General features: G+C 47.5%; 11 protein-coding genes across 27 annotated transcripts in view; 6 read left to right on the top strand and 5 right to left on the bottom strand.

Annotated features, from left to right (window-relative positions):
• Positions 1–922: 922 nt before the first annotated feature.
• On the top strand, positions 923–44,982 carry Fbxo16 (F-box protein 16). Of its 5 annotated transcripts, none has more exons than XM_070016753.1 (9): positions 923–954; positions 2,519–2,747; positions 4,926–5,061; positions 15,568–15,603; positions 21,562–21,768; positions 22,922–23,086; positions 26,955–27,184; positions 29,446–29,548; positions 39,000–44,982. In XM_070016753.1, exons 3-9 carry the CDS (start codon positions 4,966–4,968, stop codon positions 39,162–39,164), a joined length of 1,002 nt encoding a protein of 333 aa, XP_069872854.1. In that variant the 5' UTR covers positions 923–954; positions 2,519–2,747; positions 4,926–4,965; the 3' UTR covers positions 39,165–44,982. The 5 variants fall into 5 exon arrangements, 4 of the variants coding, with proteins under 4 accessions (XP_069872854.1, XP_069872852.1, XP_069872855.1 ...); XR_011370790.1 differs by lacking the exon at positions 923–954 and adding an exon at positions 38,524–38,691 and having other exon boundaries at positions 2,509–2,747; positions 39,000–39,079; XM_070016751.1 differs by lacking the exon at positions 923–954 and having other exon boundaries at positions 2,509–2,747.
• Positions 44,983–58,660: 13,678 nt separating this feature from the next.
• Znf395 (zinc finger protein 395) lies at positions 58,661–112,890 on the top strand. Of its 4 annotated transcripts, none has more exons than XM_070016749.1 (10): positions 58,661–58,710; positions 98,763–99,070; positions 100,064–100,299; positions 103,813–103,922; positions 105,876–106,117; positions 106,492–106,592; positions 107,061–107,358; positions 108,434–108,523; positions 109,425–109,531; positions 110,214–112,890. In XM_070016749.1, the coding sequence occupies exons 2-10, from the start codon at positions 98,819–98,821 to the stop codon at positions 110,323–110,325; spliced, it is 1,548 nt and encodes a 515-aa protein (XP_069872850.1). In that variant the 5' UTR covers positions 58,661–58,710; positions 98,763–98,818; the 3' UTR covers positions 110,326–112,890. The 4 variants fall into 4 exon arrangements, with proteins under 4 accessions (XP_069872850.1, XP_069872851.1, XP_069872849.1 ...); XM_070016750.1 differs by lacking the exon at positions 58,661–58,710 and adding an exon at positions 71,965–71,984; XM_070016748.1 differs by lacking the exon at positions 58,661–58,710 and adding an exon at positions 72,563–72,643.
• A 4,311-nt stretch (positions 112,891–117,201) lies between these two features.
• Positions 117,202–136,570, bottom strand: Pnoc (prepronociceptin). Of its 3 annotated transcripts, none has more exons than XM_070016017.1 (4): positions 136,516–136,570; positions 127,168–127,317; positions 120,981–121,374; positions 117,202–117,557 (listed from the first exon to the last, which is right to left on the bottom strand). In XM_070016017.1, exons 2-4 carry the CDS (start codon positions 127,291–127,293, stop codon positions 117,475–117,477), a joined length of 603 nt encoding a protein of 200 aa, XP_069872118.1. In that variant the 5' UTR covers positions 127,294–127,317; positions 136,516–136,570; the 3' UTR covers positions 117,202–117,474. The 3 variants fall into 3 exon arrangements, with proteins under 3 accessions (XP_069872118.1, XP_069872116.1, XP_069872117.1); XM_070016015.1 differs by lacking the exon at positions 136,516–136,570 and adding an exon at positions 136,193–136,354; XM_070016016.1 differs by lacking the exon at positions 136,516–136,570 and adding an exon at positions 136,193–136,354 and having other exon boundaries at positions 117,469–117,557; positions 120,923–121,374.
• An 81,586-nt stretch (positions 136,571–218,156) lies between these two features.
• Positions 218,157–274,386, bottom strand: Elp3 (elongator acetyltransferase complex subunit 3). Its single transcript, XM_070016746.1, has 15 exons — positions 274,302–274,386; positions 272,548–272,647; positions 271,268–271,406; positions 267,869–267,939; positions 267,104–267,167; positions 265,167–265,235; positions 264,452–264,606; positions 251,549–251,710; positions 250,193–250,319; positions 248,101–248,294; positions 241,130–241,220; positions 238,309–238,374; positions 236,485–236,712; positions 235,071–235,152; positions 218,157–218,684 (listed from the first exon to the last, which is right to left on the bottom strand). The coding sequence occupies exons 1-15, from the start codon at positions 274,318–274,320 to the stop codon at positions 218,608–218,610; spliced, it is 1,644 nt and encodes a 547-aa protein (XP_069872847.1). The 5' UTR covers positions 274,321–274,386; the 3' UTR covers positions 218,157–218,607.
• A 100-nt stretch (positions 274,387–274,486) lies between these two features.
• Positions 274,487–316,728, top strand: Nuggc (nuclear GTPase, germinal center associated). Of its 6 annotated transcripts, none has more exons than XM_070016740.1 (19): positions 274,487–274,569; positions 284,239–284,322; positions 286,924–287,028; positions 287,578–287,686; positions 288,893–289,115; positions 289,561–289,791; positions 290,757–290,966; positions 295,346–295,521; positions 296,666–296,684; positions 296,820–296,909; positions 299,491–299,596; positions 301,367–301,500; positions 305,040–305,204; positions 307,757–307,914; positions 309,496–309,634; positions 310,174–310,282; positions 311,040–311,176; positions 314,386–314,476; positions 315,693–316,728. In XM_070016740.1, exons 2-19 carry the CDS (start codon positions 284,289–284,291, stop codon positions 315,848–315,850), a joined length of 2,394 nt encoding a protein of 797 aa, XP_069872841.1. In that variant the 5' UTR covers positions 274,487–274,569; positions 284,239–284,288; the 3' UTR covers positions 315,851–316,728. The 6 variants fall into 6 exon arrangements, with proteins under 6 accessions (XP_069872841.1, XP_069872842.1, XP_069872840.1 ...); XM_070016741.1 differs by lacking the exon at positions 274,487–274,569 and adding an exon at positions 279,608–279,725; XM_070016739.1 differs by lacking the exon at positions 274,487–274,569 and adding an exon at positions 283,448–283,500.
• A 5,200-nt stretch (positions 316,729–321,928) lies between these two features.
• Scara5 (scavenger receptor class A member 5) lies at positions 321,929–402,585 on the top strand. Its single transcript, XM_070016738.1, has 9 exons — positions 321,929–322,280; positions 325,634–325,751; positions 339,278–339,406; positions 367,858–368,532; positions 373,863–373,943; positions 376,111–376,209; positions 377,897–377,953; positions 396,955–397,149; positions 400,524–402,585. Exons 2-9 carry the CDS (start codon positions 325,640–325,642, stop codon positions 400,658–400,660), a joined length of 1,485 nt encoding a protein of 494 aa, XP_069872839.1. The 5' UTR covers positions 321,929–322,280; positions 325,634–325,639; the 3' UTR covers positions 400,661–402,585.
• A 17,506-nt stretch (positions 402,586–420,091) lies between these two features.
• Positions 420,092–421,945, bottom strand: LOC138822981 (basic proline-rich protein-like). The gene has a single exon (XM_070015927.1). It carries the CDS (start codon positions 421,943–421,945, stop codon positions 420,092–420,094), a length of 1,854 nt encoding a protein of 617 aa, XP_069872028.1.
• Pbk (PDZ binding kinase) lies at positions 420,189–432,922 on the top strand. 2 transcript variants are annotated; one of them, XM_070016013.1, is made up of 8 exons: positions 420,189–420,303; positions 422,882–422,960; positions 425,256–425,349; positions 427,851–427,993; positions 428,441–428,610; positions 429,156–429,285; positions 431,578–431,757; positions 432,169–432,922. In XM_070016013.1, the coding sequence occupies exons 2-8, from the start codon at positions 422,903–422,905 to the stop codon at positions 432,366–432,368; spliced, it is 975 nt and encodes a 324-aa protein (XP_069872114.1). In that variant the 5' UTR covers positions 420,189–420,303; positions 422,882–422,902; the 3' UTR covers positions 432,369–432,922. The 2 variants fall into 2 exon arrangements, with proteins under 2 accessions (XP_069872114.1, XP_069872115.1); XM_070016014.1 differs by having other exon boundaries at positions 422,811–422,960.
• Positions 432,923–434,551: 1,629 nt separating this feature from the next.
• Positions 434,552–451,824, bottom strand: Esco2 (establishment of sister chromatid cohesion N-acetyltransferase 2). Its single transcript, XM_070016736.1, has 11 exons — positions 451,739–451,824; positions 451,067–451,135; positions 448,841–449,666; positions 447,202–447,292; positions 445,212–445,269; positions 442,759–442,879; positions 441,064–441,195; positions 439,583–439,672; positions 437,848–437,991; positions 436,125–436,300; positions 434,552–435,700 (listed from the first exon to the last, which is right to left on the bottom strand). Exons 2-11 carry the CDS (start codon positions 451,117–451,119, stop codon positions 435,568–435,570), a joined length of 1,824 nt encoding a protein of 607 aa, XP_069872837.1. The 5' UTR covers positions 451,120–451,135; positions 451,739–451,824; the 3' UTR covers positions 434,552–435,567.
• Positions 451,825–454,696: 2,872 nt separating this feature from the next.
• On the top strand, positions 454,697–489,659 carry Ccdc25 (coiled-coil domain containing 25). Of its 2 annotated transcripts, XM_070016734.1 has the most exons (9): positions 454,697–454,811; positions 458,491–458,538; positions 462,450–462,489; positions 466,886–466,937; positions 471,031–471,106; positions 483,627–483,730; positions 483,914–484,116; positions 485,720–485,765; positions 488,232–489,659. In XM_070016734.1, the coding sequence occupies exons 1-9, from the start codon at positions 454,784–454,786 to the stop codon at positions 488,259–488,261; spliced, it is 627 nt and encodes a 208-aa protein (XP_069872835.1). In that variant the 5' UTR covers positions 454,697–454,783; the 3' UTR covers positions 488,262–489,659. The 2 variants fall into 2 exon arrangements, with proteins under 2 accessions (XP_069872835.1, XP_069872836.1); XM_070016735.1 differs by lacking the exon at positions 458,491–458,538.
• A 38,248-nt stretch (positions 489,660–527,907) lies between these two features.
• Scara3 (scavenger receptor class A member 3) overlaps positions 527,908–530,997 on the bottom strand; it is a 29,062-nt gene continuing 25,972 nt past the window's right edge. The window contains exon 6 of the mRNA XM_070016733.1: positions 527,908–529,651. Within this exon, the coding sequence (XP_069872834.1) occupies positions 529,212–529,651 (440 nt within the window). The 3' untranslated portion in view covers positions 527,908–529,211. The remainder of the gene's footprint in view (positions 529,652–530,997) is intronic.

The following is a 530,997-nucleotide window of genomic DNA, read 5'->3' as shown; positions in this document are numbered from 1 at the left end:
GCCGGTGACTGGGGTGCAGGCGTGCGTTGGGGGTACACCCGGCCGCCCGGAACCGGGTTCGCGCCCGGGGAGTAGTGCATGTCCTCTTTGCCGAGAGCCTGTGAGGCAGGTGAGGCCCGCGGTTGCCGGCGGCCGGCTCCGTCTTCCCCGGCGCAGACGCGATTGGAGAGCCGATGATTTACACGCGCGCGCGCACTACCCAGAAAGGTCAGAGGTCAAGGCAGTGTGTCGCGACGGAGCAGGCAGGTGGCAGGTGGAAGAAGTCTCTGTGTGCCTTGATGTTTTCCAGGCCCCTCGTGGCTCCGAGATCCGGCGATGTGCGGCTGGATGCGTTTATTTATTTACTCGGTTAATTAATTTACAGCACACCGTCCTGTGAGGACTTGTCAGGCTCGGCGCACGTCCGGAGAGGAAAAGATGCAGCCATGGCCCTGGGTGGTGGACGTGGCTCAATCCGTGGCACACACTAGTAAGTGGAAAAGCGAGTTACAAGATACTAGCAGCAATACATATTGTGTGTGAGGACTGACATGTGTCTATAATAAAACAACAACAACAACTTTTCTTTCTTTTCTTTTCTTGGCCAGTCCCAGGGCATACACTCAGGGCCTGGGCGCTGTCCCGGAGCCTCTCTGTGCTCAAGGCTAACGCTCTACCACTTGAGCCACAGCACCACTTCTGGCTTTTTCAGTGTATGTAGGTACTGAGGAATCGAACCCAGGGCTTCATGCCTGCTAGGCAAGCAGCGTACCCCTAAGCCACATTCTCAGCCCCATAAACACATTAAAAAAAAAAAGACAAGAAGGCTCACACCAATTTCCTAACAATGCCTGTTTCTAGGCAGACAAGGAGGAGAACAAGACCTGGAACATATGAAGAAGGAACTTCTATCATTCCTAGTCAACACGCACACAAATATTTAAACAAAATAAACATCTTGATTGGAACTTTAAGGTATTTCTTTATGTCTAAACTTCTCTTTATGTTTGAGTTGTTCCGGGTACAAAGAAACATTGAAGTGTCACAGCCGCTGGGTTAGGTGTGTGGGCTCACTATGAATGGGTGAAAATGGTGTGACTCACTGGGAACTCGGGCGTGCTGGGGTGTACTGTCTTTGGGGACCAGTATCAGACATATAAGCTGTAGGACAGGAGGTGCAGAAGGCACTGCTGAAAATGGAGACAAAAGAGGCCTTTTATCAGGGATGAGAATATCCAAATCCCACGAGGATAAAGTGAGATACATGTCCTCTCAGTCCCATCTCACTTTCCTTCTGTGATGTTACCACCATTACAAAGTCTTTAACAAGCGCCAACTTCACAGCTGTGGCCCCGCTCTCTCCACATTGTTAAAACTGGTCTCCTGGATAAACCCGTTTTGAACTCGTAAAGGTTAACTGGTATTGCATGGTAATTTAGTATTACATCTACATGGCTCCCCCAGACCGCCCCCTCATCTCCCTAAAGGCTTTGTTTATTCATTTACATACAGCCTGGTCACACGGAAAAAACCTCTAGGCTGGAATTCAGACAGGCCTGGGTTCTCATTTCAGTCAGGCCACTGGCTGATCCTTTGTTAATTTAGGGAAAGCATCAGCCTCCACAGGCTCCACTTTCCTTTTTCTATTTTATTTGGGGATGTACAAATAGGGCTTATTTTTAAATTACGAAGCATAATACACAGGGTTATGTGCATTTGCTTAAGTAGGAAGAGAGGGCATTGTTTTAGGGGGAAAATTGGTGGGGAAAACTGTTGGTTCTTTTTGGTTCTCAGGATTGTGTATGTGCGTGTTAGCTGCTTCTCATAAGAAAAAAAAACCCACTAGCTGAAGAAGCTCAGGTCTGGAATTGTTAACTTCATGGGATTCTCAAGCGCTTGCTTATAATTCTGTTGCAGTCGTATGATCCTGAGCCTTCCATTAGTTATTTATGCATTGCGTTTTCCAGTTTACCTTGCTACATATTTTGCAAAAACTCCTTGTATTCTTTCTCTGATCCTTTCTACAGGATGGGTGCTCCACAAATTTAATTAATGAAAGTAGCTAGAATTTTGTGAGACACAAATTTATTCTTATTAGGGCATGCCATCTGCCGGTTCCCTGGTGTATCTGTCACTCAGCCTCAATTCCATAATATAATCAAATGAAATTTGTGTTGAAGCGTTTATATGTTTGTGTATTGGGTAATTCCCTCACGTCCTTCCATTTCCTGCTGCAGGTGCTATTCTTCCATTGAGCCAGTCACAAATTCTTTTTCCTCCAACCGTCTTTTACCTATTGGCCACTGATAAAACATGGCAAAGTGGAGTTTGCATTTCGGAACTCAGGAGTGACCTGAGCAGAATGATCTAACTGGACATGCTCAGTAGGAGAGAGCTGTATTGGAATACAACTGCAGCACATCTTGAAAGAAGATGTGCAAGGCTGCTTGTCTGGGGATTTAATGGGTCTCCATCCTTGCTTATACTGGGATGTTGCAGCCCCTCCCATCCAACTGTTTCCCACACTTTTTAATTTCAGCTCTGTGCCCAATTTTGGAACCAGCCTTCTTGGATGTCTCAGCCAATCAAGAGACCACACATTGTTGCCTCAGAGACCCCGGATGCCAGGGATAAGATTTATAGATGGTGATTGGACTGCTGGAAGCTGGGAGGGGTGGAGACTGGAAGGAGTCAAAGAAAAAACTGACCCCGTGCAGCTATGGCAACCCCAGCGCTGTAGACTTGAGGAGAGAGACAAACTGAAGCAGGTGAGAGCGAGGGCAGTGCATGAAATAGATGGAGACTATTTGGGACAACTCTGAGGTCTTCTACCAGCCTTGTCACTGCTCGTGGGGATGACATTTTTCTCTCCTCTTCTAGCTGCCAGTTCAAGTACAAGGAGATTCATATTTGCAAAATTAACAACTAGCAAATAATGAAGATCAAGCGTTATCTCTTTGTGCTTCATTATCATTTTTCTTTGTTTTTAACTAGTTGAGTATAAGATGGTTTCAAATTCAAATTCAAACCTATACTTCCTGATTATGTTTGAGATTGCCTGTCTAAAGACACCATAGAGTAGGGTGAATGAATTGTGTGTCAGCAGAGAAACTCAATCCTGTTCTGCTTTGTAAGCTCTAAAGAAAAATCCAGTAAGCCTGAGTATTACCCCAGTGCCCATTTCATAATGTTTTGAGTTTCACTGTACATTTCCATTACTTTTAATCCCCCTCCTCTATTGTGTTTATTTCTTACATTGATTCAACAAATATTTATTTCTTACATTGATTCAACAAATATTTGCTGAGCATCTATTATGTAGTGTGTTATTAGGACTCAGATGATCAGAATCAGAAAAAACAGAAGCATCAGATTCTGGTGCCACGTTCTCATGGTGGTCAGGCAGTCTCTGTGTCTGGGCAGAATGCCTGGAAGAGGAGGATGAGGCTGAAAAGGTACATGGAGGCACACTCACAGTGGAATCTGAATTTCATGCCAAGGAGTCTGAATTCTGGAGTCATTAGCAAGCCTAGGAAGGTTTTTGAGTTGAAAAGTGACAGGATTAATTGTGTGTGTGTGTGTGTGTGTGTGTGTGTGTGTGTGCGCGTGCACGCGTGCATGTGTGCATGAGTGCTGGGAGTGCTGGTATTCAGGCTTGGACTCAGGGTTTCATGGACTTTATTGCCCAGGTTGGCTTTGAATCATTTTTCTTAGACCTCAGCCTCTAGAGTAACTAGGATTATAGGTATGAGCTACTGGCCTGACTTTTTGTTTTGTTTTGAAATACCTCTCTCGTGGTAGTCTGTGGACTCTATTACATTAGGAATGACTAGCCTTATATTCCTAACTAGTTGTTCATAATTCTTAATAAAGCTGTTAATGGTGATGGTGGAGGAAATGGCATAGATCATGTTGGAAGTGCATGTACTAAGGACCTGTCACCTTGCAAGGAAGGAAGGAAGAAAGAAGAAAGAAAGAAAAGAGATAGAAGAGAGTAGAGAAGGAAGGAAGGAGAGAAGGAAGGAAGGAAGGAAGGTAGGAAGGAAGGAAGGAAAAGGAATGAAGGAGGAAGGAAGGGATGGAGAAAAGATGCTGAGGGATGAAGAGGATGGAAATACTTTGCATATTTATGAGTAAGTGTGGCACAATGAAATCCCCTTGAAGTCAGAGGCTCATGCCTATAGTCCTAGCTACTCAAGTGGCTGAGATCTGGAGAATCTTGGTTCAAGGTCAGCCTAGGCAGAAAAGTTTGCTAGACTCCATCTCCAAAATAACCAGCAAAAAAAAAGCATGGCTGCAGACATGACTTAAATGGTAGAGTGCCAGCCTAGGAAATGTGAGGACTTGAGTTTAAGCTCTAATACCACCAAAGACAAAATCCTCATATTGTTAATATATGCTAGCCAAAGAATGAAATGAAATTAAAAAAGAAAAGAGTGTAAATCAATAGCAAAGAACAATAGCTAATTTTGACTGTGCAGATCTAGACTATCCAGTTAAAATGATGATGTTTTGTATCTTTTTTTTTTGTCAGTTGTGGGGCTTGAACTCAGGACCTGAGTGCTGTCCTTGCACTTTTGTACTCAAAGCTAGTGCTCTACCACTTTGAGCCACAGATTCACTAATTGGAGATGAGAGTCTCATGGACTTTCTTGCCTGGGCGGGCTTTGAACTGGGATCCTTAGATCTCAGCCTCCTGAGTCACTAGAATTATGATCAGGAGCCACCAGTGCTTGGAGATGCTTTATATCTTACTTTGCCTGCTCAGGTGAACTTTTATAGCTGGTTTCCAATTAATAGTACTGCAATGAAACAATTTCTTATGCCTAAAACTTGAATAAATAAATGCTCTTCCAATTTATCCCTTCTTCCCACATATTAAAAAAACGTCATGGCATTAGTATTTGTAGAATTCTAAATAATGTGTGATTCATTTCTTCAAATAGGTGTAGTCTGTCTGATGAAAGAATACCATGATATTTTGTGATGGCATTTGCACCCCCCAGAAGCACAGATGGACCCAAAATGCAGACAAAGATGAGCACCTGGACACCTCTAAATCACCAGCTTTTGAATGACCAGGTAAGTGGCCAGACTTCTATCCTTTGGATACTTGCCTTAAAAGGGAAAGATAGCAGCAAAAGTTGGACGATCAAAATATGACAACAATTGTTTAGGATTCTTTGATGGATGAAAAAACATAATGAAGGACTTGTTTTCAAACAAGTTATTGAGCTTTTGCTATGTGGGCAAAGTTGACAACAGACTCAGAGTTCTCATCAAATGGAGTTTCTGGCTAGCGCTGGTGAAATGCATCAAATAAATACAGTGAGAACATTTCAGCCAATTAGAGTTCTATATCAACTTCTCCTAATTTTATTTTCCTGTTGCATTCTGGCAGACACTAGTAGAATACGCCAAACAAAGGAACACATTGGGTTTATGAGGCATGAGAGTGGTCAGCCGCCAGGTTGAAGCAGGAAAATCCTGCTTCAGTAAGGGGTAGAAATGACCAGCAGGTGTGTGAACTCTGGTAATCAGTACTTGTACAGCAGTACCACATTTAGTTGGTAGTAAAATCCAATTCACATGTGTAAAACTGACCTCATCATCTTTGTCCTCTGCACCAGTTCCTCCTCCTGGTGAAAAGCTCTATTTTACACCATTCCCCAGATCAGAAATCTTCCTTCTCACAATCAGGCCTGAGAATTGATCTTTCCTCACTTTATAAGCTAATAAATTAATGAGTTAGTTGCCTTATGAAATAGAACATTATCCTATTTAACAGTAAAATGATACAAGAGTCTTGGGTCAGAAAAGAAATTCATGAGCCAGGCACTGGTGGTCACACCTGTGATCCTAGCTACTGAAGAGGCTGAGATCTGAAAATCACAGTTCAAAGCCAGCCTGGGAAGACACATTTGAAAGACTCATCTCCAGTTAACTGCCCCCAAAAAGCCAGAAATGGAGCTGTGCTCAAGTGGTAAAGTGTTAGCCTTGAGCAAAAAATTCTCAGGGACAGTGCCCCCAGCCTTGAGTTCAAGCCTCAGGACCAGCACACACATGCGCGTGCAAGCAAACACACACACACACACACACACACACACACACACACACACACAGAACTTCACTCACTACAGGATGAGCTTTCTGTTTGCATTGGCTTTCCTGGTTAGCCTTCCTCTACAGGACAATGAAGAGGCCTAGATACATGCCCAGCACACAGTAAGTTTTACATGGTAACTCAAGACCAGTGAGCCTAGAGGACCGCTGCCTTGACATAATTAGTGACCAGTCCTGCTCCTGGTTGTAAAGGAAGACATAGCTTCTCCCTCCAGGTTGCCTTCCTTCAATGCAACTTACATTCTTGATATATGTAGACATCTGGAGACAGGAGAGGCCATCTGCTCTCAGCCCCCACGAGTCTTCCTCTCAGACATCTCTCAGTCCTTTTCCCCATCCATCCTCCAGCTCCACATTCTCCGTTCATTCTCCCCTCATCCCTTGCCAGGCACATGATTGCATTTACCCCCTAAGTGGTTTTGCTGCCTCTCTCCTTATGTCTGTTTTGGTTCCAGAATGAGCTTTCTGAAATGCCAATCCTATTATGTGAAACTGAAAATAGGCTCCATTACAAAAAGTAAATGCCAGTTCCCTAAGTATATCCTGGAGGCCCCTTTTTGCCCTGGCTCTCCCTCAGCCAGCCTCTCAGCTTGCCTTCTCTGGCACCTGATGCCCACCCACCACATGAGTGTTCCAAGTGAGCTCCAACTCTCCCCTCCCACTGAGAGTTCACTCTGCCTCCTGGCTCCTTCTCTTTGGTCCCAACATTTTTTTCTGCCTTTCCCAATCAACTCTAATGTAGTAAGGCTGAGTCTCCCTCTCACTCTTTGAATCTTCAGTGCCTGAAACAGCTCCTAGAACAAAAGAGGTGAGCATGAGTCCAGTACTCCCTGATACCAATTCTTTTCTTTTTTTGGTGGTATTGGGTATTGAACTTGGGACCCTCTGTTTTAGGAAAGCACCTGAAGTAAGTAGAGCATACTCCCTGTATTTCCCTTCCCTTCTGATATTTTTTTTTCACCACAGCTGGTGCTCTATCACTTGAGCCACACACCTCAAGTTCTAGCTTTTTGCTGGTTAATTAGGGCTAAGAAATAGTTTCTCAGATTTGACTGCCCTGGCTGGCTCAGCCCTCAGATCTGTCTCCTAAGTGGCTAAGATTATTGGCATTAAACCACTAGCTCTCAGCTTTAAGTTTATTTTTTTTTTGTCTTTTCTTTTTTGGTACTGGGGATCGAACCCAGGACGTTGCACTTGCTAGGCAAGCGCTTTGCCACTGAGCTACATCCCAGCCCTTAAGTTTATTTTTGAGATAGAATCCCACCAACTTTTGCCTAAAGTGGCAACTGACCTCAATCCTCCTGTCTCCATTTTGGAGTAACTTGGATTATGATTTCTTTCTTTCTTTCTTTGTTCTTCCTTCCTTTCTTTCATTTTTTCTTCTTTCTTTCCATCTTTCTATCTTTCTTTATGTATGCAGGTATTTATTTTCCCTGGACTTACAGGTATGAACCACTATGTCCTGACCTGGGCATCTTTCATTGACTGTCATCTTCATTGGCCTGGAGTCTGTCCTTCGCTTCTCTAACCCTAACAGAGGCATAAATCCTTCTAGCAAGGACTTGTTTCTTTTTTTTCCTTCCTTCCTTCTTTCTTTCTTTCTTTCTTTCCTTCCTTCCTTCCTTCCTTCCTTGCCAGGCCTGAGTCCCTTAGCTTTTTCACTCAAGGTTAGCTCTCTATCCTTGAGCCATAGCTCCACTTTCCAGCTTTTTGGTACTTAATCAGAGATAAGAGTCTGACAAACTTTCCTGCCCTGGTTGACTTCCAACCATAATCCTCAGATCTCTGCCCCCTGACTTGCCAAGACTACAGGCATAAGCCACCAAAGCCTGGCCAAAGACAGTCTTTGATCTGGTCCTCTTTCAGGACTTTCCCTTCCTACTCTAATATGAAATAGGAAAAATTTTTTAGAGAGAGGCAGAGGAGCTGAAGAAGGTTTGGAATAAAGAGAACTTAAAAAGAAAAACAGGTAAGGAAATGAGAGAGGAGGGATATAAAAGGGAGCCAGGAAGCCAGGTACTCAGTGGCTCATACCTGCAATCCTAGCTGCAATCAAGAGGCTGCAATCTGAGGTTTACGGTTCAAAGACATCCTAGGCAGAAAAGTCCTCAGGAGACTCTTATTTCCAATTAACCATTCAAAAATCAGAAGTGGAGCTGTGGCTCAAAGTGGTTGAGCAAAAGAACTCAGGGACAGTGCTCAGGCCCCAAGTTCAAGCCCCACAACCGACCCTACCCCCCCCTCCAAAAAAAAGGAGCTAGGAGAGTAGAGAGAAAGGCCTCCACTGATACCTGTGCTCACCAAACAAATCTTATCAAAATCATTTCCATCAGCACAATTATTTATTGAGCACCTGTTTGCAATTCCCCTCACTCTCCACAGTTTATATAACAGCTTATTCCCCTAACTTGAATGTTTAATTTTTAAATCTGTTTTTCCATAGAACTGTGAAAGTTTTACACACGTGTGAGAAAGTGACTTGAATTCAAATACAAAGTTGTTAGATTTGTGGGTTTCAGAAATTTTCTTTGGAAAATTAAGTCTTGATCAATTCAGCCACTGTGGAGGGGGGAAAAATGCCTTAATAGCCTAAAAGTATCTGAGTACCTGATGCAAATTGAGTGACCGCAGATTCCTTTACTATTTGTACTGCTGAGGCTTGAACCCAGGGCCTTAGCACTTGCTAGGGAAGGGCTCTACCATCATGTTATGATCTAGCCCCAAGAAACAGGTTCTGAGTTGAACAGGTATGGACTCCTCTTGGGGACAGAGGAATAAGGTGGGCTGAAATGTAATCTCCACTACTGACACCATTGCTGATCTGAGCTGAAGCTGGCATGATCTCACAGAGAGGCCTTGTAGATTGTGAAGAGGATCTGGCCTTTCTGTTTCACACTGACTGATCAGTGGATTTTAGGGGTAATGCCTAGAGAAAATAATTATTTCATTGCTCAGGACTTGCATATTCCAAAAATCTTTTGTTTAGTTAGGCTCTATTTGAAGTAAAATTATTATTGTCATTTTGTGTGCTGGTGCTAGGATTTCAACTCAGCACCTGGGTACTGTCCGTGAGCTTTTTTGCTCAGGGTGCTCTACCAGTCTAACACTTGACCCTACAGCTCCATTTCTGGCTTTTGGGGGGTTAATTGGAGATAAGAGTTTCCTGCCGGGCTGGCTTTGAACTTTGATCCTCAGCTCTCAGCTTCTTGAATAGCTAGGATTACAGATGTGAATCACTGATGTCTGGCTTGGAGTGAAATTATTTTTTAAAAATCTTTATCTGGGCGCCGGTGGCTCACGCCTGTAATTCTAGCTACTCAGGAGGCTGAGATCTGAGGATCGTGGTTCAAAGCCAGCCCAGGCAGGAAATAATGTGAGACTCTTATCTCCAATAAACCACTCGAAAACCAGAGGTGGCGCTGTGGCTCAAGTGGTAGAGTGCTCGCCTTGAGCTGAAGAACAAAGGGACAGTGCCAAAGCCCAGAGTTCAAGCCCCATGACTGACAAAAAAAAAAAAAATCCTTGCATGTGTATACACATACCTGTATGTGTCCAGATGAACATAATGTCTAGTATTTATATATGGTTTTATTGAACTTTTTTTTGTCAGTCCTGGGGCTTGAACTCAGAGCCTAGGCGCTGTCCTTGAGCCTCTCTGTGCTCAAGGCTAGCACTCTACCACTTGAGTCACAGCGCCACTTCCGGCTTTTTCTGTTTATGTGGAGGAATGGAACCCAGGCTTCATGTATGCTAGGCAAGTGCTCTACCACTAAACCACATTCCCAGCCCTATACTGAACTATTAATATCGAGTTTTTAAAAATTGTGGAGTCTTAGTGGCTGGGGGTGCTGTCTATTAGAAGAGATAGCTTCCTATTGTTTGCTGTTGTTTTGATTTTATATGGTATGCTAATGCTTCAAAATTTAAAGCAATTCAATTGTAGTCATGGTCCTCAGTAGACATTATGTGGAAAATAAATTATGCAATAAACTGTGAGCAGGGATGGAAGAGGGGAAATGGGTGTAAAAGAAGGAAGGGGTGCTGGGTGCCGGTGGCTCACGCCTGTAATCCTAGCTACTCAGGAGGCTGAGATCTCAGGATCACGGTTCAAAGCCAGCCTGGGCAGAAAAGTCTGTGAGACTCTTATCTCCAATAAACCACTAGAAAACCAGAAGTGGTGCTGTGGCTGAAGCGGTAGAGCGCTCGCCTTGTGCTGAAGAGCGCAGGGACAACGTCCAAGCCCAGAGTTCAAGCCCCACGACCCACAAAAAAAAGAAGAAGGGGGTGCCAATGGTCAAAAAGAAATATACTCATTACGTGACTTATGAAACAGTAACCCTTCTGTACAAAACTTAAATAATAACAATAAGCCAGGTGCTGGTAGCTCACACCTGTAATCCTGAGATCTGAGGACTGTGATTCAAAGCCAGTCTGGGCAGGAAAATCTGTGAGACTTTTTATTTTATTTTTGCTGGTCATGGCACTTGAACTCAGGGCCTGGGCACTGTCCCTAAGCCTTTCCACTTGAGCAAAGTGCTTTACCACTTTCAGTCACAGATCTACTGTTTTTTGGTTAATTGGAAATAAGAGTCTCATGGACTTTCTTGCCCAGGTTGGTTTTGAACCACGATCCTCAGCCTCCTGAGTAACTAGGAGTACAGGCATGAGCCTCCAGCACCTGGCCATAAGACTCTTATCTCCAAAAAACTACTGAAAAAGCTGGAAGTGGCACTGTGGCTCAAGTGATAGAGTGCTAACCTTGAGCCAAAGAAGCTCAGGGACAGTGCATAGGCCAAGTGCAAGCCTCACAGCTGGGAAGAAAAAATTACAATAAGAATAACAAAATTATATTTTAAAACATTAAAGCAGTTTAAAAGTAAATGCAAAGCTAGGTACTGTGGCTTACACCTATAATTCTAGTTACTCCAGTGGCTGAGATCTGAGAATCATGATTCAAAATCAGCTTAGCAGAAAAGCTTGTGAGAGCCTTAGTTCCAACTAACCACCAAAGAGCCAGACATGGAGCTGTGGCTTAAGTGATAGAGTGCTATCTTTGAGCACAAAAGCTCCAGGACAGCATCCAGGCCCTGAGTTCAAATCCAGGACCGGCAGCTCACACACACACACACACACACACACACACACACACACACACACACACACACACACACACACACACACACACACACACACACACACACACACACACACACACACACACACACACACACACACACACACACACCACATCACATCACATGCAAATAAAAGCAAATGAAGAAAAACACCCTGGGGAATGGAAAACTTGGTTCAAGGTCTCCCATCCTAATAATTTCCTCCATGCCTTGAGTAGGCTTCCAACCTTCTCTGTGCTTTGTCATCCTTTGTTAAATGGAATGGCTTGGATCAGAAGACCTCTAGGTTCCCTCCAGATCTTTTATTCTGACAGAGTGAAAGGCATTAAAAACACTGGCCACGTGACCAAAGGTAACCATCTAGTAATCTCAAGAGTTTTTCTACATTTCAAGACCAGGGCAGTGTCACCAGTGATCAATGCAATTGTAAGATCCCATTTTGCTTTTTTTTTTTTTTTTTGGGTCCAGTTGTGGGGCCTGAACTCTGGGCCTGAGCACTGTCCCTCAGCTCTTCAGCTCAAGGCTAGTGCCCTACCACTTGAGCCACAGCGCCACTTCTGGCTTTTTTCTTTTTGCTTATGTGGTGCTGAGGAACCGAACCCAGGGCCTCAGGCATGCAAGGCAAGCGCTCTACCACTGAGCCAACTTCCCAGCCCCCCATTTTGCTTTTAATCTTGTCTTTCTTCTATTCTGTAGTCAGGTGTGAACTACCGTAACTGCCTTGGACTAAAAAAACAGTCACAGGATTTTAACTTCACAGCAGTTTTTACACAGGGATTGAATCCAAATTAAGGTACCTAAAAAAGTATCATCAAGATAGAAAATGTAACAGGTTACAAAGCAATTCAAACATTGAGAATTTTTAGTGGAAAAAATGTTCCAGAAATACATGGGGATCTAGCCCAGTGGTAGAGTGCTTGTCTCACCTGCACAAAACCCTAGGTTCAATCCTGAGCACGCATGCATGTGCAGATACACACAGACACACACACATACACACACACACACACACACACACACACACAGGTGTGTATATTGTTCCCACCCAGTGTTGTAATTAGAAGTGGTTCTAGGAGGACACTTGGTGGCTCATGTCTGTAATCTGAGCTACTTAGGAGGCTGAGATCTAAGGATCACAGTTTGAAACTAGCCCAGGCAGAAAAGCTTGTGAGACTCATCTCCAGTTAGCCACCAAAAAGCAAGAGGTAGAGGTATGACTCAAGTGCTAGAGAACCAGCCTTGAGCAAAAAAGCCTAATGAAAGGACAAGGCCCTGAGTTCATCCCCAGTTCGGACACCAAACAAAAAAACAAAAACAAAAAACAAAAGCAAAGCGAAGTTGTCCTCACTACCTCACTCGAAGCCAACTGTGGGTGGTAAGGAGCAGTGTAATTTGCTTGAAGCTAGCCATCATTTCACTCTGTCTATGTATATCAAAGCACCATGTTGTACATCTTCAGTACATACAATTTTTTTTAAGCAGGCAATTCACACTTCTTTGAGAGCATGATTCACACACGTATTAGAGTGCATGTTGAGAGTGTTCCCAACAAAACCACTTTGTTGCCACCAATCAGTCATAATTGAGGAGCCTCTAAGTATCTCCTTTCTATACCATGATGGTGTCAAGTAGGGAAATATGTAATTGCAGTGTCAACAGACTGAAATAACCACCATAGGATTTTGACTTAACAGCAGGCTGTGGATAAACTGTGATGTAAACAAACTGCAGCATTCTGCAAAAGAAGATCCATTTTAATATTTCAATTTCAAATAGATACTTATTTTTCAGCTCTTTTTTTGGTTGTGCCTCTGGGCCTTTTATGTACTGATTTTTTTTGAGTTAGGGTGTTGCTTCCTGCCTCAGCATATACTGGGACCTGGAACCTCTCATTCTACACTTTCTGCTGTAGCTGGGGTAACAGGTGTGCACCACCACAACCAACTTCTGTTGAGACTTTTCTGCCCAGGCCACCTTGATCTTCCTGCTTGTAACCTCCTATGTAGCTAGGATTACAGGTATGAGCCATAGTGCCAAGCTCTTTTCCAGGTCTTTAAAATGAAGAACCTGGTCGCAAATCTATGGACTAAAGATTCACTCCAAAACAGGGTATGTAAAACTGAGGACCTCACAGTGAAATGATTTGCTCAGAATTATATTTCTAATCAAGGGTAGTCTTAATGAACACACACACACATACACACACACACACACACACACACACACACACACACACACACACGACAGAGGAAAACACTATCTGGAAACATAATGCCAGCTCTCTACAACAAGGCAAGAAATAGGCCTGTGCCGCTTCTCCAAACAGTAAGATTCTTCTGGTGGAGAGTCTCCTAATGCCAAGAGGAAGGAGAAAGCATCGATCCCAATTCTGAAAGCTGACAGAGGGTGTGTTGTTGGAGTGGGAGAGACAGACACATATGTTTATGACTCTCTCCTCCTCTCTTCATAATTCCTCCTCCGGCAGATATACCCATGTTAGTTTTTCCTTTCTCACTCATTCAGATTCGCATATGTTCAGGAAAACATCAACATGTTCATATGCTAGACCTCATACAGACATTGGTTCCATAATCCTGGATGCTTGTGATAGGCACAGCATGGAATCAGCAGAAAAAAGACATGGTTTTTGTCCAAAATATAGTGCATAAGAATAGCCTGAGGGCAGGGATGAGTCTGCTCAGGCTACTTATAGTCCTAGAAGGACATGCCAAAACGAAGCCCTTTTGTACCATTAATTGATGCTAGTAAAAATGTGGAAAAATAACTGATGAACAGAAAGTGTAGTTAGAAGGTGAATGAGTCTATGCAAATAATACTCAGTTACAAGCCCCGAAACACACTTTTACAAGATAATCCTTCACACGCAGAGGCACATGACCTCTCATTCACAAGTGTACGTGCTGAAATATAAAAACCAGAGCTGCTCCTTTATACATTTTATAAATTTTCTTGCCATTCCTATGAAAACATTTGGCAAGGGGATCTCCATTTTTCTATTTTTTTGTTATTGTTTTTCATCTCCTTTCAAAACCTAAAATTGATTTCTTTTTACAATTGAATTTTCTCCTTATTTCTTTTCTTTTAAAAACAACGACTTAGCCAAGTATAATCTCAATGTTTAGGGAACTGAGGGGAGCAGATCAAGAATTCAAGGCCAGCCAGATACCGGTGGGCTCACGCCTGTAATCCTAGCTACTCGGGAGGCTGAGATCCCAGCATCAAGGTTCAAAGCCAGCCCGGGCAGGAAAGTCCAGGTGACTCATCGCCAATTAACCACCAGAAAACCAGAAGTGGCGCTGTGGCTCAAGTGGTAGAGCACTAGCCTTGATCTGAAGAGCTGAGGGACAGTGCCCAGGCCCAGAGTTCAACCAGCAAAAAAAAAAAGAAAAGAAAAAAGAAAAAAATTCAAGACCAGCCTGGGCCACACAACTTGTTTTCAATTAAGTTAGACTGGGCCTAGTGGCTTAAGCCTCTGATCCTAGCTATTGGGACCTGAAGCAGAGATCAATGGAATCAGTTTGCGATCAGCAGGGGCAAAAAGTTTTCACAAATCCATTTTGTCCAGTGGCATGCACCTGTCCCAGCTACAGGGCCACAGTGGTACAGTGGCATAGTGATATATACATGTTATCTCTGGCAACATGGAGAAGAATAAATAGGAGGATCACAGTCCAGTCTTGGGCAAAAAGTGAGACCCTATCTCAAAGATAACCAAAAGGACTGAAGGAGTGGCTCCATTGGTAGACTGCTTAGAAACTGAGCTCATTTCCCAGTACGGCCAACTTTTTTTTCTTTGTTTTTTTTTTTTGTTGTTGTTGTTGTTGTTTTTGGTTCGGTCATGGGACTTGAACTCTGGGCCTGAGCACTGTCCCTCAGCCCTTCAGCTCAAAGCTAGCACTCTACCACTTGAGCCACAGCACCACTTCCCCAATTTTTTTTCTAATTAACATTTCAATTTAAGAAAGAGAAAAGTAGAGCAAAAGAAGGACAGTTACTTCTTTCATTTGAATTAGTCAACATAAATGAAAGAGAGAGGCCTTGTTCAGGTTATAAGTAAGTATTCTCTCAGGGTTCTGTTGGTTCAGTGGCCAAGCACCTGTCTAGTGAGCACAACACCCTGATTTCAGACCCCAGTACTGTCAAAAATGAACAAATAACAACAACAAAAATCCCAATCCTCAGGAATAAAGCCTTTAAACTTACTTGATATAATTCATACTTATTTACCAATCCATTAATGATGCTGGTCTTGTAAAAGTTATTTTGAACCATGACATATAAAATCACTCTCATCTTTTATTTATTGCAGATCTTTGAAGAAAGACAAGCTCTGCTGGGAAAATGGGTAAGCATTTAAATGAATGCTGTTATGTTTTGATCTGATCAGGATCCTGAATTGACTCTAAAACAAAACAAAACCAAACCTGCACTTGAGTTTCTCTAAGTTGACATGGGTGACAGTCTTGCAGTGTCTCCTCTTGAAACGAACAGGCCCCACCCCTTCCTTGGAAAAGCCCCTTTGCCCACAGGTAGACAGGCTGTCTCCTGCCAGCCACTGGTGCTTATTTCACTAAAGACCAACAGAGACTTCTTGTTTGCCTTAGTGTTTGCCAAATCTTATCTTTGTTGTTCTGTAAGCCCTGGCGTAGGATATTATTAAGCTAAGAGGTGAAATCACATAGACTTTCTGGAAGAACATACTGGAAATGAAGTGATACTGGACTCAGGGAGGAGAATTCTAAGTGTGGAAAAGGATGGGAATATCTTTTTGTTGTTGTTGTTGTTGGTTGTGGGGCTAAACTCTGGGCCTGGGTGCTGCCTCTTAGCTCAAGGCTAGCACTCTACCACTTGAGCCACAGCAACACTTCTGGCTTTTTCTGCTTATGATGCTGAGGAATCAAACCTAGGGCCTCATGCATGTAAGGCAAGCACTCTACCACTGAGCCACCTTCCCAGCACTGGGAATACCTTTTTTGCTTTTGCCTTTTTAGTGCTGGTCCTAGGGCTTGAACTCAGAACCCAGGCACTGTCCCTGAGCTTCCTTTTGCTCAAAGCTAGCGCTCTACCACTTGAGCCCCAGCACCACTTCTAGATTTTTCTGTTTTTGTGGTACTGAGGAATTGAACCCAGAGCTTCATGCATGCTAGGCAAGCACTCTACCATTAAGCTACAATTCCAGCCCAGACACTTTGGACTTGTTTGGTGATTACTTGGAGATTAGAATTTTATGGGCACTCCAGGGCCGGCTTTGAACTGTGATCTTCAGATCTCAGCCTCCTGAGTAGCTAGTATTACAGCTAGTATTACACTGGTGCCCATCTGAATAACTTTATTTTATTGTCAATTGTGGGGCTTGAACTCTGGGCCTGGACTCTGTCCCTGACCTTTTTTACTCCAGATGAGCACTCTACTACTTGAGCCACAGTTCCACTTCTGGCTTTTTGGATAGTTAATTGGAAATAAGAATCTCAGGGACTTTTCCTGCTGGCTTCAAACCTGCTCCTCAGATCTCAGCCTCCTGAGTAGCTAGTATTACAGGCATGAGCCACCAGTGCCCAGCTTATACTTTACTTTTTTAAATCTATTTTTAAAATATTTTTATTGTAAAGATTGTTCTGAGGGGTTATAGTTACATGAGTAAGTTAATGACTATATTTCCTATTGAGCACTGTTACCCCCTCCTTTGTTTTTCCCCTATTATCCCTTCCCTCCCCTCCTTACTTTTTTTTTTTTTTTTTGGGTCCCGTTGTGGGGCTGAGGGAACGCTGTCCCTCAGCTCTTCAGCTCAAGACTAGCACTCTACCACTTGAGCCACAGTGCCACTTTCAGCTTTTTTCTTTCTGCTTATGTGGTGCTGAGGAATCGAACCCAGGGCCTCATGCATGCAAGGCAAGCGCTCTACCACTGAGCCACCTTCCCAGCCCCCCTCCTTACTTTTTAAACTGTTCTGTACTATTCTTTGGGTTGGACATACTCTAATTTAATTGCTTCCTAATTGGCATAGACATGAATACTAAATTTTTGAAAATTAAGTTACTTTAGGGAATGATGTGAGATTTGATGAAGGAGCATGGATTTTTAGGACTAATTTCACTAAGCCTGTTAGAAACAAAAAACAAAACATGCATACTCTAATTGCAAAGCTGAATTTTTGGTAATAGGACTCAGAAACTGAACCAGATGAAGACAGTATCATCAATAAAGAAACAGAAAACTGAAAGTCAAACCTTCCTGTTTACCCTGCCTCCACCCCCTCATCCCCACCCCCACTCCCCAAAAAAACCCCAAAAAACAAAACCACCACCAGAAACCAAAAAACAGGTCTCATCATTCAGAGTAAGATGAGTGGGACCTGGGGCACAAACAACTCTTGTCCCTCCTGAAACTCCAGCTGGGATCCTGGTACCACCTTCTCTATGATAATGTGCTGCTGCGATCTGGATTCAGGGGCACCCTATACAAGGCATCCCGCAGGAAGGCAGTGTGCATCCTGTGGGCCTGTGAACTGCAGTCAGAACTGCCCCTCAGCCTCACACATTGGGACCTTGGCTTTTTTTTTTTTTTTTAACTGGAGAGGTAATAGAAGAAATGTGGGAAATGACCAAATTCCTGCACGGTTAGCTTGGCCATGGATTACATACTTTCAGGATTATTCCTAGCACCTTCTAAATTCCAAAGGGATTTTCCCTACTGCTCTGCATTCTGAGTCATCTAACTACCAAGAATTGGTAGCAGTTCAAGGAATGCAAATTCATTTTCTATTAGCTTAAACAAACACAATTAGAAAGGAGAATCCCTTGAGGCAAAGAACACCTATGCAGCCGTATATAAATTACCTTTGACCATTGGAATCAGGGAAATAAGGAACCAATGTGATTATCTTTTTAATCTCTAGAGAAAAATCTTACAATGTTCTCTTTAATAGATACCTTCAAAGTGGTTCTGGGGCTTGAACTTGGAGCCTCAAGGCCTTTCGCTTTTTGCTTTTTCTGCTCAAAGCTAACACTATTACTTGAGCCATAACACCACTTCCAGCTTTTTGGTGGTTAATTGGAAATAAGAGTCTGGATTATCTGCTCTGGCTTTTAATTGATCTCCAGTCTCCTGAGAAACTAGAATTGTATGTGTGAGCCACTGGTACCAGCTACTGGTGCACAATTTTAATCCATATATATATATATATATATATATATATATATATATATTTATAACATTCATCCTCTGATCTGTGTCCATTCTCTTGTGTGGGCATCAAAGAAAGTCAGCTAACCTCTGTAGTTCTAATATATTTTCCATCCTTTTTAGTATACAATCCCTTGTTTCTTTTTGTTTAAATTTTTTGCATATATTTTGTTTTAAACTTTATTTAATCCACGTATCATTTTAACATTACTATAACATTTTGTAATAATAGTTGTCATTTCTACAATGAGTCATGCATTGTTAGGAAATTATATATAAACATATATACATATATTACATACACATACTTAGCCATTAATCTTCACAACAGCCTGACGATGTTGTCATAATTATCCTTAATGTATAAGTGATGAAAATTAGGCTGGAATATTTCTGAGTATTAGAAATAATAGAAAATTGAGAGTGCAACACCATGAAGTATTTCCTCCCATCAATCTATACAAATGCAAAAGAAACCTATAATTTTATTTTAGGCCTTAGAAATTATCATTCAAATAGTTTTGAATTAGTGTTCTGAAGGAGTAGCTTATCCTAAGACTCATTCTTACCTTATTACAAGATACTGAACACTGTTTAGAAGGGAACTCCTACACAAGTTGAAAAGAATACAGAACTAGAATAGCCCAACTCCAGGGCAACATTTCCCAACTTCTGTTTTATGCCCCAGTAAACAAATTCACACACCACATACACACAAAACACAAACACAATGCACACACACATCAAGGGCTACTACTGGACAGGGATGTATGATGACTTAATGCTCAGACCAAGTGAGGATATCTATAAGCAGGAGGCTGATAAGCCCTCATGTAGCTTGATTCTCTGGACACAAGTTTGGGCAGTTAAAGGGTAGAGGTGGCCAAAGTTCACATTTCTAGGTAGTGGCTTGGAAGAGAAGTTTTGTCCCCACCCTAGCTTCTTGAGACACCGTTCTATGTTGCTTTTCATCCCGACTTTGTTTCTTCTTTTCCATTCCCAAGTCTCCATCACTCAGTCTCAAGTCCACCATAATGCCATACTTTTCCTGTCATGTTGATATATTACAGTTTGTTTAGCTGATCCCCTACTGCCTGGCATTTTGAGTTATGTCTGATTTCTTGCAGTGATAATAAATTTTCTCATGTAGCATTTTGTTTTGTAACCCTAGCCATCCTGGGTCCCCACATAACTCAAATCTCTATGCAATCACAGAGCGTTAAAAAAAAACAAACAACAGATTCTTTCTTCACCTCTCAAGGAAAATTATAGGAAGTCCATTTCAACACTGAGACCTATATACTCCTCTAATCTCCTTTGTCATTCTCTGATGCTCTCCCACTTACTATAAAAGCAATCAAAGCCGGGTGCCAGTAGCTCAATAATCCTAGCTATATAATGCTGAGATCTGAGGGTTACAGTTCAAAGCCAGCCTAGGCAAGAAACATTCCAGGGAGATTCTTATCTCCAATTAACTACAAAACAAAAAACAAACAAGCAAAAAAAAACACTCAACCTAGACATGGAACTACAGTTCCATGTCTAGGTTGAGTGTTTTTTTTTGCTTTGAGCAAGAGCTCGGGGATAGCGCCCAAGCCCTGAGTTCAAGCCTCAAAGCAGATGTGACTCCATCAAAATCCAGCCTCTTAGCTCTGCTTCTGTCTCCTTCTACCCCTTGGGCTTGAATCTTCCCAGCTCCAGATGTTCCAGTCTGGTATTTCCTTCTTCCCCTAAAAGGCCATCCCAGGAGAACTGGCAAAGAAGTGTCCTTTTGTGGGAGCTGGAGATGCAGAGACGACAGAAACCAGGCACACATGCATAAATCATTTATTTAAATTTTCTTTTGTCCGGTTGTGGGGCCTGAACTCTGGGCCTGGGCGCTGTCCCTCAGCTCTTCAGCTCAAGGCTAGCACTCTACCACCTGAGCCACAGCGCCACTTCTGGCTTTTTCTGCTTATGTGGTGGTGAGGAATTGAACCCAGGGCCTGATGCATACAAGGCAAGTGCTCTACCACTGAGCCACCTTCCCAGCCCCATAAATCATTTTTATTCTTTTTTTTTTTTTGTCGGTCGTGGGGCTTGAACTCTGGGCCTGGGTGCTGTCCCTTAGCTCTTCAGCTCAAGGCGAGCGCTCTACCACTTGAGCTACAGCGCCACTTCCGGTTTTCTGGTGGTTTATTGGAGATAGGAGTCTCACGGTCTTTCCTGCCCGGGCTGGCTTTGAACCGCGATCCTCAGATCTCAGCCTCCTGAGTAGCTAGGATTACAGGCGTGAGCCACCAGCGCCCGGCTATCATTTTTATTCTTATGGTGCTTTCTTTTTTTCTTTCTTTCTTGTTTTCATTTTATTCAAAGTCTTCTTCCTACCCTTGAATCATGGTCTCTGAAGTAACTTTCATTCCAATGATTAGATCCATGATACTGAGTAATTTTAATCAAGATATATAGTATTGTTACTAATTACAAAAAGAGAACATATGGCTATAATAAAATTGACTATCATAAGGCTTACTTTCTATGCCCTTTTAGAAAGGCAGTGTAGTTCATGATCACATGTTAAATGCATTATAAATTTCTGGCTACTCTGTAATAAACTGTACTAAATACACACACACACACACACACACACACACACACACACACACACACACACAATGTAATGATAGACAAAATGCAACTAGCTCCATCTTCCCCAGTTTATCTCCCAGGGCCTGTCATGGGAGATAGGACCTCTGGCAAAATGGCTCACTCAGGTGATAGAGTCTCTTCCTTTTTTTTTTTTTTTTTTTGTATTTTTTTTTTGGTCGGTTGTGGGGGCTGAACTCTGGTCCTGGTCGATGTCCCTCAGCTCTTCAGCTCAAGGCTAGTGCTCTACCACTTGAGCCACAGTGCCACTTCTGCTTTTTCTGCTTATGTGGTGCTGAGGAATCAAACTCAGAGCCCCATGCATACAAGGCAAGCGCTCTACCACTGAGCCACCTTCCCAGCCCCTAGAGTCTCTACACGTTGGCAGTACATTGCTTAGCTGGTTTTCTTTGTCATTCCCTTCTCTTCCTCAGAGTGAATCTCTGCTCAGATTAACCCTGGAGCTTTTTTGTCTCTTGCCTTGCTGTCTTTCCAGTTTGACAAATGGACAGACTCTCAAAGGAGAAGAATCCTCGCTGGCCTGCTGGCACGCTGTTCCCTGTCACAGCAAAAGTTCTGCTGTCGAAAGTTGCAGGAGAAAATTCCAGCAGAAGCCCTGGATTTCACTACCACGCTCCCACGCGTGTTATCTGTCTACATCTTTTCCTTTCTGGACCCCCGGAGCCTTTGTCGTTGTGCCCAGGTAAAGGCAACGGAGTGGTGTGTGGCATATTGTAAAGACAACTTAGGAGCTTCCAAGACTTGAATCCAAACTCCCCATGCTGAGACTGTGCAGTTTGAAAGAGCATCAGCCTCTTTTGTGTCTAACTCTGTATTTAGCACTCAATCCTCATGATGAGTGTCCTCAGAAAATTATTTGTTAGCTGAGGAGACAGGCATCCGGTGAGAAATGGTTCTTTAATAAGACAGTCCTATTGCATAGCATACAACTGCAATAAAACCTAAGTTGTGTAGTGCAGGCTAACAGGTGCTCATGAGAAAGTACAAAGAGCGTGAAAGACACCCAAATGTTCACAGAAAGAGACCCAGTATGTTCACAAAGGCTTGAGAAAAGGAACTAGCCACTCATTTTTTTTTGGCGGGGGGGGGGGGGCGAGGGGAGGGGGGGTTCCGGTCGTGGGCCTGAACTCTGGGCCTGGGCGCTGTCCCTCAGCTCTTCAGCTTAAGGCTAGCGCTCTACCACTTGAGCCATAGCGCCACTTCCGGCTTTTTTTTTTTCTGCTTATGTGGTGCTGAGGAATCGAACCCAGGGCCTCAGGCATACAAGCAAGTACTCTACCACTGAGCCACCTTCCCAGCCCAAAACAATAATTATGGTACTTCAGCTATTGCTAGAAAGATGGTTAACAGGTACCTAGTTGCTAGCTGACTCTGGCTGACTCAGACTAAGTCTGAATTGAGATCTTTTTGCCTGCATAGAAGTACTCTAGGCAGAAACAACTACGTAGGCTGGGATTTGGAGGAAAATAACACAAGATACTTTAGGTACAGAATCACAGCTCAAAACCTGGGGAAAATGGGCAGAGGAACTGGGAGAGCTTTATTTTTTTGTTTTTGCCAGTCCTGAGTCTTGAACTCAGAGCCTGAGCACTGTCCCTGAGCTTCTTTGCTCAAGCCTAGCACTCTACCACTTGCGCCACAGAGCCACGTCTGGCTTTTTCTGTTCATGTAGTACTGAGGAATGGAATCCAGGGCTTCATGTGTGCTAGGCAAGCACTCTACCACTAAACCACATTCCCAATCCTATTTTGTTTTTTTTTTTAATTGTGAAAATACCATACAGAGGGGTTACAATTACATGGCTGGTTTTGTTTTTAACTGTGATTGTTTTTCAGGTGAGCTGGCACTGGAAGAATTTAGCGGAGTTGGACCAGCTGTGGATGCTCAAATGCTTAAGGTTTAACTGGTGCATCGGTTTCTCCCCGACTCCCTTTGAGCAGGGGGTGTGGAAGAAGCACTATATTCACATGGTGAGAGAACTTCATGTCACCAAGCCCAAGGTAAACTCCACAGGAAGAGAAGCACACCCAAGCTGAGTGCCAGAAACTTAAGCCTATACTCCTAGCTAGTCAGGAGGCTGAGATCTGAGCATCATGGCTCAAAGCCAGCCTAGGCAAGAAAGTCCATGAGCCTCTTATCTCCAGTTAACCAGCAAAAAGCCACAAATGGAGCTGCGACTCAAGTGGTAGAGCACTAACCTTGAGCACAAAAGCTCAGGGACAGTAGTGCCAGGCCCTGAGTTCAAGCCCCAGTACTGGCACTAAGAAGAAAAGGCATGATATTTATGTCAACTACAGTAAATGGTCAAACTTGAAGTTTGGAAAGAGAAACAATTGAAAGGAAATGCACTATAATTCCAAAATGCTTCTTTTCTGAGACCCATAGTCCACGTTAGTTAATAGACTTTCCCTGACACCCTCCAAGAGGTCAGGGTCAGGGGAGGGCTTCCCACTCTACCCTCACCCCCATCTCTGTGTCTCTAACTTGGATACTTGTGACAGAAACTCTGGGTAATTGGCAGTGTTTGTGACCATACTAAATTAAAGTTGCTCTGGTTCCACAAGGTGAGCTGAAGTTTATTGGTCACTTTACTCTGCTGGACGTTAAACCCAGGCCTCCCACACACTTGGCCAGCCCCTATCATAGAGTTGCTTCCCCAGCCCTGAAGCTAATTTTTCCATCATTTCTATGAGAAAATTCTCCATTCAAGTGCTCATGAGAGAAGAGTAGAATGACACATTTAATGTTCCTTTCCAAGCCACAGACTGTAGGTAATCATCAAGCGTAAATAATGCAAGAAGAGTTTTTCTTGTGGCTTTCACTGCATTTCAATGCTTTATATTCATTCCTGTAGTCAAAGCTGGTTATATAATGTATGAAGGTTTTTATGTGCCTTTGTTTATGGTGCTGCCTATATGCATGCCCTGCTGTACATTATTTTGTATGTGTCAATTAATGTTTAAATGATTTTAAAAACCACAAGCTATCATAATCTGCAAAAACACTGAAGTGAATCTTTTTTAAAATTTGAAGGATCTTTCTGAAATATGAATAGGCAACTCTTAACTAAACTCCATTTGGCTTCAGGTTTTATTGTTTTTTCTTAATTGTGTTTTTTAAAAAGTAGATTTCATTTACAGTTATATAGTAATGGATTATGCATAATTAATATTGCTACAATTAAAATGATAAAACTAATCTTAATTTTGGTAGTTGGGGTACCTCATAAACATTTCTTTTTAAAAGAAAGCTTTGTCATCTTAAGTTAATTAATTATTTTTTTAATAATGAGGTCTATAGCACTGACTTACCTTGAACTCAGAGTCCTCTGTCCTACACTTTTGAGTAGCTGGTGTTACAGGCATATCCCACCAAGCACCTGGCTAAAACTCATAAATTTAATGACTATAGTGATGTGCACCTAGAATCCTGGCAACTTGGGAGATAGAGAGTGGGAGGATCAAGGTTCAGGGTCAACAGGGCAAAAAAATTAGTGAAATTCCTGTCTTAACTAATAGGCCAAGTGTAGTGAGACATACCTGTAATCCAAGATACATGGGAGTTATAGGTAGAGAGATCACTGTCCAAGGCCAGCTAAGAAAAAAATCTTGACATCTTACCTGTGAAAAGGAAAACAAACCGGAATAATAGCACAAAAGAAGGGGTTGGGGACATGGCCCCAGTGTGAGACCCTGAGTTCAAACCCCAATACTGCTAAAAAAAAAAAAAAAGTTGAAGCATTTAGTAGATATCAAGCATAAGTTCTTTTTTTTTCTTGGTGGTACTAGGGTGGGAACAAAGGGCCTCGCACTTGACTAGGCAGACACTCTACTACTGTGTGGTAAGCCTCCAGCTCATTGGTTTTTGTCTTAAGTTGCCAGGTGCCAGTGGCTCATGCCTCAAATCCTAACTATTCAGGAGGCTGAGATCTGCCTAGGGTAGGAAAACCATGAGACTCTCATCTCCAATGAACCACCAAAAAGCTGGAAGTTCAAGTGCAACTGTGACACAAGTCAAGAGCACTAGCTTTGGGGGTTGAAAAGCTCAGGGACAGCACCGGGCCCTGAGTTCAAGCCCCAGGACAGGCACACACATAAAAAAAGGAGAGTTTGCACACAGAAAATTGTCATCTCTTTGTTTAGTACATCCATTCTAAATGGAACTTGCATGAAATATTTAATTATACAAACATGAAATGTCTTCTTAACTTGCTACTAATAATTTTAAATGAATCAATATTTATTAAAAACTGCTTATTAAAGATCCTAATGCTGCTGAGAGTTGGTGGCTCATGCCTGTAATCCTAGCTACTCAGGAGGCTGAGATCTGAGGAACATGTTTCTAAGCCAACCCAAGCAAAAAAGTCTCTGTGAGACTCTTGTCTCCAATTAACCACTCAAAAAACCAGAAGCAACGCTATGGCTCAAAGTGATAGAGCACTAGCCTTGAACAAAAGAGCTCAGGGACAGTACTGAGGCCCTGAGTTCAAGCCCCACACCTGACCAAAGAAAAGATCCTAATGCTGTTTTCACAGAGCTCCATCTAGTAGCCCAGGGCAAACATAAACCAATATTGTGATTATAATCATGAATATTGTGTTGCCCTATGACAGAAATAAACTACACCCCCAACTCCAACTGGGAAATAATTTCTACAAACAACTGAAGCAAACAATTTACTGAGCAAACCTTTCTTAATCTCTTAATGAAAAAAAATTAAGCTCTTAATAGCTTCCCAACATACCGGGACCACTCCCCTCAGGCTACAACTTCATGAATTGCACACAAGACATACTTTCAATTTTGGAAATTAAGCAGAAGTATTTTGGGGGAGTGGTTGAGGTTTGGATAATGGATCAAATCTATAGTACCCTGTGCAACTTGAAATTGTCTCTGGGCTTACAGTTTAGGACTGTAATACCTTTTTTTGTAAAGTATATATGTATACACACACACACACACACACACACACACACACACACACACACACACATCTCTCCAAGTTTCCTTCCTTGGCTGGCTTTGAACTGTGATCCTTGGATCTCAGCCTCCTGAATAGTTAGCATTACAGGTGTGAGCCAGGACACCCAGCTATAAAGTGTATTTTATTAATAAATCAGTATGCAATAGTAACAGTAGACAATGATGTATAGAGAAGCTTGGAACAGATGACTAGGAAGTTCGGTGCATGGGTTTGAAGGAAAATAATCCTCAGTTTGCCAGGTGTGGGTGTATCACACCTCTAGTCCTAGCCACTTGGGAAGTAGCCATTGGAAATTCAAGGTTTAAGGACATCATGGGCATAAAAGTTGGTGACCATTGACTGGCACACTGGTGCTCGCCTGTCATCTCTAATTATACAAAGCAGCACAGGTAGAAGGATGGCATCCGGGCCTGCCCATGCACAAAACAAAGCAAGATCCTACTTTAAATATAACCAACACAAAAAGGGGTTGGAGGAGAAGCCTAGCAAACCTGCCTAGCAAACTCAAAGGCCCTGAGTTCAATCTCCAGTACTTCAAAACAAGAAAATCTGGGTTTGAAATCTACATGCAAATTCTCCTGATGTTCTGGTGATAAATTAACTGCTTTCTCCTGTCTTGGGCTTCCTCCTTTGTCAAACAGGAGCAATAATCATTACTTTATAAAGTTACTATCAAGGTTAAATAACACAGTTCATGAAAACTGCCTGAGAAAGGGCCTGGAACATGGCAAGAACTTCTAAGGTGGGGGCTGTTCATCACCATTGTTGTTACCATGGTGACGATGATGCTGGGGTGGAAATGATGATCATGATATTCTTTGTTTCACTGTTGTCATTATTATCCCAGGACTTTGAGAGCAAACATGATAAATTGTCTTCTTCTAGACTCCTCCCAAAGATGGATTTATTGTAGCTGATGTGCAGCCTGTGACGAGCAATTCTTCAGAAGGAAAGCACTCTCCCTCATCAGCCTTCTGGTCCTCCTCCTCTTTAAAAAAGAAGACTATCCCAGGAGAGAAGGCCCTCCCACCTTGGCGATCCTCTGATAGACATCCAACTGATATCATTCGCTTTAATTATCTAGACAATTGTGATCCTGAGCCTGTCTGGCAAAGGTAAGAAGCTCCAAATCCTTCTAACTTCTTTGTTTATCAGAATAATTTAGGAGACTAATCTACTGTTAACCAGAACTCTAGCCTAACTTCCTGTTCTCTAACAGTCAAAGTCACAGCAAATGACACCATGAGGAAATGAGGAGAGGAAACAAGAAGGTGGTACACTCCATAGGAGTTTTGGATCGGGCCTCAAAAAATCTGTATCATGGGAGTTTAAAAAAAGAGAGAGAGAGAGGTGGAAGAAAGTTCTCATCTTAAGAGACATGATGAGGTCATAATTTAAAAAAATAAACAGAAAAGGTGTTCAGCACTAGCTGCTCAGGAGGCTGAGATCTGAGGGTCATAGTTCAAAACCAGCCTGGGCAGGAAAGTCTATGACTTTTATCTCCAATTGAGCTGTGGCTCCAATGGTAGAGTGCTAGCCTTGAGGGGAAAAAAAAAAAGGGACAGCATCCAGCCCTGAGTTCAAGCCCCAGGACCAGCACAAAGAAGGGGAAGAGGGACAAAAAACCCCCACAAAAACCCTCTACAGCAATGGCAGAAACGTTAATATGGATTCCAGATAAGGTTTCCATATTACAGTTGATCCATGTATCACTTTGTTCTTGCTTTGGTCTATACCTGCCTTCCTGCCTGCCTGCCTTCCTTCCTTCTGTATATCCTTCCTCCCTCCCTCCCTCCCTCCCTCCCCCCCTTTCCCCCCCTTCTCCCCACCAATTCTGTAGAGTCTCCCACATTCTGGACTCCAGACAGCACCACCACTGGGCAGTGTTATATCATCCCCCGTCCAGAGCATGTAAGCAACCACATGCACGTCTCCTATAAGGCACATATGTTCTGGTTGTTTCTCTTTTTGTGTTGTTGGTAACCATGGAAGCTCCACCTACACCCATTATTTCAGGCAAATCTCTGTAAAGGGCCAGGCATGAGATATTTTAGGCTTTTCAGGACATATGGTTAATCTCTGGCACAACTGCTTAGCTCTGCTGTTGAAGACTGAATATAGCCACAGACACCATGCAAGAAAAAAAAAAAACGAGCATGACTGTGTTCCAATAAAACTTTATTTATAGGCATAGGCAAATGTGGCCTGTGAGTCAGGCCAAATTGAAGACCCCGGCTTTATCCCAACAAATGCTGATATTGACACAAACAACATTACTGAAAACAGCTGAAGATTTGCCAGCATTTTCATCTTTTGGAGATATTCTTCTAAGAATACTCAAATAATTGTGTGCAAGTCACAGGAAATAAATCGTCTGTCTGTGTTACTGCCTCCAGCTCCATGGACAAGATCCTTTGTTTTCTTTTGCTCTTTAGATTATAGGGATTTTGCCTAAACCTGAAGTCTTCACCTTGGCTTATATATTTTTGAGGAACATGCAGATGGATTCTAAGTGAAGCAGACCAGATAAGGCAAATTTGAAGTCCCTATCTCTCCACAATACAGAGAAACATTTTCCAAAAATGCAAGGTGTAATCTCCCTTTTAAAAAATATGGCCAGGAGCTCATGCCTGTAATCCTAGCTACTCAAGAGGCTGAGATGTGAGGATCGCTGTTTGAAGCCAGAGCAGAGTCTTATGTCTAACCACTCAAAAACTGAAGTGGCAAAATGGCTCAAGTGGTAGTCTTGAGCACAAAAACACTCAGGGACAGTGCCCAGGCCCTGAGTTCAAGCACCAGAACCGACCATATATACATATATATGGCCAAATTGTTTGAAAGTACAAGCAAATAGTGTATATTATAAGTAAATCATTTCTGAAATGGAACTCAACATACAATAATTCATCTTTCACTTTTCCTTTTAACTTTTTTTTTTGTCAGTCCTGGGGCTTGAACCCTGCGCTCTTCAGCTCAAGGTGACCGCTCTAGCGCTCTACCGCTTGAGCCACAGTGCCACTTCCGGTTTTTTTATTGGTTTATTGGAGATAAGAGTCTCATGGACTTTCCTGCTGGGGCTGGCTTTGAATCGAGATCCTCAGATCTCAGCCACCGGCGCCCAGCTCCGTGTAACATTTATATCATGGAGAGCTTGTTATAGAAAAATTTGCTTTCTTTTCACAGGTCATTGTAGTCCCTATGAGGATGTGCCAGAGTTTATTCCTCCTGTTCATTATTGATAGACATTTGGCTTATTTCTAGTTGGGTGAAGACACCTTTTAATTCACTAGGGCAACAGAAATCAAACATATCTATGCAAATCATCCCAGTTTTAAAAATGATCATTTATCATTTACCTACTTCTTTGTAATTACAGACAAAGGAAAAGAAATGAAGTGACCCCAGACCTCAGCCGACAGACACGTTCTAAGAAAAACCAGCTGCAGGACAGAGCTAGACTAAGAAAAGCACAGTCACTGGTAAGTTTCCCTTATAAGACATCTACCATATGATGTTATGAAAATTGCCTGATTGCTAATTGTATTTGTGAAATTGGATTTGCATTTTGAATCAGAAGGCATCAAGTGCTTGTTTAAATCTTGGGTTCTGCCTCTGACTCTCTAATGAGCTATGAGACCTGGGAGATTTTAATCTGAGCCTCTATTCCAGTTGGCTGTTTTAAAAAGAAAGACCAGATAAGTTGATGTGGATAAACTTGCATAATACACAGGGAGCATTGTGTGTGTGTGTGTGTGTGTGTGTGTGTGTGTGTGTGTGTGTGTGTGAGATCTGGGGCTTGAGCTAAGCCTGGCCGCTATCCTTGAGCTTCTTTTGCTCACGTGTGTGTGTGTGTGTGTGTGTGTGTGTGTGTGTGTGTGTGTGTGTGTGTGTGTGTGTGTGTGTGTGTGTGTGTGTGTGTGTGTGTGTGTGTGTGTGTGTGTGTGTGTGTGTGTGTGTGTGTGTGTGTGTGATCTGGGGCTTGAGCTAAGCCTGGCCGCTATCCTTGAGCTTCTTTTGCTCACTCTACTACTTCTTTTGCTCACTCTCCTACTAAGTGGAGCCACGGCTCCACTTCTGACTTCCTTGGTAGTTTAGTAGAATTAAGAGTCTCATAGATTTTATTGCCCTGGCTGGCTTCAAACCTCCATCCTCAGATTTCAGACTCCTGAGTAGCTAGGATTACAGGTGTGAGCCACCAGCTCCAGGATAGGGGGTGTCTTTTTATCCTTGGTTTTTTTCTTCTTCTGCTCTGAGTCCTATGGAACAGAGGCAAGGAAGTGAAAAAATAAATTAAGAACTTTTCTTTCTCTGATTAAAAAAACAGCTAAATGACTACCTAAATAAAGTCACTAATTGTGACTAGGGTATGTTATGTAATCCATAGCAGAGCTACTCAAATTGTGGATCTGGACCCCAGGGAATCCCTTTTAACACATCAAGGAGTTTGGGGAGCAAAAGAAAAGGAAATAGGGGTAGAATTAAAAAGTCCTTACCTTGTCATAAAGGGTTCTGAGAAAAGCTGAGGATCCACATGCCAGGACAATGAATATAAAATAGATGACAATGGAGAGCATTGTATGTAAGTACTGATGAACAAATCATTTTCAGAGCTCTGTTCTCTGTTCTCTTATTACTTTCTGTTTATATGTAATAATAAGAGCCAAAGATGAGCTTCTTAAAATAGAAGGGCTCATTTGTTGGTAGGAAAGCTTATCACCAAGAGGTGTAGGCAAATAAAGGAACAGAAAGCTTTGAGCCAAGCAGTAAAATTGCCGGTGAAACCATTAATTGTGGAAAATAACTGTATGAGGCTTTTCAGGCGGGTCATTATGAAGCACTTCCACCTCCACTAGGCAAGGAGTAGCAGAGTAGCTCAGAGAAAAACAGAACATTTGAAGAAGGATAAAAATGTACAACTGGCAAATGATCAGCACAGTCAGATGTTTCTCCTGCTTAAAAAAAAAATCAGGAGCTGTCCCACGTAGGCCTTTGACTTCCGTTAGCCATCTGGAAAATACTGGCAGAAATGGCTTAAGTTCAAATATGCATTATAAATTAAAAAGCTAAAAAGTCGTGCTAATGAAGGCTAAAAAGGAAACCAGGAGAAAATTAAGCAATGAGAGACAACAGTTAACTATTAGTAAACAAAGCCCATGATCACAGCTACCTACTGCTATTAGTTTTGTAACTATGCTGAGTACAGTTGCTAGGAATGTGTAGCAGTTTTACTGAAGAGCATATAATGCGCTAGGCAAAAGTCTGTTGTAGCCTTTGACTCACGTGCTGGCCTGTGAGGAGCATGGTTGGTTAGAGTTACAAGGATGCCTGTGGCCCTTTGCAGGAGGCTGCATAGAGCCAGACCGCAGGGGAAACAGGTCACCAGCGTGATGTAAGACAGCTGTGAAAGTGAAGAAATCCTGGATGGGCGAGCGGGAAGGAGAGCAAGCTGAGGCAATCCAGTTAGGCACGCTAAGGAGAACATTTGCTAGCTTGGCCCTAGAGCTACATTTGTTATGGTAGACACAGCCCAGGTGTGATTCCAATGGAGACGCTCCTGACTTTGTTTGATAGAAAATCCCCACATCAGCTGGGCACCATGGCCCTAGCCAATACTCCTGTCACTCATCAAGCAAGATCCCACGCTGAAAGTAACCAAGGCAAAAGGGAAGGCAGGAGGCCTCGTTCATTTATAGAGTAAGCTTAAGGCTGTGAGCTCAGTCTTTAGTACAACAGGAAGGAAGGGAGGGAGGGAAAAGGGAAAGGAAAAGGAGAGCAGGGGAGTCTGTAATTTGGTTTTGTTGTAGTTGTTATTGTTGTATTATTGTGCCAGGCCAGGGTCTTGAGCTCAGGGCCTGGACACTGTCCCTGAGCTTTCTTGTTCAAAGCTGGTGCTCTAACACTTGAGCCACAGCTCCACTTCCAGCTTTTCGGGTAATTAATTGGAGATAAGAATCTCACGGACTTTTCCTGCTGGCTTCAAACCTGTATCCTCACATCTCAGCCTTCTGAGTAGCTAGGATTACAGGTCTGAACCACAGGCACTCAGCTCCTCCACGGTTTTGGTAGGTTTTAGAGGAGCGGGCGAGTTCAGGAAGTCCTGGAGAATCTGGTAAGGCTCCAAGGAGCCAGTGCTGAGTGGCAAAGTCTATAGGCATTGAGCAGAAGACTGTTTGAAACCGGCTGAGACATCTATCATGGCAGAAGGGGTTTGGTGGCCGGAGAAGCTTTGTCAAGTGGAAAGGTCTGGAAGAGAAAAAAGCACAGAAGTGCATGAGAGTACAAAGATTGCTCCTTAGGCCACCTCCCTAGGCTGTGATCATCAGGCCAGAAAACCATCTTCCTTTTATTATTACTTGGAGCTATAGAGAAGAGATTTCTGTCTAAAAAGAGAAACGTCCCCGGGGAGACCATTTGACATCAGCTGGCGTTGCCGAAGTGCAAGGCTTCCTCTATTTAATAGGTGTGACTTTGAAAGGGAGCTAATTTTCTCTTCTGCTCTCAATTCTAGACGAGGTCCTCAGGGGCTGCCTGAGTCATAATCGCTTCATCTAAGTGCTGTTTGGTGCGAACAATTGGTAGAAAGATGGGAATAAAAATTAGATCTCATCATTAATGCTTTGCGGCTTCCAGGACTTCTTGTGAGAATTTTATAAGTATCAAGAAATGCACATAATAAAGTATACAGGACTCTAGGCATTCACACAGTGAGACCAAAGGAGGAGGCTCTTGGGAGAGGATCACTGAGTTGCAGTGTCTATGTGCATCTCTTCATATAAAATATCAAAGTGAACTCCAGGAAATGGAAACAAGTTTCTTCCACTTCGGTGTTGTTTTTGCCTTCTTTTTGTCTTGTTTGTTCCTTTATCTGTCTTTGGGGGCACAGAAATGGAGAAACAAAGAATGAACAAATGCAGCAGTGATACTCACTAGACACTATGCTGAAAATGAACTATACAATTTGTGTGGGGGGAGGGAGGGGAGGGGTGACACTGTCCAAAAGAAATGTACTGTTTACCTGACTTATATAACTATAACCCCTCTGTACATCATTTTGATAATCAAGTTTTTTAATTAAAAAAATCCATATTACCACCAGTTATGATTTTTTAAAAATTCAGCTGAGTGTCAGTGGCTTATACCTTTAATCCTAACTACTGAGGAGGCTGAGATCTGAGGATGGTGGTTTGAAGCCCACCTGGAAAGGAAAGTCCGTGAGATTCTTCAGCTAACCACCAAAAAGCCAGAAGTGGACCTGTGGCTCAAGTGGTAGAGTCCTAGCCTTGAGAAAATAAAACAAAACAAACAAAAAACGTCAGGGCTGAGTTCAAGCCCCAGGACTCTCACACACTCACACATACAAACACACACACACACACACACACACACAAGCACATGTGATAATTCCTACTGCATTTGTGAATTGTAATTTTAAGCCAGTAAGAATTGGTTTCTTGTCAATCTAACCCTCTAAAGAAGAGAAACTATTGGTTTCTCATGGTAGAGTGCTAGCCTTGAGCTGAAGAGCTGAGGAACAGTGCTCAGGCCCAAAGTTCAGGTCCCACGACCGGACCCAATAATTAATTATTAATTAATTAAAAATTAAAAATTAAAAAAAAAGAATTGGTTTCTCTCTCACATCTTTTCCTCTTTTTCTGATAGTACTGGATTATCTGCTTGCTAGGCAGCTCTTCCGGCACCTGAGCCACACCACCAGCCCTTTTTGCTGTGGTTATTTTTATCATACATCCTTGCTTTTTGCCTGGGCTGGCCTGGTCCACAACCCTCAAAGTCTTCGCATTTATGCTGCAATTGGGAGATAGACATGCCATTGGCCCACCTGCTGAGATGGGGTCTCATGAACTTTTTTGCTTGGAGTAGCCTGGAGCTGTTCTCCTCTTGATCTATCTCCCAACTAGGTAGGATTATAGATGTGAGCCACTGTGCCTGGTCCAAAATCCAAAACTTTTTGAGTGCTATGACGACCCCACAAGTTAGAAAATCCCACACTTGACCTCCTGCCATCAGTCACAGAAACACTGAAATATTCTGTAAAATTTCCTTCAGGTTATGTGTGAAAGGCATATCTAAAACCTAGATGCATTTCCTATGGAACCTTGAGTCCTATCTGCAAGATATCTTACTGTATATACGTGAAGATTCCAGAGCCCCAAACATTTCCCATCCCAAGCATTTCAGATAAGGGGTAATTCTACCCGTAGTAGCAGCAACAGTGAATGACCACCTGCAAATCCAAGGAAGGATTCCAGTGAGACAGACAGAGGGCCCAGAGCAGCCCCACCGTGGAAGGTGGTAAGAGCAGCCTGTGGAACCGGGACCTCCCCCCAGATTTCTTCTTGAGCCAATTTCCAGTGTGATGTTAGAAAGGGTCGCATATAGCTGCATGAAGTATGAGGCGAGTGCTTTTAATCCCCCCCCCACACACACACCTAGCCCCTGTGACCTTTGGTTAATTTTGAACCTTTGCCTGCCCATGTTTTCCTGTACCAGCTCCTCCTCCATGTCACCCACAGACCTAGACTGAAGAACATGAATGTGTTGAACTCATTATGACCGAATCTGGGCTGTGTGCACACTGTGCCTGCCAATCACCAGCTTGGTTGTTAGCTTTGGTACCTGAGGGAGAAAAGACCATATGGATAAAGAGTCTGAGTGGCACTGAGCGCCAGTCTCATATCTGTAGTCCTAGCTACTCAGGAGGCTGAGATCTGAGGATCATTGTTCAAAGCCAGCCCAGGCAGAAAAGTCTGAGAGACTCTTATCTCCAATTAACCACCAGAAAAAGCCAAAATTGGCATTGTGGCTCAAGTGGTAGAGTGCTAGCCTTGAGCAAAAGAAGCTCAGGGAGTTGAGTGGAAGCCCCAGGACCAGTACCAAAATCATCATCATCATCATCATCATCTGAGAGGCAAAATACCCTCTCACAAGGGACTGCACTTAGAGTGTTTAGACTCCTCCTTTGTAGCCAAGAGAGTGTGTGCTGTGTGCTTGTTCTGGCTTGTCGCCTCTTGTTTTATAGTGCTAAACAATAAATTATCTTGGCGTTTCCCACTGGAATGATTCTACTCCCTTCCCTGTCACTGACTGCTTAGACAAAGGCCCAATGGCTATTTGTTTTCATTTGAAGTTAAACTGCAATATTTGACACAAATTACCTTCGATTTAGGATTTATATAGGAGAGATTGAGTTTGTAAAATATGTAATATTATTAGTTATATACATATCAGTAAGGACATGTTTACCCACTGTTACTACAGATAGATAGATAGATAGATAGATAGATAGATAGATAGATAGATAGATAGATAGATAGATAGATATGGCTAGACACTGTGGCTCTTGCTTGTAATCCTACCTACTCAGGAAATAGAGACTGGGAATATCAACATTCAAGACCAACCTAGGCAAAAAGTTTGCAAGACATGTTCCCTTGACATCCAGTAGCTGGGCATGGTGACTCATGTCTATTATCCCAGCTCTAGCAGGAAGTGTAAATAAAGAGGGTCTTGGTCCAGGCTAGTACTGAGCAAAAAGTAATACCCTATCTCAAGAAATAACCAGAGCAAAAATGATGAATGGCATGGCTTAAACTCCAGAACCACCAAAACAAAATACATGTGTGTGTCTACGTAGAGTGTGTCTACATAGAGTGTTCGTGTGTGTGTGTGTGTGTGTGTGTGTGTGTGTACGCACGCGCACGCATCATCCTTAGCAAGCTGTCTAGACATCATGGCGCATACCTGACTTGCAGCGTGCTCTACTTAGCCACTTAGCCACTTGGGTGGCTAAGTGGCGTAAGCGCATCATCTTGGTTTAAATTTCAAAGTTGCAGCTAACTTTGCCTAATCCTCCTCTGCCAGGACAATTTTACCCCAAGACAAACTAAGAACAAAGACAGGCTGAAGGCTTTTTTAAAACCTTGTGGATTATTTCTGCCTAACACCTTGCTTCTGTTTTCTAGAACCTGAGAGAAGGAAAAGGAAATATCATCCTTATAAATATTGACCAAATTAGGGCTCCCCCTCTACCCCCCCCCCCATATACACATACAAAGGTGACCAGACAGGTCTGAGCAGCTTTCTGGGCTCAGTGACAGACTGGGGGTGGAGGAGGGAAGGGGGGCTTCTCCACTAAGATCCCCGTGGAAAGCCTTGTGAATCCGTTCAGTCCTGGGGATGCAAACAAAAACAATTCTGCTTTCTTCTCTTTTTCTCCCTGAGTTGGTACGGAGGCTTGTGCTTCCGTGACAGACTTCTACCACTTGAGTTCTTCCTTCCACTCCTTCTGAGTTGGTCTTGCTTTGTACCCGGCCGGCCTGGGCCACCAGCCTTGCTCCTGTGTTTCACTATGTGGCTGAGGATGACAGACAGCAGCCACTGTGAAACTGTGAGCTCTGATGCCTGACCTCAGAGCTCCATCCTCCGACCTCTGCCTCCCAGGTCTTACCTTCTTTTATTTTTATTGGTACTGGGTTTGAACTCAGGATCTTGTGCTTGCTAGGACGTTAGGCCCTCTACCACGTGAGCCATGCCCCCAACCCTGTTAGCTTTAGGATATTTTTTGATAAGTTTGCTTTCCCCCTCCCCGCCACAGACCCTAGACACTGTCCCTGAGCTTCTTTTGCTCAAGCTAGTGCTCTACCACTTGAGCGGCAGCTCCACTTTCAGCTCTTTTGATAGTTTAATGAAGGGAAGAGTCTCATAGACTTTCCCAGGCTGGCTTCACACTGTGATCCTCAGATCACAGCCTCTTGAGTAGGCACCCAGCTCCCAGCTGCTAAGTCTTTAAATGGAAGGAAGTAGATGAGAAATGTAAAGGCATGCTTTGGACACTGGGATTATTGGAATTCTGCAGGATCCTGTTTCTTGGCCCACTTCCTGGGCCATCAGTGCCTGTCCCAAGTCTTTCATTGCCAAGTATATTTCTCTCTCTGCCTTCCTGAGCTGCCAGTGGGCAGCTTCAGGTAAACCCGCAACCTAAGACCACTGTGGTGTATGCAGGCTGTGGTGAGAGGCCCAAACACGAACAAGACCTCGTTTCTCTAACTCCCCTGCTCCTTCCATATTGTCTTTTGTCTTCCATCGAATGTCTGAGCTGATCTTGCAGAAGAGAGAACTCAAGGAGTCTGGAGAGCTGGTGAGGAGCCCCCAGAGCGCACGCAGGGGCAGGGCCGGGGAGCCCTGGGACCTGCGACTGCGTGCTGTGAACATGGAGAGCTGCCAGAGGCCTGCCTGGGCCTGTGAACCCCCCCCCACTCCCCCCAGGCCCAGGGGTTTCTTAAAAGCAGTGACAGAGAAGCAACTGTAGTTAACAGGATTAGATCTGAAAGTGTTACAGCCAAGGTGTGACTCGCTGGTTCTTGTTATCACAGGCTTTTCCTTCATTCAACACTTATTACTTTATCTCCAGCATTCCCAACCCAGCACAAAGGAACACTCCAGTGCATTCCCTTACCTTCCGCCCATCCCCGCTTCACAGGACCTTAAAACAGCACGGAAAACTTCACGTAAGGGAAGATCATTTGCTCCTGTTTCTCCCCGCCTTTTCCCTCAGCCACTTGCGGCTTTCCCCTCACCTTTGGGTTTTCCGTGAGCAGACACCTGGAGAGTCAGGGAATGAGAAGATGGAGGCCTTGCTCACAAGGGGCATGCAGGCTTTTTAGGAGATACAAGGTTCCATTCAGAACAGAATGTGCCTGTGGCTCACATCTGTAATCCTAGCTACTTAAGAGGCGAAGATCTGAGGATTGCAGTTCAAAGCCAGCCTGGACAGAAAAATTTGTGAGACTCTTATCTCCAATTAACCAGCATCTCCAATTAATCAGCAGAAAGCCTGAAAAAGAGCTGTAGCTCACATGGTAGAGTGCCAGCTTTGATCAAGAGGCCCAAAGGACAAGCTTCAATTCTCTCTCTCTCTCTCTCTCTCTCTCTCTCTCTCTCTCTCTCTCTCTCTCTCTCTCTCTCTCTCTCTCTCTCTCTCTCTCTCTCTCTCTCTCTCGCACTGGACACCAGTAGTTTATGCCTATAATCCTAGCTACTCAAGAGGCTGAGATCTAAGGATCACAATTCAGAACCAGCCTGGGCAGAAAAGTCCACGAGACTCTTGTCTCCAATTAACCACTAAAAAGCTGGACATGGAGCTGTGGCTCAAGTAGTAGAGCCCCAGCCTTGAGGAAAAAAGCTAAGGGAGAATACCTAGACCCTGAGTTCATGCCCCAGGACTGGAACAAAAATAAATAAATAAAACAAAAAAGAGCTGAGAGCATGTCACAAATGATGAGTGTTTGTTTGCCTAGTATGCATGACACCCTGAATTTAATCCTTAGTACACCGCTGTCCCCCCTAAAAACTTCCTTCTCTCTTCTTACAAGCTCAGCTTGCATTATTCCTTTCTTTCTCTCTATTTGTCCCTCTTCCTTTTCCTGTGCATGGCCAGATGTCATGGAGAAATCCTTTGTCACTGTGAGTTGGGGTTGGACGTCACCCTGTGCCACAGGCCTCTTGGGAGAGAAGAGCTGTGAGTACAGATGCATAGAACACTGTTCCAGAAAGCATGGCTCCCGCCAGCGCCCCTGAGGCTCATCACAAGTCTCCAGACCCAGCTGTGAGTTTGAACCATGCCAACGCAGGTGTCCGTGTGGAACCCATTCCTCAGTCACTTATTTGTATCATGACGATGATTAATACCTCCCTACCTCACGTGACTTTCTTGAGGTCCAAAGAAAATGATGTTGGTGAAACATTTTGGAGACTGGAGAATTTCTTAGGAGCAGGGTAGCGTGCGGCTCGCATGGTGGGGGTGACGCTGTCAGCCATCTCTCCCACCCTGCCATCGCATGAACTCACCTGCATTGCCATAGCTTCTTTCCGTGTCAGTAACCTTCCTCCTAATGACACTCTATTTCTCCCTAGATGTCCCTAAGTGGCAGCTCCCCTCTGAAAGTTCCAGCTCATCTTGCCTGGTTTCCTCATCCCTCCGTGGGACCCCCCACCCCTGTAACAGCCTGTCAAATTCCTGTGCAGCACCTACAGAGACCCCCTGAGCTGCAGTCCCACCCCATCCGGGCTCCAGAGTAAGAGGACGGAAGTGACAAGATGGGGGATGAGAGACCAGGAAAGGCCGGTCACAGAAACCACCATGCTGATGCACGTGGCCCGTTGGCCCGGCCTGGCTTCCCCGTTGGGAAGGTTTGAAAACCTTGTTGTACAAGTGAGTGTGACAGTATTTCAGGGGGAAAGACATTCACGGCATCAATGTCGGCAAATGTACCCTCTTTGAAATGGCATCTTGGAGATGAGCACCGTGGGGCTAATGGAAAGATATCTGATGGTAGCTGTGATGTATTAGCTGTGTGAGGAACATCCCAGAAGGAGTGACAGCACAGCCAAGTCTCTGAGCACGTTCGAAGGAGTTATTTACCATGCGGCATTGTTTGCTAGGGCTGTGCACACAGACCAGGTGGCCTCAACAACATAAATTCATTTCTCCACTATTCCAGAGGCTGGAAACCTAAAACGTAGCCATCAGTAGGGTTGGGGTTTTCTTTCTTTCTTTTTCGTTTTTTTTTTTTTTTTTAGTAGGTCATGGGGCTTGAACTCTGGGCATGGGTGCTGACCCTGCACTCTTCAGCTCAAGGCCAGTGTTCTACCACTTGAGCCACGGCACCACTCCTGGTTTTCTGGTGGTTCATTAGAGATAAGAGTCTCACGGACTTTCTTGCCCTGGCTGGCTTTGAACCGCGATCCTCAGATCTCAGCCTCCTGAGTAGCTAGGATGATAGGCATGAGCCACTGGCCCTTTTTCTTTCTTTTTTTAAGTTGTTATTATTAAGTAGTTGTAGAAAGAGGTTACCGTCCCCTCAGTCACGTTATGAGTCCTAATCATTGTCATCCTGTTCTTCCTTCTTCCCCTTTGCCCTCCCGTACCCATCCTTAAGTTACACAGCTCATTTTTTCCATAATGTACATCAGATATAATGACTACATTTGACCACTCTTCCTCCCTCTGTTCCTGCACACACACACACCCTTTATCCATTCCCCAAAGCATGTTTCCACTTCCTGGTATTCATTTTGATGGACAGTAAGTACATTCGTTGTAGAGAGGAGTCACGCCTCCTTTAGTGTACCCTCCTTTAGTCTATCTGTGTGTGAAGGCATTGACTCCTGCATGTTGACATGCATGGTTGTATTTTGATCTAGCTTCCTTACATGAGAGAAAACACCCGCCATTTGTCTCTCTGAGCTTGACACGATTTGTTCAAGGGCCATCTATGTCCTTGCAAATGACACGACCTTATTATTTCTACTGGATGAGTAAAATTCCGTTGTGTGTAGGAACCCCACTATCTTGTTCCATTCTTCTACTGTAGGGCATCTGAGCTATTTCCATAACTTAGCTGTTGTGACTAGTGCAGCAATGAACATGGATGTGCAGGTGGCTTTATGGTGTCCTGGCTTTTGATGTTCTGGGTAGATGGCCCACTTATCCCTGAGTTTTTACGTGGTCTCTTCAGTGTGTCTGTTTGAATCTTTTCTTCGTACAAGGACCTAAGTCACACTGGGTTGGGGTTCCAGCCTAATAACCTCACTTAACCCAATTCCTTTCAAAGGCCCGATCTTCATGTATAGTTCTGTTCTAAGATGCTAGGAGTTAGGGCTTCCATGGACTTGTCGTGATCACCATGTGGCCCATAAGAGGTGGGCCAGGGGAAGAGACTAAGAGCCTCTGGGGAGGCTGCGATCTGAGGACTGGCTGAGGTTCAAAGCCAGCCCAGCTAGGAAAGTCTCTAAGATTCTTTTTTTTTCTTTTTCTTTTTTGCCAGTCTGGGGCTCAAGGCTAGTGCTCTACCACTCGAGCCACAGTATCCCCTCCAGCTTTTTCTGTTTATGCAGTACTGAAGAATCAAACCCAGGGCGTCATGCATGCTAGGCAAGCACTCTACCACTAAGCCACATTCCCAGCACCGTGAGACTCTTATCTCCAAGTATCCAGTCAAAAAGCCAGAAGTAGAGGTGTGGTTCAAGTGGGTAGAGCACCAGCCTTGAGTGAAAAAGCTAAGGGACAGCACCCAGACCCTGAGTTCAAGCCTTAGAACACACACACACACACACACACACACACACACACACACACACACACACGCACGCCACACAGGAAGCAGAGGTGAGTATTATTTAGTAGTAAATAGGAGGTGAGATGGGGGGGGGAACCAGGGGGGAACCTTCTAGAAAAAGGAAAGAGATTAAAACAAAACAAAATAAACAGAGGTAAAGGTGACCAGCCATTATGGCTTGGCTTAGCACTAAAAGACCCCAGTCTGGACAAACCCTCAGTCCCAATAAGCCAAACTGTCCAGGAGAGCTGTGGGAGTTGGACCGAGGTTGAGTTGGAGAGAGCTAGCCAAGCAAGAGGCAGAACAGGAAGCCGATGGGGCTGGGGAGGTAGGCTTCCCCTTACTGAACAACCAATGAGGGATTTCAGCTGGGAGCGTGCCGCGCGGGGACTTGTGAGAAAGCACCAGGGAACAGCACTAAAGGCTGTCATTGGCAGGGAGCCATTGCCCTTTTCCAGGGAAAAGGCGATGGAAACCCAAACTGAAGGTGCGGAGGATGGAAAGAACGAAAGGGGACAGACTGTTCTCAGGAGAAAGGCCAACCTTCCACATGTAGAGAAGGATGGTGGGAGAAGAAAAGTCAGGAGTGACTGGGGATTTCTGGCTTGGGCAACTGGAAAAAGTCTTGGGAGGTAACTGGGGTGTTTGGAAATGTCTTCCCCACGCCACCCTGCCCCACAGTGCAACAGAGCAGCCATTCTTTCCTCCCCGAGCAGCCCTGGGTGATTGAAAGGTGGTTGTGCAACGGATTTAGACATCTCAGCCCCAGCAGGGTATTCCTGCCCCGACCCAGGATAAGCAGGAGATTTGAGTCTGATGGGAAGGAGCTAGGATGTGTTGAGCTGTCCATCATAAGCTACCTATGGAGTGTGTGTGTGGTGTGGTGTGTGTGCCCGCACATGCATGCACACACATGCACATGCGCACTGGTACTGCGACTTGAACTCAGGGCCTGGATGCTGTCCTTTAGCTTTTTCGCTGAAGGCTGACACTCCAACACTTGAGTCACAGCTCCACTTCCAGCTTCTTAGCCGTTAATTAGAGAGAAAAGTCTCGCAGGCTTTCCTGCCCAGGCTGGCTTCAAAGCATGATCCTCAGCCTCCTGAATAGTTAGGATTACAGTTCATGAGCCACCAGTATCTGGCTTCAAGAGTTGCTTCTGAACTCTAGTTTAATTTCCACAAGACTCCTCGTTGTATAGATGTAAAACTGGAATCAAGTCATGGTCTTGAGGTGACCACAGCTACAAAGAAGCAAAGCTGAGACTGAAGCCGGAGGTGTTTGCCTCCAAAGATCCACAGCTCCACCAATGGCCCCGGCTTCTCCCCACCGGATGCTTCCGTACATCTACAGCCAGGCCTGCAGCCTGTCTCCATTCAGCATTCGGGCTGAGAAGCCCATCTTCCTAGAAATGGGACAGGAGAGTAGAGAAGGATGCAGAGGGAGGAATGAGCATCAGCCCCGGGGCGCGAAGAGGCCGGGAAGAGGCCGGGAAGAGGCTGGGAAGAGGCCGGGAAGGCTGCCATCAGGAATGGGCAAAAGCTCTCCTCCATCCTTTGTAACGTGTCCCTACACTGACCGTGTTTGCAAAACTCCAAACCCAGGGCACCGTGTAATTATCTCGGTGGCATCAGGGCCAAAGGAAGCCATGAGACAGACGCAGTCCCTGCCAGCAGGCCGTTGAGGAGGAAAGGGGGTGCTGGGTGTTGGAAGATGCCATCAAGGCAGTGAAGTCGGCATGTCCAGACACCTGCACAGCCGTGTGTATGACACAGTAGCCAAGCTAGGAGATAAACCTTAGCGCCTCTTGATAGACGAAAGGCTTTTGGGCACTGGGGCTTGAATTCAGGGCTCTGGGCTCTCACTTGGCTTTTTTCACTCACAGCTAGTACTCTACCACTTGACACATCCCTCTAATTTTGTCTTTTTGCTGGGTACTTGGAGATAAGGATCTCACAGCTTTGTCTGCCCAGGCTGGCTTTGAACCAAGATTCTCAAACCTGCTGAATAGCTAGGATGTTAGGGTGTGTCTGCAGGCAGCTATGAGTAGATTTTTTTAATGTGATGTACAGTGGGATATTATTCGGCCACAAAAAATGTGAAATCCTGTCACTTGTGACAACACAGATGGACCTAGAGGGTGTAGTGTGAGGTGAAATAAGGCAGGAAACAGCAAGTACTGCATGTTCTCATACCTGTGCGTGAGACAGAGCCTGTCGCGGCTGGAATCAGGTGCACCACTATGTCCAGCTTCCTTCCAGCCAGCCTCTATCCCCCGAGACAAAGAAACTCACTGACTTCTCTGCCTGGGCTAGCCTGCTACCCTAATCCTCCAAAATGCAGTCTCCCAAACTTGGCCTGGGTTGACCCGCCCTCACCACTGTCCCCAACTACGAGTTGAGAAGGGATCTTGAGAATGTTCTGCCTGGGCTGGCCTCAAACTGAGATCCTCCTATTCCTAACCTCCCAAGTAGCCAGGGTGATAACCATGAGCCACAAATGCCTAGCGACTCAATTTTTTTTAAAAATCAAAGCTTGAATGAAGAATGAATGAGAGAACAAGAGTGAGGCATGGAAAGTATAGAACAGAAGATAGGAAAGCAAGTGAGTTCTCCAGGCACCCAGGAAGGACCAAGGGCACAAGGAGCTTGTTAAAACCTAGAAAGGTCTCAGACACACAGCAATTACACTGGAGGGTTCGTGCTTATGGGCTATTCCGCACATAGGATTCTGTATTCTGTCCACTAGTGATTTCTCTTCGAACCTTACTTACTCCCACCTTGTAGCCTGGGAGTCTTCACTCACTCCACATTCCACATTCTTTGTACAGTAGGCCTAACGCCAGAATGTCATCAGACCACTGAGATGCCTCTCTCTGCCTGCTTCTTTAGTCTCTGACACTAGAGGGCGCTCCTGCCCTTTAAATTCTGTCCAGTTGGGTAGCCTCTCATTGCTGAAGAGTTAGTTTCTTCTATGTGATCTTGGTACTTAATACAAATGGCGAATCTTGGCTACCATCCAGACCTAATGAATCAGAATCTGCTTTTGCTTCTCTGTTTGTAGATAAGGTCTTTCACTATTTGCTCTGGCCAACCCTAGGATTTTGATCTTCCTACCACCACCTCCCAAGTAGCTAAGACTACAGCCTTAAGCCACCACACCTGGCCCTAGATTCTACACTTTTAATAAGATCTCTAATAAGATCTCCTGTCGGAAGTGGCATGTAGCTCAAGTGGTAGAGTGCTCACCTTGAGCTGAAGAGCTGAGGGACAGCGCTCAGGCCCAGAGTTCAAGCCCCATGACCAATGACAAAAACAAAACAAAACAAAAACAAACAAAAAAACCAGGGATTCAAAGAAAATATTCCACAAAAAATTAAAAAAATATTGAATATCAAAAAAAATAATAAGATCTCCTGTGATTCATATATACATAACAGTTTGCCGGAGAAGTATTCTTTTATAAAAAACAAAGCCTCAATCCCTTAACTTGACAACGTTCTCCAGTGGCTTTTCCATCGTATTTTCTTTCTCTTTCCACTGTAATTTAAAAAAATGAGGCACCACTGCATTAAGTGCTAAGTATAAACATGTTAAATACAGTTCCACACAACAATTGAGAGCCCACAAGACAATACTTGGTTGTGTGATAGGTGGCTGGTGGAAATAATAAATATTCTAAGATAGAAAAAGGAGACTTACAGCCAGGTGCCGGTGGCTCATACCTGTTATCCTAGCTACTCAGGAGGCTGAAATCTGAGGATTGTGGTTCAAAGCCAGCCCGGGCAGGAAAGTCCATGAAACTTTTTTTGGGGGGGGGGGTCTGGTCGTGGGGCCTGAACTCTGGGCCCGGGCGCTGTCCCTCAGCTCTTCAGCTCAAGGCTAGTACTCTACCACTTGAGCCACAGTGCCACTTCTGGCTTTTTTCTTTTTCTGTTTATGTGGTGCTGAGGAATCGAACCCAGGGCCTCATGCATGCAAGGCAAGCACTCTACTACTGAGCCACCTTCCCAGCCCCTCCGAGAAACTTTTATCTCCAATTAACCATCAGAAAACTGGAAGTGGTGCTGTGGCTCAGGTGGTAGAGCATTTGCCTTGAGCTGAAGAGCTGAGGGACAGTGCCTAGGCCCAGAGTTCAAGCCCCACAACTGGAAAAAAAAAAAGGAGACTTATAGTTTGATTTTCAAAATTTTTACCAAGTGGAGAATTGACTGGGTCTTATAAGACAGGATTTGTGTAGAGGAGTGAGCAAGGAAGTTTTCCAGGGATATAGCAGGTTCCAGAAAAAAAAAAAAAAGCCAACTTTCAAGTCAAGGGGAATAATAGTTGAAAAGTTGAAAAACTGTAAGAAGGCAGCAAAATATTTAATCTTGAGTGTGGTGGTTTTCTCTAACTTGTTCATGATAAAATTTTGCTCTATGTTTCATCCCATAATAAAAAAATAGCAACAGGCAGGCACCAGTGGCTCAGGCCTGTAAACCTAGCTACTCAAGAAGCTGAGGATCTGAGGGTCGCAGTTCAAAGCCTGCTCAGAGGCAGGCTAATCTGTGAGACTCTTATTTCCAATTAACCAGCCAAAAGGCAGAAGCTGTGGAGCTGTGGCTTGAGTGGCATGAGAGCCTTGAGCAATAAAAAGCTCAGAAACTGCACGCAGGCCCCTGAGTTCAAGCCCCAGGACTGGCGCACGCTCACACACGCGCACACACAAAATGCAACAGTAATGAAGGAAGAAATTGACTGTACAATAGGTATTATAAAAATCACAACTGCCAACATACACCCATTAAACACACACACATACACACACACTCCACAAGCTACTAAAGTTATGTGCAGTCACTAAATCATTGTTATTTGCTGTATGCCAGCAGGTCGAGGTATAGATCTTTACATCTATGGGAAAAAAAAATACAGGGAAGATATATTTGCAAGTTGAGAAAGTTCTATCCACAAACATTGTTTCCTCTGTAGTTGGGGAAGGTTCTGGTCCTTTGATACAAGGCCACCTGGGCTCAGTTCAACGAACACTGCTTTCGGGATCACGGTGGAGCCTGGCCCTGGACTGTGGGAAGCAAGGGCCCAACAGGGTAACTATATGCTTGTAGGCAGATCACTCCCCTAACTGTTCACAGGTGGGAGGATGGAGGGAGCGAAAGGAGACCAGGAGAGCGGCTAGGAGTTGACCTCAGAAAACGGCAGTAATCCTGACTTGGGGCCATTGGACCTTAGGGGATTTGCAGTGAACTTTGTTATACAAATTCTTTCACAGACTCTCTGTGTAAGTATGGAGCCATTTTTTTTTTTTAAGTAAGAGGTTTAATGAAAAAGACAGCTACATGAGGGCCATTTTAAAAAATATAATTTGATTGTTACGGTGTTATACAGAGGGCTTATCACGTTATGTCAGATAATGAGTAATTGCTTTATTTTTTGGACAATCACCCCTTCCTTTGGTTTTCCCCAGTTTCCCTCTTCCATCCTTGCCCACAAGTTACACAGTTCATGAAAGACATTTTATTTAAAAAAAAAAAAAAAGAAGAAGAAAGAATTGGTAAGACTCGGTGTTAGGATGGTAGGAGTGAAGTTTGCTGTGTTGACACCAGTTCCAAGGAAAAGCTGGTGCAGACGGGACTGTGATGGCGAATTTCTTTTATTCCTTTTATTCTGAAATATTCAAATGTACAGGAAACGTATTTTAAAAGTTACAAACCAGCCAGGTGCTGGTGGCTCACACCTGTAATCCTAGCTACTCCAGAGGCTCAGATCTGAGGAAAGTCCATGAGATTATCATCTCCAATGAAGCACCAGAAAACTGCAAGTGGTGCTGTAGCTCAGGAGGTAGAGTGCTAGCTTTGAGCAGAAGAGCTCAGGGCCAGCGCCCAGGCCCCAAGTTCAAGCCCCACAACTGACAAAAAAAAAAAAAAAACGGAAAAAAAAAGAAAAAAAAAGGGCTACCACCTAACTCTCACTCTCTGTGACCAGAGACTCATCTGAGCTCAGTTGTCTTTTCAAGGCCTCCTTCTGTTCCAAGCCGTTTCCTTGGCTTCGGTGGCCTGGACTTTGATGGCGATGGCGCCGGGGTGCGGGTCATGTCTGGGTTGCCTGATGTTTCCTGGTGAGCATCGCGGAGGAGGCACAGGCGTGACCCCTCACTAGCTGTGCATTCACCTCGCGCCCCGTGGTGGTTGCATGATTGGACCGGGATGGTGTCTGCCAGGTTCCTCCAAGGTCACCGCACCCCTCCCCGGGCTCCCGTGAGTGCCAGGGCGTGCCAGGCCTGGAAGGGGCCTGGGCCCGGCTTACACTGTGCTCAAAAAAGAGAATGGGAAGAGGGAGGGGGGAGGAAGGAGGGGAGGGAGGGAGGGAGGGAGGTAGGGAGGAGGAAGGGAGGGAGGAAGGAAGGGAGGGAGGGAGGGAGGGAGGGAGGGAGGAAGGAAGGAAGGAAGGAAGGGAGAGAGGGAGGAAGGAAGGAAGGGAGGGAGGAAGGAAGGGAGGGAGGAGGAAGGAAGGAGAGGGAGGGAGGAGGAAGGAAGGAGGGAGGGAAGAAGAGAGGAAGGAGGGAGGAAGGAAGGAAGGGAGGGAGTGAGGGAGGAGGAAGGAAGGGAGGGAGGAAGGAAGGAAGGAAGGAAGGAAGGGAGGAAGGAAGGGAGGGAGGAAGGAAGGAAGGAAGGGAGGGAGGGAGGGAGGAAGGAGGTAGGAAGGAGGGAGGGAGGAGGCGGGCACATACTTGAGTTCAGCGGCCCTTACCATTTGCTCAGCAGACACAAGACCTTGGGTTTGCAAAACAAAACGAAATAAACAAGCGAAAGCCCCCCGGGGGCGGTGCGGAGGTCGGGTGCGGACCTGGGCTGCGCTCACCGGGCTGCGAGGTGACCGGAGGAGCCGCTTCGAGGCCGGGCTGGGGTTCGGGAGAGAGAACGCTGGGCGGCCCGAGCGCAGGGGAGACGGCGGCGCCCAGAGCCTCGGCCGGCCGCGGGGCGGGAGAGGAGCGGGGAGAGCGGGGAGCCCACGGGCGGCGCGGGAGAGGAGCGGGGAGCCCACGGGCGGCGCGGGAGAGGAGCGGGGAGGGCGGGGAGCCCACGGGCGGCGCGGGAGAGGAGCGGGGAGCCCACGGGCGGCGCGGGAGAGGAGCGGGGAGGGCGGGGAGCCCACGGGCGGCGCGGGAGAGGAGCGGGGAGCCCACGGGCGGCGCGGGAGAGGAGCGGGGAGCCCACGGGCGGCGCGGGAGAGGAGCGGGGAGGGCGGGGAGCCCACGGGCGGCGCGGGAGAGGAGCGGGGAGAGCGGGGAGCCCACGGCCGGCGCGGGGAGGGCGGGGCGGAGCCCACGAACGGCGCGGGAGAGGAGCGGGAGGGCGGGGAGCCCACGGCCGGCGCGGGAGAGGAGCGGGGAGAGCGGGGAGCCCACGGCCGGCGCGGGAGAGGAGCGGGGAGAGCGGGGAGCCCACGGCCGGCGCGGGGAGGGCGGGGCGGAGCCCACGGACGGCGCGGGAGAGGAGCGGGGAGGGCGGGGAGCCCACGGGCGGCGCGGGAGAGGAGCGGGGAGGGCGGGGAGCCCACGGGCGGCGCGGGAGAGGAGCGGGGAGCCCACGGGCGGCGCGGGAGAGGAGCGGGGAGAGTGGGGAGCCCACGGACGGCGCGGGAGAGGAGCGGGGAGCCCACGGGCGGCGCGGGAGAGGAGCGGGGAGCCCACGGACGGCGCGGGAGAGGAGCGGGTAGAGTGGGGAGCCCACGGACGGCGCGGGAGAGGAGCGGGGAGAGCGGGGAGCCCACGGGCGGCGCGGGGAGGGCGGGGAGCCCACGGGCGGCGCGGGAGAGGAGCGGGGAGAGTGGGGAGCCCACGGCCGGCGCGGGAGAGGAGCCCATGGGCGGGGCGGGGCTGACGGACGGGGCGGAGCTGACGGACGGGGCGGGGCTGACGGACGGGGCGGGGCTGACGGACGGGGCGGGAGAGGAGCCCGCGGGCGGGGCGAGAACGGCGGGCTTCGCAGCCTGGCAGCCCGGCGGCCCGGAGGGCGGGCGGGCCGGGGGAACCAGGCGCAGCAGCCGGGGAGAGGCCCCGGTTCTAGAAACCCTCGGCAAGGCACAGCCGGCCTGCGTGGTCTCCCACGCGCGGGGCCGTGGGCGCGGCTGTGGGGCGGCCGCCGCAGGCCAGGCGGAGGCGGGCCCGGGGTTCAATCCCCGCCGGCCGTGCTGGAGCCCGGCGCGCGGCTCCGGGGCCGACCTCTCGTCCTCCGCCCGGGCCGTTCCTCGGTGACCCGCCGGGGCACCCGGGAGCGCCGACCGCCGGCAGAGGCCCCGTGGGGCGCGCGCGGCCTCGCGGGCTTCGGGGCGGGGCGGCACGGGGCCTCCGTGGGCCTGCGCACGTCGGCGCCCCGCGGGCGTCCGGGGCGGGACTCCTCCTGGCCCCGCCCCTCTCGGGCCTGCCCCCGCGCTTCCGCCTCGTCCGCACCGTGGATCGGCGCACGGAGCCCGCCAGGCGCTGTCCCTGGTCGCGCGCTTCCCACGCATTCGCCCGGCGCTGCACCTCCGGCTAACCGGGGTTCCCCGAGGCCGCACAGCCTCGCCTGCGGGGCCGCTTCGAAGCCCGCTCCCCCCTCCCCCGGTGCTCCACGGCCTCGGAACCTTCCCTGAGGCTTCTGCCCACGGGAGAGCGCGCCCGACCCCATGCTGACGGGCCTCCGCCGCCGCCCGCAAGGGGAGGCAGCGGGGCCGGGCGGGGGCGCACACGCGCACAGCCAGCGGAAACCACGGCCGCAGTTCCGCGCCCAGCCTCGGCCCCTCGTGGGCAGCTCCCGCGTGGCCGATCGGTACTTCTCTCTGCATATTTACAGTCGTGGAGCGTCTTCTTGCCCTTTGTGTTCTACACCTTAAAAGATTCCGGTCTCCACGGTTCTGCGCTCACCTGGCATCGCCCAAGTGTAACGAGTTTCACTTGTTTAAATGATCAAAGATTACAAGTACTTGAAAAGTTGCCTTTTTTTGTTTTCCTCCTTTTCCCTCTGGTACTCTGGAGTTTGAACTCAGGCCCTGCCTTGCTACGCAGAGCTTTTACCACCTGAGCCCAGGCCTTCCAGCCCTGTTTGCTTTATTTTTTTCAGATAAGGCTGAATCATGTTTGTTTTGTTCGCTCACCTGGACCTGTCTGGGACTGAGATTCTCCAGCCCATTCTCTCCTGGCTGGCAACACAGTGGTAGGACTTATTCTTGCCCAGGCTGGCCTCAACTCCTGTTCTCTGTCTTCCTCCCAAGTAGGTAAGATTACAGATACAAGACACGATGCCCAGCCTATAGTTCCTTCTTCATTTGTTGTTGTTCTTATTTTTGCACCAGTACTAGGGCTTGAACTCTGTCCATAAGCTGTTTTGCTCAAGGCTGTTGCTCAATCACTTGACACATACCTTTTTTTTTTTTTTGCCCAGGCTGGCTAAAGGATGATCTTCAGATCTCAGCCTCCTGAGTAGATAGGATTATAGGCATAAGCCACTAGCACCCAGCTTTGATTCTTAAATGTTATCATGTTTTCTTGAAAAACTTATAATTTATGTTTTGGCTAGAGTTAAGTAACCCCATAGCTCTTTATAAGCACCAAATTTACTCTGCTCCAATAAAAAGAATTTGCAGAGTCTTCTGCACTCATATTTAGACAGTGGGGCCCGTTTTTGCTTTCCCCCCATCGTTATCTGTTCTCTTCAGGCTTCAAAATGATATCACCAAATCAGCACTGAGACACTTAGAAACTGCTGGTCAGTGACAATTCCCTAAAGAGCTGGAAGAGGAATTAGCAAAAAGTGTCTGGAGGTCCTCCCTGCCTCCCTGGGAGGCTGTGTTAGAGGCCTCCAGGACCCAGGAGACTGAGCAAAGTAATGGATACAGCAGCTCCCTTGATTGCAGGCCCAATCCACCAAAGCTTAGGTACAGTATAATTACCCTATTTAAGTCCTGTAGGCCAGTGGCTCATTGAGGCTGAGACCTGAGGGTAGAGGTTCAAGGCCAGCCTGGGCAGGAAAGTCCCTGAGACTCTTGTCTTCAGTTAACCAACAAAAAGTCAGAGTGAAGCTGTGGGCTCAAGTGACAGAGCACCAGCCTTGAGTGGAAAAGGCTAAGGGACAGAGCTTAGGCCCTGAGTTCAAGTCCAGTACTGCTATAAAAACAAAAAAAGATAGATAAAAAGTTCCTTGGGAAATCGGCACCAGCCTGTCTCTCCATGCGAGACTCTTTTGGCATTTCATGGTCTAGAATTTGTCCTCCACCATCTGGCTCCAGTGGCCCCTATGTGACACTGTAAATGCCATCAAAGGTGGCCACTCTACTGAGCACAGGCCTGCACCCTTTAACACTATTCAGGTCATGGTAATTCTGGGAGGAAGGCCCCTCATTTTCCTCACTTTACAGAGGAGGAAACAGGCTGGAGGAAGTGGGGGCTGGCCTCTTGAGCCTGTGTCAGTTTCCCTCCCTCCCCTCCCTCCAGGGGTGAAGAAGGAGGGAATCTGAGAATGCGCTTTTTGTGTGTGTGTGTGTGTGTGTGTGTGTGTGCCAGTTCTGGGGCTTGCACTCAGGCCTGGGCACTGTCCCTGAGCTCTTTTGTTCAAGGCTAGCACTCTACCACTTAAATGACAGTACCATCTCGCTTTTTCTGTGTGTGTGGTACTGAGGAATCGAACTCAGGGCTTCATGGATGCTAGGCAAGCACTGTACCACTAGGCCCCTTCCCAGCCCCAAATGCACTTTGCTTGTACTTGCAGCTCCCGTACACGATGCCAGGCAGTCTGGGTAATGAAGTCATAGGCTAAACCACAGAGGCCCCAGAAAGCACTTTTTGCACTTACTTCAATTTGGCTACACATTTACCATCCCATGGCTCTGACACATATTCTCCCATAAGCTGGTCAAGCAGTCCAGAGCCATATATTCAGCCCCCAGGCTGAGCTGGGAGCCTCCTGTTTTGCCCTGATCTTGGAAGGTAGTTACATGCATGTGTTTGCCTGGCGGTTCCTGTCTAGGCCTCTGGTCTCAAGGCTGTTTCCAAAGGCTGCTTTCACCCAGACTTTCTTTCCGGGAGAGGGGCTAGAATGTAGCTCAGTGGTAGAACACAGGCTTCACATGTCCAAGGCCCTCCGTTTATTTCCCAAGACTGCAAAAACTCCTCTTTCCAGATAGGCTTGGTCCTCTTCTTTCAGGCTTCCTCTCTCCTAGAGTCACCACGTCAGGAAAGAATGGAGTTTCCAAGCTAAAGGAGCCATTCGTTCTTCTGCAGAATAGCTGGTCTGGTCACTCAGCTGGTTGTGTCACAGAGATTGGTACCCCACCTCCCCATCAGGGCTCAGCCGGCCGCCGCGTAGAACAAGCAGCCACTAGTTGTTTGCTTGACTCTGGGCCATCCTGAGCAAGCTTCACTGATTAGGAGGAGGAAAATATATCAACATGGTCCACCAACAAAGGCCCCTTGCTGAGCAAGGCCTCTGCCTTCTGCCAACTGAGAATACTTAGAGATTCATGAATGCTTGAGAAATGTGGATTTTCCTGTATTTACTCTGCAGACTCCTGATAAGCTGATTTCCTTATGGATTTGCATTGGTTTAGCAGCTGACCCTTGGCACTGTGGCAGAGAGGGGGCATGGGAAGAAGGCCCTTCAGAGACCTCGGGCTTAAGTCATGAAGAGCCCAGCACCAGTAGCTTGCATCTGCAGTCCTACCTACTCAGGAGGCTGGGAGCTGAGGCTCAAGGTTCAAAGCTTGCCCTGTCAGGAAAGCCTGTGAGACTCTTATCTCTGATTAACCAAAAACTTTCAGAAGTGGAGCTGTGACTCAATGTTAGAGCTTAGCCTTGAGTGAAAAAAGGGACAGTGTCCAGGTCCTGAGTTCAAGTCCCAGTGTCAGCACGCACACACACACACACACACACACACACAGAGGCATCAACCAGAACAAGCCTCTGCTTTGCTGAAACGTTTTTATAGATGGTACTTTGCTTTATTTTATTCTTCAAGTGATTTAACATTTATGTTAAAGCATTTCAAGAAGCATATAGCATGTTCATACCTTCAAATTTTATCAGTTTTAAAAGCAGAATTGTTTATGTTGTATTTTGGTAATTCCCATATAATTTCAATTCTGCGATTTTCTTTGCTTCCCCCAACTTTTAATAACTTACTACATCCACACAGAGATGCATGTCACAAAAGAACAATTTGAGCTGAACGCTAGGAGGCTGAGCTATAGAGGATCAGACTACCTGAGGCAGAACGTTTTCTAGACTTCATCTCACAAAACAAGAAAACAGCAAAAACCAGGAGTGGAGGTGTGATTCAAATAGTACAGTACCAGTTTAGCAAGCATGAGGCCATGTGTTCAAACTCCAGTACTGGGGCAGGGGGGTGCCTGGCGTGAGGATGGATTTTTCCCCCTTAATTAAAAGATGCCACATTCCCTACTTCCTTGCATGCAGATGTGCACACCTAAAGAAACAGCCCTTACCTGTAATCCTAGATACGCAGGAGGCTTAGACCCAAGTGTCATAGATTGAAGCCAGCCTGGGCAGGAAAGTCTGAGACTCTTCAGTTCTCACCAAAAAAGCTGGAAGTGGAGTTGTGGCTCAAGTGATAGAATACAAGCCTTGAGCAGAAAAGTTCAGACACAGTGCCCTGGACCTGAGTTCAAGCCCAAAAGCAAGCACAATAAATAAGAAAGGAAGGATGGAAGGAAGGGAGGGAGGGAAGAAGGGAGGGGAAAAAGGCTGAGGTAAACTCAAGTGTCTTTTGTGCCTTAGGACAGGATGTGAGGGGTATGTGCCTAGATTCTGAGACATCTAAGGCTGGAATAGACTTTGGAAAGAGGTTATGGCCGTCGTGTTCTCCTTCCCAAGTAGCAGATCTGGGACTCAAGCCCAAGCCTCCAAACAACCTGCCATTATTCTTTGTTAATGTTATGTAAATAGCCGTAACCAAGGAAGGATAGAGGGATGTCCTGGAAGACAGACTTCAGGAAGGTTTCCTGTGTATGGCTGAGCAAGAACACTGTGCCAGGTTGTGAACCAGGTGCCAGGTTTCTTCATTTTCTCATCCAAGTACTACCCAGCCTGACCAGCTTGGCTTCTGAGTTCAGACAGATGGGGCACACTCAGAGTGGTACTGCCATAGGTGGCCCTCCAGCCTTTGTTACTTCTGGAATCACCTCTAACAGTTTCTTCGTGTTGGCTTTTCCCAGATCGTATGTCAAGGAACTCTAGGATACTATAGAAAACTCATCATGTACCTCAGGATATTTATTTTTATTTTTGTCAGTCATGGGGCTTGAACTCAGGGCCTGGACGCTGTCCCTGAGCTCTTCAGCTCAAGGTGAATGCTGTACCATTTAAACCATGGTGCCACTTCGTTTTCTGGTGGTTTATTGGAGATAAGAGTCTCATGGACTTTCCTGCCCCGGCTGGCTTTGAACAGGGATCCTCAGATCTCAGCCTCCTGAGTAGCTAGGATTATAGGTGTGAGTCACCTCAGGATATTTAAAACTTTCAAAAGAAACATGGGCTAAGCACTGTGCTTACATCTGTAATCCTAGCTACTCAGGAGGCTGAGATCTGAAGATTGAGATGCACAGCCAGCCTGGACAGGCAAATCCATGAGACTTTCATCTCTTAATTAAGCACCCCAAAAAAGCCAGCAATGTCTAGGCACTCACATAAAGTGAGACCAAAGGAGGACACTCTGAAGAGAAGAACAGAAAGGCACAATGCCTGTGTGCATCCGATCAGACAAAATAATGTTTATCAAGATGGACTCCAGGAAATGAAGACAAGCTTTTTTTTTTCTATTTTTGTTTTCTTTTCTTGTTATTGTTTCTTTTTCTTTTCTTCTTCTTCTTCTTTTTTTTTTTGGAAATGTAAGAGGAGCCGCAGAAATGGCAGAACAAAGAGCAAACAAATGCAGCACTGGTCCTCACCGGACACTGCATTGAAAATGAACTGCTGTATACAGTTTATGGGTGGTAATGGGAGGGAGAAATGGGGAGAAAGTGAGGGAAGGGGTGACACTGTCCCAAAAGAAATGCACTCTTTACCTGATGTAACTGTAACCCCTCTGTACATTGCCTTTATAATAACATTTAAAAAATTAAAAAGCCAGAAGTGGAGCTGTGGCTTAATGGTAGAGCTCCAGTCTTGAGCAAAAGCTCAGGGACGGCACCCAGGCCCTGAGTTCCAGCCCGAGCACCAACACAAAATAAAACTCAGCCCCATGGTATTGCATGGAATTTTAAAGGAAATTCAGAATTTCAATGTTGCATCAAATTTCTTTTGATGACATCATGTCTTTGCCCAGTGTTTTATTTTGTGCCAGACTAGGGTTTGAACTCAAGGCCTGAAGGTATCACTTAGCTTTTTTGCTCAAGGTTGGCATTCTACCACTTGAGCCATACCTCCACTTCCAGGTTTTTGCTGGATAAGTCTCACAGAATTTCCTGCCAGGGTTAGCTTCAAACTGCAATTCTCAGATTGATCTGTCTCCTAAGTAGTTAGGATTACAGGTGTGTGAGCCACCAGCGCTGGCTTAGTGTTGCGTTTTAATGGATGCTGTGGTTCCAAGCATAGCAGCTGGAAATGAAGGTAGGTATGTGCAACCGATTCTAAGGTTGGGAAAACTGTGCAGAGCTCAACAGGTGCAGACATCGGACTAGAAAGTAACATCAGTTATTAATGAAATAAACCTATCACTTTCTTTCCACTTGAGTCTATTATTTTCTTAAAGAACTAATAAACTGTCAAGGTATAAGTACTTATTTATGTTTGGTTAGTTGTTAGGTTATTTGACTCTAACTGTTAAATCAACAGTTTAGATATTTCTTTTGGCCCCTGGGCTGTGTGAACCTTTGCTTGAGGCCCAAGGCTGTGTGAGATCTGGTTCTTCCAGTTAGTTCAGCCTCTAGCACTCGTTTGAACTGGATGTTCAGCTGATAGACCAGAGTCTAGGCTGGATTTATTCCCACATGAAACCAAGGTCTCAGAAAATGATCTGAAGAAGGTCACCCATTTGCCCATTACCTGTGGCTCAGGAGGCTGGATCTGAGAATGCTGGTTTGAAGCCAGCCCAGGCAGATAAATCCATGAGACTCTTGTCTCTAATAAACTAGCAAAGGCCAGAGGTGGAGATGTGGCTCAAAGTGGTAGAGGGCCATCCTTGAGTGATTAAAAAACAAAGCAACTCTCTCTCTCTCTCACACACACACACAGCTCATGCAATTATTGTATGCTTTTGTAAGGACAATAGTGCAAAGTTAGGGGCTTTTGCAAGTGAGGTGCACTGAAGTGCAACTTTTATTAGCTCATTAGTATTTTTGCAGGTTAACTGTAGTTAAGAGTCTCAGGAACTTTTCTGCCCTGGCTGTCTTCAGTGATCCTCAGATCATTGAGTAGCTAGGATTACAGGTGTGAGCCACCAGCACTGCCTTAAGAATGCAGCAATACACACAATATGTTGGAAATGAACTGTACAACTTGGTAGGGTAGGATGGGGGGGAGGGGGTAATAAGTTTGACAAGAAATGTACTCACTACCCTATGTATGTAACTGTAACCCCTCTCTACATCACCTTGACAAATTTTTTTTAAACAATACACTTCAAATGGACTGGGAAGTTGGCTCAGTGGTAGAGTGCTTGCCTTGCATGCATGAGGCCCTGGGTTCGATTCCTCAGCACCATATAAGCAGAAAAGGCTGGAAGTAGAGCTGTGGCTCAAGTGGTAGAGTGCTAGCCTTGAGCTGAAGAGCTGAGGGACAGCGCCCAGGCCCAGAGTCCAGGCCCCACGACCGACCAAAAAAAAAAGAAAAAAGAATACACTTTTGAGCTCGTTTGAACCTATTTAGCTGGTAGCAAGAATAAGGATAAGTACTGATAAAAAAAAAAAAAAAAAAAAAAAAAAAACAAACTGAAGCCAGGGGCTTATGCCTGTAGTCCTAAGGAAACTGAGATCTGAGGATCAAAGCTTGAAGTCAGAAAGTCTGGGAGACTCTTCAATTAACTACCCCCAAAAGCTGGAAGTGGAGTTCTGGCTTTGCCTAGCACCCAGGTGGGGAGGGGGGCGGAGAAGAGATTATACTGACAGCTGGTGTCCCCCAACCTGACTCCAGCAGTCTCAGTATGATCCACTCAAACCTCACTTCTAACCCAGCTGGTTTCTTCATTCACCCCTAAATATCCACCACAGCCTCAACAAAAAGCCACTTCCTCTCCAAGGGCTTCTCTCGGTCCTACCCTGGTGGTGGATGTCAAGTTTCATTTAACAAACATCTAAGCTGAGTGCCACCAGTGGCTCACTGCTATAATCCTAGCTGCTCAGGAGGCTGAGTTCTGACGATCATGGTTTAAAGCCAGCTTGGACAGCAAAGTCTGTGGGACTCTTATCTCCAATTAACCCGCAAAAAAACTGGAAGTAGAGGTGTGGCTCAAGTGCTAGAACACTAGCCTGGAGTGTAAAAGCTCAGAGACAGTGCCCAGACCCTAATTTTAGGTTGTAGTGCCAACACACACACACACACAGAGGATCTAAACGTTTATGGAGCTAAGAACTGGAGGATGAATCAAGAATCAAGATGAACAACACAGCACTGTTCTCAAGGAACAGGAGGGCGGCCTAACTGTATACACTCACTTGTGGAATGTATTGAATGAGGGGTCAGGAGGAAAGGTCAGGGGCTGGCACAGTGTCTGTTTCACATTCTGTTTAGTTTAGCAGTTGGCCCCCAAGCTGAACCCCATCTTTTCCCTGTACCTTGCCACGCACGTCTCTGACCTCAGAACCCCTGTCTGGCCCTTGCCACACCACGCTCCGTGGCTCAGCAGCCTGTGGGCTGCTCAGCTTGAGAACACCCCAGTCAGCAGGCACCCTAACTTCTTCCCCCGTCGCTCCCTGCCTGTAAATGGCCTTGAAGTCACTCCTTCAAAGCTGGGTGTTGGTGGCTCGTGGTTGAAGTCCTAGCTACCTAGAAGTGGAGATCTGAGGATCCGGGTGCAAAGCCAGAAGGGGGGAGGGCGGGCAGAAAAGGCCCAGAAACATTTATCTCCAGCAAACCAGCAAAAAAACAAAAGCGCTGGCCGTGGAGCTGTGGCTCAAGTGGTAGAGCGCCAGCCTCACGCGAGCACAAGGCCCTGAGTCGAAGCCTTTCCTGGCTGCCTGAGGGCCTCGGGAAGAGCAGAAGCTCGGGATGCGCTCTTCCACGCTCGGTGCCGTACAGGTGCCGTCCCGACCGCTCCGGGCCCCGGTTCGTCCGCAGGACCCCGCGGCGGGCCGCCGGTCAGCTCCCGCTCCGCAGCCATGCCTGGAATCCTGCGGGGGGCAGTCAAATGACTTGCCCAAGATAACAAGTAGGCGGAGGCGGCCGGGGACTCCGGGCCCCGGCGGCGCAGTCCGCCAGCAGCCAGCTCCGGGCGCGCCACCCGCGCCTCTCCACGCGGGGAGGGCTCCCGCCTGTTTCCCGCCAGCCGCGCCTTCTGCGCGGGAGTGCACCGGGGCGGACCGGAGGTACGGGGCCCGGCGATCCCCGGGGGTGGGGACGGGCCGCGCGCCGGCGGGTGCTGACTACTGGCCAAGGCTGGAGCTGCGGGTTTGGGGCGGCCAGTCACCGACGCGGGGGCGCAGGGGGATCGGGGTCGAGGGAAGCCACAGGGGGTCAGGTTCTGCCCCGACAACTCCTTCCGGCGTCTGAACCTCAAGTCCGCCCACTTTCCACGCGGAGCCGGTGGGTGGGCGGGGCCGGGCGTCCCGGAGCGGGCTGGGGCGCGGGGGCCGCGGGGCGGGCGTCCCGGAGCGGGCGGGGGCGCGGCGCGGGCGTCCCGGAGGGCGCGGGGGCCGGGGGGCGGGCGGGGCCCGGGGGGCGGGCGTCCCGGAGCGGGCGGGGGCGCCGGGGCCGCGGGGCGGGCGTCCCGGAGCGGGCGGGGGCTCGGCGCGGGCGTCCCGGAGGGCGCGGGGGCCGCGGCGCGGGCGTCCCGGAGCGGGCGGGGGCGCGGCGCGGGCGTCCCGGAGGGCGCGGGAGCGCGGGCGGCTTGCGTTTCGCGGGGCGGAGACGTCGCGGCGTGGCGCGGGCAGGAAACTTGGGCACGGGCCTGGCGGAGCGGGGAGGGCGGGAAGGGGGCGGCGCCCGCCCAGCCACCGGAGGCCCCGCGCGGCCAGACCGGGGGCGGAAGCAGGGGAGGGGCGGCGGTAGAGGGACGCCAGGCCCGCCCCTCCTCCCCGCAACCCCTTTCCTCCCGCTCCCCCTCTCCCGCCCCCCTCCCTTCCTCCCTTCCCTTCTCACCCCGCCACTCCCCGCCCATCGCCTCGCGAGGCCCCGCCCCCAGCGCGTCACGTGCGCGCCACGCACCCTCCCCGGAGCCGGCGGCGGGCGCGCGGGCGGGGCGGTCTCGAGGGAGGTGGCTCAGGACGCGCTCAGGGCCGCGGAAGGGAGGGGGCGGGGCTTAGGGGCGGGGCCTGTAGCGCGGGGCGGGGCCTGTTGCTAGGGCTGGCGCAGGAAACGGTGCGAAGGGGCGGGTCCTGCTGGCTGCGGCTTTGGGCTGCTTGTTTACTCCTGGCGGGGGAGCTTTAACCCGGGGGCCGGGAGGGCGAGCGCGAAAACGCGGGCCGGAGCCGCCACCGCGGGAGCGGGGCTCGGGCTGGGAGGCGCCGGCGGTCCTGCGAGGGTCTGGGTCCGGCCGACGACGCCCGGCACAGTTCTTCGGGGTAATCAGCGAGTGCGCCCGCAGCGGGCAGCGGGGCCGCCGCGCTCCGGCCCGCCCCTCCCCCGCCGGCCGCCCCAGCGGGCTGCACTTGGAGCGGGGTGTGTGCACGCCTTCCCGTTGGCCCCCGCACGGTGCCCAGGGAGGGCTGTCGGTACGTGTCGGTCGCGATCGCCGCCTGCGGGGGACGCCGGGGCGCGCGGCTCCCCGGGGGTGCCCGCCGCTCGGCTTCATCCAGGGAATGGCTCGGCCTGCGCTGCGCGCGCTCGCCGGCGCTGCGGCCGCACACACAAGTTCACTTGAAGCCCTCGCTCGCCGCCTGAGCTGCTTTTCTAATGTTAGGGGGTGAGCGCGCGAACTTTCCCGAAACCCAGAGTCCCCGGCCAGCCCGGTGGCGTGAGCATTGCGAGATCAGCACGGAGCCCGAGGCCACCGCCGGGGGCTGTTCGTAACTCCCGCGGGGGCGAGCGGTGCAGGCCCAGAGATGAACGGCGCGCGCGGGAACGCGGGCCTGCGAGTCCCCAGGAGGGCCGGCCCGCGGGCGCGCGCGCGCGGGCACCCAGATGGCCCTTCCTGTGGATATCGCCCATTTCCTGTGGTTTTATTTGATCGTGGCATCCCCTCCCTCTGATAACCGTGGCCCTGCGGGTGGACATTTCAAACCATTACCGGTGCGCCCCCAAAACCAGTGTGATTGGTAAGAGGACCCTAATATTGCTAAATTGGGAACTGCCAAGTACCCGAGGAATTTCTCTTTGGGGGATAGTTGCAGGAGTCCTTTGAAATAGGAAAAGTGGAACTCTACAAGAAGCAAGCCTAGATGAGCATTTTAGAAAATAAGGTCTTAAAACTGTTTTGGAACCTGGGCCTCTCCGTGCACTGCTTAACTGTTTCCCAGTGATGCCAACAAGTTCATTTTTTTCCTTTTTGCTTCAGTTAGCATAAACTGAGTTCCTGTTAGTTGTCTCCAGAAAGAAGTCTGACTAATAAGTTTGGCAGAGTGTTTATCCCTCAGAGAATAATGGAAGTTGGGTGCTGGCCACAACTATCACTTCTGAAGTATTCCATTTTCCATAATAAGTCATGCCAAGTGTGAGGCACATGGATGTGGGTTAGACAGAAGCAGATCTAATTCCTCTTCGGTATTATTGCTGTTACAAACAGAACACAATTCCACAAGCCCAAATTAGATGCTGGATAGATAACATTTAACCTTAAGGTATTGTAATGGCCTGAATCATGAGAATAAAGACTCAGATCATGTTTACTAGAAGACTTTAGGTGACCTGAGGAAGGAGAGGAAGGAAGGAGAGGGAAGGAGGAGGCGGGGAGAAGGAAGAGTGATAACGACTATTCTTCTATAAGTTATAGCTGAAGGTAGGGAAGTTGATAGATCAGTGTGGAAGAAGCAAGTAGAAAGACACCAGGGAAGCGGGGCACCGGTGGCTCACATCTCCAATCCTAGCTACTCAGGAGGCTGAGGTCTGAGGATCACAGTTCAAAGCCAGCCTGGGTAGAAAAGTCTGTGAGACTTATTTCCAATAAACCACTAGAAAACCAGAAATGGCACTGTGGATCAAGTGGTAGAGCACTAGCCTTGAGCTGAAGAGCTGAGGGACAGTGCCCAGGCCCAGAGTTCAAGCCCCACAACTGACCAAAAAAAAAAAAAAAGAAAGAAAGAAAGGAAGGAAGGCACCAGGGAATCTCAAGGAGCATAGAGAGGTCTTGCAATCACACCATCTTATAGACCCAGGGAGTACTGATGAGTGGGTCTTCCTGAACAATTCCATTAATGGACAGCTGAGTAGATGATCAAGAAAAAGATGGTTAGTGGTCCCCAAAGAGAAAGGTTGGATAGTCTTTTCACAATTTTTTTTGTCTGCTATTCTTAGCCATTCTGAGAGCCTGAGAAGAAAAATATGAAAGACTTGTACAGATACCTTGGGAACATACCAAGCCAAGGGAGACAGTCTAATGTTGTTGGAATGAGGAGAAAAAAATACATAGAAGAGGTCAGAGACAATAACTTCTGGGTACCAAATGATGGGTTTGCTTGTTGGGAATGGAGCTAGTGAATGCTACAATATATGACGGTAATGAATTCCTAGCCATCTGGAAATTAGTATTTGTTGCAAAATGGATTGGCTGGTGAGATTTGAAGATTTTCTTTGAGACTGCTTTGAATCAAGAGTTAAGTCACTGTGGAGGAAAGAAAATGTCAGGAAAAACCTAGAACAGTCTAGGAGTGGACTGAGATGATCACCTCCATTACTAGGTACTGAATTTTACAGAATGCCTCATTGTCAAGCAACTTCTCTTGAACTCAGGGGTCATTGAAAGTTTGTGGGGGGGGATTGGGAAGGTGGTCAATTACATTGTGAGGGAGGGAGGGTTGGAGTTTGGTAAATCAACAGCTTATAAGAGAAAATTGTGAGACTGGCCGTGTGGAAGACAGGCATTGGAGAATGAGACTGCTCCCAGGTGGGTAATACAAAAGGGTAATTGAATAGGATTTTAATAATTCATGGGACTCTTGCTCCAAGGTATTATAAGGATTCCCAAAGCAGGATGTGCCCTAATGCCAGATAAATTGTAGGTTAGGAGAATCACTGTGGTGACTAAATACCTTGTCAAGCTAAGACTCAGTTTTCAAGGCAAGCATTTGACTCCAAACAGCAAAAGTTAAAGCGCAGCTTTCCTCACCTAAATGAATTTAGGGAAGACTATGAGAAAGAAGAGAGATGTCAGTACATTATCTAAACTTGGAAAAATTAAATTTGAGGGAGAATCTAAGTTTCTGACCTCACTGTATGCAGAAGCTCACGAGGGAGTTTCATGCTATGTGTGTGTGTCCATTGTGCTCTCCTGAAGTTGTGTATCCTTGTAGTGATAGAGGCCAGCCTGGAGGTGTGTAAGAAGCTGTACTGACTGCCAATATAGAAAGGTACCTGGTAGAACCTGTTGCTCAATTCAGAAGAGACAGAAATGATTGGGAACATTTTAAATGTGTTTAGAAATAGACTTGGCTGTTAGAAATGTCATCCAACTGGCCTGCAGGTTTATGAAACTTTTTTTTTTTGGATCTTCCTTTTGGTGGTCAAGAAATCGCTGAGTTGATAAACTTCAAATCCTGGGCAGTGGTGGGGTAGTCCAGGGCGGTGGTTATTTCTCAGTGCTCTGTGATTCTGCCTGTCTGGGGTTTGCATGGGATCCTTGGATACCTCATCAAGAACGAAGGTACTGCTGTGTGATCACTGCTGGGGGCCAGGCCATTCTGACCATCTGGGGGTCTGGATCACAGCGGGCACATGGCGTGGCTAGCATGTTGGTCCTACAGGAGGATGGCTGAATGGGAATGTGGGACTAGTGAGCAGATGGCATGTGTGTGAGGGATGATGGAGCTCAGCAGCTGGGCCACAATCAGGCTCTGGTGAGCTCACCAGAGGAAAGGCTGCCAGCCCGTTGTGTGCAGGAGAGGGTCAGCACTGCCAGGGGACAGAAGGTCAGAGCAAGGGCGCATGACAAACACGCTGCAGAAAAATGACTGCAGTGGGATGATGGGAATCAAGTAATGAGGGCAGTGTGTGAGGGTCCCGCGGTGTTCGCTGCTCTGCCAGTTCTTTGCTTCTTTCTGCCTCGGTGCCCTTGCCTGATCTCTTCCCCATTTCACTGGTGGAGGGCTCAAATCTGTGGGTCTCATAGTTGTAATCTAGGGGATCTGATACCTTCAAACTTTTCTGTGGAGTACAACCCAGTCTTGTTTAAGTTTATGTGTCTCTGCCTTCTGTCATTGTATTAGTCCATTTTTTTGGTGCTTATAACAAATGACTAGAGGGTGAGTGCGTGATGGGGGGAAACGATGATTTGTTTTGGTTTTTGGTGGTTTTAAGGCCTCGTGTTTTGCTAGGCAGGTGGTTGACCACCTCACCCATGCCTGCAGTCACTGTCCTCCTCCTTTTTTGTTTTTTTGTTATTTTTCAGGTAGTTTCTTGGTTTTTTCCATGGCTGGCCTCAGTTTAGGATCCATCTTCCAATAATCTCCCACATAGCTGGGATCACAAGCACACACTGCCACACTAGGCTTACTGATGGAAATGAAGTCTCGCTGTCTTTTTCTTTTTGTATGTGTCAGTGCTTGGGCTTGAACTCAGGGCCTGTGTGCTGTCCTTGAACTTCTTTTGTCCAAAATTAGTGCTCTATCTCTGAGCCACAGCTCTATCTCCAGCCCCTTTTTGGGGGGGGGGTAGAGGGGAGTAGTGTATTGGAGATGCGTCTCACCACTGTCCTGCCTGGGTTGGCTTTGAATTACAATCATCAGGTCTCAGCCTCCTGAGTAGTTAGAATTGCAGGTGTGAGCTTTCACTAACTTTTTACCCCAGCTGGCCTCCAAAGGCGATCCTTCAGATCTCTGCCTCTTGAGTAGCTGGGATGACAAGGCCTGAGCTACCATTTCTGGCTGAAACAGCTTTCATTAGTCCACAGTTTTGAAAGCTGTAAGTCCACGGTAGGAGGTGCCCTTCAGTCAGCTTAGAGAAGGCTTCACAACCAGCATCATCACCATGGCAGAAGAACATGCAGAAGAAACCACAGGAAGCCAGAAGAACCTAACCTCTTAACAACTCACTCTGGTGAACACTAACCACGAGACAGACCAGCATTCATCTTCCCCAAGGGAGACACCTCCAATAACCTTACCACCTCCCTTTAGGCCCCACCCCTTCAAGGTTCTACCACCTCCAGATAGTGCCACAGTGGGACCCAGGCTTCCAACACACCGGAGCTTGGGGGAATGAATAATCTCTTCCTCACCACCTCAGCCACCTCTTTTATGTAGTTATCTCTTAAGCAGCTTCAAGTTTTGGCCTTGTGGGTAGAAAGATGGCTGCCCCAAGGCCTCATTGGGGACCTTCTTTGAGAAGACTCATTCAGAGCCTCTAATGGAAGAGGGCCCTGGGGACAGGGAGGTACTTAGATAGCATGTATTGACTTGAGCTGAAGTGGAACTTTTGCTCCCTGATATTTGCCTGTCTTTGGGAGGCTCTGGAGTGAGAGCCGGGTGTGGATTGTGTGAACCCTTGTGTGGAAATCTTTCCCTTGGTTCTTCCATTCCGTCAGGCTCAGCTGCTAGCCCCCCTCCCCAGAGACACGGTGTGAGATGAAGGCAAGCTGATCTCCCCTTGAAATGGGCCTGTTCTGGATTTTATCATCCTGTCTTAAGCAGTGAGATAAACATAATTTTAATCCCCCATTTTTAAAATGCACTCTCTAGAAATCAGGCGGGGTTGTTCTCAAAGGGATTTCCTGTGTCATAGAAATCACAGAAGCATAAAAGGAAAAAACCAGATGTGCACATGCAGCCTGCCCGGGCTTACACATTCTTTCATAGCTAGAGTCATTAGACTTTATGATCTGAGTTCACTTTTTTCCTTCTTCTCCTTTTGAGTCCAGACTCTTGCTGAAATTCAAAGTTTGAGGCATAGGAGGAAGCAAGCAAAGACCTAGGAATGTGTGCTGGGGTGTATCTATGGCTGTCCACACGTGTGGGAGCTTGTTTGTGTGAAAGTGTCAGTGAGCAGATCCGAGCACCATACTTCAGCGTTTTAAGCATTGAGCAAGCTCCTTGCAACCAATCAATCCTCTCTCGTGGTTGGAATGTACAGCCCGCCTTCTCTAGGAAAGCTGATGCCGCTCTGACTGCTTAGATCTCAGTGAGATTCCATTGGCTCCGGGCATACTGGAAAGGCACTTTCTCTTTAGGGTTTCTAATTCTTGTACTGCTTCAAGCAAAAATGCTGCTAGACCATGCTGGGCCGGTTTCTGTTCACTAAAATACACTGTGACTTTCTCTATCAGAAGACAGATACAAATAAATTACAAATACAAAATTAGCATTTTCTTTTTCTTTTTCTTTTTGTTGGTCTTGGGTCTTGAACTCTGGGCCTGGGTGCTGTTCCTGAGCTCTTCAGCTCAAGGTTAGTACTCTACCACTGGAGCCACAGTGTTACTTCTGGTTTTCTGGTGGTTAATTGGAGATAAGAGTCTCATGGACTTTCCTGCCCAGGCTGGCTTTGAACCTCAATCCTCAGATCTCAGCCTCCTGAGTAGCTAGGATTACAGGTGTGGTTAACTTTTTGATCATCTTTCCAGACCCTTAATTCCTGATTGTTCACTGAGTGTCTGCTATATGCTACACACTGTCTCAGAAGCTGAGTACACAGCAATAAGAAAAAAATCCCTGGGCTGGAAGGTGGCGCAGTAAGAAAAAAATCCCTGGGCTGGAAGGTGGCGCAGTGGTAGAGTGCTTGCCTTGCATGCATGAGGTTCTGGGTTCGATTCCTCAGCACCACATAAGCAGAAAAAGCCAGAAGTTGTGCTGTGGCTCAAGTGATAGAGCACTAGCCTTGAGCGAAGAGCTGAGGGACAGCGCCCAGGCCCCTCGACCGACAAAAGAAAAAAGAAAAAGTCCCTGTTTTCACTAAACTTATAGTCAAGAGGATGGAGAGAGATTTTGAGGTGGGTAAGTGTGAAAAAGAGAAAGGCTGGTAAAGGGCTGGCTGGCTGGTACTATTTAAATAGATACAATGGAGAGGGAACATGGCTGTCATTGAACCAGTTCTGGAAAGGTCTAGGAGGGTGTGGGTTTAAGGAACCGCAAAGGGTCAATGTGGATGGAGCTACTGGGGGTTAAAGAGGAGTGAGCGAGGGAAGGTCTGGTGAGTTTGAGTCACTAGGGTTTTATAGTGACTGCATAGGAAAGTCCTTGGAGGTGATATGCTCTGACTTAGGTTTAAAAAAGACAACTATGTTGGCAGGCCCTGATCGCTTATACCTGTAATCCCAGCTATTTAGGAGGCTGAGATCTAAGGATCACATTTTGAAGCCAGTCCAGGCAGGAAAGGTGAGACTCTGATCTCCAATTAACCAGCAAAAAAGGGAACAAAAAGCTGGAAGTGGAGGAATGGCTCAAGTGGTAGAACGCTAGCCTCGAATGAAAAAGTGACGTAGGAACATGAGGCACCGAGTTCCAGACTAAGTACTGGCACCAAGTAAATAAATAAAAATGAAAGTCACTCTGGTTCAAGCACCACAGGCAGCAGGAAGATAGTCAGAAGCTTACTGTGGCAGTCCAGGCAGGAGAGCTGGAGTAGAGAATTTGTGTTGGATATGGTTAGGTATCAGGCAGACAGAATCCATGGGATTCTCTGATTGTAGAGTATGAGAAAAAAAAAAGGGAGGGTGGGGGAGAAAAGGGTGACTCTAAGTTGTTTCCTGAGCAATTAGAAGAATGGAATTGCCATTTACACCCAGGAACAGAGGGGTTTTGAAGGGATGTTTCAAGTCTGTTTTTGGACATGGTACACTTGGGGTTGGATCAGACAGCTGAGTCAAGCAAGTTGTTGATTGGGATGAGAGTCTGGAAAGTGGGTGAACTGAAACTCCGATAGGGTCCAAAGACTCGGTGCATTCGGTGAGCTCCAAAGAAATGACTAGAAGGTCTTCAAAGGCCCTAGGATCTACAGAGGAGGTGAGGCATGCTTTGAACTGGCCATGGATCACCTCCACTCTGTCTCTGTCCTGCCAGCAATCGCTTCACTAACAGGTGTTCCTCAGGTGCCGAACGCTCTCTCCAGACCCTGTGACCGTGCAGGATGCACCATGGGGAAACATGGTCTTCATCTGGTGCCTGGTCAGCGGGGCTGAGGACAGGAGAGTTTCAGCATGTGAGTTAGGGGTACATAGCGGGTACTGGTAGACAGAAAGGGGAAGGCCCTTCATTTGTCTGAAGGCTAGAGGAAGCTTGTGGAGAATATCGTATCTTCCTCCTGGAGGAAGAGTAGGAAAAGCCATGTAAGCAGGTTGGAGTGTAGGTGGAGAAAAGACAGTTTGTGACATGCAAAGAAAGTTCAGGCAAAGAATACAAGGTCAGATGAGCAGGTCTGGAGTACAAGGTAAAAGGGTAGACAGAGGCAGAAAGGAGCACCAGGAAGGACTGGGCCCAGTACAGGGACTTTATAGTAAGAGCATACAGGAAGCCAGGTACCGGTGGCTCACGCCTGTCATCCTAGCTACTCAGGAGGTTGAGATCTGAGGATTGTGGTTCAAAGCAGGCCTACACAGGTGTTCAACTCAGTGCCCAGGCCCCTGAGTTCAAGCTTAGTACTAGCATACATGCACACATACCCACATACCCCCACAGAAATGTAGGGGAGCCTTTGAAGAGTCTGAAGTAGAAGAAAGAGGCTGGGGTGGGTTAGAGGGAGGTGGGCCTAGAAGCAGTTGGGAGGCTGCAGTTAGGGAAGATGGCGATCTCAGATTTGAAGTGTCACCAAACATGACATAAGCATTTAGGAAATGAGGCGGGGAAGAGGTCTTGAGTCTGCTTACCTTAACCTCAGCTAATGGGAGATGCTTTGTAAAGAGCTAATTGATAGAAGTAAGGTACAACATGCCATTTTTTGGCGGTCAATCTTGGGGCTTGAACTTAGAGGCTGGGTACTGTACCTGAGCTCTTTTCTCAAGGCTAGCGCTCTACCACTTTGAGCCACAGCTCTACTTCCAGTTTTCTGAGTTTTCTGGTGGTTATTTGGAGAGAAAACTCTCATGAACTTTCCTGACTGGGTTGGCGTTGAACCCTGATCCTCAGATCTCAGCCTTTTGAGTAGCTAGGATTATAGGTGTGAGCCACTAGCACCCAGTTCCAACTTTTTTGTGTGTGCCAGTCCTGGGATTTGAGCTTAGGACCTGATGCTATCTTGAGGGTTTTTTGTTTGTTTTTTTTGTTTGTTTTTTTTTGGGTCCGGTCGTGGGCCTGGGCGCTGTCCCTCAGCTCTTCAGCTCAAGGCTAGCGCTCTACCACTTGAGCCACAGCGCCACTTCCGGCTTTTTTTTCTTTTTGCTTATGTGGTGCTGGGGAATCGAACTCAGGGCCTCAGGCATGCAAGGCAAGCGCTCTACCACTGAGCCACCTTCCCAGCCCCTATCTTGAGTTTTTTTATGCCCAAGGCTGATGGTACTTTACCACTTGGGCCATACTCCCATTTCTGGCTTTTTGCTGGTTAATTGAAGATAATTGTCTCACGGGCTTTTCTGCCTGGCTGGCTTCAAATGGAGAGCCACAGTAGTGACGGTCTTTAAGTAAATCAGGATCCTTGTACAATGTGTGCTGTCCAGTGTGTCCAGGACAGAGTCCAGCACCTGGGAAGGTACAGTGTGTGTGTGTGTGTGTGTGTGTGTGTGTGTGTGTGCGCGCGCGCGCACGCGTGCTTGGTTGGGGCTGGATGTTTGTGATAGGATGTTTTGTCTTAGTTGGTGTTAATGTGTTGAACTCTGGAATGCGTACTGTGCAAGTATCTACCTGCTGTAAAAAGAGATTGGCATCTAGCATGTGCTTGGAGAAAGCATGCGCCTTTGCACAGCCTGCCTTCAAGATGCCTCAAACAGCTTGCACCATGAGTTCTGCTTATATTTAGAGTATTCACAACAGGTCCTCCCACTTGTCAAATGGTTGAAACTTTCAACCCAGATGCCCCTTGGGAGAAGATGGATCAAGATAATGTGGTATGTATACACAGTGGAATTCTGTGCTTTCATCAGAAAGAATGATACTGTACCATTCATAAGGAAATGAGAAAAAAGTATGTTAAGTGAAGTAAAGCCAGACCCAAAAAAGGTTGCATTTGTTGTAACTAGAATGTGCCTGTAAATCTGCAAGCAACCATACTGTACAGTAAAAAAAAAATACACTTGGACATGATAAATTACAAAGGACTCTAGACATTCACACAGTGAGACCAAAGGAGGATATTCTTAGGAGAGGATCACAAAGGCTCAATAGCTATGTGCCTATGATCATATTAAAATGATGTTTATTGAAATTAATCAAGAAATGGAGACAGGAGTTTTTTTTGTTTTTGTTTTGGTTGGTCATGGGGCTTGAACTCTGGGCCTGGGCACTGTCCTTGAGCTCTTCAGCTCAAGGCTAGTGCTCTACCACTTGAGCCACAGTGCCACTTCTGGTTTTCTAGTGGTTTATTGGAGATAAGAGTCTCACAGACTTTTTCTGCCTGGACTGGCTTTGAACCACAATCCTCAGATCTCAGCCTCCTGAGTAGCTAGGATGACAGGCATGAGCCACTGGCATCCGCTAAGAGTTTTGTTTTTGTTATTTTGCTTTTTTTCCTCCTTTGTTGCTGTTTTTGTTTTCTGTACCTTTTGTATTGTATATAAGTTTATCTGCTTTGGGGATCTTAAGGGGAAACACAGAAATGATGGGACAAAGGGTGATACTCACTAGTCACTACATTGAAAATGAAACATACAACTTGTGTGGGGAAGGGTTGGGAGGGAAAAAACTAGGAGAAAATGAGAAGAAGGGGTGACACTGTCCAAAAAGAAATGTACTCTTTACCTGACTTAGGTAACTGTAACCCCTCTGTACACCACCTTTACAATAACAATAATAAAGAATACACAAGTCTATGAATTAGATGTTTGAGAAAAAATACTTTCACAGCCAGCTATCAATGGTCTTTTACAAAATCTAGTTTAATCTAGCTGTTCAGGAAATTTATAGACTTGCTGGGACCCTATTTTGTGTAAGAAACTTTCCCTAACCATTTCATTTTGTTCAATAAACATTTCCTGAATAGCTCAGTTCCACAGGCAAGCCCTGGGCTCCACTGCAGGGACCATTTCCCTTTCCTTGGAACCACCTTAGTCTCAGGGCAGCAATTAAAGTATAATTACATGTTGTCTTGTATTGTTCCATAATTGCTGTGTGCACAGTAATCTACTTCCAAAGAGAAAGGGACTCTAGTGCGAGCTGCAGGGTGAGTGAGGGATAATCCTGAGGTGAGTAGCCGGTAGGCCTGGAGGATAAATGAGAACAACACAAAGCTAAGCGTGTGTTGTATCCGTTTCTCTGATAACAAAATGTAAGATTACAATCTTCTTCTTGTGAAGGGAAGGCTTTGCATCTTAAAGCAATTGCTGTTGTCCCTTACAAGGTTTTGTTCCAAATGCAAAACAGAACTGTTTCCAGGGGTTGTGAGTTAAGATAGAGACTGACTCTACAGCCGGACTTTCCAACAATAAGCATACTAGGTAACTTTTGAGAGGAGGTGAGTTACTTTCGGGGGCTGTCTTCGGGCATTGCAGGATGTTGAACAGAAGCCTACCTGGTTTCTGGCAACCTAGATACCCCTAGAAATGTCCTCCCTGCTGGTTGTGACAATCAAACATGTCCAAGTGTCCCCTGGTGCACAAAAGTCGCCTATCCATTCTCCAGTTGAGAACCAGCCTTTAGCTAAACTGGGGTTCTGGTTCTGTTTTGTCTTTTCCTTTTTTCTTTTGTGCCAGTACTGGCGCTTGGGCTCAGAAGCCTGGTGTTCCTGCTTAGCTTTTCACATTCAAGGCTGGCACTCTGCCACTTGAGCCACACCTCCACTACCAGATTTTTGCTAGTTAATTGGACACGAGAGTTTCACGGATTTTTTTCTGCCCAAGTTGCCTTTGAATTGTGATCCTCAGATCTCTCTAAGAAGTTAGGATCACGGTTAGGATTACTTAATAAATGGCAGGAAGTGAGGTAGGGAGGGAAACACTTATTTCTCCTTATTTGCTGTGAGCTGGGCACTACTTCTGCGCTGCTTGCTTTCATCTGACAGATAAAGAAATGCTCAGAGTTGGGAGAACGTGCCGAAGATCACCGAGTTAGGCCAAGCAGTGAAGTGAGGATCACAGGCGGAGACGGCAGCCTGCTCCAGCCCCCCCCCCGCCCCCCGCACCCCCCCCCCCCCGCACCCCACCCCGTCCTGCGGACTGCCAGGCACACACCACGGCAGGAGGGCTGGGAACTCAGTTCGCTGGGTAAAGCGTGCTTGTCTACAGATGCAAGTACCCGCGGGCCTCCCGCCGCGGTGGCTCGGGCTTATCTAGGAAAAACAGGGCGCCATACCTGGAACCGCGGCCGTTCTCCCGGTTACGCACGGTCCCAGAGCCGGAGCTGGGCCCGAAGCCCCCGGCATTGTTTACCGAAGGGTTGCAGGCTAATCGTTAACTTTCTCCCATTCAATCCCAGAAACGGTAAACGGCCCCCCCCCCCCCGCCGGTCCCCACCGTCTCGGGGCCGCGTTCGGCGCTCGGCGCGGTCGAGCACCCACCCCCGCCGGGGCGCCCGGGGGTCCCGGGTCGCGCTTTCCCGCCCGAGGGCGCGCTGGGCCCGGCACGGAGGCCGGTGCCCGAGCCAGGCCTGGAAACAGCCGCCAGAAACTTTGGCCGGCGGTGCAGATTCGGGGCAAAGAGGAAAACAGAGCCCGGCTGGCGGGTCGGGTGCGGGGCCGCAGCGGCGCGGGGGCGGGGGCGGGTCACAACTGGGTCAGGTTCAAGTGCGCATGTGCGGCGGGGAGCCGCCGGGGCACTAATTGAGCGCCGACTGTGTACGGGAGGCCGGTGCGTGGACGCGGGCGTGCCGGGGGGCGGGGCGGCGCGGGCGGGGGGCGGCCCCCCGAGTCTCCCCGCTCGCCCGCCCGCCCGCGCGCTGCTTGGCGGGGATCGCTGGCTGCTCCTCCGCTCCCTTCCCGGGCGGGGAATCCGGGCCGGGTTGTGGCCGCGGCCGCGTACGTGAGCGCTGTGTCCCGGAGCGGGGAGGGCGGGCGGCCAGGTGGGCGCGAACTGCGCCTCGGCGGCCGGAGCGGAGCGGGGCCCGCGGGCCGCGCCTAGGGGCGGGCGGGCGCGCGGCCGAGGTGAGCTGCGCGGGGGCCCGGGGCGGGGGGCGGCCGGCCGGGAACTTCCCACGCTCCGCACGTCCGCGGGGCCGGGCCCGCAGCCCGGGGCGGGGGGGCGGGCGAGGCCGGCGCGGCCCGGTGCCGCGGGGGGCGGGGCGCGGGGCGCTGCGGCGGGGCCCCGGGGGCGGCGGCGGCCGGCGGCTGCTCCGTGTTTACCTCCTCGCGCCGGGCCCCCTCCCAACTTTGAGCGGGTGGGGGGTCGGCGGTGGCCTCCGGGAGGAAGACCGACCTGTGCACCGGGCAGCGCGCCTTTCCGGCGGGGCCGCGGGCGGCGACACGCCCTCCGCCGGGCCGCGGCCCTTCCCGCCCGCGGCGCAGGGGCCGCACGGGGGCCCCGGCGGGCCTGGGGCTCGGCCCGGGCCGGCAGCCTCCCCGGCCGGGTCGCTGCCCTGCCTGGCAGTGCGGACTCCGGGGAAGTTGGGGGCCGGGGCCCGGGGCGGTGGAGAAGCCCACGGACCGCGCGCCCCGCGGGGGCCCCGCCGCGGCCGCTCCCACCGCGGGCCAGGACCCCCACCCCCACCCCCGGGCGTGCGCTCTCCGTGCCAGGCCGCCGCGTCCAGCCTGGGCGGCCTCACTGCTCTCTCCACAGCCCTTTCCGGAAGGGTGTCACCGGGGCAGTCTGCTCCAGAGTGACGAGCAACAGGTATTGATTCTTTTTTGGGGTGTATGGGTTCTTGTCTTGCTTTTTTGGGGGGGGGTACTGGGGATCGAACCCAGGACGTTGCACTTGCTCCGCAAACGCTCTGCCACGGAGCTCCAGCCCAGCCCGGCAACAGGTATTGGAAGCCTCTTGACCCCCTTCCCCAGGGTCAGACCGAGGTTCCTGGTTTGGAGGAGCCTGAAATACAATACACCGGTCCCTGGGTGTCCTCAGCTCCAGGCCCGGCTCTCTGGGAGATGGTTAGAGGTACAGGAGAAAGTGAAAATCCTCAGCAAACCCAGGGAAAAGCCATTGGAGAGCTCAAGTTGAAATGAATGTGTTCTGATGGTCCAGTTAGCATACATGCTGCAGGATGGGGACGTAGCAGATTGACATTCGAGTTAAAAGGACTTAGGGGATTAGTTTCCAAGTAAGTTCTGTATGTGGAGAATAATCCACTGGCAAGACCCAAAAGTCAGGAAAGAAGTAACAGGTGGGATGCAGAAAAGACCAGCAGTGGTTGTTCTCAGCAAGAAAGGATACAAAAGTTCAAGGGAAGATTTCCTCCTGACCTACCACCTCAGGGAGGACACAGAAACAAAACCCCACGCCGGCCACAGGGGGTGGTGGGAGGTGGGGAGGGAGCTAGAGCTGCGTCCTTGGAGACCCTTGAGCTGCTTCGCAAAGTAGGGTTGTAGGTGACTTTGGAGGAGCTGGTTTTACTTGTCTTGGGATGTTTTCTGAACATAGAAGATAAAAATGGAGGTGTTGGAGGCTTGGCTCAGTTGGTAGAGCACTAATCAATGAGGAAGAGTGTCAGGTACTGAGTTCGAGTTCCAGTCTGGGACAAAGAAAAGAAGATAAAAATGGAGAGGAGCAAAGGCAGAGATTGTGAAAGGCCTAGAAAGCCAGACTGAGAAATTACGCTCTCTTCTCATGTGTCCTGAGAAGATCTGAGGACCAGTGAGTGATGTAAGGAGAGTATGTGGAAAGGCTTTTGAAAGTAACGTTAGGAGCTAGACCCGTTAGCACACTGTGGCAGTTGTGGCATGCTCAAGGTTTGGACCGGGTTTAATTGGAAATGGAAAAGCTGTTGGGTCTTAGAAATATTACTGTTGAAGCAATCTGCTAACAGGGGCAGGGTGAAGAAGACACCAAGGGAAAATAATTCTTTGTGGGAGTTGATGGTTTGCCAGGACCTTGGACCTGCTGAAGTTGGTAACTGGAGAAATCGAAAATGTGTGTTTTGCAGAGAAGTAATTCACACTCAAGCTGTAGATCTCTTGTTTGCCAAGGTATCTGAGTGTAGGTGCTCCCCAGCAATGGCAGCTCTGAGGTTGGTGGGAACACTAGGATATGGTGTTGGGGGGAAGAGTGGGCAGGGCACTGGGGGAAGTGTGGAGTCATCCTGGTCGTAAGACAGCAGAGCGTGAGTGGGACTTAGGCCAACTACCAAGGCTTCTGTGTTTTGCCCTTCTGTGTTCACTCGACTTCACCTGGCTGTGACTGCGGAGTTGGAGGAGCAGCTCTAGGGAGTGGGCGCTCCAGGAAACTGGGATCATTTATCCTGTAAGCACGAGGGTGGGAGGGAGGTTGGAGAGAAGTAGAGTGAGATGCCAAAGGTGTCAGTTGTTGGGTTTTGAAGTATGCCTGAACTTTTCTCTGCACCGCAGTCTGGATAGTCTTGGGTGTCCCTTTCGTGGTAGGGGAGAGTGAGCGTCCAGATGACCTGAAGAAGGGAATTGGGGTGTAGGAATATTGCGTTTTCTAGAGCAGTCCTTTCCAATTCAGTCCAGTTGTCCCAGGAGTTGGGAGACCAGCAGGGAGAAGGGAGCCAGGGCTGTTTCTTCTGAGCTTTGAATTCTGCTTTCTCGTTGCAAAGGCAACGTGGGGTGATTTGCTGAACAAATTCCCCAAGCCTCAACTTGCAACATCGGGGTTTGAAGGATGATTGCGGAAGGTTACTGAGTGAGCTGAGAATGTAATTATAGTTACCCAGCCTCCTGCTTCTCTGCCATGTAGGATCAGTGAGCTGGCAGGAGAAGAGGGGACTTGGGGGAAGGCTGATGGTGTGGGTCAGATTTCTTTTTCTTCATAGGGAATAGCTGACCATTTCTCCCCACCAAAAAAAAAAAAAAAAAAAAAAAAGAGAGAGAGAAAATGTGCATGGAGCAGGGCTTGAGTTCACTTACTCATTGTAGAGCAATGCTTTTGATACTGTTTGACCAGGACCTACATTAAGAAATAAGCCAGGCGCCGGTGACTCATGCCTATAATCCTAGCTACTCAGGATCTGAGGATCGTGGTTCAAAGCCAGCCCAGTTAGGAAAGTCCTTGAGACTCTTATCTCCAATTAACCACCAGAAAACCAGAAGTGGTGCTGTGGCTCAAGTGGTAGAGCACTAGTCTTGAGCTGAAGAGCTCAGGGACAGCGCCCAGGCCCAGCGTTCAAGCCCCATGACCAATAAAATAAATAAAATTTATATCATAATCTAGTACACATAATCTTATGTAAAAAATATGACTTCAGTTCATGATACACTACATCCCTTTGCTTGGTGCATGCTCCTGACTTAAATTCAATTACTTTTTACTTAAAAAATAAACGTTTCTTGTAGTCTACTAAGATGACCCAACTTCTGTGTGTGTGTGTGTGTGTGTGTGTGTGTGTGTATGTGTGTGCGCATCTGTGCTCTGGTACTGGGGCTTGAACTCAGGGCCTTGTGCTCTCTCTAGGCCTTCTTGCTTGAGGCTAGCTCTCTACCACTGGAGCCACACCTCCACATCTGGATTTTCTTTGATGGTTAATTAGACATAAGTATCTCTCAGATTTATCTACCTGGGCTTGGTTTGAACTACAATCTCCTCAGTCTCTTGAGTAAGTAGGATTACTGTGTGGGCCACTGGTGTCCGGCCCAAACACTCTTTGATAGATCAAAACCCACAGTTTGAGAAGCATGGAGGATTTTCACATTCCGAATTAAAAAGCTGCTCCATGGAGAGCTATTCTTCTCAATGCCAAAGGAGAACGAAGTATAGAGAGATGGACACGTGCAGTCTAGTTGGAGAGCTAACGTGTTCCTGGCAAAACAATTGAATGTTAAAATGACAAGGAAAGGGGCGGCCGGGAGTGGGGAGCAGTAACCAGTGCCTGTGTGGCTGCGGAAACCTTTTTGTGGTTCTGGAGATTGAATCCAAGGCCTTGTGCATGGTTGACAAGTACTCTACCTCGAGCCAAGATCCGAGGCCTTTTGTATTTCATTTTTTAAAAAAAATTATTTTTAAAAATTTTATTGCCTGGGTGATGTACAGAGGGGTTACAGTTACATAAGTAAGGTAGTGGGTACATTTTGTATTTCACTTTAAAAAATAAATTTATTTAAAAGCTACCTTTAGATAATTGTAAAACAGAATTTCAATTCAGTATCAGTTTGTTTATTTTGAGTGTAGGTCCTGGAACTTGAACTCAGGCACTAGGTGCTGTCTCTGAGCTTTTGTGCTTAAGGCCAGTGCTCTACCACTTGAGCCACAGCTTCACTTCCGTTTTTTTTTTTTTTTTGGTTGCTTAATTGGAGATAATAGTCTCAAGGACTTTTCTGCCCCGGCTTGCTTGGAACCACGATCTTCAGATCTCAGCCTCCTGAGTAGCTAGGATTATGGGCGTGAGCCACCAGGGCCTCAATGTGTTGGTTTATAAGTACAATGCATCCTGGCCAGTGTTACCTCTTCCATCCTTCTCCACTATTCAAGTTCCTAGTTCCATTTTCACACATGCACATTGTATTTACCAGTATAGTTCCTGTCTTCGTTCATTTGCCCCTCTCCTGTAGACAAGACAGTGTTTTAGCTTCCTGGTACTTACTTTGGTAAGCCCTCTGTTAATGGTTCTAAGGGGTTATGCCATGAAAATCAACCTCGTGTATACCATACTTTAGTCAGTGTATTTTATGTTTGAGATAGGATCTCAGTAACTTTGCTGGAACTGGCCTTGAACTCAAGATCCTCCTGCCTCAGCCTCCAGGTACCTGGGATTACGTGTGTGCAACACAGTGCTGGCTTGGAAAAACTCTGGAATAAGAAAAATCTGAGATGCTTTTTGTGGGGTGTGTCCTGTGGGAAGTGGTGTCGGGGTGAGAAGCAGGTGTGGCTTGCTGATTGAGTGAGGCTAGAGGGAGACCTCGGCTATAGGTGTGGCGCAGGGTTGTATGCAGTGGGGGGCTTGTAAGTAGGTGGCCAGCTGGTGTTACAGTTAGGACAACACCAAAGTTTTAACAAAGTTGGAAAAAGATCCAGCAAGTCTCTGGGTTTGAGGCTCCTTCAGAGTCAGGTGTGGCGGGAGCGGGAGCTGCGGGAAGGCTGCGTGCTCTGCACAGGGATCGCCTCTGCCTGGGCCTTGGGCTGCCTGTTGCCTCCATCTAGTTGCTTACCTTCTCTGCTGAGCCCTGCAGGCATTTAGCTTTGCCACCTCAGTGTTTAAAGCATACAATATTATTATTACTACTAAGATGTTGTACCATTTCATGAGTCAGGTAATGAGTATTCTCCGTGGCCCCTCTCCCCTGGAGGCCTGGGGCTTGAACTCAGGGCCTAGACACGGTCTCTGAGCGTCTTTTGCTCAAGACTAGCACTCTGCCACTTGAGCTACAACGCCACTTCCAGCCTTTTCTGTTTATGTGGTATTGAGGAATCGAACCTAGGGTCTCATGCATTAGGGCTTCGTGCATGCTGGGCAAATGCGCTACCACTACACCACCTTTCCCAGTCCGTGTGTTTCTTTTTTTTGGACATCACTCTTTCCATTGCTTCCCCTCTCCTCCCCTCCCTGCCCACAAGAGACAGTTAACAGTGAATGCTGAATACCACAGTTGCATTTGTTTGCAGCCTCAGGTGGTATTTCTTTTTTTTTTTTTTTTTTTTTTTTTGGTCAGTCATGGGGCTTGAACTCTGGTCCTGGGCACTGTCCGTGAGTTCTTCAGCTCAAGGTGAGCGCTGGTTTTCTGGTGGTTAATTGGAGATAAGCGTCTCATGGACTTTCCTGCCTAGGCTGGCTTTGAACCATGATCCTCAGATCTCAGCCTCCTGAGTAGCTAGGATGACAGGCGTGAGCCACCAGCACCTGGCACAGCCTGTTTTTAAGGGATCTGGAGGTCAAGCCAAGGAGTTGGGGATGGCTGGCCCATCATGGGTTCTGGGTTCTGGCAGGAGAGTGACATGATGGAATTGGAGATCCTTGTGTGCAGTGTGCTTGTTATTAGACAAGTCAGCAGCGCATTCTGAGTGCTGGCTGGGACTGGAACCACTTTTACGATGACTGGAATGGTTTTCTTTAGAGAGAGCCTGACTTGCATTCTGTGGAGTGAGGTAGATTTCCAGGGATCCCCACTCCCCTGTTCTAGGTGCAACCCCCTTGTTAGGTGCTAGTTCCTCGCAGGGTTCTCTGAGGGTGCCGTCTAGGTACAGGAAATAACTAGGTGAGACGTGAGTCAGGTTGTCAAATGCCGCTTGATATTAGATTCTCGGGAGCTTTGGATCTGTGAGTCAGTACAAGGGAAGTGTGAGAAGGGCGGAGTCCTGTCTCCTTTCCTTACCCCTGCAGTGTCTCCAGCATCCAGACAGGTTCATGATGACCACACAATAGCTGTTCAAGCACAGGGGCGAATGGAAGTGATTCCAGAACACCTGGCCTATGTCCAAGGTAGCTGGAGTAAGTTTAAATCCTTGTCATCTACAGCAGTGTGGGTTACCCCGAGAGGCCAGAGCTCTTTCCCAGGAAGCTACAGGTGAGTGGGACCGACCACTAGTCCTGCTTTTTACAGGCGGGATATATTTCAGTTATTAAAATAATATTGCTGATGTAACAAACGTTAATATGGGTGTAGTGGCTCATGACTGTAATCCATGCTACTCAGGACATGAAATCAAAAGGATTGCTAATTGAGGCCTGTTGGGCAAAAATAAAAAAGTTCATGAGAACCCATCTTAGTCAATAGCTAGATGGACTGGCATGTTGCTGTCATTCTAGCTATAACAGCAAGCTGACATCAGGGGGATCATAGTTCCAGTCTGGGTAAAAAGGTGAGGACTTTGCTCAAAAATAGCCAGAGCAAAAAGACTGGCTGGAGGTATGGTTCAAGTGGTAGAGTGCCTGGTTAGCAAGTATACAGCCCTGAGTTTAAATTCCAGTATCACTCACCTGAACATGGAAGTGCATGCTCTTAATCCTAGCACGTGGGTGGAGCACAGGAGGATCATAGCTTTGAGATCAGCCTGGATTATTCAGTGACTTCTAGGCTAGCCTGGGCTGCATAGATAGACCCTGTCTCAGAAAAAAGCTAAAGTGCATTTTGCTTAACAGTGTGACTGTAGGGTGGCAGGAGAACTGGAAGTCAGACTCCTTGGGAAATGAATCCGCACTGTTCTGAACGGTTGTTGGGTTACTAACTGGAGAATTCGGGCAGCAGCTATGGCTCCTTGTGGCTTCAGTGAAGTATGAACAGTGTCTCAGGATGTGATTCTCCATGTTCAGTCCTAAGTGGTAAAATCTGGGCTGGGTGGCGTGGTTAACTTGATAATCACACAGAAAACAATTCATTATTGGCACTGAATTAGCCCCTTTTCAGGAAATGGGTCTGAAAGTGATGCTATAGTATTCCAGCCTGAGCTTTGAGCTGCTCCGTGGATGACTGGAAGGTATGTTGATGATAGAGGGAGGGATTGCTTATTTAACAGGTAGACCAAGACTAAGAAAAAGAAAAGAAAGAAAAATTCAGTAAGAAACAAGTATAAAGTCTGATTTAGTTTGAAAACTTTGAACCAAAATATATCATGTTTATACATTATAAGATAATCCCTTCGCTAGGGTTATCTCTGAGATCATATTCAAAATGTGAATGCTTTTTGCTTTTTTTGTTTGTTATGGGGCTTGAACTTGGGGCCTGGGTGCTTCTCTCAGCTCTTCAGTTCAAGACTACCACTTGAGCCACAGTGCCACTTCTGTTTTTTCTGGTAGTTTATTGGAGATAAGAGTTTCATGGACTTTACTGCCTGGGCTGGCTTTGAACTGCAATCCTCAGATCTCAGCCTCCTGAGTAGCTAGGATTACAGGTGTGAGCCACTAGGGCCTGGCTACTATAAGAGACTTTTGAACAAAACAGGCAAAAATGGGAAAAATTGGAAAAGCTGAAGTAGGCAGTAGCCTGGGCTGCAGTGATGGGGTGATTGAGTTCTGATCCATGCGTCTTTATTTTATTATTATTATTATTTTGTTCCAGTTCTGGGACTTGAACTCAGGGCCTGGGTGCTGTCCTAGAGCTTTTTTGCCCAAGGGTAGCATGTTGATTGGAGGTAAGAATCTCAGGGACTTTTCCTAATGACTTTGAACCCTGATCCTGAGATCTCAGCTGTGTGGGTAGCTAGGAGTACAGGCTTGAGCCCCTGGTGCCCAGGTTCGATATGTCTTTATAAGGGAATGGTACAACGTTAGCAATCATTTTCAAATCAGAGGGAAGAATGCTTCTGTTACAAGAGGAGGTGCAACTGAAATGTGAATGTAAATGTTACATTAAAAAAAAAGACCAGTGCACCTATAGAATAACCAACCGTAAGGAAATGTATTCATAACACGAATATCAAAATACAGTGCTTCTTGTGGGTGAGTTGAAGCAGATGGCTCCCTTCCCCCCCTTCATTTTATTATTCGTCAGTGGGGAAAATAGTGCTACTTGGAAAACATTTTGCTGTTCACGGTCAGGTCAAGCTATGGTAGAAGATTCAGTAGCCAGTGTTGAGTATCTGGGTTTCGAACACCGGGTTGGGCACTGGAATCACCAAGTAAGACTCAGCCCCTGACCTGAGGAGGCTTTGTGAGTTCAGTGTGAGCTTTTAATAAATAATCAAATGAAGGAGTTACTTGATTGGCTTCAGGACCTGGTGGGTCCTGAGCCATGTGGGAACCCTGACTGGAGGGTGCTCACCGCATGGGCACAGTAGCGCCTTCGAAGTGTTTCAGCGGCTGTGTGGTGTAGGGAGGGTAGACACTCACTTTGGCCGCTGGGGTTGGAGTTGGATCCATGGACGGGAGATGGTGTCTGTCCTCTCCTGATTGTGCAGAGGGTGGGCGGCCGGGCCTTGTTCAACACTGCGAGGGCCGCGCTCGGCTCTGCAGGGAAAGCGATTCTCTGGTTGGCGGCCTGTCCCATGGTGGACAAGTCTGAGCTTCCCACTGTTGCAGGTGTGATCAGGCCTGCTGTGCAGACAAGGGGAGGGGTGAACCTGATCTCCAGAGCCCTCCCAACAGTTCTCAGGGTAACAGAGAGGTCCCAGGTAACCTGGGCTACTGAGTAGTGAGACCCTGTCTCCACTCATCAACTAAGCATCCAGCCAGCCAAAAAAAGGAGAGGGAGGGCCAGGTGCAGGTGGCTCACGCCTGTGATCCTAGCTGCTCAAGTGGCTGAGCTCTGAGAATAGCTGTGTGAAGCCAGCCTAGGTAGGAAGCTCTTACCTCCCCGTAAACACCCCTTCCCTCCTCCCCCCGCAGCCAAAAAAGCCAGAAGTGGAGCTCTGGCTTACATGGTAGAGTGCCAGCCTTGAGCAAAAGCTCAGGGACAGCGCCCAGACCCTGAGTTTAAACCCCAGGACTGGTACACACACACACTGGTTATTTAGACCTAAAACTGAAAAAAAGTCTTAGTGTACTAATTGGTGAGGGACCCAGGTGTCCTTTATTTCCTTGGTTTTTCAGAAATGGGGTCTTAGTATGTATGGCTTCGAACTCTTTTTCTAGTCCTGCGTGGCTTCCCACTCCTGCCTCTGCTGACTCCCAAGTGCTGGGATTACAGAAGTGTGCCACCATGCCTACATACTTATTTTTTCTAATAAAGCAAGATATAATAATGAACGGCAGGTCTGACTGTCTGTCTGTCACTCTGTCTTGCCCTCTGAATATTGGAAAGACATATGACTCTCAGTAAATTAGCTACTACAGTTAGTGGTTAAGTGCAGGAGGAATTAAAAAGTTGCTGTCCTGTTTCTATATTTTTCTTCTTCTGAACATGAATTACTCTTAGTGTGCGGTTCTGAAATTTGTGTGTCCTCTATCCATTTTAGTCTTGTCTATTTTTATGGGGCCTGGTCGCTATGGTATTGAGTGATCCTCAAATGTCCATAGGACAGGGTTCTCGGCGGTAGGGAGGAGAAGCTGTTTTTGAGTGTGGCTTTCTTTCCTTTCTTTAAAAATTGAGGTATGGCTGGGAATGTGGCTTAGTGGTAGCGTGCTTGCCCAGCATACATGAAGCCCTGGGTTCAGTTCGCCAGTACCACATAACCAGAAAAAGCTGGAAGTAGCACTGTAGCGGAAGTGGTAGAGTGGTAGCCTTCAGCAAAAGAAGCTCAGAGACAGTGCCTAGGCCCTGAGCAAGCCCCAAGACTGGCAAAAAGACAAAAAAATTGAAGTATAATTTACGTATTTGTCTTAAGTGCAGTTTTGAAAAGGCGTGTGGAGACAAAGCATGTTTATTGCCGCTGTAATGCTCCTGTATCCTGCCCCAGCGGGAGGTAGCTTATTTTTCCTAGTCACTTTTTTGTATTGTAATACTGTGTGTGTATGAGGCAGTACTGGGATTGGAACTCAGGGCCTCCTGCTTGTAGGCAAGTCCCTGCCACTGGAGCCCTGCCTCTAGCCTTTGTATGGTCAGCCATGTTTCAGGTAGGGTCTCTCAGTTTTACCCAAAGCCAACCTGTAGCCTCAGTCCTACCTCGTCTGCATCCCATGTAGCTGGGGTTTCCACCTCTCCCAGATTGTTCTTTGTGCTAGAGTCTCACCAACATTTTCCTGGGCGGGCCTCAAATTGTGATCTTTCTATCTCTACTATATCTTCCTGTCACCAGCTCCCAAGTAGCTGGGACTTCAGAAATGACTCACTGTGCTGGGCTAATTGGGTGTTTCCAAGTAATCAATAAGTGGTGCTTTGAAGAGGTGTGTGTGTGTGTGTGTGTGTGTGTGTGTGTGTAATTAAAAATTTGTATCCAGGGCTGGGCTGTATATATGTAGCTCATTCATTGGTTATGAAATTGTCGCACACATGAGGCCCTAATTTCAATACCTACCATAGCAGTAAATAAACGATAAACTCAGTATTCTATGTGGTTAGGTGCTCCTAGTAAGTAAATGAAAATACATTATAGTATACATTATAGTATATATAGTATAGCATATATAGTATGTATTATAGTATATAGTACATATAATATATATGTATATGTAGCATATGAGATATATGTATATAGTATGCATTATAGTTTATAGTATATGTGGTATATGTTATAGTATGTAGTATACATTATAGTATATAGCATATGTAATATATGTATATACAGTATGTTGTAGTGTATGATGTAGTATGTTACTGTATATATAGTATCTATGATAGTATATGTGTCTAATAGGTGTTGAGGTTCTTTTCCTTGGGTGGAGGGATTCAGGTTGATACTAGAAACCCTGACTCCCAGATGGGAGTTCAGAGGCTCAGGTCACTCAAGTGTAGGAAGCGTGACTGGTCATGAGCTGTGTCATTGGTGTATGCGTGTGTGCCTGCCTGTGTGGCTGCCCTGGTGTTTTGGGCTGTACTGCTGGGTTTGACCTGGAATTATTTCTAGGATCTTCTTTAGGATTATGGGAAGTCCTGGCAACAAGCATTCTCTTTTTCTGTCTCTTCTTTGAGCTGCCATGTAAATTTAACTATCCACGAAGTTACAGAGTTGCACTTGAAAGATTGAAACAAGATCTGTGTTGCAAAACTGGCTGGAAGCAGATGGCTCAGCCTGCTGGACTGGAGGGGGAGGGGGAGGGGGAGGGGGAACAGGCCGAGCACAGGTCACTCCCCAAACTCATTATGAAATGTATTGACCAGGGTCTGTTTTTCTTTAAGAAAAAAATAAATGAAACTTTCACTGCAGAAGTCATGCACAAACACAGTCTCTATAGGGGAAACAATATTGCAGACACTGCAGAGCAAGCAAAAAAAGTCTTGTGGACTAGTCCTAATTCCAGGCCTTTCCTGTCACTGCTGTCTGTGGATAGCTACTGGACAGCGGTGAGCTGTTGGTGTCCTTCACAGTTTTGCAAGCTTGTGTTTCCACCTAGGTGGCACAGAAAGCCATGCGCACTGCCCCGCATGCGCAGCTATCTCCCCAGGTGTCTCCTCAGCATGCAGGCCGTCTTGGTCTGGTTTAATTCCTGCCCTCTCTCCCTTGGAATCAGAAGGCTGAGACTAGATTTCAGGGTTCCCTAATTGGCACTGTAAGTCACTTCCTCTCTTTTTGTTACTAGCAGTTGGAGGAAACATTGTTGCTGCTCTTCTGGATTTTTCTCTTGAGTAGTAGGTGGACTGGTGCTTTGATTGTGCATTTGGAGGAAAACACGATTGGGTCACCAATTCCTACGGGGTTACTGTAGGCTGTGTGTGTGTGTGTGTGTGTGTGTGGTATGTGTGTGTGTGGTGTGTATGTGTGGTGTGTGTGTGTGGTGTGTGTATGAGGGGTGTATGCTGCCAGTGTGCATAGGCAATGATCACTTCAAGACTAGGCAGGATTTAGAGCGCACACGTGTGTGTTCGCCTGTCCCTGTGGGCCTCCCATCAGCACTAGCTCCTTTGGGGCCCCACGGTTTGTTCTTTCTGGGCCCCGTCCCGCCCCAGGACTTTGGCCTGTCTGTGGATAGAGCTTGTGCAGGGAAGTCTCAGGATGGCTGGGTGGACTCTGGATGGTAACTTGTAAGCCTGCTTCACCCCATGGGTCCTCCCGGAGCCATCTTAGCATATGGTGAGGCTTACCTTTACAAGCCAAAGTGAGGCATTTGGGAAGATTTTAGTGATATGTGTACACACACACACACACACACACACACACACACACACACACACACACACACACACACACACACACGAGTTTTAGGAAGGATTTATTTTAATGTATGTTAAAGTGGGAAGAGAAAGGAGAGAAACATTTTCTAGTCCTCAGCCAGGAAATAGGAGCTAAAGAGCCTTGCTGTAGGGCTGTTACTACGGGTTTGCGTTCGTTAGAGAAGAGGGGTGTGTTCTTCTGTTCACTGCACATCTAGCCAGTATCCCTTGCTCTTTGCAGAGGTCCTAGAAAGCAGGACATTGTCATGTTAGTCCCAGCAGTTCCCACTGCCACCTCTAGGGGCCAGTGTGGCATGGAAGGGGGTGGCTGACAGTGGCTTGCCCTGTCTCAAGACTGGCCTTGTACTCACACCACTGGTTACCCAGCCAGGAGGCGGTGCAGGCCTTCGGGGCATTGGCGATCTCCCATCCTTGCCTTCACAGCCTTTCTCAGAGGGTGAAGATACATGGGTTGGGACCCTAGGAGACCCACCTCTGCCTTCATACCCTTGTCCAAACCCAGTCCTGCACCCTGCTGCCTCCTCGTCTCTGCCTCTCCAGCAGGTGTTCCAGATTTGGTGGCCAGATTAGTGCCTCCTTTTTTCCCTTCCTCTTGGCACTAGACTTTCTGGCCCGAAGAACACTAGCTTAGCCTTCTAGTCTTGGCCTCATCGCTTGGCACACAGCTGCTGTCCTCTGGCTTTGACAGTCGTCTTTCTTGACAGGTGGTGACCACTGTTCTAAGTAGACAGTTCTAATGTTACGGGAGCCGAGGCAGGGGTAGGTAGTATATTTTCTTTTTCTTGGTGGAACTAGGGTTTGAATTTGCTGGGCAGGTGCTGTACCATCGAGCCATGCTTCTGGCTGTTTTGCGTTTTCTAGTGGTGCTGTGATGCTGTGCAGATTTTTTCCTCCGTTGGCCTCTGGCTGCAGCGGGATGGCTGTCTGACCCTCAGTGTTGGAGTCCCGCACAGGAGGCGGCTGATAGGCCAAGAGCCCTTGCTGGGCTTTGATATTTTTTTTCTTAGATGTTTTACACCATCTTTGTCAGCATTAGAATTTATTGTTTTGTCCTGCTGTTTGTTCAGGCTCTTCCCTGTGATCTGCCTGTGAGTTTGGCTCTTCATCACCATCCAGTTTGCTGTCTTTTTTTAGGCTAACATTTATTGTGCATTCTATATTCTCTGTTTGATGTTCATTTTCTCCTTTTCTTTTTGTTTCCTCTCTCAGACCTGGGGGGGAACAGAAGAATCTCTAAGAAGAGGAGCTTGGTGATTCTTAAAAACCAGGCACTTGTGTAAAGGAATCATTGACTTATTATTTTTTTGACCAGTCCTGGGCCTATAACTCAGGGCCTCGGTGCGTCCTGGGCTACTTTTGCTTAAGACTAGCACTCTACCACTTGAGCCACAGTGCCACTTCCAGCTTTTTCTGTGATTAATTGAACATAAGAGTCTCACAGACTTTTCTTGTCCAGGCTGGCTTCAAACTGTGATCCCTAGATCTCAGCCTCCTGAGTAGCTAGGATGACAGGCATGAGACACCAGTGCCCAACTCAGTGCCTTATTAAAGTGCCAAGCTGTCCTTTGGGATGGGAGCCTGGGGGGGCATTTTAGAGGTGAGGAAACTGAGATCACAGGGATATGACAAGGCTCTGGGAGAAGAGCGCACTTGGGAAGTCTGAGCTGATTGCGGTCCAGACTGTGTGACAATGCCTTCTCTCTGGGGCCGCACAGCAGCTCACACTTCACCAACATTCTGCCCATCTTCCCCTGCATGGCACAGCCAGCGTGCCACATTTCCCTCCCGGTGACTGGCGTATGAAGATCGTCCGGTCCCAGCGGTCACTCTGTGCATGACCTCTCAGAGCACAGAGAGGGTAGACATACCCGACTGACAGCCGAGATCTGTTACTTTCCTCACTTTTACTTGGTCTGTAAGATAGGGATATCAATGGTTCTTATCTCATGAATCGGTTGGGGGATAAATGAAGTCCAGTATGTGAAACGTTTGGCATGGGTCTGGCTCATAGGTCTTTGATTAATGATGGCCCTTGCACATTCCTGAAAGCGTGCTGATCTTGGGAAAGCCATGGGTTATGTTCAAGGTTTCCTGGTAGGCCCTTCTGTTTATTCTGTAACAGTTCTAATGAAGGGCTAAATGTGATTTTATTTCTTGTGAACGTCCCACTGCCTTCTCTTCAAACGATCCAGTTTTCTGCTGGCCCTGAACCGAGTCCCACTGTCTCCCTGCTGGCCTGATCTGCTGGCAAGATGGCGGCATATGGTGTCAGTCTCTCCCCCCATGTCTTCCCAGACTGGCCAGGGCGTGGCCTTCTGAGTGACTTTGTATTTTTTTTCCTTTTTTTTTTGGTGGTTCTGGGTTTGAACTCAGGGCTTCCCATTTGTCAGGTGGGCACTCTACTACGTGAGCTACATAAAGTAGTGTGCATTGGAGTTGGGTTGTTTTTGGTGGTACCAGGGTTTGAACCGTGGGTTTTGTGGTTGCTAGGTAGGCACTCTGCTGCTGAGCCGTGTTTTCTCTCTTTCTTCCTCTCATAATTCTTGACTGTGGGCCTCTGTGATTAGCCCACATTTATTTCATCACTTGGGCTCAAAATATCTTACCTGCTTTATGTTGTTGCTCTGTTGTTGCAATGGATGTGTCTGAGCTGGCCCTGGACCAGTCTGCTTCTCTTTCTCTGGTGTTTGAACTCATTCTCAGTCAGATCATGAAGATCCTGCAGAGGGCTCCTTCTAGAGAAAGCCAGGGTTAGGGGCTTTTCCATCTGCTTTCCACTTATGTTTTATGATCTCCCCTGACATGTCTTTCTTCTCTCCACTTTAGGCTGTCTTTTTGCTTTTTTGGGAAAACATGACTGTCTCTCAGGCTGTAGTTACTCAGGCTTTTTTTTTATATATTCAAAATATTTCAACTGATGTCAAAAATTTAATGTGGACATTCATCTGTCTTTCTGGATGTACTTGTAAAAGCCATCTCTTTTTCAGTCAGTGATGTAAGATTGCTGAATGTTTTTTGCATATTTCTTTCTACTTGTTCGTCCTGCTGTACAGCGTAGTTCACATGTGAACATAAAGATTAAGTGCTTTTCCACGCAAGTGCTGGTTTTGAGGACCAGGCAGAAGTCTAGGCTGGGAACTCTCAAATGGCAGGGCCTGAATCTTAGGTTCAGTGCTCGGCATCTTCAGGAGCTGGGTTGCTCTGATGAGCACCAGCAGGTGGCTAAGACCCTGGCGTTTATGCCCTGGTCGCCCCAGCTCAGTGCTGGAGTGTGGCATTGTACTGGCATAGGCCAGGTCTCCTTCCTGAGGCAGCCCAGGGCTGGCAGCCAGCTTTGAACCACCCTAGGCTGGGCCTCAAGATATGTTGGCACAAGCCGGGCGCTGGTGGCTCACGCCTGTAATCCTAGCTACTCAGGAGGCTGAGATCTGAGGATCGAGGTTCAAAGCCAGCCCGGGCAGGAGAGACCGTGAGACTCCTATCTCCAATAAACCACCAGAAAACCGGAAGTGGCGCTGTAGCTCAAGTGGTAGAGCGCTCGCCTTGAGCTGAAGAGCTGAGGGACAGCGCTCAGGCCCAGAGTTCAAGCCCCACGACCGACAAAAAAAAAAAAAAAAAAACAAAGATATGTTGGCACAGGGGAACAGAGCAGCAGGATGGCAGCCTGGCACTGAGAGGAGAGCAGTGCCCGGGCCCCTGGGCCGTGGGCAGGGGCTGCCCGCTAGCCTTGAGCTCTAAGGTGAAGCCTTTTGACTCTGCACTGAGCCCAGGGGTTGTTTTGCTTCGTTTGGGCTGCAGATCTCAGAATGGAATAGGTTGGATTTCTTGCCTTCCTTATCTTGCTGAGATCTGCTGTGTTGTGATTTCAGTTAATTGGTGGCTCACCCATGGTTCACTTCTGGATTTCCTTGAGAGTCGGTAGTTGCATTTCAGGTTCTGGTAGGATGTCCTGGTGCGACAGCTGCGGGCTGTGGCTGTCACTATTCAGAGTCTCTTCAGCCCCTCTGCGCTGTCTAGCAGGGGGCCAGCGTAGGGGTGGGACAGAGGGAGGAGGCCAAATACCTGCTGCTTCTTTCTGATGTGGGGCCTTCTGCAGGCGATGGCCCACAGCGGCCCTGGGAGGCAGGTGCGCTCTTACCTCGGCAGGTGATGTGGAGAGGTAGAGGCTCTGAGGTGGAAGCATTTGTCCCTAACCACACCGGTGGCCGTGACCAACCCATGCCTCTGGGCAGAGACTCTGCTGTGTGCGTGGCCCCTCCTGGATGGGGTGGCATCTAGTCTGAGGAACTGGGTCACTCCGGTCATGCACACATGTCTAGGCGACCCCTGTCCGTGCACATGTGGCTTCCCAGCATAGTTGTGGCCCCGCAGCCTTGTGTACGGTGATGATCCAGTGCGAGGAGCAGGCAGTCGCGGGTCTCACCGAGGGCCCTTCTCCCTCCTCCAGGTGCATTCCCCCCTCTCCCCTCCCACCCCACCCCCCCCCCCCCCGTGGCCTTGTCTGGGATGTGGTGACTTGCCGAGGTGACGTCACTGGGCATCACCATGGTTACTCACTGAGACGGCTGCCGGGGAGTCACGGCACGGGGCCTGTGCGCCTCTGGGGGCGAGGACATCAAGCCTCCCGCGTCGAGCACCACCTCCACACAGGCCTCCCTTTCTGGGGGGCCTGTTCAGGACCCCGGGCTAATTAGCCATCGGCCATTAGGCCTTTACACCTCTCGTGTGTGTTTCGGTGTTTTTGGTGGCAGTCTCGTGTTGTCAGCTTTTGCTTGCGGCTGGCCGTTGCTCCAGTGCCCCGATCGCTTCTTTCCACTGACTCGCGCGCGTCTCCCCGCCAGCCCCCTCCCACCCCGGCCGTCCGCTCCTGGGCGGCCAGCGCTCACCCAGGAGCTGGGGGAAGCTGTCAGTGCTGCCCGGCTGGCCTTGGCCTTTGTCCTCGGGGGACGTAAGCTTCGGCCGCTGTACGTGGGATAATATCTCCCTCCATACTTGACTGAGTTGCTGAGGGCTCAGGGGAGAAAAGAGGCCTCAGAAGTGCTTGGGAAGGTGAGTGTAGACCCTGTTGCCATTCAAGTGTTCCTTCGTGTTTTGGGTTCCAGGGCTGGTTCTAAAGGTCATCTAGAAGACCACCGGACAACTCCCGTGTCTCTCACAGCTTATTTTCCCCAGGGCTGCTCGGCTCCTGCTGTCTTCCTCCCTCCAGACCTGGCTCTGGGTACAGTCATGCCAAGTCATCCTTCATCCACATCCACCCCCCAGCCTCCTCTTGGGCCTGTTACCACGCAACCCACCCCTCCACATGCGTGTCCTCACCCCTGCCCAAGGCACGGCAGGAACAGGACTGGCACCTCGCTCAGCCTGCGTGTGTGAGGACCTGTGCTTTTCATCAGTCTCTGCCTACTGCTTTTTTTTTTTTTTTTTGGACAGAGTCTCATCATATTGCCCTGGCTGTGCTCAAACTCATGAGCTTATACGATCTTCTTGTTTCAGCCTTCTGAGTACCTGGTCTACAGGTGTGTATGAACACCAGCAGCTCTGCCTGGTTATTTTTTTTAATTCATTTTTTATTTTTTTGTTGGTCGTGGGGCCTGAACTCTGGGCCTGGGCGCTGTCCCTCAGCTCTTCAGCTCAAGGCTTACACTCTAACACTTGAGCCACAGCGCCACTTCTGGTTTTTTGAGTGGTTTATTGGAGATAAGAATCTTACGGACTTTTTTTTGCCAGGGCTGACTTTGAACCACAATCCTCAGATCTCAGCCTCCTGAGTAGCTAGGATTACAGATGTGAGCTACCGGCGCTGGCTCTGCCTGGTTTTAAGAACACTGTCTTAGAACTGAGTTTGAATATTTAAAACTCTACCTTGCTTTTTGGTACCTGTGTTCATTTCTGCATTTTGGGAGGTGCTGCACTTTCCCTTTTCCTTTTCCATTTCCTTTCCATTTTCTTTGTAGCACAAGGGCTTCGTACCTGCTAAGCAGATGCTCTATCATTTTACTCTGGCTATTTTTAAGGTAGGTCTTAACTTTTTTGTTCAGGCTATCATGGTCAGCAATCTCTACTTTCTGCGTACTTAGGATTACAGGCATGAGCCACCAGAGCCCAGCTGAACATCACCTGTTTATAGTCTAAAACTGGATAGGACAGGCAAGGATACCATCCCTGTCCTCGCGGGGCTGATAGTCTGATTTGTGGTACAGGCTGAATAGCCTTTGTTTAAAATGCCTGGTATAACAGTGTATGGAGACTTTTGAATTTGGGGGTTTGGGTATATTACCATAAGCATAATGTCTATCTTGGGGATGGGACCCAAGTCTAAACACAGAGTTTACACACACCTTACGCACATAGCCTGAAGGTTACTTTACACAGTATTTTCAGCGTGCCTGGGCATTGCTGTTTGTCATTTGGGGCCAGGTGTGGAACATTCCTCTCGTGGCATCCTGGTGGTGGTGCTCACAGAATGTGAGATTTTTGGAGCATTCTGGGTGTTCAGACGAGGGATGTTTGATTGCAGTAGAAATCACTGCAGATCCCCGCATCCTGACTGCATGGCCAGCGCTGGGCCCACATTGTCTCCTGCCGTGCCCACATCCGCTCATTTGACTCCAGAGGGCTCTGTTGCTGAGAGCCAGCGAGGATGGAGGGGTAAAGGAAGGGGAAGGGCGGGGGTCCTGGGGTGGTCTGTGAAAATCCTTTCAACAGAATGGCCTTGTTGCTTGACTGAATGGCTCAGACCCATGGAAGTATTTGCTAATTGGGATAATTTATTATTTGTTGGAGAGAATTCATTGTAACCAGATCAGATGACCGATTTCTGTGCTCATCGCTGTCATTTGGGGATCATTATTCTTTGCTTCTTTACTGTATCTCTTAGGCAGGAATGAGTGCTGGGTGCTGTGTTGGAGGGGAGGCTGTGTGTGGTCCTGGTCCTGAGTGGGGTGGGCGGGCTTTAGGTGCCTGTCATCTTGACGGTAGTGTTGTGGAAACCATGGTACTCTGATATGGTATGATCTACTTAAAAACAAACACACCTTCAGAAAGTGATGGAAAGCAGAATGCCTAAGAATTTAAGTTGTTATTGTCTGACCTGTGGTTTAGATATAATGAATTGGGCCAGGTGCCAGTGGTTCACGCCTGTCATCCTAGCTACTCAGGAGACTGAGATCTGAGGATCACAGTTCAAAGCCAGCCCAGGCAGGAAAGTCTGTGAGACTCTTATCTCTAATTAACCACCAGAAAACCAGAAGTGGCACTGTGGCTCAAGTGGTAGAGTGTGAGCCTTGAGCTGAAGAGCTAAGGGACAGCATCTGGGCCCAGAGTTCAAGCCCCATGATGGACAAAAAAGAAAAAAAAAAGAAATAATGAATTGGTCAGTAACATGTTGAGTCCTATATTATCTGAAGCTTGTATTTTTTTCAAAATGATTATACTGTGGCCAGAACTCAGGGTCTCCTGCTCTTGCTCATTTTTTTTTTTGTTTGTTTTGGCCGGTCATGGGGCCTGAACTCTGGTCCTGGGTGCTGCCCCTTACCTCTTTAGCTCACAGCTAGCGCTCTACCACTTGAGCCATAGCATCTGGCTTTTTTCTGCTTATGTGGTGCTAGGAATCGAACCCAGGGCCTCATGCATGCAAGGCAAGCACTCTACCAGTGAGCCACCTTCCCAGCCCGTCTCTTGCTCATTTTTTTTTTTCTTGCTCATTTTTTATTTGTTGTTTTCCTCTCATGGCTGGCACTCTACTACTTGAGCCAGGCCTCTAAAGTTGCACTTTTTCTACTTACTGGGAGATGGAATCTTTCAGATTACAAGTGTAAACCACCATTGTTCAGCTAGGAAAATCTTTTTTTTTTTTTTTTTGGTCGGTCGTGGGACCTGAACTCAGGGCCTGGGCACTGCCCCTCAGCTCTTCAGCTCACAGCTAGCGCTCTACCACTTGAGCCATAGCATCACTTCTGGCTTTTTTCTGCTTATGTGGTGCTGAGGAATCGACCCCAGGGCCTCATGCATGCATGGCAAGCACTCTACCACTGAGCCACCTTCCCAGACCCGGAAAATCTTAAATACATACCATACCCATTAAAACAAAATAATATGATGTGGCCTGATCAATAATGTCAGCGGTCTAGAAGCTTTAGGTGAGGGTCTTGGACACTCACTGGGGTTTCTCACCAAAGGCAAGTCAGATTTTCTTCTGAGAAGAAAAAGTCCAAGAGTGTTGAGTATTCTCTGAGGAGGGCAAGGGGAGAGGAGGCAGGAGAGGATCGCAAGCTCTCAGGTAGTGGAGATGAGCTATGACACTTGATTCTGCTGGCATCCACACGTGGTGACCACAGGTGTTTGCGTATCATCACAACTGTGTTCTCCCGTGCGCGTGGCACCTATCAGCAGAGTTGCTGGCTAATTCCTGGGGAGAATGAAAGCTTGGGAGCCCGCTCTGCTGGAGCTCCATTATAGAGGCTGGTCTTCTTTGATGGTAGCCTGAGCAAAGGGCTCTGTGTCTTTGAAAGGCAGTGTGTGGGTAACATTTTGGCCTTTGCTTGAGTCTAGAATATAACACTTCAAAAATTTTAAGTTATGATATGTTAGACTTAACAGATAAAGCTGGTAGCTTTCCAGAAAAATATTAAGAATGATATTTGAACTGGCACTGGTGGCTCAGGTTTGTAATCCTAGCAACTCAGGAAGCTGAGGTCTGAGGATTGAGGTTCTAAGCCAGTCTGGGCAGGGAAGTCCGTGAATGTTTTATTCCCAATTAAACACCCAAAGGAAAAAAGCCTGAAGTGGAGCTGAGGCTCAAGAGGTGGAATGCTAGCCTTGAGCAAGCTAGTCTTTAGCATAAAAACTCAGGCACAGTGCCAGGCCCTGAGTTCAGATCCAGGGCTAGCACATTTGCACATTGGTGCGCGTGTGTGCCCACACACACACACACACACACACACACACTCACGATATATGAGCCCTGTAATACTAGCTACTCAAGAGGTTGAGATCTGAGGATCACAGTTCAGAGCCAGCCTAGATAGAAAACCCCATGAGACTCTTTAATTGACCAGCTAGAACTGGAGGTGTGGCTTAAGTGGTAGAGTGCCAGCCATGAGTGAAAAAGCAGCGCACAAGCTTGAGGCCCTGACTTCCAAGTCCCAGAAGTGCCAAGAATGCGGATACACAAGATATTGATGCAAGAACTGAAAACTTGAACTGTAGCACTGTGCAGTGGGTGATGTTGAAATACCAAAGCTGAGGTTTGGCAGACATTCTTGAAGGGGTGCGACTCTCACCTTGACCCATAAATGACGCGTTACAGAGGGGTGCAAGCACCCAAGCTTCTGCACGTAGGGCTCTTACTCCAAACCTCACTCTCCTAAACTTTCAGAGAACCCCCTTAGCTGTGAGTGAATCCCTGCTGGGGGCCTGTGTGCTGGCCGTGCCCTGGGCTGTCAGGCTGTGCTGCCACAGCCCTGGGTGGTTGCAGAGAGCGGCCACCGTGTGCACACGCGTACGTGTGTGGAGGCATGTGTTGTGCAGCCTCGGTCATGTGACAATAGCAGTTTGCAACTCTGAATCACAGAGAAGGTTTGTTTTCCTGTTCTGTCAGTTCCAGTTAGAAGCCGGTGGCAGATGTCCTCATTAGGGGCCATTAACACATCAGGATGTGTGCGCTGGGCCCGGACAAGGCTCACCCTCTTTAGACACTGACCCGTCCACACATTCCAGGGTAGCCGGTCCCTCCGGGGGGTGACAGCACTAGAGCTGAGGGGCAAGGGGGGGGCTCCGGATCCCCCTAAAACTCTACAGGGGCGCCTTTCGCAAAGGTTTTTGTCCAAACAAGGGGTTTTGTTAAGTGGAGACTATAAAATGTAGGGCGGTGTTTTGCCCAAATACTGTTGTTATCCTGAAGTAGAAGCTTCTGGGTTTCTCCCCTGTGGCAGCATCACGTGCAGCACCTGTGCCAGAGTGAACGGAGGTGGACGTCAGGGAAGGCCCTGAGCAGGGGGCTGGCGGGGGGGGGGGGACAGCTGTGACTTCTCTCCCTTCCCCACCCACCTCCCGGGCCTGCCTGTCGTGTAACCCTATCCGCTGGTGACTCCATGAGTCTCCTGCTGTGGTGTGCACCACGGAGCCCTGGCCATCCCAGCTTCCTAAGGACGGCGAAGACAGGAGGAGGGCAGCCGGCAACGGCATCGTGCAAAGCCCGGCCACCTCCATGGGGCGGCCGGTGTCCCCTGTTTGGCTGATCCCATGATCCCTTTGGGCCCTCTGAGGGGCACGTGCGTGTGCAAAGGTCTTTCCAGCCCTTGCCGCTAAATGATTAACAGTGGCTTGGACGGCGGGCAAGGTCAGAGCAAAGCTGCGACCTTGAGTTGTGTTGAGAAGCAGCTGAGATGCCAAGGGAGGACGGATTTCCATGGAATGGAAGCTGGGGGGGTGGGGGGGAGGGAGTCTAGACCTGCAGAGTCTATCAGAGAAAAAAATAGCATGTGAATGTGAATGGAAAGCAGTTTAATGCCGTGTTTTATTTTGTGAGATTCCACACCTCCTGGATTTGCTAGGGTTGTGACCTTGGACACCAACCAGCTAGATGTGAGTTCAAACCCAAAGCTGTCGGTTCCAGTCCTGTAACTTTGGCAGTCTGAAGTCTGACCTCGCGTCCCCTATCTGCAGCTCAGTTACCTAGAATCTCAAAAACTCTGTGCTTCCCCCAAGTTGAACTGGATTGGAGATAGGAGCCTTTTGGAGTCCTCTGCTGGGGCTGGCTTTAAACTCAGCCTCCTGAGTGGCGAAGGTACAGGCATGAGCCACAAGCACAGCCCTTTCAGGGCCATCTCAAATTGTTTTGAAACTCAAATTAGATACAATTTATAAAAATGTCTGAGAGGCACTTAATAAAGACAGTTTCCCTTCCTTCTTTCTCTTCTGCTTTTAAAAATTAAGATTTAGGAGTACTATAAATAAAACCGACAATCAAATTTGTTTTAACTGGAGTCGGGGAGAAAGGCTACAGAAGAAGGCCGGGCCGGCAGTGTGGGAGCAAACAGGAAGCGGCAGGGCGCCTGCTTCCAACAGGCAGATCTAGCTGCTCACCAACAAGCTAGAAAGTATTCTTCAGAGAGAAGAAAAGGCTTACAAAAACAGCGTCAGAGTTTGTTGGCTAAACATCGCAGGCGCGCTGTCTGAGGACTGGAAACCCAGGGATTTTGGAAACACAACCCTGTCTTCATTTTCAGTGGTAGAAACCCCAAACTTCCTGCTCTGGAAAGTGGGGGTGGCCACTGGGATTTCTGCCAAGAATAGTCTGCACCCCCCCCCAGCCTGGGTTGGTGCTGCCATCTGATGTCTGAGCTTGGTATTGCACCATGTCTGTAGCTTCCATCAGTTTCTATGGAAATAGTTAGAAGTTCTGGGCTTGTTTTTCCTTCTTCAGTACTGGGTCTTGAACTTATGGCCTCGTACTCTTACTCTGCTTGCTTATGGCTGCTGCTCTGCCACATGACCACACCTCCAAGACTCTAGATTTTTTCCCATGTTGGGGATGGAACCCCCAGCCTGAGGAAAGCGAGGTAAGCTCTCTACCTCAGAGCCACACCCAGGTCCTTTACTCCAGCTTTCCCAGCGTGATGAAAGGCGATTGCTGCGAAGTCACTGCCACCGGGCCTAGGGAAATGTGCACAGGGGCGGGGGCGCTCTCTTGTTCCCAGCTCTGCTTTCTTGGGCATTCACAGCGCAGACAGACGCTCTATCACATTTCAGCCCTCGAGGCCCTGGGTAAAATGCCTTTGCTCAATCTTTGCAACTTTCTTATTATCCTGCAGAGTTATTTTTGCAGTCCGTGGTTTGTTATTGTAGAGATGCTTGCTAGTAGAACTTGCCAGACAAGCTGGGAAGAGGCCAGGACTGAGCAGGGGCCCGAATGCACCCCAAGGTATTTTTGGACCAGGGTAAAAAAGTGAAAAAAGGTCTGCAGAATTGTTCAGACAGTTCGCATTGACAAGGGCACTGATTTTACCTCATTTATGTACTTATTTTGCATTACTAATAGGGTGTGAACTTGGGACCTCATTTGTGCTTGCTGCGCTGGCTCCTAGCACTTGAACCATGCCTCTAGTCCTTCTTTGCTGGTTCTTTTGGAGATGGGGTCTAGAGAACCCTTCCTTCCTTCCTTCCTACCTTCCTTCCCTCACGCCTTCCTTCCTTTTTTCTTTTATTGGTTGTGGGGCTTGAACTCTGGGCCTGGGCAGTGCCCCTGAGCTCTTCTGCTCAAGGCACGCACTCTACCACTTGAGCCACAGCGTCACTTCCAGTTTTCTGGTGGTTAATTGGAGATAAGACTCTCACGGACTTTCTGCCTGGGCTGGCTTTGAACCACGATCCTCAGATCTCATCCTCCTGAGTAGTTAGGATGACAGGCATGAGCTGCTGGTGCCTGGCTTCTAGAGAACCTTTCTACCTGGGCTGGTCTCAAACTGTAATACTCCAGATCTCAGTCTCCACTGCCTGAGTAGTTAGGGTTACAGGCATGAGCCACCAGCACCTGTTGCCTGATGTGAATGGGACTGTGGAGTGGTGGTTGAGGAGGAATGTGGCAGAACGGCCGCATGCCTGGAAGTAGCCTGGGGAGTATTCTGGGATGGGGGGGGCAGTGACCAGCAGCAGTAGTACTTGAACTCAGGCCCTCACAGTTGCGAGGCAAAGTGGCGTACTCCACCACTTGAGCCACAACTCCAGCCCTTTTTTGGTATTTTTCAGGTAGTGCCTCACTTTTTTTTTCTCCTGAGCCAGCCTCAGATCATAATCCTTCTGCCTGTGTCTCCTGAGTAGCTGGATCACAAATGCGTGTCACTATGTTTGGCAAACCTGGGTTTTTACACCTGCCTCAGCCCTGCGGCTCCCGGCAGGCACTTTGCTGGTTTCCTTTCCTCAACTACTTACTATCTCAAAAACAGGTAGATGTGAAGAGATGACCCAGGACAGAGACGAGGAGGCAGGGCCGGGCTGGGGCAGGGCAGGAGTCTCCTTGTAGCCCTTTGCCACTGTGGTCGGGTAGGAGATGCTCAGGGTTCGTTCCCTGGAGCGTGACATGGGGAGGCTGAAGTGGGGTTTGTTTCCAAGGCCTGCACATTATTGTGACGGCCCTGGGCCTTCCCGGCTAGGGAGTGTGTGTCTCAGACAGCTGTGTTCACGCGTGAGCCGCAGGGTTGTGCGTGAGGGCTTTCCCCAGGGCGACTTGCGTTCACTCCCGTGCTTGTCCGCCAGTGTGCGGGCTTCTGTGGTGTGGACAGGGCCCGAGGACAGGTCCCGCCCTCAGGGACAGAGGTGTAAACTGGCCCCATGTGTCTGCTGAAGAGCCGAGGGGCTGTGTTTTCCAGCCACTTAAAAACGGCCAGGCTCTTTTGGCAGAGGAGCGGGCCACTGAAGGCTCATGCTGGCGCGCTTTCCTTTGCACTTTTCAGTATTTTGTACGCTCTTTGCCAGGAAGCGGGAAGGATGACGGTGTGATCGGTGTCTCTCCCCTCCACAGACACGTGTAGGCCGTGACTCACTGTGGCCTTTGCCTCCCCCGAAGAAGGCAGCAGCATGGCCAGCGTGCTGTCTCGCCGGCTGGGTAAGCGCTCCCTCCTGGGGGCCCGGGTGCTGGGACCCAGTGCTTCGGACGGGCCGGCGGGGACCGGAGCACCCTCGGAGCCGCCGGTGGAGCTGCCAGAGGGGGCCACTCCGCAGCCCACCCTCGCCTCTAAGGACCCTGCATGCCAAGAACAGCCCAAGGAGGCCCGCAAGGCTCTGGGCACCCCGGGCCTCCAGCAGGTGGCCTTTCAGCCTGGACAGAAGGTAAGTGGATCCAACCCGGACAGGCCCTGCGTCCAAGGCTTGGGCCTTGGTTTCCCTGAGTATCCGGCTGGAAATGCTCTGGTTTGAGCTCGGGCTGCCTCCTCCAGCCCCGGGGCTCTAAGCAGTGAATGCGCTGTCATTTCTCCCTTGGGGGGCCCATGGCAGTGTCTAGTCGACAAGGTGGCCACGCATTCTGGGATGCTCCAAGCCCAGCCCTAGCTCAGGGGTGTGTCATCTGCAACTTTACACAGTCTGGAAAAGGGCCTCAAATTTATGCAAGTTGACACCAGGCAGGGCAAGGCATGCCTGTAATCACAGCAGTTGGGAAGGCTGAGGCAGGAGGATTTTAAGCTTAAAGCAAGCCCTGCCTTCCAGCTCCTCCTCACGGATGTCTCTGAAGGGAGGGACACAGGGCACAGGGCACAGGTAGTCCTGGGCAGGTGGCACAGTGGATGTGCAGGGGCACCAGCAGCGATTCTAGATTCAGAGCGAAGCCCAGCTGCCGGTCCACCCCCTGGCCCAGGCCAGGGTCCATAGGGATCTCTGGAGAAGAATGGGTGGTGGTGAGTACCGGGACCTGCGCGGCAGCCTGCCTGTCTCCAGAAGCTGTAACAGTACCACACGAGTCATTTGTAGATGATCGTTTTCGTTGGACTTGATGCTCAGGGGGCTGGGAATGAGAGGTGAGCAGAAGAATGAGAGGGGCCGGACTCCATTGTAGGTACCCTCGGTATCCAACCCCCTCTCTGCATAGCTAACCTGTTCCTGTGATGATGGCATTAATCCTGTCCCACAGCAGAGCTGCCATGTTCTAGCAACTTTCTAGCGCTGTTGCGTGGGGTATTAAGCTTTGTACCACCTGAACTTTGGGACAGACTGTAGGGCAGCGTATGACTTAAAGATGAGTGTGCCCAGGGAGGCCGTGGCAGACTGGTCCCGACTCCCGGCTGTGGGCCCGGGTGGGGGCGAGCTGACCAGGCGCGTTCCCCGCAGGTGCGTGTGTGGCATGGCGGCCAGGAGCGCTTGGGGCTGGTGGAGCGGCACCGCTGGGCGGAGGACGAGGTGACGGTCTGGCTGCTGGACCAGAAGCTGCAGGTGTGCTGCAAGGCGGAGGAAGTGTGGCTGGCGGAGCGGCAGGGCGCCCCTGCGCCTCAGGGGCCTCCCCAGGAGCACGGGGCCCGGGGCCCGGCCTACAGACCCGTCTCTAGGAACATTGACGTCCCCAAGAGGTTTGTGGGGGTGGCGGGGGTGCGGCGTGGACTGCATGGAGGGGTGCTGGGTCCTAGGTGCCTGCCAATACTGCATGGAGGGGTGCTGGGTCCTAGGTGCCTGCCAATACGGACGGCATTCTTTCAGCAGAGATGGGGCCCGTGTTCTGCTGAGCTTGCTTATTTATCCAGTTATTTACCTATTTATTTAGCCAGTTGAGGGGCTTGAACTCGGGGCCTGGCCATTGTCCCTGAGCTGCTTTTGCTCAAGACTGGCACTCTACCACTTGAGCACAGCACCACTTCTGGCTTTTTCTGTGTATGTGGTACTGAGGAATGGAATCCAGGACTTCATGCATGCGAGGCAAACACTCTACCACTAGGCCTCATTCCCAGCCCCATTTGGATATTTTTAAAAATAGTTATTACATAGATAATGTTACTGTTACATAAGTCAGGTAATGAGTACATTTCTTTTTGGATAATGTCACCCTCTCACTGGCTCTCTCCCAGTTTTTCCCTCCCATCCCTACCCACAAGTTGTATAGTTCTTACTCCCCCCTCCCTGGGTCATAGGGCTTGAACTCAGTGCCTGGGTGCTGTCCCTAAGCACTTTTTAATCAAGGATAGCATTCTACCACTTTGATCCAAATCTCTACTTCTGGGTTTTGAGTAGTTAATTGGAGCTAAGAATCTCATGGGGACTTTTCTGCCTGGGCTGGCTTTGAATTGCAATGCTCAGGTTATAGTGGTAAGCCACTGGTACCCAGTTGTATAGTTCCTTTTCAACATCGTGTCTAGTAAGTACCACAGCTGCATTTGTTTGTTCACTTTGTCCCTCCATTTCTGTGCCCCCTTACCCTCCCAAAGACATAAACAAGCAAACAAGATAAAAAGAAAACAAATAGCAAAAAAGAAAACACTTCTTGTTTCCATTTCCTGGAGTTTATTTTGATAACTGCTATTGTCTATGATCAGATGCAAACAGGTCTTTGTGTCACTGTGTGTGAATACCCAGAGTCATTTGGATATTTATGACATTGTTCTCAGGCTATACGGGATTACCCATAAGGCAGAGGGCCACAACGTTCAGCGGGAGGTGTGCCTGTCTGTCCCATTGCATACCAAATGACATTGGGACCCTGGCAGCCCATGGGCCCAGCCTTCCCCATTCCTGTTTATAAGAACACAGAAAGACATCGTCTACTCCCTGTAACTCTCAGTTTGGCAAAGGGCTCCTCCCTCCAGGCTTCCACCAAACTCAGCTCCTAGTCTTTAAAGAGGAGACACAGAAAGCAGTTGCTCAGACCTGGAGTTGGCACCCGGCAGGGTAATGTGGGCTTCTGAGCATGGGCTGCTCCAAGGTAGTTTATTTGTGGATCCTCAAACTTGAATGTAATTCAGTACAATTGTTATGTGCCACTTGTCCAGAAATAATATTCCTCTTAAAAAATTTAAAGATGTAAACTCCTCCCTAGCCCAAGGCTGTGCAAAAGTGGGAAGCAGGCTCTTTCCAGCCTGGATCCCTGACACTTGGACTGGATTGGACTGGATTGACTATTCGGAGACATCAGTGTTGAACAAAGAGTCAGTGTTTTGTTTTAGAGTTGTAGGATGTGACTTTTTCCCGGGAATATAGATCTTTGATGTTAGACGATCATTATGCTTTTTTTTTTCCCCGCTAGTCTTGGCATTTGAACTCATGACTTGGACACAGTCCCTGAGCTGCTTTTGCACAAGGCTAGCACTTGAGCCACAGTACCATTTCTGGCCTTTTCTATTTATGTGGTACTGAGGAATCGAACCCAGGGCTTTATGCATGCAAGGCAAGCGCTTTACCACTGAGCCACCTTCCCAGCCCCTCATTATGCTTTCAAAAGGGAATCTGCCCACTGACATCGCTTCCCACTCCTGCTGTGGAGCAGTGCAGCCTGTCCCATCTCTGGCTGCTTGTTGGCGCAGTTGACAGTAGACCCTGTGTTTTGAGGCCAGGAAGCCACGTTGTGATTGTGTATTCAGCTGGATGCCAGCCAGGAGTTTGCTTTTCTGTTCAGTGGAAGTGAAATTCGAAGCTCATAAACTGTTTAACTTAGTGGTTTCAAACCCAGTCGCCTAGTTTAGTAGACTCGAATTATAAAGAGTGATAGTACAGCCCTTTGGAGCAGACTAGCTATCTAGAAATTCATTTCAGTCTTTCGTTTCCTAATACATTAACTTACAGCTCTAATTTTACTTCAATGTAATTGTATAGAGAGTTTAAGAAAAATCACATGTCAAATTTAGGGAATCCTGCTGTTTGGAGGTACCAAGATTTATGTTGGATTATTTATTGTATCCTGGCTTATATAATAGGTTCTGTTGGTACTCACAAGCCAATTTTTGGTAGCTAATTGGAGATAAGATTTGTCTGCCAGGGCTGGCTTCAACCATGATCCTTCGATCTTAGCCTCCTGAATAACTAGGACTACCAGCCCTCAAGGCCAGTTGTACTGGCCTCACTTCCTTTCTAACTCTGCAGCTTGAAATTATTTAGGGGAATAGAGTAGAGTCCTAACAGTGCAATCAAGCATGGTTTCATGATGTCCACTGCAATCCAGAATACTAAAATTAGTCCCCTTCCCTGTCTTATATTTAAATTTAACAGGGAATAGTTGTCATAGTCAATTTCTCCTTCCTTCTCCCCCACATAATAACAAGGCATTCCCTTGGAGGCAGGCTGGGCACCGGTGGCTCATGCTGGTAATCCTAGCTGAGAGGCTGAGATCTAAGGATCTGATCTGAGGATTGTGGTTTAAAAGCTAGCCTGAGCTTTTTTTTTTTTTTTTTTTTTGCCAGTTGTGGGCCTGAACTCTGGGCCTGGGCGCTGTCCCTCAGCTCAAGGCTAGCGCTCTACCACTTGAGCCACCTTCCCAGCCTGATGAAACTCTTATCTCCAGTAAACCACTCAGAAAACAGAAAGTGGTGCTGTGGCTCAAGTGGTAGAGTATTAGCCTTTAGCTGAAGAGCAGAGGGACAGCATCCAGGCCCAGAGTTCAAACCCCACAAGCGACAAAGAAAAAAAAAACCCAACAACTAGGGCCATATCTCAAGTGGTAGAGCTCCAGCTGTAAGTGGAAAAAGCCAAGTGAAAGTGCAAGGCCCTGAATTCAAGATTTAGTACTGGCACGCACAGTTGTACAGACACACCAATAAGTGTGCTCGTGCACACGCACACACACACACACACACACACACACACACACAAAATGGAACTCATCTGCTGATACTGGGCTAATTATTGTCAATACCATTCAGAATGAGGTTTTTTCTCTTGTACTGGGGATTGAACTCCTGGCCTTCAACTTGGTAGGCAGGCACTCTACCGTTGGAGCCATGCGGCCTGTCTAGAATGAGAAGACTGTCACGGTCGACTTCTCCTATTACGTGGGCAAGGCGGGCTGTTGGGAGGGGTACATGGGGACGGTGTCTGTTCCGTGGATGCTGTGGCTCAGTCCACATAGACAGCGCGCTTCCCACCTGCTCATTTGGATGCAGGAAGTCGGATGCAGTGGAGATGGACGAGATGATGGCGGCCATGGTGCTGACGTCCCTGTCCTGCAGTCCAGTTGTCCAGAGTCCCCCCAGAGCAGAGACCAACTTCTCTGGTGAGTAATGGGGGCCGAAGGGCTCCAGGCACAGCAGAGGCCCACAGCTCACCTCACCTTTGAGCAGCCGATCACCAGAGTCAGTTTGTCCCTAGGATTTCTGGAGGATTTCAGGCCGCCTGAGAGCCACCAAGCCGGCTGGGTGGGCTCTCTGGTGGTGTTGTGAAGAGGGCTGAGCTCGGTGCTGAGCCATGCTGCCCAGGTGAGCAAGCTCTTGGATGGGCGAATGTGTCACCATGGAGTCTGAACAAGGCCTAAGGAATATTTAGTTCACCAAGGTAGAAGTGGGCCCGATGGTCCTTGTGGCTTCAGAAAAATCATGCCTCCATTCCAAATGCCTTGTCAGTGAGTGAGATTATAGGCTAGATACCTGAAATCATGGAACCATAAATAAACCAAATTGCTTACTAAAAGCAATGGTATGACTTCAGATTTCTAAATTAAGACAAAATCCTGCTATTCGTGACCTCAAGATACTTTATCAGTGAAATGGGGGAAGGGAAGATTTCTGGCTGTCAGTCCTTTGACAAGACTTGTAGGAAACCTGAAGTTTATTAATATCAATATTATTATTAATTATATGGCTGGCCTGTCTTATTCATTCCCAGGGAATGATTTTTTAATCCACGAGCCCTAATTGAATTGCAAGCTGCCTAAAAGCTTGCAGAATATGGAGTTATCTCTAAGGACATTGCAGAAGGAAAGCAGCCTTTACAAGTGTCCCTCATAAGTAATCATCTCCCTAGATAGAAAAGTAAATTTAAAGGAGAGCTAAAGCAGATTTAATTAAGTCCACCCAAAGCTTGCTTTGGTGCACTCCGAGGACACCTAGTGGTGAAGCCTGGTAGTGTGTGTCTGCTCTGTTGGCCCAAGCAAAGTCCCAGGGAGAGAGAGGGAGTGGAGTCCCTTTTTAAGCTGTAGGAACTTTTCCAGGTGTAGGAGAGCCTAGAGGTTGGGTAAGGTCCAGAAAAGTGTCCCAAATGGGAAGAAAATGATTACTCTACTTCCATTAGGAGTGTGCATGTGTACACACAACCTGTCTGTAGCTCACTGATAACATACCATCGTCCTGTGCTGTCAGTTCCTGTTTGCTGCTAAAGATTTTTTTTTAAATTACAATATATGTCTTATTTAAGCCAATGGGAAAGAAAACTTCCCTTGTTCTCAGGATGGAGGGGCTCCTCCACTTTTAGCAGATACAGGGGGGTGGTTGTTATTGAGGCTTGCTAGGCAGTCACCTGAGCCACACCTCCAGCCCTTTTAGTTACTTTTCAGATACAGTCTTGCATTTAGCCATGGCCAGCTTCAGAGCAAGATTCTCCTACCTCTGCGTTTTCCATAGCCGGGACTGTAGTGCATACTGCCATACCCATCTTTTTTCATGTGTGTTAGTTTTGGACCCTTTACACTCTTCACACTCTTTACACTCTTGCTAGGCTTTTTCCTTCCAGGGTAGTGTTCTTCTGCTTCCAGCTTTCTGGTGGTTAATTGGAGATAAGAGTCTCATGGAATATTCTGCCTGGATTGGCTTCAAACCACAATCTTCAGATCCTAGCCGCCTGGGGAGCTGGGATTGCAGGCGTGAGCCACCAGCGCTCGGCATGAGCATTCTCATCTTGTTTGTTGAGATGAGATCTTCCTATCTTTTTGTCTGGTCTGGCTTCTAACTGTGGTCCTTTAGAATGCCACCTCCCAAGTAGCTGGGATTATAGGCCTAGGCCGTCATGCCTGGCTTGGGAAATACATTTTACTTGGGTTCTTTGATTAACTGAGTATACCTTGCAGTTGCAGCGTGTATGGGGTGCACAGCGGGCTGAGCCGTTCTGCCACGGTGACGAGCGAACGGCCTCACCATAGTTTGAAAAGGAGGCGTTTCTTCTTTTGTTTGTTTTTGTCTTTGGGGCCTGGGGACAAGCCCTTGCCTGTCCTTTCACCTTCTCTCCTTCCCACCAGCGTCATCCCGTGCGGCCTGTGGTGACCCGTGGAAGGAGAGCGGCGACGTGTCTGACAGCGGCAGCAGCACCACCAGCGGGCACTGGAGCGGGAGCAGCGGCGTCTCCACCCCCTCCCCGCCCCACCCGCAGGCCAGCCCCAAGTACCTGGGGGACGCCTTCGGTTCTCCCCAGACCGATCATGGCTTTGAGACCGACCCTGACCCTTTCCTGCTGGATGAACCAGCTCCACGGAAGAGGAAGGTACGTGACTAAAGGCGTGCAGGGATGGCCTGCCCCGGAGGAGCAGGGAGACCCCAAGTCTCCCCTCAGTTTTCTTTTGCTGTGTCTGTTTCCTTGACGTATTACTGGACTTTGATGTCAGATCCTCTGCCTGGTTAGCTTCCTCCCAGTTGCCGCCACTTTCCCTGCGTTCCCACATGAGAGGCCACAGGGCGCCAGAGCCCCTCCTGACTGCTCTGGCCGCCTCTGAGGGCTTCCTGCCGTCCAGCGCGCCCTTCCTGAGGGCCTTTTGTTGGTTCTGGCTGAGGACGGCCGCATTGAAGTTCCTGCCGAGTGAGGATGAGGCCGGGCCGGGCAGAGGAGCACATCCATCTCACGGGCTTCTTTTCCCCTAGAACTCAGTGAAGGTCATGTACAAGTGCCTGTGGCCCAACTGTGGCAAAGTTCTGCGCTCCATCGTCGGCATCAAGCGGCACGTCAAAGCTCTTCACTTGGGGTAGGTGTGGAGCTCGGGCCTCCCAGCTGAGGGTGCTCCTCAGGTGGCCCCCATTCTGTGGTTCCCAGGAACGGCTTGCCGAGGGCACCCATGCCGTCCTGACCGCCACAGGAAGCTGCCTTTGCCATGCCGCTCGCTCGGGGGCCCCGTGGCCAACAAGTGGGGTGGCCAAGCTGCATCTGCTTCTCGCAGGGGCCTGGGCCTCGCTTGCTTGCTGGGCGCTGGGGCCAGGGCGCTGACTCTCCATGTAGGCCGCTAGGGTGGCAGCTGAGGCCTGGCCCTGCCTGGAGGGAAGCAGCATTCGCTCCTGTTCTAGCAAGAGCCTGATCCTTGTGACACATTGGCATGAGGGCTCCTGGGTGCCTTGGGGACCTTCCCTGACGTTGTAAGTGGCCCCAAGCACCCAGATTCTCCCTCGTACCTCAGTGTCCCTCAGCGTTGAGCCGATGACACCTGCTTTCTGTGCAGGGACACCGTGGACTCGGACCAGTTCAAGCGGGAGGAGGATTTCTACTACACGGAGGTGCAGATGAAGGAAGAGTCTGCCGTGGCCGCGCCCGGCCCCTCCGCCCCCGGGACTCCTGCCGAGCCAGTGCCCGCCCCCCGGGTGACCAGCCCCTCGCTTGCTGCTCTTCCACTGCCTCCGCCCAAAGCTTCGTACCCTAGACCCGAACCATCCGGCCTGGAGTCTCCCCTGCCCTCGGGTGCGCTCAGCACGTCAGCCCCTGGCTCCTTCTGGCACATTCAGGCTGACCATGCCTATCAGGTATGGGCGGGGCACACAGGGCTCTGCCTGAGGTCTGAGTGGTCACCAGCCGCCAGAGCGCAGGCTCCGGGGGGCCCCCCCCCGCTCCCCCGCCCCAATTGACAACTGAGCTCTGCGGCCAAGTGGCTGATGATTCTACAGGAGAGGAAAAGGAAAGGGGTGTCACCCAGTAAATGTGGGACGCCCCAGAATTCTGGCGGCAGCCCTGGGGAATGGTTGTGAGAGATCTCACCACGTTCCTAAGCCACCAGGTGCCTGGGCTTGGCAGAGGAGTGTCGGGTGGCTGGGTGGACAGGCACTGGCGGCATGGGGTTGGGATTCCCATGGCCCATCTTAGCACTGGGATCAGGCTTTGAAACCCACTCTGCCAGTGGTGGGCCAGGAAGCTTTTCATCGAGAAACGATTAGCTGCAGTCAGGTCCTTATTTCCTAGAGGCCCCAGGAGACACGGAGGACCCAGGAGGGAGGCCGCCATGTGCTGTGTGCTCGGGAAATTGCCAGAGTGACACTGGGACGGTTGTCACTGTCCGCAGGAGCACACGTGCGCCTCTGTGGGCTGCACTGAAAAATCTCCCTGCGCCTGTAGCTCCATTTTATTAGACTCTGGGACAGTTTGCAAGCTAGTCATTAGACAGCAGCGCTTTCAGAACAATCAGCAAAGCTTACAGAACGAGCTCCTTAGAGCTAGTGACCACTTAGCTAAAATCGTGCGTGGCAGATGTGCAGCCCCGCTGGCCAGTGGGCCCGCACTTGGTGAATAGCTCTCAGCGGGGCATCTGCGAGCTCCTCGCTGTCTCCTGTGCTGTGGTGATGCCCAGCGCATTGCAGCAGCACCGCACGGCCTCACAGGGCTCGGGTCTTCTTTAGCAACTGCCTGAGGCACGTTCTGGGCACGTTCTAGCCTAGCATGGAACCAGCTCTGAGGGGAGCTCAGGAGAGATCCGAGCCTCGCGTGAAGCCCACAGCTGGAGAGCTGGGTGCAAACGTTCTGTGATAGAAAGAGAAGCGTCAGGGCCCCCGGCAGACCCTCTGCTTCCCGCCCTGGCGCCCGGCCGACACCCTGTTGTTTCCACAGGCTCTGCCTTCCTTCCAGATCCCCGTCTCCCCTCATATCTACACCAGCATCAGCTGGGCTGCTGCCCCTGCCACCACCCCTCTCTCACCGGTGAGTGTGCCCTCACGCAAGCCTGGAGCTCTTGCACACATCCTGGGTTGGGAACAGGTCTGGGCTCTTGCACATGTCTCTTGGGGGGGGTGCACAAGCCTGGGGCTCCTGGGTACATCCCCTGCAGGGGAGGGGGGGACAAGCCTGGGCTCTTGCGCACACCCCTGAGCTGGGAGCTGAGTCTTTGGCTTGTGGCTGGTGCGTTGGCAGACCTCTGACCCCCAGACTTCATGTGGATTCCACGTGTCCTCCCTTCCCCTGTGATGGAGCCGGACAGAGCCCCCCAGGAGCCAGGGAAAAGTGCTTCCAGAACGGGTCAGGGTCCAGCGGTGTGCTTGTCCTCTTAAGTTGCAGGAGATGCTAGGGTCAGGTCTCTACTGAGCCGTGGATGTCTGTGGGTACTTGTTAGAGGGTCAGTGCCAAGAGGCAAGTAAGGAGCGCATGTGGCGCAGTAGGACAGGAGGTGGGCATGGAGGAAGGCGGGAGCAAGAGGGGGCTCTGTGTGCTGGGGTAGAAACCCCAGGCCCCCATGGAAGAGCGCCCTGGATTGCTTGGCTCTGCAGTGAGATCACTCGGAAGTCATGAGACTCACAAATGGCGGACTCTAGTCTCGTCTTCCAGCCACAGGGGGCGCCACATGCTGTAAAGCCTCGGTGCCAGGAGGTGGCGAAGAGGGAGAGGCAGCGGGAAGCCCCTCCCTCCTGCACTGTCCACTCACTTCCTTGTGGTGGCTCCCTGTCCCTCGCTCCGCTTGATTGTTTGAGGCCTGCTCTCCCTCTGCAGTCTCCCCGACCCAGCCTGGCTGCCCGGGGCCCCGTTGGCCTCCGGCGTCATGCCAGTCTGGGGTTCCTCCCTGCACGGAGGGGCTGCCGGGAGGCCTCACGCTCCACTCCCCTGCCAGGTCCGGAGCCGGTCGCTCAGCTTCAGCGAGCCGCCGCCGCTGCCTGCGCCTGCCGTCAAGTCTCACCTGGTCGTCACCTCTCCGCCCCGGGCCCCGAGCAGCACCAGGTGAGAAGGCCTGCTCTGCCCACGCTGCTGGGGTGGACTGGGAGCCCGCCCGCCCCCCCGCGGGGAGCTGTGGAGGGCACCGCAGGGCTGGCCTGTGTCCTAAGCGTCAGGCTGGGGGACCCTCGGCTCCCGCTGGAGCCGCCCTTTCTAGCTTCTTTGTGTGTGCCAGGACCATGGCTTGAACTCAGGGCTTTTCACTCACTCTCTGCTTGCTTGGCTGGTGCCACTTGAGCCATGCCCCAAAGCTCCGCTTTTCTGCTGATTAATTAGAGATGGAATCTCATGGACTTCTGTGTCCAGGCTATTTTTTTTGGGGGGGGTCCAGTCGTGGAGCTTGAACTCTGGGCTTGGGCGCTGCCCCTCAGCTCTTCAGCTCAAGGCTAGCGCTCTACCACTTGAGCCACAGCGCCACTTCTGGCTTCTTTCTTTTTTGCTTTTGTGGTGCTGAGGAATCGAACCCAGGGCCTCAGGCATGCAAAGCAAGCGCTCTACCACTGAGCCACCTTCCCAGCCCCATCCAGGCTGGCTTTGAATCTCTGCTCTCAGTCTCCTGAGTAGCCAGGATGACGGACAGGCATGAGCCGCCGGCCCCGGCCTCAGCCCCTTTCTTGTTTGCTCAGCCTTGTTGCTGTCTGGATTGAACTCGGGCGTGTGACGCTGAACTCTTTTCTCTCTTGGGCAGGAAGGCCCGCGGTGAGGCCAAGAAGTGCCGCAAGGTGTACGGCATCGAGCACCGGGACCAGTGGTGCACGGCCTGCCGCTGGAAGAAGGCCTGCCAGCGCTTCCTGGACTGACGTGCCGCGGCCGCTCCTGCCCGCCGCCCGCCGGCAGCCCCGCCGCAGACGCCGGAGCAGCCGAGACACGGAGCGCCGCGCGCTGCGGTGTAACACTTAAAACACTTTCTCCCCGCCGTGGGAATGTTTTTATTTTTTAAAAAGATGCGAAAATATTTTTCTTTCCCTTAAAATAGGAGAGAGCCAAAACTGCCAAGGTATTCTGCAGCGACCAGAGACCAAAGAATTCCTCCCCCTCCTCTTGCTCCCGGCCTCGGGGCACGCGTCTGTCCCCACCGGGAAGGAAAGGATGGCTCCCTGTGCGTGGCGCAACCGTTGCTTTCTCCAAAAGGGACTGTGAATGAGACGAGTTTCCTTCTCCTAAAAAAAAAGAAATGAAATGAAGATGTTTGTGGCAACCGGGAGAGCAGGCCCGTGGGTGTGGCACGCGGGTCAGCTCCGCGGCTGTGTGTGGGGGCAGGACCTTTGCAAGGTGGCAGCTTTGGGATCGGGTAACCCCGATGGCGGGCCACATCCCAGCCGATGCACAGCTGCTTCTCAGAGCCCAGGACGAATAGGTTTTTAAAAGACTGGCCCCAGAGCGAATCTCCTCTTAGAGCGCCGCCGCCGCCGCCGCCGAGGGTGTCTGTGGAGACGGCCTTGGCCCGCCCCGGATTCCTCTCCGCAGTGTGGAGGCGCAGTGCCCCGCTGTCCTCTGGGGTCCAGGAAGCCTTAGTGGATTACGCTCGCTTTTCTTGGGTGGCCCTGAGAGGCTCTGGCTGGCTGCCTCGTCTCGGCCTCGCCTGGGATTGCCCTGAGTTCCTGGCCCAGGCAGGATGAGAGGGTTAGGAGAAGAAATCGGGCTGAGGGGTGGGTAGACTGCAGCGCTGGCTGGGTCTAGAGCCCACACGGTGTAGGGCAGGCGTGGAGGTCCAGACACGGCGCTCTTGTTGGGAGGATAGGGCTGTGTTCATTAAGGCGGCAGACGTGGTGTGAGCTGAGCCCTGAGGCAGGGCCTGCTGGTGCAGTTTCACGCTTCTCAGCATGCGTGGTCACAGAGGCCCTGGGTCCCGCTAGTGTGTGGCACCTGCTGTCCTGTGTCCCCCACGAGCCACAGGCTCAGGGCGCCCTGCTAAGCCACCGTGGCTTGTGGGGACTCTTCTTCGTCCCGGGGCAGACACCTGTGCCCCGAGGTTCCTTGGTGGCATCAGTGGGAACAGACATGTCCTCTTCAACCTGAGACACACTGCATGTTAAAAAACCCGTAGACATTGTGCCAAGGGAGTGAGGGTGGGAAGGGATGGTGGTCTGGACTGGCGAAGGAGGCGCACACAGTGTGTTGGTGTTGGGTGTGTTCGGTGGGGGGTTTTGTAACTCAGAAGCAGATGTTTATGGAATTCTGACTCTTGGTGCAGGCCGGCCAGAGGCCTTCAGTGTCGTGGGTCCTTAACAACTGACAGCAGGCCCCTGTCCCTCTGGTGTCCTCACTGTCCGCCTTCAGACCTGCCTGCGGTGGGGAAACTGAGGCCCTTCCCTCCCCTTCTCCATCCCAGCTTGTGCTCACTGTGGTTTGGGCCAAGTAGGTAGAGCTGGGGAGGAAGAATTTTCCCCACGCGAGACCGGCTCCTGCCGTGTGCAGGGCAGCTTCTGCCCGGGAGCAGGCCGGGCAGGCCCGGGAGCCCTGCGGCGGTGTGGGTTTTGTTCTTTGCTTTCTCTCGCTTCTGTGCAGCTGCTCTGTCTGCATTTGCTCCCTGGTCCTCCTCATGCTGGTGGCCTCTCCCACCGCCCACCTGCTCCCCTGTCTTGTGGCTGTCCTTTGGGTTGCGGACACACATGGCCTGTCCCTAGGGTTACTCCATTTGTTTCTTCTCAGAGACGCCCGTGGCATCAGGCCCGATTGCTTTCGTCTGTTTCTGTATCTCCCCTTCCTGGCGCCGGTGCGTGGGCCCGGCTGGAGGACGGCGCCGGGGTGTGCTCACAGAGCTCAGCTCGGGAAGCTGTTTTTCTCCAGCGTTCCCTGTGTGCAGAAGTCTTGGAATTGGAACCACGGCCTTAGCCATGCAGAGTCTGCTGCTCTGAAGAGCACGGTGTCTGAGGAACGGAAGGCTCCGGGCAGGGCCGACTCCGGCGCACACACGGCTGAGATCCACCCACAGGCTCTCAAGTCTGTTTTGTAACTTCGGACTTGAGCCTCGCGGTGACAGCAAGGTGAAAGCTCGGTGACTTAGAGGGTGACAGGAACGCGGTGTGGAGGTGGCTTGTTGGGAGAAATTTGTCCTGTTACTTTCTGGTCATCCCAAGTTCTGACTTTACCAGGGAGACAGACAGACAGATACACAGATACAGACACAGACACACATGAGAGAGAGAGACAGAGACAGAGAGTGAGAGAGACAGAGAGAGAGAAGAGAGAGCTAAATCCCATTTGTGAATGTGTCTTATTGGCGCCTCTCCCTTCCCCCTCCCCCGCTGTCTTCCAAGTATTATTTTTACTGTTAAATTTTTTTTAAAAAATGTGAAATGTAATGTTTTTACAGCAACGATATGAAATATATTTTATAAGGAATAAAATGGTACATTGTCTGACTTCCTGTGCATCTGTCCCTCTTTCACACGCTCCATAAAGAATGCAATTCTTTGGATCCAAAAATTGTGGTACTTATATACAATGGAATACTATGCGGCCATTACAAAGGACATAATAATGGCATTCACAGGAAATGGATGGAACTAGAAAACAATCAGTTAGAGTAAGGTAAGCCAAGAGCAGAGAGACAAATAGCACATGGTCTCCCTGATATGTGGATGTTAAATCCAAAATGCAAGAAGATCTGACAAACAGGACTCGAGAGCCAGGACCTCCACTCAACTTGTATCATTCCTAAGTGACTCCATGTATTTGACCACATATATGGGAAAGTAGGAAGAAGACAGAATTAGAGGGAAGTGGGAAAATATACAATGTCCCTAAGCAACTCAAGGGCCTCGATGGGAGGGAGGGAATGAAAGGAAAAAGGGAACAGCTAACACTAAGCAAAAGGAAAGAAATGTACATATCACCCGATGCGTTAGAAATAGTTGTATTGTCAAAGCTCATAGAATTCACAAACTTTATAGGCCACGATAATGACAATTTCCCTTGTGAAGGTTAAAAAAAATAAAATTCCTCCTGTCCTTGGTGTTGGACAGGTGGTCACACACCACACCGTAGGCATGCTGCACATCATATTCATTTGGTTTTAATAACAGGTGACATTTAAAAAGGAATAACTAATTGGGCAGGGAATGCAGCTCTGTAGCAGAGCATGTGTAGCATGCACAAAGTCCTGAATTGGATCTCCAGCACTACAAAACAACAGCTGGGTGCCAATAGCTCATGCTTGTAATCCTAGCTACTCAAGAGGCTGAGATCTGAGGATTGTGGTTCAAAGCCAGCTTGGGCAGGAAAAGTTCTTGGGACCTTTTTTTTTTTTGGTTGGTCGTGGGGCCTGGGTGCAATCCCTCAACTCTTCAGCTCAAGGCGAATGCTCTACCACTTGAGCCACAGCGCCATTTCTGGCTTTCTGGTGGTTCTTTGGAGATAGAGCCTCACACTTTCCTGCCTGGTCTGGCTTTGAACCGTGATTCTCAGATCTCAGCCTCCTGAGTAGCTAGGATTACAGGCGTGAGTCACCGGAGCCTGCCTCCTTGGGACCTTTGTCTCCAGTTAACCTCAAAAAGCTAGATGTGGAGGTGTGGCTCAAGTGGCAGAACTCTATCCTTGAGCAAAAAAGAGCTTGGAAACGGTCCAGGCCCTGAGTTCAAGCCACAGCGCCAAAACACATGGAAAAAAACTCCCAACAACAAACCAGTGGGTACATTTAACGAGGCCATGATTTACCTAAAAACAGCGACCCTGTGAGGGTCTTACGGTTCACATCTCACAGATGAGGAGAGCAAAGTATGTACCAAAGCCACACACTGGGAGATCATGCCACCGGGACTGTAATCCAGGTGATAACTATTTTCATTGCTCGTGTTGATTGGCAAAGGAGAACTTATTCTTGGCCCTATTTCTGAATTTATCAGGGAGTGGGCTGGGCACTTAAGAGCTGTTAATAGGCCTATGTCTACTCAGCTGTTTTTTTTTTTTTTTTTTACCATAACAAAATACCTGAGGTAAATGAACTAAAGAAAAAGGGGGAACGTGCACAGCACTGTGCAGGCCCTTGGCTGTGGCTTCTTGGTGGGTGGCATTGTTGGGAGCATGTGCAAGGGACAGATCATGCTGTGGGAGCAGGGAGGGAAGCTGGGTCCCTCAGCCCCCCACCCCCAGACACACAACCAATGACTTCTCACCAGGCCCCCAGGCCCCGCACCCGGACCTAGCCCGCAGCACCGACGGCAAGGCGTCTTCAAACCCTAGTACTTTCCTTGGAGAATGCATTTTGAGCATGGTCTGTTTTTTTGTTGTTTTTTCATGGGTCATGGGGCTTGAACTCTGGGCCTGGGCGCTGTCCCTGTGCTCTTCAGCTCAAGGCTAGTGCTCTACTGCTTGAGCCACAGTACCACTTCTGTTTTTTCTGAGTGGTTTATTGGAGATTAGCGTCTCACGGACATTCCTGCCCGGGCTGGCTTTGAACTGTGATCCTCAGATCTCACCTCCTATGTAGCTAGGATGACAGGCTTGAGCCACCGGCACCCAGCCGTGGCCTGTTCTTAAAGATGTCCATTCTATGCACTAGTCATGTCCTTAGCAGAGCCGGCTTGGTGGGTGGGACGCTGGAAGCAAAGTGATCCTGGCTGCCCTGGCCCCTCAGAAGTGTTTTCTTGAAACTGGAAGCCCTGAACTCTTAAGACTGAGGCACCCAGCCATTCTGGGAAAACCCTGTCCAGTAAGCCAGGCCGGTGCAAGCTTGCGAATGCATTTAAATGTGCCATGCATAAAAAGAATGGGCTTTCCTTGTGGGAAGAATGCGAGGTGCGGTGGTCACGTTGGAGCCCCGATGGACTCCTTCCTGAGCTGGGCCTACTCCCAGGAGGCCTGGGAGACACGTCGGAGCTCAGGAGGCATCTCGGGGGTGGCTTCTGGGGCAGTGAGGGAGGACGCAGGGTTGGGAGAGATGCAGAGACTGGCAGGCACAGGCGGGCCAAACAGAGTGCCTTTTTACCCCTTCCTCCTCCTTGCCGCTCCCCCCACAAAGAAGTCCCAACTAGAATCAGCTGCTGTCCCACCTGTTGGCTGGAGTTCTCCTAAATCAATTAACTAGCTCTCAGTTTGCATCTGGGAGCTCCCTAGCCTTAACATTTGGGGTGGCATTGATTGGACTCCCCAACTTCCTAGCTGGGAAGAGTCAGAAGGAGAAGGAAGTAAAGATATTGAACTTCTTGGCTTTCAGTATATGGATAACTCTCTGTCTCTGTCTCTGTCTCTGTCTCTCTGTGCTATGAGTTGCAAGTCTTCAGTTTCCTAGCTCCCTCACAGCACCTTGCACCCTCTGGCCACCTCCTGCTGACTTCCTAGAATCCCTAGTTTGAACAGCTCCTTCATGTTGGGTATGGTGGCACACACCTGTAGTCCTAGCACTCAGGAAGTTCACACAGAAGGATTGTGAGTTCAAGACCCACATTGGGTTACAAATGGGAACCCTGTTTTGAGAAGAAAAAAAAAAAGTTCCCTCTGAAACTCACGTTGAAATTTAACTGCTGCTCCAACTTTTGGGAAGTGGGGTCTTTAAGGGGTGACTAGGTCCCGGGGCTGTGCCCACCTGAGTTGAATTGGTTACCTAAGAGTGGGCTCCTGATAACAGGCTAGGCCAGGCTCCACCCTCCCTCTGTTTGGCCTGTCCTGCCACGTGCAGCAAGAAGGCCATCAGCAGAGGCGGCCCCTTGAGCTTGCTTCACCTGAACTGTAAGCCCAATGCATTGACTATTCTTAATTTACACACACCATCCATGCTCTTGCTCGATGTCAGCTCTATGTCAACCAACCGTAGACGGAAACTATTGTGAAGCATTACATCTGTATCCAACATTGTATAGACTAGTTCCTTGGTCATTTGTGGAGCTTGAACTCAGGGCTTGGGCACTATCCCTAAGCTCTTCTTGCTCAAGGCAAGTGCTCTACCACTTTGAGCCACAGTGCCACTTCCGGTTTTCCAGTGGTTAATTGGAGAGAGGAGTTTCAAAGCCTGCCCGGGCTGGTTTTGAACCTCGATCCTCAGATCTCAGCCTCCTGAGTAGCTAGAATTATAGGCATGAGCCATCAGCTCCTGGCTCAGACTAGTTTCTAAACCACACAGAATAACAATGATTTGTATTAACTTTTGGAAGTACACAGGAGGCCGTGTGCAATTTATATACAAATAGACCATTTCACATAAGCAACTTAAGCATCCCCAGAGTTTGGAATCCTTTGTGGACATCAAGAGATAGCTGTGCGCTGTTGTTACAGCAGCAGAAAATGGACAAAAACACTACAGTTTTGTAGACCTTTAGCTTGTCAATGACTATTTGGATTTTTCCCGTGTTTCCTGGCTGAGCTTTCAACAGTCACCCACATGTGCTTCGACTTAAGTCAGGGTAGTTAGTTGGCAGGTTTACTTTGGCTCCACCCTTCCCTTCCAATTTAGTGGTTCCCAAACCAAGAGGATTTGCAATCACCTTGAACTTGTCAAGAGTGCAATTTTCTGAGAACTGCACCCCCCTCCCCCCGTGTGTTCACACATGGTGGCCACAGGTGGCATGTTCACACATGGTGGCCACAGGTGACACATTCACACATGGTGGCATGGTGCCCTGGGGTGTGCCAGCTCCCATATCTTGCCCCGCCTGGCTTATCGGATGCAGAGAGGCGGCTCTGATAATGTGCGTGTGCCCGGTCTGTGCAACAAAGGAGTTCATTAACCGTTTGCTCAGTAGAAGTTTAATGGACAGATAGCTGTTTCAAACACTCAGTCAAAAAGAACAGCTCTTTTACAAACAAGTTGTGGCAGTGATGGGTCTCGAACCCCAGGCTTGGTTTCGGATTCCTTTCACCCAGCTCTAGAAGAGGGGGGTGGAGGGTGAGGAGGCAGGATGGGGCCATTAGAATGTCAGCAGGGGAAATTACAAAAATACACTCTGATGTAGCAACGAGGGCGGGAACATGCCATGGGGGGGGCGCAGATGGAGCGGAGCTGCAGGCGGTGCTCAGTGCCGTGGGGGAGGAGGGATCCTGACCAGTCGGCAGGTTTGGGACCGGACACATGCTCTTTTGGGGATCACCTGGATGCCTGGGGAGACACAAAGGATTCAAATGGCAAACCGGATGCTTCTTCTGACCCTCCCATTTGCCCAGGGGACTTGAAGCCATCCAAAGGAGGCCAGGGGTTAAGCTCTGCAGTTGCCACAAGGGCTTCTGACCATCTCCGCACCCCATCTGCCCCCTTACCCTACCTGAGGCTCCTGCAGGCCCCACTCAGTGCATGGAAGAGAGCTGCCCGAACCCTGTGCCCCCTCCAGTGCACGCAATCCAAAACAGGGCTTTGCTGGCGTTCCTTGTGTGATGAGCGCATGCGCCTTCTAAGGCTCATGCCATCCATACCTGGCTGAGTGCCAGTCTGGGCAGGAAAAATGGAAGAGGACGGACCACAGCGTAGGGTCAGGGAAGGGAAGGATCTTCTGAACCACCGTGCTGTTCCTGAATTATCTTTTCTGTCTCTCTTCTTTCCCTCCCTCTCTCCCTTCCTCCTCCTTTTCTTTCCTTTCCTTTCCTTTCCCTTCCTTTCCCTTCCCTTCCCTTCCCCTTCCTTCCTTCCTTCCTTCCTTCCTTCCTTCCTTCCTTCCTTCCTTCCTTCCTTCCTTCCTTCCTTCCTTCCTTTTTTTGTGTGTTCTGGTGCTAGAGCTTAAACTCAAGGCCGTGGTGCTGTCCCTTAGTTTTTTTTTTGTTTTTTTGTTTTCTTTAACTCAAGGCTGGTACTCTGCCACTTGAGCCATAGCTCCATTTCCAGATTTTTGGGTGGTTAGTTGGCTATAAGAATCCCATGAACTTTCCTATCTGGGCTGGCTTCAAATCAAGATCCTCAGATCTCAGCCTCCTGAGTAGCTAGGATTACAGGCAGGAGCAGCCAGCACTGGGCCATTCCCACAATTCTGTCCAGGGTAGGACTATATCCAGTGCCTTTCTCCTAAGATATCATTATACTTTCAAAGAGGTTCTGACCCCATTCCAGTCATGGGTGGTTCTACTCCCTTCCAGCCTGCTGAATAGAGACTGATTTTGGATGTCTCAGAAATCATGGACTGCTTTGGCAATAGGAGTTGGTTGGCTGGAAGAATCTTTATCATGTGTAGGGCAGGTTGGGTTGTGTGTATGTGAATAAGTAAACACGGGGCTTCAGCTGCCTCATTAATGTGTCCACACCGGAACTCAACAGTGTGGAAAATAGAAACAGAGAGATGGTCATACAGGAGAAAAGAGAGCCATCAGTAACACCCAAAGAGCAGGTCGATGTTTCCAGAGTTTCTATCACCAACTTTCATCTTGAGCAATGCAGCTGACAGAAGCTAGTTTACCAGCTCTGTTCAGCACCTCTCAGTGGGAAGTATAATAGAGAATCAGAAAAAGCAATTGTCTGCTCCAGTAGTTTTCCCAACTAAATTGATTTGTGTTAATGGGAGTGACCTTGAACTGTCTTTAGGTAAAGAATACTGTGGTTTAAAATTACACGTGGTCTTTCATGTCCCTTAAGACCCACTATTGAGAAAAATGTCTTTAAGCTTTAGCGGAATGTAATCCACACTGCTTCTGAAAGATTTACTGTTAGGACTGTGCCAGTGTGGCTGGGAATGGAGCAGAAAGGATCCGACCCAGCGCAGTTCACCCGGGACCTCTACAAGGTTAGTCATTCTCAAATAAACACAACCACCTCCCCACAACTTAATACAGGTTGCCGTTTTTGGCAATGAGCTTGCTGCACATAAGCTGGCCAGCTTCCTTCCAAGGTCCTATGTAGCTGCCTCCATGCCCAGATGCGGGCACTGAAGATGAACATTCAGATGAGTATATCCTGAGGGACTGTTCATGACATGGTTACTTTTAGCTTTCAGGAAGGGAAATAAGAGAACACAGGCAGACATTTTTCTTTTATACCCCTCAATCAGAATCGCCCTCCCTACTTGGGTAATTCTTTGGGATGATTTTGTCAAACAGACCAGGTTTTTTTTTTTTTTTTTTTTAAATCCTTTCTGTTCCCATTAGACAAGGTTTCCAGACTGCGTTAAGAGATGTATGGAATTCTGCCACAATCATATTCTTATATGAAAAATTAGGCACATGGGCTGGGAAGGCGGCTCAGTGGTAGAGTGCTTGCCTTGCATGCTTAAGGCTCTGGGTTCGATTCCTCAGCACCACATAAGCAAAAAGAAAAAAGCCGGAAGTGGCACTGTGGCTCAAGTGGTAGAGCGCTAGCCTTGAGCTGAAGAGCTGAGGGACAGCACCCAGGCCCAGAGTTCAGGCCCACAACTGGACCCCCCCCAAAAAAATTAGGCATATAGACATGATGGTTAAGATTTCCTGAAATCTACTTTGCTAGCTGCCAATGCTATCTAAAGTCTTGTTGGTTGGTAAGCTAAGAAAAATTGAGTTTGGAGTGCTTGGGCTTTGGAGAATTGGGCCTTGGCTGTATGTTAGCTGGTCTTGTATAAGTTTGCCTGTAGAGGTAGGAACAGGGGGAAAGAAAAAGAGAGCAAGGAAGAGGAACAAAGACAAGACAAAAATGGTACCCTGGAAAGAAACAAAAGTTAAGGAAAGAAGATGGATTGCACAGTTTGCATAAGAGCTACTGAGTCAGGTGAGCAAATTCTAAGACTCAGCTTGGTGGTTGTGCCATTGATCACACTGGCAAGATGGTGGGATGGACAGATTACCGGTGGAAGAAAGAAAAGCAGAAAGCAAAACTCCTGGTCTTATGAAGCCCTCCTCGGCTGGCAGAAATGGGAAAGTTTAATGATTTCCATGGAGCTCAGTCACTTTGAAACACAGGGGAAGCAAGAGGTAGGTAAGCCATCTTTGAAGGTGAGACAAGTCATAGTCACAATAATCTCCTCTCTGCAGATGGCTAAGGGTAGGCCCAGCTATTGGCTTTTTGAGATAAAGTCTCCCAGGAAAGGTGAGCTGAATGGTTGCTATGGCAACTGGCTGGGAGAATTGGTCCACTTAACTGTCCCCATAGTAACTAAGCTCCTGGAGGCTCTAGAGGGATTAGTTATCTTAACATACTACTATTATCCCCATGGTGACCAATCTCTAAATGGGAGTGGTCAGCCTCAAGGAGCAATCATAGGAAAATCTTTGCTACCTAGAGAAAGGGTGGGCAGGAAGCAGGCGGGTGGATTTCCCTCACCAGCATCACTGCAGCTGGGGTCTTTGCTATACATACATATACATCATATACATATACATACACATATGTAAACATAAACATATATATGGATATATATGTATGAGGGAGAGAGAGCTAGAGAGAGGGGGAGGGACTCTGTGTGTGTGTATGTGTGCATGTGTGTCTGCACACGTGTGCATGTGTGCTAATGTGTTTCCAAGCCTGAAATAAAGCCTAAACCATTGGGTATATGAGCTCATTGGTGCCCAACTCACTCATGGGTTGCAGTGGCCGGTGCAGCTGGGAGGGGCTCCCCTTCCGGCTACACATTACCATTCTGGTGCAGGGTGCGCCGACGCTGGCTCGACTGCAGACTCAGGACCAGGTACTGCCTCATAAACTCACTGAACCGCTTCTGATTGGCCAACTTCCGGGCTGATTTCCGAGCCCCGGTGAAACCCCCAAACCTCTTCTGTAGCTGCTTCTGTTCCACCTCGCCACCCTCATCCGTGCCAGGCTCTGTCTCTTCCCGTGCTTGGAACAGGCTCCTGACACGGGGCATTCGCTTCAGGTGCTGCAGGTCCGAGGCTCTGCGCTGGTGAAGAGCGGCCGCCACGTGCTCTGGGTCGGCAGGGCCCAGCTGCCAGGAGCCGCTGGCCACGACCTTGGTGCATGGAGTCCACAGAGGGCTGGGGAAGACCTTCTCCTCACACTCCAGGATGCACACCTGCAAGAGCACAGGTGGGAACAGGGAGGGGCCTCTGTTAGGCCAAGCCTGGGAGACGAATTTGTCCCTCAAGGCTTACAGAGAGAGTTTCAGGTTCATCATCTTTCAGAGATGGAAAGAGAAAGAACCATGTGGGCCAGTTCCATTCTTCTAACAAAGAAGCCAGGGTTCAGACGTGATCTTTAACCGGGGACACAGTCTATTAACAGAATGAAGGCACCCCAAACTACAGCCTGCTGCATCCTTAGCCAGGGTTTTGTAGCATAGCTCATGAATGACACCCAGAAAGAAGCAGTTTATTCCATTCTCACACCAGGCATTGGGAAGATCAGATTGCTTAAAGAGATTGGGGGCGGGGGCTGGGAAGGTGGCTCAGTGGTAGAGCGCTTGCCTTGCGTGCCTGGCCCTGGGTTCAATTCCTCAGCACCACATAAGCAAAAAGAAAAAAGCCGGAAGTGGTGCTGTGGCTCAAGTGGTAGAGTGCTAGCCTTGAGCTGAATCCCTGAGGGACAGTGCCCAGGCCCAGAGTTCAGGCGCCACAGACGGACCCCTCCCCCCCCAAAAAAGAGATTGGGGGTAGGAAACTGTGTAGCTGAGTCTGCCTCTGTATTATTATTATTATTGTTGTTGTTATCAATTTTTTTTGGGGGGGTCCGGTCATGGGGCCTGAACTCTGGGCCTGGGCGCTGTCCCTCAGCTCTTCAGCTCAAGGCTAGCACTCTACCACTTGAGCCACAGCACCACTTCCGGCTTTTTTCTTTTTGCTGATGTGGTGCTGGGGAATCAAACCCAGGGCCTCATGCATGCAAGGCAAGTGCTCTACCATTGAGCCACCTTCCCAGCCCCATGTTATTGTTATTATTATGTCATGGGGCTTGAACTCAGGGCCTAGGTGCTGTCCCTGAGCAATTTTTCTCTTTTTGCTCAAGGCTAGCACTCTACCACATTGAGCCGCAGCTCCACTTCCGGTTTTCTGGTGGTTAACTGGAGATAAGAATCTCACAGACTTTCCTGCTTTAAACCTGGAGCCTCAAATCTCAGCCACCTGAGTAGCTAGAATTATAGGCCTGAGCCACCAGCGCTTGGTTCGCCCATGTATTTTTAGGCTCACTGTGTAAACATCAACCCTGGCAGTGTTATGACTATGATTATTTTATTCTACACACACTGGCCATCACTCTTGGAGTGAATCTTCTGGAATGTAGGCAGGCTGGATAGGTGGGGCTAACCCTGAAATCCGCCCACAGGTGCGATCCACACACTCCTCCAGAAACACCCTGTCACTGCTCTGGATTCCCAGGTATCACGGCCTCTCAGGGAGGACACAGCCCGACCACGCCGTCCCTCATTCCTGCCCTCCGTGACTCGCTCCTACCTTCCTGTCTCTGGTTGGGTCTCCTGGGAGCCTCTGCCACCAGCTTTTCTTTCTGTTGACTGTTTTGGCTTTACTCCCAATTCTCCTGCCTGTATTTCTGGCCTTGGTCAGATGGAAAGCCGCCGCACCCGACCTCGCCGTCACGAACCGGCAGGCAGTAGCAGAGCTGCTGTCAAGTTGTGCAGCTCTTTCGTTCCTGGATGCCAGGGCCCCTCGTGGGGTGCAGGCTGCCCAGTGCCCACCGTGTGTACCCCGTCCCATTCTGTTCTAGCAGAACACCGTTGCCTTGGGAACGCAGCACGGATATCTCACAACCTCTCCCTGAAGCCAGAGGTGGCCAGAGACAGAACGATACAATCCATGGGACCCTCCCCCCCAAAAAAGTAGGGTCCGGCTCAGCGGGAAAGAACATTCTTTTTTCCTTCTCCCTCTCCTTCCTCCTGCCTTTCGTTTGGAGTGGGGGCATTTGGGCGGATGCTCTGTTGTGGCCACTGTGACATCCTTGGGCCACTGGGGGGAGGAGCCAGTGCTGTCAGAGCAGAAGGACAGAGGTTCCCAAGCCGCCATGTTACCCTGACTCACCTCTCACCAGGAATGGAATCTCTGTCTTGTTTAAGCTGTGGCTGCTGTTTTGGGTCCTTGTGAACAGCACACGAATTGCATGTGGATGGGAAGGACTGGTTTTCTGCTTGGGCTCTCTGTCTCTCTCCTAAAGGCGCCTTCTTCCTCAACGGACTGAGCTTTAAAACCTGGGGTGCATCTCATTCTCCTTTCTGACTCTCCCAGGCCTGCCTCTCCCTCCCCTCCACACAGCCACCGTCCAAGTGCCTCTTAGCCAGCTCTCCAGCTCTCTTTGCCACTCAAATCCATTGCAGGCAGAGTTCTTCTCCTAAACAATAACTCCACTCACATCCTTTATGTTGCCCTTGACATTTTTGTCCTAGCTGTAAAATAGTTCTAGATTCTTGAGCAGGGCCTTCCCCCCACTGGCCGCTCTAGACTACTTTTTATGGCTTGTGTCTGCTTTCCCCCACACGGGAAAGCTCCTGACACCTCTGTGCCTTTGCCGCTCTGTCCCCTGCAGGGAAGGACCCCCTTAACTCTGCTCTACTCTTCCACACCTTCTTTTGGATTCCTGGCAAGCACGCCTGCCTTCCTCCTGCCCCTGCATCATGCTCTGGTGGACAGTTAATGTTTCATTTAAAAAATTGTAATATTTTAAAGTCAAAGTTAGGGTTCTTCTCATAAGTAGCAGACATTCTATTAAATTCTAATAACCAATGGATCTTCTAGAATATGGAGACATTCTGGTTGTCATATTGTGTGTGTCTGCTGATGCCCGTAGGCCAGAGGAGACCGGTGAACACAAAAAAAATCGCGAAGGGCACAGAATGGTTCCCAGTCACACCTGATGGCCCAGCGCTGGATGTTCAGGGTGGTGAATTTGAGAAACCCCAGTCTCCAGGAGTCAGCAGGAATGCAGGGGGGTGTGGATAGCCCCAAGATTGCATAGCACGGGGATGGGGGCACACTCGGTCCAGTTGTTACACAACAGGCGTCTCGGAGGCTAGTTAAAGTGTTCTGCTCCTTTGGTGTATAGACACAGGTGGGAGTTGAAGTGTAGCGGTGACTGGATCTTCTGTGAGCTTTTTGCATTGTGAAGTCCAGAGGGTAATTACATTTTGTGTCAATCAGAGGCAATGAAATTTTAGGATGGCGCCAGATGCCACAGTCCTTCCACAGACCCGACACACGGTTAGATAAATTAGAGACTGACCAAATCATCGCAACTCTTGATTTAGGAGAAGGTTTAGGGAAAACATGTGGCATCTGAATTCACAACAGCATTTGCTAACACCAGATGGGTGTATGAGTTAATGGCTAACCCTCTGCGCAGGGCCCTCACCAGCCTCTTTCCAGAGATGGGTTAATGGTCTATTAAGTGAACTGGACACATTTTCCAGCTATATGAAATCAGAGTTTGCAAGAGCATCTGGAGTCCCAAACTGGAGCCAAATTGGTCTGCAAAGTTAGCCTTGTAAGGAAATGGAGCAAAGGGCCATTTGGATGTCTGGATCAAAGATTAGGACAGAGGCCGGCAGTGTAGCTCAGCAGAAGAGCACTTGCCTATCGTGTCTTAATGTGTGAGGCCATGGTTCACCCTAGCACTCGAAACCAAGATCAGTGTGCAAAATGAGGCGCGGAAGCCGGGCACTGGTGGCCCATGCCTGGAATCCTAGCTGTTCAGGAGGCTGAGATCTGAGGAGAGAGGTTCAAAGCCAGCCTGGGCACAAACATGTGTCAGACTCTTATCTCCAATTAGCCACCAGAAAATCAGAAGAGGAGCTGTGGCGCAGAGTGGTAGAGGACTACAAAATCCCAGGGACAGAGCCCAGCCCTGAGTTCAAGCCCCGCAACCAGTGACCAACCCTCCCCCCCACCCCGGCCTCAAAAAATGGGGAACAGACACTTGAGCCCTTTGAAGGGAAAAGAAAAAGGCCTCTGGGATGGTTTAGTTCCTGACAATGTTGCTGCTAAATGCTGTTTCCAAACAAATGCTGTGTGCTCTAGGAGGTCCTGCTAAAATGTTGAAGGATGAACTTCACAGAAGAAAAGACAAGAAGCTTCCATTGCAAGTGGAAGGTCTTCTGTCAAGAGTTTTCATTGAATTGGCACCGCGAGCATGCACAGGGAGCTTCTTTTATAATATAGCTTCAGGAACTTTTCAGTATGTTTCCCCAGACTGCTTCTTGAGGGTTAGTTGCCTAAATCTTGGTCTCCAAAACCATGTAGTTCTTTGACTTTACCCAATGGAGTCGTTGCCATTCACAACTAAGTGAAAGGCTAGGATGTTTCAGTGGGTCGATGGGCTAGTCACTTACTAGCAGCCAAAGCTAACAACAACAACAAGAACAAACCCAGTCATCCTTGGGCCAGATACCAGGAATAGAACTAGAAAAGAATTCTTGATGAAGCCAAGAGTCCTGAGGCTCCTGGGAACAGCATAGGATTATGTAACGCGATGGCTGAAATATGAACCTCTCCTGTCCATCATTCGCATGGTGGGTATATTCAAAGGTTACCAGATTGGGAAATGAGACAGGGTTGTCTACATACTTGGCATTTTATCCAATTTAAAAATAGGTTAAAGGTGAACACAAACTACAAACAACTAAGCAGGAAATCAGTCTGGGGTTCGGGGGAGCAGGCACTGTGAAGCATTTATCTCTGATTGTGAGGCTCTTATGGGTCTATTCCCATGTTTTTTTGGGGGTTGGGTACACAAACATGGGCTAACATAGGAGACCCACAAACTGGGGACAAAAACCAAGAGGGGACTGGTATCCTGAAGGACGGAGTAATGGGAAGGGTAGGTGCTCAGAGGAAAACATGGTGGATGAGAAAGAGGGACAGATGGGGTGCTGCACACCTGAAACCTGAGCTACTTGTGGAGTGGCGACGGGAGGATTGGGGACCCAGGTGGGCAAAAGCATGAGACCTCCCCTAACACCAACAAAAGCAAAGGACCTGGGGTGCGGCGCGTCTGCCGGGGCTGAGGCTGGTCATCTCCTCCAGAGCTGAGCTGCTAAGGTGTTTAGTTCAGCAAGAACACCGAGCCTTTCATGGCCTGCACTGCAGGAGCAACTACTTTGGTTGTTCTGAAAGGCTGGGGCGGGGGGTGGGTTGAAATGTGATGTCTTGAAAGCAGTTTAATTAACTTCAAAGGAAAAAAAATAATTGAATTATACTGAATTCCACGGGAGAGGAAGGATTTTGTAGACTGGAATTGAAGGAGGTGAGAAAGTGGGTCCCTTAATGAGTAATAATTTGTATCCCCTCCACCCGTTGAAAAATTTTAAGATAATAAGAGGGCACTCTGGGTACCCAAATGTTTACTGTGGAGTCAGCTGGAAGATAAAAATTGGAGGGCAACATAGGTGCTCAGCAGGCAGGTAATGTTAGAATAAGTTATGCTGGGTTCCCAGAAGGAAATAACTTCAGAAAATGGGTAAGGACATGGAGATTCTGATCTTGGTTGGTACACTATGGCAAGTAAAAACTAGGGGGATTCTTTCTCTGACTGTGAGGAATAACGGTGATTTTAATGTTCTTTTAAGACTATGTCTCAGGATTTACCAAATTCTCTGAAAAAGAGAATGCATTCTTTTAACACTGGGAGTAGGTGAGCAGCCTGGGCGCGTGGTCATGTGGACATGTGGTCATGCGGTCACATGGGTAGACACAAGGGGCCTAATGGAGAAGATGCAGCTCAAGTCTCCAGCAGTCTCCTGGTCTGTTGACACTGGACAGATCCCACCAGCTCTGGGAGCGGCCAGAGTTTCACACCCGGGTCTGCTCAGGAGAGGGGAGGGGAGGGGGACTGGGAGGAGGGTGGTCCCGGGGCCTCTTGGACCCACCTCCAGGTTGAAGCTGTCCAGGGCCGGGCGGAGCTTCTCCCGGCAGGTGAGACAGTCTTTGGGGCAGCTGCTGAACACACTGGAGACCAGGCTGAGCAGCAGGAGGTCACAGAGCAGGATTTTCATGGTGCAGGAACAGGAAGCAAGAGGCTGGAACACATAGGACAGGTGGCAATTAATGGGAGCTGGTCAGGGTGGAGACCCTCACTGAGGGGAGGCCAGGAACTCATTCCTCAGTGGGGGCAGTGCCAGGGACTTGATATTCACTTTCCAGGAGGGAATAGCCAAGGGTGCCAGTGCCCTGGCCTTCCATGGAGGTCCAAGCTGTGTTCATGCGTGGGCAAGGTAGGGTCTGGCCTGGGTACCCCATGATTGCTGTCACCTGTTGGTCTTGCTGCCGCCCCCAGAGCGGGTATGGCACTGTGGAGATGGCTTTATTGTAAGGTAGAGGTGTTACTTTGCAACTGACTGTATGTGACTTGAAGTCAACTTTTCTAAGCCTCTGTTTCTATTGCCACAAAAGGCAAATAGTGACACCTGGTTTGTCGCTCGTCACTCTCCGCATGACAACCGCTTGCTGAGAGTGGAGCGGGCGCCAGAGGAGGCAGCTCTGAGCGCCCCCTAGAGGGACTGAGCTGTACTCTCAGATGATGGGAGGCCTCTGGTGAACAGATGAGGAACACAAACAGGAATCTAACTCCAAGGCAATTGTTTTTGTCTCTTCCAAAGTCCAGTGCCTCCGTTGGGATTTAGTGTCTTATTCTGTAGGATCCTCCTGGTTAGTTCACCTAGTTAGTTCATCTGGCGTCCCTCTAAGCCACCTCTGAATCTGAATCTGATTATGTAACTTCATGCTTGAAATAATTCTGTAACGCCCAGGCTGTCAGGAGGAATTCCAAGGGCTGGGCTGGGCTGGGCTCTGGATCCTGCCCCATCTCCTGTCAGTCACCTTGCCATCACCACCAGCCCCAGGGAATAAAGCTCCAGTGACAGCAGGCTTCTAATGTCTCAGGGCTGGCCTGGCTGCTCCCTGCCCAGAGTACCTTTCTCCAGCTTACAGCTCATACCACCTCTGGAGCGCTCCCCTTTGGAAAGACATCTCCAGCCCTGGCCTGAGCTAGATTAGTCTCTGTTGCTGTGATATCTTGAAGTGGCATAGCTCAGTAGGAAGTGCTCAAGTTTCAGGTGTCTCCTCTGTCTCTGTGTCTCTGTGTCTGTGTCTGTGTCTGTGTCTGTGTCTGTCTGTCTGTCTGTCTGTCTGTCTGTCTGTCTGTCTGTCTGTCTGTCTCTCTCTCTCTCTCTCTCTCTCTCTCTCTCACACACACACACACACACACCAGGCCCACACCACAGAGTTGTGTAATGCACATTTTCTTCTCTCCTCAGTTCTAGGGACTTGTGGCTCTGGCTCTTGCTAGCTGTATTCCAGCCCTCAGCCCCCCACTATAGCAATGGGAGAACCCCGGTGCCTGCCTCATCTGACCATACTAGATTCATGTTTTCAAGCAGTTAAAAGAGCTCCTGACACCCACCAAGTGGTTTATAAAAGACAAAGCCATCACAGGGCGCTGATCCTGTGACAGTCATTTCTCAGGGTATTTAGCGCTGGGTACTACAGCCTTGTACTTACATGTCTGTTTCTCCCACCATGACGTCCTAGAGGGCAGCAATCCTGTCCCACCTTCTCTTATTTTTAGCATCAGTGCTGGGAGGGGGGGGGCAGCACTCAGGCCAGAAATGCTCAATGGCAGTGTGACAAATGACAATAGTAGGTGTCAGAGCTCCTCTTCCTTCTTCAGTAAATAGGGGTTTTGAGGAGTATGTGAGAATGGCCTAACCGGGGGTCCAGTGCACTCCCAGCTCAAAGTACTTGTCAGGGCACTGTCCAGCTCGAGCAAGGAGAAGTCAGAAATAGTTTCATTCCAGAGCAAGGCAAGATGCCATCCTGAGACTGACTACAAAGAATGGCAAGGTGGCACGGCTGGCATGGTGTTTGATGGTATGTCTGTGTGGGTTATATAGGAGTTTGTAGATGCATTTTGGAACTGTTTCCTTCCATGTGAATGTTATAACTCAAGTTACAGATAGCCACTAAATAAGACGAGGTTCTAGGACATAACTCAGTCTTAAATCAAGGACTGCCTGAGTATTTTTTAGTTTGAGAATCGCCTTTATATTTCCTGTCCTGCTTAGTTTCCATCTTCCTATTCAGATATGTTTGTAGAATTTCTCTAGCATGGCACAGCTGTACCTTCTACAGCCACATGATGGCAGTGACTGTATGTTACCAAGAAAGGGACCCAGGGAGGAAAGGACCTGTTTCCTTGGCACCCAGACACAAGACTAATACACAGCATGCCCAGAAGCTGAGCTGCTAAGTTGTGACAGATGTTAATGAACTGCTCTCCTGCTGAGGTTTTTCATTAACTTCATTAACAGGCAACGTACACATTCAGGAACTCGTGCTGGCTATGGCAAATGCCGGGTAAATGGGATTTAAGGGTGAGAGGAAGAAAGGAGATGAGATCTTGGGACAATCAGCAGGTGTGCTGTCTGATGGCCTGGGCCCCATGTGAGGCATGAGGTTTGTTTGGTTTGGCTTTTGGTAAGAACTTGTGAGATCTAGTCAGCCGTGACCAGGCCCTCCCTCCTGCTCTGGCTTAGCCCCCATCTCCTCTAGTCTCATGTTTTCTTCTTCTCCTTCTCTTCCCTCTTTTTTTTTTTTCCATGTTAATCTCCCTTAAGAACACATTTGTATTATCTTTAAGTGGTTTTACAAAGTAGTTGCCATTCTACAAAGCAGCTTACAAACAGCTCCTGTCATCACTCGCACCCATTTCTTTCCTGTTATTAAGACAAAACCCAGACTGGCCTTGAACTCCAGATCCTCCAGCCTTAGCATCCCAAGTTCTGATCACACACCTGCACCATGGCATCTGGCTCCACCTCAAACTCAAGTGCAGCACCACCTGCTGCTCAGAAACCACCCTTCATGATAGGCATTCTCCAGCGCAAAGAACCACAAGATGGAAATGGCGACAGGGCCTGTCTCACAGGTAGTTGGCAGTTTGTAAATGGGACTAAGATAGGGAAAGCTCATCTGGGTAGAAATACCATTACAAAGGGGACATTCTTAACCTTTGTAGTCTAATTGTGTGCTATGCTAAATCACAGTTTGCAAACATAACTCAGGACCTCGTACTTGCTAAGCTGGCATTCTACTACTTGAGGTATACTTCTGTCCCCTTTTGATCTGGCTATTTTTGAGACAGCGTTTTGCCTCTTAGCTGAACTTCCCTGGACCACAATCCACTTTTTTATTCTTCTTGCTGTAGCTATGATGACAGGCATGTGCCATCATGTCCAGTTGTTCATTAAGATGGGATTTCCAGAACCTTTTGCCAGCCTGTCCTTTTGAACTATCATCCTGACCTGCTCTCCTGAGTAGCTAGGGTTACAGGTTTGAGCCACTGCACCTTGCTGAGGTCTTTAATTTTTAAGAAGTCAGCACTACAACCATGTACTGGTCTGAAAATCTGCATGTATACTGACGTCAGTGAATGTGTCTGAATAATAGGCGAATTCATGGGTTGCATTTGTGTTTACACCACACAATGGTGGGACTTTGGACAAGTGATTTTCCCTTCCGAGGGCCTCAGTCTTCTCAATTGCAGAAATGGGATGATGGCAGATTTTCTCCTGGGACTCAGCAGTACTAGCTATCAGTAACTATCTGAGTATGTCTGCGTCTTCCCTGGTTTGTGTTGCATCTATGAGCCAAACTCATGAATGATGATACTATCATCAGGCTATTTTTGTGTTGGATAAAGAAATGCTTAATTACCTTTCATTTAGGTAATGACACCTTATAAATTGGATTGTGTCTTACTGTTTACAAAGATAATGTGGTACCATGATTTAGTCTTAATTTACTTCCACATACTCTTGCTTCCCAGGGCAATATAATTAGTTGCTTTTCTGTTGGAGGATTGGATGTGCAGCCTCAACGGAAGCTAGATGCTAACTGACTTTGTTTTTACGAACGTTGAGAGAGGCTTTGATTTTGGTGGGTCTAGGGGAGAAGGGAGCCTTCCTCTCTTAGAAGAAGACATGTGGCTCCTTGCTTTCCACCCACTACTGTATATGGAATATTGTTCTTTGAAGCTAGGCATGGTGGCTCAAGCCTGCCATCCTAGCATCTGGGATGTGGAGAGGGAAGACCCCAGTTCAAGGCTAGCCTAAGTATAAAAGTACATGAGACTCCATTTCACTCGACGGCTGGTTGTTTGTCCAGGGGCAGGGGAAGCACCACAGCTGGGTACAGCAGCATGCGTCTGTCACCCCAGTGACACGCGGAAGCAGAATTAGGGGGATCAAAGCCCAGGCTGGCCTGGGATAAAACAAGAAAGACCCTATCCTAGAAAATAACCAAGGCAAAAAAGGGGCTGAAGGCTTGGCTCACGTGGTAGATTGACTGCCTAGCAAGCATGAAGCCTTGGGTTCAGTCCTCAGTACTGAAAAAAAAGCGTATTGTTCATTGCAGGTTACAGATGAATTTTATATTTATAAACAATCCTGGAATCGAGGTTAGTTTATCCTGCCTTAGTGTGGTAAACATGAATTCTCAGAGGTGAAGCAACTCGCCTAAGATTCTATAGTTAGTAACTAGTAGAGCCTGGATTTGAACTCATGTCTTGACTCCCAAATCTTGTATCCTGGGTACCTATAAATGCCACTCATGATTTCCAGTCTGAGCAGAGTGACAGATTCTGATGGTGTCTCCTTGTATGTCAGTCAGGGGTTGATGGAGACTCGGGTGCTAGGTTAAGTGCTACCACCCCCACTGGAGAGTGGAGGAGGCTGAGGCTTGCGGAGGTGACACGAAGGGTCCGAGCTGGAGCTCAGAGCCTTCTGACCCCTGAGCTCCTGTGCCCACGGAATCTCGTGACAACCGGTCTTTGTGTGGGTGGACTCATTCCGAGCACCCACCCAGGGCTCTGGGCTCAGCCTCTGTGTTACACTCTCTTATTTGTTCCTTCCCTGCTGTTCACAGAGGGACACTCGGCATCCATCAGACTGGACTCCAACATGGAGCATGGCTGGTGACCGGCTCTGTGGAAGGAGCCTCTCTCTGTCGCTTCCTCCTGGGATAGCTTGCTGTGGTGCTTGGGGAGGAGGGGGCGTGGCATCTGCCTACTCTACCCAGGTCAAGGACCAGCCATGAATGACAAGAGCCCGGTGCATGGAAGAAAGTGTCCTGGTCCCAGATCCTGTGCTGTCCACCCGGCCTGCGGGCTCTCAGGTGTGGCCCTTCCCTTTCCTCACCTCAGTTTCCCTTTCTGTGAACAGTGTCCGTTGGATGTTTAGATAGTTAATATCCTAGGATTCGGTGGAAGCAAGGGCGAAAGAGGAGCTGGGTGTGGCTGGCTCACCTGTCATCCTACCCACTGAGCAGGCTGAGATCTGAGGATCGTGGTTCAAAGCCAGCCTGGGTAGGAAAGTCTGTGAGACTCTTATCTTCAGTAAACCACTAGAAAACCGGAAGTGTTGCTGGGGCTCCAGTGGTAGAGTGCTTGTCTTGAGCGAAGAGCTCAGGGACAGCGCCTGGGCCCAGAGTTCAAGCCCCATGACTACCAAAAAATAAAAGGGAAAGAGGGAAGGGACGAGGACTTCATGGGACAATGGCTTTGGGCAGCATGGGATGACTCTGTGTGTGTGTGTGTGTGTGTGTCTGTGTGTGTGTGTCTGTGTGTGTGTGCAGTGTGGTTTGAGCTCAGGGGCTCAGCTCGCGAGGCAGGCACTGTACCTCTTCAGTCACGCCTCTAGCCCAGGAAGTGAATGCTTTTAACTTTCATCTTTCTGACTCTGGCCGATACTCCCACATAGATTGCCAAGGTAATTTAAAGGACTTGTAAAAGCTTTTATTTACTTTTACAAAATCACTCTGTGTTCTTTAAAAAAAATAGATCAGAAAAACACAGATAAGAGCAACTTGTCTAACCAATAATCTTCAAACTTCCTTAACTCTGGACTGCCAACACTCAGGGTTAATTTCTGGAAAACGTCTACATTTCTCTAACAACCATGCAATGCGTGGGGTGCAGTGGGATTGTGAATATATGCATACATATTAAATAATATTATATTTATATATTTAAGTCTCAATTTCCAGAAGACCAGCAGGTAGTCAGACAGACAAGCCCAGACTGGCTGGGCTCTTTTACGTCTAGGAGCACTGGCCAGGCGTTTGGAGCTTCTGAGTATTAATCTGATGGCTCTGTGGTTCTACCCTGGCACTGTGCGGCTTCTATGAGGAATTCCACACACGTTCTTGGCTGGATGAATGAAAGGATGAATGGGGAGAGATCACAGGACCGGAGTGAGAGAGGACTGCTTGGCTGTGAGCCATGGCAGGCAGCAGAAGCTTGGCCGTGTGCTGCTGAGGCACACTGGGAAGTGGTCAGCGTGGCCTGGTCCTTCAGAGCTGGCCAGCCTGGGCTCTGTGACACTGAAGCTGTGGTCAGGGCTTTGAGAAAAAAATCACCGCATCACACCAGAGTTCAGAATGAAAGTGATCGCAGCCAACCTAGGGCGGTGTCTAGAAAGACAGACTTGACCCCTAGATGGGTGTGCCCCCATCTTACAGCTAGTTTTTGGTTAGAAGAAAACCTTTATGTTATTAGGAAGCTGGAGTTCCTATAGGCATTTATTTTAATAGAAGTGTTCAGAATTTCCAGCCTGCCTCAGGAGTCCTGGTGAGCCGACTCCGGTCAGCACCATGGGAGTCTTCCTTATGGGCTGGGGTCATGTGTTCATGCATTTCTGATCTTCACATTCCTACCGTGCATGTGTGTGTGTGAGTGTGCACGCGTGCGTGGAAGGAATGAAGCATAGATGAGTTCAGCTCACTGCGTCATGCATGGAAGGCTTTAGGAAACGTGGATCACTTCACCTTCCTTGCGTGCTTTTGTCCTGCCTCCCTCCAAAGTCCTCCACCCAAAAAGTTCTACCTCTTTCCCTACCTTTCCCAGAGCCCCTGGAAGAAGTTACCCATCCAGATGTGTCCAGCCCTTGCTCTCTGGACTGATCGCCCCAGTCCTGCCTTGCTCACATTGTGAGAAGCAGCCCCGCATTCCACACGTTTGCTCCACTATTAGCTCACCGCTACCCCTGACCCCAGGATGCAGAAACTCAGTCCTGTCTCTGCATCAGACTGAGCGAATCATCCCATGGCTGGACTTCAGTTTCCTTAACTGTGACTCGGAGATAATGACATTGCCTGGCAGGGCTGTTGCCAGGGATAATGGATTTGAAAAACGTAAATGATTGCCCCAAAGTAGAGTACTGTTATTATCATCTCTGTCCAATCTCTGGAGCCTTTGCCTCCCGTGCCCGGTGGGGTGCTGCTGATAAATGTGTGATTGATTGGGGATGGAATGGCTTGGTGACAGCTCCGGGTTGCGCTAATCCCGCAATTACTCCCTTCATTGGCAATGCAAAACCTCCTGCACTTTTGTGTCCATCTCCAGTATAGTCAGCCTTCAGCTGGTAAATCGGGGGCTCTCCCCCCTTGGAGAACAAAACTGCACCCTAAGAAAATGACCCTGGGCTGTACCCCGACCCCATGTCTGACAGGCAGCTTGGGACATCGCCTGGAGCCGTGGAGAGCACTCCTGAGCAGCGGCAGCGAGTGGGGCAGCAACCCTGCACCCAGCCTCAGCCCGCCTGAGAAACACCAATCCTTTCTGTTCAATATATCGTGGCATCAAATGGCAGCTGGTAGAATACTCCTCCCGACATGCTTCCCAAATGAGGAAAAGGGGGTGAAAGGGGGTGCGGGCAGCAGCAGCCCCCCACAGGCAGCAAGAAAGAGCAGTCTTTTCTTTGGGAGGTTTTTGAGAAGAAGCCAGGCAGCTCCCCCCGCCCCGGGACGAAAACTCTGGTTTGGACTTGCTGGCAACTGCCTCTCGAAGCTCATCTTTTGTTAGTCTGCCGAACAATGTTATTGGTTATAATTGGGGCAATTATGGGCTGCTCAAGGAAGCTAAACACAGATGTTTAAGCCCAGGATCAGGGTATTCAAGTCCAAAGCAGCTTGCTTTAAATAGTCCTTTCCCGAATCATCCAGCCTCTCTTGAAATCTGCCCCCCCCCTCCGCCCCCCTCCCAGAACTTGCTGGGGTGAAATGTTCAGACAGAGATAGGTGGGGGAGGGGAGGAGATGGGTAGCAAAGGGAGGGAGAAGTCAGACACACAACAGGAAAGATGCACAAAGACCGGAGGGAAAAGGGGGGGGGGGAGAGAGAGAGAATGATCAGATGATTTATGAATGGACAGTTCCAAGCAACCCGAACGGAGACATCTAAATGGGAGAAGGGACGATAAGGGAAAGATGCCAAGAAAGATAGGAGACCTGGAGGTGGCTTAAGACTGAAGGACCAAGGTCATGCCTATAAAATCACCCTCAGCCAGAGCAGAACCTGCCCTGGCTGCCTCTCCCCTCCCATCATCAGGAGCGATTTCTACTGCGGTGTCAAGGAGCAGGGGTTCCCTTAGATGAACAAGTCCAACCCAAGTGGCAGCAAGTTCAAGGTACGTTCAAAACAGCCTGCACACAACATCGGGAGAGGAAAGGAAGCCTCTCTCTCTCTCTCTCTCTCTCTTCCCCTCTCTCTCTCACACACACAAAGAAAAATCCACGCTGGTGTCCTGCCAGTACCGCACGGCGTCTGACCTCACTTCGGAGCCACCTTTTCTCTGTAGATAGCATCGACCCAGTCAGGGCCAGCCCTGGAGAAGCAAAACTTTTCCTCATTTCCAAGTTCAGCTTTCTTCTTCTGCATTTCTCTTTGAGATTAAACACACACACACACACACACACACACACATACACACACACACACACACACACACACACACACCCCAAAACCCAGAAGAAACAAAAATCCCCATCCAACCCTCAGCCCTCCTCTTCTCCCTCCCCGATCCCAGCTCTGCAAATCCCATGAATGAAGTTGTCATCTCACCGAGGCCAGCAGCGGTGACACTGGACAAAGGCAGGGGCGGAGGACCCGCGGGCTGGCTGGCGTCGTCCGGGGCCGTGGGGTGTCAGGGCCCGGCCTCCTGCGGCTGTCTACCTGAGCGCTGTGTCGGCTGTGAGGCTCGGCTCCTCGGTGGAGCATATATATCCTCCGCACGCTCAGCCCTCCCCTTCTCTGCCCACCTCGATGACACACACACACATGCTGACCCTTCACCAACCAACAGCACAACCTGCCCCCCCCCCCCCCGCACTCAGACGTGTGACACACCAGCCTCCCCCCACCCTGCAGCCTCCAGCCGGCTTCACCTGAACTCCGCTCAGCCAGGATCCCACGGCTGCTGCTCTCTGCCTTCCAAGCACCGGAGGCCGGCAGGGAGCTCTGACAAGTCAGTCACCAGAACCGACTCCTGGCGACAGGGACCGGGCACACCCCAAAGCCTGGAGCCTCTCAGCAACCTTTTGCCTGAGAGGAGAGAGGAGCAGACAGCAGTGAGGAGGGAGGGGTGATCCTGCCCGGCTCCCACTGACTGGCTGAAAACCAGGCTGAGCCCCCTTAGAGTGTCACCGTCCCAGGATGAGCCACAGGGGGCCACTGCCTGCCGTGGGGCCGGGTCATGAGGCACCTCCACAGGTGCCCCGGGGCACGGGCCAAGGCACAACGCCCCGCCCGGGCTCCGAAGGAGGAGCTGGGATTCTGGTTCCTCCATCCAAGCGAACCTCAAGTTTTTGTCTGTGAAGAAATGGGCACCGTGCGTGCCTCCAGGGGTAGCAGGGTCTGTTTGAATCTGGGTCACTGAGGCCTGAGCTCCCCCTCCCCCGCCCGCCCTCTTCCCCATGAACGGTAAGGTCACCAGGCTTCCCAAGCTGACTCTGCACCTTAGGGTGTCACCTTAGCGTAGGAGCGGTTGGAGACACCCTGGCCCTTGCCCGGAGCTTTCTATTCTTCCCGGCTCGGGCAGGGAGCGAGCCACAGGCAGGTGGCTTACAGGCAGTCAGGGCTCCAGGTTCAAATCTTGCAGCATCCTGGCAGGGGTGGGGGCAGGGTGGGGAGGTGTGATGTCCTTTCCTGTGTCTGGACATGTTGCATCCCCACCTTGTCCTTGCTTTTCTCAAGAGGAGCTAAGGTAACCCAGAACCCCAGGAATGGAGCCCGTGTTTTCCAACAAGCTGAGCAGTCACCGAAGTGACAAGTCTGCTCTTTTGAGGACCGGGCACTGGGTAGGGGAGGGTTGGGAGGGGCAGGGGAAGCTGAGGAAGCCCCTCCCCCTGCCCTGAGTGCTACTGCATCTAGTTTCCTTTGAACACCATAGAAGAGTCTGGAATCTGTAATGGAAGGGGCTGGAATTTGATTGTGCTGCATGATGGATACTAAACTCACCAAATAACAGGCTTTCAAATGGTGAAATTTTCACCATGAAATTATATCTTAATGAAAAAGAAGCGAAAAGAAACGGTAAGTAAGAAAGCACTCCTCAGGCAGAGAGCAATGCGTTCTGCGAAAGCTCCCCCCTCCCCTGCCCTGCTCCAGGCCTCCGCTCTCTGACTCTCTGACTCTTCCTCCCTCAGATCTCTGCGTTCAAACTTTGCACTTGGTTATTTCAGGTTAAAGCTACTGCTATGAACTCTGGTAAACCAGCAAGTTCTGGGGATCTGTTTTGCCTCCTGATGTACTTTGGGGTCCCAGGGCAAAAGCTTGATTTCACACATGCTTTGGGAGATATTGCTACCTACCTAGTACCCACCCCACCTCCATTTTTCCTTGCAAAACAGTACCATTAGTTTTATTTCAGTTATCAAGACGCTCAGCTAAAGACTATATTTCTTGGTCTTTCATACAGCTAATTGTAGCCAATGAGGATCAGGCTTCCAGTCCCTGAGTGTGACTTCTAGGAAAGCTCTTTTAAAGGGGGCCAACTCAGCTTAGAGAGCCTTTTTTCCCTCCCTCCCTCCCTCCCTCCCTCCCTCCCTCCCTCCCTCCCTCCCTCCCTCCCTTCCTTCCTTCCTTCCTTCGCTCTAGCAGATACCTTGGAGCCAGCTTTCATCTTGAGGATAAAAGCCACAGGCCAAAGGTGATTTAGTACAAACAGTAGAAGGCTTCTGCTCCCCTATAACTGTGCAGCTACCATGTCAAACCTGCAGTCCAATCATCACCTTTTTGTTTTTTTAAGAGGAAAAAAAAACCCACCTTCAAACCTTGATCTCACGTAAGGGATCAATGACATGTTGCTGAATTACCAACCACACAGAAGCCTGAGGCTCAACGCAATGCTCCTACCTTGGGTGCCTCATTCTCCCGGCTGGACTGGCCATTTCAAGGCAGTTGTATTCTCCTTGGGGCTCCGGAGGCTGTGTCAAGGGGGCACCTTCATTTCCTGCAGGAGGCTGTGTTTCCTGCACTGTCTCTCAAATCCTTCCAACCCTAGTCTGAGTTTGGCCACAGCATCTCATCAGTGGCTGTTTGCAGCCAGGAGGGGTGGAGACAAAGCCATAGGACAAGAAGGTTCACCTCTCCAGAGCCCAGGGGCCGACACGCTGACCCCTGACTCCTACCCTCCATCTTTTGTGTTAGCCACAGTCTTGGATTTTTAGGGGAAATCTTAAAGGACACCCCTGTAGGCAAGTGCTCCATGCTTTTCCATCCCTCCTGCAGCTGAAGGACAGCAAGGTGGAAGGACAGCAAGGGTGGAAGGACAGCAAGGGTGGAAGGTCACCAAACACCCCTGAGCTTTTCATTCCTTGGCTACCAAGTGGGAGAGTGACAGCCAGTGGCCTGGGTTGGCTGGGTCCTGTGCAGCCAGGCTGCCTCCACACCAGAGGGGCAAGGGTGGGGAGCGTCCTCTGGCCAGACAGCCTGTATGGATCGGGGTGAGGTATTCTCCTCAGCCCCTGGAACCCCAGCCACCCCTGGAGAGCATCCAGCTGCCCTCTCCACCTGACCTGAAAGTGAAAACAGGTGATGATGGGGAGTGGGACTCGGGGAGAGTGGGCATGGTGGCTTCCTAGGCCCCCTGAGGATGAGGCTTTATTAGCTGCAGCAGGAGAGTCTCGAAGCAGGTGTGGCAGGGTCTGAAAAGTCCACCACCTCCACCCAGCCAGCCATGTCGCTCTCAAGGCAAAGAGTCTCCTCCTCCCAGGTACCTGACTGCCCCAATTCTCTGATTAACTATGGCCCCTGCAGCCACTCGGTCTCCTTAGAAACCACAGCTACAGGGTCCCAGCAGGAGAAGCAGCAGCTCCTCCTCCTCCTCCTCCTCCTCCTCCTCCTCCTCCTCCTCCTCCTCCCCTTCTTCTTCTTCTTCTTCTTCTTCTTCTTCTTCTTCTTCTTCTTCTTCTTCTTCTTCTTCTTCTTCTTCTTCTTCTTCTTCTCCTCCTCCTCCTCCTCCTCCTCCTCCTCCTCTCTCTTCTTCTTCTCTTCTTCTTCTTCTTCTTCTTCTTCTTCTTCTTCTTCTTCTTCTTCTTCTTCTTCTTCTTCTTCTTCTTCTTCTTCTTCTTCTTCTCCTCTTCTCTCTCCTCCTCCTCCTCCTCCTCCTCCTCCTCCTCCTCTCTCTTCTTCTTCTTCTTCTTCTTCTTCTTCTTCTTCTTCTTCTTCTTCTTCTTCTTCTTCTTCTTCTTCTTCTTCTTCTTCTTCTTCTTCTTCTTCTTCTTCTTCCTGGAAAACACCTTCAAGTAGGAGCTACTAGAGACAACTTATTTACCCACAATTTTGCATCAAATTATGCTTGGATCATCAAAGACACTGAATTGCACTGATCAGTAAGAGGTAACTGTTTTTTATTATTTTTTTATTGTAAAGGTGCTGAATAGATGGGTTACAGTTACATAAGTAAGGTAATGAGTACATTTCTTGTCAAACATTGCTACCCACTCCTTCATTTTTCTCCCACTATTCCTTACCCCTCACTCTTCCCCCCCCCAAGTTGTAAAGTTCATTTCCAACATAGTATTTGTTTTTAATTTGGGTTTGCTGCACCAAATTTGTTTAATTTGGGCCTCAGGCATGCTAGGCAAATGTGAAATGAGCAAATCAGGGTAATTAGCATATTTATACCATCTCAAACTTTGTGTTGGAGACATTTGAAATCCTCTCTTCTTGTTATTTAAAAATATGCAATAAATTATTAGCAGCAATGGTATAAAACATTAGGAATTAATATTCTTGTCAATTATTTTAAACTAATCCTTCTGTATCCTCCCTCCCCTTAGCTCTGGAAATTACTATTCAATTCTATGAATTCAACTTCCTTCCTTTCCTTCTTTCCCTCCTCCTCCCTCTTCTTTCTCTCTCTCTCTCTTTCTTTTCCTTCATTTATTCCTTTTCCTTCCTTCCTCTCTCTCTCTCCTTTCCTCACCTCTCTCTTTCTTTCTTCCCTTCTTTCTATGGGTCTAATTATGTTGGTCTCATAGTACTGGGCTCAAGCGATCCTCCTATCTTAGCCTCCTAAGTGCTGGGACTATAGGTATGCACCACTGTACCTGAGTGAGTTTAACTTAAGCTCCCATACCTGTGAGACATATCTGTTTTCTGTACATGGGGAGTATTTCACTTAATATAACATTCTTGACTTCTGCCACATTGCTGCAAGTGACTGGACTCCTGGGATCTTTGTGGCAGGATGGAACTTTGCAGTGTACAGCTAACACTTTATAAACACTCCATCCTTCTATTCACAGACACTGAGCTAGAGTCTTTGGCCTTGTCTCCCGTGAACAATACTGGGATAGACATAGAAATACATTATCTCTTTGACATAATGGATTCTGATTTCTTTATCTACACTCCAGTAAGTAGTAGGATAGCTGGGTTGGATGGTAGTTCATATATATATATATATATATATATATATATATATATATATATATATACATACATACATGTATATACTTTTAAGGGGAATCATTAACTGTTTCCATAATGTCTGAGCCAATGGCCATAGCCACCAGCCATGGCTGAGGCCCCTTTCTCCCGCACCCTGGCTGCTATTGCTGCTCCTGGGTTTCTGTTGATAGCCGTTTAGCTGGGATGAGAGGACGTAAGTGCCGGGTTTTACATGAAGCGCAGGGCAATGTAGACAGGCTGCCATGATTGCTATTGCTAGTAGAGGATTCACTCCCCACGTCCTGCTGAGTGCTGTGCTAAGTTGTCACATAAGTAGAAAGGCCTCCTTACGGGGGCCCTGGCCAGGCTTATGAAAGGTGTCCGGCTCAGAGTCTGCCAGTGGCTCAGGTCATTAGAGAGTTTGAAAGTCCGTGATGGGTGTGAATCGTAGATCGGACTGGGAGGAAGAGATAAGTTCAGGTGAGAAGAGCGGTGACAGGATGCTTATCTTTTTGAAGATCCTGAAAACCAATGGCAGCGGGTGCTGGGTTAGAAGGTGGCAGAGGCAGGCGTGAGGATGGGGGGGGCATTCCAAGCTCTGCTTGGGCTGTGACAGCCAGGTCTCTGGAGACCACAGGTCTCCAGTTGTGCTGAGGCCCTCCCCTTGGCTTCTTGACTGCCATGTTCTCCTCTGGCCCCCAGACTAGGGGTGCAAAGCTGAGGACACTCCTTGTCCTGCCCTGTGGCATGCCACAGTGGCTCTCCTGGCAGCACCACGATGAGCTGCTGATGAACCTCGGATGTTAGGACTATAGAAACTGAGGAAGGGCCTTGTTCATGGGACTCTGGAGGCTTGCACCTCTTACCATAGTTACTTGGGAGGCTAAGACCTGAAGAATTGTAGTTGAGGCTAGCCTGGACAGAAAAGTCTGTGAGATCCTAGCTCCAGTAGGGCTCAAGTAGTAGAATGCCAGCCATGAGCAAGACAAGCTGGGTGAGAGCCTGAGGCCATGAGTTCAAGTTCTGGTACTATCTCACCAAACACACAAACCAGAGAAAGGAAAGGAAGAGAAAGAAACTCTGTCTTTGGGAGGAGCAGTCTCTGAGCCCAGCAGGGGGGGCGCAGCTCTGTCCAGGCTGGCGCCGTGGATCTGACTGTGTGGATCTGAGGCTAGGCTCTGCTGTTCTGTTCCATCACTTTCCAGAAAGACACACAGGTTCCGTGTTGGACACTTCCACGTGTCCTGCTGGGAAACTAGCCACAGGTTTTGTACAGGAGTGTGTTTGTTCTGGAGATTACACTCCTAGAGAATTTTTTAGGTCTCCCCTGTTCACCTCCCCCTTGGACCTTGGGAGCCTGTTTCTAGAATCAGCTATAATGCTCACACATTCAGTTTGTAGACTTTCCCTTTTTGTATTTCTGGAGATGGAACTCAGAGCTAGGCAGGCACTCTACCACATACGCCATGCCCTGAGTCCTTTTGCTTTTTGTTTCAAGTAGGGTTTGGCACTTTTGCCTGGGCTGGCCTGGGACTAAAATCTTCCTATTTCTGTCCCCTGAGTAGCTGGGATTACAGGTGTGCACCGATATACTTGGCTGTGTAGTTTTTTTGGTTTTGTTTCTTTAAAGCTAAGTCGCCCTCCCTTTTGCTTCTTCGCTCACTTTGTGTTCAGGAGTTTGGAAATATTATCAATTCATTTTTGTTGTTGTGTGTCAGGGCGCTGAATGTATGTTCATATTCTCATTCTCTCTCTCTCTCGTTCTCTCTCTCTCTGTATTCTAGATTGCAGACGAATGCTTTTTAAATGGTGTTTTCATTTTGCTTCAATACTTTGCTTCCAAGTTCTAGTTTAAAGGCAATGCATGGAGCACTGGAAGGTTGCGGGGAAGCTGTCATGGAACAGTTGACTTGAAATCTAAAGGCTGAGTTCCTGCCCCTGTTTACTCCTTACCTGTCATGTGATTTGGGGCAAATCACTCCTGCTTCTAGGATCTTGAAAGAACTCTTCCTCCTCCTCCTCCTCAGTCATCATCATCTTCTTTTTGTTTTTATTTTTGTTTTTGAACTCAGGGCTTTGTGTTTGCTGTGTAGATGTGCTACCATTTGAGGCATACCATATACCTTTTTATTTCTTTATTTTTCAGATAGGGTCTTACATATTTTGTTGGAGTTGACCTTAAAATCTTATCCTCCTGATCTCTGCCTCCTGAAGTTAGGATTATAGATGTAAACTACCATGCTCTTTAAAATGGGCATTGGAATACCTAACAGCAGTGGCGTGGGTAATTACTCCTAGTTAATGTCAGTGAAGAGATTACTTTTTAAAATTTTTAAATTTTATATTTTGTTGGTCTGGGACTGTCCTTGTGCTTTTCAGCTCAAGGTGAGCACTCTACTGCTTGAGCCACAGTGCCACTTCCCGTTTTCTGGTGGTTAATTGGAGCTAAGAGTCTCATGGACTTTCCTGCCCAGGTTGACTTTGAACTGAGATCCTCAGGTCTCAGCTCCTGAGTAGCTAGGATTATAGGCGTGAGCCACCAGTGCCCAGCTGAAGGCGTTATTTGTATGAGTCCCAGACAAATTCAGACCATCATTTGACGATTTCCCAAGACCATCTCATGTACAGCCACCTACTAACCAATGAAGAATTCACCTTTTCCTCCCAGAACTCTCACGCTGGAAGCTCTCCAGACTAGTGGCTTGCTTTGAATAACTGCTTCTGTTCTCTGTGGCTTCTGTCCTGGCCAACGAATCCAGAGATGACCAGAGGTAAGCTGTTCACACAGCACTTTCCTCCTTCCACCCAGGCCCCTGAGCCCAGTTAATACCAGGTACTCTGGAGTCCATCAATCTCACCTGCATTCCCATCCTATTGATAGGCAGGAGAGTCAGTGAATAATTACTAATAAAAAGCTTACAGTCTGGCTTGGAAGATGAGCTTCCAGAACTTAAAAAAAATGTCATCTGAGTCACTACTATGTTAGCAAAAGGAACCTGGACATGGAAGGGAATTGGATCTCCTCTGTCTGGGATGGTGGGAAGGCTTGGCCCGCAGGGAAGGTGGGGACAGGGTCTGGCTGGATGCTGAGACTGGGGGGGGGGGTGAGAGAGTGGACAGGCAGTGAGTCCACACAGAGGAGGCTTCACAGGAGGACCGGAAGCAGGCCGAGCTGGGATGCAGGTTGGGTTTGACCGCACTGGCCTTGAGTGGCAGCCGCAGTCATTGCTGCTTTGTCCAGGCCACAGGGAAACATCACAGGTTTGTATTTGCCAGTTAGCCTTGGAACGCTTGTTGGTTGGAGCGAGTAGGGACTGTTGTGTCCTTGCTCATCCGCAGGGTCAGAATCCTGCTGGAAATAATCACTGCACGGACAGCTTTGGACTTTGTCTTTTTTCTTCAGCAGATAGTGTCTTGCGAGAATCTCTTCATCTCTTGACATTTCCTCTGCCTAGCTCAGGATCTGCAGTCTTCATCTCCCACTCCACACCAGCAGAGGCTGCCCGCCAGCGCGATGCCGACCTGGCCTCCGGGCACAGCAGCAGGGCCCCTCACCCGGTCTCCTCCGTCTTACATCAAACAGTGGCTGGCGCTGAGCGGATAGAGTGCCGCTTCCCGAAAATTGTGTTGTACATGCGAGATGACTATCTTCCCCAAGCTATTTCATGGTTTGGTCGGAGGAAAATAGGAAATGGGACTTTCGGAAAGAAGTGACTTTAGGCTTTTGCAAAATAGAATAATGGATCTCTAAGTCTGGTTTTTCTGCATCCGTGAAAAGACAGATCTAAAGCACCTTGATATGACCTTCTCCCTTCACTGTGGTCCACGGTCCCTGCCTGTGGATGCTTCTGTAGACACATGGACTCCTCTCTCTCTCTCTCTCTCTCTCTCTCTCTCTCTCTCTCTCTCTCTCTCTCTCTCTCTCTCTCTCGGTCTCTCTCGGTCTCTGTCTCTCACATACACACACAGCTGGCAGTGTTGCACATGAGCTGCCATGATCAGAATTATTTGCCAAATGCCTCTCATGAACCACACCAGCAAGTATCACTAACCCATCCGTAGCCCCGTGGGCCGTGGGCTAACTGCTTCTCGGAGGCGTGGGGAGCTGTATTACCCTCTTGGGTGGCGTGGCTCACAGTGGAGTGTGAGCTCCAGGAACTTTTCCACACCCCCAGGACTCACCAACTCTTTGCTTTGCCCACCAAGGCTGCCCTGTTGCCCTGGGGAGGGGTAAGGGGGTGGTCTGGCTCCCATGTAGACAGAGAGGATGAAATGGGGGTGGGGGGTGCTGCGGGGGAGGCGCATCTGTCTTCTGGGCCAGCACAGTCCCAGCCCTCCACCCCTCCACGGGGCTCCGCATCCAGGACTGGAAGGTTTTATTGAACCATTAATAGGGAATTTTCTGCTTGGTTTCCCTGCTGCTTGGAGACAAAAAGCAGCAGAGGCTCTGAGTCAGGCTCGGGGCTGGAGTGGGAATATTCTGAATTACACTCCGTAGCTCCATGCGTGCGTGCTCTCCGTTTCCAGCCCAGCTGCGTAGATTCTCATCTCTCACCCCACGCAGGCGGCTGGGGGGACTTCCTGGGCCACACGCTGTGCTGGGGGCTTGGCACTGAGGCAGGATGAGACGGGACAGAGGTCGAGGGCGTCCCGAGCCCCTGCAGCATTTAGGATGATCATGGAGCAGAATATCCCAGGTGCGAGCAGGACGCAGAGGGGTTAAGGTCAGTGCAGCACAGACTGAGAAGCACACGGTGAGAGGCCGGCCAGCTGCCACAACTGCAGAGACGAGGACAGGTGTGCATGCGTGGAAGAACCTGCAGGCAGGGTGGCTCCTTCTTCTTGCTGGTCGCAGCCCCAACTCCAGTCCTTTAAAAACGTATTAAATTAGGGCTGGGAAGGTGGCTCAGTGGTAGAGCGCTTGCCTTGCGTGCATGAGGCCCTGGGTTCGATTCCTCGGCACCACATAAGCAGAGAAAGCCAGAAGTGGCGCTGTGGCTCAAGTGGTAGAGCACTCGCCTTGAGCTGAAGAGCTGAGGGACAGTGCCCAGGCCCAGAGTTCAGGCCCCATGACCGACAAAAAAAAAAAAAAGTTTATTGAATCAATGAGTATCTCTGCCCTAAAGAGCCTGATGATGGGGTTTAGATAAGGAATCCAGCAAATAATGCAGCCTATATGAAGTCATTGCTTTGGTGGAGGTTCTTGGAACACTAAATCAGAGAAGTCAACATTATTGGTAGAACTGTAAGAAAGTTCCAGCCTTCACCTGGCACCAGTGTGATGGTCATTACATTTACCATCCAAGCCTTATTTACCATCCATGGCTTATCAGAGAGCTTGTACATCCTCAAGTCCTATGAATGTTTTACAGAGGTGAAGATAAGGGGATATTGAAAACAAGTTGATTAGAAATCTTAGCAGGAATTTTGTTTTTTGTGGGTTGTGGGGCCTGAACCCTAGACCTGGGCACTGTCCCTCAGCTCTTCAGCTCAAGGCTAGCGCTCTACCACTTGAGCCATAGTGCCACTTCCGGCTTTTTCTTCTTAGCAAGATTTTAAATGTAGCAAATCTCTTTGTATCCAGTGGAATTCGATGTGCAAACAGCATGCAAAGTGGCCTTTTAGCTGTGTGTCCTTTAGCCAACTGAGGTGGCCTGGGTTCTCGGCACAAATTGCAGCGTAATGAAATTTCTGATGATAAGTAAAAGGATGGAAATACAGCAGAACCTTTCTGTCCTAAAAATGCAATGCTCGTACATTTGAAATAGTGCAACCTGGGAGCTCATCGTCTGAGATTTCACTTACAGGCTACATTTTACCATTAGTTTGAGAGTCTAGAGTGCTGTGCTCTTTGTTTAGTCCATCTTCTGGGTTATCTAATCGTTTGAAACATCTCTCTCTGTCCATTTTCTTTTCTTTGCCTTTAAAGGTAGGGAATGAGAAATTCTCAATCGTTAATTGTGTCCAATGAAGGCTAAAAGAACACTACAAGATAGCATCTGCTGCCTTCTTTTACACATCCCTGAAAGATGACGTCATTCTTTGGCAATAAGAAAACGGAAGAATGATGAATTGCATCTTTCTAGGCAGTTCCATCTTTCTTCCATTAAACTTTTTTTTGTTATAGTTGTGAACAACTGATGAGTAATAATGAATAACAATAACTCCCAGGATAATGAAATAGTGAAATGTTTAAGTTTTGGGAAAAATAAGGTCATTGAGATTTTACAGTGTCTTAGATACATTGTCCTTGGCATAAAATGGGTTTCCAATGGACCATTAAGGTAATTGAGGGATAAGTTAGAATAATAATAGAATAAGTTCTATTAAGTAAAACAGTATAAATGCTGGCTTCTTTAGAAGACCTCTAAGAAAGAAGAATTCATAAGTAGTAGCCTTTATGAGGAGTTAGAACTCAAACTCTGAAAGCTAACAAGGAGTTGGGCACTGATGGCTCATGTCTGTAATCATAGCTTCTCAGGAGGCTGAGATCTGAGGATGCTGGTTTGAAGCCAGGGTGAGCAGAAAAGTCCATGAACCACCAACAAGCTGGAAGTGGTGGTGTGACCCAAGTCATAGAGTTCCAACCTTGAGTGAAAAAGCCCTAGTACTGGCACACACATAGACACATACACCGACACACCCACACACTGACACACACTGACACCCACACCCACACACTGACACACCGACACACACACACAGATACACACACACCGACACACAAAAGAAGCTTGCAATCGTTGGTGGGCAGATAGGTGCACAGCTGTCTGGGGCAGGGTTAGCATGTGTGTGTGCAGCCAGAAAAGGCATCAAGAGATAAACAAATGGGGGCCACTGGCTGCCCCATGCTTTGGAAGAAACAGGGGTATTGAGCCAGGGGTCCTACGATGTTGGTCTGTCTGTTCTACTACTACTCCACAGACACACTCCGCACAATGTACGGAAACATGCAAATATCTTCCTGGTTGATTTATACCATGACTGTGGGGCTTTCTTCCCAAGGAAGAAATTTAGCTTTTAATGTGTAATAAAAATCATTCAGAAGAATCCTAACATTTCAATGCAGAGCATTGTGCATTTATTTTTAAAGTACTTCATTAACACAAATTAAAACCCACATGTCCTCAAAGCCTATAAAACCAACTGTGTAGTAATGAATAAGTGACTCGGTGAAACCCACATTGCCGGATGCGTTTGGCCTGACAGCACGTCGATGGTTTTGGGGGTTGAGCAGCCAAGGAGGCCCCAGCCTCTAGACGGGTAAGGAGCACATGTGTTTTCCAAGTTCTGAGGACATTTCACAGAGAAGACACGATGGGGCCATTGTCCCAAGAGGTGGTGGTGCCTGACCCTGAAGCTGGAGGTGACGGCCGTAACGGACTGTTGACGCCTGCGCACTACAAGTCCCTGGCAGTGCTGTCAGGGCAGAGGGACGCACAGTGGGCCCTTCCTACTGCCCTGGGAGCCGGCATCTCCAGCACATCTTCCTTCTCACATGACGGTTGCTGACTGGGAGCCCGAGGGGTTCTCCCTTGGGGTCTCTTGCCAGCTTGCCCTCGGATAGCCGCGGGGTCTGCCATCTCTAGGATGGACTGCTAGGACCTCTCTTGGGGCCTGGCTGTATCTGGCTTCTCCACTGTCACTGGGCTTCCTTGAACAGAAGCTTGGATCGAAGAACCAGCACCTAAGACAGAGCACTGTGCTCTAGCACCTGTTACCATGCTGCCCTGAAAATCACCCAGACTCACTTGTATGGTGTTGTTAGAAGTAGATGTGTGTGTGTGTGTGTGTGTGTGTGTGTGTGTGTGTGTGTGTGTGTGTGTGTGTGTGTGTGTGTGTATTGGGACTAGGGCTTCAACTCAGGACATTATGGGTTTTTTTTGTTCAAGGCTGGTGCTTTCTACTTGAGCCACACTTCTACTTCTATTTTTTTTAATCTTTGGCTGGTTAATTGGGGGAAAGTCTCATGGACTTTGCTGCTTGGGCTCGCTTTAACCTCAGTCCTCCAGATCTCAGCTCCTTTTGAGTGGTGTGAGGCACTGGCAGTCTGGCTAGAAGTGGTAGAGCACTTGCCTAGCAAGTGGGAGGCCCTAAGTCCAAACCCTAGTTCCTAAAAAGCCCTTCCAAAGTTGGCTTCCTGCGTCCAGCCCATAGGATAGAAGAATAAACCTTGCTTCGTGATGAAAGACCCATCAACTTTTAACAAGGAATATGGGCTCCCATAGCCTTATACTACTAATTACAGCTAGCATCGCCTCGGGCCATTCACCCAACGAATCATTCATTCACCTATTCATTCAGCAAACGTTTATTGTGTTAGACAATGTGTCCATACTTACAAGGGGGTGGATGGGCCCAGCATTGTTCTTGGTATGTCTCCCCCACGCATGCGTGTTGGCTGCACCATGGGCTGAGATACAGTCATGTCCCATGGAGGGAGGCACTGGGAACTGTCTCTCATCTTGGGAAGAAAAGACTGGGTCTCTCACCCTGCCTTGGCTGCCGCTGGACTCAGGCTGCCCTGGGAAGGGTGTGGCTTTGGTGGCCTAGATGTCTCCTGTTGGGGCAGAGGCTGAAGGAGCTGAGAGGAGCTACCGTGTGCCAACCATGCTACCCATCTAGGCCTCCTTAAAGGAGGCCCTGGGAGACGCATCTCATGTCTACCTGTTACGGTAGGAGTCTGAAATAGAGAGAGGAGGTGTGGTGTGAGGGTTAAGGGACCCAGCATGGCTCGGATTCTGCCGCAGGAGCTGAGCTGGAGTTGGGGCTGGCCGGGCTCCCTGGATGATAATGTGCTTGTCTTCCAGCCGGGCTGGGCTGCCGTTCGGGCCTGCTGGATTGACTCAAGCAGTTCTGTTCTTGATTGGGAATGTTTGTTGCAGACTCTTCAAAGGAAACTAGAATGCCCCCTGGAGAATAATGTTTTAAATGGGGGGCCGAAAAATTTACTCTGACTGACCGTTAAGTGGCTAAAGAACAGAGGATCCCTAGGGAGTTCGCCTTGCATCCTTGGAAACCAGGGGCCTTTCCACTAAGTGGGCGGCGTGGGCGGCGTTTGGGGCGTGGTGGCCGATTGCCTGTTCTGTCCAGACGAGGCTGGGATGGTCGCCCCTGTTCTTCCCATGTTCCTACCTTTCTGGCTTCTTTTGTGTCCTGTGAACATTCGATGTGCACAGGTGTTGTTGAAATGAAGGGATTAGCTGTAGTTTTCTATTATTCTTATCTCCCCATCCGAGGGTCGCTCTAAGCTGGCTGTGCCCAGGGAGTGATTTCCTGTTCTTTCACCTGCTCATCTACAGCCCGCACATGCTGTTCTCTGTCCCTTGGTGACATCTCGGAGTCCTCTGTTTCTGACCCCTGGAGTGGCAGTTTCCCCCAGACTCTCGAATCTCACAGGCAGACGAGAGTTAGGGAGCTGGAGAGGGGAGCCCTAAGGATGGGTCCCCGAATCCTCAGAGGATGGGAGCTCGGGGAGCAGAAGTTTCTACACATGCAGGGTTGGTTTCCTACTGTGTCATGGGGAATATTCTAGAAGCCACAGCCTCTGGACAGTAGGACCAATTCTAGGCCTGCTAGTCTTCAACTGTGAGGGGGATAGGGGACCAAAATGGGGGGCCATCTCCAGTTGATGGCATCTGAGAGCTATGTTGGAGAGAGACACCCCCTGGTGAGCTGTTTCCCAGGGCGGAGTAGCAAGGTGGATTCAGAGGCACTCAGGGCCATTGATGGGTGCAGAGAAGAGGACACCAGAGCCAGCACTCAGCCCCGGCTCCCAGAGGCTAGACAAGGACTTGGCTGGTGCCAGGCCTGACATGGAATGAGGGCTGGAGTCGGAGTGGGAAAACACGGTTGGAGCATTGGCTGTGGGTGGGAACAGCTCAGGGGAGGGAAAGCGTGGATGGTAAGAAGGTGCAGGGAGGCTGACGTAGGCCGGGGAAGGGAAGTGGTGTGCACACTGCACAGTGCTAGGCACTGGATCCTTTCTCAGTACTCCAGAAACCTGGACTCCACACCCTGGGAATAGCCCAACTCTCCGGGGCATCGTCTGCGGTTTCCCTGGTTGAACCCTAGTATTGGGACCTCGGCCCATCATAGAGACCCAGGCTCTGCCTCAGCCTCCTCTTGGCTACCAGCCTCCTCATGGGCTCCAGAACTATCTTACTAAGCCCATGCCGATCCTCTGCTCTGGGATAAGGACTCCTCACCTCCCTAGTCCTCTGAGAAGCTGAGACTTCTTTTTTTTTTTTTTAAGTTTTGTGGAGATATGCTTTTCTTTTTTTTTGAATAAATATATACAGTGGAAGGGCTGAACTGTATGACAGATAAGTAATTGCTTTTCAGAAGCTATTTTCCAAAGTGGCTAACCCATTTTACACTTCTGCCGCGAGTATATGAGATTTCCAGCTGCTTCATGTCCTCACCATCATTTGGTACAATCAGTCTCTAAAATGTTAGCTAACATAATGGCTCAAGTGGTAAAGTCTGGCAATGGGAGGCCCTGAGTTCAAGTTCCAGTATGAAAATAAAATAAATCTTGTTAATCTACTGGGTATACAGTATTAGCATAGTTTGCTCATAAACTACCAATATTGAACCTTCTTCCTTCCCTCCCTCCCTCCCCTCCTTGCTTTCCTTTCTTCTTTCAGAAGCTGAGACTTCTTAAGCAAACACTGAGCCTTTCAACTTGTTTTCCTGTTCTGGTCTCTTGTATCTTACATCCAACCTCCCAGAAAGTCAGTTTTGATTGTGCTGTTTCCGGGGATTTCTTTATAACACATCCTCTTGATCAGGATTTCCTTCTTCCTCACAGACAGAACTCATGCTGTCTTACAGGCTTTGTCCTAATGCCACTTCGGACATATAGGTACAAAAGAATCCATCTCTTCATAGTGCTGGTGTTGTCTGTATCTCGATTTCCTTTTTCCTGTCTTCACTACCAAGGTGCTGTTCATTAAAAAGTGAGATGGTGTCTGACTGGCCTGTCTGAGTCACAGTACCTGAGCATTTAGTGACACGCTGCTATGCCCCATACCACACTCCTCCTTGAAAGATGTGCATCAGTTATTTTTCCTTCCTACATAGTATTCCTAGGTGACTGACCCCCCTTCCTCAGATAGCCTGATTGTGACTGTCTGTGGGACCAATGCCATTTGGTGTCTGCTGAATCTGTGGAATGATCAGCTCCTTTCTGGTGGCAGAAGCTGCAGTCCCACGGGGCTCTTCCGCTTGACACCAGCTTGACACCAGCTAGCATCACAAAGGTAGACCACTGGGCAAGTTCCACAGCCCCACTGATGTTAAAAATGGGGAGGGGGACCTGTCAAGATTAAAAGCAAGCTAGGAAAGCCCGTTGCAAAGCACTGAGGTGACCTTCAGCTCACATTCAGACATTTGGAGATTGTGGAGATACCAGTTGACTTGCATTTATAACGGACCATGTCAGAACCAAATAAGGATCCTTTGAAATCTGCCTGGAGAGCGAAAGGGTCAGACAGAAGTCAGGGGCTGGGCCAAGGCCATGCCGCCCCTAGGAGGTTGTGTGTGGTCTGTATGACAAAGCATCTGTGTAGAGAGAAGAGATGAAGTCCTAACGGCAGCCAGAGATGCAGAGGGCAAGTTTCCTCCCCCGACACTCATGATGCGGATTTCCAGGGCCATGAGGACGAAGTTGGCCACCTGGCTCAGCCGTCCGTACTTCTTTCTACGTCAGTACTGGCAGCTGTCCGACGCTGTGCCTTTGGGCTGTCATTCTGCAGCCAGCTGACAAGCAGGTTCTTGGGCCAGGCATGGCCCGGAGGGCAGAAATGCTTGTGCTGGGCCAACTGGGAGAGTTGTTGGGAGAATTTGGAGAGAGGTCCTGTCTGCGAAGGACGCGCTGCTAGTGAGAGTTAAGCATTCCACTGGATGATTGTCACCTCGCGCTGCTGGGTGAGGCCCCGGATTGTAATCCCAGGCTGCACAGCTGGAAGAAGGGTAAACTAGAAGATGGAGGGCTTCCTGTCCGGCGCTCTGGAGCCCTGCTCTCCACACCTGGACTTGGAATGGCAGCTCCACTTTCACCACTCTGTGTGCACAGCTGGAATCCGGGTCACCCGCTCTAAATGCCCTATCTGGGGTGGCCACCAGCTACCCTACCAGCTAACCCCTCAGGTCTCCCTTTTGCTGTGCGAGATCTTCCTCCAGCCCAGCACCCCTGGCCTGGACCTCGGCAAGACTCTCCTGTTTCCTCAAGGACAGGGTTCCAGTCATCTGCAGCTGTCCATCCCTCCTCTCCTGAGTCATCTGACGCCTTCAGCCATCCCCATGACCCACCATTTCCTGCTTCTTTGCTATCTCCCCTCCCTGGCTTCCTATGATGTTCAGGTTGAAATTAACCTAGCGTCTTTCTTCTAAAAGGATTAGAGTTGGTTCATGACAATAACAGCCAAATTGTAGCAAGGAGAGGTTTGAATCTGAATATTTATATGTATATATATATATATGTATATATAAACACAAAATAAGGATCTAGAAAAATAAGAAAGCAAATAGAATAACCTTGAAGGTGAATGAAATGGATGTGGCCCAGCACCGAGCCTGGCTCCAAGCATTCTGCCCAGCAAAATTGAAATGAAGGGACCGGAAGTCATTGGCATTTGTGGTTGAAAAGGGGACTCTCTTGGGAATGTATTTTCTTTTGTTCTTGTTTTGGTGTGTGGGGGCAGTACGAAGGTTTGAACTCAGGGCTTCCTAGGTAGTAGCTGCACCTCTGAGTCAGGCCTCCAACCCTGAGATGTGGCTCTGCTTAGCATTAAGCTTCTGAGTTTTTTTAAAGTAGCCTTTTTTACCTTGGAATAATTCTAGATGTCACAGCAAGGTTGCAAAGATAACACAGAGCTCTGTCATTCTCATCCAATTGCCTTAATGATAGCATCTTACATACATATAGCCACGGTATGCTTGCCCAAAATGAAAAAATTGACACTGGTATATAATTATTAATGGAACTCAAGACTTTCCTTAGATTTGATATTTTCCCTTTCCCTTTTTCTTGTTTCTGTCCTTCATCTCCCCTCCCCCCCCAGCTCCTTCACACGAGACCTTTACTGTGGTTGGTATCAGCGATGTGGAACAACTTCCTAAATAACAGGCAGATGCGATCTCTTTCACACACCAGCTCTCATCCTGATGCTCAGGGAAAGGTGATGGGTGACAATTCAGGCCAGTTCTGTGAACCATGTGCGGGAGGAGGGGGATGTGGGGGAGGAGGGGGATGTGGGGGAGGAGGGGGATGTGCGGGAGGAGGGGGATGTGGGGGAGGAGGGGGATGTGCGGGAGGAGGGGGATGTGCGGGAGGAGGGGGATGTGGGGGAGGAGGGGGATGTGCAGGAGGAGGGAATGAGGTGTGCAGGGGCTGTCTTTAGGCCCTCATCACCAACATCCCTTCTTTTCTCATTTTAAAAACTAAAAAACTCCATGTAATTGTAACCCCTCTGTATGGTATTTTCACAAAAAAAAAAAACAAAACAAAACTAAAAAACTTTTTTTTTTTTGGTCGGTCCTGGGGCTTGAACTCTGGGCCTGGGCGCTGTCCCTCAGCTTTTCAGCTCAAGGTGAGTGCTCTACCACTTGAGCCACAGTGCCAATTCCAGTTTTCTGGTGATTTATTGGAGATAAGAGTCTCACAGACATTCCTGCCCGGGCTGGCTTTGAACCACGATTCTTAGCTCTCAGCCTCCTGAGTGGCTAGGATTACAGGTGTGAGCCACTGGCGCCTGGCTTAAAATGCATATCTTTAAGTCGTTGTACAAAGAGGTTCCAATTGGCATGTCAGTTTATGAATACAATGCATTTCGATCAATGCCACCCTGTCCATCGCTCTCCCCCTACTATCTCTCCCAGCCCCACCGTCCCCTCCAGTTATCTGGTGCCATTTTCACATACGGACGTTGACTATGATGACCGCATTCACCCACCTGCCAGCCTCTCTGCGAGGACGCAGCGTGGGGTCTCGGCGCTGTCCTAGGACAATGGCTGGGAGCCGTGGTCTCTGAATGGACAACTCTAAAAAGAAGTTGTTCATTGTTCCTACAAAGGTGGTATGCAGAGGGTGACAGTTACATGTCAGGTGAGGAGTACATTTCTGTTTTTGGACAATGTCACCGCTTTCCTCACTCTCTCCCAGTTTTTCCCCTCCATCCCCTCCCACAAGTTGTATAATTCATTTTCCACGTAGCATTTAGTGAGTGCCACTGCCTTGCATTTGCTCACTCTTTTGAATGGACAGCTATTAAGGACAAATCCTCATCTTGTAGAAACTGAATGCATCCAGATATCCTTTGTCATGTGAACAGGAAAAATTCCATCCTCCGGGTAAGTTCAAACACTTTCTCCATGTAGGCGCTCTCCCCTGTTTTCTTTTTTTTCTTCAAATTTTCACCTAAGCATTAGTAATCTGTGCAAACTGAGGCCAAGTGGGTGGTAGGGATGGGACAGTTGTTAATCAGGCCAGATAAAAAGGGAACGGGAAGGAATGTGCCCTAAGGGACTAGAAAATACGCTTTACTCAGAGGCCGACTGCCCTGGGGCCTGCTTGAACTAATCCTTCTGGCAAAGCAGCCCAGGCCTCCACCAGCATATCTGCTGTCCTCTGCCAATAGCAGTACATTGGCCTACTTAACATGGCTTGCAACCCTGAGGATCAGCCTTAAAAGCTCACCATGAATGAGTTCCTCTGGCCTAGATGAGCAAGAGTTACACGCATCAGATACGTGGTATAGTATCTCCTGAGCAAAGATACCCATATGTGAAACCAGGCCAGGTGATGTTCTAATCTCAAATGACCTTCCTTCTTTCCTTCCTTCCTTCCTTCCTTCCTTCCTTCCTTCCTTCCTTCCTTCCTTCCTTCCTTCCTTCCTTCCTTCCTTCCTTCCTTCCTTCCTTCCCTCCTCCCCCTTCTCTTTCCTTTGTCCCTCCCCTACTTTCTTCTTTCTTTCTCCCTCCCTCCCTCCCATTTCTTCTTTCCTTCCTCCTCCTCCTCCTCCTCCTTTTCCTCCTCCTCCTTCCCTTCCCTTCCCTTCCCTTTTCTTCTTTCTTTCATAATGTTTTTGGTTTTTTTGGGTCCGGTCGTGGGGCCTGAACTCTGGACCTGGGTGCTGTCCCTCAGCTCTTCAGCTCAAGGCTAGCACTCTACCACAGCGCCACTTCTGGCTTTTTTTTTTTTTTCTGCTTATGTGGTGCTGAGGAATCGAACCCAGGGCCTCATGCATGCAAGGCAAGCGCTCTACCACTGAGCCACCTTCCCAGCCCTTTCTTCTTTCTTTCAAAGACTCAAGATCCTCCCACATCAACCTCCACAGTGCTAGGGTCACTGGCATGTGCCACTAGCCTAGATTTCAAATGTCTCTTGGAATCCAACACTACATGTCAAATAATAGGAAAATTTTTAGTATGTAAATTATACATTAAATACTTAGGTTTAATTCACTGAGTACTCACGGGACACATATGGGGGGACTATAAAAAGAACCAAAATTGCCAGGTGCTGGTGGCTCATGCCTGCAATCCTAGCTCCTCAAGAGGCTGAGATCTGAGGATGACGGCGTGAAGCCAACTCAAGCAGGAAATTCTGTGAGATTCTTATCTCCAATAAACCACTTAAAAAAAGCCAGAAGTGTAGCTGTGATTCAAGTGTTAGTCTTGAGCAAAAGAAGATTAGGGACAGTGTCTAGGCCCTGAGTTCAAGTCCCAGGATTGGCGCGCATGCCACACACTATACAAACAACAAAAATTTCAGTCAAGTTGGAAACTGTGACATGGGTTTAATTTAACTCAAAAAACAATACAATAGATATGCCCAGGGCTGACAGTATACTGGGCATTGGAAACACCTGAATGAATGTGCTAGTAGTTTAGAAGGACACCAAACAGCAGAAGTTTAACATCATGTGTGGTGGATGTTGGGAAAAGCCTTCACAAATTGTAGTGGGAATGTCCCAAAAGGTATTAAACGCAACCCAAAGTGTTGTCTCTTTTAGAGATACAAGAGCATCAGAACGAAGCTGTGACTGGACAGGTTTGAGTTCAGGTTGTGGTGGGCGACAGTGCTGTCGGTCTGTGAGCTGTTCCGTCTCCACGGATGTACATGTGTGTGAGAGACAATGAATGAATCCAGCAGAGCTCACTAGGGAGTGGTGCTTTATTCCCAGGCTGATGGAGGAATGTGAGGATTCTCATCAGGGATGCTGTTTTTCATGTTTTATGGAAATCTCATTGGTGACTAACTTCAATGGGTATGAGCTTGGTTTCCACTGGGGACTCTGGGAAGACTCCAGTTGGAGCCAGCATGTTATGATCCACTCTCTCCTTCTCTCTGCCGGGTCAGTGGCCAATTGGACAGCGGGTTTCCTCACAGGGGCCTGGGAATGAATGCGAGACCAAGCTGCAGGTTGGGCTGGTTGAGGACCACATGGGTGCCTTGTCTGGAATGCTAAGAGAAAGGAAGTACAGAGACTGTCTGAGTGGAAACCATCGCCCACGGGCCCCAAGGCCTCTGTGGGTCCTGGCGCTGCCAAGGGAGCTTCCTCACGGGGTGCTCCAGTTCTCCTCTTGGTGGCTGGGGGAGGAGGGCCCTCCCAGCATCCCCAGGGAACTGGGGGCTGCTTTAGGTGCTTGAGTGGAGAGGTCCTGCTGGCGAGGCTGCGGGCAGCCCTAGCGTACGAAGAGCAGCAGTCCCTGCTGCAGTGACCCGCTTCCAGGCCCGGGAGAGCCCACTGGCTTCGGAAGCCGCTCCAGAGACATTGTTATCTGCGGCTGTCATGGAGAGCATCTATCTGGTCAGAATGGACGGGTCACAGCCCCTGGCGGGTGTTTGTCTCGCCCTTCCTCATTCTTGAGGCAGTTTTCTTCAAATCTTCTAGAAAGAGATCACAGATTTGTCCTGTCCTGGCGGGACTCCAAGGTGGCTGGCAGGGTGGGCACACAGCAAGGGCAGATACAAAATGGAGATAAGGATGGCGTGCTCCCCATCCCTACCCCCCCCCCGTCCCCCCAGGCCCCCCCCGGCCCCCCCCCCGCCCCCTGCTCTCCCACCCCCCCACCCCCGCCCTGCTTTTAGTAAATGAATGGGCCCAGGTAAGCAGTTCAGTGTTTTTTCACTAAAAGCAGGTTTTTTTTTTTGTTTTTACAAAACTATTGTTATTTTAAGGGGTTGTACAAAGGGGTTACAACTCCACAAGTCAGGGTGTGAGTACAGTGCTTCATTCTCTCCCATTCCCCCTCCTTAACAGCAGCTTTGAGTATTTGTAACAGGTATACCAATCACGTAAATCTGAACAAAAACCGTTGGCAGAAATAAAAGTTACAGGTCTGGTTTGGAGGACCATTAGACCAGCCTGGTGAGCGGACTGTAGTTTTGGGCTGTTCTCTTCAAGATCGGACGAGGTGGCATTGCCTGTCGGAGGGGTGGTTTGCCTTTGGTCACCTGATGCTTACCTGTGAATCTTGTTCTTTTTTTTTTTCTGGAACCCGAGATGATCACCCGTGACTGTAGACGAGAACACACATGAAAAGTCGTCTGGGGTGGCAGGGGTGGGGTGGGAGGAGGTCTGGGGTGGGCAGCTTTTTGTAAACCTAATTGTGATTCTAACTGAGTCCTCCTTATCTTCCCACAGGTTGCACGTGGCCCGCCAGAACGGCTGTGTGTGGATTTCATTTCCACAGCATCCTCTTTTGGAACAGTTTGGTGAGCAGAGCCTGCTTCCCCAGGTCTGTGCATTTGCATGCTATTTGCATGTCATTTGCATGTGGTTGTTGATACAGGTTGAGGTGTGCATCTATCCTCATCTCTTTTGAAGTGTAATGTCTGGAAAGCCAGTGGCATGGAGGACAGAAGAACACTTTATAATAAACCTATTGGAAATTGTTCAAGCAACTCTTGCAGGAATATTTATAGCTTGAAATGTGTTGTACTTTTCCAGTTTACAAAGAAGCTAGCTGGCTCAGAAGCAGTCTTCTGAAGCGTGACCATCAACGTGGAAACAATGATGTGAACTCCACCACTGTAGAATGTAGAATGTGCAAGTGTGGAATGTGTCCCAGGACGAGTAGAGCTTGCTAGAAAAGTATAAAGGAGTTCGATGATAGATAGAGAGATGATAGATAGATGATAGATGAAAGACAATGCCCCTCCCTTACCTGAATCCCTCACATTCTGTCCACTATGTAAAGTTGTCCAATCTTAGTCTGGAAGCCTTAAATTTCTTGTGCTGTGTCTACATGAAGTTCAGAAACCCACTGAGTAAATCTGCAGCTGGTTAATTCTGGTACTACAGGTAGAGGAACTATAATTACAGTTCTTGTGCCAAAAAAAAGATACTTGTTACACCATTGATGATGGAGAGCTTCTGCTTTTCATCAGCCAAACACTGATGATAAATATAGTTGAAAGGAATGCAGAAAAAGGTTGTGAAAGATTCACTTTTCAAAGGATACTGCTGAAGACTGATGGCTCATGTATGTATTCCTAGCTACTCAGGGGGCTGAGATTTGAGGGTCGTAATTTGAGACTATCCTAGGCAGAAAAGCCTGTGATGCTCTATATTTCCAATTAGCCAGCAAAAAGACAAAAGTGAAAGTTTCAAGTGGTAGAGTGCCAGCCTTGAGCAAAAACGCCAAGCTGAAGTGGCAAACCCTGGGTACACACACACACACACACACACACACACACACACACACACACACAGATGCAGAGTGTTCGCCTAGCCCGGGGAAGGCCCTGAGTTTGATACCCATCACTGTTGACAAATGATCCCGAGGACCTCAGAGGAGCACATCTAGGCTACAGTCATGGTTATATGTGTGATAAAAATAGGAGTGGAATTTAGGTAGGCATTGTTTTATTTATCATTAAAGAAAGCCACATTGCAAGAGAAGATTTTTATTTAGTTGTTCATTAGTTCATGAGCTGTGGTACAGGCTGTCAAATAGGGATTATGTCTGCAGTGCAAGACTTGGGGGTACTGACTGATAGTGATTCATTCTGCATCTGCTGAGAACAACGATGAACATCTGATTTTGACTCATGGATGACGCAAGCCGTGAAAAGTGAGAGTCCGTCCACATTACAACCAACGGTGGTGTGTCTCCAGTAGGTTCCTTATACGAGACTTTTCCCACCCAGGAATTCTCTAGCTGGGAGAGAGGAAGCAGTTCTCAAACGATTTTGAATCAGGAATGACAAAAGAGCATTTTTTCAATGACATAGGTAATGCCATCAGATCTACTTATGAGACTGTATGTGTATCACTCAGCTCCTGTACCCAGCCTTATGCCCATTGTCTCTACAGCCTGAATTCATGGCTGAATGACTGAATTTTAATCTTGAAGATAAGACAGCAGTATTTCCTCAGGGTGCAAACTAAGCTCAGTGGCAGAAAGTTGGTCTTTCTTTCTTCTTCCAACATTAGATTTTTTTTAACCTCTCAAGGAGAAAGAATTAAAATGGTGTCTTATTGGGCATATTTTAAAATTACCTCCACGACCTGCAATGGAGCATGAAAAACTACTTTCCGAAGAGTAGATTAGGAATCCATTCAGCACTGATGCCAGCCCGAGTCATCCCTGGGCCCTCAAGTCTGACTTAGCAGCTGACAGAGGGCTGCAAGATGCCTTCCGTGAGCCACTCTCCACCACTCCTGCATCCCCGGTCAGCCCAAATACCCAGCACTGTCCCACAGAGCCCGGCTCCCGCTGCCCTGCTTAATAACTTAGCCTGGGGACTTCAAACTCCATACTTAGATAGAAGCACAAAGAAGAAGCTAATCAGCAATGCATGCAATCTGCTGATACACACAAGTGTATCTGTCCAAAGAGTGAAAGAGTTCAAGCTATCCTGTTACGGTTTGAATCTCAAAACATTGCTAGAAGATTCTTATGCGTAGGACTTGGTTGCCAGCCGAAGCAGGCTTCTGGGAGGCAATTGGATCCATCATGTCTTTAAGTTCATCAATGGATGGATCAGCCCATTCATGAATTCATAGCAGAATGAGCTGTTAGGAGGTGGGGCTTGGCTGGAGGTAGCTGGCTCTGAAGGATTTTGTCCTCTCTCTCTGCTTCCTAACTAGGATGAGGTGAGCCGCTTTCTCCTCCCATGATGCTCTGCCTCACCACAAGCCCAGAAACACAGAGCCAATTGCCCAGGACTGAAACCTTTAAAACATCTCATTTTTATTGTTAAAATGATGACAAATCTCTTCAGAAATACCTAAAATTAAATACTAGTGCCCCCCCTCCCCATTCCTCCACAAATCTAGCTCCTGGTAACTCCTACTGTTTTCTGTCTATGATTTTGATTACTCAGGTGGAATCACATTGTGTTTGTCCTTGGCATCCCTGGCTTTTTCATTTAACACGGGGTTCTTCAGGTGTCTCCCTGTGGTGACAGGATGGAGTTTCCTTTCTTTTTAAAGCTCAATGACATTCATGAATGGTGAGTGTGTAACACCACGTTTCATTTATCCCATCTGATGTTGGGCATTTGGGTTGTTTCCAAATGTGGTGTGAACATGATCTCCCAACTTTTAAATTTACAATGTTAGGTAGTTAATGTGTTCTTTTTGTTGTTGTTGTTGTTTTGAGTCCGGTCGTGGGGCCTGAACTCTGGTCCTGGGCGTTGTCCCTCAGCTCTTCAGCTCAAGGCTAGCGCTCTACCACTTGAGCCACAGCACCACTTCCGGCTTTTTTCTTTTTTCTTATGTGATGCTGAGGAATCGAACCCAGGGCCTCATGCATGCAAGGCAAGCGCTCTACCACTGAGCCACCTTCCCAGCCCTGTTAGTGTGTTCTTATGAGTTAATTACAAGAGAATGGATATCCACCTCTTCCTACCCGTGCCTCCTGTTTCTAGACCAAAGCCACGCCGTCGTCAGCTCTTCGTCTCTGTCCTCCAGAGGTGACGGTGGCTGGCTATGTGTTCTGTCATGCAGCCATTTGTTTAATCTTTTAATTTAACAATGCTTCTTGGAGATCTAAATTAAGAGCATTCTTATTCTTTCTCACAGTGTCATCAAGTGTCATTGTATGGATGTACCCCACTCGATTTAACCACCTCTTACCAAGCACCATTTGAGTGGCTTCTAAACCCAAGCTTTGGAAATACAGCTGCAATAATGAATGAATAATCTTGTAGAAATGTCATTCTTTTATGTGTGAATACATTTGTGTGATGTATTCCTAGAAGTGGAGTCAAAGATATTGCATGAGTAATGTGTATGTATATAGTCAATTATATAGAGATAGACATCTCTCCATATATATCTCAGAGTTACTCATATATACGTGAGTAGTATATTTAGCCAAATTACCCTCTATAAAAAGTAGCTCCAGTTTATGCTCCATCAGCAATGCCAGAGCGAGCCGGCCTGTGCAACCTTGCCAGCAAGTTCATTATGGACGCTGCCGGTCTTTTCTGATCTGACAGGTGAAGTAGGATGTCTGGGCTCTCCTTGTCCAAGAAGTACATAGTAGGTTTACATGTGATAGTAAAAACCTATTGTGCCAATAAAACACAAGCTGTGAAGATGGTGCAGAGGGCCCCTTCAACGCTCAACTGAGAGGAGTCACCCAGGGCAGCGAGCCGGGAATCTACTCCAGGGGCCCGAGGGGGCCTCGGACCCGGGACTGCTGTACTGGCCCGGGAAGGTGCGTCTCTGCCAGCAACGTCCAGGGCGGGCTGTCCTGTGTGTTACTTGTGTTTAACAGAGCCACTGCCTTGTGTTTTCCATTCTCCCCATTGCTGAAAACATTTGTTCTTACTTTGTTTATATTTATTTTCTATTGATTGATGTGTGTGTGTGTGTGTGTGTGTGTGTGTGTGTGTGTGTGTGTGCACTAGTACTAGAGCTGGAACTCAAGGCCTGGGTGCTGTCTGTGAGCCTTTTTTTTTTCTCAAGGCTGGTGCTCTACCCCTTGAGCCATGGCTCTAATTCTGGCTATTTGCTGGTTAGCTATAGATGAGAGTTCCTCAGACGTCTCTGCCCAGGCTCTCCGCTCTCAGCCCTCTTTGTAGCTAGGACTGTAGACGTGAACCACTGGTGCTCAGCGATCTATAGGTTTAGTAGCTGATAGGCTCTTGAATTCTGAGGGGACTCATCTGGATTCATAGTCCTGGACTGTGAAATGGGTACGGAAACTCGTCAACAACTGGGATTTTGCCTGATCTCCTTGGTAACTGAGAAAGGCTGCTGCACCATGGTCAGCATTCACCGTACTGGCTTTGACTGGTTCTTTCTTGCTTACAGCCTTCTTAAATTTTTTTTTTTTTTTAGAGCAGGAAAATTTGCCAGCAGCAAGGAATGAATCATGGATTTAGCCCAATCTAGAAGGCTCCAGAAAAATGTCTTGCTTTCCTGATAGAAAGAACATTAACAATTGTTGCCTTCATCCTTTCCCCCCTCTTTCTTCCTTGATGAAGGCACAATGCCTGGAACTTCTGCAGCTATTCTGTCACAATGAGGGGATGGTTAAGGATGAGCGAGGCATGATGTGAGAAGCAGCCTGGGCTTTTGGCCTCAGTGGGCCAAACTATCATTTTGTCTTTCAAGGCTTTATGTGTATGATATAGTTGAAGTCTCTATTATTTCAGCAGCTACTAACACGATTATTTCACTACTTACGCATGCCAAATGGATATGTGCAGATTGCCAAAGTCAAAGTCTTTTATGCTAGTGAGATTTTTTTTTACTTTCTTAAAATAGACTGACTAGAGCAGGTCCCCGATCTGAGGTCCCTCTTGCAGCTTACACTGAGGTCATTTGCACAAACCATCTTATTTTCTGTGGCAGTTGTGAAGAACTGTGAAGGGTCTAGACTTAGCTCACCACAGTCATGGACACTACCAAAGACACAGACTTCTAGGTCAAAGACAAAAGACCCAATTAGTCATGACAATAACCACGGACATTTATACCAGTGCCCGAGGCCTAGGGGCGCAGAGACATTCAGACAGTGTCTGCAGAGACAGTGGAGTGCATTTCAAGAGGAACCTCAAGCTTAATGGACCTGAATCTCAGGTAATGGTGTCACCTGGTGACTCTAGCCTTGGAAGAAGGCGCTGTCTCCATGAAACTGGATGGAGAACCAAGCTGCCCGCCCTTCACTGTGAGGAACCCTAGTTTTCTTCTTTCTCTAAGTCTGATAAGTTTAGAGACACCTTGAAGAGCTAGCTTGGAACCCTTGCTATAAGACATACAGAAAGGTAGGAAACCCAGGAAATTTGTCTCTTAACATCAGACTTCATCCCTAGTTACAAATAATAGGAATGGCTTCTGGCCGGGATAAGCAGAAGCAAGAATGTGTTGGAACATGACACAACCAGCTGGTTCTGGTAGCTCATGTCTGTAATCCTAGCTACTCAGAAGGCTGAGATCTGAGGATTGCAATTCAAAACTAGCCTGGGCAGGAAGTCTAGGAAACTCTTTTTTTTTTAAAGTTTTTTAAATTGTAAAAATACTGTACAGAGGGGTTACAGTTACATGAGTAAGGTAATGAGCACATTTTCTATTGAGCATTGTTACCTCCTCCTTTGTTTTCCCCCTACCATCCTTTCCCTCCCCAACTCCTCCCTCCCTCCCTGAGTCTAGGAAACTCTTATCTCCAACTAAACACCTTAAAAAGCTGGAAATGGAGCTGTGGCTCAAGTGGACAAGTGCAAAAGAGCTTAGTGACAGCACTCGAGCCCTGAATCCAAGCCCCAGGACAGTAACGTACACCCCCAGAGCCCCCTACCAAACAAACCAGCAAAACCCCCAAACATGGCACAACCATTTTTTCGCATAGTATCTATGCAATTTGGACACACTCTTAAGTAGGACTCAATAATTCTATTTCTTAGACTAAATCCTTCAGGAACATTTGTACGCACAAGCCAGGAGACACACACAGGGGCTCCACAGCAGTTCTGTTTATATTGACATAGCACTGGGAAGAACTCACATATGTGCCTGAGGGGGAATGTCCAGATTGTGGTTCCTTCATTCAGTGGCATTCTATAGAGACAGCCATTAAAAAACACAAACCAAAAAAAAAAAAAAGAGAGAGAGAGAGAATGAATTTACAGCCACATCTATCATCCCAGGAATCCATAATCATAAGTTTGAGCGAGGAAGCTGGGAGGATGCGAAAGCATGCTGCCGTTTAGATGCAGCTGAAGACTATACATGATGATGACCGTCGAGCGCTTGGGGTTTCATGCACATGTAGCGAAGCACATTGAAGAATATGAACATGGTATCCGTTCAGGGCTGGGTGTTGTCTCTCTGGGGGGAGGCAAGTGGGATTTAACGACTTTGCTAGACAGAGCTTTTACGTTTTACTGTCTGCACACACGCTACGCCTGGCATTTTACTCACGAAATTCAAGCTTTAGAAACACAACATTGGCTACTCACTGGGATGGGAAAGGCATGCAAATCAGGCCTAAGAGACAGAATGGCAGTGTATCTCCGCACACAGCTGGGCTGGGAGGGAAGAGCTGTCATCCCCTGCCGCGGTGCCGGCCCCCGGCTGTTACCTTAGGTCAGCATTGCACAAGGTGCTTGCTTCTCACTGTCACACCTGCTCCAGCGTCCAGGCGGAAGGCAGGGCGCAGTCACCAGTCCGCGCTGAGGGAGCCCCTTTAGTGGGGAGCGTACCCTGCTTCTTACTAAAATTCATAAGGCTGTATAGACCCCACATGTTGGGAAAGAGGCTCAGACTCTATGTTCCTTCCAAAAAACCAGAGATAATAGTGAGAAAACCTTCACTGCATGTGATCAGGCAGAGCTGAGAAAGAAGACGTCTGAGGTGAAGAAGCCAGAGGCCACAAAAACACGGAAGCGATCCTTTTCTAGTATATGGGGGGTGGGCTGGGAAGATGGCTCAGTGGTAGAACGGTTGCCTTGCATGCCTGAGGCCCTGGGTTCGATTCCTCAGCACCACAAAAGCAAAAAGAAAAAAGCCAGAAGTGGCGCTGTGGCTCAAGTGGTAGAGCGCTAGCCTTGAGCTGAAGAGCTGAGGGACAGCGCCCAGGCCCAGAGTTCAGGCCCCATGACAGGACCAAAAAAAAAAAAAAAAAAGGATCTAGTATATGGGGGGTGGGGGTGGGACATTTGAGATAAAAATAATACGAGCTAAGCTCCCTGGTTGTAAGGAGTACTAGAAGCTTAGTCTCTGTGTTCATGACTATTCTCTAATAGTTGTTTTTAATTAAATCAAAACACTCTCCCGGGTTGGACCATACACGCCGCAGTTAAGGGCCGTCCTTTCCTGGGAAGGAGGCCATGTTTGCTAGGAAAGCTACAAGCATTTGTATCAGAGGCCCTGAGCTTCAATCCTGGGTCCATTACTAATCAGCTCACTTAAGTTTGATTTTATTGTGAGATTTTTGGTTTTGTGTGTGTGTGTCTGTGTGCAGGTGTATGCTCACGTGCACGTGTGTGTGGCAGTCGTGAGCGTGTGTGTGCGCATGTGTATGCTCACGTGCACGTGTGTGTGGCAGTCATGTGTGTGCACGTGTGTGTGGCAGTCATGTGTGCGCGTGGCAGTCGTGTGTATGTGGCAGTCCTGTGTGTGGCAGTCCTGTGTGTGCGCACGCGTGTGGCAGTCGTGTGTGTGTGGCAGCCATGTGTGTGCACACGTGTGTGTGGCAGTTGTGTGTGTGCGTGAGTGTGTGTGGCAGTCGTGTGTGTGGCAGTCGTGTGTGTGTGCACATGCGTGTGTGACAGTCGTGTGCACGCGCGCATGTGCACACGTGTGTGTGGCAGTCGTGTGCATGTGTGCGCGTGTGTGGCAGTCTGTGTGCACGCACGTGTGTGGCAGTCATGTGTGTATGAGTGCGTGTGTGTGGCAGTCGTGTGTGTGTGCGTGCACTGTGTGTGGCAGTCGTGTGTGTGCATGTGTGTGGCAGTCGTGTGTGTGTGCGTGTGCACGTGTGTGTGGCAGTCGTGTGTGTGTGCATGTGCATGTGTGTGGCAGTCGTGTGTGTGCATGTGCGTGTGTGTGGCAGTCGTGTGTGTGCGTGCACGTGTGTGTGTGGCAGTCGTGTGTGTGTGCGTGTGTGTGGCAATCGTGTGTGCATGTGTGTGGCAGTCGTGTGTGTGTGTGTGTGGCAATCGTGTGTGTGTGCATGTGTGTGGCAGTCGTGTGTGTGTGCATGTGTGTGGCAGTCGTGTGTGTGTGTGTGCATGTGTGTGGCAGTCGTGTGTGTGCGCGTGTGTGTGGCAGTCGTGTGTGTGCGTGTGCGTGTGTGTGGCAGTCGTGTGTGTGTGCGTGTGCGTGTGTGTGGCAGTCGTGTGTGCGCGCGCATGCACGCGTGTGTGTGGCAGTCGTGTGTGTGTGTGCACGCATGTGTGTGGCAGTCGTGTGTGCATGCACGCGTGTGTGTGGCAGTCGTGTGTGTGTGCACGCGTGTGTGGCAGTCGTGTGTGTGCACACGTGTGTGTGGCAGTCGTGTGTGCATGCACACGCGTGTGTGGCAGTCGTGTGTGTGCGTGCACGCGTGTGTGTGGCAGTCGTGTGTGTGCGCACGTGTGTGGCAGTCGTGTGTGTGTGCGCGCGTGTGTGTGGCAGTCGTGTGTGTGCGCGCGTGCACGCGTGTGTGTGGCAGTCGTGTGTGTGCGCGCGTGCACGCGTGTGTGTGGCAGTCGTGTGTGTGCGTGCGTGCACGCGTGTGTGTGGCAGTCGTGTGTGTGCGTGCACGTGTGTGTGGCAGTCGTGTGTGTGTGCACACGTGTGTGTGGCAGTCGTGTGTGTGTGCGTGTGCACGCGCGTGTGTGGCAGTCGTGTGTGTGCGCGCGTGCATGCGTGTGTGTGGCAGTCGTGTGTGTGCGTGCACGCGTGTGTGTGGCAGTCGTGTGTGCATGCACGCGTGTGTGTGGCAGTCGTGTGTGCGTGCACGAGTGTGTGTGGCAGTCTGTGTGCATGCACGCGTGTGTGTGGCAGTCGTGTGTGTGTGCACGCGTGTGTGTGGCAGTCGTGTGTGCGCGTGTGTGTGGCAGTCGTGTGTGCGCGCGTGTGTGTGGCAGTCGTGTGTGTGTGCGTGCACGCGTGTGTGTGGCAGTCGTGTGTGCATGCACGCATGTGTGTGGCAGTCGTGTGTGTGTGCACGCGTGTGTGTGGCAGTCGTGTGTATGTGCGTGTGCGTGTGTGTGGCAGTCGTGTGTGTGTGCGTGTGCACGCGCGTGTGTGGCAGTCGTGTGTGTGGCAGTTGTGTGTGTGCGCGCGTGCATGCGTGTGTGTGGCAGTCGTGTGTGTGCATGCACGCGTGTGTGTGGCAGTCATGTGTGCATGCACGCGCGTGTGTGCGCGCGTGTGTGTGGCAGTCGTGTGTATGTGCGTGTGCGTGTGTGTGGCAGTCGTGTGTGTGCGCGTGCACGCGTGTGTGTGGCAGGCGTGTGTGAGCTCCCTCTGTGGCAGCGTGGTGCGATGCCCGCTAGCAGGCGCCCCTGTGCCAGCTGGACTTCACAGTTGCTACTTCTCCAGGCTCAGGAGCCAACTCGTTGAGTCAATGGAGCGTCAGGTGTGCGCTGTGCTCCAGGGGATGGAGGTGACCGCACTGTCCTGGGGCCGGCAGCTGCCGCAGGAAGGACTCATGAGTCCCTGGAGCAGGAGCGGGAGGGCCAGGGAAGCAGTACCAGTGAACAGCGCTGCACCCCGTCCGTCCCGAGAGGCTGACACCTGCCCCCCAGTCCCTAGGGGTTTCTTAAAACAGATGGTCAGGTGATGACTTTTCACAAAGTTATTTTATCAGAGTATTTTGAGAACATGGCATCCCTACCTATATTTCTCAACGTGTTCATTCCATAGTGTTACATGGTGGTGGTGGGGGTTTTCCCCAGTAGGTTTTTTTTGGGGGGGGTGCTAAGAATTAGTCAGTTCCCTATTTGAATTTCCTGCTTGATCATGACTGAAAGAACTTCCACTAAGCTGTAATCGTGAGGACAGCCTCAAAATGACTGCAATAACAGTCTCAGAAATCCAGCGGCTCAGAATCAACTCTGAGGAAACATCAGTCAAGGCTGGAGTGTGGGGGAACCCCCTGCCCCCCTACCCTGCCCCTGGGAGTGTGGAAAGGACTGTGGGGCCCCGTGGATTCCAAAGGGTGATGCTGGGTTCTGAGTGGGCAGGGTGGAAAGAAGGGAAGACATGGACTTCCGGCTGTCGGAAAGAGGCAAGGCCGTGGGCTGGAGTAGCTGGCGAGCTGAGGGAGCAGAGCTAAGATCTAGACAAAGCTCTGCCGCCATGAAGCAAGTCTGCCGTGTGAGATCAAAGATTCGGGAGATCTATACCTCTCTTTTATGGCACTTACATGTATGTACTGGAGGACTAAGACAATTAAGTGTCCACAGGCCTGGATTCTGAATGCCGGATAGTGTTTGTTTTTGCAAAGAGAGCAAGGATGTGGGGACCATCATTTCAACATTTTTATTCAAAACCTTATCCAAAGCCAAAGGGGTGAAAGTCTGTGAAGTTGGTGGCTTTGGTGGCCCACCAGTGTTACAGTGGGTAGGGGAAGGAACCGGCTTGGGGCACCTACCTCTGAGTACTGCTGGGCTGTGGGAAATGCCTGGGCTTCCTTCCCTCATACCGAGGGATTCCTATTTGACTCAACTTCCCCCCAGAGATTTTTGACTCATCATTTGGGTGCACGGAGGATGAAGGACCACTTCATCTGCTGGGTTTTGTCGGATTGTTTCCTCGGTCTCTGTTGTCTTCATTCCTCGTCTCTGCCTCTGACTTTTCCTGTCTCTATGTCTATTTCTTCTGTTTCATGCTGTATCTTCTATTTCGTCTTCCCCCTTTCTTTTTCCTCTAAAATTCTTGCTGCCCCCGTACGTCTATCCTGTCTTACTTTCTTAGATGCTCTCTCTTTTCTCAGTATTTTTGTTCTCTTCTTTTCCTTCTCCTCCCCCCTCTCCCTCCCCCTCCCCCTCCTCTTCCTCCTCCTCCTTCATCAGTCATGGACACTGTCTCTGTACTTTTCTGCTTAAGGTTAGCACTCTACCACTTTGACCCACAGCTCCATTTCTGTTTTTTTGCTAGTTGATCAGAGATATGAGTTTCCCACTCGGGCTGGCTTTGAACTGCGATCCTCAAATCTCAGCTTCCTGAGTAGCTAAAGGGCTGGGAAGGTAGCTCAGCGGTAGAGTGCATGCTTTGCAAGCATGAGGCCCTGGGTTTCGATTCCTCAGCACCACATAAATAGAAAAAGCCGGAAGTGGCGCTGTGGCTCCAGTGGTAGAGCACTAGCCTTGAACTGAAGAGCTGAGGGACAGTGCCCAGACCCAGAGTTCAGGCCCCATGACCGGCAAAAAAAAAAAAAAAGATTACAGGTGTGAGCCACTAGCACCTGGCTCAGTGTCTCTACCTATCTAAACTTCTAAACTGTAAATATTATCCAATGCCCACGGGTTGGAGACTGATAGGAAGTCTCTGTTGAAATAATTGCTCGGACTCAAGCTTCTTATTCCTCAGTATTTTTCTGTGGGGACAAACTTTGTCTTGGTGCAGCACAGGTACAACCGCCTTCATTTTCCAGTTCATGTAGCCCGGATCTTCCACCTTCTCCAAGGAACCAGAGCGAGAGGCTGTCCCTTGGTCTGGGGCCAGAGGAGAGAGCTCATTCCGGGGAAGCAAATCCAGAGCGATAGGACCTTGCTGCTCAGATACAATTATGCTCTGGGAATCTGGAAAGAGCAGTTCAGTAGGGAGAAACATCTTCATTTCAGGTAGTCAGACTTTTCCCTGTAGCATGTCCCTGCCAATGGTGTCAAAAAGAAAAATAAACAACAGGCCACAGAGAAAAGTTTAATTTTCTCAAAGATCTGTGTGGTTGCTCTTCCAGCTCTTCTAGACAACTTACATTGGGAAGGTAGAATGAGGACTGGATTTGCCCAAGCTGGAGGAGCAATCGGCATTCTGCACCCACAGGCCGGGGCCAGGCTCTGGGGGTGAAATGGAGTCTATAGGCGAGCAGAGAGGAAGTGCTCCGGCCTCGTCTGGGGGTCTCACAGGGATGACGGCTCTGGGTTAAGGTTCAGAGCTTTAGCAGCCAGCTTGCAGCTGGATGTGTTCGCCTCGTTCCGTGCAGATGTCAAGAGCTGGGCCAAAGGTTGGCTCTAGTTTTGATTCAGTTGTGTAAGCATTCTCTGTCTCTATCTCTGTTTCTCTTCCAGGGTGTGTATTGTGTTGATGTATTACATAGATATGTCTCTTTAGAAGTGGCCTTGCCCTCAATCCAAGTCCTCTAGAAGTGTGGCTCAAGGGGTAAAGTGCAAGCCTTGAGTGAAAAAGCTAAGGGACAGTGCCCAGGTCCTGAATTCAAACCCCCAGCTTGGCATATGCAAGCAAGCATGTATTCACTCCTGTGCACCTGCACTTGCACCTCCATCCATCCATCCATCTATCTATCTATCTATCTATCTATCTATCTATCTATCTATCTATCTATCTATCTATCTATCTATCTGTATTGTTGGCTTGGTGTGAGAAGCACTACAAAGAAACTTTCTCTTGGATGTGGTTAGTGTTATGATAGATGACTATAAAGGGATCAGGTTGGAGGTGGGGAGTCAAGGAAGGCTTTCTAGGAGGTTCTAGAACTGTCTAGATCTTTTCACTGTTCCTCTCCCTGCTGCTTGGTTCTTTAGCTTCCAGCTTCATTCTCCTGGTTTACCTACTGCTGTTTCTATTGTTCCTGCTTAGAAAAAGGACCTCGCCTCTTCCCCCACAAATCAAAGAGCAACACGACGGTTTCAAAGTACAATCTGAGAAAAGAACAATGTAATGAGAACTCACATACCCATTTCCCAGCAGCCTTAAATCTCCACAGCAAGCCACATTTGCCTTATCACTCTTTAAAAGGAATTACGCATCACAGATCCGGTGGAGGCCTCCTGCCTGGGCCTCCTCAGAGGGTTTCCTGCTCGTGAGTTCAGCTTTTATCATTTCCATCCACGTTCGTAAAATATATTTCTTGCCACATATGCTATGAATCCATAAAAATTATAAAGCCTGTCCTGCCTGTCTTAAAAGTTTATGTAAATGGCATCTTGTGTTCAAATGTCCCACTATATTTTCATTCTTTCAGTCAACATTGTTCTGGGGCTTTATTCAAATTTAGTAGATGTAGCTGTAGTGGTTTTGGTCTAAAGTGCTGTGTGGCATTCTAGTGTCTCACCACAGCACAATTTCCTTATCCATTCACCCGGGGATGGATAACGGGTTTGTTCTCCTGAGGGGGGTTGCTTTGTTTTGTTTCTACACAGACCATCCACATCTTGTTTGTGTATTTTTGTATTCTTGTGCAAGAATTCTTTGTAGTCAGGGTCTGGCAGCTCACATCTGCAATCCTAGCTACTCAGGAGGCTGAACTATGGGGATCAAAGTTTGAAACCAGCCCAGGAAGACAAAGCCATGAGACTGATCTCTAATTAACCACCCCAAAGCCAGAGGTGGAAGTGTGGCTCAAGCAGTCAAGTGCCAGCCTTGAGCTAACAAGCCCAGCAAGAGCACCCGACCCTGAGTTTAAACCTCAGTACCCACTCAGTCCTAATGGGCCTCGCTTAAGGCGGTGTTTGAATTTCCTGAAACTGACCTGAAGAAACGGAGCTGGAAGATTGAGTGTGTAAGGGGAAGGCAGAGCTGCAGGGGCAGAGGGCTGGAGGGCTGGAGTGCGGCAGCCCGGACTGCCGGCCAGTCTGCTCCTCTTGTGTTTCCCTTTGGAGTGGGAAGGTGACCTCGGTAGCATGACCTTACCTAGGAGCTCAAACTGGTAGGTTACCATCCGCCACAAATGACCAGCAATTTGCGCATGCCATTTTTTTTTTTTATATTTGTGCTGTTCCTGGGGCATGAACTCGAGACCTGGGTGCTGTCTCTGAGCTTTTTTGTTCCATGCTAGCACTCTAGCACTTGAGCCACAGCTCCACTTTCTGCCTTTTTTGGGGGGGGGGAGGGTTGGTGGAAGGGTAGTTCATTGGAGACCTTCCTACTGGGCTGGATTTGAACTAAAATCCTCAGATCTCAGACTCCTGACTAGCTAGGATTACAGGCATGAGCCACTGGTGCCTGGCTTGCATATGCCATTTTCCATGAGAGTCCCATGCACTTGAAATAATTCCCATGGGCACATCTGAGTTAAGCTGGGAGATGCACTGGCTGTCCAGCAATGGACCCAGAGAAAAAGGAGACAAATCTGAAGAGGTGGGGAGCAACAGGTGTGGGAGAACCCTCACTCACACCTTAGTTTGCAGTGATATTAGAACACACACCTTTGTTAAGTCAATAACTTCTCTGTTCACTTATTAGAATTTTTGCTTGCTCTTAGGAGTCATCGGAGAGAGGCAAAGGTATCCCTTGGTTGGAGGCTGTGATTTTGGGGTGCTGATGAAACGGGGGTTGTCAGGAGATCTGAGCTCAGGATTCTGGCTCAGTGACTGAGTGAGAGCTGTAAGTTAATTGAGCGGAAACAATGAGTTAGTCAATTGTCATTCGAATCAGACCAGCCGCCTGACATACTATATCATCTAAGCCAGGGCATTCTGGGAAAGAATCATTATCCTCATTCATTATACTCAGAGTCTCCAGACTCTTGAAAAAAAAAAAAAAAGCCAGATTACAAAGTCGCTGGGGCAGAACCTGGAAAAGATAAAGTTATAATTGAAAGCTACTTAGGGGCTATGTTTTCAATGAGTTCACTTTTCTACTTCCAGGCACGTTAAGAAATCTCAAATAATTGTTTTTGGCCAGAGCTAAATTTAGAGCGCAGGAGATGGATGGTTCTGTCATACGCTTGCAGAAGTCAGGGTAATGGTTTCCTGTTGTTTAAAGACTGCCACCACTGAGCACCTACTGTGTGCGTGTCTCTGAGCCTCGTCTCATCCTGCTCCTTAATTCCTGCAATCTCCTGAATGTGGTTGCCAGACAGGAAAAATACATACAGTGTGCCCAGTGACATTTGAATTTCACATAAATAATAAAATAATTTTAAAGTAAAAGTGTGTTCCAGATACTGCATTGGACATACTTAAAAAGACTTTCTCTGAATTCGCATGTAACAGGGCAGCCTGCATTTCCTCTAAAACCCTATCTGGGAAGCAGATGGGACCATCCTGCATTTCGGAGGAGGGAATGGAGATTCAGGAAGTATCACCTGGGTCCTGAGGTGGAAAGGGCTGGAGCAAGGGTTTAGATAGTCTTCTGGATTTGAACATTTTGGTTCACCAGTTCCAGGCACTGCCACTTGCGGGTCCCATGCTGCTGCCTGAGCCCGCCCCTTGCCGCCTCCCTTCCTAGCCTTCGCTTGCCTCCCTTACGTCTTCTCTATTATGGTCACCTCCATCTGGACTCTAGGGCAAGGGGCATTTCCGTCCTGCAGTAGTTCCTGCCCAACCGTGGTCAGGCAAGTAGCCAGCCAATCATCCTTCCGAGTGAAGCCCTTAACATCACAGATCACAGGTAGGTGATTTATAAAGCATGAAGATTTGCTTTCCACACGTCCTGAGGCTTGTAGGTCCAAGGGCAAGGGGTCATGCACATGGTGAGGGCCTTGTGCCGTGTCACACCAAAGCCAAAAGTGTCACATGGTGAGGGAGCATGCCAAAGGGGAAACTGAGGCTGAGCTCCCCTTTGTACAGTAACTCACCGCTGTGATGACTAACCCAGTCCGTGACAATGCAGACATCACTTACGAGGGTGGAGCCCTGATGTCTAAAACCTTTCCATTGGTTCCCACCTCTCAATGCTGGGTCAGTGGCAGTTCTGTGTCAACTTAAGTTGGGGCTGGCATGAACATCCGGCCCATTCCATGTACGAGTGATGAGTGTGGGGACAAGCCAAGGAGAGAACTTATTTTATTTTACCTGTGAGGCTAGGGAATGCTTCATGAGGCAGGAAATACAAGCAGGCATCAGTGGAGAGGGAACAGGGGCATCCTGGGAAAAGGATGTGAAGATGAATCATAAATGAAAGCATAGCCACATGTCTGAAGAACGGATTCATAGTGCTCGTGCCTTGTGGACTGAAGACTCCTGTTCAGTTCTGAACCAGCAGATGGGCCTACACTTGCATCTGCATTGTAGTGATTCCAAGATGGCCGCTCCACTCCTCACTGAGAGGAGGTCAAAGGGCACACTGGACCAGGGGAAGGATTTCGTATACTCAGATTGAGGAGTTAAGATTAATTTACTTTTAAGGCAACTTTAGAGTCTCTATGAAAATCAAACAGTGAAAAGTAGAAAAATACACTTTTTTATTACTTAACAAAGTCCATTTTTTTGGTTTAAAATATGAAACTCAAAGAAGGGGTTAACAATGCTCAACAAGAAGTATACTCATTGCCTTACTCATGGAACTGTAACCCCTCTGTATTGCCTTACTCATGAAACTGTAACCCCTCTGTGCAGCATCTTTGCAATTAAAAAATATGAAACTATTTCTTCTCTGGTGTTATTCTCCAGTTGGGACCGACTCGGTATGCAAATGTCCCAGCTTCTCTCAGTGCATGTGACTTTTCCCCAAGAACAGGCCCGAGTTAATGAGATCATTTCAATTACAGCAAGTTTGACAAATATCTATTGACTGCTTGCCATGGTCCCGAGACGGAGCCTGTGGTGGTTACAAAGATGAACAAGACACAGATCTTGACAGGAGCAGATTGTAAACTAGTGTAGGAGCCGGAACTGTGTGCTAGAAGATAGAGGGGTGACAGCAGGGCTGACAGATAGAAGCTAATTCCGGCTGAAGTAGTTGGGGAGGTGTGGAGAACATAGAGGAGGGGTTTGAGGTGACATTGAACTGAATGCAAAGATATCAATGGCATTGGATGGGACAATCCGCAGAAAAGGAAGCAAAGGTGTGAAACTCTATTTATTGGAACTTGTCAGGGGTGGTCATTGTGACTGGAGCATATAATGGAGTGCAAAATTGGCTCATCAGAAATCTGAGTAGTTTCTCTCTGCAAAAACAGAAAAAGGGGTCATGCTTCTGAGGGTTTTGAGAAGCAGGTTTTGAGGTGGCAGGTGCTGGAAGAGGAAGCCCAGGGAGCATGATAGGGTAGGGAAGCAGGAAACTGTGTGTGGACACGTATGTGTGCATGCATTTGTACATATGTGCATGCATTTGTACATGCATGCATGCATTTGTACATATGTGCATGCATTTGTACATGCATGCATGCATTTGTACATGTGTGCATGCATTTGTACATGTGTGCATGCATTTGTACATGTGGGCATGCATTTGTACATGTGGGCATGCATTTGTACATGCACACTGTGTTAGCCTTCCCATTGCTGTGACAAAATGTGTGAGACAGATCGCTGAAGGGAGGAGCGTTCTGTGATGGCTCATGTTTTCAGAGAGTTCAGACTGTGGTCTCTGGACTCTGTTGCTTTAGGTCTGAGACTAAACATCCCGGCAATGGGAGCACACGGTGGGGGAGGCTGCAGAGGGGGAAACAGCATACCTGCTCTAGTAGAGCTCATTTTTTTTTTTTGGCTAGGTTAGCTGGACCACAATCCTCCTATTTATGCTTGTCCACCGTAGCGGTAAACCACTACTGGTTGAATTGGGGTCCTATAAACTTTATGCTTCTGCTGGCCTCAAACCACAATCCTTCTGACCTCTGCCTCTTGAACAGCTAGGATTACAGGTATGAGCCGCTGGCACCCTGGCCTATTTCCTAGCTTTAAAAACTCTGCAGGCATGTTCTAGCACCCTTTGTCTCCATTTCTGCTTAGAGTTACTTGTTTTGAGTTTCAGCAATGATGGGCAACAGGTCTGCCTGCCCTGTATATCAGAGGAGGACCCACACTTGACTATGCCCCCCACCTTCCAAGCCTCCGTACCCTACAAACACTTGAAAAGATAGCCCAGAACTATCAGCTCTTCCTTCTCAGACCTGCAGGATCTTGAGTGACCCTCAGAGCAGTGTCTCTGAGTAGAAATTCAACAGCAAACTAGAAAGATAGACCTCTGCTCTCAGTGAGCTCACATTTTGCCTGGGGACACAGGAAACTGGTAAACAAGCTCAATCGAATGTCTCTGGTGGCTGGAGGGACAGCAGGTGTACAGACTGAACTGAGAGTGTGCCTGTGTGGGCTGAGCAGAGGAGGCCTCTCGGAGGTGGTGAGGGCCACAGGCTGGAAATGTTCTCAGCAGCAGAGGGATCAGCCTGCCCGGGGACCCGGAGGAACCACAGTGCCCGGGGCATTGTGGGAGCAGAGAGGCCAGCTGTCTGGGGAGAAGAGGATTGAGCCTGGAATCTGGGGGTCCGGCTCTGGCTGTAGGGACACCTCAGCTTGGAGGGATGAAGCAGAGGAGGGCGCACTCTGATCTGATATTTACCCGCTCACTGGGCCGCTGTGGGGAGGGGTCAGTGGGCTTCTTACATCAGCGACAGGTCCTGGCTGTTTCTGATTGAATTCTTCATCTACTGGCTCAATCTGACATTGTGGGCCTTAGCTTCCTTGCCCTCTGAATTAAAACAGACTTTTAAATTGGATCACTGAGGCCTCCTGCTGCTTCTCATACAAGCACATCGCTTCCCCTCCTCGCTTTTCTGAGCGCTTCTGAGGCGTTCACAGGGGCTCCGTGCGTGGGTTTACTCTGACTGACTCAGCGAGGGTCTAGACCCTGGGGTGGGGTTGCCAGCTCTACTTGCAAGGAAAAGAAGAGATAGCAGAAGGGTAGCTCAGATATCCCCGGCAAGGAGCCTTTAAACCCTTGAGCCAGAGGCAGGCTGCCCATTGCCTGGCCCGGGGCTGTCTCCCGAAGGACAAGGCCCATGACCTTGTTCTTTGGAAGAAATCAGAGGAAAATGGTGATCGTGCCCTGTTCACTGTTTGGAGGGCTTGGTTTGCTGCTTGTCTGCAGGGTTTGTGGTGCAGGAGGGACAGGCCACAGGGGTTTTACCTGGGGACTCAAAATAGAAGACTTCCACTCCAGGTGCCATAGCATGATGCCCAGGTTCTTCATTATTTATATTTAATATCCACATACTTGAAGTCTCCAGAGGAAGATGGCTTTGGCTGCATGCACTTTGACCCTGGGGGGTGAGTCTAGGCCTGGCTGGAACTTCCTTCCGTTTCCTAGAAGTGCAACCCATTCCACACCCACTCCCACTAGCCTGCTTCAGCCCAGTGCCTCTTCACTCCTCCTCCCAGAAGCCTTTGCAGCCCTCCCACTCCAGGTTGGATGAGCCCCTGGAGCATGAGTTCTCCTTCGTATGACTGGACGCATTTGTGCTGGGAATGTCTGTTGTCCTCTCCAGGAAAAAGCTTCCCAAAGACAGGTTGATCGTCCCCTCTGTGAGCCCTGGTCAACACCTTTTCCTACAGTAAACTCTGCTGGCTTGCTGCAATCTTTGTTTATTGTCTCCTTCGTCAATGCTCCTAGCATCCAACCTGGTCCCCGTATAAAGCAAAAGTCACCTTTTGGTGGTGAGAACAGGGCAGGGGCGGGGCGGGAAGGGGCAGGTGAGGAGTCACAGGTGCCTTGGCTCCACTTGCAGCTCCCCAAGAACACTTTATGGGACGTCAGCCAGGTCCCAAACTCTGGGAGCCTAGGTCTTGTCATGTGTAAAAGAAACACTAGAGGTTTCTAATGATGCCCAGGGGGTCACTGTGAGACTCAGGCAGTTAGTTCGTGTCAAGTGATGGCTGTTGTTTGCCTCTGCCCTGCTGAGCCGGCCTTCTCTCCCTTTTAAGGCCTGGGGGGTTCCTCGCTTGGAGAGTGTTTTGGTGACATTCCTGCTTCACCTGCCAGTATCAACTTCTCCTTCCCCGGGCCTCGCTGCTGGTCACCATTGCTCAGTGTCATGCACTCACTCCGTTTTCCCTCAGGGGAACTAGTTCTCTCATCCTTTAATGATGGGAAAATTGCCTTTCCACCATGGAGGTGGACGGGGGCTATGTTGACGCTGTAGATGGAGTGATTTTCTCTGCGTGGGGTGACCTGAGGAATTGTCCTGAAAATAAGCTGAGTTATGGTGAGCTACCAGCTCCAGTTCCCACTCCTGCTTCAGCTTTGGGGTGTGTGTGTCTGTCCTTATCGCCCCTGAGAGCTGGAGCCAGATGATCTTCCTATTACAGAGGGGGGACACAGGTCACCTGGTCATTTCTCATGGCTGGGGTGTGGGGACAGGGTCCCTGGTGCCAGGCCCAGGGCAGACGATGGAAATCTCCCTGAGAGCCTGCTGTAGTGATAGAATAGCAAGGTGAACTGGCCTTAGTGCAAGACCATCTGATGGGATCATAGTATCTATGATTCTTCTGGGACTTTTGCAGCCCTGGACAATATTGCTGATAATCTCATGGGCAGTCATTTGGAGTGGACAGTCCTACTCCTTAAACGAATGATGTCCAGGGCCAGACAATAATGCCACACATTCTTTTGCCTCTGGAAGACCTCTCATTACAGCTTTTCCACTGTGCAGGTCACTCCGTGCATAGCTCACTTCTTTCTTGGGTCCACTGGGGCCAGAAAAGTGTAAGGTCAGGGTTTCTAGAAGGACAGAGCCAGTAGGACAGGCAGATCTCTGATCTATCTATCTATCTATCTATCTATCTATCTATCTATCTATCTATCTATCTATCTATCTATCTATCTATCTGTCTGTCTGTCTGTCTGTCTGTCTGTCTGTCTGTCTGTCTGTCTGTCTGTCTGTCTGTCTGTCTGTCTGTCTGCCTGTCTGTCTGTCTGTCTGTCTGTCTGTCTGTGGACTATATTAATCTATCTTCTACTTGCCTGTGTCATCTACTCTATGTATCATCTGCAATCTATCCTGTGATTGGCTCGTGTGGGGCTGGGTAAGTCTGATAGGTAGGGCAGTCTGGCAGTCTGCAAATTCAGGTAAGAGTTGAGGATGTAGTCAAGTACATTACATAGGTAACACTTGATCTTTTAGCCAAAAGGCTAAGAAGTGATAGCAGGTTAGAATCTCAGATAAAGTTCATATGTGGCAGAGTCGTAAGGAGGTTTCCCTCCTCCTCCTCCTTCTCTTCCTCTTCCTCCCTTTCCTCCTTCTCCTCTTTTCCTTCCCCCTCCCTTTCTCCCTCCTTCTTCTTTTTTGTCAGTTGTGGGGCCTGAACTCTGGGCCTGGGCGCTGTCCCTCAGCTCTTCAGCTCAAGGCTAGCACTCTACCACTTGAGCCCCAGTACCACTTCCGGCTTTTTCTGCTTACGTGGTGCTGAGGTATCGAACTCAGGCCCTCATGCATGTAAGGCAAGCACTCTACCACTGAGCCACCTCCCAGCCCTTTCTTCTTCTTCTTAAGGGCATTCCAGTCTTTTCTCATAAAGCCTTCGTCTGACTGAAGGAGCCCACCTCACCGAGGAGGATTCTGTTTTGTTTAAGCCTATCCTTGTAGTATGTTCACAGCTAAGAAATAACTCATCTAGGGCTGGGAAGGTGGCTCAGTGGTAGAGCGCTTGCCTTGCATGCTCGAGGCCCTGGGTTCGATTCCTCAGCACCACATAAGCAAAAACAAAAAAGCCGGAAGTGGCACTGTGGCTCAAGTGGTAGAGCGCTAGCCTTGAGCTGAAGAGCTGAGGGACCGCGCCCAGGCCCAGAGTTCAGGCCCCATGACCGGACCTTCCCCCCACCCCCCACCCCCCAAAAAAGAAATAACTCATCGCATCATCTAACCTAGCATTTAACCAGGAAACATTGCCTGTCCAAGTTGACATATAAAATTAAGTGTTACCAAGAGAATGAAGGACTGTCACCCCAGCATTGTTGCTGGGCTCCTTAGCAGTCCGCTTCTCCCTTGCTATCCCCCAGCTCCACTAACGCTTTCATGATTCTTTCATGTCTTCTCCTTCAATAGCAATGATCCAGTCTCTGGCTTCTACCATCATCCACCACCGCAAGCTGCTGACTTGCCACCTAACTAACCTGATTTTCCGATACTTCTGTTTATTACAGCTGTCCAGACGTTCGCAGTGAGCTCCAGGAAACCTGGATTATACAAAATCATCTTTATAAAACATGCCGACATGCCGCAAAGGCAAAGAAAACCACTGTTCACGTTTACAACAATGACGGAATTATTGATTATAGATAAAACATTCTTGATATAATTGAGTTATATGCTTATATTGTATACTTGTTGGAACCTCTTTTAATACCCGAAATATGTTATAATGTTTTCTTTTTCTTTTTGTTTTTTTTTGCAGATCCTGGGCCTTGAACTCTGGGCTTGGGTGTTGTCCCTGGACTCCTTTTTTGCTCAAGGCTAGCACTCTACCACTCGAGCCATAGAGCCACTTCTGGCTTTTTCTGTGATTAATTGGAGATAAGAGTCCGATGGACTTTCTTGCCTGGGCTGGTTTTGAACCACGATCCTCAGATTTCAGCTTCCTGAGTAGCTAGGATTCTAGGCATGATCCACTGGTACTTGGCTTTAGAATGTATTTTTGCATAATTCTTGTATAGATTGGCTTTGTAAATAATATGAGGATCTTTTGTTTTTTTTCTTTTGTTGCTGGTCCTCAGGGCAGAACTATGAGCTTTTGTGCTCAAGGCTGGCGCTCTGCCACTTGAGCCATGTTGTATTTCCAGCTTTTTGGTAGTTAACTGGAGATAAGCATCTTACAGACTTTCCTGCCTGGGCTGGCTTTGATCCGTGATCCTCAGATCTCAGCCTTCAGAGTAGCTAGGATTACAGATATGAGCCACCACTCCCAGCTAATTTGAGAATCTTTTATGGAGGATATATGCCTTTACTTTCCTTATATTTCTGAGGCTTAGTCAACTTGCAGCCATAACAAGATTTCCACAAGGGATATTTTCTTTATGAGGGTGTGCTTTGAGAAAGAGTTCTCTGGAATTTATGTTAGCCAGTTCAGGGTGCCTTCATTATCCCCCACTATCCTTGTCTTCTGTCTTCAGGGCCTGGCATTGCAAGAGGCTAGTGCCCATAGCCTCTGGTGTGAACCTCAGAGAAGAGTACAGACATCTTTTATTAATCCTCATCCCAGGATCAGGTCAAATCCATTAAAGAAAAAAACCCACAGAAACCTGGCATGTTTGTCTTATAAGAAGAAACCAGTATTTTTCTTGCTTTCAGACCGAGCCTCAAGCTAACATCCATGTGCATTTTAAAATGAAAAAGTCTTCACACAAATCCTAATTCAACTCTGAAGAAAAAAGCCCCTGGGACCTGGCTTACTAATTTATTTTGAAAGAAGCTTTCTGCTACCTGGCCCCTGAGGGCTACCTTCAGGGAAGCCTCTGCCCAGGGGCCTCTTCTAGCCCAGCTCAGCAGGGGAGGAAGTTAGAAAGGGGCTGGAGGGCGCAGCCAGAGGGGCCGTGAAATGGGCGTCCGGAGGCATCTGAGCTCTATGTGGCCGATTCGGAGAGGAATACACTTGGTCTTTGACTGAGCCAGCCTTGTGCACACACGCGCAGAGGAGGAAGGGCAAGGGCAAAGGCTTGGAGGCCGAAGGGAGCGGGGCCAGAGCAGGAAGGCAGCAATCAGCCCATAAAAACAAGGAGCCCTCAGAGACACGAGGGAAAGGAGAGCGAGGCTGACCTTGGAAAGAGCTGAAGGTCAGATGGGATGAGGGAAGCATAATCTCTTTCAGAAGCTGGAAAGAGGAGCCGGAGAAGGCTCAGAGCTAGTGAAGAGGCAGAATGCAGGGTGTGTTTGGGAGGAAAGCGTCTGGGTAGATTTGGGAGTTGGAGGTACTTATAACAACAACAACAATAATAGGGCTTCAGTCTTCCCACAACCCTGCCCATGGGCTATGCTATCCAGGTAAGAACCAGGGTTAGACATTGTGTTTATGTCCCCAGAGTCCTGTAATGGTTCTCCAGCTACAAGACAGGGCCGTGCTGTTTTGACGGAGAAGGTTGGGAGAGGAAGAGCTACTTACCTGTTCCCAGGAATTTAGTGAGCACCTGCTGGAAGCAAGATAAGCGTGGTCAGGCCGGACATTTCCTCCTTGTTTAGCATATGGTTTCCTCGAGGGAGGCTACTAGAGAATCGGAGGTGAGCTTCTAGAATGAAGGCCATTCATCCCCAGGGTCCTTCTGGCTTGGGGGAATCGGAGACATCGTTGGGCAAATCTCAGCTCAGGCTGGGTGCTGAAATGGGGTTGGTAACTGTGGAGGATGGCCCGAGGGAGGGGCTGGGGCCAGGCCTGCTGAGTCTTCTCCAAGATGCCAAGTCTTTTTTGGGTTTATTTTCACACCACCCCGGCGGGCAGAGAGTGGCGTCCTTATTTTTCACAAGAAGAAAGGTTACCATTGGTGGCTCATGCCTGTAATCCCAGCGAGACAGGAGGCGTAGGTGGGAGGATTGTAATCTGAGGCCACGTTGGCAAAAAGCAGAATTACAGTCAACTCTCAAAGAACACAGAGACTTTCATAGCTCTTCCCAACTTGGAGTGTTTTGTACACTTCCCTCCCTCTCTTCTCCAGCAGTAGAAACTCTTGCCTTCCACAGGGAAAGCCTGGTGCTCCATGGGAACCTCTGTCCTTCTTGTGAGGGGAAAGTCAGGAAGGTGATGGGTCTCTGCTTCCGTTAACTGTGTATCTTGTCCAAATGGGTCAGGTTTCCTTCTCTGTAGAACAAGGCCCTCGCTACCCCCTCACCCCTTAACTGAAGGTCTGGATGCAAGAGGAAGGGTGGGTGAATGCGGTCATGATACTCAATGTCCATCTGTGATAAGGGGACCACTTGAGGGAGCGGGTGGCGTTGGGAGAAGCGGGGTGAACCCAGGGACTCTACACAGGAAGATGGCCACAATTACTCATCACAATCAGTCATGCAAGGGGAAGGGAGCTGATAGACACAGGGCCTTCCTGTGTGCGCAGACTCCTCACAAGCTCCACCTCCTAACCCCGCCCCACCGGATGCCTATTTCACTCTGCAAGGTGGGATCCGTGTGAAATAATGGAAGAACCGAAGGTCTAGAGGCGGAAGTCAGGTTTCTAGGTCACACAGCTAGGAGCAGCAGACACAGCATTGTGTACAGCTTGGTTTGCTCCATGTCATTCTATATCCTGGGGACCCTTCCTCGGGATCCAAAAATCCTTTCAAATGGGGGGACACAAGGAAGTTGCGTTAGCTTTTGAGATGTCATAGCAAGTATCACAGACACCTCTTCTTTCCCTGTTCTTGACACTACCAGCCCAAGGTCAAGGTGCCAGCAGGGTGGCTTCTCTTGGGTCCTCTCTCCTGGCGTGTAGGTGACCTTCTTCCCCCTGGGTCCTCACACGGTCCCTCCTGTGGGTCTGTGTCCTAATGGCTTCTTCTTATACTGATGTCAGTCATATTGGACCCTCCCTAATGACTTAGTTTACCTTACTTATACCTGTAAGTCACACTCTGAGGTACCACATGGGTGTGCACATGTGCGCCCATGAGTGTGCGTATCCGTATGTGTGTGTGAGAGCGAGAAAGAGAGAGAGAGAGAGAGAGAGAGAGAGAGAGAGAGAGAGAGAGAGCGATCTTCAACATATGAATTTGAGAGAGACATGACTCAGCCCAAAGCAATAGATACATTTAATTTATTGTTTCTATCAAACTTGGTCAATAAAGTTCTGTTCATTGAGTATCTAAAATAGATTTACAATGGGTGTGTAGACTGGAGCCTCAGTACCATTTTGAACCCCATTTAACAAAGCATTGAGGTGGGTAAAGGTGGCGTTTAAATCCTCTGAAGAACCTGGAGATTCAGGACTTGGTGTGACTCACTGAGGGACAGATTCAAGCCGGTGCAGCCTTCTCTACGCTTGCAAGAAGAAGTAAAACCTGTCATTACAGAGTGGCTCAAATGATTCATTCAGCAGAAGACTGCCCTAAACACCGCTGACAAATTATTGAAGATAGGGTGAAATAATAACCGCTTTAAATCTTGGGGAAGTAAATTCTCTGTGATGCGACTGTCGATTCTGATATTTTCAGCTTTGTTTATTCTTTCCAGCCTTGCCTACATTTTTTACATAATTGCAACTCTTGGGTCTGTCATCTCATATTCTGTGTTAGAGGTTTTAAAAAAAAAAACCAACTTGTTACTTTCATTGTAGATTCACATGCAGTTGAAAGCAATACCGAGTTCTATATTTTCTTGACTCAGTTTCCCCCAATAAAACTATAGTATCATACCACACTGAAGATGTGAATATTGATACAGTCAACATACAGAAGGTGTCCATTTTTATCAGGCCCATCAGCAGACCCTTTTATAGCCAGCCTTCACCGCTAGTCTGATCCCACTTCTATAATTTGGTCATTTTGAGAATATTAAATATATGAAATCACACAGTATGCAATCCTTACACTGTGGCCTTTCCCATTCAGTATAATCTCTGAATAGCCATTCAGGTTGTTATCAATCATTTGTTCTATTACTGAGCAGAATTCTATTGCATGGATGTTCCTCAGTTATCTACCACTCACCTGCAGAAAGAAACCCGAGTTGTTTTCGACGCTTTGTACTGCTGTTACAAGTAAAGCTGCTGTCGATATTTGGATGAAGGTTTTTGTGGGACGTGCTTTTATTTTCCAGCAATAACTGTCTGTGAATGTAGTCGAGGGTTTGTTTGGTGATCGTCTGCCCAGCTGTCTAGAGTAGCTGGTCGTTTTGCATTATTCTCAACAGTGATGTGTAAGTGACCTGTCTCTTCTGCATCCTTGATAGTATTGTTATGTTAATCTGTTTTTGTTATTATAGTTGTCATAAATACCTGGGAGAAGCAATTTAAAAGGCAGGAAAAGGATGTTTCAGAGATTTCGATTCAAGGTTAGCTGGGCCAGTTGCTCTAGGCCTAAGGTGAGGCGGAGTGTGGTGGTAGTGGGGTCACCGGGCAGAGGGTGCTCTCCTCATGGTGGTCAGGAAGCGAAGAGAGACAGACAAGGGCTGGAGACAAGAGATGCCCTTCCAAGGTGTCCTCCAGCTTGGCCCCATCTCTGAGTCTCCATCAGTTCCCAAAATAGGACCACGAGCTGGGAACCCAGCCTTCAGCATGAATCGATGGGTGGCATTCTATATTCGAGCAATTGTACTTCATATTGGGATTATTTATTCTTCTAGTTTTTGGTAGATGCACAATATCTCACTTTGTATCTTATCCATCTATCTGTCTGTCTGTCCATCTATTTCTCTCTCTGTCTCTCTCTCTGTCTCTCTTCTCTCTCTCTCTCTCTCTCGCTTAGTATAATGTTATTTCAAGCTGTTTGTCCATTTTTGTAATTGGATTTTATTTAATATTGTGCTGAGAGATCTTTCTATATTTTAGGCGAGTCTTTTGTCAAAGACTTTATTCCCTCCAGTCTTCTATTGTTTCTTTTTTTCTTTTCTCTTTTTCCAGTACTGGATTTGAACTCAGAGCCTCAGACTTTCTAGGTAGGCTATACCACTTATGCTACAGCCCAGCTGTCTTTCCATTCTCTTAATGGGCTATTTTACAGAGTGGAAGTTTTTAATGAAACTGAATCCTATGAATGAACCATGAATGAAATCAATTGTTTCTTTTTTTTTTTTTTTTTTTTGGGGTCCAGTCATGGGGCCTGAACTCTGGGCCTGGGTGCTGTCCCTCAGCTCTTCAGCTCAAGGCTAGCGCTCTACCACTTGAGCCACAGCACCACTTCCGGCTTTTTTCTTTTTGCTTATGTGGTGCTAAGGAATCGAACCCAGGGCCTCATGCATGCAAGGCAAGCGCTCTACCACTGAGCCACCTTCCCAGCCCCATTGTTTCTTTTATGGATTGCAATTTCAATGTCAAGTCTAAGAACTCATTGCTTACATCCTGAAGATTTTCTCCTGTTTTTTTTTTTTCCTAGCAGTTTTATAGTATTATGTCTTACATTTAAGTTTGCAATTTATTTAAAAATTGATTGTAGGGGCTGGGAAGGTGGCTCAGTGGTAGAGTGCTTGCCTTGCAATGCATGAGGCCCTGGGTTCGATTCCCCAGCACCACATAAGCAAAAAGAAAAAAGCTGGAAGTGGCGCTGTGGCTCAAGTGGTAGAGCGCTAGCCTTGAGCTGAAGAGCTGAGGGACAGCACCCAGGCCCAGAGTTCAGGCCCCACAACCGGACCCAAAAATAAAATAAAATAAAATAAAATAAAAATTGATTGTATACAATGTTTGTTTTTTTTAAACTGGTGCATGTCCTTGGACTTCAGTTCCATTTGTTGAAATGCTATCTACCCTCTGTTGCTTTTTTTTTCACACTTTGGTCAAAAGTCGGCTGTGGATCTCTGTGTGGGTCTGTTTCTGCATTCTTCATTCTGTTCCATTCCTCTATGTATCTGTCCATTCACCAATACTGCACAATCCAGCAGCCACGTGACATAACAAATTGATCCCTCCTGACTTATTCTTATTTTCCAAAACTATTCCACCCATTACCATTCCTTGTGAATTTCATAACAATATTCTTGGTATCTGAAAGAAGTTTTGCTCAAAATTTTTATACAATTGTATTAAACTTGTATCTTCTTGGGAAGAATTGATAAGTTTTCTGTTGGGCTTTTCAATTTATGAATATGACAGCTCCATTTATTTAGATCTTTGATCTCATCATTTTGTAATTTTTAGTATACTAGATTGGCTAATCTTTTTTAGCATTTTGTAGATTTGCATATTAGATCCATTTTTATTAGAGTTACACTTAGTTAAGAATCTCATTTTTTGAGGGGCTGGGAAGGTGGCTCAGTGGTAGAGCACTTGCCTTGCATGCCTGAGGCCCTGGGTTTGATTCCTCAGCACTACATAAGCAAAAAGAAAAAAGCTGGAAGTGGCGCTGTGGCTCAAGTGGTAGAGTGCTAGCCTTGAGCTGAAGAGCTGAGGGACAGTGCCCAGGCCAGAGTTCAGTTCTCACGACTGGACCCCCCCCAAAAAATAGAATCTCATTTTTTGAGTAATTGTAAATGGTACCATGATGAAGTTCATGTGTTCATGCTGTCATATAAAATTACAGATTATTTTTATATTATTTTTTAATGGTTCTGACATTGTTGAATTCACTTATTAGTTCATCAGACTTTTTTGTTTTTTTAAATGTCTTTGAGATTTATACCATTTTTGCCATTTTTTTCTTTTTGACTTACATGGATTTTTATTTCATTTTCTTGCCTACTGCATTGGCTAATACTTAACAGAAGTTTGTCAATAAGAATGTGAGAGTAGAGGGGCTGGGAAGGTGGCTCAGTGGTAGAACGCTTGCCTTGCATGCATGAGGCCCTGGGTCCGATTCCTCAGCACCACATAAGCAAAAACAAAAAAGCTGGAAGTGGCGCTGTGGCTCAAGTGGTAGAGCGCTAGCCTTGAGCTGAAGAGCTGAGGGACAGCGCCCAGGCCCAGAGTTCAGGCTCCACTACCCCGCCCCCCCCCCAAAAAAAAAGAATGTGAGAGTAGATATCCTTTTCTGTTCCAGATTTATGGGGAAGATGTTTTACTACTAAGCTTAATACTATGCTTTTATCATTAAGTAATATATTCACTACAGATTCTTTTTTCAAAAAAGATATTATTTCTCAAATTGAGGAAGTTCCTCTCCATTCCTATTTTTAAATTTTTATCTCTAGTTGTCAGTCGTGGGGCTTGAACTTGGGGCCTGGGTGCTATCTCTGAGCTCTTCTGTTCAAGGATAGCGCTCTACCACTTTGAGCCACAGTGCTACTTCTGGTCATTCCAATTTTTTAAATAAGCATTTTCTATGTTATGAAGGGTACTGAATTTTGTCAAGTGCTTTTTACATGTTGATCTGATCATGTAATTGTTGTTCATTGCTCTGTTCCTGTGGTGGGCTGCATGGATGGAACTTGAATATTGAGTTAGCTTTGTATCTCTGAAGTGAACTTCATGATGTCACAAGGTATAATTTTCTTTTATAGTGCTGAATTCCATTAGCTAATGTTTTGTTAAAGATTTTTTTTGTACTTATCATCATGTGTCTATTGAGCTCCTATTTTCTTCATTGTACTAAGTTACCTGGTTTGTTACATAAATAAAGAGCTCAAGAAAATGAATTTGGGGAATGTTTCCTTCTTTTCTGCTTCTTGGAAGAAAATGTAGAAAATTAGTGATGTCTTTAAATGTTTAGAATTTTTTTCCAGTAAAATACCTGGGCCTGGAAATTTCTTTGTTGGAAAGTTTTAAATGATAATTTTTTCCTGAATGATTATAGAGCTGTTCCAATGTACTATTTCTCATTGGTCAGTGATGGTTGTTCTCCGGAACCTTGCAATAGTGCTATCCTGTGGACCAAGACTCAGTTACAATGGACCCTGGTGTATGTGTGTGTGTGTTGGGGGGGGGACTCATTCTGCTTTAATCTATGGACCTATATGTAAACCATCTCCTATTTTGCTGCTTTCCTTCCCAGGCCAGGGTGTCCCCTGCTTCTTTCTATCTGTGTGGCCATTCAACTTTGGGGAACTGGGGCAGAGGTCACCCAGCCGCTCTCTAGAAAAGAGACAGATTTGAGTTCTAACCCACTTTCATGTCTTCTGTGACTGCAACTCCCTTAGGCTGTTAGAACCTCATTTGCCCATCTGCAAAGGGGAACAGTAACACCTGACCCTCAGGACTACTTAAAGAGTTAAGTGAAGTAGCATTTATTCCTTTCTCTGGGTGCACTTTTCAGCCTTTTGACTAAATAATTTGCCATCCCTTGAAAGGTTTCTCAAAGGCTTAAAACAAACAGAAAACCCAACCCCATTCATTCATTTCTTTATTCCCACTTCTACCAGCCTCCAGTGCCTCCCCCCACCCCCCAGAGAGGATGCTGCAACCTGGGGCTCCTAAGAAACCCATGAGAGGTTCCTGAGCCTGGACAGATAAGACTGAGTCTCTCTGTGGTTCCCAGAGGGGAGGGACAACAATGGCCCTGCACACAATGTTAACTGTCAGCACCGGGTATTGTGAAATAAATCTCCTCTTGCTGTCAGGAAGAGGACAATGCATCTCCTTGACTCTCTTTCTGAGTGTCCCCTGCCTTCTCCAGCCCTCTTTCCTGTGTCTCAGCGCTTTCCCAGTGGAAAGCAGGACCCAAGCAAAGGTGCACCTCCCAGCCTGATGTCACAGATAGCAAATGCTTTACTTTCTAATTTATGATCAGAATGCCAGAACAGTGCATTCCTGGGCTCTAAGACTGACAGACGGTGAGGGTTTTAAAGTCGTTTGACCTTGAGCACAGCTCTGGCTTGAAACAGACCTGAGCTGTAAAAATCTATGCACCTCTCCCCACCGTGCAGGCGCGGGAGCAAACTCATCATCGCTCACACCACAGGCCGATCGATCCGGCCGGGTCTAAGCTGGGATTGTTTATGCAGCCATTGCGCCATGGTGCTTCTATGTGGGAGAAGAGAGTCCCACTGCTCCCTTGGCCAGTCCAGGCTACAAAACTGGGTGTGGTTGGTAGCCGTCAGAGCCTGCTGTGGATGGCTGGAACAAGGTATTGTGAAGTTGGTGGCCTAAAATAATCAAGAGTGATTCTCTCCCCATTCTAGAGGTCAGAAGTCTGCTGGCTGGCAAGACTGCACTTCCCGTGGGACAGCCCAGCCCCTGGTCCTTCCAGGTTCTGGTGCTGTCCTGGCTTCTGTGGCTTGCAGTACCACATTCATCTGTGCCTATGTCTTTAGGGCCCTCTGTGTGTCTGTCTCGGTCTTTTCTGTCTGACTCAAATCCCCACTCTGCCTCTCTCACAAGGATGTTGCTTGTTGGATTTTGAGCCTGCTTGGATAATCCTCTTCTCAAGATCCTTAACTTAATCACATCTGCAAAAGCCTTTTCCCAAAGAAGGTCACAGTCACAGGTTACAGAGACTCAGAGCCACTATGCTTTATCATGGAGGAAAAAGAATGACTTCCTGTGAAATGACTTCTAGATATTTCTCTGTAGTTCTATGGCTCGATGTTTGGATTTCCAAAGATTTCTGCAATGGTACACCAGCTAGCTGGCATAGAGAAGTGGTAGCTCTTAACCAATGGGCACGATCCCTATCACTCAGCTATACCAAGAGCAAAACCTTAATTGTTGCGCTATAGGGTGTTTTTTTTTTTTTTTTAAATCAAAGCTTCATTTACCTAATAGAAGAAAACACAATTGTGTCACTTGAAAGATGTCTAAGTGCTTCCGTGGTTTCTTAGCCCTTCTAGAAAGGCACCGTGTCCCCTCTCCTGGGTTGGTTCTAACTCCCCCCTGTAGGTGAGCTGTGGCTCCAACTGCAGCAGTTCCCAGGGATCCGCCTGCCTCCCTCCGGGCACTGCCCTTCTACAACCACCCAGCCCTGCCTGGGGCTGCCAGGGCCACCTGGGGGCAGCCATGTTGGTTTCAGAGTCCTTCGCTGCCTGATGGTCAGTGGTTTGGAGGCATTGTGCGCTTACTTTGTCCACTTTCTGACAGCCTCACCACCGAGAGAAAATCTCAGTGGAAGCAGACTGCGACTGGACTTGTTAAACCTAAAGCGGGCTTTGTTCCTGCTCTAGTTCCTTTGTGACCCCTTTCCCATGTCAGCCAGGGAGCTCCTGGCCTGGAAAGCAGAAAGGTCAGAGGTTGGCTGAACCAGCCAACCCAGCGCTAGAGCTGCTCATCACCGCCGGTTTCCTTCGCCTTGATCAAGTTAGATGGCCTACAGAGGCAGAGATGGAGGCTCGCGCTGGTGTCCAAACTCATTCATTCTGGCATTTATTTTTGTAGGGGAAAGTTGTCCAAAGATGCACACAAATCCTGTGAGAAACACAATTGTCTAAGTTCTGGAACTTTCAAAGCAGCAGGCGAGGTCTGGCACGCCCCAGCAGCCCTGGCCCCTCTGGGTCTCACATTGTTTTCTTCTCACTGGGCTCCAGTCCACGTCTGGTCCCTCCCGCCGTCTCTGCAGAGCCGCAGGTTCTGTGCCAGCACACTTCACTGACACAGGGCGGAGAGACACTCACCCAGATCCGCATAGGGCCCCCGTAAATCCTGTGGACCCCCGGGAAAGGTGGAGGTAGGAACTGTGGGCATTCAGATCCTTACAATTTCTCTGTATTGTCGACCAGGCTCAGGTGTGGAAGTTCCAGGGACAAAGATACCCAGCCCACGGGCCACGGAAGGCCCGTGGAACCATCTGGTACACAGCAGAACAGACACGCGTGCTTCCCATCAGCCGCCCACCACTGCCCAGACTGATCATTTGCTGGTATATGTGTCAGTCCTGGGGCTTGAACGGAGAGGGCGCCTGAGTACAGGCCCCTAGCTTTATCACACAAGGCTAGTGCTCTACCACTTGAACCACACGTCATGTCCTGGGTTTCGGTAGTTAGTAGAGATAAGAGTGTCATGGACTTTCCTGCTGAGGCTAGCTTGGAGCCATGGTCCTCAGGTCTCAGTCTCCTGAGTAGTTACAGGTGTGATGTACCACTCTTGGGGTTGGAGGTGTGGCTCCAGGTACTGAGTTTGAGTCCCAGTCTTAGACCTTTTTTTTTTTTTTTTTTTTTTTAATAAAAGAATAGGGGCTGGGAAGGTGGCTCAGTGGTAGAGCGCTTGCCTTGCATGCATGAGGCCCTGGGTTTGATTCCTTAGCACCACATAAGAAAAAAGCCAGAAGTGGCGCTATGGCTCAAGTGGTAGAGTGCTAGCCTTGAGCTGAAGAGCTGAGGGACAGCAAAATGTACATGGCAGCCGGGTGCCAGTGGCTCACGCCTGTCATCCTAGCTACTCAGGAGGCTGAGATCTGAGGATCACGGTTCAAAGCCAACCCAGGCAGGAAAGTCCGTGAGACTCTTATCTCCAATAAACTGCTAGAAAACCGGAAGTGGTGCTGTGGCTCAAGTGGTAGAGCACTCGCCTTGAGCTGAAGAGCTGAGGGACAGTGCCTACGCCCAGAGTTCAAGCCCCATGACTGACAAAAAAAAATCCACATGGCCCTTGGCAGGGCACAGGCCCCCACTCTGTTAGGAGAATGGGCAAACGTGGACTCCCCTGGGGTGGATGCTCACTGTGCTCGATCTCCGAATGGCTAAGTGTTAAAATCTAGCACAAGCATTCTACTTCTGCCCAGGCCAAAGACAGTCACCACCCTGGTGAAAAGAACATATGGGTTATAAGAATGAAGCTGACATTATTGAAACATTAATTTCATGCTCTTACAGAAGATAGAAAACACACATTATTACATATGCTTCCGACAAGGCCATAGAAACTCACAGCGTCTCATTTGAACATACATCTCCTACAGAGTTACAATAGTACAAAGCATAATTTAGCTTTTGAGAATGCATTAAAAATCCAATAAGTACTTTATTTATGGTGAGGCTGTGCTGGATTCAGCAGTGTCTAAATTTAAGCTCCATGAACTGCAGTAAAAATTAAAAATGAGTAATTCAGCTTGCAATGAAAAGATATGTCTATCTTAGCCTCTCCTATTATGGTAATTCAGGCCTCTTTTGTGCATGGGAAATTGTAAAGTAAGCTCACCTCAGTACTATATTTTATAATAAGGATAATAAAATATAAAAGTGTGATAAATTCCACTTATTGTGATCAATTACTCCCTTTATAACCGGTCTTAATAAGGGAAAACTTTATGGTGAACAGATTGCACTAGAAACAGGATTTAAAACCTAGCTAGCTTGCCTGCCTCCCTCCCCCTCTCTCCCTCCCTCCCTGCCTCCCTCCCTTCCTTCCTTCTTTCCTTTTTTTCTTCCCTCCCTCCTTCCCTTCTCTCTCTCTTTCTTTTCTTTTTTTTTTGGGGGGGGGGTCCAGTGATGGGGCCTGAACTCTGGGCCTGGGCACTGTTCCTCAGCTCTTCAGCTCAAGGCTAGCGCTCTACCACTTGAGCCACAGCGCCACTTCTGGCTTTTTTCTTTTTGCTTATGTGGTGCTGAGGAATCGAACCCAGGGCCTCATGCATGCAAGGCAAGCGCTCTACCACTGAGCCACCTTCCCAGCCCTCTCTCTTACTCTCTTTCTTTCTTTCCTTCTTTCCTTTCTTTCTTTCTGCTGATATTGGAGCTTGAACTCAGGGCCTGAGCACTGTCTCTTAGCTTTTTTGCTCAAGGCTGGTGGTCTACCATTTGAGCCACAGCTCCACTTCTGTAAAAGTTTTCTCATAGCAGGCTTCCCAAGTTTCCTGTGTGAAAACACCCAGTAGTGGCCTGAGTATAGGATCCAGCTGTGCAGGGGCTCAAGCCTGTAATCCTAGCTATTTGGGAGGCTGAGATTGGGGGACCCAGGTTTGAAGATAGCTGGATGTCAGCGTTTGCAAGACTGCATCTCAACCAATGGCTGGACATGGTACCTGCTATGCCAGCTACAGGGCAAGCACAATGGCTGGGTGCAGTAGTACTTGCCTGCCATCCCCAGCAATCCAAAGACACACAAATAGGGCCACGGTCCAGGCTGGCCTAGACATAAATCTCAGAGGGTGATATTTTTGGTCCTGACATTTATTGCAGGACTCTCTTTCCCCTCTGCCCACTCCTTGTTATTTATTTTTATTTTTTGGCAATGCTAGGGTTTGAAGTCAGGACCTGTGTGCTTGCTAAGCTGCTGCTATACTGCTCAGCCACACCCCTCGCTCTGATTTGGCTTGTTTTTTCCCTAGGGCAGGGTGTGTGCTTGACCTGCGGTCTGTGAACTTTGAGGCTCCTGTTGTTACTGTGATCACAGGTGTGCACCACTGCATTTGGCTCCCCACTGTGGAGACAGAATCTTCCAGACTTTCCTGCCTTGGCTGGCCTGTCACTCTGGCGCTCCGATCTCAGCCTCCCGCGTCCATGACAGGCATGTGCCACCCAGGCTGGCTTCGAACCACAGTCACCCCACTCGTAGCCTCCTAAGCAGCTAGGCTTACAGGTATGACCCAATTTACTTTGTGAGACAAGGTCTCACTATGTAGCCCAGGCTGGTCTTGAACTCATATTCTTCCTACCTCCATCTCCTAGGTGCTGTAGTTATAGGCTCAGGTTCTCCTGCCCAGCTCATTTCCCCCCACTTTTTTTAAACAGTCCTAGGGCTTGAACTCAGGACTTGGGCACTGTCCCTGAGCCTCCCTGTGCTCAAGGCTAGCACTCTACCTCTTGGGCTACAGCACCATTTCTGGCCTTTTCAGGGCTTCGTGCATGCGAGGCCAGCACTCTACCACTAAGCCATTTCCCCAGTCCTCATCATTCTTCCAAAGCAGCTTCCTGTGTCATCTGCCCCGTCGCACACTGCTGCGGCCCAGACGGTGGCATGGGGCGGTGGACGTGATAGTTGGCTCTTTCCCTCATCAGAGGAAGGCAGTATCCACGAACCCAGGGACAGCCACGAGGCCTATGCAGAAGTCAGACAAACCCAGAGGCCCATGGGGATGTCACGTCGAGGTCGCTTGAATACGTAATATTCAGCTGCAAAACGCCCAGAATTAGGTGCCAACCTTGTAAGGATGCCCACGGATCCGTGAACAAAAGATTGGATTCTCTCCGAGGCAGTACACGACAGTATCAAACTTGATCTGCAGCGCAGTCCTGGTAATTCCCAGGTAGAAACGGTCAGGTTGGTTTGGCTTCCCGTCCAGAGGCATCAAAGAATAAATCCATCTTCACTTTCTGAAAATGCCATGAAGGGGCCCTGACCTGAGTGAACCTCACAAGAACAGCCCTGGATGGCACCGGCTGTGGGGTGACCGCAGCGATGCACGTGCATCTCTTTTTCTTTGGAAAACTGAATAGAGAACCCCCACTACGAAGGTGAGCCAGTGGTCCACGCTAGTGATTCCATAAAGCTTTGCAGTAGCCAAAGGTGCTAGCTGAGGAAACTTCGGGACAGCCGGAGTCATCAGGTGATACATGTAGCTGTCAGAAAGCCACGCTCCCAGTACCACCCCTTGCAGGCCAAGACTTTGTCTAAGTGACTGACATGCAACCAGCAGGGCGAGGAGCAACCTCGTGTAATCCACAACAAGTTGGTGTTGGGTTGCATCAGGATTTCATGCTTGGCTATTTGCCATAATGGCCTGGCTCTGATGGTCGAGGGCTGGTAAGGGTGGGCAGGCTGTTGCAAATGTTGCTCAATGGGGCGGTGGCTCATTGCTCGGGATAATGATTCTCACAGACACACTAGGTACCCATTTTTAAACTCTGATGTGCAAGTATGCCAGCTGAGCTGATGGTGCCCAGATGCGCTGAATGAGGGGAGACACCAAAGGCCGGCTGACATCCTGGCTTCCATACGGACTTTGTGAGTTATGAAGAAACCCTGAAGGTACGAAGTTTAGGAAGGGAAGACCAGAACATCTTCCCCTAGCCACTGAATCTAATGTCCAACCCCAGGACAGTACCAAAGCCTTCTTAGATTGCTCCGTGTTTGTTTCGTATCTGTGTTAAGATCCTGTCCCCGTGCGGGAGCAGAAGGATAAAGCCACCTGCGGAGCATGTCTGTTGCTTTGTTTTTGCGAGGTCTCTAGGAGGCAAAACACTAACTTCGCCTTCTCTCTAATTACAATTTGAGGAAGTTGTGGAACAAACAGAGCTTCTGATTTAATGGCTCCAGGAGAATTTTTTTTTTTTTTAAATCATGCTGGGAGTCGGCTGAGGCCATCTTGAGCTTGGCAGTGAGGATCTGTGGGTGGAACACATTTCTGCATGTCTGGATTTTTTTTTTTTTTTTTGGTAGAGGGGCTCGAACTTAAGGCCTCTTGCTTGTTAGGCAGGCGCTCTACCACTTGAACCATCACCTCAGTTCCTTTTTGCCTTGGTTATTTTCAAGGTAGAGTCTTGCTTTATGTCTAGGCCAGCCTGGACTGTGGTCCTCCTATTTGTGTGTCTTTGGATTGCTGGGGATGGCAGGCATGTACTACTGCACCCAGCCATTGTGCTTGCCCTGTAGCTGGCATAGCAGGTACCATGTCCAGCCATTGGTTGAGATGCAGTCTTGCAAACGCTGACATCCAGCTATCTTCAAACCTGGGTCCCCCAGTCTCAGCCTTCCAAATAGCTAGGATTACAGGCTTGAGCCCCTGTGCACAGCTAGATCCTATACTCAGGCCACTACTGGGTGTTTTCAAACAGGTTTTGACTATATTTCATTCCAAGAAGAGATTTTATTTAACTTGTACTTTTAACTAACACTTAGGGATGAAATGAAGTGTGCTTCTCTAGCCTAACGCCAAATTCATGTACCTTTTTCAACAGTCTGATTAAACTGAGGAACACTAATGTGAGTCATTCCTAGAAAAGTACCCAAGAGGGGCAGAAGGAAAAACCAAGCTGCAGTCCTACGTAAGCATTTTAAAGAGAAGCAAGTTGGTCAGCCTCTGAAGATCAGACCACTATGGCGATGTGGTAGCCCTGTGTCCCAGGCTGCCGTGGACCAGGGCGCTGAGCTCACTGCAGTCATCTGGGTGGGTACTGAAGGTGGGCTCCCCACAGGCCCGGGGTCGGGTTCCATTGTGCCCTGCCGAGGGCAGGATTTCCCAGTGACCAGGAGGCTAGTCCTTCGCAGACTGGGTGGATTCAACAACAGATGTTCATTCTCTTGAGATTCTGGGGGGTAGAAGTTCAAGGTCTGGCTGTCAGCAGGGTTCATTTCTTCTGAGGTCTCTCTCCCTGGATGTGGCTGGCCATCTTTCCTGCAGCCTTGCCCGCTCTCCCTCTGTGTGTCTGTGTGGTCTCCTCATGTGAACACGTCTCAGATTGGTTTGGGATCAATCTCGGTGATGTCACCTCATGAATTGTCCCTTTTAAAGGTGCTTTCTCCAAATACACCCCTGTTCTCAGGAGCTGTTTGGGTTTAGGATCTTAGCATCAGTTTATGGGCACAACTGTCTTTTAACTTTTAGGTTCTGAGCCAAGCAAAGGGGCTCTGGGGCTGTGTTTGGAAACGTCATGACCACTAAGTGCCAGAGGTCAGGTCCCCCTGAGGAGGTCCCTGTCTGTCTGTTTTAGGTGGGAAGGCCTCATTTTGGATTTCTTCATCCAGAGTTTCCAACCCTGCCCTGCCGTGATCACGTGTGGAGTGAGGAAGACACTGTTGCCATCTTCACAGGGATCCAAGAAGAAAGCACACATCACACTCTGTGCCGTTAGAGAATTCACCTGGATCAATTCTCTTACCCCAATCTTCATAAGGTTAGTTTCTGGTGGACACAGGCTCGTGCCTGTAATCCAACCTACCCAGGAGTCTGAGATTGAAAGATCTTGGTATGAAGCCAGCCCAGGCAGGAAAGGAAAGTCTGTGAGACTCTGATCTCCAATTAATCACCAAAAAGATGGAAGTGAAGTTGTGCTTCAAGTAGTAGAGTGTTAGCCTTGAGTAAAAACAAACCAACAGACAAACAACTCAGGGATAACACCCAGGCCCTGAGTTCAACCCTGAGTACCAGCACAAAAATAAATATATAAAAACCAGCTTGAGTCTTCCCTGGACATTTCAGATAACCAAAATGATAAAGAGGCTAGGATTCCAGAGGTAGGCTTACTTCTGAAGCAAAACAAGTTGGTGCCTTTGTTTGTGTGTGACCTTCTTGCTCAGAGAGTAATCATTCTCATTTCCAATACAAATTGATGTAGTATCATTAAAAAAAAATACATCAAATGGCTGGATGATGGTGGCTCATGCCTGTAATTCTAACTACTCAGAGGCTGAGAGCTGAGGATCACAGTTCAAAGCCATCCTGGATAGGAAAGTCTATGAGACTCATATCCAATTAACTACCAAAAAGCAAAAAATGTAGCTGAGGCTGAAATTGGTAAAGTGCTAGCGTTGAGCACAAAAGCTCAGGGATAGCACCTAGGCCCTGGGTTCAAGCCCAAGGACCAGCATGCGTGCCAACATGCACACACACACACACACACACACACACACACACACACACACACACACACACACACACAATATCTCAAATCGTCCCATGCTAAATAGTTAACTAGAACCAAATATTACAAGCTGTGGCTGTTTTGTATCTTTCTTTTGTGGTGCATTAAAAATCTTAATATCAAAATTATAGCTTGTAGAGCTGAAGCAGAGAAATGCAAATGAGTGTCATGGTTTGCCCATGGTTTGTGTGTGTCTCTCAGGGGTTCACGCATTACGGTCTCAGTTCTCAGCGTGGTGACCATGGGATGAAGTGGACCCTGGAAGAGATGATGCTTCCTGCAAGGTCATCAGGTCCCTGGGGATGAATTCTCACAGGACCCTGCTCAGTTATAAAACCCATTGCCATGTGAACCTCAGGGTCCTCACCAGAGCTGAGCAGATGTTGGCACCCTGCTCTCAACCTCCAAACCTGTGCTTCGGGGATTTTATGATAGACATGGAAAACTGGCTAATGAATGAGTCTGGGTATTTTGAGCCCATTATAGAAACCAGAAAAGGAAAAATAAATGAAAGAAGAAAGAGAGAGCAGAGAGAGGGAGAAGACAGGGAGAGGATTACGTCAAAGTTTAGAACTGAAAGTGTGGAATTCAGATTTTACAAATATGATTCTCTGCTCAGGAATGATCATATTGTCTCATACTTAGCACCAATATTGTTCTTTTTGTTGCTACTGAGACTGCTCACTTGTGAAACCAAAGGAGGGCTTGCTTTCAATGGCACCTTTATTTTGTGACTAGCAGAATAATAGTTGAATACTTTAATTACCATATGTTCTAGATATAGCTGGGTAACGAGGTTTCACAGTTTAGGAAAATGTACAAGTCTTTCATTTTTTAACTGCTTGAAGAGGTTAGCATTCTATGGCAAAGCACGTTTTTTTATTAATAAGGTTTTTTTAGGAGTTACAATTACATGAGCAAAGTAAGGAGTACATTTCTTATCAAGCATTGTTGCCTCCTCCTTTGTTTGCCCTTACCATCCCTGTCCTCTTATCTCCCCCCCACACACCAAAGTTGTAAAGTTCATTTTGCAACATAATGACTTGTACATCTCATTGTTGCAATGGGTCCACCTGTATCCCTATTTAAACAATTTGTTTTTTCCCTTCCCCTCGACAAATTATACCAATACCAAATACAGTGAAAACAGAGGTTATACCTTGGGGGAGGGAATACAAAGCAACAAAGAAATCATCTTATAAATATGTTAGAAACAATAGCAAGAAAGAAAAACCAAAAGCACATTTATATATCTTTTGTTGAAAAATCTTTTGCTTCTGTAAACTCAACGCTGTAAGGAATTGTCTTCTCTGATCTATTGTTTTGAATTTGATTAGTAAAAACAACGTGTTTTGGGTCCTTCATTGTTCTTAATTCCTTCATCTGCTTTATATTCTTTACATCAGGATCAAAGATAATTTCCAAAGGTTACCTTTCTGTGAATTAAATGCATTTTAAGTGATCTTTAAGTGGTTTGCAAAGGGGTTTTAACCTAGCGTGTCAGTTTATGAGTCTTGCCAGTATGACTTCCGTCTTTCAGAACCAGAATCAGAGTCATGTTTTTGTGGGAATTTCAGGATGCCACAAATTCAGGAGTCGAAAGCTTTCTTTACAACCATAGCTCTTAAGCTCAAATTATTTTTCCAGTGGCAATTCAACTTCAAAATACTACCATCTCGATAAAAACAATAGCAGCCAATAAGGCATGAAGATGAGTTATGCTTCTCATAGTGGTTCTTCCAAATCTGGTGCCTTTCTTTCTCTTAGGATTTGTTCTGCATTTAGCCCTGCCCCTCCCATCTGTGGTACTTAGTCCTCCCACAAGCTAGACTTAGTCCTCCCACCTGTCGGCTTTGTGTTCCTTCTTCGCCCACCCTCTGTGGTCTCTGCTTCAATTGAATGGCACTGACTTGCAAACAGCTCTCCTAATCTGATCTTGGCTGTGCAAGAGTCCCTCTGAGCAATCAAGAAACCCTCAAGAATGATTTAAAATCTTGCCCTTCATCTTAATGCTTTACCTATTTCTTTGACTCTGTTTCAAATCAGGCTTTTTCATCTGTGTTCAATTCTTCTTTGTAATACTTGCTAAATGAAGCAAATAAAAACTGACACACAGTAATACTGTCTGGCTCAGCCATGCTTAGAATGATGGCTCCAGTGGGCACAAGTGACTTCAAGGCACACCTTTACCAAACAATCTGCCAAATGTTGGTCTACGAAATCCATCTTCATCCAATATGCCCCTCTTTCTACAACTGCCAGTCTACGTCCACATGTTTTTCTTGTTTTATCACGACACACCCCACTTGGATGCCAATCTCTGATGAAGGAGAAAGCCAGCTGTTACAACAACCTCCATATTCCCATGGTTGTGCAGTGGACTGGAGATTATTTCTTGCTGTACAACCATCTAGTTGGCGGTGACAGGTGCCATCCATCTTGTGGATAGATGTTCCCTCAGGACTTTGGGATCCTCTGAATTTGTTTGATAGGGAAAGAACACTTGTAAGTGTTCACTAAAAACATTGGTCTATGAGGTGTGGTGGCTCATGTGGAGATGCAGAAGGATGAAGGCTCTAGGCCAACCCAGTCAAGGAGTTAGTGACAGCTCCATCTTAGTCAATACCCCTAACATGGTGGTATGTATCTGTTATCCCAGCTATGTGGGACGCATAGGTAGAGGGATCAAAGTCCAAGGCTGGTCCTGGGTAAACTGTGAGATTACTTGAAAAATTACTAAAGCAAAAGCAAAAGTAATAACACCGAAGAAACGTGGCCTGCAACTGCACACATCACCTCTACCCACAGTTTATTGGTTAGAGCACGATCCTTCAGCCACATAAACAGAAGGGAGTCTGGGAAACAGAATCTGTGAGTTCAAAAGGAAAAGGGGAATGTGGTGGGCTCCATCCATAAGCCTGAGATTTTTTCTGCATTTATGTATGACATGTCTGATAATGCATATTGAGATTTGACTAGGTGATACTGGTGATCATAAATTGGAATTTTATTTCTCCTTTTTCTGAGGTTCATTTATTCAAAGGACTGGTACATTTTCTATCAAAGCTGCCTCATTACTACTTTGAGATGTTTAGTTCTTGATTCAACTTGCTAACTGGTTATGAGATAATTTTATAATCTTTTTTAAAAAAAGAATTGCTCTATTCAGCACATCTTCAAACTTAATAAATGAGATCACAGTACACATTCTATGCCTTTATAAGTTTTGCAGTATATGCTGTATTTCTGTTTTCATTTCCAATATCGTCGTTCTACTTTTCTTAGAAAGCTACTTAGGGGGGCTGGGAAGGTGGCTCAGTGGTAGAGCGTTTGCCTTGCATGCATGAGGCCCTGGGTTCGATTCCTCAGCACCACATAAGCAAAAAGAAAAAAGCCGGAAGTGGCGCTGTGGCTCAAGTGGTAGAGCGCTAGCCTTGAGCTGAAGAGCTGAGGGACAGCGCCCAGGCCCAGAGTTCAGGCCCCACAACCAGACCCCCCCCCAAAAAAAGAAAGCTACTTAAGTATATTTTCCAGAAAACTAAGAGGGCAAACAGGGAAGGGGCAAAGTGGAAACAGTGGGTTCTGGCGTCACTGGTCAGGGCAGGAAAGTTCTGAGACAGCTCAACATGCTGAAAGCCCCTATGAAGGGAAAAGAGGGTTCGGGTCTTCCTTTTCAGACAAAAAGGGAATGGGGCCGGGGGTGGGGAGAATATGACTAAAAGACTGAGACAAGAAACACAAAGTTAAGTTTCAAAGGAAATGAAACGAGATTAGAAAAGAAAAACCACTCATGAAATATGCAAATTCATAGCAACTGTTCCATAATTTGGAAGAGTTGAAGGGGTGTAACTCTAAAGAATCCAGCTGACTTTCATAGTGGAGATCTCCTCCCTCAGGTAACTTGGCACTGTGAAACTAGATCTGTGGAAACATAATCGTAACTCTAACACACAAGGTGGTCCACCATGGATGGGAGGATGTTTTCATACTAGAGTACAGAGAGGCTTTTATTTTATTTTTTAAAAATGATTTCAACTTGAGGGGCTGGGAAGGTGGCTCAGTGGTAGAGTACTTGCCTTGCATGCTCGAGGACCTGGGTTCGATTCCTCAGCACCACATAAGAAAAAAGCCGGAAGTGGCGCTGTGGCTCAAGTGGTAGAGCGCTAGCCTTGAGCTGAAGAGCTGAGGGACAGCGCCCAGGCCCAGAGTTCAGGCCCCACGAACGGACCCCCCCTTCAAAAAAAAAAATGATTTCAACTTGAGCTGGGAATGTGGCTTAGATGCAGAATCCCTGCCTAGCATGCATGACCCTGGGTTTGATTCCTCAGTACCATATAAACAGAAAAAGCCAGAAGTAGCACTGTGGCTCATGTGGCAGAGTGCTAGCCTTGAGCTAAAGAGCTGAGGAACAGCGCCCAGGCCCTCAGTTTAAGCCCCAGGACTGGCAAAACGAATTTTGGCTTCAACTTTTAGAGTGAGCATATGAATTAGAAGTGGTTGAAGGATAGAGGTGAAAGTTAACAAACTTTAGCAGCATAAACAAGTGAACAACAGCTATCATCATAACAAACATCTTTGTACATACGTCCACTTTTCTTCAGGATAAACTGCCAGGGGAGGGCAGGCTGGTTACAAATCTGTGTGTACATGTTCATAATTGACACATGGCCAAATCACCCTCAGGAAAAGTGCATCCCCCAGCCCCTCCCCATCTGCTTCATTCCCCCTGTCTGCTTTAGTCTGTGGCAATCTTCAGGGCTTACAATCATGAGCCTTCTCTGATGTCTAGTCGCACTGTTGACATTTTCCTTTATTACTATTTACGGGATTGTTTTAAGTGACTTTCGCTGGAGGGGAAGCAGCGCATCAGTTCCCAAACCATCCTCTTGAACCCAGTTTCCCACCAGAGTTTTAGAATTCTCTTCTTCCCCAATTACATGAGCAATGTGTGCTCGGCTTTTGCAAAGGTACCCAGCTTGGAGCAGAGGCCAAGCCTCGCTGTACTTCATATGGCATGACCGAGAAATGGAAACGAAACGCCCTCTTTCTCCTTTTTGTCACCTGTTTAAGAGACGGGGACCCTGGGTTTGGCTCTGCAGGTTTCCAGGGTGTTCCTGTGTCGTCACCATGTGCTCTTTCTTCCCTGTCTTTCTTCACCTTCACATCTGCTACTGAAAGCCAGAGCATCCCCGGGACCCTCAGAGTCCCTGCTCTTCTTTTGCGCGGTGACACCAGTCTGCTGTTTATTTAGAACTGGTAATCTCTTAAAAAAAAACTTGTAAACTTACACTGTGTCATTCAAACCACTCGACTGTCCCCAAGCCCCAAGGACAAGAGAACACAACAAGGCCATTCATCCAGGCTTGTGGTTGACGTGGTGGAGTCCTGCATCTATTGAACGTTAGGCTGAATCCAACTCCCTTCCATGAGCTGGGCTTCCTTCTGCTGCCCATCCGCTCTCTCCTATGTCTTCCTCCTGTTCCTATCCATGCAGAAGTCCCGGAGTCACAGGCTGCTGGCGAATGTATAGCTCAAGCTGGCCTTGAGCTCTTGCTCCTCCGTCTCTGCTTCCCATGGTGGGGAAGTACAGGCATGCACCACCCCGTCGGGTTTATGAAGTGCATAATTTTAAATGACGTCCATACATGGAGTTATGGGGGAGCAGGAGGGAAAGCCCACCATTTATTTAATCTTCCCCTTTCCGTTGGAACATTCCGTCGTTTCTGTGTTTTTGCTGCTAGCAAAGGCATGTCCTGGGTCACTCATCTCTGGACCTTCGTTCCTTGAAGACACTTTCTCCTGACCTCTCTCTTATCCTACACTCTCATGCACACACAAGAGGGAGTTTTCTGCACATAATAATTTCTGTGAGTTGTTAACCTCTCTGAATGGGATTTGTGGGTCACCAAAATGTAGAGAAGTGAAGGATCACACAGTGAGGCTGAAGGAGGAGACTCGTACAGGGGAAGACAGAGGCTCAGTGTCGATGTGCTTCTGATCATATAAAACAATACCTATCAAAGTGAACTCCAGGAAATGGAAATGAGGTTTTTCTCCTTCATTGTTGTTCTTCTTTTCTTTTTGGTCGTGTTTTTCATTTATATGTCTTTGGGAGGTAAGGGAGGCACAGAAATTGAGGTACAAGAGGTGAACCAGTACAGCAGTGACACTCTGAACACTATGTGGAAAATGAACGCAACTTGTGGGTGGGGACGGGAGGGGAAAACTGGGAAAGAGTGAGGGAAGGGGTGACATTGTCCAAAAGAAATGTGCTGTCCTGACCTGACATGTCACTGCGACCCCTCTGGACATCACCTTTATAATAACAGTAAAACTTTTTTTAAAAAAGGAACTGAAGGATCTGGTGGAATTTCCTTCTTCTTCTTTTTTTTTTTTTTCTGGTTCTGGGCTTGAACTCAGGGCCTGCACAGTCCCTGAGCCTGTTTGTATTCAAGGCGAGCTCTCTACCACTTGAACCACAGCACCACTTCCCACTTTTTCTGAGTAGTTTATTGGAGATAAGAGTCTCACAGACTTTCCTATTCAGCTGGCTTTGAACCGAGATCCTCAGATCTCAGTCTCCTGAGTAGCTCGGATGACAGGCATGAACCACCGGTGCCTTCCCAGAGTGGTCCTTTAATGTCATGCTTCCCTCGAGGAAGAGTTGCAAGGGAAAGTTCTAGGTGAACATGTTCGGTGCTCATTGACATCCTTGGCTCTCCTGGGATGTAGACAGGGATCGAACGAGATTCAAGCAGCGTCGGGCGGAATGCTGGGTAATGTGCACGGGTCGATCTGGGCTGCACTTCAGTTTAGAGGATGGATGATATAGCCAGGAGCAAGACAATCAGGGTAATTCTGACCTGGTAGCGCTCTTCACCGTCTCAAGTACTATCTAAAAGATGAACTCCTAACATCCAATTATTTACGTAAGCAGAGGCCTTAAAAATAATTCTTCCTGCGCATCAACTGGCCTGGTGCCACAGTGCCCGTCGAGGCCTCCCAGAGCACGTGTCAGACTGGATCCCCTAGGGGCCGTGTTTTGATTCAGATCCCTGAGCCCTCCTCTAGACAGGGCCTGCGGATGTGCTTTCTCACCCAGCACGCCGGCATGTCTGAGGCAAGTGGGGCACAGTAACCCAGTAACAAAGCTCATGACGGGACAGGCGGGTGGGGAGCCTATAGTTCCGTTCTATTCATGATGAAATGTCTCTGGTACTGAATCCGTCCAATTCCTCCCTTATCAAGATAACACACTTCATTGGAAACCACTTTGTATATCAAGATTAGGTTGCAAATAATACCAACAATTACTGGCCACCTCCACTGTGGTAGGTGTGAACTTTATTTCTAAATTTATTTTTCTTTCTTGAAAGGGAAGGTTTAGACCGTGTATCTTGCCAAATTAATGATAATCTTCCTTGCATCAACTTTCATTCAGGCTATGATTATACTCTGAGGAGTTTCTCTCCCACAGCGCCGCCCCTCCCCCCCCCCGTGAATGCCTGTCTGTACCCCGAGTGCCCGCACAGCACGGACACTTGCACTAAAGAATCAACCATCTGAGGGTCATGGTTCAAAGCTAGCCCAGAAGGAAAGTCCTTGAGACTCTTTTTTGGGGGGTCACTCCTGGGGTTTGAACTCAGGGCTTGGGCCCTGTCCCCAAGTCTCTTTGTGCTCAAGGCTACCACTTTGAGCCACAGCTTCACTGCTGGTTTTTTGAGTGGTTAGTTGGAGAAGAGTCTCACGGAGACTTTCTGCCTGGATTGGCTTCAAACTGTGATCCTCAGATCTCAGCCTCCTGAGTAGCTAGCATTATAGGCGTGAGCCTGTGTGTCTGACCATGAGACGCTTATCTGAAATGAAACACTAAAAAGCCTGGAATTGGAGCTGTGACTCAAGTGGTAGAGTGCAAGCCTTGAGCATGAAGAGACTCAGGGATGGCACCCAGGCTCTGAGTTCAAGCCCAAGGACCAGCAAAAAGGGGGAGTGGGTGTTTCATAGCCTGTGAATTACATTCTACTAAAGCTGTTTGTGCAAAAGAAAGAAAAATTAGGATAAATGCATTTATAGCTTACATTCCAGATTAAAAGGGATTGAACAAAAAGGATAATAACTGACATGGAATTCTATCATTTTACCAGTCACAAAGACGACTTAAAGAAAGAGGAACATCTTAAGTCATTCTCAAAGTTGTTTAATAAATATTCTTTGGATATCAAAGAAAGAAGGAATGAAAGAAAGAAAGAAAGAGAGAGAGAAAGGAAGAAAGAAAGAGAGAGAGAAAGAAAATGGAGCAACAAAAATCTGCGTGCTAGTGCCAGCTGCCCGGGAGCTTTTGTGTTCATGTGAGAGATTTTTGTGTGCAGTTTGGCTCGGCACCCACCCAGGGGAGCTTTTTCTGGTTCTCCCCTGTGGACACATGAGCCCGTGAGTGTGTTTCCACCTGCGCCGTGCGTGTGCTCGGTGAGTGACCCGAGAGGCTCATCAGTATGAGTGAACGTGGGTGCTAGACTCCGCAAATGGCTGGCCAGATGCTTTTGCCGTCGTCCACGGCTGCCCTTGTTCTTGGCACTTGCCCTTGATCGTGTGAGTCATCCGCCCTGAGCTGCTCCCCAGGTGACTGCAGTGTGGCTGCAGCCAGCGTCACAGGGCCTGGGCTCCGAGCTCCCACGCCTGCCCGCAGCTCAGCGCGGCTCGGCCCGGCTCAGTGCGGCTCAGCTCGTTCCCCCTGAGTTTCCTCTTCTGTCATCCACAGCCTGGCCAGGCCACTTGATACTCCAACCAGTAAGCTGTCCCCTAAGACTAAAAGGAGGGGCCAATGAGAATGAGGGAAGGGCAGGGAGCCATTGAGGAGAAAACCAACATTTTAAAACGATGGCGGTGCCACATGCTAATGGCTTGGTTTTACAAGGTTTAGGCAGAACACACATGCACACACACACACACACACACACACACACACACACACACCAACACAGACATGCGCACATGTGCGTGCCTAGCACGACCCTCTGGTTGGCATATGGCTGCCCTTTCTGCAGCCATGGGGTGCTGTGCTCTCCATTCTTGGGACATCTCTAGTGTCTCTTAGGGTATCTGTTGTGAACTGGGGCCTGGGCACTGTCCCTGAGCTTCTTTGCTCAAAGCTATTGCTCCACCACTTGGGCCACAGCTCTACTACTGCTTTTTTGTAGTTAATTGGATAAAAAAAAAAAATCACAGACAGGGCTGAGAAGGTGGCTCAGTGGTAGAGCGCTTGCCTTGCATGCATGAGGCCCTGGGTTCGATTTCTCAGCACCACATAAGCAGAAAAAAAAAAGCCGGAAGTGGTGCTGTGGCTCAAGTGGTAGAGCGCTAGCCTTGAGCTGAAGAGCTGAGGGACAGCGCCCAGGCCCAGAGTTCAGGCCCCACGACCGAACTCCCCCCCCCCAAAAAAAAAATTCACAGACTTTGCCTGGGCTGCCTTTGAACTGTGATCCTCCGCTCTCAGCCTTCTGAGGAGCTAGGATTATAGGCATGAGCCATTGGTGCCCAGTCTAATTTTTATTCTACGTTGTAAACACGGGTGGTGCTTGTTGTTGTTAGAGTAGTACTGTATCACGGAGCCTTTGGCTTTTTAATGTTTTTATTTATTTATTTTATGCAGTGTCTCACACTCTTGCCTAGGTTGGCTTTGCACCACCATACTCCTATCTGTATCTTAACAGTAGCGGGGACTACAGGTGGGCACCACCAGGCTTGGCTAATTTTATAATCAATGGCCATCTGTCTCCCAAAGTGGCTGAAACCCATCTGCCTTCTTGTCAGCCATGAATGTGAGTTCCAGTCACTGCTCCTCCTGCGTGGTGCCAGGCGCTGTCAGTGTTTGGGGTTCTGGCCACGCTCATGGATGTGTGGCCATACTTCACTGTTTAGATTTGTAGTTCCCTGAGGACATGGAATATGGAACATCTTTTCACAGGTTTACCTGCTGTCTACCTATCTTCTTTGGTGAGGAATTTTGCTTTTATTTATTTTTTTAATTAAAGTTCATTTTCTTAGGGTGGAGATATAAGTTCTTTGAATACTTTGCATGCAAGCCTTCTCTCTTTTTTCTTTCTTTGCTTTTGTTTTTTTGATTGGTCCTGGAGCTTGAACTCTGGGCCTAGGCACTGTCCAAGGCAAGCGCTCTACCACTTGAGCCACAGCACCACTTCCATTTTCCTAGTGGTTAATTGGAGATAAGAGTCTCATGGACTTTCCTGCCCAGGCTGGCTTTGAACTGCAGTCCTCAGATCTCAGCCTCCAGAATAGCTAGGATCATAGGTGTGAGCCACCAGTGCCCAGCTTCTGCAAGTCTTTTCTTAGATATGTCTTTCAGAAGTGTTTTCTGCCTGTTTGTGTCTTGTCTTCCTATCTATCCCATTGATGTTACCTTTTGGAGAGCAAAAGTGTTTCATTTTAGTGAAGCCTAAATGTGTCAGTTTCTTCGGAGGATGGTGCTTCCGGCTGCCATCCCCAAGGTCACCTGCGTGTTCCTTGGGGATCTACTAGCATCCTTTAGCTTCATGTCTCCCTTTCAGTCTGTGATTCATTCTAAGTTAACTTTTGTGAAGGGCAGAATGTCTATGTCCCTTTTCCTTTGCTTTTATTTTTTTTCTTGGCTCAAGGCTGGTGCTCCATCTCTTTAACTATCCTTCCACTTCTGGCTTTTTTGCTGGCTAATTAGAGATAAGAGTCTTATGGATTTATCTACCCAGGCTGGCTTTGAACCCTGATCCTCAGATCTCAGCTTCCCGTGTCGCTAGGATTGGAGGCATGAGCCTCAGGCGTCTGACTTGGAGGTTTGTCGCCTGCCTTTTCTCTTTATGTGGCCTTTTCAAAGTCACTCTTAACTAGTTTTCAGACACAGTCAGAGAAATGTTTCTTTGGGGCTCTCGGCTGGGGGCGTGAACTTGGTGCTTATCGAGTAGATGCAGGGAGGGCTCCGCCAGACACAGAACTGTTCTCCTGGTGATGGGATTTTCCTTCCTTTCTCACCTCTGTTAGGGCCGGGGAGGCATGGCATTTATCAGTGACAGCCAGTTTCAGGTAAACAATGAGCTGGGGGAAAGGTTACTACTGATTTCGGTGTCGACTGCAGTGTTGTTGGGGGCAAGATCATAGAAATAGGTCCTAAATTGTCTCTGAAAAGGAAAACTCAAAGCACAAGGGCGCGGTGTGGGGTGGTGGTGATTCAGGGTTTTATGGCTCCTTCCTTATGAGTCACCAGAGAAGCAATTTTCCCTAAGGGATGGTGAGGGCTGTTTACAGAATGGTCCTGGGTAGGGGGGGCGGCTGAGCCTCATTTTGCCAGGTGGCAGATGGACCCCCGCCTGGCTCTGGCTCAGGAGATGGGGTTTGGATGAGTGGGACCGCCCCCCAACTTCGCTATCACAGCCAAGAGCACGAGGACAGGAGCATGCACGGTTGACACAGCCTAAGGTGCTATCAGAACCCGAGAGACGGCATGAGTGGAAGGAAGCAGTCATGGAGGAGGCTTTTCTGTCTCAAATCTCCATCTTCAGGGGGAACATGGGGACGGGGAAGTGAGGGTTCTCTGGGACACAGTGGTGGCTGTCCCCACATGGGGGTGGGGGTGGGGGCATCTTGTTCTCCAGAGTGCAGACTCTCCCTGCCCTCTGCCCCTTTTCTTTGCAAGTCACTGGGATCTGGGATCCCCATCTCCTGGCGCCAACACCAGCATTTGCTTTCTAGACACACTCCCTGCCTGCCTGCCAGTGGTTCTGCCTGGTCTGGGAAGGGAGGCGGGGAAGGGAGGTGGGGAAGGGAGGCTGGGAAGGGGAGCGGGTCCAAGGCTGGCCCTGGCTAGCCACGGCAGGTGGCATCGGTGAGCACGGGGCCAGCTATCTTGTTCACTTTGCTACATCGCTTCTCCATTTTCCCCCCTCTGAACTCTATTCCCCTTCTTTCCATTCTCCTTGACCTTCTCTCTACCCAGACCACTCCTCACTTGGTTCCCGTCAATGTCTTACCTGGGCTTTTGATGGAACCCTCCTTTCTACCAGATTATGGGGAGGAGTCTGCAGCCGTCCCACGCTGTGAGCTACACTGGGCCCTGGGGAAGCGGGGACAGAGGCCACATCAGGCATTACTTCACGAAGGCATCTCTGTGCCGCCATCTTGCCATCATGATGTCTATGACTCCAGCATCACAACGGTCAAAACCACACGCCTGAACTCTCATCTTTAAAAAGGGGACGCATAATACATATGTCACTATGTTTAATGTGTCAGGGCGGGTGAGGACAGGTAAGAAAGCACATCTATGTTTATGAATATGCTTGGGCATGCATGGCCATTTCTGAAAAGAGAGAGGTTTCATTTTGGACATTGTCAGCATGGGTGAAGACAGGATATGAAGGTGATATTTCAGGATCTGTGCTTCATACCTTTGCAATTTGTTCTCTATGTATGTGTATCTTAATAAAAAATAGAAATAGCTAAGGAAATAAAAAGATCAAGTCCGGGAAGCCAGAGATGCTTCTACATTTTTCTTGAGCACAAACAAGACTCGGAGAGAAGCAGAGGGACAGGGGTGAGGTTGAAGATGGCTATTATGGGTATTCCTTGGTAATTAAACATAACATAGAGGGGACAAGAATGCGGTATATATGTAGTCAAGAGGTCAGTGTATATATCCTACCAAATTCAGAAAAGTGAGGGAAGGAGAGGAGGGGAGGAGTGGGTGAGAATCCTGAAAGGGATGACATTGAGGCGCTGGATTCATAAGCTGCTCTGTTCAGTGGTGGCTCCTTTGTACAACTACTTAAAGACAACAAAAAGTAAACTAAAAAGTAAAAAATAATTAGCACGTTTATATTTTGATATGCCTGAATCGATTCCTGCATTTCCAGTCATCTATTCCAGCTCACCACAGCCCCAGGAAAGCAGCCAGGCCAGGAGCCCACCTCCACGGGACCACAGCCCAGGGAAGAGAGCACTCTTGGTACCACTGAGGCAGATCACATGCACTCAGTTGGAGAACTTGTCTCCAACCCCGCCCATCCTGTCAGTCAATACGAAGTGCTCCTGACAATTGCACTTAGTAGAAATGGAAAGCACTATCTCCCAATTGATCGTGCTCATAAAGTTGGCCAGCTAGGAGTGCATCCCTTTTGCAAGAGCTCGAACATCATTTTCCCTTTGTTTCCAGATGACTCCGTGTTTGAGGTGTGTACGCTAGAAGGGGACAGAGAAATGGAAGCATCCTGGTTAAAGTGAGCCAGTTGGAAACCTAAGAGATGTCACTACCCTTCTCTCCAGGAATCAGAGAGAATGGTAGACATAGGCTGTGCTGCCATAGTAGACACAACAGTGGCCCAGGACTTCCAGATAGCCGGGAGCTGTTGATGGGTGGCATCTCCCGTACCCAAACCCACATTTCCTTCTCTAGGACTCTGACCTGCAGTGTAGGAGACAGGATGCACAGCTCGCCAGACAAGGCCCGCCCAGTTCAGGGGCAGCAGAGTCCGCTAGGCTGAGCTAAGCTGACCGGGGGAATGGGGCCGGATGAGGCTGGTTGAGCTGGGTTTGGAGAACTGGACAGGAATCTGGGGGTTCCCAGCCGCGGGAAAGGCACAGTGCAGCTGAGTGGAGAGAGCCAGGCCGGGCCACTCCCATGCCTTTTGTGTACGCTCTGGAGCTCAGCTGTCATCCTGCTAGTCCAAAGCCTTGTGTGTTCTGAGGAAGTTACCTGGCATCTCTGCGCCTCAGGTTGAAGGGTCTATAAAATGGGGGCAGGTTGCTGTGAGTGTTAATAGGAACATGGGGCCGGGGCCGGCTGGTGGGAGGGCCAACAGGGGCGGAACCGGGGCCTGCTGGTGGGAGGGCCAGCAGGGGCGGGGCCGACGTGTCTGTTATGATGGCGGAAATGTCAAGTGTGGAGCTGGAAATGGGGGACTGGCGTTTGTGTCCGGGGGATTCTGTGGTCACGAGCAGTTCATCGGAGGGCAGAGGCCAGCGCTGTCCACGTGCTTTCCTTCACAGAGCAGGCAGCGGCGGTGGCGGCAGGAAGCCACAGAAAGGCCTCTGGAGAAGCCATGTGGGCAGAGGCCTCAGAGAACCGAGAACAGGCGCAAGGAGCCAGAGCCAGGGGTTTGAGAAGATGGAGTCAACATCCATCCGTTACAACAGAGATCTTTCTAGTCATCACAGTTACAGTAACATATTGAAGGCAAATTACACATGCAGATGGCTTGGCTTGCTTTTGTATTTGGTGGGGCAAATGTTACAAAGCAACATCACAAAAGGCCAACAATGGCCGGAGCGCAGCGCCCTGCACGGAGGCCCTTGGCTTCTTTTCCACAGTTTCCCCGAATGCCAGAAGCGAAGGGAACACTTGGGCCATTTTCAACCATTTTCAGGGCCATGCAGACACCAGGCATGGTGCAAAATGGCTACTTGGCCAGTGGAACTTCCAGAACAATCCCAGTTCCAACCCAACTGCCAGCCCCACGCCCTTGGGTTGAACCACTGTGGAGCTTCTGCTATTCACAGATCTGCAGGGCCCTAGCACTTGGTGGATTTTTCTTCATTTTGTAGGTCATGGGGCTTGAACTCTGGGCTTGGGCGCTGTCCCTGAGCTCTTCACTCAAGGCGAGCGTGCTACCACTTGAGCCACAGCACCGCTTCCAGTTTTCTAGTGGAGATAAGAGTGTCACGGACTTTGCTGCCTAGGCCTGGCATTGAACCTTGATCCTCTGCTCTCAGCCTCGGAGTAGCTGGTATTGCAGGCGCGAGCCTCCGGCGCCCGGCTCCGTGGTGAATTTTAACGGTCACATCTACTTGTTGCCTAGACCCCAGCACTTCACTGACTCGTGCTGAGGGTTGGTTAATTCCCGTCCCTGTTTTGAGCCGCGCGTCTCCTTCCATCTGTGAAGGAGGGCCATCTGCCTTGGAGGGGGTGGGCACTTCCAATCATGGCTGCTCCAGCCGCCTGCCCTTTCTTTCTCCAGGGAGATTTGGTGACGCAGTCCCGGCTCTGGCAGAGCTGGGAAGAGCGGTGCCAGCCTGGAACCCACAGCCAGACCAGGCTGCTCTTCCTGGAAAGAAGAGGGGTGCTGGGGCCCCAGTCTCCTGTCTGATGGCGCCAGCAGGTTCTGTCAAGTCTCCTCTGTGCTATATCCAATGTTGCCGACGAGAGGGGCTGAGAGCACACAGGTCGACCTTTTCCTCCAGCCTGTGTCTGGCGTGGGCACGTGTGTCCGTGCGTCCGCCAGAGCCTTCAGGAGCCGAGGAAAGAAACGTGTGGTCACCTCTGCCCTCAATAGAGGACGTCCAGGCTTCGGTGCTCCCGCGAACAGGTGCTCTGACATTTTGTATGATGAGATTGTTCAGAATCGAAGGCGCTGTCTGTCACCTTCTGAATGACAAAGGCCAAGCATCCGACGGTCTCGCCCTCCCCCCTGAAGGAAGGGCTGGAGGGAGCTGGGAGTGGGAGTGTGACTCAAAGGACACGCTCCGTGGCCTAGTGAATGCATGCACCAAAATGTCAGAAGGCGCAAGTCTCAGGGATGAGTGAACACATCGGTGTCGCTCATGCTTAATCCCTGAGTCTAAGTCCTGTGACAAGAGAATGCAAAAAGTCTGTCCGATTTTTTTTTTTTTTAATGTGCTTGAATACATCTAACGCTTCAACCCAGGTTTTTATTCCTTCTCTTTTGCTGGTTTTGGGGTTTGAACTGAGTCTGGGTGCTGTCCCCGAGCTTCTTTTGCTGGAGGCTAACATTCTTATCACTTGAGCCACAGCTCCACTTCTAGCTGTTTCGGTGGCTTTCCTGCCTGCCAGGCTGGCTTTGAACTGTGATCTTCAGATCTCATCCTCCTGAGCAGCTAGGATTACAGGCGTGAGCCAGCAGCACCCAGCTAGATTTCTCGTCTTTTTTTTTTTTTTTTTTTGTGGGGAAGAGAGAGCTAGGACGAGGGACCTCACACACGGGCGCACACAGGGAGAGATGGCTGGATTTTTGCTTCGGAGCCAGCTTTTGTCTCATTTGCATTTGAAGTAGTGAACAAATACAATTTTGAGAAGCTGGAAAAGGAACGCACCATTGTTTCCCAAAAATGTTGACGGCCATTTCCTTTGCATCCTCCCTTGACGAGGTCCACTGCTCCCGAGCCCCCTAGGAAACCTGGGCTGGCAGAGCTGGAATACAGACATGGAAGTGCTGGCTGGCTCCAACCGGAGCTGACTGAAGGCGGTCTCCTCAAAAAGGCAATGTGGGGCAGAGGGTGCCAGGAAAGGCCAACTCACTGATCTGGCTTCTGATTCTAATAGCACTTTAGTGGCTGAGACCTGGGCTGCTGTGCAGATTGCACGGGGGGGTGAGGGGGGTGTTGGGGAGCACCATGCTAAGCACATGAGCAAGCACCACTCCTGTCCCGGGGCACAGGATGGCCCTGTTCTGTGGCTTCAAACCTTGGACACTGAGGCATGTGCCCATGTCCTTGTTAAATGGCAGCCATCACTATTTACTTTGAGGATTCCCCAAGATCACAAAGTGAAGGAACTTTGGCAGAACCCAGTGCATGATGGGAGATCAACCAAATGGCCAAGAAGGGCATTCTAAGGCCCAAGACACAGAGCTGGAGAGAAAGGTACGGGAAGAATGTGGAAAAGCTGCTGGTTTGCTTTTTACAGGCATGAGCTTGAGTACTGGTTTGTGTTTAAATCAGTTTCTTAACACGTTTGCAAACTTAACTTTTTGGAACTGCCTTCACAGAATAGAACAGGAGCATATGGATGCTCACACAACTCTGACAGAAACATGCCCACCCACACCACTAAACAGCCAAACTCCCTTCATGAGATTCCATCTCCTACCTCATAGCTCAGCCATGCTCGTGGGACAAAGGCAGCTTCCCAGGCTAAGCCTTTCTGCCGCCCTCATCTGCAGGTATGTCACCATGCAGGTATGCATGGATTAACCAGCTTGCAATGCAAGAATTTGTGTGAACTAAAGAGAAAGGCCAGCTGGAAGAAATGGCCCTCAGCGTCAGATACTATCGTGCACACCCTAGCCAAACACTGGTGTCTCATGTCAGATGAGAAATTCCTTTGTTGCAGGTCTGGCCACAATAGCAAACCTGTTAGTCACAAACAGCAGACACTGGTGCCTTACGCCTGTAATCCTAGCTACTGAGGAGGTCAAGATTGGAGGATTATAGTTCTAAGCCAGCCTGGGAAGAAAACTCCATGAGACTCTTTATCTCCAATTAACTATCAAAAAGCCAGAAGTGCAGTTGTGGCTCAAATGATACAGTGCGAGCCTTGAGTGAAAAAACTAAGGGACAGCTCCAGGACTGGAGCTGTATTTGTAATGAAATATTTGTAATGAATTTTTTTTTTATTTTTTTGGGTCCGGTCGTGGGGCCTGAACTCTGGGCCTGGGCGCTGTCCCTCAGCTCTTCAGCTCAAGGCTAGCGCTCTACCACTTGAGCCACAGCGCCACTTCCGGCTTTTTTCTTTTTGCTTATGTGGTGCTGAGGAATCGAACCCAGGGCCTCGAGCATGCAAGGCAAGCGCTCTACCACTTAGCCACCTTCCCAGCCCCGTAATGAAATATTCTTTAAAAAAATCAAATTTGCAGTTGGAAAAACAGCTTCCACAGAATAGACTTTGGTTTTCAGTTGTGCTTCCCAGGGCTCTTCCAGTTCAATGGGGCTGGGAAATGGAAAAGGGGCCATTTGCTCCCAAGTTTGAGAAACGTTGAGCTTTCTTTCCCAAACCCTTTCACTTGGTGATAATGTATTTCAAAGTCTCATTTCCTACCCAAATGTATTTCAGTCTGCCTTTTTTTTTTTTTTTAAACATGGTCTGTAACTTAGTCAAAAGCTGAACCAGAAGCAGCACCACCTGACTGAGCTCAAGGCAGCTGTTCATAAGGCTTCATTCAGCACAGGTCAGACACAAGACACCTTAATGGTTTCATGTGGAGCTGGAAGGCTTGGGCCAGGCTGGACTTGGTAGGTGGCCCTGAGCCTGAGCAGCAGAGGTCTGGGAAGGACTAGTCTGGCCAGAAGAGAAGCTGAGGCACCTGGCAATGGCACGCTCGCTCTCTGATGGAGTTTGGCAACTTCAGCGGGTCTGCAAAGCCCAGAAGACTGGTGCCACGGTCGGCGGGGGATGACCAGCAGAGGACATCCTGAAGCCCAAGACGAGCCCAGGATGAATCCAGAACTGAGATCCAAGGGACCAGTGCAGGCTCCTCAGCAACTTCTCTTCTCTCTTTTTGGATGGTCCTGGAGCTTGAAATCTGGGCCTGGGTGCTGTTCCTCAGCTCTTCAGCTCAAGGCGAGTGCTCTACCACTTGAGCCACAGCTTCCAACTACCTCTTTAAAGCTCTAAGTTACGGTCTTTTAAAATAAACATCATCTGAACATCTCTCAGCTTCATGGCACATTTCCATCCATTCGGGTAAACGGGCAGGCGGAGGCCAAGACGCCGGAGTCGGCCGGGCTGGCGCAGGCGGCCCGCTCGGCGGCCAGGGGGCGTATGCTTTGTAGGTTTAATGATTTTATTTTTGTGGGGGGAAGGCTAATTGAGAAGTAGCTAAATTTCCTAACGCACACTTGTGGAGTGCTGCCGTGCACCCGTAAGAAAACCACTGCTACGTGCGTTTCACGGTCATGAAATGGGAAACGGTACCCCGGGGGAAACCGGCGTCATGGTTGGCAACTGAAACCTGTAAACTCATGACAAACACCCCTGCACTGTCAGGGAGAGAAAAACAACGGAAGCACCAAACCAGCACGAGTGCACCATGTTTTCTATGCTAAAGATTTTATTTTCAGACCACACAGAGGAATGAGCTCTGCTGAGCAAACCGAGGGGCCGCGGGACGCCGGCGGGCCGCCCGCTCCCGTCGCTGGGCCTCCGCTGGCCGCGCAGGAAGGGCTGAGGCTGGTCTATGGGTGAACTCTGAAAACTGCTTTTTCCTAGTTTTAGATCTGGCCCTGTTTACCCCACTTCTGCCTTCACACACAAGTTACCTGTCTGCTTTTAACACACACCAGCATCCTCCTTCAACAATGTACACGCAGGCTCTGGTTTTGTGGGGGAGTCTTGACCAGGGCCACGCAGGCTGTGGCCAGGCGAGCTGGGCTGTGCCCGGCTCGGGATGGGTGCTGGATGGCCCGGTCCTTCCGGGCACTGTGGCTGAGCGTGTGGGAAGGTGTGACCATATGTGACACACAGGAGCCTGGGGACAGCTGTGTCCCACGCCACCACCCACAGCTGACTCTTCTCCCACCACTGTGTGCTCCCGAAACACCAGCACAGAAACCAGAACGCTGTTTATTAAAACCAAAGCTCGCGTGCTTAAGTCGCAGGCGAATGTGGATGGGGTTGCAGCGTGACTGCCTTTGTTGGTTTCGGCCTGATTTGTGTCCCCAGTGTGTCATCCTCTGCCTGAGGCTGCCACCAGCGACCGTCAGGAGACTCTTGCATCAGGATGCTGTCTGTTTGGGCCCCCAAAAGTCACCTGCAGCTCTCATATAGAATTTAGAAATGGGTCACATGGTTGAAGGGACGCTGTGGTGCACACAGGAGAGGGGTCCCGGGCTCCATCAGCAGGTGCCCAGCCTGGCTGTGGAAGTGTTTTCCAGACTCTGCAGCTGCGGGATGAGGCGTGCTCCCTGCCGGTGGACAGCGAAGGTCTGGCCTCTCTGCTCAATGCCAGACACGGAGAGTCTGTCCTTCGCCACGGAGGATGCTGCGTAGAGGTAGCTGTTACCTGAGCATCTTCACCATGTATGGGCCTTGCAATCTGTAGCCAATCTTCCTGTAGTAATTCCTGGTGCCAACCCCTGCAGAAAAGCCAAAATGGACAAACGCACCTCATCAGCTTAAATGTAAACCCTCTAAAGTCAGCCACAGACCCCCTCCTGCTCCTACTCCTACTCCCAGACCAAATGACTCCTACTGGGGTCTTCCTAAGCCTGGGATGTGTCTGTTATGCTGACTTGTTGCCATATGATTGCTGGTCTTTGCAGACAACAGGAGAGTGAGGGGAGGAAGGAAGCCCGTGACGCAGGGTTTGGGGAAGGGTGAGGAGCAAGGCCCAGCTCCCAGGGCACAGCGGTGTGGACTTCTCTCCCTCTTGGCTGTTGCCAGGGAAGTGGGTTTGCTGGAATGGCCTGGTTTCACAGGAGCACGGGACTTGAGAAGAGCAAGGTGGGGTTTCTGCCAATTCTCTACTTCTCTGTGGATTGGAGTCTCCTACAGTGTCGCTCACCTCTCACACTCCCAACTCAAAGACACAGCAGACAGCACCGGTTAAGGGGGCCCGAGGTGGGCAACGTCATGCACCAACTGTTCTGTACAACAGCGCGGGTTCTCCCGACTCCTCCTCAGATGAGAAACTTACCACAAGGGTCATAGAACGAGGGCAAACATTTACTTACTGTGTTCTGGTTTATTAAATAAAGGATATGATGAAGAATACAGATAAAGTACTCAGGGTGAGGCATGAAAGGGTCTCAGATGCCAAATTTCTGTGTCTGAGGGGTTCGGTGTGCCTCACCCCTGCAATTGACATGTCAAGCCAGAACGCTCCCTCCAGTCTCCTGGGGATTGTTACGGAGGTGTCACCACCTAAATACAATCAATCAAGTCAACCTCTGGCTCCTCCCGTCTCTCCCAAGGGTCAGTGGCTTTGTCCCTTAGTATGGCTTTGTCCTGCTGGTGACCAGGCCCTGCCACAGAGCCCACAAAAGCTTTTAGGAACTTGGCCAGGAACCAGGGACGGAAACCAATAACAAATCCCTAATTATGTCTCAATATTAAAGAACACAGGCGGATTTAAGTCAGTATTCACGGTCCATGGAAATGGGTTTTCTTTACAGGATCTGAATGTGACAAGCTTGAGAAACACCACCCTGAACAATGCCTGGCCGCATCTAAGCAGCTGACCTCCCACGACAAAGTCCGGCTCGGGGCCGGCACACACGGGCCCGGAGGCCGGCGTTGTGGGGCAGCCGGGACCACTTCTCGATCTGGAAGCTGGGATGTAAATGGGATGGTAGTGGGGAGGCTGATAAGGCCGATTCCTCAGAGATGCCGGCGGATTGCTACAGATATTATTCCAAAGTGGCGTGTGGTCTGGTGCCTGATTACACTTCTAGCTTTACTTTTTGCTTCTCTTCCCTTCCACACGACTCTAGTGCACTGCATTTTCAATTTCTCTACCTTCCCTGGTGTGTCTGGCTTGGATTCTTGTTCATGCCTGTGATCACGACCCCTCCTCTCCCACTTCCTCGGCTGGGAACACTCCCAGACCCGACTTCCTGTGGACAGTGTCCATGCCTCCTCCTGCCGAAGCTGCAGGGCGGCATGCTCCCCGAGATGGGCCGTGGCTGCCAGTCTGCCTCCGCCCCCCCCCCCCCCCCCCGCAGGCAGGTCTGTGGAGCCCATACAACTCTGGTTTCTGGAGATGTGTACTGGGCCCAACATGCACCGACTCAACTCGGTGGAAGGCAGGGTGTGGGCGGGCAGCCCGCGGAGCTCGCTGGTAGAGCACTCGTCTTGAGAGCAGCAGGCCCTGGGCTCAATCTCCCTCCAAAAAAAAAGTTCCAGCAACAAGCCAAACGCTAAGCTTTCCAGTCTATCCCAATCTCTAGTCTCGACACTCAATTTAGGAATATGATTGCCCACCTTGTTTTGCTTCTTGCCCACTTCAAGAGGCTTAAATGTTATGAAAATGGAACTTGAACTGATGTGGTGGAGAACTGAGCTAGCGGATGAAAGGTCAGCAGACGTCCTTGTTGTGGTTATTATTATTCTGTGTGGTAGTGGGGACCGAATCCAGGAGCTTGTACCTACTAGCTAAGTGCTCTACCAGCTGAGCCTTGCCCCCAGCCCTTTTGTTTTGTGTTTCATTTTAGACATTTCAGATGAGATGAAAATCTCTGATCCTGTCCTGTAAGGACTGGCTGCATTGCCCCGGCTGGTCTCAAGCTCGTTATACCCCTCTGCCTCCTGCCTCCTCAGGAGCTGGAATTACAGGTGTGTACTTCCACATCTGGCCTGAGAATGTCCTTGTTTTCTTTTCCCACAAAGAACCTGGGGTTGAACCCAGAACCTCATGTTGGCAGGGCAGGTGCTTTACCACCCGAGCCAAGCATTTCCTTTCAATCCGAGGGCCCATCACCATTGTATACCTCCATTTCTGTGTGTGTTATAATCACTACTTCTGTTTGATGTGGCTTAGGGTGGAGCAAGGGAAAGATAAAATGGATTTGAGTAGCAGCTCAGACTTAATAAATACAGGAAGGGACTCAAACCCCTTGGAGGTGTGGAACTGCTTATCATCTACAGTATCCCCAAAAGTCCAGACACACGGGCATACCCTGCAACTGTGCAGAGAAATGCTCATGTCCAACACAAGACATGCTAGCCTAACCCTAACCCTTCCTCTGCCAGAGCATAGCATGGAGGAGGAGGAACTACTTGTGACCGGGGGGGGGGGGGGGGGAGGAGGGAGAACAACCCCACAGCCCAACTCAAACAGTGTTGCAAGCCCACTCCATGGTCCTCCAGGCCTGGTGCAGACACCATGACCACCAGGAGGCGCTGCAGGGCCCACCTACCCACAGACAAGCCGGAATTTCCAGCCCCTGGGTGCAGGGGGAAGGTAGAGACCACACGGAGCTCCTTCATGTCTGCCTCCCCTCCTAGGAAATCAAGTTTCTATCTCTAAAGCCAAGTCTCCATCGCTAGGGCTTATTACAGAGTCTGCAATGACTGCAGATTATACACGAGTTAAACACTGGGTACCGTGTTAGGTGCCAGACAGGAGGCCTGACTTTTCTTGGGGCCTAGGTGCTGTCCCTGAGCTTTTGTGCTCTACCACTTGAGTCACAGCGTCACTCCCAGCTTTTCAGGGCTTGAGTGGTGTAAGAGTCTCATGGAGCTCTCCTGCCGGGGCTGGCTGACCTCTGATCTCAGCGTCTTGAGTAGCTGACAGGGACAGGCACAGCGCCCGGCAGGTAACCTCACAATGCGTCCTACCTTGTCCGCTGGGAGACTGGGACACAGCTTTCTGATTTATACTATTATCTCTAATAAAAACTGCCCCTAAGTCTTCAGAAATATTTTTGGCCAACATTTCAGTGTTGTCTGGCAGCCACGCAAAGACCCACTCCCATTTGTAATTTTAAGCAATGAGCACCATTGTCCACAGCTTACTGTGGAGAGTCAGGCACACAGAAGCAGAGGGGAGGGCCCCATTGCGCTGCCCCCACCGCGGCGCCCGTGAGGACGCGGGCTCCCAGCTCCTGCACACCTCAGCCTCCCCTTCTGGCCCTGCTCAGCGCAGGCCTGGCAGCACATGCGATTTTGCTTTTTATACACTGTTAAACCAAAACCAGAGTTTGATGTTCAGACTGAAAATGTACCGTTGGGCAAAATATTTTACTTTTAAAAGCATTTTATAGCCGGGTGTTGGTGGTTCACACGTGCAATCCTAGCTACTCAGGAGGCTGAGATCTGAGGATCATGGTTTGGGCAGAAAAGTCCACGAAATTCTTATTGACTATTCAACACCAAAAAGCCAGAAGTGGGGCAGTGGCTCAACTGGCAGAGCACTAGCTTTGGGCAAAAAAAACCCTCAGGGACAGTGCGTAAGCCTTGAGTTCAAGCCCCAGGACAGCACCAAACAACAAACATACCATGCCATCAACCTTTGCTGTCACTGCATGCAGCAGCAGCGGCCGCAGCAGGTGAGAGGCAGGTGAGGGCCAAGGGTCCTCAGGTAAACCTGAAGTCAGTGACGGAGAGTGCCCCCACTGCCTAGGCGGGTGGCTCTGGGGGCTCATGCTTTTGCCTTTATACAAGGGGTGTGCCCTCAAGACTAGAAAACTTGAGAGGAACTCGGGCCTTTCTGCCCAGCTCGCTTGTTTTCGTGACCCGCGGCAGCCCGAGACAGAGAGCTCCCGGGGCCTCAGAGCAGCTTCAAGTGTTGTGGGAGCTGGCTTGACTTCCGGCCAGTTGCACCTCAGGCTCTCCTCTCCTCACCTCAACCACTTCACAGGGATCGCCTCTCCTCCCCCCACCTCCCCGGTTTTGTGCTGCTTGTTTCTTTCTGCGTGTGTGCCGGTGCTGGACTTCACCTCAGGGTCTCTCGCTCTCGCTTAGATTTTTTTGCTCAAGTCATACATCCAACCTGGCTATTTTGTTGGCTAACTGGCTGGAAGAATCTGGCAGATTCGTCTGCATGGCTGGCTCTGAACTGTGATCTTCGGATCTATCAGAGGTGTGAGCCACCTGCGCTTGGGCCTGCCTCTCCTGTCATGAATGTGAGACGTGTCTACATCTGCGGGGCACCCTGGCCTCAGGCCTGTCATGGCCAGCGAGGGAGGGACATGCCACTGCCTGGCTGGGTGAAGACCACTCGGCTCCTGTTTGCTCTCCAGGCCTGCTCAGTAGGGCTCCTGGAAGGCCCTCCATCACAGTAACTTGCCTTCATGAGTCAGCCAAGAAGCAATTACCCGCCAGCACCGACGTCAGCCGGCCTGCTGACCGGCCGCGCAGCCCGGCCCGGCTGCCGCTGCCTGCTCCCCGGAGGACAGGCGCAGGTGGCGCTGCGAGGACTGCATTCCCACCCCGTGGCCTGTGTGGCAACGAGCGGGGACTGAAGAGCTTTGTGGGGATCCTCGGGCAGCCCACGGCTGTCGAGAGTGGGGAGGGCACCGCCACCTGCTCGCCTCCTCCCTCCCACCTGAGTCGCCGGCGCCACGGGACCCTCCCTCCTATTCCGCAGGCATGGCCAATCTTTCATCTGTGTCACCACGCTGCCAGCTCTGGTGATGACAAGATGAGAAAGAGTCCACAGCAGTATTCTGAGGTTTTGGCTCTAAGAGCGGCCTCTGCGCTCACCTTCTGGCTTTGTCTCCTGCCCCAGCTCGTATCCTCTTTTGCGAGAAGTGTGTGTGTGTGTGTGTGTGTGTGTGTGTGTGTGTGTGTGTGTGTGTGTGTGTGTGTGTGTGTGTGTGTGTGTGTGTGTGTGTGTGTGTGTGTGTGTGTGTGTGTGTGTGTGTGTGTGTGTGTGTGTGTGTGTGCGTGTTGAAGACAGATCAGGCTGGCACAGTGCTGTCAGCTGTGCTCTCCTGAGGCAGTGCACACCTGGGGAGGGGGAGGGGGAGGCGGAGGCGGAGGCGGAGGCCAGGCGCCAGGCTCTCTTCCCGCACGGGACAAGGTGCTGCTCGGAGGCTCTCGGTGTGAAGCCCCTTTCCCACGGGCGACCTCCCAGGCTGGCTGCCAACAGCTGCTGGCCTCCCAAAGCCTCTCGACTTGGAGTCCAGAGGCCTTCGCAAAAACCCGGATGTCTGCTTAAGTTCTGCTCGGACTCCACTTTAGGGAGCAACAGGCAAAGAGAACACCCCTCCTTCCTCCTGCCCCCAAGTGGGCCAGAGCCTGGCGGGCCCTCCAAGGTGGGCCAGAACCCTCCACAATGGAGCTCTTTGATCCTCATAAGGGGGCAACACCAGAGCAAAGCCTTCCCACGCTGAAAATAAGCCCACTTTTCCTTTAAAAGAGAAAATAAACCAAGAACAGGAAATGAACCCGAATGCTACTGAGCTTGTGATTCTGACTAACTCCATTAAAGAAAAGAGAACGGCGTGATAGTTGAGTGACTCGGCCGTACAAAGCGAGAAGGGGAAGACAACCGTTTCTGAGTATCTAAATGTGTGCTGGCAATGCCTGCGAGAGCACACGCTCTGCGAACACCGACCTGCTGAAATCCTAACAAGACTGCACTCATCCCAGGAGACTCGCGATCGGTGCACCTACTGGAAGCAGACCGCCATGCAGACCTGGCCCCGGGTGGCCACCCAGGCCCTGGGATTGGGGCATGCGCCCTGGCTTCCCTGCGCCACCTTCCCACAGAGGACTTCACCTGTCTCCATCACATTCACCTTTTGTATCTGTGTCATTTCCAAGGTCCTGTGATACATCAACACAGTGACTGCCTTCCACTTCAATAGGACTCCATGACAAACAGAAGAATAAGCCACAGAAAATAGCCAGGTAACAAAGGCAGGCAGTAAAACCTCAAACAGGTAGGGCTTATAAATGGAGAATTACTGGGGAGGGAGTCTTCAGGAACGACTGGACAAACTGTGGTCACCATTCTACAAGTGACAAGGACTACAACACAGAGTGGGGGCGGGGTGGGGTGAGGCTCAAGTTGGCAGACTGAGGGAAGCTGGATCCTAGAGGACGCAGAACAGTAAAATATCTAAGCGATCACGATTAACCCTTCAGCCACAGACAGCGAGAACACATGGATAAAAATTTAAATGCTTCAACTGAAACAAGTATTAAAAACATAAGTGTTATTTATGTCAGGCTGAGAGGAAGAAAGAATAAATGTGGGTATCTAGAATGTGGATCTCTAAGCTATCTTCCATCAAAATATGGGCTCAAATGTCCCATACACATACACAGGCATACTCAAAGCCTAAGCTAAAATTACCCAAATATCAAGCAACAGGAAGACAGATATGTAGGATATCTGAATAATGAACGCTACCTATCAATCAGAATGAATGAAGTATTCAGACTACCATAATGTGACTGTGTCTTACAGTAACTGTGAGGAAAAGTAGCCAGGATTACACACACACACACACAATTTGCACACACACAATTTGAAAATTAAAACAATACTAAATGATATACCTAAAGGACACGTAATTAGATGGGAAGATATAAAGAAGAATAAGGAATCAAAAAAAGTTTGGATTCTGAGACAGAGGAGGTAGGGAGGAACGATGGTGGGACGGGAAGCTCACTCTTGGCTGCTGCTTGTGAGAGGTCACACAGCTATGGCTGGAATGTTCCCTCTACCCCCAAATTCATGCTGACACATAATCTCCAGTGGAACAGTATTAGACATGAGGCCTTTTGGGCGTTATTAGGGATTGGGGGGGGGAATCCTCAGGATTTCCTGAAAAAGGGGGCTGGAAGCAATCCTCTTATGAGAAGACACGAGGCAGCCTGTCTGTCCCTGTTGCTTTGTGTCATGTGAAGAGACACTCATCTCTGGGGAATGGACCTCACAAGGCACCAATTTGCCGGTGCTTCCATCTTGGATTTTCTGGCTTTTAGAACTGTAAGAAGTAAATATTGTTTGTAAATCACTCAGTCTACTGTATCTGTCATAGAGGTGGATGGAGTGACGCCTGTAATTATTTGTTTCTTATTTAGGCTTGCCTGTTAATCTTACTTTACAGAGAATTAAAAACTTAAAATTAGTTTTAAGTAATTGAAACTATGTGAATATTTGTTTAAATGGGGGAAATTAAGCAATTCTTCACTCATTAATTAATTCTTCAATTAAGCAATACAAAGATAAAACAGGAGTACTTGGGTTGTGATTTTAGCTGGACACACAAAGAGTCCGATGGGCTTGAACTGTGATTTAGTGGAGGAAGACTAATGAAGGGAGTTCAGCTAATCAAGCACTTGCTGAGTGTGTATGAGCAGCTTGGCAATGGAAAAAGTTTCATCTCCTGTAATTCCTCAAGGAAAGAGAAGCTTTGGTGCAGAACTTTAGACGTTCTTCACGCTGACACAGGACGATCAATCAGGTATCTAGGGGTGCGGTCGGTCCTTGGCTACTTCTGCTGTGAATCATAAACCACCCTTTGCCTCCAGTAATGTGCTACAGGACTGAACTCAACTTAAGCCCACATCAGACTCCCACAGCCAAATTCAGAAAGGGAGAGAGAGAAAAATATGTTAAATCTTCTGAAACCTGAATCACCAGTCTTTTTATTAGACACAAAAGACTGAGATGATGATTCATGATCATTTAATGAAAAAAATCAGTAAAATAAAAACATATTAAAGAAACTGTATTTTTAATTATTTTTGGTTCAATAAATCAACTATTTATTGAGTGTTATATGCCTAGTAGCATTAATATAAGAAAAAAATTCATTAGTTTCATGCACTTGCTATACTGAAATGAAACTTTATTACATCTCATTGATCTTCGAGAAGGAGGCAATATTTCACTCTTCAACCGTGTACATGGACACAGAAGTTGGGAAAGGCTTTTTATTCTGAACATTCAAAATGAACCAATTAACTCAATGACCCTAAATCTCTGAGATAATTTATTGCCTATTCTGTTAAAAAAAAATCTTACAAAGCTGATGAAGGTTACCCACAAGCAATTTTCACTCTTCAAAGGAGCTGGATAGTGCAAGTCATTAATACCTGCTCCTCCATGATTCTGAGGCGCTGCTCTCTGGCAGCCTCGGAGTTCCTCTACCCATTTTGGAAGGGCTTTATGAAAATAATAATACAGTCAACACGAACCAAGAATAAAAGCAACTTATAAAGGAGGTATGGGGAATCTGCCTAGAAGCCACTACGGCAACTTGCAGATGGGCTATGCCAGTGGCCTGATTACCTAGTGGTTCTTAGAAAGCTGCTTCTTCAGAGGGAGTGTGACACAGGAGGCCCACACCATCTGACTCCAGGTAGAGTGGCGCCGTCTCCATCAGCATAGACGGTGTCTAAGACACAGATCATTGCCACCACTTTGCTTATGCCCCAAACCATTAGTGTGCCTCAAAGCTATCTGGTACCCTGGGAGAAAAAGAGGGATCCCTTCTGTTGACAGTTCCTTTGAGAATTGACTTTAAGAGGGAAAATGGCAAAGAAGGAAGTTTCAGCAATCAGTTCCTCCAGGGAACTAACCAATAAGCTAAAAAATCAACCAGAATCACCTATTTTGGAATGCTGGGGTCTAAGTGGCTGTTGATGCAAGGAGAGGCCGCTGAACTCTGCTCAGAGAGCAGTATGCTCAGACCCCGGCCTGCCACCCCATTCCTCAGAGCTGTCACACCACAGAGATGGCTGGCCGGGGGGCATCTGTAAGGCCTCGTCCTCCAGAAATTCCAGGCTGGGGTGTTTATTATTGGTCCTTGAAGAGGCTAGTACAGACACCTGCCTTTGCTATGGACCCCTCTGGCGGCACTGGCTTTCCTGGTGAAATCTATTAGAAGATTAGAGGAAACATACAAATAAGAGACCTGTCAGGTCACAGGCTGGCCAGGGAGGCAAAAACTGAATTTTCACTGACCACATAGATCAAAGAATACAGATTCTGCAAAAACAAAAACGAAAACGAAAACCACCCAGTATGGAAAATGTCAACAGATTAAGTAGATGATTGTAGAAATTTTGGAAAGTACACGAAGAAATAGTTAAAGATAGTTCATTCACAGGAAAAATAACTTGATAGAAATGGTGTCTGAGGAAGCCCTGAGATTACCGGTCAATGACATTCAATCAACTATTAAATATGCTCCGGGAGCTAAACAAATGAAAAAGAAAGAGCTATAGGACAATAGGGAAACACTGTGTGAACCAAGGGGAAGGCTAATATGGGACAGAAATTATAATGGGGAAGGAAGTGTAAGTTTGGGAACAGAGTTAAAATAGCTAAAAAAAATTATCAGACCACCTTAATGGCAGATATAGCAAACAAAAGGCACAACTGGTGCAGCTGAAGATAATGCGACCAAATTTACACAGTGTGAGGATCCAAAGGAGAACAGAAACAGAACCCAGGAGAGACCAGAGGGATACCAGCAAACACATCAGCATGGATCTATCGTTGGGAGTCTCAAAGACAACAGACCTAAAAGGCAGGGGAAAAAAAAACAAAACCAGACCCAGAGAAGACATAAGCCAGTCCTATCCCTTCTAAGCCAAAGCATACAATCATTATTCCCAATATCTGTAAACTAAGAGGACCACGACCAGGAGCGGTGTGAAGGTCTCCTTGCGTGGTTATCTGTGTGAGCAAGTTGAGCCTTCAGAACTCTATGGTGCCTGTTTTTGAAACAAGGCTAGCCTGCGTGGCTCTGTCCTTGCCAGATGATGGTCTTCAAGGGTCAACACCTCACCACCAGTCAGTATAACCAGCTTCTGATGAGGAAACCACTAAAACTAATATGTCTACAAGATCTAAACCCACCCGTGGCCCGTTTGGGAAAGATGCACCACTCAACAGTCATGGGATGCCCGGGGAGGTAGGCTTTAATGCACTCGACATGCCGAGTGCTGCGAACTTGTATCTGACTCATCTACAAATGAGAAAATGCTAAGCCAGGGCCCAAAGAAGCTTGAGAGGAACTATGCACCAATGCCTCTACAGCCGAGCTGCAGCGCAGATACCAATTAGCAAACACTGAGCTCATTTGTTACTCAGCAAAGTAGCATTCTGTGGCACTCATGCTAGCCTGATTAATAATGCTGAGATTAGGAGTTCATATAGGAAAGCAATGCTTTATGTCATGCCTATTGTCTACAAAAATGACAACTTTCAAAAATCAAACATGTCTGACCACTGTTAGAACATCAAAATAGAACAGAGGAATACACAGAACCCAGGAAATACGCATTTAATTAGGGGATGCTTAAGAAGTAATTTACCAAGAAGATAAATGACAGAAAAGGGTGAAGGAGAGAGCACAAAATGAATGCAATCTTTCCCTGTCCTTTCTGACAAGTCCTGTATTAACTCACACATGGGGCCCAAACTGGTTTGCATTTGGCAGGCTTCCTGCTTCCATTAGCGAAGAACCAGGCCATAATGAAGAAAAGCTTTTCTAGGCTCTTTAGTAAGGATTATGAATCCATTATCAGACAGACCCAACTGTAAATGTACCCTTCTTTCAACTAGATTATAGTGCAAAGAATAAAACCTTTACCTGAAACCGAGGGACAAGGGTAGTAGCCTGAAATATAGGCAAGTTTCTGGGGTCTGTTTGCAGTTTAAGGAAACTACGCAACTCCTAGTTCTTGCCCATGAATGATTTTATTCATCAGTGGCTCTGGGACACAAGGTCATTAGTCTCAGTCTTAGGAGACCATACTGGACTATATATACAGGGCACAGAAACACTGAATTTTGACAACTGGGGACTTAAGAAGAGCTGTAGGGTCACATAGCTCGGAGGAGCATGAGTAAGATGGGTCTCATTTTTACAGTGACTTGTTTAACCACTCTGCATTTAAATTTCTCTGTTTCTCTTCTCGGGCTTTTTTTAATGAATTTCAACAAAATGGCTATCAGCCTCTGACTTCAGTGATTTCTGCCATCAACCATTCAGACATTTTTCTCGTTTCTCACCATCACTGTGTAATCTATCAGCCTTGGACAATTCTTGGCCAATGGCCATATTAATTTTCTACTTGAAAGAACACAAATAGACTACTGCTTATGACGAAGGTAGGAGGGGAGCAGAGGGAATAGCTGTCCGTCTTACTGCATAGCAATTAGCTTGGCAAATTGAAACAGTAACATGATTAAATCTGATACCTGGCCAAAATTGCCAAAAGGAAAAAAAACCCAGTCTGTAAGGGGTGTTAAATGGTTTTTCAATAGTGGCTCTTGTCAGTTATAGCTGCCCTTTTGGAGATGGTATAGGCAGTGTGACGTCAGAGGTCTTGTTTCCATGGTGATTATTAGTGATGGTATTTCAAATGTTGTGGCTAGCTTCTATACTTCTACCGTGTAATTCCTTTCCCCGCCCCACTATACAGGGAGGAGAAAAAATGGCTTTATCCTGACCTATTTGAAGGAAAGCATGCTGATCTATGGTTTGAATAAACATTACGGTTTTTAAGTAGACAATTTGCTAATCTTAAACACATGTGTGTTGGTAAAAGATACTAAAACACTTACACTTAAAAGGGACTAATTAATTACTTTGAAATTCGACAACAATTAATGGTTATTTCCTGCCTACACACTATTTCATAAGCTGGTTGTTTTTGTAACATGGATTACCCTTTTTATTTTCTTACTCTGGAGCAATCAGTCCCGAGTGAGAAACTGTGGCGTCTAAGGAGGGGAAGCTGGTTCTCTGCAGTGGAGGACAGTCAGCGGGTGGGGTGCTGCTGTCCCGCCTGCCGCCCGCAAAGCCGAACTGTCCTGGAAGGTGGCCAAATGTCTCCTTCCCCTGCTCTGGCCCCCATGACACAGGTAGTAATTTTGGTGAGGCTAGCGCCTTTATTTTTGCTTTGTTTAATAACTGAAACATTTAAAGTTGATAGGTAATGTTAAAAACAGTTTACAAAGGCAAATTATATACTTAAAAGAGAATAAACTGAAGAGTTTCTCTTTCTAAGAAAGCACTTCACAAGGAACTTCTCATTTTTCTCATGTAGCTGTAGTTTATAAAAAAAATAATACAGCGTACACCTCTTGTTAAGTAACAAATAAAAAAAAACCCAAGTCCATTTTAAGGAAAATGAAAATATACAAGATCTTTCTGACTTGTGACGCAAATCAAATCTACCATGCAGTTAATAACATAGTCTAAAGGCAGAATCAAAGTTCATCAATCTAAATAATGGAGAAAATCTGCTTGCAAGATGAAGGGAAGTCATGATGATTCAGAATGTAATTGAGGGAAAAAAATCTACGCAAGTGCATCACTTTTAAGAGCCAGGGTAACTGAGATGATGAATGACTCTGTCTCTTCCTCTTCTTGTCATGCCAGGATGGGGTGTCTACACTAGCGCTGCACAGGACTTCTTACAGCAAAGCCTACATGCCCAGGGCACGGGATGGCTCTCCAAACCAAGGGCGAGGTGGCATCACCCCACTGTGACCAATGATAATGTGTGCCCACGGTCATGGCAGCGTCTACAGAGTCTGCAGACTGCAGTGAGGCCTTCTCCTACAGTGTCAGAAGAGAACCTACAGAAAGATGACCAGTAAAGCATAGATGCTGAGAACTCAAAAAGCAAATGCCCCAAGGAACTGAATTCTAGATAGAACTGTAAAGATGAGCTAATTACGTGTGTGTGTGTGCGCGTGCACGCGCGCGCTCACATATAGACTGTTAATGGAACACAGGGCCTGGTGCTCTTGCTTGGCAGTTTTATTTATAGCTGGGTAACCTACCATGTGAACCATACCTCCAGTTTGGCATTTTGCTGGTTAATTGGAGATATGAGTATTGCTTGAGGTTGGCTCTAAACACAAGCTTCTCAGAGCTCAGCTTCCTGAGTAACTAAGAGTACAGGCATGAGCCACCTCTATCTGGCATTGAGTTATGTGTAATAAGGACATAAAGGCCCATGGAGATCACCAGGGGAGCTACTGACATGCAGGAAACCATGGCTCCCTGCCTACCCACTCTGGCCACTGTCTCTCTTTGTTAAGCCACAGCTGGAGCAGTGCTGTTGACAATGCAGTCCCCACACACCAGTTCTGGCATAGAGATTTTCATTCTAATGACCAACATACAGAGAACAACTTTTTTACAAAACCCAATGAAAACACATGCACATGCTGACACACATCCTGTGCTTCAATCAGAATAGCCAAAGGCAAGGTGAACACACATGGAAGAAAAACACATTTAAAATGTGTTACAGTAATGAACACTTCATATCTACGCCCCCCCTGAGGTTCTGAGTAACAGAGAGCTAGGTATCTGATTCAGAAACACAGAACGGTGTCATATTGCTACCGTGGAGGAATGAATGCACCCTCCACTGAGCAAATACTGTTAGTGGTTTGATGAAGGGTGACTAGTACTTGAGTCAAACAGAAAGTCAAGGCCCTACATCCCTACAGACAGCAATGGTATCCAAGCAGAAGGGACAGGAAATAATGCTTTCTGTGTCGTTTCTCCACAAGACAAAAGGAAAAAGTCCACTCACTTTAGTTCCAAGAATACCTTCCAGGGACATAGAACCCACTGGACAAAAGCAAGATCCTGTACACAAAGCAGCAGACTTGCTATATAAGCTGACAGGAAGAACATTTCTTCTCTGTTATTCTGGCCATGCCTCTTGTTATTTTTCAAATTCTCCATGCAGATGATCCAAAATTGAGCTATCATTTAGATTATGACAAAAAGCTGGCAAGAGGACAGATGCTGATTTCCACTTAGAGAGACGTCCTGCTCAGAAAGCAGGCACGGAGGCTCTTACAAGCAATTGGATATGACCTCAGGCGAGGCAGAGGCCTGCACGCCTCATTTCTGCAGAGAGAGAGGTGGCAGCAAGGAGGATGAAATCATGTTGGGCAGTGATGGATGCTCTTAAGTTTTAAAACTGATTAGGGTGTCATAGATACAAAAAAAAAAAAAATCATGTGACTGTATGTTGAGGCTCTGGGAGTGTGGTGCTGCCAGGGGGTGGAGTTAGCACTGTCTTAGCCAGGAAGGTTAGAGAGTACTAACACCTTGCTACTCTGAAGCCGAATGCTAGTGGCTCCTGCCTGAAATCCTACTCAGACGCTGAGATCTAAGGATCATGGTTTGAAGCCAGACCACCCAGGAAAGTCCATGAAACTCTTACTTCCAATAAACCACTCAAAAAGAGCCAGAATTGGTGCTGTGGGTGGCTCAAGGGTAGAGTGCTAGCCTTGAGCACCAAGAGGCTTACGGACAGTGTCCAGGCCCTGAGTTTAACCCCCAGGACGGGCAAAACAAATAAACAAACAAAAAGATGAGAGAAAAATGCATAAGGCTAGATAGTTAAGAAAAAAAAACATATCCAGACTAAATGATTAAGTAGGCCTGTGTGATTACAGTTCCATAATTATAATCATTAAGACCAGGGCATGGGTATTGATTTAATGATTGGCAATTGTTTTTTTTTTTTTTCTTTTTAACCTCATTTCAATCATTAGTTTTAGAGAAGACTATCTTCTTAGAAGATGTGGTCAAGCATTTGGAATGCTGTAATCTAATGGGAAAACAAACAAATGCTGTGGAGAAACAACCTAACTTTGATCCTGGCTTTCACCACCTTACCTTTGCACTGGGAATTAGCGTTTTTTTTTTTTTTTTTTTTAAAATATAGGGATACAATGTCAAAGAATAGGAGCAAGAGCCAGGTGCGATGGCATATACCTGTAATCCCAGAAACTTGGGAGACTGAGGCAGGAGGATCAAAAGTTCAAGGCCAGCCTGGGAGTGGAGGTGCAAAAAGGTATACACATTTTTTTTTTTTTTGGTAGGCTGTGGGGCCTGGGCGCTGTCCCTCAGCTCTCAAGGCTAGCACTCTACCACTTGAGCCACAGCGCCACTTCTGGCTTTTTCTGCTTATGTGGTGCTGAGGAATCGAACCCAGGGCCTCATGCATGCAAGGCAAGCACTCTACCACTGAGCCTCCTTCCCAGCCCAGGTATATACATTTTCTGTTCCAATCACACCAGAATTTCCTTTTCATGCCCACTCCCGTGGGTACACTCTTTCCTAGGGAAGGAACGAGAAGCTCCTAGAGGGATTCAGGACGTGCTACCTACAACAGGCGCTTGACAGAAGCTGGAGGAATCTAAGGACACAGTGAGTACAGGAAGGGCCCTCCCCTTCCTCTCCCTTTGTCCCTGGAAGGAGGCACCCCCGCCCCGCTTCCTGGTGCAAAGGAACACCCTTACTCTCCGACACAAAGACTCCAAGAGTAATCTGAACTCCAGGCTTTGCTAGGTTCCTCACCATACTTACTCTCTTGGCTTAGACTCCTCTTCCCTATCGTATTTTCCTATTCCTCCTCCAACCTAGTTGGAGGTTAAACTCCATGTTTAATCTTTTTTGGCTCTTCCTTTCCTTAGGAAGGTACTGTGTGTTGCATAATTTCTACTAAATCCATCTGTATACTGCCCCTCTCTTCGTTTGTCTTTGCCAGTTTAATTTTCAGACCCAGCCAGGGACCTAAAGAAGGTTGTGTCCAGACAGAAGCTTTCCCCCAGGAGCAGAGGCAACGAGGACAGTGCTGAGGAGCAGGAACTCTGTCTGTAACATCTTGCATTGGCAACTGAGGTGAACATGAATGATCTGAATGTCGCCTGATGATGTCGACAGTCTCTGTTAGTTACATTTTCCTTGGGTTACTACAATCAAATTCTACTTCCCTGGACAGAGTTAACGGGGCACAAGGCACAGGAAGCAGCTGACCACGATGCCCCCGGTGACAGGCGGTGAAGGAGAGGTATAAAGAGGGCCTGGGCCTGCGGCTGAAAGCTCTTCTCTACGCAACTGCTTTGAGGAAGCTCCTGAGTGTCTGAGCACAAGTGCTTCCCTGCTCAGCCTGTCCAATCTGATCACAAATGGGGTATGAAATTCCTGAGGGCAGACAACTTCCTTGTGGTACCAAGTCCAGAATGTGAGTGAATCATGAACTCAGCCCCCCCCCCCACTTGTTACCTGATAAAACAGCTATTTTCCCAGATCCGTGTTCTTCTCGAGCTATTCTTTCTGCCTCCTCCATCAGCAGCATGCCAAAACCCTGGAAGGAACAACAAACAGGACGGGGGTTAGAGGGGAAGGAACTCCATTAAATGAGGCCCATAAAGCAAGGCTATAATTTAGTGGTTCCTAAAACCTGTTAAAAAGAGCAACACAAATCTGCTTAGGAGGAAGGATAAAGAAGCTGCACAATTATACTAAAAGTACACTGGCTCTGACTGGTAAGTGAGCTTTAACTTTCCAATAAGAGCGCCCGCAAGGTCTCCAGTGGTGAGAGCAATGCACTCGAGTGAGGGGGAACCCATGCCTGGAGCCGCTCGACAGGACAGTTCTAGGCAGTCTCCAAGGGATGGAAGTCTGGGGCTGCAGTCTTTTGTTTATTACAGCCACACTGTACTTTCTAGAAGGGTTCAGAACTAGGCAAGACTGTTAGATCATCAAAATGGGGGCCTATCTGAGAGCTGCCATGAATGCTTTGAACACATTTTCCTGAATTTCAAAAGGTATGTTGCTAATTTTAGGTTGGTTGGGCTTAGAATAGGATTCTCAGACAAGTAACAACTTACACTTCAGAAGTGCTTTAATATTTCAAAGGTGCTTTCATGCCATCATCTGATTCATAGTAAGTTGACCCATACAAAACTGCCAGTACCAGATGACTTTCTACAGCAGCAACTTCATGTATTCTGTGATATTCAACATGGCCGAATCGGTTTGTTGCTTGCTCGGCCCCCATTATTCATCAAAGGGAGCAACAGAGAGAGCAAACACCTCTAAACAATTAAAATTTGAGTTCTTCTAGCTGGGTGCCCATGGTTCATGCCAGAAAGCCTAACTACTTACAAGGCTGACATCTGTCACAGACTGGGAAGGAAAGTCTGTGAGACTTATCTCCACAAAACCACCAAAAAGCCGTAAGTGGAGCTATGGTTCAAGAGGTAGAGCACCAGCCTTGAGAGAAAAATGATGAAGGACAGTGCCCAGGCCCTAAATGTAAGACCCGGTATAAGAAAACACAAACATGGGCTGGGAAGGTGGCTCAGTGGTAGAGCGCTTGCCTTGCATGCTTGAGGCCCTGGGTTCAATTCCTCAGCACCACATAAGAAAAAAGCCGGAAGTGGCACTGTGGCTCAAGTGGTAGAGTGCTAGCCTTGAGCTGAAGAGCTGAGGGACAGTGCCCAAGCCCAGAGTTCAGGCCCCACGACCGGACCCAAAAAAAAAAAAAAAAAAAAAGAAAAGAAAACACACACATATACCCCTCTCTCCTCCCCACCCCAGATTCTTTGCTTTTAATACTTCCTTTTCTCCCTTCTCTGCTTCTTCTTCCCCTTCTCATTAATTAGAAAACAAATGTGAGTAGAATATAGGCTACCTGATGCTGAAATTTTGTAGGATCCCGGCTGCTCACGGGAACCACACTCCCATAGACATGCAGCTCTCGAACTATGGAAACACCACCGCCCAACTCAAAGCGGAAAGTCTCCTCTGAACACTTCCGTAATCGCAGGAGGCCAATCAGAATGTCCTGATCAGGATCTTCATAGGACAAAAACGTTTCCCAGCCACCATTTGCAACATAGTCTCTCCTTACCAATTCAACCTGTTGAATAAAAATACTTTTCAAAATTAAAGAAGTTCACTTTTATAATTGTATGTATTTATCTAAGCTAAGACTCACAGTTAGGAACCCAGAATGAATCATCACTAATTATGTTTCTTTTTACTTGTCTCCTCTCAAATAGCACTAAGATTAAATGAAGGTTCAGGTCTTGTTCATGGACTATTATAAATGGAGAATGATTTTTTTCAAATATTTGAACTTAATTAACCTTGAGATTCTTCCAGCTATCCAACTCAGTGAATGTATTTAATCTTTGATCTTCTGTTAAGATCTACAGATTCTGTGCCATGCATAGCTCTTAGGGGCACTGCTTTTGGTCCCCAGTGTTGAATAGTTTCATTTTCTAGTCTCTAATTCCTCCACTAAAGCCTGTGTAGGGGCTAGGGAATGAGGTGCTGACCCCCAGTTCCTGGACAGGATTTAGCAAGTATTGGGATCTTGAAAATCTAATTACTGGAAGATAGATTTTTTTGTGGTGGCAACTTTTATAGATCTGTAACTCTTCAAGCCATTGTGCAAATGGCCTTGCACAATGATATTTAGATATGGACATAACAACACAGTCCCTAAATGGTCACATGATACCCTAGTGCCTCAACAATTCAAACCAACATTTTTCTTTTCAATTTCATGTTTGCCCAGTACCTGGATTGCATAAGAATTCTGTAAAACAGTAAACTCTGTTGGGTCTACTCTTTCCTTTCAAAAGGTCCCATATGTGTAAAATATCAATGACATACACAATTCATGCTAAGAGTAGATTTATTAATGCAAGCAAAGATCATCTTAGTCCAGCCTTTCTGATGTGGGATTCTTTTTGTGTGTGCTGGCTGGTACAAGGGCTTGAATTCAAGGTCTCATGCCTTTCTGCTTATGGCTGATGCTTTTTCCTTGAGCCACGACTCTGCTGCTAACCTTTGGCTTGTTATTTGCACATAAATCTTAAAAGATTTGTCTGCTAGGGCTGTTTCTGAAGTGTGATTCTCAGAACTCTGCCTTCTGAGTAGCTAGGATTACAGGCATGAACCACAGGTGGCCAGCTTCAAATGGAATTTTATGACTTACACCCCACACTTAATTTGTCATGTAGTTAGAGACGTTATAGGTATAAAAAGTGAAGTTATGTCCCTACATAGAATGAATGTCTTAGAACATCACCCTTCATTTCTGTGGAAACCTGGGAATAAGTGCTGCTTATGCATCTGATTATCACCACTGGACAAATATCTATAAGTTGCACTCCACCAAAAGGTAATCAATTACGTCACAACTAAGCCCTTCATCCCCCATTTGTACAGCAATATTCCAAGTGTAGGGTGGTCAGCATGGCACTGATGGCTTCCACACTGAGCAGCTGAGATTGCAGAACATTTCTAACACTGCAAGAGTGAGCACACCTGTTTTTCCTAACCTGGTTCTCTTCCTATTCAGTTACCTGCACACTTGGTTTCCTGGCTTGATACCTATATCTACTTCCTAATTACTCTGCTCTGTTGAGCTACTCATTCACTTCTTGGGCTGGTCTGATCTGTAAGGTGGGAGTGCAGGTTTGGCAACGGTTTAAGTGAAACCGACCTGATATGGCCGTACTTTGTGATGAATTTCTTGTATTCCAACTTCTCTGGTTCTCACATCTCGACACTGTCAAAAAAAAAAAATTGAAGTGGAAATTCAATGTTCATTTAAATAATTTTTTTATTTAAATTAAATGCTGGGCTCAAAATTGAGTCGGAACACAATTTATGTTGACATTAAAAACTGAACATTTAAAGGAGTCTGTCTTTAATAAATTTCAGAGTGGAAGAAAGCAGAATGAAAACTTACAAAGCTGTGCTGTTTTGCCTTTCAAATAAATTTAGAATTCAAGAGACCAACATATAATCTGATCTGGAGGGGAGGAAAGAGATCATGAGTCATAAAGCCAGAAAATAGTTTTGCCCAGAGGATATAACTATCTGAAAGTATAATCCAAAACTATGTGCAGAGAAGAGCAAAAGCAAATTCCTACATTTTTTAAACTTTCACTATTTTATGGCAGTTATTGTACTTTTAGTGTTATCTTATTGGTATCATTTTAGACACGTCAAAGATGCATGTTAAAGATTATGTTTTTGCAGAGAAAGGCATTGTAAAAGAAAAGACGAGAGGAAGAAAAGAATGAAAGAACAAAGGAAGTAAGGAAGGAGGCTGAAGTCAAATAGTAAACAAGCGGAACCCCAATTACAAATGGCCTTCTGCCTATCCCCAGCGGCACAAAGCTGCCTCCAGACAACGCCAGGGCAATGCTTGGTCTGCCTGGCCAGACATCTAGTACGCAACCCTCACAATGCCCAGATAATTATGCATGCTCTGCAGCCTAGTGTTTATATAAAATCCTTACACTATTCTGTTCTATGTCCTATGGTATAATTTTTCCTGTAGAATGCATCGTAAACATTATTTTCAGACTTTTGCCATTTTTACCAGTGAGAAAAAAAAATCACTCTAAACATTTGATAGCTGTGCAAGTAACACTACTAACATATTTATGAAGAATTGCTATATATGTATGGAATTCCATTTTTTTTTAAAGTTTAATTAATTTATTTTTTATTTGTTTGGGTCTGGTCCTGGGGCCTGAACTCTGGGCCTGGGCGCTGTCCCTCAGTTCTTCAGCTCAAGGCTAGCGCTCTACCACTTGAGCCACAGCGCCACTTCCAGCTTTTTTCTTATGTGGTGCTGAGGAATCAAACCCAGGGCCTCAGGCCTTGCAAGGCAAGCGCTCTACCACTGAGCCACCTACCCAGCCCAATTCCATTTTTTTAAAAAAGAGTTCAGTATCCAGTTCTGCAAAAAAGCAAACCTATTTTCACACCCCAGGAACCAGCTCAGGACAATATTTTGCTGATCCAAACTGCACATAAACAAAGGCCAACAATTTCTGCAATTAATGACATACTAAATGCAGATGCTGTCTTTCAGCTACTGTTGTTCTATACAGTATCTTGCTGTGATATACTGTAGCAACATGTGTTCCTGCTTCTTCTTTCTTCTTGTTCTTTTTCGGGGCATGCTTCTAGAAAGCAGATAGCATGAGCCTGCTTTCCAATAGCCACTGCTTATGGGAACTGGGTGTCTATTAGCTGTGACTGAATGCCATATTTATTCTCAGGCTATTTAATAGAGACTAGCAGGGTAACAAAGGGGCAGAGTTAAAGAAGGTGGAGAGATGAGGAGGCTCTCAGTAAGCAGGACTGGCAGCGTCCTCTACAGCAGGATTCTGAGGGGCAATAAGAACCTGGACAGCGGAGCACATACACCACTAATCACTCTAAATGCACTTGTTTCTTTTCTATAACTTAATTTTTTAAAAAGACTAAGCCAGTAATGTTCACAAGCCTTCTCTTGGACATTTTTTTTTTTGGGGGTGGGGGGAGGTCCGGTTGTGGGGCTTGAACTCTGGCCTGGGCGCTGTCCCTGAGCTCTTCAGCTCAAGGCTAGCACTCTGCCACTTGAGCCACAGCGCCACTTCCAGCTTTTTTCTTTTTGCTTATGTGGTGCTGAGGAATCGAACTCAGGGCCTTAAGCATGCAAGGCAAGTGCTCTACCACTGAGCCACCTTTCCAGCCCCCACTTGGACAGTTTTAAGAGTTTTTCTCCACAGTAATTTGAGAATATAAAATCATTTAGGCTGAGCCTGTAAACATCGTGTACAAGCTCTGGAACAAAGTTTCCTAAAGCATGGTCCACAGTTGATCAGGCACAGTGCACGGATACCTTGGCCCTATCTTGGTTAAATACAACCAATCTTGGGAGGCAGAGCTGGCCACCAAGTGCCCCGGCTGGACACCACTCCTGGCTTATGTCCTCAGCAGCTCTAACAAGTTCTGAGTTTCAATGAATTACCTTTCTCGAGACAGTTAAGCTATAGCTTCCTCTTGTTAAATATTAAAACAAGTGACTTGACAGTGGGGATGGATTAGGGAGCGTGCAGAGACAAGGCAATGGCACTGTTTGGTAATTATTTCTTGAATATAATCCTTGTATTTTCCAATGGACTACTTTCTTCTGCGGACCATATCTTACTCTCCTATGACCCAGCTGGTAAAGAAGAAAAAAATCCAGTACTTTGAAAGAAAAAAGTTTCTGAAAAAAGTTGTTGAACATATATAGTTGGCAATCAGAGCAGGTAGAAAAAAAACAACCACCATTACACGGTTAAATAGACACTGTTAGGTAGAAGAAAGCAGAAGTGGATAAAGGGATAGACTGCAGCCTTTGCCAGCACCTGTTCCAGCCTCTACAGATCACAGAACGCCTTCAACATATGCACACTTTCTGACTCAACGAGAAAAGCAACACTCCTGCAGCCCTGCGCCTTGATGGCGTCTTCCTCAGTGCTCCTGTGGGCTCTCACCTGTATCCCGAGGTCTTTCATCCTTGCAAAGGCCAGCTCCCTCAAGTTGCCGTGCTCTACGCCTGAGCTCACCAGGGGCATCGGGATGTCTCTACAGAAAAACATCAGAAAAACGCCTGTGAAGCTGAATATCCTGCAGAGTGTTACTCTATCTTTGTTCTCCCATTCATGAAATGTAATTTCATTGACTTCTTAAGGGTTTCTGTGGGAGACATCTGATGGAAATCATTTTATAAGATCACAAAGTACAAACCCATGCCCAAATGCCTAATAACCATTAGTGAAGATTGTTGGCGGAAGAGAAAATACCAAACTGAAAAGAAGGAAACAAAATGGGTTTTAATAAACGTCAGTTTGTTTGCTGAGGGGAAATACCAATTTCAATTAATACAATGCTTCTAGCTTTATGAATACTTTTGCATCGTTGTGGCTGGATGAAAGTAACCAGGAAGCTCAGAAGCCTGGCATAGCCAATCACTATCCTCAAAGACTCAGAACTTTCCTGACCACTTCTAAATTAGAAGTGACTCTGCCTAAAGACAATACAAATTTGCCTAATAAATTCATTTCCAAGCACCAATACATGACAAAGGACCAAGTATGCATTCTATGTTATTAGCAAGGTCAACACCATTTTACAGAAAACTCCCAACATTCTATGATGAAATGATAACAACAACACACACAAAAACAACAACAAACCCCCCCCCCCCTCTGCACTTGCTGGTGGGTGAGGTTGGCTACGCCTGTAATTCTAGCTACTCAGGAGGCTGAGATCTAAGGAGCGCAGTTCAAAGCCAGCCTAGCAGGAAAGTCTGTGAGACTCTTATCTCCAGTCAACTACTCAAAAAAACTGGAAATGGTACTGTGGCTCCAGTAGTACAGAGCTTGCCTTGAGCAAAAAGAAGCTGAGGGACAGCACCCAAGCCCATAGTTCAAGCCCCAGGACTGGCAACAACAACAAAACAACAGTAACAACCCCCTCCCCCCACAACCAGCACCTAAGTATGGAGGTTTTAAAAAATGATCTGAAGTCTATGCTAAGCATGTCTCCTTTCCTATGTAAATACAAAGTTCCAATTTGTTTAATCTGATGTTTAGTTAACAGAAGCAAAATGTGAAATTATTTAGTTATTTTCCTTTTCTCTTGTTCTAGAATCAACAAGTCTTTTCCTGCTCTCCCCACTTACTCCTTTACCCGTTAAACGCAATTACTAACACATCTATTTGATTTTACTAAGATATTACTCACTCAAAGTATCAAAAGCCAATTATTGAGCATAACAAGCTATTCCCAACAAGCCTATTCAGCTTAAGAAGCCAGAAGAATTTTCATAAAAATGCTTAAAGACAAGCAAGCAGGGGCTCAGTGAGAGTGACATGCAATAATCGTGTTCTGGCGTGATTTAGGAGAGTCAGTATATATGGCTAACATACTTTTCAGTAAAATGCATTTTTAACTTTGGAACTACAGCTTTTGAAAATCAAAAATGTTTCAAAGTTAGTAATAAGATGAAATGGAGGAAGGCTATCAAAATGAAAATAAGAATTTTAGCAAGAAACATAAGACATCAAATGTTATTTTACTGTTTCATACTGCATAAGCTAAAGGTCAAATCACTTAAAAATCTTTTTACCTTGAAGCATCTTATACATAATTCAAATATATGAAATACAGGGCTATATTTTACAACTTCAAGTAACAATTTCAAACACTGTTGTACAGTGGCAGCCATGCTAGTAGTATACACCATGTGACAAATACGTTCGATTTGTATTATTGTGGTAGTTATGTTCTATAATGAACTGTCTACACTAGAGCACCATTTCTAGGGAATGGAATATTCAGGGTTAGGCTTCTGGGAGCCCCTAAACGTTAGGTTTAACTGTTCAATACTTACTTACACTTACCTGTTACCAGCAGGCTGCCATATAATCTGTGGGGATCCAGGAAAAAATGAGCATATGGGGCCCCTTCTTAAGTATTAGTAACCTCAAGCTGGTGAGAGTCTGCAGTAAGCCAAGCACAAGCCCTGTGTGGCATGCATGCTCTTGAAGCTGGGCCTGCCCACTAGAGTCAGCCTGTTCACACAGGGACTCACGGCGATGCTGACAGTTTGTGTAAATGCCCTTAAATTTATGTCTGTCACTCCAAAAACGAACATGGCTTCAGAGGTCTTTGCAGCGACATGCCTCAAAGTTTTCCTCATTAGGGAACAAGACTGCGGCAACTGCCACTTGCAGTGTGTCAAAGTCTGTCCCACGGAAACCGCAGGGAGATAGTTGTCCTCTCCGAGCAAGGTGCCACCCGTGTGGGTCTGGATCTAGAACACTCTGGGAGCTCAACTGTAGAAGTTATGGACTGTTTGCCTTCGGCACATCCATTTAGATAGAAGTTGAAATGAAAGGTTCCTCAATATATTTCAATCTAATTTTGCTTTCTTGGCATGAAGAGATTACATATGAGATCATTCCTTTTTTGACTACATCCAGCTTAGAGGTGCTGGCTTTTGTTCTTTGCTCCTTAAAAACCTTTGAAGATCACCGTGATGTGTAGAGCGTTTTGTCTAAAGTTTCTCAGGCTTCAGAAGCATGTTTTGGTTGCATATTGACATTCCTATTCTAATGCCTCGCCGTGATTTAAATCCTACATGGAGGCAGACGGCTGTCAAACAGCCTGAGGGCAGCACACTGACGTGGCTGCTAACATGCCTTCCCGATTTTATGTGTAGCCACTGGTGCATCTGTCAGGATTAGAATACTGAATCTCTTCTCAGGGTGCTGCTTCATGAAGATTTCCAGGAAGATGCCACAGCCTCAGTAGGAGATGAAAAAAATAGACTAGTTTAAAGTGGGGCTGGACAGGGTGTGGGAAAATAGCTATGAGGTAGTTTTGTAGAGAAAACATGATTTTATTCATGGAAGTATAGCACTGTATGACTAGTAATGACACAGCAACCAAATTCTGGCTGTCAGTATTATATACCAAACTCAGTAACATAAAAATGTAAACACAAATGATTCAAAAAGCAAAGTTATGGTGATGACTGCACAGTGCAAGTGGCAGAATCACATGACACGGGACAGGGAGCAGGAAATGGAATCTCATGAGTGACTTCAGCACTGCACGAGCTGAGTGCAAACTTTCTGGGATTATGTGTAATGAATGGTGAGTTCCAGTTTCAGTGTGACACCTCCAGTATCCGTGAGGGACTGGCTCTTTCAGGTGCCAAAATGTGCATCAATGGTGCAGGAAACACAGGCACACCCTCTCCTAAATCACACGTCTCCAGATGACTCATCACCTAACACAGTGTCAGTGCTGTGCAAACAGTGGTTACTCAGTATGGTGTAGGGAATGCTAATACAAAGTTTCTGTGTTCAGTACAGGTGTCATTTTGGTCTAAAGTTAGGTGAATCCCCAGATCCAGCACCCATGGGTACAGAGGGCCAAATGTATACACAAAGAAAACATGTAAATAAAAAATGGAAAAAAAGCAAGTAGCAACATATAAAAATTAAGACTTCTTATACAGTTAGACACAGTAATACTTCAGCAATACCCACTACAAACTAGCAAGTAATATTTAACACTACTCCACAATAAATTACATTTTTTAAATCCCAATGATTTGAATGGAAACATACTTGTATAACTTAAAATAAGGTTATAGTAAGACTATGAAACATATGAAAATAAAATAGAAAACACGAAAAGGACATCTGCTGGTGACCTAAGAAGCCTAGTCAACAACCATCTTCATAGTGCAGTATACGCAGGAAAAGCTGGCATGGCGGTGGGTGTGGAGACATCTGCGTGCAGGGAACTGAATCACCCTTCTCTGTAGACCACACATCGTCCTCACACTCGCCCAGGACTTGTGGAGCACCCCACTACCAGACAGTGCCACTGCCTCTGATTTTACAGTAGTCCGTTAAGCTCTAGTCCACCCACAGATCTGTGAAGCAACAGCGGTCACACTAGAGCCTCACTGCTGCCCTCATGGACACCTGTGGACGTCTGCACCTTGTCCCTCCAGCGGTCATCTCGGCAGCAGTGCTGGGCCAGTGTTATGTCATGGTAACGCCCACAGACGTCCACTGCTACTGCTACTGCTACTGCTACTGCTACGGGAGGGTCCAGGCAGAGGGGAGAGTGTGGATCCTTGGCCTGACTGCCTGCGGTACCTATGCTTTCTTCTTCTGGTAAGACTGTGGCTCTCTGAGCTGAAAGGGGTCTCCATTCTATGCCACACTCTGCTGGGAAGATATGGCTTTGCAGGTCCTTTTGCTGCTCTGGGATGGTTCAAGGAAATGATCTACTTCCTTCCTCTCTGGTCTTTGTTGCCTCCTTATTTCCTACTGTCACTCATGTAAATTTTCTGAAGCAATCTCAAAGTCACAGAAAAAGTACAACTAACTTATTTTCAGAACCTGACAGTAAGTTGTGAATAGCCCGGGCCAACCTGGATGGAATACTTTGTTTTCTACAAGGCTACTGTTATTCAAACAGAACTGTCATCAAAATCAGAAAACCACCTCAGGTAATTTCTATTGTCTAATCCGAGTTTCACCGGTGCCCCAATGAAATCTTTCACAGCAAAATGGCCCATGTTGGAACTCTATATTGTATTCATGTTTCTCTAGTCTCCTTCAACATGGAACTATTCCCTGATTTGGACACTTTCAAACTCGAGCGTAGTTCCTTTTCAGACCTCCCCTCGGTCTGGGCTTGCACACTGGTGCCTCATATTTACTCCAACTAGGGCCTCTGGCTGAAGAACATTCCCTCACAGACGGCACATAACTACACTTCAAACTCTTTCCAAGAGTGTTCCCCTGATCAGCTGACAGGCTTCTCACTGTCAAGCTATTCTTTCCCACTTCATAATTATTACGTTATAAAGAGGTACTCCTTGACAACAGAGTCAATTCCAGTTATGTTACTAGATGGTAACTAGTAAGTAAGTAATTAGTACATTCTTGAAGTCTAAGCCATTGTTCCTATGGAAAGTACAGGGCTGGGTTCCCATGAGCCTCCGGCCATGGCCTTTTGTGTCTATTAATACATAACCTTGTTTTATGTGTGTTTCTAGATAGATGCTGATCTAACATATATTACCGATTCATCACACTGAACTTACTCACGGCCAACAGCCCTATCTCCTGCTATCTTAAGGAAGGTGACCTAGCACACACATTTTCCCCCAAGACACGTCACAGCATTTCAGCACTGTGTTTAGGATCATTTCAAAGAGCAAATCCCTAACAAACAGCACAAAAATCTTTAAAAAATGCAGCACTAAGTAGACTAAAGAAGGATACTTGCATGCAGTGTGAGAGCCGGAAAGTGAAGCTGGGGTCACTTGTTTGGCCTCAGTTAAGTGGGGTGACAATTTCTGTTGCTCTGCACAAGTACGGGAAAGATTTGTGGCAAGTCTCACAAGTATTTATCCTGAGTCACTAATTCTTCAAGCAGGCAAATTTGCAAATATGAAATCTGCCTATAATTAAGACTTGGTGTTATGTTCTTCTCGTTCTTACAATGTTGATCTAATTACAATTACCAGTGTGGACTCACAGATTGTTATTATATTCATCTGGCTATAATCTGCTAATGTGATTTAGTTCATACTGAAATTGCCCCATGCTGGGCCTAAGGGAGCCTTCATCTGGACTCTCTTGTACTTCTCTTGAACACACTTTTATTTTCTGGCCCAAAAAGTTACAGCCAGGTTTACTTTCCCTGTCTGAAACCTGCAACGAGCCATTCCTCTAAAACAGTAACAACAACAACAACAAACTCATTATTCTTTGTAGTAGAGGACGGTATTTAGAAACCGTGATGGTTCATCTTGATTGCCAACTGAACTGAATGGAGAAGTGCCTACAGATCAGTAAAGTTCCAGCAGTCCTGTCAGTGTCCCCCGTTCCTACAGTGTAACTGCCTTCTTAGATGACCAGCTTAGCACCTAGTCTACTGAGGACATCAACCTGTGAGTCACCAGTCAGCTGCCGCTATCTTTTCTGCTCCCCTCCATCTCCTAAAGAGATCCTCCACCCCCATCCACCTGGTCAGCACTGCACAGGAGTGAATGCCTTGCTCCCTGTATTCAGGTTTCAGCAGCCCCTGTCTGGTCCACGTGAGTCACCCTGCAGCCTCTTAGGCCCCTGCAGTTCCCTTGCCTCCCTCACAGGGACACCCAGGTTGCTCTCTCTCATCTGTCTTTACACTGAATTATTTCAGAGGAAGGAAAGAAAGAGGAAAAGGAAATTGAAAGGGAAGAGGAAGGATAAAGCAATGATTTTAACAGCTGATTTTATAAGCAATTTGGATCCTAGAGTTAGGCCACTGACTTAAAACTTTCCTTAAGGAGCTGACAATTTGTTTTCAGTATTCACTTTTTTCTGTAATTAGAAACATACTTTTTATGTGTAGTGGAGTTCTGGCCACAGTGGCTGATTTTATTTGCCAGTCACTCTTGGTCTTGTATTTGTAACACTGAAGCATAGGTAGATTTTAGCAGGGTGGTAGGAGTGAACCCTTATGACGGAACATGGAGAACAGTTCTGTTCTGACCAGAGGTATGAAGGTAACTCAACTCAATGCTACGTGATGTTTCTAGTTAAAAACCAGGTTGCTGGGTATGGTGGTCCAGGCAGGACGAGTTTGAGGCCAGCCTTGGCTACAAAGCAAGACCTTGTCACAAGAAACCAACAACAAAAAGCAAAACCAAAAACCAGCCAGCCAACAAAAACAAAAGGCACAAAAAAATTAAATGAAAAATGTAACGATTCCAAACGTGATCTTATCTGTATCTCTTAGGAAGAAAAATAGATTATTAAGCATCTCATGTTTAGTACAGAAACTTCAAAACCCTCAACATGAAGTCAGACTATTACCATTAGAAGCTGTAAACGGATTAAAAACTAGGCACCCATTATTCGGGAAATAAAAGACAACACAGTACCTTTGCACTCGGTACACTCGAGTCCAGGGAGGCACAAGGGCGAGAATCCGAGCCACCAGCTCGATCAGGTCACTGGGAGAGTAACTCTTGTATCTTCCTGATTTCCAAAGCTCATATAGCCCAGTGCCACGAATCACCAGGGTAGGGTAGAGTTTCAAACCGTCAGGGCGGAAAGCAGGGTTCTCGAAGAACTCCTAGAAGTTGAGAACAGAAAGCCGCTCCTGTGTTAGTGATTCTATCCACAGCAACCTCAGTCCTGGGCCAGCATCACTCGCACTCCCAGCAGACGCTGGGCGGCCTTTCTTTCTGTGAAAGGGCAGGTATGTGAGAGGATGCAAACGCCCTGTTCCCAGCGTTCACCGGAGCAGAGCACCTGTGTGCGGGACTGCAAGGCCCCCCCACCATGGGATCTGGCTGGCACGCACCACTCCATGGAGCTTCCCACATCTAGCCAACTTTCAGGCCAGAGCTTGTTGTTCTTCAGAGGGGCCTTCCTGACCTTCAAGTACTCCCTGTGCCAATCCATCCTCCTTTAAGAATACATTTGTTTAAAATTTTTTAAAGTTGTGAGGTAACATTCCCCCCATCCCCTGCCAACAACAACCTGAAAAACATTAAAAAAAAAAAACAAACCCAAAAACCTTAAAGTATTTACTATCTGGATCTTCTCAGAAATGGTTTGCTGATCCCCAGAGGTGACAATTTTGTCCTCAAGCCAACTGGCACCGTTTCTCACTGGAGATACACACTGTCCATTTGTTATCTGGACACTGAGCAATGCATCTAACTCATCTACTTTTGGCACGGTCATTTTTCTGTCCCACGCGGTCCCTGCTGGCTGCCTCATTTCTTTATTTGGGCTGCAGTAAGGAGGCCCAAGGTAGGCATTGTCCTTCGCATGACTTTGATCTGCCTTCATCTGGGTTGCACTTAGGTCCGGAGGTGAAGGTGGACTCACACAGTTCCCTCCAACTCCCGCCGCCCTCTCCAGCAATGCTCTATCTCAAAAATGCAAAAAATCTTTTGCTACATTATTCTTGTAAAGCTTTCTATTGTTTAACTTGCTTTTCAAAGAAATGCAGCAGCAGAGTTTCCGATCTCATTGATTTGTTAAAAGTGTTAAGTGCTGTATTCTTTGGGCACCGTGTGGTCTTAGAAATAATTGTTTTGTGGCTTTCCCTGTAACATTTCTATTTTAGGGATTCACCAGATCTTTAATAAATATTCTAATAGATATTCTAGCCGGCTGCAAGGAGCCTGTATGCAAGCCATTCTCCATCAAGTCTGAATCCACATTTGAATGTGAGATTTCAGGAAAATACTTCTGGTTCTGGGAGAATTATGGACTGATAGACTCTTCTTGTAAGAATAAAGATAGTATGAACTGATTCAGACAATTAAAATATGTTGCATTCATTTTCTTCCCAAACAACAATAAAATAACAGGAGGGATTTTTAAAGGGAATAAAAATTTTGAAGAGCAAAGAGAACAATAGAGCAGGCAAGGAAGGGACAAGTGATATCAATATATTTTTTGGAAAGAGAAAATGGCTGACTACTGGGACATGGAAAGGAAAACTGGGAAAAGAAAGATACTGATGGAAGGCCAGTTCAGTCATACCAGAGGTCCAGACAGGTTCCCAGATCAGAAGGCTTTGGAACCAGGAAGGATGGGAGACAGACATGGAAATAAAATACCCCTTCTTTCTGTGTAGGCCGATGGTAAGATCCATTCCCTGGAGAAACTGGAGAGCATCTGAACTCCAAAATTCTAGGCACACAGGAAAGGCTGACGACAGGGAAGAGCCAGTCTGCCAACTGCACTCTGCTATCCACTCGCCAGCAGTCAGTTCCTTTACCATACCACCAAGCAGGAAGAAACCCCTGTGTGTGACTCTTTAAAAGATGAGAAATTTTGTCTGGCAATTGGGGTTGGGGTGACTCTGTTTATTAGGTTTCTAATACTCTATAATGAGGACACATTGCTTTAGCAACAGAGAGATTCAACAGCAAGCCACAAGAGGAGAGAGTACGTAGTAAGAAGCAGGCAGTGAGTGGGATTGTACGTTAACTGGTTTAAGGTGGCACTTACTATGAACTGTTCAATGTCTCGTTCGAGTCCCACGTTTGGCAGGTCAGGCATCATATGAGCCACAACTTTGAACCCAGAATCTTTGGCCAGGTGGAATGACTCACATACTGCCTTCACCGTGTGGCCCCTGAGAAAAGAAAATTTACTACTTGTTACACAAACACATGGACAAAGAGGCCACCACGAGGGGTGGGTGGAAGAAGACTACCTGAGACCAGCCATGTGGCTTAGGAAAGCCACATTTCACAACTCACCTCTGAGGAGGCCTGAAGGAAATCGTTTTACTGATTTTTCTCAGAAATCCCTTCATGTACTTGCTACAGTTGTAGAAGTAAGTGACAGGTAGACAGAATTAACGTAATACTAATATATACATGTATATTGTACATATATATTCAAGTAATATTAAGATTATTTGGCTCTGCGTCATCAGTCAGAACAAGCTTACTATGTAAACACCCACATTAAACAAGATCAACGTGGTCAGCGCCATGCAGAGCTTCAGCTTCCTTTAAAACAGGAAATACAGGGAGAGCGAGAGGAAGGGAGAAACCTGACACAGCCAGATGTCACTGGGGGCGCAGAACTGTGGAGAAGGTGGAAACGGGGTCCTGCGGACAGACCCTCTCAACCTAGCTTTCTAGAGTCATGCTCATGCGTTAAGCAAGCCTGGCTAGATGTCTGGGGCAACCTGGTGTCGACTTCTCCCCCCACAGCCTTCTGATTCACTGCAGTTTTGCTGGCCTTCTCTCAGGTTTTACACCACTGGCCTTGAGTCCTGCCTCCAGCTGCCCACATGAAGAAGCTGTGTGAGGACAGGGAGTGGTATGCATGTGTTCATAGGCAGCTAGAAAAGGTTTCTTAGGGAAAGACTGAAGATGAATGGAGGGCACTGACTGAAGAAAAAGGGTGAGTTTGAACTAAGCACTGATGTTCACACTAATCCTAGTCACTCAGGAGGTAGAGATTGGGAGACAGTAGTTTGAGGCCAGTCTGAGCAAAAAAGTTCATGAAACCCATCTTAACCAATAAAAAAAAAACTGGCTTGGTGGTGTGCACCGGTCATCCCAGTGACGGGGGAAGCATAAACAGGATTATGGTCCAGGACAGTGCTTGCAGAAATGAGACTCCAGTTGAAAAATGCCTAAAACAGAAGGGACTTGGGGTATGCCTCAAGATGTGGAGCCAAGCATAAGGTCCTGAGCTCAAATGCCAGTATTGCCAAGGGGAAAAAAATGGGCAGAATCCCAATCCTCTTTTCCTGGGCCTGGCTGCAGGAGGAAAGGCTGAATGTGAATACAGAGAAAGCCAGCAGGAGAAAGCAGGGCTTGTGCAGGGCCCTTGCCAGTGGCTTACCTGTTGGTGTCTCTGGCCACATCTTCATAGACACTCTGTACCCCAATCTCCAGCCTCGTGCAGCCATAGGTGAGCATGTCACTTAGGTGCCGCTTCATGCAATAATCTGGTCTGGTCTCAATAGTAATTCCAATACACTTCGTGAGGCTTCTCTCAGAATACCTGTGGAGCACATCCAAACGTAACCCACCTGCCACCTTCTGGGTCATTCACCTTCTCTAAGTCCTCCCAGACGTGGTTTGGTGTGTGGGCTCTGGAGCCGGGCTGTCTTTGCTATTTCCTTACTATGCAAACGTCAGTGCTATTAACCTCTCTTGCTTCAGTTCCTTTTATCTGGAAATGACAATAATAACAGTACCTACCCTTCACAGGACCGACACGGCTGAACCCGCACATCGTAATGTTATTATCATTATCGTTATTATTCTCATGCAGTAGGCTGCAACCGCAATCGCCTTGAAAACAGTGATTGCAACTGTGAAAACCTATTTTTCAATTCCTAGCAACCATTTTTCATGCAAGTAAAAACCATCTGCTGTATTTATTTTCCACTCTGTATTTTAGAGTCATTTTAAGGAAAAAAAAGAAGATGGATAGTGATCACAAGAATAATTTAGAGGAAATGCACAGAAATCTTTCCATAGAAGCCTATTAAATGGATCAGTAATTTACAAAATTAGGAAATGTTTTTGTCATTCCATAAAACTGAGTATCAGAGTAGTGAACACGCCCCTCCTCCCACCACTGGATTCAGGTACTGGCTGAAGAGTGGCTGGAGGACCACGGATGCCACAGAGCATCCTCTCTGAGGACACACAGGGGAGCTGCTGCAGGGGAACAAGGGCTCCTCATACGTCAGCCCAGGGGCTTGGGACACTCACTCTGGTAGGAGCCACTGCGGTCCCAGCACCGAGTCATCTACTCTGCTGACAGGGAGGACCTCTATCCAGCAACACTTGCCCCATCATCACTTGCAGGTGAAGACACTTAGTGTGAAGGGAATGCACAGGTTAAGGGTACAGAGCTAACAGAACCAAAGTGAAGTTGCGTCCACCTAACTTTAAAATCCTTGCTACGTGTCAAGTGCCACATTGTATGTACAACTCAGCCTGCAACATCAGACTTCCACTGAACATCTTTCATGGCAGAATCCAATCATTGCTTTTGGCACACCCTTCCACAGCTTCCACAGTTCTTCAGGGGAGTGTGAGGGAATCTTTCTGGGCCATTTATTTCCGTTCTTTCTCAAGAAGTTTTTAGTTTTTTAATTTGCAGGGGAGGGGTTAGAGGAAGGGGAGAGCAGTGGGGAAAGGAGTGTACTGGTACGCAGGCTTAAAACTCAGGGCCTGGGCGCTATCCCTTAGATTTTTCACTCAAGGCTGGTGCTCTACTCCGTAAGTCACAGCTCTAGTTCCGGCTTTTTAGTGGCTAACTGAATGTAAATCTCATGGATTTTTCTGCCTGGGCTGGAGCTTAGCCTCTTGAGTAGCTAGGATTATAGGTATGAAGCACCCAGTTATGTAGCTTCTTTTTAAAAGCAAAAACCACAGATTTTGTAATTACTTGGTTAGACTCATTTCCTCATTTCTATTTGTCAGTATTATAGAGAAGTAAAGATTGCTAAGATAGAATGAATAATTTTAAGGCTTTCATTCTAGACCGTCACATTCTTTTGCCCTGCTTATTCCAGCATTGTGGGGTTTTATACCAGCAGTAATACAATGAACAGTAAGCAACTAGCATACAATTATTTAAAGATGAGTAAGATCAAGGGCTCACACTGCATCAAGTCTTGCTTACGAAAGGATAATAAACCACTGGGCTTGTCTGAGACAAAAAAAATCAAGGTGCCATGGCTCTAACAGCTGTGACCCAAGGGCATAGATGACAGGAAGTACACAATGTCATAGAACAAATGTAACTCACTTGCTTCCAACAGCAATTATATTATGGAATTTAGGAAAACCCTCTTTTAAAATTAAAATAAGTATTGACAGATTATGAAGAAAAGCTGACAAAAGACAGAAGATGGAAGCTCTAAGTGAGAGTATAAAAAGTAAATGAGGGAAGTGGCGCTGTGGCTCAACGCTGTAGAGTGCTTGCCTTGAGCAAAAGAGCTCAAGGACAGAGCCCAGGCCCTGAGTTCAAACCTACATGCCCGCCAGTCCCCTCCCCCCAAACAAGGTAAATAAGAACCCAGGACTGAAAAGCTGTACTACAAAGTGCATTAGTATTTCTTAAAAGCAGTGCCTTTGGGTGAGCAAGCTGGCTGTGTCGCAGTAGCTTGCATCACTGGGAAAGAACTAGAGGGCAGGCAATTCCAGCAGAAGGAATCTGTGCAGAAAAAGGGCACATTCCTAGGGTAATCCTCCTATGGAGAGAGTATCGAAGGCCCCACCGAGGGCTGCTACAAGGATGGTAAGGTCTCTTTGTAACTCAGAACACACACAAGGCCACAGAGCCAAACATGGTTCTCAAATACAGTGTTTTAACCACACTTCAAAAGCTAAGACAGGACGACAAGCCATTACCTTTTGCAAGTAGCAGATGAAGGAGGAAAAAATAACAAGTTTTGAGTCAGTATTTTAGATTTCTTTCCAGAATTGTATTTTCACCTGAAAAGCAGTTAAGTAGAACTTACCAAATTTGGAAAACAGAAATGATAATGGGACTATTTTCTTAAACAACAAAGTATAAAATTGTGCTTCTGAAGGGACACTGTATCTTTTAAAGGAGTTTTTGTTAAAGCTTGGTGTGCCCTCTACATCACACTAAACCTGCTGCTTCATTTAACAGAGCTGAAAAGCTATCAATATAATTGTTCTTTAACATGCAAATATATGCATGCAGGGCTTTAATTAATGTGGGCTGACATATTTTATGGTCTGTGATCATCCTCACCGCCATTCAGAAGGATGGCTCTTTCAGTCCTTAGGTCAAATCCCAAGCCTTTCTGAGGTCACAGACTTCGCAGGTTCTTGGCCACACAGGAACTGTATATACTTCTCAGAGACAAAGCCAGGGTTAGTACCAGGCTCTTCTCATTCCAGTTCCACTATTCATGTTTTTTTTTTTTTTTTGTGGTACTGAAAGGTTCATCTTAGGCCTACAATCCACCTATTTAGGGAGATACTAAATTCTATACTTTTTATACCCCAACAAGAACAGCATCAACTATTAAAGATGCTAATGTTCTCTGGGAAGTATAACTTAAGCCAATAACTTATAGTGCCAGTTTTTCCCCCTTATTTTTATTTTTTATAGTTAGGGGTAGGATAGGGAGAGATATGCCAATTACATGGGAATTTAAAAGCAAACAAAGCCATGCTGCCCAATGATATAATGAGCAAAACAAGCCAGGTGTGTGCATGTCTGTCATCCCAGCTAACTGGAAGGCTGAGTTCAGGAGGAAGGTAGGTCAAGACCAGCCTAGGAAAAAAAGCTCACGGGATTCCATCTCAGCCATCAGCCAGCTTGTAACAGCAATCTGTCATCATGGGATTCCATCTCAGCAAGCCGTAATACCAACCTGTCAACCCAGGCACAGGTAAAGCATGGAAGAGGATTGTGGATCTGGCCAGCGAAGGAAAAAATGAGACCTTATCTCAAAATAACCATACGTAAAGGACTGCAGGTATGGTAAAGAGCAAGCATGAAGCTCTGAATTCAAACCCCACAATTTAGATAATAACGGAATGAAAAGAATGAAGCTGAAACCTAGCAATAATAATCAAAGTATTTATGCTCTCAGCTCTACAGTTTAAAGGCATGGACTGCAGATTAGAATTTAAAAAAAACACACTATTTCCTGCCTACAAAAAAAATCATACTTCCTGGCAAGGATACACAAGCTTAGCGTGAAAAGACAGGAAAAAAAAGATCTTGCAAGCAAATGGAACCTGAAAACAAGCAAGAGTAACTATATTTACATCTGACAAAGAAGTTTCAAACCAGAATTACTCAAAAAAGACAAAGAAGTTCACTTTATATTGATAATGGGAATGATCCTTCAAAATGCCAAACTGTAGACATATATTTATTAAATATTAGTACAAATTCATAAAACAAACACGACTGAATATGAAAGCACAGACAGACCTCACGCCAGTAATAAGGAACTGCACTACCCTCTTTCACCACACAGGTTATCTGGACCTCTCTCTCCCAAACAGTAACCAGGAAACTTCAGAATTAAACAATACTGATGATCAAATGGACTTGACAAACATCTATAAAACACTCCACCAACAACCCGCAGTATGTATGTTCTCACCAGCCTATGGAATATTCTCAAACAGCATATTTGAGGTAATAAAGCAAGTCTTTATTTAGCACTCAGGGTCCATTGCTAAGCAGGTGCTCTATCACGGAGCCACTCCTCCAGCCCTTTGGCATCAGTTATTTTTGACAAAGGGTCTTACTTCCTGCCCGCGCATGCACTTGGACCAACAGCCTCATTCTGAGTGTTGCCATTGCTAGAATGATAGATGCACACCCTCACACCCAGCTTCTTCTGTTGAAATGGGCTCTCAAAGATTGCTTTTTGCTTGGGCTGACCTCAAACCTCCCTGATCTCAAGAATCTATGTAGTGAAGAATATCACGTGTGAATCACATGCCCAGCAACTGGTTGAGAAAGAGGCCTCATACATCTGCCCAGGCCATGAAGTTAACTCTTAACAATATCTTGCATTTTATCATACCACAATGGAATAAAACTAGAAATTAACAGAAAGAAAAACTATGAAAATCTAGAGTTCTGACACAAAAGATGATGCATTATGACCAAATAGGGTTGCCCTAAGAATGCAAGGTTAAACTCTTTAAGAATTCATCATAATGATTCTGGCGGCTGAGATCTGGGGATTATGTTTCAAAGCCAGCCCAAGCAGGCAAGTCTGTGAGACTCTTATCTCCAATAAATTACCAAAAAAGCTAGAAGTGGAGCTATGGCTCAGGTGGTAAAGCACTGGTCTTGAGTAAAAGAAGTTCAGTGACAGCACCCAGGCCCTGAGTTCAAGCCTCCAGGACTGGCAAAAATATCATTATATCACAAATAGGGAGATAAATCATGTGATGCAAAAGAAAAAAGCATCAGACAATAAAACCTCTCATGAGAAAACACACTCAAGTTGTTTGGTGATTCACACTGTGAACTTAGCACTCTGAGGGAGGAAGGGAGGAGATTTTGAGTTTGAGACCTCAAAGAGAGACCCTCTCTGAAAGAACCAAAACAAAATTAAAACCTCTCAATAAATTTCTTAAATATAATGAAGGAAGCCACAAACGCCTTACAAACAATGCTGTGCTCAGTGCTGAAATGTTAAGTATTTCAGTGGGAAGAAACAGCCAATCCCATCGTCCATGCAACCTCTGTGCTCAAGGCCCTGACCCCTGCAGTGAGGCGAAGGGAGAAAGGCACAGACCCAAAAGGAAAAGCAAAACTCATCTCATCTGTGGATAACCTAACTAGGAGGAAACTCCCAACAGCTACAAAAGTAATCCTTGGGATTAAGTATGAGCTTTAAACATTTAACAGCCTTACAGTTAATATACAAAACTTAGCTATGTATATACATGCACATATATAACATTAAAATAATAGATACAAAATATCTGGAAATGAAAATTTAAAAATGAAATTCTATAGTATCAACAAACAAACATTTGAGAAAAAGTTTTATAGAAAGCTTATAAAATTTGTTCACTGAAGATTGTTAAGAGAAGTTAATGAAGTCTTAACAAGGAGACAGACTATGTTCATGACTGGGAGACTCAGTAAGATGTCAACTCATTCCAAAGCATTCTGCTTTTAACACAATTGTAATGCTGATTCACTATTTAAATTACAATAATTAAACCAGTGTAATGCTAAATGTAAGGACTGAAAAACATAAAACATTAATGGAAGAGAAGGGAGCCTAGCCCAGATTTATATAGTCCTTTGAAATGTGTATATTATATATATGCAAATACACACATATATTTTAATTTTTATTTTTTCTGGTACCTGGGCTTAAACTCAGGGGGCCTGGTGATTACCCAGCTTTTTCACTTATGGCTAGTACATATCTCCTCCAGTTAGGCTTTTTGCTGGTTAACTGGAGAGGGACTTTTCTGCTCAGGATAGCTTCAAACCACCAGCACCCAGATGTCAGCCTGCAAAGTAGCTAGGCACAAGCTACCGGCGCCCAGCCCAACCTTCTGATTTTTAACAAAGGTGTTATATAATCCAAATGGCAAAGTTTTTTTTAAAGAAGTGATGTTGAAACAACTAGCTATCTATGCATGAAAAAATAAATCCAAACTCCCTCATACTTCATATAAAATTAATTTGTGATGGATCATAAACTTAAATATGAAAGCTACCACTGTAACCAGAACACAGCAGGAGAAGATCTTTGTGCTTTGGGAACATGTAATCAGTTAGTAGCAGCAATACAGAAAGAAAACAACCACACAGGAAAAAATGGCCAAATCAGACCTCATTGATTCTGCTCAAAGGTATCACTAATGAACAGTTCAAGTCACTGACCAGGCTTTCATTAGTGTAAAATACTAATCTGATAAAGGACTGGGCATCCAGAACATAACCAAATTTTAAAACAGGCAAAACATTTTTTAACAGGCACTATACAAAGGAAATACATTAAAATAGCACAATCATACACTAAAATGCTTAATGTCATTAGTCATCAGGAAAATGCAAATTAAAAATACAATACGATACCATCACACACCCACCAGAATGGCTAAAATTAAAAGGATGCCAACACCATTATATTGGTTAAGATGCAGAACCACCAAATGTGAGCAGCTCACAAATGGCACAACCACTTTTGGAACATGGCTGGCAGCACAAAACAAATGAAGCAAGTCTACTTCAGTTACTACCCAGATAGCCACAAAGGAACTTTTACAAACGTTTACAAGAACGTTCTCTGAAATTCTACTCACAACAGCTATGAAGTGTAAGTAAGCCTCAGTGTCTGTCAACAGAAGAAGGGACAAGCTATGGAATTCTATGTACATAGTGGCACACTACAGGACACTAATAAGTTAGCAACTACTGAATGACCCAATAACATTGATGAGTCTCAAAATACTATGGACAGTAAAGGAAGTCTTGCACAAAAGACTAGAGCTAGATGATCCCATTTGTGTGTGGTTTTAGGCCAGACATCCATGGTGGGGGAAGAATGGGTCTCTCTGGGAGGTGCAAATGAGGATTTCCAGGGAAGGGTGTAAAACAACTTTCTAGAATGATGGCAATGTTGTATATCATAAGATGCCACGCCGACCCCAGTAGAGTCTGCTTAGCATGGGAAACCATCTATCAGACCATGATAGGGGCTTCGAGACCTATCTCTGAGTTTTGGGACTTCACCGAAGTCTACCTCGGAGAATAGGGCTTCTAAGAGGCCTACTCCTGGGAAAAGGCTGGAAAAACCCCTGGGAAAAGATGTGTTTCTGTCTTTCTTCTCCTCATAAGAGTGCCTATCAATCTTTTACTGTTTCTGCTGTTCATTGTACTTACTCATTGTCAACGTTCCCTTATTCAAAGCTCTTTCTTAAGAGTGTTGACGACTCCAATATCTGATGAGTGTCTTAAAAATATGACTAACTCACCAGAGTTAAGTGCTACCCTGAAACCCCTCTTATGAAGGCTAGTAGACAAGTTATAAGTAAATATAAAAGTATTGGGGGTTTCACAAAGTCACTCCAGCAGAAGGAATTGTTAGAAATTTACAAGAAGCTGTAGGCGCGGCTAGAACAGAAGGAATGTATGGCAATTGCTGAGATAACTACTTAGGAGAAAGAACTTCCTGGTACTCTCATTTACTAAGAGACTTGCTAGATCTAGGCCTCCGCGACCTTACTATTAAAGAAGGAACAGGAAAAATCTTATGGGATAATTAAGGCCTCTACAGAAATAAGGTAATGGTGAGATGGTGACAAACGTCGAAACCCATTATATTTCTTAGAGATAAGCCGGAAACAAGTGCCTTTCAGGTGACCAGCTGGTGACCACTAAGAATGAAGCCCTGCAGCAAGATTGTGTAAACTTTTGCCCTTTCAGGCGACCAGCTGGTGACCATCCAAGAACGAAGCCTTGCAGCAAGATTGTGTAACCTTTTTCCCCTTTTCTTATGAAGACTTCTGTTATAAAAGTTTGTTATCCTCTGCATTAAATCGCACTCAGCACTCAGCATCCACTCCTAATGTGTGTGAGTTGTCTGTTTGCCATCTCCCCATCCTATTCCAGGTTCCTCCCCTAGGTATCCTCCGTCGTCCCGACAGAACCCGGTCCGCGGCAGGTGGCGCCCAACGTGGGGCATGAAGCGGGACACGAAGCAGTCTCTTCAGTCAAGGAACCTTGGGAGGTTCCTCCCCTAGGTATCCTCCGTCGTCCCGATAGAACCCGGTCTGCGGCAATAAGAGTGTTTCTCTCTGGGAGGTGCAAATGAGGATTTCCAGGGAAGGGTGTAAAGCAACTTTCTACAATGATGGCAATGTTGTGTATCATAAGTGTTTTTTTTTATACAGGTATTTGTGTCTGTCAAAAAAAAAATGAATCAACAGAACTCTTCAGATGTGTGTATTTCACTGTATGTGAGTTTACTTTACTTCAGGAGGAAAAAAAAATAAAAAACACCAAACAGCAAACACCAGTTAATGTGCATGACAGGTATGTGTGCTAGGGGGAGGGGGTAGAGACTGTACTGAACCGTGCAGCTTACTCTGAAATGCACAAAATGAAGACAAATGGCTGGGCAGTGTTAGGACAGAGGCGATCAAGCCAGTACTGCAGAATCAGGTGATGGCTATGCGGGTGGCTCACTGGGAAACTATCTGTTTCAACCAAAATGCTGGGAATAAAACCATCTCTCTCAAGATGACTAAGGCTATAGCCTAGGTTGGCCAGCATACGTTAAGAACCCTAGCTATCAAACCTATAATCCTACCTACTCAGGAGGCTGACATCTGAGGAGTCTAGTTCAAAGTCAGTCTGGGCAGAAAAGTCCAAGAGACTCGTAATCTCCAATTAACCAGCAAGAAGCTAGAAATGGAGGTATAGCTCAAGTGGTAGAGCATCTTCCTTACAGATCAAATGATAAGGAACAGTACTCAGGTCCTGAGTCCAAGCACCAGTATTATTACAAACAACAACAACAAAACCAAAAAACCCTGGCTACCATCTAAGAAATTGGGGTAGCTAAGGAAGGAAATGGCCAGTATACAATGTGAAGGGTAGGAAAAGATCAGAGCTAAGTCCATAAATCCAAGAGGTTCCTGGCCTGGGGCAGCAAGGCAGGAGGTAGCCTTCAAAGGTTGTTTCCGTCATCACTCAGCAAGTCTACAAAACTGTCTTCAGGGCCTGGTACCTAGCTAGCGTAACCTACCACTCCAACTTTTCCAAGACATGTAAGGATTCAAAGCAACTGATGGAAGGAGCGGAAATGAATTAAGAATTCCACAGGGAGAAAGTGTGACTCATTCACTTCTTGATGGGTAACTACCATTTTAAACTGCATCTTGTGAAGACAGCCGAGGAGCATTAAAGATTGAATGTAAAACTGCTCCTGGGCAGAGCTGATTAAAAAGGAATAAAACTCCTTTAAAAGGGTGTTCTGCATTATCCGACAACATCTGCATTCTGGTGAATGGGTGACTCAGATCCCACGATGGTCGTTCCGTCTCCAGAGCTAAGATTTCTCGAGGATGATGGTCACCAGCAATTGTTGCTCTCCAGAGACTTCTGAAGAGGCTCAGCGGAGGCGTTAGTAATGACTGATTAACAGTGGGCCTCATTCAATGAGCCCTCACAGAGCCCATACCTGCTTTGTCCTTGAAGGGCTCTCTGCTCTTTCCAATTTTCCACCCACAGGGCATGTCTACTTCTTGCTACTAACTTGCCACAAAAACAACCAGGCTCACCTTGCTGGGACTTTTTTTTACCCTGATCTTTAAAATAAACAAACCTTTCATCAACTGAAGAGGAAGGAAAACAAAGCAGGGGCATCTGAGCCAGTGGGGAAGCATGACTTTCACCTGAACAAAGACTCCTAACCTTAAATTTGTAGACATATCTGCCACCAAGTAATTTTTAGCTTAAAATTTCTAGCCTGAAATCAGTCTTTGAATAAAACTCTACTAAGAAAAGGTCTGGCATCTAAGTAGTGAAAACAACTAGTATCCATTTGTAGTAAGATAAACCTGAAGGGTAAAGGGGAAACGCTGGGACAAACTCCTCAATGACCCCCCTCCATGCAAGGTCAAGCCACAAAACGTGAAAAGAAGAAATTACTGGATCGTTCCTTGTCTCACAATGATCTAACATCTGAAAATAATTTTCTGTCTCCAATCCCCTCAAATCCCAACTCCTATTTCAAATATTATGGCTCCCCTAGTAACAAATAACAATTCTACTAGAGGGAGTCTGTAGTAAAAAATCTTCCATAAAACAAGAACACACAAGCTAGCTTTTCCATATTGTCTCATAAAAGGGACTAAAACCAAGTAAGACACGGGAGTGGGCAGCAGACCCGGGTAGTATTACAGACTGATTTTTATGGCACCCAAATTGTACTCTTATTACTTCCTAGGAGCCATTCATGAGATCTGTGGCAATGAAAACTCCAGTCATATATAAATTTTTATCTGAAAGAAAGTGTGTGTTGCCCTCTTGAGGCAAATTCAAGAATAGAAACGAAACAAGGCTGCTTTTGCCTAGCTCATTACTGGAAGAGGCTTTGAAGGGCTCTGGGGGTGGGGACTCATGTCATGATCTGAAGCTACAGCGTTAAAACTCCAAACCCCATTTTCACTCTGAGAGACAACTTTTTAAAAACATCACTAGGCATGAAGACAGTTCGGCACAAATACAATTCTCACTCTAAGAAAGAAGCAAAATTGTTTAGAGTTTCAACTGATCAAACTGTCAGGGTAGCTGCACCCTAGGCACCCTAAATTCATCGACAGGACTCTGACCGCTGGCTCACGGAAACCCCAGGCATTCACGAAGACGGCCCATGTTCACGATATTTATAGCTCAATTCCATTCAATCTGCAAGCTGGTGGCTAAGTACATAAACACGGGAGGAAAGACTCTGGAGACTCAGAGCTGAATGAATCTTCTGAGTTACTCCTGCTATACCAATGTCACAGGGCTTTCAATTAATTAAGTTCATTTCCTCCAGATGCATTTTATCTAAGCAATGGTTTGATTTTTCAGGAAGTGGAATAAGTTAGATTACATCATTACTCCTCTAAAGTTTGAAGACTTTAGCATTTTACTAACATGACTCATATAATGATCAAGGTTTTGAATGAGCGATAAAAAGAGACACCCTCCTACCCTACCACAAAAGCCCCGGTGAAAACAGATCCCACTGCCCAAAGTCTGGGTTTGAGGCCAGAATTTACCTGTCATATTCCCTAGCCAATCTAAGGTCACTGCTCTCCCCCCCAGCTAAGTCCTTTACAAAGGCCCCTTGGGTTACCCTGGACACTAATTTTTGAAAGCAACGGAGGAAGAAGGAACTGCACAAATATGTCCCCATCTCTAGTCCATTAGTCAGACAGCAGCCAGAAGACAAGACTGTTAACGAGGTCATGGAGCTCACCAGCTTAACGTTATTCTTCTACCAACGACTGCACTGCAGTGTGTAACGTGGCCCTTCGTCCTTGCTCCCTGGGATCTAAGCTTTTCTGTCCAGGTCCTCCTGTTATCTTCATAGAGGTCTCATTGACTCTTGTTTATGTTCCAGGTCCTCCCATTCAGAGGACTGACTACTTCTGTTACTGTACGCCACATGAAAAATACCAAAGGCTGCTTCTGTCTCGCTCACCAGTTCTTCCAGCATCTGCACCACTGCACAGTGCCTGCTGAGAGTGCAGGCACCAATTGATAAGTAAGAAACAAAACATAGGTTACTGCCTTTCAGCAGTTACTGAAACTGCTGAAAGCACTATTTTGAGACTTTCACTTCTTAAATCATTGAACTTTATATGAAACTCTAGCATTCTCGTGAGAAAATCTGATATGGAAGGTATCCAAAAATTCATCATTCTCTTTTGTCAGTTAGAATTCATAATAAATGAATTAATTCTGGTGTGGTTTCGGTGTTTGCCTCTTCTTAACCCCATGCTGAAATTAAATCACCAGTGTAACAGTATTGGGGTGGTGGTGGGGGGAGTAGGGGCTTTGGCAAGTAATTAGGCCTTGAGGTCTGGGTGGGATGATGCTGTTATCACAGGAAAGTCAAGGAGTCCTGCCTCACTTGTCCCCTTGGGTTCTGCCAAGGAGATGCATTAAGAAGGTCCTCACCAGATGCTGGCACCTTGATACTGATGTGCCAGACTCCAGTGTGGCAGGACAAGATGTTTCTACTCTTTACAAATTGCCCAGAGTCACGCATTCTGTAACAGAAGCACAAAACAGACTAAGACAGGGCCCATTTGTTAATTAGTTAATAGTTATTAAGTATCCATTACTAATAAATTAAGTTTTAAATACTAGTCACTGGCCTTGCTGATTTTAGAGATAAATGTTTTGAATAAAGAGTGCCCAGTCTTTCCTTGGAAGGGCTGACAATTCAGCACAACCCAATCAAAACAAGTACTAGTGTGGGTAGCTCACGTCAACCTTCTCTGGTTGAGGATACAAACACATCAACAGACCATATACACTTGCTTTAAAGGATTATTCCAAGGAAGACAATGCCTTCCACAGTCAGGAGAGAGCATGAGAAGTAAGAATGCACACGGTGCACACAGGAGTCCTCCATCAGGAGAGAGCATGAGAAGTAAGAATGCACACGGCGCACACACGAGTTCACAGGCTGCCACCAGGGGAGGATGTGACAGTCACCTGAAGTGTGATAAAAGGAGACTTTCTTACTTGACTGCCTCGTAAATGTTGTTGGAAGTATGTCCTGATAAAGCATCATGTAAACTCCGGATAAAATAATCTCTGTATTCTTCTGGAAGAGCCATAAACGTTCCACCCATCACAATAAACTCCACTTTGTCCACGCTGTGACCAAGCTGTTTTAACTGAAAGAAACACAAACTCATTAACATCAGGAAGTACTCTTCGAGAGTACTGTAATGTTTCCAATGTTATTCTGCAATGTTTTACTGGTCAAGTTTAAAAATGAGAAACAATTTAACATATTGAACTAATAAAAAAAATAACCATAAGTATGAAAGAAGAAAATCAGTGTTTCAATAAGAAGGGAGAGTGAGAAGTAGGCTGGATGTTGTGGTGCACAACTGTAATCCCAGCACATGGAAAGCCAACTTAAGAGAAGCAAGAATTCAAGGCAATTACTTCTTGTCAAACAACGTCCTTATGCTTTCGAAAATGAGTTTTTCAGAGAATATAAAACCCTTAAAGAGAACAGAATATAGTACAATTTCTAACAAGTAGAGGTTTTGCCCATGCCAGGTATTGATTGCAAAATAGTCTCTTTTCTTTGCATAAATATGAAAAGACTACAAAGGCGTGACTGGAGGGATGGCTCAGAGGTAAGAGCAAGGCCCTGAGCTTAAAACCCAGTACAGCAAATAGGTAAAATTGAAAATAAAAAATGAAAAAGCTTTTCAAAATGCACCTGTTCTATCCGGTGTCTTGTCTGTAGATAAGGGTCATATCTAGCACGAATAGCTCGCATGGAGGTTGGCTAAGAGAAAAAGAGAAAAAAACCTCTTACACTCACATCAAATGAAAAAAGTACAGAGAAATGGAGGGACAGAGGCTGAACAAAGGCAGCAATGGTGCTCACTGGACTCGGTATAGATAATGAACTATATATGACTTGTGGGTGGGGAAGGAAGGGAAAAACTGGGAGAGCGCGCAAGGGAAGGAGTGACATTGTCCAAAAGAAACATACTCCCCACCTGACTTATATAGCTGTCACCCCTCGTACATCACCTTTTTAATAACAATAAACAATTTAAACAAAATAACAGAAAAGTAACTGTGAATGGCTATGTTAACATTAAAATTCTCTCTGTGTTCGAAAACTGAAAACCTGCCTTGGTCACATCTTCCTTTCAGGGTTCAAAATGACATCCTGAGTGTGCCCCATTACCTAAGCAGCTGGGCGTGTCCTGGAAGCACACGGCTGTATGTGCAAATGCTCACTGCATCCTTTAGTCATCGAGGTGTTTAATCCACACAGATGTGCACACAAACTCAAGAGTTAGTGGCCAGACGACCTTTAAATAAGGTTCTTAACCACACATGGCTTGTAATGACAATAGCCTTGATGCTACTGCCCCTCTTGGGCTGCAGTACAGACAGACAGACAGACAGACACACACACACACACACACACACACACACACACACTCTCTCTCTCTCTCTCTCCACTCTATAAACAATGGATTAGCATAAAAGTTTCTCTGAGAAATGTTGAAGGAAAAGCACAAGGTACAGAACACTTTGCCTATACTGACTTGGAGAGTGAAACAAATATGCATGTGTTCAAGTCCATAAGACAGGTCTGGAGGATGTAGAGCAGCCCTGTCTGACTTCTGTGGAGAGGAACAGAAAAAGGTGGCTGGGCATCGGAGGAACTGTTCCACCAAATAATCAGGATATATTTTGAAAGCTGAACTATGAAAAATGACAGGGGGTGGGGATGAAACCATGTATGAGGAAAAACAGTCATCTGCCGGCGTGCATCTGATGTCACCAGAAGAGAGGGCCTCCTTCCATGGCTGCTCAGGGGTCTGTTTGCACTCTTGGGTCTACTCTAGTCCTTTCTTTCTCTACATGGTCATCAGAATGGCCTTTTAAAAGGCCTTTAAAAATCGGTTGTATGATTTCCCTGCTTCAAGCCATAAAGGCTTCTCCTGACACCTGTAGTAAATAAAGACTCGTACCGTCATCCACTATTCTCTAGGCTGCATCCCCTTGCCCCCCCCCCCCAATCTTTCCCACCGTGGCCCTTTCTTCTAGCTGTACTTTCTGCTAGGAATCAGCCTTCCTGACATACTTGTCCACAAGGACTCAGCTCCACTGCCACCTCCCCTAGGGAATCCCTGGCCATCACCGTCTCTCAGTAGCCCCAGCTATTATCACCCTACTCACGCTCACCTCCCTGCCTAGCAACTGTTACTCGGGGATGTTTTCTTGTTTGTTCCTTCATGCCTAACTTCTACTGTCAGACATCCATTTTACGAGAGCAGGGCTTCAGCACACATGGGGGGGGGCGGGGAGGGACAGCGAAAGCTGCTGCTCACTAACAGTGAGTCTCTGTGGCAGCTGTGCAGCCCCGCAGAACTCCGTTTCCTCAACTATCCAACTAGGACCATCCATGCACCAACCACACTAAGGTTTTGGGTTGTGAAGCAAGTAGGATGGTAGTGGAGATATGATAATATTAAGCACTTACATCAGTATTTCTCCAGCAGATAGAACAATATATGCTACTAGAAGACACAGAGCTTTTACAATCAAGAAGAAAGGTAAAAGCTAGTATTTGTAAAACTGCACAATGGAAAACTATGATGAAAAACTTCAGGACAGCTCAAATGACTTTACCTCATATCCAGTGTAAGACTGGGTTGAATATTCAAAATCAGAATCAGGTCCACCAGGGCAATAGCTGCCAATGCAAGGAACAAAGAGAGAGATCAGACACACCTTCTCCACAAAACCCTGACGGCAAGCAAGCTCCATTTTCAAATCCCAGTGGAACAGTCTAATGTTATAGATAATGTATTCTCTACCAGCTGGTAAACAAGTATACAAAGGAAAACTATTGCAGTCATTTTCAATATGCTGTACTTACTGTGATTTAGAGGCTTGTGCTTTTAGGGCAAGTAACAGGAATCAGGGTTTCCTGCTGACACTGACGCAGGGCATTCCTGGTAACCAGAGTCAAGCAATCCTCCCTTCTACGTAATTCTCCCACCTAGAGTTAAGCATCTCCTTCGGCTAATCCCAAGTATCTCAATTTGCTATTAAAAGAAATATTTTTTATTTTGATAGTTTTCTGATCAAAATTTACTTGAAATCTTTGGCACTGGAATTTAGGAAGTTCTCATTTCCATGTTTCATTTATTCCATTAACAGGATGACTATACATATCTATATCTATGCATTTAAAAAAATACTGCAATAAATTAAAATCTTTGTATGTTTCATTTTAAAAGAACTGTAAAATCTTATCAATGGTTACCTGTTTCTAAGAACTATAAATCTACTTAAAGTTTTAAATTATTACCAGCATGTACGGGACAAGGTATTAGGGAGTTTACTAGTTTAATTAAAATACACACAACATATCAAAATCATCATACGTACACACATATATTTCCTGTAAAACTGATATGTGGACACCTGTGTGGTTTGCACATCACAGCTACAACAGCAATCTGTAAAAAAAAATTAATTTTAAAAAGTAACCAGTGCAGCACAAATGGACTCCAAAGGTGTTGGTAATGCTATACTTCCTAAGATGGATACAAGGATGATCTCTTTTTAATAGCAATCATCTTTAAAATGTACATGAATTATTATTTATAAATTATGTGCAAAATAAGGAATTAAATTTTAAAACCACAATGATTTTTATTTTCTCTCCAAGAAAAAGATTATGTAATTTCACAAAATTATATCCAAACCTAACCTCATAACAGATTCCTCATGGACACATTAAATCTCAACATTTACAGCAGGAATACAAAGCTAGGGATACATGGATCCAGAGTCCCTGTAAAAAGATCTCAAGGGTCCAGCAGAGCCAAGGTGGAGGAGCATAGTAGCTTGAGAGATACAAGACCAGCTACCTCTGACACAGGCAGTCAGATGAGCAAAATTAAAGTGAATGCAAGTGGGTTTCTTACGGCAGAGGGAGGTATGAATGCAGGGAGGGAGAAATTCAAAATGAAGTCTATGGCTGGATGAAACTAAAGGTTATTTTTACAAATATTAAGCTTGGCATACCCATAAACACAGATATAAATATGTCATGCCAAAGTATGCACAAATATGTATGCAGATTCTCAGTCCTACTTCTGTGACACTCATTCCTGGCAAAAATGTACAACCTGAATCTAATTATGAGGAAACATTTGATTAATCCACATTGAGGGACATGCTAGAAAATAGCGTGAAATCTTCAAAGGTGTTAAGTAATGAAGTCAAGGAAAGACAGAAGATGAAGAGACATGACAGCTAAATGCAAGTGATCCTGCTGCTCCTTCAAGCTGGACCTCCTACACTGCTGGAGTAATGTTCCACACACACGTACATGGGTAAAACAGCACTGGTACATCTATACAATGGAATATTTCCAGTAATGAAAAGGAATGAAAGGATGTGGAGGAACTTTAAAAGTTCATATTGCTAAGTGAAAGAAGTCTATCTATAATGTCAATCTAAAAAACCATAGATCCTGTATGATTCCAAGTATATGACATTCTGAGAAAGCCAAAAAATAGAGACAGGAGTAGATATTTGTTAGAGAAGTTAGATTTAGACACTGGGAAGGATGGATAAGTTATTTTAAGCAGTGAAACTAGTTTGTATGGTACCATAATGAAAGATAAATGACACTATGCATTTGGTAAAACCCATAAATGAACAACAAAGAATTAACACTAATGCAAATTATAGCCTTTAGTTAGTAATAACAGGGCGATATGGTTCAGTTGCTGTAGCAAATGTATTGAACCAAAATGAGATACTAAAGCCAGAGAAACTGAGGGTAGGAGAAGAGGAAGCATATTGGGATTATGCACTTTTGGCTCACTGTTCTGTAACCGTGAAACTGCTCTATGAAGAATCCACAATGCACCATGAGAGGGAGGCAAGAATAAACCACGGTGGTGAGAAGGGCCACACACGGGGAGTAACGTGTGGCTCTGTGATTTCTGCTACTACTGAAGATGGATTTGGTACAAGCCAGATATTCCTTCCAGCAAGGGAGAGATGGCACACTTCACACACCATTGCGAGGATGGTAGTGCTAATAGACAGAAAAGGTGAAGGAGCAAGCTGGGTTGTGACACTGGAGATTGGAAGGCAGTCCACCTGGCAGTCTGGCATGAGTCTGAACCACAGAGGCAGGTCGGAGTTTTGGTCGGCAGATGGCTGCACTTGAATCATCTCATAATGACATCACGAGGAAAGCACTTGTGATGCTTATGACAGTAGCCCAGGATCATAGGAAAGTATAGTCCTCAAAGGACAGGAATGACCAGACAGATGGAAACTCAACTTGGAGAGGGTGGCAGCAGAAAGCCAGGTGTGTGGGTAATGCTCAAAGGTTGTGCAAACTCTCTTCCACGGTGGTAATCCTGAACTTGGTGCTAAAACCTGGGAGTTTAAGACTTGGCTAACCAACTAACTCACTTGGACCTTTAAGACCTGAATATAGGGCATATTACTCAAGTATGTGGGAGTAAAAGCTAATGAGTTCTCTTTGGGGAGTGTGGTGCCCAACTATTCTTAATAAACCAAACCAAAATGCTTAAGCACAAAGAATAGGGCACTAGGCTTCATGGTCCACTGTATGTAGAAACTGTGGGGTTTATTTATCTAAAAATGTCATAGAATCCAGAAGACAGGAACAACACGGCTGCCTCAAGTACAACAATGTCTTCATCCAAACCAGACTGAATGTGCTAGATCATATCAGGCACACAGAAGTCAGTTCTGGGGACTACATTTCACGAGGGTGCTAATCCTGCCGATTTACCCACATTCAGCCTTTTTCTCCTATAGACTCCAATAAAGATCCTTAATGCTTTACCTGGAGAATGGACCAAGGATTTCCAAACTGTTTTCTTTTTGTTGTCAAATGATCCTGTATACTAGATCTAGGCAAATGTTTTGGAAATCTACCATGTTCATATCACTCAGAAACCTTGTATGGTTTCCTACTATGTTTTTCTTTGCCAGAAATTTAAGACTTTTTACAAGCTGATCCCAAACTAATGACCCATTGATTTTCATATGGACTCTCCAGAGGCTGAGGCAAGAACATGAATTCCAGGCCAAATGGACCCTGGATCCTGTGAGTCTGGTGTTCTTGCCCACATGCACTACAGACTTTATGTCACTACTACCTCTGTGCCTCAGGCCCCTGCCCTTACTCCCATCTTTTGAGCCTACTCTTGTCCCCTGAGCATCCTTTACAGGCAAAGCAAGCACTGTGTTTTCTCTTGTTCCTGGATGCTCACTGTTATGTAAAATGCCACACAACTTCTTTGAATCATTAATTACCCCTTTCTTTGGTCCCAGTCATGGGACTTGAACTCAGGGCCTGGGAGCTGTCCCTGAGCTTTTTTGCTCAGGATTGCACTTTATCAGAGTTAAGAATCTCATGGACTTTCCTGCCCAGGCTAACTTCAATCCTTAGATCTCGGCCTTATGAGTAGCTAGGATTACAGGCGTGAGCCACCAGCCCCCAACTTCATGAATTACCTTTTGAAGTACTTTTTATAAATACCAACTATTTAAAAATCTATCGGCTCATGAAGGCCAGTAATATTGATCAGATGGTGATCATCACCAAGCCCTAGACATCACCACATTATCTACCTACTTTAAATACAACCAGTTGGTCTCCTTTCTCTGCCTCGTAGCCCTCTACACACATCTCCACTCCAGCACAGAACACAGTGGACAGACTTTTGGAGTCTGCCTCCCCCTTGCACCTCACTACCTGTAGCAATATTTCAATAACTGAATACTCACTCCACTGGCAGTCCTGATGGGTTTGGCCTTTAACTTGGGAACCAAGACTTTCCGATACTGAGGGGGGACTGCGGCAATGATATCCACCAGGCGGGGCTGCGCTGACAGGCCATATTTGGCTGCTGTCTTGGTTTTCACCCTGAAAGTAAAGCATCCAGCATTAGCAAGACCGTATTTCAAGCACGAGCTTCTAAAACAGCATCTATCACTCCTGTCTCTCCTCTAGGGACAAAAGTGGATTTAAGATCTCTGAATACTGAGGAAATAGAATAAGTAGATTTGTTAGTGACTCGCTCTTTACCTCAAGTACCAGAAACAAACACCAAAGGTCTATGGAAGGGCCCAGGATGAGGACACAAGGTAGGTTACTTCAATATGATGCTGTGGTCTCTGTCCAAAGGATGACTCTGACTCTACTTTTTTTCTGCTGCACCACTGACACTGGGATACTGTCTAGTGCTCTTCAGGATGTTTAGGATACCCTTGGTCTTTATCTGGTAGCATTCTTTGTCCTGTTCTATTGCACAGTTAAAAATGTCTTTAGATCTTTCTCCTGAGAAGAAAAATCACCTTGGTCAAAAATCACTTTCTTAGCAAAAATACTATACATACACACTCACACAAAAACAAAAGAACAGCAAACACACATTTTAAAACAAAAGAACAGCATATATACATTTAAAAGCAACTTCTTCATCTGACCCTTCCTGATTATAAGTCTATTCTTAACCCTCAGAAGTAACTTTCATTCTGGTTGCAATAGTGTCTTGCTATGTAGCCAAGGCTGGCCTGAACTAAGGATCCTGTGTCAGTTATATATGTGCGTGTTATAGGTGTGTGCAACAGATGCCTAGCTAATTCCTTTGGTTTTTCCAATTTCATCAGCTTTTCTTTGTGTCTGCTAGCCAAACTATAACTGTCATTCTGTCTTAAAATTAATCTAGAAATACCTGTGGGCTGCTTGTATCAGTCTCAACACATGTTAACTGGGTACTTAGCACCTAAGTCCTTGGTCTGCCAGCTCCTCTCATGTCCTGCATTATGATCAAACACATCCACATACCATACCAACCAATAATGAAGGTTTCTAAAATACAGCAAAGACCAATGCTTGTAGGAAAAGAGGGTGGGGATAACATAGACAACAGGACCAGAGGAAGAGAAGGCTCAGAAGGCAGGACAGGCTCTGAAAACATCGGGAGCCAGAAGACTGTGCTGCAGTGCTGGTTAGTAGGAGCCACCTAAGAGCAAGGCTGTGCTCCTTCTATAGACCCACTTACTTATTCAGGTCAATGTCTTTCCCCTGTTCATGGGCTTCAATCAGTTGTTTAATAACATCTCCGATGGTCAGCATCATCAGCTCAGCAGGGCTGAGGTCGCCTACAAAGATTAGTCGGCAACAGTCAATGTCACATTATTCAGTAAGGCTTTACATTTTTACTTTAGTTAAATCCTCCCCAACACAGTCTCTGTTATTCACAACCCGACCGTATCTTCCGTGTCCTTCACTTGGCTTTATGGGTGTGTAAAAGCAGAAGCTCAGCCGGGCGCCGGCGGCTCGCGCCGGTCCTCCTAGCTACTCAAGGAGGCTGAGATCTGAGGATCGCGGTTCAAAGCCAGCCCGGGCAGGCAGGGTCCGTGCGACCCTCCTCTCCCGTGAAACCTTCAAACGCTGGAAGCTTCTGGGTGAATATTGAAAACTGGGCTCCGTGAGGGTGAGACACGCGCGGCCGAGCTGCTCCGGGCCAGCCCGGGGGGTAAGAACCGGGGCGGGTCCGCTCAGCCCGCCGCAGGCGCCCGGCGCCCGGCCTGGCGGACTCCCCGGGGCGGACTCCCCGGGGCGGACTCCCCGGGGCGGACTCACCGGCCTGGCGGACTCCCCGGCCTCGCGGACTCCCCGGCCTCGCGGACTCCCCGGCCTGGCGGACTCCCCGGCCTGGCGGACTCCCCGGCCTCGCGGACTCCCCGGCCTCACGGACTCCCCGGCCTCGCGGACTCCCCGGCCTCGCGGACTCCCCGGCCTGGCGGACTCCCCAGGGCGGACTCCCCGGCCTCGCGGGCTCCCCGGGGCGGACTCCCCGGCCTGGCGGACTCCCCGGCCTGGAGGACTCCCCGGCCTCGCGGACTCCCCGGCCTCGCGGACTCCCCGGCCTCGCGGACTCCCCGGCCTGGCGGACTCCCCGGCCTCGCGGACTCCCCGGCCTCACGGACTCCCCGGCCTCGCGGACTCCCCGGCCTCGCGGACTCCCCGGCCTCACGGACTCCCCGGCCTCGCGGACTCCCCGGGGCGGACTCCCCGGCCTCGCGGACTCCCCGGCCTAGCGGACTCCCCGGCCTGGCGGACTCCCCGGCCTGGAGGACTCCCCGGCCTCGCGGACTCCCCGGCCTCGCGGACTCCCCGGCCTCGCGGACTCCCCGGCCTGGCGGACTCCCCGGCCTCGCGGACTCCCCGGCCTCACGGACTCCCCGGCCTCGCGGACTCCCCGGCCTCGCGGACTCCCCGGCCTCGCGGACTCCCCGGGGCGGACTCCCCGGCCTCGCGGACTCCCCGGCCTAGCGGACTCCCCGGCCTCGCGGACTCCCCGGCCTCGCGGACTCCCCGGCCTGGCGGACTCCCCGGCCTCGCGGACTCCCCGGCCTCACGGACTCCCCGGCCTCGCGGACTCCCCGGGGCGGACTCCCCGGCCTCGCGGACTCCCCGGCCTAGCGGACTCCCCGGCCTCGCGGACTCCCCGGCCTCGCGGACTCCCCGGCCTAGCGGACTCCCCGGGGCGGACTCCCCGGCCTCGCGGACTCCCCGGCCTCGCGGCTCCCCGGCCTCGCGGACTCCCCGGCCTAGCGGACTCCCCGGGGCGCACGCCGCGGGCGGAGCCGCTCGGACCAGGAACGGGGGGCGGGGGAGGCCCGACCGGGGCCCGACCCCGGGGCTCCCGCGCGAGCGCTGGGCTCGGTCTCTGAGCACCGGAGCCCCACGGCCTGCTCCCCCAGTCTCCCCCCCGCCCCGTCTCCCCCCCGCCCCGTCGCCCGTCCGCACCTTTGCGTTTCTGCCTCATCGCCGCTCCGCCGCTGCACAGGCGACCACGAAATCGGACGCAGACCGCGGAGAAAGTTGACGGCCGTAAAGCAACCCCGGATTGTCGTAAAAGCACGCCCACCGTACCGTAAAGCTCATCCCGGAAGTCGGCGCTCGAAGCCCCGCCCCGCCCCTCCCACCCGGACTCGGCACAGCCGCCGTCCTGTCCGGCTGCGAAGGAAGCAGGGTGTGCGGAATGGCGAGGAACCGAAAGCTCGACCCGGACAGTGTAAGTGATGGGGCTACGTCTTCCCGGAGAGACCGCTCGAGGAAGGCTGAGGGAGAGCGTGGGGGCGGGACAGGCGGAATGCGTCACTTCCGGTGGTGGTGACAGACTCATCCTGGGGACGAAGATCGGAGACCTGGCCCGAGCTGAATCTGGAACGGAGCCGGGGCCGCGGCCGGGGTCGGGGTCAGAGGTCGGGGTCGGGGTCAGAGGTCACCGTCGTCTCAGCCCCGCAGCTGATCCCCAGGGTAGCCGTCGTGGAGAATAACGGTTTCCCTCCCAAATAAACATTCACACAGAGTTCGCCGAGTTGGGAACCCGGACATGGCTACTTGTTCTGGAACCTTCCCTGATCTCCCTTGTTTACGACCTTGTTTATTTACTTGCGGGTTGAGGCCTCTTCGCATTCTTTCTGCAGTCAGGTGTCACTTTATTGCCGTGACGCTTCGCTTCCATTCCTGAAGCCTCGAGTGCGCTCTTCCCGCCAGCGTGGCGGGCGCTGCCGCACGCACTTGGCCAGGGCGTGTGAGCTCTCTGTCCTGATGGCCATGCCATTGCCAGTGAACATAGTTATCTTCCCTGGAAAACATGTTGAGATAGGGCCAGCCCTGCTTGTTCCGTTGTTTTTCATTCTCTTCAGGGGACACTCAGTCTTGTCTCTGATTGCGATCCCAAAAGTCTATAGCTTTAAATATCATCTCTGTTCCTAGGTTTAGAGTTCAACCCCGGCTTCTCCCCTATTTGACATCTTGTTAGATTTAGGTGTCAAATAGGCACCCCAAACTTACCATGTCTACAACAGAAATCTGTTTTTTCCTCCAAATCTAGTCTTTCCACACTTTCCTATATTGAATGATACCATTATGCATCTCATCACTTAGAAACCGGAGGGTGCTACAATTGCGATTTGCAATTGAAATGCGACATTTAAACTAATTTTTGATATGCCAATAATTAAAGAGAGGGCATTCAAGCAGAGCAACAGTGACAAGGTCTTAGGTTAAGGAGATTCCTGGTTTATTTAAGAAGGGAGGCCAGCATCAATAAGACAAAGCCTGTTAAAGGTCAGAGAAGTAATGGGGTAGTAGTGGAACTCATGTAAAAATGTTGTGCATTTAACCTTGGGCTTTTATCTAAGTAAGATCATGAGCTGTTGGCCTTTTAGCAGAGGAATTGTATGACTTACAACTATGTCTGTTTGCTGGGCTGTGGAGCGGTCGAAAGAAGCAGGGTGCTCACTGTGATGGCTATTACCATAGCCTTGCTAGTAATTCCACTGATACACGTTAGAATTATTTGGAGAGCAGTGAGAAAAAAAAAAAAGTCCTAGGGCCTAGTCTATGTCCATCCTTACTAAATCAGAGGGCAAGGGCTAGAAGCCAGCCATTAGCATGTTTTTCAAATCCTTAGCTGTTTCCTCTATACAGCCAAGTTTTGGGAATCACCAAATAGGCCACGAGATTATTATGTCTCAAATCAGGGTTGTAAACAGTGTTTAAAATCTGAATTGATTCCCCCACGGTATAACCCCTGTTATCACTGTATTTGATGTTGGTAAAATTTAGGGAGGGGAAGGGAAAAAACAAATTGTTTAAATAGGGATACAAGTTGACCCATTGCAACAATAAGATGTACAAGATGCTATGTCAAAAAAAAACTTTACAATTTAGGTGGGGGGGCATGGGTGGAGGGGGGGCAAGTGTAGTTGTGGAGATGGGAGAGAAGGGATGGTAGGGGGAAAACAAAGGAGGAGGCAACAATGCTTGATAAGAAACATACTCATTACCTTGCTCATGTAACTGTCACCTCTCCTCTGTACAGTATTTTCACAATAAAAAACTTATTTTAAAAATCTGAATTGATTTTGATAATTTCAACAAGACTTCCATCAGATGTGGGATATGGGAGAAAGACATCAACGATCCAGAGCGAGACCAAAAGTTTTGGGGACTGGAGGAATGTGGTTATCATTCATTGAAACAAGGAAGATGATTTGTGAAGTGGGGGTGGAGGTGAGCAGGGATCTGTTTGAGATGCCCAGTAAGTGGTAAGACAATTCTTGATAACCAGTCAAGAGTTAATTGCTATGGGTGAAATTAAACACCCAAGGTGAGAGTCCAAAGGCTAGGCCTTGGGGTATTCAATCATTAACCTTTGAAGATGAGAGAAGACTAGGAGGAACTGGAGAAGCTGTATCAAAGGCTGTGGGAAGCAAACTGGAAGAGTCTGGATACCTAGAGGCCAAGTGAGGAAAGTATGTGATTGGAGCCAGGTACTGATAATTACTAGAGAAAAACGATGGTGGAATAGCCCAGGATCATTGGGCATTCCTAACCACAACCTGAGGCAGTGAAACAGAACATACAAAGACAGATATGGGGGAGACCAGGGTCCCAAGGCTCACTGGCACATGGGCCCTGAGTTCCCACAAGCAAATGGGAGGTTGCCATGAATACATGCAAAAAGGAGAGCATCTATCTTAAAATTACAATCAGAGCCAAAAACTTTGTGAGAGACATTGGTTCCCTTATTCGTTGAGACAAGAGACTGCAGCCCACGGACATCCACCTTATCTAGCCTTCAAGGTCACCAGCCCCAAGGAAGGGGGATGGCCTTACTGTCCCGTCTCTTCACCTTCTCCAGGGCTGTCTGTTTTAACCCTTCCATGGCCAGCTCTCAGTGCTGACAAGACAGTGCTCCAACCTCTCAAATATTTTCCAGGTTTCACAGCTCAGCTTCAGAGTTCCCTACAATTGAGGACTGAGACAAGAACAATTTTGGGGAGTGGTAAGGGAGACAGCCTGACTGGAAGTGGGTTTATGATTGATTAAGAGAAGATTGAGACTGCATTCCAACAACTCTCACTGAGATCACAGTGTGTGTCCATGAACAGGAGTTTGTGTGTGGATGCAGATAATCTAGTGGAAGGTGAAAAGTTGAGAGGCGCATTCTCCTCTTAAGTCATGGGACACGGTGTAGAGGAGAGGAGATTAGCGTTGATGTGTGCATGGATGACACAGCTAGTAGGAGAACCAGTGACAATAAGGAGAGATGGCAGAGCTGCAGAACTTTGAATTGTGTCAGTGTTTTTAGCAAATTCAGTGGAAATTTATTCTGGAAGAGTGACCAAACTATCAGGCCAAGTAGATCTGTTAGGTGTTCAGGAACACGTTTCAAGGACTGCTATGAAGAACCCAAGCAGCCTTGAAACTCCCAAAACCGGAGGAGGAATCAATGTGGTGTAGGGACAGGGATTAACCGGATCCCACCCATCAAACACAGGAACAGGGTCTCCAGCACAGGGCTCCATTTCAAGAGAACACACCAAACAAACTAGAAACAATCAGAGCTTGGCACCAACAAGAAGATCCAAGCGTCTACAAGAGGGGAAGAATACCAAAAACTAATTTTAGTAACCAAGTGGTTTACTAGAGTTGCTTTCAATTAACAATATAATTAACTGTTGCAGCAAAGAAATATCCAGCAGAGGGCGCCAGAGGTACATGGGATAAGAATATAAGGGGTAATTTTTGCGGAGAGAGATAAGATCCAGCACTATTATTATCACTATCATTTTCGGTGTCTTGAACTTTATATTGGCTTTTTTTAAAAGGAGTTTGAATTCAGGGACTCCTTCATGCTTGGTAGGCAGACTTTCTACTCCCAGACCAAGCCTCCAGCCTATTTTTTTTTTGCACTGGCTATTTTTGAGATAAGGTCTCCCACCTGGAATGTGTATGGACTGCAATCTGCCCATTTTAGGTTTCCTGTTGTACCCAGGCTCCCATACACGATGGTGCTAGCTCTGTTAAGAAGGGGTCTTTTCATTTGAGCATCCATATTGGTTGCTACACTATTCACAATAGCCAACTTGTGGAAACAGCCCAGATGCCCTACAATAGATGAGTGAATCAAAAAAATGTGGAACCTATACACAATGGAATTTTACACACACATTAGAAAGAGTACAATTAAGTCATTTGCAGGAAAATGGATGGGCCTTGAACAAATCATATTAAGTGAAGTAAGCAAAGCTTAGACAAACAATGCATGTTTTCTCTCATGCAGAAGCTAGATCTAAAACACCAGGACACAATAAATTATACAGGTCTCTGGGCATACACACAGTGAGACCAAAAGTGGATACTCGTAGGAGAAGAACAGAAAGGCCCAGTGCCTATGTGTGTCTAATCATACAAAAGAGCATGTATCAAAATGAACTCCAGGAAATGAAAACAAGAGTTTTTTTCTTTTTGCTGTTTTTTTTTTGTCCCTTTTTGTTCTGTTTGTTCCTTTATATGTCTTTGGGAGTTGAAGGGGAGGGACAAAGGGCAAACAAAGGCAGCAACAGTACTTACTGGACACTAGGTTGAAAATGAACTATACAAATTGTGGGTATAGAGGGGAGGGAAACACTGGGAGAGAGCAAAAGAAGGGGTGACATTGCCCAAAAAGAAAAGTACTCTTTACCTGACTTACATAGCTGCAAACCACTATACATCACCTTTATAAGAACAATAACACATTTAAAAGCAGGGGTCTTTTGAACTTTTCTATCCAGGATGACTTTGAACTGTAATCCTCTCACATTCAGCCCCCCAAGTAGCTAGGATTATAGGAATGAGCCACCAGTGCCAGGCTAAATTTCTTTAAAAATAGATTTGCCTTGTCATGGATTTCCAGGTGGTAGGTTAGTCTACATCACCATCTCCTGTCTTCCATTTCGCTCAGCCATGTCTCACTTCAGGAAGTTTGAGAAACAGCACTTTATCTTTCTTAAAGGTGGGGCATTTTTCTGACCTGTTCAGGTAGCCATATCTAACTAGATAGAGTTCACCGAGTGTGCTGCCATCTGATGAGAAAAGAAAAGACACTATGGTCCGGCTGCTCGCAGCAAGAGATCAGAAAGAAGCATGATCTCCAGTCATGCACAGTTCAAGTGCAAGGAGAAAATAGCCTGTCTCGGTATCTGAGGAGAGGATGTGGTGATTGCTGGGGATGACAAGTGAGTTTCACTTCTGGTCCAACCACTGAAGTTGAAAACCCCTCACGTTTTCAGCTCCACGCCTTGTACCAAGGCAGAGAAGCCGCTGTCCTTCTTTGTGGACTCCTGGAACCGAAGCAGGAAAAACATTTTCTTTTCTTTTTATTGACACCTGGTAAGCTTCTATTATGTAATTTAGATTGTAATTTGTGTTTGATACTTCGTTTGAAAATAGACTTCTGAGAAAGGTTTTAGGTTGAAGAAAAGACTTGTGAAATTCATTCAGAGTAAACTCATACAATTCGCCCATTTCCCTTTTGCATTAGGGTGGTACATTTCGTTGTAAGAAATAATCCAATTAAGGGTGCATGATTATTAGCTGAAGTGTAAGCTTTATTCAGGGTTCTTCGTTTGTTTCTCACAGATTTCTATTCTAGGATCTCAGACAGGATGCCAAGTTATCTGTAGTTCTGGTGTCTGCAAGTTGTTTGTAACATCTTCGTGACTCACCTTGCTTTTGCTGATCTTGACAATTTGGAGGGTACTGGTCAAGCGTGTGTAGGATTCCTTCTACTGGCTTTTGCCAGGTGTTTTCTCATGATTAGACTGGAGTTATGATGCGTTGAGGCTGTCTACCTTCACCACGATTTATGATGGGTTCGACCTTGGTCTCTTGGTTGAGGTAGCACTTGGCAAATAACTTTGGTTTTTGTCTGTTTTTTTTTTATTGTAAATATACTGTACAGAGGGGTTACAGTTACATGAGTAAGGTAATGAATCCATTGTTACCCCCTCCTTTGTTGTCCCTACTATCCCTGTCTGTTTTAGTTTGTTTGAGACAATGTCTTGTCGTGTAGCCAATGCTGGCTTAGAACTCCTGATGCCCCTTCCTTAGTCTCCCAAGTGCTGAGATTCCAGGCTGTGTCACCATGCCTGGCCTCCGTCTAATTCTTTTTTTCTCCTTAAGTTTCATCCTGAACTCCCTGGGAGAAGTCCTATAAAGGCACACTTAAGAATGAAGAGTCATGTTCCCCCTCCTCAAAGGCAGACAATCTTTCTAAGTCCATGGACTTCTGCCTGGGTGGGTGTCGTGGATGCTCCCAGTGTAATTTCTCCATGGCTGCAGCTATACCACATCCAAGCCCAGATTGCTACGTGTCAGTACTTTTGTTGGCCATTGTATACAGTTGGTTTAGTCAGTACATGAACTTTACTCTGACCCTGAAGGAAACCCAAACCACTACCCACATTCTAGAATTCAGTGAACACGTCTTCTCTGACCCTAAGGTACTTTTATTTTTGCTGTTGTTTCTGTTATGCAGGGTGGGGTTTGGCTAGTGCTTTTACCACTTGGGCCATGCCACAGCCCTTTTCCTTTTGCTGTTTTTCCTCTCATTTAAGGCTCCTCGTGGATGACAGGGAAGGACTACTGCACCCCGTCTTTTACTGATTGAGATGATATCTCATGAATTTTTTGCCTAGCCTGGCCTCAAACCATAATCTTCCTGATCTCTGCCTCTTGAGGAGCTAGGATTACAAGTATGAGCACCATGCCCAGCCATTCTTGCTTTTTTAAAGAGTTTTAATTGTTATTATAAAGGTGATATACAGAGGGGTTACAGGTAAAAAGTACATTTAAAGACAGGTAAGGAGTAAGTCAGGTAAAGAGTGTGTTTCTTCTTGGGCCATGTCCCCCTTCCCATGCTCTCTCCCAATTTTTCTCTCCCATCCTTATCTAATTAATTTATATAATGTGTTTTCTACATAGTGTCCAGTGAGTATCGTTGCTGCATTTGTTCACTCCCAAAGACATAAAACAGAACAAAAAAGGAAGAAAACAAAAACAGCTAAAAAGAAAAAAAAAAATGCAGGGTGCTGGTGGACACGTCTGTCATCCTAGCTACTCAGGAGGCTGAGATCTGAGGATTGCAGTCAAAACCAGCCCTGATAGGAAAGTCCATGAGACTCTTATTTCCAATAAGCCATTCAGAAAACTGGAAGTGATGCTGTGGCTCAAGTGGTAGAGCCCAACCTTGAGCTGAAGAGCTGAGGGACAGTGCCCAGGCCCAGAGTTCAAGCCCCATCACCAACCAAAAAAAAAGAAAAAAATAGAAAAAAGAAAAAAACTCTTGTTACCATTTCCTGGAGTTCATTTGGATAAATATTATTTTGTATGACCAGATGCACATAGGCATGACATCTCTGTGTTCCTCTCCTCAGAGTGTCCTCCTTTGGTCTCCCTGGTGTGAATGCCTAGAAACCTGTATAATTTATTATGTTCCAGTAGCTTCCATGCGAGAATGCATGCATCATCTGTCTCTGAGCTTTTCTTATTTCATTTAACATGATTTGTTCTAGGTCCATCCATTTCCCTGCAAATGTCCACCTATTCTAAATACTTTTAAAATGAGCTTTGATCCACAGCCTTCGTAGTCTGTGTCTGCGTGGTGTTCATGCTTATTAATTTGGTCAATCAGTTATTTTGGGATTCATCTGGTCCATTGTTCTTCCTGGAATTTGAATCCTAGAGCATAAGTTATCCTGAAGGTGCACAGACATTTGTCCCTTGGTAGGCTACTTGTTTGCTTTTGACTCCACTGTTCACTGATGATAGAATGCCCACATTTCATGTGACAATGGCTTGTTGAGCTAGTATCTTCAGAAGACAGAGCTCTGTGTTAATTCCTTATTCTGCATCTAAAGTCATTACCATGCATTACTGCATGCTTTCCGAGACATCGCTCTACCTACCTCATTCTCTCCTCACCTAGGTTTTGATGTGGTTTGGCATTGCCAACTGAGCATTTCAAGCAAGGAAGTGTTCATGGGATTTAGTGCTCTCATTGACTACCGACTTCCCTGATGAGCGTGTCAGGTAGCATCATGGGGTCTTGGGATTCAGCTGGTCCATGTTGTTAGGAGATGGCACTAACAGTATATCCAAACTTCTCTAGTGGCAGAAAACATGTTTCAAGAAAGCGTGTCCCATTTTGGAGCAAGTTGTTAGAGAATTTATTCCAAGAATCCCACTGAATGCCTGAAATGACAGGGTTTGTTTTTGTTTTTTTTGTTTTGGTGCCATATCGGGGCTTGAACTCAGGGCCTGGGCACTGTCTCTTAGCTTTTTTTGCTCAAGGCTGGTACTTTATCATTTGAGTACACAGCTCCATTTCTGGTGTTTTGGAGATCAGAGTCTCACGCACTTTCCTCTGTCTTTGAATCAGATCTCAGCCTCCTGAGTAGCTAGGATTATAGGATGAGCCACCGATGCCTGACTTGAAATGACAGTTACGTACCCTTCATCTATTCTGCTCAATTTATAAGGTTTAGTTGATAAATTAGGCACAGTAAGATGTTAACAGCAACAACGGGTGATAAAATATAGAACCATAGGGGGTGTGGGTTGGGCTGAGCATGAACTACAGGAGAGAAGCACACCACCCGTGTTCCCGTCACCTTCAACCAACACCTCCTGGCACAGATACCATTCTGTCCATTCAAATCTGCAAACCAAACTAAGAATGAGAGACCGTTTAACTGCCACGTTGTGATTTGATTTGGGGTTCGTGTGCCAGCGAATCATGGTCTTCTTCACCTGGAGTCAGTGAAGGCTGACAGGGCAGGAGGGTTTTGCATATATGAGACGGGCCAGCGACTCTCTGTTTGAAATGCATGGTTGAAGACACCCAACAGAAACAACAGATAGAGAGCGCGGACACTGGGGGCTCCCCACTGGTGTCCCCCACATTCTCCTGTGTGCGGGGCGGGGGTAAGGAAGCTCTGGGGTTGTGAGGGCCTGGCTCCATCTCCATGCCATGTCCTGCTTGCCAGTGGCCTGGCTTCCTTTGGACGTGTCCCTCCTCCCCACACTCGGCAGATGCTCCGTGATTCGTGGCGGCAAATAGCTCTAGTCCAGTGCCCTGTTGAAGTGGAGATGGGGTGTGAGGAAGGTGAGAGAACATAGTTACTGCACCCTTCCCTCCCTGTGCAGTGACCAGCAATGGAACTCCAACCCTGGGGAGAGAACTTGCTGGGGCTAAATAGCCCTGGCACAGGCTTCAGGTCTCATCTGACCGGAGGGCACCAACAGGCTCTACATGTATATAACATTCACAGCTCTGCTCACCAGAGCTACCCTCATTTCAGAATGGGTTATCTTTAAGACCTCAGACCAATCAGATTAAACTTCCATAAATAAAATATTAACTATTGTATTAAATATTAAATATGAATGAACCAGGGCCCAGGTCCAGAGTCCAAGCCCCATGACCGACAAAAAGAAAAAAAAAAGAACCAGTGTTCACATCTTGATCTTCATCACATTTAAGTCAACAAGTAGTCCATGGGGTATTGGGAGGGACTCAATGCTAAGTGAGAATGAGCTGGGCATGGTCGCACACCTTTGGGATCCGAGCTACTGGGGAGGTCTAGGTCTAGGTCTAGATCTTGAGTTCTAGGCCAGCCCAAGGAAAGAGTCACAGACCCTACCTCAGAAGCAAAATGGCTGGGACCACAGCTCAAGTGGTGAAAGCAACATTCCGAGCACATCCGAAGCCCTGGGTTCTACCTCCACTCTGTGCTTTGTAAAAGGAGATGGAGATCTAGTAGGGGAAACAAAGCACCCGTTTTTGCTTTTTGTATTTTTAACGTACGCCGCTTTGCCTCTTGTGCTTTGCATGTCTCTTCAGGCTGGTTGCAGTGGGTAAGAGCAGGGGTTCACGAAGAGGAACTGGCAGAGATGGAGGTGTTAGTGGATCTGGAGCAATCTTCAGGTAACATCCTTGCAGTGGCCTTCCCTGGTTGGGAGAAACAGTACTGGTGACTATTACCTGATCAACAGGCAGAGACTGCAACCATCCTCATCATCCCTGGCTGTTTCTTCATGTCCAGACTCAGTAGTAAACATGGTACCTATTTCAACAACTAACCAGTATTTTCACACAATCAGACGAGCCATTTGACAAAGAGTACTGCGGGGTGTCTTGCCTTTGCTCTGGGTTCTAGAAAATCAATGTGGGCTCTCTGAAGTCCGTGTTGATTAGGTAAGTTCCTTGGGATGGTGTCAGGTGTCTTTCCTTAGAAAGGGACACCTGGTCCTATGGAGCATCTCCACGGAGGGTGAGTCTGCTGAGAATCAAGGTGGGTGACCTTCCTCCCTGGTTGGCAAAGAAAGGGCCTTTCCTAGGAAGATGGCAGAGGCTTTTCCCCAGGTGTGGAGAAGCAGAGCACAGCACATCCCTAGTGTTTTGTGTGTTGATGAAAAGCTTCTTCATCTTCTTGGTAGAGGGGAGGAGTGTTCCAGGTCACAGAGTTTAGGGCCAGTACCCGGTCATGGCTGGACACACAAACAAAAAGAACTGTGACTTCAAGGTCCCCGGGGCTGTGTTTATTGCCGAGAAATGGGACCCTTTACTTGGTAGACAGTGATTTCTCTAAGCAAGGGACTGAATCAGCCTTGAAGCTGCATCCTTGGTCGGGCTGTTGGGGCTCAGTGTTCAAAAGTGACACCTAGTGGCAGCAAGAAGCAACAGAAGCTGTCGACTGTTTTTGTCCTGTCTGGACCAGCCCTTCTGCTCTTCATAGGATGATTAGTGGACAACACTGAGAAAGGCAAATGGAGACCTGAACAGTTAAAGAGAATAGTAAAGGTTATGATATACATTCAGGCAAACACATTCTGAGTGCAATATACCTATAGGTGTTAAGTCTCCTTTCCGAGTAGTTTTTCATTTTGGCAACTGAGGAGAGAGTTTTAAACTCTGCTGCACTACCTGTATTCCTACTTTTTAGTTTGGTTTATTGTATTAATTGATAATTCTTACAAGGCTGAAACATGTGCCCTGTATTTCTGTGTTTTTCCTTAGTTGTTGTTTTTAGATTTGGCTTAAAGATTATGCAAACATGGTTTACAGAAGATCCCAAGTGACAAAGTAGACATCCTTTTACATTCTTTCCAGGGACGAGTCCCAGGTTCTGAAATCCGTTCTGGAACACGATCAGAATGCTCAGCATGTAGCTGGCCCAAGTGCCTGAGTAGCATGCTCTTTTTTTCTCTGCCTCTTCCTCTCCAGCTCCAGCCACGGAGCCAGAAACCATTTGCTCTTTAGTTCCAACACAGACCTGTCTGTCAGCCAGGGCAGATTCTTCCAGCTGAGCTTCGGTCCTTTCCTGAGATAGAAGGGTTTTAAATGCCTGTCCTCTCGACCATCACTGTGTGTGCAGGAGGGAGCAGGACATGCTTTGTCACCTAGGTGGCTCTGCCTTAGGATCCCCGCGGGGGTGGGAACTGACCTTAGACCACAGCCGAATCTTGGCTGGAAGAAACAAGATTGAGCAGACAGGAAGACCCCCATCTGGAGCTCAGGGGCAGAGCCTGGCCCTTCTGCTCAGCTCCACTCTGAGCCCAAGTGACTCTGTCTCTCTGGCTCCTCAAGGAAGATGACCTCCATTTTAGAGCCTCAAGTCCTCTTCATATGAGCCTAGGGTATTATGGCTCGTAGAGCTTGATTCTTCAGTCCCACCCCAAAGCCATTTCCTAAGGCACAAACCAGCCCTAGGAACACAGGGCCCTAGGTCAGGACCATTTAACAACCTTCACCCTAAGGACCATACTGCAGTTCCTTTACAGCCAGGTGAACCTCAGCGAGGGGTGGTGGCTAACACTCATCCAAAACACAGCGTTGGAGCCATCCCTTTCACTCCCTCACCAAAGGAAAGCATTTAAGTGATTGAATGACTGCAGAACTATGAACACCTCCATCTCATGGCTTCTGATTCTTGCCAGTGTAAGGGAGAAGCTGCTAACATCTAGGCAGAGAAGAAGAGAAAGTCCCTCACTTCATCTTTGAAAGGCATCCATCCTATCAGATACCCTCCAAAACTTTGATAATTGTTCTATGTCTATCAGGGATCTCGTGCTATAGATGAAGCAGCTGTGGCTTCAGAGGAGAAGTTATTTGGCCCAATGACATGGCTCATTTTCCCCTCTGTCCCGCTGTGTGTTCCGTTCTTCATCTGAGAAAGCCCGTCTTTTCTCCACACTTACCACTGTGCTTGGATTTTTCTGCCCACAGTCAGTTGATTTCCCGACACTTGGTATTTGGTGAAAAAAAAAAAGCCATCTTGGCTTCCAAGGACTTGCAAATACAGACTTTCATCTGAGGGTGAAATGTAGGTTGGACTCTACATTTTGGAACCAAATGCATAGAGCGGCTGCAAAACTGGGACGAGCCCATGGGGCCATTTTCCAAATGAATTTCTGGGCAGATGAGGCTACAGGGTCCTCTAGGCCCTTGGAGTTTGTGTACTAACAGTTGCGAGGCAAAGAAACTGTCCCCCACTTATCATTTTATACGACCTCTGTGCATCTCTAGTTGATGACGACCTATGTAAAGAACCAATGAAGAAAAGACGTCGATCAGATCGAGACCAGCGCCTGCGGGCCTTTCCCACCATGGAGCAGAGCGCCCTAAAGGAATGTAAGTACGAGACCAAGGCAGTGATCGCTTCCCTGTGGCTCTGTCATCCACAAATCTGGCTGAAATGCCCAGAGGAGACACTTCACATCAGAAGCTGGACGGAAGCATCTCCAGCGGGACCCGTTCCCCCAAGTCTCTGCAGACATAGGCCACTGATCTCCAGGCTGCTCTCAGTGGGAAGAGTGGGCGAGTGGTGAGCAAAGCAGCCTCTTTTGAAGCAGAACAAGGGCTGTGCAGACGATTGCTGTGGTGCTCTCGTGGGCCCTGATGTCTTTGCATTTTGTTCTTTCTATGGCCACAGAAGGGAGACCTTCAAAGGGGCACAGCCCGTGGCTCTGTAAGATGACCTCTGTTCTGAGGCGGCGTGGGGCAGGCTGGCTCCTGGATGTGGTCAGAACGGACACTGCAGTCTCTGAGCAGCGCTCATCTCCAAGCCCCCCTCCATTCTTTGTTCCTTTCTTGGCACCACTCAGCGCACCCCTCCTTTGCTTACATAGCACTCGATCCCTGCCGGGTACATCGCAGGTAACACAGTTCTGTGGATTCCAGATGAAAAATTGGAGTCACGGACCCGAAGGGTTTTGAGTAACGCGTACCAGAAACTGATTCAGTCTGTCTTCCTGGACGACAGCATCCCTAATGGAGTCAAGTATCTCATGTGAGTCTGAATGCCCAACGCCAGCGACCCGCCGTGGGTGATTGTGGGTACCCAGTGTCTGTGCCCCCCAAGCCCCTGCCAAGAGAAGGAGTTTGCAATGGGAAAGTAAGCAAGGACGGCAGAGAAGCCTCATAGAGGAGCCATTATTGTGATCACTGGATGTCCTTACAGACATCCAGGATTCTGGTGGTGGCAGTGGTGTGTGTGTGTGTGTGTGTGTGTGTGTGTGTGTGTGTGTGTGTGTGTGTGTGTGTGTGTGTGTGTGTGTGTGTGTGTGTGTGTGTGTGTGTGTGTGTGTGTGTGTGTGTGTGTGTGTGTGTGTGTGTGTGTGTGTGTGTGTGCGCTGGGATGAAACCCAGGGCTTCCTGCTTAGGAGGCAGTCCGTCTGCAACTGAGTTACATACCCGCCCATCAGCTTTTTCATGTTTTCAACACCCTTATAAAATAGGTGCTATTACATCAATCTTATCTTACTGAAATTGAGCCTCAGGGAAGCTAAGACACGGAACAAAGTCACACAGTAGTGGAAGTGAAAAAGAGCTTCAAATCTGACCTAGGTTTTGCAACTCTTCAGTCCCCCCCCCCTTTTTTTGCCAGTCTTGGGACTTGAACTCAAGGCCTCAGTGCTGTCCTTCAGTCTCTTTGTGTTCAAGGCTAGTGCTCTACCCCTTGAGCCACAGCACCTCGTCTGGCTTTTTGTAAGTAGTTTATTGGAGCTAATAGTCTCACGGAGTTTCCTGCCCAGGCTGGCTTTGAACAGAGATCCTTAGATCTCAGGCTCCTGAGTAGCTAGGATGACAGGCGTGAGCCACTGGCGCCCGGCCAGCCCCTAACTTTTTATGCCAAGCCAATTTGAAAGGATTGCGCTAAGGCCCTAGCTGCTTCTTCACAGCAGCCTCTTGGTGGCCGCTTGTGCTACTCTACCTCTGCAGAAGTTTTTATTTAGGAACAGAAATGTTCATTTTCTATAGAACACAAACAAGGATGCTTCTAAAGAATTATCTTTACCAAGTAGGTGAGCATAGTCTCCTTTGCTTTCCGGGCCAACTCTGTGTGGCTAAAGGGGTCCGGATGCCCTCTTGACAAAGCAGAGAGTAGAGACTTGAAGGGGTGAAGCAACTTGCCCAAGACTCGAATTCAGAACCTTTACATCCCATTCTCACATTCGTCCTTCCTCACTTAATGTTCATTTAAAACTTGATACAGAAACAGGCTCCTTGCCTTGATTGAAAAACCGTCATTGGACCCGATTTACATTGGGTTATTGGGAAGTACTGGGGCTGGAAAGAGCTCCCTGATCAACGCCATCATCCAGAAAGCCATGTTTCTACCAGTGTCTGGAGAAAGCATTTGCACTTCTTGTATTGTGCAAGTGAGTTCAGGATGCTGTGAGCAGTATGAGGCCAAAATCCACCTCCTGTCTGACCAGGTAAGTCCCTCCCTCCCTCCCTCCCTACCTCCTTCCCTCCCTCCCTCCCTCCCTCCCTCCCCCCTTTCTTCCTTCCTTCCTTCCTTCCTTCCTTCCTTCCTTCCTTCCTTCCTTCCTTCCTTCCTTTGTCCCTCCCACCTTCCCTTCTTTCCCTCTCTCTTCCTTCCCTTCTTCCCTCCCTTCAATCTTCCCCTCTTTTTCTCTTCCTTCTCTCTCATTCTTCTTTTCTTCCTTTGATTTTGTCCCCTTCTCACTGTCTCTCAGAGATCACTGTATTCCTTCTAAATGCAGCTCATGCCTTTGACAAATGGAAGGGAAATACTACAGAATGAGAATGTTCCGGAGAGTAAGAGGAGAATGGGTCTGGGTCCTGTGGCCTCCTCCTTTCTTTAATGTTTTCTCCATCTGTGTCCTGTGGGATGTGGCCCTTTCTTTGCTTTGGCAGGAGTGGAAGGAGGAACTGAAGAACTTGACTCAATTGCTGCACATGGCCGAGGACGCCGATGGAGAGGAGGAAGAGTCCTGGGACAGGGAGGAGGCGGTGGAGGAAGCCGTCTGGAAGCTGCAGGTGGTCTATGGAGCTGGGGCGGAAGGCCGGGAGTATGAGGACTTGCTGAGGGTGAGGCCCCAGGTGAAGATTCCCCCCTCGAGAGTCATCCTCCTCCAGGCGCAAGAGGTAGCTTCGGTTTCTCTCTGATTTCCGGTTATGGGTCTTAAGTATATGGTTGCATGAATTTAGAAGACTTACCCAAGGTTTAATATTTTTGTTAAAAATAATTGATACCCAAATCAAAATTACCTATGACCCAAATCACCCACCCTTCATTATTTAAGGCCATGAAGTGGGCTTTTGGGTGTCTGAATGGAGGGGCGTCTTTTATTGTACACAGAAAGGGCTTTTGCAGGTAGCTGAGGATTCATTAAGGTGGCATTTTGCATGAAAGTGATAACATTGAGAACATGTGAATGCTAATCAACTGGGTTTTCTTCATTTGCTCTTATCTGAGGACACCCTGGACCATGGCTCTCCTGTGTTTCACTGAGAATGCCACTAGCCCCAACTTCTTCTGTCGAGATGAAGTCATGTGGACTTTTCGGCCCAGGCTGGCCTCAAACCACGATTCTCCCAGTCTCAGCCTCCTAAGTAGTATTAACATGTGTGCATCCCAGATATATTTAAGCAGGAACAGGAGGCCAAGAGCTCTTTCCTGACATGCTTGCTGTGGTCAAAATGTCCTGGAAAAGCCTATATATTGAGATAGTGTTTTGTTGATGGAAGATACATTTTTAAAGATCTGTTTCCAAATGGAGAAATAGGGTTACTATGACACGATTGATGTTCTGTAGATTGTTGCTTTCTGGCAGCTAACACCGTTGGTCTTCGCCGGGAGGGAGGGATCCATTCTCCTCACAGTTTAGAAATTTGCATAGTAACTACCATTATTTTACAATTTTTCTAAGAAAATTCATTATCCAGATATGCTATAACTTCCCCCGAAGTCAGCTTCCAGCCGACTTGGGTTTCTTCCTCTGAAAGTGAAGGAGATTTATCTTCCAGATCCTTCTTGGCTCTTGAGGGCTAGGCTCTTGTAGAGAAGATCCTGGTACCTTCCATGAGCCAGCTCTGTCCCTCCTCCTCAGGCAGGAGAGCTGTCAATCAAGCTGGACCCCTACATTCGGGCTCAGAAGAGAGACCAGCGTGCACAATCAGCGGAGACACAGATCTGGCCCCTGATCAAGCACGTGGAAGTGACTCTTCCCAGATCTGCCCTGATTCCGGAAGGGGTGGTGCTGGTGGACATTCCCGGCACAGGCGACTTCAACTGCAAACGGGACGAGATGTGGAAAAAGGTGATGCTTTTCCCCGGGCTTCGTTCCCTCTGCCCACCACGACGCCATCCTTTCTAGGAAGCAAACAGTGCTCTGCTCTCAAGGGATTTTATGGGTCCACGGAAACTTCTGTTTCTGACTAGAGCAGAACAAGGGCAGGATGTGGGTGGCCACAGAAATCTGGCAGGGAGGAATCACAGGGTGGACCTGTGGCTGACACAGAGCACGTGATATCTGAGCAGGACCACTGTGGGGAGGCCTCGGGAGGAGCTGAGGAAGCAAGGGAGAGCGGTGGAGGCAGCCGTGAAGGCAGGGGGCGCAAAGCAGAGCAGCCAGTCACCAAAGAGCTAAGCGGCTGCCACTGTGCCACGAGGAACAGAGACCCCCCAGACCAACACAAACCAAGAGGGGTTAGCGAACACGAACTGGAGGGTCTCCCCCGAGACCTAGGCCAGACCTTAGGACATGGATGGCACCAGCTGTGCGCTCTCTCTCTCTCTTTCTCTCTCTCTTTCTCATGGTCTGTCTCTCTGTCTCTCTCTGTCACTCTCTCTGTCTCTCTGTCTCTCTCTCTCCCTCTTCTTCTGCCCTGTCTCCCAAGACTTGCTTCCCTTTGTATATCTGGATACAAAGTGCTGCTTATGAAGATCCTTTGCTCTGTCAGCTGTTTGGATACACATTGTCACACATTGCTATCTTGGTAGGTCTGTGGTTCAAGGACAGCTTGGACAATGAGTTATTAAGACCCCTCATCTCATCATCAAGCTGAACATATACAAGATTCTAGGCACTCACACACAGTGAGGCCTAGGAAACCCTTAAGGAGGAACAGAAAGGTGCAGTGGCTACGTGCTTCTGAACACTATTTGAAATGAACTCCATAAAAACCAGGCTGATCAGTTCCCCCTGTAATCCCTGCTATGAGAGAGAGGTAGGTAGAAGGACTGCAATCTGAGGCCAACCCTAGGCAAAAAGTGAGACCCTACCTAGAAAAAACAATGTAACTAAAGCAAATAGGACTGGAGGTATAGCTCAGGTGGTGTGACACTTACCTAGCAAGCGCAAGGGTCTGTTCAAATCCATTGGAGAGAAAAAGAAAGAAATAGGAAGGAAGGAAGGAAGGAAGGGAAGTAGGGAGGGAGGAAAGGACCACCTCACCTCTGTCTCTAGATGATCTTGTACTTCATGAGCTTACTATTGTCTGCTGTAGTTTTTATGTCTTTAGATCAAATTGCTAGGAGGAAAATCTTTTAGATTACTGTCCGAGTCCTGGTCAGTGCCTGTCTTTAATGCAGTTAGCCATGATGGAAGGTGGTGGGCTGGGTGAGGTCTACCCCTCCAGCCAGAGTTCAGGGACCTCTCAGAGGTGGGCTGAGGGCGTGGCTAGTCCAGCTGACGGCTCCCAGCTCCCACGGGCCATCACCAAGGTGGGGAGGGCAGCCACCCACCCCCTCTCCTGGCAGAGGGCGGCAGTACGCCAAGACTGGCCGAGGGATGCTCTTCCTGGGTGTGGGGTGTGGATGGAGGAGGGAGAAGGAGGAAGACAAGGCTGGAAATGTTGGCACCAGGCTGCTATAGACAATCCCACCATCAATAATTTGACTTCCTGTGAACACCCAAAGGACAAGCGGGACTAGGGCCCGTGGCATAGAAAGGAAAGGCATGGTGAAGTGAAGGAGCTCTGGAACAAGGGTAGGGATCAGCGCATGAGAGCCTGGGATAGGGAGAGCCGGCAGGCAACAGGAGCTCTGAGCACCCCTCCCAGCCCTCCCCCTGCAAAGAACTCAGCTCTTTCCAGTGTAGGTTTTCACTGGGTGAATAAGTGTGTGTGTGCACGGGGGAGCTTTGTGACTGCTCCGCAATAATGATCTAGACTTGGTGTCAGTAAGTGCTTATAGTCATCTAACCTGTGCCCTGATTTTACAGAAACCATGAAAGCTCAGAGAGGGAAAGTGACTTACCCAAGACCACACAGCTAGTGAATGGCAGAATTTTCAATAGAGTGCAGGCTTTCCAGCTTCCTAGCTCCATCTACCACCTCTCCTCCCTCCCCCTCCCCCCGCCCCTGCCCCTTTTCCACTTTCTGTAAGATGAGGGGTCCAAGTATCCTTCCGGCTCAGGCCATGGGAGCCTTCAGGTGTCAGCCCTGGGAGTAGAAGCGTCAGTCTCGACTTGTTCCAGGTCAGCCAAGGAAGTGACAGCTGGAGAGAGTCCAGGCACTTTGTCTGCATGGAGTGCGGTTGCAGCCAGTCCAGATACACTGGGCAGCTTATCAAAGCAGGCGGGTCTGGCTGGAGACTCTCTCCGAGGAGGTCTCTGGAGTGAAGGATGGTTCCAGCATGCTCTGCTTGGCCCCGGCTCCCCCACATTCCTGTGGTTTCCGGATGGCCTCTCACAAGAAGTTACTCGAGGCTGGGCCTCCCAGGGACAGCCGCTCAGCGACGTCTCTGTGGCTGCCAGCCTTGTCTTTCCCCAAATGACTAGAAATCCAGCCATCCTTGCCTGGCTGCCTGGAGGGTGTGCGACTTTAGGCATGTCACCGGACCCCTCTGGGACCCACTGTCCTCCTGGGAGGGATGGGGGGGGCTACCCCACTCAGAGGTCGAGTCAGTCTTGCTGTACAGATTTCCTGCTTTTTTTTTGCATCTTCCGCAGGTCTTACTGTACCAAATCCTGGCAGTCAGGAGCTTCGTGTGGACCTGAAATTTAACCCAGTCTTTATGACTGCCGTCATTTCCCCTGTTAATACACACTTATGAAGCACCTGTAGTTTACCAGGACCGAGGGGAACACCTGGGAAAGAGGCTCCTTGGAGGGATTCCTAGCCTCTTGGCCTTTGATCTTCCACATCTTTGGGGACATTTGCTGTTTGTTATGGCTGGTGAAGACCCCTCCCCCCCACTTTCCTCTAAGTTGACTGTAATTTGAGAAGTGGAAGGACAGCCTTTGTTTTTGTTTTCTTGTCTAAATGTAATCCTTCACAAGTAATGGGTCAGCCTGTAGACCTGGCTCTAAGTAGCTCTTTTTCCTCCCGGGACCTGTTTTCTTCTCATACTTCAAGGGACTGGCCTAACTGGTTAAATGGCATTTTAGGCGATGATCTCTGGAGTCAAAAGGTTCAGGGAGGCGCTGAACCCGTGGTGAAGCTCAATGCTCCCTTCCTGATTTGAACAGAGCAGCTTTGGTTTTAAAAATCCAGCTTGTACAGTGGAATTCTTCCCAATGCATTTAGTCTGGGCTAGGTATGGACCAAAGGGAAGGAGGCTGGGACTGCAGAAAAAGAGGTTGCTCTGAACCAGACAGCTGATGTTAGGAAACCTCTCCACTGCAAACTTGGCTACTCACCAGCTGTGCGGTCTTAGAAAAAGCAAGTTTGAAACCCACTACCTAGATGAACCTTGTGACATTGGGGGATGGTTAGTCTTTACCCACAAGAGCCTCCAGGTTTTAACAGTTAAAAATGTCTCCAGATATTGCTGGATATGTTCTGTGCACAAATATCTCCACTAGTTACAACCACGGGTATAAAACAAAATAACAATGTAATTAACAAACCACAAACTAGTAACCCCGAAGGATTATTGTGAGAGACCACAAATGAACTTGATCTCTGACCAGACCAACATTTCATTATATGGAGAGAAGACAAGCAAAACAATTCATTAAAAAAAAAAAATCACAGGGCAGTGCATGATAGTGTGCAGTACAAAAGCTGCATAATTAATAAAGCAGTGTTTACACTACCCATAATTTCTTGTTTATGAATCTTTGCAACTTAAGCCATAGTGTGTCTGGCGATGTGGTAACAGGCATGGACACACATCTGAAGGATGTGACAAGATGGTAGCTTTGTAGTAGATGCATGACCCAAATGAGTTCTGCAAAGTCACTTTTCCTAGGGAACAGTCAAGGTCAACCAAGAGAGGAATCTGAGCTCAGAGGACTGATTTCTTGAATGATCTTAATCAGTTCCCCTGCAGGTAGCTTGGAAGCTCTGGTATGGGCCAAACCTGTGCCTGAGATGTGTGGATTCCAGGATGCAAGGTGGTGAACATTCCCTTCCCTTGGGGAACAGAGAGCTGCCTGCAGGAAACCCTGTCTGAAAGGTGCTACCCGAGCAGTCTGGGTGAATAGGATGCCAGGGAAAGGTAGTCAGTCCGCGCATGCCTCCACGGTGAAGGCCTAAGCAGAGGGTGTGGCAAATGCAAAGGCCCTGAGAGCCAAAAGAGCAAGGCACATCTGGAAGCCAGCTCCACCGGTGCACAGAGAATAGGATGGGAGCTCGGGAAGAGGTGTGGCTCTGAGCGAGGGCAGCAAGAGAAAGTGGTCCACAGAGAGCCGCAGCCTCCCCAGCTGAAATGCTGTCCACATTCTCATACGCATTCTGGGCATTTCTGCAGACCATCGACAGGTGCTCAGCCATCTGGGTGATCAGCGACATAGAGAGAGTGTCTGGAGCAAGAGCCCACGAAGAGCTTCTGAATGAGAGTGTCAGAGCCTGCCAGCGCGGCCTCTGCCGGCACGTTGCCCTGGTGGTCACCAAGACCGACAAACTCCACCTGCCGGAATATCTAAGGTAGAGAGGCGGGCCCGTGGGCGGTGGCTCCCAGCGCAACTCTGACTGCAATAATGACAGAAGCTGGCTTTGGGAAGTGACTGCTGGGAATGAAAGAGACCTGTGTGTGACCTCTAAGGTGGCTTGGGTGGGTCTGGAGTGGAGCCTCAGGGTTCCACCTGGGTACCAAGCCAATGTCCTCCACGCAGCTGCTGCTCATCAGCCATGCACACCTCCTGGGCTGTGAGTGCGTGTGAAAGAAGGTCCTTCCAGAAAGAGCCCAAGTCCTGTTCCAGCTTTGACTACTGACCTTTGAAAAGGTCCTCAAAGCTTGAGAACTTTGGCCCCAAAGTAAACGCATTCTCTTAGAGTCAATCTAACATTTAAGAAGATGAGCACAAAAGAGCTCAGGTGGCGTTAATAGATGTGGATTTCTGGCTATCTCTGTCCCTCAGTGAGTAGAAGACTGTAAGGTATCTTCCATATTCAGACAGCTGTGAGAGTGGAGGAGGGAGCAGTGTGTGCACTGGGCTGTGCGGGGCATCTGGAGTGTGTGGTCACAGGGTGCCAAGGCAAGTCACCGACGCTCTTACATGAGCTCCTTTGCCTGTCCCTTTCACCCTCTCCCCTAAGGTCGCTAAGACTCAAGTCTGACTGCTATCTTGAAGAATTCACTGGCCCCCATGAGCTAGGTCAGACGTTTCAGCTTCATTCTGCAGTTTCTCTGCACCCCATCTACCACCACAGAATAAATATCTCAAGCTCACCCTTTCCAATGCCACATCAGCGAAACATAATTAAGGCTGAGTTAGTAAATATTTACCAAGTATTGTGGCAGGGGCTGTGGTCTCTGAGCCATGGGGTAAAAGAGGGTTAAAGATGATATATTCCAGGGATAATAAGCAAAGTGTTGTGAGTCCTAGGCTAAGAGGGCTGCCTTCTGATGGGGAGCGGGGAGGGCATCCCAGGAAATTTCCAGAGTGTAAACTGCCTTACTGTTGAGAACTAAAGACACTTTTCTATGATTGGAAATGAGGTGGTCAGAAGAGGGATTGGAGAGCTTATATAATGGCCTGAGACATGGCTGACCGTGCTGCTTTAGGGAACGTTCCAAAACACAAAGTTAAAATTCAATCATTGTGATCTTTTTCTAATTTCATTTCAGGGAAAGAAAGGTGGGAAATGTAAGTATGGACCAGTTACTTTCATGATCAGTGCTACCTAGTCTTATGCGTAATGAAGATGGCCAAAGTAATTAATATGCCTTATCCTTACTAATAATGCTTCTTTTCATGTTTTTATTTCCTTTCCCAATCTAGCACGCTATTCTAAGTCAGCAGGAGGCTATTTTGGAAAGAAATGAAACAATAAAACTGAAAAGGAATAGACTTCTTAAGGAAAAACTGAAAGTGAGTTTACGGATCTTTTGTGTATTTTTCTGTTTTGTAACCATCAGAAGTTGAGCAACAAACACAAGGGTTTGTCTTGTGTAGTAGGAAAGGCAAAAGCTTTAGAGTGGGCAGTTAGAATCTAATTCAGCCCCACTGTCTTTATTTTTTTTTTTTTGGTGTGGTGGTAGAAGTTGAACCGAGGGCTTCGCACATGTTAGGCAGACTCTGCACCCCTGAGCTATAACCAGAGGTCTATTACTTACTCCCTCTGGGACCTTAGGCAAGTTACATTATTTCTCTGGGCCTCCGTGTTCTCATTTGTATCACAGGAGCTCACAGGATCCGACTCTGATTGTTGGAAGGATTGAATGAGGATCTGAGAAAGATGTCTCAGCCAATCAGGGAAAACCACATAGGGTGAGGTCTTTCATGTGAGAATCGTGATGTGATATGCTGTGCAAACACAGCAAAGATTCCTTAAACCTCTCTTATTAGGGGTGGATGGTACTGTGGAGAGGTGAAGGAGAACCTTCAGCCTCTTATCAACCTTAAAGAACAAATAGCCTTTAGTAAGATAAAGAAAGAAGTAGGAGGTGGGGGGGCGCTTGGGGCAGAAATGCAAACATGATTGACAAGAAATCCCAAGCTGAGTTTTTCGAGCTTAAGTAATCACTCAGTACGAATCTTACTGTTTCCTTAAATTATCTTTATTACTTGGTCACTAACATAACACAAACATGAAGCTTCTTATTCTACTAGTCTTGTACAGGCTATAAAACTGAAACCAATCTTAAGTTGCAATGAAACAAAATGGCATATGTGAGTGAATATAATTTGATAGATGAAGTGGTTTTGCCAAAACTAAACCTTCAGGGTTGGGGTTTGCTGGTAGAAAAAGGCATTTGGCCTCTAGCCAGTTCCACACTGGGTGACTTCCTGGATTTTGACTCCTGGTAACATTGAAGTTGTGAATGTCTGTTGCGGACGTGGGACTGAAAATGTCAAAGTGTTTGTTTACAGCTAGGGGTGATGAGGCCTGGCTCTTCAGCCAACGTTTTCCATGAAGCCATCAAATGCCAGTGCTCTGGAGGCGATAACTAAGTAAAGCTGTTCCTAATCTCTTGAATTGGTCTTGTTGGCATGAAAGAAATATGCATTTTATGAGGCCCTAATCATATTATTTCTGGAACTGGAAACATAAGATACTTTCAATGCACAATTCACAACTACGTTTATTGCTAATAAACATGGCGAATTGGTTTGCGTGAGCTAGGGGCCGGGTGGCAGCAGCATCTGCTTGCAGGGCTGCTGCTGAACTTACCGCTGCGGTGAAAGTTCTGAGGTCCAGTGGCTCAGTGATGCCTAAAGTCTGCAACCCCTTGAGAGGAAACTTAATTTTCATCATAGAAACTGAGACTGAAGTTTATCGTAAGACATTTGTATAGCTCTATGTTGATTTTTTTTTAAGTATATAAATAAAAATGGAGGAAAAAGAGGCTGCAGAGATAGGAAGGATATAGAAGAGGGTAAGGTGAGGTCGGGGCTGCCATGCGGATTTCAGAGGAGGGAGAGTGCTCAACACTTTCAGTGCTGCAGAAAAGAGCCGTAAGAAGGACCAAAACTACTCATGGAGAATAAGACCAAAGGTCTTCCCGAGGGTTGCTCAGCGGGAGGAATCTGTTTGATAATACACAGTGTATATCGTGCCAGCTCCTCATTTACGAAGCTGAGCTGCTAAGATGGAGTCTTGTGGGCTTTTCTGCCCAGGCAGGCCTGGAACCATACTCCTCCCAATCCCAGTCTCCTAGGGAGCTTAGAACGATAGGCACATATCACCATACCCTGCTTTGAGTTGAAGAGGGACCTCAGGTGTACACCTAGGCTGGCCTTGAACCTCCATCCTCTTCCTCTCGGACTCCCAAGTAGGTAAGATTGTAGCATGAGCCACTGGTGCCAGGCTACATTGTAAAATGGGATGACCCAGTTTCCAACCCAGGCCACATTTTGACTACCTGGAATTAGAACACTTGGGGGGTGGGGTTGTGTAGCACAATTCAACCCATAACATGGGGGCTTCTGGAATTTGGCACGTGTCTCCATTCTGACCTTAAGTACGTGTGTACGTGTTTACAACTTGCCTTACCTTGCTCTTTTATATCTTGTGTTAGAAAGAGACGGGAAACCCTTCCCCATCTTCCACTTCCCTCAAACGTCCAGGCCTATACCTGCAGAAGGTGGCTTTCGCTGTGAGTGAGCAGCTGAAAGGATGGAGCACTAGGCTTGCTCCAGTGCGCCTGCTCTCTCACCAAACGCCACCCCTGGCCGTGCTCCACGCGCCGCCCTGCCTTTCAACTTCGTCTTCCCCACATTTCTTCTAAAATTGTTTTTTTTTTTTTTCACTCCCAGAAGTTAGTTTGTAGGCAGCGATTTTCTCACCATTTCTTCTGACCTTGTTAAGAGTGGACAGTGTGTTTCTTGCTGAGTTCTTGCAGAACTGGCAGTGAATGAGCTGATCTTGCCCAGTTCTTTCTTGAGACCTGTGCAATGTTTCCTCGGCCACCCTTGACCTGGGCTGCCTCGTGTGCCTCTCTCACTGCAGAGAAAACTGCCAGCTTATCTGAAGGTTCTGGAAGCCTCTGATTTGGTGTACACTGTCAGCGCCCAAGAGTACTGGCAACAGGCCCTCCTCACCGAGGAACAAACTGGTAATAGACATTTATTTCCATCGCTGACATTCTCTTGGCACTCCCAACATCCTGCTTTTGAACATTTTGTGCCACAGAAGTTTCCTTCCCAATTTCACCCCCACCCCCACCCCCCATCCCAACTTGCCACGGTATCTGTGACTATTAGCAAATCTATGATCTATTCTATGTTCTTTTGCCCTGCATTGTGTGGCTTGGCTCCACAGCTCCTTGACCTCCTCCACCAGCCCCTTGACCTCTTCTAACTGTTGGGAAGATCAGAAGGAGATTCTGATCTTCCCAACAGTTAGAAGAGGTCAAGGGGCTGGTGGTTATTTCCTTGGAATGCATTCTGGTCTTCCTCACCTACCCAACAAGAGACACCACACGTGGTTTCCGATGTGTATCATGTGCCTTTGCAGTGAGGCTGAGAAGGTAGAAGGCCTCGTTCTTTTCCTAAACAGACTTGACATCTACATGAAGAGCTAATTTGAATCCATGTGCAAAAAATTAACAGAACAGCCAGACACATTGCTGGCTGTGAACACAAGAGAAGGTCAGAGAATCTTGAGTCCTTGTAGGCAAGCCTGCTAGCTCACAGCTGGATATGAGCACTGGTGCTGGGGCTGGAGCTCAGGCTTTGTACTCAGCTCTTTCACTCAAGGAGGGAGCTCTACCAATTGAGCCATACCTCTACTTTCAGCTTTTTTTCTGGTTAATTGGAGATAAATGTCTCTAGGATTTGTCTGTCTGGGCTTTGAACCTCAGTGCTCAGATCTCATCCTCTGAAGTAGCTACAATTGCAGGTGTGAGCCAGTGGTGCCTGGGTTGAGCTGGACTTTGATCTGAGCCCAACAGGGCTTACTTTGTATTCTACCCATTTGTCTAGAGCTGTACACATGTGTGAGTAGAGACATAGTGAGTGGACACTGATTGAACAGGGCATAGAAGATAGAATCAGCAGGAAGATGTATGGAACTAAGTAGAAAAATTCTATTTAATTTGAATAACAGTAAAACCATGATCTCCCTTAACACACCCTATCTATCAAAAGGTTAGGATGAAGGCTAGTTCTTTTTTTTTTTTTTTTTTTTTTCTTTTTGATCCGGTCGTGGGGCCTGACCTCTGGGCCTGGGTGCTGTCCCTCAGCTCTTCAGCTCAAGGCTAGCGCTCTACCACTTGAGCCACAGCACCACTTCCGGCTTTTTTCTTTTTTCTTATGTGGTGCTGAGGAATCGAACCCAGGGCCTCATGCATGCAAGGCAAGCACTCTACCACTGAGCCACCTTCCCAGCCCAGCAAGTTCTGATCTAGAACACACACACACACACACACACACACACACACACACACACACACACACACACACACACACACACACACACACACACACACACACGGGGTACTCGATCCTCTTGAAAGCCAAGATGGGCTGTCCTGATGCTCAGGGTACATGGCACAGAAACATCTAGAAGGACCAAAGAGCTTAGACTCTAGAAACAACCACCTTTGCTTCCTCTCTGCAGTGAGAACAGCAACCCAAAGGAAAGTGCCCATTATTTTAGCCAGTTTGTAGTTTTCTATGTATTTTGCTGCTAACTAAAATTAATATTCAGCTTTGCTGGCCTACCATCCATTGTGGTTGGTCATAGATGTGGTCCTTCAGAAAGCTAGCCAGCTTGCTCAGCTGTCGCTTATCCAGACCACCAACCTCATCTTTCAACTCTTAGGAATTCTATTGGTTACCAACTTCCAGCTTTTTAAAGTGTTTGCACTGCCTGTGAATTCCAGAGATCCCCAAGTTAAGAGAGTTTATCAGGAAAAGACTCCTGGATGAGAAGAAGAGGATGGTGACCAAGTATATCACAGAAGCCTTTGGCCTGTTGCTCCTCATGGAGGGCTTCAACTCTGCAGATAACCTTTTGGTAAGGAAGATCCCTGGTGTCCATTCTTTCCCTCTGCCCGGGAAGATGTTCCCTGTCCCCCGTTGGAATATTAACTTACAGTGTTTTCTCTTTACCAATCAAAGGAACATACAATTCTAAGCACTTAAGGAGACAAACACAATAATCAAAGAGTTAAAATTATGACACTTGAATAAAAGGGAAAGGAATAATATTTTACTTGGACAGATGGGCTGAAAGAAAAATGAAAAAATGTTCAGTGAGGAAAGCAAAAAAGAAGAAAAAATAGTGGATCTTTTAATCTCTCCTGAGACTTGGGATGTGTTTCAAGATGGCAGGGTGATTTGGTTTACTTCTAGTGGAATACAGATGATCGCTGGTCGTTTGGTAGAATTGTGTGCACACAATTCCCCCAAATGATCATCTGTCCGTGGATTTCCTTCATGCTCTGTTACTCTCAGAATCTCCAACTCAAAGAAGTAGTATGATGAAAGAGTGTGACAGGAAAGAAATTGGAAGGAACTTCAGCAAAGCTTAAAAGTTTATTTTCACTGTCTAGAATTCAGGCCTTTTGGATATCTAACTAACAATCATGTTTTTTTTTTGGTAATAGATGGATGTATCTCTTTGATGGATGTCTTTTTAAATTCGAATGTAAGCAGGATAAGCTACTGACTTAGAGGCTTGAGGAGAGTTGAAAAAAGTCAGCTCCTCTAGTCATTCACTGACCGGTTTGTTCCTTTGAACTGAATATACAGCAGCAGTGAAACCATGTAGAAAACCAGAACCTGGCCCCACCATGTGCTGCAAGCTACCCAGGAAACCAACCCCTTACCTACAATATAATACCCAGCCCAGGAAGCCAGGCTCTGTCTCTAAAGGACTTAGAGATGGTCAGACTGTCTATCTCCAGCAACAATCCAGGAAAACTAGAAAGGACTTCCTTAATGGTCAGTCCTAAGTAACCAGGACTTCCTAGCTTCTGTGATGTAAAGGCCATACATGTACCCCTAGGCACTCCGTGGGACCAGCTTGTTTCCCACTCCCCCATACCCACAGACTCCATTTGGGGCATACCTGAAGCCTATTCTCTTTTACCCTCTAAAACTTTCTCACTGTCAAATTTGAGGGACGGTGTGTGAAAATGCCCCTGCTTTAGCAGGCTCTGAGTGCCTAGTCTTTGTTTTGCTCACTTGGTTGATCCTTGTTTACTCCCACACTTGCTTTTACCCATCAGATTTGGAGTCGTCTGACTTCTTGTTATGCCCAAACAGGGAAGTGTTGAGGAAGTTCACTGTGGGCTGGTTTTAGAATGGGCTAAATGGGGCTGGGGAGTGATAAGGAGAGGCCGAGACTGCAGACGTGATTTCTATGTGAACATTAGCTGTGCCAGCTGGAAAGTCTCTGCAGTTTGGCGCTATGCCTGCATCTGAAAAATCCCATATGGTGGTGGCACACAGCACCACACCACGGCCTTCTCCCTCATACTTTTCTTTGTTTTGGTCTGGTGGTGTGAGACAAGAACAAAACAAAACTGGAATCTGAGATGTTCACATTTGACTTGTGTCCTCTGAAAGAGTCGGGAAAAGGATTCGACCTTCCAACTTCCCAAAAAAGTTCTTCAGGGTGATATTTGCCTTTCTGCCCAACACAAGATTGCTTTTGGAAGTGGTGATGGAAAATGAATCAGATGTGATGCTGTGTGTGGTTGGTTTCTCTTACAAGCACAAGGACAAGGCATTTTGCAATCAAACCCAGAAACCTTGCCCTGCACGCTCTTCTTCCCAGCCCAAAGGGGCAGCCACTGGGGGTCTCAGTCCATCCTTGCCCGCAGCCTCATCGAAGACACAGGGCAGGGGTGGCCCAGGGCACCTCCCTAGGAGCACTCCGAAGGAGTTTCCTTGGCTTTCCTCAAAATTCCTTGGCCTCTGATAGTGGTTTTAGTTCTTTGATGGAAAGTTGGAAGAAAATTCTTATGTGCCTTTGAATTCTGGAAAAAAAAAATCAGACCTAAGAATGTATGTGATTGATCATTTTTTCAAGATTCTAATCAAAACCTTAAAGTTGGGGTAGTTCATGATTTTAAACACGCAGTCATGATTTTTAAGAATTGGTAGGAAGTTGATATGACATTTCAATGTCCAGTGAGCCCTGCATTTAAGCAGACTCTGACAGCTTTCCCCTGTCTTTAATAACCTGCTCTTAGCAATAAGGCTACCCTTGGCTTTGTCACATGACATCACGAGCATCCACACGAGTGTCAGTGGCGTAAACCTCTCACACACAGGTCATTGTCCTTACTGTATTGTTTTTGGTGACTTGAATGCAGCCTCACCCTTCAGCCTGTCTACCAACCCCTTTTTGTATTGGTCATTTGTTTATTATGCCAGGCCTGGGCACTATCCTTGAGCTTTCTTGCTCGAGGCTAGTGCTCTATCACTTGAGACACAGCTCCACGTTCTGCTTTCTGGTGGTTAATTGGAGATAAAAATCTTATGGATTTTCTCGCCCTTGCTAGCTTTGAACCTCAACCCTCAGATCTTAGTCTCAAGAGTTACTACGGGTAGAGTTGTGAACTACCAGAGTCTGGCTTGTGTTGATTATTTTTGAGACAAAGTTTTGCTTTAATCCTGTCTGTCTGGACCGTGATCCTTCTATTTGTGCTTCGCTTTGTCTCTGAGGTGAGAGGCATGCATCACTGCACCCAGCCATTGTGCTTTCCCCATAATTAGGGATGACAGGTGTGTGTACCATCTCTAGCCATTGGTTGAGATGACATCTCATGACTTTTCATGCCTTGGCTGGCCTAGAATAGTGATCCTCCAAACTTTACTTCCCTAGTAGCTAGAAACACAGGCTAGAGCCAATCTGGCTCAAGCTCAGCATATATGAGAAAACTGTCCATATGTGTGTGTACATATATAATTATACTTATGCATGTATAATATATGCATATGTATATATGCAATTATATATATATATATATATATATATATATATATATTGCTGACCAGAACATGGCTATGTAGTACACAACTCTTTTTCTGCCTAATTCAATCTTTTGTATTCTTTTGTGAAAATAAATAACATGGCTTTATTTCTATGGCCCCATGGCTTGCTATTCAAAATGTGGTCTAGAGCCTAGAAGTTCAGCCTGCCTGAGGGCTGCCTAGAAATGTAGACCAGGCCCTTAGATTTTAAGGTCACTCAGTGATGTGAATGTACATTAAAGCTTTCAAAACTCTTTCCTCAGAACACTGCTTTGTGCAAAGTGAAAGGTCATCAAGTATCAAATCGGATGTTGTTGGGAAAATCTACTTTAATGGGTTTGTTTACTTGATTAGTACCTCCCCAAAGGCCCTGTGGGGCTTACACTAAAGGAAGTTTCCAGAAACACCAATTGTCCTGTTCGCAAAGTCTAAGGATAGCTTTCTGGGGAACTGCTGGAAATTGCAAACCACAGCCTGGGTTGGTGACAAGCATAATAGAAAAAGCGAAGTTTGAGGAGAAGGTGCCTTGGGAGGGGACTGCCCTCATGTTCCTTCCGGCCCTGTCCCTAGAATGAGCACTTGCACATGAGTGGCCTGCGGCGGTTTGTGGAGGACAAGACAGAGATGCTGGAGAAGGACATTGAGCAGTGTTTTGCCCACATCGAGCAACCCCTGTGGGAAGGGGTCCAGGCGGCCAGGACTTCCTACCGACGCATCCTGGGGGCCTGCCTGGTGGTGAGTGACGCCCTCCAGGGAAATCCTGTGCTATTCAGTGAGACCTGTCTGAGAGCCGGGCTCTTTTTCACTATTCCATTGTTTGCGATGGAGATAAAGAGCTAGAAGACAGTAGGAGAAAGTACAAATTACATAGATGTGCATTGTAAGGACCGAGGCTCATGGTTCAGCAGAGATATACCTAGAACCTTGGGACTAAGATACTCAGTTTGAAGGCCACCAAGCATTCACCATGGAGCCCTGGGCAAGGAATGGAACCCATTTAAAGGCCTTTCATCTTTTTCTTCTATAGAAGGGGAAAACAAAAGCTTTGCCCTACTTATCTTGTGGTGTTGAAGTCATTGTCCATTTGACGTTACTGGAAGAATGCATCTTGAAACCTCTCATTGCCTTATTTTTTACGTAGTTGTATGAGGCTTCTGAGAGATGAAAATGTAAGGACAAGGCAGAATTACCTAAGCCTCAGGGGGAGGAAAAGGAGCCCACTGCATTAGTTTACTCAGGCTGCCAAAACAAAACACCATAGATGGACTGCTGACGGTCGAAACTGATTTATCTTCTCACGGAGTACTTTGGAGTACTTGATGTTCAGGGTCAAGATGTTGGCAGGGTTGGTTTCTCTTAAAGTCTTTCTCCTTGACGTGCATATGGAGGTCTCACTGTAACTTCCTGTGTGTGGTCTTTTCGTGTGTGTGTGTGTGTGTGTGTGTGTGTGTGTGTGTGTGTGTGTGTGTGTGTGTGTGTGTGTCTTGTACTTTAAGGCTTTCTCTGGAAATTCCATCACATTGGGTGTTAGTACTTCAATATGTAAACTTTGGAGCAACAAGCTCCAGTTACGTAGGGTGATGGATGATATTGACCATGCAGTAAGGATGATATGAACATCTTTGTTGCTGGGAGCAGAGTGCTGATACTCTGTCTGAATTGCTTTTAGTGCAATGAAAAGCATATAAATTTTCTATAAGTGTTTCATGGTTGTGGATGGTAATAACTTTTGAGCATATGGACCCTTCTGGGTCTTACTTTCTATGTGTTTTGTTTCAGTGTCTAAATAAGCAGGCCAGTATGCTACAATTGACATGAAAGGGAAGTAGGAGATGCTGCCAGTATAGGACAGAATAAATGTAAATAAAAGCTAAAAGAGAGCCAAGTGATGGCGGCTTATTTCTAGAATCCTTGCTACTCAGGAGGCAGAGATCTGAGAAGCAGGGTTTGGTGCCAGCCAGGACACTTTGGAGGCAGCCAGGGCAGACAAATCCTGGAGACTCCTATCTCTGTACAACCAGGAAAAAAAACAAAAACAAAAACAAAGCCAACTCCAAGTGGAGGTGTGGCTCAAGTGGTAGAGCATCAGCTGGGAGCAAAAAAGCTGAGTACCAGTACACACACACACACACACACACACACACACACACACACACACACACACACACACACACACACACACACACACACACACACACACACACACACACAGTTAAAAGAGTGAATCTGGGCCGGTGGGATGTGGATACAGAATGAGAGCCAGGGGTGTCTTGCATATAGCTGGGGAGGTTGGCCTAGCACCCTCTCATCCTCCTTAGCTCCTTCCCCTAAGTAAGTGTGACCCACTATGTGTGACCCACTATGCCTGCCACAAGTGTGACCCACAAGTGTGACCCACTATGCCTGCCTAGCGAACACATTTTTAATTCTCCTTAACTAACAATCACTGTCTTGGCTTTATTTATTTATTTATTTATTGCCTGTCCTGGGGCTTGAACTCAGGGCCTGGGCATTATCTCTCTGAGCTTCTTTTGCTCAAGGTTAGTGCTCTACCACTTGAGCCACAGCGCCACCTCAGGCTTTTTTCTGTGTATGTGGTGAACCCAGGGCTTATGTATGCTAGGCTAGTACTCTTCCACTGAGCCACATTCCCAGACCTTGGCTAAATTTTATTAATGTCTCTTGCTTTCTATTTCCCTTTGAATTATGAATTTATTCCCCCGAGGAGAAAATTTCCCTAGGGAAAAAAAATTTTCTCTGGGAATAGGTATGCAAAGCAAATTGCGTTCCATTAAATACTTAACAATAAGTACACAAAAGTTGCACTCACCTCAGGGAATCTAAGACATATAGTTCATGTCAGGTCACAGCATGTTTTCATCCATCCATCCCATAATTACACATTTAACAAGTAGCTGTCCAGCACTGCATAAGTCTCTGCCCGATATGGAATCTACAAGGACAGGTGAGATTCCAAGCCGGATCTCTGCACGCTGATGGCCCGATAGGAGCGCTTGACAAGTGAGTAGACTGATAAATCATACGAAAATCATTGAATCAAGGTGAGCCCACAGCATTCTGGGAGCCCAGGCCAGGGCTCCCAGCCGACCTGGAGGCAGGCATGTGGGCCTCCCCATCTGGTTTAATAATAAATTTACATACTATGTTGTCTCCACTCCTTCCTGTGATTCTCAGTAGTGGCCTTTGGCCAAAGCCAATGCAAATCTGATCCTGTTACTTTCTACCGAATGCGGCTAACTCTGTGAATCCATTGTTTAATTGTCTAGAGGAGTAAAGGGAACCAAGGCTTTCACCAGACTCTGAAAGCTGTGTGCCTGAAAAATGGCGTCTATGCCTCCAGGACTCTGGCCAGAATTGACCTGAATGAAGCCATCACTCGGCCCATCTATGACCACATCGACCCTGTGTTTGGAGACATTTTTAGGTAAAGGATCTTTTTGCTGTGTGCACAAACGTCTGCAGAATGCCGAGCCAAAGTCTCAGCTGTAAGAATTTATTCTTTGGCCCTGCAAGTATAAAGTATAGCTGGTTCCTTGAGGAAGAAAGCTTAGCCTTTGGCAAAACACAAAAGTCTTCTAGGTTTGCTTTACTTACAAAAATTTCCCATGGTGACCTGGAGTCCAGTCTCAGATGTTACTTTCAGACTAATATTATGATTCCCAGTATTTTTTTAAATATCTCCTGCATACAGCAGAGGATACGTTTTCTTAGGGTTTTGAGCCCAGGACGCAGTATTTTAATTGGAGCACATGGGATTTAAGCAAACACATGGTCTTCTGAACTTTTCCTGAATGCAAAAAAAAGAAAAAAGTTTCTGACAGCTGCATGCTCATGAACATGACACTGAGCTGGGGGCAGAGGCCCCTGCCTTCCCATCTTCCCCGATCCAGTTCTGTTGTCCACCCTCAGAAGGAGCTTCTCCTGTTCCCTAGTGACGTAGCTTGTACCCTCTTCCTCCCCTGTCTCCCCGGGGATTTCAGCTGGTTGATCTACTGACCAGCCACTGCTCTAGCCATTTCTCCTCAGCACCCTCTCTGCTCCACTCCTCTCTCCCCAAATCTCTGGTATTCTTGACCTCCCCTCCCTTGGCAGCTGTGGGATATACCCCAGATCCTCTACATGGCTTTCCACACCTTCTACCACCTCCCAACTCCCTGGTACCCTGTGTGTGCCAGCCTGATGGGGAGCAGAGAGCAACCCTCTCGGGCATTGTGTTGAACACCTGCACACACTAATTATGTCATTGTGCGATTCCAGCAGTCTTACCCTTGAATGAGCTGAAATTCAGAATAGTCTGACTTCTCTAGTGACAACCAACCATGAGTAAAGAGTTAGACAGGTTCAAGCCAGACACCAATGGCTCACACCTGCAATCTTTGCTAGTCAGGAGGCTGACATCTGAAGATTGAGGTCTGAAGCCAGCCTGGGCAGGGAAATCCCCAACACTCTTATATCCAGTTAGTTAGCAAAAAGCTGGAAGTGGAGGTGTGGTTCAATTAATAAGAGTGCAAGAGCAAAAGGCCCTAAATTCAAGCCCCGACTGCCTGCAAAACACTCCATAACCTGCTGCTTCTTGTTCCTGGGCATTCTGAAATCTCAAACATTGTCTTGTCCATGAGGATTAATACTTCTTTTCACTCTCTTACATCTGAGCTGTGTGTTAGGTTGGAGTTCAAGTCCCATCCTTTCCAGCAGGGAATACTTTGGCAGTACAGAAGTAAAGAGTTTAGAGGTGACAGCAGCGTTCAGAGCTGGAACCTGTCCTTACTATGTGACCTGGGACCCACTAACTCCTCCTCAGAGCCTCAGTTTTCTCATCTATAAAATGGGCATCAGTCACCACTGATTATATAGGAGCTTGTGTCAGCACAGCATGGTGCCTGCCCCATGAGAGGAATGTGACAGCTGTCAGGTCTTGCCACTGTTCTCTCTAAAGGAAATGAAGGACGTCAGCTAGTTCAAGCTTGATTTCGTTGTCTCAACTACCCATGCTGTTTCTCCATAGGGCAGGCAAGCCCACCAGCTCCGCCCTGATGCCTCTCATAGACGCGTTTAAACACTCCCTGCAGGAGAAAATGACGGAAATCAGGATAAGAAATGGCTGGAAATATGATAGCTACAAGAAAAGTTTCCTGATCCAGGAGGTATGTTTCTTATAAAGCAGAGCAGATGGGCAGGACTTGAGGCTCCATCTCTTTCCACTTGTACCTCTAAAGCATTCAGGGACTGGACGTACCACTTGGAGACCCTGAGAAACATGGACCATAAACAGACGAGGGCTGTTTAGTAAGTTAGTTATTTGTATACCTCACCAGTTGGTTGTGCGGACAGACAGGACTTGTCTGTGGCTCTCTCTTCTGCAGCCAGCTCCAGTCTTATGGCAATGCTGAGAGACAGCTGGCTCTTCCCTCAACTTCCTGTCCAAAGAGAGCTTGTTCCAGAACCCTGCCTGGGCCTGGATTCAACCCAGCACATACCTACAGACCATAGTTTGTAGGAGCCAGGCTCCATGGAAGCATTCAGGGGTATGAGGATTCTGAGGGCCAGACGCTGGCCTGTGAGGTGCTGACAGCGAGTCGCAGCCATGACATAGAGTCAGCCATCACAGGAAGCAGAGGGGAGTGGCCAGATGCAGACATGCCCGACCTGTCCCACATGGTCTTGTGTTGGTGTGGCTTCTCAGATCAGTGCCATCCTGGGAGGCCTTGAGGGCTACATCCTCAGAAGGAAGAGGAGAATCTATGAGTCTGTCACCAGCTCTGTCCAGAGCGACCTGAAGCCCTGTTACGAAGGTTGGCTGGGGGGGGGGGGGCGGTGAGGGGGGAAGAGAAGGGTTTCCTTTTGCTCAACCTCTGGGGTCTTGTAGATCCTTAGCATCCTAGCATCCTTCCTGCACCTTAAGTCCTTGTAGCTCTCTCTGTGTACACGTAGGAACTGGGTAATTGCAGGGTGTGAGGAAGAGGGATTGAGCCATCCCTGCCTCTGCACGTTTCCAGCTCACATTCTTTACATTCTTTTTTTTTTTTTTTTTTTTTTTGCCAGTCCTGAGGCTTGAACTCTGGGCCTGGGCACTGTCCCTGAGCTCCTTTTGCTCAAGGCGAGTGCTCTACCACTTGAGCCACAGCTCCACTTCCAGCTTTTTGAGTGGTTTATTGGAGATAAGAGTCTCATAGAGTTTCCTGCCCAGGCTGGCTTTGAACCACTATACTCAGATCTCAGCCTCCTGAGGAGCTAGGATTAGAGGTGGGAGCCACCAGCGCCTGGCAACTGCTCATATTCTTAAGAAACTGACATTCAGGACTCTTGATTTTGGGGGGGAAGGAGGAGGATTGTAGTCTACTTAATTTTCTCATTAGGTTTTCTGAATGATAGTTATCTGAATATTGAGTGTTATTTTATGCAAATAGCTATATGGATGGTTGTAGATGTGTTGATACATGTGTTTGTGTGTCTAGTTTTCTTCATCTGCTTGCTCGCTCATTTCCCTTTCTGATGCCACAGGCTTCTCAGCAAGTCCTTATAGTGTGACTGTGGCTGTCATTTTTGCAGAGGCAGCTCAGATCACTGGCAGAAAAGCGTGTGAGAGGATGAAGGACGTCATTCGAAGAGGGGTGGAGCGACAGGTAGCCGAGGGCATGTTTGAGAGGGCTCAAGAGCGGATGCAGCACCAGTTCCAGCTGCTGAAGGTATTCATTCCCTGCGCAGCCTCAGCATGAGCCCCGTCCCTGGAGTCCTCAGTGGGGTTTGGGGGAGGGCTGCAGTAGGCATGTGAGCACAGGAGGAGTTAGATGACTTCTCCCTCATGGGCCCAGCCTGGGCCAGAGAGGAGGCCCCTGCTGCTCAGCTTCCTCTCTTCCCATCCTCCAGTGTTGGTGTCAGCCCTCCTCTGGGTCTGGGGCTACAGGATTGTAGTCTGCTCAGCTCTTTCCTCTGTCCTTCCTCTTTAGTAAGACACTTGAGGACAACAACTGCAATAGATAGGCAGCTGCATTAGCTCAAGTCTGGGAGGTGGGCACTGTTACTGTTCTCCTCTGCATTCTGTACAGTGAGGGAGAGTCAGGATGCCGCACGCTCGCTGAGAGGAGGAGCTAGGGCTGGGGATGAGGTAAACCTGGCTACAGCATCTCAGTAGTTGGACAGCTTTGGGTTGAGTCCAGCTCTCTCACTATATGGTTCTCAAGAGTCCTCTTAGACATCAAGGTATCTGTTAAGAACATGTGGACCTCTTGTTGCAGACCTGGGTCTCTTGGCTTGCCACCTCCTCCCATCAAGTGATAGAAAGCCTCCTCTTAGTCCAATCCACTCCATACCCCTCCCTGACCTCGTGAGACTTCAGATTCTTCTGTCTAGTTCAGCCTTGGCTGAGAGCTGGCCAGTGACTGCACCAGCCTCCCTAGATACCTCGGCCTGCCTCTCTCCAGCCCCTTCCCCTCTCAGCTCCACAGCCCAGGCAGCCAGCCTTCCCTTGGGTAGGTGAGAGCCGCCTTGTCTACCAGCAGCAGTTCAGTTTCAGGCAGGCAAAGTCACCACCTGCACATGGGTGCTGGCAAGAAACAGCCCAGCTCCTCCAGGCTGACCTCCACCAAGTATGGAGAAATCAGATCTCCAGGTGTTCAGAAACCAGTTCCCCGAGATAGTGATTCCTACGCTGGCTGTGTACCAATGTACCCTAATCCCAGCAACGTAAGAAGGAAAAAACGGGCAAGATCCTAGGGCGTTCTCGTTCCCTGGAGGGTGCCCAAGACAAGAAAAGCACTCTAGTTTAAGTGTTTGAAATATTTTAGTTCTAAATGGACAGAATTTCTTTTTACACATATCTGATGTTTGAGATTTTACTGCCTTACCTTTTTACCATGTTCTTTTAACTGAAGAACGAAAACAATGATCTGTTGAATGTCCTGTCTGGTCTTCCGTACATGATTCTATGTGTGGCCAGCTGGGCGGTTTGGCTCTGTAGTAAGGGATCTTACACATAGGAATCCTGAGGCCATGAGCATGTACGTGACTTGCTCAAGGCTACACCTTTTAGTCTGGCATTAAAGAAGTATCAGATTTGGAGTCAGGAGATCTGGGTTCAAAACTGAGCCCACCAGGCTAAAGAAAGGAGTTGGGTATTTTCCAAAAAGAAACAGAAACAAGCAAAAGGAAGAAAAATGGTTGAGAGCAGCAAGAAGCCATCGGGAAGAAGAATCAGATCTGTCCATCAAAGTGTGCTGCACAGAGGAGGTGTCAATGCACAACTATCCAAGGATGGACAGCAGGAGAGGACAGGGGTAGTACCAGCCCTGCCCTTTGTCCATCTTGTGGTTGGCATCCTTGCCCCACCTCCTCTTTAGCTGTTGATTCCCAGATCAGCAGCAGCGGACACTTTCCTGGAGTCTTGATAGGCTGGAAAGGAGAGATGCTGCCCTCTGACCCTGCCGCGGACCGGCTCTGTCACGACAACGGAGGACACCTAGTGGAGGAACTGGGATAGGTGGGGAGATGGCAAACAGACAACTCACACACAAGAGGAGTGGATGCTGAGTGCTGAGTGCGATTTAATGCAGAGGATAACAAACTTTTATAGCAAAAGTCTCCAGGAGAAAGGGCAAAAGGTTACACAATCTTGTTGCAGGGCTTCATTCTTGGGTGGTCACCAGCTGGTCGCCTGATAGGCACTTGTTTACAGCTTATCTCTATTTTTAAGAAATACAATGGGTTTTGGGCTGAGAAGGTAGCTCAGCGGTAGAGTGCATGCCTTGCAAGCATGAGGCCCTGGGTTCGATTCCTCAGCACCACATAAACAGAAAAAGCCGGAAGTGGCACTGTGGCTCCATTGGTAGAGCACTAGCCTTGAGCTGAAGAGCTGAGGGACAGTGCCCAGACCCAGAGTTCAGGCCCCATGACTGGAAAAAAAAAAAACAATGGGTTTCGATGTTTATCACCAATTAACCATTGCCTTTTTTTATAGAGGCCTTAACTGTCCCATAAGATCTTTCCTGTTCCTTCTTTAATAGTAAGCACCAAGGAGGCCTAGATCCAGCAAGTCTCTTAGTAAATGAAAGAGAGTAACAGGAAGTTCTTTCTCCTAAGTAGTTCTCCCAAAGTGGTGCTGTAGCTCAAGTGGTAGAGCGCTAGCCTTGAGCTGAAGGACAGTGCCCAGGCCCAGAGTTCAAGCCCCACGACCAACAAAAAAAATAAAATAAAATAAAATAAACCCTAAGTAGTTCTCCCAGCAATTGCCATACATTCTTTCTGTTCTAGCCGCGCCTACAGCTTCTTGTAAATCTCTTACAAACAATTCCTTCTGCTGAAATGATGTCGTGAAACCCCCAATACTTTTATATTTACTTATGACTTGTCTACTAGCCTCCATAAGAGGGGCTTTCAGGGTAGCACTTAACTCTGGTGAGTTAGTCATATTTTTAAGACACTCATCAGATGTTGGAGTCATCAACACTCTTAAGAAAGAGCTTTGAATAAGGGAACGTTGAGCAAGAGTAAGTACAATGAGCAGCAGGAACAGTAAAAGATTAATAGGCACTCTTATACAGTGAAGAAAAGAAAAGCAGGGACAGAAACACATCTTTCCCAGGGGCTTGCCAGCCTTTCCAGGAGGTAGGCCTCTTGGAAGCCCCATTCTCTGAGGTAGACTTCGGTGAAGTCCCATTCTCAGAGCTAGGTCTCTGTGAAGCCCCATTCTCAGGTCTGAAAGCAGGTTTCCCATGCTAAGCAGACTCCACTGGAGTAGGCGTGGCATGACCCCTGGGCTATGAGTGCACCCCAAACTCCTTTACCCTTGACCTGGCTTGGACTCCGGCAAGGCCATGCTGTATCCTCTTGGCTCGAGGGCTGAGTGAGGGTCTTCTACAAGATTCACGGTGTTAACGGACAGCCTGTGCTTGTCTTGTAGCGTGGAATCACGGAGAAGATGAAGGGCAGTGTTGCCACCATGCTGACCCTGGCTTCATCCCAGGGCGACAGTCTCTGCAAGGAGCTGGCTGGTAAGTCGTAAAGCCTGTGCATGAAGGGACATCATGCCCACACCCCTCCTGTCACCACGCTGCTCCCGACGGAAGTTCAGAAAATCAAAAGGGAGGAACTGGGGCTGGGAAGGTGGCTCAGTGGTAGAGCGCTTGCCTCGCATGCATGAGGCCCTGGGTTCGATTCCACAACACCACATAAGCAGAAAAAGCCGGAAGTGGCGCTGTGGCTCAAGTGGTAGAATTCTGGCCTTGAGCTGAAGAGCTGAGGGACAGCACCCAGGCCCAGAGTTCAGGCCCCAATACCCCCCCCCACACACACAGGGAAGAACTTCTGGGGTGTCAGTGGAGATGATGATGCTAATCACCACGGGCGCCAGCTTTGCCACGCACCTGAGCGAGGTCACGGGGTGTGCGTTGTGCTCCGACTTTGTGGACACTGCTGCGTGGAATGTCACATTCGCTCTCAGAGATGGGCGCTGCAGACAGACTCTGATGATGAAAGAAACTCAGGTTCCATCTCAGCAGGGGCGATGGCCAGGCCACAATTCTGCCCTTCTGTCTCGCATAGCCCTGCAGTTTGGCTTATGTCTCTTCGAGAAAAACTCCATGTTCTGGGGACAGCGGGAAAAGGCCCCTCAGAACGCACCAGGACCGGGAGAGGCAGCACCAGCTTGCCCTGTGTCCAGCAACCACTTCCCTTTCCTGCCAGGACCCGCACCAGGCTGCCTGGGTTCGCGTAGGGGTGTGGAGTAGGGGTAGGCACGGAAGAAGCTCCCACCAGGAATGTGGCACTTCTGTGGAGACCCAGGGGACCCGGGGACCCGCCCAGGCCTCATCCACACCCGAGGTGATGGTGGAGTTCAGAGAACACGGCTGGTCAGGCTGGAAACTGTGGAAGCGTCTGCCAGCCAAGTCCTCAGGGTCCTCTGGAGGCTGGGGATGCAGGGGTGCCACGGGGTGCCACAGAGACCTCATCAGGCTCCTTGGGGGCCCCAGTGGGTCTCTCAGGAATTTCGTTCTGTGAGTAGCTGTGGTTCTTCCCAGGCTACAGGTAAGGGGGGATTGTGTGGATAGATTCAGGTGATGCATCAGCCAGCTCATTGTGCTTCTCTTTCCAATCATCTCAGACCGTCCACTCTGGGACAAGTGGCCGGGTTGTTGGGGGGGGGTGTTTCCAGGGGCCAGCGCTGAGGGGTACGCTAACCCCTCGTGGCTTGCCTTCTTCTCTTCATAGACGTCAGGAGTGAATACAAGGAGATGGAAAGGCTCCACCGCGGCCTGCGGGAGGCTGCTGAGAACGCACAGCTGCGCAAGGCCATGCAGGACTTCCTTCTGGGTACGCCCCCCTGCAAAGCGGGGGCCCCCAACAGGACTCTCACTCCCAGGGTTTAGCCTCAAGGGAATGAAGAATAAACCTGGAGCCAGCTCACCAGAATTACTCCCGTTGTTTGAAATCAAATGAAGAATATCTCTCAAGCCGTGTGCTGGAGGCTCCCTCCCACCATCCTAGCTACTCAGGAGGCTGAGATCCTGAGGATCTCAAGATGAAGTCCGTGGGACGCCGTCTTTAGAAGAACCAGAGAAACACCAGGCTGGAGGCCTGGCTCCAGTGGTAGAGTGCCATCCTTGAGCAAAAAAAAAAAAACCAAAGGCGCACACAAAGCCTAGTTCAAAGCCTAGCCTGGCTTTGAACCTCCACCTGCACATGTCAGCCTCCTGAGGAGCATGGATTCAAGCTTCCGTCAGTGGCGCCCCGCCACTGTGTTAGTTGATATCCGGGGAGCTCTGCTTTGGAAGGCAGGGGAATGAGTATTTTTGAGTGTACATCATCCTAGCAGTAAGAATGAGACCGTTTCCTGTGCTCAATGACAGGAAGGACCCCATCGTTCATAGAGTCTGTCATTACCTGACAGTGTCCCCTGCAAATGAGGTGTTACGATGGTCAAAAGCAGCAGCCCCGCATTTCCCTGCCCGAGAGGCGCTTCCCAGCCGGGACTAGCAGGCGCCTGACCTCGCTTCCGCCGCCCGGGACTAGCAGGCGCCTGACCGCGGCCTGTGCTTTCTCTCCCACTTCCTCCCACCCCAGCCGCATCACCCCAAACACAATGAATGAGTCTGTTTATTTTCTTCTGCTGAAATCCCATGTCATAACCCAGACTTGCCCGCCATGCTCTCAAGTGCACAGCTTAATCTGAGAAAATTGAAAATGACCCGTGAAATCTGGGTTGGACGCTGATGATCCCCCCCTGATAAAGCCTTGGTGTGTTTAACATCCTCTGTGTGTAATTCCTCTGAAAGGGACTGGCGAGTTCTTGGTTTTGGAAAAGAGGCAAGTTACAAGACACCATCTTCCTCCTGGGCATGCTGTGGAGGAAATGGCAGAACTGGTCTCAAGTTAGAAGTTAAGAAAGAAAGCTGTGTGGTGTCAGTAGGGAGAGAGCTGAAGATTGCTGTCTGGGAGACAATGTCTGGGCTCCTGGGCCCTGCCCTCCTCCCCCCCCCCCCCCCGCCTCACCCAGCTTCCCTCACTCACCGAAACACACCCCGCATCCTGACAGGTGCTGGGACCACTGTGTCCCAGGGGCCTAGGCAATGTGGCTACAGTTGCATTTAGCCATGGGTCACAGCCCTGGAGACAGGTGGCTTTTATCCTGTTGATGACAGCACTTGTTCACACTGCTGGGGGACTTTGGGCTCACTCATCTAGGGGTGCACTTCTGAGTCACCTGGGAAGTGCAAGGAGACCCTGCTCTACACCACAACATAAGCAGTCTCCAGGAGTTCAAGCCTGGTGCACTATGTGTGTGTGTAATGTGTGTGTGTGGGGGGTGGGTGTGTAATGGACATTATGATTAATGCAAACCAGAATCCTAGACCCCTGTGGATCTTGTGATCTATGCTTGGGAGACCTGGCGATCGATCCCACACCCCCACACTCTCCCCCCCCCCGGCCCCAGTGCCCAGACATGGAATGGTCATGCTGTGGTCAGCAGAGTGTATGCCTGAGCCAGGTGGTGCAGCTACGTGGGTAAGTGCTGTGGATGGGAAGGCGGTGTGCACCTCCATTGCGAAGGGCTGTCTTCCTCAACAGGAGAGCGCGGTGTACGTACTGGGTTGACATTTGGGCCCAAAGCCCTTCTCTGTTTCAAGAAGCTGGCTTATGATTCACTCGAGTGGACCTGACGCTGGCTGCCACCCAATGCAGACTTCTCGCTTACACATTGCTTCATCATCTAATTCCCAAAGCGACATGTCCATCATCTCAGCTCCAAGACAGACTCTTTGGAGGCTTCTGTGGGTGGCTGGGGTGCGGGGGGAGGGTCCCTGCCCGAGGGTCTCTGATGCGTGTGTACAGCCGGGGAGGAGGCTTTGGCACCTCTGGCCTGGGACCGGCACCGGCGTGAGGGAACCCCGGGCGCCTGGTGCAGTGCGTCATCCGCACGCCTTCTGGGGAATGAGTTCATGAGACAACGCAGAGGGTGGGGCGGATCCGTGATGGTGGGAAGCAGCACTGGCCACGCGGCCACGGCTCTCGCTTCCCTGCCTGGGCCTCCACGCCAGCTGTCAGCAGCTGGACACGGGAGTCACCCGCAGAGTGACTGCTCTCATTTGTCAGGGCCTGTCAACTCTGAAAAGGAACAGCAGGCTGACGTCTAGGAAGCGTGTCCGTGTTTCCCAGTGCCTCTCCCTCATAAGCACCTTGAGACTGGAAGCCGGGCCTTGCACAGGAGTAGCGGGAATTCTATCCCCGAGCTACACCACGGGCTGTAGGCTATTTTGAGACAGGGTCTCACTGTATAACCAAGGCTGGCCTTGGCCAAATGATCTCCCTGCTCTGCCTCCAGAGTGCTGGGATTACAGAGTGAATGACCATGTGTGACTCTCAAGCTGATTTTTCAGACCAGGTCACTCAAGTTCAGGTCACTCTGTGACTTATCCACACTCCCAGCGTGAAGGAGGGTGCAACGGGTGTGCAATGTTTAGAATGCACTCTTCGTCTCTCCACACGCGCTCCTCTGAGCGTGACCCGCCATGCACTGGCTGCAGGTGTTGCCTCGACTCCTGATCTCACATGTTGGAGGTAGAGGATGAACAAGCCAAAGGAGGCAAGAGGTGCTCAATGCACGCATTATGCACTGATGCCGCTTCTCGGCTTCTGTATCCGTGGTACGTTCTTAGCCAGGCAAAAGCCCAGCCCTTCTATGCTAAATGCTTGGGTCTGTTACCTTTACTTTCATAGATCCATCTATTCCAAAGCCTACTTATTCCTCTGTCACCCTCTGGGGGAAATTGTCTGCCAGATTCTGGGAGCGGTTGGGTGGAAACCAGCAGGTTTTGAATTGCTGTGATCTGAGGTAACAAGGAGATGAGATCCCAACTAAGAGCGGCCCCCAGATGACTCCCCAGTGGCCTCCAGACCACGCTGACCTCCACTAGCCAGTGGCTTCTTGCCTGTTTTGGCATCTTTATTTAAACACATGCATGCATGGGCATGCACATGCGTGTGCATGCACGCACACACACACACACCATCAAAAACAACCCTGCCCTTCACCAGGAGAAGAGATAAATGATAGAATATGGGTGTAGAATAAAATCACTTAGCAAAAAAGAAAAACAAAAACAAAAAGAATGAGCCAGTCAGTCATCAACGAGGGGAAACCTTACCCTTAGTCCCTGAGGAGCAAGGAAACCAGAAACAAAAGAAAGAAGCGAAGTCTCCTGGCTGGAGCTGTGGGTTGGAAGGAAATGCTGCGTTTCTCCTGCAGTTCTGTTTCACAGCCCTGTGACAACGCGTGAGTCTCGTGCAGAAAACCAGGTCCTCTGTACTGATGGTGGAGGGAGGCTCCGCTGTTAACTTGTGCTGCCCAGGGGCCTCTCCTTCCTCCTCCTCCTCCTCCTCCTCCTCCTCCTCCTCCTTCCCCCCTCCTCCTCCTCCTCCTCCTTCCCCCTCCTCCTCCCCCTCCCTCTCCTCCCCCTCCCTCTCCTCCCCCTCCTCCTCCTCCTCCTCTCCCTCCCCCTCCTCCTCCCCCTCCTCCTCCCCCCTCCTTCTTTCTCCTCCTCCTCCTCCTCCTCCTCCTCCTCCTCCTCCTCCTCCTCCCCCCTCCTTCTTTCTCCTCCTCCTCCTCCTCCTCCTCCTCCTCTTCCTCCACTGCCGGTGCTGCTGCTGCCCCTGCCTTCTACCTCCTCTACTATTGAAAGCACAGCTAGGTGTATAAGAGAATGGCCTTGCTTTGAAGTGAAATCAGACATCACCAGACACCCACTGGCACTGCAAAGCACAGTGTCCCAACTGAGTGATTTAGGGCCAGCAAACCCTTAATTCATTCTGGTTTCTGGAGCTGGAAGTCCGAGGTCCAGGCACTTGTGTGCGGCCCATTCTCACCGCACTTGGTTTGCGGGGAGGAGAGCCGCTCTGCCGTCCTTTCTCAGCTCCCCCTCCCTCCCCCCACCTTGGGCACCTCTGCATTGAGGATTATGTTTCCAGCAGGTGACTGGGCGGGAGGGGGGGAAGCGGGGGCAGCAAATTCAACCCAGGACGCTCACCCACTGTTTCTGCAGTATAGATCTCCATGTCGTATTCTGAGTTCCCTTCTGCTACTTTTAAGATGGGGTTCCTACAGATGTTGGTGACAAAACCCTTTCTTGTAAGAGGTAAGCGGGCTCCCTGCTTACCTCCCATTGAACTGCCTCTGGTGGACCCCAACTCTGTCCTCTCAGGCTGGGCGACCGGAACGAGTCACCCATCTGCTGTCTTAACAGCAGCACCTGCCTCACAGCTGACGGTCTACTCAGCATGTGCAAGCCCAGCACCCGGGGGTCCAAACCCACCACGGGTCAAAAATGCCCACAACCGAAGAAACGGCATCAGGAATCAACATGAAACAGAATTCTTTCACTTTAAAAACGGTTTGCATATACCACTTCTGTACAGTTAGCGATAGTAGAAGAGATTTCGTTGTGACGTTTCCACACATGCACACATTGAATTCCAATCAATCTCTCTCTCATGGATTTTCTTGTCATCATTCCCTAATCAATACAGCATACCAAATAATTATGCACCTTTTTATTAAGTATGATTTAGGGTACACAGGAGGGTGCCTGCAGGTTCCATGCGAATACCATACCATTTCAAACAAGGGACTTGAACGTCAAGATTTCGGTATGGGGGGCAGGGAGGTCCTAGAACCAACGCCCTCTCCCCCCCCCCCCCCGTGGGGACCAAGGGACACAAGTTAGAGGTAATACATGAAAAGCTCTTGGAATCGCCCAGCACCAAGTACGTACTAGGATGTGATCCTCACCCTCTCCTTCTCCACCTTCTTCTTCCTCTTCTCTTCTTCCCCTTCTCTTCCTCCTTCTCCTTCCCTGTATAGACTCTCTCCTCCTTTTCCTCTTCTTCCTTCTCTTCCTCTGCCCCATTTTCCTTCCTCTCTTCCTCTTCTTTTTTCCCCTTCTCTTTAGACTGCTGTCCTCTCCCCACTTCACTTCCTCCCCTTCCTGTTCTTTCTTTCCTCCTCTTCCTCCTCCCCTTCTTTCTGTTCTTACTCTGAAGATGCTCCTTCTTTGCTTTCCCTCCGGGCAGTGCAGCATTCTGCTGGGGCGACCTGCAGGGGGCAGTAAGGAGGGCGGTTCTTGGAAGAGGACTAAGACTCCTGGTGTGGGCTGGCAGTTGTGCTGTAAGTGGAACTAAAGCCTGGCAAACACTTCTCATGTTCAAAGTCTTCCCCCGAAGGACCGGGGCTGAGTCTCTAGCTCACCAAGCAGGATCGTATTTGCGAACAGAACTGCTGGAATCCCTCCTCACGACCTGACTAGGAAACTACTGCTCACATGCCGGTGGGGATTCCTCCCATCTGAATCTACTGATCCCAGAGCATCCGGGTGCATCTCCTATTTAAATGGACTTGCTCAGGGCTCTCTGTCTAGCTCCTAGTCCTTTGCCATGCTCCTTCGGGGCCTGGTGTTCTCTAGCCCTGGTGCTGTGTTAATGCTCCACAGACTGGCTTTTGGGATTGTGTTGGTCTTGGCTTTGGGAAGTTCCTGCAGAGCCCTCGGGGCATTCTACGCATCTCTGGTGTGAAAAACTGGAGTCCTCTGAGGGGTGGCATAGAAAGCAGTTCTACGCCAAGTTTGGTGAATGAACTGAGCCATGCCAGTTCCTATAAATGCCTTCGCAAGATCGGTTTCCTTGGGTAGTTTTTGGGCCAGATCTAACTGCCATTCCTGCTGAAGCCATCCAGAAAGTGTGTTGAGCAGAGCTTCGGAGAAGGCCGAGGCCGGCTCCGCAGCTCTGGCCAGGGCTGGCCAGGGCTGGCCGTGCTGGTGGTGCTGGTGGCTCTGTGCTCTGGCGGTAATGCTGAAGGTGACCACAAGAGGGGGGTCGTGTTCCAGATCCCACCAGCGCAGGCTCTGCGGTGACTCCCAGAACTTTTCATAAAGACTGGCGAGGAGCAGCCGCAGCTCCCACTCAGCACCCAGCAGAGTGCAGGGCCTCCACCGAGCCACACCAGAGCGCCGCCCGAGGCTGACTCAGGCGAGACACCCAGACCCGGAGCCCCAGGTGCAGACCGGCACACGGCCGCCTCTTCTCTCTTGACCTGCTCTTTCTGCACAAGTGTCCCAGCAGACCTGCCCGAGGCGGGCCACCGGTGCCCTGCAGCCTCTTTCTATGACTCCTTCTGGAACTGACCTGCTGTGGAGACAAGCTGGGCGGGGCTGCCTGGGTCTCAGCCGGACAGCAGCCAGCGCTCGGATCCTGATGGCAAACTCCAGGAACTGAGGGGACGGGCTCCACGGCCTTGGTGGGAGCACTCAGGTGAGTCTCGAGGTTACCTTTGACCCAGCACCTCCTGGGGACCTGGAGGAGAGCTGGGTGTGCGTGGTGGAGCCTGGACCTGTCTCTGGGGGTCTTGGTGGTGCAGTGCAGAGCTTGAAGGTCCCTGCTGCTGGGGCAGGATGGGAGGGGGCGGGGGGGAAGGGGGTCCCGGTTGTCTGAGCTTTTGGATGGCCACTGGACAGCACTCAGCTACCTGGGCCGGAGAGCCTGAGCTCCCACGGGGTGCCCAAGGATGCTAAGGCTTTGGTGGCAGTTCTTCCTGGCTCCTGGCTCAGCTTTAGAGCCTGTTCACGGATCAGAAGGGTCAGGGGACAGCCACTGTGTGTGCACGCGAGTGTGTGCATGCGAGCACACAATGTAAGAGGTTGTTTATGAAGCATCTGTACCTCCCCAGCTGTGAGTTCAGGTTAACTAACTGCAATTAGAAAGGGGAGGGATTAGCCTGGTGCTGATGGCTCACACCTGTACTCCTAGCTACTTAGGAGCCTGAGATCTGAGGATGGTGTTTCAAAGCCAGCCCAGGCAGGAAAGTCCGTGAGACTCTTAGCGCCAATGAATCACCAGAAAACCAGAAGCGGAGCTGTGGCTCAAAGTGGTAGAGTGCTAGACTTGAGCCAAAGGAACTCAGGGACAGCACCTAGGCCCCGAGTTCAAGCCCCATGACTGACCAAAACAAACCTTCTTAGAATTCATATGGGGGGAGCCACATTTATGATGATTTTTATAAGCTGAATTATTTTATATAATGATTTTTTTAAACTTGGTTTTAATGAGTTTTAAGCTAGGTGACGCCCACCACCAAAAGCTGTAAGCCCTGAGCAGTTAGAAGCTGGAACCCACAAAAGAAGTCTCTAGAACATCAAGCTGGCTCCCGTCACCCCTTAGCAGGGAGAGCCCATTCAATCCTTCTGGTACCCAGAGGGTCAGGGTCCCAACTCAGCCCTACATTACATCCATACTTGCGTTTTATGTGTATGTGTTGGTACTGGGGCTTGGACTGAGGGCTTCACACTCTTACTTGGCTCTTTTGCTCAAAGCTGGTGCCCTCCCACTTGAGTTACACCTCCACTTCTGGCTTTTTGCTGGTTAATTGGAGATTAAAGTCTCACCGACTTTGCTACCTAGGTTGAGTTTGAACCATCCTTCTCAGCCTCCTGAGAAGCTAGGATCATAGGCGTGAGCCACCAACGCTGGCCCACTATTACTTTTTGCAAAGCACAGCTTTGTTTCTGGGCCTTGCTGAGCTAGAGGGGGACTCGGGAATTTGAGACCTCTCGTTCTGGGCCAGGTGGTGTTGGCTTTGCCGCCGGCTGCCCGTGTGACTTTTGTGTGTAAGCTTTGCCCATGCGCATCGCCTCCCGTCCTTTACAGGCCTCCTGGGAGGAACAGGTCCACCCTCCCATCACAGGATGACAGAATAGGAAGCAGGGGCTGAGTGAGGTCAGCTACCTGGACCGTGGCTTGGATAAGAAGAGGGGCTCTTGCGCTCCGCTCTGCATGCCCCATTCCTAATGCCTGCACCGAGGGCGTGCATGCACTGAGGGCGTGCAAGTCGGCTGCAGGCTTTCTCAGCTGTCAGATGCGGAATCTGGAAGTAGAGCCTCTGCCCTAGGCTGGGGAGTGACTCATAACACCCCGAGGTCAGCACCGCGTCCCTCCCTGTTTACTCGGAGGCCTCACTCGCTGGTGATGCTGCGGTCCAGGCTCTTGGCATCATTCACAAGTTCCGGTGACCCCCCCCCCCCCCCCCGCTCTCAGGCCTTCCTGGACCCTGCGCCCAAGCGCCTCCTCTTACCTTTTTCACCCAAGGCTTCGCTTCACTGCTTGAGTCACAGCTCCACTTCATCAGCTGTTATTGTGGGGTGGTTCGTTGGAGATCTGCGTCTCAGGGTCTTGTCTGCCTGGCTGCCTTCAAACCTCGATCCTCAGATCTCAGCCTCCTGAGTATTTACGGGAGCAAGCCACTGGTGCCCAGTGGTTGGCTTATCTTTGAAATGGGCTGCCAGAAGGCCAGTGTGTGCACCCATCTGTCCAGGGCTTCTGGGGGGCTTACAGGGAGCCCCCGAGAGCAGACGTCTGTGCCCCCAAGGGCTGTGTGCGTACCAGCCATGAGCACCTGGATCCGTGAGCTGTGCTCTGCCTGGCGTCACTGATTTGATCTGAGGCAGGGGTGAGGCCTCCCATTGAGGCTCCAAACACCTGCCTCTCACTCACCAGGCAAGACACACAGCTCAAAACGCACCCAGGCCAGGCCAAGCGTGCTTAGGTTTTATTTCTAAATAACAAACCGCTGAGCGTTTCCAAACGCATCTCCCTCGCATCTGGCCGGCCGTGGGCCCAGCCCCTGCCTCAGCTCCCCGGAGCTCCCGCTCTACCGGCTGAGCTGAGCAGGAACAGGAAGGGTCACCTTGAGGACACATTCCAGATACCAGGCCCTCGAGTCCCTGCGCTAACCGGGACGGGAGGGAGGCAGCCTGGTCCACTCGGGCCGGGCTCGTGATTGCCTTTTGCAGAGCGAGGATTCTCCAAGGAAGGACATCCTGGCCTGCTTTACAGCTCCCCAGGAGTGAAGCCAGCGGGAGGGGAGCCGCACACAGAGCTCACGAGAGGAGGGAGGCTCCCCTTGTAGTGAGCCATGATGGAGCTTCCTGGCGCCCTCCCTGGGCGGAGGCCTGGGACAGAGCGCCAGGATGAGATTAGCAAATATGGATGCCGAGGGGGTGAGGCACAGACAAGGAGTCTTGGAAAGGAAATCCTGGGCCCTCCCTTTCTTCCCTCCCTCCTAATGACTGGAAGATAGCCGGGTTACCTCAGGATTATGTGTGTGTGTGTGTGTGTGTGTGTGTGTGCACACGTGTGTGCGCGTGCGCCCAGGTATGGGAACAGAATGTGTCATTCCTTGGAGAGGGAAGAGCAGAAGCCTCCAGCCCTCTGGTCCCCTTGGATGTGTTGGCTGGTGATGCTGTACCCCTCAACTTCTCTGGGTGTCTACCTTCCCTCGTCTCTCTCAAAGAGCAGACCCCAACTTTCTCGGACAGGCCCAGAGCCTGCTCCCCACATCAGCCTTTGGGTAGCACCTTCTGGCCCCACCCAACATGGCCATGTGCTCCCTCACCAGAGCTCCAGCCCCACCGAGAATTGCTGAGAGGCCAGGACAGATCCCAAGATCTGAAGGGTCCAGGGCCTTGGGCTTCTCAACCTGAGGGGGGAAGGAATAGGAATTGGGGTCAAGCTGCACTGGATGCAAGATGCCCAGGGCGCAGGGCCCCCAGGCAGTCCCCGGGCTCTAGGCATTTGTTTCTGGCTCTCTGACACCTCCATCTCTGCTGCAGAAAGCGATGGAGAACAAAGCCATGTACCTGCACACCGTGAGCGACCGGGACACCAGCTCCATCTTCGAAGAACCCTTTGATGGCAGGAGCCTGTCCAAGCTGAACCTGTGTGAGGATGGTAAGGGCATTTCATTCCATCTGTGGCTGCAAGATTGGCTCTCGGAGCCCTGCCCCCCCCCACACCTTGGCATTGCCCCTGGTGCTGGCATCCTCCCGGTGCAGGACTGCCCACGCTGAATGTCTTTCTGGAAAGGTTGTTTCTCCATGTGTCTCCTCATTGGGTTGTTTCATCAGACCTGTGCCATCAGCAAGACCAGTTCCCATTTTATATTGGGTTTGTCCTCTCCTCCTCCCTGGCTGGATGGTGCAGGATGGGGGCCTGAATCTTGAGAGTGTTTCCTTTTTTTTTTTTTTAAGGTACTGAGCTTGGTGCTTAAATTCAAGGCATGGGCATGCTTCTGAGCTTTCTTCGCTTCTTTTTAAAACAATTAATTGCAATAAGAGTCAAATGGACTTTCCTGCCTGGGTTGGCTTTGAACCACGATCATCAGGTCTCAGTCTCCTGAGTGAGCCACCGATGCCCAGTGGGTGTTTCCTCTTTTATCAGCTGCTGGAAACTCCTGGGCCTCTCGTTTGATCCCCCTTCGCCTTCTTTTCCTAGAGAAAATCCAAATTGCGTCATTTCCAAAGGATTTTGCTGCTTCCTTCTGATCCTCATCTCTGGAGAGTAGAACAGAGTGCTTGTACCTGGGCCTGACCCTTCCCTGGTCACCCCACCCTCACCGAGGATCAGGGAAGAGGGGTGGGGGCTAGAGGCAGCCCGCCCCGAGGACACGGCTGTGCTTCCTGTGGGGGCTGCAAGGCCAAGTCCTTTTTCTGCAGAGAATGAGAGAAGTCCCTGGGATGTGGGAAGGACGAGTTAGAGAGGCCGTCCAAGGGGTCCAGCCCCTCACTGTTGGATAGGCTGGGGTTCCTGCCAGGGAGCTTCTCCATGGCAGAGGATGGGGCTGCCCCAGGCAGAGTGGCTCCTGCTGCGACACTTCTATTCTTCACATTAGGGTTGAATTTCCCCTCCTTCCTCTCCCCTAGCCCTCTCTCTCTCTTTCCTCCCTTTTCTCCTAGCATCCTCTCCCCTTTTCTCCTTCCCCACCTCCTTGTTTCCCCATGGTTCCCATCCCATGTGAATAGGGGAGGGGAGACGCCACGGAAGGCCATTTTCAGTTTGGTGTGACTCATCCCACATCCTTCCGTCTCCCTGGCATCCCCCTTGCTCTATGGTTTCTGTGGGAGCAGCCCTGTCAGCACCCTTAGCAAGGCCACTGGTGGGGACCCTGATCCTGCGTCTTGGCCCTCAGTGTCCTCAGGAACCCACTGGAGATGCGAAGGCCTAAAGGTGGGGATCCCCTCTCCCGGCACCCACCAGACAGCCACAGAGGGGCGAGAACAGCTTGGAACCTTGAAGACTTCAGCCATGTGATTTCTGGCCTTGCCACCCTTCAACTAGAAACCCAACAGGGGCCAACCAAGCCCTTCCCCTCTCTTCTCCCTCACGCTCCTCCCCTTCCTTCTCTCCTCTCTACTTCCGGCCTTTGCTTCCCTCCTCCAGCGCTGGGCCCTCTTCAGTCATCCCCTGGTCCTGGGAGGTTCCTGATCGGGCCTGGCTCATCTGTAGCCATTCTCCAGGGCCAGAGAGAGGTGTTAGAGTCAGGAAAACACTGCTGTCCGGGCTCTCCAGGGGCCTCGGTGCTGTCACCACGTTCGTGGCGTCCTCCGTGGCCATCCCCTAGGTAATGAGTTGCACATGCACCCAGCGATGGCCTGACGCCTGCAGCCGGCCTGCTTGCTGGGCCTGGGGGTGGGGGGCGAAGGGGGGGAGCCCCCCAGGCCTGTGTTCCTTCCCTGTAAAATTAAATTCTCCTCCCAGGGAAGCCTCCATCTACCTTCCCATCCATCAACTCTCTCCACCTCATTTGCGAGGCCAAGGGCTGCTGGGCAGCTGCCCAAGGGTGGGTGTGGACGTGCCGGGAGGGTCTGAGCCTGGGCCTCACGGGGTGGGGGGGTGGGGGCGCCCGCGCCGTCTCTCTAGGTTGGAGGAGAAGGTGGATATTAACTCATTCAGCACCGCTGTAGACCCTTCTCCCCCAAACAAGCACAGAGAACCACAGGTGGGCGGGGATAGCCGTGGGCCTGTTAAGCAAAGGTCGCAGGACGCCCCCCCCCCAAGAAGACCACCGAGAGTCAGACTCTACAGCTGTTTTATTTAAACGGGCTGCAGCTCGGGCCTCGTCCTACGCTCCGACACAGCTGAGCCCAGGAGGAGAGCCCCGAGCTAAGGATTTGCAGGTCTTATAAAGGCACACAATCAACCAGGTGTTTTGATTACCACCACGTGTTGCTTTGCTAGACAGAAACAAGCAACAAGTGGTCACTGCCTCAAACTTTAACCTTTCAGGCCCTGGGCAGGTGACAGGCGCCTCACAGCCTCGCTTGCTCCGTGGATGCTAAGATGGGGCATCGGGGAGAGGAGAGCCTAGGCCCTGCAGCTGGTCAGGCCTGACCCCAAACCCCCAAGGCCACGCTCCACCTGTCTGATCTTGGACACGTGACCTTGGGCTCGGTGCAGGGACTTGTGTGTACCCCTGTTTTCCAGCTCCTCAGCACCCTGCCCCCCTGACTCATTGGATTTAGGTGCCCCGGGAGGAGATGAGTGCAGGAAGTTCATCCTCACCCCCCCGGCCCTGCACCCCATGGTTGCTTTGGGCTGGGGATCCCCTCCAGGGGGGCTTTCTCTTCCTCCTGAAGTCCAGTTCTTGCTCCCAGCCCTGAGCCTGGGGACCTGAATGTCCTGGTGGCACCTTCACACCCCTCACCTCTGTTAAACCCTGAGAGGTCTGTGGTCCGGGGGGAAGTCCACTTCCCTGGTGCCCCGGCCATGGCTGCTGCGTTCTCCTCTGCTAAAGGAAAGCAGCACACCAGCCTTCCAGCGCTAGGGGATGAGGAGGTGAGGGACTGTGTTAAGCACCTGGTGTGCAGTAGACTCTCGATCCCTGTGTATTTCCCTTTATGCCTGTCATTTTGGGGAAGCAGGGGAGGACAAGGAGAGAGGAGGAGGTCCAGCGGAGCGATTGCCACCTAGATGTCCCAGAAGCCCACGCCTTCCTCAATGGGGACCCGCCTGGGGATACTCTTAAGGTTACTAAACAGGGCCCAAAGGACCTTGAGCATAATCTTTCTGTCCTATTTCCCAAGGATAAATCCGTGGGCTATCCGAGGTCCCGAGGCCTCCGGTCTCTGTGCTTTCTCCCACACTGACTGGAGGCTCTTTGCTCCCAGGGCCTTACCGAGGCTTACCATCCCCCGCAGGTGGAGAGACACAGGTTGAACTAATTTAAAGGCAGCAATGTGTTTTGATCTAACCTGTCTCTCCAAAATGTGACCATTTTGACATTGAATCGTAATCAAGCAATCAAGACAATTACAGATTTTTGCTTGTGTGCTGGGCTTCCCAAATCTAGGGCATCTTTTATGTTCTGAGCCCGTGTCCAGTGGGCAGTCACATTCCCAGAGCTCAAAATGAACAGCTGAGGCAGTAAGGAGGTTGCAGCCAGGAGCAGAGGAGGCAGGAGGGGTTCTAATGCACCGGAGAGCGGGGTGGCGGAGCCCCTGAGAGGTAGGAACGGGCAGGCCACCCTTAGCCATGAGGGTGTACACAGTCCCATGGCTAGGGAGCCAAGTTGGGAGGTTTTAAGGAGGAGAGAAATAGAGAGTTTTGGAAGTGGCCAGAGGGCAAAGAGAAATTCCTACCACACACATGGACTTGTGGCATAAGGAAACTGGGAAGAAAAAGCGGCTCCTGGCAAGAAAAGGGGAAGGTAAAAGAGTCGGGTTTCGTTTAGAAGAAAGTAAACAAAATGTTTGGAGCACAAGGTTAGGAAACAGGGATTTCATGGACAATGGGCCTGGGAAATCCAGAGGCCGCTGGGAGAAGGTTCCAGATGGAGACACGGGAGGTGCAGCTGGGTTTCTTTGGGGGGCAGGCTGAGAGTCCTGGAGTGCCCGTTGGGGGGATGGATTAAATACCGTGTCTCCTCAAAATTCTTACGTTGGCATTCTAACCCCCAAAGTGGTGACAGTGGGGTGAGGCTTCTGAGGTCACAAGCAGGGAGCCTTGTGAATGAGTTTAGTTCCCTTATATTAAAAAGGGGGGACCCCAGGGAGCCCTCTCAGTCCTTTCCACCATGTGTGGAAGAGGGCCGCCACCAGAGCCCGGGCGTGCTGGTTCCCCGATCTTAGACTTTCAACCTCTAAAGCCGGGAGCAATTAATTGCGACGGATGACCCTGTCCCTCACGCTGTGGTCTGTTGTCATAGCGAAGTCTCTCTGTTAACCAGGCCTCTGCATATGCATCACTCACTTATTGACCAGAGATGGAGACCCAGTGACGACATTCTCCCCAGAGGCAGACTTGGATTTAATCCACGATTGCCTGGTCCTTCATCACGTGCCTGTCATCACGGCCTATGTTGTCTCTTCCTCTGGTGCCTGGCTGGGGAACCTGGGGGACCCCTAAACACATGGGGTGTATTGAGAGGCCCTAAGGAATGGGGAGGGTACCCAGCATGGATTCCCGGAGTTCAAGGTTTCAGAGGTGGGGTCCCTCTGGACCATGACAGGCCGGGGTAGGGCTGCGGAGATGACGTCTGGCTAAACACAGGGACACGTGGAATGAATTGTCTGGTGGGGCACCACTGGCAGGAAGTAGATGAAAACTGAAATGGTTTAGACATGAGCATAATGACAAGGTCCTAGATGGCTTCTGTAGAAAGCCTGGGCCACTAATTGACTTCATGCCAGAGCCCCTGGCTCGGGGCTGAAGGTCTTCTGTCTGGCATAATTTTTAGCCAAAGGTTTTGGATGAGCGCATTGTGAGAGGGGGCCTGGTGGTGCTTGGCTGACCCCCCCTGCCCTCGGGCACAGCTGTGGGGTCCTGCTAGAGCCTCAGCCTTCTGCACAGTGTCCTGAGCTCTGCTTGCCCCCGCAGCTCCCCCGGCCCCTCCCTGGGCTGGTCCGCTTATCCTGCTGTCTAGCTGGAGGTCCAGCTCAAGTCAAGGTCTCCCAGTAAGTCACAGAGGCCAGGAATCTTGTTGGTAAGAAGATGGGAGGCTGTGGGGGAAGAGCTGGCTTCTGCCCTCCCTTCCTGATGCTCTGGGAGTTCACGCTCAGTCTCCCAGGGTGAATTCAGAGGATTACAGAGACTCTACTTGGTGGGGGAGGGACCCTCAGGAGCCTGAAGGGGTCCAGTGTCAGCAATCAGATGAGGGAAGGGAAGGTGTGAGGACTCAGGAGAGCAAGGAGCAGGTCAGGGCCATGGCTTGTGGCAGTCACAGCTCCCAAGTTCACGCCTGTCAGCCCTGCTGCAGGTGAACTGACCCAGCACTATTCTCTGAAGGGTGTGGCCCAATGTGTCCACAAGTGAAAGGGAACTTGACCTTGTCTCCTCCCCAGTGGGTTTTATCCCAGCACGTTGGTTCCCTGGTCCTGTCTGAGACTCAGTATATTCTGCCAAGTATAGATAAGAATGGCACTTGTTCCCAGTAACAGGGCGTCCATTGCAGTGTAAAGGTGGCTTGTGTTGGTGGCTCATGCCTGCTCTCAGGAGGCTGAGATCTGAGGATCACAGTTTGAAGCTAGCCTAGGCAGGAAAATCTGTGAGGCTTATCTCCAATTAACCACCAAAAAGCCAGAAATGGAGCTGGGGTTCAGGTGGTAGAGTGCCAGCTGTTAGCAAAAAAGAAAAAGTTAAGTACACAGCTCTGAGTTCAGGGTCCAGGCTCCAAGTTCAAGCTCCAGTACTGGCATACACACAGATACACACAGAGATGTAATGTCACAAGTATTTAAAGCACATCTAGGTGTCCAAGGGGAGTGGACTTACATGAATGCTCCCTGGGGGCTGAAGTCAAGAGGGCACTGTGTCAGCCAGGGAATGTGAAGGTGTCTGTCTCTCAATGATGCCTGTGCTGGCCGGGGCCAGTCCCACTTCATGGCCCTCAGTTCTGATGCCAGTCTCAGGTCCTGGCTTGTGATCTGACGCATTGGCTTTCTAGCGTTCTCACGACCACTCCTGGGGCTCAATTATTTTGCTACAGTGGTTTACAGAGCTCTAGGGACACACTTTACTTCCATTTTACCCATTTGTTTATAACAGATATTAAAGAAGACCCCAATTAACAATTAGGTGGGATAGATGCCTAAAGGGAGATAGAAAAGGAGCCTCTATGCGCTCTAGGGACAAATCATCTCTGGGAACTTCCGTGTGTTCAACTTCCTACAAGTCCTGTGTGTTTTCATGGAGGCTTCATTATGTCACATGACTGAGTGGATCTTGGTGATTATCTTATCCTCAGCCCCTCTTCTTCCTAGAGGTTGAAAGTTCTAACCCTCTAATTGGTACCTTGGCCTTTTGTGGTGATCAGCCTCATCTTGAGGTTCCCCAGAAACCCCCAGCCATCTCATGAACACACAGAGGGCATTCTTGTCCTTGTACCCCAATTTCAAAGACAGAGCAATGCTGGGTGATGAGTACTCATGTAAGGGTGATAGCGGCTGTCCTATGGAGTCAGAAGTTGGGTGGATTTAATGATGAGCCACAGATGCACTGGGCTCTGAGCTCTGAGCTCCTCCCTGCAATAAAACACTGTCTCCACTTGCTGTTTATGAGCTGTGGGACCAGAGAGAACAAAAAGAAAGCGACTTGAGTTTGATTATTAAACCTCAAGTAAGCAATCACTGAATCATCTCGTCCTGTGTTTTATGTTGTTTAGACCCAGTTCCGTTAGAAATCAGACCCAATTTATGAATGTTCTTATAAATGGGAAGAAAACAAATTCAGACAGCGAGATCCCCAGGAGCTCTAAGGTCATAACTGAGGAGTTGGCTGGGCGCTGGGGGCTCAGGCTTGTCATACAGCTCGCCAGGAGGCTGAGATCGGAGAATCACAGTTTGATGCCAGCCTGGACTGAAAAGCCCATGAGATTCTTACCTCCAATTAATCAGCAAGAAAGCAGAAACGACAGCATGGCTCAAGTGTTAGGAGTACCAGGCTTGAGCAGAAAAAAAATTAAAAACAACAATAAAGGACAGTGATCAGGCCCTAAGTTCAAGCCACAGTACCAGTGCACAAAAAAAAGTTGACATCTTTCTCAAGGAAAGTTTATGTCAATGATGAGGGTGGCCTTACAGTCTGTATGCATTAGAGACAGCTTTGAACATACTGTCACCAGCCCCAAGCCCATGACTGCCTAATGGAAGGAGGTAGAAGAGAAGGAAGGTGGAAAAGAGGGAGAGTTGCACTCCATCACTCCCCCGGGGGTGTGTGACACTGACATTGGGACACCTCCCTACTCACCCTCACCTCGGCTCTCAGGGATGAGTGGATTTTGAATGAATACAACTTCTTTTCCTTTAATCACTGCTGCTGCCCACCCCCCCCCCCCCCGCCCCTCACCCCTGGTATAATATTTAGCCAAAGCTCTTTGGGTGTATTCTTGCTCCTAATGAAGAACCTTCCCAATGCCAATCTCTGGGAACAATAAAATAGTTTGAGACAAGCTCATCTCAAATATGTCCTATTTATTAAAAAGAAGAAAAGGAATCAAAGTTCTCTTTCCAATAAATTGAGCTCTTACAATAGACTTTTCATTTTCTTTCCAAGAATGTGTCCTCATGTCCTCTTTTGATGTGATAAATCCTCACTCCAGGACAGGGGCCTCTGTGCCTGGAGCTGAGATTTCACCACTGAGCCAGGGCGAGAGCGAGCAGGGCAGGGTTCAGAACGGGGCACAGATGCCCGTCAGGAGGCAAGTGTCAATTCAGGTCCAGGGAAGCTGACGGCACGCTTCTGCCTAGGGGCTCTAAGTGTCGTCAGCTATCCTGAGTATGAACCTACACTTTTGCGGATGGTTTTAGAACAAAGTTTTGCTCCAAATGATGTTTTCTTTTTACAGCCAACTAGAATCCGTCAATTGTTTGTAAGAGATGGTCTTGGCAGCAAAGCAATAAATATTGTACATATGTGTTTATTTCTGCAAAGGATCTTATTATGTCCTGTCATTGGTTGAGCATCCTGCTGGGTGGTAGGTGGACACAGCCAGTCTAGGATGGCCCTGTAGATCAGCGGGGCACATAGAGATGCAAGGGTGGAGGAAGTGCTGGAGATACATGCGCAAAGTTCTTTTGGTAGTACTTAATAATCCTTCATGTACTGTCTCCAAAAGCATTGTATGTGGTGTGTGATGTGATGTGGGTGTGTCTGGTGTGATGATGTGTGATGTGTGTGTGTGTGTGTGTGTGTGTGTGTGTGTGTGTGCGTGCGTGTGCGCGCGCGCCATCTGGGCTTGAACTCTAAGCCTATGCACTGTCCTTGAGATCTTTTGCTCAAGGCTAGGGTTCTACCATTTGAGCCATAGCTCCACTTCCAGATTTTTGAGTAGTTAACTGGAGATAAGAATCTTACGGACTTTCCTGCCCAGACTGGCTTTGGACCACAATTCTTAGATCTCAGCCTCCTGAGTAGCTAGAATTACAGATATGAGCCACCAGCACCCAGCAGTTTTCTTTTTTAAATAGATGATAGGAAGATGCTAATTTTCCACCTGTGGTGATGATACAGGGTTAGTTAACATTAAAAGGCAGTGGAATGAAGTTAAGAAAACTAGCCCAGGGATACGGAGCTGCAGACAAGCAGGCTGCACAGGCGACCACTTTGGAGATTGGGAGGCCTCTGGGCTCCAGCCACCCCCAGGGAACTGCATGCCCCACACCGAGATAAACAGTGTTTCCCAGCCTGCGTTCTGGGCTCCTTCTTCACTTCACACTGATTTTATGGTTTGTGTATGCTCCGTCAGGGCCATTGGCCTTTTTCTGCCTGATCTCTTGAGCCCCTTTCCCTGGACTTCCCAATCTCAGATGCCATCCTCATTTGGAGAAAACTGTTCCCATGATCCTTGTAGAGCTTGGAAGTGTTTTCATTGGCATGATTGCTGTTCACCATTTTCTCCATCAATCTGGTCTCCAGCATACCCGCATCTGCAAACAACAACAGCAACACTTAATAAATAACAGCTTCGTGGGGGAGCTCCCTTCAGAATGCTCTCATATGAAGAAAGGAAATTTTCTTAAAGCCACAGTTTTCAAATTTATAGTAACTGTACATGGGACAATATGGGGAAGGAGAGAGACAGACAAACTGACAGACAGAAGAAAGGACTTAGTCCCTGCGGAAACCAGCTCACCTCCTTTGCAGGCAGCATTTATTTCCTGCCTGTCTCCTTTCTTCCCTGGTCTCATGCCTTCTTCCTCTCTTTGGAGCACAGGGGCAGCAACTTTGCCTGCTGGGTGCCTGCATGTGCCAAGTACTGGCCCAGGGACTGGCTAGTTGGAAGGAAAGGACGGTGCTAACTCTCTCCCTCGTTAGCCGTCATCCTTACATTTCATAAGTGCATTCATTATCTACCACCGTGCGATAAAGCATCCGCCGCCCCAGACATCATCAGACAGATTCACCGAGGATGGAAGGAAAGCCAGAGTTTGTCAGTATTTTCAGATGATGTTTCTGAGATACAGTGCAGTTGCGTCCTGGGGTCTTTCCTGAGTGCAGTTAGAGTATCAGGGCACTGTCCCATGAAGGAGTGGCCCTCAAGCCGCCTGGGCTGGAAGAGCTGCTTCTGGGCTCTTACGCGTGGCTGTTGGCTGAAGCTGAGGTTTCTCTCGGGGTGTTGGTGACATGGCAGCTGGCTGCTCCCGCAATGACTGTTCTAGGAGGGGACAAGAGGGAGCTGCAGAGTGTCTCTTGTCTCATCTCAGAAAGGACACATCTGCGCTTCTGCCATATTCTATTCTATTGGTCGCACGCACAGGAGCCCCTTGCTCCTCCCAGGGACCAGTGTCATGGGGGCCTGTCCTGAAGCCTATCGCCATTGGGATAACTAATAATAAATATACACTAAGTGCTTGTTATTAAAGTGGTTACTTTTGTGCCAGAAGTAAGGCTTGAACTCAGGATCTGGGCACTGTCCCTTAGCCTTTTTGTTCAAGGCTGGTGCTCTCTCACTTGAGCTGTACCTCCATTTCTAGCTTTTTGCTGGCTATTTGGAGGTAAGAGTCTCATTGTCTTTCCTGCTCAGGCTGGCTTTGAAGGTCAGACCTCAGATTTCAGCCCCCTTTCACCCTGAGCAGCTAGAGTTACAGGCATATGAGTTATTGGCACCTGGTTTTCTGACAAGTTTCATCCCTATAGTATGTAGCCCAGGCTGGCCTTGAACCCACATTCCTTCTCAAGTGCTGGGATTATTATTATCACCACCGGGCTCAGCTACTTTTATGTTTAATAGGTACTTCTTTTTTTTAGAGCATATTTAGGTTTGTAGCAAAATGAATTGGAAAATATGAAGTGTTTACATATGTCCCTAATCATCCATGCTCCCACCGCCACCCTGGGGTTGCACGCGTTACAGCCTTACCAACGCAGCATTTATCATCCAGTGTCCGTGGGCTATAGCTGGGTTCACCTCTGGTGCTTGGAATTCTATGGGGTTTGATGTGTTGAACCCAGATGTGAGTTATAGAGGAATGACCGAGGCCAGTGGTATTGGAGAAGGATCTTGTTCCTTCCCTCTCTTAAAAGAAACGAGCAAGTGAAGTAAGCCAGACCCAAAGAAGCATAGGTTGTGAAGTAAGCCAGACCCAAAGAAGCATAGGTTGCATGGTTTCCCTCATTTGTTGTAACTAGAATGTGCCTATAAGTCTCTAAGTAAACACGCTGAATGGTAAAAGACAACAAAATTACACTTGGACATGATAAAAATTACTCAGGACTCTAGACATTGATAGAGTGAGACCAAAGGAGGATGTTCTTAGGAAAGAATCACAAAGGCTCAATAGCTAAATGCATATGATCATATAAAACATTTATAAAAATGAACTCCAAGAAATGCAAACAGATTGCTCTCTCACTCTCTCTCTCTGTGTCTCTGTCTCTATCTCTGCTTCTTCTTTGTTGCTGTTTTTGCTTTTTGTAGCTTTCATCTTGTATGTAAGTTTATCTGTTTTGGGGAGGGTAAGGAGGAACACAGAAATGGTGGAACAAAGTGTGCACAAATGCAGCAGCGATACTCAGTGAACACTATGTTGAAAATGAACTATACAGCTTGTGGGGGAAGGGGGTTAGGAGCGACAAACTGGGAGAAAATGAGGGAACAGGTGACACTGTTCAGAAAGCAAGGTCCTCATTACCTGACTTATGTAACTATAACCCCTCTGCACATCACCTACACAATAACAATTACAAAAGTAATAATAGTAAAAGAGAAAGGAGCACAATACTTGGGGGGCCACGGGGACTTGAACTGACAAGAACAGGAGACCAGAGGTGCTCCAGGGTCCTATTTATATATCAGTATTATACAAATATAACACTGATACAATATACTGTGCCTATCTTCCTAGCTCCTTTGCTCTGATTAGTTTCAAGGAGACTGCTAGTTTAGCTCTCAGCACAAGGAAAAGGTGAAATGGTCCCAGCACCTACATATTTAAGGAGTAAAACTCCTTGTGACCTACTGTGGGAAGGGGTGGGAAATCCTTTAAAAAATTAAAATGAGGTAGAAAGATGTACTGTATCCAAATCTCAGTAGAAAATCAGTTTGACTCTTCAGACTGTACTAGCATGCTAGGATTCGTGAGAATGGTCATTGGATTTCTTTGTTTTGTTTTTTAAACAACTTGCTTCACATTGTACCCAACGTTTTATGGAAATATTTTATAATAGTTCAGCTTAGCTTTTAAAAAAGTAGTATTTGCCACAAAGTAGAAAGAATCGGGAGAATCTCCTTCCAATAATACAACCTTTGGGGGGCTGGGAAGGTGGCTCAGTGATAGAGTGCTTACCTTGCATGCATGAGGCCCTGGGTTTGATTCCTCAGCACCACATAAGCAGAAAAAGCCAGAAGTGGCGCTGTGGCTCAAGTGTCTGTAGAGCGCTAGCCTTGAGCTGAAGAGCTGAGGCCTAGAGTTCAAGCCCTATGACCGACAAAAAAAAACTAAATAATACAACTTTGGGAGTGCAGCACTGTCTGATCCTAAGGCTTCAACAGAATAGCTGCCCTGTCCGCCCCCAGCCTTCCCTCATTGGGGATAAAGTCTGTTGAGACCAAAAAGGTAGCGGTGCCACTCAAGAGGTAGCGCCGTGCCGATGCACTTACTAAAGAGCGTGACATCGCACTGTCTTTCATTTTCTAAGGATCAATGATTTCAAACTCCCACACTGGTCTTTTCTGCCCCTTACCCTCTTCTGAGGCAGGGCACGCTAGCTGGCAGCACCACTGGGGTCGGGAACAGGCCTGTCTACGGCGTCTCACCTGCAGGGCGTGAGTATGACTATTTTGAAGAGTCTACCACGCCTGCCACCCCACCCCAGGGTGATTCTTCCTAGCCCTCTGAGGTCAGGGTGGGAGAGCAGCCCTTCCTCTCTCCTTCCAGTTGACGTAGGAGGTGGTGGTTATTAACTTTCCTGGCCTCTGCCTGGGCCATCTGAGAGACCACCTTGAAGGGCAACTTCAGCTGGAAGGTGACATTGAGCTAAGGAATATTGGACATTTGTCTCTGTACACGGAAGGGTTGGAGTTCATGGTCCAGGATATTTTGCTGTTCTACCTAGGGAAAGAAGCTGAGGAACTGTATGTAATCGCCCACGTTGCCCTGTTCTCTGATCAACCCAAACCCAAGGTTGCATGCCAGTGATCACATCTGGCTTGTGAGCTTTTTATTGACCCTCTCCAGGGTTTTTTGTTTTTAACTAGTTGTCAACACTTAAAAAATATGGAGATGTCCGCTAGTCACTTGTAGCATGTGTCAAATATCCCTGGGTATAGCTCCACACCGCCTCCGTCCCTGGGCTGTAAACTTCTTAGTGCAGCCACACTTGGCCAAACCCACATGACACATTTTGCTCGCTCTCATCCCCTTCTTGGCTGCTGCAGAAGTTTGAGTTGGCAAGCTCTGCCTTAAATTCTCCCTGTAGTCTCTGGGTCACCTGAGACAATGCCACTAAGTAAAGAAAATGTATTTGAGCCCGTTCCATGGTCTGCCTCAGTTGACTCTGGTGTGAGAACCCAAACTATGGATGCAACTGTCTGGTTTGTTCATGAACAGAAAGGGTAAGAAGAGAGCTCAAAGCTGAACATTCTAGAATGGTGCTTAGAAAGCTTCCCGTTAAGGAGGCTGCATTACAGATGTGCAGAAGGGATATGAGATTTTCTCCATGAACATCTGTGTGCATCTGGGAGAGAGGAGACCCAAAGAGAAAAACAGCTTAAAAGACACCTTTCAGGGCTGGGAAGGTGGCTCAGTGGTAGAGCTCTTGCCTTGCATGCATGAGGCCCTGGGTTCGATTCCTCAGCACCACATAAGCAGAAAAAAAAAGCCGGAAGTGGCGCTGTGGCTCAAGTGGTAGAACGCTAGCCTTGAGCTGAAGAGCTGAGGGACAGTGCCCAGGCCCAGAGTTCAGGCCCCACGACCGGACCCCCCCCCAAAAAAGACGCCTTTCAATCATCTTCTTTCCTTTCTCCCGTTCCCCTTACTGTCCAGGTCCGTGTCACAAACGGCGGGCGGGTAGCTGCTGTGCCCAGCTGGGTTCCTTGTCAGCCCTGAAGCATGCCGTGCTCGGCCTCTACCTGCTGGTCTTCCTGATTCTCGTGGGCATCTTCATCTTAGCAGGTAAGTGAGGCTCTTTTCTGTCTGGCTAAGAAAGGGAGACCTGGGACCTCTGTTCTTCATTTCTATGGTCAGGAGACCAAACACTGCCTTCATCACCATGGAAACACAGAGGAAGAAGCTGGCTGGTATTTTGCACAAGGCCTGGGTCTCCTGGGACCACTGGGGTATGGTAGGGTGAGTTTGTTCCAGTTCGGCCAGGCTCTCCTCCATCATTTCTGCTTGTGGGATGGCCAGCACGGGCTGGATTTGGAGCACATGCTCTAGTGGAGAACAACAGAGCTCATGGACATAAGGAACGGATTGAATGGGTCTGTTACCCTTGTGCGTAGCACCTTATAGGCAGTCCTACCATGATGGAGACGGTAGAGCAGAGGCTGCGGTCTTCTCTCCCTGGCTCCTTTTCCATCTTTCTCACTGGAGAAAGTAGGGCAAAGATAGCCATTTACTCTCATAAGAACTTACCTCATGCTGGCTTCACACTAGAATTGGGGCACAGCTAAATAAGACCCAAGGGTTTTTCTCAAGGAGCTTCCAGTCTAGAGGCTGAGGCAGGGTCCTGCAGGTAGATTCTTGCCTTGAGGAGGAATTGAAGACACTCTGACGGTGGTGGTGGTTGGGTGATGGTGGTGGTTATGGTGATATGACAGCCCAGAGGAGACGGTGCCGTCTGGAAGCGTGTGGCTGTTGCGTGGAGAAGGGTGAAGTTGCTGGAAATGAGGCTGCTGACTTGGAGCGCTGAGGGTAGGCTGTTTGGGTTAACTCTGGGGCAGGAATCTGGAGGTTCGGCCCTTATAGATGACCCTGCCCTGGAATCCTGGGGCAGACACCCAGGACCTCCCTACTTGCTCTACTCCCCATCAAGCGGGACCAGTCACCCGGGCATGGTAACAGGATTCTCAGGTTTCCACACGTGAGGCTTCTGGAGCAGTATCTGTCCCATCAATCAAGTGACCCGAGGAACAGCCAACAACAGCAACAACAAGAGAGTCATGATTGATCCCAGAGGCCAAAGGATGGTGTCCAGCAAGACCTCTCACGGGCCGAGGCAGCCAGGGGATGATGTGAACATGTTCTTGGGCTCCTCAGTGCGAGGTTGGGATCTGGGGTTTGTGGGTTTGGCTGCCAGGACCATAACAAATTTCTGGAATGCTTGGAAAGTGCTCCAGCCCGGCAGGAATGCCAGGCTATGGCGTTACAACCGCTCTGCAGAACAGGACTTGTCGGTGGCAGAAGGGGTTCTAGAGGAGAGAGACAAGGCCGGTAGAGGGCCTGGGCCAGGAGGCCGGAGGCCTGAGAGGCCTGAGAGGCATTTTCCCTGGGACACAGAAGACCTACAGGGGAGGAAAGGTCTCTTGTGGGACCCGAAGGGCTGGCAAGTGGAAAAGGAGAGCCTGGGTGTGGAGCCAGGCCCAAGGATAGACATTGTAACGACAGATTTCCACTCAGAACACTGAGAGTTTCTAACCCTTGGCACCATCCCGCATGACAGAAAGGCTTTCCCCTGGCTTGTGTTTGCATAGGATTTATGATGACATTTTGGAAGCTTCAGAAAGGAGGGTGGAACATGGTTTCTCAATCTCATGAAAATGTTGCCACGTTCCTTAGTTGTTCCAAGTGGAAACCTGGGCAGTGTGAAGTTTCTCTTATTTACCTTTCTTACCCTCCCTCTCTTCTTCCCTCCCTCTCTCCCTCCCTTCCTTCCTTTCTCTAATCACTTTTGACCCTAGAAGTTTTGGGGTACCACGTGGCTTGTGTGGAATGAAATTTTGGGGTGTCTTAGAACTAATCTGAGGAAGCTCTGTCCCCTATCTCGATGTGTGGCCCCTGCCATCTCCAAGGTTCTTGTCTGGAAAGTCATGTTGGCCTCCAGGTGAGGTTATATGGGGAGGGAGGCCCTGGAAGAGTACGGTCAGCCATTGCCTTTCCCAGCGGAAGTGGAATGTGGCACATGGGTCTACAGGCCCTTGACATGACTCTACCTGACCTTAGAGAGGTTTCTTCAGGTTAGCTGACTAACAGCCTCCCAAGAAGCTGCCTTCCCAGCAAATGTCAAGGTGACAGGAGATGAGGGAGACGGTTCCGGATGAACCATACCTTGCCTGGCCTTCTGTCGGGTTCTTGCGGTGGAGGTTTTCATTCTTGGCTTGCTGCCTGGCCCTGGAGAAGTCATCTTGCACAACACGTCCATTGGAGCCACAAACTTCAAAACTTCTTTGTGAGCCCAAAGCTCACACACCTTATACCTAGATGACAATCTTATTTATGGCGTGCAGTATTATGTCTGGGACTGAACATCTAATTGGAGTATAAACTTATTCTTACTGTTTCCAGCATTACACAATTATACCCTCATTATTTCAAAATACTATGAATGCTGCTATTCCATCGTGGGAATTCTCACAAATCCTCATCCTGCACAAATATTCAAAATAAAAGGCCAATCCTGTATCTTTTGTTTTCCTGGCTTCCCCAATCAGATTAGTCTAGCCATTGCCCAAATGAGTCTCTCAATTAGACTTCCTGCTCACCCTCTAACCATCCGCTTCTGACCAGCATCCTTCCAGGAACTGTTCTCTGGTATTTCCACACCATTACTAGGGTCCATTCTGTCTGCTCACAGCCGCTGTCATCTCCAAGGAAGCTGCCACAGCGTTTCCTTCCACCTCCAATTTCCTCGTTTTCTTCTTTCATTAACACGTTTTGTTGAGTACCTGAGATGGAATTCCCTGTTGTCCTCACTGTGTTCCAGATTATTGCAGCGAACACAGACTGTGGGTCTAAGTTCATAAACAAGAGACTTGAGGTTGGGCAGCCAGGTGATCAGAAGGTCCTCAGTTAGCACTTTTGGCAGGATAATCTCAACGATGGAGCTAACGGGTTAGAGGGGACTCCCTACTCAGGCGCAGTGCTGGGACATCACTATGGTGACCAAGAATGGACATCAGGAATCACTCTTCTTCCCCTTTCCTGTGGCAGCGGGGAGACTGTCCTCGGGAACAAGTCTATGATGCAGGTGCCCGTTGAGGGACATTTTTTTGTACATTATAAAAACGCCAAGGACACATGAGGGATCATTTCCTGCCCCTGTTGCCTAAGGAGGTGTGTGCATTCCTTGAGAAATGAGTTCATTTTTTACCTTGAGGAGGCTGTGGATCTAAAAAACCATTACCATCCCTTTCAAGGAGACAATGACCCAAACGGAGGGTCTCCCTGCTATTCCGTGTGGGAATTCACCAGTAATGGAAGCGCAAACCAGTGGACCGTTGCCGGGCCACCTGTAATCTAACTACAGCAAGTGAAGAGCTGTGGAAGGTGTTCTTGTGGGAGCCTTGTTCTGGTTCCACTTCGCACCACACTGCTTGCTCTTCCTCTATCCCATTTGCCTCTACTTCATAGTGTCGTTTGTATATGCTGGTCAACTCCCCCAATCCCTTTTGGATAAGTAACTATAACACTACCTGTTCTTTGGATTGTACGTACACTGGCCCGGCAGTGTTCAGAGAGAATATTAACGTGGAGAGGATTGTGTAGCGCTTTACGCATGGATAGCTCTGGCCACTGGAGCAGCCAGCCTGCCCACTCCTCTCGTACCAGCTGTGGTGGCGATGGCTCAGTACCATGTCCTTCCTGTGCCAGCATTTCCTTATTTGAAAATGGAGGAAATGACGTTGGTGCCTGGGTCACTGCGCAGTTCTGAGGGTTCAGTCTGTCGGTCTAGCCGAGACACTGAGGGTTGCTGGTGGTTGTACTCTTACTTTCATTAGGGTCATTACTCTTTCCTTGGTTTTCCTTGCAGCCCATTTAGCTCGATGATGTAAACAGATTTTATCTCAATTCATCTGCAAGTGCTCAGTAGTCTTGGGAACAATACTTTGCTGCCTGGATATTAGAACACTCATTTGTAAAAATCGCAGGTTGGGCCAAATCTGTGCTTCTGTCTTTAATGCCACGGTTACAGATACCTTTTACATTACAACCAGGGCACTCTTGTAACTACACCCCAGAAAACCCTTCCTCCTGTGAGCAGCGCTGATGGTTTTCTCTACTACTCTGTAACTGTGGATGTTTTCAATGGTCACAGCCTATCCACTAATGGGACATGAGCTACAGTCTGCAAAACATCGGGCCAACATCTTATTTTTCTCTGTGTCTTTTGAGCATTCTAAGAGAATAGTTACATCCTGAATAGAATATTGGAGCCAGATATATGGGTTCAAATCCAGGCCGCATTGTTGAATGGGCCATTGTTGTTTTTTTGTGAGTGTGTGTGTGTGTGTGTGTGTGTGTGTGTGTGTGTGTGTGTGTGTGTGTGTGTGTGTGTGGCAGTTTTTAAAAATTATTCTCTTTAAGTAAGATACAAAGGAAGTTTCAATTCAGTGAATAAGGTTATGACTACAATGCACCCCTTCCATCATTCCCTCCCATCTTTCCCAACCCCACCCAAAACCTCAAGTTATGTAATTCGTTTTCACATCTGTACATCGAATATAATGACTAGTATTCACCTACCTATTTCTTTCTCCCGGATGACTCTATTGTAGTAACCCTAAAAATTTCTGTTTCCTTGATTATAAAATGATATTCCCTCTGTTAGATGGTTGTGAAGACTAAATTAATACAGGAAAACTGTTAGGGCTTAGAACATAAAAGGAACGAACAAAGTATTAGATACTACTACTGATACAATGGTGGGGTGTTGCATGGAGAAGAGCAAAGGACTAGATTTGCAAAGTTTAGATGTGTACTTAGTTAGCCTATGAACCCATGAATATGTCAGCAGAGAGAGCTGGGCTCCAACCTGAGCCCAGTGACCAAAGGAACCCTTGAAGCTTCATCCGGGATCTCAGACCTGCCGTGACACTGCACACGTGCCGAGAAGCAGGACGGCATTTCCAGCGCCGGGCTCTCTAGTGGGGAGAGCACTGGAGCCGGCTCCGTGATGCCAGCCCCGCCCTCGGCACCAAGACGCTCGGCCTTGGGAAGGGCCTCAAAGGACATCTCGTACAGCCTCCCGTCCTCAAAGGACATCTCGTACAGCCTCCCGTCCAAGGCAAGGACTTCCCTCCCGACTGGCCAGGAAGACAAAGTTTTGTGCTGCTCCTGAAGAAGGCCGTGTGCCTTCCCATTCCCCTCACTGTCTCTTTACGGTACAACCCCGCCCAAGGTCACTGTAGAAACCCAGAGGGAGCAAGCCGTCTCCCCCATCCGCAGACTCTCATCAGGCCTGGCCTGGAGCCCGCTCTGGGTGGAGGTCTTGCTCTTCACCCGTGCTACATTACATGACATTATTGGTTCATGTGCCTGCTGCCTCCTCCCCGTGAGCTCCAGGTCAGATGTAAAACAGATTTATAAACAGAACAGGAGATAAAACTGATATATAACAGATACAAAACAGATATATAAACAGAACGAGACCCCTCCTGGTATGGCCTGGCCAGGGCAGAGGGCTCTGGGTGGAGGCAAACTTAGCCTGGGCCCACTGCTTGCTGCCTAAACTTGCATGGGCTTTGGTAGTGAAGACTCCTCATAATGCACACAGAGATGGAATACTATGCAGCCCCTAACCATCGTGACATTCCCGACCCCAGCTCCGGTGCTCTTTCAAAGGACCCCACATTACCTAGTGAGTCCCCCCACCCCCCGCCACCATTCCAGGACAGCACAATTAGCTTTGTCAGTCCTGTTGTTGCTTTAACTTCAGTGCAGACATTGTCAGTAAGCCCAGCAAAATGCCATCCCCCTTGTTCCTGCCAAGTATTGCTGCCTGTTGCATCAATCTGACTCTGGATGCAGACATCCGTCACCTAGCCCTCCCTGTCAGCCTTTGTGCCAGTTATGTTAGAGCTGATCTCCTAACCCAGTCTCATCCATCTCCTAACCCAGTCTCCATCCATCTCCTAACCCAGTCTCCATCCGTAGCCTGCTGCCTCACGTGCAGTTCCCGGGGTGGGGTAGGGGGGTGGGGGGGTGGTAGAGGTGGGAACATGACCAAGGGCCCTCTACTCCATGCACACATTTTACCACACATACTCACGTGTGTGTGTGCATGTGTGTGTGTGAATGCACATGTGTGCAAGGCTGTGTGTGGTTAACTCCAGGACCTGCACAGACTTCTCCTTAAACATGGGCCACACTCCCTGGAGAAGCCTGTGACCTGCGTGCATCCCCCCCCCCTCCCGGCTCAGCCTGGCTTCCACCTCACCAGAGCTCCACCAGCAGAAGGCGCCACGGAAAGCAGGGGGAGGCAGGACCGAGGGGCGGTGACACCTTGCCCTCCCTATGTAGGTGGGGACAGCTGGCACACGTCACCGGCACATTGGACAATGAGCCCCCTGCGTCTTCAGTCACAGGCTTACTGAGCCATCCGGAGGACGGGCAGATCTCAGCTCTGTGCCATGGGAGACCAAGAGCCACTCCAACCCATACCTGTTCCTATGAATAAAGTTTTATTAACACACACCCACACACACTCATTGATGTTACCTATCAATAGCTGCTTTCACATTACAGTGGCAGAGTTAGTGGTGATAGGGACTCAGTAGCCCACAGAGCCTAGATGGCTGTTGACAGAGATGGTTTGTCAGCCCTCTGCTCACTGGTTAGCTCCCTGTCTCTAGATAGTTCTTCACCGTTTTCAAAGATTTTTCACGTATATTTTTGGCCTCCAATCCTTGTAGCATCCAAGGAATCTAGAGAGGAAAAAGCCCATTTTCTGGCTGAGGAAACTGAGTCTCAGAATTGCTGTGTCCGTGGCCTGTGGTCCCTCAGCCAGGAATCAGGTCTAGAGCGCGGCGAGCCCTGTGGTTTCTTCCCAGGCCTCGGGTCTGAGGCTGAGCGAGCTGCCTAGGGTGGCAGCGCTAGGGAAAGGAGCTTTCCCAGTGAATGAACATGGGCGGGGTCGGCAGCGGCACCTTGCTTGCTTTCCTCTGCCGCGTGGCCTCTTTCTTCCAGACTTGGCCATGGCACCTTTGAACCCCGCGGCCCTGCTCTCTGCCCTTGTCTCCTGCTGAGGATGCCCAGGGTGGTTGATTAGATTTTACCACTCATGGGTGACTCTGGGATTGGAGCCGAGCCACTCACAAGTTCTTGTTTCCATCCTGATGGGAAGAAGAAATAATAAACGCATGGGATTTCTCTGATGATCCTAAGAAGGAGCGTGCCTTGGCAGACTCTGCCCAGGCGCTCAGAGCAACTTTCCCCCTCAAGTTCAGAACACAGCCTTACCGAAGCATAGGAGCTACGGGGAGGACACAGAGGAGGCCTTCTTGAAGTAATCTGAGAGAGGGGAAGGGGCTTCCGATATTCACATCTCACCGCCGATGTGGCCCATCGCCATGGGGCTCTCTTTGGGAAATCTCAGAAGAGAGCCAGGCCCAGGACTCCTCCACTCAGGGGATGTAGGAGACTCTCACAGGTGCAAGCCACGTTTCTCTGGACTCAGCCATCGCTGGTAGAGAGAACCTACCAATAGCATGTGAGGGTTCCTTTCTTCCGAGTTTTCATTAGCAGTTCTTGTTCTTCTTCCAATTGCCATGCTGCCTGGGCTGAGATATAGTTGGGTTTGCATTTCTTTCATGGCTAAGGGTGTTGAGTATTTCTTCATATATTTGTACATCCTTTGTTTGAGGATTGTCTGTTTGGTTCATTTATCCATTTATTGGATGGATTGCTCTTTTTTTGGTGTTTAATCTTTTTTTTTTTGGTCAGTCATGGGGCTTGAACTCTGGGCCCAGGCGCTGTCCCTCAGCTCTTCAGCTCAAGGCGAACACTCTATCACTTGCGCCACAGCGCCACTTCTGGTTTTCTGGTGGTTTATCGGAGATAAGAGTCTCACAGACTTTTCCTGCCTGGGCTGGCTTTGAACCACGATCCTCAGATCTCAGCCTCCTGAGCGGCTAGGATTACAGGTGTGAGCCACTGGCACCTGGTTAATATTTTAGTTCTTTATAGATTCTAGCTAAGAAACCCCTGTCAGATGAATAGTAGGCAAAGATTCCCTCTTATTCCGTAGGCCATGTCTTCACCCTGGGAACTATTCTCTTTGTTCTGGAGAAGTTGTTTTAATTTGATGCAGTTTTGTTTATTAACTACTTATTTAACTTATTCACTTGCTCTTTTTTGCTGCTACCAGAGTTTGAACTCAGAGAGGGCTCGTACTTGCTCAGCTTTCTTGCTTGGCAGGTGTTCTACCATTTCAACCATACTTCCAGCCTGGCTTTTTGCTGTCATTTGGAGATGGAGTCGTGTGGACTGTTCTGGATCTCAGCCTCCTGAAAAGCAAGTGAGCTCACAGGCCTTACCCGCTGGTGTCAGACCCACTCATCCATTCCTGCCGTGATTTCCTGAGCTATTGGAGTTCTATTCAGAAAGTTGTTACTCTATGCCAATATCTTCACAGGTCTTTTCCTCTCTAGTGGTTTAAGGATTTTGTATTACAGTCTTTGATCTATTTTGACTTGATTTGTTTCCCTAGATTGGGAGGTTGGAGAATAAGTCTCTCTCTTGTACCTGTGGATGTCCGGTTTTCCTCACACTATTGAAGAACTTGTCTTTTCTTGAACGTGATTTTGGCGGATCAGGTGGCTGTAATTATGTGATGTGGGCTTATTTTTGGATCTACTATTTTAGTCCATCAGTCTCTGTGTCTGCTTTGGTACCATGCTGTTTTTGCTACTATGGCTCTGTAGTATAATTTGACATCAGGTATTGGAGTACCTATAGTGGGGTTTTTTTAAAAAATCAGATGGGGGGGTTCTTTTATGTATCCATATGAATTGTATGTTTTTTTGTTCTGTTTCTACACAGCCATATCCAATAAGCATGAGGTAACATAGGAGAGTGTTTACAACTTCGGTTAAGAGAAAAGAGAACCCTGTGTATGCACTGAGGGTTGTTATGCCAACATGTATACAAACGACAAGGGGTGGCGGGAACTGGGAGAAATGAAAACCGCAGTGTGTAAGTGGGTGTGGGTGGAGGGACGATGCTGGCTGGGATGCATTTTTCTCTTTCAATTTCCTCTACGGCTGTTGGAACTGTTAATGAAGTTAGCCATTTAAAAAGCCGCAGGAATCCTTCTCTAACCCTGAGAATATGGGTGCCTAGCGAGGTTCACTGCTCTGGTGAACAGGGCCCCAGCAGGCCCCCAACTGGGCAAGAAGGCCTCGCCTAGGGTAATGCTCAGCTCGGGGCTTGGGGGAAGGAGGTCAGAGGGCTGAAGCACGCTCAGGCGGGCCTGGTGTCCTGCGCCTGGCGGCTTTGGATCCTTGGGACCTGGTGACAGGCAGAGCCTGCAGCTCCTCACCACCTGGCCCTTACGTGGTCTCCTTCTCCATCCCGTGTCTGCCTGTTCGTCGTTGGCCCTGGTTGTGCCCTCTGGGCACGTTGTCTTCCTGTGGCTAGGACAGTGGCTCTTTTCTCCCCAGCCTTCCTGTCTGTGGCGCCTGGCAATCTCACTGCCCGGGCTATGGTGCGGTCCTACCTGTGTTCCCCATCCCATGCGTCACCTGATCTTCCACAAACTCTGAGCCAGTGTCCTCATTCCCACTGACAGGTGACAAGACTGAGTCTCAGTGAGGGACACCGTTCTCACAGGAGATAATATGAAGGTGCTAATACATTTAAAGGGCACTCTGGGCCTGTGCCTGCCACCCTTCCAGCCTCTTGGTAGAGGGTAGACAGGGAAACTGAGGCACCTGGAACAGAGGAGCATGGGAACACTTCCCCACAGGAATCCAGTCCCACGCCAGTTCTCTGTTCCACTCCTTTGGGCTCAGCTCACGCAGCCTGGGCATGTGGGATTTTTACGAGGTCTGTTTTACGGCACAAGCACATATGACCGATGACGGGGCTGTGGTATCCCACTGCAAAGATGAAATAAAACATACGATCTCCCGGCAGAGGATTTTTAAATGTCCTTGATAAACTAGGTGGACAGAACATTCCCATTTCCTCCCATAGGCAGCCATGGCTTTCCATTTGACGAGGCGCGAGGGGCTGGAATAATGTTCCTCTCACTCTTGGAACGGGTCCCGTAGCTGGAGCGGTCTGCTCTCAGCTGTTTGTTTTTCTTCCTAGCAGAGAATCTTGGGAATGGTACCCACCAAACCCCGTGGGTACAGCCACGAGGAGCCGTGTGGCCCCTGGCCATATATGCCCCTCCCACACGGGGTCCAGCCCGTGCCTTTCCTCCTACTGGGCAGAGGCTAGCCCAGCATTCTGGACATACCTATAGAGCAGACCCAGCCAGTCTCCTTCTCCTGCCTCCCTGAGGGGGAGAAGATGGAGGAAGGAGAAAGGAGCCGCTGGCCCCCAGGCTCGAGGCCAGGCTCTGAAACTTCAGCTGAGCCGAGGCTGTGCCCGAGTCCCTCCCAAGTCAGCCCATCTATCCTGCGGGCTTGGGTGGGACGGGCTGAGGCTGAGTAATTTCTTGCCTGGAGTGCTTGTTGTTTGGATCCAAACAGACCCTCCTCTGAGTTGCCACCCTCACCCTTGGGGGTGGCGAATTCTGAGACCCAGCCAGAGGCTTAGTCTGTCTTTCCACCCCTACCCCCACACAGCACCCCCTCTTAAATTACCCTGTGGGATGGTTTTTATTGTGGGAAAATACACAATATAAAATTTACCATCTTGACCATTTTAAAGGGTAGGGTTTAGTGGTGTTAAGTACATTCACATGGGTGTGTAGCCCTCTCTATCGCCCATCTCTCAAACTCCCCCATCTTCAGGGCCTCCCTCCATGCCCTGAAAACCCCCCTGAACTTCCTGTGTCTTTGAGAAACTGGACTACGCTAGGTACCGCACAGAAGAGGAATCACATAGCCATTGTCCTTTTGGGACTGTAGATTTCACTTGGTCCAATGTCTTCAAGGTTCACTTCTGCTTAGTCTGTGTCGGAATGTCCTTCCTTTTATAGGCCACATGCTGTTCCTCCCTTCCTCTGTCACGGGTGGCTGGTATCTTCTGGTTACTGGAAATGCTTAATACTGCCGTGAGCCTGGGTGTACAATGATCTGTTTGTGTCTCCACGATCCAGAATTGCTTGTCCTTTTCATCTTTAAGCCAGATTGCATTTCAAAGTCCAGGAAGACGTTATGGCTGCCCGAGACCTCTGTCTTCAAACAGAGGAGGTTGAAGGAAGACAAAGGAGAAAATCCAACGCTATAAGGATAATGGATTTTAATTCTCCTATAGGGTCTCAGAAGTCGTTCAAGCTGAGATGGGGCAATCAGGGAATATTGTTGGAAACTCAGATTCCTTCCCATTCTTGCATCAGAAAGTGGGCATCCACTTACTGGGCTGAAGACGGTTAAAGGGCCTCCTCAGATTCTCTCTGGCCTGGGCACACACAAGTGTCAACCAACCCTGCCCAGGCTTCAGATAGACCTATGTTTGCTGTGTCTGTCTGGGTTGTCTGCTATGGCCTTTATTAGTCTGCTGGCTCAAACAATAAGCACAATTGTCTCAAGGATATGGAGACTGGAAGTCCCAGCCAGGGCTCAGCAGGGCTGGCTTCCGTGAGGGCTCTCCCTGCCCTGCAGATGGCCTTCTTCCTGTGTTTCCTTTTCTTACAAGGACACTGCTCAGGTTCCTAATTCACAGCCTCATTTTACCTTTATCACTTCTTCGAAGACCTTATCTTCAAACCAAATATGGCTTACCTTGTGAGGTTTCCGGGTTTGGGACTTTGACATAGGAATTTTGGAGAGACACAAATCAGCCTATGTTCATTTCCTCCTTTAGTTAAGGGATTATTTCATATTGTTTTATATTACCTAGACATAACAAGACTATCGAGTACATTAAAAGGAATGAGGCATGATTCCATAGCTCTAAAATCAGTTAAATCCAATAATGCTAGGTGTGTGTGTGCGCGTGCGCGTGCATGCGCGCGTGCATTCATGCACACATGCGCATGCCAGTACTCAGGCTTGAACTCTGGGCCTGGGCACTGTTCCTGAACTCTTTTGCTCAAGGCTTGTATTCTACCACTTGAGGCACAGCTTCACTTTCAGCTGTGTTAATTGGAGACAAAGAGTCTCATAGACTTTCCTGGCTTTGAAAATTGATCCTCAGATCTCAGCTTCCTAAGTAGCAAGCATTACAGATATGAGCCACAGCCCTGGCAGTTGCTCCTTTCTAATCCTTATGTTTGTTTTTATTCTTCATGCATGTGTGAATGAGTTTGCTTACGATTACACATTTCCCATGTTGTTACCTTCAGTTATTGTGAGTGAGGATTCCAGTGAAGACTGCCGAGTGGATGCGCTGCGGTTTCTGATTCTTAATTCCTCATGCATGACTTCTCCAGGTTTCAAGTGCCACAAATAAAAAGTACAACGAGTTTCTTTGCACTATAAATTTCCCTTTCTTTTGGATTCTTCCTTGGGGTGAATTCCCATGAGTGAGATTCTTTCACAAAGGATGCAAACATTTTTACGGCTCTTCATACATTGTGCCAAGATTGCTTTTCCAGAAGAATTTTGCACAGTCATCAGCAATGTGTAAACATACTGGTCTTTTCTGGAGTCTAGCCAGCATGATGTAGCATTGCTCCACTACTTTTAAAGACAGTTTCCTTTTGTACTTTGGTGTTCGCTTGTTCATGATCTGAAGTTTTTCAGTTGATTATTAATTATGACATCTCTTGAGGGAACTGGTCACGTAAGCCTTTTTGCTATAGAAGGTCAATTCAGATATTTGTGTGTGTGTGTGTGTGTGTGTGTATGTCTGTGTGTGTGTGTGTGTGTGTGTGTGTGTGTGTCTGTGTCTGTGTCTGTGCCTGTACTGGCTTTTACCTTTAAGTCTTGCATTCTATCACTCAAGTCATACCTCTCCTCCCAGCTTTTTGCTGGCTAATTGGCGATAAGTCTCATGAAGTTTTCTGCTGGGATGTCTGTGATCTACAATCTCAGATCTCAGCCTCCTAAGTTGCTAGGTCTACAGGCAGGAGCCACCAGTGCCAGACTAGGTCATGTATTTATTATTCACCATATGTTTGCCACCCTGGGATGCCAAGGGATGACAGAGCAAGGCCTGGTTTTTACCTTTCCTAAAGATGTTAACATTTGCATTGTACTTGTCATTTATTTTTTGTGCCCAATTCACTGCTTTGTACACTGAACATCTCAATAAATTCTTATTATACGTAGTTCAATCCCAGATGACATGTTTATCTTCTCTGTGGTTCTGAGAGACCTACATTGCATTCCAAGGAATGTAGAATCAGAATCCAGTATGATTCTGAAACCCTAGAGAGAGAAGGCAGACTGATCATTCAATATCAACAAACACCAAGTCGTGCTCTAGAGAAATGGGAAAGATATGACTCTGTAATTTGTAACACTTTAACTAGACACATGATATTTGTACTTACTTATGGGACATAGTGTGAAATTTCAATTCCTGTTCAACAGTAATTTTTTAAAGTGAGGTTTAGGGTTTGGCATTGGCAACATGCTCAGTATGAGTAAGTATGCAGCTCAGCTGCCCACCTGCTGCTGTTGTGCTCAGAGAATAAGGAAGGGGCAGACCTGTTCAGCTCCCAGAGGGCTTGAGGGCCAGACATTTGCTTAGTGTTTACTTTCTTTTTCCAGGTTATTTGTTTATTTATTTATTTTTGGTGTCAGTCTAGTTGGTACAGCAGTTAGAGTCATTTCTAAGAATAAGAGGACAAAGCAGGCGTGGGTGATAAGAAGCATAAAGAAAGTACGGGGGGGGGGCTTGCCCATCCTGCCACTACCCACTCAAGGCAGTCCAGCCCTCAGAACACGGGGTAGACCCTGTGAACACATCTCTTCCTTGTCACACAGCCCAGGAGCGAGAACAGGGGAACAGCTGCTCAGGGATCCTCACTGACGCGTCTAGGAGGAGGTGAACTCACCTGGAGGCCTGGTGCCTCTGTACCTGGTCTGAATCCAGGGGCAGCAGTGATTCAGGTGTAACCAGAGTCTCAGGATCCACCTGCACAGCAAGGGCAGAGCAACCTCCTTCACGGTCAGAAAACACCTAGGCTCTGTGGAAGTGACTGGAAGGAGGAGAGCGTGTTCTAGACCTCAGTGGATAGTACCACGGGGGAACCAGGGCTCAGGACGAGCAGTCCTGGTGGCCGCTAGGTTGGAAAGGGTGAGTGGCTGTGTGTTCCTGTTAAACAAAGATGTGGACTCACAAGAGTCTGTGTGAAGGCCTCAGTCATTGGCTGGTGGTCGGAAAACCATTTCTTTTTACAGTCTCAGTTCTGCATCTGTACAAATGATGAGGATTAAGCACTGGTCAAGAGTTAAAATGAGATGTTCATGACAGTGCTTTGCAAAATATAAAGCTCTGGGCCTTCATCTGATGTTCCAATATGAATAATAATGTCAACGAATCTAATGATCAGTGGAGAGGCATCAAAGTGGAGCATCTGCATATGATGGGTGAGAAGAAGAAGAAGAAGAAGAAGAAGAAGAAGAAGAAGAAGAAGAAGAAGAAGAAGAAGAAGAAGAAGAAGAAGAAGAAGAAGAAGAAGAAGAAGAAGAAGAAGAAGACGACGACGACGACGACGACGACGACGACGACGAGGAGGACGAGGAGGAGGACGAGGAGGAGGAGGAGGAGGACGAGGAGGAGGAGGAGGAGGAGGAGGAGGAGGAGGAGGAGGAGGAGGAGGAGGAGGAGAAAGAGGAAGAGGAAGAGGAAGAGGAAGAGGAAGATCTTAGATTTGAAGAATGCAGAGGCTTCCTTCTACAAAATTGATTTCCTCAAGTGGAATCAAATCTGCATAAAACTCAGACCACAGTGCCTGGACAAAAGTAAGCACTCAGAGTTTATAAGAATGAGCTTGAGCTTGAGTTCTTATACACTTCCTTCCAAGGCAGACATTATTAATTCCATTTTTAGACAGAGAGGGCGAGACTCAGAAAGACAAAGTCCCCTTGTAATGAGTTGATGGTGACCAGAACTTGAACCTAGGCCTTTATAGTCTAAGCTAGAACTTTCTTCCTTTCTAGTTTAACTGTTTCTAAAAACCCATCCAGTTCTTAGAGTCTATGAAATTCTACAATCTGCTTCCTCACTTCACACAGCCCCCTGAACTTCAACAAAGCTGCCAGCTTTTGAAAAATTGTAAACATGAGTTGCATGCTGTGATTTTTTTTATTATGAGATGTTATACGTTGTCATCAAAGCTTTTCTCTTTTTAGAAAGTTTCTGACTCCATCAAAATACAATACTATGATTGATGATTGTCCTTGGCACAATTTTATGTTACTCTTTCTCAATACTAAATATTTTTTATAATACTGGAGTTATCCAACCAACTAATAATGCAAAAATACTCTGGGGACCAATCAATCCTCCCAAGTAACTCATTCTCTCAGTCTTAATGTTTTTAATTGGAAAACTGCCTTATTTGGGTAGAGATGCTTTTTGTATTATTGTTAGTGGTGATTCACATGGATGCATGAGCAGCTGGGTGAGTGGATGGATGGGTAGATGCATGAGGGGATTCATGGACAGATGGGTGAGTAGCTAGGAGATGATGGATGGGTAGAGGTACATGGCTGGATAGGTAGATGAGTGGGTAGATTCCTAGATGGATGGGTGAGTAGGTAAGGGATGATGGGTGGATGGATGGATGGGTAGATGAGTGAGTAATGGAACAATGGATAGATGAATGGTGAATTCATACCTGGATAGGTGAGTGGGTAGGGGATGAATGGGTAGATAAGTAAGTGATGGGACTTAATTCTAGTTTCCTTGACAACAGTGTGATATACGAAAAAGAGATATAAACTAGGTTTCAAGAACTGTGACTACATTTTTCAAGGCTGTAACTATAGCCTTGGTTCTGCCACCAATAATCTAGATGGTCTGGACATTTTATATCTCCTTTTCTAGTCTGTTTCTTCATCTGGAAGTAAGAAGTAAATAAATATTACTCTCTTTTTTTTTTTGGTCGGTCGTGGGTCTTGAACTCTGGGCCTGGGTGCTGTCCTTCAGCTCTTCAGCTCAAGGCTAGGGCTCTACCATTTGAGCCACAGTGCCACGTCTGTTTTTCTGAGTGGTTTATTGGAGATATAAGAGTTTCTTGGACGTTCCTGCCTGGGCTGGCTTTGAACTGTGATCCTCAGATCTCAGCCTCCTGAGTAGGCTAGGATGATAGGCGTGAGCCACTGGCGCCCAGCTAATCTCACTTTTTTAAACCCAAAGTATGATTTTACTGTCTTGTGAGTCCACTTTTGGAGAAATTTGATTCCCAAACCTCATGTTTTGAGAAGAAACTTAATAAATGTCTGGATTCCTGGCAAATCTGGCCTAGATTCCTCACATACTTATTAGTGAGAAGAATTTTCAACCTCCTTAAAATACTTTATGATAGATTCAACAAGTGAAGAAAGATGGATCTGAGAAAACCTGCCAACATCACCCCAATCCAAACGGTGTGGAAGCTCTGGGAGGGAGCTGTTGAGCTGCTTGAAAACAAGCACTTAGAGAACAACTTGTCCAGAGAGAAAGAGACAGAGGCACACGCTGGCTACCCTTGCTGGTTCCAGGATTCTAGTCTCCACAGGACAGGGGGCCAGGAGGCAGCCTAGAGACGCCAGAAGTTCACCAGCCTTCCTGATAGAGCCAGAGATGGACCTGTACGTGGGGACGGGGATGTGGAACGAAACAAGACACAGAATCTGGGCTTAAATTCTGCCCTTGCCATCCACAAGCCATGCCATCCTGAACACATTACCCATCTCGCTAAGCCACATTGTAACTCTGAAAAAATGTACAATGATCTCAGCAAATCACATGAGATAAAAGACAAACAGGCCCCGCCCTCTAGCTGGCACGGAGTAGACTCACATGGCTATTAGCTTCCTTTCTTCTTTCTTCCAGTTAGTCCATCCATACCTTTGTCAAGCTGCCTGACCTGGGAACCAACAGGGTTCTTCTGTGTAGGACTCCGTTTCCTTAGTTGTAAAATTGCGAGGGTTGTCCAAGTGACCAGCTTTCAGGTCTGATTTTGCCATCATTTGGTTTGGTCCCTGAGAAGACCTGCAGCATACAGTTGGTGGCTAACAAGGTAAGGATGAGGGGCCCTATCAGGGGCCATGGGAAAAGCTATGCATCCAGTGGGAGACAGATCTCCACCCTGACAGGCCACCTGTAGAGGGCATTTTAGAACTACCTGTGGTTCATCTCCTCTGCATCTGACTACGCACTGGCCTTTCTTGAGGCATGGAGAAGAAATACGATGCCTGAAGAGCATAAAAAGTCCCTGTTTATCACATTTAATTTCACATTTACAACAAGTGGAATTGATTCTGGCCAGCAGATCCCAAATCCTCATTTCCCAACAATATTTATTAGTGAAGACTGCTATAAAAATAAAGAAATCTGAGCATGTATCGGCTGATATATAGACTCCCAAGTGCCTAGCTTAGTGCCTGGAAATCAGTTTAAGTGCTGAATAAACGAAATTTCCTCCTTGGATTAATTATTCAGGACCTAATTATTACATAAACACTGTATGTACTAAATGTGGAAATGGCACCATGTTTTTGCTTAATAAAGTGCCACCCACTAATTTGTGTTTTAAGAATATGCTCACAATCAATGCTAGCTCAGTGATGAAATGGAATTCCAGAAGGGAGGAGCAGTTTTATGATGGGTGGGCACTCCATTTATATTTTGAAAGGCTATATATTAAGTGAAACCCAGCAAGTTAGGATTTTATTTCTCCCTTTACTTTAGAAATGGAATGTAAACTTCTGGACATGAATTCCAACTTTGGACTCAAGAAAAACACTCAGACTCACCATCTCTCTTGATATATTACTTCATCACAGGTTGGGGCTTGGTTTTATACTGTATTAATGGAAACGTTTGCTTAAGTGCAAACAAAGGTATATGGGAATGTCAGTGAGCAGCTACCATAGAACCGACCCTTTTTCTCTAAATGTGTGTCTTTTCCATGCAGGCTGGAGAATAGGCCCTGAATTTGTCTGGAAAGGTTTTAATTTCTTTATTGCTATAGAACTAACTAGAAGAAAGTATCAATAACCCCCATGTATGGAAAAGATGTACAGAGAAAAGTCCTTACAAGGAGATTTTTTTTTAATGTGTTCCAATCACATTGCATTGAATGTAACCTCTTTATGTGTACAGGCCAGTAGTGTTATCTACATTTGCACTGTTGTGCTCACTAGGAGATTTACATTTCTAAATTGAAAAATCAGATCCCACAAGGAAGTGCGTGTCCAAGGTCAGCAGCAGTGATTGGAAGGTGAGCTGGTCCTGGTAGCACCAGGCAGCCTGGCCCCAGTGGAGCTCTGAGTGGCTGCCCTGTAGCCTTTTCTCCATTGGATGGGCCCATCTGCCTCATGGTCTGACTGTGACTGGAAGATGGACACCACCTTTGCTGTGAGCCCCAACTCCTTTCCAGCTAGTCTCTAAGAGGAATAGCCATTAACCACTTTATTTGGGGCTGCATTTTGTTTACCTTCTAGTCACTTATTGACGTCTTAACTTCTTAACTTCCGTTAAGACGTTATGTCAGAATGTGATGAATTGCTAGCTCAGAGATGGGTCTTTAAAGAATTAGATTGAAATGAGGCTATTAAGATGACTGGTGTCCTAAGAAGAAGGAGCTTAGACAGACGACAGACAGACACCAGGGACCCGTGTGCACAGAAGACTATGTGAGCACACAGAGAAGGCAGCCATCTTTGAGCTCTGAATAGAAGCCTTGGAAGAGACAGTGTAATGACCCCTTGTCTTCGGTCTTTGAACCTCTAGAACTGTGAGAAAATAATGTCTGCTGCAGAAACTACTCAGCCCACAGTATCACTGCTGTGGTGAGGGGTATCTGATCAAACCAATACTATGTATTTGGTGGTGGTGGTGGTGGTGGTGGTGGTGGTGGTGGTGATGTGTTGGTCAACTTTCCGCCATAGTGAGAAAATATCTGAGATCACTAATAAGGCAGAACGAGTTATCTGGGCTCATGGTTTCAAGATTTTCATCCCTGGTTATTTGGTTCCATCACTCTGCACCTGTGGTGAGTCAGAACGTAGTAGAAGCTCTACCAAGAGCCAAGCTGCTCACCTCCTGGCAGCTAAAAGCAAAAGGGGAAAGGAAGGGATTGGGGTCCCAACATTCATTCCCTTCAAGGACACCTCCCCCCAATGACTTAACTTCCTTCCCCTAGAGCCCAACTCCTAAAGATTCCACCATTTCCCAATAGTATAGGGGCTAGGGAACCATGCTTTTAACATAAGCCTTTGAGAGGCATTCCAAAACTACAGCACTGGGGTTCAGATTGTTGTTGTTGTTTTGTTTTGTTTTTTCTCCCCAGGATCATACCCTCTTCATTTGTTTCTCTTCCTCAAATTCTTGTTCTTTTCCAGTACATTCTCCATACTGCTGACATAGGCATCTTATGAAAACAATGAGAGAATCCTCTCATACTACTAAGAATGTCCACCAATTACACTACCAGTACTCAACTTCTTTAGATCATCTTAATGCTAGACTTTGTGGTTTCTTGTTCCCAATGGATTTCATAAAACATAAGCATTTTGAAACAAAGTTATGGGTAACTTCTTTCCTTCCTCCCTTTGTTTGTTTCTTTCTTTTTTCCCTCTTTCCCTCCCTCCCTCCCTCCCTCCCTCCCTCCCTCCCTTCCTTCCTTTTTTCCTTCCTTCCTTCCTTCCTTCTTTTTTCTTTCTCTCTTCCTTTCTTTCTTTTGTTCTTTCTTTCTCTATTTCTTTCTCTCTCTTTCTTTCCCTCCCTCTCTCCCTTCTTTCCTTCCTTCCTTCCTTCCTTCCTTCCTTCCTTCCTTCCTTCCTTCCTTCCTTCCTTTCTCTTTTTTTGCACCAGTCCTATGGCTTGAACTCATGGTCCTGGGACTGTCCCTGAACTTTTGTGGCCAGGGCTAGCACTCTACCAATTTGAGCTACAGCTCCACTTCTAGTTTTCTGGTGGTTAACTGGAGATAAGAGTCTCCTAGACTTTTCTGCCTAGACTGGCTTTGAGCCAAGATCCTCAGATCTCAGCCTCCTGAATAGCTAGGATTGCAGACATGAGCCATGTGTACCAAGCTAACTTCTTTCTTTTGATATAGTTTCTTTCCCTACCCCCCTCACAAACCATGTGATGAAGAATTTGTCCCTCTGCTGCTTACAGCCCCCAGTGGTACTGCTGTCTTCATTCAGGGCCTTGAACTTGATAGGCAGGCACATACTATTTGAGCCACAGCCTCACCCAGAGAACTTATATTTTGAACTGTTCTGTATTCACCAGCAGTCAGATCCGTATGGTGTGTGAGTCCCTCACATCCATGGATGACATACTTAATGCATGCAGGAGCAAATGAGTAGCCTAGATTCAGACCTACTTGTGGTCTTATGGAGCAATGGGGAGTCAGGATGTAAAAATGCCAAAAGACAAGAGGAAGATGCACAGGAGGCTGCCAGTTAGTGCCTGGGGAGGCAGGCATGTGTCCCGTCCCTTCCTGGGATTTCTGTGGAATCAGAGTCTGCCCCAGGGTCTTAGTGGCCAACTGTGAGAAGAGACCTCAAGAAGCAGGAGTGGGCACTTGGGGCGCTGAAATCAGGAAGGAGCTAAACCAAGGCAAGGATATGGCCTTTAGTTGGCCTTCACTGCAGCCTCCTTCACCCCAGCAAAGAAGCTGATTGTAAAATCCACAGTCTGTTTTGGGAGGGCATCATTCTCCAAGTCTTGCCTCCACTTCTTAGGATTTTCCAAGGGGTTAGTCGTGATGGATGGATTTATTGGGTACCGAAGCAAGAGATCAGGAGCGAAGCTGGAGTGCACTGCTCCCAGGCAGCACCTACCAAGACTCTATAGCTGCAGCCCTGGCCAGAACAAAAGATGATCTGAGAACATGTTGGGCACAGTCCAAGGCCTGTCAAAGCAGCCCTTCTAGTCCAAGTCTGTTTTTTCCAGGAAGAGATGAGTCTTTTCTATCTCATGACACTCCATTTTCAGTCACTTGCCTACACATTTGATAACTATTCACTGGTGGCCTGTGAGATCCAGGGTTCTGTGTCAGACATGCTCTTGGTCTAAATGGTTATGTTTTGAAATGCACTTGTGAACTTACCAGGGATCAGTCACTTTGCTATCTGACCATACATGCTCTGTCAAAAAACTCGGTTCCTTAGCACTACTGGAGGTAACTTCAGACAGTTGAGCCCCCAAGATGGGAATTCAGGACTCAGCTCAATAGGAGGCTTGTGATTCATAATTCACCTTGGATCCCATTTTCACAGTAATCGGCAACAAGTTATCAGAAAGTTTGCGTGCTTGGACCACTGATAGGCAACTGTCTTTCGAGGACACAGAGTATCCAGTCCTGTCTCTGGGGAGAAGGATAAACACATTGGTGTGGTTGTCTCCCTTTGAAGTTCTGAGTAGCCATCCTAATACGGTGTCTGTGATGCCAGCTGGCGGCCACCCAGTGTGCATGCAGGGCGTCCTCTGGCTCACGATGTGTGCTCACCAGTGTGCCAAGGACAGACTCTCTTTGGAGACGATGGGTACCTGGGACGTGGCCAAACCACCACCCACCAGTGGGGGAGACATCCCTATCCTTTGCTCGTGTGTTGGGCCTAGATTTGGCCATCTTCGTTGCTTACTGAGAGAGCCTCACCAGTCTCTGGATGGACAAAGGTCAGCCCAGGTGGGCAGACAGGGTGCCATATTGACACGTGGCTTCTGGAGAGACAGCAAGGGGGTGTCCAGATTCCACTGCACTCAACAGCGCAGACCACCTGTGCAAAGGCAGAGTCTGTCCAGCCTCTTTGTCAACAGGGAGTGTGGGTGCCCTAGGCTTCAGTTCCACTTTCCTTCTGCTTCTGTGCAGGGGCTGGTGGGGTCACTGGTATGGAGGAGCAGCCCAGCTCAGCCTGCAGTGTATCCTGCTGAGCTGGAGCGACATGTGTTTCTTAAAACAATAGGAAGGAGGAGGAGGAGGAGGAGGAGGAGGAGGAGGAAGGGAGGGGAAGGAAGAGGGGGAGGAAGAGGGGGAGGAGGAGGAGGAAGGGAGGGAGGAAGAGGGGGAGGAGGAGGAGGAGGAAGAGGAGGAGTGAGGGAGGAAGGAGGAAGGGGAGGGAGAGGGGGAGGAAGAGGGGGAAGAGGAGGAGGAGGGGGAGGGGAGGAAGAGGAGGAGGAAGAGAGGGAGGGAGGGAGGAAGAAGGAAGAGGAGGAGGAGGGAGGGAGAAAGGAAGGAGGAGGAGGAGGAGGAGGAGGAGGAGGAGGAGGAGGAGGAGGAGGAGGAGGAGGAGGAAGGAAAAGATGCGGAGCTAAAAGCTTCTCCACCATCTGTCTTCTTCCATTTTCAATGGGCCCCCTTTATGCTTGGGCCTCCCACTGAGCACCCCATCCCCTTCTCTTTGTAAACTCCTGATTTGCCCTTTCAACTTCTCCATTGAGTAGCTGGTTTGGGGGTGCAGTTCCTTCCTCTACTTGAGCGACACCTGCCCCTTCCCAGGTCTGCTCTGGATGCCCCCGGAAGCCTCCAAGTCCTGGAGCCCGTCTTAGCATCCTAGCTGCGGCCCGCAATCCATCTGGACCCGCTCTGGTTTAGCAATGTCCACTGAAAGGTGCTGCTAGGTGGAAGGGTGGCCTCCAAGGTGTGGGCCGAGTCTGGAGGAAGGACCAGCTCTTTCGTTCTGGCTCTGAGACTTCTCGGGAACAGTCTGACTGGGCCCTGCTTAGCTATGGCAGGACTTTGCGCAGCTTTGACTGCTGGGCTTGGTCTCTGTAGTCTAGGGTGAGCTGGCCCGTTGTACAGATGAGAAGACTGAGGCCAGAAGACAGAAGTGACCTGGCTCGGGGCCGCCTCCTAACTCTTGCTCCAGTGGCCAGTGCCACTGCCCCCTTGGGAGGGAAAGGGAAAGTGTTTTCAGTATCGGGATAGTCTCCAGGGAAAAGGAATCCAGGTGGTCACATCATACGGGAATAACTGAAGGGAATAACACCAGCCAGGAACATCCCCTTCTCTCTAGTGCCAATCGCCAGCCCTGGTTTTTTTACCCTTATTTGTGACTTTCTAGTTCCAAATTAGGATTCCAAGGAACCCCTCCTTAGGTCTGATGAACTTACTAGAACGACTCACAGAACTTGGGGAAACATGATTACTGGCATATTCAAAAGGACATTACTAGTAGAGATGAAGAGCTTCATGGCACGACACAGGCAGGAATGGGCTAGGAGCTCTGGTACCTGTGGTATGCCACCCTCCAGCTATCGGGGAGTACCCTACATCAGCCTTCCGGGCTTTATAGTGGCTTCAATGAGTAGCATGTTCAGTGACTTGCTGACCATTGGCCAAACCCACCTTTGGTGATAGTGCGTGTGCAGGGCATGAAGCCTGGAGGCCCATCCCACACCGCACAAGGACACGCTGTGATTCGCCCATTCCTTTATGGTGAACTCGTTTGCGGCCAGAGAGAATAAATACTGAAAGATTTCTCCATCGTTTGATGTGTTTTTTTTTTCCCTAACAGTAATTTCCCAGAAGTTGGATTAGTAGGTCACAAGGTGTAGACACTTTTATGACTCTCAAAAATCCCAGCCAAATAACTTCCCAAAAGTTACACAAATTTATATTTACATTATAGATCGCAAAGCGCCCCCTTCACCACCACCACTTCACTCTGTGTGATGTCTTGGAAGAATGCATTCTGTAATCTAGCCTGAGAGATCATTTCCCAACCCCCAGGAGAACACAGAAATCCAGGGTCCACATCCAGACAAGACAACAGTGGTTACGTTTCTTCAGGCCCAGCTTCGTCATTGGTGGGATCTGGTACACAGCCCAAATGCAAGGTTCTTTGTCCATAAATACAGGCTCCTGGCTTCTGTGGTCTCTCTTGACTGTTGTGGTGGTTTTTATTTGCTGTTTACTATTCTTCTGGCACAGGGACAATGAGGGGAGGGGGCCTTTTAGTCCCCTGGGTTCCTCCACAACCTCACACATCCAGACACTCTGAATCCTCACTGCACAGGCACAGGGGAGTAGCTAGTGGCAGCAGGAAGCTAAGACCCCATCGTGGGGGCAGTGGGCAGGCCAGGCTCCATTGTTCCATAAGGCTTCACTGGCATGCACAGAGGTGAATGTTTCTCCAGGTTCCTGAGGGGGACAGTGGGACCCTAAGCCATGCTCAGGCCTGTGTGATGGTCCCGCGCAGGCACCAGGAGAGCCTGGCTCTCTCCTGCACCTCGGGGTCAGGACAGCCATGAGGGGATCCAGGGTGTTTCGGGGTGCTTGGTGCCACGGGTTCCCACACTCCCTTAGAAAGGGGCAGCTGCGCCAGGCTTCTCGCGCTGGCCTCCTCCGCAGTGCTCCCTTCATCCGCGGCTGATAACGGACAGCTGATAATGAGCATGATGCGCCCTACTTTCCCAGGCTGCTGGGAGACAGGAAGACTGAGCTTGGCGGACAGTGGCGTTTAATAAAGTCACCTCCTTCCCTGCCTAGCCTACTTGGAGTAAGGCATCCATCTATCTCAGAGTAGGCCTGGAGACAGGGTACTACAATAAGGGCGGGGGGGGCGGGGCGCAGGGGGCGTCCATGCTCATCCTTATTTCATTGTTTAGGCACTCTCCTGGTGTTCCAGAGTCTCCATTTCTCAGCATTAGGAACACTTGTCTTTTCTGTTTCCCAAGAGAAGTTACATTGGAAATTAAGTGAAACAGTGAATGTGGGTTTTTTCCACTTTCTTTCCTTTCCTTCTTTCCCTTCTTTCCTCCCTCCCTTCTTCTCCGCTCCCTTCCTCCCTCTTTCCCTCCCTCCCCTACCTCCCTTCCTTCCTTCCTTCCTTCCTTCCTTCCTTCCTTCCTGCCTGCCTGCCTTCCTGCCTTCCTTCTTTCTTTCCTTCCTTCCTTCTTTCCTTCCTTCCTTCCCTCCTTCCTACCCTCCATATCAGTACTGGGACTTGTATTCAGAGCCTTTCACTCTTACCCAACTTTTTCACTCACAATTGGCACTCTACCACTTGAGCCATACCTGTCTAATTGGAGATAAGAGTCTCACAGACTTTCTTATCCAGACTTTCTATCTTCAAACTGTAAGCCTCTGATTTCTGTATCCTGAATAGGTAGGATTACAGATATGAGCCACCAGAGGCCTGTGTAATGTGAATTTCTCTACAAAAATGCATGATATTAACCAATGTCTGAGGCTTAGGTCACTAACCATCAAAGAGAATGTAGAGCCTTTTGCCTTGCACACACACAGACACACCCACACCCCCCCACACACCCCCCATACACACCCATGCACATGGGCACACACATACCTTGCTTGCATTAAAGGTATGACTACTATGTCTGGGGGAGCCATCTGGCTGCTCAGATCACATGTGGAGCACCCCGCTTCACCTGCAGATGAGGATGTGGGTAGGGTGCGATGGGAGCAGTTTGCGTGAACCCTGTGTGGCAAATCACCGCTCCCTGCCTCAGCGCTCATACAGTAGTCTTACATTACATGCTGATTAGGCTCCAGCAGTCAATACTAAGCTGGAATCTGCAGTTGAATTCTATATGATTCCTACACAGCACTCTGAGCCCAGGGAGGTGAGGTTGTGCCTGAGAGCTCACGACCTTCAAAACATATTCCGCGACCTTCAAAACATATTCCACGACCTTCAAAACATATTCCGTGTCCCTGACCCGCACCAAGTTTGTTCTCTACCTGCCACACTTGTAGCATTTGACAGAGTTATTCAGGCTGGGGACTCTGTTTTTGTTCTTGGATTTGTGTGTGCAGCTGGGCTGAGATTTGAACTCACACTCTTGGCCCTCACACTCTAGCTTGGCTTTTTCACTCAGGCTGGTGCAGTACCACTGGAGCCACAGCTTCCAGCCAGGAATTCGGACACCAAACCTCAAAGTTCCAAAGCCAGTCTCCTGGCAGTGTGGCCCTATGAGTTACTTAGCCTCTGCGTGCCTCTGTTTCCCCATTTGCAAATGAGGACACTTAATGCCACTTGAAGGACTCATTCTTACCCCATAGGCTTGTCTGGAGACGTGTTGTGTTCATGTGGAAAGCTCTGAGAACAGTGCTTGGTGCACAATGAGGACAGAGGAAATGCCGCTGTGATACTGACACGATCATTTATTTTCCCCTTTGTGAAAGTATAAAAGTTAAAGAATAATTAAAACACGTGAAAAGTAGATATGCCAGGCAAAGAGATAAATGAGCAGTTTGCATAAACACGAATTAAGAGAGTCACACTCAAGAACTGTTCCGTGCTGCGGACAGTCGGCATCTGGAAGGAATTAGAGGGGAGGGGAGGGGAGGGGTGGGTGTGAGCAGAGAATACCGGGTGACTGTCGGAGGGAGATAATTCACTCTGGAGTGCATAAATGATCCCCAAGGACAGAGGCTGCCCTAGGCTCAGGGAGCACAGAGGAGGCCCCAAGAATATTTACCTCCTAACAGTGATCTGACCGTCCAGGAACCTAACCTGTCTGACTCACTACAGTGAGCTGATCCACTGCCTGTTCTTAAACAGAATTGCACTAAAAATCGGGTACAATTTTTATATCTATGAAATGAACACTAAGAAAGGCGCCGTTTACACCTGTAAACCTAGCTACTCAGGAGGCTAAGATCTGAGGATCATGGTTTGAAGCCAGCCCTGGCAGAAAAGTGCATGAAACCTTTATCTTCAATTAACCAACAAAATGCCAGAAGTGGAGCTTTGACTCAAATGGTAGAACATGAGCCTTGAGTGAAAAAAATAAGGATCAGAGGCCTAGTTAAAGCTCCAATACTGGCACACAAGCATGTGCACACACACACACACACACACACACACAAAACTAGAAATTAACACTAGGAAAATTGTAATACTAGATGAAATGAGGATGGATTGAAATTGGCACCCTTAAAAATCTGCAATATAAATATAAATTAGCATAATTTGAAGGAAGTAATTTGGCTGGGGATTTTGAGTTGTAAAAATGTCAACACCTTTGACCTACTAACCCAACTTCTTGGAATTTATTGCTAGGAAAAACTTTTTTAAAAAGAAGAACATATGTCAGTATGTATTTACGATGTTTAAAAACAAGATCCCACCGTTCCAAGAATGGCTAAATTATAGCAAATCCCTTGAGGGACACTTATACAGTCATCAAAATTATAAAAGACAGGGAGAAGGATGGAAAAAAATGTTTGAGAAATAATCATAGCATGAGGTGGAGTCTCATCTTTTCCTGCCTCCAACACGACTCACCCCCCACCCCCCAATACTGGCTGGACTGGACTTCCCTAGTGTGGAGAGCCAGGTGGAGAAGCAAGCATGGTTGGCCATGCCAGCACCTAGATGGGCGGTGCCAGTTCCCATCTCCCAGGCAACACAGGGATGCCGGAGTCGAGGGATTCCTGTCTGCCCTCTTAGTGTTGTGATGCAGCTGTTTTATAACCAAGGAAAGGATCTCGCTTTGAGAGGCAAGGGCGGGGAGTCACTGGATGGATTGTTTGCTACGGAAAACAGGGGACGAAGGAGGAGAGTGGGAGGGCAGTTTCCATCTGCTCGGGGGGGCTCAGGCTGCAGCTGGACGGAGGTACATGGAACTCCAGAGGCCACGGGAAAAGCACTGTGATCTTGCTCTGGTTGGGATGATTCCCAGGACAGATTTCTTTTCCAAGTACTTTCAGACCATGGCAAGTAGCTACCTCCTAGAGCTGAGGGTTCATAGCACTTAGTGTCTTGTCACACACACACACACACACACACACACACACACACACACACACACACACGCCTGGGCACTGTCCTTTAGCTTTTCCCACTCAAGACCGTTGCTTTCCCACTTGAGACACAGCTCCACTTTTGGCTCTTTGGTGAGATAATTGGAGGTAAGGGTCTCATAGTCTTTCCTGCCTGGGTTGGTTTTGAACTAAGATCCTCAGATCTCAGCCCACTGAGTAGCTAGGCTTATAGGTATGAGCTCATGGAAGCCCAACTAAGCAACCAGAATCTTAAATTGAACCACATAAAACTGCCCGTACCCAACCACTTCCATCGTCCAAAAATGGCAGTTTCATTTGGACCACTGAACCCAGGCCTGGCTAGATAGAGTGGTGTAGCAGATCAACTTGTCTGTACCTTGGGATTATTGCGGGGTCTTTTAATAGTTTCAGACCCTAGGTTGTATTCCAGATCAACTCAGTTATAGTTTTCACAGGCAGCCTGGAGGTGTGGCTCGAGTTATAGAGCTCCTGCTGGGTGAGACACCTGTCCAGGTGATCTTACTGTGTGGACAGCTTTGGGGTCCTGTGGGCTTTAGTCGGCACAGAGTCTGGGATCTAATGAAACAGCCTCCTCTGCTCTTCCTTCACTGGCATTTACCGAGCACCTGCTGCACGCCAGGCTTGCCCGGCCCTTCCTTCCTCACCTCTCTCTCTCTTCTCCTGTCCTCCGCCTCCCCCTCTGCAGTGTCCAGGCCCCGCAGCCACCCTGACGACCTGAAGGCACTGACTCGCCACGTGAACCGGCTCAACGAGAGCTTCCGGGACTTGCAGCTGCGGCTGCTGCAGGCCCCACTGCAGGCCGACCTGGCGGAGCAGGTGTGGAGCGCGCAGGAGGCGCTGCAGAACCAGACGGACGCACTGCAGCTGCTGGCGGGCGCCGTGCAGCGGCTGGAGGGCGCGCTGTGGGCCCTGCGCGCCAGGGCCACGCAGACGGAGCAGGCCGTGGCCCTGCTGCGGGACCGCACGGGCCAGCAGGGCGACTGGACACAGCTGGAGCTGTACCAGCTACAGGTGGACAGCAACCGCAGCCAGCTGCTGCTGCGGCATCACGCGGGCCTGCTGGACGGGCTGGCGCACCGGGTGGGGGTCCTGGGCGAGGAGCTGGCCGACGTGGGGGGCGCGCTGCACGGGCTCAACCGCAGCCTGTCCTACGACGTGGCGCTGCACGGCACGCGGCTGCGGGACCTGCAGGTGCTGGTGAGCAACGCCAGCGAGGATGCGCGCCGCATGCGCAGGGTGCACTTGGACCTGGAGCTGCAGCTCAAGCAGGAGCTGGCCATGCTCAACGTGGTGACGGAGGACCTGCGCCTCAAGGACTGGGAGCACTCCATCGCCCTCAGGAACATCTCCCTGGCCAAAGGTGAGACGACCTCGGCAAACGGCGCCCGGCCCAGGACGCTGCCTCCTGGCTGCTCCCGCTCAGGTCCCCCCAAGCCCCATCCCCAAGTGACAACCCATCCCCACGTTTAGTCTTGCCCTGCAGCACTCTGGAACTTTCTGGCCACTGCTAAGCCCCTTGAGCAAACCTTCTAAGTCAGAGTATGGACTCCACTCTTGGCCAGGAGTAGCAATCTAGGATATGAATAGTCAGAGCTTAGCTCGACCTTGCTGTAGTCTCCAAGATCTTGGAGCTCTGGGAAGAGAGGCAGGAGGAGAGAGGGGCTTCCCCTGTCTTATGTGTTCAGAGGCTCGAGCACCAAGGAGTGGAGAATTCCTAAGTCACACCTGGCCTTCCAGGCTGTTAGGAAGATGTATGCATCTAGGCAGAATATATGTCAAATTAACACTTTATTACTTTTATGCATAAACCACTGGGTATGGTTGTACGAAGCTATAGTCCCAATCAGTGAGATGCACAGATGGGAGGAGCCCAAGTCTGAGGCCAACCTGGGTTACATGGTGAAATCCTGTCCATAGTAAGACAGACAGGCAGGCAGACAGATAGACAGAGACTGATAGACAGATCAATAGATCAACAGATAGATAGATAGACAGACAGACAGATATGGGAAGCAGAGGTAGAAGGATTGAAAGTTTAAAGTCAGACAGGGCAAAGTTGGCTAGCCCCTATCTCAAGAGGGCTATCTCTAAAAGTAAAAAGGCTGGGGAGGGGGCAGCTCAAATGATTCTAAGGCCTTGGGCTCAGGCACACACACACACACACACACACACACACACACACACACACACACACACACACACACACACACACACACACACACACACACACACACACACACACACACACACACACACACACACACACACACACACACACACACACACACACACACACACACACACACACACACACACACACTCCTACTCTGCTCTATTCTGTCTTGGAATCCACAAATATTCAATTGTGTGTATTTTTCAACCATGAGAGTATATTTACATTATCCCTGAACCCGGCCCAAATGGTTTCCATTGTCTCTTAGTTATGCAGTTTTCTGTGAGTTTTGTCTCCAGTTTGTTTTTCATGGAGATTCACAGCAGGATTTTCTGATTTCTCCTTTGGATTTCCATCCTCCATCAGGTCTGGTCAAACCTCTATGGTTTCTAAGTTGCAGAACTTAGATTATCTGAGCGAGGAGGTATGCCAGGGGAGGAAGGTCCAGTGAAGGCCAGGGGCAGGCCTTCCCACCCTGTGCAACGGTTCTGCGTGCCAGAACGTGAGCTTGCTAGAATCTCAGAACCTGAGCTTGCTAGAATCTCAGGACGTGAGCTTGCTAGAATCTCAGGATGTGAGCTTGTTAGAATTCAGAACGTGAGCTTGTTAGAATCTCAGAACGTGAGCTTGCTAGAATCTCAGAACGTGAGCTTGCTAGAATCTCAGAACATGAGCTTGCTAGAATCTCAGGACGTGAGCTTGCTAGAATCTCAGGATGTGAGCTTGCTAGAATCTCAGGACATGAGCTTGCTAGAATCTCAGGAGACTAGAGTGGGAAGAGATTGCTGACCCATCTGCTCTAACCATCTACTCTCCCCTTCCACATCTGACTCCACCCTGAAGTGGTGGAGGGCACAGAATGAAATGAACTGCTGTACCAGCCTGCCCCCACCACCTTTGCCCTTGAGGCCCCAGGACCGCAGCCAGAGCTGTCCCTGCATCTTGTGGGATCCCCGTCTCCCTGGCTGTGAGATGTTGCTGGCGGTTCTGGTTCTGGTTCTATTGCTTACTTGAGGGTAGAGCAGTGTCTCGAATAAGGAAAGGGAGAGTTCTGTCTGCTCTAAAGGAATAGATGTCTCTGGGCCCTAGGAACTGGAAGTCTAGCAGTCAGCTCTGGGCCTCCACCCTTGGTCAGCTGCCCTGGGGCTGGCGTGGTGTTGTGTTTATTTGGGTCAGTGTACTGCAGGCTTTGGCTGGCTCATCGCTGTCCTGGTCATTTGTCCTCCCCTTCCAGCTCACACCGTCTCCCTCCCCAAATCCTGGAACAAGGATGGGGAAAAGATTGCCTCTCCCTCTATTGATTGGCTGGTCCCCAGGATGGCCTCTCAGGGCTGCTCCCAAATGCTCAGACACCGGTCTTCATCCGGTTAGAAGGTGCCATCCTCCTAATCCTGATTGTGCGGGATACAGGGCCAGAGAGGTGGCTCCAGTGTCCACACAGGCCGGGCCACTGTGGGGGTGGTGACACACGGGCATGTGCACAGAGGCTGCCTGCTCAAGGTCCTGCCCTTGGGAGCCAGCTCCCAAACCCGCCCTGGCTGTGAGGTTTGGGCACTCTACCTATGCTGTGCCAAGACATGCAGCAGGGGAGGGGGGAGGCCTAAGGGTGACTCTGGGGCTCAGAGGGACTAGAAATGCTCCGCCCGATATGTGAGGACACTGGGGGGCAGGGGGGGGCTGTGTCAGGAACCTCAAGTCCACAGTGTGAGGTGAGGCTGGAAAGGACCTGCAGGATCTGTGAATGGCGGCCGCGCCCCGCCCCCCCCCCCCGCCCCCCCCTCTGGGAGGGCCACCCAGGGCTCCGAGCACATTTGCTTGTTTCCATATTTGGGGGATATTCATCAGAGAGCAGTGGACACCGTGGGTAGAGAGAGTGAACACAAGGCGCCTTTAGAAGGCAGGGGCCAGTGAGGGTGGTGGACTGAGGGAGGAGGCAAAGACACGAAAGGGACTGTGCACCGCAGCCTTCCATGAGAGCATGCGCATGCTGGGAAAGAGCATGAGCAGGAAAGGGATTCCCAGCCTGGATCCCTGAGAGAACAGCAGCGCCATGGGCATACAAGCCCGGCCTCCACTGCACCCCCAGGGGCAGCCGCCGTGACTTCAGAAGCACCCAGTTCTGGTCACTTGCAGCCAGGCTTGTCTCACCAGAGATGTGCGCCTGCCTCCGCTTCTCCCTGATCATCTCTGCCAAGCTCCCCACCAGCCTCTTCCTTGTGCTGAAATATCTATAGACACCATTATAAGACGATCTTTAGACCCTCCTCTAACTGGATTAGCTGCCCAAGGAAAGCAGAGCGACTCCAGCTGCACCTTAGAATAAGGCTAACCGTTCTAACCGTTCGCATGAAGCTTCAGCGTGAGGCCAGCGTGACCTTGCCGCTGAAGGTTATCAGGCCCCTTCCTCCTCGCTCCGAGGCATGGGGAAAACAAATCTCTCTCTCCTTGTCACAGACCAGGACCTGAGCTCAAGACACTCCACATCCATATTCACGTTCCACAGTATCTCCACCCCTACCCCGCCCCCTCTGTCGAGGCTCTGCCCTGCGCTGGACTGCATCCCTCCTTGGTCAGAAAAGCCGTGCCCTGGGTCTGTGCTAATCAGCTTTCTGCCTCTGGGACAAAACATTGGCAAGAGTCAGCTTGTAAAAAAGAGAAGGTTTATTTTGTCTGAGTTTTGGAAGTTTGGGTCTGCAATCCGTTGGCCCAATTACTTTATTAGAAGAAGCTATATCCAGGAAGGAGAGAAAGAGACAGACAGACAGAGACAAGAGACAGAGAGAAATGTGTGTCAGAATCACAACATCTCTTCCAATTCATGCTCTCTAACTCCCTCCATCTGGCTTCTGCTGCTTACATCTTTCACCACCTCATGGGCTCTAAACACTGGAATCAGAAAGGTCAAGCTTTGCTTTGCTTTACTTCTCAAACTTGTGAATTTTTTAAAATGTTGAGCACTTTTTATTCTGTTGAATTATTAGAGATCTGTCAGCTTTAGTGAGAGGCTGAGGGCGATGCAAACTTTTGGCATGTACCAGGACATCTTGATCTTGGCGGCCTGGTTGTTTGGTATGGTTGCATAGATTCATTCATTCATCAAATATGTATTGTGCAAGACACTGTCATGGTGCTGCTTGGGTTTCCTAAAGGCTGCTCCACCAGAGTACCACGCGGGTGGCCAAAACTACTAGACGTTTATTCTCCACAGATCTGAAGTCTTCCAGTCCAAAATCAAGGTGTGAACAGGGTCCCGTCTCCCTGAGCGCTCCGAGGCAGGGTCCTTTCTGCTCTTTCTAACTTCTGATGGCTGCTGGAGTCCCCGGCATCCCTTGGCCTGCAAACGCATCCCTCCTGTGTCTGCCTGTGTCGGCACGTGGCGTTCGTGTAGCTGGGGCTCTCTATTTACTCTCTATTTACTCTTTTGAGGATACCAGTCATTGGATTAGGGCTCACCACACTCCAGTATGAGTTCATTATAATGATACACAACTGTAAAAACTCTTTTCCTCACAAGAGGGAGGCAGTGGTGCTGTGGCTCAAGTGGTAGAGTGCTCACCTTGAGCTGAAAAGCCCAGGGACAGCAAGCACCCAGCCACAGCTCAAGCCCCATGACAAAAACCTTGTTCCAGGTTGGTGAAGGTGGGGGGGGGGAGGAATCTGGGTTCAGGTTCAGATTTCTGGCTGCACACTTGCGGGAAGGAAGGTTGGTTTCTGAGAGCTGCTGGGCGAGGGCTGCCACCCCTGCGACTTCCCGTGCACTCAGTCATGGTCAAGCATTGAAGCCAGGCCTCCCAGACCTCCGCTTTCTAACCTACTGGGCCTCCAGCTGCACATCCTGTCTGACCCCTGTCCATTCACTGTCCTAGCCAGGCCCAGGGCCCCAGGAACAAAATCCTTAAACCACAGACATTTGTTTTCCCCCCGTTTGGGAGGTTGGAAGTCTGAGATCAGAGTGCACCATGTCGTTATTTACTGAAGAGAGAAAGAGAGAGAGAGGGAGGGAGGGAGGAGGGAGAGAGAGAGAGGAGAGAGAGAAACAGAGACAGAGACAGAGAGAGAAAAAGGGAGAGGGCGACAGGAGAGGTGGGAGGAGGGAGGGAAAGCCAGCACAAGTGTCAGCCTGAGCTCCCTTCTTATAAAATCTCTTCTCTAAAGCCATTAATCCCAGCAGCCCGGCTCCACCCTTCTGACCTCATCTAAACCAAATCCCTTTCCAGAAGCCCCACCTCCTCCCGAGACCCTCGGAGTAAGAACCCCAACACACACATCTGAGGGGGATACAAACGTCGGGTTCCTGGAGAACCTCGCCCTCTCCCTTCGCTAGCGCCTGTTGCTCCCAGAACGCTCACTTCAACGCCACTGCTTCCAGAAAGCCTTCCTTGGTGGCCCCGAGGCTGAGCCTGGACAGCAGGATGCTGACCCTGTGTGGGGAGAGGGAGCGTTTGCTTCCTCTGCAGATGTCCTGGCCCTGTTTGGGAAGCAGTCCCCTAACCTTGCTGCTGTGTTCCCCCTTCCAGGGCCACCGGGACCCAAAGGTGACCAGGGTGATGAAGGGAAGGAAGGCAGGCCTGGCATTCCTGGACTACCTGGACTTCGAGGTAATGGGGGGGGATCCCTAGTTGGGATCTGGGGGAGACCTGCAAGTCTCCTCCTGGCCTCTCCTTCCTCATTGGTATGGCTGTGGGCTCCCTGTAGGGTGCTCACCTTTAGTTTTCAGTGTTCTGTTCTGCCAAGAGCTCTGGAGGTCATGGGTTGGCAATGGGACAAAGATACGTTTTCCTAGAAAGTGCCAGAATCTGAAGAGATCCCCCATCCAGGAGCAAAGGTCCACGCAGCCAGCTGGAGATGTTCTACCATCCAGGGCAATATCTGAGGAAGTCGCTTCCCAGCATTCAGTGCTTCCTGACTCATCCACAGGCTCCTGAAGCCCCTGCTCTGTCTTACTTCTCGTTGAACCTGCCCTGGTCTAGGAATGGGCTGCACAGGCCTCACCTCCTCTGCTGTATCGGGGGAAGAGGGTGTACCCTGCCTTCTTCTTTGACTCCGTGTCACGGAAGGTCCACGCAGTGACTTTTCCAAAGTCTTCATCCGTGTCTGTCCATTCCCGAGCCTGCGCAAGGCACCGTACTCTCCCGTGAGGGTGAAGAGGCAGAACAGTGGTGACTGGGAGGACCGGGGCGAGGCATCTGATTACATGAAGAGTTATTGCTGCTACAATCGCCAAAGATCCCGTGGAAAGCGGGTGAAAAATACAGCAGAAGGGCCCAGCCGCTGCCCTGATCGTGAACTAAGCACTCAAGGGCAGTGATGGGAGGGAGACACGAGAGGGAAAGCGGGAACAGCTGATGCTAAACGAAAGGAAAGAAATGTACGCCTCACCCGACTTGTAAGAAACAGTTTTATTGTTCAAGTTCATAAGCTTTGTAGATTAAGATAATGATGCTGATCACGGTGTTACAAGGGCTTGTGGCTTTAGCAACGTGTTATTATGCCACAGTATGGTGAAATCGATGTAGTCACTTAATCTCCATAAAGAAATAATAAAAAAGATCTCCAAGAATCTTGCCAACAGAGGAGAAGAGGCAGACGCTGGAGTTGAAGAATCACAGCCATGTTCTACTCCAGCCCCTCTCCCTACCCTGCCCAAGAGCTCTGAGACCCATGATGCTCAGGGGCTTCTTTTGGCCCAATGAATCTTAGCATGGGAGCTTTGGACATGTCCTGTGTTAGGTTCCATGTTCTGTGGCCACAGGGTGGTTGGATCCTGGGAACAGATGCCTGTGGCAGGCCACCATCCTCTCCCTACTTTTGATGTTAGCCTTAGAGGAGTACAGATTGAGAAACAGGTTTCTAGTGTCTTGGAAAATGAGGCCCAAAGAAAGCCAACTAGCTCTCCAAGCAAGAAAGAACAATTAGTCAGTTGAAGACAGCTCTGCTTTGCAGCAATGACTGTGGGCTTAGGTCAGGCCTCTGGGGGCCCTGGGATCTGGCTTGGTGAAAGTGTGTGTAGATTCTGGCTTTCCATGGTGCAATCAAAGCAGGCCCTGTCCATGGGACCTGGTGGCCCGGAGCCCAGGGCCTGGTCAGGCGGCAGGCCATGCATCGTTGACCAGCCTTGCTGATTTCCTCATCCCTCTCAGCCTCCAGTGAGTGCCCTTTGCTATGCCTCCCATGTTTCTGGAAAGGAAGGGATTTTTGTTCTTTCTTTAAATAGAAGCAGTATTTCATCTTCCTCCTAGTCTCTAATGCTATTCCCTGCTCCTCCCAAGTATCACTAAAACTGGTCCAGCCATGAGCTTTCCGTTCAGGGAGAGTAAGATGCAGCTCCTGCCTTCCTCATTGTTCACTGTGTTCTCTTGGGCAAGTTATTTAACCTCTCTGGGTTTAATTACCTCATGAGTAGTACAGGTGAAGGAATACCTCTAGGTTCTCTGTAAGGATGGGATGGGATTCTTTATGCCTAGCATGTAGACTGGACTCCAAAAACTTCCAAATCTCCAGCATGCCCAAGGTAAGGAGACACCTGGATGGATCTCATGCCACCGCCATCTGTCACCACAGAACTGGGCCTGGCAGTAGGGACGGGCCTAAGCGGTAACAAGTACTGATCTATTGGATGCTGCTTTTGCTGCATCTTTAACGTACCTAAGAAGATTCTGGAAGCCACAGCCACTGAGGATGCACATTTGCGATCCATCATCAAAGCAGACAATGACCTGTAAGGGACTTTACAGTTCTGAGTCTATGTCTTTTGTCTCTCCCCAGGTCTGCCGGGGGAAAAGGGCACCCCAGGACTGCCCGGTCCCAAGGGCGATGACGGGAAGCTGGGGGCCACAGGCCCAATGGGCATGCGTGGGTTCAAAGGTAACAGCAGTTCTCCGTGCACGCGGGAGCAGCATGCGGGCAGCACAGCGGGGCCCCAGGGGTGGTGGCATCCTGCCTTGGCCACTGAGTCACTGAGTGGGCCTTCATGAATGATGACTCCGTGTGTGTGTGTGTGTGTGTGTGTGTGTGTGTGTGTGTGTGTGTGTGTGTGTGTGTGTGTGTGTGTGTGTGTGTGTGAATGGCCCTGCAACTCTAAAACCTTTGTGAGATGCCGAAGGGTGTGAATAGAAGCTGCAGCCCAGAGGTGTAACAGCAGGGGCTGGGGAGGGGTGTCTCATGAACAACACAGGCCAGGGGACCCACAACGGACACTCTGGCCAGTGCTGCCAGATTCCTCTCCTTCTGTGAGACTCTCCATATTCCCCCTGCGTTAACAGCTCAAGTTCACGTGCCGGGTCACATCCCAGGTTTATAGAACAACAGTTCCTTCTGATTTGTTTGTCTTCCTATGGATAGTCCCCGTGTCCATTTTTAGGGTAACCTGCTTCAGAGGTAGACTCCCCCCTTTTCATTGCCTTTCAAGACTGCCAGACCTCCCATCATCACTGCGGAAGAGAAGACATGTCTAATGTTCTTTCCTGGGCTTCCTACTCATTACTGGTTACCATGACAAGCTAGCCAGCTCCCACCCTGGGCCTGGGACCATTGGGAAGTCTTACTCTACTTTCTGGTTGGTGATGAATCAAGCTGGGGTTTTCCTTTCTTTTATAGTTCTCATGAGAAATTTTTAATTTTAAACATTGTAGAAGTAGGACATGCTTGTTTTCTTTTTTAACCAGATGATACAGGCATGTAAGAAGGAAGTCTTTTCTTCCTTGATCCCTTTAATTTTACCCCTTCGAATAACCACTGTAGACTCTTTGTAATGTATCCTGCCAGATATTTCTCTAAGCACATTCATATGCATATATACATAAATGTACACACACATATGTGTGTGTGCTTTAGTTTGTGTTTAAAAAAAAAAAACCTTGGATCTCACTAGGTTTTCTCCAAGGTTTTCTGACTTGCTGTTTTCACCCATAGCATGCCATGGGCCTTTAATTTCCAGATACTTTTCTAGAAATCCTTGGCACAGAATTCCCTGGCCATTTTAATGCCCATTGAATGATGCCAGGACTTTACACTGCTTTGCGGGGTGAGATACCAGCTGGGGAAACCGCTCTACTTCTATTAACCATATCCTGGGAAGAAAATTCCACAATTCCCTGGAAACTCATTCTCATATTTTACAGTTTCCCCTGCCGGAAAATCTGCCTGACATATAACTCATCTCTCTCCCTCCATAACTGAAGCCCAGCCCCCTCCTTCCCCTGTGCCCATTAGACTAAACCTCGGGCAAATTTCTAAAGGCCTGTGTGCTTGATAGAAACTCCCTTGCTTTATCTTCTTCTGCTGAGTACCTCTCGTCTTGGAGGTTGTGTGATGGATGCCGTTCTTCTGTGCTTTCACGAGGATGGAAAGAGACTTTCTCTGTGGAGCCTACCATCTTTCTTCAGGCGACCCAGAGCAGGTGTCATAATTCACTAGCTCTTACCTGCCCTGCTGTGCCCGCTGATTACTGCTATCTTCTGCCTAGGAGTTTCCTAGTCTTGGGTTCCAAGGTAACATTTCCTGATTAGCATTTGCCTCTGTTTCTAATGCCAGTTTTCCTCTACTGATCCAGGTGACCGAGGCCCGAAAGGAGAGAAAGGAGAGCGAGGAGACAGAGCAAGAGATGCGGGTGAGGAAGATCTACTGGGGTCCCTGGCTGCTGTGTGGTTACGGGGGTGGTGGGGGTGGGGGGAGGGGAAGGGGTAGGACTTGGATCTATCCAACCCTATGAGGTTGGGATGTGGGTGTGGTGGCCATGTGTCGGGCTCAGGTGTCAAAGAGCCTCCTTGAGTCTCCTTCCCATTTTAGGGCTCACTGGCCAAGCAAGAGTTACTAAGAGACCCCCCCCCCGCCCAGGGGCACAGGCTGCGCTTCTAGAGATGGTACTACTACCCTATGGTGCTATGGAAGGGTCTGGAAGCTCCCTCTCTACTGGCTATGTCTAATCTCTGGGCCTCTGTATCATTCCCTAGGGGAAAAAAAAGGCGGGGGGAATAGGGCGGTGGTGAGAAGTGAATGGGTTAGTCAACAGAAAATGCCTATTACCGTATCTAAGCCCTTGTTAGGACACAGGGAAGGCTGGCTGCTCTTCCATGTCAGGCATACTTCCTCAAATCATCCAGCGTGCTTGTGAAAACTCCCAGACCTCAAGAAAACACCTCCTTTCCCCGGCTGTTGCGAGGGGAGGGAGGGCAGAGGCCGACCCCAGCGCGAGGGGAGGGAGGGCAGAGGCCGACCCCAGCGCCTCTTTCCCTCTTTGGCTCCCACAAGGCTCAGTGCCTCATTCGCGGCGGCCCAGTCGCCATGGGAAAGGACAGTCGTTCTTTAGAGAGGCTTCCCGTGAGGGCTGTCAGCCAGCTTACCCAGCCGTGCACTTCTAAGGTATATTTTCCCCAAAGGGCTTCTCGTAGACGTTGAGAGGTTGTCAGGGAAAGAATGAATAGAGTCACCTGGCCATATTTCAAACAGAAAACAACCATCCACCCATTGTTCTGTTGGCTCTGGAGTCTGGCTGCTGGAGAGACCACAGGGCCTCTGGGCTGGGCTGGGCGCTGCACCACGGGCCCGGGGAGCATCACCGGCACCCAGGCTCTCCTGTGGACAGTCGGGACAGATGCCAGGGTGGAGGCATAGGCTGGACCCTGCCTGCCGCTGACCTGCCTGAGGGACAGGGCGCTGCTCGTGGGCTTTGGAGCTCTCACTGACTTCTCTGATGGTTTGTGTACTGTTTCTGATGCAATACCACCGGAGGAGCTGAGAAGGATTATGGCATTTAGCTTGGAGAAATAAACAAGTGATGAATTGGGCAGGAAGGGAGGAACGTGTGTGGAAAGATGACCTTTGGGAAAGAGAGAGAAAGAGAGATCACAGCGCTGCCCACATACCAGAGGGGTCTTGTCAGGAGTTCTCGCACACCATCCTTTCGGCTGACTTGAGAATGGAAACAGGTTCAGAGCCAGCGGGGTGACCACGCCACAAAGGATGCTCTCTGGTCACGGAGGGAATTGGGGGCCCCGCCTGGGAGGTGGAGGCAGTGCCCGATGGTGTGCAGCTCCCCTGGGGATGGGTGGGAGACTGGGGAAGGACGCCCATGCACTTGGCCTCCGAGCCTGCCAACTGCCCCGCCAGAAGCTGACATCAGCCTGGACGTCCGTCCCTGGGGTCTGAGGTTGCTTCCCTTTCTTTGGAGACTACACCCTGACCAGAGGCCAGAGCTCAGGCACAGAGCGGAAGCCAGGCGCTTCCATCAAGCCCTGAGCTCCTCCTCCCTCACCCTCAGAAATAGCCTCCCTGGACAAGGGGCTTTGCTGAGAGGGGAAGGGAGCGGGAGAGGCTGCTGGTTGTCAGGAGGTTTTCCACAGTGAGAGGAGGACCGCAGAGGCACACAGGGAACTGTAGAAACGCGAAACCAGAGCCATCATCTCTTTCCGCCAACGTCAGAGGCTCCGAGAGCACTGACTTCCCCCGGCGAGGGCTGGGCTGAGGACACAGGCTGGCCTTGGACCGTGGAGCTGGGTTCTTTAAAGTCCTAGCAAGTTCCCCTCACAGATAGCTCTAGACATGGATGGAAAGCCAGAGCTTAGGGACCGCATCACAGCAGCCAGGCCCGAGGTCTGTTGCCTTCCCACGGCCTCTGCTTTCTGGCCTGCCTCTGGCCACACCAAAGCCAAGCAGCATTCAGGCTCCCGCTGTTTGCAAGGCCCTCTTCCTAGTCCCAGAGGTGTTAACTATCTCCCTGAGAAGCCAGCCTGCAGGAGAGGCTCATCTTTCAGAGAACTGTGGAAATTCTGACCCACACAGCGCCCACGGCTGGGGTTTTCTTAGTCATTCACGGAGCTCTGGGTGGCCCTACCAGAGAGCTACCCTCCCCCTGGTCCAGCAGGGGCAGGAGGCCCAGTAACCTGGCTGCTAGCTCTCTGGTCACCTGGCTGCTTGTCATCTGTTCACTGGGCTTTGCCAGAAGATTATAACTTTCCCCAAACAGCTCTAGGGCCTACCTGTAGTGCCGACCCCCCTGAAGTCCCATCAGGAGGGGATTTTATGACATTGAAGGTATTGGTGACAAAAACCAGCTAACCACCTGGCTTTGCTTTGAGCTCAGTAATACAGAGAAAAACCTCTCCAGACTGTTTTTGCTGTTATTGGGGGTGATCATGAATCTTGAACTCTGGACCTGAGCACAATCACTCAGCAATTCAGCTCAAGGCAAGTGAGCTACCACTTGAGCCACAGCACCACTTCCGGTTTTCTGGTGGTTTATTGGAGATAAGAGTCTCACGGACTTTCCAGCCCAGGCTGGTCTTACACTGCAATCCTCAGATCTCAGCCTCCTGAGTAGCTAGGATTACAGGTGTGAACCACCGGCACCCTGAACAAAAAAAACCTTAGCAGTGTTGACCCTTGTTTTGACCTGGAGTTAAACAATTTTAGGGTCTGGATGGGTTTCTGATTCAACCCTCTCCCTCTTCCAAATCCCACCTTGCCAGTCTATTGGACATAGAGATCCAGAGTTCACCCCACTTAGACGGTGGCCAAACTGAGTCTAGAATCCAGATCTCGCGATGTCTGCTTAGTTGGGGGTCCCTGCCCCCACCAAGCCAATGATATCCATCATGCCATTAGATGCTTGGCTTTTGGAAATTTGGCCAGGGAAGGAAAAAGTTCTATAGAACACATCTCAAGAGAGAAAGACATTTGTTTTACCCTGGAATATAGTCCCCTTACAAGAAAAATAAATAATATTTTTGTAGAGAAGGGGGGTAGGTAAAGGAATCCGTTTTGTTTAAGTCCCAGAGCTTGAATTTAAAACAGGGTATAAAAGTTCAGATTGTTTTTTTTTTTAAAAGTCTTTTCTCAATTTGGTTTCACATGGGAAGAAAACCATACAGCCTGATACAGGGGTAAATTCTAAGCCAGTGTTTGTGGAGAAGAAGCTGAGCGAATTTAAATGCTTTAAGGGTATTTTGGTATTTAGGGAAGTTTGGGGCCTGGATCCCTGGTCCTATAACAGGATCCTAGCTGTTCAAGTTCATGGAGATACTGGGGTCCGAGGCACTGCATAGCTGCAGTATTTTTTTCTCTCATGCATTTGTTCAGTTTTTGCATTCTTTTATTCATCCATTGTGCATGTCTTTAGATGACTTAGTAATCCTGTAGAAGAGCCAAACATGGAAGTATATATGGGAATGGAAGGTATTTTTCCCCTAGTGCCAATACTGGACTTTGAACTCAGGGCCTCAAACTCTCACTTGGCTTAATTTCAATCAAGGCTGGTGCTCTACTACTTGAACCACATATTTTTTTGCTCACTAATTGGAGATAAGAGACTCTATTTTGTATGCCTGGGCTGTCTTCAAATCTCAATCCTCAGATCTCTGCCTCCTGAGTAGCTAGGATGACAGGGAGAAGGTTTCTCAACTATTTCCTTTGCAAAGTTTATATCTACTACCTGGAAAATGTACAAGGACATGGGAAAATTGTTCTGAGGCAAAAATGGAAGCAGAATTGGAGACACCAGAAAGAAAAATGGAAACAGCCAATGAGGTCACCTTGTGTACAAGATGAAAGTAAGCAAGGCAGGCTCTGATGGGAGCAAGGACTAGAACAGAGGCCAGGGAGGAGGAAGGATTCACTCAAAAGCAAAGAGATGTGTGGATGGGAAGGAAAGCATTTAAGGAAGAGCGTCGGCTTGTCATTTCTAAACAACCATTAGTTGGCTGTTAGCTAAAACACCAAGAACTCAAGTGTAGCCTGAAGAGAGACTTGTCAAGGATTACAAAGGGTTATAGAAAGGGCTATGGTAGAGTTGGGAACAATATCAATGAAGGGTTTTATTTTTGTGGGTCTTGGGGCTTGAACTCAGGACCTGGGCACTGTCCCTCAGCTCTTTTGCTCAAGGCTAGCGCTCTACCACTTTGAGCCACAGTGCCGTCTCCAGTTTTCTGGTGGTTAATTGGAGATAAGAGTCTCATGGACTTTCCTGACCAGGCTGCCTTTGAACCACAGCCTCCACCTGGCAATGAAGTGTTTTTGACTCAAGACCTATAGGGAAAGTTGGAGTCCAACAGATGCATGGGGGGAGGGGGGGTAAAGTATCCCAGGTACCATACATGGGACAGGAAGTATTCTCTAATTATCCCAAATAGTTTGGCATAGTAAGAGTTTGGGATATAAGAAACAAAACTAGGTTCAAGTGTCTATAGAAATGGCCAGGGTTCAAGAGGCTAGCTTTGACCCTCTGGTACTAGAAAGCCATTGGCAGGTCTATTCAGAGAGGGGATACTGGAGGTGACCTGGAAGCTCAGCCATTCTGATGTCCTTCCATGTTCAACCGAGGCCTAGACATAGCAGGCAGGTCTTCTCCTTGGGGACGGTCCTCACTCCAACTTCATGCTGTTCCTCTGCACCCACTCCTTCCCTGGTCTTGTTTCTCCTGGGCCCATTCATGTGTTTATGACACTAACTGTGCACTTTCTCACACCACCAACTCTCCAGTAATATTATGTTGTATCCAGCCTTCATTATCTGCCTGAAGATTACTCAGATACCACCCCACCGCCCCCCCTCGCTGCGCACACACGTGCTCACGCACGTGCACACACACACAGATGGAGCGGTGTTCAGTCTCACAGACTGATTGGCTGTTGCCACTTCAGATCCAGCATTAATTTGGTTCCTCAGGTCTGCTCACCAGCAAGCTTTCCCTGAGATCAGTGTCTTACAAATGACCCAACTCAGGAACAGCTAGGAGGAAGTGAAGCACAGGACCAGGCATTGGGAAGGGCACCTAGCTTCCATGTTCCTTCTCCAGGCCAAGCCAAAACCTTCCTATCTGGCAGTGCAGAATCTCTGCCAACCCTGTCCAGCGGGCTCTTATGGAAGCTTCCTTACATAAGCAGCAGCAGCGATTGTACACAGCCTCCAGTTCCTCTCCGCTGGACCTCAGGAAGTAGCTGCAAGTTCCAGCCTTCATGGTTGTTTCCACTGGCCAACACCGCCCTCCCTCTCTGATAGGTAGGAGCTTTCCAAAATCTCTCATTGCCATACACTCATACAGGGGTGATTGAAAGGGGATGATAATATATAACAAAGATACTGAGCACAGTTTCAGGAATCAAGGGCAAAAACCAAGCCTTGTAAGAGAAGGTGCCCTGATCTCATTGTGTTGCTGGTCATGAGAGTTTGAGGCTCGAGACATGAGGAACGAGACATGAGGACCAAATGCAGTTCGATTTCTTATTCTGTCACATTGTTACAGTAGCAAACCTAAGTTCTAGGTCCCATACTGACCCACTGGCTGTGTGGCCCTGAGGCCAGTCTCTTGGTCTCCCTGGCTACAACTTCTTTTTTCCTCTCTTGTTCCATGCTGCTGTCTTTAAAGGCATTCCAGCTTGCCAAGACTCTGTCTTAAACCTTCCAAGCTTAAACCCGGTGATCTTTTTTTTTTCCCCCGAAAGTACCTAGTGGCCCCTTCCAGGGAGTTTCAGTTCGCGGTACACAGACAGCACTCAGTTGCGTCATCTATGTTAGCTTCACTTGGTGTCTTTACACAGATTCAAGAGGGCCTGAAGCCTTGGAAGGCCTGATCCCTTTAAGAAGTTGGTTGAGGACTGGAGTCATGACTCACATGGTGGAGAGCTTGTCTAGAAAGTGTAAGGCCCTGAATTCACTCCCCCGGTACCATACACACATGCATACATGAGCAAATACGTAAGCAAGCCAAGTAGACAAATGAGGGTAGGGCTGCTTAAGAGGTAGCTCAGTTAGTTATGTTCAATTCCTCTCAAAGGAAGGGTATTTTCAGCATCATAGACCAGACAAAGAGAGACAGGAGTCTGGACCCAGGCCAGAAGTAAAGCCACTCTTCCTCATAGAGCAGTGCTAAGAGGTCATCAAACAACGGATGATATTTGTGTTCTAAATACATGCTAAGTAAAAGCAGGAACCGAGGAGCAAAGCCTGAGAAGACTGGCGAGTTGGCGAACAAAATAAAGGAAGTGGTATTTGGAATGTTGATGCAGGGTTAGCAGCCAGGGACGGGAGAGGGCTTGGAAGGGTCTGCTGCTTAGCACTGTAAGCTGATGGAGCAACTCCATCCCGTTGGTGGGGCCAACCAATTTTCTGCAATCCCCATGGTGTGCGAGACCAGCCTGCTGCCACCTCATCCCAAGGGCTCTGCGCCCATCCTTCCGCAGCACTTACGCAGCTGTTTCGAAGATTTGCCCTGTTAGAAAACCAAGGTGAGGGCTGGGAAGGTGGCTTAGTGGTAGAGCGCTTGCCTTGCATGCATGAGGCCCTGAGTTTGATTCCTCAGCACCACATAAGCAGGGAAAAAAAAGCCGGTGGCTCAAGTGGTAGAGTGCTAGCCTTGAGCTGAAGAGCTGAGGGACAGCGCCCAGGCCCAGAGTTCAGGCTCCACGACCAGACCGAAAAAAAGAAAACCGAGGTGAGGGTGGGATTTTCCGCAAAAACAATGCCTTGAAAACCACCAAAGAATCTACGCGTGGGCCTTTGATGTGGCTTTTCAACAAAACAAGTTCCCAGTTGTGATGAAGTTGAACTGGACATTCAAGCTAGCGTGACTGAGCTGCTTGTGTAGAAAGCATTTCACACAGGCTTGGGACTCCATGGATGCTGCTGCGCTCTGTCTCAGTGTGAGCGCCGCAGGTTCACCCAGAGGTGGACTGGCGTTTAACTTCACAGCTGTGCTTGGAAAACACCTGGCCAGGGCCTTAGGGGCCCGCTTCAGGTGAACTTAGAGCCCCTGGGCTGGACAGGAGGGAGCTGCTCGGAGGCTGTAGATGAAAGAAAGAACCGAGAGGCGGGCAGAGCTGTGGCCTTTGGGGAGGTCTTGTGGGTGTTGTGGCCGGCGGGCTACCCGCCGCCCCTGACTCCCTCCCCCTCCTCCCCCTCCCCGCGGTTCAGGGTTGCCACATAGCTGCCATCCCCACTGCCATCTCCCTCAGGGAGAGGCTGAGTCCCATACCACTAGGAGCCGACTAACGTTCTAGAACGATTCTGTGTGTGGCTTCCGTCATTTACTGAGTTGCAAAGCTCAAGTTGGATCAGGGATGTTCCCGCCTCTGAGGATTTACAATATGGGGATGGGGGAGTCCGAGGCAGACTGGGGAAAGACGTGTCCAGGAGAGTCACTGAGCCTGGACACAGAACCTGAACACGTAGCCATGGGTCCGTCAACGTCTGTGCCTCCTCTGCGGCTACGAGGCCCCAGGCCTGCTTAATCAAGCCACCAGCACCACAGTCTCCTGGCCTCCCCATCTTTCTTGTCCTCAATGCCTGTTGACTAGCCGGCCTCTCTCTGCCTCTCGAAAGGAACAGGAGGAGCGAAAGAGAAAGGGAGGGCTCACCTGTGCACTCACAAATCCTATGAATGCAGCTTCCAGCTTTTAATGACATCTGCCCGATGTCACAGTAAATGAGGTCTTGGGCTACTGGAGGCCAAAGCAGAATAGGCTCTCCACTGAGAGGGGCCCTGAAGCCCCTGAGGAAGTGGCCTTTATGCCTCCTTCATTCTCCTGGTACGCCACTGAGCAGTGATGGTCCAGGTGATGACTTAGCTCCTTCTTTGGTCTCTATCCCTGGGCATGAGCACAGCAGTAAGACCAATTGGTCAAGTCCCATGATGCACCAGTGTGGAATTTGATTGGTCACTCCCGATTACACACAAAGCATTACTTCATTACTGATACAGGGTTTTGAATGGAAACCAGAGCATTATTGGAACAAGAAAGGCATTCACGGGCCACAGGATGTCTGCTGTGTGTAATGGCTACCATGTTCAATCACTATCAATTCGCTTTCTTTCCCTCAGTGGAATGAGCTCTCCACTCTGGGCTGGGCTGGAAAGCACTTCATTTATTTTTTGATCCAGACACATCTTTAGTGAGCAGCTACTAGGAACCAGGCAGCCAGGAATAACAACATCAGAGGGACAGAAACTCAGTTCCAAAGACTGTGCAGTAGAGCTGGGGAGATGAAGGTGGGAACTGACACCAGCAGCGACACCTCAGATATTTCTGCTGCTCCTCTACCCAGCAAAGCCTCCAGCACCCATGCGTGACCACAGAGAGAGACACACTCAGAGGAGACACGGCTGTGGGCACTTTGTCGTGTGACCTGGAGCCTCAACTTCCACACAGTAGCATCACCTTGAGGGAGGGCTGCAGGGCCAGCTGGGAGCTGTCTAATGAGAATACTTGGAGGGGATCCCAGGTCCCACAGGAAGTTCCGAGTGGATTTTACCCAGGGGAATGTCCACAGCACACGGGTGGGCCCAGCCCCAGCCCGAAGGTGCCCTCTGGGAAAGTGCCCAGAAATGCTGTCTTTTGCTTTGGGGATGGCTCTTGTGCTCTCATATGGATCACATTTCCTGTTTTGAAGTGTCACCCAAGCTGGTGGGGGGGGGGGCAGGGGTGTGAGTGTGTGTAGCTCAGGTCCTGGTGCTACAGGCAGGCTGGGGGCATGGGGAGCTCTTTCTTTACAAGAGAAGGAAAGTTCAACTTCCTTAATGGGCAGATGTTCCACATTATCCCTGGGGGCCGGCTCTGCAGCTGCAGAAATGTACGGCCCGGTTCCCCAGCCCTGCGTGTTTATTTCTATTCTCCATAACCTTCTTTCTTCCTTCTTGTTTTGCTCTGGCCAGGGGGACTGGAAGACAGGAAAAACAAACATCAAGGGCTGCACTATTCCAGGCATGGCTTGGGTTTTCCTCCTTTTCTCTAGAAGCAATGTTCCCTGGGCCCTGGGGCCTCCGGAGGCAGGTCCTGGTTTATTTAGTGATCTGTTCCATACTTAGAGCCCTCCAAAGTGGTATGAGCCCCATCCAGCCATTCATTCACCAAGACACTCATTCAACATGACCGTCACCTAGCATGGGAGGGGGATGATTGAGGCACAGAGAGGAAGAGCCGTGGACTATTTCTCAGAGACAGGAAGCACGGCTTGGGAAAGCCTTTCCAGACGAGGTGACTCCTCTGTGCCTTGCAAGGCCCAGCAATGGGAGAGTCCGGTAGCTCCAGCTTGATCCCAGATCAGGCCCCTCAGCTAGTGCTGAGGCTCTGCAGAAAGACTCCTTGTGAATGGCTCAAAACGATGCTCAAATGTCCCTGTCTCCCCTGGCATGGCTGATTTTTCTATCTCCTGGTACTCGGTCAGGACTGAGAACCAGGCCTTTAAGTCTAAGATTTTTTTTTTTCTTTGGTTGGTGGTGGGGCCTGAACTCTGGTCCTGGACGCTGTCCAGCTCTTCAATTCAAGGCGAGTACTCTACCACTTGAGCCACAGCAACACTTCCAGCTTTTTCTGCTTATGTGGTGCTAAGGAATTGAACCCAGACCCTCATGTATGCAAGGCAAGCGCTCTACCACTGAGCCACCTTCCCAGCCGCAGTCTAAGACTCTTTTGTATCAGGAAGTATGTTCAGGTCAGAAAGTACTGTGACCCCATGGGGCTATTGGAAGGGGATGAAGAGCAACTCATATTTGGTGAGGATTCCTATTAGACATGTGTTAGTGGTGTTCCTCCTGACAGTTAGGAAAACAGAGGCCTGCATGCTTCTCTGATGACCCCGCAGCGCTGTGTGACACGGTCAAATCATAAGGCTGTTCTGGGCCTATTACTTCCCTGTTCCCCCACTCAGGTTGGGTTTGAGGAAAGCTTGGAGCCAGACACAGACAAAGCCTGCTGGTAGCCTGAGTGACAGTGGCCATTATCCACTTTGTGGTCATTCTAGATTCACTGGGCTGTAGAGTAGTGAGGCCTTTGGCTTAGTTGCTCTGGGAGAAAGAGAGTTACACCAGCTTTCTCCCAGCATACAATAGTAGCCACAAAACTCAAAGCGGGAGTATAAATAAGGTAAGGAATCATTGGATGAAGAAACACCAGAGCCATCCATAGATGCCAGCGGCCAGTAAACAGAACCAGATGCGTTCTCACATCTTGGGATGGATTCCTAAGAGATTCTGTGAAATCTCTCCCGTCCCCAGAGACAGGATGAACAGCTGTCCTATGTGGTACTGAGTGATCAGAGATCTCAAGGTCAAGGTCAGCACCCAAGCCTGCTTCCTATTCTGGTGCTCAGGGATTCCAAGCCAGGGAATCTGGGGTCAGAGCCAGCCTGCTTTGTCTGGGGCCCTGCTTTTCCTACATAGATATGAACCAGAGTGAGCAAAGCAATATTTGCTTGGAGAGGAGCATCCTTATATATTAAGAGATTTATAAAGGTCTGCCCTGGGAGCCTGGGAGTGGCCTCAACCCTAGCATAGAATTCCTGGACCATTCCACAGCCGCCTTGCTTAACAAGTCACATCCAGCTCGCATTACTGTGTAGAAAGTTGCTGACAACAGGAGCCAGGCTTCTGCCGGAGGCTCCCCTAGTGTGCTAAGGAGCCAGGAACTTCGCCTGGGGAGGAGAGAGGACGTGTAACAGCGGCTAATCCAATTGGAGGCATGAGCCCCTGGTAGCATGGCTCTTCTGAACAGATAGGCTTTGGGGGCACCCAACTCTGCCAGGACTGTTGGTAGGCAAGCTGTTCTCAGCAGCAGGGAGATCTTCCAAGTTGACCCCCGCTCACCCGTGCTGCCAGGCAGACTGCCTGCCAGCCGGAGTGGGGGCTCACGGGGAAGGCAGCCCACCATAGATGGGCAAGTCCTTGACGTGTGCTGTCGTTCCTGCCATCATCATTCTGTCCATGGGTCCAGAGATGGCACTGGCCAGCAGTGGCGTGGGATCCCAGCCCCGCTTCCCAGTCCAGAGGCAGAGCCTCCATCCACCTGTCTGCTCTCTTCCCTGTAGGAAGTTCCTTGGTGCCCTTAGCCTCCATCTAAACCCCCAGAGCTGGCAGACACAGGTCACTCATCTACCCTTAGGTGGGTATGTGACATTCATAGGTGGTCTCTTCAGGTTTTCTTGGTAGCAAAGACAAGAAACTCAAAAAATGGGTTCTGGGAAGACTTCGGGAGCCCAGGACCCATTATACAGTTGGGCCTTACAGAGCCTGGAATAAGAAGGCCGTTGAAATCCAAAGCCACTCTGGGGGCTCCCATCCTAAGAGGTAAAGCTCATCGCTCTCGCGTCCCTCCTCCAGCATGGCCTGTTGATTCCGTGCTCCCCACTTGCAGCTGTCTTGCTCTTATTCTACTCAGTGCCTTCCATATTCCCCAGCCCACATTCTTGAGAGAGTCTGGGTGGTCACCAGAATTCTCATTACATGGACTTGGACGGAATTCCTAAGCCCAACCTATCCTTCGGGGCCTTTCAATCCTGAGGAAGAACCACAGGCTGTGGGCACAGCGCACTGCTGGACTGGCTGGTCAGATGCCACAACCTGACCCCACCGGAGGGCAAAGACAAAGCTGGCACTGGTTACAATGGAAGGACAGATTCACCCAGCAGTAACTATTCCTGTAGGAAGCCTATCTGGCATGAACCGAGCTCAACCTCGGTTTGTAGGGAGGAGAGGGAGAAGGAGGGGCTGTCGGGGCTGTAAGCGGGCTCAGTAGCATCAGAGAAGTAAACGGTACAAAAGGCAGGAGTGAGGCTCCGGGGGGAATTTGGTAATTGGATTTGGTAACTGGCTACTGCCATTCCAGCTGAGATATGGGGATCCTGTCTTCAGGTTTCTGAAGAAGCCTTGAGTTTTCCCAGGCGGGCGCTTCTAAAGGCTCTGAGGGGATCCCAGAGCATAGGGATGTTTCTGACCACTGTCAGCGTTCCAGTCTTTATCAGTCAAGGTCGAGGCCTAGTTGATTGAAGGCTGTAGGGAGCTGGCCAAGGGAAAACCCTTCTTTCCTTATTGATCATCTCAACCATACAGACAGCAAGACAGGAAGGAGTGAGAAAGCCAGTGTCTTGTGTCTTTGAGGCTTAAAGAACACTAACCATGTTCCTTGATCTCGCCCAACCCTCCACTGACTTGGGGTTTACCTCAGCACCCACGTTGTCTGCCTCTGACCCTGAAGTGCTTAGTGGCATGGCCTTGGGTTTTCTTATGGCATTCTGTGTCTAAAGAAGAGATAAGATACTCTACCCCTCTATCTGCATAGCTGGTTCACCAGGCCCTGTAGATTTGGAGGGAGGGTCAGGAGTCCTGGGGCATTCAGAAAGGCTTTCTGCTGCTTCCCATCCTCAAAGGCACACGACCTTCCAGCTGCCTTCCAGTCCCTCATCACCCACGGCATGTTCAATGCTCCTGGCCAGCTGTGGAGAACGCTAAGCCGTGAGGACTGTGGACTGATAAGACACAACTCTCTTCCCTGCCGCGGACCGGGTTCTGTGGGGACGACGGAGGATACCTAGGGGAGGAACCTGGAATAGGACGGGGAGATGGCAAACAGACAACTCACACACATTAGGAGTGGATGCTGAGTGCTGAGTGCGATTTAATGCAGAGGATAACAAACTTTTATAGCAAAAAGTCTCCATAAGAAAGGGCAAAAGGTTACATAATCTTGCTGCAGGGCTTCATTCTTGGGCGGTCACCAGCTGGTCGCCTGATAGGCACTTGTTTCCGGCTTTACCTCTATTTTTAAGAAATACAATTGGTTTCGATGATTGTCACCAATTAACCACTACTTTATTCTATAGAAGCCTTAACTGTCCCATTAAGATCTTTCCTGTTCCTTCTTTAATAGTAAGCACCACGGAGGCCTAGATCTATACTTTTTTCTATAGAGGCCTTAACTGTCCCATTAATATCTTTCCTGTTCCTTCTTTAATAGTAAGCACCAAGGAAACTTAGATTTAGCAAGTCTTTTAACAAATGAAAGAGAGTAACAGGAAGTTCTTTCTCCTAAGTAGTTATCTCAGCAATTGCCATACATTCTTTCTGTTCTAGCTGCGCCTACAGCTTCTTGTAAATTTCTTACAATTCCTTCTGCTGGAGTGACTTTGTGAAACCCCCAATACTTTTATATTTACTTATAACTTGTCTACTAGCCTCCATAAGAGGGGTTTCAGGGTAGCACTTAACTCTGGTGAGTTAGTCATATTTTCAAGACACTCATCAGATATTGGAGTCATCAACACTCTTAAGAAAGAGCTTTGAATAAGGGAACGTTGACAATGAGTAAGTACAATGAGCAGTAGAAACAGTAAAAGATTAATAGGCACTCTTATGAGGAAAAGATAGGCAGAAACACATCTTTTCCAGGGGTTTTTGCCAGCCTTTTCCCAGGAGTAGGCCTCTTAGAAGCCCTATTCTCCGAGGTAGACTTCGGTGAAGTCCCAAAACTTGGAGATAGGTTTCTGTAAAGCCCCATTCTCTGAGGTAGACTTCGGTGAAGTCCCAAAACTCAGAGATAGGTCTCGAAGCCCCTATCATGGTCTGATAGATGGTTTCCCATGCTAAGCAGACTCTACTGGGGTCGGCGTGGCACTTCCCAAGGGAAATAGGCGGTGTACACGTAACCCTTGTAGGCAGAGAGCTCTGGGAACTCAAGCCTTATCATGGCCTCCTGGGTTCACACCAGCTTCCCCTGTATGGTGGTTTAGTGTAGAAAGTAGCCAGCACGGGAAGGAAGGGAGCAGGTGGCCTCCCAGAACAGCTCCTGCTACTGGTTATTGTTGTTGTTGTTGTCCACCTCCTCCTCCTCTTCCTCCTGTTCCTCTTCTTCCCCTCCTCCTCCTCCTCATTCTCCCGCTCTTCTTCCTCTTCCTCCTCTTCCTCCTCCTCTTCCTCCTTCTTCTTTTTCTCTCCCCGCCCTTCTTTCTCTCTCTCTTTGTCAGTTGTGGGCCTTGAACTCAGGGCCTGGGTGCTGTCCCTGAGCCTCTTGGTACTCGAGGCTAGCTCTCTACCACTTGAGCCACAGCGCCACATCCAGTCTGGGATGGTTAATTGGAGATGAGTCTTATGGGAAATTTTCTACCCTGGCTGGCTTCAAACCTCAATCCTCAGATCTCAGCCTCCTGAGTAGCTAGTGGTGCTCAGCATCTTCCTCTCTCTTAACCTCAATTTCTTGTCTCTGCTTGGAGGCATTTTCTGGGAATTGTAAGTTCTCTGTCGGCTGTGACATGCTGTAGAGGGCATTCTCCACGTGAGGATGACCCCCAAGGACAAAGACAATGGTGCTGTATGCGCAAGTCCTTGGTGTCTGGAACAATCCTGGAAGGCATCAGGGGCGGCATCCATCCATCCAGGTGGATAACTGAATGAGTAATTGAAAAACAAATGCACACGCACCAATAAAGAGAGTGTAAAGAATTACCAGATCCATAGCGCCCCAGGTCAGTGCACAGAAGGCAGGATCACTGGATTTCCCCAGGAGCTGAGGCTGGTCCATCCTCCCACCTGAGGCCCCGCCATGCTCCTCTTCTGGTCCAGGCTCAGCAAAGTCATGCTTCACGGAACACTGCCGCCATGACCATCCTTCCCGAAGACTCAGGATAACTCAATTGTTTCTGCGAATTTGATGTGTTCCAGTTTCAAAGTTAAAGTACTTGCTTTTCATATAACTGCTCCCACAGAAAGCCATTGTCACCAAGATTGTAAAGCAGATTAGTGGACTCTGTTCAGAGCTCAGGAAGAGCAGTGGGCTCGGGGAGAGAAGAAGGTAGTGATGGAAAGTTAGGCCAGAGGCGGAAAGTCAAGTTCAGGCTCGTCACTCTGGGACCTGCGTAAAGCACCTTGCCTCTCCGGCTCTCTGGTCCTCATATGCCACACAAAACTTTAGACGATGTCACCTCCAAGTCTCTGCCAGTTGGCAAATTCTATGCTTCTCCATCAGTTGTGATGATTGGACAAGCCTAGGGATTGTGTCACTGTTAACTAAAATAGCTCTGTGCACAAGTGATGGGACATCTGTAGCCCACAACTAAGTTCACACAAGTCATTACCAGCAAGGTCCTGGGAGAATGCAAAGCTTCCTCACCCAGTCCGTGCCCAGATCCCGCGTGTCTCATTCCCACCTTCTTTACTGGGGAACTAGGTCAGGCTCTGGAAGACCTGGGCCAGCTGCAGGGGTGTGGACCAGGGCCAAAGCATCCATCCCAGCTGCATCCTGGGTAATTGGCAAGGCCAGTTAAGTAGGCCAGGGAGAAGAAGTAGGCCCTGTGAACTGTAGGGATGTGGACAAGGGCCATCCATCCATGCCAGTTGCACCCTGGGTAATGGGCCAGGTCAGTTCAGTAGGTCGGAGAGCCAGGTAGAAAGCAGAGATGAGAAACACTGATGCACCAGAAAACTTATGGCATGAAAAGATTGTCTCTTTGGCTTGTAAGAGCTGGGTTCCATGCATCTGTTCCCTCCTCCTCCTCCTCCTCCTCCTCCTCCTCCTCCTCCTCCTCCTCCTCCTCCTCCTCCTCCTCTTCTCCCTCCTCCTCCTCCTCCTCCTTTCATCAGTCGTGGTGCTTGAACTCAAGGCCTGAGCACTGTCCCCGAGCTCTTCTGCTCAAGGCTAGTGCTCTACACTTTGAGCCACAGCATCACTTCTGATTTCTGGTAGTTAATTGGAGATAAGAGTCTCATGGGCTTTCCTGCCAGGGCTGGCTTTGAACCTCAATCCTCAGATCTCAGCCTCCTGAGTAGCTAGGATTATAAGCGTGAGCTACCAGCACCAGCTGTTTCCTTCTTAAGCCTCACAGAAAAAACCAACTACTGATGCTTCTGTGCTTAGCTTTGATTTGAGGATGTTGTCTTGTTTCACTGTATAAAAGTTACCTTTCCTCTCTCAACTGAAGGGTCCTGGGCAATCCTGAGGGAGCAGGGAAAAGAGGAACTGAGAACTGGCTCCCTAGATACCTCCATGTCTCTACTAGGGATGGGCATAGGTTGCTAGAAGACCTGTGGGCTGGAGATTGGGATGAACTGCCCCTTGTCCTGTGCCCTTAGCTTTTCTACTCTACTCTAGTACTCTACCACTTGAGCCACATCTCTACTTTCAGCTTTTTGCTGGTTTATTGGAAATAAGAGTCTCACAGACTTTCCTGCTGGGCTGGCTTCAAACCTCAGCCCTTACCTTTCAGTCTTCAGAAATCTGGTCAGTAGCCCCCAACTGGCTTTCCATTAACCCTGGGTTTTCAGCTAAGAGTTGGAAGGCTGCAGGTGGCCATTCCTGTGTTGACAGAGCTGGGTGGGACCAGCCTTGTGGTCAGTACTGTCCTCTCCACTGGCCAGCTGTGGTCACGTGGACAGGTGGTCTCTAGTCCAGACCAGGGGAGCAGACCAAGAGGAAGAGTGTGACATTCTCTTCACTCAGGGTGATCTCCCCAAATCCACATCAGATCTCTACATGGGCGGTGGGCACATGGCTAGCCTAGGACTATTTGGGAAGGACTTTCCAGGCCTCCACTCAGCAGAGAGCAGCTATTAAGGGCCGAGGCTGCAGTCTCCCGAGCATGGTTGCCTTGCTCATGGGACATCTGTGCCCTTTGCCCTTGGACTGGACCATCAATTCTTGCTATGGGCCCAGGAGTGCCTGTGCTTCATGTAATCCAGAACTCTGCCTTCCATTTCCTGTCACCTCCCTAATTCCAGATTCCCCACCTGCCCTTCAGAGACCCTCTCCAGTTGGGCAGCTGAGGAAGGAGGTCCTTGGACTAGAAGGAGGTGGGGGAGGGGGAGCTGTCACAAATCAGCCGAGGCCTCCTCAGACACCATGTCTGACGCATGAAGTATAGGGTGTTTGCTTAGTGGAAAAATTTTGCCCGGGGGCAGAAATTCCTGGCAAAAAGCTGCGTTGAAACCTTCTACCCACAGAAACCCAAACCTGGAGCAATTCATGACGTCTGGCTCCGCCTAGAGAGCGCGAGTAGCTGTGTTGGGTGATTTGCCCCAAGTCTCCAAGTATGCTGCAGAGCGAGGGAGGGCTCAAACCCTTGAGCCTAGGAAAGGGACTACTGAATGCAGGGGTGAAGCAGGCTGGGGACAGGCTTCGAGGAATAGCCCTTTAGACTGTCTTGAGCCCCTGAATTGGGACAGTCTATGTCACAAATTGGTTAAAAGTTAGCCTATGCTTTCCCAAGTGGGTAGCAATTTTGTTAAAAGGGATTTCATTAAAGGGGTTGGGGGGGAACAAATGTAAGACACACAGCGATGGCTACATTCTAGAAGATTCTGTAAAGATGAAACATGCCATCTGGTTTGAATGAGTTCAAGGGAGGGTGATAAGGTGTCCAGAGTAAAAGTTGACCCCTTGGGGACTGGCTGGCTAGCAGGGAACAAGCTCGATATTTGATGAGTGGCGTCACATCTCTTCCAGCCCTGCCAAACCCCATCTCTAGTGGCCCCTTCCCCCCGTACTCCTCCAGCTCTTTTTAGCCCCTGAAGTCAGTGTGCTAGCTTGAGGGAGGGGGGCACTGCTCGAGAGTTAGGACTTTGCCTGGTGCAGGAGGATTATTTGGGCCACAGGCCAGAGACATCCTTGCCAGTGATGCCGAGTCCCATAATTATGGTTACCACATGTTTCCAATTTTTTTTTGGAAATTGTCTTGTTTCCAAATATTCTTCTGTTACTTCCATGTACATTGAAACCTCCTGGGAATTTCAGAATGTCAACATCCAAAGTGACATCGTCCGGACTTCCTCCGGCATCTATTGAATCATGACAGGCCACGTTCCTGTTTGCTCATTTGGAGAAGCCAATGGGTGATCAAAGGGACTGTGATGTCATCAAGAGGGTGCCAGGGCTCGGTGACGTCCTGATGGTGGACTCTTCACACACCCCACCCCCCTGCTGCCCCAAGTCTAGACTTGGGATTGTGTCCACTTGACAGGACTATATCAGGGTCTTTATTGACTAGTGAGTTCGTCCACATCTGCACGCCTTCATTTGCGGAGTGGGCATCTCAGGGTGCCAGGCACAGGAGCACGCATGTGGTCCTTGGATGTTCCTGGTATCGTGAGAGAATACAAGGCGATTACGATGCGAAGGAATAATTATGTCTAGAAGAGGGGTCCTGGCGAGGTGTGTGGACCAGGGAAGGCTTTCTAACTTGAGTTTAAAAGGAGAAGAAAAGTTGGGCCAGTGTACAGACAGGAGGTTTTCAGAGTGAAGGAATCCATAATCTTCCTCCCCTCCCCTCACACTCCATCCAGGTCCATCTTCAAAGATGACATCTCTCTCTCTCTCTCTCTCTCTCTCTCTCTCTCTCTCTCTCTCTCTCTCTCTCTCTCTCTCTCTCTCTCTCTCTGCTCCCTTCTTCAGTTCCCAGATGTGCACTTATCATTACATGTTTACCAGCTTTTTTGTTAGTTCCCCCCAATAAAGTGTGAGCTCCGTGACGGTGGAGCCTTTGTGGTATGGTTATATCCACTGCTCTGATACACTGTCAGTCATTTAGTTATCTAGGTGAGTTGAGGAATGGAGAGACGTAGGCAGAGAAGCTGAGTCCAGGCTCACATTCAGCCTTTTCCAGTTCCCATGACCTACACCCTGAATGCCGCCCAACCTGCTCCAGAAGCCCTAACGTCCTCCTGTCATTCTACGCACAGACCCTGCCCTGTGGCTCTGTTCTCGGCCTCCCCGTGCAAGGCGGCCAAGAACAGGAGCGACCTCCCCTGAGCTCATGGCTGGGACCCCAGCCCTCTCTTCCCTCCTCCCTGGACAGGAAGAGAGTCAGAGTCAGAGAGCGAGAACGCCGGGGTGTCAGCCGGAGAGTGACAGTGCCGCCCCACAGGTGGCCTGGACGCCATGACCATCCGCCTGGTGAACGGCTCAGGCCCGCACGAGGGCCGCGTGGAGGTGTACCACGAGCGGCGCTGGGGCACCGTGTGTGACGACGGCTGGGACAAGAAGGACGGGGACGTGGTGTGCCGCATGCTGGGCTTCCGCAGCGCAGAGGAGGTGCACCGCACGGCGCGCTTCGGGCAAGGTAAGGCCTGCAGGGAGGTGGAGGGGTCTGTGGGTCCCCGGCCTGGCCTGGTGATTCTGCAAAGTGACCCCCAGCCTCTGCGAGGCGCAGGCTGTGCTGAACGCACCGGTGTCCCTTAGATGGTTCTGGCTGCGGACAGTCTGCCTTTCCTTGAATGTAAATCTCCTCCCCTGCCAACTTCCCCAACTCACCCTCGTTCCCAGCCCCCTATCACCCGCTGGACAGCTCTCCAGATCCCTGCAAATATGCTTTCTTCATGTTGCTGTTAGCGAACACATACGCAGCTCTCAATCTGGGCCAGGCAGGCTCATTTAACCCGTACAGAACTAGGAAATACACATCATCCCCAGTGTCTCAATGAGAAGACAGAGGGACAGAGAAGTTGGGTGAACAGCAAACAAATGGCAAGGCCGAGAAAAAGCGGCTCAGATGTCCAGGCTTTTACCCACTCTGCTGACCCCACCTGGGAGAGCTAGTCAGGATGAGCCATGCCGTGCAGATGAGCATTCAGGTGCGAGAGACCCTTCTCAGCCAGTCTACTCTTCTACCCTGGTTATTTCTCTTAAGCTGGCAATCAAGTCCTCTCAAGGAGGGAGGATGCGTGCCACGCATCCTCTGTTTGCCCTCAGGTCAGCTCACAAGCTCAGAGATAATCAGCGTCTGGGTCTCCAGGGCACTTCCGAGCTTTCTGAGCCAAAGGATGAGGATAGAGGTCCTGGCCAGCTCCTCAGCCCTTTGGGGATACCCGATTATGTCTTGGAACTAAAGAGTCCAAGCTGCTCGTTGAATGACTCTTCCCAGTTTATTGGCCTTTTCATGGCTGGACATAGGCCAGAACTTCCTGGCTAAATACCAGCAAGAGCTTGGAGTTTCCAGATTCTATATGTGAGCATTTGGGCCTTGTAACCTGGGCCTGTTCCTTATTTGTTAGTCTCTTTTATTTGCCTCTTTATTTGCTTTGGGTGTGACTAATCCCACAGAGCTCCTGAGCCCCAGGCCTTTTCCTGGGTAATTTGCGAATTGATGTGTTTTCCAGGAGATGTTTAATCTGTGAGTTATTACTGTGCTTCAAAGGGCATATTGTGTAGGAGCCAGGGAGAGGCTTGAGTGAAGTCGGGTCCTGGAGAATGGTGGCCAGGGGCCTCTCCTCCCTACTCTGCTCCAGCTTCCCCGCCCTGCCATCCTGTGACAGTATCTCCACAGACAGAACACATCTGAGCCACCATATTGGTGCCACAGACTCAGTCAATACCTCTGGGGCTTAGATGTCCGCTTGACATCTTTGAAAAGGGATTTTCTTACCTAGCAAGTCTAGAGAAAAGGAGTGACAGCATTTAAGGGTTGCAAAGTTCCAACAATTCCACCAGAAAAGAGGGAGAAGGTGTTTAGCTGCTGGGAGACAAAGCTGGAGAGTTGGTGCTTGAAGGTAGGGAAACGTGGGTGAATTCAAAAGCATTCCCACACAGGAAGCATCAGCCTATTGACTTGCTAAGGTTCATACCCTCTTGGATGTTGGAACTCAGTTGATGACCTTCAAATACATTGTGGTCCTAAGCTAAAAACCTAACCAATGGAAGTGCTGGGGTGACCCACTGCTCCAGTTTGCCCAGAATTTACCAGGCTTTAGTACTGGAAGCCCCCCATTCTGAGCCACCCCTCTCAGATTGAAAACTGAAGTAGTCCCACTCACCTCCAGGGGGCGCTGGGACTGGGGAGTGACCACTCTGGACTGGGGCAAAGCTCCGCCTCTGTCTCTGTGCCTGAGCATCTCCAGCGGCCAGGCCCAGCCTGGGCGTGCAGATTCTGGCTCAGTGAGGCTTAGCAGGGCCCCTCACCTCTGCATTTCTAACAAGCACTGCAGACCCAGTGGCAAGGTTACAGCCTCTATGGGCATCTTGGAGCTCAGTTGTTCTTCCAGAGGACTCCTGAACCCGCTCCAGGCAAAGGGGCCAAGCAGAGCCAGAGAGCCGCCGATGCCCATCAGTGCCTAGTTCCTACACAGTCCACTCCCTCCTCTACTCCCATAAGCCCTCCCTATTGGCTTGTGGGGGCTCAGCCAACTGCCTGTATGCCCTGGTGCTCCTCAGGGGACCTCAGTGCCAATTTATGCCATTCAGGGCTTAGCTGCCATCCTGGGAGGCCAATTAGAGCACCACATCCTCCGTGTGTGGCTCCAGACTGATGGTGGGTCTCCTTCAGAGCCGAGTGAGCAGGGCTGGCTGCAGGTGAAGCTACTGATTGGGGGACTAATTATGGCTTAGGGAGGTCCTTGCCGATCCTTGAATATCTATCATGTTCTAATGTTAAATTGTGGGATGCCTTGTTACTTTAGAACCCCGTTCTGGGCTCATAGCACTGGACTATCTAGTTTAAAACCCATACAACTGGGCTGGGAAGGTGGCTCAGTGGTAGAGTGCTTGCCTTGCATGCATCAGTCCCTGGGTTCAATTCCTCAGCACCACATAAGCAGAAAAAAAAAGAAGAAGAAATGTTATTAAAACCCATACAATTTGAAGGGAAGCCTGTGCTAACCAGCTGGGCTCTGGGGCACTGGGGCTAGGTCTTGATTCGGTCTTTATCAGCTTCCAGATACCATATCTCAAAGGGGTAACATTGATCAAAATGTATTGAACTCATAAACTGATATGCTGAATTGAAACCCCTTAGTACAACTACTAGAAGATATTTTTAGTGGAAAAAACTACCATACCTCGGGGCTGGGAAGCTGGCTCATGGTAGAGTGCTTGCCTTGCATGCATGAGGCCCTGGGTTTGATTCCTCAGCACCACATAAGCAGAAAAAAAAAGCCAGAAGTGACGCTGTGGTTCAAGTGGTAGAGTGCTAGCCTTGAGCTGAAGAGCTGAGGGACAGCGCCCAGGCCCAGAGTTCAGGCCCCATGACTGGACCCAAAAACAAACAAACAAACAAACAAAAAGCAAAACTACGATACTTCAAAAACTAAGAAGGATCTCTCACAAAATGGGAGCCTGGGAGGCAGCAAGAGTCTGAAATCTGATTCCACCAGCTATACGCTGAGTGACCTTTCACCCCTTTCTCTCTGAGCCTCTGTTTTCCACCTATAAAATGGGTTCATTAGTTCCCACTGCAAAGCGCCATGGAGAGAACTGTATAAGATGCCTGATGCAGAACGCCCCTAACTATCATCACAAGCAATTATTACTATTATCCCGCTCACAAGGAACTGGGCCTAGAAGTGAGGATGGGTTCTTGTTGGGATGGGAAGGGCAGACGGAAGCCCCTGACAGTGCCTGCCGGGCCAGTGGCGGACACGGGCTGAGGAGAGTCACGGGAGGGTTCTCTCTTCCCCCCTTCCTGCATCCCTGCTGAGAGGCGCTGCTGACCTGTCTCCACAGGCACCGGAAGGATCTGGATGGATGATGTGGCCTGCAAGGGCACGGAGGACACCATCTTCCGCTGCAGCTTCTCCAAGTGGGGGGTGACAAACTGTGGACATGCCGAGGATGCTGGCGTGACGTGCAACAGACACTGAGATGAGCCCTGCCACGGGCCGTGGGTCAGGGGGACGGCTGGGGAGCACCCGCCGTGCCTCTGCCCAGCCCAGCACCTCCTGCCCCCAGAGCCCTCTCCAGGACTGTGGGGGCCTCTCTCTCTCTCCCTCCTTCCAGCCCCTAGATCGCAAGTGCTCTCTGGGGTCCACTGCCTGCCCGTCCCTGCCGCCAGGGCTCCCTGGCCAGCTGGGACACCAGCTGGCTCCGCTGTGAACCGCCATCCAGAGCTCTTCAGTGTCCACGTTGCCTTTGATCTTCTGGTTACAGACGGAGGGCCAGGAGACAGCGGAGGGAGAGGGAGCGGTGGGATGGGAGGTATTGTGATCATTTACTCCAGATGAATTCCCAAGTCTCAGTTAGGCCAAGAGTTTCAATACATGCCTCCTCAAGAAGAGGAAGTCCTGAGTAGCTCCATTTCTCCTCTGTAACTCTGCCTCTTCAGGCTATGTTAGTTTGGGGCCGGGACAGAGAGGAGGAGCCAGAGGGGAGTGCGGAAATCCAGCCGGAGCTGGAGAAAGGGAGTGAAGCTAGCTTAATTGAATAACCACCATGTTGTGCTAAATAGTATCTTGGGTGCTACAACCCTTTGTCCACTTTGCTGTGTTGCTACGAGTCATGTCAGGCAGGCAGGCAAGGTGCGGCCCCGCCTCCACGTAACACACACCTGGCCCATTTGCCTGGCCTCCAAGTCAGAAGACTGAGAATGATTGACACTCAATTCCTACCAGAACCGTAGTATGTCCTTGCCAGGCCTGAGCGACACCCTTGGGCAAGAGACACGGGCGATGAGAACAGTGCATCCTCTAAACACTCACGCTCTATATGAGTGCCAGACACAGGACTTCCAGGTCAAGTGTCCACATAGAAGGAGAGCGGATCGGGTGGGTTCCGTGGAAGGCTGAGTTCAATGCTTGTTCATTGAGCTGTACAGGTTAGTGGCCTGTGTCTCAGTTGTGTTGGCAGGCAGAGATAGTGCACCTTCCAGGCCCCCTAAGGTGTGCCCCTGGGGTCTGGGAACACAAGTCCTGATGGATCCTAAAGGGGTAGAAGCCAGCCAGGAGTCCTTGGGCCCCCTGAGGGGAGTGAAGGACCATGGGCCTCCATATGTTTCTGATCAGCACCCCTCCCCTCATTGTGGGGACAGAGAAATCATTTTCTGTTGTTTATACAAAAAGGAGGTTGAGCTGGGCCTTGTGTGTTCTCACACTGGGGAGGTAATGATGGGAGGGGGGTCAGGGGGATCATGAACTCACGGTCAGGCTTGGGGCAGATGATCACTTGTCCTATTGGGGTCAGGTCACCTGTCCTATCATCTTCTTGCCCAGGGACAGGGAGACTGGGCCCTCCAAGCGAAGTCCAGCAAAGGTTGTGGCTCACCACTAAGCCAATATCCTTTGTTGCCAATATGCTTTTCACTCACCACTGTCCTAATGATCAGAGACTTTCCTTTTGACCGACTGCTGTGTCTACATAGCACGCATGTACTCAGGCATCTTCCAGAGCCCCCTATGTATGCATTTATCAACATAGCACTCTTTAAAACCTAGCTTAGCACATTGCAAGTTTGTGATAAGAAAACAAAACCACTAAAGATGGAAAGTTATCAATGAACAGTCCCAGTTTCGGTACACAATCCAGTTACTCCAAGAATGAAGCCCATGCAGCTTTCTTATGTGGTGGAGTTTTCTCTTGGCACAACACACGTTGCTTTATGTCAGATAAAAACAGTGTTGAAAAGTGTTTGAATCTTAAAGAATAAAAGTCGACTAGTTTACATATCTACCTAAGAGGACATGGAAATGACCATGAACCTGTATTTCAGGGACTAAAGGAAATTAGGCCTGGCCTAAAATATATCAGACCTTTTGTAAGAATGAATTTCAATAAAGCAAAACACACGTCACTACCAAGTGCCCTACCATGTTGTTTCTCGCCTGGGAGGGCTGGGGGAACTGGATTTCCAGTGAAGGTTGGTAGCATGGGCTGCTTCAGAGAAGGCATCTTAGCCGGGCATTGGTGCTCATGCCTGTCATCCTAGCTACTCAGGAAGCTGAGATCTGAGGATTGTGGTTAGCCAGCCCGGACAGCAAAGTCCATGACACTCTTATCTCCAATAAACCACTCCGAAAACTGGAAGTGGTGCAGTGGCTCAAGTGGTAGAGCACTTGCCTTAAGCTGAAGAGCTAAGGGACAGCGCCCAGGCCCAGAGTTCAAGCCCCATGGGGGGTGGGGCATCTTAATATTCCCAAAGGACAGTCAGCACAGTCTAGATCAAGGACATGATGGAACATGTCGCAGACTGTCTGCTGTTTCTATAACACAGTGCCTCGAGCGAGGCATTTGGTTTGAAAAGCTGCTATGTGGGCTCTTAGTTTGGGAAGCTGGGAGGTTGCAGATTAGACAGCCACGCCTGGCGAGGAACCCATGCTCCTTCCACCGTGATTGAAAGCAACTGGGTACATGGAAAGGGGACAAAGCAGGAGGGGTAGACTCGCTTTCTAACACAAGACAACAAGACTACACAAGACAAGTAGTCACTAAGCCAAGAAGAGCCCCTGGGGGACAGGCATTAATCCAGTCCTGAGGGCACTCTCCCGAGCACCCAAGGACGGCCTTGTGGGGTTAAGGTCCAGACATGGGAATGGGTCACGCTCAAACCACCGTACGTACAACATGGCGTCTCAAGCCCCCTGTGCTAACCACGCTCAAGGCCACATTCATGGGAGGAGTGTGTGTGTGAATTAATACAGACCAGAAGACCTGTCTCATTCCTCCATCCAGAGGGAGGACTTGTCTTGTGGGGTTTTGGGGGGGATGCGGGGAGGAACGGCACTGGGTTTTGAACTCAAGGCCCTCTGCTTTCTAGGCAAGTGCTCTACCTCTGAGCCACGCCCCCACCCCTCTCCTCTCCAGTGCTCTTACCAGGGCTGAGCTTTTCTCGCGTGCTAGGCAGGTGCTCTGCTGCTTTCTGCGCTCAAGCGCTCTTCTGTGTGCGAGGGCCCTTAAGTGAGCCCGGCAACGTGAATCGTGGGGGCTCTGGTGATGGTTCTTGATTCAGAAGTTGTTCCTGTCAGCCCCACAGAGTTCACACATGTATATTGCACCAAAGCTGCAATGGAATACCTATGTACTTTTCCGGAACTTTCTCTCCGGGGACTGAGAAATTCTACCAAGGGTGATTACCTCACCTTCCCCACTCCGTCCACAGTCTTTACCTCTTTACCTCGTGGAGACTGCTGGACTCCAGCACTTTCCTAGGCCATGGTACTGTACCCCTGCCCTGACCCCCCTCTTCCCAGGGGTCACAGTCTTCATATAGTATGTTGTCCAATGTCAGAAATGGTAGGTTCTGAGTCTGGTGTGTAATTTGCAACTTCCCAGTTCTGTTAGAGGAAGGGCGATTCTGGTAAGTTCTATCCCACGGCTGGATGTGCTCATCTACTCTGTGACTCTCTTTCAGGTCCAGGGGACTTGTATGGGAACGGCCTGTGTTGTTCAAACACAGCGTGAGGCTTTGGCGGAGATTTGTTCTAGAAAGAGTCTCCAGTGTGGGGGACTCCGTCTGAGGCGGTGACCACGCAGCAGCTTCCCCTCGGCCCCCCACCCCCACCCCCTGCTCCCCGCGAGGGGCGGCTCCAGGCGCCCACGGGGCCTCTCAGCGCTGGAAGAGTCAGACCCGGGCTGACAATACGGAAATGATTCCAGAGAAACACAAACAGGCTTAAAATAGACAAGTGTCCAAAATAGAAGCGAAAGCCTGTTCAGTGGCTGCTCCTGTCACAGTCCCCAGAACTGTTGACACTGTTCTGTCCCCTGCCCCCCAGCGCATGCCTTGTTCCCATCATGCGGGCGCTCTTGCTTTGCAGCCCGTGTTCTCTGAAAATAGAAGACAAGCAGAACGGAATCAAGACAAATATCGGGCGGGGGGAGGGGGAGACGGGAGGAAAAACTGGGAGAGAGTGAGGGAAGGGGTGTCACTGTGCAAAAAGAAATGTGCTCCTTACCTGACTTATGAAGCTGTGCCACTCTACACATGACCTTTATAATAACTATAAAAGGATTTTTAAAAATTAAAAAGAAAGAGCAATATCAGGGCCCCGCACAGGTGGCTCACTCCTGTAATCCTAACTGTTCAAGAGGCTGAGATGTGAGGATCGTGGTTTGAAGCCAGCCCAGGCAGGAAAGTCCATGAGACTCTTTTCTCCAAATAGTCACCAAAAAGCCAGAAATGGAGCTATGGCTCAAGTGGTAGAGTGCTAGCTTTGAGCAAAAATGCTCAAAGATAGTGCCCAGGCCTTGAGTTCAAACCCTAGTACCATCACCAAAAACAACAACCTGGAATCATACCATAACACTTAAGGAAATAAAGTGTGTAGCTGACAATCTTCCCACAGAGAAAACATTGTGCTGCATGATTTAAAGGTAAAACGTCAGGACAAACATTCCAAGAGCAGAGCATCTGAATCTTATAGCTAGATTGTTCTAGAGAATGGGGAAAGGAATACACTCCACCCAAATTCATGCAGAAAGTTTGAATTGCTTCCATTACAAAATGAAACAAACATATGAGAACAGAAACTTTATAGGCCAATCTCACCCACAAACATAAATGCAAAAACCATCAACAACATATTGGCACGCTGAATCCAGTAAAAGCAGGAACAGCACTGGACATTATTGTGCCAAGTTGTATTTCACTTAGAAATGCAAACTTGGTTTCACATTGGAGAATCTGTTTATATAATTTATTATATCAACAAATTAATGGAGAAAAAGTTAACAACTCAATAGATAAAGTCAATGCTCATTAATTTAAAAAACAACAACTTTGTGTACTAAGGATAGGTGGGGACTTATCACAGAAGTAGATGGCAGCAACTTTGTGACAAACGAACCTAAGTATAAATATTACTGATGCAAGTATTATAGTAAGATTAAATGCCAGCTATCTCTGTGACTTTTCAGCAATGTGTCAGAAATGCACTCTAAGGAAAGAAAAAGAAAGTTGGGTATGGTGATACATACCTGAAATCCAACACTCAGAAGGGCAGGCAGGAGAATATGAGTTCGAAGCTAGATTGGACTACATTAGTGAGACCTTGTATCAAACAATAAGGAAAAATAAAATGACGATGAAATGAAAACAAATACAATAATATCGTTAATTTTAAAAAGAGGTAGGATAATCACAGATTGAGACTACCCTGGCAATGCAAGTTCCATCTGGAAAACACAAGAAAAGCAAGACTTGGGGGCCTGGTTCAAGCAGTACATTGCTTGCCTCACAATTTTGAGGCCCTGAGTTTAATCTCCAGTAATGTACGAAAGAAGGAAAGAAGGAAAGAAGGAAAGAAAGAAAGAAAGAAAGAAAGAAAGAAAGAAAGAAAGAAAGAAAGAAAGGAAGGAAGAAAGGAAGGAAGGAAGGAAGGAAGGAAGGAAGGAAGAGAAAAGGTTGACATGACATGACATGACACTGGTGCATTTACAAAAGGCATTCTATTTTTGCAGTAATTCTCATCTTCATTAGCAAAGATGTCACAATGTGCACTATCTTAAATTGTTTTATTATTGTCATTGTTATTTTTTTAGTCTGAGACAATCTGTTCTAGTTGTGAATAGTCTCATATTTTTATATGTTGAACACAGGCCCTGAAGAAGCTGTAAAAGCTATCTGTCTCAATTGAATGTGCAAAAATAAAAGTTTGTACCTCCAATCTCTCTTCAGAAAAAAAAAAAACTTCTCATCAGTGACTGTGCTCTATTGCTGGAAAAATATTACTAGACTTAAAAAAAAAAAAAAAAGCTAAATCCGCAGATAAATCTCTTAATAATGGTTGACTGTATCTTGGCTTCAGTCATCCAGAACTTTTATTATAATTAGTGCAGGCCAGTTGGGAAACCAGAAAGATTGTAGAATGTTAAAGGGAAAATTCCTTTGACCAATTAAATGTAGTAGACAGTGTTGGCACAACGAAACAAGAGAAAAGCAGAACACACAGCTCCCAGGACCCGAGCAGGTTCTGAAAACTCAACCCCAATGTATCTGACATTTACAGAAAACAGAAGTGAGGGAGAGAGACAACTGAGTTGGTGATAGCTTCATTGTTCAATTGGTTACAGAGCATCCTGCAATTAACTGCAGCTCAGCTACTAGGATTAAGTTCTATATTGGTTTGGTTTTCAGGGTCCAGTCCTAATCAATGGCTCCTAGCTACAAAATTTTATTTGACAGAAATATGAGATTTAGAAGACTTAGATTCAAGTCTCATCCACCACTTTTTGGATGAGCTTCTGAGTTTGGGATCTTCATTATAAATGGGGGTATCAAGTTCAGTGCTGGTGGTTCATGTTTCTAATTCCTAGCTACTCAGGAGGCTGAGATCTGATCATCTCGGATTTGTAGCTAGTCCAGGCAGAAAAATTCAGTGAGACTTGTATCTCCAACTAATCACCAAAGAGCCAGAAGTAGAGCTGTGGCTCTAGCTTTGAGTACCAGCATTGAGAAAAAAGACAAGAGCCTATATTCAAGCCCCAGTACTCCCCCCAAAAAAGTAAGTAAGTAAATAAATAAATAAGCATATCTTAGCTAGAAGTATGGCTCAGCAGTAGAGTGCCTGTCTAGCAAGTTCAAAACCCTGAGTTCAAACTCTAGTACTACCTTTTATTACAAGTATTTCTCTTTTGTAGCAAATTAAATCATTTATTAAATAGTTGGCACATTGAATGGTACGTGGCAAGTCCTATACATGACTTCTCATTGTATATTATGGTTTGCGTGTGAGTACTTACTAGGAAACATAGCCTTGAAAAATAGCTCATCTCAATGAAAGATCTGGGATGAAAACAGATTATCTCTATTTTCTTACTCCCTTGATCTATGCAGTTAAGAACTTACAAATATTCATTTATATAATGACAGTTATAGGACCAATGTAGAGTAGAGTCCTTTCAGTAAAAAATGAAGTTTTTTTTTTCAAAAGCAAAATTGAGAGTATTTTACAAAGCCTAAAGCATTCTATAAATAATGTGACTCATATATCGTAACTTGGAAGACTTGGGCGGAGAAGACATTATAACTTCAAGTTGTACATTATTGATAGTAAAATAGAACAGAAATTCCTTAATAAGTAAATACATTTGAAAGCCAACTGTGTTTCATTAGATTCCATTGTTAGAGTGGTAACATGAAATAATTATTTATCTAAATTTGCAAAAAAAAAAAAAATAGAATTTTCTGGGCTCTTAAGAAAGTCATTCTGGGGCTGGGAAGGTGGCTCAGTGGTAAAGCACTTGCCTTGCATGCCTGAGGCCCTGGGTTTGATTCCTCAGCACCACATAAGCAAAAAGAAAAAAGCCGGAAGTGGCGCTATGGCTCAAGTGGTAGATCACTAGCCTTGAGCTGAAGAGCTGAGGGACAGCGTCCAGGCCCAGAGTTCAGGCCCCATGACCCGACCCAAAAAAAAAGAAAGTCATTCCATGTGAGCTGTTTGCTTCCACTCTACTCTCACCTAGAAAACCAGGCACTTGGGTATCTGTCCTGTAGATAGCTTCAGAGTGCCCTTTGGAGCCCTGTTCTCTGTTTACTGGATTCCTGGCCAAAGGAGGGAAGGAAATCTGAAAGGCAAAGGGGGCAGTCAACCAGACTGAAAAGCAAGCTTTTCAGCAAGCTCGTTGTTAGCCCTCTGGTGCCCCCTGCAGGCTAGTGAGAGAAAGAACCAAAGCTCCAGGAAAACCACACAAAATGTCTAGGCCTGCCATCATTTTGGAAAAAGCTAACTGTAATATGCATGTGACTCAGCTGGACACTTTGATCAAATGCAGATCTACATCCAGTAGATCTGGAATGGAGCACGGGATTATTTATTCACATATATCATAGTTATATTATGTAAGGCTGCTTATATCATAGTTATATTATGTAAGGCTGCTTATCCCCAACACTAGTGGAGTAACAAAGCTCCAAGGGCCTTGCAGAACCTGGATCGCCAGGGGTGGAAAGGATTTGAGGCATCAATCATCATGACCCACCTCCTTGTCTTACAAGAGAGGAGCCTGTGAATGAACACAGGGCAGGCAGGCACTCCAACAAGGAGAATGTAAGATGTTCCATTTCCTAAGCCGTTTTCTTGACTGTAATAGCTGCACACAGAAAAGCATTCATGGGTAGTGAAATGTATAACCCCAAAGAAACTGGAGGCATGGTTCAAATGGTAGAGCTGTATGAACAAGAAAGCCCAATGAGAGATGGAGGCCCTAAGTTCAAGTCCTGGTACTGGCACGCGCGCGCGCGCGCGCACACACACACACACACACACAAATGCATTATGCCCTAGCTGGGCACCCATGGCTGACAACAGTAATCCTAGCTACTCAGGAGTCTGCGATCTGAGGATGGAGTTTTGCCCACAAATTGAGAAAACAATGTGGCTTAGAACTTGAGCTCCTACAGCATCTTCAACAAAGATGGGTGCACTTTTTTAGAAAAGTGACAAGTTGAAGGAGACTGGCTTTTGGGGACCCTACCATCAGAAAAGTGTGAGGAGGAAAATGGAAATCAGTGGCTGTAGAGCCCGACTAGTCAGTAAAGCTTGTTACGTTGCTTCCCCTAATGTGGTCTCCAGCTGATGTTCAACTCAGTCCCTCCTGTTCCTTCTCAGTTGCTCCTTCTCAATTACTTTCAGCTCAAAATAATCCTATGGCAAAGTAGCATATTTAGGGCATTGCATTTTCTTTCTTGTGTATGTGTGTGTGTGTGTGTGTGTGTGTGTGTGTGTGTGTGTGTGTGCATGCATGTGTGTGCACACGTGTGTGCACACATGTGTGTGTGCATGCATGTGTGTTTGCACGCCACGTGGGCTTGAACTCAAGGCCTTGCACTCTTTTTTGTTAAAACAAAAAATTGTTTTATTATTCCAAGAGATCAATTTTAATAAGGTCCTTATATACATATTTGCTAGTGATAATTATACAAACACACCAAAATCTCCTTTTATTACAACTCAAATTCTTGACAACCAGAATATAAGCAGTCTGTCATCTTTCCTGATTATTACCCAATGCCCTTGCACTCTTGCTTGACTTTTTCTCTAAAGGCTGATGCTCTACCCCTTGAACCATACCTTCATTTCTGGCTTTTTGCTGGCTGATTGGACATAAGTCTCATGGATTTTTCCAGATGGAGCTGGCTTCAAACTGTCATTTAGATTTCTTGGGGGAGAGAAAAGAAGGGTGTTAAGGTTAGAGATAACAGTAAATCCACCTTGCCATTGCCTCTGGCTGAAAATAAAAAGTCAAATCCCAAAACAGACTGCTCTAACTTGTCACCCACTTCACTGAACTTGACCCTGATCCTTTCTCAGACTTCTCCATTCCTCATTGCTCCCAGTAACTGAGCCACAGGGGAAACAGAACTATTGATGTTTTTAAACCAAGGACATTTAGAGACAAATTCAGTGAACCCTCAACAACATTAAGTATAATTGGTCCAAACTTGGAGTGAATTACCTTCAAAACAAACCAAAAAAACCCAAAACATGGCTGATGCAGTGCTTTATAATCCAAGGACTTGGAATGGATTATCCTCAAACCACAACTAATTGGCAGAGTATGGGAAATGAGCACTGACTCATGGAATTCATTAACATTGCCATTTTAAAAAATGCATAAGGTATATGAACTTAGAGATGCAGAAAAAGACACTTGTGTGAATAATCTGGCATGGAGTTGTGGAAAATTCCCTAAACTCGGAAGCAGAAGATAAGAACTTTATTCTGGCATCTGCCTCATACAGGATATGAGTCCTTGGGCAAGCTAGTCAGCCTATCTGGGATTCAAATTCCTACATCTGTCAGATGAAGGAATTTTAGATGATCGCTTGGTTTCCTTCCAGCTCCAGTAAATACTTCGTTGCTTCAAAACCTGTGGAACCTGAAAGAAAATATAATACTGCCACAGAAGGACAAATGTACTATCAGAGACAACTGAAAGATTATTTGCTGGGTTCTGTGGATTAACTAAAAGTCCCCCAACTTTCTATCTGTGCCCTTTGATTTGAGTGATTCTCTACTGCAGTCCCTCAGCAATCATCTTGTTTCCAGAAGGAAAGCAAAAAGTCAGATAAGCAGCTTGTGTGGAAGGCACACTGGCCTTCAAACGGGCAATGTCTTCTTACTATCTTAAAGCAAACAGCCCAAAACTCAGGAGATGGCCTTGTTCCCATTCTGTTCCAGTAATAAAGTGATAACATTTCTCTAGAATTCCTCCAGGGACAAAGACTCAGCTAATGGTCCACCAGGCCATCCCTGCCACTTGGGACTGTTGTAACCATGCATATCTTTCTCACTGCCTGTCCCCTAATTCTCCCTATTTAACCCAGAGCCCAAGTCCATGCATTTGAAGAAGAACTGAAGTTTTGCATGCCCTTCACCAGATCTCTTGATTTGGTGTACGCAGGGTGTGTGATTGGACTGAACTTGGACTTGACTTTGAGAGTGGCACAGAGCCGTCTGTCTTGCCCAGGTGGTCCATGAGAGAGCTGCAGAAACACTTGGTACCTGGGGTCTCAGGCACATTCAGCTGCATTTCTTCCTCAAGTAGCTCACAGTTTGGCTCACAGCAGAACCTTTGTAAACAAGGTTGCATGTGAATCATGTGACTGAGGGAAGGAAGAAAATCAAGTCAGTTTGGAAATCTTCAAGTTTTGGCAAGACTTAAGAACCCAATTTCCTTGATTGTACTTTCAGTTGCAATTCTATCTGTTTCCTTTGTGAAGCCAAATCTCACATGAGATGATCCTCCGCCTCCATTTCCTCATTTTCATTTCTCCACTCAGCCTGTTTCCACCCATCTGCTTGTTCAGGGCCACTGAAATGGGCCACTGACCTAGTCCTGGGCTTGCCAAAGACTTTGGCCACCATCAACTACAGAGTCTTTTGAAGTCCATTGTATCTGATCTCTCTAAGGGACAGATAAAGGAACTTTCCCTAGGGCACTGGACAGGGTTAAGCACTGTTGAATGCTATTGAGAATGACAGTTTAGTCTTGAGCTGGCTTTCAGTCTCACAGGGAAAGCACTCTGATGTTTTTCTGTGAATGAATGAAGCAGCCAGGCTGATCACCAGGCCCTTCCCGGTGCCTGGCAGTCTTGAGCAGAGAAATGTTCAGAGAGAATTGCATTCCAGCTGCCAGGGACATTGTAATCATGGCTGCTGATTATAGGATTCCTGCTTCAAGAGGCCATGTTCCAGTCACAGCCACCGCAGTAGAAACTTTCACTGCAGGCAAGATAAGCCTCCACGAACTTTAGATGACTCCCGAACTTTAGATGACCACTCCAGAGAGCCACACCTCTGCTACTCCAGCCCTTCCAGAGGCTGGCTTCAACCCACTCCAACGGGAGAGCACTGCTTTAGTGCTCAGTGAAAAGCCTGTGGTTGACAGATGGGAAGGTTAAATCTCTGCTTGGTTGGAATTGGTCTTGATAAAACTGGGAAGTTGTGCTGTGATTGGTGCAGTTACAATCACCATATTTGCATACTACGTGCACACCCTCTTTCCCAAACACCTGCAGGCTCCAGACCTTTTGTTTCCTTTAGAGCATCAAGGTCAGGGCCATCTGACCTCCAAGTCTTCCACGTGATCTTAGTCCTGCGGTACTGCTCACCCCTTGTTAACTACCATTGCTATACAAATTCTTCCCTCTTAACGATTTCCGTGATTTCCCCCAGTTTAGGGCAAGAAATTTGCTTTTTTTTAAAAAAAGGCTTTTCTTGGAATGTTTCTTCATGGCACCCAATGCAATTTGTGATCATGTTACCAGAGCCTAAGATGTGTATACTTTGCTACTTTGATGGAACACTGGAAGACAAATTCCTGGAAAGAAATACCTTTACTCAAGACCTCACCTAAGGAAAACAGAGGAGACTTTTCCCTCTCAGATCTCTATGGCAGGAGTGTGAGGATAGGATCTCATCAGAGATGAGAAACCTTTGACCAGACACAAAGACAGAGGCAGAGAATTCCTGTGGCAGTATGTGAAGTTTACACCATCTAGAAGTGAGTCTACTTTCCTCTTCTCTGCATTTTTCTCCTTTGGGTAGTCAACCTGTGGAAGGGACTCTCTTCGGCAAAAAGATTAGGGGGAGGGAGCAAGGGACAGTTTGGGATGGACCTCTATTATAATAAGAATAAAAGTTACACTGCCAATGGCTTATGTCTGTAATCCTACCTACTCAGGAGGCTGAGGTCTGAAAATCATGGTTCAAAGCCAGCCCGTGCAGGAAAGTCCATGAAACTCTTACATCCAATTATCCTTCCCCACACCCCCTGAACACTGGAAGTAGTGATGTGGCTCAAAGTTATAGAGTGCTAGCCTTGGGCAAAAAAGCTCAGAGACTTGCCCACATAATTGGAACCCCTCTGTATGGTATTTTCACAATTAAAAAAAAAAAAAGCTCAGAGACAGCACCTAGACCCCCGGGGTTCAAGCCCCATGACTGACAAACAGTTTCTAATATGGTTTCCAAATTGTAGTCTCCATATGAACAGCATCGGCCTTTTCCTGGGATCTTGTTTCAAGTGCATCTTTTCAGATCTCCACCCAGACTTTACGGATCAGAAACGAAACTCCAGGGTGGGGTCTCAATGTGTGAGTCCATTAAGCTCTCTACATTGAGAATCCTATCCTGGGCTAGTTGAAGGTTCCATTTCTATGGTAATGAACTACCACTAGAGTTGGCTTTAAACTCGCTACAAACAACAGAATGCTTGCATTAGTGGCTTCCTTCCTTCTCCCTTTTTATCCCGTTTGGATCCTCAACCTGTGGAATATTGTCACCTGCTCTCAGTCCCCTGTGATTCTTCCCCTTGTATTTAATGGTCTCTGGAAATGCCTTGGCGCCAAGCTGCCAGTCCAGCCTTTTGCTAGTTACTCACAATCTCACAGATTTTTCTGCCCTGGATGGCTTCAGATCTCAACCCTCCCTCTTGAGTAGCTAGGGTTACAGACTGACCAAGGTTCAGCACTCTGATCAAGGGTAAGTTTTGATGCCAGTGGTTTGTCCTGACAAGAGGAATGCTCTCCTGAACTGTCCCTTTTCTCTCTGCTAAACAAGATGACCAATGCCTTAGCTTGTTGCTCCCCCAGACTGCCAGACTCCCCTTAATTGCTTACCACTGTACCTGCACTTTTTTTTGTGGGGGGAGGGCTGTAATCTCTTCATACTATTAGTTTGAATGAACTCAGTTCTTTCGGGAAAAGTTTTGGGGGTGTCTGTCCTTCCAGCCTTGTCTTCCCTTTAACAAAAAACTCCAAGCCTCTTTCTGGAGTTGGAGGAAGGAATCAGTCTGCTTCCCTATGAGTAGACTCTGGCCTTCTTGGCTTCTCTCCATCAAGGAGCCTCTGTTGTAGACACTGGTGGGGAGTGGGGGCCTGGGGAACATACAAGGATGAAGGGAGTCCCAGGGTTCTTTGTGATTTGCCTGGTGAAGAAGCCCCGCACTATGAGTGAGGACTCGGTGGAAGAAGACTGTCTAGACCTAGAATTTGGACCCTGCCAATTGGAACTGTGGCGAGAGGGGTGGAAAATGATCCTCCAATGGAAGCCAGTGTTCTTGACTCCATCTGCCAGGAGTGGGGTGTCCATCCACCTAACTGTGTGCAGGGAAGGAGGGAGTCTTGGTTCGAATGCCATAGCCTCATTATGTTTTAACCAAGTCTTACTAGAGTTCTTGAATCAATGTTCTTTTATTTACGATAGACCCTTAGGACAATTTCCATAGATTTTAAATTCTGGGTTTTTTTTTTAAGTTATGTTTACCAGTTATACTTGCTTTCCTGGGGACTGTGGAACAACTCTTGCCATCATTCAGGAAGAAGAACATCTAAAGGTTTGTTGTTTTAAGCTAATAAGATTGTGGTCACTTCTTATGTGGGACAGTAAACCATGTTTAGGGAACTGGTGCACTACAAAAATTTCCTCTAAGAAACAGTGATGTAAACAAGGCACACACTGGATAAACTGAACTGGAAAACAAAATGGAAAACAATATTTAATGATCAATAGGAAGTACACTGTTTATGCCTATTTCACCAGTGAAATATTTTCATATATAATTTCACAAGGAAGAGCACATGCATCTCCAAGGTTAACGTACCACCACCATCTCGTGGCAGCAGATGCTAATTACAGGGAAACACACTGGAAGATCAAACAAACCAGGTCAAATTAACCATATTGCACATTTGGGATGAAACCAAGACTTAATTCCTGTAATATATTTTTAAAAATCACCAGGTGCTGGTGGCTCAAGCCTGTAATCATAGCGACTCAGGAGGCTGAGACTGACCTGAAGACTAAAGTTTGAAGCTAGTCCAAGTAGGAAAGTCTGTGAGACTCTTATCTCCAATGACCACCAAAAAGCCAGAAGTGAAGCTGTAGCTCAGGTGGTAGAGCACTAGCCTTAATTTAAAAAAAAAAAAAAAAAAGCTCAGCTGGGTGCCAGTGGCTCACACCTGTAATCCTGGCTACTCAGGAGGCTGAGATCTGAGGATCGCGGTTCAAAGCCAGCCTGGGCAGGAAAGTCCATGAGACTCTTATCTCTAATAAACCACTAGAAAACCAGAAGTAGCGCTGTGGCTCAAGCAGTAGAGTGCTTGCCTTGAGCTGAAGAGCTGAGGGACAGCACCCAATCCCAGAGTTTAAGCCCCATGACCGACAAAAAAAAAAAAAAGTGAGGGGGGGGTGGAGGTGGGGTTGGAAGATGGGAAGGGGAAATAAAGGAGGAGGCAATAATGCTTGATAAGAAATGTACTCATTATCTTGCCCATGTAATTGTAACCCCTCTATATGGTATTTTCACAATTAAAAAAAAAAAGTTCAGGGACAGCACCGAAGACCCTGTGTTCAAACCCCAGGACCACTCCCCCATGTGTACAAAATCAAAATACTAGGTCAATATTTATTTTGTTGTACTATTTAACAAACATTCCCTTGAACAGATATTCTAGAATATCTGCATTTTTATTTCTAAGTATGATGTTTTTCAAAGTAACTTGGAGAATGAGAGGAATGGAGTTATAAGGGGATGCATACTGATATTTAACCACAAGTGGAAATTAGGCCTTCTTGAACTCATAATATATTTCATCGGTAAGTAGGAAATGCACAACAGTTTTCTGGAATTTTGTTACTTTGTGAATTGAGGAATACCTATGTTTGTTATTAGTATGATATAGGGTTGAATCCTGGGACACTTTCCTGTTAGCATAATATATCTTTGAGAAATTCAGCTGTGCAGCTGCTCTGGGCTGCATCCAACTCAGGCTAATATCTCCATACTGCTTTCTACAACTAATAAAGTCTCTGGAGTCCTCTTACTATGATTAAATACCAGCAAAGGTCTTGCCAAAGCCACTTAGTGAAGAACTGGCACGGTAGGTTTCCAGAAACAGAGTGGCCACAGGCAGTCAGAGCAAAGCTCAGAATCAAGTTCAGTGGAAAATATGTCACATTTGAAAAGAAACAACAAAAGGCCCAGCGCTCATTTCCGGCATGGCGGATGCTGTGGTCCAGGCGCTGCCCAGACGGTGCTTGTGCGGGTGGACAGAATGTTGCCTGTGTCTTCTTTCCCATTTCCAGTTCCATGCTACTCCTCCAGAAAACCCGAAGCGTTTTTGTTTTTTAAATTTTCTTCTCCCCCCCCCCCCCCCCAGTTATTTGTCCTTGCCACAATTATTTGGACGATGAGGATTGCTGGGACACAACAAAAGATCTTCCAAAACAAATACAATCATGTCATTTCGTAAACTTTAGAATATAAAATGTTTAGAAATAAGTCATCCTTGTGGCGAGTCAAGATTAGATCCTAGTGAGCCCAAAGCAGATCCAGTCTGGTGGTATCTTGGGATTTGTACACCAGAACGGTCCTTTCCCAAAATTTGTAGCCCAGTTGGAGAAGGCACACCTTCCTAGGAAGTCAGCGTGCTCCAGGTTCACGCCGCTCTGTGGCCTTCATTGGGGCTACAGTTAACCAGTAAGCAGCAACTGGGAATGAGGGTTCTGGGTGTCATTTTGGAGACCAGTGAGTTTGTAGCAAGGCTAATAACTAAGAAAGGAATTGTTTGGTCAGTTTTCCTCCCAGCTGGATACTTTATAAAGAAAAGAAGTTTTTAACTCAGTGCTCTGGAGGCTCACAAGCGTGCACAGCATCTGCTCAGCTCCTGCGTGACAGCTGCCATCGGATTGTGGATGGGCTTCATCAAGAGTGGTGATTGGCACATACACAAGAACATTTGGAGAGGTCAGGACTCCCTTAAAAGATCCCATTCTCACAGGAAGTAAACCAGTCCAAAGAGGTCTGCATCAATCCTCTCTTTTTTAGTCAGTCATGGGGCCTGAACTCTGGGCCTGGGTGCTGCCCCTCAGCTCTTCAGCTCAAGGCGAGCGCTCTACCACTTGAGCCACAGCGCCATTTCCGGCCTTTTTCTGCTTATGTGGTGCTGAGGAATCAAACTCAAGGCTCCATGCATGCAAAGCAAGCACTCTACCATGGAGCCACCTTCCCAGCCCTGGATCAATCCCTTCTGAGAATGGTACTCCAAGACCTAATTACTTTCGATTAGGCCCTGCCTCCTAAAGATTTCATGATCTCCACACTGCCACAGTGTGGAGCATGTTTTTGGTACATATGCCTTTGGAGAACACACTCAAACCATCCAAACCATAGCAGAACTCTAACCCTGGTAGAGTCAGAAGCCCAGATGAGCCAGAAAGGAGATCAAAGACTCGAGATCTGAAGCCTACAAGGCAAGGTGCTTGCTAGGGAACACACAAAGCAAAGGCGGACATAGAGAGGTGAAAAGAAACCCCCCAGGGATGGAGGAGGACAGTGGGAGGCTGGCGCTGGCCAGGATGCACTGTGCTCCGACATGTGTGTACAATTAAAGACCATGAAACCATGATAATAAAAAAAGAAGTACATCAAGGACCAATTTATCCTAGCATTCCCTGGGTTTGTCACCAGCAAGTCCGAGAGAGAGAAGAAATTGATACTAAGAAATACTAAGGTATAAAAGAGACTATCAGCTGGGCACTGATGGCTCACACCTGTCATCCTAGCTACTCAGGAGACAGATCTGAGGATCGCGGTTCAAAGCCAGCCTGGGCAGGAACATCTGTGAGACTCTTATCTCCAATTAACCACCAGAAAACTGGAAGTGGCACTGTGGCTTAAATGGTACAGCATTTTTCCTTGAGCTGAAGAGCTAGGGACAGTGCCCAGGCCCAGAGTTCAAGCCCCAAGACTGACCGAGAGAGAGAGAGAGAGAGAGAGAGAGAGAGAGAGAGAGAGAGAGAGAGACAGAGACAGAGACAGAGACAGAGACAGAGACAGAGACAGAGACAGAGAGACAGAGACAGAGAGACAGAGACAGAGAGACAGAGACAGAGAGACAGAGACAGAGAGACAGAGAGACAGAGACAGAGAGACAGAGAGAGAAAGCTATACATAGTGCATTCAACAGTATCTTATTCCACTCTCTCTCACTCTAACACCACAGGAACGAAGCAATGTCCTCCCCTGTAGTATTAACCTATGGAATGGGCTAATAGGAGGAGGAGAAAAACCACCTCCTTTTAGAAAGTGAAAAGCTGGTGTGTAAGCAAGGGCTGACTTGACAGGCACGGAAGACTTCATGTGAAGCATAGTGCAGAAGGCCAAGCGTTTCCCACAGAGCTTAGCACTCTTATGGTAGCTGCTTTTAGAAATAGGGGAGAAGACCCCGGCGCTGGTGGCTCATGCCTGTAATCCTAGCTACTCAGGAGGCTGAGATCTGAGGATCGCGGTTCAAAGCCAGCCCGGGCAGGAGAGACCGTGAGATTCCTATCTCCAATAAACCAAGAGAAAACCGGAAGTGGTGCTGTAGCTCAAGTGGTAGAGTGCTGGCCTTGAGCTGAAGAGCTGAGGGACAGCGCCCAGGCCCAGAGTTCAAGCCCCACGACCGACAAAAAAAAAAAAAAAAAAAAGAAATAGGGGAGAAGGCCAGGTGCCGGTGGCTCATGCCTGTCATCCTAGCTACACAGGAGGCTGAGATCTGAGGATTGCGGTTTAAAGCCAACTGGGTGGGAAAGTCTGTGAAACTCTTATCTCCAGTAAACCACCAGAAAACCAGAAGTGGTGCTGTAGCTCAAGTGGTAACGTGCTAGCCTTGAGCTGAAGAGCTGAGGGACAGTGCCTGGGCCCAGAGTTCAAGCCCCACAACTGACCAAACAAACAAACAAAAAACAGAAGAAAAGAAATAGGGGCAAAGGGTGTGGCTAGCACTACAGGGGACTGGTTGAAAATCCATGCAAGAAACAGGCCTAGAAACATTTACTGTAGCTGAAGCAATGATTACCTTAACACTCAAGATTATGTTCTTTAAGGACCATTTCCCACTTCAAAAAGAATAGTATGAGAGATTTTTGGAAAAAAAATAAGACATTCCAAGTCTGCAGTGAGAAATGTACAAATGAGCTTAAAACATGTTGTCTTATGAATTAAAAAGGCAACTATCAAAATCTATTAAGCCTAGTGTAAACAAGCTCAGGAGCCAACTCAAAGCTGCTCCTACTGCCTAAAGATGCTGCGGAAGTTCTGCTCAGCGAGGACTGCATTCTCTTGGAATGCATGTATTTATTATGGTATTAAAAAATCCTGCTGGGCACCGGCAGCTTATGCCTACAATCACAGCTACTCAGGAGGCTGAGATCTGAGGATCACAGTTGGAAGCCAGATCTGGTGGGAAAGTCCATAGGCCTCTTATCTCCAATTAACTACCAAAAAGCCAGAAGTGGAGTGTGGTTCAAGTGGTTGAGCACAAAGCCAAGTGAGAACATGAGGCCCTGACTTCAAGCCCAAGCACAAGCACAAAAATAAACGAATAAATAAACAAATACATAGTTTTTAAAAATTGCTTCATATAAACGATCTCTTTGGAGGTTGACTAGAAGTGAGTTCACTATCCTGAAAACTGGTAAAGGAATGGAACAATGGAGTGTTTTGTTTTTTAAGTGTGTAATTGGGTCACAGAGTAGTTAGTGAAAGGAAAATGGTTGGCTACACAGATGTAACAAGACAAAAGACTATTTTTTTGTTCTTTTCTAAACAGCCTCGTCGTTCTCCTAACCAATTTGCAAGCGTGCACACAGCCTGGAGGAGATTTACAATGCATCACAATAAATTACAGAGCTGACAGCCTTTAAAACAGGCACACTCACACTCCACACCTGTGTGCTCACGACGGGCCTCCGATGGATCCAAGTCAGAGTGGATATATTAAAAACAAATGCGTAAAGCGATGATGCCTTTGGGCGGTCAGTCAGTCGAGGGTCAATCACAGCGGAACCTGGCTTTCACAGCCTGGAGGACAGGACTCACCCGGACCGCAGATCTCCCCCCACAGCGCGACCTGGACGGCGCGCGGTCTTGCGTCCCTCGCGCCGCCCCGTAGTTCGCGGCGCGCGCCGATTCAAACCGGCCGGGCCGTTGGGCGGCGGGTGCAGGCGCGGGTTTGGTCCGGACGCGCGGGCGGCTTTCCGGACGTCCTCGGGCCGCCCGGTCCTCCTGCAGCGGGCGCGCAGCTCTGGTGAGGGGGCGCCGGGGCGGGGCGGGACGCGGCGGGGCGGGGCTGGGGCCTGTCCCGGGGTGCGGGGCTGGGGTCGGTGTCCGGGGTGCGGGGCTGGGGTCTGTGTCCGGGGTGCGGGGCTGGGGTCGGTGTCCGGGGTGCGGGGCTGGGGTCTGTCCCGGGGTGCGGGGCTGGGGTCGGTGTCCGGGGTGCGGGGCTGGGGTCTGTCCCGGGGTGCGGGGCTGGGGTCTGTCCCGGGGTGCGGGGCTGGGGTCTGTGTCCGGGGTGCGGGGCTGGGGTCTGTCCCGGGTTGCGGGGCTGGGGTCTGTCCCGGGTTGCGGGGCTGGGGTCGGTGTCCGGGGTGCGGGGCTGGGGTCTGTCCCGGGGTGCGGGGCTGGGGTCTGTCCCGGGGTGCGGGGCTGGGGTCTGTCCCGGGGTGCGGGGCTGGGGTCTGTCCCGGGGTGCGGGGCTGGGGTCTGTCCCGGGGTGCGGGGCTGGGGTCTGTCCCGGGGTGCGGGGCTGGGGTCGGTGTCCGGGGTGCGGGGCTGGGGCCTGTCCCGGGGTGCGGGGCTGGGGTCGGTGTCCGGGGTGCGGGGCTGGAGTCTGTGTCCGGGGTGCGGGGCTGGGGTCGGTGTCCGGGGTGCGGGGCTGGGGTCTGTCCCGGGGTGCGGGGCTGGGGTCTGTCCCGGGGTGCGGGGCTGGGGCCTGTCCCGGGGTGCGGGGCTGGGGTCTGTCCCGGGGTGCGGGGCTGGGGTCTGTCCCGGGGTGCGGGGCTGGGGTCTGTCCCGGGGTGCGGGGCTGGGGTCTGTCCCGGGGTGCGGGGCTGGGGTCTGTCCCGGGGTGCGGGGCTGGGGTCTGTCCCGGGGTGCGGGGCTGGGGTCGGTGTCCGGGGTGCGGGGCTGGGGTCTGTGTCCGGGGTGCGGGGCTGGGGCCTGTCCCGGGTTGCGGGGCTGGGGTCTGTCCCGGGGTGCGGGGCTGGGGTCTGTGTCCGGGGTGCGGGGCTGGGGTCTGTCCCGGGGTGCGGGGCTGGGGTCGGTGTCCGGGGTGCGGGGCTGGGGCCTGTCCCGGGTTGCGGGGCTGGGGTCGGTGTCCGGGGTGCGGGGCTGGGGTCGGTGTCCGGGGTGCGGGGCTGGGGCCTGTCCCGGGTTGCGGGGCTGGGGTCTGTCCCGGGGTGCGGGGCTGGGGCCTGTCCCGGGTTGCGGGGCTGGGGTCTGTCCCGGGGTGCGGGGCTGGGGCCTGTCCCGGGTTGCGGGGCTGGGGTCTGTGTCCGGGGTGCGGGGCTGGGGTCTGTCCCGGGTTGCGGGGCTGGGGTCTGTCCCGGGGTGCGGGGCTGGGGTCGGTGTCCGGGGTGCGGGGCTGGGGTCTGTCCCGGGGTGCGGGGCTGGGGTCGGTGTCCGGGGTGCGGGGCTGGGGTCTGTCCCGGGTTGCGGGGCTGGGGTCTGTCCCGGGGTGCGGGGCTGGGGTCGGTGTCCGGGGTGCGGGGCTGGGGTCGGTGTCCGGGGTGCGGGGCTGGGGTCGGTGTCCGGGGTGCGGGGCTGGGGTCTGTGTCCCGGGGTGCGGGGCTGGGGTCGGTGTCCGGGGTGCGGGGCTGGGGTCTGTCCCGGGGTGCGGGGCTGGGGTCGGGGACGTCGGGCGTCGCTGGGCCCCGAGGGCGCGTCCCCATCGCGGGGCGGGAAGCACCGGCCTCCCCGGAGACCCCCTCCGCCAGGGTGGCTTCTGACTTCCGGCCGGGCCCGTCCCCGCAGAGGGAGCCCCGCCAGCTCCGAGGGCCTCCTCCCCTGCGGGCCTCCTCCCCGGCGGGCCTCCTCCCCGGCGGGCCTCCTCCCCTGCCGGCCTCCTCCCGGCCAGCCTCCTCCCCTGCGGGCCTCCTCCTCTGCGGGCCTCCTCCCCTGCCGGCCTCCTCCCCTGCCGCCTCCTCCCCTGCCGGCCTCCTCCCCTGCCGGCCTCCTCCCCTGCCGGCCTCCTCCCCTGCCAGCCTCCTCCCCGGCGGGCCTCCTCCCGCCCGGCCTCCTCCCCTGCGGGCCTCCTCCCGCCCGGCCTCCTCCCCTGCGGGCCTCCTCCCCGCCCGGCCTCCTCCCCTGCCGGCCTCCTCCCCGGCGGGCCTCCTCCCCTGCCGGCCTCCTCCCCGGCGGCCTCCTCCCCTGCGGCCTCCTCCCCTGCGGGCCTCCTCCCGCCCGGCCTCCTCCCCTGCCGGCCTCCTCCCCTGCCGGCCTCCTCCCCTGCGGGCCTCCTCCCGCCCGGCCTCCTCCCCTGCCAGCCTCCTCCCCGGCGGGCCTCCTCCCCTGCGGGCCTCCTCCCCTGCCGGCCTCCTCCCCTGCGGGCCTCCTCCCCTGCCGGCCTCCTCCCCTGCGGGCCTCCTCCCCGGCGGCCTCCTCCCCGGCGGCCTCCTCCCCTGCCGGCCTCCTCCCCTGCCGGCCTCCTCCCCTGCCAGCCTCCTCCCCTGCCGGCCTCCTCCGGGCAGGCGGGCTGGTGGGGGGCAGAGCAACCCGCGGGCTTCAGGGTTCTCGTAAACGAAGTCTGGTTCCTAGAATTACAGGATGAAGTGAGAGTTAGTAGTGTAAGGTTAGCCCGGAGTAAGCTGGCGTTCTTCACCCTGCAGCATAACTGAGTGATAGTGCCAATGGAAGGAATCAGCAATTTCAAGACACCAAGCAAATTATCTGAAAGAAAGAAATCTGGTAAGATGGCGGATGGTTGTTGCTACTAGAAATGCTTAGCATTTTGTTCTGTAATTTTTTTAAACAAATGTTTCGTGTATTTAGGCATATGTCACCTTTATAATGTTAATTTTAACCAATAGGACTAATTGACTAGGACATTGTTATCCATGGGCTAATTTTACTGGCGCTCTCAGGACCTGGAGGTTCTGCCTGGTAAAAAAATCAATCTCCCTTTAACCACTTAGGGGTTGCTTTGATTTTACTCCTCCCTATATCCATTGCTCTGAGGTAAAGATGTTTTCTAAGTCAACTCAATGCACAAAAAACCTTTAGATATCCATGTATAGAAAGTGAACCTTTACTCTTAACTTACATCAGATACAAAATGGCTGAAATTAGAAAATTTCCAGACAGTATCATAGAAAAATCTTATATTTACTCATTTATTCTATTAGCTTGTGTGTGTGTGTCTGTGTCTGTGTGTGTGTGTGTGCGCGCGCGTGTCCCGTGTGCACTGGGACTTTTGCCCTTAGAGCCTTGAGCTCTTGCTTAGCTTGTAGCTTTTTTTGCTCATGGCTGGTGCTCTACTTCTGGCCTTTTTTTTCCCCCAGCTGGAGCTTGAACTCAAGGCTTTAATGCTGTCCCTGAGCTTCTCTTGCTCAAGGCTAGCACTTTACCACTTGAGCCACAGTGCCACTTCCAGCCTTTTCTGAATACTTTATTGGAGATAAAAGTCTCACAGACTTTCTTGCCCCAGCTGGCTTTGAACTGCCTTCAGAGCTCAGCCTCCTGAGTAGCTAGGATTACAGGCATGAGCCACAGCCCCTGGCTGTGTTTTGCTTTTCAACTGGAGATAAGTCTCCTAGACTTTCCTACCCTAGCCCCCATGGTCCTTAGTATCTTAGCCTCCTGAGTGCTGAGGTAGGAGGTTGACTACAGACAGGAGCCACCTGTGCCCAGCAACATTAGAAAAAACAAAAATTCTTTACAATGTTATATATTGGTAACATGTAGATGAAAACATTTAATTTTTCCCCCTTCAACCTATACTTTTTTCCTTACCACACTGTGTTCAGCATATTTTTTTTTCTTTTTTTTTTTTGCTTATGTGGTGCTGAGGAATCGAACCCAGGGCCTCATGCATGCAAGGCAAGCACTCTACCACTGAGCCACCTTCCCAGCCCATCAGCATATTTTTAAGTAGAAGTGTATGTGGACACACTGTACTTGCCTTGTACCCAGTACAGTGTATTACATGTGGGTTTTTCAGATCTTTAACAGGTTGGACAATTTTCCTTTTGTCCCTATTCTTGGGATGTTGAATTTTGTGAAGTGATTTTTCTTAATCTGTTGCCATAAATTTGTCTAATCTTTTGCAAATTATGTTAATGAAAATTAACACAGTATCAAAAAAACCTTTCCTATGGGGCTGGGAAGGTGGCTCATTGGTAGAGCGCTTGCCTTGCATGCCTGAGGCCCTGGGTTCGATTCCTCAGCACCACATAAGCAAAAAGAAAAAAGCCGGCAGTGGTGCTGTGGCTCAAGTGGTAGAGTGCTAGCCTTAAGCTGAAGAACTGAGGGACAGCGCCCAGGCCCCCCCCAAAAAAAATTAAAATTAAAATAACAGAATGGAAGAAAGGTTAATTGAACTTTAAGACATAGTGACAAAAATAATCAAAATGAACACAGAGGAAAGATAAGGGTGAAAAAAAATCAGTGAATGATGAGACACTTGCAAAATAGTAGATGCAAATTCAACCAGATAACTTTATTAAGTGTAAATATGCTGATGAAGTCTTACCAATAAACTCTGCCCAGAGGAAGATGTTCTGTACAGAAAACACAGTACATATGTAACTGAGCACTGGAAATGGAGTTAGTACAAATGAGGAACTGAGTTTCTCATTTTATTTAATTTTGATTAATTCAAATCCAAACTTAAGTAATCATGGCTAATGGCAAAGCAGTCTAATCACAGGAAGTCATCTGAGTGTATAAAAATGAAACAAAATGTATCTTCAATAGAACTTTAAGAATGTTAGGATGGGGCTGGGAAGGTGGCTCAGTGGTAGAGTGCTTGCCTTGCATGCATAAGGCCCTGGGTTTGATTCCTTAGCATCACAAAAGCAGAAAAAATCAGAAGTGGCACTGTGGCTCAAATGGTAAAGTGCTAGCTTTGAGCTGAAGAGCTGAGGGACAGTGCCTAGGCCCAGTGTTCAGACCCCAGGACCGACCAAAAACAATGTTAGGATGCTTTTGTAGAGGTCTCTTTAACTAAAATTTCATTTTAAAATTTCTCTTTCTGATATTTAGTATCATGTTTAACTCCAAGTGTAAACATTCCTGCCTCTCCATTTATGAAAAAGCTTGGCTTCGGGACGGGAGTGAATGTTTACCTAATGAAAAGGTACGTTGGAGAGTTCACACAAACCATTTTCTTGTAACCCATACTTGTATTGCACTGGAAAAAAGGAACATGGAAATTCAGATATCCAAATGTAAGATGTGTTCCTGATCCTACCACACTGACTGCCGGAGCTCTGCCCGCCTTGCTTTTCTTCCTTGGTTAAAAGGGAAGTGGCTGAAGAAAGATTTTCTTTATAGCATTAATGTCTTATAAGGAAACCTTATAATGGCTTATAAAGTCTCACAAGGAAACCTCAGGGAGAAAGCCAATGGTGTGGACAATGCATGTCCTATCTGGAGGGTTGTCTCTGCAGGATCTTCTGGCCTAACAAGTCAGGTCTCTTATTTCTTATGGCATCGTGGTTAAAATGAGGAAATGCCTGGTCTTTTAGTGGAAAATTGTGTTTGAAGAAAGATGAAATAATTGAACAAGTAGGGTGCTCGTACGTAGCTTATAATAAAGACATCAACAGATGGGTTTTCTGGAATTTCTTTTAACATTACCTAGTTTCATGCTTGTTATATGTATGCCTTAATGTATTCTTAGAATCAGCCTGACTAGTTTAGCCTTTTTCTTAGGATATCTTTGCTTCATCTAGTTTGTATTATTTCCACACAGACATGCTTTCTTTTTTGTTGAGCAGAGCTGGGGTTTGGACTTGGTCTCCCATTTGCTAGTCATGTACCCTACCACTTTAACAACTCCTCCCTGGTCTGGACTACATGGTCCTTTGTGATTCTCCACATAGTTGGGACAGAGGTATCTGTCACCACCCCCAGCCATTTTGCTTCTTTGTGACCAGGATGATAGAATGTACCACCAAGGCCAAACATTGGTTGAGATGTAATCCTACAAACTTGGTGCCCTGGCTGGTCTTGAACCATGGTCTTGAAACACCACTTTCCAAGTAGCTTGGATTACTGGCTTTATTAAATACTTATAAATACTAATTTTATTAAAAGTCTAGTTGAGAATATTCTCAATTAGGGTGAGAATGGGATTGAACCTAGGGCTATCACAGAGCTACACTCTAGCTCTTACACAAAGCTGTTCAACTAAGCCACATATAAGACATTCTTACTGTCTATTTTTAAAAAATGTCATCTGTGTTCTGTTGTCTGTCTTTCCCATGCTTTTTGATCCTCATATGGTCTTTTCTTTGTCATCAGTGTTCTGAAGTTTCACAGTGATTTAAAAAACTACAATGTCGTGTGTCCCCTGTCCCATTCCTCCTCCCCCCCCCGGCTTTTTTTTTGGGGGGGGAATCCGGTTATGGGCCTGAACTCTGGGCCTGGGCGCTGTCCCTTAGCTCTTCAGCTCAAGGCTGGCACTCTACCACTTGAGCTATAGCGCCACTTCTGGCTTTTTTTTTTTTTTTTTTCCTGCTTATGTGGTGCGGAGGAATGTAACCCAGGGCCTCATGCATGCAAGGCAAGCGCTCTACCACTGAGCCACCTTCCCAGCCCTCCCCCCCACCCCCCTGCTTTTTAAAATCTGGAATCCTGTTTGAATGTTAATTTACTGGCTGATCTTTTATTTTTGTTCAATTATCCTATTTTTTATCTTTTTTTTTTCATTCTGTTCTCTGCAAGGTTTTATCAACTCTATATTCTGAGGCTTCTTGGCTTTTTTTTTTTTCTATATTTTTAGTTGTCTTTTAAAACAATTGCACCCTAAGTATTTTGGGAGTACTAAGAACATTCTAAATCTTAAGGTTAAATTTTGTCTTGCTCTTCTGAGGGTCTTCCCCTATCTTTGGACTTTTATACTATATACGTGTCAGATAAAACCTTTCCCTAAATTTTTTTTTCTTTACTGCCTTATGTAAGACTCTATTAAAATGGCAAGTACAAAATTAAAATTTGACGTTTTTCTCATTTATATGTTCATTATTCTCCCCTTACGCCTGCCTTAGCATGTGTGAAAGATAAAGATGACTTCTGTGTTGAGGTGCAGTGCTATTCTTCAGGTAATCATAGAGGGGCCACGTGTGTCTCATCTCTTCTCAAGTTAAATTTCATAAATTTCATTATTACTGCAGCATCCTATACATTATCTCTGATACATATAACTATTATAAGTAGTTTGTATCCTGACATGCTGAAGTAGGAAAGTTAAACATTGTCATTTTCAAATTTTTTTTTCCATTTCCTGCAACTCGATGATCAGAGGTGCAGAGGCATCGTACCTTTGTGTTCCTCCCCTAGAGTATCCTTCTTTGGTCTCACTCTGTGAATACCTTAGAGACCAATATCACATTTGAAATTTATAACACTTATAACATCCCATCTTTATCCTTCCTCCTCCTCCCAGTGTATAAGTGATCAGGCAGTCATCCTCTGGTTGAAATAGAACTTCAGATAGTCTAAAATACTGTTAAGAATATTTAAACATTATAAAAAACTAGAAAGTTCTTGTTATCATTGAAAATGTATTATAGTTTTTATTCATTTCTATACTTTTAAGCTTATATATATGTGTGTATATACATACACATTTAGATCTCCAAGAGGCCTGTCTCATTCTCCCTGGGCTGTAAAAAAGATAAATCCTATATGTAATGATCATTATCGGACTATTTACCAGAAGAGACTAACTGATGAAGCAAAGATTTTAAAAAGTCTTCATCATCCAAATATCATAGGTAAGTTTTAATTCAGTGGTAATAGGCATTATGTATACCCTTTCTTAGCTGATTTTACTAATCAAAATGAAGTAGATGCATAGATTGTTGGGAAGCAAATTAATATGAGTTATCTAAAATAAAAATGTGCATGAAATGCAAACTCCATAGTCATACTTCATGAGGATAAATGTAGCCACTACAGGGCTATAGTGAATTGGTCTCTATTAAGTAGTAAATTAGATTCCTGGTTGTCATTTTACTTTTTTGGTACATGGAAGGCTGCTGAAATCACTCTATTTAGGGAAGCATAAAATAGTAAAAATGTTCTGGCTTGTACTGAGTTAGTTTTGTACATAATAGCTATTTCATGGTTAGTGTTGATCCATGTTTTCAGTCCCATTACTGTAAAAACCAATTACCATTGTTTACCCTTTTCTAGTAAAGAAATGTTAACATTTTCTTTAGGTTATCGTGCTTTTACTGAAGCCAGTGATGGTAGTCTCTGCCTTGCTATGGAGTATGGAGGAGAAAAGTCTCTAAATGACTTGATAGAAGAGCGAAATAAAGAAAGCCAAGATCCTTTTCCAGCAGCTATAATTTTAAAAGTTGCCTTGCATATGGCGAGAGGACTGAAGGTAACCACCCCCTTCCATTTACTGTGAACTGGGATGAAGCTCAGAGTCCTTGAACATCGAATTACACAGTGAATGCTTTTTCCTCTCAAGGAGAGAGTCTTCCATTTCTTTATTTCTATCAGCAGAGAATTATTTGAAACCCTCACATTGGCTTGAAATAAGCTAAGGTAGTTTTGTAGTAGAAATCACATTAGATGGATTCATATACTTAGTACACATTTAGTAGTTATTCCTGGAGGTATACCCTAACCTACTCATTAATAAAAGCAAATTTCTTAATGATTTCTTAATCTTGATGGTGTAAGTTTTGACATTATTAAGTATACATATATAGGTCCAGTGAAAAATGCTTTCCTAGCTTGCTGGCTGAGGCCCAGGCTGGCCTCAAAGTACTGTCTTTCTGAGTTCTACCTCTCAGGTAGCTGGGATTACAGACGTGAGCCATTGTGCCTGGTTCAACATTTTGTTGTTTTTTTTAATTTTGAAATTTAATAAAATTTTATTCATATTTCTTTTCATATGTGTTTAATTTGTTACAATTTTAGTATCTGCACCAGGAAAAGAAACTGCTTCATGGAGATATAAAGTCTTCAAATGTTGTAATTAAAGGTGATTTTGAAACAGTTAAAATCTGTGATGTAGGAGTCTCTCTACCACTGGATGAAAATATGACTGGTAAGTAGCAGTATCTAAATCTTTTCTTTTGATGTTGATGGTGGTAGTAGTGGTGGTGTTTGTGGGACTTGAACTCTAATCCTGGGTGCTGTCCCTCAGCTCTTCAGCTCAAGTCTAACACTGTACCACTTGAGCTACATCTCCACTTCTGGTTTTCTGGTGGTTAATGGTGATAAAAGTCTCATGGACTTTCCTGCCCAAGTTGGCTTTGAACCGTGATTCTCAGGAGCTACCAATGTCCTGCTAAAAATTTTATCTAATTAAAAAATGCCTAATATTTACATATTTATTTGTTTATTTTATGTCAGTCCTGGGGCTTGAACCTAGGGCCCAGGTGCTTTCCCTAAATTTCTTTTTGCTTCAGGCTAGGTCTCTATCATTTGAGCCACAGCTCCACTTCCACTTTTGGTCATATAATTAGAGGTAAATGTCTCATAGTTTTTCCTGCCCTGGCTAGCTTCGAACTGCTATCCTCAGATCTCAGCCTCCTGAATAGCTAGAATTCCAAGTGTGAGCCACTGGCTCCCAGCGACAGTTACACTTTATTTATTTATTTTTTTTTGGGGGGGGGGGTCTGGTCATGGGGCCTGAACTCTGGGCCTGGGCGCTGTCCCTCAGCTCTTCAGCTCAAGGCTAGCGTTCTACCACTTGAGCCACAGCACCACTTCTGGCTTTTTTCTTTTTGCTTATGTGGTGCTGAGGAATCGAACCCAGGGCCTCATGCATGCAAGGCAAGTGTTCTACCACTGAGCCACCTTCCCAGCCCCAACAGTTACAAACAATACATAATAAAAACTCATGCTTCAACATTGAACTTGAAAAGCAGATAATAAATGTCCTTCCTCTTCTATGTTGCCTCCAGTTAGCCTCCAGTCCCCTCCCTTTCACATATATGATATAGATTATCAGCTTCTTATAAGAGAATGTGTGCCTATAGAAACACACTATTAAAAGATATACATTGTTAAGTTTTATTTTCTTGGAGGGATAGGGTCTTAATATTCAGTTGGTCTTAAATTCAAGATCCTGCTTCCAAGTGCTAGGATTGTAGCATGTTGCACCACATTTAACCCTTAACTCATAGAATTTGAAAGCTATAAAACATCTGAGATGGGCTGGGAATGTGGCTTAGTGGTAGAGTGCTTGCTTAGCATGCATGAAGCCCTGGGTTTGATTCCTCAGTACCTCATGAACAAAAAGCTAGAAGTGACGCTGTGGCTCAAGTACTAGCCTTAAGCAAAAGAAGTGTAGGGACAGTGCCCAGGCCCTGAGTTCCAGCCCAGGACTGGCAAAAAAAAAAAAATTAAAATTTTAAAATGTGAGAATGGAAAATAGGATTTTGATGAGATTTTTTTAAAGGGATGTAGTTTTAGTAACAGAAGATTTGGGAAATGGTAGAAGAAACTGGCATGGAACCAGGAAAGAGGAATGCTACGAAAAGCGATTTTGTGTTGCCTGTTGGCCACAGCCTAACTCATTCTTGTTTTGTTTTTTATTACAAATATTGACCATTCTCTTAATGTTCTTGATGAGGAATCAGCCATGAGAATGCTTTTCTTTAAAATATTATTTAGCCCAATAACTAGTGAATTTGTCTCTATTAATTTAAGTTAGAGGTAGTTCATGAATGCTGTTGAAAAATTCCGTTACCATTGGCAGAACTTCATAATATTTAAGAATAAATTCAATGAAAGTATATGGTCTCTACTTAAAAGAATCACGGAGATGTAACTACAGTAGAGAAAACTACCATGAGTGGTATATTGAAAGACTTGAGACTGTTCCTGTTAGATCTTAGATTCATCTACAGATTTGATTCAATTCTTGCTGGCTTTTTCATTGAAATTAACAAGATGACTGGTGTTTAGAGGGAATGTCATTCCTAGGCAAATGCTTTAAGGGCCCACATATGATTTGGCCCTCCCTCCATTTCCTGACTGATCAGTCATGGAGGCAGAGACAGCACAGGTCATGCAATGGGCTCAAGCCCACAGCTTGCACATGTCCTTGAAGCCAGGCAACAAAATCTGGGCTCTTGAATCTGTAATCTGGACCTCCAAGTCTATAGACCTCTCATCTCCCAAGAGAATTGCCAACTAGGCAGCTTTTAAAATGTTTTAGCCTGATGGGGAAAAAATAATCCTTATTAGTGAATGTTTTCATGCTTAATGGCTATACAATTGATTTGCGAATTCCTTATTCAAATTATTTGCCCATTGTTCTTTGGTTGCTTATCTTCATTATTTCTGGTGCCTTGCCTCAGGACTATTTTGCCTGTTTTGCTTATTTCAGTGACTGATCCTGAGGCCTGTTATATTGGTACTGAGCCATGGAAACCCAAGGAAGCTTTGGAGGAAAATGGCATTATTACTGACAAGGCAGACATATTTGCCTTTGGCCTAACACTTTGGGAAATGATGACTTTATCTATCCCACACATTAATCTCTCAGATGATGATGATGATGATGAAGGTATAAATTGAAAAAAGTTTAAATTTTTTTTTTCTCACTTTTATGTTTGAAAAATAGCATCTCTCTTCCCTAATACTAGTTTATGTATGCTATTATGTCATTCCAGTACAATTTAAAAGATTAATTTATTTAGTAGCATAGTTTCTAAGATGCAAATTAATTAATGCTGGTGACTAAAAAATCCTCCTTACCTGAGATTAGAAAGTTATCATAGATAGGGTTGGGGGTAAGAGTCCTATAAATCTAAAGACACTTTCTAATCTGCCTGGTAGTGAGATGAACAAAGAGATCATTTGTGGTGTTATCTGCAAAGCACACAGATAAATTCTTGTTTCTGGAGGGTGACCTATTAAGCTTATCTATGAACTTAACTGATAGTTTCTTGCTTTAATCTCTCTCCTTCATGAGCAGATAAAACTTTTGATGAAAGTGACTTTGATGATGAAGCATACTACGCTGCGTTGGGAACCAGACCACCTATTAATATTGAAGAACTGGATGAGTCTTACCAGAAAGTAATTGAACTCTTCTCTGTGTGCACCAATGAAGATCCGGAAGATCGTCCTTCTGCTGCTCAGATTGTTGATGCTTTGGAGCTAGATGAGGAGTGACCATGTTCACACTCACTTCAGCATGAAGTATGGCTTGTGTTTATAACCGTTCTCTTCATTCAATGTTTAGTTGCTGTGGTCTGTAGTCATTGTACTCTGGACATGGCCTATTTTAGGGCCATATTCTTAGCATAAGCACTTGGTGTACTGGGGTTTTCTGGGTCTAACATTAATTTGAATCGAGTAACTGTTACATTTATTAAGAATCTCAGATATTCTCTTTTACTGGATGGATCTGTAAAATTAGCACTTTATGTGGTACAAAGTGTACATACATTTAGCTGAACTTCGTTGGCTGTTGTGTTTATTAAATGGTCTCCTGGGACCTGAGGAGGGATGATGCACTCTGTGGGTATCCTAGACTCTCCTTACAGTTTGTCCTGCTGCCTCAGCTCTCCCCAGACCTTTGGTGTTTAATTTATTAAATTTGTTTTCCATACTGAGATTCCTTGTTTAGTTTTTATTTACTAATCTGTATCCTAAGAAGCATTTCAAAGCTGTGTTGAAAGAATAATAGGACAATACAGAATAAAGGACAGTTTGAGTACTAGAAAGTGTCTCAGTGTTATTTTATGCTCTAATTAATTGGAGTGTTGTCATTTAATGTGGTGAATGAATATTAAATGGGTTTCTTTTGCTTTCAACCTTATTTTCTTAATCTGAAAAATGAGGTGGATTTGGATCAGTAGTTTCTGTGATCCACAGCTCCTGGGAACTTTCAAAGTTATTGAACTATAATTGTGAACCTTGGGTTCTGTACCCAGGCTTGTCTACACAATTTAAAAAATTACTGTCAACAGGAGAAATTCTAATTAAGAACCATCATTTTTTTTTCTTTCTTTTTTTTGGGGGTCCGGTCGTGGGGCCTGAACTCTGGGCCTGGGCACTATCCCTCAGCTCTTCAGCTCAAGGCTAGTGCTCTACCACCTGAGCCACAGCGCCACTTCCAGCTTTTTTCTTTTTGCTTATGTGGTGCTGAGGAATTGAACCCAGGGCCTCAGGCATGCAAGGCAAGCGCTCTACCACTGAGCCACCTTCCCAGCCCAGAACCATCATTTTCTGAGCTATAAAAAATTGTTCAAACTGCTGGGTGCCAGTGGCTCATACCTCTCATCCTAGCTAGTCAGGAGGCTGAGATCTGCAGCAGGACCAGCAGGAAAATCCATGAGACTCTATTTCCAATTAAGCACCAAACAAGCTGGAAATAGAGCTGTGGCTCAAGTGATAGAGTACTAACTTTGAGCAAAAAAGCTCAGGGACAGTGCCCAGGCCCTAGTCAACAGTAATTTTTTTAAGTGTTAGGCATCAAGAGGTAGTTAAATTTGACATGGCTCTGTGGCTTAGTTAGCTAAATTCCCTGTCTTTTTTTTTTTGGTCCATTTGTGGGGCCTGAACTCTGGGCCTGTGCGCTGCCTCTCAGCTCTTTGGCTCAAGGCTACTCCACCACTTGAGCCACAGCGCCACTTCCGGATTTTTTTTCTTTTTGCTTATGTGGTGCTGAGGAATTGAACCCAGGGCCTCAGGCATGCAAGGCAAGCGCTCTACCACTGAACCACCTTCCCAGCCCCTAAATTCCCTGTCTTGTAAAAGGTAATTGCTTTTGAGTAAGATGGTAATGATAGTTAAGATGACTGAATTGTTGGCATTGCTTTCATTTTGCAGGGGTAGAGGGGAGGTGGAGGTACATCAGTCCTGGGGCTTGAACTCAAGGCCTAGGCACTGTCCCTGAGCTGCTTTTGCCCAAGGCTAGTACTTGACCTCTTAAGCCACAGCACCACTTCTGGCTTTTTCTGTTTATGTGGTACTGAGGAATTGAACCCAGGGCTTCATGCATACAAGGCAAGCACTACCACTAAGCCACAATCCTAGCCTATGCTTTCATTTTTAAACTGTGTGGTATGAAAGTATTTTGTGATAGATCATAGAACTCATTTTTTAAAAGTATAATTTCATATTTACAGAAAAGCTGCAAAGACTTTTATACTTCTACTATTCACCCTGTTTCTCATTGCTAAATTTGCCACCACAGACCAGTTTACCAGGTTGCAAAATAATTATGTATTAATCTGAAGTAATGTGTATACTTATAGCCAAAGGAGGATTATTATGATAAAATTAAAAAAATTAGCATTCAGCTTCCCAAGAAACAATGTTAAGAATACTTTTTATTATCTTACCACAAAAGCATTCAACCAAAAAAATAAAGCTAATAGAAATTTGAATAAAACATTTAGAAGAATTTTAAAACAATGCAGAAAATAGCATTAGGATGTTTTGGCATAATTGCAAACATTTAACACTTTCACATTCTCTTTGGAACCAGGTTAACTATTAAATAAAGATGGCAGATGAAGAGTAATACAACCTAAAAAGAAATCCTTGAGTTATATGACTGAGAATGAAAACAGCTCAAATACATTTTGCTTTGCAAGTTAAGTCTCTCAACGAGCAACCTCATCCATTGGGGCATCTGATTCTGTTAATGACCACAGTGACCAGTGACAAATCCCCTAATGTAGCACGCCAACATTCTCATTTGACAGAAATGAATGGAATAGTGCAGAACAGAGCTTAAAATTTCAAGCAAGTATACATTTGGGCAATATGATCTGCAACAAGATTAAAACATTGAACTACCAAATTCTGTTCTACATAAGTGAATTTGGGATATTTTACTCATTCCTTACCATGTCTTACTATAAATTAGAAATTCAAGACCCTAAATACCTTCAATTATATAGCTATAGATCTGTGCCTATGTAAGAACTCTATATCAGGAAGAGAGGAATTGGCTTGAAAAATAGGTAAATTCTTACTTTGATTTAATTTTCCTCTCGGCTTCTGATGGGCAAGAGATATTTGAAGCCTAAATGTTTAACAGTTCTCAAAGGACAAGTCAGCCTTGTTTCTGTAGAAATTATTTTGGTCAATGCTCGAATACAGGAAGCAAGTAATTTCTACTTACAGCTATAATGGTTCATAATAAAGAACCGGAGTGCTATTCAGTATTATCTAGGCACTTTTCTCTTTCTGGGAAGTTTAGATGGCTTCCAGGGAATGTATTCTGACTTTCTAACTCAAGGTACAAAGTTTGGTGGGGATACATGTCTCAATTGTTTATTTTGATGTTAGCTAATGTCAAATGATGAACTATCTGAACTTTTCCATGTCACATCAGTTTTATCATTAAAATTGGCTTTTAACTATTAAAATTGTATACAAGGAAATTAGGGGTGTTGCAGTACTTGGTTGCAAATAACTTGCCATCTGGTGTTGGGTCAGAAAATGCTATTTCGTTAGTGCTGAGAAAACAGCCAAACATGAAGCAATTCCTAAAAAAAGAAAAAAAGATTATTTAACAATGGACTCAACATAAAACACAATTAACAGGAGCTTTAAAAAGACCAACACTAATCTACATCTTCATTACAACTCTCCTCAATTTTGCTCAACTAAAAATTAAAAGATACTGAAATAGTTGAGAAGAATTATTCAAATTCTTCAACATATAAAAGACAATGGTTAAGAAAAAGGATAGGAGAGGAAGGAAGATAAAATCTAAATTAACAGCAAGATGGTACATGCCTATAATCCCAGCACTTGGCGGAAGCATTGTAGCTTATATTTTAATTAAGCATTAATCTGTGACAAATAGTCCTTTATCACAGGTTGTTTGGTGACTCATGAGCCAAAAGGTCCTTGGAAAACTAAGGACAGAGACTGAAAATGGGTAGTATTAATTTTATGTTTTCTTACCTGACAGTGTCTACCAGTCGTCTTGCAATGCGCTTTCTTCTTTTCAGTCTGAAAACCCAGATTCTGCTTATCCCACAGACTGCAGGTTCTGGTACATTTGAACACTGCCAAGCTCTAGAACTTTCTTTAGAGTTTGAAGATTCTGGGCCAGATGGTTCAGACAAGACTCGGAAGGCCTGCAATGAATGACACACAGAAGCACCTACATAAATTCTTTCTTCTCTTTTTCACAATTCTTTTTTTTAAATATCCCTAAAGAAAATCTATAATCAGCATGGCAAAGATAAAAGAAATCTTAAGCATATACTGAGAAAATAAGACAGGAAGAGAGGAAGAAGGGTACAAAGGATTCACAAAACCAAAACAACCAAATATGTCGTAGTCTATTAGAATATAAATAGTTGACTTCCAAACACAAGGCCAGCTTTATCCTGATGTGAAGGCCAAGTAAAGGGAAAAACATACTATGGTGGGTGGATGGGATGGATGAGGGAGAGAGAACACACACACACACACACACACGCACACGCACACGCACACGCACACGCGCACACACACACACACACACACAGTCTGTGATGATAAGTGGGATCTATCCCACTAAATGTTATGCAACACACAAGTAGGATGATGGGTATGAACCATATCAACAGATGTAGCAAACGGGTTTTCTGATTAAATATTGTTTCATGATAAAAAAAAAAAATGATCCTCAACAAACTCAGTAGAAAAGGAATGACCTTAGGTACAATCAAAGCTCTATTTCATGAGCCCAACAGCTAGCAATGACACAGAGGTGGAAAACTGGGAACTCTGGTCTTGACTCAACACAAGGGTGGCCACTTTTGCCACTTCCATGCAGCACAGACCCAGAAGTTTAAGCCAGAGCAATTAAGCAAAAAAAAGAAACAGACATCCACATCAAGAGAAATTAAATTACCTATTTGTAAATAATATCTTATATACAGGAAACCCTAAAAACACTCCTTCAAAACTTATTTAGAGAGCTGGGAAGGTGGCTCAGTGGTAGAGCGCTTGCCTTGCGTGCATGAGGCCCTGGATTTGATTACTCAGCACCACATAAGCAGAAAAAAAAAGCCGGAAGTGGTGCTGTGGCTCAAGTGTAGCCCGCTAGCCTTAAGCTGAAGAGCTGAGGAACAGCGCCCAGGCCAGAGTTCAGGCCCCACGACTGGACCCTCCCCCCCAAAAAAAACCCAACTTATTTAGAATAAATGAGTACACTAAAGTTGCTAGATGCAAAATCAATATACTAATCAGTATATTAAGCAATATTCCTACCCAACTACACACACAGTGACCATGAGAGTAATGCCAATCAGACAAGTCAACTGCTGTTCTGCCAAAGGTACAAAAGACATGTTTTCTGAAACATCACTAATTATTATCAAAACAGGATTCTAATTAAAAAACAAGTAATTATTTCATGAAACATACTGGTCTGCAATAAGCCACATGGTTCAATAATTTGGATCTACAGACTTGCTTATTTAAAAGTTGATATATTTTATAGACTGATTTACTCTGCTTATGTAAGGCAAAATACCAAATATAAATAAACTAAAATAAATAAATTGTCCACATGGCCCAAGGATATTTTAATGGGAAAAAATAATGGTAGAAGTCTTAGATGCTAACTGAGACTTTTTCAAACTACTTTTCCTCACAAATGAGGAGATAATGTGATGCGAGACATATATCATACCTGTTTGATAGGTTCTGCAATTAAACAGCCAACTACTCTCTTTTCATCAGATACAAAGAGAAAAGTTTTAGTTTTGTTTGAACATTTGGGAATGACTTGCTGGAAACCCAACTCATGATCCACAAGTTCTTTTACATCTTCTACCTACAAAAACCAAGAGGTGAATTTGTTTCAGAGAGTACAACAGAAACTATATATAATTATTACCGTTATACTATCAACATATGATTATATATCATATCAACACATGAGTTAGCCTCTTTTATATTTCTATTTCCCAGATCTGTACACCTCTAAAATTAAGTTTCACTATTAAGGTATAATTCTAGTAGTTGAGAAAGCATTACAAACTTACTATTTTCTTGTTTTCTATGCTTGTCTTGGGACTTGAGCTCTGGACTTGAGTGCTGTCCCTGAGCTCTTTTGCTTAAGGCTAGTAGTGCTCTATCACTTGAGCCACAGCCCCACTTGCGACTTTTAGTAGTTAATTGGGGATGAGAGTCTCATGGACTTTCCTGCCCTGCCTGGGCTATGTTTGTTTGAACTCAATCCTCAGATCTCAGCTTCCTGAGTCTAGGATTACACATGTGTGCCACCAGCACCCACTTTATAAACTTTTTTTTTTAAATTGTGAAAATACCGTACAGAGGGGTTACAATTACGTGGACAAGGTAATGAGTACATTTCTTATCAAGCATTGTTGCCTCCTCCTTTGTTTCCCCTTCCCATCCCCTACCTGCCCCCAGCCCAAAGTTGTAAAGTTCATTTTTCGACATAATGTCTTGTACATCTCATTGTTGCACTGGGGGTCCACCTGTATCCCTATTTAAGTGATTTATTTTATTTATTATACGAACATCAAATACAATGAAAGCAGGGGTTATACTGTGGAGGAGGGACATACAAAGCAACAAAGAAATCATCTTATAAATATGTTAGAAACAATCACAAGAAAGAATAAAAATTTGAATACTTATCTTGGGGTTCATTTCACCTAACATCAACTTATCTGACCTTTTCTGCTTGTCTCAGACATATACTAGTTATTGCAAATAAGGGAAACCATGGGACCTATGTTTCTTTGGGCCTGGCTTACTTCACTTAATAATTAACTTAACCAAAGAAGTGAAGGACCTCTATGATGAAAACTATAAACTTATTTTGAAAGAGTATTTTTAGCAGAATTTCAGAAACCTTGGGAAGACAAGGAATCATCAAAACCGATCAGTTTTAGCTTTATTCATTTGTATGCATTGGCTAAACATCCAACCCAAGAAACACAGGCAACACTAACATAAGAACTGGGCTATTAATTCATCAAGGCTGAAAAGCTGAGATAAAGTTTGTCTTTAATTTCTAACTAATACTCCTTTGTCTTTTTTGTGTGTTTGTTACTGGAGCTTGAACTGAGGACCTTACACTTTCACTTGCCTTTTTGTACAAGGCTGGTACTCTACTACTTGATCCACACCTGGGTTTTTGCTAGAAATAACAGTCTCTTGGACTTTTCTGCCTGAGCTGGCTTCCAGCCATGCTCCTCAGATCTTAGCCTCCTGAGAAGCTGGGATTCCAGGCATGAGCCTCTAGCATCTGGCATTTGTCTTTTAATTCTAAGTTTGATTTTTGTATAAATGATTGGAAAGTCATCCTGTTGGCATGCACCAAAGTTACTTGTCTATCACTTAGGCAGTTTAGACTTCAGCAGAGTAAGGATTACAAAGATTATGTTTCACACCTTTCTCAGAGCATAACTTGGATCATGAGGCAGGATCAACACAATCTTTCCATCCCAAAACTCCGCAACCACTCTCTCTTTTTTCCAGCCCTGCCAAAGGAGAACAAAAGGTAGTTCATTTGTAAAGAGAAAACAAAAAACACCATTAAGTAATTTGTTCTAGGGCTGGGAAGGTGGCTCAGTGGTAGAGTACTTGCCTTGGATGCATGAGGCCCTGGGTTCAATTCCTCAGCACCACATAAGCAGAAAAAAGCAGAAGTGGGGCTGAGGCTAAAGTGGTAGAACGCTAACCTTCAGCTGAAGAGCTGAGGGACAGCGCCCAGGCCGAGTTCAGGCCCCATGACCGACAAAAAAAAAGAAAAAAGGAATTTGGTCTGGAGAAGATGAAAATATAAAATCCAATTAAAAGTAACAGGGGAAGACAAAGATTTGTAGAGAATTCTCTGGCTGATGTGAACAGATTGTACAGAGCATTTATACATATACACACATTCTCTTTATATTTGTGTGTGCGTGTTCGCGCACACATTAGAAAGACCCTTGATAAAAAGGAGGGAGCACCAGGCACCTTGGCTCACGCCTGTAATCCTAGCTACTCAGGAAGCTGAGATCTGAGGATCACAGTTCAAAGCCAGCTGGGGCAGAAAACCAGAAGTGGTGCTGTGGCTGAAGTGGTAGAGCGCTTGCCTTGAGCTGAAGAGCTGAGAGACACAGGCCCATAGTTGAAGCCCCACAACTGACAAAAAAAAAAAAAAAAGAGGGAGATTAGGTCTCAGAACAGAAAGAGCCTAGAGAAGCCATGGGAAAGTATTTATTTTCTTTCTCCTTCTAGGATTACAGGTGTGGGCCACCAGTGCCAGCAGTAAGTGTTACGTTTTGATGTTGAGCTCTGCTCACAGCCACGAGTCAGGACATACATAGGTGTATATTCAATCAAGGACAATACTCTTAGACTACAAGTTTAAAACAGTACTATTCAAAGCTAGCTTTGGACTAGGATAAATACACATCACTGGTAGAGTGTTGGCCTAGCATAGGCGAGGCTCATGGTTCTGATGAACAGTTGTACTGCAAAAAAATAAAATAAATGCTAATTTTTTTAAAATAGTGTCAGTCTCATTTTTTTTTCTTGGTGGTATTTGGGTTTGAGCTCAAACTCAACCTCGAATTTCCTTGGCTTTCTTGCTCAAGGCTGGCACTCTACCACTACATCCCCGTCTCCAGCCCTGCTTTTTTGCTGATGATTTTGGAGATAAGAATAGCAAATTTTTCTGCCCAGGCTGGCCTCAAACTACATTATCTTCCAGATCTCAGCCTCCTGAAGTTAGAGTTACAGGTATGAACTACTAGCACCTGGCTTCAGCTTCAACTTTTAAGGACAAAGAAAAATACCTGCAATGAAATATTTATGGATTTTATGTGTCTCTCAATACTTAATGGAAAGACCTATCTCTACAACATGGGAGATTATGTTGACTCACCACATACTTAACTCCCTCCAGGAATCTCTGGTGGTATTGGGTATGTTGCAGTTCATCTTCAGGATTGGCAGCAGAATAGATCATGCCACAAGACTTACACATAGTAGTCCCAAAATGTTTTTGACCTGCATCCTGCAATTGAAGAAGAAAAAGTCCATATAAATATTTCTACAAGGGGCTGGGAAGGTGGCTCAGTGGTAGAGCATTTGCCTTGCATGCATGAGGCCCTGGGTTTGATTCCTCAGTGCTACATAAGCAAAAAGAAAAAAGTTGGAAGTGGCACTGTGGCTCTAGTGGTAGAGTGCTAGCCTTGAGCTGAAGAGGGCCAGCGTCCAGGCCCAGAGTTCAGGCCCCACGACCGGAACAAAAAAAACCCAAAAAACTACAAGTTGGGCGCCAGTAGCTCACACCTGTAATCCTAGCTACTCAGAAGGCTGAGATCTGAGAACTGCAGTTCAAATCCAGCCCAGGCAGGAAAGCCCGTGAGACTCCTATCTCCAATAAACCTCAGAAAACCAGAAGTGGTGCTGTGGCTCGAGTTAGCTTTGAGATGATGAAGAACTGTGGGACAGTGCCCAGGCACAGAGTTCAAGCCCCATGACCAATCAAAAAACAAAAAACAAAAACAAAAAAAAAGCTCTATTATTCCTTCCTATACACACAGTCTAAGGAATAAGAATAAATCATAAAACTTAGTCAAATGGCTTGGGTGTTGTGTTGGTGGCTCACACCTGTAATCTTAACTACTCAGGAGGCTGAGATCTAAGGATCCCAGGAAAGTCTGTGAGACTCTTATCTCCACTAAACAAAAACAAAAAGTGAAAATGGAGCAGTGGTTCAACTGGTAGATTGCTAGTCTTGAGCAAAAGAAGCTAAGAATAGTGTCTAGGCTCTAAGTTCAAGCCCCAGGGCCCGCATTAAAAAAATTAAAAAACAACAACAAAACATTATTGTTAAGATGAACAGCAAAACTTACAAACCTTTTAAGTGAAAGACCAAAAAAGTCTGTTTCAAAGAGAAAAAAGTAAAAACACAGGATTTCTATAGTAATTAATAGTATTTTTAAGTGCTAGGAATGGCAAAACATTCTTAACTTTGCTCCAAGAATATAATTTTACATATAATTAATTGTACATGTAATTACATGATATGTGGTAACAATTCAGACAAGAACAGATAATTCAGAAGTGTAGGGAAGTAGGAATAGCTGACTTTGCAATTCCCCTTCTCTCATAAAGTTCTGGTCACTGCCACCAAAAAAAACCCAACACCTGGGTCTGCACTAATACTAGGGTTGACAAACTTTTCTGTAAAATGCTAAAAGCAAATATTTTAGGCTTTCCTAGGCCACATCTAATTTTTTTAAATATAATACCATTTGTAGTTCACAGGCCATGGAGTCGGAATTGGCTTATGGCCAGTTTACTGAATCTAGGTTTAACTCAATATAGCTATTCCCATTAACGGTTTTGCTGATCAGTAATTTTCTTATCTAGATATAACTCACCATCAGCACTGTAGTAAAATACTGGTACTGCCCAGCAGTGTCTTCAGTGCCACCACTGCAGCAAATGTGGCATTTACAAAACTCCAAACAGCTATTTCCTGGGTTAACAATGCTAAGATAAATGTCTGTCTTTATATTGTACACATGAAAGCCACATGCAAGAGGAACTCTATTCTGAATTTACTTACAATGATGAGCTGGTCTTTTGTTTCTTTATTTGTATCTCTCATGTTCATATTTTTCTGAGCCTGTTTCAAGAAGTTAGTACCACTCATGGATCCCAAAGAAATCTGTTCTTCAGCTGTAGATCTTGAAATGAAAAGTTGATAAATAGTACGTAACAGAGAAACCTGAAGTGCATTCAGAGAGGGGCAGTAATTTGCACAAGGGAACCCAGTGTTAAGACTAGACTCCTGGTATTCTGACTTCAAGTCGAAGGAACTTTCCTCTATAGAATCAACTGTGCATACATAGAATTACTTTGCAAGTTGACTTCATTCCCCAAAAGAACTTTCTTTTTTGCCATAACAAATCCTAAGACAATACTTATCTATATTAAATACAAAGCAATTACCAGGTAACCCACAGCAAATAAGTAGATACCAAATCTCACAGACAACCAGACACCGTATCAGGATCCAACAACTTTTCTTTAAGGCAATGAGTACATAAGTTCATTTTTTCCCCTTACAATGAAAGTGGAATCCCAGCATTAAAATTTTTAAGAGTATTTTTTTTTTCTGTGCTGGTACTAGTGCTTTAACTGAATACTATACAACAGATGCTTCTTAAATGTTTTTCAAATGAATGAATATTTTAAAAAGCCAGTTGTGGTGACACAAGCTCAAGAATCCAGATAATTGAGACACAGACAGAAGGATGGAAGTTCAAGATCAGCTCAGGCAAAATTAACAAGATCCTATTTCAAAATACAAATAAAAGCCAGGCACTGGTGGCTCATGCCTGTAATCCTAGCTACTCAGAAGGATGAGACTTGGGAGGATGATCCTCCTGGAACAAAAAGTTTGAAGCCAGCCTGGACAGAAAAGTCTGGAAGAAACTTTTTTAAGTCTGCAAGGCTCTATCTTTAATTAGCCAGCAAAACAGGACTAGAGGTATAGCTTAAATGGTTCAGTATCAGCTATGAGCAAGAAAGCCCAGAAAAAGCACAAGGTCCTGAAATTCAAGCTCAAGTACCAGCACCAAAAAACAAACCAACAAAAGCAGTGTGGTTCAACTGTCAGAACACTTGCACAAAGCCATGGGTTCAATCCCAAGTACCATGATGATGCACCTGGAGAATCTTAACCTACTTGAAACAGTATTATACTAAAGTAATATACTATTAATACAAGTAACTGTTGATTTCTGACATTTTGGGTCCTGCAAAGCCTAATTTTACAACCAAGTAAGTGGCTCACAGCATTTTTTTTTGGGGGGGGGGCGGGTCCGGTCGTGGGGCCTGAACTCTGGGCCTGGGCGCTGTTCCTCAGCTCTTCAGCTCAAGGCTAGCACTCTACCACTTGAGCCACAGCACCACTTCCGGCTTTTTTCTTTTTGCTTATGTGGTGCTGAGGAATTGAACCCAGGGCCTCATGCATGCAAGGCAAGCGCGCTACCACTGAGCCACCTTCCCAGCCCACCATTTTTTTTTTTTGGCAGTCCTGGAGCTTGAACTCAGAGCCTTGGCACTGTCCCTGAGTCTCTCTGTGCTCAAGGTTAGCACTCTATCACTTGAGCCACAGTGCCACTTCTGGCTTTTTCTGTTTATATGGTACTGAGGAAGTGAATCCAGGGCTTCATGCATACTAGGCAAGCACTTTACCAGTAAACCACATTCCAAGCCCCAGTGGCTCACACTTGTAATCTCATAATAAACATAGCTCCTCCAAAGGCTGAGATATGAGGATCATAGTTTGGAGCCAGCCCAGGCAGGAAAGTCTGTGAGATTCTTACCTCCAACTAAACACCAAAAAGCTGGAAGTGGAGGTATGGCTCAAGTGGCAGAATGCCAGCTTTGAGCAAAAAGACAAGGGAGAGGTTGAGGCTCTGAGTTTAAGCTCTAGTATCAGTACACATGTAAAATAAGAATAATTATCTTCTAGGTTGTTGTGGAGATTAATATCATAGATACAAACTAATTGTTAGCAGCCAAGTATTATATGCTATCTTTCAAGACCATGAAGATCTTTACCATCTCTCAACTCTACAAAGTCTTATAAAGTTTCTATGAAAATAACTCATTTTAAATCCTGCTGTCAATATTATTCTTGTATTTCCCGTAGTGGGAAGTAAATGTTCTCCAACTTAAATAGCATTAGAAGAAGAGGTCTATGTAATTAACTTCAATATTAAAGCAAGAGCTGGGTGCCAGTGGCTCATGCCTGTAAATCATAGTGATTCAGAAGGCCGAGAACTGAGGATTGTGGTTCAAACCCAGAAAACTGAGGATTGTGGTTCAAACCCAGCCTGGGCAGGAAAATCCATGAGACTCTTTATCTCCCATTAACCATCAGAAAACCAGGCATGGCACTGTGGCTCAAAGTGGTAGAGTGCTTACCTTGAGGGAAAAAGCTCAGAGAAGAGCGCTGAGTTCAAGCCCCACAACCAACAAGAAAAAAAAAGCAAGAACAATTCCTACCTTTTTGCATTGACTGAAGACACATTGAAGATGGGGTAGACAGTGGACTCAGGAGAAACTAGTAAGGAAAAAGAAACACAGCAGTAATTTTTATTACCAAATAAAATCCAAGTCTTAAATTGTAAGACTTTGAAGATTAATACAACCAAACCAGTCACAACTTGATTTGAGACATAATGAAGATACTGTGTTGGCAGAGAAGGGCCAAAAAGGTCAATGGGAGAAAATAGCTAGAAATAATCCATATCGATTCAACTGATTTGAGCAAAAAGGCAATAGAAAAAAAGACTTCAACATATGGTGCTGGGACAGTCTGCACATCCACGGGTAAAAAAGTGTACATATTCACATACTACACAAAAATGAACTCCAAATAAATATCTGATCAAAATGTAAACTGTTAAAGTGTAGAATAAAGTCTGTGTGATGCAGGACAAGCCAGAGATATCAATGAACGCATGCTCATGTAAGCAGATGAAGATACACAGAAACAATTATAAATGTGTATATATACATATATCTGGCTGATAAAATGCTAATTCATTCCTGTAAATACTTGTAATTTGTTAAGGATTGGGTAATTAAACAATGATACTGTAAGTTAAAAGGATTTCAGACCCAAGAGGAACTTAAAAATTAAGGCTGGTGATTCATGCCTATAATCCTAGCTATTCAGGAGGCTGAGATCTGAAGATCAAGGCTCAAAATCAGCCCAGGCAGGAAAGTCTATCAGACTGTTACTGCCAATTAATCACCCTCCCTTCCCCACCTCCCCCAAGAAAGCTGGAAGTGGAGCTGTGGCTCAAGTGGTAGAGTGGTAGTCTTGGGGGAAAAAAATAAGATGGGGGGGCGGGAGGAGGATGGGAAGGGGAAATGGGGGGGGCGGGTAGGAGGATGGGAAGGGGAAACAAAGGAGGAGGCTACAATGCTTGATAAGAAATTTATTCACTTGGGCTGGGAGGGTGGCTCACTGGTAGAGCGCTTGCCTTGCATGCATGAGGCCCTGGGTTTGATTCCTTAGCACCACATAAGCAAAAAGAAAAAAGCAGGAAGTGGTGCTGTGGCTCAAGTAGTAGAGTGCTAGCCTTGAGCTGAAGAGCTGAGGGATAGTGCCCAGGCCCAGAGTTCAGGCCCCACGGCCAGACCCCCCAAAAAAAACAAAACAACAACAACAAAAAAGAAATGTACTCATTATCTTGCCCAATGAATTGTAACCCCTCTATATAGTATTTTCACAATTTAAAAAAAAAAAAGAGAGAGAAAAAAAGATCAGGACCAGCACCTAAGCCCTGAGTTCAAACCCCAGTACTGGCATAAAAAACATTGCCTGTCATTTTAGAAGCTTCTAAGGATGGATTTGTCATTTCAGCTTAAAAATTCTGTCCAAAACTGGGCTTTGTTCACAAATAAACACACACATCACACACACACACATATACATATATATATATATATATAAATTTTCTTTACTCCTCGCTCTTATTTTGGGTAAAACAATTATAAGTGATTCTTACAATGAGAACATTCAAATCTTGAGCTTAGGCAAGATCAATTAGTTAAGCCTTACTATTTTTTTGTGTTGGTTTTTTTTTTTTTTCCAGTCAGTCCTGGGGCTTCAACTCTGGGCCTGGGCACTGTCCCTCAGCTCTTCCACTTAAGGATAGCACTATACCACATGAGCCACAGCACCACTTTAGGCTTTTTTTGCTTATGTGGTGCTGAGGAATTGAACCCAGAGCCTCCTGCATGCAAGGCAAGCACTCTACCTCTGCGCTACCTTCCCAGCCCCTTGTATACAGGTTTAACTTAAAAGCTCCTTTTTTCCTGATTTTCAAAATGTTCTGTATTGCTTTACCACAATATTGGTTACTAAAGAATGGGTACACTAGTAAAAATTGGACCCAGAAACTATTATTGTATATGAATTTCATATACAAACATACTAAGCATTATTACAAGTAGCTAAACTCCTATGAGAAATTTTACTTACTTGTCTTGTTTTCAACAGAATTCTCTGAAGGAAAATTGTTATCTTTATCAAGTTTATATTCCTTTGAAGAAACTACTGCACCAGATGAATCCTAAAAATAATGAAGTTAAAAAAAGTGTAAAGGCAATCTATAATTCTTAGTCTTCTATTTAGTGATTTTTTTTTTTTTTTTTGTCATGGAGCTTGAACTCTGGGCCTGGGCTCTATCCTCAGATCTTTAGCTCAAGGCTAGTGCTCTACCACTTGAGCCACAGCACCACTTCCAGCTTTTTCTGTTTATGTGGTGCTGAGGAATCAAACCCAGGGCCCCATGCATGCAAGGCAAGCACTCTACCATTGAGCCACCTTACCAGCCCTAAGTAAGTGAATCTTAATAGGTCAGTTTCCAAAACATAGTTCACTATAATTCAGAAGACGTCTTCTGTATTAGTGTAAATTGCCTTTTGGAAGTCAAGAGTATACGCTAGCCTTGAGCTGAAGAGCTCAGGGACTGTGCCCAGGCCCAGAGTTCAAGCCCAATGACAGACCAAAAAGGAAAAAAAAAAAAAGTTGAGTACTTATTAATACTGTAATTTGTGCTGTCAATTTATAGACCAAGATAACGACAGTTTGCCTTGTCAAGGTTAAAATGTGTTTGTAACTTTAAGTATCACTATCCTACAATACTGTGAAATTTATGTAATCATTTAATCTCTAAAAAATTATAAAAAATATTTGAGGTAAATTAAGAAAAAGATACTGTAATTTGTCATTCTTGTCTAAAATATTTACTTCGATAAAGATGGCAGATTATAGTTAGCATTCTTAACTGGCTAAGGTTTTTCCCAGTTTCTTAAGTTTTTTAATAGTAGCAAGAAAGTGGGAAAAGTAAAGTAGAAAATCTTGATCAATTACTAATTTGGTGGTTCAGGAAACATATAGCTTGGGGGAGGAGGGGCAAAGAAGACATTCTTGACTAAAGTAGGATTCCTCTTCAAGACCTGATCATCTTAGAGGAGATGGGGAAAATCTGTCACAGTGTCATTTCTCTGGGCTCCACAGTGTCCCTTTACCATTTCTGATTCATCCTTAGAGAGCAGAGCCTATTTGTACAAATATAAAATGCACAAGTCCAGCTTCTCAGGAAATAAGACAGAACTGAATAAATATCTAGCTAAGTAATCAGCTCTTTAAAGCCCAGAAAATATTTATATATTTATTTTGGTGCCAGGACTGAGGCTTGAACTCAGGACCTAGGGCACTGTCCCTTAGCTTTTTGGCTCCAGACTGGGCATTCTCACTTGACCCACAAGCTCCACTTCTGGCTTCTTACTGGTAATTGGAAGTAAGAGTTTCATGGACTTTCTGCCCCAGCTGGCTTTGTGACCTTCAGATCTCACTCTCCTGAGTAGATAGGACTACTGGTGGGAACTATCAGTGCTTGGCTAGAAATGGTGCTAACAGAGACTTAGTTATTTGTTTGCTGTATCGTGACAGGAATAACAATTGGGAGATGGACAAGGAAATTGCACTGTATCTCAATTTTTCTTAAACTGAGATAGACTCATATACAGTGAACTTGTTCACTATGTTATATGTTATTTAGATTGAGGACTTAATAGCCAGCTCTTTTTGAAGTGATATACTTAGATTTCCTTACCTTTATTAATTTTTCTTTGTTTCTACTTCTTGAATGTTGTAGTTCAGCATTCTTTTCTAGTAATGAGCATTTTGACATTTGATTCTCCACAAAAGTTTTTCTCTTACATATAACTTCTGAATCAGAATCTCCAGTTGTTTCTGGTTTATTTTTGCATGTGACTCCTAGTGATGGTGTATCTTCTGGTAACAATTTTTTAAAAGACATTTTTTTCCTACTAATAAAAAATGCGGCTCCACCTTGGAGTGTAACCTGTGGTTTTACCTTTTGGCTTAGAACTCGAGGAGTATTTGGATTACTTTCAGCTAGGTAACAATTATATTCTTTCTTTACAACAGGTTTATTTGACATTTGATTTTGCTTGGAATTTCTAGAATCTGTTGACACTTCCTTGATGTGCGTATAACGGCGCTGACACTTAACAGTTAAACTCTTTCGTGTTTTTTTGGTCTTCTTTTTGATAGAGACTGGATTTCCCTGCAATTTTTCAGTCCTAATGGGAATAGGTTTATCACCATTAGTCTGCAGACAAGATCTACTATCTCTTATCAGCTTTCTCTCCAGTGGATTGAGGTACAATTTATCTTTGTTGTAAAAAGATATAGTAGACACAGCAGATTTAAATGGTGAGCTGTGATCTACAGATGGCAATCTGTTTTTTGTAGTTGTTTTGTGTAGACCTGAAATCAAATGGTCTTGAGGAAAGCAGTGTTCTCTGTCTTCTTTTTTATCACCGTTCTCACAAATGTACTTTTTTGTAGGTGATGGAAATAGACTTTCAGTGAGGTTCAAAATTAATTCCTGTGATGATATTTCTGATAACAGGCTATGAAAAGAAAGGAAGTCCATTGATAGGTTCATTATTTTATTATAAAACTTATGGAGACCTACTACTACACAAATTCCCTTTATATCAAAAACAATACATATTGAAAACAAACATATAGAAAATCATACCAAAACAATACATCTCTCTTCATCTAACAGCTATTTAATAACAAATTATCTTTAACAAACCATAGAAAATATCTTTCTAGGGGCTGAGAAGGTGGCTCAGTGGTAGAGTGCTTGCCTTGCATGCTCAAGGCCTGGGTTCGATTCCTCAGCACCACATAAGCAAAAAGAAAAAAGCCGGAAGTGGTGCTGTGGCTCAAGTGGTAGAGCGCTAGCCATGAGCTGAAGAGCTGAGGGACAGCGCCCAGGCCCAGAGTTCAGGCCCCATGACCGGACCCCCCCCCCCCCCAAAAAAAAATCTTTCTACAGGAAGGTAACAGTATTTACAAGAAGGCTTTGATATGTGTATGTGTTAATAAGCTATAAAAGCCAGGCTCTTTTCTTTTTTATTTTTGTGCCAGTATTGGGGTTTGAACAAGGCCAAGGTGCTATTCCTTAGGTTTTTTGCTCAAGGGTGGTGCTCTACCACTTGAGTCACTGCTCCACTTCCAGTTTTTGGTAGCTAACTGGAGATAAAGAATTACACGGGCTTTCTTGCCCTGGCTGGCTTTGAACCTTGATTCTCAGATCTTAGTTTCCTGGGTAGCTAGGATTACAGGTATGAGCCGCCGGTACCCAGCTTAAAAGCTAATTTATCTCTGGTATCACATGTAGTAATGCCGTAGTACAATAGTCCCCTCATCCCCCTTATCCACAAGGGGATACATTCAAAGACTTTTGGTGGATGCTTGAAAATACAGACAGAACCCAACCATACATATACTATACTTTCTATACATACCTATGCAAAGATTTAATTTATAAAGTAGACACAGTAGGAGATTAACAACACCAGGACACCAATTAAATGAATGCAGTTTCTCTCAAAAAAAAATCTTACTATATGATCATTGTCTTTTCTAATATTTTCAGATCCAGTTGACTGTAGGTAATGAAAACTTCAGACACAGGAAAGTCTCTGTGCACAAAACTGTAGCATTGCTTATAGGTAAGCATTTATTCTATGTTGGATATTACCTTAAATATTACAGGAATGAGTGGAAGGAACAAGGAAATAAAAGATTGCTTATTTCCTAGCCATAAAAAAAACTGACTCTCCCAAAAGACTACATAATTTGTTATATAAGCTTTTGTGTTTCCAAACTAGCACTAGAATATAGAGTAATACTATAGCCACTAAGAGCAGACCTCAGATAAATGGAAATTTTAGGAGAAAAACAAGATAGTTTTTTTTTTCTTTTTTGAAGTGTATGTGTACAGGATGACACTCACCTGTCACAGTTCAAAAAATTCTGCTTCCTCTTTCTTGGGGTGAACACTGCCATCTTCTTAACTGAGCTCCTAAAAGCAACGGGTAGGTAAAAATAACCAAACTCATCAAATGGGCATAAAAATCACTAGGTCAATTTGTTTCAGAAATGCGTGTGGCAGCTACAGATTCAAGAAAAAGGGACTTTTATTTTCTAATCCTTTCGCACACACACTCGTTTCACGCTGGAAAGCTGTCCTGAGGCACTCATGTCAAGTGCACGGTTTTCTGGAGAACTCCATGAAGCCGCTCCCTGCTCCCTCCCATGGCTGCTCTCCACGCACCCCAATTCCTGGACACCCCACGTAACCGTCTCCGCAGCCTCCGCGCTCCACCAGAGCAGAGACCCCATTCGAGGGAGGGTGGAGACGCCCACGGCCACCCTGCCGCCGTCCCGGCCCGAGCGAGGGCGGCCGGGCCCGGTCACGCGCGCAAAGCTCACCCCCAACCTCAAAGCCAAGCCCGCAGGACGGGCCGGGTCTGCGGGACCCCGCCGGGCTGGGCGAGGACAGCGCCGCCGCCGGCACCCAGGGGAAACCCCGGGCTCGCGAGGGCGGGAGCCCACCCGCGGCTTCGGCCTCCAGCCCGCCGACCTGCCGGGCTGGGAGTAAACGCACTCTCCGCTTGACACTCACCTCGGGTCAGAGACTGTGGTTCCCCGCGGCTTCTACTTGCAGCCCGGGCCCGGCAGCCGCTCCGTGCAGCCTGGACCCCACAGACCTCAACTCAGCCCAGCCAGACGCTCCAAGAACACATTCAAATTAGCGCGCGCCAGGCCACACAGACGCTGCCGCGTTCTGATTCGTCACCGCTCAGAGACTGGCCCTCTGATTGGTCACTCCTTAGCGCTTGCCCCGCCCTTCCGAGAGGGCCGGCTTCGAGGTTCTCCCGCCCTTAGGAGGCAGAAAAGATTTCTCTGGAGGGCGTGGGGGAGGGGGAAGCTCACTTCTGTCAATCTCCCGCAGCTTGGCCCTTAGACTCCACTTCCCTCAGGCCTTTTAAGGTGCATTCTGGGAATTGTAGTTTCATCCAAAACGTTCTCGGGTCAGGGGGGGTGTATGAAGCTTTTTGTAATCTCTCTGAGATTCTTGAGGCACTTCTTTCTGCACATTGGATGTTCGACGGTACTTTTTTTTTTAATGACTGATACTTCAGGTTCCTATTTCCACGTATCTTTTACGTTGTAAAAATTAGGTCAGGGCATGAGTGTCTGCTATGATCCGAGCATTCTCAGATGTTTCATATAGTTTATGTAAGGTCCGCTCCTGGATGGCGAGCAGACTCCACCCTCCTCGCAGCAAAGTCTCCACCCAGTACCTGCGTTACCTGCTGAGGTCACATCTGAATTTGATGTGGCCACACCTTTCCCCACCCATACCCTACATAAGGGCTAGCCCAGGCCCAGACTCTCCTTTTTTCTCTCTGTTCGTTTCTAGCTCTTGCTCTCTCTTTCCCAGCCACGTGGAGTGCCAACCTTGCCTGGTCCAAGCAGGTCTACTGAATAAACCTACCCCTTATCTGAATACCACGTGCGTGCTGGTGCAGTTCTTACTCGGCTACCTCTTTTTAAAAAACCCAACAGTTTATTTAGTCCTCCTCACGGTGAGGTATGTAGTATCATTCCCATTTCACAGAGCATAAAGCTGAAAACAATGATTATTTATGGAACATCGTTTCTTACGTGGGGAAACATGACTGTTTTTTTTTTTTTGGTCTGGTCCTGGGGCCTGAACTCGGCCTGGGTGCTGTCCCTCAGCTCTTCAGCTCAAGGCTAGCGCTCTACCACTTGAGCCACAGCGTCACCTCCGGCTTTTTCTGCTTATGTGGTGCTGAGGAATCGAACCCAGGGCCTCAGGCATGCAAGGCAAGCGCTCTACCACTGAGCCACCTTCCCGCGCTCTACCACTGAGCCACCTTCCCAGCCCCAACATGACAGTTCTTAAACTATGACCCCTCGGTTTTTAATTACTGTTGTTGGTCAGACTGAAGTGTCAAAAGACAAAATTGCACAAAAAATTAAAGATCTTACTGGCTTTTATTAAGGACTTAATAGAGGAAGCTTCTCTTCTGTAAGAAGAGAAGAAAAGCTCCTGTTGGGCACTAACAGAACAGTGGATTTTGTGATAAGGAAGAACGGGAACAATAGGAAAAGCACAGGTTGATAGCAGTTTACCTCAAGGGACTTTTTTGGTAAGAGTTAAAATGTGAAAGACTTCTCTATTGTGCAAATTCAACTAGACTGAAATTCCCCATCTTTAGAAAAGACTGCTATGTTTTAGAACCTGTTGTTTCTTTAAAGCTTCGGGTTTGATTAAATGGTATTTAGCATGAGCGACTCCATTTTGACTTGATCTGGTCTATTGGGGCCTACTGGAAGAACTCTGTCCAAAATTATGGCACCAGAAGTAAGAAAAGTAACCAAGTCAAAACTTAGTGCTGGAAGTTTGTAATGAACTTTATACATATTCTACTTTATAGCAAGAGGGCCTTTGAGATTCTGAGGTTTATGATTTACCCAACCTTATAGGTAAGAGATGTGTACTTTAGATTTCAAGGTAGAACAGTTTAACAAACTCTTCAGACCAGCATTTTACTGGCTAGCAACTCAGTTAACTGCGATCTTCTAAATTTTTGATACCTATTAACTTACTTAACCTTAGCAAAATACTGAGTGTAGTACTCCATTTTTATTGTTTGGCAGATGAAATTAATATACCTAACGTACACCTTGAAGGATCCTTCCATCCATCCCAGGGAACCACGCAGAGGCAGGCAGGCACAGGAGAAAGATGACTATAAGGGTTATTAGACATATATGGAAGAAGTAGAGTGGTATGTTCCAGAAAAAAATGATTAAATAGGTTGGAGGAGTGACTCCGCAGTTAAGTGTCTGCCTAGCTAGTGTAGGGCCCTCGAATCAAAACAAATAACAAAAAAACCTCTGAAACAATTTTGCTTATTAAAACATGGTAAGAATAACGTATTCAGCACCACCGAAGCAGGGCGAATACGATCAGAGTTGTTCCGTTATTACTGAGCACAGCCCCCACGGCACAGCAGGACTGGCTCGGCTCGCAGGAGGTGGTGGGAGGGTTCGGGAGGGTTCCGGCCATCCCAACTCGGCGGAGATCTTTGCTAAGCCAGATCTGACTAGGAAGTGCCCGGGTGGATTAAAGTCTGACCAAGCACACAAAAAGGCTTGGTCACCGCGCGGAGGAACGTGGGTTCATTTAAAACTCAATGGACTCCTACTGAGTGCCCGTGAAGCGCTCGGCCCGGGGACTTCCGGCGGTGAGGACAGTCTGGAGAAGTGAACGGCTCTCTCCCAACAAGATGGCGCCGGTGGCGGTTCCCCGCGGCGTCATTACTTTTATTGTAGTGGCGGCGCGGGGTTTGAACTCAGGGCCGCGTGCTCGCAGGCAGGCGTTCTTCCGCCTGAGCCGCGGCCCTGCCGGCCACCACCTCCCCCGGCAACAGCTCGCTCTCCCGCTTCAAATCCTCTAGTTCCCGCCCCAGGATTAAAGATGGCATCTCAGGACGGCGTTGTGACGTGACCCGACGTAACCCGGAAGTGCACGCGCGGCTTCCGGCGGGCGGCCGTCGCGGCGCTTCTGGCACCCGGAGCTTCAGGATCCGAGTCCGGCTGTTGGCGCGGGGTGGCGGAGCGGCCGCCGGGGACCATGGTGTTCTACTTCACCAGCAACGGCGGTGAGTGCGCGCCGCCGCCGCCGCCGCCCCCGGCCGGTCCGCGTCCCCGCGGCGAGCCCCTCCTCCCGCCGCCGGTCGGTCCGTCCTGCGGCGCGTCGGCCCCTCGCGCCGCCGGCGGTGCGGGGTGTGGCGCGGGGCCTGCCGGCGCTGCACCGGGGGTCAATTCCGAGCCCCCTAATTTGCGGGACCTTCCCCCCCACCCACACACCCCGCAGGTCCCCCAGGTCCCGCGGCCTCCTCCGGCCGCACCCGCGGTGTTCCCCGGCTGAGACGCGGGACACCCGGGCACGGCCTCGGAGGAGGGCCCGCCCCGCCTGCCCTGCGAAGCGCCGGAGAGCCGCTCGCCGGGTGGAGTGAAAAGCGACCGGCCTGGGGGACAGGCAAGCAGCGCTGCGTTTGAATGACCGGGAAACGCGGCCACGCCGTCCGGTCCCGAAGCTCCTTCCCGTTAACCCTTTCCCCCCCGGACATAGCTCTGGCCTAGCTTTCCTGACCGAGCGCCAGGCCAAGCTAGTGTAGGTGCACACCTGTGACGTCCCCAGCGGCCCTCTAGGCCGCAGTTGGTGTCAGCCACGTGAGGGCAGGGACTCCTGTTGTCTGTTCTAGCAGGATTTCGTTTTTATGACTGCCACTTCCGTGTGCATGGAGTCAGAGGTTTTTTGCATGAGCTAGTTTTCAACCTTGGTCCTCCAGGTCTCAGCCTCCTGAGTTACAGGCATGAGTTACTGGTACCTTATTAATGGATGGATTGATTTTTAGTGGCAGTACTAGGGCTTGACCTCAGGGACCTTGCATTTTGCTTAACGTTCTTGCTCACTGCTGGTGTTCTACCATTTAAACCATGTATTCAGGCTGGAAAGATAGCTCAGTGGTAGAGGGCTTGACTCTCATGCATGGGTTCAATTCCTTAGCACCACATAAGCAGAAAAGCCGGACATGGTACTGTGGCTCGAGTGGTAGAGGGCTCTTGAGCTGAAGAGCTGAGGGACAGCGCCCAGACCCAGAGTCCAAGCCCCACAACTGATCAAAAAACAAACATGTATTCAGTCTAGCATTTTACTGGTTAGTTGGAGTCTTGAAGTCTTTTCTGCACTGGCTGACTTTGAACCACAATGAATAGCTAAAATGGCAGGCTTGTGCCACTGACATATCCTAGCTATTTTAATTATTTTTTAAATCCCTTTTGCTCCGATTGCAAACCTTTCTGTGTACTTTATAAGCAAGTGACCCAATGTAACTTGATACCCATACATGCAAACAAAGTTGTGCATATAAACATGTAAATGTGCATGCACACCATAACATACTAATTCAGTTTTTATAAGCTGAATTTTAACATATGCACAAAAATGCCATTTTTCATACAATGGGTGTGTAGTATTTTATTTATAGCTGTTTTACAGTATATTTAATTAGTCCTCTGTAAAAATGTTTTTATTTTAAAGGTGATGTATAGACAGGTTACAGGTATATAAGTCAGGTAAAGAGTACATTTCTTGGGCTGAGAAGGTGGCTCAGTGGTAGAGCGCTTGCCTTGCATGCATGAGACCCTGGGTTCGATTCCTCAGCACCACATAACAAAAAGAAAAAAAGCCAGAAGTGGCGCTGTGGCTCAAGTGGTAGAGTGCTAGCCTTGAGCTGAAGAGCTGAGGGACAGCGCCCAGGCCCAGAGTTCAGGCCCCACGACCAGACACCCCCCCCCCCCGAAAAAAAAAAAAAGTACATTTCTTTTTGGACAATGTCACCCCTTCCCTTTGTAAATGATCCTTAGGTTGTAAGATGAACATCATTGTTTGGGGGAATATTCAATAAAACATTTCAAAATTGTAGAATTGCAGTAGAATTAGAGATTAATAGATGTAATTAATTAATAATAGAATTATATAAAAAGACGTGCACATGAAGAATTTATAGTGGACTAGACTGTGCATACAGAACTTGAAACACTCATTTTATTCCTACCCTTTGGCATTCATTCTCACTATTCAACGGCCTTATCAGCCTTCTTGTGAAGCTGTGTTGAAGCTAAGTATCCTTGTCAATGAGTCAACCCACATCTCCTTTCAAGTTAGGTCTCTCAACTTCCAAGGAATTATGGACTTCTGTCATTGTCTTAGCCTGAGGGAATCAAGAATCTCCCGCCCCAAGGAAGGCCAGGAGAATAGACAGAGAAGTTTCTCTGTACTGAAGGTGCAAGCATGCCTTGATTTAAGCATTTATATGAAAATGCTGCTCTCTGGTCTTCTGACCACATATGTACTAGTGTGTTCTGTTAAGTGGCGCAGACTTTTTTTTTTTTTTTTTTTTTGGTCTAGTCATGGGGCCTGAACTCTGGGCCTGGGCGCTGTCCCTCAGCTCTTCAGTTCAAGGCTAGCGCTCTACCACTTGAGCCACAGCGCCACTTCCGGCTTTTTTCTTTTTGCTTATGTGGTGCTGAGGAATCGAACCCAGGGCCTCAGGCATGCAAGGCAAGCGCTCTACCACTGAGCCACCTTCCCAGCCCCATAGTGGCACAGACTTTATAATACCACCAGCTGTTGTGCTTTATAGACTGAAGACCCATTCACAGGTTTAGTTTCCATTGGGGCAAAACAACTTTTGGTAGACTAGCTTGGCAACCTAGCACCTAATTTACACTTTAAACTCCTAATTCTAACTTTGCATTAGAAACATCTAGAAAGCCTTGAGAAAACCTAAAGGCTTTCTGCCTCACCCCAGACTTTTGGGATTAGTTGTCTGTGGTAGAGCTGGGCACAATCAGGTGGTTCTGATGTCCTTTTTTTTTAAGAAGTTGGGGGCAGTGGTTTAGGAAGTAGAAGAGGATTTCCATTAAGTGAAGCACACTGAACTATTAACTGATAACAACTAATGAGATTAGGCAAAATAGAAGTTGACTAATCATAGAAACCTCTTTTAAACTGTTAGGGTATAGTCTGTTTTTAACCCTTGAAGAAGGCAGAGGTAGATTGACCTAGAATTGCCGTGGGGCTGAATCCTAAGGAAGCCAGAGAGGAGGGACTGGGTAGGTGGCTCAGTGGTAGAGTGCTTGCCTTGCATGCATGAGGCTGTGGTTCAAGTGGAAGAGCTCTAGCCTTGAACTGAAGAGCTGAGGGACAGTGCCCAGACCCAGAGTTCAGGCCCCACAAACGACATTAAAAAAACAGGAGAGGAGTCATTTAGCAACAAATGGGAAACTTCTTTGGGGATTGGAGTAGGGGTTAGAAGTGAACGATTAGGCTCTATGAGCTGTGTGGTTTAATCTTCGCTTTATCTTTAAAATGTAAAAGGTAAAGAGTATTGAGGGCTTATACCTATAATCTTAGCTATTCAAGAAGCTAAGACCTGCTGTCGCAGGCAGATTTCTGCCTGTGAGACTCTCATTCTCAAATCCAATTAACCACGAGATGCTGGAAATGGTGCTGTGGCTCAAGTGGTAGAACATTAGCGTTGAACAAAACAGCTCAGAGACAGCAGGCCCCAAACCCCAGTACCAGCACCAAAAAAAAAGCAAGTCATTCTTGACTTGAAAGCTGTCCAGAAATAGGTTGTGTTTGGCTGAGTTTGGCCAGGTGGGCTATGGTTTGCCAATCTCAAATTCCATAGTTTGTTTCTTGTTTTTCCCATGAGACAATATTTTGGTAATGAAGTTAACTTTTGTTTTCTTTTTGTTTTGTCTTAGTTAATTCATCTGCTTACACTATATACATGGGAAAGGATAAATATGAAAGTAAGTTTTCAAAAGCATTTGATTTTGAGATTTCCAACAGGTAAGTTTTGCCTCCCACAATTGTTGGGTGAGTTTAATTTTTAATTCTTAAAATTTACTTGACCAATAACTGCACATATGTTTTAATACATACATACATTGTGTATTGATCAAATATGTGTACCTGGCATGTTTACCATCTCAGACATCATTGTTTTGTAGTAAGAACATTCAAAAATCCTCTCTTGTAGCTGTTTTGAGTTACACATTATTATTTTTTGGGGGGGGAGGGGGTCCAGTCGTGGGGTCTGAACTCTGGGCTTGGGCGCTGTCCCTCAGCTCTTCAGCTCAAGGCTAGCACTCTACCACTTGAACCACAGCGTCACTTCTGGCTTTTTTTTTCTGCTTATGTGGTGCTGAGGAATCAAACCCAGGGCCTCAAGCATGCAAGGCAAGCGCTCTACCACTGAGCCACCTTCCCAGCCCAAGTTACACATTATTAAGTGTATTCACTCTGCTGTACAATAGAACACCAGAACTTAGTTTTCCTGCACTATTATAATTGTCCTAATTGCCCACCCTCTCCCATCCCCTCTCTCCATACTTCCCCAACCTCTGGTAACCTCCACAAGTTCTGGGGTTTTTTTTTTCATTAAAGAAAAAAACAAAACAAAACCTTTATTGTCAAATTGTCACATGTTTGAGAGTAAAAGAAGGAATTATTGGTAACTCCAAGAGCACATCTGAACAATATACAATCTGTCTTAACAGTAAGTAGTGTATAGGATTCTCTCTGTCTCTCTGTCTCTCTTTCTCTTTCTCTCTCTCTTTTTTTTTTTTTTTGGTTGGGCATGGGCCTTGAACTCAGGGCCTTGAGCGCTGTCCCTGAGCTCCTTTTGCTCAAAGCTAGTGTTCTACCACTTTGAGCGACAGCTCCACTTCCAGTTTTCTGATAGTTAATTGGAAATAGTGTCTTATAGCCTTTCCTGCATGGGCTGGCTTCAAACTGATCCTCAGATCTCAGCCTCCTGAGTAGCCAGGATTACAGGTGTGAGACATGGGCACCTGGCTGACTAATGACATTGACTTTTGGAATCACCTAATGGTGAAACACTCCATGGTTTATTAATGCTTGAATTTTAGGTTTCTCCTGGTAATGTTCACTTGTTCTCTGGTATCCTCCTGATGTGGAGGAAGCGGCTGTCTCCCTGAGGTCCACAGAGCAGTAAGCCACTGCAGCAAGAGTCCTGGATAGCTGCAGTAGAAATCAGTGCACAGCTGCAGTATGCACAGTGCAAGACCCCCCATGTTTCCTCCTGCGACATCAGGGGTGGGGATCTGAGCCTTCAGCAACAGAAGTGCCTACAGCCACGCTGCTACATACAGTTGTTTAGATTTTACACTGTGCAGCTTGGGGGATATGGTTTTACATCTTACAGTGAAAGGCTGGCCTGCTTCTGGTTTACACTGGTGGCTAGCAATGGTGTGAGTGACATTCCTACCATTCCTCTTTTCCTTCTGCATTAGTATGCTGTTTCCTGGCTTCTCTTTGTGGGAGTGTGTGCCAGCCGTGAGCTCTCTGGGTATTTAGGGTATTTAGGTTTGACTCATACAAAAAGAAGTTTGTGTCAATTTTATTGTGAACCTAACACTTCTCCAAAAATACATTTTGCTTCTAAAATGTATGAATATTTTGTTTGTACTACAGAGATTTTTTTTTCTTGTGGCCAACAGTACTATTAGTATTTTTCCTTAAAGTGACAGGCATAATTCATTTTTTTTAAATGTTGGCAAAATTTCAATCATTGTGTTCTGTCAAAGACATTCTTTGATGTTAAAATGGTGTTCCGTGAAAAAAAACAAAATGTATGGACAAGATTAAGTTAATAGGCGCTGTAGAAGGAGAGGGTCAAGAGGTAATTGATGAGGGCGCTGAGCTGAGGAGGCTTTTGCCAGACGGATGCGGGGCTGGGTCAGCAATTGTGGGGATTGGTACTGTGGAGACACATGTGGCCATGGGGATGTCAGCAGGGTTAAGTCTGCATGGTACCTCTAGGGCTAAACTTTGCTGTCATGATTGTAGGTGGGTATAGAACTTAACTTTAGAAGTCTCCGTTGTTATCTGAGCTGTCTGTCTTTCCTATCCCCCTGTTGGAATGGGCCCTGCAGTCTCCAAACTTCTTGCTGGGAGCACATGCATCACATGGATTTCTAATCGTTCTGACTTTCAAGAGTGGATTGAATGTAAATGCATTTTAAGAGGAAACCATTCACATAGCTCAACAGCCAGCAAGTCTGTTCTTTTCATAGCCAGTAGGTGTCACCAGAGAGCCACACATTGCACATTGAGATGTTCCTGTTTTGACATTTCTTTTTCTGTTACCTGTTGTGTTGCTTGTTTGCTCAGCTTCCCAATCAAGCTAGTTGAAAGCCCCCAGAAAATTCATGTCTACATCTGCTGACACTGCTTTTACCCAAGACTGGTATGCAAACACCCCATTCAGGTTATATAGACTATACTTTCTTGGGTGCATTGATGTATGTAAGTGTGTGTGTGTGTGTGTGTGTGTGTGTGTGTGTGTGTGTGTGTGTGTGTGTGTGTGTGTGTGTGTGTGTGTGTGTGTGTGTGTGTGTGTGTGTGTGTGTGTGTGTGTGTGTGTGTGTGTGTGTGTGTGTCTCAGGCTAGCCTTGAACTTACAATCCCCCCTTCCTTATCCTTGCTAGTACTGGAATTAGAGGAATATATCACCATGCCCAGCCCTTCATTACATTTTAAAACAGAACATATAAATACTTTACAAATTCTGTTTACGATTCTTTTTTTTTTTTTTTTGGTTGGTCCTAGAGCTTAAACTCGGCCTGGGCATAGTCCCTTAGCTCTTCAATTCAAAGCTAGCACTCTACCACTTGAGCCACAGCGCCACTTCCAGTTTTCTGGTGGTTAATTGGAGATAAGATTCTCATAAACTTTCCTGCCTGGGCTGGCTCTGAACCAAGATCCTAAAATCTCAGCCTCCCGAGTAGCTGGGATTACAGGCGTGAGCCTTCAGCATCCATTCTGTTTACAGTTCTTAAATTGGTGTATAATACTTACATGTTAAGCATAATAATTGCAAATTATTAATGTACTTATTAGAAGTATATTACTAGTATGATGTTTCTGTATTGTTTCCAAAGACGTTTGTAAAAAATTATCTGACAGGTCAATAAAAAACAAAACAAAACACCTCCTCTTCTTTCTTCCCCCTCCCCATTCCTCACCTCCCCCCCTCCCCCCCACTCCTAGGGTTGGGACAGGGTGCTATCCCTGAGCCTCTTTGTGCTCAAGGCTAGTGCTCTACCACTTTAGCTACAGCACCACTTCCAATTTTTTCTGAGTAGTTTATTGGCCTGGCCTGGCTTTGAACTTTGTTAGATCTCAGCCTCCTGAGTAGTTAGGATTATAGGCATGAGCCACAGTGCCTGGTTTTTATTTTCTTTTTATATGTGCTACTCCTAAATTTTTATTTGTGCTACTCCTAATTTTCTATAATTATTTAATCAAATCATTGTGAAGAATTAAAGTGCAATACATTATTTTTAAATTTTAGGAAAACCATTTTATCTTTGAGCTTTGGATTAGAAGTATAAAAATGTTTATAGTTTATCTCATTTAGTTGTAAAAATTATTTTTACTTTTCAGTATTTTCAAGCTGTAAAACTTCCTTTATTCACTTCTGTTACAGCAGAAGTAAAAGAACTTGCTTTTTCTCCCCATTCCAACTTATAAATCCATCTTCATCTGATGACTTGTCTTTCCTCCCTCACTCTTTCCCTCTCTCCCTTTTTTCCTCTTCTTTAGATTTTTATTTAAATAGTTATAAATTTATGAACAAAATACCTTGTGATCACAAAGGCTCTCCCTGACTTTGTTCTCTTGTATCTCACTGTAGATGAAGATCTGATAAAGTATGGCTGGCCAGAAGATATTTGGTAAGTAACAATTTTGGTTCTGCTTTCTATGGATCTTCATTTACTTTCTTAAATTTGGCCAACCACCTGCCTCCTAATGATGCAAACTAGAACATGTGAATGCTAATTATGTGTATGGGTGTCCAGTGGCAAGTAGTGGCTATTTTCCTGCCTTTATATTTACTGGGTACATTGACAAGATTGTCTTGGGGTTTGATCTCAGGTTGAAGATAGAGGCCTTCACAGGGAGCGGTGAACCAACTAGACCAGGCAGCCATGTAAATGGGCTGGTCTGACTAGGCCTCTATTTGAAAGACACTCATGCTGCCTTCCCTTTGTCTTCTAAACCCTTTGTGAGTTTAGCCCTGTATTGATCTGCTCCACCCCTTTTTTCCAAAATAACTTGAAATTGTTGTAACAGTTTCCTTCCACAGTAATTTATTTTGCTGTTCACTAAACCCAATACAGTAGAAAATAAAAGAACAAAAAGACTTCTTCATTTTAGTTGAATTATTTCTCTTTCTAGTTGTCTTAGAAACTTGTATTTCCTACTTTGCAGAACAAGGCCCTTTGATGCATGCATGGGCTTCTGGTACTTTCTGTCACCTAATCCACTCTCATTAAGTTGCTCTCTTTCTGTTATCATTACCATTTTACTCTGACCTGTGTGTTTAGTGGTGCTTGGTCTTCTCAACTTGAAACACTCTCCACCCAAGTTTAGCCATGCGGATAAATCCTCAGATTCTATTGCTTGGCTATGACAATACTAATGACCATTTTTCAAACATTGAACTATCTGCCAGATATTATCAAGTGTTTACCTCTGTTCATACATTAAATTTCTCCACAAGCCTGTGAAGTAAGTATGGATACTATGCCTTTTTTTTTTTTTTTCAGGTGAGGAACTGAGTGAGTCTACTGTCTGCTTGTCCCTGGTCCCCGCTCTGGTTCTGCATTACTGCTTTTCTCTTTTGCCTGCAGATCACTTCCTTTTCCCCTTGGCTGTTGTAGCAAGTGCCAGCCAATATATTTGCTGACTTTCTGACTAGCTCTCTGCCTTCTTCCAAAGGATCCATTGAACAGTTCTATGTAGCAGTTGCTTTCTGGTTATTTCCCAACTGAAACATTTGTACTTGTCTTAAAGTTCCAAAGATCTCCAGACTCCATAAAGTCTCAATGACTGCATATTAAATCATTATCTGGCTGTGCATTTTGACATAGCAGATTTGAAGTATAAACACCTGCATTGGAAAGGTTATGACATGAAATCAGCTCATCACAACTTTTTAACTTGTTTTCAAATACATGGAGCTGAAATTTCTAATTTGCAACCTATGTTCAATAAATTTTTACTTGAATTTTAAATTTCATTAAGTTTAGAATTCACAAAATGGCTGTCTACCGATAGCCACAGACCTGTCTTGATACTTATGGTCTTAAGCTTAAGGACTGGTTTAGATGCAATCAATTTTTTCTTTCAGAAGTTATTTGAGACCTGATTGAGCTGGAATAGGTCCAAGCCTCCAGGCAGTGTGGTTCCTGGACTAGCCGTGCTGGCAGTCTTCCAGCTAGTGCTGAGAAAGGCTGTGAGTTGATCTGCATTCTGGGGTAGATTTTTAACCTGGGTCACTGACAGAATTTCTGGGACTTTCTTTACCTCTTTGACTGCCAGCATCTGAGCTTACCTTAAAAAGCCTGCTGAGGCTCCTTTGAATGAGGAAAAAATAGAATTAGTGGGCCTTCAGAGCCTCCATGCTTCCTAGTGAGTAGCACTTTCCCAGAGCCCCCTGAGGAATTAAGCCACCAACTTCTGGGGCCCTGCACCTGCGTGCTCAGCCGTGCTGCTCTAGTGGAGCTTCTTAGTCATTACTGAAGGGAAATGGATCAGGCAGATACAGGAACACAGGAACTAGGCATAATCTTTGAATAAATTTTTGGGAAATTTGGGAAGGAATTTTCAAGGAGATTTGCTTGAAATAGTTTATTTTAGAGCTAGATTTTTAAAAATACATTCCAATTAAAACACCATATATGAGTCATCCCTCCATCTTTTGTGAAGGTTTACTTACTGTGAACATGTAAGTGGTGTGTGTGTGAGAGAGACAGACAGTGTTTGTGTGTTTGTGCTGGGATACTCCTGTGTTTTGGTACTTTGACAATACATTTATTATATATGTATATATAGTGTTTGGCTATTCTAGTGACATAATTCTACATCAGAGACTTTGGTACCATTTGAGTTTAGTTTAGCTGCTATTGGTGTGTGGAAAATAGTTGTAAATACAGAAGTGGATGAAAGAAATAAAAGTGAAATGGCATTCATTGCTTCTCAGTTGAGCTTGGCTCATAATGTATGTTTCTTAAGATTTTGAGGAGATAATTTCTAGATTTACAAAAACTACAGTTATTTTGGGGTAGAACAATACCCAGCTGGAGGTGTAGTTATTAATCTTTTGGACGAAAATACAAATGAGTAAGTGAGCAACTTGTAGAACAGGAATCAGATATAATGTAATGATTCAGATTAAAACTTAGAGTCACCGTAGACTGTTTGCCAAAAACCCTAATCGTGTTCTATATACAACGTAAATATCAAATGTCACCTCTTTGAGAAAAACATTAGAAATAGCATAATTTTAAGCTCTACTGTGAATCACACATGTCTATATCTTGTACTATTATTCTGTGATCATTTTCATGTCTGAAAAATAAATTGGAACAAAATGTTCATCAATTGATATAGGACCCCAAGACTTAATATTACAAAGAGAGAAGTCCAACTTCATTTAACTTCATTTGGTAAATGGAAACCTGAAACAGTTACCCAAATAGCACATATGTTTTAAAATATTTGGGGGGCTGGGAAGGTGGCTCAGTGGTAGAGTGCTTACCTCGCATGCATGAGGCCCTGAGTTCAATTCCTCAGCATACATAAGCAAAAAAAGCTGGAAGTGGTGCTGTGGCTCAAGTGGTAGAGTGCTAGCCTTGAGCTGAAGAGCTGAGGGACAGCGCCCAGGCCCAGAGTTCAGGCCCCATGACCAACAAAAAATAAATAAAGTAAAATATTTGATTAGATTTGTAAATGGCAGTCCGTGTGTGTGTGTGTGTGTGTGTGTGTGTGTGTGTGTGTGTGTGTGTGTGTGTGTGTGTGTGTGTGTGTGTGTGTGTGTGTGTGTGTGTGTGTGTGTGTGTGTGTGTGTGTGCGCGCGCACACGTGTTCTAGTACTGGGGTTTGAACTCAGATAACTAAGATATTGGGGGCAGCCTGTCACCAGTGTCTCATGCCTGTAATCCTTGTTGAGTTCTGAGGAGTGGGGTTTGCCATCCTGGGCAGGAAAGTCCATGAGACTGTTACCTTCAGTTAAAAAAGCTAGAAGTGGAGCTGTGGCTCAAATGGGAGACCACTAGCTTTTGAGCAAAAGAAGCTCAGGGACAGTGACTAGGCCCTGAGTTCAATCAATCCCCAGGACTGGAAGAAAAAAGAAAAGGAGATACTGGGGCAGCCTTGCACTCTTTGCTCACACTTGTAATCCTAGCTTCTCAGGAGGCTGCGTCTGAGGATCATACTTCAAAGCCAGCCCCAGCTGGCTCTTTGGTTCTGATCTCCAATTAACAAAAAAGCCAGAAGTGGGGGCATGGGTCACATGATACAGCATGAACCTTAAATGAAAAAGCCAAGTCTAGAGCATGAGACCCTGAGTTCAGGCCCCAGTACTAGTTCAAAGGAACTGAGTGGGGGCCTTCTTAATGTTTTTAGATAAGGTAACATAAAGGGTGTTGCTCATCTAGGGGATAGAATATAGGGATGGTTAGTGTCATCAGAATTTAGGGCTGAGTTTTTACTCTGGCTAATGGTTGTATTCTGCTTTATGACATTAGACCTCACCTAGCTTTTTCAAGTATGAAACTGACATTTGCTTTTGGTTAACCTGCCATTGCTTTAAACGTGGGATGTCCCAAGCCAAACCCTCTTCTCTCCAAACCATGGGCCATCAATTCTCCCAGATTGGCAGCATTGGCATTTCTGACCTCTTACTCCCTTCTCTTCTCACCAGAAATTTCTTTCTGTGTTTGTCCTTTCAGCTACATGCTTCAGTTCATTGCCAGCAAAATCTTAGTTCTTCCGAGAACCTTTGGTTACTTTATTTAATCACTTGAAAAATCCCCTTTCTCAGAGTACTTAATATTTATTATCTTACTCATCTTGGCACTTAACCCCAGCTGCATAACTTGGTGTTTATTTTGCCTCTCCAGGTTGCTGGCGAGCCCGGTGGGGAGGGTGACTTTGCGCTCCCCCTGGTGCTGGCGTGGTAGGCCCCCAGTGACCACTTCTTGGAATGGGATGGTTAGAATGCAGTCAGCCGGATGAGCTGGCTATCTTGTACCTCTTGCTAAAAGTGGTTTTCATTCTTTGTAGGTTTCATGTGGACAAAATCTCTTCAGCTCATGTATACCTTCGATTACATAAGGTAATAATTCAAACATGGATTCATGATTTTCTTTAATGAGAACAATATCTTGATTTTTTTCTTCAATTAAGTTGTTTAAAATAATAAGTATACTCAGAAATTTAAAAGCGAGTAAGTAAAAGAGATGTATTCCTTTCCCATCTTCTGCTTCAGAAAGTCATTGGAAAATTCTGGGTGATTTCTGGGACTTAGAAAGGGCCACAGTACACCTTAGCCACATAGCAGCTCTGCCTTGTCCTGCTTGTTCAAGTGTATCATTTATCTCCTCTACTTTTTCTCCCAGTTCAGACTTCTCTGATGGTTCCTTTTTCTCAGGCTCGTGCCATTCTCCTACTCACTGAGGGCAGATGTTTCCAGTTATCAGGGCCTTTGTTGAGCAGTCTGAAACAGCATGACAATAATAAAGATTGAGTGTTCCCTCTAATGCAGTACTGCTGTTCTTCCAATTTGACTGTAGTCATCTGTTTTATATAGTTAAATCACAGGACATTTATACTTGTATACTTGTTATATGTACTTTTTTCTTTTTAGAAACTTTATTTTGGAATAATTTTAGATTTGCAGGAAAGTTATAAAAAGAACATTAACTGTTAACATGTTATGTTACTATGGTAGCTTTGTCAAAACTAAGAAGCCAATTGTAATACATTACTATTAGCTTCACTCTGGACTTCATTTGAACTTCAGCAGTTTTCCCATGAATGTCCTTCTCTTCCAAGATCCATACTGTGTTTAGTTGTATCTGCCCTTGCCTCCTGCGGTCTGTTACTTCTGGAGTCTGGGGCATACATACTCCCGAATGCATCTGGAAGGAAGCGTGTGTCTATCTCCCACTCACTTGCATGAGTATGGATTCATCTCTGCTTTCTGCTTTGGGCACTATGTTGTATTTTTGCTCCTGTTACCCCAGCTTTGGTTGGAATTCGTTCAGCCCTTTCAGCTTGGCTCCTGTCTTCCTCTGGTACATGTCCATTTGTTTGGTTTTTGAGCACTTTCTTACTTTCTGACCCTACAAGGTATTTATGTCATCCTTGCCCCAGCCGGAGGATCTTGTTTTCCAAAGAATCTAGTTGATCTTCTTGGTAGGAAGGTAATTGAAAGTCAGAATCTGGATTCTGGATATACCTACGGCCATTGGAAGTATCAATATGTGTAAGCCCTCTCAGCTCAGCTAGGAAATCCCTAACCAACGGAACGTCCCTAACCTGAAAATGCAAAATCTGAAATGCTCCAGATTCTGGAACTATTTCAGCCCTGATGTGACATGATATGGAATGTTCCATGCCTGAGTGCACGTGACAGATCACAGTCAAAACACAGTACATGAAACATACTGTATAACAATGCCAGCAGGTTATATGTATAACATGTATGAAGTAGTAAATGAATTTCGTGTTTAGACCCGATTCCCAACCCAAAATAGTCAGTGTATAAACAGATCTTCCAGATCTCCCCCCAGTACCCCAAGAATAATCTGGTATCTAAGACACCTTTCAGTTAAGGGTTATTCAACTTGTACTATTTTATGGATACTGATCCATGTATGTGCACATACCTATATTTGTTTTTGTGTTTCTCCATCTTGACTTCATCACGTAGAACTTGAGTACTAGTATCTCTGCATGAGGCCCATTCTGCCTTTCTCTTGTCTCTTCCTCTGCCACTGGGAAAAGCTTACTATTATTACTTCTTACTTCCTAGTTTCTTGCTCCATTCCAGCTTATGTGTAGCTGGTGTTAGAATTATTAGCGGAGATCTCCAGTAGAGCTCTAGAGAGCTAGAGTGCTGTGATGGTATACAGTCGTTTCTGTCTTTTACTCTGTGGCTGTTAGTCAGAACATTACTTTCCAAAATTAACCATAAGCTGCCTTCTCTTCCCTTTTCCCCCTTTGGTGATAGGATGTCCTGCATTTTTGTATCACAATAAGATTATTTTATGTCAGTCTGCATCCATCTTATCGTCATCTGGTTGATTGTCTCACTTTTTTGAAATGTCCATGTCTATACTTTTTTGTGGTACAAGATTATTTTTGTATTTATTATTTTACTTACTACATTATGCTGATAAGATACTACAATGACTATGGAAACTCCTTTATCAGGAGGTTGTTTACAGTTTTTTAGCATTATAAATTCCAACAAAACAGTTTGTTTGAGACAAGGTCATTATATTGTCCAGGCTGCTCTTGAACGCCTAGGCTCTTCTTACCTCAGCTTCCAAGTGGGCTGTATGTGGCACTGTACCCAGTTTGGGATTCCTTTCCTTCCCCTTCCCTCCCCTCCCCTTCCCATCTTTTTCCTTTTCTGCCACTACTACTAGGACTTGAACTCAGGGTCCTGTGCTCTTGTTGGGCTTTTTTGCTCAAGGCTGTACTGGTACTCTGCCACTTTAGCTACACCTCCAGTTCTGGCTTGTTGTTAGTTAATTGGAGATAACACTACTTAGGCTTCATCTGCTGGGTCTGACCTCAAGCCAAGATCATCAAATCTCAGCCTCTTGAGTAGCAAGGATTATAGGCAGGAGCCATTGTTGCACGGCTGGATTATTTTCTTCCAGTAATACTTAGAAATGCTATTATCTATGTTTTTAAAGTTTTTTGTATGATTTAAAAATACATGGTGTTACTTAATATTGTTAAACCATGCATCCCATCCTTACTTGTATTATGGATAGATCAGTGAAGAAGTGGTGGATATGAATTCCATGTTGGAGCTAACTCCTAAGTTCTGAGCAACCTTTTGCCATTTTGGAGAGAATAACTATAGAGAAAATCAAGTATGGACTAAGTTTCCTTTTGGTATTCTTTCTTTTCCTCTGGAATCTATTGTGTCATGGTGGAAATAATGGTGCCCATCCCGACTTCCAGTTACTATTACATACTTTGAGTAGAAGTTCAGTTTCTTTTAGAAGTACAATTTGTACTCAGTTTTGAATTGTGCTTTGTATGGGACTTTCATCCAGTATTACAGGATTATCCTTTTGTACTTGGTAAGTACCAAATGAGTTGAGCTGCATGCAGCAAAACCAAACATTTCAGACCCATTCTGGGCCAGCTGCTGGGTTTGAATCCTGGCTCTGCTGCTTACTAGCTGCTGACCTTGAGCACATTACTCTGCATATTTCACCTCTGTGGAAGAGGCCAACTACATGTCTTGGTGGGCCATTGTGAGGACCGAAGGAGCAAGCTCAGGTTTAATTAGAATAATGCTTGGAATGTGCTGCCCACTATGTGCGCTCATGTGTTTTGAAATGTTTTTGGTGTTTTGGAGTCATTTATGTTATTCATCTTCAATTTGATAGATTTCTACAGAGAAAAAGGATCAAGATTATCTCTTGATATTTCTCTCTTACACTGGAAGGATGAGATCTAGCATAAGAAGAGCTTTGCTTCTGATCATAGTTGAGGGTAGATAATTGGTCAGATGTTTGAGACTCAGAATAACTGAATTGTCCGTGTTTATCTGTTTGTTGGGGAGCTGGGGATTGAACTTAAGCCTTGCATATGCTAGGTACATGCTTTTCCACCCAGCTGCACTCCAGTCCCCTACCAAGTTTCCTCTCAGTCAGGGAGACTTTGAGTTCTTAAAAGTAGGTACGTGCCATTTCCTCACAAAGTTTCTAAAAACAAGAATAAGAAAGCGCCGGTGGCTCATACCTTGCTGCTCAGAAGGCTGAGATCAGAGGAATGCAGTTCGAACCTAGCCTAGGCAGGAAACTCCCAATTAACCACCAAAAAAAAAAAAAAAAAAAAAAAGCCTGGAAATGGAGCTGTGGCTTAGGTGGTAGAGTGCTAGCCTTGAGCAAAAAAGCCCAGGGACCGGCTTAATTATAGGTGATATTTCTCGTATAATTATAGTTAGCCTTTTTTCACTTTTTATCAGTGTTTTCTATATTACTGCCTTCTCATAGCTTAAATAACATCTCCATGATAGACACAGTACATTTATTTCATTTTTCAGTGTTCTGTAATAGAACTGAAGAGCCCTGCTTGTTATACCCTCATGCCAGCAGGTAAGGCATTTTTGCTACTGAGTGTTTCAGTGTCAGGCAGTAGCAAGATTGTGGACCCTCTGATTTATTTGTGTGTTTCAGGGGGAGAATATAGAAGATATTCCAAAGGAGGTGCTAATGGACTGTGCCCACCTTGTGAAGGCCAACAGCATTCAAGGTCAGTTTCTTACAGGATTTTCAAGATCGGCAGACTGCCTGCCTCCTTCCTTCTTTTCCTCCTTCCCTCTCTCTTCCTCTCTCCCTCTCTTTCTCCCTTTTTTTCCCCTTTCTCCCTTCGTCCCTACGTCCCTCTTTCCCCTCTTTCCCTTCCTTCCTGCCTATCTTTTTATCTTTCTTGGTTAAAATGTAACTGATTCCTAAAAAGCTGGAGATTGGATTTAAGTGTTGATTATGATTTCTAAGTGTTATCCTAACTTCAGTCCATTAAACCACGTGGATAACAAGTACTGACTTTTTTTTTTTTTTCCTCCAGGCTAGCACTCTACCACTTTGAGCCACAACTCCATTTTGGGTGGTTAATTAGAGATAAGAGTCTCACAGAGACTTTTCTGCCTGGGCTGGCTTCAAACTGCAATCCTCAGATCTCAGCCTTCACAGTAGCTGGGATTACAGTGTGAGCCACCAGTGCAACCTGACTCTCTTTATTCTGAAATGAATCACATTTTAGAAGACTTGTTGGCTTTGGCTTGAATCAAAGGAATTGCAGCTAATATCTTTAAGGTGGATGGCAGTTTTGCTATCTGTCTCCCCTCTCTCTAATTTTTTTTTTTACTGGCTTTTTTTGGGGGGGCCAGTTGTGGGGCCTGAACTCTGGGCCTGGGCGCTGTCCCTCAGCTCTTCAGCTCAAGGCTAGCGCTCTACCACTTGAGCCACAGCACCACTTCTGGCTTTTTTTTTCTTTTTGCTTATGTGGTGCTGGGGAATCGAACTCAGGGCCTCATGCATGCAAGGCAAGCGCTCTACCACTGAGCCACCTTCCCAGCCCCCCTCTCTCTAATTATTATGGTACTTCTTTTCCTTAACTTGAATGGAAGGTTGTCTAGATTTGCCTACACTTAAGGTTATTTGTAAACAGTCTTAGAAATTTGTCAGTGTTGATAGCTAAAGAGAGATGACTTTATTTTTAATGTTGATGTCTTTTTGGTTTGTTTGGGACAGATTCTCTCAACCTATTCCAGGCTTACCTTGAATTTGTCTTACATATTCTCTTGAGTGCTAGAATTACAAGTTTTTCCTCTCCTTTTCATATACTGTTTTTTCCCTTTAAGTTGTAAGGTCATCAAGGTCTCTCCTCCCTGAGAATCTTTTTTTTTGGGGGGGGGGGTTCCGGTCGTGGGACTTGAACTCTGGGCCTGGGCGCTGTCCCTCAGCTCTTCAGCTCAAGGCTAGCGCTCTACCACTTGAGCCACGGTGCCACTTCCAGCTTTTTTTTCTTTTTGCTTATGTGGTGCTGAGGAATCGAACCCAGGGCCTCATGCATGCAAGGCAAACGCTCTACCACTGAACCACCTTCCCATCCCCTTCCCTGAGAATCTTATTTAGTTGATTGTGTGTTGATCTGTGAATATCACTAGTTTCAGAAAGTTTTCCAGGTGATTCTCAAGTGCAGTGTGGGCTGAGAATAGTTAGCCTAAATGTCTTAGGCAGTACCTGGAGTACTATTTGGTGCTTGTCGTTTCTGCTGTGTAAGATTTATTCTACCAGTGAAGGCCAAAAGAGATGAGGGGAGTTTGGAAGTGATGGTCTGCTACGATAGATGGAGCTCTATTAGCTCCATCAGTGTTAGAGGTTGGACCTAGACTTACATAGGGTCGAGATCATTTTGGTTTGATATGAAGTTGAAGGATGATTTGAGGGTTGACAAAAAGTAGAAAATAAACATGGGGCAGACACAGACCTGGTACCCAGTTGGAGGTTGCAGGGTAAGAGCTCGCAGCGGTCCTTCTTCCCTGTCTCTTAAAGACACTGGTTCCTTAATCTTCACTCAGGAAGCCTTAGTAACGAGTCAGGTTCAAGGCCAGGAAGGCAGAGGTCTTGCCTTATGGAGCCACCCATTTTCCACTCCATAAATCGGCAGGTTGTAATGAGATTGGTGTCATTCTCTTTTATAAGTAGGATAAGTTCTCTTAGCTCTTCAGTTATTGACATAAAAATTGAGATAATCATTATCCTTTTGCCACTGTGTTCCAGCCTCCTCCACATAGCTTTGTTCTTCCCTGTGTCCAAAGAACTTTGGGCTCTTCATCCTGTGCCCTGTGTCCTCTTAATCTCTTCACAGTTTACTAGTTCTAGAGAAAACAGAAGCTGGGGCAAGAGTCTTAAATCTGAATTGCCCCCTCTGTCCTCTTCAGCCGTTGCACAGCACAAGGAGTGGAGCCCAGGCTTCAGCTCTTTGACTCTGATGTGGAGCCTGGGGACGCAGGACAGCAGTCTCTGCTGTGAGAACTACAGAGTGCAGTCCACGCCTTGTACTTAGAAAAATTCCCTCCGTGCTTAACACCGAGAGAATGGAGATTAAATTTGTTTGTTGTCATGGAATTAACCTATTCCTGGTCTTAAGTGTAGAATTGTAGGTTAGCCTGATCTATATCAGCTGAGGAACATTGCCAGACAGAACTAACTCCCTGAACGTTGAGAAGACTCTGTATCACCCTTCCCTGCAGAGTGCACAGATTTTAAGCTAGCACCTAAGCATCTCTAGTCTGACTCAAAACTTGTGTCCCTTCTCATAGTTCATTCTGACCCAAGCAAGTCGTTGCTGTTTCTGATTGTGTGCCCTTGCTTACATTGTTCCTTGTGCTTTCAATTCTGTCCTCCTCAGTCATTACCTGAGCTAATCAGAGATAAGGTTCATAAGACAGAATAGTAATCGATAACACTGGAGTATTAGTAGTTACCTGCCTGGTCCTTCATAAACTCTTGAGTTAATATTATTTTCATTTGATGGATGAGAAAACTGAGCTTAAGGATTAAGGAACTTGCCCTAGGCCTCAGAGCTGTGGAATTGTGGTCCAGGCCAGATCTGAAGTGAAACCATCTGACTGTGAAGTCTTCTGTTTTCACCCGTAGCTCTACACACCTCTCCAGGGATGCTTCCCCTTCCCCGAACTTCCTCAGCGCCTGGCCCGTACTATCCCACAGTCGTTGATGCCTTCCTTTTTATAAACCGGTTATTATTTGTGTATTTACCACAGTGCCTTGCAATGGAGATTATTTTTTAAAGAACTGTTCATTTTAACTTAAACTTTTTAAGCCTACAGAAAAAAATGTAGCTTTCACTTAATATTAACAATTTAAATTTTTTCATATTTATTTGTTTTTTGTCCATGTCACTGTTAACTGTTTTAGTTGAATCATCTGTAGGAAGTGGATACTGAGCCTTCAGCATCTGTCTCCTAAGAACACTTCTTGTTTCTATTTCTTGGAGGTCTTTTTTTTCTTTCTGCCAGTCGTGGGTCTTGAACTCAGGGCCTGGGCACTGCCCCTGAGCTTCTTTTGCTCAAGGTTAGCACGCTACCACTTGAGCCACAGCACCACATCAGGCTGCTGTTTATGTGGTACTGAGGAATCATACCCAGGGCTTTATGCATGCTAGACAAGCACTCTACACTAAGCTACATTTCCAGCCCTCCTTGGAGTTCATTTTGATAAACATCATTTTATATGATCATATGCACATAGCTATTGAGCCTTTGTGATCTTCTCCTAAGGATATCCTCCTTTGGTCTTACTGTGTGAATGTTAGTCTTGCTTACTTTATCATGTCCAAGTGTAATTTTTTTGTCTTTTACCACCCAGTGTATTTTACTTGTGGATTTATAGGCACATGTTCTGATCCAGGATGGGTGAATTTTGGTTTTTGTGACATAGGGTCTTGCTGTGTAGTTCAGATCACCCCCACACTCATGACCCTCCTTCATGTGTGTTTTTCCTTGTCACAGCTCTTTGCTATCTGATCTGGATGTGCTGCTTTAACTATCAGGACATTAATTTTTAAAGGGTACAGGTCAGGAGAGGAGTATCCACAGTCTGGGTTTGTCTGCACCTTTTCTTCTTGACTAGAGTCGCTATACATTTTTCAGCAGAAAACTGCAGAAGTGAGGTTTTCGTCACTCCAGTTAGGCAGCACAGGACATGACTCAGGTGGAGTGCTCTGGCTTCTCCAGGGTATGGGGACCATAGCTGTTTCACGTGGAAGGGCGGTGCAGCACATCAGACTAGCAATACACCTGTGATTCTCAGCTGCTGGGAGGCTGTTAGGAGTGGAGGGAAAACCGCGCAGTGAACTTGTTACAGTGAGAGGAGAGGACAGAGCAGGTGAACAGTGTGCCTGGCAACCTCTCGTCTAGCCTGTGAGAGCTGTGATGACCTTTTTTTTTTATTGTGATTAAGTGATTACATAATTTCCCAAATTTCACAATATTGTGGGATAGTGATGCTCATTTAAAGTCACAAACTCATTCTAACTTTCCTGGAGCAAATTGTCTATCACAGTCTATAAGATATAACGGTGTACACATATATACCATACATGTGATCAGCAGCATGGGGTTATTTAGTAGTGGTTCGACCAGATGAGTGGAAGTTCTTTGTTTCTTAAGTCCTGTTAATTTTGTCATATCACCTAACATTTTGGATTTAACTATGTACCGTTTGTCTCTTTGCTCTTGGCTTACCTCACTCAACATGATTTCTTCTAGCTCCATCCATTTCCCTGCAAATGCCATTATTTTGTCATTTCTAATGGCTTCATAATATTCCATTGTGTATAGATACCACAATTTTTGGATCCATTCATCTGTGGTGGGGCATTTGGGTTGTTTCCATATCCTAGCTATTGTGAACAGTGCTGCAATAAACATGGAGGTACATGTGTCCTTGTATATTGGTTCCTGTTGTTCAGGGTAGATGCCTAGAAGTGGTATGACTGGGTCATAAGGGAGGTCAATATTTAGCTTTCTGAGGACCCTCCAGACTGCTTTCCAAAGTGGTTTTATAAGTATATATTCCCACCAGCAGTGTAATAGGGTTCCTCTTTCTCCACATCCCCTCCAGCATTTGTCGTTGGCTGACTTGTGGATGTGGGCCATTCTGACTGGGGTAAGGTGGTATCTCAGGGTTGTCTTTATTTGCATTTCCTTCACAACCAGGGATGGTGAACATTTCCTCATGTGTTTTTTTTTTTTTTTGGGGGGGGGGTCCAGTCCTGGGGCCTGAACTCTGGGCCTGGGCGCTGTCCCTCAGTTCTTCAGCTCAAGGCTAATGCTCTACCACTTGAGCCACAGTGCCACTTCCGGATTTTTTCTTTATGTGGTGCTGAAGAATTGAACCCAGGGCCTCATGCATGCAAGGCAAGTGCTGTACCACTGAGCCACCTTCCCAGCCCTTCCTCATGTGTTTCTTTGCCATTTTTATTTCTTCATCTGAGAAGTCTCTCTTTATTTCCCTTGCCCATTTAGTAATTTGTTTCTTAGGTTTGGGAGGGATTAGTTTCTTGAGTTCCCTGTATATACTGGATAGTAACCCCTTGCTAGTAAATATTTTTTCCCAATTAGTTGATTGTCTTTCTAGCTTGGTTGCGATAGCTTTAGCTGTGCAGAAGCTTTTTATTTTAAGGTAGTCAGTCCCATTTGTTGAGTCTCTCCAATTTGTTGTGCCACTGGGACTCTGTTCAGGAAGTTCCTTCCTGTGCCTATAAGTTCAAGTGTCTTTCCTACTCTGTCCTGTAGTAGTTTCAGAGATTCAGGTTTGTTAAGGTCTTTAATCCATTTTGAGTTGATGTTGGTGCATTGTGATAGGCTAGGGTCCACTTTTAGTCTTCTTCATGTGGCCGCCCAGTTTTCCCAGCACCAGTGGTTGAAGAGGCTGTGTTTCTTCCATTGTATGTCTTTGGCTCCTTTGTCAAATATCAGCTGACTGCAGGCCTGTGGCTTTACTTCTGGATCTTCTATTCCATTGGTCTTCGGGTTTGTTTTTGTGCCAGTACCATGCTGTCTTTGTTATTATAGCTCTATAGTAGAGTTTGAAGTTCGGCATGGATATCCCTCCTATGTTGTCTTTATTCCCTAGAGTTGTTTTGGCTATTCTAGGTCTTTTGTTGTTCCATATGAATTTTTGGACTGTTTTCTGTATTTCAGAGATGTACGTCATTGGGATTTTAATAGGAATTGCATTGAATTTGTATATTAATTTTGGCAGTATTGCCATTTTCACTATATTAAGTCTGCCTATCCAAGAGTATGGGAGGTCTTTCCATTTCCTAGTGTCTTCTGCAATATCTTTCTTTAATTTTTTTTATACTTTTTTTATAGTTTTTATTAAATAGTTCTTTTACATCTTTAGTTAGGTTAATTCCTAAATATTTTATTTTTTGGGAGGTTATTGTGAATGGGGTTGCTCCCTTTATTTTCCTTTCTGCTTATACATTGTCAGTGTACAGGAAGGCAACTGATTTTTGTGGGTTGATTTTGTATCCTGCTACTTTGCCGAAGTGATTCATGATTTCTAAGACTTTGGGGATGGAGTTTTGGGTATCCTGGAGGTATAGTATCATGTCATCTGCAAAAAGGGATAGTTTAACTTCTTCTTTCCCTATACGGATCCCTTTAATGTCTTTTTCTTGCCTTATTGCCCTGGCTAAGGGTTCCAGGACTATATTGAAGAGTGGAGAGAGTGGGCATTCTTGCCTTGTTCCTGATTTTAGGAGAATTGGTTGTAGCTTTTCCCCATTAAGTGTAATATTGGCTATTGGTCTGTCGTAAATGGCTTTTATTGTTTTAAGAAATGTTCCTTCTAAGCCGGGCGCTGGTGGCTCACGCCTGTAATCCTAGCTAACTCAGGAGGCTGAGATCTGAGGATCGAGGTTCAAAGCCAGCCCGGGCAGGACAGACCATGAGACTCCTATCTCCAATAAACCACCAGAAAACCGGAAGTGGCGCTGTAGCTCAAGTGGTAGAGCGCTCGCCTTGAGCTGAAGAGCTGAGGGACAGCGCCTAGGCCCAGAGTTCAAGCCCCACGACTGACACAAAAAAAAAAAAAAGAAAGAATGTTCCTTCTATTCCTATTTTCTCCAGAGCTTTTAGCATGAATGAATGTTGAATTTTATCAAAGGCCTTTTCTGCATCTGTGGAGATAATCATATGATTCTTGACCTTGGCTTTGTTGATGTGTTGGATTACATTTATTGATTTACATATGTTAAACCATCCCTGCATCTCTGGGATGAAGTCTACCTGGTCATAGTGTATGCTTTTTTTAATGTGTTTCTGTTAAGCTAGAATCTTGTTAAGGATCTTTGCATCTGTGTTCATCAAGGAAATTGGCCTGTAATTCTCTTTTTTGGTTGGGTCTTTGCCTGGTTTGGGGATGAGTGTAATATTGGCTTCGTAGAATGAGTTTGGGATAGCTCCCTCCTTCTCTGTTTCTCTGAAGAGCTTGAGGAGTATGGGTATTAGTTCTTCTTTAAAGGTCTTATGGAATTCTGTTGTGAATCCATCTGGTCCTGGGCTTTTTTTTGTTGGAAGACTTCTGATTGTTTCCAGTATCTTGTTGTAGGATATTGGTTTCTTTAATTGATTTACTTCTTATTTGCTCAGTTTGGGCAACTTGTATTTCTCTAGAAATGCATCCATTTCTGCCAGGTTTTCTTCCTTTAGAGAGTATAACTTTTAAAAGTAGTCCATTAAGATTGTTTGGATATCTTGGGTACGTGTTGTGATTTTTCCCGTGGCATCACTAATCTTGTTAATATGGCTTTCCTCTCTTCTTTTTTTAATTAATCTTGCCAATGGTCCATCAATTTTATTTATTTTTTCAAAGAACCAGCTTTTTGTTTGGTTAATTTTGGCTATGGTTCTCCAATTCCCTAATTCATTAATCTCTGCTCTTAGTTTGGTTATCCTGCTCCATCTAGTAACTTTAGGTTCCATTTTTTCATGTTTTTCTAGCTGTTTTAATTGCAACATGAGATTATTTACTTGGTCTGTCTCTATTTTCTTGATGTGGGCACTGAGGGCAATAAATTTGCCCCTCAGGACTGCTTTTGTTGTGTCCCACAAGTTTCTTTGTGAGGTTTTCATTTTCATGGAGCTGTAGGAAATACTTTATTTCTTCTTTGATCTCTTCCATTACCCAGGCATTGCTAAGAAGTGTGCTGTTCAATTTCCATGTATAAGAGTAATTTCTGCGGTATGCTTTGTTATTGAGAACTAGCTTGATTCCACTGTGGTCAGATAGGATACAGGGGATTATGTGGATCCCCTTGTATTTGCTTAATTTCCTTGCATGAACTATGATATAGTCTATTTTGGAGAAAGTTCCATGAGCTGCTGAAAAGAATGTGTACTGTGTTGTTTTAGGGTGAAATACTCGGTAGATGTCAGTTAATTCCTCTTGAAGTATGACCTCACTTAATTCGGTAGCTTCTTTGCCAATCCTCTAGTTGGTAGAACTGTCCTTTTGTGAGAGCGGGGTGTTAAAGTCTCCTAGTATTATCGCATTGGGATCTATTTTATTCTGTAAGTTTGATAGTATTTGCTTAACATATCTGGGTACACCAGTGTTTGGGGAATATAAGTTGATGAGGGTAATATCCTCCTCTTGGATTGTTCCCTGTATTAATATGTAGTGTCCATCCTTGTCTTTTTGTATTGATTTTAATGAAAAGTTTATTTTGTCAGATATCAGGATTACTATACCCACTTTCTTACTGGGGGCATTTGATTGGTAGATCCTTTTCCAACCCTTTACTCTGAGTTTGTATGTTTGGCTGAGAGGTGGGTCTCCTGTAGGCAACAGATGGATGGGTCATGTTTTCTGATCCAATCTGCAGTTCTTTTTCTTTTGATTGGTGAATTAAGCCCATTAATATTAAGAGATAGTACAGAAAGATGCATTGTGGTCCATGTCATCCCGTTTTCATCAGTTTTTCTTCTTTCCTTCTGTGCTTGCTCAATTTGACTTCTATTAATGCCTGTCTGGGTGCAGGTCTCAGTTCCTGGTTGCTTTCTTCAGGTTGTGTCCCCGCTCTTAGTATTCTTTGTAATGCTGGCTTAATGTTTATGTATTTAGTTTTTCTTTGCTATTAAAAATTTTCAGCTCTCCATCCAATGTGAATGCTAGCTTTGCCGGGTATATCAGTCTGGGTTGGCAGTTATTGGCTCTCAGGGTTCATATGTTACTTTCCCAGGCCTTTCTTGCATTCAGTGTTTTTTTCCCATTGCAGTATAGGTCCTTCTTCATTTTTGCTGCATGCAAGATTGTTTCCTTATTATTCAGATCTATCATTTTTACTATAATATATCTAGAAGTATTTCTCCTGTGATCTTGCTTGTTAGGTGTTCTATATGCTTCTGTTATGTAGTTAAGATGTTCTTTTTTGAGATGGGGAAAATTTTCACCGATTATCTTGTTGAATAGGTATTGCATTCTCTTGCTTTGATATTCCTCACCTTCGTCCACTCCAATTATATGAAGGTTAAATTTCTTGGCACTATCTGTTGCTCTTGAATTTCCCTTTGGCATAATTTAAGTGATTTTTCCATATGTCATTTTTTGGTCCAGTTGGTGTATTCTGTCTTCTGTATCTGACACTCTACATTCCATTTCGTTCACTCTGTTAACTGTGGCTTCCATTGTGGTTTGCATGGAGGAAATGGACTCTTATGGATTTGATGTTGGTTCTCAAAGTACTGATATCACCTCTTAATTAGGTATGTACTGCCTCTATTTTGGCATTTCTCACTTCTTAGGTATATACTGCCTCTATTTTTGCGTGTACCTCGTGTTTGAGATCCTGCATCTCTTTCGACAGTTCGTCCCTGTGTTCTTTCTATTTCTGGTCTATTTCTGGCTTTATTTCTTGAGTCATTGCCTCCAGCATCCCTTGGATGTAGCTTTTGTCTTCCATTCCTGCTTTGTTCCCACTGGGGCTCTCCCCTGGGTGGCTGCTGGCTAGTGGGGATAGCTTGCTATCCTGGGTGTTGATAAACCTTGTAATTTTTCTCTGTGATTTTCGCATGGGGGTTCAGGGATTATTGGAGACTAATCTGAAATTTTGTTTTAGTCAATAGGTGTCTGTCTTTGCTTGGTTGCTGTTTCTGTATTGGTAGAGAGTCTGTACCTGATCTCGTTTCTGTTGGGGGCCGACCTCCAGCTGTTGGTCTAACCCACATAGGGTTCTCAGCTCTCTGCTGTAGATCACTGGCAGTTCCCGCCTTTGGAAGGGTTGAGCAGCCTAGACTGCTCCTGTTTGCTCCTACAGGTGCTCTTGGCAAGATCGGATGTGCTGGATGCACTCTCCCAGATGCTGGAGTCTGCTATGGGCTCCTGATGGGGTTTTTTGGGCCGGTTGTGGGCTTGAACTCTGGGCTTAGGTGCTGTCCCTCAACTCTTCAGCTCAAGGCTGGCACCCTATCATTTGAGCCACAGCACCACTTCTGGCCTTTTCTGCTTATGGATGGTGAGGAATCAGATCCAGGGCCTCATGCACCCAAGACAAGCACTCTACTGCTGAGCCACCTTACCAGCCTGAGCTCCTGCCTACTATCAGGTGCTGGTGGCCTGTTGTTGCCTATAATATAGGGGTCGGGTTCTGGTGGGGTTTGAGCTTCTCTTGTCGTGAGCCCCTGGGTCTTTTGTTGTCAAAGGCGTGCTTCCCAGGGAGTGCAGTTCCCTGTTTTTCTCCCCTCTGCTGAGGCGTGTGTTCAGCTTCTGACTTCAGTTGGGAGGAGTTGATTGTGTTGTTCAGGCACTGGATCCCCAGGCCTGGTCCGGGCCCCCCGCCTGGGGCACGCTGGTTGGGCCTGTGCTACTGTTTATACCACCTAGGTTATGCAGCCTGGGATACACCATTCAAATTTCTTCTACTGTTGGGTGTCTTGACCCAGGGGCGCTGTTCCTGGCTTGGGCGTTTAAGCTGCCTTCCAGGGGCGCTCTTGCTCTAGCCTGGCCAGCTGAGTGTGCTCCGCGGGCTGGTGGAGCTCTTGAACAGTTCCCGTTTTAGTGGGTCCTGTGGTCCAGGTGTTGGGGTAGGGAGTCTGGGTCAGGGTCTGGGGATTCCCACCAGCTCTGGTCTCTCTTGAGGGATATACTGTCCCCTGCGGGGCACTCAACCCTGGAGCTAGTTTTTTCTGTGTGATGCAGGTCGTCGGTTGCCGTTGCAATCAGAGTTCAGTTGGGGTGGTTGCGGGCTGTGCTGGGTGGTGGTGGCTCTGTGTGATTCTCTTCTGTCTATGCCTAGGTCGACGCTGTCGGGTCCACACTGTGTGTTGGGCATCCAGCCTCTGCCCGAGGGGTAGGGGAGGGGCCTCCGTGCAGGTTCTGAGCACTGGGGTTTGTCTCTGTGCTCTCCGGATCAGCACCAGTTCCTTGAAGGTCTTCTGCTCTGGTGGGCATCCCGTGTAGCTCTGGGGCTCCCATCGTGGGGCCAAGTTCTGGGCTCGGAGGTTTCTCCGTTTGTCGCGATTGGCCGGTCTGACACCAGTACCTCAGGCGGCTTCTGCACAGGTGATCTGCAGACAGCCCCATGTGTCTCTGGGACTCCGGGCAGCCTCCATGCAGATTCTGAGCACTGGGGTTTGTCTCTGTTTGTGCTCTCCGGATCCGTGCCAGTTCCTTGCAGGTCTTCTGCTCTGGAGTTCTGTGGGTGTCCTGTGTAGCTCTGGGGTTCCCGCTGTGGGGTCTAGTGGCTTTGGTGGGATGGAGCCTCTCTGCTCGGATGGAGAGTGAGAGGTGGGGGTGGGATCTTTGTGCAGACTCCCAGCTCAGAGATTTCTCTGTTCGTGGTGATCAGCGGGTCTGCAGACCAGTACCTCAGGCGGCTTCTGCGTTGGTGATCTGCAGGCAGCTCCCTGTGTCTCTGGGACTCAGGCAGCCCCTGCCAAGCCAGCTGGCTGCGGCTTGGCGTGTTGCTACGCAACCACTAAAGTTTGGGGGAGGGGTCTTCACGCTTCTCTGTTCTGAAATTTTCTTTTTTGTTATTTTCCACCTCCTGTTTTTCTCTGGGTGTTTGTCTTTTTGTTGTCAGTCTTTTAGGGAGATTAAGCATTGGAACTCGAACTCTCTTTTTGGTTGGAGAGAGCTGTGGCGTTTCCCTGCTGCCCCGTCGCCATCTTGGTCCCCCCTGTGATGACCTTTTAATAATTTCTTTGGCTAAAGAGCTGCAGTACGCTCTTCATTCAGATGAGATTCAGAGAGTCATGGGGACTTCACCGGAGTGGCACTGCTGGATTCTGGTGGTGCCAAAGTCCAGTCCAAGTCTTCAGAACCCCAGGCCAGGGCTTTATATTGCTGCTTACCCATGCTCAACTCAAGGATTGTGTTGATAATCTCAGGATACTTACTTATAGTTCTTTTCTCTTGGAAAAATCACACAAAAAGAATTTACGTTCAATTTTGGACTGTTCTCAAAGTCCCTGAGGCTAATGGTGGACCCATCCCTGCTTCCAGTTAATGCTGTCCTTGGTCTTGTGTTGAATGTCAGTTCTACTCTTGGCCTGTTGTTATTGTTGCTTTTCTGCTGTTTGGTGCTGGAGCACAGTGCTGGCTTGACAACATTCTGTGATTTGAAATGGCGGAAGCTTGTTCCTCCTAAGCCTCTTCCCAGCTAGGATGATGGTGAGGGGGCCCGTCGCTGCATCTCATCCTACCTGCGTGTTCAAGTCACTCTCTCCTGGCAGGCTGCAAGATGAACAACGTTAACGTGGTATACACACCATGGTCTAACTTGAAGAAAACTGCTGACATGGATGTGGGGCAGATAGGCTTTCACAGGCAGAAGGATGTAAGTACTTGCTCCTCTGCAGAGTGGACCCACACCTGTATTGTCTGCCATGGGGGTGGAGGTGGTGAGGGCGGAGCAGGACATGGGTGTCCTAAGAGTTAAACTGAGCTGAAAACCTTGGCTTTTGGGGGAAGAAAAAAGAAAAATAAGAGTCAGTACTTTCCCCCCCAATCTCTCTCAAAGGTAAAAATTGTGACAGTAGAGAAGAAAGTGAATGAGATTCTGAACCGATTAGAAAAGACTAAATCAGAGCGGTTCCCAGACCTGGCAGCAGAGAAAGAAGGCCGAGACCGTGAAGAGAGAAATGAAAAAAAAGCCCAGATTCAGGAAATGAAAAGGAGAGAGAAAGAAGAGATGAAGAAGAAGAGGGAAATGGACGAACTTAGGTATGCTGGAGCTCTGGTCTTGGTGTCAGTCCAGAGAATTGTTCTTACTCATCTCAATCCTGGATTTACCTTAAGAATGATGTGTTACTGGATGGAGGGACATATCATGAAAAACCTTAAATGAGTCTATGAAAAAGGCACCTAGGCCAGGCACCGGTGGCTCATACTTATCATCCTAGCTACTCAGTTGGTTGAGATCTGAGGATCAAGGTTCAAAGCCTACCCAGATAGGAAAATCCGTGAGACTCTTATTTCCAATAAACCATCAGAAAACCAGAAGTGACACTGTGGCTCAAGTGGTAGAGCACTTGCCTTGAGCTGAAGAGCTGAGGGAGAGCTGCCAGGCCCAGAGTTCAAGCCCCACAACTGACTCCCCAACAAAGGCACTTACATTAGTGTTCTGGTCTGATGAATGCCCCTTTTAGGATATGCAAATATGTGAAATAAAACAACCACCAAAAGTTTTTCTTAGAGTTTAGTTTGTAAAGTTCTTCAGAAAGGAAAAGATGTTACAGTATGTATGTAATAATGACTACAATTTGAATGAGTTGTTTTAGCTATGAAAACCAATACTAATATTGACAAAGCTGTTTTAAAACCAAATACACACACATACAATTTTTTCCCCCTTTTTTGGTACTGGAACTAGGGCTTGAACTTAGAGCTTTTTCACTCAAGGCTGGCACTCTACCACTTTAGCCATACCAGCACTTCCAGCTTTTTGGTGGTTAATTGGAGATAAGAGTCTTCACAGACTTTTCTTCCTGGGCTGACTTTGAACCTTATACCTCAGATCTCAGTCTCCTGAGTAGCTAGGATACAGGATTCAGTAAGCCATCAACATCCTGCTCTTTTTCTGTTTTGAAAGACTGAAATAAGGGCCGGGAAGGTAGCTCAGTGTAGAGTGCTTGCCTTGCATGCATGAGGCCCTGGGTTCAATTCCTCAGTACCACATAAGCAGAAAGTGGTAGAGTGCTGGCCTTGAGCTGAAGAACTGAGGGACAACGCCCAAGTCCAAAGTTCAGGCCCCAAGACCGACAAAAAAAAAAAAGACTGAATAATGTGAGGCTTCTGTTCCCTACAATATTTCAAACATAGTTTGGTTTCTGAATACCAGTGAATAAGGCCATGAAGATATTTCAGTTTTCTACTGCTTCCATAAGAAATTATCACAAATTTAGTTGCTTAAAACAACAGATTTATTGTTCAGCAGAGTTCACTGGTCTAAGTCAGGGTATCATGTGGGTAGGCTGGTTCCTTTCAGGGTAATTTGGGATTGAAGAGGAGGAACTAAGAATAATCCATTGGTTTCCGGTATAAAGCGGTCAGTGATGTCGAGCCAGGGAACAGTGGAAAAGAACCAAATTGCTTTAGGTAGGAACTACTAGAACATGAGATAGAGACTAAAAAAGGTGAAAATACTTTTGAGCCATCAAAAAAGATGTCAGAGAGGCAGTTGTATTAATGAGTAGAGGTTAGAGGAAATGGGGCCTACACTAAAGTAAATTTGTGTGTTACTTTCATAATGATCCTTCATCCTGGGTGGTAAACATTCATGAAATGCTGTTGACTAGATAAACTTACTTTAAGTATTTTCTTCTAGGAGCTATTCATCCCTAATGAAAGTTGAGAATATGTCTTCAAATCAGGTATGCTCATCATTTACTCTAATGTGTGGTGAAATAAATCACTAGAGACTTTAATAATTGAATTACCATTATAGTTGGACATTTTTGAGCATTGGTTCTAAGACCTCCATAAATACCAAAATCTGCAGGTGCTCCAGTCCCTTGTTTAATTGAAGTACTTATTTAAGTGGTAAAGTACTTGTTTAAGTGGTTAAGTACTCATTTATTACCTATGCATATTTTCCCATATTCTTTAAATAATACCCTAAATTAAATATAAATGTTATGTAAATAGATGTTAAATTGTTTTACTTAGAGAATAATGACAAATCCATGCATGTTCAAATGTTTTTTTTTTTTAAGTATTTCTCAGCTGGGTACTGGTGACTCACTCTAGTCCTGGCTACTCAGGAGGCTGAGATCTGAGGTTTGCCATTTGAAGCCAGACAGGAAAGTCCATATGACTCTTACCTCCAATTAATCTCCAAAAATGAAGTGGCAAAGAGTAGCCTTGAGCAAAGAAAGCTCAGAGACAGCACCCAGGGCATAAGTTCAAGCCCTAGGGCGGACACACATACAAAAACCACTTGCATTTGGTTGCATCTACAGACAGGGAACCCACAGATATGGAAGGCCTTATGTGAACATACATACACACTGTGTGATTAGTGACAAATTTTGAGAGTTCTAGGACTTTGACATTAAATCTTTCCAACAGAAGATTACTAATCCTTGTGCCCTCCTCTGTGTTGCTTGCTACCCTGTGTACTAGAGCCCCAGGTTTGAATCAGCTTTTAAGTTCCCAGTTTACCAGTACAAAAGTACTTCTCCTGGGAATACTTATTATCAGAAGAAGGGCTCTTACAGCCTTTTCTGTTCTTAAAAAGGAAGGCTTTATTTCCCCTCAGAATCTTTGGTTAAAGGACATAGACCTTTTTGTAGTCTAACTTGGCAACATGTCCAGTTGTTTTCATTTAAAGGCTGGTGTTTAAGATAAGACTTGAATTTTAATTTAGTTTATACAGTTTCAACAGGAGGAAGTTAAATGTTTCACCTGAAGGTGATTTTAATTTTGAATTTTTGGCAGAATAATTTTCTAATCTTTTTCAACTTTCGTAAATTTGGTATTGGAGCCATAAACAATTATTTTTAACATTCTGTTTGCATACTAATTATCACTAGGTGGGAAAAAAAAACCATTTGTTAAATTGAAAAGCACATGGACTCGAAGTGAAAGGAATCTAAAATACAAAGATGGTTCACATAAAGTTTTGGATCTCTGATTGGTATTTAAGTTTCTGTGATCCTTGAGACTCGCTTTCAGGCACATGAGAAGTGGGGTGAGGCACGCTCTTTAAAGTGTCACCAGCCCCGTATTAACTCTGGGGTTGTTCACCTGTAGTAGTTGCAGTGTAATGTTGATGTTTCAAGTATAGTCCAGATACCTGTGCCAGCAGCTCTGCTTGTTGTATAGTTGTCTGAGGCACAGTGAAGCACAGGAAGCACAGTGAGAGCCATGAAGTAACACCAGAGATAAAAACCAGATTCAATGGAGCCACTGTTTTCTACCCATATCTGGAGTTTTCCTCCTGTCTCTAACTAAGGACATTGAGTGAGGAAGAGAAGGGCTTGTACAAACCTATGCCCTATCCCTGTCGGTAATGTGGGTGTCAAGCAACAAGAAAGAGGCGATAACACACATCAGTACTCAGATTGTAACATTGTCAAGTTGCTGTACCAGGACTCAGCATGGTGGTGAACATTGGCAAAGGAGCCTGAAAATGCCTGGAGCGTCTTCTCCAGGATTTGGTTATAAGCCACATCATACAATGGGTCCCTTTGCTGTGTATATGCCACTATATAAGATTTTCTTAAGTACAAAAAGGAAAAGAACTCAAAATTGTCTTGGGCAATAGCAAACTTAAAACAACCTTGAGGCTCGATAAACTAGTATTAAGCCACAAGTATTGTGCAAGGTGGTAGTTAGCACAGTGTAGTTAGTATGAAGGTATCATGTTTCTGTTTACCTGATGTGGATGTGAATGGAGAGCAAAGTTACTGCAGCGAAGCAGACCCATGTGACCATTGTCTCACATACTTTTTTTTTCACTTAAAAATTTTTTTTTCATTGTAAGGAATTTGTCTGAATAATTAGGTTGTGCTTCTGCAGCATCTTGTTTTCTGATAGTCGCTTTTGTTAGACCTGTCCCAGCCCAGCTGGGCCTTTCCTCGTGCTGTGGAAATCATGGTGACTTGGTGCTGTGAGGCAGGCCAGGCAGGGATACAAGGAGACACACTGGCTCTGCTGATCCAGCTGCTTCAGGGAATTAAAGGAGACGGAGGTGACGTGCAGAGAGGTTAGTCTTGTTCCTTTTGGATTCCTGAGCCCTGAGATTAGCAGTGAGAAGGAGGCTTGTCAGTTAAGATCATAACTGGAAATTTAAAACTTTGCAGGTTTTTATGGTTTCATTTTTGTATTTCCTATAGGACGGCAATGATTCTGATGAATTCATGTGAAAAGAGGAAGGACCTTTGAAAGATGTGACTGGAGGGACAGTGGCAGAGCTTTTGATTTCATCTATGTTATAATGATAAAACCACCAACCAAAAATCTACCTTCATTCTACATTGGTATTACCCATTTTGGAATCCAAGAGAAATGGCTCCCGTTTTGCTGACAGCAAAGGAACAGATATTATATATAATACAGTTGAACTTGAAGACAGTATATAATTCTGGGGAACAAAATATTTGGGGCAGAACACATCTCAGTACTTGGTGGAAGCTGGCGGCCCTTGTTTGTGAGATAGACTTCAGAGCACACCCGCTCTGAAAAGTGGTCCAGCCCTGAACGCAAGTGTCTTGAAATGCTTTTCATATTCATAAAATACCTTTTTTCCCCATCTTTTTAGGAAAAATTGGTTGGTGGGTAATAGGCCAGTGTTCTCCCATCCCCAGTTTTTTGATTAGATACAAGGATGCATGGGTTTTGAAGATGGTGGTGGTATTTCAGCATTTGCATTCCCTGTTGTCTGAGGCTGGTGACTGGTGCTCCTCAGCTGTCTACTTGACCAGCTCTTTTGTCCTTGCTTTCAGGGAGTGAGGCCTCTATTAGCCGCATCGTGTTTAAAGAAATAGTTGATTTTAATCAAGTTTGGGCCTGGGGGGTCAATTGCTTCCTGAGCATGAAGTAATCCATGCCATGAATATGGTGACTTCCCTCCTCCAGCCAGTTTGGGGCCCGAGATAAATAGAGGAAGGGATGTTCTCACCATTGGGTGGGAGAGAAGAGTTACCAGATATAGCATGAAGCAAAATCCACAGTAAGTTGTGGTTTAGAAGGAAAGCCAAGCATTCCCCAGCCACCCGAGTAATTTGTGTCCCTACCTTGAAATAATAAGTATTTTGAGTAGTAACTTCAGAGTTGAGATTTCTTCAGTGTGGACTCCATAACATAGTATATCCATTGCTATTCATGGGCACCACTTGCTAGCCAGAGTGCTGCTGATCAGAAGACACAGAAAGCAGCCACTGTAAGAAGAAGGAAAACAGCAAAAGAAGAGAACAGAGCCTGCATGACAGCAAGTGTGTAGATCACATTAATATACCCCAGATTCTGCCCACAGTGCTGTTATTCTAAGTTAGCTAAACTCTCCTGCAGTGGAGCTTCCTATCTTTCATGGCTCTTTGGAAGTGGGTAGAGCCAGAAGACAAGCATCACTTCCTACTTCAAGTTGGTATATGGGGTTGAACTGGAAAGTTCTCTGAGGCGTAGGTCATTGCCAGTCTTTGAAAAGGTGTGGGAAGCAGCACCAGAAATCAGTGATTTTGTGTTTGCGTGTGTCTGATACTCAGTCTGAAGTTCTACTATTAAAAAACATAAAAATAAAGTACCAACTTCTTTTTTATCTGGAAGGACAAGGATACGTGAATTCTTCAAATTTGCTGGTTACAAAAGAGACATCCTGCCAGGTGTCAGTGGCTCACGCCTGTAATCCTAGCTACTCAGGAGGCTGAGATCTGAGGATCAAGGTTCAAAGCCAGCCCGGGCAGGAAGGTTCGTGAGACTTATCTCCATTAACCACTCAGAAAACTGGAAGTGGCGCGGTGGCTCAAGAGGTAGAGTGCCTGCCTTGAGCTGAAGAGCTGAGGGACAGCGCCCAGGCCCAGAGTTCAAGCCCCACAACTGACAAAAAAAGAAAACCCTTTGCCCATGCTGGCTGTGAGTGATCTTGCTGTGAAAACCTCTGTGTCGTCGGCTCATTGTGCAAACACAGCCTTGAGCCCTGGGCAAGCTTGTTCTGGCAGGTGCTGTAGAGGGGCCTCTTCCTCTCCATGTCCACCGCTGCTTGGCCATCCCATCTCTTGTCTTCTGCCTGGTCACACAAGCCTCTCAGACAGGAGACTGCCTCCACAGTTGCCTGTGTGCCCTCGGCTTCTGCCTGTGCAGGCCTCTTCTGCCCCATGTTGAACCCACAGAGTTTCTTTTATTTATTTTTGGCTGGTCGTGGGGCTTGAACTCTGGGCCTGGGTGCTGTCCCTGCGCTCTTCAGCTCAAGGCGAGCGCTCTACCGCTTGAGCCACAGCGCCATTTCCTGAACCCACAGAGTTTCTGAGGAATACATATTTTTACTGCGATGTGGGAGGTCATAATTCTCATCTTACACTGCTTCAGATTGCCAAGGCCTCTGAATTCTTGGCGTTTGTCCCGTTAGCTGTTTTATCTGACTTTCCCTGCCTCTCCTTGGCCCCAGTGAGCAGCACAGGCCTTTCTTTTGAGGACATAACAGATTCATTGCCAGTGGTTCAACTTGGCATCAGTCGTCTCATTTCTTGCTTCTGGCCTGTTTCCGGGGTGTTTGATAGTTGGAAATTGTTACTGTTTTCAGGAGCCTTGCCCTTATTCAGGCTTCTCTGAGTCCTACTACCCCTAATCAAGTGTCCTCTTTTTTTTGATGCCAGTACTGGGGCTTGAAGTCAAGGCCTGGACACTTCCTTACCTTTTTTCCTCATGGCTGACACTGTACTACTTGAGCTGCAGCTCCACTTCCATCATCACTGTGCATTTTCTGTGGTCAAGGATTGTGTTATTCAGTTACTCCGTGGTGCCCTGTTAAATTTAGATAGCTTTCCCAATTGTCACCTGCCTTTGTCTAGGGCCAGGATCCTTGGCAAGGAAGTTTGACACAGCAACTGTGTTGCACCAGTAATGGAAAGCAAAATAGGTGACTGACTTGTTGAATCTTATCGGTACTGACATGTTCTGATGTATTTTAACTCCAGGAGTGTGTATTATAACAAGTGCGCGCACACGCACGCGCGTGTTTGTGTGTGTGTGTGTGTGTGTGTGTGTGCTGGTCTTGGGACTTTAACTCAGCCCTGGGCACTGTCCCTGAGCTTTCTTGCTCAAGGCTAGGGCTCTACTAAAGTCTGGCTTTTGGGTGGTTAATTGGAGATAGTCTCATGACATTGGGCACCAGGCACCAGTGGCTCATGCCTGTAGCCTGTAGCTGAGATCTGAAGATCATGGTTCAAAGCCAGCTTGGGCAGGAAAGTCTGTGGGACTCTTATCTCCATTAACCACGAGAAAAACAGAAGTGGTGCTGTGGCTCAAGTGGTAGAGTGCTAGCTTTGAGCTGAAGAGTTCAGGGACAGTGCCCAGGCCAAGAGTTCAAGCCCCATGACTGACAAAAAAGTCTCATGGAGTTTCCTGACCAGACTAGCTTCAAGCATGAGCAGTTCCCCTGGCTGCAGTTCTAGCCTCCAGTTGAAGACCAAAGCTGTTCCACCTGTGTCTGTCAGAAGGTGGAAGCTTTTGTCTTCTGAGCTAGAGGCGTTTGTGGGGAAACTGAACAGAGTAGCAAAGTGGAGAGATGGAACAATTTTCCAGTTGCTCCTGAATCATGGTACTGAAGCTGTGTTTTTTCTTTGGCTTGAAGTGCATTGTGTGAAAAAGTCCCCATTTTCCGAATGTTTAGATTAAGAATGAGATCTTTAGATTTGAAAGTGGACTATAAAAAATGGACCAAGCTGGGTGCCTGTAATCCTAGTTACTTGGGAGGCTGAGGTCTGAGGATCACGTTCAAAGCCAGCCCAGGCAGGAAAAGTCCATGACACTCTTATCTCCAATAAACCACCAGAAAGCTGGAAGTGGTGTTGTGGCTCAAGTGGTAAGAGTGCTAGCCTTGAGCTGAAGAAAGAGCTCAGGGACAGCTCCCAGACAATAAAACAATAAAAAGGACCAAATTAATTAGAAGTATAAAATTAGAAATCGAAATTCCAGGCTCGATGTCAGCCTCAGCCAGCTTCTGAGTGAGCAACCCTCAGAAACGACGGCACAGGGGCCTGAGCAAGTCCTGAGCAAGCTGTCCTCTGAATTCTCCAGGGACAGGTTTCTCATGTGAATTGTCACTTCAAAAGTTGGATGATGTCAACTGTGGATACAGTGTGCCCTGGAGGAGCAATCTGTAGAACATACAGAAGCTTGTAGTTTAAGGAGAACTGTGTGTGCTTGTGGGATTTCAATTTACATTTGTCCTCAAGCCTACTGACTGAATGTACCTGCTGAATTTAGGTGAGTAGAGAAAGTTCTGTTCCATGGAATAAACGGTGCTTTTCTCCTACAGCTCAGTAGCAAGAAGAGAAGAGAAAATGAAGCTAAAAGGCCATGATATTGGAGCACCAGCCTTTGACCTCTTCTTGGTATATTAGTATCTTGTGTTGCTAAACACAATGCTTGAGGCTGGTGACTTTAGGATTATTTGATTTGTAATTCTGGATGACCCAAGCAGTATGGTGCCAGCGTCCTAGTGAGGGTACTGTTGGTGACATCACCACTTCACAGGAGGGTTAAAGTGTGAAGACTTCCTGGGATCCTTTCCTGCCAAATGGGCTCTGAACTGGTAAATTCTGCTGGTTACATTTTTACCCCTCCATCCTAGAGCTCACCCTAATGTTACATAGTGGGTTTGTTTTGCTGGTCCTGGGGCTTGAACTCAGGACCTGGGTTCTGTCCCTGAGCCTCTATGCTCAAGGCTAGCACTCTACCACTTGAGCCACAGTGCCACTTCCAGATTTTTCTGAGTAGTTTATTGGAGATAAGAGTTTTATGGACTTTCCTGCTCCAGCTGGCTTTGAACATGATCCTTGAATCTCAGCGTCCTGAGTAGTTGGGATTACAGGTGTAAGCCACCAACACCTAGTGTTTATAGAGAAATATATAAACAGTGTTTATAGAGAAATATTGAGACTTTGCTCCCAGCTATAAAAGTATGTTTAAATTCCTAAATTATTATTTTTTTAATACTAGTCCTGGTGCTTGAACTCAGGGCCTGGGCAATGTCCCTGAGCTGCCTCTGCTCAACTAGCACTCTACCACTGGAGCCACAGCTTCACTTCTGGCTTTTTTGTGTTTGATTAATTAGAGTAATGGATGTTTCTGCCCAAGTTGGCTTCAAGCCACAATCCTTAGTGGAAGACACAGTCGAGTCAACATGTTAAAACTACAGACTGAAAAAAAAACGTTAGAGGCCCTGTCCAGTGCTTTTGGCTAGTCCTGTCTTGGCCAGCCTGTGTTTATCTGTGAAGTTCTTTGCTTCATTTTATGACCATTGAATTTAAGGCTAGTATAGTTGGTACTAATGAGGCTTGCCTGGCTTACTTCAAGGCTGAAGTTGCATTGGTTATAATTTTATTATTGAGATGTTGAGGTGGCTTTTGTTAATTTGATGTTTGGGGTAAATGGGGGGAAGTATTCTCAGTTCCCTTTCTGGGGACAGTGAGGGTTACCAGTGTCAGGGTCAGCTGCACCCGGAGATTCTGCCTGTTCCTTGTCTGCAGTGGTCAGCAGTACTGCCCTGGGCCGAGGCAGGGCCTGTTTTCTGCCTTTGCCTCCTGAGACATTAATCCCAGAGAAAATACCTTGGGGCTTCCCAGGCTTCACACCTGGCATCTGGGAATTAAGGGCAGATTATGAGTTCCATAATGAACTGGAACAGGAAGATTAGATCTGCTTGGACAGTAAGTCAGTTCTGGAATGGATTGTCTCTTAGTAAGCTTGGTGGGAAATGAGCCAGAGGGAATGAGAAGGATACTTGCTTTCATCTCAGTTTGTGCTTGTGGGTGGGAGGGACAGGCCTGGGTGACTGCAGACCTCTCTGCCCACTTCCCCTCTGGTGCTCTCCCTATGCCCAGCCTGCGCCATTCATCAGCCAGGACCCTGGTGCCTCTCCCACCGCATCAGAAAGATGTGAGAAAGGTCACCATCCCACCACTGGATTTCTGTTTGGAGTGTGTATTGAGTCATATGGCTCTGTCTTTTATGTCATTTGTCTCCTCTGGGCCTTTGCTCATTGGGAAGTGAAAGGATGACAGCAGGGCCGGGCAGGTGACGTGCGAGGGGGACAGATGAGGTGGCTCCCACATTGTGAGCCGTGGGGAATGCGGTGAGTTGGGCTGCCTCCACCTGGTGACATCGCCAGGGGGAATCCATGAGTAACTGGGGTACCCGAGGAGCAGAAGGGACAGGGAAATGGCTTTTTCCTCCCAATCAATCTTCAACCATGCTGATTTCCCCCCTGTGAGGACATCCTGAGGAACAGAACTGATTCCGTGGCGCTCAGATCCATTTAAAAAGGATGGTCTCCTCACAGACATGAACTCATCTGCTCTAATTCAAAATGTCAGTCTTACATTTAGCTCAACACTTCAGCCACCTCCATGTTGGCACTGGGAGTCTCCACTGCCCTTCTTCCAGTGGCAGATACCTCCAGAATTGGAAAGGAGGCTGGAGAAGGAAGGCCAGCTGCTGGTGATTCCAAGCCGGTAGAGAGTAGATGTTAGAGGAAAAGACGCCGGTGTTTTATGGCAGGTACTATTGTGGGCATTTGGCTATTGCTGGCCTCAAAGAGGCAGATGCTCCAATCCTGAGTTCTTCAGGAGGCCTTTCTGTACCACCTTCTGCTTGCTCAAAGAACAGTCAGTGCTGTAGCTTCCTGGTCCAGGAATGTACCTGCTGGAAGGGTTCTTGTAACCTTCCCCAGACCCAGCTCCTCTGGGACTTGGGACTATGGCCTTGGCAAGATGCTCACTCAGAACCAGCCTCCTCCCTTGCTTCATTCCACCAAAGGGAGACTCCACTTGTCAAACTAGGGTGCTCCAGTCCAGCCCGTTCTACCACTGCCTGTTCAACATCCTTTGTGGTAGGCTCTGGCTGGCTTCCTGATGTTCGAATTCCCCAGGGTTGAAGCACAAGCCGTCTCTATGGAAGAGCCTGACAGATGGACCGGCAGGCCCAGCACAGCCGTGGCAAGGAGGTGAGATGCCTGTCTGTGCCCCCCAGTGCCACCCACAAGTACATAAAGGCCCCTCTCTCCCCCAGGTCCCCGGGGTTACTTCAGTGTCACCTCTTCAGGTCATCATGCCTTCTGTTGAGGTGACTAGTTTTACTGTCCTTTCTGCAAGGCCTGCACTCAGGTATCTTGTAAATGGAATGGAGATGTATTCACAACTGGCTTGCTCTCTGCCTTGAGATGTGAATGTTCACTCGTTAAGTGACATAGACCAGGGTTTTTAGATAACATTTCCGAGTTGCTTATTTGGTATCTCAAAACTCTTCCACTTTTTGAGAGTCAAACAAGGCCCTGTCTCTGGGCTGTGCATAGCAAAACAGCCTTCCATAATCAGCGATCTGGTTATGATGAACTCTGAGGTCTCCTCACCCAGCCCTCATCATCTGAGGATTTATGATTTTCTGAGACAGTGGAAAGTTATCAGATGGAATTCTGGGTGGCAGACCCTTCCTGGAAGTAGCCTGTGTGGACATCCCTGGTGTGTCCTAGAGACACAGAGAAAGAGGGAAGAGCCAGCAGGTGGCAGGAGAGAACAAGCCAGGTCTCAACTTGTGTCCTAGTGAATCTACCCTATTCCTGCAGATGGACGGGAGAGAGAATGTGGATGTCTGTGTTCTGGAAGGCAGGTGGGGTAAAAGCTATGTCATGCAGGAGTTGGTGGTGGTTAGTGAAGTCGTAATGCTTTTCCAATAGAAATCAGGAATGTAGGGTGAAAGCTGTCTGAACTTTCTAAACCAATACCACGTGTAGATTTAAAAATAAAATTGCTGTGAAAACCCAATCTTACCTTTAAAAACAATGCTCTTTAAAAAGCAAATCCCTTGTTTTGGAGTCACCATCTTTTTTTTCACACACACATATATAAATAAATATGTATATACACATATATAAATAATAAATATACATATATATTTGTATATATGTATACATATGTATGTATTTTCACACACACACACACACACACACACACACACACACACACACACACACACGTATCTCCAAATGGCCTCTGGCAGAAAAGAAAGGATAATTATATAACCACTCTGTTCTGTCACTCTGTTCTGTCACTCAGTCCCACAAAACATCCCTCACACCCTTCCTGAATCACATTCCTCTCTTCCTGACTTATGGTAGCCATTTTCTCGTTCTTCATGTATTTTGCCATTTCCCTAAACAATACAGTGTCTGGTTCTGCTTATTTTGAACTGCATATACATGGAATCTTATTGTAATACTTTTTGTCAGTGACTTACTTTTTTTTTTTTACTTTACATTGGTTTATAAAAAATTAGTGTTGTTTCTTTCTTTGGTTTAAGACAAGATCTCACTAGGTGATCCAGGCAGGCCTCAAACTCATGATCCTCCTGCTTCAGCTCCTGTGTGCTAGTATTACAGCTCGCTCTCCATACTGTTTCGTTGTTTTTGCTGGTTCCTAGGCTTGAACTGAAGACCTCAAACCTACTTGGCTTTCTTGCTTCATGGCTGGTACTCTACTGCTTATGTCATACCTCAAGCCTAGCTCTTTTTTGAAGACTTTTCTGCCCAGGTAAGCTTTGACTCAAGATCCTCCATGTCTCGGCCCCTTGAGGAGCTACAATTACAGGTGTGAGCCACGGGCACCAGGCAAACAGAACTGGGAGAAGGAGGTGGCAAGTATGCTTCTACTGTCATCCTGCTGACATTTTCTCCCTTCTCTTCCCTTACCCACCCTTTTTCTGTGGGGGGTGGGTGGGACTAGAGATCAAACTGATCAAACTGTCTTTAGCCTCTTAGTATTGTTTTTGGTGAATTTTCCCTAATAAAGACACCTTGATGGAATTTGTTTATTGAATCCACTTGTGTTCTAATTATTTACCCACATAGTTATGAATATGCCTTCTATATAGTCATCAAGAAAATTTGGGAAAATGTTGAATAGAGTAGGGTATCCCTGTAATGGAGATTAGTGGGCACATTTTGGGCACACACAACTAGCTCAATTTTATTCTTTTTTGGGGGGGGGGGTTCCGGTCATGGGGCCTGAACTCTGGGCCTGGGTGCTGTCCCTCAGCTCTTCAGCTCAAGGTTAGCACTCTACCACTTGAGCCACAGCGCCACTTCCGGCTTTTTTCTTTTTGCTTATGTGGTGTTGAGGAATCGAACCCAGGGCCTCATGCATGCAAGGCAAGCACTCTACCACTGAGCCGTCTTCCCAGCTCTCAGTTTTATTCTATCTGGATGATATTTTTGTCCTTGCTCTCATGTTTTTAACATACTTTACTTGAATCTCAGATAAAATGTATTTATGGGATCCTCTTGATCTACCAGTCCATCAACCTTGCCAAATAAATGAGGCTGAGAGAGAATGTGTACATAAAGCAGCCCTTTGGTTTCCAGGAGTTTGCCTAAGACCATGGGAAGTTTGCAAGTCCTGGAATTGTGGGAAGTCACCAGTAGCCTTTGGAAAATCAGATATACACTCAAATCTCTGGTCTTACTTTTCCATAGTTATTCCAAAGTTCACAATTAAGCACATGAGAGATCTTCATCCACAAAGTTCCAGTAGCTGGAGAGTCCTTCATGTGGGCTAGTAAGCTAGGACTTGGAGAGGACAAGAGCCACTTTTAGAGTAGAGAAGGAGCCGAGACAAGTCTCTGAAGTTATTAGTAAGAGTGGAGTTAAGAATCTGGGGATAAAGGTGATAATTTGAAATAATCATCAGGTGATGGAAAGCATTCTCTTAGCAGAAAGGGATAGGATCATCACAATCAGGTAGTGGACTTAAAACAGGTATAGTAGCCCATTTAGTGTGGAATGGTAACCGTCTCACCTGTAACAGGATTATCCAGGCTGCAGATGCAGCACCCAAGGGATGAACCTGAATGAGCTGATAGCATGGATGAGACCAGTGTCAACGGAGAAAAGAGGCTGTAGATGACTTAGACCAAGGCATAAGGGACTCGGGGAGGCTGTGAGAGGGCTGGGGGTTCCTGGTGAAGGCTCACAATCCCTCTTGGGGGTGAACATGACTTCTTTTTATAGATGCAGAAGCCCAGTGTAGCTGTGAACGTGGGTGAAGAGCTCTCAGTGGGTGGAGCCTGCCTGCAGCCTTTTTCAGCTTCACACCTGGCCTGCCTGTGGCGTTCAAAAACAGGTGCTTGTCCAGCTGCGCAGTGTGTGCCTTCCTTAGCAAGGACTCTCGAGTCAACAAATGTGAACAGATGTGAGGACCTTGAAAAGATGCACTGGCCACCAAATTAAAATAGAAACCACAAAGTAAGACATGCTTAATTGCTGCACATTTAGTTTTGGTATGTCACCTGCATGTTTATAGGGCATTTGCAGGCTCATAAACTAGCAATGCACAATGGTTACTAAGACATCTCTGTCATCTCCATCAGAACAGATGAGCTGTTCCAGGAGAGTCAATGGAGTTCATCAGGGTCATGAGCAAACTGGCAAGTCCTGAGCATTGCTGTCAAGAACCACAAATCCTATGACAGTGTACGATGCTTTGTCCTGTAAGTCCTTACCTTATCCAAAGCAAAAGATTAACGGTGAAGGTGAGTAGAACATTAACAAAAAGTTGTGATTGTGTTTGGGGATAGTCTATTCAATATTTCCACACTGCAGATAATGGAAATTGTGGAAGACAAAATCATGAGTACAGGTAATTCGGAGGAACCTTCACTAATTTTCCAGATATAACCATCTCTTTCTGCCCTGAGTGGGTCTCTTAGAAGACACCAAAACTGTGTCTCTGAGAAGCTTAGAAGATCTGGAAAGCATGTGTTTGCGTAGTTGGCTGTAAGAACACAGACTTCTGACCTGGAAGAAGGGGAGAGAAGATAAAGGCATACACTTTTGGTTTTAGCCATCCAGAATTTAACATTCTGAGTTATCTTAATGTAGACACAGACCATTCCTCCGTGCTGGGTTTTCAGTGGGGAAAAGTTACTTTTGCATGTCTGTAGTTGCATCTTTTGTGGTCTGAGTGAATTATGACTCTTCTGCATACTTTTCCTAAGAAGTACTGCCCCATCCCCCGAGGACCAAGAATTCTGCCCTGGCCCCGCTTATGGTCTGTAAACAATTGTGCCACCAGGGCAGCACCTCATACTCTGAGCTCTGGCCCCATGCAAGGTGAAGAGACCCAGGACTTCCAGCCATGCGTGAAGTCCATCCTTTGACAAGGAACTGGCACAGTTCCTTCAGTTCTCCCCTAATGTTTTCAGGAGCATTTTTCTCCATCCAGATGAATTTGGCAATTGTTCCTAGTGCACCTGGCTGCTTCAGGCCTGGCCTGTGTGTGATGAAACAGATATCTCTCCTGAGGCACTCTGGAGGTTTCTGCAGGCAGATGTGTTGACCGCAGCCCAGTGACCCCATGACACAGGGCCCTGAGAGCACAGAGGAGGGGCGATTCTCAGGCCTCACCAAGAAGGTTTCCATGAAAAAGTAGCAGTTGACCGAATCTCAAAGGGCCACTCAGAACTTACTGGGCTGTGAAGGAACTTTCTTTTCTGGGCAAAAGAGTGTAGGAGGAAACAGACCCTGGGGTGGCAGGACATAAGATCAAACAAAGCCATGATGTGTGGAGGGCTCAGCACGGCCTTGGGTATACGTAAGTATGAGAAGAGCAGGAGAGTTTGGGGAAGACGGCAGGAGAGTGCCACAGTAAGGCAGAAGACAGGTGTGACCAGAGTTGGGTTTATACATCTTATTGTTGATTCATTAATGCAATCATGCAGCTCAATATAAAAAAATATATAGGGCTGGGAAGGTGGCTCAGTGGTAGAGTGCTTGCCTTGCATGCATGAGGCCCTGGGTTCGATTCCTCAGTACCACATACACAGAAAAAGCTGGAAGCGGGTGCTATGGCTCAAGTGGTAAAGTGCTAGCCTTGAGCTGAAGAGCTCAGAACAGTGCCCAGGCCCAGAGTTCAAGCTCCATGACCAGCAAAAAAAAAAAAAAAAAAATATATATATATATATATATATATATATATATATATATATATATATATATATATATATATATATACACTAAAGGTACACATCAAGAAATGGTCCCCAGCCCTGACCCCATCCACTCATTTTCCCACATGCATGTATCCCATTAGGCTATTTTTCTGGGTATCTTTCTAGTGTTTATTGATATTTGTCTCCCTCTCCAACAGCATCTCTATCCACAATATTTTGGAGCAATTCCAATGCTAACATTTCAGAAAGGCTACGTGCATTCCACCAATTGTTCTAATTAGATTAGATGTGTCCGTCCACCACATCTCTCTAGTCTCCTTCAAGCTCAAATAGGGCTTCAAGGTTTCCTTGAACTTCAAGCCCTTGCTTTTGCTTGCTTGTTTTGCTTTGCTTTATTTTGTTTTTGTTTTGAAGGATCTACAGCCAATTGTCTCTGGTCCTGCAGTTCAGATTTTTGTGGCAGTTCCTTTGAATGAGCCATAGCTTCTGCATTTTTTTTTTCTTTTTTGCAGGACTTGGGAAGTGAGGCCTGAGAGACCTCGGATAGATTTGTTCCATTCCTGCTGGTGTTAGTTTTAATCATTTCATTAAGATGGTGTCTGTATGCCTGTTTCTCCACCATAAATTTACTAAGTTCTCGCTGAATTTGAAAATGTATTTGCAATGGAGATACTTTGTGGCTATGTACTTAGCCTATTTCTTTTCTCAGTTTCATTTACTAGTGTGAATTCACATCCATTGATTTAAAAAATTATTTTATTTTAATGGTTATTTTAACGGTGGTGTGCAGAGCGGTTACTGTTACATAAGTCAGGTAAAGAGTACATTTGTTTTTGGATCACGCTGCCCCTTCCTGCAATCTCTCCCAGTTTTCCCTCCCATGCCCACCCACAAGTTGCAGAGTTCATTTTAACATAGTGTCTACTGAGTACCACTGCTGCATTCCATTGATTAAAAAAAAACAGAAACCTGAATTAGTTATTGCGACGGTGGCTGATGTTCTAAACTCACCATTCCCCCTGGTTTCACTTCCTCAAATTTTGGTTCATCCAGATGTTTACTGGCCTCGTGTCCTCCCGATTCTCTCTGTATCCTGATGGACTTGTGTGCTTTCCCTGATCTCTTACTCTTACACATAACGCTGCCTTAAATAGCCGGGAGCATCAGTCTTTTCCTGTTTCTGACGGTTTTGAATAGATTCCTAGAAGCAGATTTGCTGGGTCAAGGGTAAATCAGTGTGTACATTGGTAGATGTCCCCAAGTTCTTCAACAAGGGGTGGATGGGTTTTGTATCTTTCTGTTCTTCTTCTTTGCCCCCTCTTCAAACTTCTTGGACCCTCTTCTTAAGGGGAGGGTTCCTTTGGGAATTTTCATACTACCCCTCTGAGGCCATCTGTCTTCAGGGTTCTCTTTCACTGAAATGTTTTACCCTACCCAACTCCCCTTTCTTCCCCAGTCATCCTGAACATTGAAAAAGAAATGAGTCAAACACACGTAACTGCATTTTGAGTGTTTTACTTAACCAAACTGAGAGTGACTATTTTAAGCTATGTATAACTATAAAATACGACTATGAATTCTTAATGGGATATCCTTTAAAGACAAAGAGAAAAGATCTTGTGTGTTTTTAAACCAATGATATTTTTTCTAATGGCATTAATGTTGCTTTCTGAAACTATTAAAATTATAGTAAGATAAGGCAAATGAGTAATAATCTTGATGTTGCTAGGAACCAAGCTTTTTAGCTTAAAAGACATGAGATAAAAATACATAGTCAAGAGCTGGGAAGGTGGCTCAATGGTAGAGTGCTTGCCTTGCATGCATGAGGCCCTGGGTTCGATTCCTCAGCACCACATAAGCAAAAAGAAAAAAAGCCAGAAGTGGCGCTGTGGCTCAAGTGGTAGAGTGCTAGCCTTGAGCTGAAGAGCTGAGGGACAGCGCCCAGGCCCAGAGTTCAGGCCCCACAACCGGACCCCCCCAAAAAAAATATATCATCAAAGATATTAAAAATCATATATGACTTCTAAATTGGAAATAGTATATATTCTCAAAAGGATTTTCTGTCTGTTAAAAAGTTGATGCAGCTCTCTGTCTCCTTCCCCTTTCCCTCCTCTTCTTGAATAATTCAGTCCTAAGGCCAATAGGTAAAACTGAGTAAGTAACTCTATCCTGGGGGAATGGGGAGTAGGAGCCCATGGTGGGGGTGGGGTGAGGAGGGGAGGGCTAGCTGGTGTAGGGATCCGAGTCTGAGCAGGGCAAGATGATTCCTGCGTGGTAGGGCAACAGGGCCAGAGTACTACTGAAATCATCAGTACATGCTGTGGGTCCCTGCCTCTACTTCTCCAGGCCTGGTGTGATGCGTGCCCCAGGCTGACCCCAAGCTCTTCTGAGGACCAGTAGATTCTCTCTTCATGTGTTTATAGTGTCTTCCTTGCAGACCAGCAAGGGAGCACAAGCAAGGGAAGTTGCTGAGGTAGGCAAGAGCAGAGTCTTGGACTTGGAGCCTTTAATAACAAACTTAAAGAGTGGGTGTTTGGATCAAATATGTGAAATGGTATATACAAAAGAGCCTATAGAGAGAACATGATATATAAATGTAAGGCGATAATGTTTGTATTTTCAGTTCCTTTACCTGAAGGGGCTTATTCTTGGCTCCAAGCGATAAGAATATAATAAAGGGAGCACTGGGGAATGACTTAAGCCTAAGTTTCTCTTTGATTTTCTGCAACCAAATACCATTCAATCCCCTGGCCTTGGAAAGCTGACACCTGGGCTGAACGGAGCAGCCCAGGGCCAGTTGAGAGGAGGGAAGGAAGGAGGGGGGGGTCGAGTGAAATTTGGCCAACTGACAGAGTATATGAATCAGAGTTGGCTGGAACCAGGCATCGCCCTGGGCTGAGCCAGGCAGACACAGCTGGGTTTCCTGGCTCCCATCCCAGGCCGGCATCCCAGGCCTCTGGGCATAGGAGGGCTTCTCAAGGAGCTGAGCAACTGACTGCCTGGCAAGGCAAGTCCTGCTCCTGAGGAGGCGGGAGGAATTTGAGGTTGGGCAGGTGCATTTGAGCTGACTTCCATGGAACTAGACCTCACCCCTAACTAGACCCTCCCCCTTCCCAGTGTTGAATCTCAAAAGTGGTATCCAAAGAGGCATATGGTGAGCTCCACCAGGACCCAGGCCAGCCCACTGAATTGCAAAGCAGGATGGGAGGGAAGCCCAGGTGAGCGAGTGGAGCCCATGGCCCTGTGGGCAGGAGGCTGGGGTCTCCATGCGGTCCTGCCTCTCCCTAGCATGCACATTACTCTTCCTCCCACAACTCAAGTTACCCGGGCTGTGTGTATGGCCCAGAAAGGTTTTCTTGTTTAAAAAAAAAATGCCTCTCAGTTGACTCTGTTGGTCATACAGGTCAGAGACCATGCAACTATCCTATCCTCTGCCTCTCTCTGAAGACTGTTCCTTTAATCAAGTAAACACAAGGTGAGAAGCATTCCAGGGAGTGAAGTAAGTGCATTGGGCACTGCACCAACTCCTTCCTGGAGCTTCCTACCCAGAAGACAGTTATAGACAACGGAAACAAAAGGGCGACTCTCAGGAGACTCCTCACACTTCAAGAGAAGAAAATGAGAACGAGAACTCATACTTACTTTTTTCGTGTGGGTGGTACTAGGGTTTGAACGCAGGGCCTTAGGCTTGCTAGACCAGAGCCCTCCCTCCATCCCTTCACATTTATTTCTGGCTATTTTCTTTATACTTAACTTTGAAATTTTGTTGCTGTTTTCTTCTTGAGAATGAATCTTGCTATATAACCCAGCTGGTTTTGAACCCATGGTTTTCTTGCCTGGTTTTCTCTCCTGACTGCCAGGAATAGAGGCATGTGGCACTACTCTCAGCTCGCAATATTGTTTTTAATGAATTTAATGAAAAGACATCTTGTGGAAATGTACCCATTCAGTCTCTGAGTTCTTATTCTTTCCTTCAATACAATCCTTTTTGGAATTATTATCTACGTGTGTGTGAGCATTTCTTCTACATGGTCATCAGTTGATCTGGTCACCCTAGGTTTGCTTTCTTGTCCCATGAGACTTTTCATTTCCTTACCTCTGGGTTGCAACAGCAATCTTTAGTCCTGGGGAGATTTCTTACATTATGTATTTGCTATTTTCTCCTTTTCCTTCCTAAGTTATTGATCTCTGGTGTTACTCCCCTAACTTTCCTATTTTTCCTCTGTCTTTATTCTGCTTTCTGGGAGATTGGATGCTTTTTTAAAATAAGATCAAACACTTTTTAAAATGTTTTTAGTTATGATTTATTTAATAACTTCTTATGTGGTACCGAGGAATCAAACCAGGGCACCATGCACGCTAGTCAAGCACTCTGCCACTAAAACACATTCCCAGCCACAAAGTTTTAACTATTTGTTTTCAAGACCTCTTTCTTCTTAAATAATTGTCCCCTTTTAAAAGGATCTTGTTCTTATTTATGGTCTTTTGTATTTCTCTGAGCACACGAAATTGGTTGTCTGTTTATATTTAAGAACGAAAAGTTTGCCGGGCGCTGGTGGCTCATGCCTGTCATCCTAGCTACTCAGGAGGCTGAGATCTGGGGATCATGGTTCAAAGCCAGCCCAGGCAGGACAGTCCATGAGACTCTTCAATAAACCACCAGAAAACCAGAAGTGGTATTGTAGCTCAAGTGGTAGAGCACTAGCCTTGAGCTGAAGAGCTAAGGGACAGCGCCCAGCCCAGAGTTCAAGCCCCATGACCAACAACAACAACAAAAAGAATGAAAAGTTTACAAAAGCTGGTTGGAAAAGTTCTATATTCTGCTCCACTCCTTTACAGAATTCCCCTTCAAAAATTAGAAGTACACTCATGTACCTTGTCACAAGGTTTTGGACCATGGTGGACCACATATAATGGGCCATAAATTCACCACAAAAAAACCCCACTGCAGCTACCAGCCCTGTATGGTTCGTTACTCATGTGTTAGTGATGACGCTGATGTAAACAAGCATACCGCTGCCAGTCTCACAAAAATGCAGCACATATAATTATGTGTAATACATTTTTGGGGGGGGTCCAGTTGTGGGACTTGAACTCTGGGCCTGGGTGCTGTCCCTCAGCTCTTCAGCTCAAGGCTAGCGCTCTACACTTGAGCCACAACACCACTTCCAGCTTTTTTTTCTTTTTGCTTATGTGGTGCTGAGGAATCAAACCCAGGGCCTCATGCATGCAAGGCAAGCGCTCTACCACTGAGCCACCTTCTCAGCCACAATTATGTGTAATACATTATACTTGCTAATGATAAGTTGCTGTGGTTTTGGTTTGGGTATCTACTACATTATACTTTCAATTGTGATTCAGAGTACATCCCTTGTACTTGTTTTAAAAAGTTGCTTGTGAAACAGTGCAAAATGTTGCAGTGAGAGTGAATTCAAACAGCATGTGTTTACTGCCTCTCTCTCTCACTTTTTCTCTCTTAATAGGAGCTGATATTTATTATCAAGGTCATGCTCAATGTCAACAAGATGCCACAACTGCAAAAATCTCGCTGACATTGCGATCTTAACGCAAAGAGTCAAATAAAACCTAGTCATTAAAAAAACTAATTCAAATTGCCCCCCCAAGAATAACAGAATTTGTAAAACATCTTTATATATCCAGCCAAGAAATGAAAATGAGTAATGTGGAAAAAAATGCAAACCCAGAGTTCTGGTGTGGATGATGTTTTTTAAAGGCAGATGCTTCAGCATCTCTGCTGTTGGAACCTCTCCTCTCCACCATTGGGCTTCATGGGGTCATCACTCTGCACAATCTTCCAGGCGCCTCTGGCCACTCACCCAGAACCACAGTGCATTCCCTGGACTTCCCTCCCTCCATCTTGCACACGGACACATCCAATGGATTTGTTCTCTAGCATCTTCCTAGTAAAACAGAGGGGGAGATTTCTCACAAACGTCTGGCGGGCCTTTCTGGCCACCCCGCAAGCATGGCCTGCAGCTTTGGCAAAGGAACTTGAGAAGCTTCCTCCAACCTTTCCTCCATCCCTCCCCATGGCACAATTGGATCTGGCATGCCTGCCCATGCGCTCAATGCCAGCACCTGAGGCCGTGGCCCAGGGCTGGCCCATGCACCACCGCAGGGTGTTGGTGTCCCTGCGTTCCAGGCCCGAGAGCTCTGGGTAATGGGCACCCGTGCACTCAGGACTTGTGGCTGTGTGATTCATCACAGAGCTCACACACTCCAGGCTGGAACCCTGTGCTCCATGCTCAGGTCTGTGTGTTCCATGGGAGGCCCAGGAGCTCCACACCAGAGTCCGTGTGCTGAATGGTTTGCCTCCATGCAGTCAGTGGGCTTGGCCATGCACTCTAGGTCCCAAGAGCATGTTTGGTAACGGGGCACCTGGTTTTTAGAACTGCACTTGCTTTCCCGGCCTCTGGCCTCTGGTGCAGATACTTGGCCTTGGCTTTCCTGACTGTAAGGATTAAGTTCCCCGGGTCCCTGAGGGTAGTGTTACCATCAGCGTTGGTCTCCAGCTGGTCTCGCCTGGGCCTGTCCAAGGTCCAGCTGAGGATTCCTCAGTGATCAAAGCACACATCCTGGACAGAGGCAGGTGGATGGCTACCCCTTTCCCTTCCAGGCTCTTTAAGACTTGTCTTCTCTTCCCTGTCCCTCCTTCACCCCCTCATTTTCTCTGCCCCTGGCACCCAGAAGCACAGGCTACAAGAACTTTTATGGGGATACAGAGTGGAAAAAGTGAGGAGCGCCCTTGCATCTGGGTGCCCTCACCAACCACTCCCCTAATGAGCAGGGGTGTGAGTTCCGTTCTGGCCCAACTCACAGCCCAACTCTCTGGGGAGAAGTTTGGCTACAAGTTTGGATTATTCTGCAGCTTTTGAAGCAAACATCCACTCAGAAAACATGATGTCACCAGGGATGGTTTGATTACCCTGCAGGATGCTGGCAGAAGTCCCCTTGCCATCTCCCAATTTGTCCTCCCTCAGGAGAGGGACAAGAACACTTGCTTCTAAAGAGTTCTCAATGCGTTGCCCAGTGTTGTCTAGTAGTCTCTCTGTGTGTGTGTGTGTGTGTGTGTGTGTGTGTGTGTGTGTGTGTGTGTGTGTGTGTGTGTTGCAGAGAGAAAGGGAGACAGACAGCAGCTATAAAAAACAACTCACTGTCTACCTACCTACCTATTTACCTACCTACCTACCTACTTACATACCTACCTACTTACCTATCTATCAACTCTATAAGATTGGCTTTTTATTAAAGTTGGGGCCACATTAGTTCAGTAAACGTTCTTTTAGTCCAGCCTGACCCAAAGGGGAGAGAGAGAGAGAGAGAGAGAGAGAGAGAGAGAGAGAGAGAGAGAGAGAGAGAGAGAGAGAGAGAGAACTTTTATTTATTGTGTTAAGAGCAGCAATGAACCCCTGGAGTCTGAGAGAATTCATGCTTCATGTCCATATTCTTTCTCCTTTTCTCTTTCCCCTTTCTCTTTTCTTTTGATGTGATATCTCCTCACTTTAGATGTCTATTTACTTTTCCTTTTTTTCCCTTTCCTCTGCTTCTTCTTTTTCTCACCTTAAGCTAATAATATGCAGCCTTTATTTATACACTATAAAGGCCAATCAATCCCTCATTCTGCTAAATATCTTAAATACAAATTCTTGTTTTCTTTTACATTGTTTCCATACAAGTCATCCTTGCCTGTAAAAAAAAATCAGAAAGTACACATAAACACAACACAAAATTTAGACACAGAAGTAAGTCATAATCATACTACTGGTATTTTGGTGAATGTTCTTCCAGATTTCCTTCTAAAAATGAACACTCCAAGATCTACTTAGAGATTCCTTGGAACTGTAAACCCTAGGTTAATAATTCATCCTTGACCTTGACAGCTGCTGCTTTCAGCAGCTCACTTGGATTTCAGTTGTACCAGCTGGTAAGCTATGCTCAAGGCAGGCTAACAGACCAGATTTTTTCTCTCAATGAAGCCCGTTGCTTTTAACCCTCCTTTCAAGAATCAGATCTGGGGCTGGGAAGGTGGCTCAGTGGGAGAGCGCTTGCCTTGCATGCATGAGGCCATGGGTTTGATTCCTCAGCACCACATAAGCAAAAAAGAAACTGGAAGTGGTGCTATGGCTCATGTGGTAGAGCGCTAGCCTTGAGCTGAAGAGGTGAGGGACAGCGCCCAGGCCGAGAGTTCAGGCCACACGACCAGACCAAAAAAAAAAACAACAAACAAAAAAAGCAACAATCAGATCCGGACTCTGGGCCCACCAGCCATCTCCTCCTGTCTCTGTCTCAGCTTTCTCTCTTTCTGCCAAGGAGATGGAAACTGCTGCTTTCTGCTTTCTTCCACCTGCACCAAAAAATTCAAAGTGCTGGCCTAGTGCTATTGATGTGCGTGTGTGTGTGTGTGTGTGGGGGGGGGGGTCCTTGCCAGGGCAGGTGCTGCAGGAGGGTATGCAGAGTTGGGGCAGCTGGGAGGACCCCCTCCCATATGGCATCCAGGGCTGTTTGTCCCCCTGGATGCTTGTGGTTGGGTTTCAGTGGCCTGTGTTGGGGCCTCTGGGCCAGGGCTGTGGGTGTGGGCAACCTTGGGGCTCTCGGCTCAGCAGGAAGGCCTTTCATGTGCGTGCCAGCTGGATCTGGCAGGGCCTGAGCCGGGCCAGCCACAAGTGTGAAAAGTACTGTGTTTGGAAGTGGGTTGGTGGGAAGGGGGGATGAGAGGGAGGGATGGGGGACAGGCAGGTCACTGCATCTGTTAACAAAGCGTTGTACCCCTGCGGACATGAGACAACATAGGCCAGATCCTGACTCAGAGGCTCTGGCGGGGATGGGAGGAAGCGCGTGCGGGGTGGGGATGGAGCTGGCTTCTGGAGTCTGGCTTGGCTCCTCAGCCCAATCAGGTCAAGCAGGCAGACAGAGTGGCATTGTGTAAAGCCGCTGCCTCCCGCTTCTGGTCCCTAGTCCCAGGAGGAGACCCTGAGAGGATGGGCGTGGGGGGGACAGAGGCCCACGATCCAGGCAGCCAAGGCTGTGGACGCTGTGCCTCTCTCCTCTGCCCTCCCACTGGCCTGGCAAACTCCAGGGTTGTTTTTGTTTTCTTACAGGCTGTTTCCCAGCACACTGCCCAGAGGAGGTCAGTCCTGATCCCAGGCCCGGCCTGGCCTGGGCAGCCAGTTGGGGAGGTGTGGCCACCACTGAAAGGGAAGAAAGTCCTGGCCAATGGAGTCCGTCCGTTGTTTTCTCTGGAGAGGGTGAGCTGAGGTAGGGCTCGAAAAGACTCCATAAAATTTCAATAGGTCTGGAAAGGGGTAGAGCTCTGAGCAAAAATGCTCAGGGACGGTGCCCAGGCCCTGAATGCAAGCCCCACAACGGACAAAAAAGAAAATTCAATAGGTCTGGAAATCAGCTGTCCACCTGGCTTCCAGAATACCCACCAGTGTGGTCAGAGGCCGGCTCCCGGGGGCAGAGCCCAGGGAGCTCACATCTGGGGCTGGGTGAACCTCTGGCTTTGTCTTCCTGTCTCCAGCCCTCAGTTTGCCAGATGCTACCGAAGTAAAACTGATGAAGTCTGTTCTAGGCCTCCAGAAAACATTTACTGAGCACACAGCACATGCCTGATAGGTGGTATGATTGACAGTAGAGAGAGGTGGTAGAAGGTTCCAGTGAAGGTAACTTGTCACCCTCGTTTGTTTGGAAATTTCTCAATCCCATAGTCTTGCTCCAGAAACCTTCACACCTCAGGAACATGTGTCTGAAAAGATTTACACTCATGAGGACCCCACTGGGGCACAAGCTGCTTTTAGAGTGAAAACAGGAAATGTATCATCTTAATGGTCTCTGTGGACAGTAGGGAGCTATGGATTACAGGCTCCTGCCTGTAATCCTAGCTACTCAGGAAGCTGAGATCTGAGGATCACAGTTCAAAGCCAGCCCGGGCAGGAAACTCCATGAGACTCTTATCTCTAATAAACTACTAGAAAACCAGAAGTGGTGCTGTGGCTCAAGCGGTAGCGCGCTCACTTTGAGCTAAAGAGCACACAGACAGTGCCCAAACCCCACAACCGACAAAACAAAAAAACACCTCTACTGAGGCATAATTTATATACAATGCAATATACTGACTACCTAGACAAATGTATGCACCCTCAAACTACAGTCAATATTTCTATCACCCCAGAAATGTCTCTAGGTCCCTTCTTTTATAGTCAGTCCAATTCTAGCCATCTCATTCCAGGTAATTACTAGGTGGTTTCTCTAGCTATAAATTCATGTTATCTGTTATAGAACTTCAACTCAATGGTATCATAGGTCTGTTGTTGGTTGGTTGTTTTTTTTAAGTCTGATTTCTTTGCTCAACATGTTCCTAAGGTTCACTTATGTGGTTCCCTCCCTCCATTTCTCCTCTTCTCCCTCAGTCTCTCCCTCCTTTTCATTCTTCCTTCCTTTTTTTCTTTTTTTCCTGGTAATATAGAATTACCACAATTTAAAATTTTATTCCCAGATTGAGGATGTAGCTCAGTGGTAGAATATGTTCCTAGCATTGGAAAACAAAATAGTTTATTCATTTATCTATGGAGAAACATTGCTTTGTTTTCAGGTTTTTGTTTTGTTATTATGAATAGTATATGTATTACATGTATTATGAATATTACAAGTATTATAACTATTGCATGTAGAATGTGTTTTCATTATCTTGCATATATATATATATATATATATATATATATATATATATATATATATATATATATATATATCCAAACTGATAGTAATATGTGATCTGTTTTTTTTTTTTTTTTTGCCGGCCATGGGGCCTGAACTCTGGGTCTGGGCGCTGTCCCTCAGCTCTTCAGCTCAAGGCTAGCGCTCTACCACTTGAGCCACAGCGCCACTTCCAGCTTTTTCTGTTTATGTGGTGCTGAGGAATCGAACCCAGGGCCTCATGCTTGCAAGGCATGCACTCTACCGCTGAGCTATCTTCCCAGCCCCGAGTAATATGTGATCTGGATCATAGATTAAGTTTAAACGTAGGGGAGATTATCTAACATTTCCCAAGTGGTTGTACCGTCTTGCAATGTCCCTTTCAATGTGTGAGGTTTCCAGTAGCACCTCACCTCCTCCTCACTAATATTTGATATTTTCAGTTTTAAAATGTTTAGATACTCTAGTAATATCTTCTGGTGATTTATGTTCTTTTACAATTAATGAAGTTGAACTTTGTATGTGTTTATGTGTTACTCATGTCCCTTCTGTAAAATGTCCCTTTAAGTCTTTTTTTTTTTTTTGTCAGTCGCGGGGCTTGAACGCTGGCCCTGGGTGCTGTCCCTCAGCTCTTCAGCTCAAGGTGAGTACTCTACCACTTGAGCCACAGCACCACTTCCGGTTTTCTGGGTCCTTATATTGGAGATAAGAGTCTCATGGACTTTCCTGCCTGGGCTGGCTTTGAACCATGATCCTCAGATCTCAGCCTCCTGAGTAGCTAGGATTACAGGCGTGAGCCACTGGTGCTGGCTGCCCTCTTTAAGTCTTTTACCCATTTAAAAAACTAATGGCATGTCCTTTTCTTACCAGTTGTAAGAATTGTTTACATATCTGGAATGTAAATCCTTTATCTGTTTTTTTTTCTTCCAGACTGTGGTTTGTTATTTTCTTTTAAAGGGATGTATTTAAAGAACAGAGGGTTTTAATTCTGGTAAAGTCCAGTTTGTCAAGGTTTTTTTTTTTCTTTTATGGCTTGTGACTTTTGTATACTAAGAGATCTTTGTCTACAAGGTCATGAAAATGGTCTATTGCATTTCTTTTAGAAGTTTTATAAACTAAATGTAAGACTATCTGGGTCTGTGATCCATGCCAGATAATTTTTTTGTATGTTTTTTACACGTGGGAAAAATTATGAGTTGAAAAACCTTTTCTGTCTCTATTGAAATTCTTGGTCCATTGAGGAAAATTAATTAGTAGTGTATATATGTGGGACTGTTTCTGAATCCTCTGGTTCAGTTGACCTATACATCTGAAAAGTCAGATAAATACTATAACATAAATATTATTTTATTACTGTTCAATACTTCAGAGTAAGCATTGGAATCAAGTGGTATTATAAGCCCCCAACTGAACTGTTCTTCAAAGTTCTATCGGCTCTCCTAGGTCTTTTAATCTTCACACGTATATTTAGAACCAAGTTGTCAATTTCTGTGGGGGGAAGAAATCTAGCCTGCTAGAAATTTAATTGTATATACAGAATCCCTAGATTCTGGAATATAGGGAGAATGGACAGGTTGGTAACATTGAGTCTTCTTATGTATGAACATGACATATATCTCTACTTACAAAGATCTTTTAAAAATTCAGCAATGCGTTTGGAGGTGTGCATGTGTACACGTGTGTGTGCATTGTGTGTGCGCGCGTGTGCGCCAGTCCTGGGCTTGAACTCAGGGCCAGATGATACTTGGGGAAGTAGATTCATGGTCTAGCATTGCCTATTGGGATTGTAAGGAGGGGCAGGGGTATTCTTAATTGTGTCTTTCCTGAAACCTGAGAGATCCTGGAAAATTGGTGAACAGACAGAGGAATGATAAAAGAGGGAAAACTTGTCTTAGGAGGCAGAGAAAGTACACCAACTGGCTCTTAGGCCTTGTGAGGAAATTGGCCCAAGGTCTGGAGACCAAGGATGAGGTCAACGGAAGAGCAAATACCTTCCCGTAACTAACACGTCATCTGTCCACCGAAACTTACAGGAATCCCAGGTGAACAGGGTTGATGTTCTAGTCAAAGGCTTTCCCAGAAGCAGGTATCATGTATGGAGGGAGTACAGTCTCTGCCAGGGTGGGGTGGGGGTGGGGGTTCTGCCAGTGTGAGTCACAGCGGCATGACCTAGGTCAGGTGGGAATGTCAGCAGGCTGTGAAAGTGAACCAAAAGGAAGTATGCTGTCATGCACATGCCGGAAGACAAGGAGGCAGAAGACTTGAACCAAAGAGTTCCCAGCCACCCTGCAGCCTGGACTACACACAGAGACTCCCTGTTTTGGAAAGGCATCCTTGGACTCTGACATCATCACCATCATCATCATTTTACAGTTTAATATAAAAACAATTGCTTCACACAGTCTCAAAACTCCAAAGGGGCAAAATGGATCTAGGGCAAACCCAGCCTCCCTCTTCCCAGGTGGTCTCAGCATTTAGAAGCGTCTGAGGTGTATTTACACTCTCCCCGCAAATGATAGTCAGCTGTCCATGGTCTTCTGCACCTCATTTTCTTAATTATTTACCTTTTAAGATGTGTTTTGGAAAGCATTCTCTGTCAGTAAAGAGACAGTAGCCTTGAGTGTGTGTGTGTGTGTGTGTGTGTGTGTGTGTGTGTGTGTGTGTGTGTGTGTGTGTGTGTGTGTGTGTGTGTGTGTGTGTGTGTGTGTGTGTGTGTGTGTGTGTGTGTGTGTGTGTGTGTGTGTGTGTGTGTGTGTGTGTGTGTGTGTGCGTGCCTGCACACTGGTGCTGGGGCTTGAACTCAGCCTGGGAACTGTCTCTGGGCTTTTTGTGCTCAAGGCTAGCATCTTCCACTTGAGGCCCAGTTCTACTTCCATTTTCCACTGGTTTGTTGGAGATAAGAGTCTCACACAAGTTCTTTCCTGGGCTGGCTTCCAACCATGATCCTCAGATCTCAGCTTCCTGAGTAATTAGGATCACAGGCGTGAGTTACTGGCATTTAGCAAGCCTTGATTTTTTTTTTTTAAACAGCCACAGATAATAGACTAGCACCATAACTTGGCTAGTCTAGTAACAGGAATTCAGCTTTATTTCCAGTCTTTTTCTATTCGATACTGTTTCCATAAAGAGCTTTGGACACAAACGTTTCCTGTATGTGCATGAGAGAGGGTGGCAGGGCTAGAGGGAGCCAGTGAGAGAAGCAGGTGTGGACGGTTGGGGGGTGGAGGCTGTCTCTTTCCATGCTCGCTGGCTGCTCATGAGTAGAGGCAGCTGGCCCATAAACTCTGATGATGAGAAGCAACTCTTCAGACAGAACAGTAGGTTTGTGTTTGTCTCATCTCTTCTAGCAATGCTGGGAGTCATTCCTATACATGGTCCCAGATTGACAAGCTTTAGGAAGTGACTGACATCTCAAAGTGACCGGGCAACTTCTAGTCAGCCTCAGGTTCCCCAGGGTCAGGGCACCTGACCTCTCTCTGGATGGAAGGCGTAGATAGTGGTTTGTTGTTGTTGTGAGTTTTTTGTTTGTTTGTTTGTGAGGCTTGAACTCTGGGCCTGGGTGCTGTCCCTCAGCTCCTCGGCTCAATACAAGCGCCACTTCTGGTTTTCTAGTGGTTAATTGGGAGATGAGAGTCTCACGGACTTTCCTGCCCGGGCTGGCTTTGAACCGCGATCCTCAGATCTCAGCCTCCTGAGAAGTTAGGATGACAGGCGTGAGCCACCTGTGCCTGGCAGATATTGGTATCTTAGAGAGTGTGTCGTTCATGATAAATAGCAAGGGCAGCTTTCTGGTCCAAACTGGTCTTGAGTGTGACCCCAGGGTCCTCTGTGGGGTTCGGCGGAGCCTGAGCAGAGCACAGAGACTACCTGCGTGTAAGTCTACGCCACCAGCTTCTGTGAGGCCCTGGAACCCCCAAGATGACCTGGCTAGGCCACCCCAAACACAGGGCTCCCCAAATTCTACAGCCATTAGTTGTCATTTGTATTCTCACACGAGGCACAACAGGACTTTTGTTTCTAAGGCAAGAGCTTGGGAATCCTGTTCTTCCACCTGACCTCTTGCCTGGGTTGTGGGAAGATTACCGGGCTGAAGGCCACAGCTCAGTGCCCCGCATGGGTGCCGTGCTGGGTCACTGGCTTCGCTCGGGAGAGCCGCAGTATAATCAGGCTTTTGATCATCAGCTCCCTTTTCCCTTCCTTGTTCCTCAGGGGTTTCTACCCCCAGCTGATAGAAAAGCTCTGTAAGCACTTAGCGTGCCCAGTTTGGAGGAAATAAGGGCAGTTCCCACGGTCCTGCCTTTCACTGGAACCCTGGCCCCAAAGGCTGACTCCATTTCCCCTGGGCGCTTTGGGAATTGATCCATCAATTCCTTCTTTCTGGAACCCTTTAAAGCCATGTGAGCCTGTGCCTTCAACTCAGCTTCTGATTGATTTGCAGTTCTGGGCTGGCTGGCTGGCTTGGGCACAGAGTATGTTTCTTGGAGGATTCCAGCATCTAATGTGGTGCCCTGAGGCTTCTCCTTAAACCCAAAGATCCCCAACCATTAAAAAAAACATTTAAGATACTCAAAGAAGTACAAAAATATTTATGTATTTTAAAAAAGTAATTTATAAAATTGGTGCCAGTAGCTCATGCCTCTAATCCTAGCTACTCAGGAGGCTGAGATCTGAGGAGAAGGATCACAGTTCAGAGTCAGCCCAGGGAGCAAAGGCTGTGAGACTCTTATTTCCAATTAATCACCAAAGAGGCTGGAAATGGAGCTGTGACTCAAGTGACAGAGTGCCAGCCTTGAGCAGAATCCTAAAGGACAGCTCCCAAATCCCTAGTTCAAGCTCCAGTACACACACACACACACACACACACACACACACACACACACACACACACACACGTAAGTATAAAACCACTACCAGGGCGATCTTTACTCAGGTCAAGAAAGATTATTGATGTTCCTACTCTTCTCTTTGTGGTGTTACAAAGTCTGCTTTCATTTTTTGGCAGTTCTGGGGTTTGAACTCAGGGTCTCGTACTTTCTAGGCAGGCAACCTACAATTCAGCCACACTTCCAGTCCCGTTTTAGGCTATGAGAAAGGATCTTACTTCCTGCCTAAGTGTGTATCTGGACAGTGACCTGCCTACTTCAGAATTCCCATTGTTGCTCGGATGACCAGTGTGCTCGACCACATCCAGTTTCCCTCTATGGGAATGGAATCATGAAGACTTTTCTGTTTGGGGTGTCCTAGAACTTTAATACTCTGGATCTCTGCACCCCCCCTCACCCCAGCTTAAAGTTTCAGTTGCATGCCATTGTGGCTAGCTATAGGTTGAGCAGGGATCTCGTGAATTTTTCTGACCCAGCTGGCCTTGAACCATGACCCTCCCTCTCTCAGTTTCCCAAGTAGTTAGGATGACAGGCATGAGCCTCTGGCCCCAGGCCCCAGGCCGCAGCCGGATTTTCTTGGTGGAAGTTGCAGGTAAGCTTTCCTTTGCTAAGCAAGGGTTGAAAAACGCTGATCTAGTGCAATGTCTCCCTGACACCCCTATGGCTGTCTCCATTGCCTCTAATCATGTACACGCCTGTCTTCTTTGCTTGCCCTCAGCCACCTCTTTGATGCTTTTACCACCCAATTGGATTAGGAGGAAGGATGGGTTGATAAAAAACAATCATCATTTAAGAAACCCACAAAAATGCGTAGGCTAAGAAGGGGTTTGGGGGCTCCGGCTGTTCTCTCCCTTTATCTGTGTCCTTCCCCACCTCCCCTTCCTCCCTCCTTCCCCACCGTAAGTCATGGAGGACCCGTCACGAGTACGGGCATTCCCTCCCACAGATGGAAGTAATTACAGAGGACCAACCTCACAGCGGCACTAATTACAGGCATAAAGACCAGCTACCAATCCAATCCTATCCATCACTTTTAGTCACAGTCCCTGCGTTTGTAAGATCAGGAAGGACATATATCTTGGAGCAAGCGAGGGGTCCCAGAACAGAGAGGTTGGAGGTGCCGGAGCAGGCAAGTCCAAGGAGAGAGGGGGATCAGATTCCAAGTGTCACGGGACACTATTGGAGGGTGAGGCATCAGTGAACAAATGAACAAACATGAACGGATGAAGTGCATTGCTCTGTGGAGAACAGCGACCAGGAAGTGTGGTTGCGCGTATCGCCTGATTTACATCCCTCAACAGTCCTGAGGAGAGCTGTGACCACCTCACTTTCCAGATGAGGAAATGGAGACGTAGACTCTCACCTGACTGGTTAGAGCAAGATCTGAATCCAGACCCCAGGGGTGTCCTTTCTCTGTGTGCCTCAGGCTGTTGTCTTGTTTTGCTTCTAGGTCTGGCCAAGAAAACCCCTCTCAATTACGCTGGAGAGGTGGTCAGTGGCAGGAGGGAGATGAGCCTTTAGCAGGTGGATGTGTGACCATGTGACCGTCCATGGGGGAATGTGGGTCCTGGTAAAATAGCACTACAGAACACAAGGGACAAAATACATCTCTTATACCACATTTTATCATTTAAAAAATGTTTACGGGAATGCATAAGACCTCCAGTTCACTGTTGAATACAGAAATGAGATAGACCCATTTTTCATCTTGAAGAGAACGCACTCTGTCTTCCTTCTTTGTCTGGCTCTGCCCCTCACTCTCTTTCTTGTTTATCACCAACATAGAGCAATGCACTTCGTTCATTCACCCTTATCATCGTTGCCATCATCGTCATGATCACTCCTTTCCTGTTCTGTCTCTCCCTCCTCTGTCTTCCCTTTCTCCCACACAGGGTCCTTCATTAATGTACATGTTAGAAGAGGAGACTTCTACCTTAGCAGCATTGTCTTGGGACTCTTTTTAAATACTAGCACTAGACTGTGTGTCTGGACTCTTACATGGCTTCTTTCTTGGACCCGATCTTCTCTCATATTTAGACCAGTGATCACAGAACTGGAGGCTTTTCACTCTTCTGAATTAGCAAGCCAGTGGGGGAAAGTCCCTCTTTGTCTAGCAAAGTCTGGGAGCCAATGCCCTTTGGCTGATCAATCCTGCCTGGGCAGTGTTCCCACTTCTGCAATCACTGTGTTCTTATCACTGAGTCACTTGTCCCTCTGGGGGGATGTGGGTGGTGAGATCAGCTCCTTTGTAGCTTCATGCCGTGATGCAAGTGGCTTGTCCAGGGGAGAATAGAGGTGTTGTCACTGGAGGAAGAGGGAGCAGGTGCTTGGTGAAGCAATACAGTAGCTGTCTGCTGTAGGTGGTGCTGGGGCAGGCTCTGGGGCAGTAAAGAGGCAGGGAATTCTGGGAGGAGGAACTGAGACAAAAGCACAAGCCAAAGGGCTGGGGCAGAACCCAGCAGCCTGGATCCCCGGCCCCGGGGTGGTGGTGGGGGAGGGGCGGTGGTGATGGTGGTGAGGGCCGGCTTCCAGAATAACCTTTGTTGCTTTCATTATCGCGCCAACACGATGACATCATTACTTTTGTCCTTAGCAGTTCTGTTGTGGAAAACTTCAAACATGTCGGAAGGTAAACAGCCCGCATAAAAAGCTTCCCTGTACCCATCCCTCAGCTTTGCACTTTGGTTTGGCATTTCTGGAAGTTTCTGGACTCGTAGTGAGGCTGAAGGGTGAAAGTGTGGGTGAGAGGAGATCTTCCTCTTACAGTGGCCAGAAAACAGGAAAGGACTGAGGACAAGGATCTAATTCCAGGGCACGTTCCCAGCACCCCACCTCCTACAAGGAGGCCCACCCTGCCACAGACCACCGCTGCTGAAATTTGAATCTGGCAGGGGGTTCATCCACGGGCGAAGACAGAGCCTTCACGGTCCAAGCAGTTCTCCAAGTCCTCCCATCTGAACACCGCCGGCAGCGCAGCCGAGCTTTCCATACATGGGCATCTTGGGCAAACCATAAAAGCTAGGCATCCCTGGCACACAGAGCCATGCAAAACCACAGCCCAGCACAGCACCCAGCTCACCATTGCAAAACACAGCCCAGCACCAGAGCTGGGTTCAAATGCCTGTGAATTTTCAAAGAATACTTTTATGAGCTGGTTTGTTTGAATCAAGCATTGCTTTATTTTATTTTATTATTTGAGCCAGAATTTCAGTGTATGTAATCCACATGGACCTCAAACTCTCCATCCTCCTACCATACATAGCCTCTAGACACTCCATTTCACTTTGGATCAATTTCCTCTCCTCTCCTCTCCTCTCCTCTCCTCTCCTCTCCTCTCCTCTCCTCTCCTCTCCTCTCCTCTCCTCTCTTCCCTCCCTCCCTCCTTCCCCTCCCTCCCTCCCTCCCTCCCTTCCTCCTTCCCTCCTTCCTTCCTTCCTTCCTTCCTTCCTTCCTTCCTTCCTTCCTTCCTTCCTTCCTTCCTTCCTTCCCTCCCTTCTCTCTTTCTTTCTCTCATTCTTTCTTTTCTTTTTTCATTCTTTTTTTTTGGCTGTTGTTTTTGGGTCTGGTCATGGGTCCTGAACTCTGGGCCTGAGCACTGTCCCTCAGCAGTTCAGCTCAAGGCCAGCGCTCTACCACTTGAGCCACAGCACCACTTCTGGCTTTTTTCTTTTTGCTTATGTGGTGCTGAGGAATCGAACCCAGGGCCTCAGACATGCAAGGCAAGCACTCTACCATTGAGCCACCTTCCCAGCCCTCATTCTTTTTTTATCCTGAGCAGGCACACAACATCTGGTTCTCATGAAGAGAATACTTGAATTCTTTGGGAAGGTGGGTTACTGTGGGATTTTTTTTTGGAAGGTATCTATTGTATATATTTGGTCTAAAAGTTCCCTCCTATTCTTAGTTTGCTAAGAATAGGATGAATGCTTAGATTTACTAAATGACCTTTCCACATCTCTATGTCATTATTTTTTTTCCTGCTTTTGGTAAATAAGTTTCCATTCCTCCTAGAAAAGTTATAGAGAAAGTCTGTGAATTGCTGTCCACTTTTTCTGATCTAGAGAGAAGTTGTGTCAGACTGGAACTTTGTCTTCTTTGAGTGTTTTGGTAGAATTTGTATGTGAGGCTTTCTGCATGGGTCTACTGTTTTCCTTGTAAGATTTTTTAAACCACAGATTCAATTTCTTTCATGGTTTCAAACCCTTCAGGTTTCCTACTTCTTGAGTTAATTAGGTGAGTTATATTTTCCTATGAATTTGTTTGTTCCACCCAAGTTTTCAAAGTTACTGGCATCAGATTTTCATAATATTTGCTTTTAGTGTCGCCTTTTCCATGCTGATATTTCTGTTTATTCCTCCTCACCTTTTTCTTGGTCAGCATTGCCTAGGGGTTATCAGTTTTCTTAGTAAAGTTGGTTTCTTTCAAAACAAAATCAACTTTTGCGTATGCTGATTTTCTCTATTTCAAACATTTCTCTTCCCATTTTATTAATGTCTTCCACTTTATATATCCTTCTTTCTACCTTTTCTTTATGTTGTGGCAAACTTCTTTACATGTCTTAGACTGGACACTGGACTCGCTGATTTTATCCTTTCTTCTTGGTCTAATAAAATATTTTTTTTTTTTTTTTTGTTGGCCGTGGGGCTTGAACTCTGGGCCTGGGCGCTGTCCCTCAGCTCTTCAGCTCAAGGCAAGCGCTCTACCACTTGAGCTACAGCGCCACTTCCGGTTTTCTGGTGGTTTATTGGAGATAGGAGTCTCACGGTTTCTCCTGCCCGGGCTGGCTTTGAACCTTGATCCTCAGATCTCAGCCTCCTGAGTAGCTAGGATTACAGGCGTGAGCCACCAGCTCCCGGCTAATAAAATATTTAAGAGCACCAAATTTTTACTTTTTGCCTTAGCCGCATTCCTAAATTTCTTAGATACAGGGTTTTTTAAAATTATAAAATAGTTTGAAAAATATTTTTGATATTTATTTAAATGAATTCCTACTCTACTTTTATGGCTAATGAGTTTTGGTAGTAGCTTTCTATTTTAAAAGGGAAAATTAGGAAGTGGCGCTGTAGCTCAAGTGGTAGAGCGCTCGCCTTGAGTTGAAGAGCTGAGGGACAGAGCCCAGACCCAGAGTTCAGGCCCCACGACTGACAAAAAAAAAAAAAAAGGGAAAATTAGAAAGTGAGTCTTCATTTACGGTCAGTGAAATGCACCGCCATGTCCTCGCCTGGACAAGAGCTATGAAAGGCACACACGGGTGCAACTCCCACCTCTCACCTTGAGATCATCCGCAGAGCAGCAGTCTGTCCATACACGCCAGAGGCAACAACGACTCCAATTTTACCTTTTGCCTTTGCTAAAAGAGCACACATGCAATCATTGTGCATGTACTCCTTCATGTCTCACTTCTTTCCTGTTTTTTTGGTCAGTCGTGGGGCCTGAACTCTGGGCCTGGGCGCTGTCCCTCAGCTCTTCAGCTCAAGGCGAGCGCTCTACCACTTGAGCCATGGCGCCACTTCTGGCCTTTTCTGTTTATGTGGTGCTGAGGAACTGAACCAGGGCCTCATGCCTGCAAAGTAAGCACTCTACCACTGAGCCAACTTCCCAGCCCCTCTTTCCTTTCTTATAGTAGTTTTTCCTGGTATGACTTGTGTTTTATTGGTATTCTCCATCTTTTTTCTCCTTCTTTGCTCTCCTCCCCAACCTCCTCTCTCCCTCTTTTCTCTCTTCTTTCTCCATTTCTCCATCTTCCTCTCCTTTTGTTCTTGGACCTTCTTTCTCCCAGCATCCCTCTGTACATACACAGCACAATTTATTGACCCACTCTCCTATCTATGGATATATGGTCTGGAAGTGTTCAGGTTTGGGCAATTATGATTAAAGCTGCTGTGAATTTTTTTTGTACAAGTCTTTTGGAGGAACATGATACATTTCTCTTCAACAAATACCTCAGAGTTGAACTGCTGAGTCGTACGTAGGTGTGTGTTTACATTTATAAGAAGCCAAACCATTTTCCAAAGAGGTTCTTCCAACTCCCACCCCACCAGCAAATCCCCAGTAATGTTTGACATTTTCAATCTTCATCATTCCAGCAAGTAAAATATTGTATCCTACTTGTTTTTTAATCAGTTTTATGTTGTACAACTTAAACACATTGAAATGCAACACATTTAAGCATATAATTTGGTGAATCTTGACCAATGTATAACTACATTAGTAATCCCACCCCAAATGATGATGTAGAATATTTCCTACACTTTGGGGCTCTTTGCAGTTGATTGATCCCCACTTCTGTACCAGGTACACACTAATCTTATTTCTACCTGCCTAGGTTCATTTTGCCTGAATTCCATTCATGGAGTTACTCACCGTGGAATTGCTTTTGTGTGGCTTCTTTCAGTCAGCGAATTTTTTTTTTCTATTTTGAGATTTATTCATATGTTTGTGCTTATTAGTATTTGTTTCTTTTTTAGGGCTAAATGTTATTCCGTGTATGGATATATTACAGCTGGTTTATCCATTCACTTCAAGATGACATTTGACTTATGTTTAGTTTAGCCTTGTAAGACTAAATCTTGGGCTGGGAAGGTGGCTCAGTGGTAGAGTGCTTGCCTTGCATGCATGAGGCCCTGGGTTCAATTCCTCAGCACTACATAAGCAGAAAAAGCTGAAGTGGTGCTGTGGCTCAAGAGGCAGACCACTTGAGCTTGAGCTGAAGAGCTGAGGGACAGCACCCAGGCCCCGAGTTCAGGCCCTATGACAGACCAAAAAAAAAAAAAAAAAGACTAAATCTTCTGCAAATATTTTTTGCACTAGTATTTAGATATGTATGCAAGTTTTTAATAAGTTTTTTTTGGACATATGTTTTTCTTTTTCTTTTTTCTTTTTTTGGGGGGGTCTGGTCGTGGGGCCTGAACTCTGGGCCTGGGCGCTGTCCCTCAGCAATTCAGCTCAAGGCTAGCATCACTTCCAGCTTTTTTCTTATTGTTTATGTGGTGCTAGGGAATGGAACCCAGGGCCTCAGGCATGCAAGGCAAGCGCTCTACCACTGAGCCACCTTCCCAGCCCCTTCTTTTTCTTTTTTTCTTTTGTCGATCATGGGGCTTGAACTCTGGGCCTGAATGCTGTCCCTCAGCTCTTCAGCTCAAGGCTAGGGCTCTACCAGTTGAACCACTGTGCACTTCTGGTTTTCTGGTGGTTTATTGGAGATAAGAGACTCATGGACTTTCCTGCCCAGGCTGGTTTTGAACCACGATCCTCAGATCTCAGCCTTCTGAGTAGCTAGGATGACAGGTGTGAGCCACCGGCGCCCAGCTCTATGTTTTTATTTCTCTTGAATAAATTTCCTAAGCCCTGGAATAGCAGAACTAAATGGGAGGTGTAGGTTTAACTTTTGTTTGCACCTATTTCAAAGTTGTTGTATAATCTTACAATCCGATTAGGAGTACATGAGAGTTTCAGTTGCTCACGTCCTTGCCAATAGTTGCCATGCTGAGATGTTTCTACTCATTTTAGCTATTTCAGTGTGGGTGCAGTAGTTTTAGTTTGCATTTCCTAGATCACTGATGGTATTGGCTGTCTTTTCTCATGCTAACACATTTTCCTATGAAGTGCCTGTTTATGTGTGTCACTGATTTTTTGTGAGTTTGTGCATCTTCTTATGACTGAGTTATAAGAGAGCTCTCTATATAAATTCCATTTATAAATTTTGTCCAATAGTATCTCCCAATGTGTAATACACAATTATTGTTTGTTTATTTATTTATATAATTTACTTAAGTGGATCTCTTAGTGAACAGATTTTAATTTTGTTGTATTTTGGTTGTGGGGGAAGGTGCTTGGGATCCAGCTCAGGGAAATGTGTTGCTAGGCAAGCACTTTGCCACTGACCAGACCCCTACCCCAAGCAGATTTTATTCTGATGATCAATTTTTAATTTTTTTTGTCAGTCATGGGGCTCGAACTCATTACCTGGGCTCTATCCTTGAACTTTTTTGCTCAAGGCTAGTACTCTACTACCATGAGCCACAGCTCCACTTCTGGTTTTCAGATGGTTAATTAGAGATAAGCGTCTCATGGACTTTCCTGCCCAGGTTGGCTTTGAACCATGATCCTTAGATCTCAGCCTCCTGAGTAGTTAGTATTACAGGTGTGAGCCATCAGCACTTAGCTAGTTTTTTTTAACTTAGCTTGTGAGGATATAAACTAAAAAAACCAACCTATTTCCTTCTTTGTCTTCTATATCTGTGGTCCTCATATTTAAGGGGCATCAGAATTCCCTGGAGGAGCTTGGGTAAAATGCATATTCCTCTCCCTTTTCCTCCCAGCACAATCCATTCTGCGACTCTGCATGAGCAGGTCCTGTCTGAATTGTATGGGCTTCTGGCTAGTTGCACCCCAACAGTGGTCCTTGCTGGGAAGCACTGCACAGACCTCCTACCACTTCACCACAAGCCTTACACTTTGAAGTGTGCAAAAGAAAACAAAGGGCTGGGTGTGGCTCATGCTCAAACCCCCATAACAAAAAAAAGAGAAGGACTGGGCAGGTAGAGGCAAAGAAAAAAGGAATGACCCACATCTCTACAGTTCACGCAATCCCACAAAGTCTGCTCAGCCACCCCTGGGGTGGGGCTTTGGGAATGGCTAGCCTTTAGCAGCCCATCCCTGATGGAAAGTTCAGTGTGGTCAAACCATGTCTTTCAGCTTCCAATTCTTTCTCCTGTGGCTCTGTTTTGACAGGTGTATCCAGGGCTGGTGAAGTAGAAGCTGCCAGCTCAGCTCTGGCCCTGTGAAAGGAGCTGCAGGAAGGGCAGAAAGTTTGCCCAGAGCAGTCCTGCCCTGCAGGAGAGAGAATGAGGTTGCCAGGTGATTGAGAAGGCCGCCCTGGGGTTTTGAGAGGAACTCCAAGGCTGCGGTCCAGTTCTATAGCTTCCAGGAAGCCCCTTGCTCTCCTTAGGTGGCCCAACAATGACTTTAGGACTTTGCAAAATCTGTTGCGGAATAAAGCCACTCTAGTGGTGAAGTCTGTGCTTGTAATCAGGTGGCTGAAATTCCACCAGCTCTCCCTTCTCAGTTTGGGTTTAGACTTTATTGCCTTGGCCCTGGCAAGTTCCAGGAAAGTAACCAAGCAGAGCAGGAGTGCTTTGTTGGAATGACGGGACAGAGGGACAGCACACCAGGCCCAGAGGGATCAAGACCAATTCCATTCCCTTTGTTTTCTGAAGAAGAATCTCAAGATCCAAGAGGCCAGTGCTGGGTATAGGGTTCCACAGGAAGCAAGGCCAGTCAGGACAGAAGCATGGCCTATCCAGGTCTGTGTCCCCTGAAGGACTCCATTCTGAAGCCCACACAGCCTTCACTCCGAGGATGGACAGCTCCATCTCGCAAGATCTTGGAACATGGTGATTCCAAGGCTTTGCTTCAGGCTGTATGGTACTCATTGCCTACTCCTAAGCCCCATGAGCACTCTGGGATCTCAGCAGTATTTAAAAATACGCACGTGCTCTGAGGGTTCTGTGATGGTCTGGACGGAGGGACTAGGGTGGAGAGAAACAAAGGGAAAGGAGCGGAGTCAGATCACTCTATGTCGTCGCGCCGGCCTCTCACGGCGCAGGGAGTCATTTCGGAACAGGAGGGGCTTGTGCCCTGGCCACCGCTTACCTGTCAGAACACAAGTGTCCAGGTCGATTGGAGCTTAGCTGCTAGGTGATACCACCATTACAATGGTGGTGTCTCCGGAGGGCTGGCCATTATGGAGAGCTGTGGAGTGACTTCTGTCCATGGTGAAGCCCTCCATCTGAGTTTTCCTGGCTCCGAGTTTGAGGTCATTAAGGGTGGTGGGTGAGGCCCTAGCTTGATGGAGCTGTGTGGCCTTAGAAGAGGACCAGTCCCCGCCTGCCACCCCGTAAGAGCATGCTGAGAAGGTGGCCATCCGCACACCAGGAGAAACTGTCCCCGGGTGTTGGACTTCTGCGCCTTCAGAACTGTGGTAACTAAATGTCTCCTGCTCAGGCCACGTGGTTTGTGGTGTTTTATGATGGCAGTCTGAGCAGACCGAGACTCTGGCCAACAGGCCAGAGCATCTTCTCAGCAACCTCGTGGAAGAAAACGAGCATGGAGCAGTTAAGCAACTTGTCCAGGGCTGAGTTATGGCTAACAACCTATGTCTGCAAATATGGGAAGTCAATGAATCTCTCCAGCACTCACTTCCCCATCAGTAGTGAGGATGGTAGTTGCTACAGTGAAAGTTGTAGGGAAGAATAGTGTTAGGAAAATGGAGGAGAAAGGAAGGAAACAGGCTGGATGCGATCTTCCACGGGCTAGGACTGTTTATTGAGATAAAGTGGCCAGGAGCCCAGGTTTCCCGGGGGCTTGGAGCCTGTGTACAGGAGCTGGGTTTGATGAGGTCTGAGCCAGGAAGCAGAGGTGAATGGAAAGCCATTAGGTCTAGGGAGTTGGGGGCTTTTCGGTTGGCCCACGATGGAATGTGTAGGTGGATTGCCCTGCCCGCACATCAGGTATGTCCTCGAGTCCCTGGGATTTTGCCTGGTGTCTGTATGCACCTGGGACTATTAATAGGGTAAGGGTCAATCCTTCAAATAGGAGTTTCTATTTGTGAAGTATTAAGGATGGTATCCTATTGGAGGTGTTTGCGATTATGATTGTTCCATTGCTGTTGACATAATTCTATTTCCACAGTGCCCGCCAGGTTTCACTGACTGCTTGCCCCGATCACTCATGCTGATGTTTCTCTCATTGTATTGCTGTCTATACTTCCTCTCCCTCTCCCCCTCCTTCCGTTCCTCCCTCCCCCTCCCCCTTCTCTCTTTCTCTTTCTTTCTTTCTGTGGTTACAGCTTGTTGTAGCAGGGTCCCTTCCTGTCTTGGTGATTCACAATGGGATTTCTTGCCAAGGAACAAAGTTAGGAGCTTAAAAGCCAGGTCCCGTGGGGGTCAGTGTCCGTCTTCTGTTGATGAACCAGATGATGTGGGTCAAGGGAGAGAACACGGGAGTCACTGAGAGCCGGAGAAATGAGAGAACAGCCGGTTCTCCAATCTATTGAGGTGCTTTGTTTTGTGTCAGTTGTGGAGCTTAAACTAAGGGCCTGCGCGCTGTCCCTGAGCTTTTATGCTCAGGTTAGTGCTCTACCACTTGAGCCATAGCTCCACTTCTGGTTTTTAGGTGGTTAATTGGAGTTAAGATCTCAGGGACTTTCCTTCTCAGTCTGGCTTCAAACCAGGATCTTCAGATCTCAGCCTCCCGAGTGGCCAGGATTATAGGCGTGAGCCACCAGTGCCTGGCTTGATTGAGTTTTTTGTTGTTGTTTGACCCATGTGACCGTTTCTCTCATTTTGTCCCCAAGCTCTTCCCTTAGAATGTGTCTTTGCTGCAATGTGACTCCAGGTTATCCCGTGGTCTTTACACTCAGCCCTTTTCTGCATTCAGGGCCTGGTCCCTCACCCCAAGTTCCCTGCAAGTTTCCTTGTGGCCTCAAACTGAGCTGACTCTACTGGTGGGTCTTACCTGTGGTCCTTGTCAACACCTGAGCCTTACCTGCTAGCCTTGCGTGCGCAGTCTCCATCCTCCTAGACTTGGCCTGTTTTGTGCGCAGCTGTAGGTGTACAGCTAGCTTTCACCGCATCTCCTCTCCCCAGGAGAGGTGACCAGGTGAGCTTTAGACCTTGCTCCCCCCTGCGGTCTCCACAGCAGCTAAATCAGCACCCCACCCTCTCAGAACCTCAGGGGACCTCAGGCCGCACAGATGGGTGGGGAAGTGGCAAGGCCTTTCTGTGGTGACCCCGTTCAGCACCTCTTTCACTCTACCCTGAAATAGAACAAGCAAGCCAGTGCTCAGGGCTTGCCCTGGGCCGGGTTTTACCAGCAGAAGACCTTCATAATATTCTTAGAACAACAGATCCTGGCGATTTCTGGGGGACTCGACCGACATCCTGTTCCTGAGATTGTTGTGGGGCCAGCGCCCCCGGGGCATGCCTGGCCAGGTCTGTTCCATCTCTTTGTCTGAGAGACGAAGCCCGGTCCCGTGTGGTCCTGCCCTCAGACAGTCCTTGCTTCGGAAGCTCCTGCGGCTTACTGCAAACCACTGGGAAGTCTTGGCTGACCTCAGCGCTTCTAGATTGAAGGGCCCTAGGCTTAGGGACAAATGCCACCATGGGACACTCGGGACGGGTGCCCTTCAAAAGTCAACGCCAATCTGAATCCTAATGGCAAATCAGGCAGAAAAGACAGGAAGACGCCCCTCTCCTAGAAACAGCTTTTTACTGGGTCGGTATTATTATGTGACGTGATATGGTCGTACGTGGACAGGGCGTTACATGTTGTGGGCAGGGGCTCGTGCAAGCCAGTTGCACATGTAGGTCGCCGAGGATGTGACGTGAAGACTTGGAGCAGGCCGAGGGCAGCTGGGAGCAGACAGCTCAGACGGGAACTCCTCCCTGGCAGTGGGGCCGGAGGTGCGTGCAGGGTGCAGGGCAATGCCACAGGAGCCTCTCCTGGATGTCTGGACTCTTACTGCTTGGGTGGAGAGCACTCTAGCCATTCTGGGTGCAGTGGGGCAGGGTCACTAGGGACAGGAGGACCTCTGGGTATGGGAGGCGAGAGCCACCTGGTGTCAGCTGATGTCCTCCTTCAGCCCGTTCCTCCCCGGCCCCCACGAGGTGCGCGGCTGGGAACAGGGCACCTCTGCCTCAGTGGAGCACAGCTCAGCTGTGCACAGAAACTCTTCATCCCCGCCTTAGCCTCCTGTTTCCACATCTGCAGCCTTCCTGCGTGCTAGGGAGCACCTAGGCAGAATGCTCCAGAACCTTACAGTCTCTTCCTCATGCAGATGGAACTCCCGCTTGGACTCCTTCCCAGCTGCTTCTGAGATGCAGGGGCAACATTAGGCAAAGGATTTGGGGACATGGTGGGGGGGGGAAATCCATTGGGCTTCTGAGGGGTGCCAGGCCCAGGGCCCCCAAAATGCCAGCCTGGGGGGAGGCACGCTGCCCTCAGGAACAGAGGCAGCTCTCTGAGAGCCCTGTGCCTCTGGCTGCTGCCGAGCTCACCTCCTCCCTACAGTGTGAACTGATGCCTTACAAAAGTTGCCCTAGGTCTTTTCAAAGGGGATGGGGAGGGCAGGAAGCTTCTGGCCCCCGTGAGTGTAAAGTTACCAGAAAGATGGAGCGGGTGCGGCACTCAGAGAGAGACCCAAGGCCTGCGTCCCGAGGCAGCCAGCTCGCTAGTAGGCTCAGTCCCAGGGGAGGGGTATTCTGCCCTCTCCTCCTGCCCAGTCCGCCACGTTGGCCAGAGGGCCGACTGTGTGACTGTGAACAAGTGTGTGTGTGTATACGTGTGCATGTACACACGTGTGTGCACGCATGCACGAGGGGAGGTTGCTCTCCTAGGGCAGAGTCACTGGGGGCCCAAAGCTGCAAGTCAGCCCTGCATCACAGTCAGAGCATCACGAGTGTCTGTGCACGGTGAGGCTTTGTGTTCCCATCCCCCCCCCCCGGGTCCCCTGCTGTGTGGCAGTGTCCGGGCCAGGGACCCTTCTGGGTAGGGGCTCTATCTTCCAGGTGGGCCTGGGGGTCCAGGCTGGCCAGGGGGTCCCTGGATGCCTGGTTCACCCTTCAGCCCCATGGCCCCCCGCTGACCTGGAGACCCTGTTTTCCCTGCAATCCCTGGTTTTCCCTGAGGTCCCAAGGGCCCAGGAGACCCCGGGGGCCCCTCTGGCCCGGGAGCTCCCACGTCCCCTTTGGGGCCTGGCTGTCCTCTGGGTCCTCCAGCGCCAAAGCTACCCTTTGAGCCTTTGAGGCCCGGGAAGCCTCGTGGGCCGACTGGTCCGCGTTCCCCCACGGGTCCAGGCTCCCCGGGCTGCCCTTGGGGACCCTGAGGTCCCGGGGGGCCTAAGTTGCCAGGGTCTCCTTTGGGTCCTCTGCCGCCAGGGGGCCCTTTGGCACCCACATCGCCTTTGAGTCCTCTCGGTCCTGGAGGGCCAGGGGCACCTAGGATGGAGAGAAGAGGGCACAGGTCACGCAAGGTTTCATCAGGATAGCGGGTGCAGAGACGTCCGGGCGCGGGACAGCAGGCCGCACAGGGCTGTCACTCCGCATTCGGGTGGATCCCTTAGCTGTTGGTGAAGCGAGGCTGGGAAGAGCAGGTGCGTGCAGTGCAACCGCACACATCCGGAGCGCGCATCGGGTCCGATGCCAACTCCTGGTCTCTGACTCCCAGGCCAACCCCAGGCAGGGAGTCGAGCTGCAGGGCCGTCTGTCCTATGCTGGAGGCTGTCTGACCTTCTGCTGTGGCCCCTACGACACCCAGTGACCCTCAGGCATCTGGGTGCAGTCAGAGAACGAGTAAGACAAAGCCAGGCAAGTGAGTCAGCAGCAGGCACTCCCACAGGGAGTCACGCCCAGAGAAAGGGAGATTCCTCCAGGAAGCCCGCCCTGACTGCTTAAGCCTCCTCTCTGAGGTCTGGGGGCTACTCCTCTCTAAAGAGAAATAGAGAAATCACGGTGCAGTGGAAGCCAACACTAGGTTTCTGTCTTCTGGGGCCAGAGGCTGTGGTCTCGGGAGGGGTGAGACCAGGTGTGTGAGGAGGTGAGGTCTCCAGGCTGCACAGGGCCTCTTCTCCTGGTTGATGGAACCTGTGTGTCCCCATCCCCAGCCCTCTGTGTCTCCTCGGACTGCTTCCATGTGGAACACTGACAGTGAATACCTTCGTCTCTGACCTCAACTAGAAACTAGAGCCTGATGGCCCCAGCAGAGCCGATGACAACCTTCCAGTGTTTCCCCGCCACTCCCTGCCACGCTATGTGGCCCTTGTTGGCGTGCCAGCAGAGAGGCTGCGTGCCAGCCCGTGGATGGGCCGTGGGTGGGGGCGATGGTGGCATCTCCAGGAAGCCAGGAGGCGGGAGCTGCCCCCAGGCCCCCAGTGAGCCCCTCCTGGCACCGCAGCCCCCCCACAGACCCGGGCTGGTGGTGTGCGCGGCAGCCTGGGCCTCCCCAGCCTGGCGGCCTCGCCGGGAACTGGCAAAGCCACTCAGGGCTCCTGGGCCAGCTGCGAGCCCCAGAGGCCGAGGAGAGCCAGTGAGCAGAGGAGAGGCCATTCGAGGCTATTCTGGGGGAGGAACACCCCTGGGCAGGTCCCTCACCCTTCCGAACTCAATTCTAGAACTCTCGGTGGAGAGCCTCACTGAGCACCCACAGGCCTGTGATGCTCCACGCTTGGTACTCTGTTCCCCTGTGTGCCCTTCTCCTGCTTGGCTGGCCGGGGACTCTGTCCCACCCCTGTCCTTACTCCTTCTAGATGCTTCTTTGGGCTCTCTTCTTACCTGCCCTGGAGATG

Source organism: Dipodomys merriami, unplaced genomic scaffold (genome assembly GCF_024711535.1).
Source record: "Dipodomys merriami isolate MVZ:Mamm:240054 unplaced genomic scaffold, mDipMer1.0.p SCAF_12, whole genome shotgun sequence".
In the NCBI taxonomy this organism is placed as follows: domain Eukaryota; kingdom Metazoa; phylum Chordata; class Mammalia; order Rodentia; family Heteromyidae; genus Dipodomys; species Dipodomys merriami.
The sequence above is the reverse complement of the archived record's forward strand: the minus strand, read 5'-3'. Positions and strand labels throughout refer to the sequence as shown.

Bases quoted from the DNA above. Each gene is read 5' to 3' on its own strand.
- Fbxo16 (XM_070016753.1), top strand. From the start codon at position 4,966: ATGGCATTTGCACCCCCCAGAAGCACAGATGGACCCAAAATGCAGACA. The intron at 15,604-21,561 runs GTAAGCATTTAA...CTGTCTTTCCAG, and splicing joins AAGCTCTGCTGGGAAAATGG to TTTGACAAATGGACAGACTC. The intron at 29,549-38,999 runs GTAAGTTTCCCT...ATTTCTCCCTAG, and splicing joins TAAGAAAAGCACAGTCACTG to ATGTCCCTAAGTGGCAGCTC.
- Znf395 (XM_070016749.1), top strand. From the start codon at position 98,819: ATGGCCAGCGTGCTGTCTCGCCGGCTGGGTAAGCGCTCCCTCCTGGGG. The intron at 106,593-107,060 runs GTAGGTGTGGAG...CTTTCTGTGCAG, and splicing joins GTCAAAGCTCTTCACTTGGG to GGACACCGTGGACTCGGACC. The intron at 109,532-110,213 runs GTGAGAAGGCCT...TCTCTTGGGCAG, and splicing joins CGGGCCCCGAGCAGCACCAG to GAAGGCCCGCGGTGAGGCCA.
- Pnoc (XM_070016015.1), bottom strand. From the start codon at position 136,348: ATGCTCCACCGAGGAGCCGAGCCTCACAGCCGACACAGCGCTCAGGTA. The intron at 127,318-136,192 runs GTGAGATGACAA...TATGTGTTCCAG, and splicing joins TGTCACCGCTGCTGGCCTCG to CCTCTTGCTTCCTGTTCCTG. The intron at 117,558-120,980 runs GTAATGTGTAGC...GTGTCTCCCCAG, and splicing joins GCGCACCCTGCACCAGAATG to GCATCCAGGTGATCCCCAAA.
- Elp3 (XM_070016746.1), bottom strand. The intron at 264,607-265,166 runs GTGCATTTTGAA...TGTTTCTTTCAG, and splicing joins CAAGACACCGGATAGAACAG to TTAAAACAGCTTGGTCACAG. The intron at 218,685-235,070 runs GTAACAAGTGGG...GCTTTTCTGCAG, and splicing joins GAAAATAGCTGTTTTATCAG to GGGTTGGCACCAGGAATTAC.
- Nuggc (XM_070016739.1), top strand. The intron at 287,687-288,892 runs GTGAGTCTGAAT...AACTTGATACAG, and splicing joins AATGGAGTCAAGTATCTCAT to AAACAGGCTCCTTGCCTTGA. The intron at 310,283-311,039 runs GTTGGCTGGGGG...TCATTTTTGCAG, and splicing joins CCTGAAGCCCTGTTACGAAG to AGGCAGCTCAGATCACTGGC.
- Scara5 (XM_070016738.1), top strand. From the start codon at position 325,640: ATGGAGAACAAAGCCATGTACCTGCACACCGTGAGCGACCGGGACACC. The intron at 339,407-367,857 runs GTAAGTGAGGCT...CCCCCTCTGCAG, and splicing joins GGGCATCTTCATCTTAGCAG to TGTCCAGGCCCCGCAGCCAC. The intron at 397,150-400,523 runs GTAAGGCCTGCA...CTGTCTCCACAG, and splicing joins CACGGCGCGCTTCGGGCAAG to GCACCGGAAGGATCTGGATG.
- LOC138822981 (XM_070015927.1), bottom strand. From the start codon at position 421,945: ATGGGGACGCGCCCTCGGGGCCCAGCGACGCCCGACGTCCCCGACCCC.
- Pbk (XM_070016013.1), top strand. From the start codon at position 422,903: ATGGAAGGAATCAGCAATTTCAAGACACCAAGCAAATTATCTGAAAGA. The intron at 425,350-427,850 runs GTACGTTGGAGA...ATACACATTTAG, and splicing joins AATGTTTACCTAATGAAAAG to ATCTCCAAGAGGCCTGTCTC. The intron at 429,286-431,577 runs GTAAGTAGCAGT...TGCTTATTTCAG, and splicing joins ACTGGATGAAAATATGACTG to TGACTGATCCTGAGGCCTGT.
- Esco2 (XM_070016736.1), bottom strand. From the start codon at position 451,119: ATGGCAGTGTTCACCCCAAGAAAGAGGAAGCAGAATTTTTTGAACTGT. The intron at 442,880-445,211 runs GTAGGAATTGTT...TTTCATTTCAAG, and splicing joins TCTTCAGTCAATGCAAAAAG to ATCTACAGCTGAAGAACAGA. The intron at 435,701-436,124 runs GTAAGAAAACAT...TTCTTTTTTTAG, and splicing joins CGACTGGTAGACACTGTCAG to GAATTGCTTCATGTTTGGCT.
- Ccdc25 (XM_070016734.1), top strand. From the start codon at position 454,784: ATGGTGTTCTACTTCACCAGCAACGGCG. The intron at 454,812-458,490 runs GTGAGTGCGCGC...GTTTTGTCTTAG, and splicing joins CTACTTCACCAGCAACGGCG to TTAATTCATCTGCTTACACT. The intron at 483,731-483,913 runs GTAAGTACTTGC...TCTCTCTCAAAG, and splicing joins GCTTTCACAGGCAGAAGGAT to GTAAAAATTGTGACAGTAGA.